This window comes from Puma concolor, chromosome E2, assembly GCF_028749965.1.
Source record: "Puma concolor isolate L17-30 chromosome E2, mPumCon1.1.hap2, whole genome shotgun sequence".
Taxonomy (NCBI): Eukaryota; Metazoa; Chordata; class Mammalia; order Carnivora; family Felidae; genus Puma; species Puma concolor.
In genome coordinates this window covers 34,658,200-35,234,915 of record NC_141681.1, presented here as the reverse complement: position 1 = coordinate 35,234,915, position 576,716 = coordinate 34,658,200, and the positions used below count along the sequence as shown (strand labels likewise).

At 49.6% G+C, this 576,716-nt stretch overlaps 3 protein-coding genes and 1 long non-coding RNA gene across 10 annotated transcripts; 1 reads left to right on the top strand and 3 right to left on the bottom strand.

Annotated features, from left to right (window-relative positions):
• Positions 1-16,971: 16,971 nt before the first annotated feature.
• CBLN1 (cerebellin 1 precursor) lies at positions 16,972-20,401 on the bottom strand. Its single transcript, XM_025920602.2, has 3 exons — positions 20,100-20,401; positions 19,839-19,958; positions 16,972-18,565 (listed from the first exon to the last, which is right to left on the bottom strand). The coding sequence occupies exons 1-3, from the start codon at positions 20,361-20,363 to the stop codon at positions 18,368-18,370; spliced, it is 582 nt and encodes a 193-aa protein (XP_025776387.2). The 5' UTR covers positions 20,364-20,401; the 3' UTR covers positions 16,972-18,367.
• A 64,298-nt stretch (positions 20,402-84,699) lies between these two features.
• On the bottom strand, positions 84,700-114,817 carry LOC147573483 (uncharacterized). The gene is made up of 2 exons (XR_015244817.1): positions 114,741-114,817; positions 84,700-84,877 (listed from the first exon to the last, which is right to left on the bottom strand). It is a non-coding gene; the product is annotated as an uncharacterized LOC147573483 (long non-coding RNA).
• Positions 114,807-132,677, top strand: CE2H16orf78 (chromosome E2 C16orf78 homolog). Of its 5 annotated transcripts, XM_025920920.2 has the most exons (6): positions 114,807-115,224; positions 118,204-118,311; positions 118,859-118,973; positions 126,737-126,992; positions 129,373-129,487; positions 130,981-132,677. In XM_025920920.2, the coding sequence occupies exons 1-6, from the start codon at positions 115,075-115,077 to the stop codon at positions 131,020-131,022; spliced, it is 786 nt and encodes a 261-aa protein (XP_025776705.2). In that variant the 5' UTR covers positions 114,807-115,074; the 3' UTR covers positions 131,023-132,677. The 5 variants fall into 5 exon arrangements, with proteins under 5 accessions (XP_025776705.2, XP_086545628.1, XP_086545629.1 ...); XM_086689502.1 differs by lacking the exons at positions 129,373-129,487; positions 130,981-132,677 and adding an exon at positions 127,754-129,327; XM_086689503.1 differs by lacking the exon at positions 129,373-129,487 and having other exon boundaries at positions 114,810-115,224.
• An 85,317-nt stretch (positions 132,678-217,994) lies between these two features.
• On the bottom strand, positions 217,995-552,481 carry ZNF423 (zinc finger protein 423). Of its 3 annotated transcripts, XM_086689498.1 has the most exons (8): positions 552,109-552,481; positions 490,321-490,380; positions 439,087-439,287; positions 355,076-358,290; positions 347,978-348,062; positions 248,067-248,198; positions 246,300-246,415; positions 217,995-218,695 (listed from the first exon to the last, which is right to left on the bottom strand). In XM_086689498.1, exons 1-8 carry the CDS (start codon positions 552,146-552,148, stop codon positions 218,666-218,668), a joined length of 3,879 nt encoding a protein of 1,292 aa, XP_086545624.1. In that variant the 5' UTR covers positions 552,149-552,481; the 3' UTR covers positions 217,995-218,665. The 3 variants fall into 3 exon arrangements, with proteins under 3 accessions (XP_086545624.1, XP_086545626.1, XP_086545625.1); XM_086689500.1 differs by lacking the exons at positions 439,087-439,287; positions 490,321-490,380; positions 552,109-552,481 and adding an exon at positions 381,699-382,027; XM_086689499.1 differs by lacking the exons at positions 217,995-218,695; positions 246,300-246,415; positions 248,067-248,198 and adding an exon at positions 320,752-322,004.
• Between the last annotated feature and the right edge of the window lie 24,235 nt (positions 552,482-576,716).

Genomic DNA, 576,716 nt, shown 5'->3' with positions numbered 1-576,716 from the left:
AGGTAGATACAAATGGGTACCCATAGAAATAGTTACAAATATGGTATATGCATAGGTTAGTATACATACATACATTTTCTAGCTCTGTTAGCTGAAAGGCCCAGAATCAATGACACCCCAGTAGCAACGAGCACACCTGGTGCCCAGATCTTGGTTTCTAACACCATTCTCCAACAAAGGAACCAGAGCTCCTTAAAGAAATTGGGGTAGGAAATGTCCAAGATGAGCGTAAAATGCCAAAAAAAAAAAAAAAGTGAGGAAGTTAAAAATATATATCGAAGTGGGTATGTCAAAGAGACAGAAGCCAACTGAAAGAGCTTCTAATGACCAAAGCTGGAGTGATACAAGCAATAAAATGAAGCAGTATTAGATTGTAACCCAACTATAAAGTAAATATCCATGAACCCATACCAATATAAATAAATGATTGAATAAATAAGTAAGTGATGGAGAAGAGACAAATCCCTCTTGCAGAAGAATTCAAAATAATTCACATAGATACATACTCAGCTCTCTAGAAGAGGAAAAATAACTCTCCACTTTTTAAATGTGGGCTGTACATACTGAGTTCCTTCTGAAGAATGCAGTCTGAAAAGGGGAAGGAGATTAACTTTACCTTGGAGAAGCCTAACAAACACTACCTCAGACAGGTGACTAAGGTCAGTATCAACAGTGATAAACCATGTTGATGGTACACTTGATATAATATAATTAAAAAGGCACTCCCTTTTGTGGTCTTCCTCCTAAAAACCCACAACTCCACTCTAATCATGAGAAAACTATTTAAAAAATTCTGATAAAAGGACATTCTACAAAATAGTTGACCAGTACTCCTCAAAACCGTCAAAGTCATCAAAAACAAGAGAAGTTCTGAGAAACTGTGACAGCTAAGAGGAGCCTTAGGAGACAACTAAATATACTGCAGCATTCTGGATGGAATCCCAGAACAGAAAAAAAAAACATCAGGTAGAAACTAAAGAAATCTGAATGAAGCATTGACTTTAGTTAATAATAATGTATTAATATTGGTTCATTAATTGTGACAAATGTATCATATTCACATTAAGATGTTAGTAATAGGGGAACCTGGGTAAGAAGGTATGGGAGAATTCTCTGTACTGTCTTCTTAATTTTTTTATCAGCCTAAAACTATTCTAAAAAAAATAAAGTCTAGTGGAAACAAAACACAGTCACAGTCTCTCTGAAGCCTTCTGTTTCCTTCAAGCTCCCATGGGATTTGGCATCTTCTCTCCCTACCAAGGCACTGGCCACATTCTCCATGCCTACCTCCTCCCGGCCCCTCAGCCTCCCCAGAGCACCAATGCTGTCGTCCTTAACTCTGTAACCCTGCCATCATTCGAAGGGGAATTGTACCTTCTGAGAATGGTTTTATAGACAGTAACCTGTGCTTGCATGCAGACGTTCTGGTCTGTTCCAGAAACAGCCTGCCCTATTGCCAGTTGCCTTGCTGTCTCTGGAGACACTGCTGTCTGTATTAAGGGCCCCATGTGCCCCATGGACCTGCTCTCTCTTCAGAGGCAGAGAACATATTGGCCACTTCAGGACAAAGCTTCAGGCCTAGAGTCCAATTACAGACCCTTTCCTCTTGCCCGGCTGCCCTCTGTCTCCTCTCTGGGGCTTAGGAGCCTTCTTTTCCTCAGTGGGGATCAGTTGCTTAGAATCAGGAAGGTCGGCTTTAGTCTGGGTTGTTTTCCCTGCCTGAAGCAGTGAAGCGGTTCTATTTTTAAAACCCTTGGTTTCTCTCTGTCTTGCTCAGAAGGTGGCTGGTGCTCCAGGACCCTGCTCAGGATAAACGCTCCTCTTTTGCTCTTCCCTCTCTCCTCTGCTTTTATGCCATTGCCAATATTGTCCTCCCCCTGGTGTTGTCGGGGGAAGCTGGGCTCATAATTCTTACAGAGAAGCCTTTAGAAAGAAAGTATTTAAGTTCAATCAAAGTGTCAGGTCTGAGTTGTGTGTGTGGTGGATGTAGGTGAGAGGAGCTTAGTAAGACCACCTTCATACCTCACTGTCTCCTTTTCCTCTCCCCACCATAGCATGGCCCCTTCTGGATCTTGGCCTTCCTTATGTAACAACAGGAACAAATATGAAGTGAGATCCACTCTACCAAAAGCCAATCACAGCAGCAGCCTCAAGAGGAGAGATTTGGCTACAGGAGCACACACACTTCACACACATGTATGCATATACACACTCATGCACATGCATGTACATGCACACAACAATCATTAAAGTCTGTAACATGGCACAACTTTCTTTTTTTAGGTTTATTTATTTATTTTGAGAGAGAGAGAGACAGAGAGAGAGAGAGAGAATGGGTCAAGGGCAGAGAGAGGGAGGGAGAGAGAATCCCAAGCAGGCTCCACACTATCAGCACAGAGTTTGATGTGGGCTGGAACTCACGAACAATGAGATCATGACCTGAGCTGAAATCAAGATTCGGATGCTTAGCCGACCTAGCCACCCAGGTGCCCCTCATGGCAACACTTTCTAAGAGCTTTCCCCAGATGGTCTCTGTGTCTCCCCTCAGCCAATTCATCTCTTCTCAGGGCTCCTGACTGACTTTAATGCCTGTGAGGGCCAAAGTTTATTCTTCCATCTTAGACCTGTCCTCTGGCCTCCAGACCTTGATATTCAGCTGTCTATTTGACATAAACATATGATGTCTTAAAGGAACGTCAAATGTATCATGTCCCACACTGACCTCACAACCCCTCCTGCCCCCAGATCTAGCTCTCATCTCTGGGAGTGGCAATGCCGCCATCTTATAGCATATCCAGAAATAGTGGAGAAATCAAAGACAGCATCCTTGACACTCTCATTCCCTCGCCTCTATATCCTAATCCATCACTAATCATAAAGATTTAACTCCCAAATATCTCTCAGATCCATCGACTTGTTCTCCAACCTCACTGTTACTGCCATAGTCCTAGCCATCTCTGTCCCTAAGCCTAGATGTCTGCCACAGATGGCTGTCTGTCACTGGATTGCCTGCCTCCACTCCTGTCCCCTTCCAGGCAAGCCTGACTCCCTTTCTCTCCCTGACCTAGGACAACATTGGCCTTTTATCAGTCCCCCCGACAGACTTGTGATGTTTTCCACCTTGGGGGTTTCACACATGCTGTTTCTTTTGCCTAGAATGTTAAGCTCTGCCCCACCCCCAACCTTGGCCCAGCTCATTCCTAGTCACACTTCAAATCTCAGCTCAAAATGAGACCTTTTCATAGCTCAAAGTTCCCTATGCAGGCACTTCTTCCACAACCCAACATTTGTAATTATGCAACTCTGTATGATAGTTGAAATAAGGTATGCCTATTTGCTCAAGGGCAGAGATGTGTCTATTTAGATCATGCTGTAATCTCAGCACCTGGTACAGTGTCTGGCTCCTAGTTGGGGCTCAATAACTGTTTTTACCTTGAGTGGATGGACTCTCCCAAAGAAGTAAGCTTTTATTACCCTTATTTCTATACAGCACAGAGACACTCTACAACCAGCCTGGGTCACACAGCTGCTTGTAGCAGAGCCAGAATTTGAACAAGGTCAAGTTGACTCGAAAGCCTATGCTGCTGATCAATATGTTGTTCTGACCTATCCTTCTGTGTTCATGGGACTTATGGGCCACGTCCTGAGGATTCTCTCCTCCTGACCAGGCACCACCCACACTGGAGGAGAGGGTAATAAACCACATGGAAATCTGAACCAGAGGTTGAAGAGGGATGTGCAAAAATCCCATGGAGAGAGCATTTGAATCACTGCACTGCCAGCATCCATGCAGCCACACCCCCTCATTTTGGTCTTCCTAATGATAACTAATGTTGATTAAATATCTACTGTGTGCCTGGCACGATTTTTATTGTTTCACACATATTCATTTAATTAAGCCTCATCAGAATCTTTTGAAGTAGGTATTATTATTATGCCCATTTTGGGGGTGAGAAAACTGAGGCCCAGACAAAAATTAATAAATAAGTTGCTGAAAGCTACACCATGAAACATGGCTGAGGTGGGATATGAACACAGGCTCTGGAGCCCACACTTCAGCTATACTTCATCCCAATGAACTTTCTCAGCTGCGTTATTAACATCCTTGGTATGATGGACAATCATGATGTGCAGCACAGAGGGGTGAGCTTGTGGGGTAATCCGCTCTCCGGGAATGTTAAATGTTGAGCCTAGTGACACGGGAATGGAAATGACTATCACCCTTGCATCCTGGAGGTGAGCTTCCGAAGGCTCTGCCATTAGATCCTATTCCCAAAACCCTCCCCTCAGGGCTATCCCTCTTCCCAGCTTTTCCTGAGTCTATTTCTCCAGGCTTTGCTGCCATAAGGCACATTAATAAATTCCTCCTCTGCTTAAAATAGCCAATTTCTGTTCCTTACAACCAAAGTGTCCCCATAGACACTTTCCAGAACCCCAAGTTGAGGCTCCAATGGGAAGATTATGGACTTGGGCCTTTGATGCAGATTTTCTGACACTTGGAAATTAAGTTGACATCCTAACAAAAACAGGACAGCAGGGAACTCACAGCCTGTCACAGCCTGTAGTTGCTGGTGGAAGGTGGGCAGGGGCCCCCAAGACCAGATCAAGAGGGCTAGGGCTGCACAGCCCAAAAAGCAGAGGTGAAGAAGGAAGAAGCTGGGAGCTCACACCTCAGGAGATGGGCAGGCCCAAGAATGGCAACAGGCAGGAAGGGACAGCATGCAAGGTGGCTTTGGCAGTGTGAAGGACCAAATTAAAATGACACGAGTCAGGCAGTCAGGCTCTCCAGCAGGGACAGATTGTACAAGAGCTCTGGTGAAGCTGCCTTCATTATCAGTGCAGATGCCAGGCAGAAACACTGTGGGCTGCAATGGGCTGTCACCATTAAGTTAAAGTGAAGGATGTGGTCACCAAACAGCCTCCCAGACATCCTATGGAGAGGCAAACATGTTAGCCAACACCAGCACGGGCAGGACACGCTTTCTCCTGCAAAGCAAGCTGATGCTAATTACACTTCTCAAGCGATCTCCTCAGAGAAATAACAAACTATGTATAATCGGATTTCATTATGGAAATTATAGGTAACCCTGCTCCGCAATCACTTCTGCTTCAGCCTGAAGACCACACACAGAAGAAAGATGAGATGCTGATTCAGCACATGTTTGTTCACTCCTTTCATGCCTTAGCCCAGGCTTGGTGTTGGGAGCAACTGCTTGCAAAGCTGGACTGGCATGTTAGAATCGCACATGGCACTTGGGTTAATAAAGAACCCCTGGACACAGCCCAGAGCTACTGGATCAGAATCTCTTGGGCAGGAAGTAGCAGGTGGACTTTAACAAGCTCCCAGGTGAATGGCTTCAGGTCAGACAAGTAGTTGGGTGGGGTAGGGTCGGGGGCACATATTGAAAGGCCCTGATAATAGTTTAGATTCTATTCCAAATGAGCAGGGAACCAATTTGGAAGAGTGCCATGATCTTACTCATATATTAACAGGATCGTACTATGGCTGTTGTGGGGAGAATAGACGTAGGAAGCAAGAGTGTAAGCTGGAAAACAAGCCAGGTGACTACAGTTGTCCAAGGACAAGATGCTAGTGGCCTGGGTCAACTGACTACTGTATTATTTTGAGAGTGGAGCTATAGGATTTGCTGATGGATTAAATGTTGGGTATAAGAGAGAAGTGGGAGTAAAGGGTGCTGCCTGGACTTCTGGTCTGGGCTACCACAAGATTGGGGTAGCCATTAACTGGCATAAGAAAGATTGGTAGGAGCAGACTTTGGTGAGAGAAGATCAGAGGCTCCCTTTGAACATGTCATATCCGAGATGCTTATTAGCTATGTGAGTGGATAGTTGGATATAAGAGTCCTGGGGTTAGGATTGAGGCTAGATGGGACTTGACTTTCTCTGCTAGCTTTCAATTTTAGTTGGAAATCCTTCTGCACACATACACAACACATACTCTTCATCCTGGAGGTTCAATGAAGCCTCATTGACTTCCCAAGGGGGATAAGATTTAGTCCCAACCAATCAGAGCCTGCATTGCTTTTCCACAGAAATTGATTTAGAGGTTAGCATGGGACCCCTTCAGAGCCAATGAGATACCTTGAGAATTTTATAAAGACTTCTGGGACAGAGACAATGAAAGGACTGGAGCTTCTGCAGGTATAATGTCACTGTGAGGAATGAAAGGAGCCAAGCTAAAGGAAGGGATACAGAGACCAGGTGCTAGTTACCAAATTATGCCTGAAGCAATCTCTGCCTCTTGTGTTTACCTCTCTGTTACATTATGTGAGCCATCAGTAAATTCTTTCAAAAAAAAAAAAGAAAGAAAGAAAAAGAAAACGCAGGTGGTTCTGATACAACACATCTATGGACTGGTGTTCGGAAATAACTGTGGGATATCCATGGTCCTATACCATTGCTACTCAAGTGTGGTCTGTGAACTCATCACACTGAATTTTGCAAAGACTATTAAAATTGGAAAATTCTTCAAAAAGGATCAATTCTAGGAGTGCATGGGTGGCTCAGTCTATTGAGTGTCCAACTTTTGCTCAGGTCATGATCTCACATTTTGTGGGTTTGAGCCCCACATCAGGCTCTGTGCTGACAGCCAGAGCCTGAAGCCTGCTTCAGTGTCTGTGTCTCTCCTCTCTCTGCCCCTCCCCCACTTGCACTCTGTCTCTCTCTCAAAAATAAACATTTTTTTAAAAAGTCAATTCTAAAAAGTGTATTAGAATTGAAAAATCTTAAGCTTCAAGCCAGATTCTAAGAATCAGAAACTATATTTTTTTAACTTTTTATTTTAACTCATTAGCCTATAGTGTTATATTAGCTTCAGGTGTACCATATAGTGATTCAATAATTTCATACATAACCCAGTGCTCATCACAAGTGCCCTCTTTAATCCTCACCACCTATTTCACCATCAGTTCATACTTTGTATTTAAGGGGCTGCTTCTTGCTTAGTCTCTCTCTTTTTTCCCTTTTCTCATTTGTTTTGTTTCTTAAATTCCACATGAGTGAAATCATGGTATGTATCTTTCTCTGAATTATTTTGTTTAGCACAATACTTTATAGCTCCATCCACATTGTTGAAAATGGCAAGATTTAATTCTTTTTATGGCTGAATAATATTCCATTGTATATATATATATATACCACTTCTTTATTCATTCATCAATTGATGGACACTTGGGCTGCTTCCATATCTTGGCTATTGTAAATAATGCTACTATCAACATAGGGGTGCATCTATCCTTTTGAATTAGTGTTATTGTATCCTTTAGGTAAATACTCAGTAGTGCAGTTACTGGATTATAGGGTAGTTCTGTTTGTAACTTTTTGAGGAACCTCCATACTGTATTCCACAGTGGCTACACTAGTCTGCATTCCCGTCAACAGTGCACAAGTGTTCCTTTCCCTCCATATCCTCGCCAACACCTGTAGAATCTGCATTTTAACAAGATCTCCAGATGATCTGAATGCAATAAGCATTGTTAGGCCACAAGGAGCTTGTGCTCTCTCCAGAGAAGAAGAGATATCTTTGTGATATAATTAAAGAATTTTGCCAGGGTGCATGGGCAAAATTTGTCTTGGGAGCAATAACTACTCTTTACTACCCTTACCTTGTTAAATCTTTCATAGGTATTACCTCCTTAATCCTAACAGAGTTAGATACCATAGATTATCTCATTTTAACAGATGAGGAAACCAAAGCTCAGAGATATTAAGCCCCTTACTCAGTCACACAGCCAGGAGGTGGCTGTGGTGGTAGACGTCTACTGGTTTCGTTCACCCCACATGCATTCCACTTTCATTGGTACCAGCTGCCCCTGGACAGGCCTGCCTCTCCCCCACTCGACCCCCAACCTTGGTCCATACCTGGCCAATTAGTTCATTTTATTCTCTGGTTAAAGAGACTGGATCTGAGAGTGCACCTGACTTAATTCAGTCTGATATTCTTCAGCTATGGATTTTTTTCCTGGAGTTCTGGAGAAAAGGGGCTCTCTTTCTAATTGGGAAACTAGATGGACAGATGTGAGCCCCTGGGGCTGCTGGAGTCAAATTGCCCCATTTGGGGGCCTGGGAATGAATCCAGATGTGAAAAGAGGCAAATCTCTGTACCAGCGACACCTGAATTCAGTCATCCTTGGAATTCTTCGGTTTGGAAGCCAATACATTCTTTGGTGAAGGTGGCACTAAGTGTAGCTTGAGTTGGATTTCTAGAGTACTGATGAATACAGTGACAAAGGCAGCCCTCAAAACCAGCTCTGCTTTATTCAAAGGCTATTTCTTTAACCAGCACGCCCTACTCAGTTCTATAAAGGAGGCTGAAACTCAAAGGTCACAAAAATTTACTTGGTCCATGAGGAATCCAAACAGTGTGGGAGGGAGAGGATTAAAGCAAGTAAGACAGGGGTGCCTGGGTGGCTCAGTTGGTTAAACGTCCAACTCTTTATTTCAGCTCAGGTCATGATCTCACAGTTTGTGCGTTCAGCCCCACATCGGGCTTTGCACTGACAGCACGGAGCCTGCATGGGATTCTCTTTGTCTCCCTCTTTCTGCCCCTCCCACGCTCTCTCTCTCTCTCTCTCTCAAAATAAATAAATATTTTTTTTAAGTTTAAAACAAGCAAGATAGACAGCCAAGTCCCTCACCCTAAATTCTTATCCTTCTTTGCACTATACTCCCTTTAGCTGGGCCATGGGCAAGGCAGGCCCCCTACCTTGGTTTCTCTGTAGGAACTATCCAGAAGACAGGGGGCTGTGCATGCATGCAGTGAGTGTAAGCTAAGTATTGTTGCATAGATGTTTGATTGGCAACTTCAGGCTACCTGGATATTTCTGAGGTGGATATTATGCAGGCTGAGCACATATGTCTTTTTTCAACAGGCTTAGACTCACATTGCTGCCATTTTTGCCCCTGATGCTGCCTTTTCCCATCTTGTCTTCGCTCTTGTACATATGATTATCCAGCCCTCACTCTCCTCCCTCAGTCCCAAACTCACTGCCCATCTTTGCTCCAAGCAGAGTTACAGTTCCAGGAACAGCATCCAAGCTGCTTTTCACCCCTGCCCCAGACCAAGGTCCCTTTCCTCCTCATTCTCTTGTTTGTGTTTCTGTTGCAGAATAACTTCAGTGGGAAAAATTCAATAATTCACAGTTCACTTCAGTTTCCCCTAGCTCAACTGCAAGGCTAGCTGAATTAAGCAATTTTAACAACAGATATTAACAACCAAAAGACCCTTCATTGGGCCTGTGGATGATAAGAGACCAATTTTCCAGCCCCCATCCTTGACCTCATGGCTTCCAGTTTGCTTTCCCTCTGGATGGATATGGCTTCTGGTGGATAACATGTTTAATGGCTCCCTTGAGCTGCTCACCAAAGAGAAAATTGCTTTTCCATGATGGACCAGAAGCCCTGAACTCTGGGAAACATGATTGGATGTCTGGTTTGCCATTCAGTCATTCATGTATGAAGCAAGCCCCTACCATTCCAGGTTCTGTTCCAAACGCTAAGGATAAGATAACACCAAGGACAGACCAGGTCCCTGTTCCCAGGGAGGGAGAGACAGTATACATGTAGATGAGCATTTGGGGGGGGGGGGGAGGTGTAATGAAACTCAACTGGTAAAAGAGGAAGCGGCTCAGTATTAGAGATAAATACCAGGGATGGCCAGCTGAGGCTTAAAAGAGGAGATAGCCATGAAAAGCATGAGGATGGAAAAGTATTCCTTGCCCCCAAAGGGTCAACATGTACAAAGGTTCTGAGACAGGAGAGAGCTTGGCATCTTGTAGGAGATAACAGTGGAATGAGCTACTCTGCACTAGAGGAAAACAACAGAGGATGAGGTTGTAGGGGTCAACAGCAACCAGATCACGGAAGCCCAGCAAGCCACTATAAGGAGTCACAGTGCATTGTAAAGGCACTGGCTGGTTTTAAGCAGAGGATTCATGTGGTGTGGTTTGGTTTATGTTTGAGAAGCTCACTCTGGCTACTGAGAGGAGAGAGAATTAAGAGGGACCGAAAGAAGATTCACATCGCAGCTCTGACAGCTAGTCACCACATAGCTTTTCCTGTGGGCTGAGGCTGAAAGAAGGATTCTGGGGATAGTTTTAAGCTGGAAACTCAAAAAAACACAACTACCACCCAGAGAATCTTGCATTTCATTGGCTTCTAGTTGGAATGGGACCCTAGAGGTCCTCTAGTTTCACTCCTGGAGGAACAGACTCGCTTCTGCCCTCAGCCTGGACCCCAACTTCTTATGACAGAGACAGGGACACATTTAGGCAATCAAAGAAAAGAGCTGCAAGCTTCACAGCCTCAGAAAGCACCACTGTCACTCAGATTGATGCAGGAGATTATTTAGGCCCACATGCTGGCGAAACTGCCAAGCAAGTTCCCACTTGGCCAGCATCCGAGAGCCCAGAGGAGAAGGAAGAAAAAGCATCAGACACTAGATGCCACGTGAAGGATGAGCTGCAAGCCCGCACCCACGGCTCAATTGGTATTGCTAACATGCCCTCTCCCTTGGCATCTTCAGAATAAGTAAATAATCCATCTACCTGAAATGAACTCCTTCAAAAAGAGAGAAGGAGAGGGAGAGGGAGCATTTGGAACATTACTGAGGCCTAAATTGACCAACTTTGATCAAGATGAGTTAGTAAAATAGCAGGCTCCACATCAGCTGCATATTTGGAGCCACTCAGTCATTATAAAATCATCTGAACTTCTCGGCAGAAGTACACATTGGGGAGTTTATTTTTGAGTCTCTCAGAATACAAAGGAGAGTCTATCCAATACCAGATCTGGGCAGAGCACACAGCTTCCTTTTAAATGAGGAGAATGAGATGCCCAGTTGTCTCTCCTTTGTTAGTAATTCCCTCTTCCCTCTTTGAAAGTTTCCCTGAAAGGAGGCAGTAATTTCTGATGATGGAAGAAAAGGCTCTTGGAGCCTCACCTGAGTAAGCAGGTTGCTGCTGGCTAGCAGAGCATTCTAGAGAACTCTTTGCTGGGCTGAACTCCCAGCTGGACACTGGGTCTGAGGAAAGAAGGGTATTTGCGGAATCCTTGATTTTCTCGAGAGGAAACCAATGGAGCCCACTCCACCCTCATGGTCTGCAGCAGAACCCAAAGCTGTGAGGGGATTTCGGAGGCCATTCCCCCTTCATCTACAACAAACACCCAGAGACCCCATGGCTAGCCACAAGTCAGGTCTGCGGGGGGGGGGGGGGGGGGGGCAGGGAACCAGCTCCCTCACTAGCCAGGCATTGTGTGACTCCTGTTGACACCATATGATGCTACTACTCTGGCACCATGGAAAAACCTTACAGGCTTCACTACCATCGTCACCATCATTAAGGGCTTCCAGAGAGTTCGTGGCTTCATCCCGGATTAAACAGCCAATCAACCAATACCAAATCATATCATTAGGTGTTGGAGGAAAGGGAGGGTATTCCTGTCCTTTAAGGAAAATAAAATATGGTCCCTGTTCTCTAAGGAGCATGTTGGGGGTGGGGTAGGGCAAAAGCATCAAGGACAACTTGTGTTATGAGGTCAACTCTGGGGGTGTCTGGGTGGCTCTGTTGTGTGTGCCTGATGTCAGCTCAGGTCACGATCTCACAGTTTGTGGGTTCGAGCCCCAGGACAGACTCTATGCTGACAGTTCAGAGCCTGGAGCCTGCTTCAGAGTCTGTATCTCCCTCTCTCTCTGCCCCTCCCCGGCTCATGCTCTGTGTCTCAAAAATGAATAAATGGTAAAAAATAAAAATTAAAACAAATTTAAAAAGGTCAACTCTGGGCAACAGGTACAATTCCATTCCATTCTAGAATACATCTGGCTATCTGGGGTGATGGTGGAGATTTAGAGAGGAGCACAATGCCAAGCCTGCACTTCAGAATCTCAGTCCAAGGAGTCTCATTGCCAGAGTACTGTGATTCCTTATCCATCCATCCCTCCATCCATCCATTTAAGAAATACTTTTCATGCTGACTCTATTCCAGGTACTGTGCTGGGCACTGAGAATGTGATTGCAAATAAAGCCAATAACAAGGTCAATGCCCTTGTGGAGTTCACGGTCTGGTAGATCAAGCAGATACACTCATGATGAAACCAGCAATCCCTCAATTTGTCTGCCCGCCTATTTGTGTGTTCACTCACTCATTCATTCAAGGAACATTTATAGAGCATCTACCAGCCCTGACACTGTGCCAGGCACTAGGTGAACTGTGGGGAATAGCAGATGAGAGCTGATCCTCACGGAGCTCAGTGCCCAGCAGAGTTGTGGTCACGTGTCATCTGAATAGGAGAGTTCAGGTGGTCAGCAGAGAGCAAGGCCCTGATGCGAGGGGATCAGAAACAAGTGTGCAAATGAGGTGGCTGGTACTCAACTGCAGCCTTGAAAGTCAGATTGGAGCCTGCTCAGGTCAGGCAGGGGTCAATGCCTTCAATCGCTGGTCCCTCCCCTGCACCTCCTCCCTGACCTCTTCAGAGTTTAGCAAGATGAACAAAGACACCCCCCACCCCCAGGCTCTGGGCTGTGACTACACAACCACAAGTCCATTCTTTATAATCATGAAATTCTCCCTCCTGATTTCAGTTGCACTGTCTCCTCACTGCTGCCTGAAGTATTTTCCTGGTTAAAAGCATTTTCCCAGGGAGGACACCTAGCAACAAGTCCAAACACCACCATACCTCTAATCTTGGCCTCTTCCTTGCTGTCCCTGCTTGCTGCTATTCCAGGGTCAAAGCTGGGACTCCTTGGGGACAGGCGGAGCTCAGAGTGAAATGGGAGAGGCTGAGAGCAAGTACAGGTGGCTGCAAAGGTTTTTCTGCCTGCATAGGGTCTGAAAACACTTCCATGTCAATATTCCTGCCGGTGTCAGTGTGTTGGGGAGGGTGGGGGTGGGAGGACTGAAGGGGCCAGGAAGTTCCCCTGAAGAGAGTTTCACTGGTTGGGTCCATATCCTGAAATCACTCCAGGCACAGTTTGGTTTCACTCATAACACCATCACAGACGCCCCCTTCTGTGCCAGGCACCATGGGAGGCACTGGGCCAAGGAAGATGAACCTGATGCATTTCCCACTTTAGAGGGGCACAGCCTCTAAAGGGACACAGACATGTAAACAGGGCTCATGCCCCTAATGGGGACACACAACCAGAGGATATTCAACCACAGAGGCCAATGCGAATATATGAGCAACAGGGATGGATGAAAGACCCTTAGGGAATACAAGCCTTTGTTCTTGCTGTTGCGAGAGGGGGTGGGGAGCCAGGTGTACAGGGAAAGGAAAGGACACGGGACCCTAACTCCACCATTCACTTGCTCTGCGTCCTCTCTCTGTCTGGTTTCAGTTTTACCATTTATTGGATGTAGGGATCTGCGCAGATATGCCGTATGTCCTGCTTCTGTGATACTCTGATGCCCCAGCTGTCCACTGCCCCCCCCCGTTGCCACCAGTTATTCAGCACCTACTGTGGGTGCGGCAGCGCCGAGCATTTTTACACCTTTTCAGGTAGTCTTCGCAACCACCCTGCTGTGAAGGCATTACTGTTCCCATTTCAAATATGAGCAAACTGAGGCTCAGAGAGGGTATGGATGTATCTTCAATGAGGAGCTCTGCGCGAAAAGATCGAGAGACCTTTGTAATCGTCCCTGGGAAAGATTTTCTTCCGAATTAAATTGGCTCAAAGAGAGGTGCATCTGCGCTTTCCCTCCAGGCTTGACCTCCCAGTTCCAGGGCACTGCTGGCCTCCTGCAGAGGCAGAGTCCGTAATACGTTTCAGTTTTGTTTGAAAGCCAGTGGGGATGACAAGGACTCGGCCAAGCGCAAGCCTGGAGTTACATGGCTGCATGGGACGAGGGGGGAAGGCTTAGACTCACGAACGCGTTTATCACAAAAGATGTCTCCGAACAAACCCTAAACACCGCACTTGGGAGCTGAGGAAAACTGTTCAGACAGGGAGGCGGTGGGGGGTGTAGGGCGGGGAGAGCAGTCTGAGATCGCACTTCAAGCCAAGCGCAGAGTCGGGCGCGCGTCCGCTGAGCGGGGTCTCTCCCTCCACTAGGTCAGCGGGGGCCCAAAGACCCGGCCTGGGACGTCAGGGACCCCGCCCGGAACCAGCGGGAGCGTCCAGCCCCTTCGCTCCGCCCCACATACACCCCCTACCCAGCAAGGCAACAATTAAGGAGCCGGGTGAGGCTCCCTCTCCATCTGGGTAATTATGTTCTCATTAGGAGCCGATGCGCGGGGGATTGGAGCATGAGCGCTCCAGCGCAGCTGGGGGGGGGGCGCGCTCCTAGTGGTGCGGACCGTGGAAGCCGCGGCGGACGAGTGGGCTAGCTAGGGGGCCCGCGCGGGACTTGACGAAGCCGGGCGCGACTCGAGACTGCACACACGAGTGACCCCGGCTCCTCGCCAGCGATCCCGCGCTGATCCGGCGGCTCCCACCGGCACTGGGCGCCGCCTGGAAAACCCAGGCCTGGAAGTCAGGTTTGGGCTCGTTGGGTCCTAGAAACCTCCCTGAGATCCCCGCAACAGACCACTAACACTATCGAAGCCCTCCGGAAACGGGTTGGGATTGTGGGGGAGGGAGGTAAAAGAGGCCACACAGCAAAGAAGGAGGCCAGGAAGGGGTAATCACTCCGCCCAGTCTGGGGTGAGGCGGGCTTCCCCGAAGCTCGAGTGGAGGAAGTAACCAAGGTGACCTGGGCGGGGGAGGAGTCTCTGAGACTCTGAGAAGGAGGCTGAATGAGAGGGTGGTCTTGGAACCCCTACAGGCTCTATTCTGATCAGGTTTATCTGAGATGAAAGCAGGAGGCAGGGCCCAGATCTGAAAGGGCCTATAGGGTTCTAAGCATTAAAGGAAACCATTGTGAGGTGTAGGTTTTAGGACTGGCCCCCTCCCTAGAGCTTCTGGTTGGGGACAGGGATGTAGTTTCTAGTGAGCCGCTGGCCTTTTTTTTTTTTTTTTCTCTATCCCTCTCAGTCCCCAACACACCATTTGAGAGTATCTGGCTCCCTCTCAGCTGGGGTACAATTTTCAATTGAGGGTTGATTCACCTGCCTCTTGAACAGGTAACAATCACCCCCACCTCCACTCCAGAGGTGAGGGAGGTGGCCCAACTCCCAAGTGCTCAGCCCCAGTGAAGTCTCTAGCTCCAACTCCAGGTCCCTGGGGAAAGCTGTCCACATCTCCACCCAGGCTAATGGGGGCTCAGACCCGAAGATAAGGGCAGTTTGGGGGTGGAGAAACCCATATTTCTCCTTAAGCCTCTGGGACCAGAGTGCCTGCTTAACACTTCTGAGAGCTCGCTGGAGTGGGTACCACTATTCTATGGAACCCACTGCAGAGCAGGAGACAGGCCCAGCCCTAGATATCTCCCTTGCCAACCAGTGCCAAGCAAGGCCTGCAGGAAGAGTGAGGAGGGGATAGTGAACCTTGGAAAAGCAGTGCCTGTGCTGTATCTACATAAGAGCTTCCCAGAGGAGGCAGCCTCTTACATGAAGTGCTTCGATCCCCCAGTAGGACAGAATTTTGAAAAGTAGAGAAGGAGAGAACTGCAAATTGAAGCAAAGAAACAGCAGGTGCAGAGGCATGAAGACAGTAGTAGGAGATGGGCTCATCAAATGGCAGAGGGAAGGGACCAGCAGGTGGAGGAGGAAGTGGCTGGAGCCAGTTTGAGAAGGATCTCTAATGCCAAGGACCTCTAATGCTTTGGGGAGGAAGGAGCCCTCCCTTAACTGGAGCCCAGAATCAAGGGATAACCTTCCCCTCTCTGTCCCACTTGGGTTCCACTTGCTCCCTTCTGGTTCACCTCCCAGGCCCCAGAGAAGAGGCTGGCTCTGAGTGAACCTCAGTTTCTGGATAGGCAAGCTTCCTCTTTGCCTCCACCCCAGCCTCAGGCCTAGCATTCAGGAGACTGCCTCCAGGAACCAGATCAGTGCAAATAACAGCCAGGACTCATTAAACCCAGGTAAAAGAATTGCAGGCCCACGTTCAAGTAACAGAGGATGAATGAAATCTCAGAGTAGGAGGGACTCTTGGAGATGTTTAAATCCTCTTTGTTTTTATACAGCTGGGCAAACTGAGGCCAGAGGAGGGATGGGCCCAAGTCACCCAGCTGGAGCACCGCCTGGGGGTCCCAAAGTCTGGACAGACACCTTGGTGGTACCCTCCCCGGGGAAGAGGGTGACCACCCTCCCACAGAGAGAACGCCGCAAGCGCAGTAGGGGTGCTGCTTCTTTCGGTTGTGACTATAAAACCTGCGTGGCCCGAAAGCCCTTGTCCTAGGCGGAGAGTACCTGGTGCACCCGCGTATGCCTACCTCGCAGGCAGGCTGTGTGCCGACAGAGCGGTTGGGTCGAGCTGGTTTCGCTGCTGAAGGCTCCAGTTCTCCCTGATCTCTCCCTCCCAACTAGAAGAATGCCGAGAAAAGCATTTTTGAAAGTGTCCCTTTTTAAAAAGAATAGCTTCTTTTTAAATTCCTCTAAGGTTCAGGATTGCGCCTCGTCCCTACTTCCCTGGGTACTATGGGGGAGAGAACTGTTGGGCAGGAAGAGAAAAGCACAACTCATTCCCGAAGTCTCTAGCTATCCCTCGCGGCACCCTGGGCACTGGGGATGCGAAGCGTGCGGCAAGGGATGCCGGCCCCTGGCTTGTGCGCGGAGGAGAAACATGCCCTCATTTCAAGGAAGGCCGAGTGCTCGGTGAATTTCAATCAGAGGAGCCGCAGTAATAACAAGAAATGTTGCTTATTGTGCAATTATTACCCCCTTCTCTCCAACCCCTAGGAGCCAATAAAATTCACCCCCGAACGTCCGGCCAGGAAAAATCTTCTAAAAGGACCAAAGCCAGAGGCGCCAATCCAGGCCCAGGCTCCTGCCCCAGGACTTTGGCCTCCACCCGCTTTCCGTTTTCCGGCGCCCGACCTCCCCGAGGCTGAAGCGACTGGGTCAGACTTCTAGACTTAAAACGAAGTCGTTTATTTCAGTTTTGCTTTCACATTATGTTCCGATACAATCAAACCTCCTGGACGAACCTCTCGAACGAAAGTCCTGCGTGGAGCGCAATCACAGGTCCTGGGCGCCGGGCTAGTACGGCAGACGGACGCGGGATTCAGAGGCGCTGGTGTAAAACATAAAGCTGCTCCGGGAAATGTGGGGCTGACGGTTCGGGACATCCAGGGGCGGAGGCGTGGGAAGAGTGCCGACTCCTCCAATTGGGATTATTCCTGATGTATTTGGACTTCGAAAAAAATCCCACTTCGCTTCCAGGCCGGTAGTGTCTCCTGGCCAGGCAAGATTTTGGCCAAAGCAGGGAGCACAGGCGAATGCGGGCTGGCTGTAGGCCTGGCGCAAAAAAAAGGAGCGCAGGCCGGCTTCGCTAGAAGCCCTCACGCCCAGGCCTTCCCACCAAGTCCCCGGCGCCTCTCAGCCTTGCGCTTCCACAACCCGCCCCCAAACCTCGCAACTGGGGAAGATGCGGAGTTTAGAAAGCTGTTTCAGAAAAATAAAAGTCCCACTTCAACTTTATTGGGTTAAAGCAAAATTAAATCTTGGCTATTCACACGTATGTTACAGAGGACGAGGAAGCGTCCGGAAGAACCTCCTGGCATTTAGTGGAGCCACAGAACACGAGGGCATTGACAAGCATCAGAACATCAAGCAGCCTTAGATTTCACGATCACTCCGAATAGGACATAGAAATACGGAAATACAGCCAGTTTCCACTGGGAAGAGTTCTTTGAATACAAATGATATATATTTATATATATTTTTGAACCAGTCACCACTAAGGTAAGTCCTGTCTCTGCTAACAAGCAGCGGAGGACACAAAGTATCTTCAGCTAATTAACTCTTGAGCGGTGTTTTAAGAGCAATACTTGCCAAATTAAAACTACCTCCCCCATTCAAAAAACAAAACAAAAACCTTATTCCCCTCTCCAAACTAAAAGGGGGGAGTAGTATATTAGATTTCAGCAGGTGGAAAGATTCCGAGGGGGCTGAGGAGGAAGATATTTCACGTTATACAGTGAAATACAAAGTTTCTTTTGTATAAATTTTAGGGAACATGAACATGGGGGTAAGAAACAATGACAAGGCAGTCTCTCTTTCTTGATTACTTCAACCGGAATGGGGGAGGCGAGTTTATTTTTGGAAATGGGAGTGTGCAGAGCTAAGCAGAATTTGCTTCTCCTAATGAGGAAACGGACAAAGTTGTCCCACCGCCGCCGGTGCACACCTTTTACCCGGATACAGCTGGGGACCATGTAGGAAGTTTCCAGTCTTGCCGTCTTCTCATTCCCCCTCCTGCCTTCCTCCTGCCTTCGCCCTCTCCCTGCCTCCATTACGGTGATGAGCCAGTCAGAGGGGAAAGACCAGGAATCCAGAGAAGGTCGAGTACTTCCAGCCCCCCATCAAGTTCCCCCGCTCCAGCTTGAGGTATGCTCGGTCGCCTTTCTCCATCTGGATGAGAACTCCATTGCTGGCGGCCTCCCGGGTCACGTCCTGGTCACCAGCAAAGGCTGAAATCACCGGCCACCCGTTTAACATGAGGCTTACCTGGGAAAGAGAAAGGCCTATTTCAGAGGCGCAACAGAGGAGGGTACCTAAGCAGCAGTGGAGATGCGAACCTTCCCCGCTTGGCTAACAGCCACAAAGGTTGGGAGCATGGTGGAAGGGGGTGGGTGGTTTAAAAAGGGGGCTCTGCAGCTTACTGCTGAGGGACCAGTGGGGCGAAAAACAGCCAATCTGGGTGACAGGAAGGGTCTGCCCCCAAAATGGGAGTCGCTTTCATTCCTAAAGCGCGCCAAGCAAAGCCTGACTGCGTTCTTTTACCCAGCTTAACGAACCCATAGGCAGCTCTGGTGTCCCAAGACATTCGCTTCCACCCCCACCCCTACCCCCTGCCCCACCCCGCTTCAAAGAGAAACTCGGGCAACTGGAGTTTCCGGGAGAACCAAGCCAAACCAAACCCTGCTTCCTCCCGGTCCTAGCTGCCTGACACAGTGGAGACACGGTAGGGAAGCTGGGCAAGGCTTCGGACTGATGAGAAATTCTGCCAGGGCTGCACTCTGTGCTTCATCCCCAGAACCGGCCGTGCCATCACCGCCTGGTTTTGCCCTTGCGGTGGCATCAGCAGCCAAAGGCCCAGCGCCCTCTCCCCAGCCGTGCATCCCGGCTCTTGTCTTTGCCCAAAGGAAACCTGGACACCTTTGGGAACCTGGAGGGACGGTGAGTGCTGACACGGGCACAGCTGGAGCCCGGGGGGGAGCAGCACTACACCCGCCCCCTGCTCTCTCCACCCTTCAAACGCTTGGGCTCGGCGCCCGCCGGTAGTTCAAAAACCCAGAGTCTCCAAAGGGATGCCAGGAGCACCCTTCCCATCCCGGCCCGAGCGTGGTGCTAAAGGCAAGCGCACAGGAGTCCAGGCTTCCGAGCTGGGACAGAGAATGAGGATATGGTCTGTGGAGCTGAAGGCAACGGTCGCAGAAAGCTTCTGGAAAGAGGAACTGTCTTTGATGCTAACCAGCAACCGCTATGGGAAATCCCTGGTATCCCGTAGGAAAAGGGGAAGAACCTCTTTGGAGGGGCCCAGAAGGCGAAGGCAGGAAACTCTGTGTGGGAAGAGGACTAGGTTCCAAGAGCCGGCGAGAGAAGAAAACAAGAGACAGTCCAAGCCACAGAACTATGAGGCCCTGCTACTCGTCCATCCAAGCAACCCCAGGCACATGCAGCTGCCCCTTCTATCTCCCACCCCCCATACGGCCCGCTCACTCCAGCAGGTAATAGCCCTCTGCCGGGCCCGGGGCCTGACCCTGAGGCAGCGGCTGACCTGAATGGTCTGTCTGTTGTAGACTTTTACCACGTGGAAGTTAAAACTGTAGATCCCTTTGCGCGGGGCGATGAAAGTACTGCGTTCTGAATCAAAGTTGTTCCCGATGTTCACTAGTACCTACAATGAGACGGGAACGAAGGGAAGTAGACAAGAGTCAGTCCCGAACTCCTGCTCCCGAGGCTCCGCAGAGCCTTGGAGTGGATCGAACATCAACCCTCCACCTCTCCCCCTCGCAAACCAATCTGATGGAGCGCTCACCTGGTCAAAGTAGATGATCATAGTGCGATTACTCATCTCGGACGGCTCGTGGTTGGTGCTTCTGATGGCAGAGAAAGCCACCTTGGCGCTGCCGGAGCGCACAGAGATGCCGAGAGCTGTGCCCGTGGGATCGGACGTGGGGTTGGAGTCGCACACCACCAGGCACTTGCCTTCCAGCACGATGGGCTCCGTCTCATTCTGCCCGCGGGCCGGGCCCGCCAGCCACGCCGCCCCCAGCAGCAGCAGCTCCACGACGCCCAGCATCGCGGCGCCGGCGCCCACCCCGCCCCCCACCCCGGGGGCTGCCTGCGCCAGCCGCCCCCCCGCCCCAACCCCACTCCGAAGCCCCCTCCTCAGCTCCGTGCGCAGCTTCGCAGATGCCGCTCTGGACACTACTGCTCTTCCTTGCACTCCGTGGCAAGCGTGCCCCCCGCGCGATGCTCCCGGAGCCCCTCCCGGGCCTCAGGGGTGCCGCGGCTGCCCAGCCGCACTTGGATACATAGCCGCTGCCGCTCGGTCCCCGCTGCTTCCGCCGCCTCCTGCTCGCACCCGCCGCTGCCGCCGCCGCCGCCGGTCTGAATTATTGATGCAGCCGGCGCTGCAGCCGGAGCGGGCGGAGAGCGCGCGCCGGGCACAAAGGCGCGGACCACGGCCTGGCCCCGCCCCCGCTGCCTCCCAGCCCGCCTCCCTCCACAGCTCCGCCTTCCCACTGGCCGAGGCTCCGCCTCCCAACCAATCCTAATGCGCCGCGCTCCCCGCTGAGCCAATGGAGGCGCTGTCCGCGCGCGGCCACCTGACCCCGGGCACCGTTGTTATTAGGCGCGGCGAGGCGGGCGGCGCGCGGCAGCAGGGTTGGGCTCTGGCCGGGAGTCGACTGAGGGAGCGAGGGCCGGGGGCGCGCGCGGGGGCGCGCGCGCCCGTGCCCGGACCTTCCGTCGCGGCCGCTAGCTCCTTCGCTTTCCGCCTCAGGCCGCGGTCTTGTTCAGCCCTCTCAGCCCTTCCGCGCGCCTCCAATCGCCGGCCCGCAGGTAGGAGGCGGCGCGCGCGCCCAGGTCGGGAATAGAATCAGCCGTGCGGGGGGCGCCCGCGTGTCGGCGCGCGGGGCGGGAGGGGAGCGCCCCCCAGCGGGCGCAGGCGCGAGGGGCAGCCAGCGCGCGGGTGAGCTTGAGCGAGCGAGCCGGCCGGGCGACCCGGCTGCAGGGCGCGTGCGTGCGCGGCGGGGCGGGGGCGGGGCGGGGCCTGCGCCGTGGCCTCCCGGGGAGGCGCAGGTGCCGCGGTCCCAGGCCGGCTCACCGGATCCCACGCCAGCCTCAGCACCTGGCTCCGCAGCCCTCGGTAACCGGGATGGAGCTCGCCCAGCCTCCCTTGCGCCCCTCTCCAACCCCCCTGTCTGCCGGCCACGGGGTACCACCCTCCCTCCCTCCCTCCCTCCCTTCTTCCTTCCTTCCTTCCTTCCTTCCTTCCTTCCTTCCTTCCTTCCTTCCTTCCTTCCTTCCTTCCTTCCTTCCTTCCATTTTTTCGGGATAGATCTTCGAACGTGTACGAAGTCGCAGGCACTGGGCCAGGCGCTGAGGATGCCGTGGCAAATCAAAACAGACGAGGCCCGCCTTGGTGACTCTTTAGGCAGTAACTAGTACAGTGGCGTCGCACGCAGGCATGTCATTTATTTGATACCGTTTTCTCTTTTGCACTTACAATTATATATTGCATCCGTATTTTTTCAATATATTGTGCACCTTTACTACTTGTTTTAGCCACACGTTCCTGCACATCAACGTTGAGTGTAGACACCAAATCTTGTTATGTATGGGCGCTTTTTCAAGAGTAATTATGACCCTACAAGAATTTTTGCCTCACTTATTGACTTAGAACTTTACACACACACGTAATCTCAAACAGGGAAGTAAAAATGCAGTTTTGCTAAGTGGCAGGCAGAGGGGAGCTGCGGAGAAAGAGAAAAGGGCGCGTTCCAGCCCGAGGTGCCAGCAGGCGGAGACCTGAGGGATGAAAGTCTGCAGTTAACCAGGCGGAAGCAGAAGGGCGAACGGACCTCTCGGTTGTGTCCAGAGCAGAAGTGCCAGCTCCGGACCCTAAGCAGAGGCGGGTTGGGTTGCTGGCCATCGGGGCACCTGGCGCTCGGGTCACCCCCGTGCGACCTTGAACCTGAGTGCTCAGCCAAGCCAGAATGGACGTTCGGCTGGCTGCAGCCAGGCGCAAGCGCTGGGACCTGCAGGCGCGGACTGCCTACACCTTCCTTTGGATCTCCGGGCTCGCTGCCCACAGGGTCTCCTGCCCCTGGGGTACTCGTTCGCCCACGCGGGGAAACCTGTCTTGGAATCGCCAATTGCCACACCTTTCAGATTCTCAGCCTTTGTTTCTTTTGAGACTTTGATAGCTGTCTAAAGAATTACCTTGGGGGAACCCCAGCTCCGACCCCCGCCTCTGTTTGGAGGACCACCGGGGTCACTGGGCTCGCCAAGAAAAAGGAAAGCGTGGGGAAAGAGGCAACAATTTTACTTTAAATTAAAATGACACAATATTTTTTCAACTCCGATCTTTTTGAGACATCCCCAGAAAGCGTTGCCAGCTGCGATTACACCTAATGTGAGAGCATGAACTAGTTTAGGAGGTGAGAGGTGAATAACGAGACACCATGCAATATAGCGGCCATCCAGTATAGCTGGAAGCGGTGGGCGGGGGGGGGGGGGGGGGGGGGGGTGTCCCTGGAGAAGCACTCGTGTAGAACCAACGGTACACTCTTCAGTCAGTCATTGCACAGATATTTCCTAAGTACCGGCTCTGTCGGGGAAAGCCAGCTTTTATGGCGCTCACAAGCAGGACTGAGATTACCTGGAGGGGGTTGGTCGCCAGCCCTTTCCTCTTCTTTTCATGGTGAGGCTATAGTAGGGCAGTGCCCAAGCCTGAACTGCCATCCCTATGCTGGTGATGCTCCATCTGGCATCTCCCATCTCAGCCTCTCTGCAGCCCAGGCCTTTCATACTGAATGCCTGTTGGACCTTTTTGCTTATACACCCTGCAGGCATGTTTAACTGACCCACACTTTGTCTCCTTCCTTGCCTCCCAAATTCTGTGCCTTCCTTCTTCACCTATTTCAATGACAACAGCCACACCCACCTGGGACCCCCACATCTAATTTGATTCCATCTCTATGTCCTATTGTTTGAATGATTCTCATAGGGCTGCCTATTTGGCATTCATCTTTCTGGCCCAGGCTACTTCAAGAGCCTCCTAATTTATCACTGAGGGATTAGTGCAACAATTGCACCCTGGCTTTGCTAGATAATGTTTAATCTTCCATTTGATGAATATCTGTTGAATGCTTTGAGGTATCTAACCTCCTCACTCCTCTGGCATTCTCCATCCCTCTTCCACATAGTATATTTTCAAAAAATAATGAATATTAATTTAATGTTAATATTTCCTGAGTTGTGAGGATTAAAGGAGATAATATATAAGGGGAGGGAGATCCATTAAGCACCTCAAAAGCAGTCATGTTTATTTTTAGCATTGTCACATTTTAGACTTCGAATTCTTTTAGCTGCAAGTGACAGAACCCATTCAAACTGTCTTAAGTATAAAGGAGTTTATGTGGTTAATGCAAGAAAGCCAATGGGTACATCTTGCCAGTGGAAATATGGCTGGATCTACGAAAGTTATTATGATCTTTCATTTCTGGCTTTGGCTTCATTTTCAGACAAGTCTTTTCCATATGATAGCCCCTTAGATGCTACTGCCAACTTAGTCCTAGCAAGAAAGAAAGAGTGCTTTTTGTTTAATATTTGCAACAAAAGTCTCAGGACAATCTGAGGTGCTAGCCCCTGTCTGGGCATGGAGAATGAACCACTCTCCTGACTGAACTTGGATTCAGGTGTCTTCCTCTGAAAAGGGGTTTGTTAGCCCTACATTGTCTAGGCTAGGGACATTCTCCAAAGAAAAATTACAGAAGGGATGCTGGCAGGCAAAAACAACGTATGTCTATTTTAGTCTCTCTCAGAGGGTTGGCTGCAATATATTTCACCCCAAAACAATGGTGATGAAGATGGATACAGTAGCCAGAACAATAGATAACGTTTGTCTTGGTCCTTTTGGATCTTTAAGACCTCAGCTAAACATGAAATTAGATGCTATCAACCATGATGTTACTGAAGGTTTAGCTTTGAAGCGTGGATGCACTTTGAATGGTAGAGCCACATAAGTATAAATAAGTAATTGTCACATTCTATTCCAAAATATTCTTTTGACAACATTATATTGGGATTGGCTTTTTCTATTCATCTTTTAGGTTCCTAAAAAGGTGAAAATTTCATTTCTTTGTGGATAAGCACCTAAAATTCTTTATCGTTTATCAATTAATAAAAAGAAATGGAAATTTTAGAAGGTCTAAAAAATAAAAAAGATCGAGTTAGGTCATATTTGAAATTTAAGACTTTAATCTGCTAAGGTTTTTCAGGTGCTGAACTATTGGTAAAATATTATAAAACCATCGATCTGAAGCATTTAATGTATCATAGAGATTTAGGCAACTTAAAAGATTGCAGATGATGAATGTGCTGTTATGTCCTTTACCTGCTGCTCTAAATTCAGCCTTCTGTTTTGGTGAAGTAAAAGGTTTATTGCCTTTCACTGTATTCTGAATTTCCCACCACAGTGCATTTTGAGAAGTGAATATTAACAGCTGTCTTGATCCCCCATTGCCCCACATCCTGGGGAAAATACAATCTATTGTTGGAATAAGAGAGCATGTTCAGGAAAAGGGGAATATTTTGTCACAGGATGTGCAATGAACTCATCCTTTTATTAAGTCAAAATGGATTCTCTAGTGTTTATATACATCAAACAGTGTTTCTTCTCTTGGTCATGGTTCAAAGGCCCCAACATACAATTCCTTAGTATTTAGTCAATTTGCCTATAAAGAAGAAGAGAATGGCTAGTTTGTTCTAAAGTCTTAAATTTAGTATTTCAAGGGTCAAGGTCATTTCAAATTAAGCTTGGATCAATACTATAAAATATGAAAATGATCCTAAGTTGTACAAAGTATGAAATATTTTAAATTTCACCAAAATCTGTCTTCCTGGGTATGTCTTTTTTTTTTTTACACCTACTCAGATTCATTCTAAATGCAGTATTTTTGCTATTTAGGTTTTAAAAGTTACATTACAAAATAAACTTTGTAATTGGACACTTTTATTAAATGCAGGAAAATGCAGGATTGCTTTTTAATGAAGGCCAGATTTGTGGTAACATTTAATTCTTTCCCAAAAAAAATCTTGGATCATAAAAAAAAAAAGTATATTCAAAATATCTTGAGCTCTTATGTTAATACCAGATTATGCATTTTCTAGCCTTGTTCAGAAGGAGAGACTATGTGTCTTCTAAATTGAGAGATATTGGCACCATTTTTAAAATTATACCTTGAATCTGCTGTGGTATGTGCTGGTAGTAATTTTATGTGAAGCTGTTGTTCAAGCACATGCCATTAAGGTCAAAGGGGGGAAAAAGGAAATAATGTAATCCTACAAAGCTGCTCCTGAGGGAAAAGTCACATAGGTAACATCAAACAGTAGTTGGAATTTTTCCAAGAAGTAATTATCTGTGTGCTTTTGGGGTGGTCGGTTATGGGGACAGACCAATGTTTGACCAATTCAGCATTTATTGAGTGCCTGCAATGTGCAAGACACTGTTTTAGGACCTCTGGCTACTGCAAAGATGAATCACCCATGCTTCCTGCCCTCCAGGACCTTGTTTAGTGGTAGTCAGGGATGCATACCTGGAGAACCTCTACTTAAGACTTCCAGGTGTACTCAGAAGGCTTCTTAGTAATGGGACTACCTAAGTTCTCATGTGGTAGCTTTGGTCAGTCTTTGTATGAGTTTGCATTTACCCTGTAATCTGAAGACATGCAAAAATTACACACATACATATAAAATTAATAGATTAGAGAACATTGAAACAAACATTTCACGTATGTACTTCATATGCATTTGACATTTATCAAAGAAATGGTGTATGTTGTCATCATTGGTGGGTGGCTGGGTTAAATTTTGTGAAAAGTATCACTAATCATAATAGGTCTTAGGAAAATTTCCTAGAGTTTGCATTCATTGACAATAGTATAGACTTCCCGCAGCTCAGAGTGCTGTGAGGATGGGGTGTTAGAGAGAGGTCTGCTTAACTGGAGGACTTATTGAACCACAGACTTCTGTGTTACCAGGAAGTAAATGAAAGGAAGAGTTTAAATAGAATTTGAAGGAGGGAAAATTCAGAAGGAAAAGGAGGTTTGGGTTTTTTTTTAGCCATTCTGACAGGTGTGAAGTGTTATCTCATTGTGGTTTTGATTTACATCTCCCTGATGATTAGTGATTCATGTATCTGTTGGCCCTCTGGATGTCTTCTTTGGAAAAATGTGTTTTCAGGTCTTCTGCCCACTTTTAATCAGATAATTTGTTAAGGGCTTTTATATTTTTAAAAAATTGTTTTCCCAAAATGGTATTTTCTGGTTGACTTCTTAGAAATTAGGTCAGAGGAGCATGCTTAGTCTTGCGCCTCTGCTTCAGGCCTCAGTGACAGTTATGTGACTGAGCTCGCTGGTGCTCTGCTCCCCTGCCACTGAGCCACACCCTGCCTTCCTCTTCTCTGTTTTTGCCCCTAGAAGCTGATTCCTTCCAATTGGCTTCTGTTTGGGCCAGTGGAAGGTAAAAGTAGAGGATCGGAGAGAAGAGGAGAGAGAAGTTGGGGTATTTCTTCCTGCTCTGTCCCTTCAGTGCAGGTGGTATGAAGTAATGACCCTCAAAAACCTCTGGCAGTAGCTTCCCCTTTTCAGGATTGTAGCTCCTGCTCTGCAGCCTTTCCTGCTCTCTTGGGCTCCAGCTGTCATGTCAGTAACATTCTCCCCCCTTTGTATCTCCTGCTTTGGGAAGGCTGGGCTGGTGGGGGGGGGAGGGGTGGTGGTAGTGCCGGTTTCTAGGTTATTCGCATATGTGTTCATGTTGATTCCCCTGACCCTGCCAACACCTCTGTAGGTTGTCCCTTCATTAAAAATCTCTCCATTTGAACTGAGTTTAATTCTGTTTCCTCCTGGGATCTCAATGATACACTGTACCAGAACGAAACCTTGCTTCACCTTCAGAACCAACAGATTTGATACATTTTATCCTCCTATAGAACCATTAGTTTTTGAATTATTGGTTGTATCATAGAAAATCACTATGTTAAACCACAATTTATTACAACATCAGATTAGATACGTGATATTATCAAAGTTGTTATATTTCAAACAAAAGTATTCATATTGTTTTAAAAATTAAATTTAATGTAATTATGCTGTTTTCTGAATATTGAAGTAAAAATATTAAAAGAAATACTCCTTAAAGTGGCAAATGCTAAATCTCCAAAAAATAATCCTATCCAGCTGCAATACAAGAATGTGTTAATATCTTGAGGAAAAAAATAGTATTATTTTGTGAACTTATAAAGCTATTTTGAGTTTTTAAAATATGAAAACCTTAGGGATGCCTGGATGGCTCACTCAGTTAAGCATTGGACTTGGGTTCAGGTCATGGTCTTATGGTTTGTGAGTTCAAGCCCCACATCAGGCTCTGCTGATGGCTCAGAGCCTGGAGCCTACTTTGGGTTCTGTGTCTCCCTCTTCTCTCTACCCCTCCCCCAACTCATGCACTCTCTATCTCAAAAATAAATATTTAAAAAAAATTATAAGGTGAAACCTTACTAAAATGTGTTTTATTATTGGGAAAGTATGACAATTACTGCTATTTGTTTTTTAAGCTTATAAACTTTTATCTGTGCATATTCTCAACAAATAAGGATTTTACTGTTATTGTATAAAATTGGTGCTATTTTAGATTTTAAAATACCAGATTGAAACCAAACCACAATAATGTGTATTTCAATGTATAGGTACTAATGAGGGGATCCTTTTTTAGCCCCTTAAATTTTTTTTTTAATTTTTTAATGTTTATTTTTGAGATAGAAAGAGAGCACAAACTGGGGAGGGACAGAGAGAGAGAGAGAGAGAGAGAGCGGGACAGAGGATCCAAAGCAGGCTCCACACTGACGGCAGTGAGCCCAATGCAGGACTTGAACTCACAAACCATGAGATCATGACCTGAGCCAAGGTCACATGCTCAACTGACTGAGCCAGCTAGGTGCCCCTTTAAAAAAATTTTTTTTAAGATTTTATTTTTTTAAATAATCTCTAGGCATAGTGTGGGGCTTGAACTCACAACCGCAAGATCAAGAGTCACATACAGTACCAACTGAGCCAGCCAGGTGTACCTGAGTCCATTTAATTTAATTATCCATTTCACACCTATGCCCAGTATTTTTTGCGATCCTTACGTAAGCAGTATGAAGGCTACCTAGGAAACATAAAGCAATTAGAAAGTAACTTTTGGCAAGTAAACGACCCATAAGTGGCAACAAAAGTTAGAATAAATTTAATGAAAATATCCATTAAATCTTAGTGTTTACTGGTCCAGAAGAAAGGCTGGTTGGATTCCTATTTCATCTGGTTGTTGCAGCCACATACTATATACTGTAACTGTTTTTAAATAACTATAGATGTACTGAAACCTATCTATGGTCTTGCTATTATAAAATTTCAGGAATAGTCCATCATTACTTATTATGAAATTGATCCCAATATTTAATGCACCAACAATATCAAGATGACAGGGTATATTGCAGTGAGACCACTATGACCTTTTTAGATAAATAAATATCAGAATTTGGGGTCTTTAACCTAGAGTGTCTTTTTTTTTAATTGTTTTCTTATTTTTATTTTTTTAGTTTATTTATTTTTGAGAGAGAGAGAGAGCAGAAGAGGGGCTAGAGAGATTTCCAAGCAGGCTCTGTGCTGATAGCACAGAGCCTGTCGCAGGGCTCGAACCCATAAACTGAGAGATCATGACTTGAGCCGAAATCAAGAATCGGATGTTTAACTGACCGAGCCACCCAGGCACCCTTAATTTTTGTTGATGTTTATTTATTTTTGAGATAGAGAAAGACAGAGCATGAGCAGGGGAGGGAGGGCGGGAGGGAGGGAGAGAGAGAGAGAGAGAGAGAGAGAGAAAGAGAGAGAGAGAAACACACAGAATCCAAAGCAGGCTCCCGGCTCTGAGCTGTCAGCACAGAGCCTTATGCAGGGCTTGAACTCACAGACCACAAGATCATGACCTGAGTGAAAGTTGGACGTTTAACTGACTGAGCCACTCAGGCACCCTGGAGTGTCTTTTTGTCTTAACTGAGATATAATTGACATATAACATTATATTAGTTTCAGGTATACAATGTAATTATTCAATATTTGTACATATTGAGAAATCACCAGAATGAGTCTAGTTAACATCCATCATTGCACATGGTTATAATTTTTTTCTTGTGATGAGAACTTTTAAGATATACTTTCTTAGCAACTTTCAAATACACGATACAATATTATTAGCTACAGTCACCATGCTATACATTATATCCCTAGCGCTTATTTACTTTGTAACTGGAAGTTTGTACTTTTTGACTCCCTTCTCCCATTGTGCCCACACCCTGGAGTGTCTTTCTTTCTTTCTTTCTTTCTTTCTTTCTTTCTTTCTTTCTTTCTTTCTTTCTTTTCTTTCTTTCTTTCTTTCTTGAGAGAGAGGGAGAATCTTAGGCAGGCTCCACACTCGGTGCAGAGCCCTTCTAGGGGCTCAGTCCTACAACCCTGCAATCATGACCCGAGCCAAAATCAAGAGTTGGGACCCTCAACAGACTGAGTTACCCAGGCTCCCCCTTGGAGTGTCTTGAAACTTAATTTTTATCAACTGGGCTGCCTACATTTTACAGATTGGGGCCCAGGGAGGGGAGGTTCCCTGAGACATCCATGTAACACGGTGGTTCTTGTGTAGTCTCTAAAAGCAGAATGCAAAAGCTAAAACCCCACTCCAGTGGGTAGGCAAGAGCCCTTTAATAAGTTTTATAACTCTGTGTTTAGTTTTCTTATCAAGTAGGAATAGAATAAGCATCTACCCTAAGGATGGAATGAGATAATCCACGGATTAGCCTGAACCTGGCATGTGCTATCCAATCCATGAGTGCTACTGTGCTTCTTCTGTCTGGGCACCCAGGTAGGAGGAGTGCCAAATTAGAACCCCAGGTGCCACCTCCACTGCCCCAGGCTTGCTCCAGATTCATCTTGAGGTTGACCAGGCACCTACCTGGCCATTTGCCAGTGGTTTTTCTTCTGTTGCTGCACAGAAGTTCAGGCAATAATGTCTTTGATTTTGGTAAATGTATTCCATCAGATGTCCTCATGCCCAAATTTATTATTCATTTTTGAGAAATAGAGAGTGAGAGAGAATGAGCTGCGGAGGGGCAGAGAGAGGGGGACAGAGGATCCGAACTGGGCTCTGAGCTGCTAATAGCAAGTCTGATGCGGGGCTTGAACTCATGAACTGTGAGATCATGACCTGAGCTGAAGTCAGGCATTCAACCAACTGAACCACCCAGGTGCCCCCCTTATGCCCAAATTTAAAACAAGGCTATTTATATACCCCGATAACAATATACACACAGCTTCACAAACACATCATGCACTGTATTTCTATTTTCTCTATTTATTTATTCATTCAACTAATGTGCGTTAACCACCCACTATGTGACAGGTATTTGTTGTGAGGATCAGGTATACATGAGTGAAAAAACTGGGACGACTTCTGGCCCTCTATGGAAGATATCTGGGAAGAGATTTGATTTTGTGGCAAACATGTTCTCATTATGAATTTTACCACTATAATAGTAAAACTAAATTGTCCCCATCTCATTGGTGCACAGTTATGAGACTACAGGGTGTGTGTGTGTGTGTGAGTGTGTCTGTGTGTGAGTGCGTGTGTGAAATACTGTTAAAAAGATATTAACTGCCAACTCAGGAGTTGGGTATATTTTTCTGAATATAATTTATTGTCAAATTGGTTTCCATACAACACCCAGTGCTCATCCTAACAGGTGCCCTCCTCAATGCCCATCACCCACTTTCCCCTCTCCCCCACCCCGCATCCACCCTCAGTTTGTTCTCTGTATTTAAAAGTCTCTTATGGTTTGCCTCCCTCCCTCTATGTTTGTAACCAGTTTCTCCCCTTCCCCTTCCCCTCCCCCATGGTCTTCTGTTCAGCTTCCCAAGATCTACATATGAGTGGTCATATGATATTTGTCTTTCTCTAACTGACTTATTTCACTTAGCATAATACCTTCCAGTTCCATCCACATTGCTGCAAATGGCAGGATTTCATTCTTTCTCATTGCCAAGTAGTATTCCATTGTATATATAAACCACATCTTCTTTATCCATTCATCAGTTGATGGACATTTAGGCTCTTCCCATAATTTCGCTATTGCTATAAACATCGGGGTACATGTGCCCCTGTGAATCAGCACTCCTGTATCTCTTGGATAAATTCCTAGCAGTGCTATTGCTGGGTTGAAGTGTAGTTCTATTTTTAATTTTTTGTGGAACCTCCACACTGTTTTCCAGAGAGGCTGCACCAGTTTGCATTCCCACCAACAGTGCAAGACGGTTCCCGTTTCTCCACATCCTCACCAGCGTCTGTTGTTTCCTGATTTGTTCATTTTAGCCACTCTGACCGGTGGGTATTTTTTTGAATGACATTAAAATTTTTTTCATTTCTATCTTGGAAGTTAAATTGGAAAATCATTAACATTATAAATTTATGTTGTCATTTCCATTTTTAAATTCAAGGGACATCAAAGGCTATGAATCTGATTGTAATTGTAAGGTAAAGGTACTTATGTTGCATTAGCACATTTTTGTCAATTGAGAGTGATTTGCTTATTTTTAGCCTATGGAAGGTTTTAAAAATAAAATTTAATGCACCCTTTAAATATTCCTTGTTTTAAAGGTACTCCATTTTAAAACATGCCAAGAGAAGAATTTGATGTCTGTGTTTGAGGTCAAAAATAGGGAGCCTAAGACCATTCTCTGCTTTGGCCTGCCTCCCTCCTTTCTGAAAATGCCTGTCTGACCTTCCAGCACACTCTTGGGCTCAGGAAGTGTATGTGTGCAGCTTTTTGGAGAAGTTTCTATCTTCCCACTCCATGACCACGTGAACACTTCCTGCATGTCTTTCTCTGCTCACAACTGAGTACTCTTCTCCCCAGCCCCTTAGGGAACAGGGAAGGGAGGCCCTGACATTGTGCTTGTGTAAACATAATTGAGAGATTTCCATGTCTCTTGCACCTTCATAAATGATTTTGTGTATTATGCTGGGACAGTAGTTCTTTAAATAGAATATCCTCCCATGGAAATCGCCCACAGTGCTGAGAGTACACCTTGCAAAAGGTGAGACTAGAGTATAGGGTGCATCCTCAGCATTGCCTAAAGGCTGAAGTTAGGGCTCTCTGGGATATCGAAAACAAATTTATAGCAGTTCATTAGTGTAAGGAATCATGAAAACAGTGTGCCGCCGTTACCTGTGGAGACAACAGTTACCAAGCGAGTGCAGACATGAGGCTCTGAAGACAAAGCTGCTTACAAGGGCTCTCGTTCATTCTAGAGAAACCCACTTGCCTATTTTGAACCACATTTCTTTAGAGCATATGTCTCACTGTGCAACCAAAAGGGTGTTTGTATCCTAGTCACTTGGCAAAAATTCTGTTGTTGCTTCTGAGAGATCCAGTTTAAGCCTGAATCACGGAGCTGGGAAAAAGATGGTCTTTGGTCGTCTGAAGAAATGACCCTAGTGCAAATTTAGACAGTTATTTTTTTTCTTTTGTTCCCCATAATATTGTTGCTGCATGGAACTACATTTTTTAACTAGAAGAGAAGTAGAGTCCTAACTCAGTTCGGTTATTCCCACTTGTTTGAAATGAGGACATTTGTTTCTATTCAGTGAGATGAGACCAGTTGGGAACTTGCCATGATATTTCCATTGGCCACTGAATTATGTCAATTGCAACATATTTCTTCAGGTACTTGACAATTTCCAAACAATTGCTCTTAAAAAGTCTATTTGAGGGGCACCTGGGTGGCTCAGTTGGTTCAGCATCCAACTGTGGCTCAGGCCATGATCTTGCGGCTCATGGGTTCAAGCCCTGCCTTGGGCTCTGCACTGACAGCTCAGAGCCTGCAGCCTGCTTCAGATTCTGTGTCTCCCTCTCTCTCTTTGTCCCTCCCCTGTTTGTGCACTCGCTCGCTCTCTCTCTCTCTCAAAAAAAAAGTATATTTGATACTCAATGGGGAGAAAGCAGGTGCAAAAGTATATTTATAGGGTGCATTTTTAGAAGATGTATTTATAGAGGGTGACTGGTATGTCAACATGTTGGTTTATTATTATCTTTGGTTAAGATTATGGTTATTTTTACCTTCTTTACAGTTTTGGTGTTTTCCCATTCTCAGACTTATTTTAATCAGTTTTCTTTTTTTTTTCTCTTTAAAAATTTTTTTTTAATGTTTGTTTACTTTTGAGAGAGAGAGAGAGAGACAGAGTGCAAGTGGGGAAGGGGCAAAGAGAGAGAGGGAGACACAGAATCCCAAGCAGGCTCCAGGCTCTGAGCTGTCAGCACAGACAGCTGGGGCTCGAATTCATGGACTGTGAGAACATGACCTGAGCCAGAGTGGGATGCTCAACCGACTGAGCCACCCAGGCACCCCAATGTAGTTTTCTTAAATGCCTAAAAGATAATTTTCCTTTAACAATATTTAAATAGATATAAGGTCCATTGGTACCATCAAGTCGTTTCTCCTCTTCCTTAACCTTGCAAACCACACATGAGGACACTCGTAGGAATGCCTCTTACGCTATGGTTTGCATTCATCAATAAATCACTCATAATGAGAACTAGAAATCTTTTCTTGCTAAAACAAATATATCTCTTTCAAGAGTAGTTCTCTTTTGTGAACGATGTTTGACATCTTAGAAACTAGGATAGTCTTTATGTACATTGCTATAGTCAAAGCATTATTTTGTAGGGTGGGCTCAAGGTTACATGTTTAAGAAAAGCTTCAGGTTAATCCTATTAGGAAAATCATTTTATTCATAAATCTTTAACTATTGAAAAGACCATTGGGAGGCTATGCTAGTTTGTATAGCTGGATAGAATTAAGTAGCATATTTGACAATTGGCAATACGAAACAGTAGCCTACATTTGCACAGTGCTGTCTATTTAAACAGCAACAAACATTTCACAGAGAAATACGTGTTCACCTCCGCATGAGGCTCTTGGGTAGTTATATCAAATTTTTGGATGACAAAATGTAGTCTGGCAGAGACTAACTGATTTGCCCAACATCATTCATCTGGCAGAGGTGGATGATTTTCTGTCCCCTAGCTCCAAAGTCCTGTCCACTTTGTCCTGCAACATTGCTCCACAGCAAGTCACTGCTGCTGACCCCAGTGATGCAGGGTAGTGTTGCCAGCTAGGAGTTAGCTCTCCTTGACTTTAAATATGAAACCTTTTTTTTCCTATTAAGCGATGAAGTTTAGTTTTTACATTTTCAAAGATGATAAACCTTTCTCCCTTTGTGCTTCTTTCTCCTCTTTTGTTCCTAAACAGTGTTACTGCTAGAAACAGATTATTGGCATTCATGTTATGTTTTTCCATACCTTTTAATCATTTCTACAGCTGTTCACATGACAACAATTATATTTCCAGTTTTAAAAAATTGTTACAAAGATGCAGAGAGAAAAGAGAAAAGCAAAGGAATAAACTACAAGCAATTATGTAAGTGATACTTCTGCAATCTGACATTTTGGGAAATGTTACTGGTACTGCAACTACTTTTTATTATCCAGATTTTAACCTTTCAGTGGACATGCCTTAAGCTTGGTCACCACCTAACAGTAGGTCATGTATTTTTCTAATTTTTCTACCATCCAAGTTTTTTAACCACAGGAAGAATGTTTACTGTGCACCAGGTTACATCATGGCACCTACAAATAGATATGTACAGTTTACCAACATGTCCTTTTAAAAAACTGATATTGACACCTTTACTGAAAGTAAATTGACACTGTGCAAAGTGAGCCAGTGGGCTTAAATGTGTAGATTGTACTCACTGCTCTTACCAATTGGGGACTGAACAGCATTTGATGACCTAGTGAGTTTATTTGTAAATTATTTATGTTTCCTTGTCATTTCAAGGATTTAAGTTTCCAATTTAAAAGATCTGAAAGTGTCCTCAGATCTGAAATGAGTCTCTTGTAGACAGCAAATAGATGGGTCTTGTTTTTTTATCCGTTCTGATACCCTATGTCTTTTGATTGGAGCATTTAGTCCATTTACATTCAGTGTGGATCTTGAAAAACTTAACAGAAGACCATGGGGAAGGGGAGGGGGGGAAGTTACAGAGAGGGAGGGAGGCAAACCATAAGAGACTTTAAAGGACTGAGAACAAACTAAGGGTAGATGGGGGATGGGGGAAAGGGGAAAATGGGTGATGGGCAGGGAGGAGGGCACTTGTTGGGATGAGCACTGGCTGTTGTATGGAAACCAATTTGACAATAAATTATATTTAAAAATAAGTGAAAAAATATCATTGAAAAAATAAAATTTTTTAATCTTTGGAAAATCCAGAAAAAATAAAAAATCGCATTTCATTGAGATATGTATGTTCCTTTCTTATCAGTTAACAAGAAATCCTTTATTCTGTTGCCCCCCTTTCCCTTTCCACCTTTGCACCTACCAGTGTTCTTTTTGCATTTGCAAGCTGATTGGCTTGACATGTCAATGACCCCAACCAGAGAGCCTCATCTTATAAATACCAGGCTCATTTTCCCAGATGTTTCAAACAAGATAGAATATGAGCTTTCTTCATGTTGTATGTTCAGATTAGTGAGTTGGGAAAGTGTCACGTGATCACTCTATTACACAGACATGGAAATCCCTCAGAGATCATGTTTTGGGGTAGAACCACCCAGACATCTAAACATTTAACGTAATGAACTTATTAAAACTTAAAACCTGGTTAATAATGAGTTGGAGATGTGTAAGATTTTGCTTAAGGTATGTTTTTGTTTTACTCTTGCTTTCCCAAATGCATCTTATTTTCATATTATGTTAGGACCTCAGCATGATAGACTGTGCCTCAGAGAAGACCATAGGTGAGCATACTTGAAGAAAAGTTAATGTAGTCACATACGTGTATTTAGTGTATACATTTTACAAATTCTTAGCGTATAAATCTTAATATGATTTTGGCTGCCAAATTAGATTTTATTTTGTTAACCAACTCTGTAAATTAGAAATGTCCTCAGCCATTTATTCAGCAAAGTAGAGGGAAAGAAAATGGCATCAGTTTAAACTAGGACATTTAAACCAGAATGACCTGATAATGGAAAATACCTAAAACAGAGTCCTATCTCTTCCACTCAGTGTTTCCTCCCCAAATAGAGACCAGTTTATTCTTGGTAGGTTTATTCCAACAAGCACCGTGTTATAGTGAACCATGGTCTTAATATACTTTGAAAAATGGCATATCTGTTCTATAAATCAGTATACCAATTTTCGCCTCTTTACAAAATACAAAGGAGACTTTACCAACCAGAACAATGTAGAACCTGGTAATTCAAATACCATTCAAAACAGATACTTATAATTGGAACTAAATGTTAGGCCTCATGGCAGCCAGCTTAACAACTAAACAACTTTTAATAAAAAAAGGAGTAAGCCCTTTTATGTTCTGATTTTAGCCCTCTCGACTCAGGACATTGCAGCAAGTGGTTTATTTTCAATGCCTTAAACATCCATATCATACTGTACATTAGTGGCCAGTGTAAGTACCAAGTCCCATGCTAAATTCTGTACATAGTGGTGCTGCCTTGGTCACCACCACCTTGCCCTTTCTCTGGTGTTTATTTGGCAGGGACATCCCTTCCCCTTTTAGTTCATTAGTGTCCTTATGTTCATAGCAGCTCCCCACCATATAATAGAAAAGAAGCTATGAGTCGTTTACACTTTAGCATAAATGTACTTTCATGACTTCATCAAGACTATTTGTGCCTAACTCTTTAACTGCAGAATGAAAGACTCTGGACTGTCTCTGAGAAGAATGAGCTGGGAGTCAGTCTAGTCATCAGGACCACCATAGACCTATTACCGAGAGGTACGTGGACTGCATAATTGTTGCAGATCAGCACCCGAGGCAGCTTTTTCTAAGCCATGAGACTGCCAGCTCATGCTCTCTCTCTTTTCCCCTCTCTGCTTGAGCTAGATGGACTCTTGCCTTCCACCGGCTTCCCACTTTCAGGAATCCAGGGAACATCCTCCATCCTTGAAATGATCATACATTCTTTTATCTTCCTGGGGCCCATGTCATGGTGAGAGCTGCCCTCAGGAAAAGCACAGGCTTATAGCACAGCTCTTCTGCTACCTGCAGATGGCTGGTATCCAGGAAGCCTGGAAGTGATTGGTTGCATCTGTGTGTGTGTGTGTGTGTGTGTGTGTGTGTGTGTGTAGAGTAGGAATAAGTAGGAATAAGGGAGGAATTCCCTCCCTTAGAGGAAGGGAATACATCTGACTTGCAACCCCATCACTGGAGCGCTATCTTACTTTGTGGTCCCCCAGAAGCAGATCTGGAGACAAGGATTCAGGTGCAACTGGTATGTATGCATGGTGATTCCATGAAGCATTGGTGAGAGAATAGAAAAGTGAATCAAGGAAAGGAATACCATCAAAGGGGGCATTCATAAGTCACCTGGCGCTGTGGGCAGCCCATTGGGTAACTGTGGGAGCACGTCAGCATTACTGCCCCTTGCCCTGAGGGATAAGGGGTAAGGATCTTATCACAAATTCCCTTTAGTTACTGGTGACAGCCTATGGGTGGGGGTTGTTATTTCCCAAATTCCAGTGTACCACTTTGGGTCATAGAGGCTTTCTTTAGTTTCTTTGTTTCATAAGGGCAGAGATCCAGCCATTAGAGTGGGAATGCACTGAAGTGTAGCTGTGGGCAGAGCATCCATATGCTTCTCCTTCAGGCGTTTTAGGTGGTAGAAGCAGTGCAGAGAGCCTTACCTGCTTGTGACAGTCTTTAGTAAGGGTTTCAGTATCTCTGCACTTAGAATTAAATTATTCATATCTCAGAAGCCCTTCACCACTGATAGTAGGTACAGAGGATTAACACCTAAGAAGCGGGGGTGGGGGGTGGAGAGGGGGAATGCCAAGCAGTTGGTTTGGTTGAACACAAGTAAAGACTCTTAGAATCATTGGTGTGGACTGCTTATTATTAATGTCTGATTACAGTGCTGCATAAATAATTATGCATGTCATTAAATATGTGTCTGATTAACTTTGTTGTAAAATTTATGACAATACTAAGTTTTATTCACATGCTCAGCCTTCATAATATATTGCTTATGTAGCATGGTTATGACTTTAAAAAAATCTCCAAGACACTGTGGGTGTGATGACTACTTTCTTATCCATGAGTCTAGTTTATCCATTCTTTTGGAATTTCCATATACATGATAATAGTCACTGACTCTGCCTTTAGTGCTGCCAGTGGCAAAGCAATCTCACTTGCCCCGTTATTATGGCTGAGAGGATCTCTCCCCTCCTAATGTGAGTTCTCTCATCACATATTGTTGATTAATTCAGCCAGCATTTATTTGGCCCCAATCATGTAACATTCATTATGCCCGATGGTGTGGATTTATATATGGAATAGAACCTGATTCTGTCCTCAAAGAGGTCATGGTCTAGTAGAGAATAATACCAACTTAGAGATGACTGTTCAGGAAGGGAGCAAAAATGAATAAAGGGCTATGCATTTTCTGTTTCTGTAGGTACACGGTAACAAAGCTGTTCTTATATTTGGTTTCTAGAAAACATCTCTAAAGCTTCTAGTCATCATTTTGTGCCTTCATAAATGAGTAGTGTTGTAGGATAGTACTTATTACATAGCTTAGCTTTTTGTGCTGGCTGAGAATTTGATAAATGAAAGCCATTCGCTGGTAAATGTGTTTACTTTAGCCAAGTGCACAGTGGTAGCCCCTTTTTATAATCCAAGGCTAAAGATGTCATCCATCAGACCCCATGTCTATGTACTTCTTAACAATAAACCAACTAGAAGAACTTTACTATTCACAACAAAGGTAAAATACTATCAGGAATGAGGCTTAGTATCACAGGGAAAGAGTCAGATATGTTCTTGAAGTTGATAAGTTTACTTAAAAAGGATGTATCAGGAAGCCAAGCTTGCCATTGTCAGCTCTCAGAATTGCAGTTGGCAGGAGAAATCAGGGTTAGAAATGGAACAGAGAAGGTCAACAGCAGATGGGCCAAGGAGAGGGCTAGTGTTTGTTGATCCTGTGGTCCAGTGACCTCCTAAGCGTTCTAGTGTGGGTCTGGCAGTGGGCTAGATAGTGGATCTAGGTCATGCTTGTACCCTAAAGTGAGAAAGAGGCTAGTGCGAATGGAATTTAAACAGCTTACGTATAGTCCTTCTAAAGAATTATATATTCCTGGGGCACCTTGGTGGCTCAGTCGGGTGGGCGTCTGACTTTGGCTCAAGTCATGATCTCGCGGTTTGTGAGTTCGAGTCCCGCGTCAGGCTCTGTGCTGACGGCTCAGAGCCTGGAGTCTGCTTCAGATTCTGTATCTCCCTCTCTCTGCTCCTCTCCCACTCACTCTGTGTCTCCCTCTCTCTGCTCCTCCCTCTCTCTCTCTCTCTCTTTCAAAAATAAATAAAGCTTAAAATTTTTTTTAAAGAATTATATTTTCCTAACTACCAACCTAGAACATCCCAGATGATTATGCAATTTAAGGCTATGGTATACCTGTAGCAAATAGAACAGCCCCAGGAATAACAGGGAAATCAAATGATAGCAACCAATTTGGAAGCAACTCCACCCTTTCTTTGTCTGGAGCAGTGATTAGATGCAGGATCCCAGCATATAAAAATGCACGTATTAGTACATCCTTAACATAAGAGAAGATCTGGGCATGCCACTTTCTCCTCCCTCCACGCCAAACCTGTACTACATGATGAGTTTCCTGTATTCGTAGGAAACTTTGCTCCCCACCTACTCCTTCACACTACTGCTTTGAGACCAGCTTGGGATCCTCCTTGCCTCTCCACACCCAGCAGGAAAGCAGCCCCTACTTGCATCTCTTTAAATGTTTCTCAAGCCTCTGCCTTCTTTCTCAATCCCAATCCCTCTACTGTGGTCGTAGCCCTTTGTGAGACCAAGTGGGTTTCCTGCTTTTATTCTTTCCCCTCTTCAACCCATCTTCCAGAGTCCCTGGCATGGCTTCTCCTACTTACCTCGAGAGTAAAGTTCAGACAGTTTGCAGCTGGTCCTTAGTTCATGTTCCAGCATCGTCTCCAGTGACCCTTTTCTCTGCTTCACACCAGTTACTCTGACCTCACCTTCATTCTTTGGACACACCAAACAATTTCACATCACCATTCCTTACCTACCCAGTTCACTGCTTTTCTGAAAATTTCCAAAACCTTCCCAGGCAGCATTAATCACTTCTGCCTCTGTACCCCAAAAGTTACGCTTTCATTAGAGTGTTTATCATGTTGATTGACAATCTTAATTAGCTGGGCAACACCTAGCATAGAAATTGAAACAGAGTAAATGTTCAAACATGGATTTATTTTTAACTTTAGGTCCAAAAGATTCAGCTTTTTATATCAGTCAGAGTTCTTAGTTTCAAGCAATATAAACAACTCTGACTCATTCAGGCAAGAAAGGAATGAATTGAAGGCTGTTGGGTTACTCACAGGCTTTCTGGAAGGTCCATAGAGACAGATACTTGGGACCCCGGTAGTAGAGCAGTACATAAAATCTCTGCAGGAAACCATGTGGCCGCTGCTGCTGGGTGCAGGTTCCACCGGACACACCACCCGCACCCGAAGTCTGACCCTAGACTCAGCTGCTCCATCTGGAGATTAATGCAGCTCCCAGTTCTGCTGTTGCTCCAGCAAAAAATGGATTCTCTGCAGCCCCTGTTTGTCCCATGTCATGTCAGGAGTCAAACTCCATCCATCTGCTTGAGCCTGGATCACATATCTGAGCCTAGTGGCAAGGGAGGCCGGGAGAATAAGCCTGTGGCTTCCATGGGGTTGTTGGTTTCCGTCACCCATCAAGAGCCATGAGGTAGAGAAATCCCCAGACAGCTCAGATGCCAGGAAGGGGGGTGGGCTGAAGGAAAGTAGAAAAAGAATGACAAGTGTCTACTAGAACTTTCTTTTAGGACACCAAGGACCTGGTTAAGAGCTTCCTTTGACAGCATAGTCTGAGTCTTAGCAGGAAAAAAAACAAAAACAAAAAAAACGGCATGCTCAAGATGGGTGATTAGAGGAAAATTGAGTAAAGGGGGTATTTACAAAGGATGGGCAAGGTATAGGGAAGCCACAAGGGACAGTGCAGTGTTCTAGAACTAATAACAAGAGCCGTTACCACCCTAGGCCTAAAGAGGCAAGGGGAAGGAGTAGTGACTAGATGAGAGAGAAGGATGGAGAGAGAGACTGAGAGAGAGAGAGAGTGTCACCTGATGGGAGAGAGGTAGCGTCACCTGATGGGAGCCTACACCATCCAAAAGAGACACAGCCAGGCCTGGGCAACCCCTCAGGGAGAGAACAAGAGTTGTAAATGGTCCTGACTCTTCCCCTTCCTTTCCTATGAACACCTGCTGAGGCTCCCATTGGCCCCAGCTGGATGCCAGAGCATGGAGAGCCCATTTGGGCTGTTCACACTTGTCAGTCTGGTGGAATACAGTGCATGTTGGAGAAGGACGGAAGTGGATTTGGAGGAACAAATAGGAGATATGCGGCACACGAGGTTTAATCAATATGTCACCAACATTTTTCTTTTCGTTTTATTCAATGTCTCCTTTGGGGATGTCACTTTGCATTTTTAGTACCCCAGTCTACAAGATAGATGATCTTAAAGTGTCCTTCTCATATTGAGCTTAACAAGATTCTGTTTTCCCCTTGTTGTTTAGAATGCTCTATTGTATGGTTCAACAATCTGTACTATTAAAGGTTAGCAGTTATGCCAACCAGTCCATTTTGTTGTGTGTTTTTTTTCCTTCACAGACTTGGGGAAAAACAGTGGGACATGTGACCCACACACACAGATCAAGATTCTCCCTTTCCAGATTTTCATACAGATATACTATGTATATATTTTCCCAGCACGTGAGATTCCCTGCTGTTCATCTGTGCTTCTGCCTCATTAATAGCTAGTCCTCTAAAGAATTGTCAGTAAAATGAGCCCCTGGCATTACCAGCAGTAGTAAGCCCCTGCAAGAATTCATGCAACATAACCCCCAATCCTTTCAAAGCATATGGTAACTTGTGCAAAAACAACCAGTTGTTGGCTATTTACTCTGGAAAAGAACACGGTGGGGAAACTGTCATCATTGTTTTCAAGTATATTATAGGCTCCTTTGCAGAATATGGAAATCAATGGTTTTTCATACTCTTGGAAACCTCAGCAAGGGGAATTGAGGTACATCATGAGATATATAGGTAACAGAAGAATATTCATTTTTTACTTTTAAAAAACTACATTAAGTGAATTCTATTTTTAAAGCTTTTTTATTTGAGAGAGAGCGCGCGCATGAGTTAGGGGAGGGGCAGAAAGTGTGAATCCCAAATGGTCTCTGCACTGACTCCAGGCTCAATCCCACGAACCTTGAGATCATGACCTGAGCCAAAATCAAAGTCAGATGATTAACCAACTGAGCCAGCCAGGGACCCCCTGAATTCTTATTTTTAAAATGCAGATGATAGAGAAATACACAGAGCAAAGAGCAGAAGTCACCCTCTGTCTGTGTTCACTTCCTTCCCCATCCCTGTCCCCTCCCGCCCCCTACCAACATTGACAATATGGCAGAAAAAGGAAGACTATTTCATAACCACAATATTACAAGCTATGTCTCCATGGCTTGTTGAGGATGGGATCTTGAAACAGTGTTTCCTGTGCGCACATCACGCTGCATCATACTTTATGAGAACAAAACCCACTTGCAAAGCTCCAAACCTGAGTTGTGTCCATGGCAGCCACTTGTGTGGGGTTCCTGAGCTCCTTCCAACCATTTACTTATTTTAAGTGATAATTGTACATTTCTGATTTGCCACGTTCCTACCAAAATAGGGATTTGCTTCATTATTTTCAAAAGAAGTTTGGGTGAAGGACTCTACCAATAATGAATATTTTACATTTCTAGGTATGATTTTTGGCATTTGTAGGAATCAAATGCCAAGAGCATTTGCTTGCCAACAGCTGGATCTGTATGCTTTTGTTAAAAAGAGATTTGCAATGCATATGGTTTATATGTGTTACAACTGCAAGAATTACATGTTTTCAGTATTACACTGAACACAGAGTTCACACATGAATTGTAGGGAAGTGTTAAAGGATTTTGAAAGCTGCTCATGAGCCTCATTCTACAGGAGGCCCTTCTCTTCTTTGGACTTCTAGGTCATGTGGAGTCAGTATCTTTTATTGCTTCTCCTACCTACTGATCTGATCCCAAGCACTATAAATGGGCTGGTGCTTAGGTGCTGGGCTCATCTTAGCAGATTCTAAGTTCCTAGAGGACAAGAAAGTTATTCTAGGCTGACACAAACAATGACTTCCTTGACCCTTCCCTTCCATAGCCCTCTTACAAGATCCTTAACCTCTCATTTATTTACAACCATGTTAAAATACCCATGCAGGGTGAATCTGAATGCCCACATGGGTGGCTGTCTCCTTCATCACCCATAGCCTATTCACCACCTATAAACCTGTAGATTTTACATCCTAAAAGCATCTCTGAAATCCATCCATTTCTTTATATCTTCATGACCACATCTCTATCCAGCCACCGTTATTGTGCTCCTAGATCATTACAGTCGTCTTCAGCTGGCTTCCACTCATCTGTTCTGAAGCCCTTTCATCAGTTCTCCACGGGGCAGAAAGAGTCGTATTTTAAAAATGCTCATACCCCTCCCTACTTAAAATTCTTCCATAGCTTCCTATTTGCCACTCAAAGGGAACCACACTCTTCACCACAGCCTGCCCCCACCTGCCTCTCCAGCCTCACCTCACTCATGCTCTCCCTTATGTCTGACCTCCAGTCCCAACTGGCATTTCCATCCCTCCATGCTCTCCCCTGCCCATGAGCCTTTGCACATGCTGAGCCTCTGCTTGGAAGGCTGCTCCAGTCCCCTTCACCCAGTAAAATCTCTTCCTCATTCAGATCTCAGTGAAATTGACATGTCCTGAGTGAAGACTTCACTGTGGCCCCTTGGATGTGGATCACTTTGCCATGTGCCTCTCCTTAGGAGTTACCACAGTTGGTAATTAAACAGTTATTTGTGTGAGCCTTTGCTTAATGTCCGTCTTCTCCACTAGACCATAAAGTCTGTGCGGCCAGCTACCCTGTCCGTGTTTATTCATCATTGCAACCCAGCACTACACCTAGCATATTATAAACCCATCATAAATATATATTTAAAAAAGAAAAAAGGAAGGAAAGAAAGAAAGGAGGAAACAGAAAGAAGAAACAGTAAGAAAAGAAGGAAGGAAGGTGAAAGATTGTTGAAAGCCAGTCTGGGCTGCTTACTGGGAAAATTATTCGGAGACTTCCACATTTACTACCTATAATGGCTTTTTTGCTGTTACTATGTTACTGTGGAGTTTGATAAAAATCGTCTTCTTTTCATTCTTTTCTTTCGGGCTCCACATTGTGTATAATTGTGAACTTTTGTCATGCAGATCCTCTTACTCAGCCTGCCTCAAATATCCAACTGGCTGCTGGATACGTCAGCCTGGTTTCCCACCAGCCAAGATGTGCACTAATTGCGTGTGCAATTCAGAACTGAGGGGTTTGACTGCAGGGTTTGACTCATTGTACCTCCACCCCTGTCCCCAGAAAGCCCCAGTCCTCTTTCTGAGTGTGTGACCTAGGCTCCTTGCTCACCACTAAATCTCCTGATTTGTCTGGCACATGCCTCGCACACCTTCCCACTCCACTCTCTAGTCCTATTTTCTCTCAGCCTGGAAGGTTACAGTAGCCTCTTCCCTGGCCTCTCAGTTGCAAAATTCGGGGCCTCCAGCCTATCTTCCTCTGCATTGCCCCCAGAGTTCTCTCTTGAATGTGCAAATCTTATCATGTCACTTCCTGTAGAGAATGTCTCTGTGACTGGCTGTCACCCTTGGGTTAACAGGAAAACGTAACCTGGCATTCAAGGCCTTTTGTCACTCAGCGCTTGTCATCCCTCATCCCCAGGTTTATGCCTCCTTGCTTCTTGTCTGCAGTCACTGATGGGGCTGATGGACACCTTGCCCTTTTGCACCTGCTGTTCCAGTGGCCTGGAATGTCCTCCCCCATCTTGTCTGGCAAACTTCTCCTCACCATTAAATTCCACATTTGTCAACCCTGCGGTGAAGCCCCAGCCAAACATGGAAACAGTCACTCTCTCTACACTTGCTTTGTAGAATGGAGCATGAAGTTGGCTTAGAGACAGCTGAGATGGACCAGCCGAGAGGTGGTGGTGGTGGAAAGTAAGGCAGTAGCTGGGGAATGGAATGAAGAAGGTCTCAGATATACTCCCAGTGTAGGGTTTTCGGGACCTGCTGACAGATTGGATGTGGGGAAGAGAAGGTGGGAGGATTCCAGGAGGCCGTAGCCTCTAATCAGAGGAAGCAGCTGCAACAGCAGAAAGAAAATTACAAGGAAAAATACTCACATGCTGATCACCCAAGTTGAATACATTTTAACTCTTACCTCAATCTCATTTTTACTCCCTTCTATCTCCATCCCCTACATCCTCCCCACTTCCCACCCCTACACACATGGATTAGTTTGAAGTAAACCCAGACATCTTATAATTTCCTCTGGAAATTATTCTAGCCTGGGTCTCTAAAACATTATCACTCCTAAGAAAGTTAAGAGGAGGGGCGCCTGGGTGGCGCAGTCGGTTAAGCGTCCGACTTCAGCCAGGTCACGATCTCGCGGTCCGTGAGTTCGAGCCCCGCGTCGGGCTCTGGGCTGATGGCTCAGAGCCTGGAGCCTGTTTCCGATTCTGTGTCTCCCTCTCTCTCTGCCCCTCCCCCGTTCATGCTCTGTCTCTCTCTGTCCCAAAAATAAATAAACGTTGAAAAAAAAATTAAAAAAAAAATAAAAAAAAAAGAAAGTTAAGAGGAAAAGAATACAACAAAAAAATTAATGTCATTATATCCTCAGATATACATTTAGTGTTTACATTTTCCTGGTTGTCTTTTTTTAAGTAGGTGGTTTTTCTTTCTTTCCTTTTCTTTCCTTTTCTTTCTTTCTTTTTTTCTTTCTTTCTTTCTTTCTTTCTTTCTTTCTTTCTTTCTTTCTTTCAACTTATTTATTTTGAGAGAGAGGGAGAGAGAGAATGGGGGAATGGCAGAGAAAGAAGGAAAGACTCCCAAGCAGGGTCCATACTGTCAGTCTGTTGGAGAGCTCAAACTCATGAACTTTGAGATCATGACCTGAGCCAAAATCAACAGCCAGATGCTTAACCTATTGAGCCACGTGGCCCCCCCTGTTTTATACCTTACTACCATTGGTTTATTTGAATCGGAATCTAAGTTGACCCAGGCACTGAATGCATTTGCTATGTCTCTTTAATCCCCATCATCCCTTTTGTTATGTTTCAGTTTGGTGGCTTTTGCATTGTTGCTGAAGAAACCTGGATGTTTGTTCAATAGTGTTAGGATTCCCCTGATTGCATCCCAATGACATTGTCCATATTGTCTGTCTCCTCTATTTTTGTGAATTGACTTTATCAGATACAGGAGTGATGTTGCTGTTGCCTTTGGGAGGGGTTGGGCAGCAAGACCATTTCCTAGGTGTTGTTTTATATCTGCATCAGGAAGTTCGAAATGTCTTATAATCTGTTTTTGCAATGTTAACAGCCATCGACAGTTATTGCTTATGTCCATTCATTCATTAGAACTACAAAAATGGCAACATTATAATTCTATTATTGCCTTATTTATTAACTGAAATGTTCTCTAAAGAGAAAATTCCTCTCTTCACACATTTGGCTGCCTTGGGGCATAGTTCATACAGGAGAGGTAGGATAAGTGCGTTTCTTCTTCCCTTTACATACTGGTTGTCAAAATCATGAGTTATTTCTCTTGCATCTTCCAAAGGTAACCAATGAACGTGTGTGTTGGTTACTATTGTTTTATTGTTAATATTAGTAAGAGCTTATATGTTAAATATGTTTCGTGTGTCAAAGTTATTGTATTTATTGATATTTAAATTGTTCTGTCTTTCTCCAATGGAAACCTAATCAAGTTGGCTCTGGAGTTCTCTTGACATGGCCCTAATTCTCTTTGATAGCTTCTTTGCTTTCCAGTATGTTCCAGGCTTATCTTGTACATATCCTGCCCCAGATCTGGAAGCAGCCATTTCTCTTGGGTTCCTTTCAGAGGGGAATGTTGTTTGGATATCACAAAATCTGGATAGTAAGTGGATAGAAGCTTCTGGATAGAAGCTCGTTGCTTCTTGGGCTGGTTCCTGTTTAGAGTGGACAAAGGCAGAAAATGTGTGGGGTTTGTAAAAATAATGGGGCACCTGGGCAGCTCAGTCAGTTAAGTGTCCGACTTTGGCTCAGGTCATGATCTCACAGTCCATGAGTTTGAGGCCCGCGTTGGACTCTGTGCTGACAGCTCGGAGCCTGGAGCCTGCTTCAGATTCTGTGTCTCCCTCTCTCGACCCTCTCCCCATTCATGCTCTGTCTCTCCCTGTCTCAAAAATAAATAAACATTAAAAAATTTTTAAAATAAAATGATTACTCCATTCTGATATATCCAATTCAAATTCAGGGCAACAGTTTTTACTTTGTGGATCTTATATCCATGAAGTGACTCCCTTCTCTCCTGCCAAAAATCTCTAGTTCTGAATAACCCAGAGTAATTATTAATTTGCTACATCCCACACTACACACAATCAGCCTCAGAGTAATTATACAAAAACTACAATCAACAATATGATTAATGAAAACAGCCAAGCTTTTTTTTTTTTTTCCCTCTGTCTTTAGAGTATATCCTACCAGGGACATAAATTACTGTGTTTTAGAGTCCCTTAGAATGGTCCCTACCTGTGTGGCTCACCCACCAGCTATATTTGTAGTTAGCTTACTTGTTTTGTATATTTTTAATAATTCATTTTAAAATTTTGTTTTATAATTATAAAAATATTTACATGGCTGCAAAATCAAATTTACAAAGTCTGGCTTCCTTGTACTCTCTTCCCCCTCTCTCCCTATAAATAACCATTTAAAAATACGATTTAGGGGCACCTGGGTGGCTCAGTCGGTTAAGTGTCCGACTTTGGCTCAGGTCATGATCTCACAGTTCGGGAGATCAAGCCCCGTGTCGGGCTCTGTGCTGACAGCTCAGAGCCTGCAGCCTGCTTCGGATTCTGTGTCTCCCTCTCTCTCTGCCCCTCCCCCACTCATGCTCTGTCTCTCTGTCTCTCTCTCAAAAATAAATAAACATTAAAATAAATAAATAAAAATAAAAAATAAAAATACAATTTATCCTTTCAGTTTTTCAGTGTGAGGAAATGTCTGCATATTTGTGTTTATCCTCTTTTCAGAGGCAGGAGCCTACAATAAGCACTTTTCTCCCCACCCTACCCCCACGTTGTTTGCACTCATTGTCTCCTGGCAGTTCCCTCATGGTAACAAATACAAATCTTGGGTTTGGGCTTGTGATTCAAATGATCAAATAAAGACAGCACGTAAGTTTTATACAGACGGCAGCAGGTTCTCACTGCTCTCTCACACATGCCACATGTAATCTGTCAGAATATAATTTCAAACTCCAAAATCGGGCCTCTTCCCACAACCTCCACTGCTTCGACCATGGCCCAAAGACCATCACCTGCTGCAGAGATTTTTGCAGTGACCTGTTCACCTTGTCCCCACTTCCATCCTCCACCCCTATGGTCTATTCTCAATACAGTTGCCATCATGAGCCTTTAAAACATAAGTCACTGCTCTGCTCAGAACCATCTGGAAGATCCCATCTTGGTCTAATCCAATCAGGCCTCTACACACTCACTTGCTCACCCTCCTCATCACCCATCTCTCTGAGCTCTCTTTTACCCCTTTCCTTCTCACTCCACTCCAGCCTCTGCTGTGCTCCTGCCTCAGGGCCCTTGCACGGGTTGGCACCTCTGCCTAGCATGCTCTTTCCTAATATCTGCAGTGCCCATTCTCTCACCTCCTTCAGGCAGTTGCTCAAATGGCATCTTCTCAGTGAGCTCTACCATCCCCCCTTAAAAATTGCAACCTGACCCCTCCCCAGTTTCACATTTCCTGTGGTTCCTCTATTTCTTCCATAGTACTTTTTTTTTTTACCTTCTATCATGCTATATAATTTCTTATATCATGCTTATTGCTTGTGTTCTCCAAAAGAAATATAAGTTCTACTAGGGTAGGGACCCTTATCTGTTTTGTTCACTGATATAGCCCTGTGCCTAAAACAGTGCCAGACATACAACATGAACTCAATAAAAATAAATGTTTGTTAAGCAAATGAATGAATGAATGAAAATTTTCTGAATTTCAGCAGAAAGTTTTATCAAACTATGACCCAATGTTAGGAAAGCATTCAGAGCTACACCGACTATCAGGCCCACAGGTGAACAAGGATCTTCTCCTGCTGACTAGAACATTGCTTCTTCCTCGGCCATGTCCTGGTGCTCTGGGTCTCTAATGAGACCCATATGGCATTGTGATACCATCAGTCAGACAGCTGAAAGATAGTAATAAGAGCTTCTTATTTATATGATGTTTGTTATGTTAATATAAGCTCTACATATATTAAGTCATTTAATCCTGACAGCAATCCAGTGAACAGAGTGTTAGGATTTTCCTCATTTTATAGGTGAGGCCAGAGGCACATATAGATTAAGAAATTTTCTTATGGCTGGGTAGTTCCTAAGTAGTGGAGTTGGGACCAGGATCCAAGGAGTTTGTCTCTGGAACCCAGAGCGGTCCAGTATGGTACCCTCTAGCCACCTGTGGCTATTGAGCATTTGGAATGCGGCCAGTGTTACTGAGGAACTGAATTTTTTATTTTATTTACTTTTAATTAACTTAAATTTAAATAAGAACATGTCATTACTATACCGGACAGCTCAGCTGTAAACATCTATACGATAGTGCATCTTAGTTTTGACTGGCAGAATGACAAAGAGCTATTTAACTCCTTGTTGCAATTGTTATCTAAATCCAAAGATGCAACATCTTTGTGGGATTCCAAAAGATGCTGCAACCCATGAGTTCGTTTTCCAAACAGTGTCTTCCATTACTTGTGAGACATATGCCTCTCTGATCTTAAAACTCTCTCAAACAAGCAAAAAAAAATAAAAACAAAACAAAAAAACAAACAAACAAACAAAAAAAAACACCAAACACATTATTTTCCTTTCTGTTGAAAAAAAAATGGAAGATCAAAGTGTTCTGATCCTAATTTGTCCGGATTGAAGAGCCCAAGTTTGTAAGATAAAAATAAAGAAAAGCTAATGGCAAGAGGTGTGACACTGCAGGTTGCACTGAAAATTACAAGTTACATTTCTATTGAGTTTAAATGATATATTTTTTATTTTGGAAAATTGAGAAAATGAACTTTTTAAATTTATTTTTTAATGTTTATTTATTTTTGAAAGAGAGAGAGCATGAGCAGGGGAGAGGCAGAGAGAGAGGGAGACATAGAATCTGAAGCAGGCTCCAGGCTCTGAGCTGTCAGCACAGAACCCAACATGGGGCTCAAACCCACGAACCGCAAGATCATGACCTGAGCTGAGGTCAGACGCTTAACCGACTGAGCCACCCAGGTGCCCCTGAACTTTAAAAAAAAAAAAAAAAAAAGGAGAAGAGAGAACACATATATCCACCATCTGGAGTTAATTACTGACATATTTGATTCAGTCTTTTTTTTAATGTACATAGTATTTTTTAAATTGTATAAGTAATAAGAGTTTCTCCCTTTAGAAAAAAGAAAAAACACCTTATTGAGTTAAATCTCCCTTCACATGTCCCTCCAACCACAGTCCTCTTACCTTACTCCCCAAAAGTGAAACTAATCTGAACTTGGTGTATATCTTTCCAGTAATTTATATAGTCTTACATATATATACATATATAGTATACATATGTGTGTACATACACGTGTGTGTGTGTGTGTGTGTGTGTGTGTGTGTGTGTACACAGTTGAGCCTTGAACAACACAGTCTGGAAACTGCATGGATCCACTTATACACAATTTTAAAAAAATAAATACAGTACAGTACTATAAATGTATTTTCCTTATGAGCTTCTTAATAACATTTCCATAGCTTTCTTTATTGTAAGAATACAGTATATATGACATATGCATATAATGATACACATAACATACAAAATAAGTGTTAATTGGCTATTTATGTCACTGAGAAGGCTTCTGGTCAACAGCAGGCTATTAGCAATTAAGGTCTGGGGGGAGTGAAAAGTTCTATGTGGATTTTTGACTCTGGGGTTTGGCATCCCTAACCCCTATATTGTTCAAGGATCGACTAACTTTATGTGTATACATATATATGTATATATATATGCAAATTCTTGGAAATAACATATTTTTTGTGTGGAGTTTTTGACATTTATATCAACAATATCACACTATATCTTGTCCAGCAGCTTTTTTCACTTATTATGGTTTTTGAGCTTTGTGCATTTTTGTTACATTTAAATCTAGATTAGCGTCCCTAACTGTGATACCCTGTGAACATACCACAGTTTAGTTATCCGTTTCCTTGCTGATGGATGTTTAAGTTATGTCCACTTTATTTCAAATAATACTGCAGTAACCATACCTCTAGTGCACCTGTGTGAGTGTTTCTCTGGGACAGACAACTCTAAGATCACAGAATTTGCTCATTTTCCCTTTTACTGTGTACTACTACAACACCTCCAAATTGTACCATTTATAATCCCACTAGTAGTGTATAACAGCCTTTCTTTTCCTACACTTAAACCAGCCTTCTGATACTGGCCAACTTAAAAATTTTGCCCGTCTAAAGTAGGTAGCTTATTGTGGTTTCAAAATGTGTTCCCCTAATTGCTAGTGAGGTTCTACATCCTTCCGTGTTTATTGGCCACTCAGATTTCCTTTCCTGTGAAATTCTTGAATATATCATTTATGCTTTTTTCTATTGAGTTGTTTATCTCATTGGTTTATAGGAGTTCTTTATAACTTCGATTCACTTTTTGTTTAGCAGATATGTTGCAAGTATTTACTCCTCATTTATAACCTGTCTTTTATCCTTTTTATGATTTCGTCTGTCATCCAAAAGTTTTAATTAAGTCTTAGACTCTACTGGTGGCTTCTAACAGGTTTCTCTTCTTGAACTGATTACAGGTCTTACCAAGTCTTCACGTGTAAAGTTCTACGAAAAGAGACAAAAACTGATGTGTATGACTTGGTGATTTATTAGCTGAGTGCCATGTTGGGGAGAAAAATGTTATCCTGTGCATATTTATAGCATTTTCCTTAAGAAACAGAGTTCATTTTTATGTTGTTGTGAATGTTGTGTTGTTGTGGTAATGATTTTTTTGATATCTAATAATAAAATGTTGACAGTGGTAAAATCCTTGTAATAGATTTTATGGTGAGAATTGATTTTGCCTTTTATTGTACACTCTTGGAAAGTGTTTATTCAGAGCTCCTTTTTTCTAGTTATTGGATCTGCTATCTATAATTATGCTGCAAATTGTTTCAGACATTTAAAAATTATTTTACATAACGTCTCCTTTTAGACAGAAATTGTAGCAGATTGGAGGCAGTCCACCAGCTTTGAATCCCAGTAACCTTAGGCAAGCTACTTTCATTCTTTGTTTCTCAGTTTCCTCATCTGTAAAACGGGGTAATAATAGTACCAGTCATGGGACTGGTGTGAAGGATAAACGTCATCACACATCAGAAGGTCCCAGAGCAGTGGGTGGAACAGGGAAGGCACACTACAGATGCCTGCTGTCACTGTTTCTCAGATCTTTCAAGGTTCTTATAAATGAGGAAACACGTTGTAGATTTAGTGCTCTCTGAAAATTGTATTCAAGCTGAAGAGCAGCTAATTAGAGAAATCCTCTAATTGTCATGTGATGTGCCATTAGTGATATCAGAAAGTCTACAAATACAAAAAATGCTGACAGCACTGATTAACCCAGAACTCTTCCGTAGATTCTCTATGACACCCTTTCAGCCCCCCAAGCTCAGTGCTTGTCTACTCCAAACACGTACAATCAATAATTTAAAAACCAAAACACAAAAGATATAACCTTGAACCACATCCCCAAAAGTGTGGCCCTTCACAAGCGTAATTGTACAATTGTCTGGTGTAGATATTTGTTCACTTCTCCCTCCCCCGCTAGTCTGTAAGCTCCATGAAAGCCAAGGCAATATAGATGCCAAGTTGTGTATCAGTTGAACCCACTCATTGACGTGTATTTAGAATCAGCTTGGTGAACCCTGTGTTCTGCCCACAGTCCCTGGGTGGCTGGATGCCTGGTTAGTCATGTGGACTCTCGTCCACCAGCTTACCATAGAGCACTAGGTGAGGAGTGACCAGAGCTGAGTTTGAGTCCTGGCCCCCCACTAACTGACCAATAATTGACATAACGTCCCTACACTTCAGTTTCTTCAATTATAAAGGATATTGCTATCGTTACAGATGGAGTGAAATTAACATGTAAAGTGATATAAAAATGTAGGACTTTTAAATGGTCAAAGTGAAATTTCACCAGAAATTCCTTTGATGACAATCACGGGATATTAAAATGAAGATTGATGTGTACACAGGACAGGATATGAACTCGAATTACTTTATGTTTGCAGTCTATACTCTCTCCTTACCTGGGTAAATCATTCTGAGACAAGCTCACCATCTCCATTCAAGAATGATGCAAACCTGTAATGTTTTCAGAAGTGTTTTCTGAGCATTGGCAGCTTAACTAAAAGCGTCCTCTCTATTTTTCTTCTCGCTGTTGCATATAGGATAACTGCTCTCACCTGTTAACCCCCTAGCAGAAAATCCGCCTGCCACACAATAGCTTTGCAAACACAGCGTGGCACTCTGTGTGCTGCATAAAGAAGTCAGTGGGCAGGGCGTGGGGTCAGCCTGCTGTTGGGGGCAGGCTGTTTTGGTTGGCACGTCCTTTTTGTGAAGGATGTAGTCATTGTTCTGCAGTCGGTGTCAGGCGGCACACCATCTATTTACTCGCTATCCTTGAACTAACAGGGGGTATTCCCCCCCCCCCCCCCCCCCCGGCCATAAATGGGTCGGTGTGAGAGAAGCTTCTCCTGCTGAGGGACTCACTTCTGCACTAAGTCCTCTTTGTTAATCTTCTGCAAAATAAGGCAGTTTTCTGTTGAAGAGAAAGCAATCATTAATTTTTCATAAGAGCAGCAAAAGTTGTGAATAGCAGAGGACCTCTTAAATAAAGAGCTTAGAGGTTCCGAAGAGAGAAGAATAACAAAGCCCAGGGGGGCAGGGAAAGTATATTCTTTCTTATACTATTTATCATTCCCTCCACCCCTTCATGCCCCTTTAAGAAGGAAGAAGCCATTTATGCAAACTAACATTTCTTCAAATCTCATGAACCTTCATTTTAATCTTTATCAGTGCCTTTTTAAATGAATAATACAGTGACCTTCAGTTTTGTCCTGTATTATGTGAGGTTGATTCATAAAGACTGCTTTAGTTTTTTAAATTAAGGCAGAAGCTGTATGTATTCTACTCAATTCTAGCATTAGCGTTATCCCCAGTGTGGCATTTATGTTCTTTCGCTTCTTTGGTATAAATAAATATCAAAGTAGGAAGACCAGTGTGAACTCTACAAGGAATAATAAACTAAAATAATATGGCATTGATTTTGTTCTGGGTGTCTAAATGCGTTTTTATGATTGTGTATGTTTATAGCTTCTTTGCACGAGTGACATGAATTCCGGGCAATTAAAAAGGACATGAATTTCAAGACACTTAGGAAGAGGCTCTGCTTTCTAATAGCTCTGCATGTGACCAAGTGTAGTTCCTGAGAAAAGCACTGCAGATTGGAAACCTCCACCTTAGGAGATGGTGGAGTTATTGCCATTTTCTATTGTTTTACAATATTATTGCAAGGAAACCACATTAGGGGACTTGATTTTGGCGGCTGAAGTGCTGTATGTGGATATAACAACTTAATAAAAGAGCATAGAAGGATTCTCTTGCACCGGATGCGTGTCTTTATTTTGCGTTTCCTCAAAGATGGGCTTTGAGTCTTGTTAGTAAGGCCTCAACCTTTGTCACATTGAGTGAGGGAGATGTGGCCCAGGTGCCCAGAGCCCTGAAGGTCACAGAGAGGACTCCCTTCCAGAGGGAGGGGAACTCCACAGGGAAGGCCTTCCACATGATGAATTTCAGACACTTATTCTCCTGCATTTCAGTAGGATAAAAGGCACTCTCTGTACTGTTGGGCTTCTTAGGGCATGACTGTTATTCTTTTAAACTTTTGTTTTTGTGTTATCTAAATTACTCAAGTAACACATAAATATCAACTTCTGGGGAAAACTATAAGATTATAGACAAGTTAAAGTCCTCTTGGATCCTGACCATCAATCCAGGCTCCTTTTTGCCATCCTCTCCCTTAGTGTCCCCAACCCCCATCCAGCAACCATGCTCAGTTTCCTCTGCTTCCTTGGAAATGTCTCACATACTCTTACACAGTACCTGCAAGTCAATAGTATTAAACGACTAGACAGGATTGTTTTTAAAAGTATTTTTCCCCCCGCCTGCATCAGTATAATATTCTGTGTATCTTTCTGCAACTTGCCTTTTTTTTTTTTTTTACAAATTAGCATTTCTTGGAGATCTTTCCATGTTAATCCATATAGATCTACTTTATTTGTTTTTATTGCTTCATGATATTTCGTGGTGTGCCTGTGCTGTGTAGTCACTTAGCTTTTATCTTAGACAGGCGCATTTAATTGTTTTTCCAATTTTCCACTACTAAAAATGCCTCTTTAGTGTGTGACTTCTTGCGCACAAGAGTGCTCCTCTATGTTCATACTTACAAGTGTGATTGCTGGGCCACACAACATGCATATTTTACGGTTTAACAGATAGGTCCGAATTGTTCTCCAAACTGGGGGCATCAACTTACATTCCAACCAGCAAGGTATGAGGGTTTGAGTTTCTCAGCATCCTCACCAAAATTATCAGACATTAAAATGTCTGCCACTTCAATGGGTGCAAAATGGTGGGTTTTTTAATTTTAATGTACATTTCTGTTATTACGAATGAGATTAAGCTGCTTGTTATATGTTTATTGGCTATTGGCATTTCCTCCCTATGATTTGCTTATTCTATTGAGTTTGCCTTATGGATTTGTAGGAGTTTTGTGTGTTTATGTGGGTATATGTATATATGGACATATACATACACAGTATATATATGTGTGTGTGTGTATATACATATATACATATATATGTACATATACATATGTACATATACATATACATATGTACATATACATATGTTTATATATATATACACGTATATACATATATATATATATATATACACACATATATATATACACATACACCCACTGTTTGTAATCTTGTACCTGCTAGATACATTGCAGTCTTTCAGACCTGGCCTGTCATTTAAATTTGTTGATGGTATCTTTTTGTCATCACTGCTTTTGACCTAGATTTCTTTTTCTCAATCTTGCTCTTCTTTTCCCCAAATTTCCTTGTAAGCATGCTGTGATTATCATCCTGAGCCCATGGTACACTGGTTACTTTTCCAAATAATCGTATCCGTGTGAGGTTTGGAGTTGAGTTTTCTTTGCTGACCTTGTCACCACCTGCCACTCACAGCTATAGAAGAGGTTCATGTGAGAAGGGAATAGTAACTGCTATTGAAACCCATTGCAGGGGCGCCTGGGTGGCGCAGTTGGTTAAGCGTCCGACTTCAGCCAGGTCGCGATCTCGTGGTCCATGGGTTCGAGCCCCGCGTCAGGCTCTGGGCTGATGGCTCGGAGCCTGGAGCCTGTTTCCGATTCTGTGTCTCCGTCTCTCTCTGCCCCTCCCCCGTTCATGCTCTGTCTCTCTCTGTCCCAAAAATAAATAAAAAACGTTAAAAAAAAATTAAAAAAAAAAAAAAAGAAACCCATTGCAGCAGCCTAGCTTTGATGTGCAACTTTTCTTCCACATATTTATTTAGGTTGAGGGCTTGAAGTTCAAGGGAACATACATATAGGGATGGTGAGTGCAATTATATGTGGGAGGTTGTTTTTTTTTTTTTTTTAAGGTATAATTGGGAAGGAAAAAAAAACCAACTCAGCAGTTTACCTGCCATCTACGTTTCAGAAACTATGGGCCCACGACTCCCAAGGCTGTATTCTGGATTTTATTGTGCACTTCAAATTGGGATATATCTCACAACGGTTGCATTTAATTGGGAGATTATTAAAAAGCATGCACAAATTCAGAGTTTCTCACCCAGAAAATGCTGCTGGTATCCAGCCTAAATGAAGCCATTCTTTGTGTTCCACTGTCCTGCAAGGAGACATATAAAGAAGTTAAACCAGGACAGAGCTTTGGTTAGACCAGTGACCCCAAATGTCAGTGTTTTGGAAACCACCTTGACAAATCTTGCCATAATAACTTTCCCCCTTGTGCTATTTTATTCCTTAATATTCTTCTTAAATCACCTATTCTGTGATTGTAAATAAATTTATTTAAAAGGATACATTTAACCTTCATCATGACCACAGATGTTTCACTTGTCATATATAAAATAGATAGTAACCAGGAACATAAATACAAATGCAAGAATTATGTAGTAGGGATATACTCTGCACCTGTGGTCTGCTAGGTCTTGTTTCAAGGGGAGATTTAGCGACTATTACAAAGAGGAAATGGTGTTAAATACATAATGGTACCAAATTAAGATTTTATCCTTGATATAAATAGAATTGAGAGAGAACTGAAATGAGGTCCAGTGCTATACTGCCTAAAGCATGTTGGGAATCACCACTATCCCCCATTCAGGAAAATATTGGTATGGCCAATGGATTAGAATATCCCAGTGAAGTAGAATATCTTAGTCTAGGAGAGAGTGCAAGATATGTCCTAGTAATTTTCCTAGTTATTCTGAGGCCAAGTTGCCTCTTCCTCCAAAACACATGCCTTGTCCTATATCCCCTTAGAATGGCATTGATTGAATACATCACCTTCAAATGAGTTTATTAACTGTACAGACCTTTGGGTGCCTGCATGCTTTTATTGGTGTGAGATCATTGCTCCATGTATTCAGATCAGATTATCTTCTGGGTTTTTCTTGGTCCTAGACCTGTGGGCCTCACATAGAAGAACTGTTCCATCAGAGTCACACCCAGCAAATGCTGTTTTTCACAGGGAGCATAAAGTGGGGGGAGGGAGACAGTAGGAGGGAATGGGAAATCTATTCAGTGGAATAGATGTCTATTTTAAGAAGAAAACAACTGGCATCTGTCAGTGACATAGGATGTCATCGCCATATTTTGAAAAGTGCTTCCATGTTACCTTAGAGTCTACTTACCTTGCTTTGGGCTCAGATGTTAACATGTACCCATTGTATTTTTTAAACATTTTGAAATCATGCATATAGTTTTTTAAAATAAGTAATACAGGAGTGCCTGGGTGGTTCAGTCAGTTGTGCATCTGACTCTTGACTTCGGCTCAGGTCATGATCCCAGGGTCATGGGACCAAGCCCTGCATCAGGCTCGGTGCTGAGCGTGGAGCCTCCTTAAGATTCTCTCTCTCTCCCTCTGCCCCTTTCCCCTGCTCATGCTCTCTCTCTCTCTCTAAAATAAAAATAAATAATACAAAATGGCTTTTAAATTATTGCATTTGCCCCATCTTTCTCCCCTTCTAGTCCTACACAGAGGCAGCCAATTTAAATCCATTCTATTTGTAGGCCTTCTGGTGGTAAACTCCATGTTTCTATGTAATATGTTCCTACTTTTGTTTGGTCATTTAACACCTTTATTTTTTAATTAAATATAATTTATTGTCAAATTTGTTTCCATACAACACCCAGTGCTCATCCCAACAGGTGCCCTCCTCAATGCCCATCACTCACTTTCCCCTCTCCTCCCCACCCCCCATCAACTCTCACTTTGTTCTCAGTATTTAAGAATCTCTTATGGTTTGCCTCCCTCCCTCCCTCTCTGTAACTTTTTTTCCCCTTACCCTCCCCCATGATCTTTAAACAGTGCCTATCAACTTCCTGCTGTGTTGGATGAGAATTTAATAGCATCACCCTTCCTCTTTTCCTCTTGTCTCAGGTATGTTTTGGCTGTTGAGAAATATTTTTTTTAATGTTTGTTTATTCTTGAGAGAGAGAGAGAGAAAGAGAGATGTGAGGAGGGGTGGGGCAGAGAGAGAGTGAGACAGAATCCCAAGCAGGCTCCATGCTGTCAGCACAGAGCCCAACGCGGGGCTCAAACTCACAAACCGCAAAAGCATGACCTGAGCGGAAACCAAGAGTCGGACACTTAACCGACTGAGCCACCCAGGCTCCCTGGCTGTTGAGAAGTCTAATGCCAGTCAGATTCTCAGTCCTTTATAGGTGATCTGTTTAGTCCCTGTGGAAATTTACAGGATCCTTCATTTTTATGGTTCTGAAATTTTGTCATTATGTATACACATGATTTATGCCCAAGTATTTCAGACTTTTGTAAAGATATCAGTTCAGTTATCTCCAGTCATTTCTTAGTATTTCATATCTTTTGATGCTGTTCTAAATGGCATCTTTTCTTACATTTTAATTTCTGATTATTCATTTTGGCATATGTAAATACAATTGACACTGCATAATGCTACCGTATCTTGCAATCTTGTTAAACTCACCTATTGGTTATAATAGCATTTTTGTACATTCTCTTGGATTTTGTGTATAGACAATCATGTCATCTGTAAATAAAGACAGTTTTACTACTTCTTCCTTTCCAGTCTGGCCTTTTATTTCTTTTACTTAACTTCATCCATTGGCTAGAAATCCCAGAGTACTATTTAATAGAAGTGTAAGGGTAGATATCTTTGTCTAGTTTCTGGTCTTGGAAGGAACATTCAGTCTGTTACCATTAAAGTATGATGCTAGCATATGTTTTTGGTAGATACCCTTTTCCATACTGGGGCCATTCCCGTTTAATTGCTACTTATTGAGAGCTCTTACCAGGAATGTATGTTAAAATATATAAAAACTTATACAACTAAACACCCAAAAAACAAATAATCCATTTAAAAATGGGCAGAAGACATGAACAGACATTTCTCCAAATAAGACATATAGATGGCCAACAGACACATGAAAAGATGCTCAACATCACACGTAATCAGGGAAATGGAAATCAAAACTACAAGGAGATATCACCTCACACCTGTCAGAATTACCAAAATCAACAACACAAGAAACAACGGGTGTTGTTGAGAATGTGGAGAAAAAGGAACCCTCTGGCACTGCTGGTAGGAATGCAAACTGGTGCATCCACTGTGGAAAACAGTATAGAAGTTCCTCAAAAAGTTAAAAATAGAACTACCGTACAATCCAGTAATTGCACTATTGGGTACATTCCCAAAAATACAAAAACACTAATTCAGAGGTATACATGTACCTCTATGTTTATAGCATCATTATTTACAATAGCCAAGATATAGAAGCATCCAAGTGCCCATCGATTGATGAATGGATAAAGAAGATGTGGTATATATATATATATATATATATATATATATATATATGGAATGGAATATAATATTTCATTATATATATGCATATACATTATATATGTGAAATTGAATATTCCATTATGTATGCATATATATTATATATATGGAATGGAATATTTATATATGTATATTATATATATGGAATGGAATAAATATTTATATATGCATATATATAAATGGAATATTATTCGGCTGTAAAAAGGAAAGAAATGTTGCCATTTGCAATGACATAGATGGAGCTAGAAAATATAATGCTAAGCAAAATAGGTCAGTCAGGGAAAGGCAAATATTATATTATTTCACTTATATGCAGAGTTTAAGAAAGAACAAATGAGCAAAGGGGAAGAGAGAGAGAGCACACACAAGAAAGAGACTCTTAACTATAGAGAGCAAACTGATGGTTACCAGAGGGGAGGGAGGTGGGAGGGATGGGTTAAACAGATGATGGGGATTAAGGAGTGCACTTGTGATGAGAACCAGGTGATGTGTGGAAGTGTTGAATCACTATATTGTACACCTGAAACTAATATAACACTATGTTAACTACACTGGGATTAAAATTTAAAACCTAATAAAATTTAAAAATGAATGTATGTTAGATTTTTTTCAAAGCCTTTTCTGCATCTATTAAGATGACCATATGGTTTTTCTTTATAGCTTGCTAACATAGTGAATTACATTGATTGTTTTTTAAATGTTAAGTCAACTTTGTTTTCTGGGATAAAACCTTTCATGATATATTATACCCTTTATATATTGTTGGATTTGATATGCTAAAATTTTGCTTGGAATTTTTATAGGTTCATAGGGATATTTGTCTGTTTACTTGCAATATCTTTGTCTAGTTTTAGTATTAGGGCAATACTGAGCTTTTATGATAAATTGGAAAATATTTCCTCCTTTGCAGTTTCCTGGAAGAGTTGTATAGACTTGGTATTATTTCTAACTTAATATTTGATATAATTCACCAATGAAGCCATCTGGCTTGGAGTTTTCTTTGTGGAAGATTTTTTTTTATTTAAAACTTTCTTTTGGTAGATATAGGGCTATTAGTTATCTGTTTCTCCCTGAGCGAGCTTTGGTAATAATATGTGTCTTTCAAGGAATTTGTCCATTTCATCTAAGTTATCAAATTTGTTGGCATAAAGTTCTTCACAATATTCCCCTTATTATCTTTTTAGTCTCTGTAGAGTATATAGTGATGCCACTTCTCTTGGTCCTGTTATCTGCAATTCTGTCTTCTTTTTCTTTTTTTCCTGATAAGACTGACTGCAGGTTTATCATTTTTCTTGATCTTTTCAAAGAACCAGCTTTTAGTCTCATCGAATTTTTTCTGTTATCCTTTTTTCTATGTCATTGTTTTATGTTCCTGTCTTTATTACTTCCTTCTTTCTATATAGTTAAGTTTAATTTGCTCTTATTTTTTAAGACTTTTTCTGTTTTTTGGGTTTTTTTTTTGTTTTTATTTTGTTGTTGTTGTTGTTTTCACAGGGAAAGCTAAGACTTTTTTTCTTTTCTAATATAGGCAGCTGGTACTATAAATTTCCCCCTCCATACTGCTTTAGTGGCATCCTCCAAAGTCTATATTATTTTAATTTTCAGTTAAAAATGCTTTCTAAATTCCAATTGATCTTTGACCCATGAGATATTCAAAAGTATATTGTTTTGTTCCCAAATATTCAAGGGTTTTTCAGGGACTATTCTGTTGCTGATTTTTAATTTAATTCCATTATGATCATAGAATATGCATAGAATCTTTTTAATTTACTGAGACTTGTTTTATAGCCCACAATATGGTCTATTGTTGTAAATGTCCATATGCTCATGAAAAGAATGTGTATTCTGTTGTTGGGTGAAATGTTCCATAAATGTCAATTAAATAAGTTGTTTGATAGGGTTGTTTAGATCTTCTGTTTCCTTATTGATTTTCTGTCTACTTGTTCTATATATCATTGAGACAAGAATATTGAAATATCTGACTACATTTATGGTTAGTCTATTTCTTCTTGCAGTTATAATAGTTTTGTCTCATGTATTTTGAAGGTCTGTTATTAGGTGCATAGACATTTATGGTTTGTGATTGTTATGCCTTCTTAATGAATTGACCCTTTTCTCATTATGACATGACATTCTTCATCCCAGGTGATACTCTTTGATCTGAAATCTCCTTTCTCTAATGTTAATATAGCTTTCCTTTGATCTGAGTATGATATATTTTCTATTCTTTTAGTTTTAACCTACTTGTACCATTATATTTGGGGTGTGTTGCTTATAAGCAATAGTCAAGTCTTCCTTTTTTTATTTAATCTGACAATCTCTGTTTTTTAATTGTGGCATTTAGACCATTTATATTTAACATGACATGTGTGATTAGGTTTAAATGCTATTTGTTTTCTATGTGCCCCATCTTTTCTTTTTTCGCTTCTTTCTGTTTTCCTATCTTATTTTGGATTATTTTTTATGATTTTATTTTATGTCTTTTGTTGGCTTATCAGCTATAACTCTATGTTTTGTTCTTTTACTTGTTCCTTCAGAGTTTATAAGGATATATATTTAGCCCACCATAGTCCACTTTCAAGTGATTTTATGCCACTATATGTAGTATAAAAATCTTGAAATAGTATATTTCTTCCCCCCGCCAACTTTTTGTTCATTTATTACTATACATTTAACCTGTATAAGTGTTACAAACCCCACAGTATATTATTATTTTTGTTTAAACAGTTATCTTTTAAGGAGATTTTTAAAATTATGATATATGTGTGTGTGTGTATCCATTTCCATTGTTCTTCTCTCCTTGTTGTAAATTCTCATTTCCATCTAATATCATTTTCCTTCCTCTTAAATGATTTCCTTTAACATTTATTCTAGTGCAGTCTGCTAGTAATGAGTTATTTTAACTTTTGTATGGCTGAAAAAGTCTCTATTTACCTTTTTTGAAATTATAATATCTAATTTTATTGCTATAAAACTGAGTGAAGTGTCCATGCATTGAAAACTTATGTCCACACAAAACCCTGCGTATGAATGTTTATAGCAGCTTTATTCATAATTACCAAAACGTGGGAGCACCCAAGATATCCTTCTACAGTGAATAGATAAATGAACTGTGGTACTTTCAACAATGGAATATTATTCAGCAATAAAAAGAAATGAACTATCAAACCAGAAAAAGACACAAAGAACCCTGAAACACACTGCTAAGTGAAAGAAGTCAATCTGAAAAGACTACATGCTGTATAATTCCAATTATATGACATTATGGAAAAGGCAAAGCTATGGGGACAGTAAAATGATCAGTGGTTGGTGAGGGGGTAAGGATGAATAGGCAGAGCACAGAGGATTTTTAGAACAGTGAATCTATTCTGTGTAGTACTGGAATGATGGACGCATGCTGTTATACCTTTGTGAAAACCCATAGGATATACAAAACAAAGAATGAACTCTAATGTAAACTGTGGACTTTGGTTAATAATATATCAGTAATGACCTATCAATTGTAGCAATTGTACTGTACCACAGTAATGTAAGATATTAATAATAGGGTAAGGAGGAGTAGGAGGGTACATGGAACTCTGCACATTAGCTCAATTTTTCCCTGAAACTAAAATTCATAAAAAACAGTAAAGTCTATTTTTTAAAAACTGAGTTAAACAGTATACATAGTAGTTCTAGAATGTGTGTGTGTGTATAAAATATGTATTTATTTATAGTACTTATATATACTACTTAACACAGTAATTAAGCCCATGGATTCTGGAATCACACTGTCTGGGTTCAAATCCTGACCATGCCATTTAAAAGCTGTATAACCTTTGGGCAAGTGGCTCAGTCAGTTTGTGCCTCAGTTTCCCCACATAGAAAATGATAATAGAGCAATAAAAAGAAAACAATAATAGAATCTATTTTGTAGAGTTATTATGGGGATTAAATCACATGTGAAGCCTTTGAATGGACCCTGATACATACTAAATACACATAATATATCTATGGTTAGTGTTATTTGATCATGAATACTCATTTGAAAAATAAAGTCTGAACATATTTTGGAAACCACCTCTTGAACACATTCTACATGATGAAGACTGGGGTCTTAAATACATAAATTTTCATTTATAAGGATATGAAGTATGCCAAACTGGCATAATTGCCATTTTATACATTAGGTCCCTGGCTTTGGTGCTGCCTGATTTGGTGCTGTTGACCATGGTGGCATTGGTTTTAGTGCCATTTCATTTCATTTCCTTCAAGATAAAACATTTCTGAGTTTAAGAATTCTGTAAGAACACTTGATTGATTAAAGCAAATGTCTTGTTTGCAGCCAGAGGCTTCCTACCTGCTCCGGGAAGGCACAAGTCTACTGAAATCTTCCTGTTTCCATGTGCCAGTTGGCTGTAGAGGTCACAGCATGGGTGCTGTAGAGATCTATGCAGGGGAGAGATGTGGATGGCCAGGCCCCCTTCTTGATACCGTGCCTCAAAGGGCCTCACCTGCACTCTTGGACCCTCAGCCACTCACCTGCAGAGGCCCAACCCATTCAATGTCTCTGTTTTCCCTTTCATTGAAAAAAGATAGGTTTACTAAATATAGAATTCTAGGTTGACAGGGTTTTTTTTTCCTTTTAGTACTTTTCCAATGTGATTCCACAGTCTTCTCCCATGCATTATTTCTATATAGAAAGCCATAGTAATCCTTAACCTTTGATTCTTTCTATATAATGTGTCTATTTATCTGAAGCTGCTATTTTTATTTAAAATTTTTTAATGTTTATTTTTTGAGAGACAGAGCATGATCAGGGGAAGGGCAGAGAGAGAGGGAGACACAGAATCCGAAGCAAGCTTCAGGCTCTGAGCTGTCAACACAGAGCCCAACACAGGGCTTGAACTCACAAGCTGTGAGATCATGACCTGAGCCAAAGTCAGATGTTTAATAAACTGAGTCACCCAGGAACCCCTATCTAAGATTTTCTTATCACTGGTTTTAAGCAAGTTGATTGAGATATACCTTGCTGTCTTTTTCTTCACGTTTCTTGTGCTCAGAGTTCATTGAGCTTTGTGGATCTGTGGTTTCATTGTTTTTATCAAATTTGGACATTTTTAGCCATGAGTTAGTTCCTCAACACTTTCCTCTGTCCTGACCTTTCTCTCTTGTATTTCAGGGACTCCAAATCCCTACGTATTAGGTGGCTTGATGTCATCCCACAACTCATGGATACTCTGCTCATTTTGTAAAATTCTCTTCCTCCTTGTCTTTTGTTCTGAATGCTTTCTATTACCATGTTTTCGAATTCACTAATATTTTCTTCTGCAGTCCCTAATCTACCACTAACCCTATCCAATGTAATTTTTATCTTAGATATTGTAGTTTGCTTTAAATATTTGGTAGGTGAGATCAAAGCAGTGTTTTGTTTGAGGGTAACTATTCCCCACAATTGAGGCAAACTGTTCTGTGTATGTACACAAGGTGCCACGAATCTTGAAATTTACCAATCTCAGTGATTAGGAATTGGCACTATTCCCAGGCCTGTATAAGCAATTCGGATTCTCTATACTTTTATATGGGTTTTCACTTGGCCTTGGGTAGTGTCTTCCCATGCACACACTTTTATGTCCTCAGCTGAGTACTCAAGGAGGACCATGTCCAAATCTCTGGAATTCTCTCTGTGTGCAGCTCTCCCTCTGGTACTCTTCTCCATAAACTCTAGCTGCCAAGGTCAATTCTTATACTCATCTGCATCCACTCAACTCCAGGACTCCCCTGGCTCCACTTGGGTTCACCCTCTGTGTGCTATGGTCTGGAATCCCCCGCCCCACTGTCCAGGCAGTAAGCTTGGGAAATCACAGGCTCTCCTGATTCATTTCCCTGTTCTCAAGGATCACTAGTTTTTTGCTGACTAATGTCTAGTAACTTGAATCCTATTGTTTCCTACATTTTATCCATTTTTCTAAGTTGTCTTAGGTACAAGGGTAAATCAAGTCTGTGTTATTCCATTTTGGCTAGAAGTAGAAATTTGTCATTTACTCTCATTATAGTGAGGTTTCAATCAAGAGAGGAAATAATGCAGGTACTTATTCCACTGTATTGAACCAGAATTACAGTCTACACATTTAAAAGGATGCTGCTCACTTTCAACAATAGCCAAATTATGGAAAGAGCCTAAATGTCCATCAACTGATGGATAAAGAAATTGTGGTTTATATACACAATGGAATACTATGTGGCAATGAGAAAGAATGAAATCTGGCCTTTTATAGCAACGTGGATGGAACTGGAGAGTGTTATGCTAAGTGAAATAAGTCATACAGAGAAAGACAGATACCATATGTTTTCACTCTTACGTGGATCCTGAGAAACTTAACAGAAGACCATGGGGGAGGGGAAGGAAAAAAAAGTTGGAGAGGGAGGGAGCCAAACCATAAGAGACTCTTAAAAAATGAGAGCAATCTGAGGGTTTGATGGAGGGTGAGAGGAAGGGGAGGGTGGGCGATGGGTATTGAGAAGGGCACCTGTTGGGATGAGCACTGGGTGTTGTATGGAAACCAATTTGACAATAAATTTCATATTTTAAAAAAAGGATGCTGCTGCTTGTGGTATTAGAGCCTCTATTAACACAAGCTAATGGCCTTGTAATTATTTATTCAAAGTCACAATTTCTGAATGGACTCTTTGAGGAGTGGAAACTATGACTCATTCATTTTGGGATTATCTTAGTGCTAAATTGGAGCTCTATAAATATTTGTTGAATGAATGAATGAATGAGTGAATGGTGTTGTTAATGGTAGGGTTGCAGATATAAGGAGTTGAGACTGAAGGTACGGGCACTTTCAGTTAAGCGCTTTGTGGGGAAATGCAGTTTACCCTTTGGGACATTATTCTTTTAGGCTGCAGCTTTTTTGGGATATGTTAACATCAGCACCTGCTTCTGCCTTTGTGACAGGAAGCACTTCTTTAAAATGCTGTCATACAGGGACACCTGGGTGGCTCAGTCGGTTAAGCACCCAGCTCTTGATTTTGGTTCAGGTCATGATCTTACAAGTTTATGGGGTAAAGCCCTGTGTCAAGCTCAATGCTGACAGCATAGAGCCTGCTTGAGTTTCTCTCTCCCTCTCCCTCTCCCTCTGCCCCTCCCCCGCTAGTACATTCTCTCTCTCTCTCTCAAGATAGGTAAATATTTAAATAAATAAATAAATAAATAAATAAATAAATAAATAAATAAAATATTTTCATGCATTGTTTTGGTAGAATGTGTCCACAACACTTGGGGGAATTTTATTCTTGGCCATTAATCCTGATCATTTTCTAATCTGAGAAATTTGTTCCTTGGCTTATAAAGGCAGCATAGCATAGTGGTCTCAAGTAACTGTGGAGCCTGATTGCCTGTGTACAGCTTCATCTTTTACTAGCTATATGACCTTGGGCAAGTCACTTGACCTTTCCAAGCCTCAGTGTACCTTATGTAAAATGGGCTAGTAATAGTACATTCTCAGCTATTATGAAGATTCAAATGGTTATTGCCTATGAAATTCTTTAAATGGTGTCTGATACATAGTATTATGTAAGCATAAGTAAATAAAAGTAAGATAAAATGAGGTGAAATAGAATAAAATAAGAATAAAACCTTACTCCATCTTTTAGGATTTTATCTAATCTGCCTTCACCAAGAAGTAAAAACTCTACTGTCTGTTTTATCAAAATATTTCCTACTTTAATAGTCTTCCTTTGGATAAATCAATTGAATATTAAAGGTAAAAGAACCTTTCTTAATTTCCTTTTCTAGATTTTTTATGTGGCAATGATTCCTGTCTCCCTACTTACTTCACTGGGTCATGTTTACCAAGACTTTTTCCTTGGAACCTTCACCTTTCCTTTAGTCAAAACCTTTTGTTTTCCTCAGTTCCACCTTAAATTCTGCTTCTTAACTGTCCCCTCCCCACCACCACGTTGATGCTAAGGATTTCCTATCATAATGGCATATCTGTCACCTTTATTAGGTGGCTATTACCTGGCACACTTTAACACCACCAATGTGTTTTCCATTCTAATTTAACATCCTTATTTTCTACAGTATTCCAATTTCACAGGTATCTAAGGCTTACAGTATTATTTCTGGTTGTTAGAGACATACTTTTAATTTACTATCCCTTTTCCAATTTTTAAGTCTATTTTTCTGTTATATTATTTATTTTGAAAGAAAGAGTGGGGGAGAGGGGCAGAGGGAGAGAGAGAGAGAAAGAATCCCAAGGAGGCTCCACACCCAGCTCAGAGCCTGATGTGGGGCTCAATCTCTCAACCGTGAGATCATGACCTGAGCTGAAACCAAGAGTCAGACACCCAACTGACTGAGCCACCCAGAGGCCCCTATTATATTATTTAATTTGCTATTATAATTTATATTTATATTCTGTATTTTGTATTATGATATGATTTTTACTGTGTAGTTTAATAATAGTTGATTTGTTTGCTTATTTAGCATCATTGAGTCATGATTGTCCTAGCATCTCATTGTCCAGATTATTTTTTTTATTTTTATTTTAAGAGAGAGAGACAGAGAGAGCAGGGGAGGGGCATGGAAGGAGAGAGAGAATCCTAAGCAGGCTCCACCCTGTCAGCACAGAGCCCAACACAGGGCTCAATCTCACAAATAATGAGATCAAGACCTGAGTTGAAATCAAGAGTTGGATGCTTAGCCAACTGAGCCACCCAGGTGTCCCTCATTGTCCAGATTATTAAGAAGTTGTTAAGAAAGTTTAATCAGTAGTAAATGATTGACTTTTATTTTGTTACTATATGACTCAGCTAATGGCTTTTTGAAATTTATATTGATTTGTTTTTTTATTCTGTCATCTCAGTCTATCTAATGCCATCTTTGGTGACTTCTGTGCACAATGAATATACTTATATTTGTTTCTAGCTGGATATTTGAGGCAAGAGGGACTCATAAGGAAGTCTGAAACAAAGACGAGCCTAAAATCAAAATTTCCTAACTAGAATTAATTTCAGTACAGCCCAGTCTTGTCCAACACCAGGAGATGTGGACAGCTGTCAGGAGGGCATCTCAAACACATGCTGCACCCACCTCTGCCTGCTTGCCTCAGTGGGGCAGTCGCTGTTCTCAGCGTACAGGTGGCAAAGGCTCTGTGGGTGCCTGACAAGAGAACCTCGGTAATGCAGTCTCCACTTCATCACACAGCAGCCCCGTGCAGTAACAAGGATGTATATGAGGGCTGGATGAAGTGTAATTAAATAATAGCACATTGCAATGGGTCTCAGTTTCTAAACAAATCCTCCTGACTGATTTGGGCCAGACACTTCTGAAGCTGCTGGTATTCCTTACCATGAACATGAGGAAGTCAAAGCAGAATGATGAAATTCTTGAATGAGTTTGCTTAAAATTACTTAGTCTCCTGGGCACCTGGGTGGCTCTGTCAGTTAAGTGTCTGACTCTAGATTTAAGCTCAGGTCATAATCTCCCAGGGAGGGTGAGTGAGAACCCTGCATCGGGCTCTGTGCTAACAGCGCAGAGCCTGCTTGAGATTCTCTCTCTCTCTCTCTCTCTCTCTCTCTCTCTCTCTCTCTCTCTCTCCCTGTCTCTCTCTCTCTCTTTCTCTCTCCCTGCCCCTCCACTGCTCATGCTGTCTCTGTCTCTCTCAAAAATAAATAAATAAACTTTAAAAAATTGCTTACTTATGGACACACACACACCACAGCCACATGCACCTGTATACATGAACTGGGTGCACTTTTACCATTTTATCCAAACCCTGGTAGTTTCTACTGTGGTCCTTCTCTAGACGAATTCTCAAAATATTTGGGGAAATAAGAGACTATCTTTTATGTGTGTGTAGTAGCGGATTTTGCCGGCTCTTGAGACATTATCTTTATAAATCCCTGAGTGTTAGAAGTGAGGAAATCATCTGTCTTTTGAATTTAGCAAATAGCATTTATGTGCATACGTGCTTATGCCATCTACACACTTACACTGTAATTGAAACACTGTGGAAAAGCAAACCATAAGCTTTTAACATTGTTCAGGCATGAGCTTTTCCTTCTCATCTTCTCCTAAATTGATGTTTAGAAGCACAAGAGGACTCTCTAGCTCTGTGTTTATAAGCCTTACTGGAAAAAAATGTCAGTTGCTTTTTAGACTCAGAATCACATGATAGTAAATGTGAATCTAAGCAGTGGCTCAAGTGCTTTCTAAGCAATGGTTGCATTGATAATCACATCCTTCTTTTATTTAGTAAATGCCAATAAAAGCTAATAAGAAAGAAGTGCTATTTGCATGTTTCATACTCTTACTCAATATGGGGTCCAGTGGTTGAATAGTCTCATTTAGGAGCCAAGAGAGGCAAACAAAACTGATTTCATGAATCCCCTAATGAGTGTCCACAGGTTTAGGGGACAGGTGTTTTGGAGTGTGAGAGCACAGTGGAAAGGTTTTGCTAGTACAGTGACCAGGGCATGATGGTGGAGAAGACCAATGTGGCCCTTGGGAAGTTGAAGTCTCTTCCCTCCTTGAATGGGCTCTGTTCCAGGATGTTCCTCATGTGAGGGTATTATACTTACCATGGAGTAAAATATCATCAAATCGTCGTATCCTTGGGATATAAGCAATTAAAACAAGATTTATGTTTGTTAAAAACATTTGATTATCAAAGCAAGTAATCAGTGTACAAAGAAGAAAGAAAAGGCAGAGATGTGGGTTCTGGAGTCAGAAGACCTAGTTTCAAATGCCAGGTCCACTTGCTGAGTGATCTCAGGCTAGTCATTTAATCTCTCTGGGCCTCAGATTCTTTCTGTGTAAAATAAGAGAAATAAAGCTAATCATACATTTGTAATGAGTGTTAAATGAGTTAATACCTGCAAAATAATTCACAAATAATAAGCACTAAATAAATGCTAATTATTATGATTTTATTAATATTTACTAATATTAGTATGAAGAAAGGATTTTCACAACTGAGATATTAAAGGTATAAATGTTGAGGAATTCTTTGGCTTTACAGGGTAAATTCCAGTGTGAAATGAGGCCCCATCTGACAACAAGATCCATATGACAGAATGGTCCAGCGCGGATATGTGTACCTCAGGCTTCAGCCAGGGAAAATGTTTAAAGGTGCCAAAGATCATTTTGTGTTTTTTTTCAAATTATAATAAAGTAAATCCCCATTCCTCTCTAACCTTCCCTCCCTTAGCCTTGTCTCTTACTTGTGGTCTGTGAGTGTATCTCTCTTCCAAGTTTGGCTCTTTTTTTAGAACTAGTTGTGAAGTCTTTATTCTCTCATACAGACATATGACAGTGGGGGAGGAGGGATGTGCATTTCTTAAATTTCAGCAAGGAATCTGTCTTGCCATCCCCATACAGTGGAAAATTCAGTGAGGAGAGACTGTTAATTTCATTCCCCTTTCAAATCCCATTTGACAGGTTAATCAGACATTTCTATCATGAGTAATGGTGAAGTCTTCCAAGTCTGGGGTGAGGTACGGATTTTGTATATCCTAGAGGGAGTCCTAAACCCTTGGGGTGACCTTTGAAGCAGTTTCTTTGGGGGCTGTACTTACATTCACTGTGCCTTTGTCAGACAGCCCACTTTGTCCATAAGCATGGGAGGCTGAAAATACCTACAAAGTTTGGATCTCCTTAGGGACATCCTTAACCAACAACTACCAGGTATATGGGTATAAATACTGCAGCTCCTTCAGACCTTGGTTGAGAGAATTCCAAGGCATGCATTTTGCACAATTTTCCAGAGTTTCCCTCTGAGTCACCCACTGGGGTCACCGACTTCCCATTGCCCCCCCCCCTTCCCTGGCTCTCTTCCCTTCTCTGTCTCATGTCTCCCATCACCTCCCCAGGCTCCCTCCATTACCCCCAGAAACCATTTGGCTCTTAGATCCTTAGCCTGGGTCTCCTCTAAGATGGTATACACACCGTAAAGGCAGAAGGGCATCTGCTAAGCCTAGATTAGGTTTTGTCAAAACCACTCTGGGCCCCGTATTGGCAGGGCACAATTAGCAGACCATTGCTTCCCCTGGGTTTGAAATTCTACCCACTGAGAGCATGGTTTATCATGGACACAGACCTGTCAAGGTTTAGACTATTGGCAAGTGGGCAAGGACCATAACCACTCATTCACTCACTCAACCTTCCGTCTGCAAGACAGCCAATTTGATTGGGGGAGGAAGATTTTAGTAGCAGCAGACTGGCTTCTAGCATCCAGCATGCTGTGAATTCTGGTTTCCAAGCATGGGTGGACCTCAGCAAATGCTTCTATCCACTTCATCCACTCTCTTTACAGGTCTATCAGATGAGTGCTTTGCTGTTATTCTCATACCCACCTAGCAGAGCCAGCCACCATACCCACCATTGTGTCAGAGAAAACACCTGCTTCCTATAAGGTTCTGTAGCTAATGGGGAAAACAGGTTGGTTCACATGGTCTCTTACTGCAAGCCAGCTCATCCTTTGGCAGTCTGAGACCAAGACTGCACATTTAACCAGGTGGATCTCTTAAAAGCATCTCTTTTACCATATTCTCCATTTCAGACTTATGCCTATCTTCTTTCCTGTTTTGCTTTATCACCTTTGTGATGCTTTAATGCTCAGCACACCAGCTGAAGTTCTGTGAAATCTGTATCACAGTATATTAGCATTCCAAAATACATGCAATCCCTGAGTAGACAATAAATTTGATTTTGCACAAGTGGCATCCTTTATACTTTGCTCATAAGGCAATCTCTCAAGTGTATCTTTTTTTTTGAAACACAACACAAATAGTCTGGTGAAGTAAAAATGGGTTGCATGATGGGTTTTGTGCTCAGCAAAAAGGACTTGGACAAAGCAGTGATGCTGATGTTCTTATTTACAAAGGTTGCCGTCTGGGAAATTAGTGTCTGTTGCTGCTCTGTAATTAGGAAAATTTAGGACCCCTAGCGCTCCAGCGTCTTGCATTAAAGGTTGTATGTCATCAGTGTTTTCATGAGAATTTGCTGGATTTCTGTCATTAATAACAGGCATAAACCCAGCAAGCAGTAGAATATGCATTACATTTAATCAATTTGCTATTTGTATTCATTATGTATGTCCTCCATTTTGAGTCATGAAAAATTGAAAGGCCATTACAAATAGAAAGAGCATCATGGATTACAAATGATGTAACGAGCATAAGCACTATTAATTGGTCAATTGTGCTTGTCAGTACATTTAAAGTGATTAAGGCAGAAAGATTAGAAGGGACATGAATGAGCCTGGGAAGTAGAAGCCCAGGAACACTGGGGTGCTCCCAGGTGCCTTGTGCCCACATAAATGCAGCAAAATCCAACAGCATTTATTCCAACAAATTCATTCAATAAGTGTTTGTGAAGCATCTGCTGTGTGCCAGGGGCTGTGCTGAGTGTTGGAAACACAGCAGAAAACAAGATAAATGAAGCCTTCAGCCTCGGGGGCTTATATTTGGGTGGGGAGGGAGAATTGTGAAATGATCTATAATATACAGATATAGATATATAATAATATGGATATATAATATCCAGTACATGGTAAGACCTGTGAGGAACAAGAGAAGAGCATTGAGAACAATGAGTGGTAGTGAGGTCAGGCCTCTTTGAGGAAGTGATATGTGAACAGAGGGTTTTTTTGTTTTGCTTTTTAATATCTATTTATTTATTTTGAGGCAGGGAGGAGCAAAGAGGAGAGAGAGAGAGAATCCCAAGCAGAGCCTGACTCAGGACTCGAACTCACAAACTGTGAGACCATGACCTGAGTGGAAATCAAGAGTCAGACACTTAACCAACCAACCAAGAGTCAGAGTGAGCCACCCAGGCGCCCATGTGAACAGGCTTTTAAATGAAGAGAGAAGACAAGCCATATGGCTACCTGGGGGAGGTGGCGTAAGAGTGTCTCATTCATATGAATTAGGCTAATACCTCAACACCTATTATAATTCTCAAGAATAAAAGAATCCTGACACATTTTTAAAAAATTAAACATTAAAAAAAAGAATAAAAGAATCCTATTTCTTTCTATTGGCATGACCCAATGCAACCGCTTCTCCACAGCTAGAAAACTCTATCAATCATCTCACTACTGCCCTCTTCTGTGGTAGCAATTCTGTTAAAGTGAAAACTGATGGTTTGCCATTGTAATTGCATGCATCCAAAGTCCTCATCATGGCCCACAATGCCCTAGGTGATCAGGCTTCTGTCTTACATTTCCTACTGGTCTTTCCTCTCATGCTAAGTTCCATCCCCTGGCCTTTCTGTTGTTCACACTGCTAGCTCCTTGCTGCCTCAGGACCAGTGCATTTGCAGTCTGTCTGCCCAGTACAGTCTGCCTTCAGAAACTCAGACCTCCGCTGCCAGGTTGCCTCTTTAGAGAAGCCCTCCCTGACTAGCAGACCAAAGTCGTTTCCCAGCCCCTTGCTGTTAGGTCCTCCTGCTTTGTTTTCATCATGGCCCTTACTGTTAATCTAAAATGCATGCTCTCTGCTTGCCTGTTTCTTGTCTAACTCCCACATTTGAGTATAAGCTCCACGAGATCAGGCACACGTCGCCTGAGTTCGCCATCATATCCCAGTGCCTAGAACAGTGCCTGGCACAAAGAAGCTCAAAGATCCAAGAGGAAGGAAGGAATGAGTGAGTTGATGAGTCAATCAACTAATCAGCCAAAATAGAGATGAGAACAAAGTTTGGTTTCTGCTTTTGTATTCAGGTACATATTTTAAAATTTCGTCTGAAAGCCGTGTGGAAGAAATGGTGCTATTCTGAGCAGTGCTCTCTACAGTTTGTGACAAATGAAAATAATTAGGTAACATTGGTAATTGTGCTATTTTGCTTCATGTGTCTAGGATCTCTTGGTATGCATTTTTAAGTAATTTAATATTTCTTTTCAATGTGTTGACTCATTTCTATGGGCTAAATGCTATGTTATTATATTTACAACGGAGGCCCAGGATGAACCATAGCAAATGACTTTTATGGCAATCTGCTTTTTTAGAATTGATGATCTAAGACTCCTTACCTAATCCATAGCATCTGGAAAATCTATCAGCAGAGGGTGATATTGTCGTATGGTGGTACCAGACCCCACGTTCATTCCAGGATATGATTCATAGCAGACCTATGTGTGTCTGTCATGTACCAGACTCCGTGGCAGGTGCTGGGGTACCAGGTGAAGGAGGCAGTGTTGCTCCCTGCCACCAGGAAGAGCTGGTGGTCAAACAACAGTGATTCCAAACTCCACCCCCACCTCCGCACCCTAGAATCACCCAGGGGTCCTCTGTGTATATCTACGTCTGGGCCCCCTTCCGGGCTCGCTGGCTCAGAATCTCTGGCCCAGGGCCTTACACAGTCATATCTTTAAAGCCCAGTATTGCTCACAAGCATCCAAAGTTAAAACCCACTGGTCTAGTAGAAGGATGGACACATATAGAGCAAATCGCAGGCAATGGGACAAGAGCCATAGCAACAGCTGGTAGGCGTGCACTGGAAAATGGCAGTATTTCTCTTTGGTGCATAACTCAGAAAGAAATGTTTTTAGGAATCTGGAGGCCAGATGACCTGGCTACGCAACAGATAAACATTGCGTGTATTTATTACCCACTCCCACTCCCCCAAAACTGATCAAAAAGTGACAATCACCATTCATTAAATGATTATTTTTCCTACATGGGGCCGAACAAATTTTATTTTTCTATATAAGCCAGGAGTTGAATATTGTATCCTTAGGCAAATAAAGAATTTTAATTAAAACATAGCGTCTTTCCTAACTGGCAGACATGAGAGAAAGGAAAATATGAGAATCCACAGGGTAACTGTCAAAGAGAAGGAATTAACATGTCCTCTAAAATTATTTTAAAAGGTCAGAATTTCCTGAAGTGTGTTGGTGAAGGTGATCTGAAAATCTCTTCCTCAGCCTGCCTGTGCCTTTGATGGTGGGCATTGAAGTGTTTGGACTGGAAAAAAGGCAGACCTTTCTGGGTAATTAATTGAGGTTTAGCTTCTTCAGCTGAAGATCAAGCTTTGCTTTTCCCTACCCCTTGATTTGAGTGACAAAGAACAAGAAAGTGAGAGTAATTTCATAAAAGCTAACCTATTGTTCAGAGTGGCACTTCTAAGTAGAATATTGGTCAACCATTCCTGTCCTGGGGTGATAAACTGGGAGGTTTTAAAAAGCAATGTTTGCAATCCGATAGGCACTTCACAAAAGCCAGCCAGGAAGACTTCAGGTGGCATCTCATCCCCTGGCTTCTGGCCTTCCTTACTCTACCATGCTCTCCGCCCACTCCTCTTGTCGCAGGGAAGACAGAAGCTTCCGTCCACCATACAAACTCAAATGAACACCTTTAACACCAGAAGAGCAGGCACCCAAACCTCCAGGTATCTGTGCTGCCACACTGGCTTCTTAGATTTTAGAGTTACCAATAATGGATGAATCTTGAGAAATGCTCACAGTTTCAGAGAAGCCACATACTCGAATATTTATTTTTTAAAATACAATTTATTGTCAAATTGGTTTCCATACAACCCCCAGTGCTCATCCCAACAAGTGCCCTCCTCCATGCCCATTACCCACTTTCTCCTCTCCCCGACCCCCCATCAACCTTCAGTTTGTTCTCAGTCCTTAAGAGTCTCTTATGGTTTGCCTCCCTCCCTCTCTGTAAATTTTCACCCCCCTTCCTCTCCCCCATGGTCTTCTGTAAAGAAAGTGATACTTAAGAAGAGAACACAGGCAGCAACCTCTTTGACCTCAGCTGGAGCAACTTCTTACTAAACATATCACCGGAGGCAAGGGAAACAAAAGCAAAAATGAGCTATTGGGACCTCATCAAGATAAAAAGCTTCTACCCAGGAAGGAAACTATCAGCAAAACTGAAAGGCAGCCGATGGCATGGGAGACAATATTTGCAAATGACATATCTGATAAAGGGTTAGTATCCAAAATCTATAAAGAACTTATCAAACTCAACACCCAAAAAACAAATAATCTAGTGAAGAAATGGGCAGAAGACATGAGTAGCCATTTTTCCAAAGAAGACATCTAGATGGCCAACAGACACCTGAAAATATGCTCAGGTGCCTGGGTGGTTCAGTCAGCTGAATGTCTGATCTTGGCTCAAATCATGATCTTGTAGTTCGAGTTCAAACCCCCAGTTGGCATCTCTACTGTCAGCTCAGAGCCTGTTTCGGATCCTCTGTCCCCCCCTCTTTCTGCCCCTCCCCACTTACTATCTCTCACTCTCTCAAAAATGAATGAACATAAAAATTAAAAATATATATATATTCTCAACATCACTCATCATCAGGGAAATACAAATCAAAACCATGATGAGATACCACCTCACACCTGTCAGAATGACTAAAATTAACAACACAAGAAACAACAGGTGTTGGCAAGGATGTGGAGAAAGGGAAACCCTTTTGCACTGCTGGTGGGAATACAAACTGATGCAGCCACTCTGAAGAACAGTATGGAGGTTCCTCAAAGAAATAAAAATAGAACAACCCTATGATCCAGCAATTGCACTACTGAGTATTTACCAAAGGATACAAAAATACAGATTCAAAGGGGTACATGCACCCCCATGTTTACAGCAGCATTATGTACAATAACCAAACTATGGAGAGAGCTGAAATGTCCATTGACTGATGAATGTATAAAGAAGATGTAGTGTGTGTGTGTGTGTGTGTGTGTGTGTGTGTAATGGAATATCACTCAGCCATCAAAAAGAATGAAATCTTGCCATTTGCAACAATGGATAGAGCTAGAATGTATTATGCTAAGTGAAATAAGTTGATCAGAGAAAGATAAATACTGTATGATTTCACTCATACGTGGAATTTAAGAAACAAAACAGATGAACATAGAAGGAGGAAAAAAGAGGAGAGATGGAAAGAAAACACAAGAGACTCAACGATAGAGAACAAATTGAAGGTTGATGGAGTGAAGTGGGAGGACGGGCTACATGGGTGATGGGTATTAAGGAGGGCACTTGTTATGATCAGCACTGGGTGTTCTATGTAAGTGATGAATCACTGAATTCTACTCCTGAAACCAATATTGCACTGTATGCTATCTAAAATTTAAATTAAAAGTTAAAAAACAGGGGCGCCTGAGTGGCTCAGTCAGTTAAACATCCGACTTCGGCTCAGGTCATGGTCTCGCAATTTGTGAGTTCCAGCCCCACATCGGGCTCTGTGCTGACAGCTCAGAGTCTGGAGCCTGCTTTGGATTCTGTGTCTCCCTCTCTTTCTACCCCTCTCCCATTTGTGTTCTGTCTCTCTCTTTCAAAAATAAACATTAGGACAAAAAAGTTAAAAAACATAAAGGAAAGGTGGCATTTTACAAAATAGAGGGGTGACCCGGGAGAGTGAAAGGAGGGAAGCAATGAAGACCCAGAAGCCTCTCCGGAAATGAAGTGTGACCAAGAAGGCTGGCCCCTTGCAGGTGGCCCCCTAAGAACATGCTCCATCCAGGAAAGCAACATGTCTCAACACTGGCTACACACTGGAGTCACCCAGGATGCTTGAAAAATACTGATGCCTGATTCCTGCCCAGATTTCTGGGGTTGGGGGTACTAGGTCTAGTGTACTTTGTAAAAGCTCCCAGGGAAATTCGGTGTGCATCCAGGATTGGGAACCACCAATGTTCCAGATTAGTGACCAAAGTGGGTAACCAGGGAGGTAACATTGGTGGCACAGTTCACAGAGCTCAAGCTCTGGGGATCGGCAAAGGGCAAAGACTCATCGTCAAGGGAGACACTTTGGTGGGAAAAGCTGAATACATCCACACCAGGGGAAATGTCCCCTTCCTTCTGTGACTTCCTGACTGCTTCTTGCCCTGCAGAAACTTCAAGGAGCAGGACAGACATCTTTTTCAGATAAATGCCTGGTGTTCAGGTCTCTCCTCTTATAATAAACCAATAATCCAACAGGTAAAATGTTCCTCTGAGTTATGTGAGCTGCTCTAACAAATTGAACCCATGGAGAGCATCCTCAGAACCTCCAATCTATAGCCACTTGGTCAGAAGCACAGGTAACAACGTGGGCGTGCAATTGGCATCTAAGGTGGGGTGGGGGAGGGGCAGTCTTAGGGGACTGAGCCCCTGACCTGTGGGACTAGATGCTATCTCCAGGTAGATAGTGTGAGAACTGACTTGCATGCTTGTAGGACACCAGCTGGTATTGGAAGACTACTCGATGGTGTGAGAAGTACCCCCCAACACACTCATGTTGAAATTGGATGCAGATTTATAAAGGGCTTCTCTGCCACCCTCTTGGCCTTCCATCCATCATGGTGGCTGCATGGCTTCTAGCATTATTTTTTTACACAATAATATCCAAATTCAGAAAGGGGGGATTGGTTTTTCCTCATGCAACATTCTCCAGTCAAAAAGGAAAATATTTTCCAGATCTGGCACAGAGTCTATAGGTGAAGGATTGACCAGGCATCACTTTCCTATTACTTAGTTTTAAGGAAGGTTGGGGAAAATTAATATCTGGCACTTTGGCTTCTGTCTGCCAGTCCCTGCAAAAGGAGGGGTACTGGTAATTCTCCAGTTGCCCCTTCAGATTCATCCTCTGCCCTTTTCTGCCCTGCTCCTTACTCCATGCCCTTGGAGGCTGATATCTACAGATTTCACAACCAGCCTTTGCCCTTCAACATTTGATGGGGTTCCAGCCCAGGGAAGGCACAGAAGGAGATGCAAGGGAGCAGGAGAGAAGTTGGGGTATTTCTTCCTTCTACTCTGTCTCTGCCAGACCACAGTTTGGCAGTGTCTGCATTTCCCTACTAAAGGTCAAGATCAGGAAGACATGGCCTTTTGTTACCTTCTGGAGTATTGCTTTACCTTCCCTACTTAGATCTACAGTCCACTTGGAATTGATACTTTCTTTCTGCATTTTATTTTGAAAGTTTCCAAATCTACTGGAAAGTTAAAAATAACTTAATAAAATAGTTATATCTTTCAGCTAGATTACCCAGTGGCTAATATTTTGTCACATTTTCTTTATGCCTCTCAATATAGATATATAAATAAACAGTTGGCCCTTGAGTAACACGGATTTGAACTCCACGGGTCTACTTATATGTGGGGTTTTTTCTTTTATAAATACAATACAGTACTGTAAATGTATTTTCTCTTCCTTATAGTTTTCCTAATAATATTCTTTATTCTAGCTTATTTTATTTTAAGAACACAGTATAAAATACATATAATGTAAAAAATATGTGTTAATCAACTGTTTATGTTATCAGTAAGGCTCCCAGTCAACAATAGGCTATTAGTAGTTAAGTTTTGGGGGAATCACAAGTTATACGTGGATTTTCAACTGCACCGGGGGTTGGTACCCCTAACCTCTGAGTTGTTCAAGAGTCAGCTATGTATAGCTAATTCACTAACCTGTACGATTTTGGGTTTTGCTGAACCATTTAAATGTTTACACATCTTGACATTTCACTCCTTAACACTTCAGCATGCATCTCGTAAGGATAAAGACATTCTCCTACATAACGCTCCAAAATTAACCCTAATTCAATAATGTCACCCAATTTGTTTTAATTCTTTGCTTAAAAATACTTTCTCGATGATCCCTGACATTTGAGTACTTTGCAGCTGACAAAGCATTTTCACCAACATGCTCTCATTTTATACCATAGTCACCTTCAGAAGCAATTATTATCATCTCTGCCTTATACATGAGGAAAAGAAGAACCAGAGAAGCCAAGTGACCCACCCAAGGTCACACAGCTAATAAGTAGCATGACTGGCATTCCAAGGCAGGCTTTCCAACTCCAAGTTCCATACACTTTCTGTGACATTTTGACCAGAGTGTTAGTTTTTCCAGAACGTATGCCCCTCAAACACTTCCCTTATGTTTTCCCTTCCAATCTTCCTAACCACCAAAAATAACAAGGCTCTTGTTCTTCAGCTTCAAAGAGTGACACTCTAGATAGGCAGGTTATCCACACTGGCCTCTGTTTGGTGTAGAAAAATGCTAGGCAACATGTTTGGACCTTGCATTTAATTTAAGCTAGTGTGATTGATCACATAGTATTTCTTAACTGCATTATGCTTGATTCTTGCCTTCATATACCCATGCAGGGTGGGAGAAAGCTTCCCTCTGAAAACGCCTGGATTTCATCCCCCTTGGTGGGCAGGTGCTGCTATATGCTGCTCAATAAGCAGATGAGAACAAGTGTTTTTGAAGCCCTGCCAGGGCAGGATTTTGGCCTCTCAGCTGCTAGACCTGCCTCTCAAACACCTCCGGGATCAGCCCCTTTCTGTCCTTTGCCACTGTCATGCACGAGACCCAGCCACCTCCACTCTTGCTGGGAAACTGCATAGCCCCTCACCTGGTCCTGGTTAGCCATCTGCCATCTGTTCTCGCCTCTTGCACTTGACAGGTGAACCTCTTCAGTGACATCCGATGCCCTTAGAATGGGGTGCACATCTATGCGATGGCCTGTGCCACCCTCCCTGATAGGCCCCTGCCAACCTCACTGCCACCTCTCACACCATGCTCCCTACCCCACAAGGGGTACACCAAACTTGTTTTCCTCAAACAAGCCTGGACCCCACATCAAGCCCCAACCTGCTTTGTTCTCTGCCTGCAATGCGTTGTCCACCATTTCCACCTCCAGGTACCTGTTAACACCCACTGATCCTTCACACCTCAGTGTGAGGCCCTGGCCCTGAGCCCCACGCTAGATCCCCATAAATGCTTGCCTAACACCTTGCACTTTTCCTGGATGCATCCCCAGCATCTCCACATAATAAGTGCTCAACAAATTATTCAATGATTGAGTCTCCCCCTTATGTCCAGAGATAACAGGGCAACAGCTGAAGTCACACTGTGGTCACTATCAGAACCACAGTCTTTCTCACCCAAAGCTGCTGCTTCAGGAAGGATGCCCCCTCCTGCTTCATCCTTGGGCTCCATTGTCAAGGAGAGGCCCCTTGCCCCTGCCATCATCACAGGACACTGCCCACAGGAAGGGAATGGAAACTCCATCCTAGCCTCCTCTTCATGTCTTGTGAATCTGCACCTGTTCATTCACCCATTTGTTCATCTCCTTCCCTATTACCATATGCCAATTTCTCAAGTATTTATTGAGCTTAATTATGTGTGTATCATTGTGCTATTCATAGGGACATAGTGGTGAGCAGAAGAGACAGATTGCTGTCCTCAGGGAGCTGCTGTGTGGTAAAAGCAACAGACCAAATCACATAAGTGGATAAAAGAATGTCAGGTGGTAGCCAGAAGAGTGCCAGGAAAGAAGCGAGGAGGGCAGAGTGATGGAGGAAGCAGTGGGCAGTTCCCCACTCGACATCAACCCTCCTTCCTCATTCCTAACAGCACCCCAATTGCATTCAGTGGTCACCCCCTCAAATATCCCCTGGGCCTCAGGAGAAACCACCCTGAGCAACAGGTCCGAGGGTGGACCTGATTGGCCCAAGGGCAATTCCACCCCCTTGACAGTGATGGGTTCAAGAAGGAGTATACGACTCGTTTCAGGCCCGTGACACAAAGGTAGTTCCTCTAGGGAGGCAGGAACTTCTAGGGAAAGTGTCTTTGCTTTAAAATAAGCCACAGGAAGAGGTGGTTTCTCTTCTTCCTCTGGATGCTGTCGTTTCTGGATGTGATGGCTGAAACTGCTGCAGCCACTTGCTCCCAGCGAGGCCAACCCCACACGAGCTGAGCAGAGATGCATGAACCTGGGCCCTGTTACATCAGTGAGCTACTGTATCAGCCATTTCTGGAGTCCTCCGACTTCCCATCCATGTGAGATCATAAGTTACTATTTAATGTCCCTTTTTTTATAGTCCACCTAAAGCACCAAAATTGACAGAGACATAGACCCTGTGGCTTTGCTCCTACTCTGGTGCCTGGTACATAGTAAATGCTCAATAAATGTGGAATGAATGGTATGTCTTAAGTCAGAGTCTCCTGAAGCAGACCTGGAGACATATCTTCAGGAGAATGTGCTGTGTTATGGAAATGCTCCCAGGGGGACCAATAAGAGGAAGCTAAAGGAGGCAAGGAAAAGGGAAAGTAAGCACAGGAGCAAGCTTAACTGATGCCCCCTGGGGAAACTTCCACCTGATCCCCAAGGGAACTCCGGAGTGTAAGCCACTTCTCCTTAGTTGTCCTGCCTGTGGCAAGGGGGCTGGCCTTTCCTAATCCCACTCCTCAGTTTCTCCTAAGGGCCACCCCAGGGGAATATAAACACCCAAGCCTCCTCCCAGCTCTCAGCTCTTACAGTTAAAATGGCTCTAGGAGCACAAGAGTGGCACCTGCTGACCACTGGAGGAAAAAGTACAGTGGAGTTAGCAGAAGGGTATATAGAAGTGATAGGGTCAAAGAGGGTCTGGATGTGGGTACATGAATGAACAGCCTCTGGGTGCATCCACAATTGCCTATGCAAAGCCTATGCAGCCTTCTGGTCTGCAAATTTGTCCCCCATATCCCTCCTACAGAGGGGTCTTTTTCTGCTCCCCACACAGCATGCCAATGGGAACCCCCAGCTCTTATTAAAATGGAAAAAAAATGCATTTCAAAATTATTGTGCTTCAATATTCATCTTGAGGTTCTTTTGCAAAACACTGATAGCTAGCCATGACTTGATGATGAAATATTGATTACACATCTATATTTGTATTCAGAGGTCTATACTGTGTAGACAGAACACCCACCCTGCAATATCTTCTATTTTAAGCCATTATGAAGACGGATGTTCCCCCCCAGGCAAGTTTTGATAAAATACTGGTGTCAATACAAGAAGACATTAATGCCAATGCAAGTCAATACCCATTTATTGGTTGGGGGTGCTTCTGTTCCACACAGCAGCTGACTCCAAGAGGGGTCTCCAAACACCACCAGCTCCTAGCCAGTCTGCATATTTCCTCATTTATATCATGGGAGTGGGAAGTGTCAGGGGAACATGGACTGGCAGGGGGCTGCCCATGCCTGCTCCTGAATCAAGAAGGGAAAGAAAATAAAAGCAAACACAACCTGTAAATAAGTCTGGAAGGAGCTTTATTGCTGTCATTAGCAGTGCACTTGTCTTCTCTCAGTTTCAAAAAGAGTAAAATTAAAACAGCAGAAGAAGCAAGAATCATCTCCATCCTTGTTAGGTTCTCAGCATATGACAGGCACTGGGGCTCATCTTGACTGTGGGTATCTGCTGTGTTTGCCTGTTCAGCACTCATTACCGCCTGAAACTCCATATATTTAGTACTTCTTAAAAATCTCACTTACTGTCTGCCTTCCACACCAGAAAGTGAGATCCAAAGGGACAGAGGGGGTTTTTTGTTGTTGTTGTTTATTTTGCTCACTGCTATATTTCCACTGTCTGGACGTTGAATTAACTTCTGCTTCATTCATTAATTCATTTATTCATTCATTCCTCATAGTTACTGAGCAACTACCATGTGACAGGAATATAGTAGGTTCCTGGGATACATTGGTGGATAAAACAGACATTCTAGTGGCCATAGGGCAATAGAGATAAGTAAGTCCTATAAATAGTAAATTAGAAGGCAGTAATTGCTAAGGTGCATGAGCAAAGGAAGAAGAAATGGAATGCTGGAGAGACGGATTCTGTTTCTAAATCATGTGGTCAAGTTCAGCTTCCATGGGAAGGTAGATTCAAGCAGAGTCTTGTAGGAGGTCAGCAAGTAGGGAAGTGCAACTATGCAACTATGGAAGGGAGGAGGTAGGGATTTCCAGGCACTTGGAATAGTACAAATATCCCAAGACAGGGATATGCCTGGTTTATTTAAAAAAGAAAAAACTGAGTGATTGGATGGAGTGAATAGAATGTTAGGACAATTAAAAGCATGATTCTGAGGTGCCCAGCGGCCACCTTGCTCTCTCAATAGCTGCTCCCCGGGAGAGCCCACGTGAAGCATGGCAGAGATAAATGGAGATAAACTAAGCAGAGATAAACAGAGGCCCCTGGATCCACCCATGCCTGAAGCAACTTGTAGCCCGCATCTTTTCAGTACTTGAGGCAATACATTCCCTTTTTAAAATCACTGGTCACTTATGACCCAGCAATAGCACTGCTAGGAATTTATCCAAGGGACACAGGAGTACTGATGCATAGGGGCACTTGTACCCCAATGTTCATAGCAGCACTCTCAACAATAGCCAAATTATGGAAAGAGCCGAAATGTCCATCAACTGATGAATGGATAAAGAAATTGTGGTTTATATACACAATGGAGTACTACGTGGCAATGAGAAAAAATGAAATATGGCCTTTTGTAGCAACGTGGATGGAACTGGAGAGTGTGATGCTAAGTGAAATAAGCCATACAGAGAAAGACAGATACCATATGGTTTCACTCTTATGTGGATCCTGAGAAACTTAAGAGAAACCCATGGGGGAGGGGAACAAAAAAAAAAAAAAAAAAGAGGTTAGAGTGGGAGAGAGCCAAAGCATAAGAGACTGTTGAGAACTGAGAACAAACTAAGGGTTGATGGGGGGTGGGAGGGAGGAGAGGGTGGGTGATGGGTACTGAGGAGGGCACCTTTTGGGATGAGCACTGGGTGTTGTATGGAAACCAATTTGACAATAAATTTCATATATAAATAAAAAAAAAAAAAAAAAAAAAAAAAAAAAAAAATAAAATCACTGGTCACTGAAAGAGTCCCTGATAAAGCCCCCTGAAACCCGAGTGCCTAGGACACTTGAGTTGCTATGCCTGCAGTGGATGTCAAAGATACCAGCTGGCTGGCTCTCATGCAGTGGGAAATCTAGCCTGGGAGACCAAGGCCTGGAATCCATCTGTGCAAGGGACGCCCATACAGCTGACAAGTGAGAAGGAACCTTTCAATTTTGCAATTTTCAAGTGTCAGAAGGATATTGTGCTGCTCTTGTGACACTTGGCATCTTAGGTGGATTATCCCCATCTTTCATCAACACGTCTGCTGTGTGAGATATGGCCTTTGCACTCACATGATCCGGAACGCACAGCTTAGAGTGAGAACTCCAGGTGTTAGCTTTTCCACCAAGTCCCATTTGAAGGACCAGACAGACCCTCTTCTTCAATTACCCATGTTGTCAACACAACACTTTCAAAGGAATCTATTCAATTCAACAGGTGATTTGAGTGGTTATTCTTCAAGATGCTGTGGAGTCAGAGAAACACACAACTTGGTCTATTCCCTTAAAAGGCAGATAATCTAGAGGGCAAGGGTCCCTTTGATTCATTTCATTCACTCACATACTCCATGCTAAAGGCAAGACACTAGGTGCTGGGGTAGAGATTACCCAAACGGGAAGGACAGACATTCACAGGTGAGTACTTGGTGTGTGACCACTCATCATTATTCATTCAACAAATGTGAAGTAAATGCTTCTTGTGGGCCCAGCACTCTTTTGGGCATTAAGGACACAGCATCCATCAAAATGGACAAGACCTCAATTCATGTGGAGCTTATGTCCTATGGTGTAGACAGAAATAAAGTGACATTTTAAAAAGATGATTTCTGGGGTGCTTGCGTGGCTCAGTCAGTTAAGCTTCCGACTTCAGCTCAGGTCATGATCTCACGGTTTGTGAGTTTGAGCCCCGTGTCAAGCTCTGTGCTGACAACTCAAAGCCTGGAATCTGTTTCAAATTCTGCATCTCTCTCTCTCTCTCTCTCTCTCGCTCTGCCCCTCCCCCTGCTCATGCTCTGTCGCTCTGTCTCAAAAATAAACATTTTTAAAAAATTAAATAAATAAAATAAAAAGATTATTTCTGTCAGGAAAACAAGAAAGTGAGAAAGACAAGAAAGGATCAGAGGAAATCTTCAGAAACAACCACAAAACAAGTAATAAAATGACAATAAATACATACCTATCAGTAATTATTTTGAATGTAAATGGACTGAATGCTCCAACCAAAAGACATAGAGTGAAAGAATGGATTTTTTAAAAAGACCCATATATATGCTGCATACAAGAGACTCATTTTAGACCTAAAGACACCTGCAGATTGAAAGTGAGGGGATAGAGAAACATCTATCATGCAAATGGATGTCAAAAGAAAGCCAGAGTAGTAATACTTATGTAGGACAAAATAGACTTTAAAACAAAGGTTGTAATAAAAGACAAAGAAGGATGCTATATAATCATAAAGGGAGCAATCCAACAAGAAGATGTAACAACTATAAATATTTATGCACCCAACATAGGAGCACTCAAATACATAAAACCAGTCAATAACAAACATGTAGGAACTAATCAATAATAATACAATAATAGTAGAGGACTTTAATACCCCACTTACATCAGCGGACAAATAATATAAGCAGAAAATCAACAAAGAAAAAATGGCTTTGAATGACACACTGGAACACACAGATTTAATGGATACATTTGAAATATTCCATCCTAAAACAGCAGAATACATATTCTTTTCAAATGTACATGGAATGTTCTCCAGAATATATGACAGAGTGCCACACAAAACAAACCTCAAGAAATTCAAGAAGATTGAAATCATACAATGAGTATTTTCTGAACACAATGCTATGAAACTAGAAGTCAACCATGAGAAAAAAATTGGAAAGACCACAAATACATCGAGGTTAAATAACATGCTGCTAAACAATGAATGAGCCAACCAGGAAATAAAAGAAAAAAATAAAAAAGTACATAGAAACAAATGAAAATGAAAACATGGCAATCCAAAACCTCTGGGTTGCATCAAAAGCAGTCCTAACAGGAAATATATAGCAGTTCAGGCCTGCTTCAAAAAGGAAGAAAAATCTCAAATAAACAACCTAACCTTACAACTAAAGGAGATAGAAAAAGAACAATAACTAAAGGAGAGAGAAAAAGTACAACAAACAAAACCTAAAACTACCAGAAGAATGGAAATAATAAAGATTAGAGCAGAAATAAATGTTATAGAAACTAAAAAAAAAAAAGGTTGATGAAATCAGGAGCTGGTTCCTTGAAAATAAATCAATAAAATTGATAAACGGAGGTTTATCAGTTTAATCAGACTTATTAGGGAAAAAAAGAAAGGACTCAATAAAATCACAAATGGGAGAGGAAAAATAACAACCAACACCACAAAAATACAAATAATCATAAGAGAACCTTATGGAAAACTATATGCCAACAAATTGGGCAACCTTGAAGAAATGGATAAATTCCTAGAAACATATAACTACCAAAACTGAAACAGGAAGAAATAGGAAACTTGAACAGACCAATAACCAGCAAAGAAATTGAATCAGTAATCCAAAAAAATCCCAACAAACATAAGTCCAGGACCAGATGGCTTCACAGGTAAATCCTACCAAACATTTAAAAAAGAGTTAATGCTTATTCTTCTAAAACTAGACACACACACACACACACACACACACACACACACACACACAAAAGGAAGGGAAACTTCCCAATTTATTCTATGAGGCCAGTATTACCCTGGTACCAAAACCAGATAAAAACATCACTAAAAAAGAGAACTACAGGCCAATATCCCTGATGAACATAGATGCAAAAATTCTCAACAAAATGCTAGCAAACAAAATTCAACAAGACTTAAAATTCAACAAGATTTAAAAAAATCATTCACCACAATCAAGTGAGATTTATTCCTGGCTTGCAAGGGTGGTTCAATACTTGCAAATCAATCAAAGTGATACATCACATCATTAAGAGAAAGGTTAAGAACCATATAATCATTTCAATAGGTGGAGGAGTAGCATTTGACAAAGCACAACATCCATTCATGATTTAAAAAAAAAAAAAAACTTCAACAAAGTAGGTTTAAAGGGTACATACCTCAACATAATAAAGGTCATATATGAAAAACCCACAGCTACCATCATCCTTTTTCCTAAGGCCAGGAAAAAGACAAGGATGTCCACTTTCACCACTTTTATTCAACACAGTACTAGAAGTCCTAGCCACAGCAATCAAACAAGGAAAAGAAATAAAAGGAATCCAAATCAGTAGGGAAGAAGTAAAACTTTTACTATTTGCAGATGGCATGATACTATATATAGAAAACCCAAAAGATTCCACCAAAAAACTGCTAGAACTGATAAACAAATGCAGGAAAGTTGCAGGATACAAAACCATTGTACAGAAATCGGTCACCATACATATAAATAAGTTCAAAATGTATTAAAAACCTAAATGTGAGACCTGAAACCATAATAATCCTAGAAGAGAACACAGGCAGTAACTTCTTTGTCATTGACCATAGCAACTTTTTTCTAGATATGTCTCCTGAGGCAAGGGAAACAACAGCAAAAATAAACTTGAGACTACCCCAAAATAAAAACTTCTGCACAGTGGAGGAAACAATCAACAAAATTAAAAGGCAACCTACAGAATGGGAGAAGATATTTGCAAATGATGTATCTGGTAAAGGTTTAATATTCAAAATATATAAAGAACATAAAACCCAACTTTCAAAAAACAAATAGTCCAGAAGACATGAACAGACATTTCTCCAAAAAAGACATACAGATGGATAACAGACATATGAAAAGATGCTCACCATCACTTGTCATCAGGTAAATACAAATTAGAACTATAAGGAGATACCACTTCACACCTGGCTAAAACCAACAACACCAGAAACAACAGGTGTTGGCAAGGTTGTGGAGAAAAAGGAACGTTCTTGCACTGCTGGTGGAAATGCAAACTGGTGCAGTTTGGAAACAGTACAGAGGTTCCTCAAAAAGTTAAAAATAGAACTACCTTAGGATCCAGTAATCACACTACTGGATATTTAGCCAAAGAATACAAGAACACTAATTCAAAAGGATACATGTTTATAGCAGCATTATTTACAATAGCCAATATATGAAAGCAGTCCAGTGTCCATTGACTGTGTGTGTGTGTGTGTGTGTGTGTGTGTGTACGCGCACGCGCATGTGTGTGTACACATACTGGAATACACACACACACCAGAATATTATTCAGCCATAAAAAGAATGAAATTTTGCCATTTGCAACAATATGGATGGAGCTAGAGAGTATAATAAGCAAAATGAGTCAGCCAGAGAAAGACAAATATCATATGATTTCACTCATATGTGGAATTTATGAAACAAAACAAACCAGCAAAGGGGGAGAGAAGACAAGAAACAGACTCTTAACTATATAGAACAAACTGATGGTTACCAGAGGGGAGGTAGGTGAGGGGAAGGGTTAAATAGGTAATGGGGATTAAGGAGTGCACTTGTGATGCACTGTGTGCACTGTGATGAGCACAGTGTGATGTATGAAGGTGTTGAATCACTATGTTGTACACCTGAAACTAACATAAAACTGTGTGTTAACTAACTGGAATTAAAATGAAAACTTAGGGGCGCCTGGGTGGCTCAGTCGGTTGAGCGGCTGACTTCGGCTCAGGTCATGATCTCACAGTCCGTGAGTTCAAGCCCTGCATCAGGCTCTGTGCTGACAGCTTGGAGCCTGGAGCCTGTTTCGGATTCTATGTCTCCCTCTCTCTGACCCTCCCCCGTTCATGCTCTGTCTGCCTCAAAAATAAATCGTTAAAAAAATTTTTTTTAATGAAAACTTAAAATTAAAAAAAGTTTTAATTAAAAAAACAATGATTTCTGAAATTGATAAGTGCAATGAGGAAAATACATCAGGGAAATATATTCCAATAGAGAGGTACTGGGGAGTGTGGAACAAGATGGAGAGGTCAGAGGAGGCTGAACTGAGACCCACATGATGGGAAGGAGCCAGCTGCAGAAATGCAGGGAAATGTGCTTGAGGCAGAAGGGATTGGGGTGCAAAGGCCCTAAGCAGAAGGGAGCTTGGCCCACCTGAGGACCAGAATCAAGGCTTGTGTGGCCAGAGCTTAGTAATGGAAAGAGATAGGAGGTGAGGGCAGGGCAAGCATGGCCAGATCATGAGGAGCTGGGGTTTTATTCTGAGTGCTGGCACTTTTATTTCTGGGTGATGTTGACATACTCCCACTCAGATAAATTAGCATTCTAGCCTTAGCAGATCATTTGGGTAGAAACAAGAAATGTACTCAGCAGTGCAGAAAGATGAGGAGGGTTCTATGATTTCTCAAGATTCCAAACCTGGCACCTTATTTTTCTAAAAAGAAGAAAGCCTTCAAATACACAGAGCCACAGACTGAAAGTAAGAAAAGGAACAACAGAACATACCAGGTGAAGAGCAGCACCAAGGCAAGAGCAGTTTATCCTGAGCAGAGAGGCTTGAGGGGGTGGAAGTGGGCCCACAGAGGTGTGAGAGATGTGTGTGCTGGGAGTTGACCAGGAAGACCAGGGGTAGGGAGTGGGCTGAGGGTGGAGGACAAGAGTAGGAGTTAAAGTTAAATGGCTGTCATGGACCCCATGTGGCCCCATCAGCTTCTACCCTCCTAGGGAAACCTCAACCCTGGGCCCAGGGTAGGTCAGGGCTGTGACAACCATCAGGTTGCAGGAAGACCGAGTTCCCAGACTTATAGCAAACTACACATCTAGCCCTAAGCCATAACTGCTGTGTTTTTTGGCAGTGGGAAAAACATGAAAGAAGTTTATTTCTCTGTAGCAGTTACAATGATGAGCAGAGAGAAGTAACTGAAAAGGCCGAACATGCCCTTCACCTACTCAGCTCATAAACCAAGGGAGAGGCTGAATGCTGAGACTTAGGGAGGAGAGTAAATCCTCCCCTGTGCTGAGGCCTGCAGAGCTGGGGTCAGGGTCAGCCTATCCTGGGGGGATGGTTGCTCCTGCCCCAGCTCCCTGGACCCTCTGGCTTAGCTTCCTGTATAGAGTGGGCTAGGAGGCACTATGCCTCTAGAGTTTAAAGTCAAGGCACCTTAGAGAAGCAGTATAGGGCTGCACTGACTGCAGAGAATGGGCTCTGGACTCATAATGACACCAGTTCAAATCCAGGCTGGTTGTCATTCTAACTTAAGTATGGCACTATTGGGGCTGAAACCAACCAATAAAATATTCCAAAAGGAGTCCATCAGCATGAGGAAGGTACTTGTTCTCCCCTGTGCCAGTGCTACAGGGCCACCCCAAGGTTTCCACCATACTAAAAGAACAGGCTCTCGGCTGTTACTAAACTCTGAAGCAGGTGAGAGGTGCAGAAGCTTGAGTATCTCAGGTGGGCCTCTTGCTAACAGACACAAGTCAGTGGCAGAGCCCAAAGGTAAAGTGTTAGTGATTGCTTCCAGCATTATCTAGGACAGAGTGGGATCATCATTCCTGAAAGGGCCTGAATAAAACCTCTAGGAAGTTATATCCCAACAGCAACCAGAATTTGAAGACCATGTCATTAAAACTATCCAATGAACTCCTTAACTCTAGTTTTGTGCCCACCAACCATTTGTCTGGTTTCAAATTCGTTTCCTATATCATGTGCAACAGGGAGAGAGGGTGTTGACAGAAAAGAGGCCAAGTGACTATTTCCCTTGGCAGGCATGTTTTTTGTTAATAAACCAACCTTCCTTTTCTCTCTCTCTGTCTCTCTGTCTCTCTGTCTCTCTCTCTCTGTCTCTCTGTCTCTCTCTCTCTCTCTCTCACACACACACACACACACAGAGAGAGAGAGAGAGAGAGAGAGAGAGAGAGAGAGAGAGACATATTCAGAATGCTTCTCACTGTATTCACTGTGGAGGGAGTGAAGGGGATTATTAATTGTCTTTTGGGTGTGGATTAAACCAAACACCAGGGGATGTCTCTATGATTCCAGTCCCCAAGGTAAATGTTGCTGGCCCACAACAACCTCATCTCCTTTCTCTTCTGTTCCCACTCTGCTCCACCCCTCTTGGTACATCAGAGCTCAACAGTATCAGGTGAGAGCTGCAAGGATCCAAGAGTCCATTGAAAACAATGACTCCTGCTCTGATGTTCACAGAAGTAGCACTGGGTTCTGTGAATTCTTGGCAAAAATTCAGAAAACCTAAGGGAATCCACACATTAGCTGATAATGAGGCCACACAGACTAACTAAAGCATCAGCCACCTCATTAAACTGGGAAGCTTAATACTGTTTTTATTGCACAATCACTTCTAAATGTCTTTTATTAATAAAATTTGGGGAATGAATTTGTTATTCCTTAATAAGTGCGGTGTGTTTAGTTGACAAAATCATTACAAAAATAGGGATCAATGAGTGTTGAGAAGACTAAAAGTTACTCTTGTTTTACAGGGTTGGAAACAACCAGGCCACCACCCCCCTACCAATCATTTTACAAATGAAGAAACCAGGGGGTGAAAAAAACTCATATTTTTACTCAAGCTTCAATTTGTCTTAAACTCTTAGAGTATTCTGTAACCCCATATAGCCAATAGCAGCTTTAGTAATTAGAGTTAATGTCTCTAGAATCTGTTTGCTTTATTCTTTTAATTCACTCAAACCTCAGCAAACAATTGGCCCTTGAAGTCAACTTTACAAATAAGTATAAAATTGTCATCAATTTACCTGCTACTCTTGGTAAGGAGGGAAAGGAGAAGGTTCAATATCTGTTAAAAGTGGGGGAGAGGGGGTGTAAAAAAACACCTCACACTTATTACACCAATAGTTTCTCCACATTATTTAATCTCCACAACAATCTCACAAGGCAAGTATAATTTTCCCATTTTACATATAATAAAATTACCACTGGAGAGGTTAAAATACTTTCCAAGGGAGCATATGTTTAGAAGTAAAATCTAGTTCTAATATTTGAGTCCACTCTGTAAACGCCACTGGCTTCAGCACCACGGACAGAGGCAAAGTCCCTAGAGTCTTCACTGCGGAAGAAATAGGGGCCGCGTGGGTGGAGTATGGGTGCTGAATCCTGGGGGAGAGCTCTAACTACAGAAATGTCTGAACTAATAGGAAGGGGATCAGGGCCAAGGAAGGGCTCACCATCATAATCTCTTCACAATAATATCAAACTGCTCTTTTTAGAACGGATTCTATCCTCCCACCAACTAGTTAAGCTAGGACAAGCATTTTCATCTGTAAAATGCCATTCCCAGACTGCCACCCAGAGTTTTTGTAAAGAAAAGATGAATGAATAGATGGGAAAGTTATCTGGAAATTCATAAAAATTCACTGGTAAAAAAAAAAAAAACTGTAGCAAATAAACCCCAAAATTCCAGTGGTTTAACACAACAGATATTTATTTCTCACTTATGTAGTACTCCCAAGCAGGGACTCCTAATTGTCATGAAGCTCATCTCCAAGAGTGATTCTGGTACCCAGAGTCCTTCCTCCTTGTGGCTCTTCCCACTTCCAACATCCAAAATGGCTTTGAAGGTCCTCATGTTTACCTGCATCAAGCTAGAAGAGTAAAAATCATGAAGAATATCTAAGAAGATTTTTTATAAGCCAAGTCTGGAAGTGGAATATATCCCTTCTGCTCACATTCTATTGGTTAGAACCCAGCTCATGGCCACACCTACCAGAAAGGGTCCAGGAAGTATAGTCTCCCTGTGGGGACAGGAAGATAAGGAAATGTTTTGATAAACACAGATCAGTCTCTTGCTCCTGTACAAAGCTGAGAAATCACAATTACATGATTCTTAGCCCCATTTGAGAGCTTGAGAGTGGGAATAAACTAAGGACCAACCATGTAAAATATCTTGACTACTGGGCTTTCACTGGATGCATATGTTGGTAATCTGGAATTCCCCAGCTGAGCATCTTCCATCCTTCCATGGTGCAAAATTGAGTAAGCTTATCACAAGCTAGAGCTGTTAGACCATTAGATTACCCAGAAAGATCTATCTACCTACCTACTTACCTACCTACCTACCTACCTACCTATCACCTCCATATTCCTGGAAATTCTAATTCAGTGGACCTAGTAATGTGTTTTTAACACAGGGAAATTAAGATCCTTTCAGTTGCAAGTGACAGAAATCCAATTCACATGGTCTTAAGCACCAAAGGAAATGTACTGGTTCATGTAACTGTGCCAGGGGTAGAACTACTTTGGGGTATAGTTAGATATAGACACAAAAAATCTCATTGGGTCACCCCCACTCTCCATCTCTCACCTGATCTCCTCAATAGAGGATCCATTTTAAGGCCATCTCCCTCATGGGTCAAGGTGGCCACCAGCAGCTCCAGGCATACTCTTTTATGAACAGCCCCATGAGAACTACTCTTTCTCTGTAAAAGTCCCATAATTTGTCCATTTGGCAGTTATTGTCCTGGCTTGGTTCCTATGCCTATCCCTGAACCAATCACTGTGACCAAAAAGATGGTACCCTCTGATTATCTATGTCTGGGTCATGAGACCATCCTGAATCTAGGGGTGAGGTCGAATCCATACCATGAATATATACCAATGTGCATTAGAGGTGACTCCTCAAGGACAACTAAGGTGCTATTCCCAGGAGAAGGGGGACAGGGAAGGGATGTTAGGCAAGCATCAACAACAGGATTCTCATATACTAGGCTATGGGAGGCTCCAAGAGAGGTAGGAGCTCTGAGCTTGAAACTCCCCACAGGACTGGGAAGGAACATTCTTTCAGACATGCAAAGGGGTCTCTGCTCACCAAGCTTCCTGATGCCTCCCACCCCATCCCAAACCCCAGTGGAGCGCCCCTTGCATTGAACACATGAAGCTGAAGTGACTCTCAGGGCTTTCTTTGTCAGCAGGCCAGGAGTCTACTTGGCCTTTTCACCCAGACCCTCTCAGTGGCTCTACCCCCAGCACGCTTGCACCCTCATCCCCAGCCAAGGCCTAGTGCTTGGCTTCCAATAACATCAAGGACTTAAGCTGATAATGACTTAAAGGTTAGTGACTTGAGTCCCATGAGCAAAAAATGACCTATGAATCCTTAAATCTGAATTCAACATTCTGTGTGTGTACACAATACATGTGAGTGCTTCTCCTCTTCACCAAGGAAAAGAAATCCACAACTTTCATCAAATTGCCTAAGAACACTTCACCTAAAAAACACTAAGAACCACAAATGTTGATTGTGGCTTCTTTGGGCACCTGTTTCAAGTATTTAGTGGTGAAATTTCATGTTCTGTAATACTCCTTCTGGAGAAGCAGGAAGCTATGTGCCAAACTGAAATGATACTCTTAGATCAGTGTTTCCTGAGATTGGCTCATTGGAAGATGAGTTGATGTGATCTCATGTCCAGTAGAGGAAGCAAAAACATTTCCATGTTCAAATAAGTTGGGGAAATGTTGGGTTAAACAAACTTCTTTTCTTCAGGACTTGTCATAATGTTCTTTAATATTCTAACATGTGGAGTGACTCTCCAGGAGGAGTTGTGGTAAGTAGGTGGAGTTTCCCAAAGCTATTTAACACAAGCACTGTCTTGTATGGGTGTTTGCTTTGTTTTCAGCATCCTGTTCAACATTTTCCTGAACACAGATTCATGGGACTAGCAATTTGGGAACCCCCTTGTCCTCAAGGGATGTATGTTTGTGGTGGCAACTTTGTGTTTACAAGCATGAAAAAGCTTCAAAAGGGGCAGTATTTAAGAGAAATAATTCCCTGTTCTTTGCTTGAATTAGAACAAATGAGGTGTCTGTATGTTTGTGAGGCTCCAGGGCATCCCTGGGTGTCTGTGAGCTGTGGCATGTCAGGTAGAAAGAGCAAGGGACCGGGGTCAGCATGCCTTGGGGCAGACTCGTGGCTCTGCCACTAACTGGCTATGTAATTAAGGCATGGACTTGACCCCTTTGAGTGTCAGCCAGTTACCTGTAAAAGGGTTTGATGTGAGTATTAAATAAGATTGTGAACTAAATGCACAGTGTCTGGCACTCAGAAATGCTCCTCCATAGCAGTTGAAGCAGAAGACTGTCTTGGTTTGGGGTCTGCAGAGCTTCACCCCTTGTTCTGGCAGCCCCAGGAAATTCTCCTATTGTCCTTACCTGCCTTATCCTCTTGCCTCAACCTTCTCCCACCTGCTCTTGACAGCTCCCCATTCTCTCCTCCTCAAGCTGCTTTGCTGGTGCTCCAAACATGTCCGAACACTGCTGACCCTCTTCCCTGCCCTCTGAGCAGGGAGATGGGTGTTGGCAATAGGACCACAACCTCCGAGGCTGGCTCCCTCCCACCTGCCTCAGAAACTACCCTGGCACCACCTTGGGCCAACAAACCACATGGGGATGGATGCAAAGGCCTCACTATCTGCTGACACTGGCAGACTGTCCTTCAGGTCACCCTTTATGGTATGTCACCAAAAGCGAACAAATCTATGCTGCGTCTCTTCTATCAGAGCTTGTTTCTATCTGCATCTGTCATCGCTGATTGCATTTCAATGGGTTTAGTCTCTATTTTAAATAAAAGATTTATGCCTTAGCTGTCAGAGCCTGCTTTTATTTGAAAATTTAATCTTGTTTCTGGGAGTCTAGATTAACTTATTAGATTTAGGCGTCCCTCGTGTGTCTCTGAGAGAAAAGGAGTAGATTCTCCCCTCTCTGCATATGGCCCTGCACATACCACACAGCAGAAGCCAAGAGCTGGATGGACTTCACTGTGAGTAAACCAAGACAGGACAGAGGGACAGAAGCTACCTCTTGGACACCTTTCTTTGGTTACCACATGTCCAGGGAGTGTTTCTCCTGTCTCTGGGCCAGTTTCCAGTCCATTCCCTGGGAGGCCTGTGTTCCCTGCAAGGGCCCTCCACCAAACTTGCCCATTCTCAGGGATTTTGTGGAGGCTCCAGAAAAGGCCCCCATTTGTCAAGCTCAGCTATGCCAAGGAGTTCCCAAGTTTCCTTCATATCTGTACTGTATCTTCTACCCCTCTCAGGTCGCTCACTTGACTGATTAAACCATGGGGTCGGAAGACGGGTTTGAGTCTCAGCAATGACCTCAGCCAAGCCACTTAACTTCCCTAACTCTTGGTCTCTTCACTTGAAAGATGAAGATAATGGTAATGCCCATCTAATAGGGTTGCTGAGTGAGGAAATGGGGCGGGGGGTGGGGGGAAGCTCTTGACAGGCCCCTTTCTGTGAATTTGTTGCTGCTTCAGTGTGTATGGGGGTGTGAGGTATACCACTACCCCCTTTGGAGGTGAAGATGTGGCAGTCCAAAGGGAAGAGTGGCTTGCTCAAGGTCCAATAAGGTGAATGGCAAATCTGGCTCAGAACCAGGAATCCCCACCCAGTGCTACAGGCTCTTTCCTTCTCCCCTCACCCCACCCCACCCCTTGCCTCTCTGTCTCTCTCTTCCTCCTTCCCTCTCTCTCCCCATTTTCTCCTCTCTCTCTCTCTCTCTCTCCACTGGGCTGAAATGTTTCCCCCTAAAATTCATATTTTGAAGCCCTAACCTCCAATGTAACTGCATTTGATTTCTGGAGAGAGGGTCTTTAGGAAGTAATTAAGGTTAAATAAGGTCATAAAGATGGGGCCCTAATCCAGGAGGACTGGTGGCTTTACAGGAAGATAAGATCTGTCTGTATGTCTCTCCCCTCTCCTCCTCCCCCTCACCTACATGCTCTGAGGAAAAGTCATGTGAGCACATGGTGAGAAAGCAGCCACCTACAAGCCAAGAGAAGACACCCAGAATGAAGCCTACCTTGCTGGCACCTTGACCTTGGACTTCCTCCCTTCCAGAATTGTGAGAAAGAAATATGTTGTTGAAGACAGTCAATGGTATTTTGTTATAAAAGCCCAGTGCTTTTGTATCTGTCTGTCTGTCTCTGTTCCTTTCCCCCTCCGCCCCCAGCGATTCTTGACTTTCCCGTAGCACGCCTGCCATCTGCTGGTCAGTCTAAGGATAGCAGGCAAGTGCAGGCTTCAGAGAGGCGCGGCCTCCTCCAGGGCACCCCCTCCCTGCCTTATCTATGCCTGCGCTCTGCGTGAGCAGCACACGTACACTCAGCAACCAAGGAGGAGAGCTGGGAGAGCTGAGATGGCTTCTCGCTCCCCTTCGTTTGCCCACTCTCCTACACAATAACTTGGTAGTCCTCAACTCTTATGAACACTTCTTTTTAGTTATAAGTTCCTTAGAGTCAGGGCCACAACTGACCCATCTCATTCCCACCTACTAACTGGCTGGCACACAGTAGGTGCTCCATTAAATGTTCCCTGAATGACTGAGGGAAGCCACTGTCATTTGGGGATTTCATTGGTTCTCATCTTTGAGGGGCTGGGTCTCAGGAACCTCTCTTGCTCCTGGTGGTGCGCCACTGCACCCAGGCTCGCATGTGCTGCACCCAAACTCGGGCTCCTGCACACAGCAATAGGTGCCCACCTGGCTGGGCCAACAGGTCACAGATCAAGAGCATCATCTCCTATCTCATTAGAAAGGCTTCAAACCCAGCTCTGTGGGCCAACCCTTAGTGGGGACATGTGTCTCCTGGTTTGTCACTTGGCAAAAGGGGAGGAAGACAGTGTCTTCATAAGTCAGCTACCTTGGCCTCCAAAAGAACTGTTATCTGAGGGGGCTAATTAAGATGAATCTGTCCAAGGGGAGAGGAAGCCGCAGCTCCAGCTTGAGCTTTCCAACCTAGAGACTCTTCTATCACTCCAGTTCCTAAATCAGCCCAGGGTAACAGGGGGAGAGGAGGCTCCCCGGGGCCCAATATGCTCAGCCAGGCCCCAGTCACCCTCATCAGGGCTAGGACTCCCCATGAGGAAGCGAGGCGCTCACCTGCAGTGCACGATTTAAAGGAGCAGCTTGTGCCAGGTAAGAAATGTACCCCCTCTCTTTGGCCTCAGAGTCTCATGTGGCTCAGCACAGTGCTGGTCCCAATCTTGTCTTTCCTTAACATTTGGGAAGTTTATTCATCATGGACTTTCTTGCATGAGATTTAATTGCTATAAAATATTGCGTTAGTGAAAGTGAGGGCTTAAACAGTATCTGTACACCCATGTCCATAATAGCATTATTCACCATAGCCAAAAGGTAGAAAGCAACCACTTCACGTGTCCGTCGATGGATGAGTGGATAAGCAAAATGTGGTATCTCCACAATGGAATATGAATCAGCCTTAAAAAGGAAGGAAATTCTGGGGCGCCTGGGTGGCTCAGTCGGTTAAGCGGCCGACTTCGGCTCAGGTCCTGATCTCGCGGTCCGTGAGTTCGAGCCCCGCGTCGGGCTCTGTGCTGACAGCTCAGAGCCTGGAGCCTGCTTCCGATTCTGTGTCTCCCTCTCTCTCTGCCCCTCCCCGACTCATGCTCTGTCTCTCTCTGTCTCAGAAATAAATAAACATTAAAAAAAATTTAAAGGGGCGCCTGGGTGGTGCAGTCGGTTAAGCGTCCGACTTCAGCCAGGTCACGATCTCGCGGTCCGTGAGTTCGAGCCCCGCGTCGGGCTCTGGGCTGATGGCTCAGAGCCTGGAGCCTGTTTCCGATTCTGTGTCTCCCTCTCTCTCTGCCCCTCCCCCGTTCATGCTCTGTCTCTCTCTGTCCCCAAAATAAATAAACGTTGAAAAAAAATTTTTTTTTAATTTAAAAAAAAAAGGAAGGAAATTCTGACACCTGCTACATATGCATGAACCTGGAGAACATCACGCTAAATGAAATAAATCAGATACAAAAAGAGAAATACTGTAAGATTCCCTTTATACAAAGTACTTAGAATAGTCAGAGTCCTAGAGATAGAAAGTAGAATGGAGGTTGCCAGGGGCTGGGTGGCGGGAGCAGGGAGTATGGTGTCAATATTTAATGGGGACAGGGTTTCAGTTGGGGAAGATGAAAAAGTTCTAAAGATGGAGGGTGGGGATGGTGGCACAACAGGGCCAATGTATTTAACACAACTGAACTGAACACTTAAGAATGGTTAAAATGGTAACTTTTATAGTATGTTTCACCACAACAAAAAATCTGCATGAAAATAATATTGATCTTAATTGCTGAGTTTTTTGGTGTCCTCTGAAATTTTGTGCCTGGGTCGAGTGTGTTTTGCCTCACCCTTGCCTGACCTTGAATTCTTTACACTGTCCCTATCCTACTAACCATGGGACCCAGCCTGGGGGATGTTAGAAGTTAACAGGCCTGCTCAAGGTCACCTAGGAGATTATTGGTGAGCCGGGAAGTCAAAAGCCGAGGCCCTGGCTCCCAGCTGAGGACTTCGTTCCATGCAGCTCTTCCTGCCTACTCGTTCCTAAGGTGCTTCCGGGCAGCTCTGTGAACACCACTGTCCTTTTGGAGGCAGCTGTTCCTCAGTGGACCCAGCCCTAGCCCACCTCTCCTGTTATGGGGACCCCCCCTACAGCTACAACTCTCTGCTCCCCTTTCAGAGAAATTTCTAGGCAGGGGCAGGATCATGGGGCCAATAGGGTAGGCAAAGGGGCCAAATCCATTTTCACACTCCTTAGCTATGACCATGGCTGCTACCTTTCCCCCAACATCCATCCCCCCTCCTGCCCAGGAACAGAACCCAATCTTAGCTGGGCACGGGCTGACTAGAATAAAGCTTGCATTTCCTAGCTTCCCTTGCTAGCTGGGTGTGCCCACAGACTTTAGATGTGGACACACTAAACCCTACACCTGGAAGCCAAAGCCGATCTATGGTATTTTTGTTATAGCGGCCAGAGCTAAGACAAGGTACTTTTTTGTATTATCTGGTGAGTGGCCAATCTGTTAAAACCAAGAGTTCCCCCGAAATCAATGATCATCTCCAAGCTCCAGATATTTATTTCTTTTCCAGCAATTCTGGCTGAGATATTGGGTTCCTCAGACTTTGCTATAGGGAATGTGACCTGAATGTTGTCTATTCAGAGCACAGCTGTGGGGACCAGTCACAGTGGATGAGAACCTGCCCCCATCCTCCTCAGCTCTCCCCACGTCACCTCCCCAGGCTCTCTCCCAGTCCCCACCCTGGGGCTTCCTCGGCCAGTCAGATACTTCTGCTGACTGCACAGCACATCTCTCCAGGCTGGGGAGAAGGGACCAGGCACTGGGAAAGGCTCTCAAAGTGGCCCCTTTGGCAAGAACACAGACACATGTCTGAGCCCCAAGGGTGGAGGCTGGGAGAAAGCAGAGGAGGAGGCTGGATGGTTAGAAGGCCGACAGGCAACTTCCTCCTAAGTCACGACCAGAGATAAAAGTGGTCGTGAATAGCTTCTCCAAGCACTTCCCAGTCTCTAAAGCACTTTTCCTTCCATTATGCTCCTTATTCCCAGTGGGGAAACAGAGGTTCAGAGAAGGCAGAGAGCTTGCCCACGGTCACACAACAGTCAGAGATACTGCGTTGACCCACCTTAAACATTCCTCAGAATTTGGAGAACATTCCAGACACTTGGGCCCTTAGCAGTGGGCTTGGGGGCACATGAAGGGACATTCACCTGCTGACTGTTTCTGAGCCTTGGCCTGGGCTTTAGGGAAGGACCTACAGATGTGGGGGTGGAGGGAAGGCATCTTCCTGGGGGTCCGACCTGGCCTCCCCTCACAGGTGTGAACAACAACATGCCTTTCTCAGAAACCTTGGGTTTATTCACTCAGTGCCCCCTCCCCACTCCTTTTTTTTTTAATTTTTATTTTTGAGAGAGAGGGAGTGGGACAGGAGCAGAGAGAGAGGAAGTCAGAGAATGTGAAGCAGGCTCCACGCTATCAGCACAGAGCCCAACGTGGGGCTTGAACCCAGGAACCATGGCCTGATTTTGGCCTGAACCAAAATCAGATGCTCAACCAGCTGAGCCACCCAGGAGCCCTCCTCCCCTCTTCTGATACTAGCACCCCAATAGTGCTTTGGAGAGCCATCCCTCCTCACAGGATACACTCTGAGTCCTTAGTCAAGGGTCCCACCCGGCTTCTTGGCAGAGGGGTGACTATATAATGGTGGCCCAGACAGCCAACTCTGTTTCCCCTGGAATCTCAGACACACAGATGGCAAGGCCCCAGCAGGCAGACAGCATGGGGGTCTGCCTCCATCTCGGGCTCCCCAAGACTTAATTTTCCACCTTTTCCTCCTACACCGAGAGCTACTCCAGATCCTTCCACTATATGCCTGCCTCATTCAGGTTAGCCAGAGGCACTTGTTGGGGCTCCCAACTGAGATGCCTGCCTGATTACCCAGCCAGGCCCAGCAAAGGGAGACTCCCAGGGGTCTCTGTCCAGTAGGAACTGCCCCCCTACCTCAGGGCAAGTCTCTCCCTGTTTAGACCACTCCCCAGCCCCTATTGTGTTTTCTGCAATTTCTGATTGATTACTTTCATAGAGTCCTGGATGCAGGTCTATTTCTGGGAACCCGGCCTCCCCTTCACAGGCCTTATGATGTCCGGCCGGGTGGCAGCACAGCAGGCCTGAGGCAGGTGAGGTCTCCCACCTTGCACCAGGGAGAAATGACACCACCTATGAGCCCTCGCTGCCCTGCTGCTGGGCATGTTACTCATGTCAGCTCACTCCAGCCTCCTCCACTTTGTGCCTGCTGCACAGGCTCCCCCAGCCCCTTCCCATCATAGGACCCTTCCCAGAGCCACACAAGACTCGCTGCTCTTGTCCACCCTTTGGGTGTGAGTTCCAGCAACGCCTTCTCAGTGAGGGCCTCCAGGACCCCGGAGAGATGGAACTGTACCGAGCCACCCCCGGGGCTGCTTGAAAACCACCACCAGAGACAGATGCAGGTGGAAGGTGTCACCCTGCAGGCTGTACTCTGGAATCAGAGTGGAAGGAGGAGGACAGTAGAGAAAGCAGCTGTGGGGAACTTGGGCAGCATGGACGTAAGGAGAGAGAATCTGGAACAGACTGCGGGGGACATGAAAGCCAGGTGAGGATGTGGGAGATGCTCCTGTGGGGTAACTGGTCACCCGGAGACAACATTAAAGAGGGCGAAGTCCCCGGTACTTGCAGTCCCATAGGGTCACCCTAATGGACAGGGTCAGAATCAAGAGCCAGGGCTGGACCCAGGAGCACGACAGAGAGAGTAAAGTGGCAGCTCCTGGGGTGCCAGCTCAGGGCTCTTCAGGGAGACACATGGAGCTGTTCTTCAGAGCTCCACTTACACAGAGTGCAATTTCAGTGCAGTTTCGCCTGTCTTTCCATGCCTCCCCCAGCCTCCTGCCCCAAGGCCTCCCCAAGCTTCTTCTAGGGGCAATGGGGGAGAGGGAGTTCCTGCCACAGTGGAGCCAGACTCACTTCTCAGGGTATCGGCCCTTGTATCTTTCCCAGAGGAAACAGCCCTCTTCTTTGTAAGTTAATAATTTAGTATTAATAGTGTTAATATTTTTCATGTGCTAATTGTCTTAGGGAAACTTCACATGGATGAATCCTGGCTGGTAGGAGTGGGGGGGAGGGGGCGGGTAGGTATGGTTATTAATCCCAGATTTTACAGGGAAGGACACTGGGGCAGAGAGATTGAAATTCATGTCCATGTTCACATGGGCCTTAAAGCGGCAGAGCCATGACTTAACAGCAGTCAGGCTCTACCGTGCACCTAACCAGGCACCACGCTGCCCTGAAATGAAGGGGGCTTGCATCCTCCCCCCTGCCACTGAGGTATCCCAGGCCCCTGCCCAGTCCCTGTGTCTGGCCCCCTCCCTGCCTTCCCAAGGTCCCATCAACCCCCCCACCAAGTGGCTCCCATTCCTGACAGCCTCCCCTCCCTTCCTTCCAGCCCCACCCGACACCCAAGCCCCCCATCCCCCGCCCCACAGTGGTTTCCCCGTCTTCACCCTCCCACCCACGTCCCCTTTCAACTGTTTCTCTTAGAAGCTTCAAGCAGGAGAGACAGCTGGGGATCTGCTCTGCAACCTGCTTGGGATGGCCACACTGGGGCCACCCAGGCCTCCTGCTGCCACCGCCGCCCAAAGGCAGACATTCGGATCTTCTCAGCTGACTCCAGCAGAGAATTCGCTGCACCATCACCAACTGCCATCATGCTGTGATTAGTTAATCACTAAGTGCATGGGGCTTTTAATTAACTGCCAGCCCTGCGCGGGCGGGCAGCTGTTCCACGAACCACATCAGCTCACGGCTCCCCCAGTCCAAGCTGATGGAGCACTTCAATCATGCACTTGATGCTTGGATATTTGGATGCTGCGGAGATGCGGCTGCCCCTTCTGCAACCAGAGGGGGACAGAGCTGCCAGCCACAAGAAGGAGAAAAGAAGGTGACCGTCAGTTGGGGGTGGGGGTGACATCAGGTGTGTAAGTGTGAAAGGGGAAGTCTGCACAAGATCTGTGAGTATGCAGATGTAGCTGTGGTGTTTATGTCAAAAGTAACTCAACTCAAATAAGTATAGGGAACAAAAAACAAAAACCTATAGGTGCCACATAACCAGAGAGTATGAGATTTCAGGGATGGCTGGATCCAGGAGTACAAATGAAGTTGCCAGGGCAGATGGAGCCTGAACTATCAGTACAGGAGCACTTGCATCCCGGGTGAGTCAACTGAATACAGGGAGCTTATGTGAGGCATGAATAAGATAGCAAGGTTGTTGCTCCAAACAGGGATGTCCCCTGCTCCTCTCTGATTCAGTTATTCCCTCTCACCTCTGGGCCTCCAACTAATTCTGGCCCCATTTCGATTACAGCCTTATTACATTTAATTGTAACCATTTGTTCACATGGCTGTGTTGCCCAGTAGACCAAGATTCCCCAACGTTAGCACTAGTGACCGTTGGGGTTGGACAATCCTTCAGGGGCTGTCTTGTGCACTGTAGGATGTTTGGCTGTGCACGTGACAGAGGGTGACCAGTGTGGATGTGTCCTCATCTCAAGGGGGAAGATGCTTACCTTGTCATACCACATCCTTCATTTATTAAACAGATCAGAAATCTGAATTTTTTTATGACATGGCCTGACTTCTAAAACACTTAGCAGGCTGAATAAAATACATCTGTGGGCCAAATATCACTGGCACTACTTTGCAACCCTTCATTGAGTCCTATTCACTGTAAGACGAAAGAGGTCAAACAGCAAACCCAAGGTCACAGAGCCAAAAGAAGGAGAGCTGCATGGGCCTCGTACCTGGGCCTCTGGCTCCCTGACCAGCCAAGTCTTCCTAGCTCCATGCTGCTCCGTGTTTTACCTCACCCTCAGAGCCATCCAGCCCTGAGGCCTGGCCCCTGGAAGGCCGTGGCAGCCTCCTTGGGACCCTGCTGAGCAAAGGAAGGACACTCTCAGGACGAAGGAGACTGCAGGGCCGTGAATATGCAAATCACAGCCCACTCCACAGTACATCCATCCTGCAGCCTAATTGAGACATTTGCTTGGAGTGTCCTGGAAAACTAGGGCAGATGTGGTGTTCTGAGAATCAGAGCCACCCTCCTCGGACACCCTGCTGAGACTGGGGACCTATGGCTGTGCTCTGGAACTTGGTTGGGCCAGCCACAGTAAAGCAGTTCTTGCTAATAAGATTATATATATATTTTAAATGGCCCTTGAGTATTGCAATGATACTGGGTATTAAAATGCCAGAAGGGAGGGCAAAGTAAAAAAGACAGCCCATCACTGCATAAACCGTGCAGCAGCGGTGGAAAAATCCGCTGATTTCATCCCCATATATCCCACCCCCAGCCTAAGCCAGAGAGGTTGGAGGTATTTTCACACTTTTCTTGACACTAGAGGCTTCCTCAATTTGCAATTCATTTCAATAGGTACCACTTGGTGGTGGTGGGGAAAACACTGTCCGCAAGGCTTTCTTTCTTGCAATGCAATTCCAGGCCCTACTCTGGACTTGGGATCCCAGCTTGTCAGCAGCCATGGTCTATTCAATGCTGCCTGTACATATGCATGGTGTCTTCCCGGGTCTCTCTGGCTCAGCGTGCCCACTCTCCTTCCCACCCGCCCCCATTTCTGCTCACATCACTCAGAGGTACCTGGCTGGTTGGAAGCATTCAAGAGCTGCTTGTTGAATGAATGAATGAATGAATGAGCTTTCTAAAGCAGCAAAACATTTCACCGCCTTCATTCTCTGGCTCTATTCCTTGTCCCCGTGCCTCCCCTCTTTAGACACAGATTATTTCCTCCTCCCTGTACATCTTCATACCTTGGTAGGTGCTGTTACCTCCAAAGAGAATGTAATTCTCCTCTTGTCGAAGCCTCTGATTCCTTCAAGACCCAGCTTGACTTCTTTCTCGGTGGAGTCTTCTCTGATGGCCTCCCCACCCCCCCACGGCCAGGAGACTTCACCATGCCCTCCATCACTATTACATGTTACCATCGCCCCTGTATTAGCTATTTGTATCACCTGAAAGATTTTTATTGCAAGTAAGAGGAAACACAACTCCAGCTCATTAAAAGTCTGAAAAGTTCAGGGGCGCCTGAGTGCCTCAGTTGGTTAAGCATCAGACTCTTGATATCGGCTCAGGTCATGAGATTGAGCCCCGAGTTGGGCTCTGCACTGAGGGTGGAGCCTGCTTGGGATTCTCTCTCCCTCTCTGCCCCTCCCCCACTCACACACACACACACACACACACACACACACACTCAATAAATAGATAGATAGATAGATAGATAGATAGATAAATAACTTTTTTAAGTCTGGGGGTGCCCAGGTGGCTCAGTCAGTTAAGCTTCCAACTTCAGCTCAGGTCATGATCTCATGGTGCATGAGTTCAAGCCCCGCATCAGGCTCTGTGCTGACAGCTCAGAGCCTGGAGCCTGCTCTCTCCTCTCTCTGCCCCTTGCCCATTTGCACTCTGTCTCTTTCTCTCTCAAAAATAAATAAACATAAAAAATAATTTAAGTCTGAAAATCTCAGACACTGGCTCAGTTTTTCAGTGAGACTCTTGACTCTTTGAATGGTGTTTTATCTTCACTGTAGCTTCCCTCCCTCACCAGACCAAAATGACCACCACCATTCCAGGCTTCACATCCATACACCCCACCATTCACAGAGGAGTCTTCTTCACATTCCTAATGAAGCTCCCAATTCTATGCTGATTGGGCCCTTCTTGCATCAATCACTCTAGCCTGGGGAACTCAGGGTATTGATTGGCTTACACCAACCTGATCCCGTCCCTCAAATTGGAGTGGTGTTTGTTCACCCAAACTACAAGGGGGAGCAGTGGAGGGGGCAGTGGGAGACAAAACCATGCTCACAAGGCTTTGCAGGTGTCTCCCCTGGGAAACAATAAGCTCCATGAGAGCAGGAACTGACTATACTTAATTTTTTTTAATGTATATTTATTTTTGAGAGAGAAAGAGCATGAGCAGGGAAGGGGCAGAGAGAGAGTGGGACAGAGGATCTGAAGCAGACTCTGCATGGACAGTGGCAAGCCTGAGGTGGGGCTCAAACTCACAAACTATGAGATCATGACCTGAGCTGAAGTCAGATGCTCAACTGACTGAGCCACCCAGGTGCCCCAGATTTCTACACCCACCCCCCTCACTGCCCAGGACAGTGCTTGGCACCAGAGACACACCCATAAATGCTCCTTGATTTGAATTATCTCCTGTCCCATGAGATGATCCTCTGGGTCCTGGGTCTCCTAACCTCTGGTCTCTTTTAAGATGGCTGTAGCCGAAAGAGAATGCTAATACTCATGTTCACAAACATAGAGTTCTGGCAACCCAATTTCCACCCCAGAACAGGTCTTCTAGAAACATGTGGACACTGATTTCTACTGCAGATTTGGGGATGAGAAACCTGGGGTGAAGAGGCCCGCATGTGTTGTCCTGTCCATTCACTCTCTCACTCATTCACTTACCTACTCACTGTATCAATGCCTATTAATCATTGCCTCCCACCCCACACACACAGCCCCTGCTCAATGGGGACTGTACACAGCCTCCACCCAACTACCCTTGATTGATTACAATCGATTTTTTCATTATTTAATTAGAGAGGTTGCTAATTAGAGAGGTTGCAACATTCCCTGAGAGGCATTTGAAAAACTTGGAGGATTTCCTTCTATTTTACTTGTGACCAAGTATTAAAATATTGAGATGTGGCGCACCTGGGTGGCTTAGTTGGTTGAGCATCTGACTCCTGGTTTCAGCTCAGGTCATGATCTCACAGTTTGTGAGTTTGAGCCCCGTTTTGGGCTCTGAGCTGATAGCACAGCCATCTCTTTCTGCCCCTCTTCTGCTCCCACTCTCTGTCTCTCAAAATAAATAAATAAACTTTAAAAATTAAAATAAAATATTGACATAGACCCAAAGGGAGACTGTATACATTTTAAAAAATTTCTCCCTGGGGCGCCTGGGTGGCTCAGTCGGTTAAGTGTCCGACTTCAGCCAGGTCACGATCTCGCGGTCCGTGAGTTCGAGCCCCGCGTCGGGCTCTGGGCTGATGGCTCAGAGCCTGGAGCCTGTTTCCGATTCTGTGTCTCCCTCTCTCTCTGCCCCTCCCCCGTTCATGCTCTGTCTCTCTCTGTCCCAAAAATAAATAAACGTTGAAAAAAAAAATTTCTCCCTTATATTAGTTTGGAGGACTAGTATGTGTATGCAAATAGGCTAAATTATATATGAGTTTTATGTTAACACAGTAAAGGGGGTCTTACAAAATGTATTATATAAAAGGTGTATTGGCAGGGGACTTCCACCTACGGCTGAGGAGGGACATAGCAAATCCTCTCCCCTAAAAGCAATTACAAAGCTGGACAAAATTGATCAAAACAACCACATAGCACTCTGGACATCATACCACAATTGGAGCAGTATTTGTGCTTGCAAACCAGAAGGTTGGGCAATAACCGTGAACATCTGTGGCATTCCTGCCCAAAGCTGCTCCCGGCCCCTCCTCCCAGCTGCAAGCACAGAGGTCCCACCAGTGTGGGGCAGTTTCTCTGCTTTGGCTAAAAGGGAATCACTGGATTGGGGGCAGTAAGCGGCACCCACCCTTGGCAGCCTTGTAGGCTTCCGTGAAAATCTCCAAGGCAGAAAAGCACAAGAGCCACCAGCTCCACCAGACCAAGGCTGCCGGTTGTGCTTGGGGCAAACATACTCTTGGCTAAAGCTGCGTGCACACAGTGTGCAAACCACAGAAGGCCCAAGCAACCACACACTCCTGGCTAACCCCTAGGCTGTGCGTGTGTGCAAAGATGAGAAAGAGTCCAGCAGAAAGTAAACGACAGAAAACACTTGAAAATGGCCTGAGTTTTGAGTGGGTTCCTGTTATCAGCTGCTTCTAAAATGGCTCCCTGTGATCCTCACCTCCTCGGATTAGTACCCTATGTAATCCTCCCTTTGGGTGAGGCCAGCACATAGTGACCTGCTTCTAATAAACAGAACTCAGCACAAGTGATGGGTGTCACTTCCGAGGCTAGGTTTTAAAAAAATGACTTCCGCCTTGCTCTCATTCTCTCTCTGGTTCTTCTCCCTTGCTGCCCTGATGAAGTGAGCTGCCATGTTGTGAGCATCCCTATGGAGAGTCACATGTCACAAGAGACTGAAGGTGGCCTTCTGCCAATGGCCAGCAAAGGAAGAACTCAGGTCAATGAGCTGCAAGGAACCCAGTCCTGCCAAGAACCAGATCAGGAACTGGGAGGTAGAGCCTCCCCCAGTTAGTCCTTCAGATGGTCCACCGTAACCTGGCTCACACCTGATTTTAGCCTGAGTCAGAGGACCCAACCAAGGTACACCCAGAATCCTGACCCACAGGAGCTCTTCAATAATAAACTGTGCAAAAATAAACAATAATGCAGTACTAAGAGAGCTGACACAGCCCCCCTGTCCACACACAGATTCCTCAACAGAGGACAGATTGTTTACTGGCTGGAGGTATTCGAGCACAATCTCTCTGCAGACAGATATTCAGATATGCAGACACAGAAGCAATCAGGAAACTAGGCTTAAATATAAAAACAAAAAGACAAAAAATTTAATCAGAAACTTCAGGGACTTCACACCATCAGGAAGACAGGATTCCCAGATTCCCAGACAGGGATTGTCTGATTCACAGAGCCTAGCTAAGTTATTAAACAGATAAATAAATGGGGAAAAAAGCAACAATAAACTTGGCAGGAATCAGAATCCAAAGTAGCTACAATTTTTCTTAATGTCCAGTTTTCAGTAAAAAAATTACAAGATATACAAAGAAACAGGAAAGTGTGACACATACCCAGGAAAACATCTGTCAATAAACACTGTCTCTGAGTGTTTGCAGATGTTGAATTTAGCAAAGACCTCAAATAGCTACTACAAATACGGCAAAGAATTAAAACAAATCATGTTTAAAATTTAAATGAAAGTATGACAACGATGAATCAACATAAATTCTAAATAAGGAGACAGAGATTATTTTTTAAAAGATAAGTGAAATTTAATAGAAGAATTTTGCAACAAAGGAATATTATATCAAGACACTCTTATAATTTTTAAATGACCCAACTGAAGACAGCTAAGTATATTTTTTATTTTTTATTTTATTTTTTCTAACAAAATAACAGTTACTTTAATTTTGTAGAAATGCTAATTTTATCTGTGCAATTTATACAAGTGTGTTGTTTTGTTTATTTTTTTGTTTTCAACATTTACTTATTTACTTTTTTAATATAATTTATTATCAAATTGGTTAACATACAGTGTGTAAAGTGTGCTCTTGGTTTTTGGGTTGGTTTTTGGGGGAGAGGGGAAAATGGGTGATGGGCATTGAGGAGGGCACTTGTTGGGATGAGCACTGGGTGTTGTATGTAAGCGATGAACCATGGGAATCTACCCCAAAAGTTATTTATTTAAAAAGGAAAATTCTGGGGTTGAAAGTACAATTGAAATGAAAATATACTATAAAGACTCAACGAAAGATTATATATGGCCAAGGAAAGAATTAGCAAACTTGGAGATAGATTGATAGAAATTATCCAATCTAAGGATCAGGGGGAAAAAATGATGGAAGAAAAATGAACAAAACTTTGGAGCACAGTGGTACAACATTAAGCATGTCAGCAGATGCGTGATGAGACTCCCAGACATAGAAAGAGAAAGGAACAGAAAAACATTATGGAAAAAATGGCCAAGATATTCCAGAATCTGATGAAAAACAATTAAATACATTATCCCAAAAGTTCAAGAAGCTTCAAGGAGGATAAATACAAAGAGATCCACACCCAGACACATCATAGCAAACACTTAAAAGACAAAAACAGGGGCTCCTGGGTGGCTCAGTTGGTTGATGTGTTGGACTTCAGCTCAGGTCATGATCTCACAATTCATGAGTTTGAGCCCCACATTGAGCCTTGTGTAGGGCTCTGTGCTGACAGCTCAGATCCTGGACCCCGCTTCAGATACTGTGTTTCCCCCTCTCTCTGCCCCTCCCCTGTTCACACTCTGTCTGTTTCTCTTTCAAAAGTAAAGAAACATTCAGGGGCGCCCGGGTGGCGCAGTCGGTTAAGCATCCGACTTCAGCCAGGTCACGATCTCGCGGTCCAGGAGTTCGAGCCCCACGTCAGGCTCTGGGCTGATGGCTCAGAGCCTGGAGCCTGTTTCCGATTCTGTGTCTCCCTCTCTCTCTGCCCCTCCCCTGTTCATGCTCTGTGTCTCTCTGTCCCAAAAATAAATAAACGTTGAAAAAAAAATTTTCAAAAGTAAAGAAACATTAAAAAAAAATTTTAAGACAAAAACAGAGAAAAAAATCATCAAAATAATAATAATAATAATAATAATAATAATAAAAAGACTCATATGTGCAGGGGACCAATGATGTGATTACCAGATGATTTCCCACATAAAACAGTGGAAAGCAAAAGGCAGTGAAATGGCATATACAAAATCCTGGGGGGAAAACTGTTAACCAAGAATTCTATTATCCAGCAAATGTTTCTCCAAAAATGAAAGTAAAATAAAGACATTTCCACATACACAAAGACTAATAGAATTCATTGCTAAAATCCTGCAAATATATTTGTAAAATGAATGAAGCCAGATATGAAAAACTGTATGTAATATGATTCCATTGATATAAAACTCTAACAGACAAAACAAACCTATGAAATTAGAAGTTAGAATAGTGTTTACCCTCAGAGGGAGACCCTGACCAGCAGGAGCTGTAAGGAGGAATTCTGGGGAAATTGTTATACAGATGTCTTCATTTGTGATTCTGGCACATTTCTTTTCTTTCTTTCTTTCTTTCTTTCTTTCTTTCTTTCTTTCTTTCTTTCTTTCTTCTTTCTTTCTCTTTTAATTAGATTTTTTTTAATGTTCTTTTTTAAGTTTATTTATTTATTTTGAGAGAGAGAGTAAGCTAGGGAGGGAGGGGGCAGAGAGACAGGGGAAGAGAGAGAATCCCAAACAAGCTCCACACTGTCAGTGCAGAGCCTGATGCGGGGCTCAAACTTACAAACCGTGAGATCATGACCTGAGCTGAACTCAGAATTAGATGCTTAACCGACTGAGCCACCCGGATGCCCCTGGCACATTTCTTTATACACAGCTTCCTTCAACAAAAGTTTAGTAACACAAAAAAGGAAGCTTGATTGTGTCAGTCCCTCCCCTCTTTCTGAATCGCTTGTTTTCCTCTTCCTTGCGAGTCTGAGCAAACCTGTGACTTCTAAGGTCCTGTCTGGTCTGGCCTTAGCCCACCTCTCCAGCATCATTTCTCACTACCTGGTACTCTAGCCTTTGTGCTTCTGTTATACTTCAAGTCTGCTGTGCTTCCATCCTGCCACAGGGCCTTTGTACATGCTCATCCCTCTGGTCCAGAGCCCCATTGAGACCTATTTACCCTTTAGCTCCATGCTTGAGTGAGTCGCGACCCTCCCACGACCCATCCAAATCTAGTTCTTTCACAGCATTGTATTTCTTTCCTTCAGAGCCCTCATTTTTATTTGCCCTTATGGACTCATAGAACAATTATTTGCTGCTTTGTCTTTCCCACTGGCCCATATGTTTTAGGAGGTCTGGCTATGTCATTTTGTACTGTATCCCCAGCACCGTGTCTGGCACCTAGTAGGCATCTGATAGCTATCTGTTCAATGAACATAAAAGTAACTGAGGCTATAAAAAATCTTCATTCATTGTGGAAAGCCTGGATACCAAACTAAGGAATATAGATTTTTTTTTTGTAGGCTACAGGGAGCCATTGAAGTTTTGTGAGAAAGGGAGGTATGTGAACTGACCTTTAAGATCTTCATGGCAGTGGAGGAGGAGAGGCTGTGGCAGAGTCCAGATAAGGGACAGTGCCTGTGGAGAGGCAATGACCGTGTGTGGAAGCCAGTACTGCACCCCACCCTGACCCCCAGGCCAGCCTAACAGTGACCTCACAATCACCCCCTAGACCTCCCACCTTTGAAGGCCAATATCCCAGCTGCTGGCCTATGTTCACATCCGAAAGGCCACACCTTTCCACCTGAAAGGCCTTTCCACCACCAGGCCAGAACCCCACCGGAGACAGGGGGGTTCAACTAAGTGACAGTGCCATCTGCCCACCCCAGGCACAACCAAGACCTCAGAATGACAGAGCCATCCGAGAACTTAAAGGATTCAATGCCCACAGAGAGGAAGTCCATGTGGAGGACCTCGGAGGAGAGGCGGATGTCCGACCTCACGTGGGTGCTGGAGTGGCTGCAACGCAGGCAGGGGAAGAAAAAGCAAACTTTCCAGGTGTGTACTTGGCAGAAAGACTCTCCGGGGAGCCGGACTCAACACTATTACAATAGGGAGACATGGAACTGAGCCTCCCAGGAAACAAAAGGCGGGAGGAGCTTTAAGCACTGGGCGAACTAATAGAGAAGCACTCGGGGCAGAGGGGAGGTTGTCCAGGTGGTTAGGCCGGCTGTGCCAACTGTCACCCAGGTAGTTAGCCTCCTACCCTCCCACAGAGACCCGGAGGAGGGGGTGCTGTCTTTCCAGATGATTTCATTTCAAAGGGATGGCTTCCAGGTCCTTGAAAAAATATTCCTGGATTCTGAAACTGGCAAGAGTCTGGGAGAAGAAGATTTACATCTCAAAGGGGCAGGAAAAGAATTTACAAGTGCTGGTTTTCTGAAGGAAAAGGAAAGAGAGGTCCTGGGCCCAAAGCCAGGAAGGAACCTCTCTAGTTTCATTGGGGTGAGGAGGGCGTTAAGGTTGTCTTGGTCAGTGTTCTAGAAGAGCTTAGGGACAATAGCTTCTAAGATCTCCAGGGTGGCAGAATGGGCCCTCCCCACTGTCCCCAGAAGCTTGCGTCTTTATGATGGCTCCAGGGTCAAAGGGCCTTCAGTCTCCACTGTTATCCCACTGGGACTCCTGCTAACATACCTCCTCCTTTCTACCCAGTATCCCAACAAGTTCTAATCTACCCATCTTGGTCCTCTTCAGCTGCTGTGACAGAATACCATAGACTCGGCTTATAAACAACAGAAATTAATGTCTCCCAGTTTGACAGTCTGGGACGTCCAAGATCAAGGTGCCTGCAGATTCAGTGTCTGATGAGGGCCCGCTTTCTGCTTCATAGATGGCCACCTGCTCGCTGTGTCCTCACAGGAAGGAAGAGATGGGAGAGCTCTCTGGGGTCTCTTTTACAAGGGCACTAATCCCACTTGTGGAGGCTGCACCCTCATGACCCAATCACCTCCCAAAAGCCTCACCTCCTAACACCCCCATCACACCGGGAGTCAGAATTTCAACATATGAATTGGGGGAGGGGAGGGGAGACACCATTCAGCCTGTAGCACCGCTAGCACCACACTCCCTCTCTCTCCAGGAACTATAGCAACCAGTTTTGCCTCAGTTTCCCCCCAGGCCCACCATCTATGGAAAATCAAGCCATGTCCTTAGAAAGTGGTCTCCTCTGTAGAGGACACCCCCTGATCTTGAATTCTCTGGCCCCCAGAGAAAAACGGGTGGAAAATGGCATTACGTAGGATGATGCTAATGCTTATTAAGCATTTACTGTGTGCCAGGCCCTGTGCTTAGCCTTGCACATGAGTTATCTTGTCAACTGCCCCCAGCAGGGCCACACGGTGGGCACCATTCTTACCCCTCAGCAGAAGTGACGTAATAAGGAAGCTGAGTGAGGTGCAGGGAAGCAATTTGCTTGAGCTCACAGAATTAATGAAGGGTCAAGCCAGGTCTCAAACTCAGACTAATCCAGTTCTCACGCTCAGGGGCTTTGTCAGGTCAACTCCCCATAACCACCTCCACTTCTCTGCTTCAGCCTCTCTAGCGGCCCCTGACTTTCCAAAAAGTTCTCGTCCGTGTATGTGCTTGCTCCTCATTCATATGCAGAAAGATCCGGAGTTCCAGTTCCACCAGACATACTAAAACACGTCTGAGAAACATATTTTACATTAAGGTGCTAATGATTTATGGATGGTCTACCCTCTTGGCCCCCCTTTTTGACTGCTGGGCCGCTCAGAACTCAGTATCAATCACAGAGATTTATATTCACTTCTGTGATCAACAGAAGAAGTCCCTTCTCATGAAGAGTATATTCCAGTGTTTTCACAGCTTTACCTTTTATGTGGCTTTTTACTGGAAATAATTTTGGACTCAGGGAGGGAACAAATTTAAATTGAAAATACACTGAAATCTTCAAGCATTCTTAATCTTCCCAGAGGCACGCGGATTTTGAAGAAGCTCCTGAGAAAGCGATGTTTCCGTGGCAGGTCCCAGACAGCACAGATTGAGGGTCGGGGGCGGGGGGGCTTTAGTAAAGGCGGTTGGAGGGGGGCTGTCTGTGGCCTCCTCTCCCTTCCCCTGGCACCACACAGTCATTCATTAAGTTCTCAAAATAACCCTAGGAGATAAATCCTACTACTGCCTCCATCTTCAGATGAGGAAACCAAGCTGCCGAGAGAGCAGTCGCTTGCCCCAGGTTGCTCAGCCCCCAGCAATAGAGCAGGATTCCCATGGGCGTCTGACCTGGAAGCCAGCCCCAGCCGCCGTGTCCCCACAACCACAAGCAGCACACTGCAGGTACAGACCCAGCCAATTCAGCTTTCCTTGAGGGGCTCCAGCACCCCTACTCCTTGTAGGCTGGCCTGGATGCCCCTCTGTGGGGCCCTCCCCACTGGACCCCAGAGCTCCCTGTTGTGTCCTCCCCAACGCCCCAGTGGGGGTAGGAGCCTAGGCATGCGCGCAAGGAAGTCCACAGCCACCAAGAGGAGCGCCCAGGGAAGGAGAAAGGCGGGGTGAAGTCATATGACGGAATGGGGAGGGGTTGGGACAGAAGGGAGATCTGTGGACAGAGGGCATGTTCTGGCTGGACTCCAAGACAAGAAGGCCTTCCTGTGGCTTCAGACTGGAGGCCATGGCAGGAAAGTCGCAGCTACACAGGTCATTTGGGGGCCAGGAGGAATTCCTACTAGGCTGGAGAGAGGGGCCGTTGTGTAGAGGGTAAGAGGGAGCTAGTGATGGGTTCTGAGGTGGGGGGGACAGCCAGACCTGGGAGTTAGGTCATTCTCTAGGAGCAGAGTGTCGTGGACAGCAGGGCGTGTCTGGAGGCAGAAGGACAATTGTGGGGGGATCCGGGGGGGGGGGGACAGAAGTGCCAGAGTGGGAGCCAGCCAAATCTAGAAGTGGGGAGGGTGCAGCCCGCTCTCCACAGAGCCACCCCTCTGTGGGGGCAGCCACAGTGCAATCCTGTCTTTTCAAAAACAGAAACCCAACTGGGCGGTACCCCCTGAAACAACTGGGAAGGAAGAAAAGAAAGGCCGAAGCATCCCCAAAAAGCAGAAAGGGAACCACCAGGCAGCCTTCTCTGAGAAGGTAACACGGGTTCCCTGGGTTGAAAAGGGGTACGTGCTCCACCCCTGCACAGTACCTGGCTACACTTTGTTTCAGTTTAAGGCTCTAAAATCCACCCTGCTCCACACTAACACACAAATGAATCCCCTCCCCTTTCCCCCCTCCAGACCCCACCAGCCCCATGGATGCTGGCACTCCTGTGGTAGAGGGTCATTCTTGCCAGGTGCCTTCCTCTCACTGCCGTCCCCAGACCATTCAGGAATGCCATCTGAGAGGCTGAGAGATGAGAACAGCCAGGCTTAAGTGCCCCCCCGTCCCCGACGGCTGTGGCTTCTGTGACCCCTCATGGACTCCCTCCGAGGTAGCAGGGACCAAAAGTCACGTGTGAGTGAGCAGGTGCCAACTTACCACCCCAGCCCCTTCACCTGCCTCAGGCCCAGAGCAGTCTCTCCTTTGGCCCCTTTGCCTGCCTTTCTGCGAACCCCTGAAATCACTCATTTTGAGGGTGGAGGAGGCCACGCCAAGCCCTGTTCCTCGTGGAGTGACTTGTCTCCCGCTCCCCTCCAAGACCCCCGAGCAAGGCACCAAGAAGGACAAGGACCATGTCATGTACCAAAAGCTAAAGGGAAAACGCCTCAGCCTGGTTCCTGGCAGCTACTCCAGGGACAACCCCAAGAAATCTGGTAAGGGGAGCATCCTACCCTAAGACGGGAAGATGGGATGCCAGAGTCATCCCTCATAATTGCCCACCTCTCAGAGTTACAGGAAGCCCACACTGTTGTCAAAGCAGCAGGTTCCATGCCAGCCCAGCAGCCCTGGACCGTTGTGGAGCCCCACGTGGCTCTTTAGGGATCACACCACAAAAGGTGCGACCTGGACGGCAAGCGCGTGGATGTCCAGGCTCTGCCCACACCTGGGGGTTCTCTTCTCAGGGTGCCAGCAGAGTGTACCCCAGGTTCCTAAAAGCCAGTTTGATGATGGCAACCTCGTGAGCTCCAGATTATCTCACTGGTTTAGGTACCGTGACAATGTCAGTGTGACATACGAGGCACCACTCCTGCTGGCCCAAAACCCGCCAGGTGTCGCTCACACCCAGGAAGAAGTCGGCTTAGGTAATGCCAGATCCTCAGTTCCCAAGGCTGCCTGGGTTCGAACAGCTCTGTAGTGAACTTGGAGTTGTATAATCCGGGGTGAGTCTCTCCATCTGCAGGGGCCAGTTTTCACATCTAGAATGTGCAACAATAACATGACTTGCCTCACAATAGAGTTTTAGTGAGATGAGGCATATAAAGCGTGTAGCCTGATGTAGTAGGTGGTCAATAAATGGTGGCGGCAGCGACTTCTAAGGAAAAAAAATGCTAAAATTCTCAGGTGGGCTGTACCACGGTGTTGGAAAAACAGTTGCATTTATTGTGCCTGGCTTCTTGGAGAGGAGGTGTCTGGCAAAAGAAGTGGGAGGAGTGGCCGAAAGCTTTTGAGTAGGGGCTGGCAGGCCTCCCGTCCAAAATTACTCCCATCGTGCCCAGCAAAATGCCCTCTTTTCCTTTTCATTGAATACACCAAAGCCATCGTAACCCAACTGCGCTCACTTGCCTGTCAGGTTTCAATATGATTGGCTCTAGATGCTGTGCAGAATCCTGGACTGAATTCTAGAACAACACTTTGGTGGAAAAACTGGTGAAATCCAAAGACGCTGTGATGTGCCAAGGTTAATTTGTTAATTATCTTTTGACAAATATTCCCTGCTGGTGTGAGATGTTAACATGAGGAGAAACTGAGCAAGAGTGTACAGGAACTCTGTGCGCCATCTTTGCAACTAGATTGGCATAGGCCCTAGAGTTTTCTGTGACTCCCAGAGTCAAGTCTGGCTCCTGCTGAGCCCCTGAGCATCTGCAGATCTCCATTCCAGTGGTTGTTCCCTTTTCCCTGCCCCTTGCCAGAGCAGACACAGCCCTGTGTCCTTCATTTCCCCCAAAACCTCTCACAGGAAGCCTTTGTGTGTAAACAGACTTTACTGAAGTTTAGGGCAACAAAGGAAAAGAATTTCATGGCAGAATTCTACAGAAAACAAAACAGAAGTTGATTACAAAACCTTCTTAAGGGTTCGTCCAAGTCCTTTGTCCCCAGCCACCAGGAGATGTCCCCTGGCTACCTTTCCCTACTTTTCCCAGCTGTTCCACTCACCCCAGCACTGGAGCTAAAGTGAGCCCAAGTCTGGCCCCCAGATACAAGACTTAAGGAGGGACTCACTCTCTGGTATTGACTCTGCACTTGCGGGAGCCTGAGACTGAACACCTCCTTGAATTGCACCCTTGCCCCGGGCACTTTGCTGTCCTCACTCTACTCCTGGGCCTTCCTAGCTCCCCTCTCTTCCTCTGTTTTTCCTCTCCCTCTCCTCCATCCTCTGCTTTCCTCACCCCACAATTCCCATTGGCTTTTTACCTGGAAGGATCACTTAATTTCCTTTGTTTTACTGTCTTACTCCACACTCAAAAGGAGTCTATCAAGATAATTTCCTAAACAAAGGCAGTTTCTTCCTTAAGAGAAAATCACTACCAGCTAATAAAATAATCCGTTTCACAACACTGCACAAAAATGCAAGCGGTTTTTTGGTTCTTTGCAGTACCCCCGCCCCAGCAAGACAAAATCCATCCAGTTCAACAGGGGACATTTTTCTCCCACCTGATGCAATACAACAAGTGGCCACTGGAGGGCAGCAGGTGCTCAGTTGCAGCAGGTGCTCAGAGGCACCCAGGAACCACCTTGGCATCCAGATGTGGCACCCAGGCACTGAATCAGGACTGAGCCTGAGCACAGCAAGGGGAGCTTCCAGAGAAGGCTAGCAAGAGGCCTGAAATGAATGGGCAGGATCTGCTTTTGGAGTCAAGTTCAAGACAAAGCAGCCCCTAGGAAAGACGTGGAGCCAGTTATGGGCTATGGCAGGAGTCCAAGTGGAGAAAAATATGGATGAAGTAAGGACCAGAACTCCTGGTCCTGGCCTCCCCTGGCCCCACGCAGCACCTGGATCATTGGTGTCCTTGTCAAGAGCCAGATCCCCCGGGTGTCCCGGGTTCCCTATCTGCAGAGTGAGGCCTTTGTACTCTCGTTGCCATGTTTCTGTGTGATCTGCTGAGCAAGAGTCTGTGGGGAATGGCCGTCAGATGATCCCCACCACCTCCAGAACTAGAATGTGACCACTCTATCTGTACAGATACAACAACTCCCACTCATTCACGTTTTTAGTGTATGGTGGCCACAAAATCAAAATCTGTGACACACAGTGTGTTCTTTATTTATTTTTTTTTTACGTTTATTTATTTTTGAGACAGAGAGAGACAGAGCATGAATGGGGGAGGGGCAGAGAGAGAGGGAGACACAGAATGCAAAGCAGGCTCCAGGCTCTGAGCTGTCAGCACAGAGCCCGATGCGGGGCTTGAACTCACGGACTGCGAGATCATGACCTGAGCCGAAGTCTGACGCCCAACTGACTGAGCCACCCAGGCTCCCCAACACACCATGTGTTCTGAATGAGTGACACAGACCTGCCTCCAGCTCCAGAACCCCACAGCCAATAGAAAACATCAGTGATGACCCCCACGGGGAGCACTGTGCTTTTCAACGCAGACCACTTCATCTTTGTCCGCCTCAATTTCATAAAAGCTCCCATTCACTCCTCCTAACAGCTGAAATGCCACCTCCATCCTGCCAATGACCACCATGCTGTCGCACCCAGGAGGCACTGGCCTGCTGCCACGCTGCTGCTGTGGGCCACGGGCCACTCCCTTCTCCCCACACTTGAACTTCCTGAAAACACTCTCTTCTGCTTCCCCTTTCTCACCAACCCCTTGGCCCGCGTGGAGGGCCACTAAGTTGGTTTTGAATTTGTAAAAGGTCATTCTGGCTATGGTCCCATAAAAGACCCTGGGAAAGAAATTGGAGCCCATTTCCAAAGTAAATCTTGGCAAAGTCTGAGCCGGCTAACCTAGAAAAGGGGAATTCACTAGGTTTTCTCTCCCTGGGGCCCAGGGCATTCCGTAGATGCCAGAGCAGGAGGGCATCCCTCATGCCGAGGGCTGGAGGGCAATGATACCCTCTGTCTCCATGAGCGCAGAGTCAGCCCCTGGGGCCCCAACTACAGCCCAGTAGAAATCTAACTTATCTGTTCAGCCACAGACTCAGGAATGTGGGTCATTTATGCCCAGGTGGTAGCCAGGTCAGATGCCCAGAAAAAGGGACCAACAACCTGGGTTCACATTTTCCTAGATCCATCACTAATTCGCTATGGCGTCTTGGGCACGTGACTTAATCTCTCTGATCCTCAACTTTCTCATTTGTTAAATGGACACAATATGGCAGTGCAACTGTAGTGCCCCCCCCCCCCCAGAAAGCTCCTTGAACACTGCCTGGCACAGAAGTCACTCAATAAATGCTAGTTCAGATGTTTAATTATCATTACCATTTATATTACTACTCTTCTTTCCTACATGAGACTTACCTTGACCTAGATGATACTCAGATATCTCAGAAAAAGCTATGCTTCTTTCTCCAAAAGATTTCCCATTTGCGTTGGTGAGGATAAGCAGCTCATGATTCTTCTGGAACATAGTACCAATTTGCACTACGCATGAACAGGGCTGCTAAGGCCACCTGGCCAGGGACCGGCTGTCAGTGCAGAGCACCATACTGGGCATACAGACTCCCAGTTCGGCCACTAACTCATACGAGACCTTGGGTGAATCACAGCGTGCCTCTTTCCAGGTTGCTGTCCCTGAATTTATATAACTGTTGGAGGTCTAGACTCATTCCCCCTAGACATAGCCCAGTAAAATTCCCAAACTTTCTTGATGAAATCTTGCAAGCTTACAAGGAGAACAATCTACTTACAAAAGAAAAAAGAAAATGCCCTAAGTGAGAGCAAAGACCCCAAACTAGCAAATAACTGGTTTACAGATCAGAATCTAGATACACTTAAAATTGGGTTTAATATGGAAAGACAACAAAAGAATAGGCCAAGAGATAACAAGAAAGACAAACAAATGAGGTGGAATTAAGGCTAAAAAGAAACATGTCAGGTAAAAGAGGGATATTTTTAAATGTTAAAGAGAATAAGTAATAAACCTAAGCCTACACACACCAAAATATATAGTAGCTGAATACATAGTTATTGAGAACCGCAAGGAGAATCTAACAAAAATACAAGTATAGTGGGAGATTCTAATATGCCTCTTTGATTTCTGTATATGCCTCTTTTTGAATCAAACAGATCAAACAGACTTAACTTTATATTTGAACAGAGAATGCGTTTTTATGTGGCTAAAAAATATCTGCAAAACTCATCTGCATTTTCACCTCAAAGAAAACGTTAACATTCACAAAGTAAAGATCCTAGGGCCATGGCATTATCCTAAAGCAATAATTAGAAATAACATTTAAATTAAAAGATACTCCCAACTCAGCAGTCATAAATGAACAAATACACTCCTAAAATACCCTGTATCAGAGGGAGGGAAAAAACTCATGAAAATAAGCCCGTTTCTTACGAAAACCTATGGGAACAAAGGCGGAATCTAGCCTCAGAAGAAAATTTATTGTAAAAACTAAAACTAATAATTCTTACCTTTATAACACAAAAAAAGTAAGAAAAAAACTAATACTTGTAGCAATCCATTATTTGCAAGAAGATAGAAGAAATAATTTATGTGAAAAAGAGAGCTTTAATACATTAAATAAATACCAGCTGAGATTAATGAAACCCAAGCTAAAAAATAGTTAAAAGCCAATAGTTAAAATCCAAAGCTAGTTAAAAAAAAAAAAATTTATAATGTTTATTCATTTTGAGGGGGTGGCAAAGGAGGGGCAGAGAGAGTGGGAGACACAGAATCTGAAGCAGGCTCCAAGTTCCGCACTGTCAGCACAGAGCCCGATGCGGGGCTCAAACCCAGGATCCTTGAGATCATGACCCAAGCTGACGTCGGATGCTTAACTGACTGAGCCACCCAGGCGCCCCCCCCCAAAGCTAATTTTTTGAAAAAGCAAATGACGAGTAGTATGAACTTTTTGTGACCATCGTTAAAAAGAGTAGGGGTGCCTGGGTGGCTCAGTCAGGTAAGCGTCCGACTACTCTTGGTTTCTGTTCAGGTCATGATCTCGCAATCGGTAAGATCGAGCTCCCCATCAGGCTTTGCACTGAGCACGGAGTCTGCTTAGGACTCTCTCTCTCTCCCTCGCTCTGGCCCTTCCCTGCTTGTATGCACACACTCTCTCTCTCTTCAAATAAATAAATAAACTTAAAAAAAAAGAGCAAAAATGTCGAAGATTTTGTATGGAGAGAATGTATAAGCAAAGATGAGAAATACATGAACTGAGCTGTAATAGAACACTATATACACCTCTCTCTGATACATTTGAAAACCTAGAAGAAATAGATCATTTCCTCTCGTACTTTAAATTATTAAAATTGATATCATAGGCGCCTGGGTGGCTCAGTCAGCTGAGTGTCTGACTTCGGCTCAGGTCATGATCTCATGGTCTGTGAGTTCGAGCCCCGCATCGGGCTCTGTGCTGACAGCTCAGAGCCTGGAGCCTGCTTTGGATTCTGTGTCTCCATTTCTCTCTGCCCCTCCCCAACTCATGTTCTTTCTCTCTCTCTCTCTCTAAAAAATAAATAATAAGCATTAAAAAAATTTTTAATTGATATAATAAAGAAACATTGAGGAGAGCAATTTCTGAAGTAAAAATTGAAAGGTGGTTGACACTTTCCCACTGAAAAAGTCACCAGGACAAAAGGCTTCACATTTGGTTCTATCTAACCTTTTCAAGAACAAATGATCTCGATATCACTTCAACTATTCTGGACCATATAACATACAGATATCCCTGCATTAATCCCACAAGTCACCATAACCACAATATTAAAATATTTGCAAAGAAGTAATATAGATGCAAAAAATTTAAAAATTTTAGCAAATATGCCAACTGTATGAAAATAGATCAACTATTTCAATGTGTGAAATTAATAACACACCATGACCAAGTGGGATTTCTTGTACTGGTTAGGAAAGGTTAGATTATCAATATCAGAATATCTAAGAACATAATTTATTCCATTAGTGAAATAAAGGAAAAACCATATGGGCATGTCAGTAAGTGACAGAAAAGCAGTAGGTAGAGTCAAGCAATGAGTACTAATAAAAACTCTATGTAACCTAAGAGTTATTAAGCTGATAAATATTATAAAGCATATCAAAACTAGTGGCAAGTATCATTCTAAATGACAAAGTGCTAATTATTTTAATTAAAAGCAGGAACAAAATGAGGCATGATTGCTCTCATCATTATTGACATTGTGTTAGAACATCTGTCAAATGCAATATGTCAAGAACAGTATATACATTTTCTAAATGTTACAAGGAAGCTATTTTCATTGTTCCCCTGGTATGATTACGTGTCTCTAAAACTCAAGAAATTCTAGTAAAGAAAGAATAGAATGTAGTTTTGTTGTTACTGGACTAGAAAAAATACATTGTGAAGCAATAGTCTTTTCTCTATACTAGTCATACCAGTCAGAAATGGAAATGGGGAGAATATATTCCCTTCTCATTAGAAAAAAAAAAAAAAGCTACAAAATACCGAGTGGCAAATTTAGCAAGAAGAAAAAAAATTAAATTCTCCAAACACTCGCCCCCACAGTATTTAAATTCAGTCCAAACCACATATTTGGGTAACATCTGACACTCACCATTTAATTTCATACATTTGTGTCTTTGTGCATGCTGTTCCTCCTTCCCATTTCCATTTCATACCTGCACATGCTGTTCCTCCTGCCACACATGTTGTTCCTCCTGCTGCACATGCTGTTCCTCCTGATGCACATGCTGTTCCTCCTGCCTGCACATGCTGTTTCTCATACCTTCACATGCTGTTCCTCCTGCTTGCACATGCTGTTCCTCCTGCTGCACATGCTATTCCTCCTGCCACACATGTTGTTCCTCCTGCTGCACATGCTATTCCTCCTGCCACACATGTTGTTCCTCCTGCTGCACATGCTGTTCCTCCTGCCTGCAATACTTTTCTCCCCTTTTCATCTAATAATCTGTTTTTCCTTTAAAAACCATGTCAGAGTTGATTTCAGATAGCTTCCCCTACCTCCTCTAGGCTAAGGTTCCGTGTAGGTGAGGAGGGAAAGAAGAGAAGGTCTAGAGGGGGACTAAAGACAAGAGGGAAGGGGAGGGAGCTGGGGGAGGCAGGGAGAAAGGAGGGAGGAAAAGACAAGTGAGAATTCAGCCAATGCCAAGAAGAGACTGCAAACCTTGAAGTGACCTCGTATCTCACAACAGGCAATCGTTTGAAGCCCGTGCAGACTCGCCAGCCTCACCCCTTCCTGTCCGCCCTGCCTCTCACCTCTACCAGGCTCTAACTCCCTGCTGTGCCATCTGTCCAATTTCAGAACTAGACATCAAGGATGCCATCGTCCTGGAGTCCACTCAACGGTCCGTGCCATACCATCGACAAAGCATCATCGACCCCATGCTCCAGGACCCTCTCTTTAGCACTCGGAGGTCGACGCTCTTGAGAGACTGGGTGGTAGGCAGGATGCCCGAGGTCTCCTACGAGCGCAAGCTGAAGAGCCTCATGGAGAAGGGCGCCGAGCCCAAGGTGGAGACGGTGAGAATGCTGAAGCCGGAGGAGGTGCTGAGCTGCCGGTGAGTCTCCACAGTCTGGTTCAGACACCTGGGCTAAGCCCAGGGGAGGGGAGGGAGGCGGTGGCAGGACGGGGCTCCATCTTTGTGACCTGAAGGGCTGACCCAGGGCCGAAGCTGCTGGGTTTCCAGCAGCCCCAGCTGCTGGGGTACCAGCTCTTGGATGAGGTGCAACATTTAGGTGCTGCCATTTTGATGCCACGCCTCTGGACACCTTCACCACCCCTGCAGTATTTCTGTACGTTTCACAGTACAAACCATGAATATTATCCACAATGAAAGAATCAGTTAGTTGTCTGTGGCCTGGTTTTTTTTTTTTTTTTTTTAATTTTTTTTTTTTTCAACGTTTTTTATTTATTTTTGGGACAGAGAGAGACAGAGCATGAACGGGGGAGGGGCAGAGAGAGAGGGAGACACAGAATCGGAAACAGGCTCCAGGCTCTGAGCCATCAGCCCAGAGCCTGACGCGGGGCTCAAACTCACGGACCGGAAGATCGTGACCTGGCTGAAGTCGGACGCTTAACCGACTGCGCCACCCAGGCGCCCCCGTGGCCTGGTTTTAACAGGAAATCCCTCTGAGGGCCTTCACACGGCAGTGTCAAGTTGCTGGTGATAGGAGCCACCCTCCCTCCTCAGTTGGCTACCTACTGTATGTTTGGGGTTTTAGACTCCAGAAGGTACTATGAATAGAGTGTGAGCCATTTGCTGTTTACCATTCTCACTAAAGGTCTTCTTTCTCACTTGTTCTTTGTCGCATTTATCAGGACCTGCTGGTTTCCGCCCCCAGATTCAAGCGCCCCTCCCAAGCCCTTTCCTGTAAAGATGTAACTGATAAGATTCAGAAACTTCAGTAGGGAAAACGGACAACAGAATAATGTGGATGTCCTGTAGACTGAACAGCAGTGAACTCATCTGTAGAGTTAAGATTGGCCTCAGATGCCTGGCACGCAGTGACCCCATTCCAAAGTCCTGCTCTGCTCACTGACTGGCTGAGAGATGGATGGGTAGAATGGCAGCCTCCCCCACTGAAGGGGGCTTCTAGCTTGACCTCTCCACGGATGGGTGACTTTGGCTATGGCTTTCAGTCTGACAGGATGATTCTAGTGGACTCTGGCCAACAGACAGCCTACCTGGGCTCAATAGTGGGCAGAAAAGAGATTTGGACAGGGCCCCTACCCTCCAAGGAGGGAGAGAGAATATTTGGAGAGATGGCATCCAACAAGCCATCCAAGAAAAAGATGAAATTGTCCATAACGGGATAGTGAGTGCTCACACGTGCATTTGTGTGAGACCTTCCAGAGCTGTGCTGGTCACAGACGGAAGGGGCAGACCCTGACTGGTGCTGTCATGGAAAAGTAGTCCTGACATGGGGCTGGAGAGTGGGACCTGAGATGGCTATAAGACCAGGTAAGCTCTGGGCAGATCTTGAAGGAGAGGGAGACCATTCCCAATGGTTATATCAATATCCAGCTCTTCCCCCATCAACTGTAACAAAGAAACCAGCAGGTGGCCTGAGTAGGGGGACTACCTCCTTTACTAAAGCTGGGAACAAGGTCAAGATTGCTGGTAGAATACAGAGCTCTCAGGATATGACGATAGAGATACTCTCTAGACCACACAGCATAGATGGGACCGATTCCACTCTCCAGTGTAAGTTAGAATTGTGGAGCTTTAGCTAAGATTTTAAATCAATGGCCAGACTTTTAGATTGTTTGAGTGATATTATAAGAAAATACTCCCCTTTCCCACAATTTACTCAGCTTTTATTGCCACCGTTCTGTATTTGGCCCAGGCTTTGGCATCACTGAGGTTATGCACACCTGGCAGTGATGGAACCCCTGACAATTGGATCTCTCCCCACGTGGCATAATGTATCGTGACCACCATATTGCACCTGCTTTCCTAATGGCATGTTAGCTTTGGCAGAAGAGTCCTTGAAATGGATATTCTGTTATTTGCTTAACCATTCCTATGCTGATGGAATTTCTTCTTTTCCTGTTGTTGCTAACCCCAGAGTGAACACTTTGATTTATATAGCTTTTTTCCCCTTGGCTTCTCTTCTTCGGATTCGTTGAAGGCCTGAGTGGAGTTCCTGAGTCAAAGACCATGAACTGTTGGCAGGGAGGGACTTGGGGGGACAGGGGTGGAGCTTGGCATCTATGTTGCCAAATTACTTTCCAAGAGTTATACGAATAAAAACTCCCATCAGTTCTGTGGGGTGTCTACTCTCTCATAAGACCTCTATCAGCTCCAGAATGTCCACAGAGCCCATTCCATTCCCTTTAGAGATCCCACGCTACCTAAGTCTAAGCTCTTGTCAATAAAGTTTGAAGCTAGAGTGACTCCACCCTCAACTGACCTCTTTGGCCCTTATCTCACACAGATACCTGAGGTTGTCCAAGAACAACATTCGAACCTTGCTCAAGCTGTGCAAGGATGCGGGCATGAACGTGGACATCCACCCCCACATGGTCGAAGGGGAGATAGACGCTAAAAAGGTGTTCGCGCAAATCCCCAGCGTGGCCCTTTAGGCAGCTCCTCCCCCAGGCCACTGCAAGCTCCCTCTGCTGTTGGATCCCTGCCCCCCCCCCCCAGGTGACATCTTCTGGTACCCCATGCCATCAGACCTGGTGCATCTCTTTTAGACAGTAGTGATCAGAAAACAAGGCCAGACTGCATGAATCATTGTACTGATGTAGCGTTTGTCCTTGACCCAAATCAAAACTGATTTGGGAGAGACTGTGGATTTTCTCCCCACCAAAAGAAGACTCTTTAGAAAGGGCTTCTTAGAAAAGGAGTCTTGGAAAAAGTGAGAACTGGAAACCCAGAGTCCCCAGAGGGACATCAGGAGGGACAAAGGGCTGAGGGGCTGGTTGGGGACACACACACATCACAGGTCTTATACACCACCCCCCAACCCCTGCCCTTGTGGAACTTCATTCTGTGGGGAGCTGAATGCTACATCTTCAAGGGACTGCTTGGTGCTCCCAGACCCTCAAGACAGGGGCTACCCTGGGACCCTCACCTCTCAGACCCCAGGTGCTCCAACAGAGGTTGCAAGCTTCCCCTGGGGTTCAGCAGGGACTGGAAAAGAGAGGGGTAAATGAATGCAGAGGAGAGACCTCGCCCCACCCCACAGCTGCTATGGCCACCTGGGTGCTCTTCTGGGGTCCACAGGGCTTTTCTCTGGGAGCTCCACAGGCACAGGGAGTCTCCAGTTCAGCTTCTTGACATTCTAACCAAATGAGCTACAGTGAGCCCCAAGATTCACAGACAACATTGAGAAAAGAACATTTATCAGCAACCCCAAGCCAGGGTCCGTTGGCAGAGAGTGCCAACTGTAGCACAGTGTATTTTATAAACTGAAGTGGCCTCGCCATTACCCTTTCTAACAGTTATCACCAGATACAGAAACACACACACACCAGCAACAGAGTCACACAGGTACAGCCCCCTGGTTTATGGCAAAGGTGACACTGTGGTGCAGTGGCGAAAAGACAATCTTTTCAATAAATCAGGCTGGTCAATTAAATGTCCATATGGAAAAAAATATCAACCCTCCGCCTCTCACCAAATACAAAAATAGGTTCCAGATGGATGCAGATTGTGAAAGCTTTTAGAAGAAACATAGAAGACAATCTCCATGACCTTGGGATAGGCAAAAAAAAAAAAAAAAAAAAAAAAAAAAAAAAAAAAAAAATTAAACACAAAAAGCCTCAGTAAGAAAATAAAATATTAATAAATTATATCATATTGAAAGTAGAACTTCCACTCATCAAAAGACATCAGTGAGAGAGTGAGAAGGCAGGTGACCCATGTGGGAAAATACAGATCTGACAGAGGGCTCACACTCAGATGAGCCCGTATTTTAACTCTGATAAGTCAATGTGAAGAAGGCAGGCAACTCGATCAAAAAATGGGCAAAAGTCTTATGTAGGCACCTTGCAAAAGTGTTAGCTGAGTGACCGATAAACATAAGAAATTGTATTAGTTTTCAGAAATGCAAATGAAAAATACAAGGCAATACCACTAACACCACCAGAATGGATGATCCCAATTATAGTGGAAAGTGTAGAGCAAAGAGAACGCCATTGGGATGGGTACAATCGCTTTGGAAAACTGGCAACATCTACAAAATTTGTTTACACACTGACGCTGTGGTCCAGTATTCATTCCTAGATACGCACTTCACAGGATTGTACAGCTATGCGCACCAAAAGACTGTCCTAGAACGTTCACAGTGGCTTTATTCAATGCAGACAAATACTGGATTCAACCCAAACGTCCATCAGCAGAAAGATTAACTAGCAGTGTATTCATACAATGGAGTACTGCATAGAAAGGAGAATGAGCAAATACGGATGAACGAAGCACGCAATATCACGCAAAAGTAGCAAGACACAGAAAGGAGGACAGCTGTGTGATTCCCCGTATACAACAGCACCCCCACCCCCACCCCACGCCAGGCAAGACGAATCTACCGTGGTAGAAGCCAGGATAGCGGCGGCCCCTGGAGGAGGGTGGGTAGTGCCTGGAGCGGCATCTGCCGTGCTGGTCACACAGGGGTTCACTTGTGGCATTCATTCACTGTACACTTAGGAGTGCTGCCTTTTAGGCAGGTATATGTACTTTTAAAGTACATTTTCAAAAGTATACGAACAAGAGTTCTGGTTTTGTTTGCTAAAAACAACAGCCTCAAAAGCGAAGCAGTTTGGGTCCCCTCCACCTGAGAGGCTAAGGTGACCAGGGGATAGAGGCTTCCAGTCCTGGGGATGTAGTGTACATCTTGGTGACCTTGGTTAATAATGGAGTTCTGTATATTTGGGGGTTGCTGTATGTTTGGATCTAGAAAAGCACCAGAAACTAATATGTGATATGTTAATCATGTCTGGATACAAAAATAAAATTAGAAAAATCACTTGTAAAAAACAACAGGAGCCTCAAAACTGAGGTGGTTCAGAGTCCCCCGCGTCCCCCTCGCCCTCCCCCTCCCATCCACAGCGGTAGTTCCCTCTCAGCGCCACCAGGTGGAGCTCCACCACAGCAGAAGACCTGCACCCACAGAGTGGGGCGTCTGCGGGGAGAGCTGTCAAGCCCAGGTGAGGGGCAGCAGAACCCCAGGTGACTACAGCCTGAGCTCAGAGAAGGTGGGCAAAGCCCAGCCATGCATACACCAGCTGAGGACCCCTGGGCACGTCACTTCTCTGAAGCGTCCATTCTTCCCCCAAAATGGGGACAAGAAACGCAATTTAAAACAACAATGAGGTATCACTTTATACCTAATTAGACTGGAAAATATTAGTAAGCTGGGGAATGCCAGTGTTGGCCCAGATACGGAAATAAAGGAGCTTCAAGCCTCGCCGGTAGATACTGCAGGCTGTTGTGGCTTTCTTGGTGAAGTCACACAGACATCAGAGACTGGCAATTCCACTCCTGGGTATATACTCCAAAGAAGTTCCATCACAGGAGATATGTTGGAGGGTGTCCCCCCACACACACACACCATGTTGACAGGTGGTTGGGTGCTGGAGGCCGTCCCATGTGTGGGAAGGTGGATGGCAAAATGTGGTGGATGGAAACGATGGGAAACGGGATGAAATGTTACACACTATCCTTCATACAAAATAAAAATACATGCATGTAAATAATACATTGCTTGTAAGAACATGTGTAAATGTATTAGGACAGCTGAAAACTGTCCTTTCAGGACAGGAAGGAGAGGAAGGAGGGAAAGAGAGAAGGAGGGAGGGAGGAAAGGAGGGAGGGAGGGAGGGAGGGAGGGAGGGAGGGAGGGAGGAAGGAAGGAAGGAAAGGAAGGAAAAGAAAATGTGGACAAGAATACCAAGTTTCTAGAGTGGTTGTGAAAGAAGAATCTAAGGGAAGTTTCTATAGCATCTCTAGCATTTTCTGAGCACCCAATTATTTTCTACTTGTGCCTTTATACGTTAATATTTCTTCAATGCCTATTGTGTGTTAGACAATGTACTAGGCTCTGTAATACAACAATAAAACAGACCAAAAAGAAAAATTTCTGCCACTGAGAGCTCTGAGCCTTATTCCACAAACCTGGGTATAGAGAAATGGCACACCTTCCTAAATCAAATTACTGCCAGTCCGATTTTGTGCCCCCACCATGCTGCACTGGTGAGGAATCCAATTTCAGTCATGGGTGGGGCTCCCTCTGTCAGAGCCCCAGGCTCTGGGATATAGGAGCAGTATGACCAGGGTGTGTAGGATTCCCAGTCCCTCGTGTCAGTCTACACCGGTCACTGCTGAATCACTGTGGATCACAGCCCACAAGAGCCCAAAGTTCTGGTTCCATTTGGTGAGGCACCAAGCTGGCTCAAGGATTTCTGCAGGGAGGACCCAAGGCTGTGATCCTGCCTTCTGAGAAGGGCCACGTAGCCATGGCTCCCAGGACGGACTGTCATCTCCAGGACGCTGCCAGCATCGGAGATACATCTCCATCACAGCTGTGCTGGCTCCGTTTTCCATGGATTATGCTTCCTCTCCCCCCAGGACCTAGGCTACCAGACCAAGGCAGCTGGGTTGTCCACAGACACCTTCTGCCCCTGGCCTGGCAACAGAAATATCCTGAGGGTGGTGAGAGAGCTGCTTGCTCTGCGAAGGGAGGGGAGGGAGGGAGAAATTCGGAGAACCAAGCATAAAGAATTCTCAAGCTTTTAAATTCTTCTCCCAGAGTGCAAACAAAACACAAATTTAAATCACAATAAAGAGCCCCGACATCGGTCCTATTTCTGGGTTCTTATGTATTCAACACAGTGGTTGAGTGCTTACTGAATGCTGTGTGTTCTAGGCACTTGGGGGGCCTTCAGTGACTGGTGTGATGGTTGATAGTACAGTGTGGATGGCGATAGGGAAGAGGCTGTCCCAATTCAGTTTATTTGGTTGCCAGAAATAGTCAATAGGCAAAAAAAGAAAACGCATGCCTGTGTGTGTACATGTGTATATAATACCTGTATGTATGTATATGTATATACACATATGTATGTATTTGTTCTCACATGCATGCATATTGTGTGTATACATGCATGTGTACAATGTGTGTGTGCACCTGTATAGAATGCATGCACGTGTGCATATGTTTCTGTGTGTGTACATATGTGTGTATGTATATGTGTGTAAATAATGCATGGTGTGTGTGTGTGTGTGTAATATCAAGTAGTTTCCAGAATTAGCCTAACCACTTCCTGGACCGTATCTGTTGGAGACACAAATTGCAGGGAGAGGGTCTGATTGCCACCTCCGGGTCAGGGCCCCATCCCTTGGCCCAGGGAGGACAGAGTGCCATGAGAGGCAGTTCCACCAAAGCCACACAAGGGGAAGCAGGGTAGTCCCCCAAAGGAAACTGAGGTACCTGTTGATTACCCACCGCCAGGTAAGAATTCTCCCCCAATAACAAGAAACCCTGACCATCTCCCACCGTGTCTGTCGGCCGGGGGTGGAGGGGCAGCTTGGCAGGAGGTTCTGGCTTGGGAGGGCGCATGAGGTGACAGTCACGCTGCCCGTCATCTGCAGGCATGGCCAGGCCCAGAGGACACACTGGTTCATCACAGGGGTGGCTAGTTGGCTCTGGCTGTCTGGCTTTGGGGAGGCGGCCTCAGTGCCCCACAGACATGGGCCTGTCCTGATGACATGGCTGCTTCCCCTGAGCAGGCCATCCCAAATACAGCAAGGCGACGCTTCAGGGCCCTCCACGCTCCTGTCTCGAAAGTCCGAGACAAGGTCCCGCCGGTTACACAGCTCAGCCTCATTCAGCGTGACAGGGAATAATGGCACAAAGATCAGGAGTTGACTGTCACTGGGAGCCGTTGTGGGGACTGGCCACCACCTGCGCTGGTGGAAAGTGGGTAGGAACCCAAGATGTAGCGAGTAACCTTGGCTGAAAGGAGCAGGGGAGGCCCCTCCGAGGAGGTGACATTTGAGTCAGACCTGGAGGGGAAGTAGAAGTTCACCAACAGAGATGGGAGGAAGAGCACTCGGGGCGGCTCAGGGGTCAGTTCCGCTGCAAAGACTGGAAGCCTGGACAGAGAAGGCCTCTGAAGCACCTGAGCACTGCCTGCCTGTGCAGGGCCTGCTCCCAGGCCTGCCCTTGCTTCCTGCCCCTGGACTCCAGTGTCTGGCTGCTAAGGGGGAATGGGCTCGCTGTCTCTGCGGGAAGCACCCACTCCCCCAGCTCACTGGCCTCCTGGGAGGGTGAGGCTTGAAGCCTGTCCTTCTAGGAGAAAGGCTGGACTCCTGAAAGACCCTGCCCTGCACCCCCACTGAGGGCCAGGAGGCAGGGTGGAGGGGTGGTGAGCAGGGGCTATCGCTATGGCTTTCCATGTCACTGCGCCCAGGCCAACTTCACCACGCCCTGCCCCTTTCTGGGGTTGGGGACAGCCAGTCAGAGACTGACAGATCCATTTGATCATCCCTGAGGCCCCCACACCCCGGACACATACAAATTCCCACCGGCTCTGGGCCAGCAGGCTAGGAGCTTCAGCAGGGCCAGGGGAGCCGCCTTGCCTAAGGCATCCGCATCCCCTAGGATGCATTAGGCAGGCTTCACTGACCAGAGCAGGACAAGTCTGCAGAGAAACAGGCTCATGGGGGCTCAGATCCCCAGAGGGGTGGGGGCCGTCTGACTCCAGCTGTAGAAGCAACAAGGGGTGCACACACAGTGCCCTTCTCCCTCCTCTCCCGTGGTGGAAGACGGTGAAGGAGGAGGGGAATAAGACACGGGCAGCAAAGCCACTGCCGCATCCTAAGGAGTCAAGGCCAGAGACAAGTCCACACCTCCAGCCACAGAACCCAGTGCCACGGAGCCAATGTCCCTGCCCCACGGGCTCCGGGGAGCTACAGAGTCTGTTGCCCAGGACCCAGCTGGGAGGGAGAGTCCTGCAGCTCTGCCCACCATGAGGCCACCAGCTCCAAAGTAAACCACACCTCTCAAGTCCAAAATAAAACTCCCGGTGGCCACCAAGCTCAGAGGTATGGGCTTTGTCCCAGACCTGCTGGGACCTCTGACGTAGGAAGGGAAAAGCCCCACTTAAACAGCTCTGGGCACTGGTGTGAAAAACAGGAGGGGCTTGCCCAGCACACCCAGGTGGAAAAGTGCAGAGCCTGGACTCAACCCAGGTATGTCAACAAGGAGACCTAGGTTCTCTCTTTAACTCATTGACTAAAGCGTTAAGTCCATTTGCAGCAAATATTTACTGAGCTCTTCCTGTGTGACCAAGACTGCTCAGCCCCAGAGATTCTGTGATGAGCAAAAACAGACATGATCCCACTGCATGGAACTTACAGATTAGTTGGGGAAACAGCTCTTGAAGAAGTCTTTAAAAACACAGAATTACTAAGTATGTCGAGCACTATCAAGAAAAGAATGGATTTAGTCATAGAAAACCTCCTTTAGAGGGTGGCCAGGGAAGATGCTTCTTAAAAGCAAAGGTGCTTTGAAACCCTGCCCAAGCACAGCAGAAATGAGTGCAGGGATCGATTAATAATGTCTGCCATGGCCACTGGATTAGCAAGTGGTGGTGGTATGCATGCCAGATACTTGCTTCAACTGGTTTATGCACTCATCTAGGATCCTTGCTACCCAAAGAAGAACTACATATGATCCTTTTCTTTAAATTTTTTTAATTGTTATTTACTTTTAGGGAGGGAGAGACATAGAGTGATCAGGAGAGGGGCAGAGAGACAGGAAGACACAGAATCTGAAGCAGGTTCCAGGCTCTGAGCTGTCAGCACAGAGCCCGATGGGGGGATTGAACCCCGGGACCGAGAGATCATGACCTGAGCCAAAGTTGGACACTTAACTACTGAGCCACCCAGGCACCCTGATCTAGATGTGTTTCTAATTCTCCTGGAATTCATCGTGGGATCATGTGGATGAACATTTGCAGAAGCAGCCATGATACATGACAGCTCACTAGCTTTAATTAGTAGAAAAGCCAAGGAAGTGAAATAGAACCTGTAAGGGAATGATTGGTAGCCACTAGGGTGATGTTAGTGAGGTCTTGAAGGACATGGGACTTGGGAGCTTGTTGAAAAGAAGGCCCTCGTTTTAAAGAGCAGAAGGCACTTAGCATCAGAGAGCGTTAGACCTTCTCTAGCTATGGCTTCAATGGAGGGACAGCTGATTCCTGCTCTGGTCCCATCCATATTCTTAACAAGTGCATATACAATCCCTGCCTGAAGATACTTCTCACCTACGCTCAGAGAACCAGTCTCACCACAGACCTTCAGTGAGAGCTGACCTTTTATAGGACCTCCTACCCTCAGCTTTCCATCGGGTGGTCCATCCAAGCATCTCAGGGCTCCCCACACCCACTGCAGTGGGGCAGCCTGTTCAAATGGGAAACAAATCCTTGAGAGGCAGTGCTTGCATCTCTCCAAATGCTTTTAGAGCAGCCTACACCTACCCTTCACTGCGTTTATCACAACTGCAATCAATCCTGTTCGTACTTCTTGATTCATTGTAAGCCTCAAGAGAATGGGGACAATGTCTGGCATATTCACCACCAAATCCCCCATGCCTGGCACATCACGGGTGCTCAGCAACCATTTAATGATTGACTGAGCTGTTATAGAATAGAAAGAGTTGGAACAGCATTGAGAAGCTGAGAAGTTTTGGCCTTTTCCAGGGACCAGGTTTCCAGTGGTCCTCCAGGTTTTAGAGTGGTTCGCAGAGGGTAATGGCAACATGGCGGCCATTCCTTGTAAGTCCTGCTCCCCAGCTTCAGGGAGGCAAGATCCCCAGAAGAAGGTAGTGAATCCATATCATTCTGTCTCTCCAGTCCACAGCCTGGCTACTTCTCATGGTTTAGAAGAGGCCAATGCTTCGTTCACCCTGGGTCATGTGCCAACACCTACAAGACAGGTGCCCTGGGAAGCTGACAGACCTCTGGGGAGAGTAGGCTAGGCTGTCAGTCAGTGAGGTGGGTCAAATGCACATAGAACCAGTGTGTGAGAACCCACAACAGGAGTTCAGTGAGGATGGGCTAGTCTCAGAGGCACCCAGGAGCCAGGTCTGTCAGGACAAGTAGATGAGGAAAGACTACGGGAGAAGGTGACTTTCAGAGGAGAGGAGAAGAAGAGTACAGCGGAATGAGGAAGGAGATGGCTGTGTTGGAAATAGGTGTGGGGACTTAAGTAGGCCAAGTGGAGCCAACCCATGGTAGACCTCGCTTGATAGCCTAAGAGTTTGGAGTCATAGTCTCAGCCTATGGACAATGGGAAGCCACCAGGACTCTTCCAGACAAAGAGCCCAGGGCTGGCTGTCTGGGGCTTCAGAAGTAATGGGCAGAAGACACATCCATGCCCCCTTGGAGGCCAGATTTTGTAGACAAGGGGAGGAAGGCCTCGGGGAGCCAGCAATGGATGACTCCTCCAGAGCTTGGTTTTCAGAACGTGCCTCATCAAAGGGGCCGGTTGCCTTATTAGTTCTCCAAACAGCACGTCTTCCCCAGATCAAGAGTCCAGTGGAAACACAATGGCCACAAAAGTGGTTTTTGTGCCTTGGTTTTCTGGGTCTCCCCTTCCCCCCCTCCCGCCAATATCTATTCCCCATTATTGGCCAGACAAAGCCCATCCCAAGATGCCCACGACTCTGTTGTCGTGAACATCCGTCTTTCTCACCTGGGCATTTACCCATGTGCGTCTCCACAAAATCTTTCATCGCATCCACACTGTAAGGATTCAAAGTAAGGAGGTTCATGTCGTCAAAGAAGCCTTGAACTGAATGCCTTCCCCCCACTTTCTCCTTAAATGAGTTGTTAGCAGGAACCCAAGTGTCTGTTGAACCTAAAATACTTTTTTTTTTTTAAATATAACATTTCAAGGTAACTTACGGCGCGCACTTTAAGAAGCGAGGGCTCAGCGTGTCCCCGCAGATTCCTCCTTGAAGCTCTGGTCTTCAGGGCTGTGGGAGGCATCCAATCAGACAGGCCGCCGCTGAGGGCCAGGGGAGGAGGGCTGTGGTGGTTTTATTTCAGATTTGAGCTAAGACCATGAAATGGAAGGCAGGAGGAAACGTGAGCGAGCGAGCAAATGTGTGTGCGTGTGTGTGTGTCTGTGTGCGCACGGCCAGAATAATGAGTCGCACTAATTCATAGAATTCCATTTTGGCCATCACACACGGCTCCCTTTTCTCTTGAAGGCCACTTTGAAAAATCCCGTTTTCATAAGTCATTTACTTCCCCTAGGAGGGCAGGCCTTCTAAAAATATTCCCCATTTCTTACACCTCAGAAGCAAATTATTTATGTTAAAGCAGCTTCGTTATCCTGGCCCCACTGGGCCAAGCTTGGAAATGGAGGTGACTTTAAGAAGGCACCATTGTCAACAGCAAAGTCCTAGGAGGGGGCCTTTCCGGCCAGGCGAGGCTTTCTGTGGGGCCGAAAGAGCATTTGTGGGTCAAGAAGAAGTTGTGTCCTATTTTTCCACAAATATTTATGCACCAGGCACCGCACTAGGCACTGGGGAGACCCCAGTGGACACACAGGTCTGCTCATGGGAGCTTGTGTTTCAGCGAGGGGAGACCGACACTTGATAAGTACACCAAGAAATGAAACTGAGACAGTGCCCTCTGAAGGGTGTACTTGGCCTTCTAGAGGGTGGGTCCTCAGGGTCATGGGAAGCAACATCCCGGTGACAGGAAGGAGTGAGTCACGCAAACGTCTGGGAGTTGGGGTTTGCAGGGAAGGGGAATGGGCAAGAGGGAAGCCTGAGGTGGCGGTGAGCTGGGGTGTTAGGAGGAGGGCGAGGGGGTGAGCAGGGAGGTGAGTTTGACTGGGAGGCAGGAGAGACCAGCACAGTGAATTTTTGTGCTGCTGTTTACGCTTCACTCTGACCTCACGTGCAAATTTACCAAGAAGGCAAACCCTGCAAGATGTACGCGCCCCATTGAGAATGGGGTGCCGGGAAAGTGGCTGAGACAGGTTCCTGGTGCTGAGAAAGTCCCTGGCGCCAGGTGCCTCTTCCTGATTCTCTCCACCCCAGAAAACACAATTAGAAATCACCTCTGAGAAGTCAGCCAGAGGAAGAGTGGAACCAGGGAGGGTGCGAGCTCTCAGTGTTTGTGGAACCTGTCACGGCCCCCAAAAGGGGGCCCGCCTCCCCCTTTTATCACTCACAAGCTCTGTCATTATCCAATGGGGGAGAGAGAAAGGCAAGGAAACCACTCCCTGGAGGAGCCCCTCCATTCTTTCGGTGTCCATAAGGCAATTAAGTCTTAACGTTTCTAAACCTGAAGGCTTTCAGGGGCTGAGCCAATTGGTGTCTCCGTAATGAGGGGAGGTTTCTGCTCAGAGAGACGCATTTCCTTTCCCCAGAGTTTGTCCCAACCCCAGCCTCATAGAGAGGCAGAGGGGCAGTGAGGCCCAAGCAGCCCGGGGGCCCCCAGCACTTACATGGCACAGAACATGCACAGCCCGGACGCCAGAGGAGGCCAGAAGCAGGGTGGGCCTGGCCAGGATGCAGGTGAGGAGCCAGGCCCCCCATTAGCAAAAGTGGGGACTCTGTCACACAGCTGCCAAGATAGGAGCTCTGGAGCAGTGGGGCCGGTATAAAGGCCTTCTGTGAACAGTCTCAATACCAATGAGCCTTAGTTTAAGACTCTATTATGGGCCTAATTGGAGAGTTAATTATTAGGTGCCATTGTGTGCTGCTAAGGAGCCAGGATGTTTCACCCAGACACTGGGGCCAGCTTCTACCCTAAAAGCAAGGGATACTGTACCCACCACCCTTGTGAGACCTATAATTTCAGGAGCTGGGAGGATACAGGGGATAAATAACCCCAGGTAACAAAAGATAACACACCAGAGAGGGAATACCTCTGGGCCATGCTGAGGGCAGTGATAAAGACCCCTGCTTCAGACTGGGAGCAGGGACAGCCAGGGAAGGATTTGTAGGAAGAGATGTTGAGATAGAAAGGAGACACGGTGATGGGAAAGGTGCTCCAGGTGGAGGGAACAGCATGTGCAAAGGCCCTGGTGCAAAGGACGTGGAAAATGAGGCTGGAAGGGCTACTGTGCTGGGCGTGAGGGTAAGACCCAGAGACTGGTGGGGAGCAGATTCTGCAGGCCTTGAAGACACGGCAGGGATTTTGAAACTCAAATCCATCCCTGCCACCTGCCCCAAGTCCCTTCCAAGGGCCAAGAGAGCCAGACACACTAGCAAGGACAGAGGACCCACGTTCTCTAAAACCCACCTCCACTTGGCTACTTAGGGCTGGCAAAGAGAGAGGCAGAGAGCCTCTATGGAGCGGACAGACCTTAACTTCCACTGTCAGGGACCTACCTGGGGGAGGTGACAATCAACAGGAGAGAGGCACGATAAGATTTTCCTGGAGCCACCCGAAGACCAACCCCCAGCACCCCAAATTTTCAGTATTCACAGGGACTGAACTTCCAGTGGGGCTCAAACCCATGGTTCCAAGGCAAGGCTCAGTGATCCCAGGAGTCAGCATTGTCTGGGGGTGTTGAGGGACCCTGAAGACCCCAAGGACGCTCCCAGTCCTGGAGTCCGGAACCGCCCTGAGTCCACGGGTTGAAAGTTCTGAGTGGGAGGCAGGCTTGGGACAGCCACTCCCACGACCGGGGAAGCAGCTCTGTGATTGCTTCCCCTTCACAACAGTGGGGACAGCCCTTGGCAGGGAAGGAGCCAGCTTCCAAGCACCAGCTCACGCAGCCTGGCACCCTGAGCTTTCCTGTGACCATTTCCGTGGCAAATTGGCCATGTTGTTCTTCTGGGACTCCTGGGGTGGAAGCCTGCCCTTCATTAGTAAGGACATTAGTGGCTAACACAGAGAGGCCAGACGTGCAGCTGTCCTCTTCACGGGCATCCTCAACCCCATTTTACAGATGAGAACCAGGAAGGGGAAAGGGGCATGAGCTGACGACAGCTACAGAGTGATGAAGCCATCTGATGCCAAATGCTAAGCTCTTAGCCTCCTCATTATGCCACCGCAGAGAGATGGCATTCAGTATTTGGTGGCACGTGTGGAGAAGTCAGAGGTATCCTTGACTGGCACACCCCTGAAGCCAGCAAGGAGCTGGGCCCCCCCCCCTCAGGTGGTCTTCGCCTGAGAAGCCCCAGGCCTGGCCTCTCCGCAAATCCCCCCACCACGGACCCGGGCTCTCATCTCTCATCACACCCACCAAACACCCCTAGCAGGCAGAGGGCGGGGCCGGGCTGGGCTGGGCCTCATGTCTCTAACAAGTTCATCACAATGGTGGAATGTGTCTCCCCCACTCCCGCCCGGCCCCCCATCAAAGCAATCCCATAATGACATGGGACCAGGAAAGGACATTTGCAGGTGGCTAAATGAGGTTTCTTGCCTTTGCAAGGCAGCGGGGAGGGGAAGGGCTGTTTTGTTTAAGGAAAGCTGCGGAAGCTCATTCTCTCACAGAGCAGATGCTTGTGAGGGGAACCAGTGCCAGAATGGGTAGACTCTCAGAGCATCACTCTCCATGGCAGATGGAGGCAACAGGCAGAGAGACAAGGCGGCAGAGCCAAGTCAGGGTGAGTGTGGGCCAGGTTGCTCTCTTGTCTTCCTCGACGTTGTCTGGAGCGAGGTTCGGTGCTTGTCACTCCTCAGCTCCAAAACCTACTGTGGCTCCCCATGGCCCCCCAGATGGGTTTTCAAACTTCCAAGGAGCAGATATGTTAGAGCAGTTAGGAATCCTTTGGTTGCAAGTGACAAAAACCATAACCCAAAGTGGCTAAACTAAAAGGGCACTATGTTAACTTTTCTTAACGGACAAGTCCATGGCCAGTTTGCCTTCAGATACAGCTTGATCCAGGATCTTAATGGTGTCATCAGGACCCAGGTGATCTCTTCCCACCCCTCAGCTCTCGTTCCTTGGTGGGCTTCGTTCTCTGGCGGATTCTTCTCTCAGGATGGCAAAGTGGCTATAGCTGCTCCAAATTAATCCTCCTGGCTTCCTCCTGGCAGGAGGAAGACTGAATGCCACTTCCTGGTCACTCAGGCAAACACTTGTTGATGGGCTCTAACAGGTGTGGCTTGGATGGCAAGGACCCTCCAAACCAATAACGTTGGCCAGGTCAGTGGGGGCTCCTAAGGGCTTCGGAAGCTTCAGAACTGGGAGCTGAGCTTGGAGCTAACAGCTAGCTCTCTCGTGGGAACGTCCTAAGCCACAGCCAGGCCATGAGTGAGACCGCTCTTAGTAGGGCACCAGGAGGAGGCGTCACCTGATGCTAATTGCAAGCCAGTGGATGCTTGAGGCAAGAGCCACTGCACCTGAGGATACCGTGATTTTCCACTGGGTGGAGAGGGGTTCTTTCATGTGTCTTGACTGGTCCTCCTTCCAGCCTCCCAGTGGCATGGCTCCGGATCTGCAGCAGGCTGGCTTTCATGCTTTTCACCTCTCCAAGCTCCTGGGGGACTGACCCCCCACAGGCAGAGCGGCCCCTGCAACTTAGCCCAGAAGAGAGAGGACCAGCAGTCGATGGTTCAGACTCCAGGGTCAAGTCTTGGTTGCACCAGGAAAAGTCATCTCACCTCCAGAAGCCTCAGTTTCCCCGTTTCTAAACTGAGGGTAATCAAAATATCTATTTTACAGCATTGTCAGGAGAACTAAGTAGAGTCACCCACAGAAAGTGCTTCGCCCGGTGCTTACCTGGGTTAAGTTCTCGAAAGCAGCGCCACCGTGGAAGAATACCCTGCCATGCCTCTCAGCAAAGAGGAGCGGCCGTGGGTCATGGTAGGGGTGGGCTGGCCAGACAGGGCTGGACGTGGGCTCTCCATGGGACAGTGGGCCGCAGGCCAAACAAATGGGAGTGTTTGGCAGATAAGTGTGAAGTCACCACCCCAAACCAACGGTAATAAGGAACTACTGTCTACCAGGCTCCTAGCATGGGCCAGGCACTGAGCTTGGCATGACACACACGTTCCCTCACATCTCCCCACCACGCCTGCTCAAGTGGGTGTATCACAAATCCCACCTTCCAAGTGAGGAAACAGGTTCAGGGAAGCGGCTTGCCCGAGTCACAGAGCCAACGCGTGGCAGAGCGGCGTCCCCACCCAGAGCTGTTGGGCTCGTAACCATTGGTGCTTCACTGCCAAACAGGACATCCACACAGAGGTGGCCCTGAGCCGTGTGGGCTGTGCGACAGCCACCTCGCCCTCTGCCCACCCCTAGGACCATCGTCCCCCCCGCCCCGTGACCCCAGATCACAAATCCTGCCCCTGTGGTTCTGACCTGCAGGGAATTCCAGGTGGCTGGGCCCAGTCCTATTTCACTGGCTTCCTTGGCCCACTGGGGCTCCCTCCGCCCATCTGACCTGACGTGCTGGCCTCCCCAGGGTGCCTGGCTCCAGGGCTTGGGATTGCACCAAGCTCCCAGACCTCCTCCACTCAGTGCTGCATGGGCCTCTGCATGCTGCCTCTGGAGCCACCCCTGCCTCCCCTGCCCAGGGCTGGGGCCGTTCCGTGCCCGCCACCCCCAAGCCACCCATAACCGCTGTGCCATGAGTCAGTCCATGTGGCATGGGCTGCTGGACAGGCATTCTAAAAGCTCCCTCGGTTTTCTGCCCTCAAAGCCTGCCTGCTCAGCCCTGCGCGGGGCTCAACCTGGCACCAACAGCGGGGCCAGCACATTCCAGGACCTGTGGAGGGTGATCTGGCCACAGGCACCTGATGCGGTTCCCCTGCCCTGCCCAGGCCCCGGTGTGGAAGGTGGCCAGCAGAGGGCTGCTACCCAAAGGCATCACCACATCTGTAATTCCCTTTCCGAGTTCAGTGTGCTCCCTCATCCATTTTTATTGATAATTTTGTGAGCTAATAGTACATGTGTACTATGTGCTAGGCTCTGGGCTGAGTGCGTTTTATATACTAGCCGTTCACTCACCGATGGGGTCAATAAACATGTCTAACTCTTTGTTACAGAAATGTTCAAACCCACCCAAAAGAAAGAGGATAATATGATTACCCCAAATGCAATCATTTTCTGATTTTAACAGTTATCAACGTTTGGCCACTCTTGCTTCATCAACTCCCACTTTTTTCTTAAACTGGAATATTCTTAAATTTTTTTTAATGTTTATTTTTTTGAGAGAGAGAGAGACAGTGAGTGATCAGGGGAGGAGCAGAGAGAGAGGGAGACACAGAATCCGAAGCAGGCTCCAGGCTCTGAGCTGTCAGCACAGAGCCCGACGTGGGTCTCGAACTCACAAGCCATGAGATTATGACCCGAGCTGAAACCAAGACACTCAACTGACCGAGCCACGCAGGCACCTCTTAAACTGGAATATTCTAAAGAAAATCCCAGGCGTGCCACTTGATCCACAAATACTTCAGCTTGTGTCTGGTAGTTAAGGCCTCTTGCTTTTCCCCCTAACCTCGGTGCCATTGTCACACTCAACTGAATTAACAGCGGTTCTTCATGTGGTCTAATCCCCAGTTCTCATTCAATTCTTCTTAATTCTTGCCAAAATGCCTTTCATGGTCAAGAAACATTTTCAGGCACTAACACATTATTTACACTAGTGAATAAATAAATACTGTAATTTCAGATAGCAATAAGGACATGGAAGAAAAATAAACAAGAGGCAAGGCATGGAACACACAGGGATGTTCCAGGCAAGGGCGACAGCAGCTGCAAAGGTCCTGAGCAGGCAAAGGCTCTGTGAACTCCAGGAAAATGTGGCTGGAGGGACTGTGAATGGAGCCAGGGAACATGGTAAGTGAGGACAGAGGAACTTGCAAGCTGCTGTGGGGTGCTAAGTGGGACACGAATCACAGAAAGTTCTGGAACAGAGAAGGGATTTGCCTGGGATGGAAGCAGGGTGGGGATATTAAGAGTTTCATTTGGGACAGATTACATTTTTAATGTCCATTAGTCATGGAGGACGAGCCATCAAGTATTTTTCTAATTCACACAGTGGCGCTTGAGGAATATGCATCATGAGCCCATTTCATGGATGAGGAAACAAAGGCTCTGAGTAGTGAAAACCATGGTTGTACAGCAGGTATGCGTTGGAGCCACCCTAACCGTGCTCTGTAAACTCCCAATAATCTACGAGGCAGGTGGCAGGGTGCAGATGGAACCCTTCTACAGATGGAAAGACAGAAGCTCAGAAGGCTTAGGTGATCACTCAAGCTTACAAAGCAAGACAACAGCAGAGACCAGACCAGAACCCGTGCCTGCCGCCTCCTCATCAGCACCTTTGGGAATGGCTGGGCTGGCCCACTGCGTGCGTCTACACCAAGAGGTGCTCACAGGTTGGGGCACCGCTTGTTTCCTGGAAAGCCTGATGTGGTCATAGGCGGGAGTGGATGGGCACCTGGGTTTGTTTCTGTCAATTCTTAAGTTCCAGGAAGCTGCCCCTCACTCCAGATGGATTTACAAGAGGCATGAAGCATTATCATGAGGACTGGCGAACGTTCTTTTAGGTCCCTGCATGGCTGGGACGGTGGGTGTCGGTGGCAGTGCCCGCCCGTGGTCCAGCAGTGAGCATGGGGACTCAGAGAGCCCCAGTGGGGATGGTCAACCCAGAGAGACCGGGTTCAGAAGGGAGGCAAGGAATCAGACTCGTCTGGGTTATCCCTGATCAGCACTCTTAACCTGCATCCACCTTTGCATTTTGCACAGATTATGTCAGATCTTCGAGGCGAGACGTTGCATTGGGTTTGTTCTCTAATCTCATAACATCCCTTGAGGTCGGTATCACGACCAGGACCTCAATATCAGGAAACTAAGGATTCGTTTCCTGGAATCTGTGAACGTGGATAGAAAAACAAACAACGTCTTTATTTTTACTCACCTCTACCTAAACTCTACCATCCCTTAAATTATAAATGTGGGCAACAAACCACAGTAGCGTGAGCAGTTCCCGTGGCTGTGTCGCCAAGAGAAAGCACGGGTATTCTTCTGGTCACAGATGCCCTGTGGCAGATGCCCCGTGACAGGATGTGTCACTACCGTGGAAGATTTAGTCATTCCACCCACCGTGAGCATTGTGCAGTGTGCTAACAGACAAGCATGCCACTGAATCACAAGTGTAAAGAGAAATTTTAATAATTGCACTTCAACATAACTGGCTTCCTTTGCAATGCTGTATTGTGTATTTTGTGCAATTTTAAAGCGCTATTCTCAGAGTGCCAAGAGGTCCATGGCACCATAGAGGTTAAGACCCCTGCCCCCACCAGGTGGGCACAGGGCCTGATGCCAAATTGGAGAGTTCCAGAAGGAAGGGGGAGGAGGGGGAGGACATTGGGGTCGGGCAGGCAAAGGCGTCTACCCTTCAGTGAAGAGACCAGCGGAGCATCCGTGAAGCTGGCACTTGCCAGTCCTTTCGCTCATACATCCCGTAATGTTCATAGTCCCCTGACTAAGCATGAGCAGGCCCCCCTTTCCTCCCCTTCACTCTGGGCTTTCCCTTCTATTTCTGTTCTGTTAAAATTACCCGACACTTCCTGTGCTATTAGTTGACCCATATCCTTTTAGGAAAGTGATGGAATCTTTTTTTTTTTTTTTTTAACCAAACTTGTAAAGAGGGAAAGGCATTTTTAACCTGATTTTACTCAGAAAGGAACTGACAGTCAGGACGTACGAAGTGACTTGGTGAAGACCTCACATCAAGTACGGGCCCCTGCATCTCAGCGCACGTGCTGTTGCGCCCGCCTGGGAGACAGAGGGTCCCTCTGGAAGCGGAACTCCTGGCCAGGGTCTAACTCAAAATAGCATGCTCCATGTGTTCACCAAGGTTGAGGTCCCCAAGCATCTGGGGTGTGAAGAGGCAGCCACTGTTCCCACTGCTACCACCAAATTCATCCTCCCGGCTAAAGGATCACATATTTCTAAATCATTTTCCACTTCTCACTTCTAAAAGTCATTGAGGAGATCTGACGTTAAATGCCCTACGGTTCTGGGAGTTATTGTACCTTTTGCCGTACTTTCGCCTGGACTGTGAGGGCAGGTGGGGACACAATGTGAAGATCGGGCATTGGACTAGATTAGGCAGACTAGGACACCCCGAATCGCAAGGGGGCAGAGTATCTGCTTATGAGGGGAGGCATCATCTTCACGAGCATGGCCTCCTAAAAGCTTTGACAATCCCCTCTGTCTGAGCTCACATTGGGGAAGTCTTCTATATTACCAAGATAATACTGTATTAAGAGAGATTTTGTATTTGGTGTATTTAATGAGCAAGCAACTCCCAGAAGACCTTTCAATAAAGCCAGTAAATTTAACAGGAGAAATGCGTCAATTGGCTTTGCTGCTCTGGTTAAGAGGGCCGCCACTTTCTGCTTTTACAGACCCTGGCATGTATTATGCAAAGAAAGCCCTGGAATCAATCTTCGAGAAGAGGGCTAAAAGGTGGGTGCAATTAAGCAGCTAACATTCAGCCCCAGCTGCCCCAGCTGAAATGATTATTTTAATGTAAAAGCAATGAACTTGATGAGAAGTCACCCAAGTTAGGAAACGGCCTGCTCCCCATCAGAACGTCGCTGCTCTGAAGGGTCTCAGAGTGAGGCTGCTCATAAAGGCAGGCCAGAAACCAAATAAAGGACTAAGTACATAAAGGCATGCCGCACTCCGAACACACTGCCCAAAGGACATTGACTAATGGAAAGCAATATTGTGGATTTTGACAAGAAGGGAGAGAATATAAAATATTCATATCCAACATCTCTTCAACATGATGGCGTGCCACCTTGGTCCCCCTGCAGAGAGGACTGGACAGAAGTTACATGTGGGGATAGAGATGAGGGCTGATAGGGAGGACCCGGGTCTGGTCCGGTCTTTACCCATAAAGAATATGGAAGCTCAGCCAGTCACATACCCCCACCTGGCCCCCAAAACTCAGCTGGAAGTTCTGGTGGAGTGTGGGTGTATGTGTGTGTGTGTTGTGTGTTGTGTGTGTGTGTGTTGTGTGTGCATGTGTGTGTTGTGTGTGTATGTGTGTGTGTGCTTGTGTGTGTGTTGTGTGTGTAGGTGTGTGTTGTGTGTGTGTATGTCCAATCAATAAACATTTTAAAGAGAAGGTTTAGGTTCCCAGCAGAATTGAGCAGAAAATATAGAGACTTTCCAGATACCCCCTGCCCCTACCTATGCACAACCTGCCCAACTGTCCATATCTCACACCAAAGTGGTACATTGTTATAATCAATAAACTTACATTGACACAACATTATCACCCAAAGCCCACAGTCTGGTGGTATGTTTGTAAACAATGAATTCACTCCGTCTTTCAACACTTACTAAGCACCTACTCCATGCCAAGCCCCAGTTTAGGGGTTAAAGAAACAGAAAGAAATAGTACTTAGCTCCTACCCAAGAGTAGTTATGATCACAGACATCCCAAGAGGAAAATCTCATGAACTCAGGCCTCCAGTACAGACCTGCAGGTAATCTGCTCATTGCTATAAATCTCGTTATATACAGTGTATCACTTAGCTTTTTTTTTTTTTCCATAACAAACCACCCCAAAATTTAGTAGATTAAAAAACCATTCATTTAGTTCATGATTCCATAAGTTGGCATTCTGGGCTGGACTCAGCACAGCAGGTCTTCTGATCTTGGCTGGGCTCCCTCGTGCATCTGTGGTCAGCTGCTGATCGGCAGGGTGGTTCTGCTCCTGGAGGTTGTCTGGCCATTGACCGGGGTGATGGGGAGAGAAGGGGGCAGCTGGCTCTTTCATCACCCAGCAGGCCAGCCCAGGCTCACACATAGGCTGTCCCAGGGTTCCAAGAGCAGGGAAAGGGCCAGTCCTTTTCCGGTTCCTGCGTCAGGTTTGCCCCTATTTCACGGATGAACAAAGTCCAGAGCCAGCCTGATTGGAGAGACAGAGAAAGAGTCTCTGCCTTGTGGAAAGAGCTGCATTTTGGAAGGGTGTGGATACAAAACCAGGAAGAATCTACGGCCCCTTTTGCAATCTGCCACACGTATGCGTCCAGTTTAAGAGAAAACACAGAATGGGCAAAATCAGTGAAACTCCTCTCCTTTGTTCCCCATTTCTTTCTGGCTGCCACCCTTCTCCACATTGCAGATTTCTCACAAACACTTGGCACTTGCTGCCTTTGTCCTGGCTGCTTGCCTGTCCCCACCATGGGGAGGACAGTGGACATCCACTAACCACCAGATCTGGATGGTGCTCTTCGGACCTTATCATCCTGGTTCTCTCATGTTGGTCTCTCCTTTCTTCTGGAATCTCTATAATCTGTGGTCAAGAGCATAATTGTTCAGTATATCTGTGCCTTCTTTCTGGGGAGGATTTTACTGCCCAGCCTGTTGACCTCAGGCTTGTCCTGGGGCAGACTTTGGCCAAGGAAATGTGAGGAGTGGTATCTATCACTGGAGTGAAAGTTTCAAGAGGCGGTGCCTGGTTGCAATGTCCCCTTTTACCTCTGCTATGAGACTGGTAAGGTGGGAGGGACAGGCTTCCCCATCAGCTGGGGTCCTGGCAGAGGGCAGTAGCTGACCGAGATGGTTATGTCGTCTATGCTATAAATCTCTGTTGTGGAAGGCACTGAGACTTGGGGGTTGTTTGTTACTGGAGCATAACATAGCATATCCTGACTGATACACACTTTCCCTGGCTTCCATAGCACCACACTCTTCTTGCTTCCCACCCACCGCTCTTATGCTCCTCCCCCTTAGGCTCCTCCTCCCTTTTCCTCTGCCCCATGGTTCTGCCTTTAGCCAACTGTCTCGCTCACTGTGCCCCTGGTTTCTCTATCTTTGCAAGGACTCCCAGGTCCATATGATCAGCCCAGGTCTATTACTCAAGCTGCAGTCTCATAAGCTCAGTCACCCACTGGGTATATGCCACTGGATGATCCACTGGGACCCATAACCTACTCCTTCCCTGCACCCTAGGTGCCCACTGGTGGCTCCTTTGTCCATTAAGTCCCCAGGTTGTCCTTAACTTCACACTTTCCCATGATACATCCAACAATCGAGCACCTTAGTCAGTACCTTTCATGTCCCCAGTCGATTCCCTCCTCCCTTCTAGTGATTCTGCTGGCACTTCCTTGGTTCCAGCCACCAACCACTGTTCCCTGGATGGTGGCCACAGCCTCTGATAACCTTAACTGTTCCCTCCAGTCTCATTTCCCCACTCTCACCCGCTGTCACCCAGCCCAGACCATAGCTCATTTTAGCATTTGTGAGCTATCAAAATATACATCTGGCCAGGTGGGTCTGCTCATAGCTGCCAAGGCTTCCCATTGTCCATAACACAGTCCAAACCCCACACTGAGATTTACAAAGTCCCCTGGTGGGGCCTCTACCAACCCTCAGTCCCCCTCACTTGTGCCACTGCACAGACATGCACATGCAGGGACCCTTGTCCATTGTCCATGGCCTCAGAGATTCCACTGAGGCCGGGCCCTCTATTTGGTTTTTTACCAACACCCTTCCTCCTGTGCCCCAGGCAAGTCCTACTTGCTCTTTAGCACTCAGCCTAGATGTCCTCTCCTCCAGGAAGCCCTACCTTGCCTTACACACACACACGCACACACACACACGCACACACACACTGGATTGGACACCCATCCTCCCCAGAGAAATCTCCATATTGCACCCACCCCACTGAAGGCTACTTAGATGCTAAATGCCTTTCTCTCCTTTGAAATGATGAGCTTCCCCTGAGCTCCTGGGGACTTATGATGTGTCTGTCACGTGGTAACTACCATGTAGAGCTTGTTAAATGTATGTCTGAGGGAGTGAATAAAACGATAACCATTTGCTACAATGTCTTGTTTTTGGCCAATCTGTGGACCCGTTTCTGTCTCTACTTACCACTCTTTCCATACTTCAGGCCGTTGTTCCTGTGGGGTGGCAATGCTATGCCAGCATCCCCAAATCCTGTCGGAACCACTCTAATCAATACTTCCAAGCATCCTCACCCACATGGCCGCCAGGACCTGTGACCACACACACAAATGGCTAGAGAGGGCTCAGCACATGTGTGAGTCCTCCTTCCCACGCGAGTGCTGTCCTCTGCAGGCTGCTGCATCCCGCATGCACATCTGGTGCCTGGTCAGAGCCACATGCATGGAGAGCTTTCTATGGGCAGCATTGTGTGGCTTGTTTCATTGAATCCCAACAATGATCCATTGCACAGGCCCTTTTTACAGGTTAGGAAACTAAAGCACAGGGAAGCTAGTTAAATTTCCCCTGGTCACACAGCTTCTAAATGGTTGAGCCGGGGGGCGCCTGAGTGGCTCAGTTGGTTGAGCAACCGACTTTGGCTCAGGTCATGATCTCACAGCTCGTGAGTTCGAGTCCCACGTTGGGCTCTGTGCTGACAGCTTGGAGCCTGACGCCTGCTTCGGATTCTGTGTCTCCCTCTCTCTCTGCCCCTAACCAGCTCGCATTCTGTTTCTGTCTCTCTCAAAAATAAATAAACATTAAAAAATTTTTAAAAAAATAAATAAATGGTTGAGCTGGGATTCCAACCCATGTGGTCAGCCCCCAAAGAATTTGCTCCCCACCACGTCAATGTGCACATGTATAAATGCAGAAAACATCTGAGGACTCAAGTCAGGGACAGATTGATTGGTTATTTAGACTTGTCTCATCATTGTAGCCTAACATCTAAGCAGATCATTCTTCTAAACCTTTGGCCCCCATGACATGGGTTGTGATGGAAGGACCTGGAACTTGGAGTCAGAAGAGGCAACTCAAGGCTCCACTGGACCAAAGGACCTCTCTGATCCTGGGCTCCTGACCTGTAAGGTGGGCTGTTGCTAGAGATGCCACAGGGAGAATTTGCAGAAAGATGTCAGGTGCCCTGTCAGGCACCATGCAGCCCAACCCCGGTTCTCTTGGGAGAGCCACTCTCCATTTCCACTGAAGAAAAGGTGGTGGCATAATGCACTCATTATGTGACGCTGTGTGTGACGCCCACAGCTGGAAGGCAGCTGAGGAGAACAGTTGACCCGTTGTTCAAGTCGACAGAGCACTGCCAACAGACTTGGCCATTCTGTTTTCTTCCTCGGCTGAAGTGATTGACTCTTTTGGCACCATGAGGACAACCCAGACTGGATGCCAAAATATCTCATCAGTTCCTTCAAACCAGGTGTCAGACTACCAGCCACCAGCACTCAGATTGTCCCTTTCGTCACGACTGGGTCAGGATATGGTTGAACTGGTTGATCTCAGTAACCAGCCACTCAATGGGAATCAGCTCTTTGGTTGTTGTTTTTCATTCATCTTTGCAAGATAGTTTATCATCCCACCTCTGTGCCTTGCACTAAGGATTCAATGTCAAAACCAGTTTCTTTCCCCAAGATGCTCACCATTCAGGGGGAAATTCAGGCAAATAGAAACGTGGCTGATGTGCAGACAATGGGAAGCATGTGGCCCAGCCTTTCCCAGCTCCAGCCTCCTGCTCTGATCAGCCCGGCATTGACGCTGAGCCCGGACACAGACACATAACCCACGACTCTGCTTTCTGCCCACCTGACACTCTCTTCCCACTGCACTCAAAGCCTCCTTCTCCTTCCAAGCCTGCCCTGAGCCCACCCCCAACCCAAACATTCCTGGGCCCCTGCCTCCCACCTAAGTCACCGTCCTCTTGAACCCTTGGTTCACAGCACCCTGGGTTTGGCCAGTCTTTTAGGAGGAGACACACACCGCCCTGGACCACAGGCTGTGCTGTATTAAAGCAAACAAAACTTGGGGCACCTGGGTGGCTCAGTCAATTAAACGTCTGACTCCTGATTTTGGCTCAGGTCATGCACGATTTCACAGTTGGTGAATTCGAGCCCCATCTAGGGCTCTGTGCTGACACTGCAGAGCCTGCTTGGGTTTCTCTCTCTCTCCCTCTCTCTGTCCCTCCCCTACACTCTCTCTCTCTCTCTCTCTCTCTCTCTCTCAAAAAAAAAATTTTAAAAAGATTAAAAAAAAATTTTAAATCTTTTTAATATAACATAAATAATGCATGTTTACATTATAGTATGTAGGTAAGCAAAAAAAAAAAAGTCGCCTGTCACTGTGAACATCTCAGTGTCTATCCCTCCAGTTCATTTTCTTGAAGACACATTGGCCAGTGTGGATATTGTCTTTGTCCTGTTGTTTTGTAACTGCTTCCCGAGGGCAGGAATCCTGCCTTCCCATCTTTACTCTGCACAGGACCTCACCTCGAGCAGGTGTCACAGCCTGCTGGGTGGTTGTTTGCAATGACAAGAGCTCACAAGGCCAAGGACTACCAGATCCCAGGTTCGCTGCCCATTTTGGACTCCAGAACCCTCGTGAAGGAGCTCATTTTAAGTGGGTGGCACAGGTTACTCCAGTGAGGGGCCTGCTGAAGGCCACTGAGAACCAGTGTCCCAGAAGGTCTTCTCCTGGAGAGACCTCTCCAGGTAGCCGGTCAGTGGGACCCTCAGCTCAGGCATCCACTCTGCGCCTGAACCCATACGGTTGGACTAAATGAGTTGTAGCCCTTGATCACCGTCTCTCGTGAGACTCACATCTTACAGGTGATGAGAGAAGCTCAAAGGGGGATGCCAAGTGAAAGAGAGAGACCCTCTGGTTTCCACCCATGAGAGAGTGATAGTAAAAATCTACCTGCAGATGGGTCCTGCCTGAGGTCAAGCCCGCTCCCACCTTGCTATCTGACATGGCCTCTTTAGGATCAGATCTTGTTCATTCATTTTTTCTCACTCTACAAATATTCTTGGAGGACCTACTGTGTGCCAGGCATTTTTCTAGGCTCCAGGCATGCAGCAGCGAGCAGCACAGAAGCCTGCCTTCATGGTGCTTATAGTCTCATGGGAGAGAAACAGGCAATGAACAAGTAAATAAGGAAGGAAGTAAATAAACCAAGTTCCAGAGAATAGTATAAACAATAAATGGGGAGACAGGATAGAGGGAGGTTTGGTGGGAATGGGGTAGAGGCTACTCTACTTAGGATGGTCAGAGAAGTGAGATGTGAGCTGAGACCTAAGTAATAGGGAGCATCCAAGCAAAGACCTGGGGCAGAAGGAACAGCAAGTGTAAAGGCCCGGAGGCAGGAACCAGCTTTGTATATTTGAAGAAAAGAAAGCAGACTCCTTTGGCTGGAGTGGCATGGGTGGGGGGCTATAAGAGGGTACCCTGTCATATTAAAAGGTGCCCAACATCACTTACCATCAGGGAAATGCAAATCAAAACCACGATGGGCTATCACCTCACACCTCTCGGAATGGCCAAAGTCAACAGCACAAGAAACAACAGGTGTTGGCAAGGATGTACAGAAAGGGGATCCCGCAAGCCCCATTGGGAATGCAAACTGGTGCAGCCACTGTGGAAAACAGTATGGAGGTGCCTCAAAAAGTTAAAAATAGAACTGTCCTACAATCCAGCGATCGAACTACTAGGTATTTACCCAAAGAATACGAAAATACTCATTCAAAGGGATACATGCACCCCAATGTTTATGGCAGCATTATCTATAATAACCAAATTATGGAACCAGCCCAAGTGTCCATCGATAGATGAATACATAAAGAAGATGTGGCATATATTTACAATGGAATATTATTCTGCCATAAAAAGAATGAAATCTTGCCATTTGCAACAACATGGATGGAGCTAGAGAGTATATTGCCAAGTGAAATAACTCAGAGAAAGACAGATACCATATGATTTCACTTATATGTGGAATTTAAGAAACAAGACAAATGAGCAAAGGGGGAAAAGAGAGAGAGAGAGAGAGACAGCAACCGAGGAACAGACTCTTAACTACAGAGAACAAACTGATGGTTACCAGATGGGAGGTGGGAGGGAAAGGGGAAACAGGTGATGGGGATTAAGGAGGGCCCTTGTGATGAGCACCTCGTATTGTATGGAAGTGTTGAATCACTAAATTGTACACCTGGAACTAATATTACACTGTGTGTTAGCTAACTGGAATTTAAATAAAAACTTTAAAAAAAGAGGGTGTCAGTGGGGTCAGGGACAGTTCTCAGAGGGTTCACAGGCACAGTGAGAACCTGGATTTTATCCTAGGAGACAGAGGACAGGATTGAAGGGTGTCTTTCACCAGGGTCTTTATGAAGCAGAACATCCTAGAGCTGGGCCAGGGTTGAGTGTGGGCCCGGGACAAGATCGAGGTAAGACAGAAGCGGAGACTGAACAGCTACAATTAGTTCACCAAATACCTTTATTTCCTTCCTTAAAAAATGATACCACAACTAGAAATCTGCAACAGTGTCTTTCCAGAACTGTGCTCGCTGTCCCCCGCAGCGTTCTAACACATGGCTCCACATTTCTTCCTCTCCCCCACCTCTATGCCACCCACCTCCACTCCGCAGGTCTGGACAGAGGGACTGTAGCTCATCAGGCCAGTGAGTTCTTACTGAGCATCCACAATGGCCAGACCCTGTACAGGGGTTCCACGGTGAGGACACACCGTGGCCCCTGACCTCACGGGGTCATGCTTTGGCAAGACAGCCAAATACTGAACAAATGATCACACACGTATCACCTCACACTCATTAGAGTCTAAAGGGAAAGATCAGGATGATGGGGGAGCTTTTTATGGGGCCTCGTGTACATCGGGCCTCAGGAAAGGCAATGAACTAGTTGAGACAAGAGGAGTGGAGGGGGTAGATTCCTACGGAGGACAGACTGCACCAAGCCCAGAGCCGAAAATGTGTTGAACAAGATACACATTTCCTGCCTTCATGGAGCCCGCATCCTACCAGGAAGAGGAAATGAGCTGAAGTTCGGTCCAAACGCAGCCCGCATACCACCACTGTGGAGGCCCACAGCTGGCCATGATTCAGTCAAGATTCTTAAAAATATAGTCCTCAAAACAAAACAAAACAAAACACCAACACGGGTTTTTGTTGGGCAGAGAGCTGCTGTAGCACCGAGAAAAACGTCTCCCAGAGGTTTGACACAGAAGTTTCTTTTCAGGCTCAGGCTTTTCCTTCCACTCAGAGGGTAGCCCTTTCTGGGCCTCAGTCTCCCCGTCTTTCAAATGGATTACCCTGACCTCCTCCACAGGCATGTTATGGGGATCAAATAAAGTAATAGCCACGAACACACTTTGAAAAAGCACACTGTTCACAAACAACCTGCAGCTGGAACCAGGCACACATGAGATTGTGGCTCCCAGATCTTCCTGCCCATATCCACTGAGGAAAGAAACTCCCAATGGAAACAAAAGTCAGAGGTGCCTGGATGGCTCAGTTGGTTAAGCATCTGTCTCTTGATTTCAGCTCGGGTCATGATCTCACATTTGGTGAGTTCAAGCCCCATGTCAGGCTCTGCACTGATAGTGTGGAGCCTGCTTGGGATTCTCTCTCTCTCTCTCTCTCTCTCTCTCTCTCTCTGTCCCTCCCCTGCTTGTGCTTTCTCTGTCTCAAAAATAAAAATAAACGTAAAAAAAAAAAAAAAGAAACAAAAATCATTTCAACACAGACCGTTTAGGAGTATAGGTTTTAGAATCAGAGCAAGGTGACTTTGGGCAAATGACCCCACCTTTCTGAACCTCAGCTTCTGCATCTGTAAAATGGGAATAGTATCAGTACCGATCTCATGAGGTCCTGGAGTAAATAAGATGATACACGAGGAGCCCTGTGCATTCGGTGAGGACTCATTCATACTGGCCATCACTATTGTGATCTGATTTCCCCCAGATCTGACATTTCTGAGCCTTGCACAGGGGTCAGCCTGGAGCTAGCAAAGTGCTCGCCACCACCTCCCCCGACACTAACCCCCCTGCATCCCAGTGCCACAGGTGAGGTCATCAGGGGTCAGGGTGGGGGTGAGTAAGGGGTTGCAGCAGGGCCCAGGCAACCCAACCTCAAGAAAGCCGGAGGAAAGAGCCCATTCCAAGGTTTGAGCTTATAAAGAGCCTTCATGCACTTCATCTGGCCGAGCCTCATTGTGATACCCCAGGTTCTGGGCTCCCATGGAACCAGCCTCAGGCTAAATCTGCCGCAATAATTCCAGGAGCTGGAACACGGAGAGAAATGGTGGCGGCTGTGGCAGCGGAGCTGGCCCCACGGGCCTGCCTGCGGAGGACCGCCCCAGCCACCCAGTCACATGCAAACCCAGCCAAGGCCGCACAGCAGGGGCAGACAGAAAGACTCCAGGACCCAAGTTCCTGTCGTTTGCTGAAATCAAACTAAGAAATGCAAAACTGCATTAAGGAGACTGCACGTGCTCTCCAGACTCTCAGCACATCGGTTTCAAATGCAAATAGCACAAAGGAGGACATGAAGGGAGGGAGGTGGACCTGGGTGTGGGGGACAGGAATGTGACTCAGTGAGGTTGGGGTGCCATGTATATGTGCAAGTACGCTGGCTGGGAGAGCACTAGGTGTGCCCCAGAAGCAGACTGCACCTTTTATTTTATTTCCCCCTTGGCCTCCTCTCCCCAGGTATGTCTCTGTCTAGTTCTTTCCCCAGTCTGTCCCTTTCTGTGTCTCTAGGTCTTATATTCTCAGTTTGTTTCTGTTGGTCTGTCTCTGCCTCCCTGTATGCCTCTCTCTTTGTGTCTCCCAGTCTCTGCCCCATCTCTGTCTCTCCATCTGTGTGTGTCCCTGTGTCTCCTGGTTCATCTCTGTCTCTTGTGGACTCTGTTGTCTCTCCCTCCAGGGGCCTCATCTCATCTCTCCCCCTGACGATGAAGTATCTTCCTCCATCCCCATCGGCTGCCTCCTCCCCCTCTGTGCTAGGAGAGGTGCTGTTTCCAAAAGAGCAGAGCCCTTGGGAGACGCGGGGTTTCCAGCTCTGAATGCTTCATTTCACATTCAGGCTCCACAAGGGCAAAGCTTGCAGCCACGTTGCATTCTGGCTTATCGCACACGCCCCACCAGCCCTGGTTCAGCTGCTCTCCCTTCCTCCCCAAGTAGGGGCTCCGCGGTCCCCTGAGGAAGAGACACATTTCAGTTGTTCTGACCCCCCCCTCCACCCCCCTCCGACAAGGGACACTTGGGGCAGGAAGTCAGGAAATTCCAGGGAAGACCTGTACCCTCTCACCATCCAGACAGTGAGTGAGCCTGGGGCTCGGGAAGAGGAGTCAGCTCAGCTTTTCTGAGACTCACATCCTTACTATATATTCTATTCTATTCTATTCTATTCTATTCTATTCTATTCTATTCTATTCTATCCTATCCTCTTCTATTCTATTCTACTCTATTCTATTTCATTCCATTCTATTCCATTCCGTTCCATTCCATTCCATTCCATTCCATGAACTAGTGCTTACTGGCTTCCAACTGTATTTTGTTCTGTTAAAATTTGAAAAAATGAAAACCTGCATGAAATAGGCAAAAGTTTCTTGATTATTCAGGTGAATGAATGCACACGCATAAATCCAAACTGGCTTACTCCTTATAATATATCCCCATCTTACAGATGAGGAAACAGACATGGAGAAGTTAGATGACTTGCCAAAGTCACAGCGTGCCTTCAGGGACACAGGTGCCCCCTGGGCAGAGCCTCCCACCTCAGTATGACACAGAAACACCCCCTGTCGGCTCTTATGTAACAACCTTGCCCTTTCCCTTCCCTGGGAATGTGGACCTGGGCTACATTTCCCTCATGTGTCTGCAGGGCTGCTCCTCTCTGATCCTTTTGGTCTCAGCCCAAACCTCATTCTCAGGCATTCCCTGAGCCCCCTCAGTGCAGGAGCCCCCAAGTACTCCAGGACATCACACTATTTTTTCCTTCCAAAGTTTATCGCTTTGGCTCTTTCATTGTTTTTTTTTTTTTTTTTTTTTTTTAATCTGCATGCTTAGTTACTGTCTCTCTTCCTTCCCCAGCTTAATCCCAATATCCAGAACAGAGTCAGAGCTCCAGAAAGATTTCATAAACAAGTAAATGCAAAAAGAGCAAGATTTGGGCTTGTCCAGATACGATGAGCAAGGTGGTCAGGAGTGTTTCGGGAGGAGAGGACAGGTGAGCAAAGGCACAGAGGTATAAAAACATGGTGTACCAAGGCACACAGACGTTCTGCACCCTGTGCTTCTGGGTGGTGTTGGCAGGAAGGACTGGGCTGGCTGGCTGCGCTGGAATTAAGCACCTTGAATGCCAGGTAAGGAGTTTGAACTTTACCAGCAGGCAATGGGGAGCTAGTAAATGAGCCAAAGAAGTGGCAGGACACCCACTCTGGTTTTGGGAGATTCACCTGGCCAGATGGGGCTGGGGGAGACAGGGAGAGGTGAGGACAGGAGGCCCCCATAGGACCTATCTGAGGGCTCATCCTGTCAGGGGAGATCCAGGGACCCTCTCTAAGATCCAGGGGCAAAGGAGGCCCAGTCTTGATCATTAGCTGGCAGTACATGAGTGCAGGGAAAATGCCAGCTGCTCACGGTGGCAGAAGCAAGACTGAGAGAGAAAGAGCCCCCCATGATCTGAAGGAGCCCCCCATGATCTAAAGGAGTAACACATGATCTGAAGGAGACCCCCATAATCTGAAGGACCCCCCCCACCCCCACCCCATGATCTGAAATGGCCCAGATGCATTTTCTACAAACCAGAGCAGCTCAGGATCTTTGTTTTCTATTTTTCCCTTGCCCACTTCAGGGCAATGCGGAGCAGATTGTGTTTCCAAACACATCACAAGAATCTGCAGTGGAAGTTGGAAGAATAACCCCAGGCTTCTTGGTCTAATTCTCAAGGTCAACTGATATCATTAGAATAACATGAACTCAATTTGAGTTACAGCAGGGAAATCATGTTAGGAAATATGGGTCACTCATCACTGAGTAATGAAGCTGCTACCTCGCGCGATCGCAAACGCGCTCAGAAACCTGTCAACCGTCCTCGTCCCATGGTCGGGCTGCCTCCTGACAATGGAGTCGCCCACGAAAACCAAAGCCCATCTGGAAAGGGAGGGGGACGTGTGAGTGAGCAGGGACCGACTTCCTTACCTGCAGACTTGGAGCCAGCCAGAAGGGCGGAGATGTCTGGGAACAAAGGGCAGACTTGTTCCACGTTGGTTTGCATTGAGAATCTTTCTCTGTGATTTTTGAGATTTTCCTTAAAAGCCACAGTGGGACACTGGCAGAGGGAAAGGCCCCCAGATCACTGAACAGGCAAAACCCAGGGGTCCATCTGCTAGAGAGGACTGGGTAAGGGGAGAAACAGCCAGCGCTTGCCCAGAAGTTGGCTCCAGCAGTAGCTTGTGTAGAGAGTAAGAATCTTGACACGGACATGTAACCGAGGGTCGTGGGCCACGTGTATAGCCCGGGAGTGGCAAGACCTTCCGCTCTGTGATGGGGACCCCAGCTGCCCGGCACCAGCCCCAAGCTGCCCAGCAGGAATGTGACCCACCATTGCACGATATCCCAGTGTTTTACTGAAAACTAGAGCTTCAGAGCTTTGTATGAAATCTGCGTGTTGCAGAATGGGGACAACTAATCCAAACAGTTTAGTGCCCTAGCGTCTACACAAAACGTGTCCTGGTGTTGCCAGTTTGTGAGTTATGGGGCTGAGAAAAAGCTAACTCACACTCTGCCAGGGGGTTAAGGCCTGGGGTTAGACCCAGGGCTCCATGGACTCCCCATGTCACAATAAGGGAGGCACTGTGGCTCGGCTCTGGAGCCAATCTGGACAAGCGCTCAGGCCCTCTGTGGTGGGTGCCTTGGTGCCCTCTCTAGAGCTGAGGCATTTGGCAGACAGCAGCTAGGAGAGTCGGGCCTCTGCTCTCCATGGAACTGCTACCAATGCTCACCTTCAGCCCAAAGAGACACTTCACACACAGACACCCCCTCCCTGGAGCAGCCCACATGTGATGGTTGATGTTGGGGGTCGGTGGTACAGTGGCCTGGATTCCTCACCCCAGTTGAGAACATCCCTAATAAACTGCACTGGCCCCGGGGTTCCAGGACGATCAACGGAGGCCTTTGTTGTGACTGCATTGTGGCTCAGCTTCTCCCCACCCCCAGTCCTGCTTCTCTCCCTCCCTACAAGTGCCCCTGAACGCTACCTCACAGAAAACCCAACTCTGATGCCCTCTGACACCCGAGTTTCCTCATCTGTCCCGCGGAGAGCATCACTCGCCTTACCGTGTCTTATGAAGATATGCCAGGATGCTGCTGGTGGAGGTGGAGAGGGGGGCCGGCACTGCTCATGCAGCACCATGCGTGAAATTCCATGAGTATGTGCTACCTATCGCAGACTAAGCACTTTGGGAAAGGGGGCCACGTGGAGTTCATGCCCCTGAACCAGGGTTTCTTAACCTCCACACTTGATATTCTGGGCCCGGTGGCTCTCTGTCGTGGAGTAGAAGGGCCTTGTTCTGTGTGTTGTAGGATGTTTAACAGCCTCTACCCACTAGATGCCAGTAGCAACCCCCAGTTGTGACAAACAAAACGGTTTCCAGACATTGCCAAATGTCCCCCGAGAGGCAAAGTTGCTCCCATGTGAGAACCATTGCCCTAAACCATTAAAAGTCCCTTGAGCCACAGCTGGGGGGAGACCCCAGTCTGGATCCAAAAGTTGACTGCATCTGGGCCTCGATGTCCTCATATGAAAAATACAGATGTCAATTCTGTTCCTACCAACCTCCCAGGGGGGCTGTGAAAACATTTGGATTTGTGGGTGTGAAAGTACTTTGACAAAAGTGTCGTGCAGAAGTACAAGAGAATTGATTCATACTTCAGCTAGCTCTTACCCACATTCAGCTAAGTGAGCGCAGCCAGAAAGAAGGACAGAAAAGCAGGCAGACAGACAGAGGGGCCTTTATTCACACTGTCACGCTTGCTGTGCTCCCCCCCCCCCCACCCCGCCACCACCACCCCAGGGAATGGGAAGCCACAGCTAAAGTGCCCGAGAAACAACATGAAATTCTCAGGACCTACTAGATTCTAATAATTGACAGGATTTTCAAGGTGGTAAAATTTACAGGCGATGTTGCCTTATATGGCAACTTTCCTAACCTTGAGTCGAATGTGATGAGGCTTTTTAAAATTTTTTTACTCCAAAAAAGTGAAGAAAAAGCATATCAAAGAAAGTTATGCTAATGCGACAAACGCATTCCACCAGCAGTGGGCAGCAGAAACGGGAGAAGAAAAGTTTGCCTCGGAAACACCTGGTGAAAGCCGACACACTGGCTCCGCCTTCCTCTGCTGCCTGCCCTCCATCCTTCCCTCCCTGGAACAGACGGGAAGCAGCAAGATCCTGAAATAGCCTTACTCCCAGCGGTGAGGCAGGAAGCCACCAGCCCCACGAATGAAAGCCATCATGCAATTGACACAGAGAGCTCGCCACTGCCCGTGTCATTTACCTTCGGGGGACTGGCAGCCTCCCACACGGCCAGGGAGGGGAGGCTGGCAGGGCTCTGCCAGGGGCGTGCTTCCCAGGGGCATCCCAAAGAAGGCAGGATGAAGAGGGATGATCAGTTGTTCAGGGGCAGCTGGCTTCCTCGTACCCACCCTGAAACGCCTCACTCTGGTCCTTTCATCCCAGACCCATGGGCTCAGCTTGGTTTACCCTGTGGTAAGCAGAGGAATCTACAGATTTTTCAGGGGCCATTAAACAATTTTGAGATCCAAAACAAAAACAAAAGCCCAGGACATTGGACCAAAACATGAAAAGAGAATTATAAAATCAAAATCACCAATAATCTAATCATTTCAAAGATAGATTCTAAAACCCTTCTAACATTTTTAAAGCAAAATAATTCCACAGAATCATTTCATTCAATGTAAGCTGAGTACATTTTAATATATTGATATAATATGGAGGAGGGCATAAAGTGAACCTCAAAACATGCTCCTATCACCTCCTGGGGGAAAAACTCTCTTACTTTGCTGTATCTAAATGGGACACGAAGGCAGAAAATCTCTGAGTCCATACGGAGCCCTTCTTGAATCTGCAAGATAGCCCCAGAGACCACAGGGCACACAGTGAAGCCAGTGTTCTGAAGCTATGGAGGGTGTTAGCACAGATCTGAGTTCCTGGGAGCATCTCTGATCGTGCCCCCACCTCATCAGGGCCTGTGTAATCACCCGCTTTCACCTCTGCAAATTTGGTGGAAGGTTCTAGGCTAGGAGTTAGGAGCAGGGTTCCAGCCCAAGCCTCACCCTCTGACTTATAGGCAAAAGAAATGCAATACTTTCTGCATCAGTGTCATTACAAAAATAGAGAAAAACAGGATACACTGACAGGGCTGTTTTTATTAAGAAAAAAAAAATGGGAAAGGCACATTTCCTTGTGAAAGAGGCCCAGTTCTTTGTAAAAGAGAAAACTCTTCTCACTGATCCCAGATGCAAGTAAAGTGTGCCTGAGTCTCCATCCTGACCTCCTGTTTCACTCAGTCCCCTTGCCCTCAGTCCCCAGAGGCACCTGACTCTGCCCTAACCTGGGTGCTTCCCACCTCTGATGCTATGCTTCTCCGAGGTCCCGAGGTCCTCCAGGAAATCACACGTGGCCAACGGAGGGCAAATGCCGCCAGAACTGAAGGCAGCCCCTGCCACTGCCTGCTGGTTACCCTGGTTGGCAGAAATCTCCTTCCACAGTCGGTGGGCAGGGTTGTGTTTATTTTGCAATTAACAAAGAACAAAGGAAGTGGCAGGGGGGCTTGGGGGGTGGTGCTTGCGACCTGCTTTTGGGGACCAGAATCCCTGTCCTGCCCCTGGTTCTGTTGACTGGAGGTCTGGGGGTGGGAGGAATGTCAACGCCCTCAATCATCTCACAGCTGGCTGCGTCTCTTCTGGCCAGGTCACCAGCTGTGGCAGATGGGCATGCTCTCCAAAAGATGCAAGGGGCAGGGCACTGCTCAGACAGGCCTCCGGGCCTGCTCAGGTGTGGGGTGATGAGTATAGGTGCCCCTTTACCCGTGACGGTGCCTTTGGGAGACCAACAGACCGGCCTCCGGTTCGGCAAGTCTCAAAGGTCAGCTGGTTCTTTGTCAAGCAGTCTTCAAAGTGGGCCCGGGTCCCTGTGCCCTACATGAGGATGTGGCAGACCCCTGCTTAACGAAAGCAGGGAGATTTGGGGGGTACGGGCGGTGCTGGTACAGAAGATAGGGCTCCAAATTACCCACAGTAAACAAAGCAAATTATATTTACTTCCACGGGAGCCTGAGATTTTGACAGCAAAGAGAGACTTATGCTGGAGTTGTTGCTGCATTTATATTTAATAAATTTAAGAGAGAGATGAAATAGACTTTAGCAAGGCTAGTGAAATATTTATAAAAGCACACCGAAGCCATGTAAGGGAGAGAGAGGGAAATAAAACAGCTCACATGTGGGATCAAATCGAGCAAGCCAGCTTTTAACCTGACAGCTCCCTAGCACTGCGGGCAAGAAAGCTGCCAACGGGCCACAGATGCACCACACCTGAGCTAGCCGGGAAGCAGAGGGAGGTTCGGGGAGGGGAGGTGGGATGGGACGGTGGTGTGTGCACAAGGCATAGCCAGCTCCATGCGGTCCAGGGCATCTGTCACACCTGCCCGGCTGCTCAGGTGCGCCTGGCACCTTGCGATGCCAGCCCGAGCAGGTTCTCCCGCCTCTGGCCTGTGTCCAGTCAAGCCTATGGCCCGGTAGGAGCATGCAAAGCCCCCGGGAAGCCCTGGACAGATGGAGGCTGGACATCCTGTGGGCTTGCAACTCTCAGGGAGAGCTGGTCTGTCCTCCACCTACTGTCCCAGGAAGGCCTGGTCTTTTCTTAGGGTAAAGGGAAACGGGATAGGTTTGTTAGTTTGCAGATTCATAACATTTTTGAAATGCACAAGTAATATACACGCGTGGTGGAAAAATCACTAGAAAACACATTAACAAGCCTGCAAACCCTAACACCCATAATCTCAACCACTGTTGGCCTTTCCAAACTGGCCGCATACCATTTATCAAGCGGTGGTTTGAATATTATTCAGGACCGTTTGGAAGTGAGTTCTACCAAACACTGACATGATACAGAACATCCTGGCTGTTGTCCGTCTCATCCCTTACCTACAGCTCGGGGCCTTTCCCTCTGCCTGGAATATCCTTCTTTCCTGTCCTTCTCCAAATCTAAATTCATCTGGTAGGCCCATTTCAATCCTCTTTCCCCAAAAAGACATTCACAGAGACCTTCCCCCTCTGGCCCAGTTTTCCCTCTGCTAACCCCCCGTATCATCTTTTATGCTGCTCCACTGTGGTTCATTCTTAGACCATCTTGTTTGCTGACCATATTGAATATTGACTTTTCTTGTCTTCTCAGCCCCATGCAAGATCCTGCCTTGTCCTTTTGCCCCCTCTCTCTGCCTTCATCGGGTACCCCCTAGGCCCGGGCACAGCCTAGGCCCACAGTGGGCTCCAGATGACACCCCACTCCCAACCCTGTCCGGGGGATCACATGCTTGTCAGCTCCTCCCAGGGGCAGCAGGCTGATTTGCAAAAATCAGGTTGGGGAAGATCAGCCCGGTGAGTGATCAGCTAACTTAGCTACTGAGGGATGTTCTGGAAGTTTTAATTCTCCTATTCTACTCTTTGCCCTGCTTCAGCCCTTCTCATGCAAATGCATGGCTGTCTCAAACTCTGCTTGCTGAGTGCCTCTGCGTCCCCACTCAGCCTTTGCACTTGACATAGCAGCAGAGAATTCTGCTAGATCACTAAGATGTGTGTCCAACAATTCATTCAGCAAACCAGACCTGGTTCTGCAAATTCTCTGCACATTGGCTTTTGCGAACTGATGAAGACAGATCCCCACGGGGCTGGGAAGGAGTCTCTGAAGCAACTCTGGAACGTGGTCAGGGGTCCATTTCCCTAACCCCCCCAACTAACCCCCTCCAGCCTCTGAATTCGTGATGCTGGGCGCCTTCCCCCTTCCCCTTCCAGCTGACAACCTCCTTCCCTCAAGCCCTGCCTAACCATTCCAAACCCCGACCTTCAGGAACGGGCTCACTTGAACATCTCCATGGAATGGCTGAATGTCATGGGAGCCTGGAAGAAGCAGAAAAAACAGGATCACAGTGGGGCAGGCCTGGGCACTGTCCAAAACTTCCCAGAGACCCTGAAGGAGACACAAAACAGATTATAAGCAGATCACAAGGGACCAATAATCAGCTTCATGTCTCCCCACTCTCAACTTCCTGCCATGTTCTCCAGCCATGCAGAACCTTCTCGCTTCTTAGAACCCCTCCTGTCCTCATCTCTGGGCCTCTGCACAGACTGTTACCTCTGCCTGGAGCACGTTTCTGTCCCTTCTGCCTCACTACCTTCTTTAAAAACACACACACACAACTGTTTTATTGAGGTGTAATTTAGACACAGTAAATCACATACATTTGAAGCGCATATTGTGCTAAGTTTTGACCCACATACACACCTCTGAAACCATCACCACAGTCAAGGTCGTGAGCCCATCCATTGCTCCCAGAAGTTTCCTCCTGACTCTGTACTTCCTCCTACTCACCCCTTGCCCCTGTACCCAGGCAACCACTGATCTGCTTTCTGGCTCCACAGATCAGTTTACAGTTTCTAGAGTTTTGTATACATTGACTCACATGGGTCTTATCACTCACCTTCTCTTTTTATGTCTGGCTTCTTTCACTCAGCATAATTATTTTGAGACGCATCCATGTTGCCATGTGTATCAGTAGCTCATTCCTTTCTACTGCTAAGTAACTATCCTGTCCTATGGATATACCACTATGTGTATCCACCCTCCCCTCCATGGACATTTGCATTGTGGTAGGTCGGTTGCTATTCAACATAAAGCTGCTACGAACATGCGAGTACAGGTTTTTTGGAGGGACATATGCTTTCATTTCCCTAGGAGTAGAATGGCTGGTTTGTACAACAGGTGCATGTTTAAATTTTTAAGAAACCGCTAAACTATTTTTCAAATCAGCAGTGTAACAAGAGTTCTGGTTTTACAACATCCTCACCGACACTTGGTATGGTCAGTCTTGTTCGTTTCGACTATTCTAATGGGTGATTAGTGCTAGCTCGCTGTGGCATTAAGTCCCATTTCCCTAATGACTAATGATGCTGAGCATTTTTTCATGCGCTTATTTGCCATCTGTGTATCTCTTTTGGTGAAATGTCTCTTCAAATTACCTGCATTTTCTATTGGTTGATTTGTGTTTTTATTATTAAAATTTGAAACCTCTATATTCTAGAAACAAAGACTTTATCAGATATGTGATTGAGAGTGCTCTATCATACCCTGTAGTTCGTCTTTTTATTGTTCTAATGGTGTCTCTCAAAGAACAGAAGACTTTAATGCTGATGAAGTCCAATCTATGGGTTGTTTTTGTTTTTTGTTTTTTACTTCTAGGGTTTTGATGTCATTTCTAGAATGACATTTTTCATTGCTCTAATGGTGTCTCTCAGAGAACAGAGGTTTTTAATGTTGATGAAGTCCAATTTATGGATTTTTTTGCTTCTAGGGTTTTGATATCATTTCTAGAAATCTTTGCCCAAACCAAGTTCACAACTTCCCCCCCTGTGTCATGTTTTCTTCAGGAATTTGTATGGCTTCATATTTTGCACTCAAGCATGTGATCCATTCTAGGTTACATTTTGTATATGATGAGGGGGATAAATCAGATTTTTGGTGTTTTTTGTTTTTTGTTTTTGCTTATGGATATCTGATTAGCAACCCTATTTGTTAAAACAACTTATCTTTCCTCCACCTTTGCCTTTTGTCAAAAGTCAGCTGTCCACATATATGGAGAGAGCCCCGTTTTGGGGTTCTCTACTCTGTTTCATTCATCCTTGATCTTTACGCCAGTACCACACTCTCTTCATGACTGTGGCTTTTTTTTAAGTCTTGAAATCAGGTCATCTTAATCCCTAAATCTGCCTTTTGCGAAGTTGTTTTGGCTGTTCTATTTCCCCCTTTGCACTTCTGAATGAATTTTAGAATGAGTCTGTCAATTTCAACAAAAAAATCCCGCAGGGATTTTGATTGGGATTGCTTTGGATCTGTAGATAAATTTGGGAAGAGCTAACATCTTAAAAATACTGAGTCTTCTGACCCGTGAACAAGGCATAGCTCTCTATTTATTTAGGTCTTCTTTAATTTCTCTCAGCAACATCTTGTAGTTTTCAGCTTTTGTGTGTCTTTGTCAGATTTACCCCTAAGTATTTCACGTTTTCTTGATATTAGTATAAGTGGTATTTTTTAATTTTAGTTTCTTATTGTTCCTTGCCAGTATATAAAAACACAATTAATTTCTGTATATTGATCTTGTATCCTGCAACCCTGCCAAACAGTCTTATTAAGTCTATTGTGGCTGTATTATAGATTCCATCAGACTTTCTACATAGACAACCATGTCATCTGCAAATAAAGATATTTTTGCTTCTTTCCCAATAAGATGCCCTTTCTTTTTTCTTTCTTTCTCTCTCTTTATTTCTTCCTTCCTTCCCTCCTCCTCCCTCCTCCCTTCTCCCTCTTCCTTCCCCTCTCCCTCCTCCTCCTCTGTTCCTTCCAATCTTCTTCTCCCTCTCCTCCTCCTCCTCCTCCTTCTTCCTCTCCTCCTCTCTCTCCTCCTCCTCCTTTTCTTCCATTCTCCTGTTTCTTCTCTCTTCCTTCTCTCTTTTCTCTCTCTCTCTCTCTTTCTCTTTTCCTCCCTCCCTCCTTCTCTCTCTCTCCTTTCCCCACTCTCTTCCCTATTTCACTGGCTGGAACCTCCAGTACAGAATTAAATAGAAGCAGTGAGAGTGGACATCCTTGTCTTCTTCTTTATCTTAGGAGGAATGCATTTAGTCTTTCATCATTAAATGTGATATGAGCTGTAGGTTTTTCAAGTTAAAGAAGTCCCCGTCTATGCCTAATTTGTTGAGGATTATTTTTTTTAATCAGGAAATGATATTGAATTTTATTAAGTGCTTTTTCTGTGTCTGTTAAAGTGATCATATAGAGTTTTGTGCCTAGTTCTTGAATATGGTCAATCGCATTGATTAATTTTCAAATGCTAAACCATCTTAATCATGATGTATTATCCTTTGTAAATGTTATTGGATTCAATTTCCTAAAATTTTGCTTAAATTTTTTACATCTAAACTTGAAGGATATTAGTCAATAGCTTTTGCATGTCTGAAAAAGTCTATTTTAGAGGGGGTATAGCTCAGTGGTAGAGCATTTGACTGAAAAAGTCTATTTTGCCTTCATTTTTTAATGTGGTAAAATACATATAATTCATGAAGGAATTGGTCGGTAGCCTCCTTTTATTGCAGTGCTTCTCTCTGGTTTTGATATCAGGGTAATGCTAACCTCATAGGATGAGGTGGTAATAATATTCCCTCCTCTTCAATTTTCTAGAAGAGTTGTGTAGAATTGGTGTTATTTCTTTTTTTAATGTTTGATAGAATTCACTAGTGAAGCACCAGGGCCTGCAGTTTTCTTTGTGGGAATGTTTTTAATTACAAATTCAATTATTTTAAAAGATATGGAGAAATTCAGGTTACCTACTTCTTCTTGGATGAGATTTTGTAGCTTGTGACTTTCAAGGATTTTGTTCATTTCATCTGAAATATTGAATGTAATGACAGAGTTGTTCATAAGACTCTTATTGTCTTTTTAACATCTCCAAAGTGTAGTGACATTAACACTCTCATTACTGATATTGGCAATTACTGTCCCCCCCTCTTTATTTTTATCAGTCTGATTAGAGGTTTACTATTCTTACTGATCTCTTAAAAGAACTAGCTTTTGGCTTCATTCATTTTCTCTATTTCTAGTTCATTGATTTCCACTCTGATGTTTATATTTGCTTTATTCTGCTCACTTTCAGCTTAATTTGCTCTTCTGTTTCTAGTTTTTTAAGGCAAACGAGGAGATCATTGGTTTGGGAATGCTCTTCCTTTCTGACGGAGGCGTCTAGTGCTATCAACGTCCCTGTAAGTACAGCTTTGGAGCATCCCACAAGCGGTGATGTAGCATTTCATCATTTTCATTCAAAAAAACACCTTAGTGATTTTTCTCTTTTTGATTCCTTCTGAGGGTTACTTCTAAGTAAGTCATTTTGTTTCCAAATATTTGTGGTCTTTCCAGAGATCTTCCTGTTACTCATTCCTAATTTAATTCCATTGTGAGCTGAAAACATGTAGTATGACTTAAATCCTTTTAAGTTTATCCAGACTCAACCTATGGCTCAGAAGATAGATTAGCATGGTCAATATTCCATGTGCACTTACCCTTGAAAAGCATGTGTATTCTGCCCTTGTTGGGTGGAGTCTTCTGTAAATCTCAATGAGGTCAAGTTGGTTAGCAGTGCTGCTCAAGCCTTCTACACTCTCACTAATGTGTATGCCTTTCATTAAGTGCTAACAGAAAGGTATCAGAACCTCTGGCTATAATTGTAGATTTTTCTATTTCTCCTTGTAGTTCTATTAGTTTTTGCTTCATATAATTTGAATCTCTGTTAATAGGTATATAAAAATTTATGATTGTTATGTCCTCTTGATGTATTGAACCTTTTCTTATTATAAAAGAACCTTCTTTATAGTTGTGCTCATTTTGGTGTTTAACCTACTTGTGTCTTTGTATTGAAAATGGAGTCCTTAGGCTTTTGTATGTCTAAAAAAAAGTCTATTTTTGCCTCCATTTTTTTTATTGTGGTAAAATACCCATAACATGAAATTTACCATCTTAACCATTTTGAGTGTACAGTTCAGTGATATTGAATACATTCATGGGTTGCGTAACTGTTTCCACCATCCATCTCCAGAATTCTTCCACCTTGGGAAACTGAAAGTCTACACCATTAAACAATAACCTCCCATCCCCTTCTCCCCGAGGACCTGACAACCCCATTCTACTTTCTGTCTCTGTGAATTTCATTACTCTAAGTACCTCATATAAGTGGAATCATAGAGTCTTTGTCTTTTTGTGACTGGCTTATTCTACTTAGAATAGTGCCCTCAAGGTTCATCCATGTTGTTGTTTATATCAGAATTTCCTTCCTTTTTAAAGCTGAATACTATTCCACTTTATGTATATACCACATTTTGCTTATCTGCTCATCCATTGATAGACCCTTGGATTGCCTCCCTGTTTCAGATACTGTGAATAACCCTGCACTGAACATGCGTGTGCAGATGTCTCTTTGAGATCTTGCTTTCAATTCTTTTGAATATATACCCAGAAATAGAATTGCTGGATCATATGTAATTATATTCTTAGTTTTTTGAGGAATAACCATACTGTTTTCCACAGTAGCTGAAACACTTTGCATTCCTACCAATATGCCCAAGGGTTACAATTTCTCCACATCCTCACCAACACTAGGTGTTCACTTTCTTTTTTTTACTGTAGCCATCCCAATGAGTGTGAGGTGTATCTCATTGTACTTTCGACTTGCATCCCTCTGATGATTAGTGATGTTGAAACATCTTTTTATGTGCTTATTGGCTATTTGAATACCTTCTTTGGAGAAGTAACTATTTAAGCCCTTTGCCCATTTTTAAATTGGGTTCTTTGATTTGGGAGGCTGAGTTCTCTGTTCTGAATATTAATCCCTATCAGACATATGTTTTGAAAATATTTTCTCCCATTCTGTGGGTTGCCTTTTTACACTGTTGACATTGTCTTTGTGTGTGTGTGTGTGTGTGTGTGTGTGTGTGTGTAATCAACTTCCAAAGAAAAGCATCATTTTATTTATATTGAGTTTTTTTATTTTAAGTTCTTATTTTAATTCCAGTTATGTAACATATAGTGTTCTATTAGTTTCAGGTGTACAATATAGTGATTCAACACTTCCATATATCATCCAGTGCTCACCATGACAAGTGCACTCCTTAATCCCCTGTTGACTGTGTCTTTCAATGCACAAGAATTTTTTAATTTTCATAAAGTCTAAAAGTATCTATTTTTTCTTGTGTTACTTGTGCCTTTGGTGTGATATCCAAGAAATCATTGCCAAATACAAGGTTGTGAAGCTTTTGTTCTGTTTTCTTCTAAGAGTTTTATTGCTTTAGGTCTTACGTGTAGGTCCTTCATCCATTTTGAGTTACTTTTTTTTAATATGGTGTTAGGTAGATGTCCAACTTCATTTTTTATGTGTGAATATCCAGTTTTTCGAGCACCATCTGTTGAAAAGACTGTTTTTCCCTATTGAATAGACTTGGCTCCCTTGTCAAAATTTATTTGAGTATACACGTGAAGGTTTATTTCTGAGCTTTTTATTCTATTCCACTGACTATATGCATTTTTATGCCAACATCACACTGTTTTCATTACCATAGCTTTGTAGTAAGTTTTGAAATAAGGAACTGTGAGTCTTCCAGTTTTTTTCTTCTTTTTCAAGATTGTTTTGGCTACTCAAGGTCCCTTAAGATTCTATATAAATTTTATGATGGGATTTCTTTTTGTTAAAAATGTCATTTGATGGAGATTGCATTGAATCTGTGGATCATTTTGGTTAGCACTGACATTTTAAGAATATTAAGTCTTCCAACCATGAATACAAGATGTTTTTTCAATTTATTTATTCTTTAATTTCTTTCAGCAATGTTTTGTAGTTTTCAGCTATGTTCCTAGCAGTGTTTTGTACCTCCTAAGTATTTTATTCTTTTTGATGCTACTATAAATAGAATGATTTTTTTCATTTCCTTTTTAGATTATAAATAGCTCGTGCATAGAAAAGCAAGAGATTTTTGTGTGTTGACTTTGTATACTGCTACTTTGCTAAATTCATTTATTAGTTTTAACATTTTTTTGTGGAATCTTTAGAGTTTTCTACATATAAGATTGTATCATCTGTGAACAGAGATCATTTTACTTTTCCCTTTCCAGTTTGAGTGTCTTTTAATTTTTTTTCTTGTCTAATTGCTCTGGTAACTTCCAGTACTATGTAAAATAGAAGTGGCAAAAGTGGACGTATTTGGCTTCTTCCTGATCTTAGAGGAAAAGCTTTCAGTCTTTCACCATGAATTAAGATGTCCACTATGGATTTTTTATATAAGGCTTTGTACTGTTGAGATAGTCCCCTTCTGTTCCTAGTACAGTATGTTGAATGCTTTTATCCAGAAGCAGTGTTGAATTTTGTTAAAGATTTTTTCAGCATCAGTTGAGATGATCACGCAGCTTTTCCTCTTCATTCCGTTAATGTGGTCTACCACATTGCTTAATTGTCCTATGTTGGATCATCCTTGCAATTCCGAAAATAAATTCCATTTGGTCATAGGGTATAATCCTTCTTATTTGTTGTTAGTATTGATTTGCAAGTATTTTGTTGAAGATTCTTGCATCAGTGTTCATGAGAGATATTGGCCTATAGTTTTCTTTTCTTGTAGTGTGTGTCTTGTTCTGGTATCAGAGAAGTATTGGTCTCACAGGATAAGTTACGGAAGTGTTCCTCACTTCTTTAATTTTTTGGAACAGTTTGAGAACATTGGTTTTTTTTAAGTATTTGGTGAACTTCACCAGTGAAACCATCAGGTTCAAGCCTCTTATTTGTCAAGAGATTTTTGATTACTGATTCAATCTCCTTACTTGTTATAAGTGTATTCAAAATTTCTTTCTTCATGTTTTAGTCTTGGTAGGTTTGTGTTTCTAAGAGTTTGTCCATTCCACCAAGAGCCAAAAATAAATGAGAATTGAAAAGAAAAAAAAGAGTTTGTCCATTCCATCTAGATTATCCAGTTTGTTAGTATACAATTATTCATAGTTCTCTTATAATCCTTTTTATTTCTGTAAAGTCAATAGTGATGTCCCCATTTTCATTTCTGATTTTAGTAATTTGAGTCTTCTCTCTTTTTTTTCAGTCTATCAGACTAAACTTTTATCAATTTGTTGATCTTTTCCAAGAACTAACTTTTGGTTTAATTTATTTTCTATATTGTTTTTCTGTTTTCTTCTCTATTTATCTCTGCTGTAATCTTTATTGTTTCCTTCTTTCCTAGATTTGGATTCAATTTCTGTTTGTTTGTTTTTTCTAGTTGCTTAAGGTGTAAAGCTAGGTTGTTGATTTGAGATCTTTCTTGGTTTTTAATGTAAACATTTATAGCTACAAATTTCCCCCTTAATGCTGTTTTCCCTGTGTTCCATAAGTTTTGATTTTTGAGTTTTTATTTTCATTCACCTCTGTTTTCTAATTTCACCTGTGATTTCTTTGTTTTTACGTTTATTTATTGTTGAGAGAGAGAGAGAGAGAGAGAGCACAAGCAGGAGAAGAGCAGAAAGAGAAAGAGGGGGACAGAAGATCTGAAGCAGTCTCTGCACTGACAGCAGAAAGCCCGATGTGGGGCTTGAATTTATGAACCACAAGATCATGACCTGAGCCAAAGTCAGACACTCAACCGACTGAGATACCCAGGTGCCTCTCCCCTGTAGTTACTTCCTTGGCCCATTGGTTGTTTAAGAGTATGTTGTTTAATTTCCACAAGTTTGTGAATTTTCCAGTTTTACTTCTGTTGTTGATTTATAATTTCATCTTGTTGTGGTCAGAGAAGATGATTCGTATAACATCCATCTTTTTAAAATCTACTGGATTCAATTTGTGGCCTAACATATGGTCTATCTTAGAAAATTTCCCATGTACACTTGAGAAGAATGTGTATACTATAGTTATTGGGGAAAGTTATTGGGTAAACATGTCTGTTATACCTCATTGGTTTACTGTGTTTGTTAAGCTCTAAATTTCCTTACTTATCTTTAGTCTGGTTGTTCTGTCCACTATTGAGAGTGGAGTATTGATATCTCCATCTATTATTGTAAAACTATTTTTCCCTTCAATTCTGTCAGTTTTTACTTTGATATTTTGATGGTCTGTTATTAGTTGAACATGTGTTTATAATTGCTTATCTTCCTGATGTATTGAACATTTTATTAATGTATAATATCCTTCTTCCTCCCTGGATCTTTTTTGTTTTGAAGTCTATTTTTTCTGATATTAGTAGAGCCATGACTGCTCTCTTTTGCTTACTATTTGCAAGGAATATCTATTTCCATCCTTTTACTTCAATCTATTTCCATCTTTGGATCTAAAGTGTGTCCCTTGTAGAGCATACATCATGTTTTTATCCATTCTCCCAATTTCTGTCTTTGGATTAGAGTTTAATCTATTTACATTTAAAGCAATTACTGATAAGAATGAACTTCTCTTGGTTTGCTATTTGTTTCCTATATTACTTAAACTTTGTCTCTCATTTCCTGCCCTACTATCTTCTTTTGTGTTTAGTTGTGTCTTCTTTTTTTGTTTTTTGGGTTTTTTTTGTAGTGAAATGTTTAAGTTCCTTTCCCATTTCCCGGTGTTTATATTCTATAGTTCTTTTCTTTGTGGTTATCATAGGGATTATTTTTAATATCCTCAAGTTCTAACACTCTAATTTTAACTTATACCAGCTTAACTTCAATCATACAAAAACTGCCATTTTGCAACTCTGTCCCCATCCCTTTTCAGTTGTTGATTTCACAAAATTATATCTTTAAATAACATAAATTAATTATTCTTTTAACTACACTAGTGTCTCAAGTTATGTAGAATACAAAATGTGAAGTTACAAACTAAAGTTAAAATAACACTTTTAGACTCTTAGTTGTTTTTAATGTACTGATCTTTTAAATCATGTACCAAACAAACAGCTGAGTTAAAAACCATTGATACAGTAATACTAGCTTTTATAATTTCCCATGTATTAACCTTCATTGAGATCTTTATTTCTTCATATGGCTTCAAGTTACTATCTCGGGTCCTTTCATTTCACCTGAGCATTTCTTAGAGGGCAGGTCCCGTGGTCACGAACTCACTCAGTTTTTGTTCATCTGAGAATTTCTCCCTCACATTGGAAGAACACTCTTGCCAGATATCAGGTTCTTTGTTGACAGTTTTTCTTTTAGCACTTTGAATATACTGGCCCATTGCCTACTGGCCTCCAAAGCTTCTGATAAGACATATGCTAATATTCTTCTTGAAGATCCCTTGTATCTGATGATTCACTACTTTCTTGCTGCTTTCAAGATTTTCTATTTGTTTTTGGGTTTTTGTAAGTCTGAATACAATATGTCTCTGTGTGGGTCTCTTTGAATTCATCTTACTTGGAGTTTGTTGAGCTTCTTGGTCATTTATATTCATGTATTTCATTAAATTTGGGAAGTTTTCAGCCAATATTTCTTCACCTTTTCTCTCTGCCCCCTTCTCTCTCTCTCTTTCTGGGATTCCCACCCACAATAATTATGCTTCCACTTGATGGTGCTCCACAGATCCCATAAGCTCTGTTCACTTCCTTGATTCTTTCCTCTTTCAGTTCCTCAGATTCAATAATTTCCACTGTCCCATCTTCAAGTTTGCTAATTCTTTCTCCTTCCTGCTCAAATATGCCTTTGAATCCATCCAGTGAATTTTTCAATTATTGTACTTTTCAGCTCCAGAATTTATTTTTGGTTTTCTTTTTAGGTTTGTTTTGTTTTGTTTTAAATATGTGAGGTGATGGATGTGTTAATTAATTAGATGAGGGTTGTCCTCATTTTTTTTGTGTTTATTTACCTATTTTTGAAAAAAAGAGAGAGAGCATGAGCAGGGAGGGGCAGAGAGAGAGGGAGGGAAAGAGAATCCCAAGCAGGCTTCACACTGCCAGCACAGAGCCTGATGTGGGGCTCAAACTCATGAACTGTGAGGGGCTCAAACTCATGACCTGAGCCAAAACCAAGAGTCAGACACTTAACTGACTGAGCCACCCAGGCACCCCTCTTTTTAGGTTTTCTATCTTTGATATTTCCACTTTCTTCATACATCATTTCCTCGACTTTCTCCACATCTTCTTTTAGTTCTTTGAACACCTTTATGACAGTTGCTTTAAATTCTTTATTTAGTAAATCTGCCTTTATTCCTTTTTAAGGACAGTTTCTGTTTATTTATTTAATTTTCCCTTTGAATGGACCATACATTCCTGTGGTAATTTTTTTTGTATGCTTTGTGATGTTTTTGTTGAAAACTTGGCATTCAAATCTAATAATGTGGTAATACTAAAAACTAGATTCTCTCTCTTCCTTATGGTTTGCTGTTTGTTGCCATTGTTTCCAGTTTTGCTTTTTTATTATTGTAGACTGCCTTTGTACTAAGCATTAGCCTGAAGTGAAAACTTGATGTCTTTCCAGGTTTTCTTCCAAGCTTGTGTCTTTCCCTAGGCAAGTGTTATCATTTTGTAACTTTCCCTGTATATCCAGTTGTTGCTTATGGATGTCCTAGACTCTAATGGCTGGCTTCCAAAAGGGGGAAAAGAGAAAAATGAAAAGGTGGGGAAAGTGTGTAAGCTTTTAAATCTCCTGGAAGTAACTTCAGCTAATGGAGGAGGTACTTTTCACAATGAGGAGAGGTGCAACAAAAAATGTTGCCCACTTCTTGTTTGTACCTCTGTGAATAAAAGCTGCAATTAGCAATCAGAGCACAGATTCCAATATTTGGAGGACAAGGTCCTGTCTGCCCACCCTGGCTCCCATAAGCTGAGTTCAAGCTGCATTGAAAAACATGGGTATGACTGCCTGCCACAGGGCTGAGAGTGAGAGATGGATAGCTGCTACCATGCTACAAGCTAAAATTGGCCAAAGTTAACTACAATTTACCATCTGAGCCTTCCCTCGGAAGTGGTAAGGCTTCAATAGACTTCAGAGTTCCAAAATAGTTGTATCAGAAAGATTCTGCCGGTGTAATTATCATCTAGGTGGGGAGACAGATTCCTTGTGCTTCCTACTTTACTGTATTTTCAGGATTCATTCTCTCTTGCCTTCATTTTTGAAGAATATTTTCACTAGGTATAGAATTCTGAGTTGACAGTGCTTTCAATTTTCTTTCAATATTGGCATACCTTGTTGTATTGCATTTCACTTTACTGCACTATGCAGATGTTGTGTTGTTTTAGTTTGTTTTACAAATTGAAGGTCTGTGACAGCCCTGCATTGAGCACCATTTTTCCAACTGCATTTGCTCACTTTGTGTGTCTGTGTCACATGTCACCATATCTCACAACTTTTCATTGTTATTATATTTGTTATGGCGATCCATGATCAGTGATTATGGCTTGCTTAAATTTCAGATGGTAGTTAACAATTTTTAGCAATAAAGTATTTTTAAACTGAGGTATGTGCATAACGCTATTGCACACTTAATAGACTAAACATAACGCTATTGTACACTTAATAATGCTATTGCACACTTAACAGACTACAGAACAGTACAAACAAACTTCCATACACCCTGGGAAACCACAACCTTCCTTTGACTCACTTTATTGTGATATTCCCTTTATTGTAGTGATCTGTACCTGAACCCACAATATCTCTGACTTGTGCCCATTGTTTTGAAAGATGCTGCTCCACTGTCTTCTCATTTGCATTGATTCTTGTGAGAAATATGCTGTAATCCTTTGTTTCTCTGTACATAATGTCTTTTTTTTTTCTTCTCCTTCTTTAAAACTCTTCTCTTTATGACTGGTTTCGAGCAATTGGGTTATGGTGGTTTTGGAGGTAGTTTTCTTTATGTTTCCTGTGCTTAGAGTTCATTGAGCTTCTTGGATCCATGGGTTTATACCTCTCATAAAGTTTGGGAAAATTTGAGCCATTATTATTTCAAATATGTTCACAGCACACACCCTCTTCTTAAGGCACTCTCATTACAGCTGCATTAGGCCACTGAAGATTGTCCCACAATTTGCTTATGCTATTTACTGTCTTGCTTTCTTTGTATTATTTTTTCCCTCTTTGTTTCATTTTGGATAGTTCCTGCTGCTTTGTCTTCAAGTCCACTGGTCTTTCGTCCCACAATGTGTAATGTCCTGTTAACCCCATCCACCATGCTTGTCAGTCTCCATCGCTGGAGCTTTCATTTCTACTAGTTTGATCTGGGTCTTCTTCACGTCTTCAGTGTCTCTAACTTTTTGAACATATGGAACCGGATCGTAAGAACTGGTTTAATGTCCTTGTCTGCTAATTCTAACATCTGCATCAGTTCTAGGTCAGTTCTGACTGAGCCATTTTCCTTCATCCTGGGTCATACTTTCCTGCATCTTTACACACCTGGTAATTTGTAAATGGATGCCAGACATAATGTATTTTACCTCTCTGAGAGCCGATATTTCTCTCTCTCTCTCTCTCTTTTTTTTTTTTTTTTTTTTTTTTTTTTTGAGAGAGAGAGAGAATCCCAAGTAGGCTCTGCACCATCAGCACGGAGCCCGATGCAGGGCTCAAACTCACGAAGTGTGAGATCATGACCTGAGCCAAAACTAAAAGTTGGACACTTAACCAATTAAGCCACCCAGGGGCCCCTGGATATTTTTCTACTCCTGTAAATATTCTTGTGATTTATTCTGGATGCAGTTACTCTTCACTCTGACCCTTCAGGTGGTTCATTCCTGGGTGTCACTTATTTTCCCCACACATGTGGGCTGGCTGATATTCTTTGAATACTTGAGAAGGGTATCCCTTTGCATATCTCCAGAGTTTTCTCGGTGTTGAACTTTCTCCTGTCAGATCCCCTCCCCTGCAAACTCTAGCCACCTAGGTCTCCAGCTTCTCAGCTCTGTCACCTCAACACAGGGGGTCTGCCAGTCTCCCCCTACATTCTCCTCCCCATGCTGTGGCCTGGAAACTCACTTAAAGCAGTGAGCTGGAGCAGTCATAAGGCTCATTCCATCAGATTTCCATTTCTCAGGGAACACTGCCATTCATGTCTTGATGTCCAATGTCTCCCAAACAATTGTTTCATATTTTTTTATTGTTTTGGGCAAGAAGGTAGGTCTGGTCCATGCAACTACATCTTGGCTGGAAGTAAAATCCCCCTCCTTAGCAGCTAATGACTCTTCCCAACTCAACTCCAGTGTCCCCTCCTCGGGTAGGTTTCCTTGATGGCCCATAGACCAGGCTAAACAGCCCCCACAGCCACCAGGCTTCCTCTGCCATAGTTCTTCTCAGTCTGAATTGTTTTTGCTTATTTTCTCACCTTCCCATCTAGACTTCAGGTTCCTAAACGCAGGGATCTAGGTCTCGCTTACTAGACTTTATCTGGCACATAATAGGTGCTTGATTAATGTTGACAATTATGAACATGTTTCAGTTCCAGGAGATGTTATCAGGGATATTCCTCTGTGTCCAGTCAGATAGTGGGAACGGGGAAGTTTCATCTGGAAAAGTGTGGGTGTAAGATGCACCTGTTAGCATAGGATGCTAAGTTACCTGTACTTATCTCTAGGACCGCAGAAATCACAGTTGGTAGCAAGGAGGACAGGCAGAACCAGCCAGGAGGTTGAACAGAGACCATGCTTCCCTAGGAAGCAGGGAACCTGTCTCAGAATGAAACACCTGTGCAGATGCAGCCATGTGGTCCCTCCAAAAGTCCCAGCTCCCCCAGCCTCCAAGGTGCTAGAGAGGACTCCCAACCCTGGGGAAGTTAGGGAGTGAAGCAAGTTTGCAAATAGAAGAGATTTCACATGACATTCAAGTCTGCACTTGGTGAGTGGAAAAAAAAAATCACTCTTTTCAAAGAATGAAAAGGCTTCCCCCACCCTCCTCTTCCTTTCTCTTCAATGATGGCATTTCCATAAGAGAAACTGCTTGATAAGCCTGTTCCCTTTAAATTATTTTCTAACGATCCAGGCAGTCACACACACCGGCTGCCTCTCCTTGCCTCACCTTTCCTTTCAATTACTTTCCTTCTTCAGCCGAACAATGGGAGCGTCACAGCCTCTCCTTGCTGGGACCGCTGCAGCCGGGTGCCTCTGCGGCCAGGTGCCCGGGCTGGGCTCCGGCTTTGTTCCCCTGGCCAGACGGCCGTTGTTTCATCTTCCCGTCTCCCCTTTCTGTGCCATTTAAACTTTAACCTGGTAGTAACTTTGCCCGCCTTGATTCCCAATTCAAAGGCTGGCAGATGAAAAGCCCTCCCCTTGGATGTGGCTTGAAACCTTCATCCCCAGTCTCTCTCTTCTTTGAACTGCCTTGGAGCCTTTTGCCCAGACTCTTTTATTCTCCCTGGTCCTCTAGCTTTCAGGCCTGGGGGCTTGGGAAAGGCAACAATGGAGGCTTCTCAGTTTGGGCCAGAGAGGACCCCAAGTGCCCAGGGTGGGCAACTCTCATGCTCCCCGACATCGGGGAGACTGTCTCTGGCCCTCGGGGCCAGTCCGCTGCCTTCCCCCAACCCTCCCCCATCCCAGCTTTCCTTCACAAGCCCCAGACCCACAGCACTTCAAGGCTTCTGGCTCCAGGTGCGTCCTCCAGAAACTTTTTCCTTTTCAATGCCAGGCAGGCCACTTGCTGTTTCGGATGTCGGCAAGGCACAATGAGAGATTTCTGTGATCGCAGAAAAATTCAGGTAATCAAGACCAAATGGGACAGTGGGGAAATGAAGCAGATAGAGGTTAGAAGTAAACCCAAAAGCAGACCCCACTTTTCCTCCTCCTCCAGGCAGGTCCTGCACAGCCGGTCATGCAGCCTCCTCACCCGCCAAAGCCTCATAGGGACCCCGCTTTGTTAGATGCTCGGTGTCTTGCCTGTTTACCAAGATGAGTTCCCCCACCACCCTCATCTCTGCTGACAGGAGTAAAAAATATTAAAGTGGGTTGAATGTGGCCCTCAAAAAGGTATGTCCACATCCCAACCCCTGGAATCTGTTAATCCACCTTATTTAGAAAAGGGCCATTTATACACATAACTATGTTAAGGAGCTTGAGATGAGATCATCCTGAATTAAATGCATGACTAGTGTCCTTACCAGAGACACAGAGGAGAGGTGGAGGCCATGTGACCACATGTGCAGAGTGGAGGGATGTGGCCACAAGCCAAGGAACACTTGGAGCCACTAGAAGCTGGAGGAAGCCAAACCAGATTGTCCCCCAGAGCCTTTGGTGGAAGTATGGTCCTGCTGACACCTTGATTCCGGACTTCTGGCCTCCAGAACTGTGCAAGAACACATTTCTGTTGTTGTAAGTCATAAAGTTGGTAGTAATTTGTGACAGCAGCCTCAGGAAACTCATACTAGTATGCAGAGGTGTGGGGGTGTGTGGAATTTTCGGGGGTATTCACCCTGGTGCTGGGGGGCAGCTCAGTCCATCCTCCGCTTCAGAGGATGGGTCACCATAGGTGTCAGCTGATCGCGATTGTCCCATGACTCTCACCAGTGACTTAAAGGTGGGCATGTGACCTTATACTGGCCAGTGAGGTGGGAGGGGAAGTCATGCCACACCATTCATCAGCAGCATTAATTCAGGTTGAAGCTCCTCCCTTTAACCACCCTGTGTAACCACTTGGTGGTTCTCAACCTTGGTGCATATCAGCGTCACCTGGAGGCCTGTAAAAGATGCCCGTGCATGGGCCCCACCCAGATCAGTGACGTTGGGATCACTGGACAGGGCCCAGGCTCACCTTTGTTCAAGGCTGCCCAGGAGAGGCTCATGTGCAGCCGGGGTTGAGAACCACACTCCATCCAGGTGCTCTGTGCCCACCCAGCCAGGAAGCAGGACAGAACCCTGACCTTCTCCCAAACCAGGGAGCCTCCGCTTCCCCAGCTCTAATGTGCAAGGTTGGACTCAGCAGCTTCCCAGGACGTTCTCAGCTCAGCTTTACTGTGGAGCAAAGGGCTGCAGAGCATGAGGTGCGCCCCCACCCCCAGCTGAGCTAGAGAGAGAGGAAGAAGGCCAGGGAGGCAGGGGAAGGCAGGGGGAGGCAGGGGGAGGAAGGGACTGCAAAAGCCCTTCCTCCCAGGCTCTATGGCAGTCACTCCCCATGTCTTCTGACGGGAAGGTTGAACCTCCGTCAGTGTCCCGGCCCTGGGTGGGTGTGGGGAAAAAACATCCCCACCAGGAGGAAGAGTCACCCTGGAGCACGCCTGTGCACCAGCCCAGGAACGGCTAATGGATTTGCACAGTCGTTAGGCAGAGGACAGACCTAGTGGTGCCATCTAAACCCCATTTAACTCATCATTTAAATTTACTAACAGATGTAAACTACCCTCAATGAGAGAGAGATGGGCCATAAGCACCCTTCCTCTGACCCACTCTAAGGAGGCTAGGTTTTCATTTCAGGGTGGATGGCCTTCTGGAAAGCTCTGGGCTCCGTAACAGCCATTGGTAAGTGATAATGACAGGCAAAATGGAGGGCAGGTGGCCCCATGCTCTCCTCGTGGGAGGCATCCACCATCCAAAGGCTCCCTTGTTCCCTACACAGGTCCCAGTGCCCTTCACCACCCCATGTTCGTGCCTCCTCATGAATCACAGCAACCCCAGGTTCAACAGCTCAGAAATTCTCTGGTCCCAAGGCAGAGAGGGTGGCATTCAGCCCTCTGGAGCAGACGCTGAACCATACCTGATGGGAGAAGTGAAGGCTCAAGAGAGGCCCAGGGAGGCGGCCTATCAGCTGTGTCCTCAAGAGGCCTGCTCACTCAGAGACTTGGCCTGCAGCCCCAGGGCCTGATCAGGCAGAACTTTAAGAAGAAGCTCTTTGCAAGCTGCTGAGATGCTTGTCTGTCAAGGTGGAGCCACTAGCCATCTTACAGCCTTCCCTGTTCACAAAAGGGCTTTTTAAGAGGTTTCCTTGAGTGGGCAAATAATCAGCAAGTGGGCACCCATGGCTAGGGGAAGAATATGGCCACACTTCTGGGGACCTGACCAAGTCTGCCTCTCCACAGCCCTCACCCTCACCCCCCTACCTCCCATGCTGTGGACACATTTGTCCTGACGCCCCGGAACCTCATGGGAGGAAAATTCACACTTGTCCCCTTGCTTACTAAAGCACAGCACTTTGTGAATTGGTAGAGTCTTGACCACAAGTCCTGGGTGGAAGGGACCCTGAAGGCCCCAAGTGGGCTCACCCTAAGGAAAGGGGAAATCTGGACTGGGGAAGAGTCTTCCTTGTCTGGATGGTCAGAAGGGGATTTGGCTCTGACACAGCCTGGGCCCACTTCTAGCCCAGCCACGTGGCTTAGAGGGTGGCCTTTGGGGAGCACGATTGGCCCTGTGCTGGAACCAGAAGAGGCCAAACATAGGCAAAGGGTAAGTAGGAACACTTTTTTGAAGAGCCCTGTCCACCTGCTGGAGCTGAGAACATTTCTACAGCACTTAAGTGCCACAGAAGCCCAGGGAACCTGTTCCCACCAGATTTATTTGTCCTTCTTCCTGGTTCTTTCCCTCCATGGGGGTCCTGTAAAAACAGGTACCTGGTCCTGTTTGCCAACACCTAGCACATAACTGATAATTCATAACTGTGGGTTAAGGAAATGAATAAATAAACATCTAAACCCCATTTCATGTGTGGACACACCTTGTTACCCATGTGCTTCCCCACTCTGTGCATTTTCCACAGCAAACACCTCCTCCTGGCTCCTAGCCCTCTTCAGAACCATCCCACCCTCACTTTCTGTGAGCTCAAGGATTACGAACTAATCCTAATATATTTGCCTGAGCAAAACCTAATTAGGAAGGTAAATCTGAAAAAAATAAAAGGTAATACAATACAAAAACCCAAGGAGTGTGCCCCCTACCCCTCAGAGCAGAAGAGAAGGTGGTTTGTACTCCTTCATTCTGCAGTGTCTCTCCCTCAGTTTAAAGAGAAGACAGGTCTCCTCTCTCCACCAGGCAAGGTCAAAGGAGGATAATTTGTTTAAAAAGGCAGCTGGGTCTGGGATCCCGCTGTGGAAGGGGCCTTGGGTGGGGGAGGGGGGAGCACTTGATCTGTCTTCCTGCTTCCAGGGCTGGGAATTTCGGATCCACGGGAGGCTCTAACGAATGGTTAAATATTTCTATTGCAAGAGGTGAAAATCCAATTCCAAGTGACTTTTAAAAAAAGAAAGGTAGGGATATGTGTGTGTGTGTGTGTGTGTGTGTGTGTGTGCATGCACGCGCGTGCACGCACGAGCATGCACACACACGCAGCATTCATTGGCTCATGTCACTGAAAGTCCAGAAGTAAGTAGGACTGGCAGAATACAGTGACTTAAACAAAGATCTCTCCATTACCCCTCTGTCCTCCTTACTGCAAACAGGCTGTCCCCAAACAGTGACCCCACCCCCTGACACCCAGTTTCTAATCTCCTCTCTCTGCAACCAATAGCGGGCAGCGGCTCTTTTCTAGTCTATGGAGTGGCAGTTATTGGACCTGATTGGCCTCTCTTTGGCCACATGGACATTCATGAGCCAATCACATGGTCAGAAGGGTTTGATACTCTGATTGGTCAGCTGTGAGTCACATGTTCCATGGCTTCAGGGGTATCATCCGTGCCACTTAACGTCCAAGACCTAACCTGAGGGAAGATGTTGTTCCCCAGAGAAAGGTGAGCAGAGTGTGCTTGATCCCATTAAGGAGAATGGAGGCTGCACAAGCAATGGGAGACGTCCACTATTAATTTGAATAATGAAGAGGAGAGGGAGGGTTTTAAGTTCTCTGGGCAGGGTGGATGAGGACTGGAGAATGAAAGAAGCAACTTGTGCTGGAATGGAACCTAGGAGCTGGGCTGAGTACAGAAGGGACTTTCCAAATGCAGACCCATAGGTATCAGGGGTTAGGCTCCATGGACACGTGCTCAGGTGCTCCTGGAGGCCCCAGATGGTGTTGAAGGGCCTGAGCTGGCTGTTGAAAGAAGCACCTGAAAATCCTCACTTTGGGGACACCAAAGTGATGTATTATTAGTCTTATGTTCCTCTTTGTAGGGGGAATAACATTACACAAAAGGGGAAAAGAGAAGAGGAAGCAGCAGACAGACCATCTGATGGCCAGGAGCTGAGAAGTTGTTACTGTGCATCCCCCCAAAACCCAAACCAACTTTGGGTCTCCTGGGGCAGCTGAGCTTTTTTTTTTTTTTAATTTTTTTTCAACGTTTATTTATTTTTGGGACAGAGAGAGACAGAGCATGAACGGGGGAGGGGCAGAAAGAGAGGGAGACACAGAATCGGAAACAGGCTCCAGGCTCTGAACCATCAGCCCAGATCCCGACGCGGGGCTCGAACTCCCGGCCCGCGAGATCGTGACCTGGCTGAAGTCGGACGCTTAACCGACTGCGCCACCCAGGCGCCCTTGAGCTTATTTTTAAAAAAGCATCATGGGGCACCTGGGTGGCTCAGTTGGCTAAGCATCCAACTTTGGCTCAGGTCATGATCTCACATCTCGTGAGTTCAAGCCCCTCGTCGGGCTCTGTGCTGACGGCTCAGATTCTGGAGCCTGCTTCCGATTCTGTGTCTCCCCCTCTCTCTCTGCCCCTCTGCCATTAGCACTCTGTATCTCTCTGTCTTTCAAAAATGAATAAAACCATTAAAAAAAATTAAAGTAAAAAAAAATTAAAAAAGCATCATGGTAGAGCAGAGAGCTGCCTTAGGCCTCCGGGAATTGGGATTGGCTAAGTTGAGCAGTAGCCCAACCTGGGCGGCTTTCAAGGGTTGGTCTTCTAAGGATCACTTTTAATTCAGTTCAGGGCGTTCACCAGGCATCTAGTGTGTGCAGGACATGGGCTGTGTCTTGCAGACAGCCTGCACGTTAATGGACAAGAAAAACTTCGAATGGCCTCCGAACCTCCGGTCTGGCCAGTTGCTGCTACAGCATCATCACTCTGTCTCCCGATCCGTCTCCACAGCGAGAGCCCCTGCAAGAGCAGAGATCTCACCCATTCCTCTGGAGGCCTCGTGCCTGATCCAGGGTCCTGTATATAGGACCACTCCATTCATTGTAATGGATAAGCAAATGAATGTTTCTTGATAATAATGGACATAATAAAGAGGATTGCCATCTATCGAGCACATTTATATGCCAAATAGTTAAGAATCCTATCAACCCAGGGGCACCTGGGTGGTTCAGTTGGTTAAGCATCTGACTCTTGGTTTCAGCTCAGATTATGGTCTCAGGGTTGTGAGGTCGAGCTCCACACTCAGCGTGGAGCCTGTTTGAGATTCTCTCTCTCCCTTTCTCTCTGCCCCTCCCCCACTTGCGTAAGCCTTTGCTCTCTCCTTAAAAATAAATAAGTAAATAAATAAATAAATCTCCATTCTAAAAAACTTTTTTAAAAAAAGAATCCTTATCAACCCAGTGGTCACCCTTCCTACTAACTTATTTGTTGAGCACCTGCTGTGTTCTTCCGCTGGAAATACAGCAGAAGGTAAGAAACAGACATCCACTCTCTCATGGAGCTCACACTATGGAGGACCTAGCCATCCGCATCTACAGATGAGGAAACTGAGGCTCCCAGGGATTGAGGAGTATGCTCATGGCAGCACAGACAGGAAATGGAAACCCTAACTTCCCCTGCTTCTAAAGCCAGACCAAAGTCAGCGCTTGCTACATTGCTAAATAAAATAAAAAACCAAATTCAATCATACTCGCACGGAAAAAGGTATGATTAATTTTTATTGGGTTGAGGGAGGTGAAGAAAGATGTCCCAAAGTAGGTGGCAGTGAGCTGACCCTTGAAGGATGCAGGAGACTTTCAGCCTGAGGAGGAGGCTGAAAGAGGGAACAGGGTCAAGAAAGATTCAGAATTGGGAAGGTGCAGGGTGAGTCTTACCAGCGGGCAGGTGCTTTGTGGACAGCAGGTGTTTCAAGTAGCTGATGAAGCTGCGTGAGAGATCCAAGTGCCACCTCTCGGATGTCAGGGAGACCAAGCGTTTGCCCTTTTGTAATAGGTGCCATTTGTGAGTCCTTCACTCTGTGCCCGGCACTGAGCTAGGCACTTTTCATGTACTGTCTTACAGTATTACTTATACTATCTCTTTGTAAGTACTTATTGCTAATATCTTAGAATACAAGCAGTGTTCCCAATGTACAGATGGGGCAGCTGAGGCCCAGAGAGTGCAAGTGCCTGCCCAAGGCTGGAACACAGGCAGCCTGCCTCCCACCTCAAGGTCTCCTGCTGTGTGGAGAATGGGGAGTCCCAGGGAGGCAGGTGGCTGGGGCCAGGGCCCTGGTCTTCCTTCATCCGTGCTGGCCCAGCCAGAGGGGGGCTGAAAAGGCCGCTGCTCCAAGGCCCCAACCCATTCCAAGCCCACGAGCAGAGCAAGGAGCAGATGGGAAGTCGCCCACCCAGGGACCGGCTCCAAACCTTCCAGAAACCTGCAAACATGAAACAATCACAGATGAGAGGAGGCTTGAAAGCCACCGTTTTTAAAATAAAAGGAAATCGCATTGTAAAAGCCCTGGCAAAGATGACAAAAAAAAAAAAAAAAAGGAAAAGAAAAAACTTGTTAAGATCAAAACTGCAGCCGAGCCTCAAAAAAGAGGCTTGGGATAAAGGAAGGGAGCGGGGGTTTACCTGGGGGCTTCCAAGGGGCTTCTGAAGCGGGTGAGGGTGGGGCTGTCCCCAGCCTGAGCTGGGGCAGGGCTGCCCCTCCGCCTCCCCTCCGAGGGCCCCTTTCATGTACCCCCCGACCAGGCCTTCGAGGCTGGACAGCAGCGCTGACACATCGGACACCCATCAACTTTTCCAACTTGAAACTCATTTCTTTCCCTTTAAACTGAGGAGACTTGGAGTCCTTTCAAGACACAGAGAATGGCAGGGATTCCAGTATGCCTGAGTCCCAGCCTTCCCACCACACCTCCCCTGATGGGGGTGGAGGGGCTCTTCGGGCCCCCCTGGGAGAAAGTTAACTCTTCACCCAGGTGACAAAGGGCAGGCCTGGTGGGACGGTCTATGGCCGGGGTCAGTTATCTGCCCCTCAGAACGTTCCTTCTTGTCCTCAGACCCCTGAGGAACGGATGATCAGACGAGCCCCCAGCACAACTGTGACTTAGAGCAGGTAGTCTATGGGGATTTATGGAAAAACATTTCTCAAAACTAATTTTGTCCTGCCACACAGCAAAAGGGGAGCAGGGAAGGAAGAAAGCAGGCAGCAGCCTCAAGGCTCCCCAAGACTCGGCTCAGCCTTTCAGTGTCCTCTCAGCCCTGCCTGAGAGCCAGAGGGGTGGGCAGGGGTCCCTGTGGCCTCTGGCTTTGATGGCAGACAGGCTCGCTAAGCCTTGTGTGTCTGTCAGCGCAGAGAGGAGCTTCTGCAACACCCACTCTGGGCCAGGCCCCATGGAGCTGGCTGGAGGGGTCCCAGAGGACACAGGCAGAGTGGGGTTGGGGCCTCCGCTGTGTGTCTGGCTGTAGGAAAGCTGGGGTTCAGTGGCATAGGAGGGGCTGGGAAGGTGTGGCAGGATCCCCCACCTCAGGGCACACTTGGCCACAAGCACAGGGACCTAGGCACCCACACTCACACAGACCACACGGGCTGGGGTCCTTCCCAGGCTCCTCCTCCTGCCAGCCGGTGACGCCTGCACGTTAAGGCACACCTCTGGGCCTCAGACTTCCCAGCTGGGGCGGGGCCCAGGCCCTGGTCCTGCCTGCTGCACGCAAGGCTGTGAGGGTCACACAGGGCCAAGTCTGCCAAAGTGTGCTGGGCTTCCTGACCACAGACGATACGTACTCTGACAGGGCTGGAGGGACAGAGATGGGTTAGAAAAGGAGAAACAGAACTGAAAGAACCTCAGAGAAAGAAAAGGAGGGGGGCAGACAAAGAGAGACAGGGTTAGTGAGAAATAGTAAAACAGGCACACCCTGAAGCAGAGAGAGAGAGGAGCTGAGACCAATGTAGAAGACAAAGGGAGGGTGGGAGAGAGAGAAAGAGAGAGAGAGAGAGAGAGAGAACTCCAGCAAGAAATAAGGACAGAGACACACAGTAAACAAGCGACAGAGAGAGAAACCAAGGTAAAGGCAGAGAAAGGGAGAGATACAGTCAGAGGGAGGCCCACAAAGACAGAAAGACAGAGAGAGAGAGAGAGAAAGGCAGAGCTAGACAGAGATTAAAAAATGAGAGACAGCTGAGAGAGAAGGAAATCTAAAGAGACAAAGGAAAACAGAGACAAAAAGACATGGACAGAATGAGCTAGAAATAAAAAAAAAAAATGGAGAGAGAAAAAGGGATGAGACAGCTAGCCCCAGAGACCTAGAGAGAGAGACAGACAGACCAACTGGCAGGAGCAGAGAGAAGGATCCAGACGGCAGGCCTCCCACCCCCAGAAACACACTCATGGAGACAAAGGCCCAGGAACACACAACACATGCATGTGCTCAGTGCCCGTCCGTCCAACCATCCACATACATGGTCAGGGCGTCCTGGCACAACCTCGCGCCTTCAGGAAGACAGTACTGGTCTGACAGGCCTTTGCTCAGTGAGGTTAGATGCAGAAGCAGCTGCAGGTAAGAGCCCAGGCCCTGGGGTCGGAATGCCCTCGTGGAAAACTAGCTGTGAGCCTTGGTTTCCTCACCTGTGAAATGGGAATTATAATACAACCCACTTCATGGGGTCACCATGAGCTTCCAGGTGACACTGAAAACCCCTCAACACTGGCCAGTCCCCTATGAACACAGCCTCCTTCCTCAGTGGCCTTTGGCTTCTGTCCCTCCCCATCAAGGCTTCCCTTTCTCCATCTCTTCTCCTCTTCACTAGGTTGCCTTCCAGCTCTGGGACCCCTCTGCCTACTCAAGGGGCACGTTAACACCCAGATTAGCAGCAGTCTCACGGGGACCTGGGCCCTCCTAGCAAGGGACCTTAGGACCTTATTCCCAGGAGAGATACTGGCCCAGGCCGTGACATGCTCCACAGTTCCAGCCTCTCAAAGTCCAAGGAAATAAATGCCAAGATTCATATTTCTTCCCTTTTAAAAAATTCCTACATTAACCGCCAGGAAGTGGGGGGTGAAGTGGGGCGGGGGACATGTGGAGCAGGTGGGTCTCACTAAAGCTGACAAGCTGCTTTTGCACAGGGATTTCAATGCTTCAGTTACTGGACAGTTGTCAACCTCAGGACTAAAACCTCCCTGGACCCACGGCCAAGGAAAGGGCCAAGAGGTCAGCCTGGCACAAGAGCATAGATTCAAAAAGGTAAGGTCAGTAGCGAGGGCCCTGCAGGAGGTCGCAGCTTAAATGTCACCCCCGCAGAGAGGCCATCCCTGTCCACTCTCCCCGAGGAGGCCCCACTCCCATCCTTCTCAGAATCGCACTGTTGGAAGTGCATACATTTAGTTACCTACTTGGTAAGTGGACAAGACCCTGACCAGACCATGGCTGGGACTGCCCTCTACTGTGTTCAGTCTTGATGCTCTGTGCCTGGCACGGCACAGGTACTCTTGTGATACTCTTTGTAAGAAAATGTGAGTTACTTCCAGTTAACAAAGGAGCTCGGCTGGCAGCAGAGGTGGAGATGGGGTTCTGGGAAGGGAGAAGAATTTGGAAGCTGGGGAGGTAGGTTACTCCCCCCCACCAAAAAAAAAGGGCTGGGGTCGCAGCCCTCTGTCACTGCCCATGCAGCCTGGGAAGGTCCCCTCCCTACCTTGTGCCTGTGTCTCCCCACCTGTAGAATAGGGAAGTAGCCATGAGTCACTGGTCACGTTCTGGAAGCTCTGGGGTTGGAGGGACTGTCACAGGTACTATATAATTAAAAAGTAACATTGCGTTGACCCAACTAAAATGGACTTTCTTGTAGATCAGAAATGGCCGAAAATTGGCAATTTCATATGGTTTGGCCTAAAAATAGTAAGAACCACAATAATAATAATAATAATAAAGTTGTACAGGGACCATGATAACAGAGTGGATCTGAGGTCCATGTAGGACAAAGAAATCAGGAGTTGGGGGAAAGGATCCTCGAGTTCCCTGTTAGCCCGCCTGGTCCATTTCGAACCAGGCGTGTGTGACATTAAACAACTCCTCTCCCTCTAGGAGATGGTCTGCACACCGATCTTGGTCCAATGGGCTGTTCCCTGGTGACAAAGGGAGAAGTGCCTAGAAATTAGAAGAGGGGTCCAAATGTAAGGCAAAGCCACCTTTGTTAAAGGTGAACGCCACTAATTCCACCTGAGGGGCAAGCAAAAATTTGGGGGTGCAGCTTAAAGAATTGAGAAACGTGTATTGTACAGGAGAAGAAAGTGAAGGCTCCACCAGCTACCCCAGGCCAGTGCTGCCAAACTCCAACTGTGCTTGCCAAACAGCACCAATTATTACGAAACACACACACACACACACACACACACACCACTAATAAATGAATAAAGAAAGGACAAATGTGAACTTTTAATGGAAAGAGCACTGGTGTGACTTCGGGGAACTTATTAACCTCTCTGACCCCCCGTTTCCCTTACCTGTGAAATAAGAATGAGACCATCCCTTTGGCAGGATTGCACAATACCTTCCAGCCAAAGACCACCAAGAACACACCTGTAGTCCAACAAAGCTGGATTTACTGACAGGTTGCAGTGGTGGAGAATACACACCCATGGGCTATATGTTAGGACAAGGACGTTAGAAACATAATTCTTAGAATTTGACTTGTGTTAAGTGATTCTTCAGGCTTTTTCTCTGGGTCGGATGCTGTCCAGAAACAGGAGTAATTCTATGAGTGGACACCTTGATGATTCTTATCTAGAAGGCAGGGAGAACAAAGCAAAACTACAACTACAGTTGGTGAAGAAACATCTTACAGATGCAGGATGTTTGGGCAGTTTGTGATTTGGACAAAGTTCACATTCTGTCTGTGTTCAGACACAATTGTTGAGTGGCCTTATCTTTGGGTGCTTTGTGATGTGCATGATGTTGGTGTTCTGTGGAACTGTTTATGGCCAACGGACCCAGCTGACCATCAGGCGGCTCTTTTCTTAGGCTAACGTGCCGTGCCCATACTCAGGAAACCTGAGGCGTGGTTTCAGCTCCACTGGAGCAGTAATGATCCGGAGGGTGACGCATTATGCGGCGCAGACTGCCTATAGCACAGAGGCTCAAAGGGGGAGGACGCAGGTGTTCACTGGGACACTTCAAGCCACAGTTAGGGCTTGAGCTAGGTTTTTAAGGGTGGGTAGAAGATGCAGGGGGGAGGAGGGATGACTCCAAAAGTCAGAGAGCAGGGGCTGGATTAGTCCAGTGTGGTGCCCAGAGATAGGAGCACCCCTCCCCCATAGTCATCTCCCCTGTAGCCATCTGGGATCAACCCCTCCCCTGCCTCAGACCACAGAATCTGCTACACCTGGCTCTGGGAGGAGCACATGACCTGTACTGGACAATCAGCACATCATATCTGGTGGCCACATGACTGTTTGGGGCAGGCCTTGTGAAGGAGCTGGTCCAATCAGAGAGCATCTCAGAGCTTTGCTGGGGATATGGAGCCAGCCCTCTGTCCTTTTCTGTTTGGGAGCCAGAGCTGCTGGTGGTTATTCGGTGAACTTGAGGGGAACACTTGCAAAAGCCAGGCTCCAGCCCAGGGCAGAGGTCTGAAAAGAGCAAAGGAAGAGAAAGAAGCAGAGCCTCTGTGGCCATCTGACCCCTGTGTTGAGCTGCTTCTGAAGTGACTGGCTGAGAGTCAGGAAGAGTAATGGTTCCCTTTCCCCTGGGCCACTCATCCCCCTTCAGCCCTATCCCAGCACCCTCTATGGCATTAACTTTCCAGTGGCTGCTGCCTAATCCTGTAGGAGGCCTTTGGTGGCTACTTCCCCCCCTCCAGCCCCACTGGACCGACCCAGTAGGACTTTAGGTGCCGAACGGACAGGGCAAGAACCCAAGGCAAGGAAGCTGGTACTCTGGGGACTGACCATGCAGGCGCCGCAGCCCACGAGCCTCCCTCTGCCTGCCCAGGACCCACTGGAATGGAAGTGCCAGGAGGGTGGGGCTTCTTGACCGTTTGGCTCATAGACCCATCCCAGCACTTGGGGCAGGGTCTGACAAAGAGCAGATGCTACATATATATGTGCTGCATGAATGAAGGAATGACCCTCCCCTCTGGTGGGAAGGGGGCTGTTTAGTAAGATCAAGAGACAGAAATGTTGTTAGCATAGCTGCACACCAGAGTTTTCCCGTGAGAGGCCATCACAAGGTTTGTTTTGCATGTAGAAGACTCTGTGAAGAACTTGAAGTTGCTAAAGCAAAAAGCTCCAAAGTAAATGCCTTCCAGGTAGTGGAAGGGGGCGGGGGTGGGGGGCAGGTGTTCACCGAGAAGGATGGGTGGGGACTATGAGCAAACACAAAAGGCCTATCACACTTATGGGCATTCAGACCACAAAAGCTCACCACCACTTATGCACACCAGAGAGAGGCCACCTGAAGGCCACATACAGCTCAGGGCCTCCAGTGTGTGGTTCTTGAATCCTGTCTACATCGAAGCCTACAGGGAGGCCTTCTGGGATGATAGTGCCTTTCAAGTGCAAGCCCACCTTTCCAGTGACATCGTGCTCTGTCCATATTCCCTAAAACCCCCTCCACTTTCCTTTTTTATGTTTATCTTTTTTAATTTTTTTAAAGTTTGTTTATTTATTTTGGGAGAGAGAGCAAGCAGGGAAGGGGCAGACAGAGAGAATCCCAAGCAGGGATCCCCAGTGCAGGGCTCAAACCCACAAACTGTGAGATCATGACCTGAGCCGAAATCAAGAGTCAGATGCTTAACTGACTGAGCCACCCAGGCGCCCCCATGTTTATTTGTTTTTGAGAGAGTGTAAGTGGGGAAGGAACAGAGAAAGGGAGACAGAGGATCCAAAGCGGGCTCTGCACTGACAGCAGTGAGCCCGAAGTGGGGCTTGAACTCATGAACTGTGAGATCATGACATAAGCCGAACTCAGATGCTCAACACACTGAGCCACCCAGGTGCCCCCAAACCCTCCATCTTCTGACAAAGGACAGTGCCCTCTTTACTCCTCTTGGTGCCTTCCGCGCCTCAGCTGGGTCCTTGGGGCATCTGGTAACATTGTGTCCATGAGACCTGCTTCCAGGTCCACACAAGTGCACTAACTCTTGGGACCGACTGTGCACGTACATGTACAGGTATGAGTATCCAGGCACCTGCCCCTAAACACATGCAAAGGGACTCCTGGGCACCTGCTACTCTATTCAGAGATCCCCTACTCCAGGAAGTCCTTCCTGACTGACCACTGCCCGTCATCCTGCAGGCCAAGTCTGCCCTCCCTTCTCCAGACCAGCATCCCACCTGCTCTGACTTGTGGCATCCCCTCCTCTTACGGCAGTTACCCTGGAGGGAGGAATTGCATACGACAACATAAGCACAGGCCCTGGGTTCAAATCGCAGCACTGCTACGGCCCTGCTGCGTGACCTGACTTGAGCACGTTTGCAAACCTCTGTGTCCTCAGTTTCCCCATGTGTGAACTGGAGGTGATCATCATGTCTATGTTGCCAGTCTGGTGAAAATAACCTGCGGGGGAGCTTCTACAGCGTGTTCGGAACTTGGTGGTATGTATGAGTGTTTGCCATTCTTGCTGTACCGGCTCCAGCTGGCCAAGGTAAGACTGAGTAAAGACATGGCATACTCCTTGTGTTCTTTTCGGAGAGATGCTCCAGCTGTAGGGCAAGACAGCCACCTCCCAAGTGTGCTGGCCCGGCCAGCCAGGCTCCTCCAGACTCAGTATTGACCCGCCTGTCCTGGGGCATGTGACCTCTTCTCTGATCAGCGCGTGTGGTGGGGATGGGCAGGCCCCACAGGCCGGATTGATTTTGAAAACTTGTCTCTTACACAGAAAAAGGTCATGTTTGCAGGTGGGCATCCCAAGGCCTCTTTCCAGCGGGGTGCCCTGGCTGAGCAACAGGACTTCCATTAGCATTAACGGGGGGCTTTCGGCAGAGGACTCTGAAGGCCGGACCAAGTGTATGTCAATGTGGAATCACTCCAGAGGAAGTTGTCCAGAGAGCCGATCTCCAGGACAGGCAGGACCATGGGGGCAGTCCCAGCCTGTCGTGCCTGAGCTTGCCAAGAGAAAAGTGGGTCTCTGATGGGGGAGGGGGGTCTCAGGCAGCAGCAGGGGCCACAAAAGAGCTGGAGCAAAAGGCCCTCCATCGTCACATTCTCAGGAAGGGCTGCATCTGGCTGACTGGTAGACCCTGTCAGATGCCAGCAAAAGAGGTCCCCCCCTCCTTGGAGCGGAATGTAGTTCCTGCCCCTCTCCACCAGCCTCTCTCTCACTGGGACAGGCCTGGGAGAGGAGTCCCTGAAGACAGGTATTTGGACTGGCTCTCCATGCCCCTTAGGCTCTTGCATCAGAACCAAAGGACCCCCTGGCCCTGCCCAGAACCTCACCCCTGAGCACCTCAGGGCCCCTTCCGGCTGTCCACTGAGGCTGGGATCCATGATTCAAACTCATGCCCAGTTGAAACCCCACAGATAACTGAATCCAAAGCTGCCAACCAGTTGCTCACAGGCTGGATCTGGCCTGTTTTGTTTGGTGTGAGCAGGGCTTTAAAAAATATTTTCACATCAGCTTCCAACACTTCAAAGTTGGAAGATTTCACATTTTAAAAGACCAAGATTTTAGCTTTGCTCGAAACACTAGACGCTCTGGCTGCTCCAGGTCTGCCTTGCCATGTCACTGGCTGGCTGCCTGCTGTAGACCTGCCTTATCTTCCACAGACCTCACCACTCCCTGTGACTTCAGTGACACCGACCTAGCGTCACTTGCATTTGCCATCACACTTGTGCCTGGCTCACCTCTCCTGTGATCACTGCCTGGAGCCACGGGCTGCAGGCACTGAAAGTCATGAGCCCTGTTTGTTTCAGTGACTGAGATCTAGAAAGGCCAGCCCATTCCTGTCTCAGAGGCTTTGCATGTGCTGTTCCTTCCATCTAGAATGTTCTTCTCCAGGATGGCCACACAGTCACACTCATTTTCGTTCAGATCTCTGCTCCAATGTCAGAGAAGCCATTGCTGTCCACTCCCATCTCTCCCTGTGCCATGCCTGGCTTTGTCCTTCTTCATAGCTCTGCTCCCTCCACACATATAACACATCCACCTGTACATTTGCCCTTTGTTTCCACTCAATCCACCAATAGAGGGTCAGTTCCATGAGAACAGTAGCTTTGTATTTTATTCATTATCTTGTCCTCAGCCCCTGGATAGGACTTGGAATCTGATAGGAGCTCAATAAATATTTTTAAATGAATGAAAAGCAAAAAATGGTAGAGTGCAAGACAAGACTGCAAAAAGCTTTGCATGGAGGACTGAGGAGTAGGAAGGGAGGCCCTCTGGGGGCTGCAGGCAACAAAGTAACGGGGTTGGGTTTGCATTCTTGAAGATCTTCTCTGGGAACTGCTCTCTGGGAGTGTTTATGTGACCTTTGAGGGAACCACATTTGCATACTAGCCACGATGGATATAACAAGAGCCACTATGTGGCCGCCATCTTAGGGAGACAAAGGGTATGGCCCCTGCCTTCTGGGGGGGGGGGGGCTTCATGAAATTGGGAAACAAAGTACTGCAAACTACACAAAAACAAGGGTGGGAGGGAGCACGAGGGAGAGAATTACCACGAGATTGTAATATCTGTGAGGACAGGTTCCCCTAAGTCACTTAACAAAGATTTATGGAGCACCTACTACATGCCAGGACTCCACCCTAGAGGAGCTCAGTCTGTCAATGGACATAGGCATTTGTCCAACAACCACACAAAGGCTGATGAGGGCTTTGAAGGAAAGCAAAGAGGCTTTGAGGGCCTCTGTCTTCCTCCTCACTGTTTCGCACATAGTAGGTGCTCACATCTATCTTCCAAATGAATGCAGGACTCTCCTGTGGACCCCTTCAGAGGGGGGAGACAGACCTTGGAGAGCTGCAGGAAGGGTGCCTGAAGGGAGCAGAGGAAAGAGGTGGAGGAGCAGAGAGGGTGGCCCTCCCACAATCAGGTTTTGCTGTTACTTGCATCGGGCACCATGCTGGGTACTGGGTGCCGGTCGCTGGGCAGGACACTTCTTCTCCTTTTTCGGGAATGTGCACTGCCCCTTCCCCCACCCCGGGTGGGCCAGGCGCCACTTGGTCTGCCATTTTGATGCTCTCGGCGGGACCAGGATGCTGTAAACACCCATACGCGACTCTCCTGCAGGGTCTCCGGGTTGCCAACAATCACGGCCATCTGCTCGCATGGCATCGGGCCCAAGCCCAGCGCCCGGGGAACTGTGCCAGGCAGCGATTGGTTCTGAGGCGTGCCCCTTAAACCGGGCGGGGGGCCTCCTCTTCTGAGGGGCCCCTGGGGGAGCAGGAGAACAAAAGACAGATTTCTCTTTCCTTAAAAAAAAAAAAAGATCAATTTCACTTAAGACTCAGCACAAAACGAGGAGCAGGAGAAGAAACAGAGAACAGAGTCTATGGGGTCCTGAATATTCACGAGCTGGCTTTGCACAGCTCAGAGTCCTGGGTGATGGGGGAGGAACCAGGGCGCGCTCCATATTTAAAACATCCTTCAAAAGTCACCCCCTTCTCCTGCAGGCACCCCCTTCTCTAGCCTGAGGCTTAGGGCAGCAGGGGGAGGGAGGCCAGGAGGCCTCTTGGAGAAAAGCCATAGCTCTGGCCTGGGAGTCAGGGCTGGGATCCCCACCCACTGGGGCTATTCAGGAGCTATGTGGCTTTCGGCAGTCCAGTTGGCTTCTCTGAGACCTCATAAAACAGAGGCAAAGGATAGCTGTGTATATTAGATAGCATGGGGAACACAGGAGCAGGTGTCTCTGGAGCAAGAAAATGTCTCAGCAGTGGGTGGTCACTAGGTGCTGTGTGTCTCTTGCACATATGCACACAGTTGTGTGAGTCTAGTGAGCTCAGATCTCTCTGTGTCTCTGGGCATGCGTGCGGTTGACCGTGTCCTCATGTGGGGCCATCTGGGTTTGCACATGAGACTCCAGGAAATTATGTGGGCTAGTCTTGGCTCTTGTGTCAGGCGCATTTGTGCCTGTGGGTACAAGGTTTGAATGGGCACCGGTGTGTGTGTGTGTGTGTGTGTGTGTGTGTGCGTGCGCAGACAGAGTCAGCCCTGCCCTGGCCTCACCACCTCTGGGAGCCAGGCCCCCAGTGAAGATCGGACTGAGAGTTCTTTTCCAGCCACTCTCCCCTCCGCACCTCCTTGGTGGCTTATCCTCAGCCCACCCCGCCCACTGTCCAGCTGGCCCACACCAGGGGCTGGCACTCGCTTCAGAGTCCACACCGGAAAGGGGCTGTGCATGGTGAAGTCATTCTGGACACCCCAGCGCCAACTAAGCCTAGGTCAAGGGCTCTGGGATTCTCTACGCCAGGTCCTCCCTCCTGCTTTGAGCCGAGTGGCAGCCCCATCCCTGTGCTCCCTGGAGCTTTGGAAGGGAGGGGGCTATGGCTCAGGATCCCAAAGGGAGGTCTCAGTAAGAGAAGTGGGGAAGGGGCCGAGCTGCCCTTGTGCACAGTACCCAGCACTTTGTCACATTCTTTCCCGTGCAGGAGCCCATTCCATTCTCGCCCCCCTGCCAGGCCAGAGTGACTGGCAACCCCATTCTACAGATGAAGGAATTTGGGGTCAGAGGGGGGTACTGAGATTGCAGTGTGATGTCACTGGCGCTGGATCCACAACCTCACCTTCAGCACATGTATAGACATGGCCCGGGTCACCTTTGTGGGACAGAACCTCACATGCGGCGGGGGGGGGGGGGGGGGGGGGGGGGGGGGTTAAGTGCTGGCCAGGTAGCTAATGTTTTTGAGCAGGTACTGTTTTAAGGGCCTATTTAATCCCCATAACAGTCTCATGAGACGAGGACACCTATGAGCCCTGGTTCACCCGCAAGGACACTGACACACGGAGGTCACTGACACACTCTGGGTCCCGTAGCTAGCAAGTAGTACCCATGTGGGTGGTCTATAGTCACCATACCAGGCTGCCTTCCACAGAGGCCAGAGGAAGTCACAGACCCATTTAAAGGAACAGAGAGAGGGCAAAGTGGAAGCACTTCTTGCCTCCCCTGCCCAGAAGAGGTGAGTACTGTGGCCATTCTGCTGGACAGAGGGCCTCTCCAGCTCCCAGAGGCCCTCCTCAGCACCTGAGGCCTCCCAGATGGGAATTTCATCCCCACAGGAGCGGGGGGTATGTGACTCCTAAGCCACAGGACAACACAGGGGTCTCCCCAGACCACCTTCCAACCCCCATCCTCCCTCAAGGTCTGACCAAGGGACTCTGTGGCCAAGGGTTCCTCTGCTCCGGAGCCCTAGGCAAGGGGGTGGCTGGAGAATGGCAGGCAGGGAGGGTGCAGGACTAAGAAAGACATCCAAGGCCCTCTTCCCCCAGCCCACCACAGCCACCACTGAGCCCGCGCTGGATTATTCAATGTAACATTTAATTACACTGAGAGTCTAACGAACACAAGGAAAGTCAGATGTGGAACTCGCACCCCCCACTGAGCCTCCTGGAAACCATGGGGGAAGGCAGGGTTGCTCCATATGCTGCTGTGTGGGTGTGCGTGGTTCATGCACGCGTGTGCATGTGTGTCTTGGCGGGGATGGGGGTGGGGGTGGGGCTGTCTCCATGTGTGCACGCGCGTCCGAACGGGCAGTCTCTGTGTAGCTGCCTGGTGCGTGCCTCTGTGTGTGTGCTTGTGTGCGTGCATGCACATCTGGCTGCGTCTGGGCTGTGCGTCTCTGTATGCCTGCCTGTCTTTGTCGTGGCTGATAAAAGCAGTTTGCCTCCAATAATAAGTAATGTTTTCAGGCCCCCAGTAAGAGTGGGCTGGTCAGATATCCTTCTCCAACATCGACCACCCCCCTTGGAACTGCCAGGATCCCGAGTAATTCCTTCCAGCCCCAACTTTCTGTGCAAGCCTCCGCAGGTGACAGGCATGTGCACATGCTTCCCCTCGTCCCCTTCTTATCACTTCCCTTCCTTCAGGGCTTCCCTGAGACTTAGGTGGCCCACTTTCTGGTCATTTTTCCCTATATATACTCATTCCAGAATGTTACTTTGGACCTGAACTCCTCCACTGACTTCAGGCTTCAGAGCCAGACGCCCAGCGACCGAGCTCTGTGTCTGTCCCTCCCTGGTGTGTGACCTTAGATGAGTCACTTCACCTTGCTGAGCCTGCCTTCCCACATGGTGGAGAGTGCCAAAGCAGATGTGTATTAAGTGTGCTGTGTGCGGCATGGCGCAGTTGGGAGCTCCATCACAATGGGAAGGAAGCACCATGAAGAAGATACTCTTCAGCCCTTCCCAGAGCCATCCCTCTGTGGGCAAGAAGGGGAGAAGGTGGCAGAGTCCCCAAAACTGACCTCGGGGAAAGATGGCAGTCAGAGGGTGGTGCCTCCTGGACAGCAGGACCAGGCTGGGCCAGGGTCAGCTAAGAGTTTTCCTGAGACCTGGGCAACACCTCTGATATAAACTGGGACGGTGCTCTCTCTGATCACCCCACCCCACTCCCCCCTCCCCACTCACCGACCATTTATTTCCCCACCCAAATCTTCCACCCTGAGAGCCAACTTCCCAGTGAAATCCAATCTGCTCAGTCATCAAATTCCAGAATTGTTATATACTCCTAGATAGGCACAAAGACCTGTGTATAAAAGTGTTCACAGTAGACCTGTTTATAACACAAAGGCTCTGAACAGCATAAATGCCCGACAACAAAAGGGGGTCAGTTCATTCAATTATCAGTCATTTTTCTAGTGAAATCCTTTGTGGCCATGATAAAAGCAATAGAACTGGGGGACCTCCAGCAAGATGAAGACATATTTTCTCTATTTCTCCTAAGTACTACAAGACCACCACCCACAAAAACCCAGATACTGTATATTTTTAAAATAGGAAGACTCAGAAGGGTGACAAAGGCAGAGTGGCTAGGGACCTTAGGACCCAGTTCACTGGGTTTTCTTTCTGCTTCATATATCCCAGACTTGGAGCTGAAAAAAGCCACTAACAGGAAACACTAATGGGCACAGACCAAAATAAATAAATAAATAAAAGTCCCCCAACAGCCAAAGAATCAGTAAAGGGGCAGCCTGTTAAGGCAGAAAGCTTTTAGACAAATCACCACTCTACTGCAGCCAAACACCATGCAAAAACTGTGGCCTCACCCCCACAGTTTAAGGTCCCTAAACTTCCACTCTCCCCAGTCGATGATGACATTCCCTGGTGCTCCTGACAAGGATAAGGAGCTGGAGAAGGCTGCGTAGGAAGGCAGATTTTCATCCTTACTGTTCAGTACAAGGCCTCCTCCACAGTGCTGGGGGAGCTTGGACTTCCATTGGCCAGCCAGCATTACTGAGGCACTCCACTACCTCCCTTCCCACTGGGGTGGTATCAGAGGAGGCCTAGTGGGGAGGCAGGACTTGTGCCCCTGCCCAATGGTAACGAAGCCACCCACTCTTCTGTGTTATCAGTGGACACTATACCGGAAGCAGTAACTAGGCATTCCTACCCTTTCCACTCAAGGTATCATTGTACACCTAGTGGGAAGCCAGAACTCCCACCCTCGCCCACTGTAATAATCCCCTCAAGCATCAATAAAGGAGAAGTGGGGAACTTGGCATTCCAATCCCACCTGGCATTAATGAGGCAGTGACATGCACTTCCACTTTCCCCTCCGGGGGCAGTATCAAAGGAAGGTAGTTAAGAGAGAAGGCTTAAATGAGATCCAGAGTTTCATTCCTTAATATGCAAAACGTAGAAGTTTCAATAAAGAATCAGTTGTCATACCAAGAACTAGGAAGACATCAAACAGAATGAAAAAAGTCAATCAATAGATGGAAAGTTAAAATGTCAGAGATATTAGAATTATCTGCCTTAATGAGCACTTACAACCTGCTTAAAATAAATGAAAAAAGTAGAATATCTCAGCAAAGAAATCAAAGCTATAAAGAACCAAGTGGAAATTTTAGAACCAAGAAATACAGTAAGTGAAATAAAACATACAATCAATGGGTTCAATAGCAGAATGGAAATGACAGGGGAAAAAATTAGTGAAGTGGAAGTCCAACAATAAAAATTACTGAATCTGAACAAAAAAAAATTGGAAAAAAAAAAAAAAAAGAAAAGAACAGAACCATAGAGACCTGTGAGACCATAACAATAGATCTAACACTGGTGTCATCAGAATCCTGGAAAAAGAGGAGAGAGTAGAGTCAAAAAATACTTGGCTGAAAAAAAATCTGAAATTTAGCAAAATATATGAATGTACAGATTCAAGAGGCTGAGCAAATCTAAAATAGGATACACCCAAGGAAATCCATACCAAGAGACATTATAGTCAAATTTTTAAAAATTAAGGACAAAGGAAAATTCTTGAATGCAGTAAGAGAGGAACAACATCTTACCTATGGGGAGAAGGGGGAGAATTTGAATAAAACTGAATTTCTCGTCAGAAATCATAGAGGTCAGAAGGAAGTGGCACAACATTTTTCAAGTGCTGAAAGAAAACCGTCACCCCAGAATCCTATATCCAGTGAAAATATTCTCCAAGGATGGAGAGGAGATCCAGATATTCTTAGATAAAGAAAATCTAAAAGAATTTGTAGCCAGCCAACCTACCCTGAAAAATGGCCAAAGGAAACTCTCTAAACAGATAAGAAGTGACTTAAAAAAAGAAAAAAAAAAAAAAGGAGTCCTGGAAAATGAGGAAAGAAGTGCAACACATAAGCAAAAATATAAATAAAAATATGTTTTCCTTATCATCTTGAATGATAAGGAAATCACTTGGTTGAAGCAAATTTTAACACTGTCTGATGTGGTTCTAAATGTATGTAAAAAGATTTAAGACCATTATAAACAGGCGAGGACAAAGGGGCATAAAGAGAAGTAAGTTTTTTATGCTTCCCTAGAACTGGTAAAATGATGACACCAGTTGATTTAACAAGCTTTGTATTAATGTTATTTCCAGAGTCACCACTTTAAAAACTATGCAAGGAGATATACATAAAATTACCATATATAAACCAGAATGAAATTCTAAAAAAAAATGTTCAAGGTAGGAAGACAAGGAAAAGAAATCAGAGAAATGAAAAACAGAGCAAATACGAAAACAAAAAAACCCAAAATGGCCAACACAAACCCTAACACATCAATATTTACATTAAATGTAAATGATATAATACTCCAATTAAAAGGGAAACATTGGCAGAGAGGATGATTCAACATATGTTGTCTACAAGAAATTAATTTCAAGTATGACATAAACCAACTGAAAATAAAAAGATGGAAAAAGATATATGATGCAAATATTAATCTAAAGAAAACGGAAGTGGCTCTATTAGTATTAGATTAGTATTAGATAAAGTGGACTTCAGAACAAAGAAAATTACCAGAAATAGAGAAAGAGTTTGCATAATAATTTAAGGATCAATCCATTCCATTGTTAAGACACAGAATCCTAAATGTGTGTATGTGCCAAACAACAGAGCTGCAAAACATGTGAAGCAGAAACTAAAAGAAATAGACACATCCACACTTATGTTTGGATACTTCAACAGCATTTTCTCAAAAATTGATAGAACAACTAGACTGAAAGTCAGCATAAAAAGAACTCAACATCAATCAACAGGCATTTATAAAACACTCCATAAAACGATAGTAGAATACACATTATTTTCAAATCCCACAGAACAAGATACTGGGATAAGCCATATTATGGGCCATAAAACACATTTCAACAAATTAAAAATAAATTTAAATTACAGAGTGTGTTCTCCAACCACAATGAATCCAAACCAGAAATCAATCACAGAAAGATAACAGGGAAATCACCAAACACTTGGAATGTAAACAACATCTCTAAATAATCCTTGGTTAAAAAGGAAGTCTCAAGAGAAATTTTAAATATACATTGAACTGAAAGAAAATGAAAAAACAAAAAATTTGGGAACATAGCCAAAGCAGTAGTGAGAAGGAAATGTATAGCCCTGAGGGTATATATTAGAAAAGAGGAAACGTCTCAAATCAGTACTCTAAGCTTCCATCTCGATAACCACGAAAAACAAGGGCAAAACAAATCTAAAGCAAGCAGAAGGATGGAAATAATAAAAAGCAGAAATGAATGAAAGTGAAAACAAAAAAACAACAAAGAAAAATAATGAAATAAAGACTTGGTTCTTTGAAATGATCAAAAAAATTGATGAACCTGTAACCAGACTGACAAAGTGGGGGGGAGGGGGGGGAGAGAAGACCCAAAGGACCAATATCAGGAATAAAATATCTCTACAGATCCTACAGCCATCAAAAGTATAATAAAGAAATACAGTGAAAAACTCTGCACACACAAATTTTACAAATTAGATGAAATGAACAAATTCCTTGAAAAGCACAGATTACCACAACTCACCCAATATAAAATAGACCATTTGAATAATCTCATATGTAATTTATAACTATTTAGGAAATTGAACTTGTAATTGAAAAATTCTTCCCCCAAAAGAATGAGAACTGCGTATGTTAACACAAAGAGAAAGGATTAGTATATTAGTAAAGGAATGAAAAATATGTCTGAAGACAATGTACCCAATTAACATATTTTGTGAAAGAAAAATAGGGATATATACAAATGTGTAATTTCATGTGTACAAACCATCTGTAGAAGGAATGAGGCTGGTATACAAAAATAAATTCAAAATGGATGAAAGACTTCAATGTAAGACAGAAAATCATCAAAATCCTGGAGGAGAAAACAGGCAGCAACCTCTTTGACCTTGGCCACAGCAACTTCTTACCAGACACGTCTCCTGAGGCAAGGGAAATATAAGCAAAAAATGAACTATTGGGACTACATCAAGATAAAAACTCTGCACAGTGAAAGAAAGAATCAACAAAGCTAAAAGGCAACCAACGGAATGGGAGCAGATATTTGCAAATGACATATCCGGTAAAGGGTTAGTATCCAAATGTATAAAGAACTTATCAAACTGAACACCCAAAAAACAAATAATCCAGTGAAGAAATGGGCAGAAGATATGAATAGGCACTTTTCCAAAGAAGACATCCAGATGGCTAACAGACACATGAAAAGATGCTCAACATCACTCATCATGAGGGAAATACAAATCAAAACCACAATGAGATACCACCTCACACTTGTCAGAACGGCTAAAATTAACAACTCAGGCAACAGATGTTGTTGAGGATGTGGAGAAAAAGAAATGATCTTGCACTGTTGGTAGGAATGCAAACTGGTGCAGCCACTGAAAAAACAGTATGGAGGTTCCTCAAAAAGTTAAAAATAGAACTTACCTTATGATCCAGTAATCACATTATTGGGCATTTACCCAAAGGATATAAAACTACAGATTTGAAGGGGTACATGCACCCTGATATTTATAGCAGCACTGTCAACAATAGCAAAACTATGGATCAAGTGTCCATGGACTGATGAATGGATAAAGATGTGATATATATAAAATGGAATATAACTTGGCAATCAAAAAGAATGAAATCTTGCCATTTGCAACAACGTGGATGGAGGTAGAGTGTATTATGCTAAGTGAAATAAGTCAGCCAGAGAAAGACAAATATCATATGATTTCAGGCATATGTAGAATTTAAGAAACAAAACAGAAGAACATAGGGGAAGGGAAGGAAAAATAAGATAAAGACAGAGAGGGAGGCAAACCATAAGAGACTCTTAAATACAGGTAACAAACAAACCGAGGGTTGATGGAGGGGAAGTGGGTGGGGGATGGGCTAAATGGGTGATGGGGGCACCTGGGTGGCTTAGTTAAGCGGTGGAGTCTTGATCTCAGCTCAAGTCATGGTCTCACGGTTCATGGGATGGAGTCTTGCATCAGTCTCCGTGCTGGCAGTGCGGAGCCTGCTTGGGATTCTCTTTCTCTCACTCTCTGCCCCTCCCCCTCTCAAAATAAATAAAATATACTTTAAAAAATAAACAAATAAACCAATGGGTGGTGGGCATTAAGGAGGGCACTTGTTGGGATGAGCACCAGTTGTTATATGTAAGTGATGAATCACTAAATTCTAGTCCTGAAACCACACTACGCTATATATTAACTACCTTGAATTTAAATAAAATTAAAAAAAAAATAGCAGGAATGAGGCTGGAAAATATGAGTATATGTAGGAAGAATAGTTTATATTTTTTAGTGATGTTCATTTCCTATCCTTTTGAATACTTTAAACTTTTTCCTATTATTATTTAATCACTACATTTTAAAAAAATCATTTTATTTTAAACATCCACATGGTTTGTCTGGCTGGAGCTGAGCCTTACAGACAGATCACCTGGCTTCGTGTCTCGACTTCACCACCCACCAGCTGATACAGCCGAGCCCCAGCTTCTCTCACTGTAAAACGAGAATGAAGAAAATGAGAAATAACCATCAGGACTGTGAATTCAGCAAGCAGCCCCCATGTGCCTTCCACTGTGCTAGATGTTGTGGGGATTGAGGAGCGAGGGCAAATCCAGGCAGGTGCCTGAGGAGTGTCAGTGGTGGCATTTGAGCTAAGCCCCAAAGAAGCCTGTAGGCTCTGTTTGGGCCCAAGAGAGGGAAGAATGAGATTCCGGAGATGCCAGGAGGGAGCACAAACCCACGATTCCTAAGGTACAGGGTGCAGGGCAGAGCCAGGAGCCCAGCCAGGAGCCCTCGGGGTGCCAAGGAAGAGGTTCTCCTGGGGTGCCTGAGTGGCTCAGTTGGTTAAGCGTCCGACTCTTGGTTTCGGCTCAGGTCAAGATTTCACACTTAGTGAGTTTGAGCCGTGCATTTGGCTTTACGCTGACAGCACGGCTCTGTGTTGTCCTTTGGTGCAGAGTACCGCCAAGTGCAGCCATGTCCCCAGATCCTCTCTTTGGCCTCGGGTAGAGTTGTCCCCGTTTATGGCTTCAGAAGCCATCCTTGAGTTCTGTTCCAGGCCCCAGCCTTCCCAAGGAAGTTCATAAGCACAGGGGGTTCTAAAAGCAAGATGAACTCAGAGAGCTTCTGATTCAACACTGTATGTCACAGATGGGAAAACTGAGGCCCAGAGTAGGCAAGGAATGGACCCAAAGTCACACACAGAGATGGTGACAGGAGCTCGTGGACTCGAAGCCCAGTGCTTGCTGCCCTGCGCGAGAAGCACACAGCAAGGCCCCAATCCATGTGTGCTGTTATGATGCAGGTAGTATCATCCCAGAGCTCTGAAACTCCATTTCTGGGGTTGTCTGTTCCACATCTGTAGCCCGGTCACCCCTCAGAAATTCAGGGACAAACACTCGTTTCCACATGGCCCCTCTCTTTCTATGAGAGTCCTTTTGGTGCCTCTGGAGCCCTCAGCCTGCCTCTAGGGATGAGGTTACCAACCCTTTTTATGCTCACCTTGCACACAACCAGCCAGGAACTGTGCTAAGTGCCTACTGGGTCACCCCATCAAATTCTCACAGCTCCAGGAGAGTTTCTTTATCCCTGTTCTACAGATGAGGAAACTGAGGCGGAGAGAGGCCCTAGAATCCAGCTCTGACTGCCCCCAGGCCCTGACGTGGGAAAGGAAAATAGACAAATCATCTGAGGACGAGAGAAGCAGGGTGTGTTCTCCGAGTTCCATCTCTGGCCCACGACCCAGGACAGGGGCTAAATCCCCCAGCCTTCGAACCAAGTGCTTAGTTCCTCTCTAGCCGATCCGTCTCTCTGTGACCTAAGATGGAGTTGATCATACGTTCCCCTCTCTCTTATTTGGTGCCCAAAGATTCAGCCCCTGTGGCATTGTCTCAAGGGCTCTCATGAGGCCTCAAACTTGTGGCCCCATGACCAAATGTATCCCCCGGAAGTGTTTTCCTCGGCACACATGGATTTTGTGGGGATTTTTGTGTGTGTTTTTATTTTTATTTTGAAATTTTTTAATGTTTATTTTTCAGAGAGAGGGACACAGAGTGCAAGTGGGAGAGAGGCAGAGAAAGAGAGACAAAGAATCTGAAGCAGGCTCCAGGCTCCGAGCTGTCAGCAGAGAGCCCAATGCGGGGCTTGAACTCACGAACCGTGAGATCATGACATGAGCCAAAGTCGAACGCTTAGCAGACTGAGCCACCCAGGTGCCCCATTTGTGTGTGTTTTTAAATTTCACTCTGAGGTAATTACCAACAGGAATAAATTGAGATGTTTTCACAATAAAAGCTGGATTTCTTCCTCCTGAAAAATCAGAAAATCTAGCAACTTGTATCTGCATTCTTGGCCACAAGCAGCTGGACCTCCTTGAGAAGGACATTTACCGCCCTGCCGTCCGACTGGCCCCTCTGCCCCATTCCGCTCATTCACCTGGCCTGCTTGGTCCTTTTGGCCCTGCTGCAGGCCGCAGCCAGTCACTCGATAAATACGCATTGAGCACTTACAAGATGCAAGATAGTGATTTTAAAGGGAGTGGGGGGAGGGGAATTCTCTCCAACTGATCTATCAGAATCTTCTGGGTGTGAGGATAGCTAACGGGCAAATGCAGTTTGAAAAACAATTTTCTTTATTCTGACCGAATTTTACGTTTGGGAAATTAAAAAAAAAAAATCCTATTGCAATACCACTACTAGTAATAATAATGAAACAATGAAAGTTGCGTCCCCCCCCATGCACAGTTTTGATTTCTGTGGTTTTAGTCACCTGAAATCAGCCAGTCAACTGCGTCTGGAAGCAAAGGGTCCTCCTTCTAAGTACTGTCAGGTCAGGTAGCCTAACGCTGGGTCCCGATGCCTGTCATTCGCCTTACCTCATATTTTTCCTCACACAGGCATTTTATCGCCTCACATCATCACAAGAAGAAGCGTGAGTACATGGATACAATAAGATATTTTGAGAGTGCGCGAGAGAAACTATATTCACATACCTTTTATTACCATTATATTATTACAATCGTTCTATTTTTATTATTGTTGTTCATCTCTTAATGTGCTTAATTTATAAATTAAACTTTATCATAGGTATGTATGTATAGGGAAAAACCTAGAATATATCTGGTTCATGGGATCTGTGGTTTCAGGCATCCACCCCGCCCAGCGGATAAGGTGGGCCTGCTGCTGTACTGCATTCAGCACTTTTAATCCATTCATTAAATCAATAAATATGTATTGCGCATCAGCTATGTTCAGGCACTGTTCTAGGTGCTGGGGCTACAGCAGAGGCAGACAAAACACTGCTCTCTCCGGGGCAGACCCCCAGGATCCACATTCCATCTTCACAGCTGCTTGGCGGGGGGGGGGGGGGGGGGGGCAAGAGGAACACAATCTCCACCTTCAGACGGGGGCACCCAAGTCCAGAGAGTCTGAATGGCCTGCCAAAACTCACACTGCCGCTAAAGGCGGGCAGGGATACAGACCAAGGGCCCCTGTTCCCGCCTCTAAGCCCCATACTCCAGGCAGACCACGTGGGACCACCCCCCGCGCAAGCGCATTAGAGGTCTGGGGTGTAGGGCAGGGAATTGGACTACAATACCGGCTCAGCTGAATGTTCTGGAGCCTGCCTTGCTGGGAATCCCTCCAGAGTGAAGTGGGTGGTAGAGAGCCATAAGCAGGCACCTGCAGGTCAGGTGCCTCAGAAGGGAGCCTGAAGGCTGGGCGAAAATGTTATCTGCTGGAGACCCTCCCTAGGTCTCCCAAGAATTCCCAGGCCCTCCCACTAGGGAGCTGTCCCTCTCCTTCCAGTGACCTTGACCGAGGCTGGGCAGGCCCCTCAGGAACTACCTTGCCCGCTACCCTCAGGGCCGTTTCCCAAGGTCGTGGAAAGGCTGGGCTGAGGAGAAGACTGGCCAGCATGGGCAGACAAGGCCTTTGCAAGGATCTGTTTTCCTTCTTTCTGGGCCTGGGGCTGGGTAGGGCCCGTGACTGGGCTTGGCGTTAAACTAGGAGCGGCCAGGGCAGGTGTAAATTATGCATAGCTATTTCTGGAAACTTCTCAGATTTCTCAAGAGAGAGAAATTAATTTGCCTGTTTGGGCAAATAACACCAATTTTTTTTTCCCCTGCTTAAGGTCATTTTGTTAAGATAAAATTGATTAACGTTCTCTTTAAAGTTTAAGTAGAAACTGCTCAAACATATTTTTATGCACAGAAGCACGGTTTGCGCCCTTCAGTAATTAATAACTCTACAAATAAGTTCACAGCGCGCGGCTCGCGCTCAGCCCGCTGCCCGAGGCGGAAGCCGGGTGGGCGGGGCCGGCACGCAGTCTGGCCAATCAGGGATCACGGAAGGGAGGGGCGGGCCGAGCCGCCTTGTCTCAGCCTCGGGTCCTAGAGCTGGCTGCTGCAGAACCCACGCGAGCGGACCTGCCGGGTCCCGACTCCGCCTGACCCGACCCACACCTAGAATCAGCTCCAGGAACGAGAGTTTTAGGTGCCACCATTCCTGTGCGCTCTGCCGAAGTGCATCTGGGGCTGAAAACAGGGCTCTGGAGCCTAACTGCCTGGATTAGAATCGGAGCTAGCAAGTTACGCTCTCTCTGTACGGAGGGGATCACAGTACCCACGTGATAATGTTGTGTGGCCTGAAAGAATTAATACCTGTGCCGGCTGCTTAGAATGCTGTCAGGCACATAATGAATGCTCAAGTGATAGTATTTAATGTCACAGTCATTCTTATCTCATTTCAACTTCACATTAATTTGCGAGGTAAGACTATTTGCTATCTGTCCCATTTTGTCAATGAAAACACTGAGTCTCAGAGAAGTTAAGTGCCTTGCTTGGGATCACACAGCGAATAAGTAGTAAAGCTGAGGGTTGATCCAGGTCTGACTTACTCTGCAGCTTTAGGCTGTACTATGTCTTCATATGCATGCTTATCTTCCTCTAGGCCCTTTAAAGTGTCATTTATCCACTTTCACAATTTCTGCATACGTTCAGTGAATACTTGTCTGCTGAAGATCCTGTGCAGGCCGCTGGATATACCCAGATGTACTAAGAGTAAGCCTCTCCCCTCAGAGAGGTTGTATAGTAAAGGATAGGTGGAGAGGAAGACAGTCTGTGGTAGTCATTAGTGTAATTTGCTAAACGTTGCCTGTTCTTAGTTCTGGGCACGTGGCAGGGTTGCACTTCCTGGTTCCTTGTGATGGGGTAGGACCATATGACAACTACTGGCCAGTGAGTTGTGAGTTGAAGGGCTCTGTGTGTGTGTGTGTGTGTCTGTGTGTGGTGTGTGTGCACGTGTGTGTGACTCCCAGGGCAGAGTATTGAATTGGCACTGTGAGACCCTTCCAAGTTCTCTTTCTCTGGCTTGGTTACAACCACATTTATGGTGGTGGCTGCTCCCAGAGCAGGACTTACTGAGTGATGAGGATAAAGAAAGCTCCCACAAGATCCAAGATGGCCATGTAATAGGGGTGAGAAACAAATCTTTGTTGTGTTCAACCATTATAATTTGGGTCCTTTTTGTTACTGTGTCATAACCTCACTTATACTGACTGATACACAGTCCAGAGACAGAGGCAAAAGTGTGTAGGTGCCCAGTGATAGGCCTATGCATTGGGTATTATCAAGATTCTTATATCAGAATATTTTGCCTGATTGTGGGGGTCAGACTAGGTTGCCTGGAGGATGGATACATATCCAGACCAGGGTACAATGAGTGAAGCAGTTTCCTTGGGCACAAAACTGCAATGAATGCCAAACAACTCAGAATAATCCTTCAATGCAATGTTTTTCAAAAAATCAAAATCAATGCAAAAAGAAGTCCACAAGGAACAAACTAGCAACATTTTAAAGACAGGATCTAATGCTGCATTTGCATGACCCTACCTCAGTGGCTTCACCCTAACCTAGCCCTGGTTCCTATAAATCTTTTTCAAAAACGGGCAGCTAGCCTGCAGGTCGCAGTTCAACAATTTGATTTTTAAAATATTGCATTAACATATTGTTTATCTTGATTACTGAGCTTTTTGGTTCTCCCTGAAATTTTGCACTCAAGGTGGATGCTTCCCTCACCTCACCTCACCTCACCCAGGTCTTAGCCCTGGGAATTAGACACCTAAATTTAATGAGCTTAATGAGTTCAATGAGCTGAGTTTAAAACTTGGGAGCTAACCAGGCAAAACAGAAGGGAGGGGCATTCTAGGAAGAGGTGGCAGCATGGGGAAAAGCATGGAGGAAGGGAACAGCTGGGATGTACGTGGCAAACCATAAGCCATTTGATGCTTCTGGAAGGAGATTGCACAAGACTGTGTTGCAAATGTTCAGCTTCTGTTAAGTGTTGTGAGTTTTCTCTCATTCCCTGAAATTGAGAGTGCCGTGCAGTGTGTATAATCCTTGTTCAGTCTACTAGGAAGCCTCAGTGAACCAAATTCAGCCGTAAATCATAACAATAGTGGTCCTGTGAACTTGCCTTGATGGATAACAAGCTTTGGGAGACAAATCTTTTTAGGGTGCCTCTCTTCTCCAAAAACAAGGTCCAACAAATCAAGGCTAAGCTGGACAACCTCAATTTGCCCACTTCCAAAACTGTGGTCACAGATGGTACCTATTAATTACCAGGTTTCACTTTGGTAATTAATAGGAAGAGAAGGGGGCCCTTCAGCTCCGTGGTAGATTAGCTATATTAATGACCCTAATTCTCCATCCTTCCCCGAGTCCAGCCCCTTTGTTCTGAGATTTTACAGCTCCTCCCATCAGAAGGTGAAGTGTTATTTCCCTGCCCTTGAGTATAAGTTTCACCATGTGATATCCTTTGGTCAATGGCACATGAAGAAGCATGATACACAAGCAGAAGCTGGAAAACCACTCCTTATTCTGCTCTTGCCCTTGGCCAATGCCATGAGAAGAACATGCTTGGCTACCCTGTGAGAGCATAATGAAGAGCAAAGTTGCCCCAGTCATCCCAGCCAAGGCCATCCTACATTAACCAATAGCCCACAACCCAGTGCAGATCAGCCAAGTTAAGCCTCCAGCCCAGATCAGCCCAACCCAATGTATTTATTGGCCAAATTGATTACAGTATATCATTGAGGTATATTTCTTAAACTTTAGACATTTTTAACCATCTCATGTCCTTAAATCTTCTAAATTTGCTCTTGCTTGGAAGCTATATATGTATATATTATAATTTGTAGTAGTTAAGAATTGATTCAACTGCAATAGAAAAACACACATAATAATGGCTTAAGCAAGAAAGAAGTTTATTTCTCTCTGAAGTTCAAGAAACCTATTGGGAAGCAGGACAGAGTTAGTAGGCATTTGGCACAGTTGGAGCCCAGGCTCCTTCTATATTGTTGCTCAACCCATGTATGTCTTCCATTTCCAGGTTACCTCATGGTTCAAAATGGCTTCTGGAACTCCAGCTGTTACATCTACATTCCAGCCATCAGGAAGAGAAAGGGATGAGCTCATTTCATTTAGAATGTACATATACCACCTTCATTTACATCCCATCATCGAAACGGTATAGCTTTCAATAGTAATATGGCTATGCCTAACTTCTAGGAAGGATAGGATGTATAATCTGACCCTCTCCAAAGTAACATTTGCTCAGATAAAAATCACAGTTAATTTATTAAGGAAAAAGAGGAGAGCTAGCAGTCTCTCCTACACAATATGCCATTTTATTCATAATAATAATATTTATTCAATTTGCCCTTCAACAAATAAAAGGTGGCCACAGAAGGAAATCAGACACCAAGGCTAGAAGGCAGGACACCCAAATTAGAGTCTCAATTCTATCCTGAACCATGTGGCCTTGGACAAGACTGACATCCTCTGGGCTTGTTTCAAACCATCTGAAGTTGAAACCCAATACAACTAGAGACCCCTGAGGATACTTCTGGTTGTTTCCCAATTGAGGCTTCTCATTGCCTGGGTCCCTTCCTTCTTCAGGTGTCATCTGACTTCACTTCCTCAGCACAGCCTTCCTCCCTGCACCCCTGCCTCTGACGTGGTCCCCACTCATCTCACACAGTTCCAGTCCTTGTCCATCACAGCACTTGTGACTGTGTGTGGCTAGGTATTTACTGACAGGCTTGCTTGCTAGGTGGCTGTCACGTGACTGTGAGCTCTGTGAGGGCAGGGGCCACATCGCCTGTCCATCTCTGTACCCCCAGCAATCCCCAGTAAATACCTGCTGGCTGGATGACTGATGGCTTAAAGTTTGGTTCTACCTACTAAATGCTTGTAGGTGCAGAACCCACCCCCACGAATGCACGTTTTAGAAGGGAATTAAAAAAAAAACAGGTGAAAAACTAAATATTAAACATGCTGTGAGTTTAGGAGAGCATCGTCTGTGGCTGGGGGAACTTCAGAAGTTTTTTTCCTACAGCAGCTTCTCCACGGAGACAAAAACCCTTATCCACCTGCTTCCAGAAGCTCTAGGCAGGTACCCAATGACAGGAATCTGTGGCCCAGGTGTCCTAGTCCTTTTTTTAGCCTGGGCAGAATTCCTGCACCTACAGAGCCCCTAGAAACCGGTAATTTGTACATGCAAATGCAGCAACAATGAACCTTAGGTTTCCAGTCACCTTGCCCACTCAAGCATCCAAACTGCCAGTGACTGATTCCATCACACCCTCCAGGCTGAAAGGGGGCACCTCCTGTGTGAGAGGCCTGGCTTCATCATTTTCCTAACAACCACCATTCCACTTCCGGGTCTTTAGCCCTTCAACAGGCATCATGGCATTTAAGCCTCCCAGTGACCCTGCAAGGTCCACCAGAACTGAGAGGTAAACTGGCTTGTCCCAGCTTCAAATCCTTTGGAGAGAGGTGGGGGCTGGTCTCCAAAGCACAGGCTTATAGCCCTGCACAACCCTCACCCCAGTAGTGTCTGATGGTGATGAATACCAATCCCAGTAAAGGCCCCCATGTCCCCCTTTGAGCCCCCTCCCCTCAAGAAGTCACGAGGGGCTCTCAGCAGAAGGGCGGGGGCAGAGCCAGCCAGAGAACAATGGGCCCAGGCGAGGGGGGAGTCGGTGGGGTTCCCTGGCTGCCTTGTCATCGCCATAAACCTCATTACCTCCCGGTCCCCTAGGCCGCCTCTCTCCTTACCCAAGGCATCCGCCGGCTTCGCTGCTGATTCCCACATGGCGTGAAAAGCTCTTAAACCCCCCGCTGTATTTTTAATGGGGGCAGTGACTAATTTAGCCCTACGCCACCAACCGTCAAATCAAATCTTCTGTTGGTACTTACTGAGGACTCACCTGGGCTCCATGGGGTTCAGGATAAATCTGGAGCTGGAGAGGGCCCAGAGACGGTGATCTGGCAAGCCCTGGGACATGCTGGTCCTGCCCACAGCCTTTGGTGCTGTCTCCAAGGCAGGCCTGGCTGTGGATGCAGGGCAGACTGTGGCTGGCCACACTTTGGGGAACACTGATACCTACCCTGAGGTCTCCCCACTAAAATGGCCGTCTCTAGGGTACTGAAAATTGAAGTTTGCTGCCTTGGACTTCCAGGAGGCAAGAACCCCGAATTCTAGGGGCGACTGCTCCATTTTGCCCAGCACTGGCAGGAGTCTGTGTGTCCGTGCAGGTGTGATGTGCATTTTGTAAAACTAAAAGTCCCACCCCCTTACATGGGGACGCTTTTTAAAGGGGAACTCTTACAGGTCACCAGAAGCCCCTCGATATGGGAGTCAGAAGATGCTGGGTATAATTGCTACAAATTCCACGCCCGGACTTAGTATTACATTGTAATTAGGTGCAATCTGTCTGCCTGTTTCATTTCCGCTCTGCAGAGGGTAATAACCAATTTTCTTGCCCCTTGTGAAAAGTTAACAAGGAAGGGCTTCCCCGCGCAGGTTCTGAAGCCCTGGCCTCTGATTGGCAAGTCAGCCAGGAACCAGCATGACGGAGGTGTGGGAGCCTGAGGTTGCTGGGTGGGCCCTGGGGTGCCAGCAGGGCCGGGGGAGGTGAGGAAAGCAAAGCAACCAGGGTGTAGAGTGTCAGGAAACACCCCTTCTTGGGGTTTGCAAGTGCGGGGGTGGGGGGGCTGAGATTTTGTGCTGTAGGCACCTCGCTTGCCCCACTAGAGTCCTGGCCCCGGCCACGGGTCTCAGCACTTCCACGTCTCACTGATGTCTGTGATTGGGAACCTGCTGCTCCCACCCAGCTCCACTCTGCAGCCCCCAGCCCTGTTATCTCATGGGGTTGGGGAGTCACCCCTAGCTCCTGTCACATCCTCATGCCGTGGCCACAACTAGAATCCAAGTCCTGCCTGAAGTCCTGGGGAGGTAAGGGTTAACCGTTTGACCACCTGCATCCAGCATGTGGGAGAGCCATCCCCAGGGGGAGAAACAAGGGCCCATCATGGATAAGCCCACTTACGCCTGAGCTTCTCTCATCCACAAATGAAAAGATCAGAGTATTTCATCTTTAAGGATCCCTTCTGTTCTGACTTCTATGACCACTGCCACCTGATCCAGACTGCATGTGTCAGGTTACTATGTGTCCTCCTTCCTGAGGGAAGCTGGGTCTATTGTGCGCAGGTCCCCACAGGCACATGTGATCCCAAGGGGACTCTCGTAGGGACACACCCTATGGGTGACGACAGCCCCCCCCTCCCCCCCAGAGCCCCAAGCTGGGGAGGAGAGAACCAGGCAGCAGATGCTAATCGCATGGATTCCCTTTATTGAACTGTACTAGTTACTGCAGTCAGATTAAGTCACATTTAAAAGCAGACCATCCAGTTGCACTGAAACCGATTATATTCATTACATAGTTTTAATCACTGTCCGGTGAACTGGCAAATCCAATCAAAGCATTAGTCTTTAATTAAAAAATTAAAAGGAAATATTCAGACAATAGCCAAGCAATCACATCACGATGCACAATTACCTAGAATTGCAATTAAAAAGTAGTTAACCGAAGGGGGGGGGGGGGGAGGAAAGAAAAACAAGAAAGAAAAAAAAGAAGCAAAGGAAAAAAAAATCACACTAATCCTTTTTTAAAAACTATCAATATAATACATGAAGGAACAAAGGACAATAGCCTCAAAAAGCGGGTTTCTCTAACTCTAGAAATGTAGTCTTCGGCGGAAACTCTAAAAGCACACTAGCTGTAGCAGGACAATAAAAAATACTGAGCATGGAATACTTTTAATCTCTGCCATTAATATTCATTTCCAGCTGCTTATAATAGCAGCGCCTCATGGCCAAATCATTAGAGTTTTACATCTGGGTTGCAAATGACACTTTGATTGGATGTAATGTTCAAATGGCCCTCCCCACGGCGTCTCCGGCAAGCCTTCTGCGGAGAGGCGTCCTGTCGAGCGGTCCCTCACTGTGCGTGCTGGCTCATCGTGTGGTTCTGCAAAGGCGAAGAAAGGAGACACGCATGAGGGCAGAAGAATGGAGAGCAGGCCCGTCCCCTCCCACTCAGTGCATTTACGCCGGGAGCCACAGAAAAGCGTCTCGATTATTACAAAACAAAATGCAACAAGGAAAAAGTGCTCGGGGGACACAGCTGCCAAGACGCCACGTTGCTCTGGGGCTCCGGGATGAGTTCCTGTTGCTGCCAACCTGGGCTCTCTATAAATTGTTTTTTTAAAGACCGTTCAGGCCTTAACCACGGGGGCTGGCTACAGGGAGGGCGAGGGGACATGCCAGGAGGAGGCTGGCAGGAATTAAAACCTTCCTTGCTCACCTCTCTCCGTCTCCCTTTTGCTCTGATGAGGAGGAGCACACTCTTATCTGATTGCCTGCAGGCTTTCCCCAGAACCCCCTGTCGGTCCTCCAGGGGAGCTGCTCCGAGCCTCGCGGAGGGAGACAGCAGATGTGCCGTGCGGCTCTCCGGCCAAGAAACACCCGAGTGGCACAGACGTGCTGAGGCAGTGGGCGGCAGTGGTGCCTGCGGCCGAGGACGGGTCACCCAGCGGGAGGGCGCCGGAGGAGGCAGCCTGCCAGCCGGGTCACGTGACAGCGCTGCGGCCAGAAGAGTGTGCGGTTTGCCCGGATTGCCCGAAACCGCCTGGGCGTCCAGGGTCCAGGTGGGACCCTCTGGCCAAACGCTTCCCTCTCACCATAGCCCGTGGCATTTCTTCCCTGATGCCAGACGGAGCAGGCCAGCGGCGCTGATCTGTTTTCAGAGGAGCCACTGGCCTGGGGCCGGGGGTGGCATTTGGCCTCCAAGTGTGATTTTCTTTTCAATGGTCCCTGTTCTAAATCCAGACCCATCTTATCAAAGCCTCAAGGAGTGTCCAACCTCATGCCACCTGGAGAAAGGAAGCAATATCCACCAGAGGCAGAGGAGCCCCTGCTTGGGGGCAGCACTGGACCTCCAGTCATGAGGAGCAAGGTCTCAGGGGTGCCCCTGCCTCCCCAACAGCTGGGCGCCCCAGCCCACTCAGGGACTCCTCTGGGGCTGGGAGCCGCCGGCCTGCAGCTCTGCAGATGACCACCAGAGGTCAGACGCGGCGCTGCGTCTCTCTCCCGGGCTCCAGGTCTGAGCTGTGAGGGCCACCAGAGAATGTCGGACGCCCACAGCTTTGCCGGGGGGCCTGGAGCCACCTCCGCTCCCTGGCCCAGGGCCCCCGTGGCAGCCCCCTTCCCACAGTCGGCACTGCTGCTGCTTTGGTGGTGATGTCACCAACCCCTGCGGCAAGCTCACCGCCAGGGAGGGGCAGTGCCCTGTCCGCTCGCAGCAGATGCCTGCTGATGCCCACAGCACAGAGCGCCAACCACTGCTGTCCTCTTTCCTTGGGCTCCTGGGTACAGGCCACATGGCTGGTGCTTGGCAAGCACACGTGCTCTGTGCTGTTGTTAGAGGTACATTTCTTTCAATCCCCACAATAGCCTTACAAGGTAGGACGTGGTTAAGATGAGGATATGGAGGCTCAGAGAGGCTCAGTTACCGGTTCAAGGTCATCCAGCAGGAATCAGGCAGGGTTGATCCAGGCAACTGGAATCCAAGAAAGCAAGGGCCTTGGGTGGGAAGGCAGGCTTCCCAGCACCCCACAACTCACGGGCATCCCAGTCCACAGATCATCCACACTCCACACCAGGCATGAGGACAGACTCTGCCAGCGAGGCCTGGCACCTCGGTGGGGGTGCCACGGACCCAGAGGCACAAGGCAGGTTGTCTGAGGCCACAGATGGGATGCGGCGGTTTCCATGGGAACGCCCACCCTCCAGCCCAGGCACCTCTCCCTGCACTTGTGCACGGACAGGCAGCCAGTCCTGCAGGGAGCCAAACCCACCCTACAGCAAAACATCCTCCTGGCTTCCAAGCCTTTGCTGATTCACTTCTCACTTCCTCTCTCTTTCCTCCCAACCAGACCATGCTTGAGGTCCTCCGGGCACCTAGTCACTTGCCATCCCTCCCTGCAGCGCCCCCAGGCCTTCTGACCCACCTCCCACACATCTATGTGCTTCCCCAGCGCAAGACTAGCCTCCTCTGCTGAACTGCATCACCTCCTCTCCTAGCCCCACAGTGCTTGGCCCAGGGCTGGGCATGCAGTGCCCAATGGTGACATGACAGGCACAGCTGCCCAGGAACGATCGGGGCTCTCACTCTGCCACCCTGCCAACAGCCAGTCAATTAACAGTGCCACGTGGCCAGGGTACCTGGGTGTGGTCAGTCCTTTATTTGTGGGGGGATGGGGAGGAGAGAGGGGAGGAGGGAGGTTAGGAGGATAAACATATACAGTTCTTTTTCTGTCCTCAAATTATGGTTCTTGGCACCAAGTAGACACTAAGTAAATATTTTTGAATGAATCAATGGAAGGATAAATAAACGGCTAAGTGTACGGGTAGGATGTTGAAACATGGAAAGGGGAGAGGGCACTCTGAGTGGAAGACACAGGACAACACAACACAAAGGTGTGGAGGCTGGAATAAGCCTGGCAAATGCAGGCACCAGAGGGATGATCCCAGCACAGAGGTACATGGAGGACCGGGAGGGATTTAGGCCCTGAATGTCCCTGAATGTAGACTCTGTTCCATAAGCAACAGAAAACCAGACATGATATTTGATCTCTACAAAATCCTCAAGGACCACCCACCACTACCATGGGGGAAAGGGGGGTGTCCAGGGATCTCTGGATAATGAAACAGCCTCTTGTCAGGAGGCAAGCACAGGGCCAAGAACAGGGCCAGTATAACACACGTGGTCCACACTGGCTCATCCACAGGCTGCTGGCACAGAAATCCAGGAGGCAGGAGCCTATGCTTAGGACCACTGGTCAGGAAAATAAGAGAATAAATGCCACCTGTCAGATGAAAACCACAGTGGGCCTTTTCTCTTAAGGAGCAGTAGCAGGCAGTTCTTGAGTGAGACTCAAGAAAGAACTTCCTCAGAGAGAGTTCTGAGACCGAAGGGTAAAACTTCCTTCCTTGAAGTTCTACAAGAACAAAAGCCCAGGATGTCATAGCAGATGGAAATGTCGAAACTTGATGCCCCAAGGGGACCGGGCACCAGAATTCATGAGGCACTGCGTTATTAAGTACCTGCTGGATACTCTGCTCTGGGTCAGGCACAGAGCAGGGTAGGGGAAAACTCCAGCTGGGCCCACCCCTCTCAAGGGGCTTGCTGGGGGGGTGGGGATGCTCAAGAACACAGACACCCAAACGTTTGTGCGGGATGAATGGTGCAGATGGTGGCTCAGCGAGGGAGAACGGTCCATGCCACCCAACAAGGGTGTGTGTGCTGGGGGGTGCTGAGGAGGCCAGGTGTTTGGCTGGGGAGGGCATGGGCTCCTCCACAGCCTGAGGGCACAGTCTCTGGAAGGGCAGGGGGGTGGCGGGGACCCGTCACCAGGACTCACCAATCACCCAACACACCTGTGCGCTGAGCGGCTCCTGGCAGAGCCACGGCCGATCGGCACAGGTGAATACCGAAAAGCCTCGGCTCCTTCCCCGCGGCTAGCTGCTGTGGTTCGAGGGGCGGGGGCTTCATCAAGCCGTCTTAAAGAGCCCCTTCCACCCGGCATGGCTCTCACAAGGGCATTTGGCTTAATGTCTATTTCTCTATTTATGCCTGTGCTATATTTAGCCCCTTCAGAGAAGGAAGAAAATCGTTTTTTAAAGATACTACCAACCCTGCAGATAAACACTTCCCAGCACCATAAAGGCCGGGGGTGGGGTGGGGGTGGGAGCCAGGAAGGACTGGAAGGCACCCAGAGGGGAGGCCTGGCATCCACAAGGGCCTTTCTGCCTGCCAGGGAGACGCAGGTGTGGGCCGAGAAGCAGGTGAAAAAAATAAAATGGGGGTGGGGGAAGGGAGGGAGGGGATGGGGCACTGGTTTGAGGCTGAGATGCATTCACTCTGCAGAGTGCACTCGGCTCTCAAGGAGAGAGGTTTCTGCTAGGACCTGTTTTGGGTGCCTATGCCTGGCGCACTGGGTCACCTGCCCCGGGCACATAAGTTCCTGATGGGTGAGGGTGTGGCAGGCCGGTGGGTGCTATAGGTGTCGTGTCTGGGGTCCTGCTGAGACCTCTATCCGCGCAAGTTGTCAGCAGAGCGCTTGGGTCCAAGGAACCTTTTGTTACACCCTTGCCTTCATTTGTATGGCCATTCATTCATTTCATTCATTCAACAAGCCTTCATTGAATCTGCTGGGTGATAGCCACCTTGCTTGTTGCTGGGATTCAGCAGCCAAATGATCCCAACCTAGAGCCCAAGCCAGGGTGTGTGCCGAGCACAGAGGAGAGTGCTAGGAGCACAGAGCCTGTTGCTGGACCTTCCTCCCTAAAGCACTGACACACACCTAAGTGGTCCAGTCAGAGGTTCTGTCGTGGGCCCCTTCTGGTCTCCCCAAAACCAGGAGGCATCCCTGGCCCAGCACACACTGTGCACCTCAACAATCACACACACACATGGACACAGTGTGCCCCTCCCTAATCTGCAACAGGGGTTCCTTCTCAAGGTCTTAGCTCTGCTTTCTGTCCCTTTCTCTGGGACCCTTATTGGTCTCCTTATGGCACCCACCCCCAACAGTGTCAAGTGGGGGAGACCAGAGGCACTGGCTACCTGCTGGCTTGGACAGTAGTGTCTGTGAAGTAACAAGAGACTTCTCTGCACACCCCAAGATGCACAGGCACAGGCTGGAGAGGAGTTCTCTGCACTGCATGTCCCTCTTGGACTGCATTATTAGCTGCAATTCCTGTGCTCCAGCTACTTTGATGACAAAACGTAAAGTCCTAGCATGTCACCTGGCCCTGAGCAAGTGCCCTGTTCTCAGTCACCACTGCCCGGGGGATCGCAAGTAGCCTTAGTGGGCTGAGACAGGCTGAGTCCTGGGTTTGAATTCTGACTCTGCCACTTGATAGCCATGTGGCCTTGAGCAAGGTCCTTGACCTCTGGACTAGGGGGAGGGGCAGTAATAACAGAACCCTCTTCCCAAGCGGCCCTGAGGACTCCGGAAATTAACGTGCACGCACAGCTCCCAGGCTTGGCCAAGAGAAAGTGCTCCATAAATGGTGTCCAGGAGAGTCTTCCTGAGCAGACAAGGATCTCTGTGAGAGAAGGGCTGTTTGTTCCCTCCTTGGATCCTTGGACCCCCTTGGCACCAAGGGGTTCAGGGCTTGCAGTGTGGGCCACACGGAGTTTGATGATCCGAACAACTATGCCTCTCCCAGCTCCTCCTCCAAGGGCTGGCAGGATCTGAGGAGTGCTCCAGAGATGTCAGAGTGTTGGAGGCTCCTGTCTCTGGAGCAGCAGAAGGAGCAGCAGAAGTCTGCTAAAGGTACTGTCTCCTCCCCATAACCCCCTGGGTATAGCCTCAGTCCCACAATTCACTGCTCTCCCTCCCGCCCCCCTCCCCCTGGGGGCAGAGTGAGGTATCTGGTGAGGAGGGGAGGCTCAGGGAGACTCTGTGGGGGAGAGAGGTATGCACTCATCCACTCATTCAGCCACTCATTTACTCATTTCTTCCACAGCTGTTCACGGACTCCCTGTGTGTCAGGCCCCAGCCAGGCACTGGCACACGGAGTTGAAGGCTGGGCCCTCTCTCTTGAGGAGCTCACAGTTCCGTGGGGGCGGGGGAGCCAGACTCACACACCCTCACTCTTAAGGGCCACCAGAGAAGGACTGGTCCCAGGGCTTTGGCCCTCACATCCCTGTGGCAAATTAAGGGTGCAGGAACACTTATCCCCCTAACACCTAGAACGTCTTACCTGCCCTCACCTGCAGAACCCACCTGGCTTCACCTTGACCCCACATCACCTCTCTCTGGCTCTAGGTTGGGAAAGAGGCTGTGGTGGATGGCCTTTCTCCCCACTGCCCACCGCTAGGCTACTCCCTGGCAGGCTGCAGCCACGGTGGCTCTCACAGGCCTGGTCCAAAAATCTGCCTTAACCATGGGAAGATATTCCCTCTGCTTCCAGGGGAAAAGGTAGACACTTCAGGTTAACATTGAAGCCATGTTTCAGCTAAGTGAGATTCTGATGTTTGTTCATTGAACAAACATGGAGCCTGGCCCTGTGCAGTGCAGTAGGCATAAGACAGAGAGAGAATAAGGTACATCTTGGCCATTTACAAGCTCACGGCCAAAGGAGGGGATGAGATTTTGCAAAAAGGGACTAGGGAAAGAGGACTTCTGAGAGGCAGGTGCTTAAGGAAGAAGCCAGCCTTCCAGCTGCCCATTTGAGGATGGCCTGGTTAGGGTTTGCACTGTGTGTGTGTGTACGTGTGTGGGTGCATGAGCACAGTTTTCCAAGGAGAATGATCCCCCCGGAGAATGGTACAGAGGTGCCAATAAAACTGATAATGATCACAGCTAACATTTATCATGTGCTCACTGTGTGCCAGGCACTAATCTCAACCCTTGATTATACTAACTCATTTAAACCTCACAACCCTGGGAGTTAAATACGATTGTTATCCCTATTTTACAGATGAGAAAACTGAGGCATGAACACAGAGAGCATGGAAATCCTGCAGCTGGTGACAGCCGAGCCAGATCCGCACCCATGCAGTCTGTGTGCAGAGCACACTCTTACCCACGGCGCCGTTCTGCTTGTGAAATGTGGAAAGCACAGCATATGCTGAGGGAACAATGAATAATTCAGCTTGGCAGAAGCACAGGGTATGTGCCACGGAGACAAGCCTGGAAAGGAAGGTGGGGGCCTTATTGATGAGGCTCCGTGATGCGAGACGAGGCAGTTCGCCCTTAAATCTGGGCCATGGGGAGCCATCGAAGGTATTTGAGCTGTGGAGTTACATGAAAGGGACGGAACAGGGAAAAGCTCACACCTCCAGCCAAAAAGGGGTACCAGCAGGGCCTTCATGCCCCCCACCTCCCTCTGCTCCCTTCCTGGGTTCCACCTCCCCCCTACCCCCAACACTCAAGTTATACTTCTCCCTTTGGTGAGGGTACAGACACAGACAGCCCTGCTTCCCTCTCTGCTGTGTATCACCTGGGCAGCCCCTCTCTGCTAGTGAGCACTTATTTTTAGAAGCGTTTGACAATCGTCCAAAGGTCTAAGACGAACAGATGGCCTGTCTTAAAGGCTCGTATGTTCGCTAGTTTGCACTTCTGACAAACGGTAAGCGCACTCGAGAGCACGCCATAAACAGCACTGAATGAATACTCAGAACACAATTTAGCTAATGCACGTCATTAAAATTAGGAGTGAGTGATGGCCAAGGTTCCCTCTAAATGCCTGCCCGGTGATGCAGCCGCTTCCCCGGGGGGCCCAGGCTGTGACGTGCATGCACCCCGTGTCCCCCCCGTGGCCCCCACCCAGCGAGCCACCATTTACACAGACAGCAGATCAAGGTTTGCCGTATGAAGTGATACCCCTCCTTGGCATCAGGGTCCGGGGTGAGGCTAGGGACCCACTGGCCTGGGACAAAGCCCTGGAACATCCTCTGAGGCAAAAGCAAGGCCCCCCCCCCCCCCCCCGCCCCATGCTCGGGGATGTGTGCAAGGCTTTCCCAGTCCCGTCTCCCAGACAGCGAGACAGGCTGTCGTCTGCCACTCTAGAGCAGCAGGAAGTGAGCGTCGCACCCGCTTAGCCGGGGAAGTCTGTCTCTCGGGTGAGAGCCTCAATCCATCCGGAACTCCTGGCCTGCAGGGAGATTCCAGCTTCCAGGGAGCAGCACGGTTGGCTTTGGCAGGGGGATTTGCCACTTTCTTTCAGAGCCAAGAGCAGGAGCAGATTCAGGGCCCTAAATGTCACCTGAAAGCTTTTGTTGGAGGTGTGACTGTTGGGTTTCCGGAGCCCAGGCGGGGAGGCAAGGGGCCCTCTCTAATGCCCCTCTCGCCAGTGCCCTGCAGCACCCAGAACACAAAAGAGCCCAGCGGGTGGCCTGGCCAACCGCCGGTTCCATGAGGTGGGAAAACATCTTTCTTTGAGTGAAAGGAGAGAAAAGATTGTTGTAGGGGAAAAAAAAAAAAAAGCCCAACGAACTCCCAAAGGGGCAGGTTCTGTACTGCTGTGCTTTGGAAATAAAACCCACCAGAGAATAGATTATAAGGAGGGAAACTGCAGCCTTCTATTAGGAGTCTGGGCCGTAAACAGGCTCCCATTTGGAGGCACCCAACAAAACAGGGAAACTAATAATACCCGTCTGGAGGGACAGTAGAGTCAGGGGAAGCACACTTCAGAATGCAGTGCTTTCTGCGTGCAGGGTGTCACAGGCCAGCAACCAGGTGACTTCAGGTAGTGGCTGCATGAAAGGCAGCGGGAGTTCTGTGGTTGGCTGCTTAGAGATTTGCCCCACCTTAGCAACAGAGGTCACCCTGACCCCGAGTCCTGCAATAATTGGGCTGAGGCCAATGTTGCTATTTCTCCAAAGGGAGGAGGTGTCCCCCATGGTTGGGCCCCTTTGGGTTGGGGTTCCCAGCAGACTCGGGACTAAGGAGTGAGAATCAAGGGTTCTGGCAGTGGTGCACCATAAATCCATCTATGGACCTTGGCTCCCTCCTGGTGAGGACAGTGAACTGGCCGGTGTCACCTGCAAGTCCATTCCAACGGCATCAGCCAAGAACCTGCTTGGAACCAGGCCCCTGGGCTATAGGTCATCTCGAATAGGAATTAAAACACACCCTCAGGGGCGCCTGGGTGGCTCAGTCAGTTAAGTGTCTGACTCTTGATCTCGGCTCAGGTCATGATCTCACGGTCGGAGAGACAGAGCCCTCCATCAGTCTGTGCTGACAGCGTGGAGCCTGTTTGCGATTCTCTCTCTCCCCCTCTCTCTGCCCCTTCCCTACTCGTGCTCTCAAAATAAAAAAATAAAAAATAAATAAAACATGCCCTCAAAGAGCCTGAGTCTTTCAGACTCAAAGAACCAGACCCCTAAAAGATAGGATTGCAGCCTGATGGACTCAAGGCAGGGCAGGGCAGGAATCCAAGCACGCACCTCAGAGCCTGGAGAGAGATCAACCAGACCCCCTGAAACTCCGGTAGAATGGCACTGGGTGGATAGGTTCCCAAGGCCAGAGAGGGGTTTTTCTCCCCACCTCAAAGTACATCTGTGGTTCAAAGAGCACACACAGAATACTTTGGGGAGACTGAGGCCTCCTATCAGTGTGGGCACCAAACTCACAGTAAATGTAGATGTACTGGAAAAGAACAGCTGAGATCCAGTAGACCCAACTGTGGTGAGCAGGGCTCCTCTGACTGGGAGCAGCAGGGCCTGGACAGGGGCCTCCAGCTCCGGGACCCAGTGCTGTTGAGTCCACCCTGCAAGAGAGTGCAGCCCAGGCCAAGTGCGAGGCAGTCAGGTGTGGTGGGGACTGTGTCATCCCAAGAACCCAAGCCTTGTTGGAAAGGGGTAGTCCTCCTCAGACCCAGGCTAGTTTTTTTTTTTTTAAGAGTATTTATTTATTTCGAGAGACAGAGAGAGCATGAGTGAGGGAGGGGCAGAGAGACAGGGAGAGAGAGAATCCCAAGCAGGCTCCAAGCTGTCAGCACAGAGCCTGATGTGAGGCTCCAACTCACAAGCTGTGAGATCGTGACCTGAGCGGAAACCAAGAGTTGGATGCTTAACCTACTGGGCAACCCAGGCGCCCTCAACCTAGTTTTATAATGAAAACTGAAACGTACATTTAAAAAAAAAAAATATATATATATAATGTCTCGATGTTTAAAGCACCATGCAGGCCAATCAAACAATGTTTGCCAGAGCCACACAGGCGCTCCAAAATGGCCATCTCAGACAGAAGGGCCAGCGAGCCCTCCCTCCACCACTTGGAGAGGCCAGACCACGTGTGTCCTATCCATCCTCTGAAGGGTCTAGATAATCATCCCTTCGTACCTTCTTTCTCCCAAAGAACTTAGGAACCCTCCCACCCATCACCCACTGACTGTGTCTCAGGCATTGTGGGGTGGCTGCACCTCGGGGTGCTTGTGAGTGTAACATGGTACACAGAGCTCCTCCTATTTCCCACACCCACCTCCGAACAGACACACACACACGCGCTTCACAGAACCCCTGGTCACACGCACGCACACTCACGCTCACTCACAGATACCCCACAATCCCATGCACACATATACACACACACTCATGGATAACTCCCAGTTACATACGCACACTCATAGCTATCCCATGCGCACGCTCACAGATCCCCCACAATGACTTAGACACACATATACATGCGCTCATGGAAAATTCACAATTACACACACACACATCCATGAATATCCCATGTACAGACTCACTCATGGATGCCCCATAATCACATGCACACGCACATATACACCCTCACGGATACCCTACAATTGCACACACATACACAGAGTCACATATATTCTATATGCATGCATATACGCACACATGCACATACACTCACAGATATCCCACAATCCTTAGCACACACATGTACATACACACTCATAGGCGCACACACACACACACATAGACATTACACTGACAACGTGCCACAGAGTGATTGAGGGGTTGTCACATTTGGCATTTCGTCTCCCCTCAGTGTGCAACTAACCTGTCCACACTCACACCACCACTAGGACCCTCTGGAAGCCCCCATCTGCCAATGACCCAGGTTCCCTCCAGGGCTCCCTCTTCCTGGCAATGGAAGCTGAGAAAATAAAGTGCCCATGAGAGGCACAGCCTGCATTCTGTCCTCGAGGGGCAGGGATCGGCAAACTCTCTGATTAATCTCCCAGCAGGTTCCAAACACACCTAGAAATCCAGCCCCCTGGACACTGTCCTGACAGGCCTGCCAGGGCTCCCCAGACCTCCTTTCAGCTCCCCAAATGGGCCAGGCACTTTCTCAGCCTTTTGTGGCTATTCCCACCGCCCAGCCTGCTCCCCCAGTTTCTCAGACCCCTTCTCATCCTATCTGAGTCCCCTCAGAAAGGCCTTCCCGCCCACTCAACGAGGGGCCGCCCATCCGGCGCAAGGATGCATCTGCACAGCTGTCCTTCTGGCACTTTCCTCAGGCTGCAGACCTGCCTGTCTCCCTGTCATGGCAATACCTTCACCAGGCCGAGCGTGGCAGGCAAGGCCCCATCTCTCAGTTCGCTGCCGTTCCCCCCATGTCGGCTCAGAGCCTGCACTTGCTACAAACTCGGCGAGCATTTCTGAAATGACAGCCAGCAAGCAACGGTGGCGGAGCAAAGCCTCCACTGACAGGGTCAGGGAGACAAGAGGAAGCAGAGCTGCCCTGCTCCTCCGAGTCCCTTGCCCCGCCCTGCCCAGGGCATGTTACGCTTTTTTCTTAAAAGCGGACGGATCCTTTGAAGACATTATGCTAAGTGCACCCAGGCAGTCACAGAAGCACTAATACTGTGTAATTCCACTTCTGTGAGGTTCCTGGAGTAGTCAAATCCAGAGAGACAGAAAGGAGACTGCTGGTTTCCAGGAGCTGGGGGGGGGGGGGGGGGAAGTGTTCAGTGGGGACCGACTTTCCGCGCTGCAGAAAAGTTTCCTGGATGGTGGACATGGTTGCACAACAAAGCAAACGGACTTAATGCCCCTGAAGTGTTCACTCTGAAATGGTTAAGATCGTAAATTGTACGTTACGTGTATTTTGCCACAATTAGAGAAAACAACTGCTTTTACCACCTACAGGCTAGGTGGGCAGGTGGGAAGGAGCGAGGTCCCATTCCACACACACAGCCAAGGTGTCCAGAGCCGTTCCTGAGCTGTTGCCCTCGCACCTCTGGCTTGAGGGTTGGAAGCTGGAGTTTGCACAGGCTGTGGTAGTGAGACACAGCCTGTGGAGGCCTCGGCTGGATGGTGGGGCGGGGGGAGGACGGGGTGGTGAGTTGCAGCACCATCCAGGGGGCACGTCACCTGCCAAGCACTGGCTGGCATTGGACGCCAGACCTTCTCTGCCTCCGTGCTGTACGGGGCTTCCCCTGCCGTGACTGAGTCTAGGCTATTGTCAATGGCCCGGTTTCCAGGGCCAGGCCACGGAAGAACACAGGACCTCAGGGGGCTATATAAGCGGGGACTCTTTCCCCCGAGCAGAAGGGGATGAGGCCTGCTGCGGAAAGGCCTCCCCAGAAATCTTGTCAAGAGGATTGGGGCTCTGAAAGCTTTCAAACCTTGCCGGATGGAAATGACCATGCTCTCCTGGCTGGGGAGGTAGGAGGGTCAGCATGAGGCACACTTACAGGCATTAAATATTTCGCCACGTTGGGAAAAAAAAAAGTAGGAGAGAATCGTTCCCTTTAATTTTTCCAAAATCTTTCCAGGCCTTTACAACTTAAATTTTTATTCATTAGAATTTGATGAGAGGGGTGCCTGGGTGGCTCAGTGGGTTAACCCTCTGACTCCAGCTCAGGGCTTGAGTTCACCGTTCATGAGTTCGAGCCCGACGTCAGGCTCTGTGCTGACAGCTCAGAGCCTGGAGCCTGCTCCGGATTCTGTGTCTCCCTCTCTCTCTCAAAAATAAATAAACGTTAAAAAAATTTAAATTTGATGAGAAAACCCAGCTCTAGATATAGTCACATTTCACAAGCCAAAAATCAGGACAAATAGCCAATGACTGGGATGGAATACTTGAAATCCAAGCTGTCCTGGAAAATCTAGGTCACACGGTCACTAATTATACAGAACACATATGTCCAGGTCCCTAAACTAAGCCAGTGCTTGTAGGTTTTATAAATAATATTTTAAGACTTTGATCATGTCCATTTCTACTTTCCTCCAAATTTTTGCTAAATAGGAAACTTTCCTGGGTCATTGAAATTTCTAGAAAATTAACTCCTGTGGATGGAGAGCTGTTCTGGCAGATACTCTGAGAAATATGGCCTATCACCCTGCAAAATGACTTCTGGAGCCCACAGAGCCCAGCTCCCCTCATTGACAGACCCCCCAGGCTGCGGGGCCAGCAATTCTGAAGGTGGACCTAATTTGCTGTGATGAATTGTAGGCATGCCCCAGCAATCAAAACTGCAGCTGAGACCGATTATATTTAATGATTGCGATGGTTCTTGTGGAAACACGTGGGTGTATACCTTTGCCCGTTTGAAAAAGTCCAGTCTGGCACAAAGGAAAGGGCAAATGTGATCCCTGCTACCCGGAATGTCAGGGGCTGCCCACTACTCAGGAGCCGGTCCCCCTGATGGGGCTGACGAACGTGGTGGCCCAGCCTGCAATACCTTGTCTGCCCTTCTTGTCTATACTCAGCTTCCAACCAAACTGTGGGCACATCATCACTGCCCACACACCTGCCCCACCATGATCAAGTAGGTCCGCGTTATACTTTCGCTCCCACTACCAGGCAGAACTAACTCGCTGGCTTCCATGAGGCAAACCAAGAATCATCTGTATCCCCAATCTGTGTGTGTGTGTGTGTGTGTGTAAGTAAGTCCATTTGCAATTTTGGGGCAGAGGGAGAGGTGGGTAGCAGGTAAATATGGAATTCAGAGCATATCAGGAAGGTGTCATGAAAGCAGTGTAGTTCCTGGCACTTTCTTAGCATTCGATACTAATGGATGTATAGCTAGCTGGTTCACTGGCTGGTTGAATGGATGGATGGATGGATGGATGGATGGACGGACGGACGGTTAGAAGATGGATGGCTGACTGGTGGATGGATAGATGGGTGGATGAATAGGTAGATGGATGGATGATTGGTTGGTTGGTTGGCTGGATGATGGATGGAAGATGGATGGATGGATGGATAGATGAGGAATGGATAGATGGATGGATGGGTGGATTAGGAATGGATGGACAGATGGATGGATGGTGAATGGATGGACAAATGAATGTATAGGTAAGTACATGGGTGGCAGATGGATGACTAGTAGGAGAAAGAGGAGAGCATGAATACAGAAGTAGGTAGTTGGGTGGATGGGTTGGTGGAAAGACAATGGGCTTTCAAGTCCAAATCCCACTTTAGTCACTTACTACATATATGACAAGTCACTTCACTTCTCTAAGTTCCTATTTCCTTGCCTAAAAAGTGGGATGAATGATACCTACCTCATAAACTTGGTATGAGCTCCAAATTAGATAACACATGTAAAAGGTTTTACAACATGTAAAATGATATACAGATGTTCAATATTATCATAATGAATACTAACCATGAGGTTCTGCCATCACTGTCAACTCGAAAGCATGGATGACCCTACATTTTTGATGTGGCACCTTCAGCAGGAAGGATGGGGGAGACTAAGGTAGTGCCCCAGGTCAGGGATGCAGCTGTTGGACTGTGCATCTAGGTCTGGCTTAGGTGGGGACTGGTCCCTGAGCCACACGTGCCTCCCCTGCTCAAACACACAAACCATATAGGTGGAACACACTTCCCATTTCCCCCTGGGCTCCACTTCTTCCTGAGTATTATCCTTTCCCAGCCTCAGCTATCAGGTCTGCAAAGTGGAGAGAGTAAAGGGCACGTCTAGTGGTCCCAGGTTGTTGAGGCACCAGTGGAATAACATTTGCAAAGTGTGATGTGTTGCAGCAGAGGACTCAAACTTGGAGCTCAGAGGGTGAACCAGGTGGGGCAGACCAGGTGTGGTTGTGTTGAGCCAGGGAGCACATCCTTGTGTCTAAAGGGGGTAGCTGATTGCTGTCACCAGAACTATGGTCCAGGGGTTACTGGGTCTGATTCGTAGAAAAATCAAGAACTCTAGTGTAGTGGTAAAGAGGACAGAACCTGGGGCCGATAGCCTGGCTCCAGCATTGACCAGCTCTGTGGTCTAGGGAGTTTGTTAGACTCTTTGTGCCTCAGTTTCTTTATGTTAATAATAGAGGCATTATGAGAATTGAATATTTAATGCTTAAAAGTGCTAAGAACACTGTCTGACACTTAATAAGCACTACCTATATTTAGCCACTATAATTATAGGAAATCTCCATTTTGAAACATAGACCACCATTTAAAGACCCCGATGTCCCTGGCCATGGGCTGTAAGTTTTCACCCTTCACACTATAAAAATGGTCAATGTTACTACGTAATAACTTTTCCTTGTGTGTATCTCCTCCCCTTCACATGACAGGAGACTGGTGGGGTCCTTCTCCATCATTCTGGAGCACCCGATGGGAAGGAAGGAGATGGTATACTCCTGTATCCCACTGGGAAGCCCAAACCCTACCCCGAACAGTTTCAGCATCTTGGGGCCTCCTTACCTTCTACCATATCTCCGGTCAATGCTATATTTTATCCAAGACCCACAGAATATAAGATGCTCCAGTATTTGATGTATCACAGCAAACAAACAAATTTAAAAAAGACCAATTAAAGTGTAACACATGTGAACTATTCCAATTTAAGAGATGTTATCATGAGAAGTTGTGTATCTAAAACATGTCAGTGAAGTACGGTAATACCTAACAATATATTGAGCTCCTACTGTGTGCCCAAACTGGGCCGGCTCTTCTTCATACATACACTACCTTTACATCTCCGATTGTCCCCCGTCTTACTGATGAAGAAATGGAGGTTCAGCAAGGAGAAGCAGCTTGCTACCTCATGCAATGGGTAAGAAGTGGTGCTTGGATTGGTGCCCAAATGGTCCAGTCTTCAGGCGGCTTCCTCCCCTCTTGCTGTCCCCAGCCCACCCCTCTGCCTCCTGGTGCCACCGAAAGGAGACACCAAACCAAAGCTGTCACCTGCCTCCATGCAGAACCTAGTACACAGGGGATCTCACTGCAGCCCTGGACCGGCCCCAGCCAGTCCATGTTTGATTTTGTCTAAACTCCAGAAGCAAAGCGAGTGGGGCCATGTTCATTATTGACACAGCAAAATTAATTTCTGCCATCTCCTCCCTCTCCCCTCTGCGCCCGCCCCCCTCCATCCCTGCCTCTCCTGTGAGTGCGGACGCGCGGCTGCTGCCTGGCGCTCCTGAAATGCCAACTTGCATTTCTCATCATTAATTTCTTTCTAAATGTCATTAGTAATTGTTCCTGCTCGACCAAAGAGTGCAATCCAGGCTCCCGCCAAGAGCACCCGGTTCTTGTCTCTCAGCTGGTGGGGGCCAAGCCTCCCCAGCCATGCCTGGCCCCGGTACCTTTGCAGGAGGCAGCCGGCCTGGCTCCCAGCGAGTTGGGAAGACAGACTGCTGCATCAAAGGACAAAGCAGGCCTCGTTTTTAACATGGGCGGACTTAACAACAGGAAAAAGCCTGCCCATGGTATTCAGTGGAGTGGTTCAGTGCTCAGCCTCTGCAGCCAGGCTGTCTGGGTTCAAGCCCCATCTCTGCCATTGCCTAGCTGTGCCTCAGTCTCTTTATCTGCAAAATGGGGAGAACAACAGCATTGGTTTCATATAACTTTCCTGAGAACTAAATAGGATAATCGATGCAGAGGGCTCCCCACAGTACCTGGGGGCTGTTTCTGTCACTGCTGTTCCATACCAGGGTTAGGTCAGCTCTTACTAGACGTGTGACATGACATGATATTGTGTCTCCGTCTGTCAAGGTGGGACAACATCACATCAGTTCTATGTCAACACCATCCCCTCCTGTTAGGCCCCCCTTGGCTGGGCACTATGTGCCTTGTTTCATAAACACTATGCTGCACCCCCATAACGAGCCTCCAGGAGAGACAGCACTAGCCCAATGTCCATGGGAGGATGGTGAGTCTCAGGAGAGTCACATGCCCAGGGTCTCAAGTTACAGCAAGAAGCAACTCTGAGGTTCACACCCTCCAGACCCCAAGGCCTGTGTCTTTCCTGTAAGTCGGGCTGCCTCTTTGTCTAAGTCAGTGGGAGGTGGGGAGGCAGGGCTTTGTAAGGGGTCAACCTCTGGGAGCCCTGGACCAACCCGACACCCCATTATGAGTATTACTATTGTTTCTAAGAAACTGAAGGCATTTGGTCCGGGCTGGGACAGCTCTGGCAAGGGGCTGGGCTCCCGGCACACACAATGGCCGCTGGCTGGAGGCTCCTGGCAGCTCCCCCGTGCCCATCTGTCATGATGGCACGGTGCCCCTCTTAAGTTGGTTGGCCCCCCGCCCTAGGGCATGAATGACAGGCTCTGATGGGCAGACAGGCAGCCTGAGGCCGATTCCAAGTGCCATCTCTGCCCGGAGCTGGGCCTCGGGGGGAGCCCCCCCAGTCCCCACCTGGGCCTCCACACACTTCATTGCTCAAGCGGGCAGAGCCCCGGGTCTTGCGAGGGCATCTTTGCATATCCCGGCACAGGCTCCTCCCAGGGCCTGTTTCTCTTTTGCTCCTTGTACGATGACCACGGTAGCCACTGCTCACCCACCCCGCCCAGAGAGGGACAGTCACTTGCCCTGGACCCACACCACCTATGAGTCATGTTCTAGAACTCTTGCTCTCCTGGGAAGGAAGACTTGCCTGCCCCCAGCACCTGGCCCCTGGCACCCAGCCCCCAGAGGCCTGCACTTGGCTCCTAAGGGGTGGATAGTCACCTTCAAGCCCACTGCCTCAGCCTTGGAGCTAAGAACACAGATATTAGTGTCAGCCTGCCTCGTTCACAGCTCTGCAACTCTAGCAGCTGTGTGACCCTGGGGAGCCTCAGTTTACCCATCTGTGACATGGAGATCATAGGATCCCACACTTGGGGGTCACTACGAGGTCTCAAAAGACTACATGTCTGAAGGGAGGGATTCAGGCTCCAGTAAGCATTCACGAAACGTTGTCTCATTTTTACTATGTTGGGGTGAGGGGCTCAGGCCTGCGCTCCAGGCTCGGGAGGACAAGGAGCCATCTGTGACCACTCCTCAGTCTTCTCCAGATGCAGACCCTGAACTGCCACACACAGTCCCTCAGGAGGCTCAGCCGCCCCAAGTGGTAGCAGTGGTAAGAGATGATGATGCGGATACACTTTACTGTGAGCAGGGAAGGCCATGCCCCCCAGAAGGGTAAATAGATCAAGAGACCCAGTGTCTGGAGGCACAGTGAGAAAGGGGGAGATCCCGGGCCCCCACACCTCCTGTGACATCACAGGGACCCAGTTGGCACAGCAGTCATGTTAGGTTATGTTTAGCTTACGATAAGATTGAACGACACACAACATGTTACACTATCTTATGCCGCAAACGTATAACAGACATTCTTTCTGTTTGTCCTCATCAGTTCTCTGTTCCTCTCCCCACAACAGATGAGGGACTTAGACCTCTGTGTGTCTTCGACACCTGCACACACCTGGCACATAGAAGGGGCTCAGTAAACACTCATGGGCTACACTGAGCACATCCATGCACGACGCACTGAACGAACGAGCGAATGAGGGTGAACCAAAAGCCCACGTAGTGCTGATGCTTTTACCAAACCTCAAGCTGGTTCTGGAGGCTTTTCAGGCACCACTGCCTGTGCTCTCCCTAACACCCACGGGAAGGGGCTGTCATTACCCCCCATTTACTGAGGCCCAAAAAGGATTAGTGACTCGCTCAAGATCACACAGCTGCTCCCAGGCTGCCTGTCCACAGGTGTGGGCTGCATAGAATTCACACTGAATAGAACTCAAGCTGTGGAGGGCTCTGGTGTCCTGCCCTCGTGGGGAAGGCAGGACACACAAAGCGATCATACCCTGTGATTCCTGCAGGAAGCCTTATATTCTAAACGCTTTTCACACATGAGGTCCCATCTTCACACCCACCCGAGGCAGTGGGTCTTACCCCACTTTACAGATGAGGAAACTGAGGCTGGGGAGGTACAAATGTCGGCAATGGAAAATAATGGAACCAACTGGAGGCTACTCCAAGGCAAGCAACAGGTTCTCACTCCCCAGAACTACTGTCACCAGGCACCTCCCTCTCGCTCCCCCAGGCCGAGCCCAGCTCAGCCCTGCTCTCCCAGCAGCAGTGGGTGGCAGGGACTGGGCTGTCTTTAAAGTGGGACACAGGTAGATGCTGCTACTCACAGAAAATTCAGCCAAAGAGTCAAATGCTAAGTATGTGCCTAGAGCACTTTTAATTTTTAATTATTATTAGTTATAATTATCTGGCTGGATCTGACGGCACAAGCATGCAGGCAAGGAAACTGGCTCGTCGGTTACCCATCTTATAAGGACCAGGAATTTAAGAACTCAGCTCCTAGACTCTGCAACCCTAGATTGCAACCCTCCTGCTTTTTCTCCTTTCCTTGTTTGTGTTCTCTTTATTTTCCTACTTCCCAGGGACTCAAAAAATATGGTAAAACATGTGGGGATGGATGGATGGATGGATGGATGGATGGATGGATGGATGGATGGATAGTTGGATGGTTGGACGGATGGCAAGCAGAGGGAGTTTTCACGTGCCCGAAACTCACATTTGGGTGGGGATTCAGGTGTAGACCTAGTTATTATAATCTTCATCGGCAAAGGGATCAAGGGGTTAAACCCAGGGCCAGAGAAGACAAATGAGGGGGAATCAGGGAGGGCTTCTCAGAGAAGGGACCACTTAACTTGGACCCTGAAGCCCAAGAAGAAGAGAAGGGAGTCGAGATTCTTCTTGAACAGAAGGATCAGCAGGTACAGCGCAGCCAGGAAGCATCCAACTCACTGAACAGGCTGGGTAGGAACAGTCCAGAGAACGAAGCAAGAAGGTGTTCCCCCACCTCCAGCCCCACTGTCCTTTTCTCTGCTCCTTGGACGCCCCAAATCTGTCCATGCTTCTGAGTCCTTACACTGGCTGTTTACACCACCTTTCCTGGAAGGTCCCCAGCCCTTCCCCCCACTGGCTCCTTCTCAACCTTCAGGACTCAGGTGAAATGCCAGCCTTCCTTGGCCACCCAGTCCAATTTCTCATTCTCAGCATTTTCTCACCCTTGCCCAGACACACACACGTGTGAGCACACACGCGCGTGCACACACACACACACACACACACACTCATTTTCCACCACCACACAGTGTTTTACTGTTCTCAAAATTCTACAGTCTAAAATGACCTAGTTCATGTGTTTATTGACTTATCATTGTTGTCTCCCATAGACTGTCAGTTGGGGGAGAACAGGGACCACGTCTAGGTATTCACAGTCGCATCCTGGGCCCTGGCGGTGGTGCCTACCTATGGTTGGTACTCCATAAATATTCTTAAATGAAAATGGAATGAGGGTGGGGCACCTGGGTGGCTTAGTCGGCTAAGTGTCTGACCTCAGCTCAGGTTATGATCTCACGATTCGTGGGTATGAGCCCCGCATCAGACTCTGTGCTGACAGCTCAGAGCCCGGAACCTGCTTCAGATTCTGTGTCTCCCTCTCTCTCTCTTCCCCTCCCCACTTGTGCTCTGTCTCTCTCTCTCTCTCTCTTTTTCTGAAAACTAAATACACATTAAAAAAAGAAAAAGAAAAGAAAATGGAATGAGGGGAAGGGTCAACTCAAATGTTCTCAAGAGCGAAGGAGGAAGGGTCCCAACGGAGCTCAGACCATACCCCTGGCTCACAGACACCTCCCCCTGGCCGGATACCAGGATTCAGCCTGGCAGGGCCCAGCTCACCCCCATTGGAAGGGCTCCAGGTTGCTTGTTAGAATACCTAGCTCTGCTTTTAATCAATTGTAATCATTTAGCTGGAAGCGGCATGATTAGGCACACACAAGCAAACAGCGTGAACTAATCCTTTAAATGCGCCCGCTCGACACAGGCCTGGCCGCTTTGCCGCTGCAGGCCCCGGCTCAGGAAGCGCTTCCTGCGGCCCCTCGCTTTGTCAATAAGGGAGTCTAGATTCCAGGGCGCAGGGCAGGCCCTCCGCTCCCCCGCAGCCCAGCCCAGCCCAGCCCCGTCACAGAGGCCTGAGGAATGCCAGACCTTCCTTCACTGAACAGACACTTTCTCTGGCGCGAGGCTCCCTGTGACAGCACCCGGCAAGGCCGCCGTAAGGGGAGAAAGTGGTGACACCAGGAGGCCTGAGGTCTCCTGAGGTCCCTGTCTCCACAACCAGATCTCATCCTGCCTGTCCCCAAGCCTAGCCTGAGCTGAACGCACCTCCTTGCTTGTCCCAAGGTCGGCAGGCCCCTGGCCCCAAGCTCCAACCTCGAGAACACCGCGTAGAACAGGCCCGGCCCCACGGCACCACACGGGCCCACCTGCGAGCAGGTTCCCTCGAATCCCCTGTTACTGCTACTTGTGCTACCTGCTTGGCCCAACTACTAAAATAGTTTCTGGGTCCCCTGACATGAAGGCTTTTTATAGTTCAGCACTGCAGGCCTCATTTAAATCTATTAGCTCATATAAATGGCAATTCATTTAAACTTTGGAGGGTTTCTGTTTGCCTTGGTGGCAAAGACAATTTGGCTTTGCATGTGTCTCTGCCATTTGCTAGTGACCTTGGACAAACCACTTAAGCTCTTGGAGTCTCAGTTTCCACATCTGTAAACGAGCAGAAGAGCACCTACGTCATGGGGTTGTGTTGAGACAAGCCATGCAGAATGCTTAGGTCATAGAGTGGCCCACGGGAGGGAGCCACCCAGGGGAGGGGGCTGTTAAAGCTATTTCTTGGGCAGTCTCATGGGGAGCTTGCCCTCCATGTCCGAGGCCGGTCCTACACAGCTAGTCATTCATACACTCCCTCATGCATTCTCTCGGTGACAGTGAAGAACAGGACACGGTGAGCCTCAGGAAGGACACGAGGAGGTGCATCCCTGCCCAGTGTCTGTGGGCACAGAGGTGTCCACAGGGATTCAGAGACAGCTGGGCTGGGCAGCTGAGCCTGCCCCCTCCACTCGGGTCCACTAACCCTGGCAAGGGGCCCACAGGGCCCCAGGCCCTCATCTGCTGAGGCCTGAGGCTGGAAATGCCAGGCCAGCAGGTCTGACAGTTTTGGGGTCTGTGGCTTACAGAGCTGTCTCACAGCCTCCCCACCAAATGTTCACATTGCCCTCCATGGGGCTAAGGGCAAGGCTGAGGGGAAACCATCCAGAGGAAAGGCCTGGAAAGGCAGTGAAAGGCGGGAAGGGGACTTGAAGCCCTGGCCTCTGTGGCCTTTCCACCTTGCCTCACTGCTCTGCATACCCAGCTCCTCCCGGTGCCCCAGTGTGGGTGTCCTGTGCCCGTGGCCTTCGCACTTGGCTGGCCACCAGAGATGGAGGGACCCAGCATCTCACTATGTTCAGACTCAGGCCAGAAATCATGAAATCACAGCAAATCCCTAGTGGAAGAGACCCTGAAAAGTCATCTGACCCTTAAATGCCTAATAATATGCCAATAATAATGCTAAAAATAATGGTAACTGCTAATAATAACAAGTAGCACATACTAAGCTCTTCCTATGTGCCAGTCACAGTGCCTAGGGCCTTTCACAATACAACTATGAGGTACAAACTATTAATACTCCCATTTTACAGATAAGAAAGCTGAGGTCTACAGCTGGTAAACGACAAGGCTTCAGATACAGAGCTGCTTCACAAAGACTGTGCTCCCTGCCTCCTGCTCTGCAGCATTTCAGACCCCTCTACTGACAGGGACCTCACTACCTTTCCTTTTTTTCCATCTGGACAGCGTTTTCCCACATAGTGGACATATGCAGTGCCTACCAGCCTATGCTCCCTTCCCCACCACAGTTCAGTTGGGCAGGGTGGGGCAGCTGACCATCAACCATCAGAGCTCAACCATCAGATTCCCTCTCCAGGGATCTAGAACCTGTTGCCTGCATGCCCTCTGTTTTCTGCAGTCACTATTTCTGGGTTGGCTGGGTGTTCCATCTGGCTACTTGTGTAACCAAATCCCCACACTAAATCCCCTCTGTTGAAATACCCAGTTGTGTCTGTCTCAGCAGAAATGATAGAAGCCACGGCAACACTGGCCACCTTTTTCCTTGTATGGACAAGCCCAGATAGTCAGGCTTCAGAAAGAAAAAGAACACAGTATGAACCAGGAAGAGGCAGAAGGCACAATGTCACCGCCTTGAGACAGGAGTACTTGATTCATAAGAACAGGGCCACTGAAAACCCAACAACACTGCCTGCTCTTGGTAACCAAAAGCAACTCCTGTATCCTTACAACTTAATTCCCCACCCTGCGTGAGCTAACCCCAGAGAGCGATGCCTGAGCCATGGTTCTCAGCAACATGCCTGTCCCGAGTTTCTGCCCACTTCCAGAAGTCTTGGGTCCACTGGAATGATGAGAGCAGAGCTTAAAATGCTTGAAGACAACTGTCCCCTCTTTCCACATCTTCTCCTGGCAAATGGTCCCCTGAAAGCTACTTGGAGTCAGGCTGGATCCCCACAGCCTAGCATGCTGCCTGAGCTCCCTGGGTACGTGTGTGTGTATGTACACAAACCTTATATTGTCTCCCCCGTCTCTTCCCCCACCTCCAGCCCCTGGCAACCATTGGTGTTTTCCGTTCCAATAGTCTTGCCTTTTTCTGGGACGCCAGGTAATAGAGCCATGTTGTATGGAGCCTTTTTTGAATCTGGCTTCTTTCACTTGGCATTTGTGATTCATCCAAGTTGCTGTGTGAATCAGCGGCTGCTTTTTATTGCCAAGTAGTGTACCACTGCATGAATGTACCACATCTGTCCACCCGCTCCCAGGTAAGGGACAATTAAGGGGTTTCCAGTGGGGGGCCACCATCCACAGACGTTTTTGTGGAAGCATGCTTTTAGTGCTCTGGGGTAAACACGGCAACATGTGGGGGTTTCAGCCGCCCCTCCACACCCTGGCCAGCACTCACATTGCTGGCTTTTTGCTTCTGTTTCAATCATCCTGATAGGTGTGCGGTGGCATTGCATTGTGGTTTACGTTTGTGCTTCCCTGACTATAATCGCGTTGAGCACCCCCACATCTTCGGTGAAGCGTTGATATGTTGTGCTTGTTTTACAGTGGATTTCCCCTCGTTGTTAAGTTCTGAAGGGTTTTTTTTTTTTTTTTTTTTTTTTACATGCCCTGGATACAAGTTATTCATCAAATATGTGATTTGTACATATTTTCTCCTAGTCTGTGACTTCTTGTTTTAACAGTCTTTTTTTAATTTTAATTTTTTTAACGTTTATTCATTTTTGAGAGACAGAGAGAGACAAAGTGCAAGCAGGGAAGGGGCAGAGAGAGAGGGAGACACGGAATCTGAAGCAGGCTCCAGCACAGAGCCCAACACGGGGCTCGAACTCACAAACTGCAAGATAATGACCTGAGCCAAAGTCGGTTGCTTAGCCGACTGAGCCACCCAGGTGCCCTTTAATAGTGTCTTTCAAAGACCAGACTTCTTAAATTTTGATTGAGGGTGGAAATCAGATAATACCTCTTCCCTGCTTGGATTCCCATCACAATGGGGATAAAATCCAAACTCCTCTGCTGCCCTACAAACCCTGCCATGACCTGGCCTCCATCTGCCGGCCCTCTCCACACCACCCCTCCCCACTCACTGTGCTTTAGCCACCTTCCACTCCCAGCAACACACCTGGATCACACGGCCACAGGGCCTTTGCAGTCATGGCTGGCCACAGGGCCTTTGCACTCATGGCTCTCTTCCATATACTCTCTCCTTCTCACCAGGCAGGTCTCAGCTCAAATGCCACCTCCTCAGGGAGGCCCTCCCTCCTGTGGTGGGTGAGTGGTGACCACACTCACCAAGGATTATCCAACCTCACCCCCATCACACCCCCACCTACTACCTGGTTTTATTTTCTTTGTGGTGACCACTACAGGGCACTGTCTATTGATCCTTTTTGAATGCAGGCCCTGTGGGTGTTTCTCTGTCTCACTGACCACAGTCTTGTCAGTTCCTGGGTCTCGTGCCTGGCACACAGTGGGACCTCCATACACATACTCTGAACAAATGGATAACAAAGCTGAGTTCCCTCTTCTGCTCCTAATCACTCTGTTATGAATGTGTTCCCGTCTGTCTGAAGTTCTTAAAATTAATGTCGGTCTTGGCAAAGCCACTTGAACTCAGAACTAAACAGGAATTGCACCTCATCCTGGCAACAGTGCTCCTGTCAATGCATCCTAAAAGAACATTCTCTTTGGAGGTAGACACGCCACTGTGACACAGCCCAAGCCTGCCAGGGCCAGACCCCATCTCTGTCACCTCTGGCATTCCGGTCCTACAATGAAAACAATCCTAGGTCTTATATCTTAAGCCCTCTCTGCCCAGTCACTTGTCCCTACAAACAGTAGTTTCCCTGAGACTTCCCAGCAGGACCCAAATGACAAATGGCCAGCAGAGCCAGTCAAGGCTCCAAAAAGGACCCTGTCTCCTGCTGTAGACACGAACCCCAACATGTCACCCCTGGGAAACAACATACCTGCCCACTGGCCCCAGATTCTGCGTAATGACCATGAAAACTTCAATGCCTGAAAAACCCTCCTCTTAAAAAAACCCAGATAATTGCTCTTCAAGTTACTTAAGGAGAGCCATTATTTGCATACATTTGGTGTTGCTACAACACTTCCACATTTAAATGGGCTGTAATTAAAATCATTAATTGCAGAAAATAGTCACTGGTTAAGGCTATAATGTAGCGAGGTTCTCAGCATTTGAGGATCTGCCTTAAAGGTTGACGGGATGACCCAGCTCATGTGAACCATTCTTGATGCCCGGGACAGTCTGCAGCCCTGGGTGAGTGTAGCCAAAGCGAGAGCCAGCTTGAAGCCACAGCTCCCTGTGCCTCTGTGTCACGAGGTGGGCCTGTGGCACAGTGACACCGATGAAGTTCAAAAAAGGCAGGACTGGGCAACTTCTCTGGGGAAAACTTCAGGCCAATAAGGGAGGAGAGCATCCATTTCTTGGCACCCAGGACAATGTGGGAGGACCAGAGGGCCAAGCACGTCCCAAGTTTAAGTAAATCAGAGTGTACAGGAGCTAGTGGGTTTAAAAGAAGCCTGCCATGTTGAGCCATAAAAAGCTTCAGTTGTCTGGGGACTCGGGGTCTATTTTGGTAGCTGTGCTAGGCAGGTAAGGCAGGTGGGAGCATGGCAACACACAGGCTGCACATGGAAGGACGCGTGGCCAGCAGACGTGCAAGGGTACTTCCTGGACAGCTCATCAGTCAGGTGCTGGCACTAATGTCCCTCGGTCAGGGGGGAGAGGGTCAGCCAGCCGTCCTTAGCACAGAGGCTCATGCTCAGTTTGTGGGTCAAGGTGGGGACAGCGGTGGGCCCTGGGCAGGGTCATCACCTTGCTGGTGGCCCTCGGAAGTGGAACCCCCTCTCGGGTCCTTAACTTTGCCCCACACCGTGACAGGGTGACGTCAGCTCTGCCCACCCTGGCACGGGGCCAGCCCACAGGAAGGGACCCTGACTGCCTGATGATGAGTCCTTACTATGTCCTCCATGGCCCCTTTTTAATTTCTTCTGGATGACGGTTGTCACCACCCATGCAGACAGGATGGGCCCAGGCCCGGCTGTGTGGATGGGCTGCAGCACAGTGAGAGGCGGTCTGCCCTGCAAAGGCTACCGCTGTGTTCCTTCAACCCCAAAAAAGGGGGACCCCAGTGCTGCTCCGTGACTTTATGACTCAGCCTTGTTGCAGTGGCCTCAGCCTCATCCCCAAGGAAGGGTGTGACTACTGAGGGCAGGGTCCACCTTTGCATGGCTGTGCAGGCAACGCAGGTTTCCAGTGGGCAGATGCACCCTGTGGGTCATGGTGTGCACAGTGCTTGAGGGTGTGGCAAACACCAGCTCTCTTTTCCTTCTGGGCACAGGGCAGATTACCTTCCTTTGTCCCCTTTGAAACTGGGCACGGCCACATGACTGTATCTGGCCAAGACAACATGAGAGGAGATGTGTGTCACTGCCCAGTGGAAGCTTCAAGAGCTGGTGTGTGAGTCCCTCATGCTGTTTATTGAAAATGGTGCTGTTTCAATATATGGTGTCTCAGCATGTCTGCGTGTACTACGTGTGGTGTTTCTGGGGATGTCCGTGTGGTACTTTTTCTGGGGTGTGGTATTGTGTGTGTGTGTGTGTGCACGGTATTTCTGGGTGGACATGTGACCAATCTAGTGTAACAAAAGCCAGCTGGCAAGAAGGTGGCTTCACCTGGACACAGATCTGTGTCCTCAGAAACCAGTAACAGGTGGGACAAGAGGAGTGGCTGCAGGGGCCTACAGAGGACAGCCGCCCCTCATGAGGTCCCTCTCAGCCACTGCAGGCCCTGGATGGGGATTTGAGGAAGCTGGTCAAGGCCACCATGCAGCACCTGAGGGCTACCTCAGTCTCGGGCCCGTGGGGGGTATCCCTTCCTCTGAGTTGGGGCCCAGCCCGACTGCTGTCACTTTTCTGGCCTTCCTAGGCAGAGCTGGAAGCTCCAAGACCCCAGACCCAGTTCCTGGTCGCATACAGCCCCAGGATTCAGCCCTGCGAGCCACACGGACCACCAGCCTCAGATCCAAAGCTCAGTCGAACGCCATCATGTAAGATAGGTGGAGAAACAGAATCCCCAAGAGGCAAAGGAGCTTGCACAGAAACACCGCAAGTGAGAGCCTTCTGACTCCTCTCCGGGCTCAGCTGCTCCAGCCCGGCTCATCTGAGAATGCTATCAACGGAGGCCAGGAGACCACCCCCACTCCAGCCTGCAGGAGGGCCGCCACCGGCCCCTGTTGCTTTTTTGGTTGGGGTGATGCTAAGTATAAGACCCCACCATCGTGGCTTCACCCCAAGACCCTTGGTGCTGATGGAGGCCCCGAAGAGCAGCAGGAGTGGGGGGTGTGGCGGACAAGCACTCACCTGCAGCTCGGTCTGGAAGAAGAACTTCTGTGGGCACTGTGAGCAGTCGTAGATCTTGTCTTCCTGCCCGTGCACAGCAAAGATGTGCTGCTGCAACTTGTTGGCCTGGACAAAGACTGGACACAGACACGGCTGTCAGGGGCCAGACTCTGGGGACACCAGCCCAGCCGCCCGGAGCAGCCGCCCCCACGCCATTCACAAGCAGGGATCACCCAACCATGGACACAGCCAGCCCAAAGCGGGCTGTTGGGAGCATCGCTGGGAGCTCCTAGAGGGGGCTCAAGCCAGTGGAGCTGAGCTCTGCCACTTACGGACTGTGCAACATTGGACAAATCACTTAACCTCTCTGGGCTTTATTTTCTCCTCTGAAAAACGAGGGTCATTAAAGTCTATAGCCTACTGGATGGCGGGGAGGATCACATGGGCTAATACTTGCAAAATGCTTAAAAAATGGCCTGGCACATAATTAGTCCAGGGAATGTCATTGCCACCACCGCCACCACCACCACCGTCATCATCATCATCATCAATCATCATTACTTGCCAGATATCGTCTGTGGGCTCCTGACTCTAGCACAGGCCTGTAAGGCAGGACAACTGTTACCCCGTTTCACAGAAGAGAAAACTGAGGCACCAGAAATGTTAAATGACTTGTCCTAAGTCCCACTGCTAGCAAGTGGCAGAGCTCAGATTTGAATTAAATAAACTCAACACATTGTCTGGTACAAGAAGGTGCTCAATAAACACAAATTGCTATTCTTGTTGGGGTTGTTAACAGCATCCTCACATCTCCACACAGGGGTCCCCGTGTCCCGGATCAGCAGACCTGGCAGCTGAGGCCCCTCGACGCCAGCCTCCACCCAGACTGCAGAGTGTGATGGTAACAGACGGGTGGGGGCTCCCGAGACTGAGGGGGAAGAGACACCAGGGTGTTCTAAGACTTTCATGCACCCCAGAGAGGTGTGAGTGTGCAGGGACTTTCCCCATAGCAGAGCCCCTTCCTTAGGCCCGTCATGGAGCAGGTCACAGCTCCCGGTGACAACGGTCCGAGGCAGCCCTGGCCCTGGGCACACACAGGAGGTGGTCCTGAGGCAGCTGTGTGTCTGGGAGGTGAGCACTTCAGAAATCCCCTCCCGCCAGGCACCCTCCCCGGGGTGGGCTTCCTGCTGTGGCAGACAACAGATGTCGGGGGAGACAGGGGAAGGCCAGGGCTCCCCCACGCACACCGGCTGCCATCTGGGCAACAGGAGGGGGGATGGCCGAGCCCTTGAGACTTGCTTCAGGCTGGGACAGCCGCTCGCCTGGGCGGGCAGCCAGGCTGGGGGCTGGGGGCCAGGGGCTGGGGACTTGGCCAGCAGAGCTGCCCTTGACCCCTCTAGCCTGGAACACGGATGGAGCATGGACTGGGGCAGACCCAGGAGGAGGGGAAGCCAGGAGGTGTGTACAGAGAGAGCCCACTGTTCTGGACACGGGAGCCCACCGAGGGCAACACAGGGGTGAGGCTGAGCTGGAAAAAGCAGTTGTGCACAGAGGTGAGGGGTAGGCTAGGAAAGGGGGCCACTCAACCTGCCTAAGAGGAGGGGCCAGAGAGTAAAGCCTAGGAGGAGTGCCAGGGGGTGGGGAAAGCTCTGCATGGAGCAGGCAGGGTGATGGGCTGTGGGTCCCTTGGGGACTAAGTCCATGTCAAGGCAGGAGGATATGCTGAGGTCCAGCAATTAAAGGGCTACGCCCCTGGATCCCTCCCCCTCCCCCACTGGGCACACTTACCTGTGAAGCACACGGGACATTTAAAGGTGCCGCCCATGCCCTCGAAGCTGTGCTCAATGAGGTGACAGAGAAGCTTGGCTGGGGAGTCGAACATCTGGTTGCACAGCTTACACTCATGGTTGATGCCTTCCTCTGCAAGGAAAACCATGGCCAGTCAGTGACCCTACAAACCACATCCTCTGGGCAGGAGCCCAAGGGCCTCCACTAGACCACAGGCCAGCCTCTCCCTGGTCCCCAGAACCAGGACTGGTGTGGGGGCCATAGATTCTGAGACCCATCCCAGCTCCAGATGGTTCAACCCGGGAGGCTTATAGACCCCAGGGGCCGGCACCAACTATCTGGCTCTGGCAGGTATCGTGTGCTGTGATTTCTCTTGCTGGTCAGGCTAGAATGTGCACAGGCCACGACCCACAGCTCCAATCTCTCACCATGTCACAGTGGAGAGGTGCCTAGGATGAGGTCTGCACCGAGAAGGGAGTCCAACCAGAATTTTTAAAAACCCAATAGAATATTTACTGAGCGTGTACCTCATGCCAGGCACTTTGAGCTGGGGCTTCTGTGGGGAGCTGAACAGATAACACGCTTGCCCCCATTCCAATGGTGGGGGAGACAGATAACAAAGACGGCCAACACATAACAGCGTCAGGAGGTGACACGACAACATGGGGAGCTTCCTAGGTGACAGTCAAGGGCAAAGGCCCTGAGGAGGGCCCGTGCTGGGCTGGCTTGCCAGCAGCAAGGAAGCCGTGGGCCTGAAGCCCAGAGGCCAGGACCGGGGTGGGGTGAAGTCAGAGGGGATACAAGGGTGCACATCGCCCAGGGCCTTGCTGGCCACTGGAGGACTCTGGATTTTACTGTGAGGGTTGAGCAGCCACTAGAAGTTATCGCTAAAACAACAACAAAATGCTCTGTTTTGAAAGTTTGGACCAGGTGGCCTATGGACAGTGGCTGAGGGACAAAAGGCAGACCCCCTGTCCTTCTTCCAGATCAGAACATGGCTTCATCTCCCCACCTGGGAGCCTCTATGACTCAAACGCTCACTCAAAGGTGCCCGGGGAAGAGAGTGTGTCCGGAGCACCAGCTTCTCACCAGTTTCAAGGGGTGCAGAGTGGAGCTCTGGCACCTTGGCCCAGAGTCGGCAGAGCAGAATTCAAATCCTGGCTGCTTCTCCACACTCTGCGGCCTGGGCATCAGTCCACTCAGAGTAAACGAGGGCACCCTGAGCCCCTGTCCCATGAGGCTGAGTGAGGATGGAAGGGGCCAGCATCTGCCACCAGGGGGACCCACGGGTCAGCAGGGGGTGTGGTGGGGAGCCACCCTGGCTTGAGGGTCACATCATCCAGGGTTGACCAAGCTCTACACTCACTGCATGATCTTGGGCAAGTTACATAACCTCTGTGTGCCTCAGTTTCCTCTTTTCTAAAAGACCTGGTCACTGCCTTCCTCACCACTACACGCCCACGAGAACGGCCCAAATCCAGAACACCGATGACACCAAGTCCTGACAAAGATGTGGAGGGACAGGAATTCTCACCCATTGCTGCTTGGGAATGCAAAACGGCACAGCCACTTTGGAGGACAGTTTGGCAGTTTGTCGCAAAACTAAACACGCTCTTACTATATGATCCGGTAATCTTGCTCCTCGGGATTTAAAACCTGCACACAGATGCTTACAGCAACTTTATCCATAATTTTCAAACCTTAGAAACAACCAAGATGTCCTTCAGTTGGTGAATGGACACATAACCTGTGCTACATCCAGATGATGGGTTATTATTCAGCGCTAAAATGAAACGAAGATACGGAGGAATCTTCAACGCATACGACTAAGTGAAAGAAGCCAATCTGAGAAGGCTAGATACACTGTACGATTCCAACTATTCTGGAAAAGGCAAAACAATGAGGACAAGAAAATGATCAGTGGTCACCTACGGTGGGGGCCAAGATGCACAGGCACAGAACAGAGGATTTCTGGGCAGGGGAAGCACTCTGTGATATTACAGTAATGGAAACGTGTCATTGTACGTTTGTCCAAACTCAGAATGTGCCACCCCATGAGTGAACGGTCACAGAAACTATAGACTTTAGGTGATTACGATGTTTCACTGAAGGTTCACCTTGGCAAAAAACACACGGACCTGATCATTCTGGCGAGTGACACTGATAGTGGGAGCACAGGCAGGAAATATAAGGGAAATCTGTATCTTCCTTAAATTTATTTTTTAAAAGTGTATTTATTTGTTTTGAGAAAGAGAGAGGGTGCAATTGGGGGAAGGACAGAGAAAGAGAATCCCCAGCAGGCTCGGCATTATCGGTGCACAGCCCAACGCAGGGCCCGAACTCACAAACCGTGAGAGCATGACCTGAGCCCAGATCAAGAGTGGGACGCTCAACCAACTGAGCCACCCGGGCGCCCCCTCTCAATTTTACTGTAAACTTAAAACTGCTCTAAAAAGTAAAAGTCTTCCAAAAAATGTCAACTCTCCCCCCGCCAAAATAGTCTTCTTCTTATGGTTAATGTGTCAATTAAATAAGTTAATACGTGAAGCGGGATTTTTGACCAGCCCCTGGCACACAGCAAGTGCTCAATAAGTGTTTGTTGTCAGGTACGCCAGTATCAGTGAGTATTATCTGGGACAGCCGAGGACACAGGCTCCCTCTCGGGCTCCCCCAGGGAACCAGCCTCACCAAAGGTGCCAGGTGCTCTGATTTGCCCTCAAAGGCAAGAATTAGGTAGCAGAGGGGCTCTGCCAGTGGCAAGGCAGGAACACAGATGGGCTGAGGCTCCCAGCGAGTCCCTGGGTCCCCAGGCCCTGGCAGGGGCTGGCAGGGACAGCATGCATCCCCCTGGCCCCCGGGGCACCCCCCGCAGAGGCACACAGACACACGTGCGTGTGCAGGTGGGCCTGCCCCACATAGCCCACTGGCTGGAATCTACCGGGTGTTTGTCGTGCCCCTGGAGCCCCAGCAACTAGGCCACATGCACCCGACAGAGATTCAGGCAGATCTTCCATTTATACTGGCAGAAAAGGAATTCATTGACAAGTTTGGGGACACGGGGCAGGCTCAGCACGCTTGCCACATAGGCCCCACTCACGTCTTCCACTTCCCTTGGGGAGACTCTCATCATAATTAGAGATGGCCTCCTGTGTGGGGGCTGCCTCAGAAGGCCCCCAACATCCCCCCACCCCAACATCCCCCCCACCCCAGCACTGAGGAGCACAAACAATGTTTCTCAGTGCCCGGCACAAAGTAAGGAATGAATGAAGGAATGAGAGATACCACCCTTGTAGATGGCCTCCCTGTTAGAATGTGGACACCTTTTGGACATTAATAAGGCAGACAGTATGTGAAATAACAATTGTACAGAGATTTCTGTTACAGTTTATAATATAACTTAAGTTTAAACTTGTAACATAAATTAACCCTGCCTGGTGGTAAAACCACATTTTCTAGGGAAGGGAATTAGACCACTTGCTAAGGTAACAGAGCCAACTGGGAATGGTTCTCTGAACAGGATACAAAGCCCTCCCTATCCGTATGGATCCCACCTGCACACCACCTCCAGGCAGCCTCCCCTGACTATGCCAGCATGCACAGCTGCACCAGCCTGGGCACCGTGACCCTGGATTCATCTAACCATATCCTATGAGTCTTTCTGATCCTGGCAAGTAAGAGATGGGCACAGATCATGGCTTCTCCTCCTCCAGCCCCCAAAACATCAGGCCCTGCCTGGGTCCACAGAAGGGGCTTGGGAAATGCTCACAGAGGAGAGATGCCCCTGGCTGGGCCCTCTTCCCCCCGTCCAGCCAAAGCCAGCTCCCCAGGCTGGGATGGCAAAAGAGGATTTACTGCTCTCTGCCGAGCGGGGCCTTTATCCACTTGGCTGTGAATGGAGACGTGCCGTCTGATGCACAAACACCAAGAGGACAAAGAAGGCTCCCGCAACTTATAAATCAGAGAAATCATGTCTGACAGTCACTTTCCGTTCTCCGAGTGCCGGGCAATTCATCAGCCGGTCCCCTCTGATTCATAGACGCAGCTACACCCCGCACCCACGTTCATAAATATGTGCACAGTCAGGCAGGCCTGGAGCCGCAAACCGGTTCCGGGCCCTAAACAGCTGCCATTTAAGCAAATCACACCCCCAAACCAGTGTCGATGTGAGGTTGTGGGCTAATTAGATCAAGTGCCCGATAGACACAACTGTGTGCCACTGCTCCCTTTCCTCGCTCCCCCCGCCCAACCCCTATGTTAAAGAGAGTCAGACCTGGGGAGACGGGGCGGGGGAGGGAAAATAAAACAAGCAGAAAGTAAAAGCAGAGTGAAAAATAAGGAAGCCGGAGGGGTTCCCACAGACCTGGGAATCTCTGCCACTCGGGTCGGGCCTTCTGGTTTGCAAACCTTCTTTCTGAAGGACGAGGCCCTCTCCCCACCAGAGGGGGCTGGAGATGCTCCCTGGGGTGTCCATAATGTGGACCTCTGCCTAAAAAGCCATCCAGGAAAATGGGGGGCGGGGAGCTGCCCTAGTTAGTGTGCAAACACTCCTCTGCGTGCCGTGACCCAATACGAGCCAGCCCACGGATATTGACAGGATCGGCTGCCACCACGGCTCTTACCGCACCGACGCTGACAACCTCTCACTCTGTCCCAAGTCATGGGGTCCGCAGAGAGCGGCACCCACAGAGAATAACTTTCCTGAATTATATTAGATCACAGAGCCTCAGCAGACACCTTGGAGCAGGATGACAAAGCTGTCTGGGAGCCTGCAGGCCCCTCCGCCCCGGCGCGGGGGCTGGAGGATTTTGTGAGTTAAGACGCAAAATCACTTCCTCTCTTCTCTATTCTTTTTTTTTTTATATAGCACATGACAGGCATCCATAAGAGAGACCCACACAACTCCAGTGAATTATGCAGCCCCGCTCATTTGTAAAGTGAAATGCAGATTTTGCCTGCTCACTGTGCCAGATCTTTCCTCCTAGTCCCCGTAAGTCGTGGCTGGCATGGGGAATCTATTGATTTATTATGATTTTTTAAAAAATAAAAATAAATAAAAACCCTAGCTGCCAAAGAAACAATCCAGCAAGCACGAAAATCCCAGAGTTCCCCCCACCCAATGCTCTTTTTATTTTTTTTCCCCTCTGCTCAGGAATAATAAGTGTTAATTTTACACTTCATTTCTCAAAAAAATAATAGGATGTGCTTTTGCTTAAAACCAAGTCAGCCTGCTGGAACCTTTCAGGCTGAAACTGTGTCAGCCCAAAAGAGGAGCAGAGGGCTTTGTGGAAGGGCATCGTGCCGAGATGATAGCTCCCTGTAATGTCCTCGGTACCGACTTTTGTCTCCAAAAGCATTTGATCCTGGCAGACACATACTTATTTCCATACAGGTCTTGGGGGAAGCCAGGAGGAGAGAGAGCTGATTATCAGAATCCTGAAGGTGAAACTCAGGTGGGCCCCACTGATGTCAAAGGCAGGCCTGGGCACACATTCGGAGGCCATAATTTGCTGCCTGGGAGGGAGGGGCAGCAGGCTGCGGCGGGGAGTGGACAGGGCATTGTTCTCGGGCTCTAGTGCGCTGAGCGCGACCCGCTCCCGCCATATCGCTGGGCCTTGCCTGGCCCTTCTCTGAGCGGGGACCGCACTCGGGAAAGCTGACCCAGGAGTGGTATCATTACGCATAGACCCCTCTGAGAGGACAGGACCAGCGACGGCCACCTGTGTTGACAGGGGGCATAATTAGCCACCTCCATTCAGGAAGCAGCAATTAAGGACCACAAAAGTGAGCACCAGAAACACTTGACTTTGAGTCGCAGTTCCAGTCATTCGCTGTGTGTACCTGGGTAAGTTACCTAACCTCTCTGAGCTTCAGCTGCTTCTGCTAGAAAATGGGAAGCATCATCACAGGGTTTTCGGAAGGCTGCCAAACAGGCTTCTTCTGCCACAGGACGTCTGCCCTCCGACAAAACTCTCTTGCCCCAGACCACCTTCTTGTCCTCCTTCCCTCACTGCATTCGGGAGTCTGCTTAAATGCTACCTCCTCCCGGAGGCTGTTCTGGATGCCCCCGGCTAAAGCGGCATACACCCACATCCTTTCCAGCACCTCTCACACCTTTAACCTCCTTCACAGTGCTTACCACCACTGAACATAAACATACTACAGAGTTGATTGTTGTGTTTTTTTTTTAACTACCTTCCTCTCTCTCTCTCTCTCTCTCTCTCTCTCTCCTCCCCCCCCCCCGGCACATCTTATGAGCGTGCACATATACACGGAGTAATCGAAGTTCCGAGAGGGATATTTTGCTCATTGCTATGTTATCAGTGCCTAGAACAGGGCCTGGCACACAGTAGGTGCTCAACAAATAGCAAGTGAACGATTTGTGTAAAGCACTTAATACAGTGCTTGGAACACGGGTAAGGTTGCTGGTGAACGCTACTTACCACACAGCAATGGGCCCCCAACTCGTAGGACTGGTGGCTTATAAAATCTGTGCTTGCCTTCAGAAACCTGCAGTTCAAGATCCCCACAAAATGGCCTGCTCCGGGACTGCAAGCATGGAGGGTCTCCTTCAATGAACAGAAACGGGGCAGTGCCCCTACCAGCCAAGTGACAAAGCTGGGGGTGGGGTCATGTGGTCACCCCAAGCAGCCCTCTATTCCTTTAGAAAATACCAAATTGGGCCTGGGATTTGAGACCTGGGACCCAGCAAGCCACCTTCTGCTCCTTGATCATCCAGAATTTTTGACTGAGAAGGAGGAGAGACAGACGTAGCCTCCCAGCCTCCACGTTTGGGCCTGGTAGCCCCCTTGTCGGCAGCAGCTCCAGGTGGCAGGATGTCTGGAACTTACCCCAGGTAAGCAGGGGAGGCAGCGCCCACGGTGACAGCATGGGCCAGTCCAAGGCGGCAGCACTGCCCCTGCAACAGCATTTCTGGGAGTGGAAGGAAGGCAGGGGACTGTCTCACGGAGCTGAAATCCTCTATTCCCAGCTCCGGTAATAAATTCACCAGCCTTCAATTCTATCCCAAGGATCAAGTCAAGTAAAGACTCCTGAGAACCAGGGGCCCGATCAGACACACACGGGGCACACGGAGATAAGGAAGGGGAAGAACAAGGAGCCCAGCATTCATCCAGGTAAATGAGCAGCTAGAGGGGGACCCCGGGAGAGGACCCCTCTGATGCTGCCCTAATAAATAACCAACGCCAAACAGGAAAGAGAAACATAGGCCAATGGGGGACACAGTTCTTTGTTCTCTGTAAGGAACAAAGAGCTTTGGGTAGAATAGAAGAGGGCATAGACTAATATCTGGGCAGCCAGATCAGGCTGTTTACCTATTGATTTGTTATTAAATGCCACACGGAAATGAACCAAGGCAGACTGTAAGGGAAAGGAGAGGGGGGATACCTGACTTGGGAGTTGACAAGGGGCAAAGAAGGAAACAGGGTCTGAGGATAAGCCAGAGGCCAGGCAGAAATCAGAGAGCATGGAAGTGAGGGCAAGGGCTGATGGTGGGACCCTCAACACCTTAGGCCCCGGCTGCCCTGAGTATCTACAACCCTGATAGGAGGGTGTAGTCCCCCAGACCTGCAGCTGTGGCACCCCCTGGGAGCTGGTTAGAAATGCAGGACTCAGGCTCCACCCCAGACCTGCAGAATGAGAATCTGCCTTTTAGAAGTGCTCTGGCAATTAGGGCACACATTCAAGTTTGAGGAGCACTGAGCTCTATCCAAGGGCTTCTAGGGATGCCTATCTCGTTGGAAGCCTGATGTCATGAAGCCGTGTGTTCCTAGCGATCGCTTTTCCCAAGATTGTATGCTTCAGTCTCTAAAAAGGAGGAAAGTTTTCTCTGGTCACTTGTTGTCCACATTTTACAGAAGACAGAGAGAGAAATACATCCACAGTGGGAAACCCTCCCTCTCCTATTATCACAGCCGGAATGAGAATGGTGTGGGGTATCTTTGGAGGGGCTGTTGGAGACACTGGGGGTGGTGTCTGACATTCCACTGAGCACTCTGGTGGCCCCGCTGCCCCACACCCCAAATGCTGGGCTGCTTAGGGCCCCCCATCACCGAAGAGCACTCAGCTATTGTTGGAAGGTAAGCCCCACCACGGCTGCCCCCACGCTGGGCCCCCATTTTCCTAATTAATCCTGCAGGAGGGGTTGTGCCCTTCCTCCTCCCCTCGGGGGCACCTTCCCAGGCCTCGATGGCCAGGAGGGACCCATCTCGTGGTCCCCTGTGTTTCAGAGAGGCTTATAAATGAGCTCTGGCAGCCTGAACCAGGGCCCCACGGGGGACCCAGAGCCTCTTCAAAACAGAGCCCTGACAATTAGGCAGTCTGAGTTTTGAAAGGCTTGGGATTGATGGCGTGGACAGTAAAAATATCACCTGGGGAGCTGGGTGTAGTCCTCTGAGGGTTGCCTGAGGTCAGTTGCCATGGCAACGGAGAATGAGCTCAACCTTGTAACTGACCCTTATCTTTTTTTGATCTGTGGGCCACTTGGGGCCAAGGCTTGAAATCAACTGGAAAATAATCCGGTCACATATCAGAGAGAAAACTATTTATACTTATTTACCCAGGTATCCACCAACATCCCCGTTCGGTGATGATGAGGACGCCACAATAAACCGATATCGCACGTCCAAACGGAGGCTACCGGACCGCAGGAGAGAGGGGGAGACTGAATCCCCCACCTCAGCAGGATGCAGCTCCATTCACGTGTGGGCAGGTGTTCACCGTGGGAAGGGTTCTCGTCCCCCGGCCCCTCACATCATTCCTGCCGGAAGCTCTGGGCCCTCTTGTAGGCCAGCATCCGGTGGACATCCACCAGAGGAGTCAGACTCTGATTTCTTCCCTCATCTGCTGTTCAGGCGTGTCGGTCCAGCCTGGCTTGATCACTAGGCTGCTTGGCTTTATTTCAGGGTCGGATGAGACTCTCCTCTGCCAGAGGCACCTTCCCAGCCGAGAGGCTGCAAAGAGATGCCAGCCAGGCAGGTGTGTATCGGGGAGGTGTGCACGTAGGGTTTAGGGGAGGCGGGCTGACAGGAGGGACAACTTCAGGCCCTCCCTCCTGGTCCCACACCCCGGGAAGGCCTGGCTGGCTCAGACACCCCCACACTCACCCCGGGGTTCCCATGGTAAGACAGCCATCTGGCCAAGGCCCGTCTCTAGGACACTGCTATCCTAAGTTACAAGTACTCGCACACTCTCTTCTCTGAAACTCAAGTCAGAAGACTCCAGATGGTTCCCTGACTGACTGCTCCCAAGAGCCACGTCACATGAATGTTAGCGAGGGGTCAGTTAAGCTTGAGGATGATTCTGGGTAAACTCCCCTTGAGCTTTGCCATCACTGCAAACAGGACATCTCAACGGACTGCCCCCCGCTCATCCCTGTTCCATCAAGACGAGCTTCTTTGGAATGGAGGGGAAAACATGGCTGAGAACCAGGCAGCTTGTAGGCTATTCCTGGCTCCACCTCAGACTCCATAGGGTGAGTGGGCTAAGCACGTTCCCTGCGCCCCTCAGTCTTCTCGCCTGTGAAATGGGGAGAAAGTCATCTCCTCACAGGGCTGTTATGAAGAGGGAGTGAGAACAAGATGAAGAATACTGATCATAGCACTACTGCCACAACTGTGGTTACTTTGGACAGGATTCTGCCCTGAGACTCTACGCCCAAAGCCTGTCATGCGGCGTGCACTGTGGGGGTCGCCAGCATAGTGGAGCCCACCCCTGGAAAATGTTTAAAGAGCCCAGACATGGCATCTGGCTTGTTGCAGGTCCTCAATCCATGTCACGTCCACCTGACAATGCCTCTGTGTCAATTCTCCTTGTCTCCATCCTCCTCCACCTCTTCCCCACTCCCCATACTTGTGATGGCAAAAGTTGTATCCATTTCCCCACCCTTTGTTCAACTGTGGCTCTCTGCAGCTTCCTACTTCCGGCCACAGGAGTGGACCCCCCTCCCCACCCCCACCCCCACCATGCTCCTGCAACCACCGTTTCTTACTCCTTCACGGTTCCTCTCCTTGTTCCTCTCCCTTAAAACTCAGTGGGATTTCCATAGAGGTCCCAACCAAGGCTGGGGACGAGGGTGTGACAGGTTCATGTGTCCCCTGCCCCGGCCTTGGCCTGTGCAGGGGGGCTCCACATGGGCACCACACCCATGCTCCAAGAATCTCGAATAGAGATCTGTGATGGAGGGAGTCTCCTTCCAACTTCATGACTTGTTTCCACACTGCCAAGGAAGCCTGCCCCGAGATGCCAGCGGTCCCCGGCGGTTCATGAGAAAACGCACCACCTTTGCCAACGGCTCTGCTTGCAACTTGGGTGATGACAAAGCCATGGGTCCCTCAGCAGTCTGAGCCACCTGGAATCTTTAGGACATGGTGACTAGTTGTCTTTGGTGAAAACAAACTCACCAACCAGGCCCTGGACAGGTCACACCAAGAGACACCTATCTCAGCTGCGTAACGGAAAGAGAGTGAATGATCAAATCAACCACAGTGAATGATCAGTGGGTCTCACGGGGGACTAAAGTTCCACAGATTCTAAACTTCTAGAACTCAACACTTTAGGGACTCGAAACATCCTGCTGATGAAGACATTCCACTGCCGTCCTCACACAGCCCCCCCCCACCTGAAAAACACAAAAGCCCTAAGAAAATGAAGGACCTGCTGCATCCCCTAGGGGCCCACTAAGTGAAAACAAGGAACCAAACACCTACTGATGTGTATCCCTGATCTTCAGATTCACGTTTTCCTTAACTGAATGCATTCTAGCATTCTAAGCAACAAGGTGACTGCTTAAAAGTCCCTCATGTTAATAATCCTCAGATTAACGGCCTCTAATAACATGCAATTAACGTGACAGGCAGGCTGCAAAACCCTTACTGTCACCGACCCAGCCAGGGACACGTGGATTAACCCTGCTTTTACTACAAGGGTTTTCTCTGCTGCTGACATCATTTCCCCCTACCCACATCATGTTTCTAAAGTCAGCAACAGGGGTGCCTGGGTGGCTCAGTCGGTTAAACGTCCGATCTCGCGATCCGTGAGTTCGAGCCCCGCGTCGGGCTCTGGGCTGATGGCTCAGAGCCTGGAGCCTGCTTCCGATTCTGTCTCCCTCTCTCTCTGCCCCTCCCCCGTTCATGCTCTGTCTCTCTGTCTCAAAAATAAGTAAACATTAAAAAAAATTAAAAAAAAATAAAGTCAGCAACAGCAATGTGTCAAAAAAAAAAAACCCCAAAAAACAAAAAACCAAGCAGCTATCCATGGCGCACCCATGTAGAATGCAGGTAGCACCATTTCTTCAAAAGTTTTCCAACCAGGGAGACACAGATCTGTCCCTGCAGCTCCTAACAAGTTAAAGCTCAGACCAGAAACAGTAATTCACCACAACTTCCTCCCCTCTGACTGCACTAATTGGACACGGGGCATCCCTACTCCTCAGCAACATTCTGAGCAACGATAAATGACAAGACTAGACTGGCTTCTAGGGCAAAGTTATAAAACATATGCACCTGCTAGATCTGCACAGTCCAATACGGTCATTGCTAGCCAAGTGTGGCTACTTAAATCTCAATTAATTAAACTTAAATAAAGTTAAAAATTCAGTTCCACATTTCAGGTGCTCAACAGCAATTGGCTAGTGGCTAATTGGCTACTGATTGGCTAGTGGCTAGTGGCTACTAATTTGGACAGCACAGAATGTTTCCATCACGGCAGAAAGTTCTACCGGACAGTGCTGTGCTAGAATGCATTCAGCTTAAGGGCAAGGGCTCTCCTGGTGTTGTTCAGCACTGTAGTCCCGAGCCTACCACAGCGCGTGGCACACAGCAGGTGCTTAACAAATGTTTATGGAATTGTGGTATACGTGTTTCGAAACGTTTTAAAGAACGCTTCATTCCTTTTACTGGTTAGCACTTGCTGGGATTGCTCTTCATGGAAAACTGCCCAGATGTGAGCCTCTCTGACCTTTGACTTAAAACTCCAACCCAATAATTATGGGGCAACTCTGCCCGGGGCAGATAAGAATATGGTGAATGCAGGGAACATTCAAGAGTAATGAAATTTCTCTGAAGGGGCATAATCCAAATAATTGGGTAACTTTGGACCAATAGGTTCTAAGGTAGATCAGTAACAATTGGGTCACTAGCTAGTCTAGAAGCCCACTGGCTACACGAATGGGCCACCTCTCACTGAGCTCCCTGAGAGCTTTCGGGATGTCAGCAAACAGGACACCTGCTAGAGGTCAAGGCCAAGAAGAGAGATCAACAGGTCAGGATTTCCCACCTTTAAACTGGCTTAGCCCTGTTGCTTGTGAAGGAAGTAAATGCTTCCATTTGTAATGCTTAGCTAAGTGGTTTGTGTGGTTTCTTATTCTGCTTCTGCTGGCTACGTCTCAAAGAACCACGGGTTTGCCATGACCCAAGTAAAATGAAAATTGAACTAAAATTGAAAAGTCAAATGCAACATGGAATAAATGAATACAATCAAATCAATGATACATCCTTCAAGTTGTCACCTGATCCCAACCATAACACCAGCACTGAGCCTACTCTGAGGGAGAATTTCTTCCTTCAGTTTGGCTCAAAAGCCAGGAGGCAGAGCAAAACTTAGAGCCACTCGCCCAGCCCTCCAAGGCGGTTTCTGGGGTCACGCTTTCTTGTGTCCACTCTAGTCTCCAGTCCCTCTCCCTAACCAGCAATCGAAACAGCACCTTCTTGAGGGCAGAGGGCTGCCATCTTGCTTTCTTCCTTCAACACACCCAGGACTGAGACTAAACAAGGCCTACTAGATGCCTCAAGCCCACAGTCAACATGAACTTGCTGATTTATTCAGCTCCCAGAGCTGAGTTCTCCCAGATGGTTGTCTAGAATGGCTTGGGCCCGGCACCCAGAGACCAGATGAGGGGGATCTGCCAACTCGGGGCAGCTTAGACTCCACAGCCAGCTCTGTCCGTCACCTGGCTGTGCCTCTGCCCAGCCACCACCAGACCTCTGAAATCTGGGGCCCACTCACAACCCACTTACCATTCCTAGCCCAAGGAGGCAGTTCATGGACAGCCATGGACAGGCCCCCACCCTGCACCCACAGAGGACCAGGAGACAAGCAGCCTAAGCCTAGAGGAGGGGGCAGGCTGCCTGGGGGGAGGCTGGAATGGGTGGAGCAGCCCCCATGCAGCCCTCCACTCTCCATGCTGGCTCAGCGAGCAGAATGGCTCCCATTAGCTGGGACGCAATGCAAGCAGTCGAGACCCACGCGCTGTGACAGGAGAAGGCCCCTCCCTACAACTCTGGGGTTGGCTGGCACTTGCCTTTTGCCTTCTTGGGAAACGGCAGCTTCATATACCTTCATGAAAAAGTACATCTAACACCTGGCAATTCACCCTTTGCTGCCTACCTCCTGGCCCCACCTCTCTATGCCTGCTCTCATCTCCCAATCTTCCTCCAGCACACACTGACCGGAGAATACCCTCCAGGCTCTGTGGTCTTCATTTCACTCTCTTCCTCGAGAGCCTGCAGTGGCTCCCATTCTCCCACAGGAAAGCTACCTCCTTCTGCCACACCTAACCACACCCTTGCTTTCAGCCACACCTACTCCCTCCTGCCCCACTGGCTTCCTCAGTCCCAGCACCTTGCTCATTCCTGGCTCTACACCTTTATTCAAACAAGTCTCAGTGCTTTGCCTCTATCCTTCCAACCACTATCTGAGAGACAGTCCTATGCTGGCATTCAAGGCTCTGGTTCCAGATGCACCTAATGCTATCCAGAGTTACATGAAATAAAAGGCATCTTTCAAAAATTCTCTCTACTTAAGGGAACTGGACTTCCTGTCATTTGCAACCTAAATGGTCCTACCTAATAAATTCTCTGTGGAAAAAAAAGCAGTTGTTTTACTCATCTGTTGTTACTAATAGGTCCAGACAAACATGAGGTGCTCAATAAACGCTAACGGTTCGATTGGTTAATAGATTCACACCCCCAACCCCACGGCTCGGGACCCCATCCTGGGCATTCAGGCGGGGGTTCCAGTGCTCAGTGCTGTCCCAGACACAGGAGCTCAGACACGTGGCCCTGGGGCCACAGTCCCCCTAATGTGTTGGATGGTGACAAATAGGACTGAGTCAGCCCTGTGATTCCCCACCCCAAGCAAAATGCTATTCTCAGGGCTGGACCCGGGCCCTTGCTTGGGTACTCACGGCCTTCAGTGCATGGAGAGAAGCACAGCCTCAGGGTCAGGGTTCAAATCCCCCTCCCGCCCCAACCAGCTGTGGCATCTTGGGTCACTGGCTGTCCCCCAAGATGTAAAATGAGAACTGTCACAGTGCCTACCTCATCGGACTGCTGTGGGGTAAGCGGGCCTCAAAGCCTCAGTGCCGTTGTCACCACTGTCACTGTTACTGACTCTGCGCCAGGCACCGGGTGAGGCACTGGGTTGACAGATCAGTGAGATGCTGTCTGTGGCCCCCAAGTTGCCTAGAGGTGAGAAACCTGGGAGGCCGGGTAAACGGATATGCTGGGTGTGAAAATGTGTGTGACAGCACTGTCACCCAGAAGCTCTGAAAATACCCCAAACTAGACCCTTAAGGACACCCAGGGTGGGCGCAGCAGAGCTCTAGGGAGGACAGATGGTGGGAGGCCCCTGTGGATGAAGGAACCAGCAGGCACCGGGTGCCCAGCAGCCCAGCTGGGCCTATACCAGAGCCCTTGGTCCTCTGGGCACCACAGCCTTGCTGACCCAGGGCCCAGGACACAGGAGCCACTCCACTGGAGGGCAGGCAGAAGGGCCAAGGCCCAGTGCGAGGACTCAGGGTCCCTGCTGTCATTGTGAGGGTTGGCCTGGCAGGCTGACACCTCTGACCCCATGGGGCATGACCAGGAGATGGACACACACACACACACACACACACACACACACACACACACACAAACACTCCTCTAGAACCCATTTTGAGGCCCTGCAAATTAAAAGAGTTTCTCAGTACAGAATCCCTCAGTGGCCCCAATCCCATCCACAATATCAACCTTAGATTCCGGGTAGGGAGGCACCCAAGATGATTTCTCTGCCTCTACTTCATGCTTTAATCACACCCTGAATGCACAAGGGCTTGAACTTAATGGACATTTAGAAACCAGAAGCCAGATTCTAGTGAATTACCTTGAATTCCAGTTCCAAAATCGAGAGCATGTCTTGGCTTCCCCAGCCAAGGACAGTGCCTGGCCCTATCCTAGCCTCCCTCTGGACGACTCCCTTCTCCTTGCCCAGAGTTGAGAAAAGCAGAAATCCCAGGTACCTGCAGAGGGCTGTGTATGTGTTGCTGGGGCTGGGATCCAGCCCGAAAATGGGGGTCCAGGTGGCCTTCTGTCCAATTCACAACAGAGGACACCTTATGCCTCCCCACAGGCTGAGCCCTCCCCAGAAATGCCCACTGTGCCTTCCTGCCAACAGAGAGATGCCTTTAGAGTGCCACTCATACTCCCACCTCAACAGAAACATGTCTTGCCCTCCTGCCCTCATCTCCAGCCCGATAGGGAACCTCTACTCTTCTGCACCCCAAAACCATCCTTCCTGCCCTTGGCATACTCACACCTACTCAGCACCTCTCTCTCACACAGCCGAGGCACTACACAGTGCCCAGCAAGGTGGCCAGCACAGGGTGGGAACTCTATGGAGTTCCACAGAACTCCATGGAAGGGAGCTCTCTAGAGATAAACAATATTTAGTCCCTGCCCACAGGACCAGGTACCGGGGACAAACACCAAGAGGACATGTATAGCTTTATCCCATCAGTCTCCCACCTCACACACAACTAAAGTGGAAATAAAACCAGGTACTCGTCTCAATTCTATTTGGGTGTTTCTTAAAAAGAGGGACTGTGTGTAACTCCAAGTGTGTGTGCCTTTTGGAAGAACTGGTGGCAGCCTACACAGGAAGGCAGTAGAGGGTCCTCTCCGGCCAGCAGGGCAGGCTGCTCTCTGTAGCTCGGTAGGACCAGACAAGGCGGCCTGCAAAGCACTGATCTGCAAGCAAGCATCAGCCACTATTACAATAGTATCATCATCATTCTTCAGTCACACTCATTCCGGCTTGGCTGGATTTTCTAGTTTTCCTGCAATGAGCATGGGCAGCTTTTGAAATCATTACAAGAACAGCTTTCGTTAAAAAAAAAAAAAAAAAAAAAAAAAAATTAAGCTACTGATTCACGATGAAGACAATGGCAGCAATGACAGCGCGCCCTCTCTGGTGTCCCTGTGGAGAAGGCGAGGTGGCTGCACCGGAGATCTCCATGGCCCCACTCCCTTGCTCTGGGGTTCTTCCCATCAGAGGCTCTGGGCGGCAGCAGCATATGCCACACTCGGCTTCTCGCTGCCTGCCCGTCCCTGCCGGGTCCCCACCTCTGTCCCTGTCACCTGGGCTCAGTTCTGGCATCTGTCAAGTGGGATGGACAGGCCACTTTGCAGGTCTGGGCTCTGCCACTGCGTGTCCTGGAAGGTCACCTCTTGTGTGCCCCCATCTCCCCTTCTGTCAAATGGGGATGGAGTTATGATCCATGGGCATGTATCACCTCCCGGGCCCTCACGGGCACCAGCTACAAAGCGTGGTTGGGAAGGTGCTCTGGGAAGGTGTGAGTGACCGTCCATTCCCACACCGGGTGTCCGGCCGCGTGTGGGCTGGCGGGATTTGTTGCAGGCTCGCGGCTCAGAGGTAAGTGGAACATGCCTGACAGGACCCACGACCGCAAGAGCAGAGGCCAGGAGGTGCGGGAGGATGGAAAGTGAGGTTCCGAGTGGGGGAGAGAGGTCAGGGAGGCCATGACCCCCCGTGAAGAGGTTGGCGTGTGGCGGCCCCACCACCAGCCCAGACATTCTCAGCCAGCACTGCCTCCGACCGGGTCCAGGCCGGGCCCGGCCCATGGGGGAGGCAGCAGCTCCAACGGCTTGACAGGCCAGATGCAGTGTGCCCGGATGCGCACCCTCCTCGAGATTGGAGATGACAGGCTCCAGAGGCCGGGAGGAGCTGGGTCACAGGAAACTTGGCAACGAGAAGGGCGGGAGGAGCATCTGGGCTCACAGGACCTGGAGGCCCCCACCCTCTGGAGGGCCCAGCGAGGGGCTCTCCCCTCAACCCCTCAACCCCTCAAGCCTTGAAGTGAGACCTAAGTGCTCCTGGGCTGAGGCCGGGGTCCCACTGCCGCCCCTTCCCGTGCCACCGGCTTCCAAAGAGACGGCAGAAGGTGGTCCAAAGACCCAATATTTGTATTTCGCATGCTAATTTGACATAGAGGAGTGGGCATGGGGGAGTGTTTATAATCAGCACTCCAATAAGCCCGCAAATGACGCCAGTATTTTATAAGCTTGTTAGAAACAAATCACCCCTCAGCTGATATTTACTTACTGATGAATCATAAAAGGGCTCAGTACACAAAGGGTACATCCAAAAAGAATGTCTTTCTCCAGTCCCGTCTTCGGCAAGAATGCTGGGAGCCTGAGCCCGCTGTCCCCCGGCACCTGTCCCCAGCACCCCCCACTCCTGCCAGCTTCCCTGGGGTGGCAAATCGTTGGCACTTGCCCCCATTCCATGCCCCTCCCCTGCCCCCACCCATCAACTGGCCTAATCGGAGGCTCGATCGGGCGCTCCGGAGGCAGCTCTGTCCTTCTGCCGCCCCCGGAGTCCTCTGCGGGAGCAGATCCAATCCAGCTAATTTGCATAATGATGAAGCCCTCCAGTGCGGGCTGGGTCTTAGGAGGGTTGGGAAGAAATATGCCCTGTCCTTTGGAGAGGCACACAGAAGGCTCGGTGCAGCCCGGGAGGAATGGGGCGCCTGGCGGGTGGGCGGGCGCGGTGAGGAACCGGCAGCTGGCCCGCCAAGGACAGCTCAGCTCTGTCGCCCGCTGAGCCTGTGTCCAGCTGGCCCAGCGAAGGAAGCACTGCCCAGGGCTGTAAACCAGCAGGAAGGAGGTTCAGAGTGCCAGCTCCAGACTCAGGCCGGACAGACCCAGGTCACAGCGACCGCCACTCATGGGCTGGCTGACCTTGGGCAAGCCACTGACCTCTCTCTCTGAGTCTCAGTCGGGCCAGACAAGGCAGCCCGCGGATTCCAAAGAGCTGCTAGAAGGCAGTAACCACCAGCCATTATTTTAGTAACATCATCATCCCTCCATTTGTTTATTGAGCAAATGCCAGGTATCGTGCTAGGAAACCCGGGAGACACAGGGACACATATCCTGCCTTTAAATCACCTCTGGTGACAAAACCATTCTGCAGGTCCAAAGGTGAGGGAGTGTGGAAAGGGGGCGTGTGGGAGTTACTGGAGGACCATCAGGTTCTGCTTCTTAGTCTGGAGGCGTCCATTTCCTGAAAACTCATCAAGCTGAACGTCTATGATTTGTGCATTTTTCTGGACATACATCATACTTCAGTAAAGTTTTTAAAAAACCTCATCTACTCGAAGAGATCAGACAGGTGTGTACCTAACACCAGGTGGGAAAGATCAGCTCTTTTAAGAGGGGTGGATAAAATATTAGGGGTGGGAATTGGGGCAACACCAACAGGGAAGAAATTCCTTCTATGCGAGGTGAGGTTCACTTTGGCACACGTCTGGCATGTAGTGGGTGCTCAACAGATACTTGCTGAAAGAATGAGTGAGTGACAAATGACTTCCTGGAGGAGGCAGTCTTGGAGGAACAGGTTCAGATAAAGAAGCAGGGAGGGCATTCGGCAGGGCACCGTCTCCAGAGGCAATGGCTCTGGAGCAGCTTTGCTCCAGTGACAAATGTTCACTGGGCGAGGTGCCACCTGCCCCAGGGATCCCGGGCATGGGGCGTCTGCCTTTGCCGGGCTCACAGTCTGAGACGAGCCAGACATCCAAGAAGCAGTTCTAGGGGGATCAGATCCTTCTCCTGTTTTGCAAGTACTGACTGAGCGTCCAAGTGCAGAGTATAGTGCTGGGCACTGGTGATACACAGGTGAAAAGGATGTCAGGGCCCCTGACCTCACAGTGCTTACTGCCTCTTGCAAGAAAGTGGTTTTTTTTTAAGTCCAGTGTGAATAACGTATCAAATCTAAAGCTGAGCAGCTTTACACAGAGTTAGTCACTAATCATCACAGCCATGCTATGAGGCTGGTGCTATTTTCATTCCCATTTTACAGATGATGAAATTGACAATGAAGTTAAGCAACTCATCCAAGGTCACAGTGCTTACCGATGAGACTGGCACAGGGCTGAAACATGGCGCTTACCCTCAGCACCGTCTCTGGGTGCTGGTCAAGGAACCAAAGATGACCTTCCCCCTTGGCCTCTACAGAATATTTTATGCCCATGTCGCTTTCACAGCCCTGGAAGTAAGCTGAATGGAGGCACTATTCTTAGACCCATTTTACAGATGGGAACACTGGTTTTCGAAGTACTGGGCCACAAAAGGTGGTGACAACGGAAGTAAACCCCAGGGCTTCAATTCCTTGTCCGTGCACTTTCCCTTATCCGATGCTGTTGGGCGGGTCAATGAGGTTGCCCAGAAGAGAGGGGCCGGGCCGCCTTGGCAGGGGCCAGCCCAGCATGCTCGGATGCCCCGTGTGCAAGCCGGGGCCCTGGACCCCGCAGGACCACCCCATCTCGTCGACCCTGCTCAGAGCCTGCAAGCTATGTGGGCATCATTCCCAGCCCTGCCCACCATGCACCAGCCAGGGGGACCCCCACTCCACCCACTCACTGCCTGCAGCCCCAGTGAGAAAAGCAATCACAGCTGGAGCAACGGCTCATGCTGTAACAATTCTCCAAAGCTGCCTGTGAGCAGACATTGCTGCTTTAAATGGCGATTTTGCAGTTTGGGGTGCAAAATTATTTTCCATGGCACACGGGGAGTGGGCAGAATGGATTTGCCTATGCGGAGCTGAGGTCCTGCATCCCAAGCAAGCCTGCACAGACGCTGGTCATGACTGTGCTCACCGAGCCTCAGCTGCTATAGCTCTGAGCTAGGACAGGAGGACTAATAATTATTACCATTTACTAAGCGCTGACTATGTGCCAGGCATTATGCTAAACACTTTCCATCTGGGATGAGCTCATAAAATCTCTAAGAGGAGATAACAGTAAGTGATGGAGCCCAGGCATTCCAGCCACAGAGCTGTGTTCTTAACCCCTGGGCTGCACTAACTTCCTTACCATTATTAATTATTACCATTGGTAACAGAGGGATAAAGGCAATTAAATTCAATACTTAATTTCGGTTATGTGCAAAAGCATAGAGCCGGGTGTTAGGAATATAAGCACGACTAAGAACTAAACTATCTACGGGAAGTTTCAAATTATTACACCCACCAATACAGCAGTCTTCTCACTGAGATTGTCCTTTTAAGTTTTTGGGTTTTTTTTTTTTTTTTTTTTTTTTTTAGTGTTTACTTATTTATTTTGAGGGGGTGGGCAGAGAGAGAGGAAATCAGAATTCTGAGCAGGCTCCATGCTGAGCATGGAACCTGACGTGGGGCTCGATCCCACAACCACGAGATCATGGCCTGAGCCAAAATCCAGAGTCAGACACTTAACCAATTGAGCTACCCAGGCGCCCCTTCACGGAGATTGTTATTTTTTTAATATAATTTATTGTCAGTTTGGTTTCCACACAACCCCCAGTGCTCATCCCAACAGGTGCCCTCCTCCATGCCCATCACCCACTTTCCCCTCTCCTCCACTCCCCCATCAACCCTCAGTTTGTTCTCAGTATCCAAGAGTCTCTTATGGTTTGCCTCCCTCCCTAACTTTTTTTATCCCTTCCCTTCCCCCATGGTCTTCTGTTAAGTTTCTCAGGATCCACATAGGAGTGAAAACATATGGTATCTGTCTTTCTCTGCCTGACTTATTTCACTTAGCATAACACTCTCCAGTTCCATCCACATTGCTGCAAATGGCAAGCCTTCATTCTTTTTCATTGCCAAGTAGTATTCCATCATATATATAAACCACATCTTCTTTACCCATTCGTCAGTTGATGGGACATTTAGGCTCTTTCCATAATCTGGCTATTGTTGAAAACGCTGCTATAAACATTGGGGTACAAGTGCCCCTGTGCATCAGCACTCCTGTATCCCTGGGGTAAACTCCTAGCAGTGTTATTGCTGGTCATAGGGTAGATCTATTTTCAATTTTTTGAGGACCCTCCACACTGGTGCTGCTGCTCAGGAAAACAGTGTGGAGGTCACTGAGATTGTTTTTAATGATCAAGCCCTTGACCAGCCCATAGTGAGTCCACAGCATGTCTCTTTTGACTAAGTTAAAAAAAAAAAAGTTAGGATTTTTTTTCAGGTCATATTTTCCTTCCCTACTGGCTATCTTCCATTCCATTTCAAACCATGTCCCCTAACTAATAAGCACACACCCACTCAAACAGTTACTTCCCCGCTTTAAACGGTGACCCTTTAATGAAGAAACCACTGGCAGAGTGACCTGGGGTAAATTGCTCTCCTTCTCTGAGTGCAGAGCCCTCATTTGTGAATGAGGTCCCTCGGGGTCTAGAATATTAGGGCTAAGGGCGAGTCCCCACTCTAATTGTGAAAGCCTTTATCAGACAGTTGGAGGATATAAAGGATATATATAAGCCTGTGGGAATTTCATTCAAAATTTCAAGATTCAAACCCAAGGGCCAGAAAGAAACACTCATAACGAACACACAGTAGCAGCTCGAGAAATGTTTCTTTGGAAGCTCAGGATGTTGGGAGTACACAGAAGTAAATGCCAAAGCTGATAGGCTGTGGGAAAATGCTAAATGTTAATGCTTCTGGAATATTCCCTGCAGTTCCTACCACTCCCTACTGTTTATATCCATAACCCCACCCTTATCTGCCTGATCTTCAAAGGCAACTGCGTTTGTGACTTCTGTTCAAGAAAATTCATGCTTCAAAGGCAAGAGGGAGGAAAGAGCATATTTGTAACTGCGAGGCATGAATGCCTGATGCCTATAAAGCTGTGTGACTTTAGGAAAATCATCTAACTTCTCTGAGACTCCGTTTCCTTACTACCAATAGGTGGGCACACATCTGTATCTACTTGATGTTCTTTCCAAGAAAAAAATCAACCAGCTTCCCGGCACTCCCAGCACCCTTAAGAAAATTATGAAGGTTGGGGGAACCAACAGAGACCTGTATCAGTCAGGGTAGGAAGGGAAACGTGGTAACAAGAAACCCCAAAGTGCAAGGGCTGCAAACAACAAAGGTTTATTTCCCATTCACCCTTTACGTCCATGGCAGGGGGCTCTGCTCATGGAAATCACGCAGGCCCCTAAGTAGGGGAGCCCCTTCATCTCTGATGTTGACATCTGCTGGGCCTAAGGAAAAGACAGGACTCTGAAATGTGTCACCCTGGCAGTTCAGTTCAGTGCTCCTGCCTGGAACTGACACAGACTTCCTCCACTCGCGGCTCTCTGGGCAGAATTAGCCACCAGGCCCCACTAAAGACAAAGGGGCCAGGCTGCGGAATCCTACCACAAGGCAGAGAAGACTCTACCCCCTGCCTCATTCACAAGAGCGACGAGGCTCACAAGGGAACTCCAAGAATCTCCAGACAGGAGTCAGGAGTATAAGAAATAAAATGCAACCTGAAAACCCTCCATGGTGACCGAGCCTCTCAGAGAAAACGTTTCAGCTCGCCAAGGCCCAGGATTTGGAGGGGCGAGAAGCCCATACCACGCTCTCTGTCTCCCCGGGTCTGCTCCAGTGTGGCGAGTGGGCCCCGACAGAGAGTCTCCAGTCCCCACGCCCTCTCCTGAAGGCAGAGGTGATGCGCTCCTTCCGGCCACCCGGCTCTCCACAGAGCACACCAGGTAAATGCCATGTGCTGTCCTGGGGCTTTCCGCAAAAGTCGCTCTTGACGATAATGGCTTTAGGAGGCTATGCAGCCGCACGCCTGGCATCTAAAACGTCGTCAGAGGCCAGGTGTTGCATCTCTAATTAGGATGGGGATTTTTTTCACCCCACACAGAATTTACATAATTGGGAAGGAGGTTACAAGGAGGACCCTCCCCGCCAATTGTGCGTTTTCCAGGCCCTCCTTCCACTTCCCCTCGCACACTTCAAATTTAAGGGAGAAATGAATCGATTTGAATTTTTTGAAATTAATTATCATCATCGCCATGGAAAATATATCCGCTGCCTTCCTCCGGGAGTTGGGGGTGGGGGGCGATCTCCTGTGGAGAGGAGCCCTGGGAGGTGATACGCGGGGCCCCCCCAGTCGTACTCTTAAAGAAAACCCTTGCCTCACCCTGCCTCACCCGGCCGGTTCTCAGAGCACCTCCCAATTTGGTCTGAGCATTCTTCAGAATTTTTTTAGCAACCAAAATTAATGCTTTAAAATGTCACTTGCTACAGTAAAATTTATCAACATTATTATATACCATAGAAACTGCCATCCCAGACAAATGCACGACATTAAAATTTGGTCTAGAGCTCCCCAGAGGAAACGTTTGCTGCAATTTGTATAACAGTTTATATATTTATGCTATTTAATGGTACAAAGCAATAATTATGACTTCATTCACTGATAAGCAACGGCATTCCATAAATCCGATGCGGATTTAGAACATGCCGGCTCTGACACCAGCACACTAGTTGTAAATTATGTTGCCGTTAAAAAAAAAAAAATCCAAGCAAATATGAAGGAGCAGCGGGAAACTAATAATGCATCTCCAGCTGTTCCAGTTAACCTGCAAATGTGGCCGTCTGCACCTCGGGAGAAAGAGAAGGGGAAGGAGGCGGGAAGGCGGAGCAGAGAAAAGGGAGCGGGGCAAGTAGGCGCCTTCTGGAAGCACAGAGCGTTCCCCCGACATCCAGCCAATGACCTTGCTCCTCACGACGTGGCAAACTGCGCCCAGATCGGGAAAAGTTCCCCAAGAGTGGAGGGTCCCCTCTCTGCTGCTCCTCTGACACTCACACCCAGCCCCACACGCTTGTCCCCTCCACAAAAATACGTCTCTGGGGTCATCTTTCCTTTCCCTGCCCTTGCAGGAGGCCAGGCTTCCACCTCTGAGTTCCTGTAGCACCAGCCTGACCAGGCAGCTTCCTGGACAACTTTTTTCATCTCACTTCTTCTTTTTTTTTTTTTTTTAACACTTCTTCATGAACCCATCTTGCGTTGTTAAGAAAAGGCGGGGAGGGGGGAGGGCGGCGGGAGAAGAAGTCATTATTGGCATAGATGTGTGCCCGCTTCACGTGGGTCACCCTGGAGTCACAGGCACAAAGGTTCACACTAGCAAAGAAGATTAAAAAAAAAGCCTGCAGGTGACAGCTCTGGTGCCCAGTGACCACCGGCCAGGCTTCCGAGGGCTGGGGCATCGTCAGTGGGTCTCAGCCTGCCCAGAGAATGGCAGGCAGCAGAAGCGGCTCTTCGAGCCATGGAAGGTTGACCCACCCATGCCCTGCCCCGGCCGGGCCCACTCCAAGCTCCCCCCACAGAGTTTGGCTGAGGGAGACCCAACCAACTAGCATCTCACCCTCTTCTCCACGTCTAAGCATGTACCAGCTGGCAAGGAACATGCACTGCGCACTTGTGGGCTGAACCCTTCACAGGATTCCCTCATCAAATCCCCCTAACAGCCCTTTGCACTGGACACTGAATCATCCCCATTTTACAGATAAGAACATTGAGTCATGCAGAGAATATTATAACTTGCCCAAGATCACCCCAGATAGTGAACTATGCTGAAGAACCATAAGGTTTAGGGACGCCCGGGTGACTCAGTCGGCTAAGCGTCTGATTCTGGATTTCGGTCCAGGTCGTGATCTCGAGGTTCATGGGACCCAGCCCCACATCGGACTCTGCACTGGCGGCACAGAGCCTGCCTGGGATTCTCTCTCTCCCTCTCTCTCTGTCCCCCCCACCAACTCTCTCTCTCAAAATAAATAAATAAAACGTTAGAACAAACAAAAAAACCCATAAGGTTTAGAAGAAAGGTTGTCAGCCAACTAACCCGTGCTTTTCAAATTTTTAAGCTGCAACTGACAGCAAGAAATGTCTATGCCATCATGTAGTCACATATTAACACACACGCAACACACATGTGAACCCACCCCCCAAGTTAAGGTAACTACACTTAAGCTTACTAACCGTGATGTGTTCTGGCATTTTGTTCCCTTTTGCATTTTCCTCTCCCTTCCCTTCCCTCTAATCCATTGCATTCCATTCCGTCCATCCCATGCTCTGCTCTGCTTTACTAATTCCTTTTTCATTTTGTTGGCTGTGACCATCCCAAGTTGATCTTGGGATTTGCTAGTGGGTTACAGCCTATAATTTGAAAATCGCTCGCTGCTTCAACTCCCTCATTTTGCAGAAGGGAAGCTGAGACTCAGAGAGGGCAGTCTGTTTTGCGAAGATCACACAGGTTTGTAGGCTAGTCAGAACCCAAACCCAGGCCTCCAGCCCTCTCTCCACCAAACCTTGCAGTCTCCGTCATCCCTAAGCCCTTCCTGGGCTTCCCAGTGCTCACTGCTGACTACACTGGGGACAAGTAGGTCCCTGGCCCCTTCGGGTGTCTGCCTGTAGTCGGGCACAGAAAAGGGCACTGTGTGCAGATGAGGTGAGGCATAGGGGACAACAAGGACGCAGGAGGAGGACAGAGTCCTCAGATGGGGCTCCCAATTCATTCAGCCAACAATTCTGGAGTGGGGCTGACCCAACCGGTCTACCCCTGAGGGCTACAACCGAACTGCCCCACAGCTGGCAGGGAAGAGTCCATGTGAGAGTCCGCAGACAGGGCTGGGCACGCAGCCTGGCAAGGCAGTGTCCTCCTCTGTGGTCGGCGCTTCTTCTGGCTCCTGCAGGGAGCCCCTCAGGCCTGGGGATGTGGGGGGCAGGCTGTACCATCACAGACACAGAGGGAGGACAGAGCGGGGTGCTTCCCGCAGCACCATGAGCAGGATCAGCACAACTTCCCTGAGGCTGGGGCTCTCCCTTGACATCATCACGTTCCCAAGAGAATGGCAATCCCTGTCCAACTGTCAGGTGGGTCCCTAAAAGGAAGGCCCTTCTGTCGGGACTGTGGGTGAGGGACATGGTTCCCACCACCCTCCTTCCTGCTCACAGCCTCCCATCTGTGACTAAACAATTTTGTAACTAAGAAAACAGTGTTTCCTGGCTGCTCCAATTTTCACAGACCTTCGACAACCTGAGTTCAAACATCCAACCATCGGCTGCCCCCCCTCCCCCCAAGAGCCCTTCCCTTCAACTCCGGCGCCATCCGTCACTTTGGCAAGCTATGGGGCACCGGTTCCTATCAGGACCTCAAAACACAACTCCTTCCATCCCCCTGCACATCAGCTTATTCACAAGACAACTCTAAGTATCGAGGACACGGTCTTTTTATTTTTATGGTCTAAGCAGCATCAATTCCAAGAACTAGAAAAACAATCCCTCAGTGGGAACCTATTCAGTGACTCGCCCGGAAGGTCCTGGAGGCCAAGCTAGTAGCTCTGTCTTCTTAACAGCATGGGGACAAAGGACAGCCAGGCCTGAGGGGTGGGGTCAGGCCTGTACACACTTCAAAACGCACAGGGTGCATTTAGGCCGGAATCCAGAGAGCCCGATTGGTTAGGAAAAGCCGGCACTTTCTCCACTGGAAGAGCAAGGAGACCCCTTGAGTAGAGGAAGGGCCTTGAAAACCAGGAACTGGGAGGGAAGAGGGGGGTGGGCCCCTGATTCTGGAACAGTGAGGTGTTCAGACGGGCAGATCAACCGAGTGGCCTCCCACTCTGGCTGGGACACAATGCATGGCCAGTACCGCCCTCAACCCATAGCTGTGGTTTTCTTTTGGGGATCACATTATGTGGGTGTTTTTTGTTTTTGTTTTTTTTTTTGTAATTAGTTGCCAACGTTTAAAACAACAAGAAGGGGCGCCTGGGTGGCGCAGTCGGTTAAGCGTCCGACTTCAGCCAGGTCACGATCTCGCGGTCTGTGAGTTCGAGCCCCGCGTCAGGCTCTGGGCTGATGGCTTGGAGCCTGGAGCCTGTTTCCGATTCTGTGTCTCCCTCTCTCTCTGCCCCTCCCCCGTTCATGCTCTGTCTCTCTCTGTCCCAAAAATAAATAAAAAACGTTGAAAAAAAAATTTTTTTAAACAACAAGAAATTTTATATTAAAATCTGGATTTCAGGCTTCCGTTGAAAACTCAGAACATCTGGACTCTCCAAGATGTAATCCCCCCAGGAGAACAGTGAATGGGCATGGGTTCTCTGCTAGGACACAGAACCCCCGCTGTCCCCATACAGCCCGCTTCACTTGCTTTCGTTAGTGCCCAGCCCTTTGTAGACACAGAGTCGGTGGCGCCTGAGCAACCAGGTAAGAGAAAGGCAAAGGAGGCCCATGTTCTGGCTCCAACTCACTGTGTGACCTCGGCCAAGCCCCTGTCCCTTTCTGGGCCTCAGTGAAAGCTGTGTAATGAAGGGGGTAGGAATCCACCCCTCGTGCACTGGGTGCCCCCATGGCCCAACTTTAGGCTCCTTTAAACGGTGAGAAGGCTGGAGGGAGAGGCAGGTGCTGCTGTGCCCTCGCAGCCAGCCCTGCCGCCGTCCCCAAGGCTGTGCTGACGCCACTCCTCGGCAGCTTGATATGAATATTGTGTCAGAGACTGGAGATATTAAGAATGACAATGCATTATTACTGCAGCGGGAAAATCTCCTGAGTCCTAGAGATAGGATTTCGAAATCCTCAGCCAAAAATCAATAGTAATGCCCAAGAATTTATAAAAGAAGCACGTCAGTCTGCATTTGAGAAGACACACTTTCGGCTTCTGGCTAAACCAAAGGGACAAGTGCGAGTGAGCCGTTCTGGAAGGGCAAGAAGAAAAAGAGAAAACCACATATGCGCAATCCCAGGTGATGGAAGGCAGCTGGCAGACTCTCATTCGGAAGCCAGGCCAAGATCCTTCAAGGCAAAAGAGAAACCAGGAGTACCCCCAGCCAAGGGCTCCCTCTGACGCCTCGAGGATGAGACAGGGATGCAGGAGAACCCACTTCCTTGGCCACTCCCGGACCCACTGTGTCCTGGAGAAAACGTTTACAGAGCATGCAAGGACAAATAGTGTGGGGACCTGAGACACCGTTAGCTCCTTTCCCAGCTATAAAATGGGTAGAAAACAGTGGCTCTCCCTTTCTCTGGGGATTGGCGTGAGGATCAAAGCTCATTTCACAAAACCAAAGGTACTTAAGGAAGCATTAAGATCAAACACAAAAGGGCATTGGCTCTGAAGGCAGAGGCGCTAGGTTCAAAGCCCATCTCCACCACTGGAAATGGACAAAATTACTTTGTAGGGACATTATAAGGGTTAGAAATGGTATCTGCCTGGTGCCTGGCACAATACTGAGTCTCAATAATTGACCGCAGTTTCAATGTTACAGTCATTATTAAAAGTATAAACAAATATAAGGTATTCTGGCATTGCAGTCTGATACCTATTTCTTAATAACAATCACTCTTTGCAGATCACCTGATGGTTTTAAGTCTTCATGAAATCTTGTTTCCCACTGGTACAAAGCTCCTCAGTTTCTAAAATGCTTCCTTAACTTTTTTCTTGAGTGACACTCACAGGATGAAGCAAGGGAAAGATTCCCCATTTCACAGAAAACTGAAGCCCCCAAAGGTGATGGGAATGGACCAAAGTCATGTACCAAACAGCAAAGGCAAAGGGTTATGTCTCATCCTGGCACAGTCCCACGCTGGAGGCAGGAGAACCCCCCAACCTATCCCCGGTGCCCATTCCATTTCTGGGCTTCCTGGCCCCCCCCCAAAACAATCCTATCTGGCTCCCAAACCTAAGGCCACAAGTGGGTAGTAGATATACATCACCATAATCACCGACTCCAAATTCCCAGCAAGTGACAAAACGTTGCATGGCTTGGCTACTTGCTTCTTCTCTTCTCTACTCTTAGACTCCCGCAGGTGATGCAGCCCAGCCCAGCACCCTCCCTCAGCTGGGTAAGCAACTTCTTCTATGCGTATCAGAAGGGCAGGACCCACGCCACCTCTGACCCCCACAGTCTGCCTCGGTGGCCATGCTCACTCCACATTTCTGAACAGGTGACTGAGGACAGAGCTCCCCAAATCCCAGTTATTTCCCAAACAGGTTGGCTGAACTTCCTCTGCCATGAGCAATTTAATTGACTTTGGATGGGACCCTCCGAGTGCCAAGAATCAACTAGGCAAAGGCTGGTGTGTGCCCGGGTGTCCCCGAGGGCCAGCCATTCAGAACATACTGACTCAGTGTGGTCCATCTATTTTCAGAGAGTGCAGTTCCATTAGTACGATCCTACGGTATCACTTTGGCTGGCATAAATGGTGGTTTTTCTTCTTGGCTGTAAGCTCTGTGAGGGCAGGGACTCTGACTTCGCTAGATTGTGTTTAGTTGGATCTTCCGATGATATGAAAGCATTGTGTGGTTATTACAGAAAACTTGCAAAGTACAAAAACAGATAAAGATCATCCTCAAATCATCCCTCATGGAAAGCCATTGTCAAGATCTTGGTCTATTCCCCTCTGGAGATAGAAATTTTATGTGAAGTTACACGAGATCTTCAAGACAAAAACCACCTAGCACGGGGCCTGGTATACAGCTGGTTCTTAACACGTGCAGGTTGAAGAAATATGGCAGACAACAGTCAAAGGATGAACAAATTAGAATGAAAGTGGTATTGAGTCTATGTAGTCCAAATGGCATCTTCAAAGTAAGGGCTTTGTCAAAATGGCAGTTGGGTTCTTAGACACTTCACCAAGGAGTTTCGTTTTCTTTGGTATTTTGTATATTAATTTCATAATTAATTACTAAAAAAAAATTTAAGACATCTCATGGATATGGGGCAAACATGTCCATATTAAAAACAAGGTAGGGACAGATATAGGAGATGGGAATTTCCCTCAAAACAGCAATAAAAGCAAAACACACCGGCCATTCCTTAATAGTCCTTCATGTCCATTCCCTAGGCCCCTCCTGCTCAAATGCCAGCCCTTGCTATGAGACAGAAGCCCCTCATTCCCAGGAGGAACATCTCCAACCTATGCCTGGGGCACTAAGGAGTTCAGTGCACACAGGTGTCACTCAGCAAACAAAACCAACATTTACAGAGGTCTTACCACGTGCCAGACCCTGTGCTAAGTACTTTGCGTGTAGTATCTCATTTAATTTCTGACACACTTTTGCTATCCTCCATTATTTTCCCCCATTCTGCAGACGGAAAGGGTTAACTCACAGGTTAAGGAGCTTGCCCAAGGACATAAAGCCAGTAAGTGATGGGAGCTTGGATTTGAATTTAAGAAACCTAACTGTAGAACCTCTGCTTTTAATTCCTACACTAATGTCTCACAGATTACAGATGGATAGATGGTGGATGAACAGTTAACATGGATGGTAGACAGACAGACAGACATATGGTAGATGGTAGACGCATGGCTAAATGAGTAGATAGATGGATAAATGTATAGGTAACTAGACGGGTTGGTGGGTGGAGGAATGGATGGATGAGAATAAATGAATGGTTAAATGAATGGATGGGGGGGTAGATGAATACTTTACTTTATGGGCTGATGTCAGATGGATCATGGTCATGGCCCCTTCCCTTAACCCAATGCCTCAGCACTGGAGCATAAACCAGGAGATGACCCAAAAGACTGCTCCCATCAAAACTACAATAACATGACAGCCACAGACTGACTCCTCTCTCACCCTCAACTACGAATTATCTTCACCCGACCCACCCCAGGGCTGGGTCTTCAGACCCACCAGGCCATGAACATCTCCCTGCCCCTTGGAGCTTTCCAGTTGTGGGGTGTGAGGGGCCTCAGGGGCATCAGGAAGACAGCAAGCCATGCACAGTAGCCAATTCAGTTTGTTCAGAATATTTGCTTGCCCGCTGAAGACGGACTTGGGTTTTGTTCATTTCCAAATATTCCCTGTGGCTGTTCCCACCCTTCAAGACCGAGTGTAGCATCACCTCTTCTCCAAAGCCCTTCCCTTTCCCCAGACAGAGTGGGACCCCCCCCCCCCTTTAGTGCTCCCATACACATCGATTTGCTGGTTGTCCTCTCCTACGGGACTATAAACGTTGAGAGGGTTCTGAGGCCCCCATAGCCCTCAGCTCCCTACGCTGCACATAGAGGGGCTCAATAAATACATGCGCAATTGATTCCAATGCCCCAAAACACAGATTTCCAAGGACTCCTCCCCTCCCTTCCTGGCCTGAAGTAAACAAAAGTCTGGCCACCACCGGGCTGCAGAAACTGGCCGCATGCAGTTACTTCTTTATCCACAAGAGAGCACAGTGTCTTGGAGCTCAACACAAATTCTTTTGTAAATGCCTGGTGTACTTACAGAACACTGTATAACTCAAAAATTATAATTAAAATGTCTTAGCTCCTGTATTTATAGTAACATTTAAACTACTGTGCTTTCTTGAAGTCAGTCATTTACTTGAGAACAGCACACTTTATGGTGAACAGATCTTTGAAACAGTACCGCGGGGATCTAGCCCAGGCACATGTAACTCAATATATGTCAACAGCTGTAAAAATATTGGTGGGAGAAGCCAGGAAAAAAAGCCATGAGCCCAGATCAAGTGCCCTGTCTCTCACATCTGACTGTTTTCAGCTGCTCCGTCCTACTCCAAATAATTGGGCCATTTTGGTGCCCGCTGTCATACAAGGCGGGCCCTCTTTGAGGCCGGATGATCAAAAAGGTTATAAATGAAAATGATTTCGATGTCGGCGGCCTGGAGAGTGACCAGGGCGTGTGCAGCGGCAGAAGGGCCTGTTCTAATCTTACCAACTGCACGCAGCCTTCGGAGAGCATTCCTAGGGCGCGAGCAGCTCCCCAGGGTGAGGCCACGGTAAATTCCGCCTAATCCCTTCTGCATACAAATGAGCGCCTGGCAGGGGGAACAGGGCCAGACACTGCAGCCCAGAGCCCGCTCCTCCTCCCCGGGTTGGCTGTCTTCGCTGAACAAACAATCAGTGACAGAGGAGAGGGCTGCAGGCCGGGTGGAATGAGGCGGAGGAACGGGGCGTTGGGGCGGGTGGGGTCGAGGTGGCGCGCGCTGGCCCTCTGACCCCATAGCCCGGCAGGGGGTACACAGCAGCTTGGGTGGCCAAGGGTGGCATGGCCAGAGGCTGGGCCTGACGAAGGAACAAGATACTCCCCAACCTATGGGCAGTGGCAGGCACATCCGTTCCAGGGCTGGGGGAGCTGGACAGCCCTGGTGGGGCAGTTGCTGGGCACCCAGTCCTTCCATATGCCCCACACTGGACTCCCCTCATCTCCCAGGAAGAGCACACAGCTCCAGAAGGGCTCCTCCTCACCCAGCGGGATGCACGGAGACTGCAAGCAGGGAAGGTCAGGAGGGAAGAGGTTCTACCCTGATGCCTCCCAGCCCCAGCTTTTCATTACCACTCAGACAGTTCAAGTAAATAAGTCAAGTGCTGGAAGCTAGGTTTGAGGAAAGGGCCTGAGGGTGGGAACCTGGGGGCCCCAAAGCAGGAGAGAGATGGGGAATCAGCCCAAGAAGGGAAGGGATGTGCATCTGGTCACAGAGAAAAACAGAGCAGCTGGGACCACAGTCACGGTGACGCTCCACAGCACACGGGTCTCTGAAGTCAGTTTGGCCTCCATAAAGTAGAAGCAAGGATTGTTTTTGGAATCAATTCCGAGCCCCACGGTCAACTTTCTAAGGCAGGTGTTCATAACCTGGGCTCATGGATAGATCCCGAGGGACCTGGACCCCTGAAATAGTGGGCACAGCTCACAGCGGCACTGAATTTGAGGCTTACAACCTCTGAGTAGTGCTAAGGAGTGATTTAAATGAGCTAATATATATACATATATATATTGAGCTAATTTATATATATATATAATATAAATATATATATATAAAGCACTTAAACTATTGTAAGCACATAGGCCCTCGAGAAGTATTAACTGATGTTGTGATGTTCACTCCGGTGGGGGAGAAATTCCCATGGCATGAGAAATGGTTCACAGTCATTGTTCGGGCTGGTCTGGCAAAGGCTCTCGGTCACTTCCCAGTTTCGGTGATCCAGGATAATAGAAGTAGGCCCAGAAGTGGCTGAGGGGACCGCCCCATATGGAGGCGACATCATGCCCTTTGCTCAAAAGGGTACCTATCAACAGATCAGGCACATGTTCACATCTACACACCTTCAAAAGTTACCATTTGCCCAATTTTCCCAATGATTCTCTCTCTCTCTCTCTCGCTCTCTCTCTCTCTCTCTCTCTCTCTCTCTCACACACACACACACACACACACACACACACACCTTCCATGAAAATCAGCAGGAAATGCACATTTTGAGGACCCAATTAGGCTCAGTGTGTATTTGACAACCTTTCAACCTCCAGAAGACATTTATTTTTACAACGCTCTCCAGCTGAGAAATTACTAGGTTTCTGATGTTCCCTGAATCATCTTGGCATCGGGAAGCACCAAGGTGTATCTGGGAGTGAGGAAGGGGGACCCACTTGGCCAGGCCCAGCAGTGCCTGTCATGACCACTTGAAAGTGGGTCTCGGAGGTGAGGACTGTTCAAAGTGGGGCTGAGGAGCCTCAGGAACCCCCTCCCGGCCCAGGCTGCCCCCAGGGTGGATAATTCTGGAGATCCAATAACATCTGCCACTTTTCATCCTCCCCTGTGCCCCTCAGCTCCAAAGGGCCACTTGGAGAGGCAGGTGTGTGTGGGTGGGGGTGCTTCCTGTCTCACACATAGGGCGACCGAGACCCACATTTAGAGAAACTGAGATCTACTAACCTCACCTGTAACCTCACTACACAAAATAGCCAAACACGGGGCTGCACCTCTGGGTATTCCTACGTCCTGCTTCGTTCCTCCCCACTTGGCCACACTCTGTGTCTGGTCACCTGAGAAAACTAGGCCAGATGAGGTCAGGGGACCAAGCAGAGCATGGGAAATAAAAAGGAAAATAGAAAAGAAAAGGAAGGCTTCTTTGGTAAATAAGGTTAAGTGGGTGCAAGCATCAGCCTGGGGTCACAGGGCAAGAGCTTTCCCCCCAAGTCTTACCCGGAGGCCAAGAGAACTTCCTCATAGGCTCCATCTATCTGCAGAAAGTATTCCAACCCAATCCTATCTCAACATCACTGTCTTATCTCTCTACCAAGAGTGTGAGTCTCCCCCCACTTAAAAGACTAAGACTTAGGACTTCACATCATCGTCGAGAAAACAGAGGTGGACAATGATGTTTTTCCCACGGACAGCAGACCATGACTCCTGGCTCCGTTGACCTTTGTCAAGCCCGGCCATTTGTGCATCTGAACCAAGGTCTCACAATCTGCATCAACATCATCATGACGTCCTGGGCAACGACACCAAAGATCCTTGAATTGCATGGGTACGTCCTACCACGGTCCCTCATTCGCGAACATCTTTAAACAAAGATAGTGAAATCCAGGCACTATCCCAGCGGAGTGAACTGGTGGACATCCTCCCAACAGAGACAGTGCCGCTGCTTGTGGGTTTACCAAGCATACGGCCATGATTTCAATGTCGGCGTCTCTTTGACCTTTGGGCCCCTAAATGACAGGATGACTTAGCAGGGGGGTGAGAGATGTGCCCAGAACAACACCTCCCTGTCACAGCAGGCTGGGGTACCCAGGGAGCATCTGCTCTGTGTGGCTTTGCTTGCATATCTGACTTTGCTATCTCACAAGCAGCAGGTTGGCGATTAGCAAAATAGCAATAGCATTGAAGCCGGGCTTCAACTGCCATGGTCGTGACAGTGACAATAGCTGTCACCCTGAGCCGTCAAGCCTGTTTCTCCGCCCCCCATGAGAGTCCCCACGTAGGCGGGAGCTCTGAGCATTTTAGGCAACCTTGGCCAATCATTTCTGTGAATCTTTACTGCCTGGACAGATTAAACCCAGGCCCCGAGTGGCTCTCCCAGTTGACAATTTTTCTTTCAAAAAGGCAGAAGTTGCTGTGAGCCAAGTTCTTGCAGCCGAATTCCTGGACACAGTTTCCAACTATTCCAATCAGCCAGCTCTGCGGTTGGGCTGGGATTTCAAGCTTGCCACAGTATGAAGTCCAGTTTGGGCTATATTCCCTTCCCTCTCGCAGCGTGATGAAGGTTTCCCCGCAAAATCAAAAGGCTTACTGTCAAGTTTTCGATTGGTCTGGGCTCCGCGCTATCATGTGTGTGCTGATGGGAAGGAATATGAATGTGGTCCCGGCTCTACCATGGGGCCTTGAGGCCTCGTCCGAGCCGTCCAGGGACCTTATGAAAGTGGAGCGGAACTCTTTTCATGTATATTCCAACTGCTGAAATTCCCCAGACACGCCACAGTGTGCAAACGCGGTGCAAAAAAGAACAATGGCTGGATAAAAACCGAGGCAAGTCCACCGAGCGCCCTGAAGACGAACCAGAGCTGCTAATATGAGGGGAAGCGGAGCCCGGAATCTGCCCCTCCTTCTTCACCGTCACTTTTCCACTTCTTTCCCTTTTTCCTCTGGAACTTGGGGAGGGGACCTGCTCTTCACTTGCATAAAATATGTGTGCAAATTCACCAAAGCAGGCTGACACTTGGCAAAAACACACACACGATACTCAGGGCTCAAACTGATGGAGGTAATTTACATCTCCTTCCTCTTTTTCCTTAACCACAATATACGATGTCTACGTAGGTGTACAAAATCATGGTGCAGCCAGCTGGGACTGGCGAGTAGACCGTGGGCCTCTCTTGCCAGCCTCATTCTCAATGAAGTCATGTTGGGAGCTCAAAAATCAGCCATGGTGGGAAGCATTTACACCACAGAAATTGGCAAATGCTACAAATAGAATTCTTTTTTTTTTTCAGACAGCTAGTTGTTAAATATTTACCAGCACATCGCATCACTCTGCGTGCGTGTGTGTGTGTGTGTGTGTGTGTGTGTGTGTGTGTCTATATAGATGTAGGAAGAAATATACAGGTAAAAATACAAATCTCACAGATACACATATATGTGTGTATACATATATACAGAGAGACGTTACATACACACATTATTCACATTTGTATGTTCCCCCTGATTCATGCCTTCTCATTAAATATTTCTTTGAAAGCAAGACTAGAACCAGGGATCCAAGTGAATCTGTATGCTTTGATAATAAGAAAGAAAAAACCAACCTGCTCTCCCCAAATATAATAGCAATAGCTAAATTGATTTCTTTTTGCCAGGCATTAACTTTCTCCTATTATGGCAAATTTGCTGCACTTGTATTTTCTTCCAACCCCAGAATTAAACACACTTCTAATTTCTCACTTCAGGTGCATTAAGTGCAGTATAGGGCACAAATGAATAATTTTATTGATAATAAATTTTATAATCCATGCAGCACTTGCTGAAAATGGATGTGTTCTGGATGCATTCATTATTTCTCCTAATTTGAAGACCACAGGATTGCAGCAGCCCTGCTCGCTGAGCCTCTGGTAATTGCTGGCTGTTTTCTACTGGTTTGAGACCCGACCGACAAATTCAGGCACATGCTCTGCTTTATGTGGATAAATGACAATAACCAGTTTATCAGATTATTACTTTTATTAATTTAAGAGACTATACAACATTGGTGAGTGGTTTCTGTCTCCTGCAGACAGAAGTTATCCGACCAGCTTAATGGTGCTGTGAGACCCTGGATATACGTAACACCTTGCTAAAGGAAACAGCCATACATACTCTCCCTAAATCATGCAACTAAAACATCAATGAGAAGAGACCATGGTGGGAAAGTCGGCTCACTGGGGTTGAGAGGGAAGAGGCAGGGAAAAAAGATCAAAGGATTGTTTATTGGTTTTGAGCTTGCTTAGAAAGGATAATGAATAAGAACAAGGGCTTTGACATCAGACAGACCCAACCTCAGCCCCAGCCAGCCCACCTAGATCCATGTGACCCTTAAACAAGTTGACTCTCTGACCCTCTGTTTCCTCTTAGGACTTGGGAAGATGAACGAGATAAGGTACGGACAGCGCCTGGCACAGCGTCTCGCCCCTAGTAAGCACCCAATGGGTTGCAGCTATCGACTCTTCTTGGGCCATTAGGGTTCTACATCTCTTGTCAAGCCATTCTAGCTTGAGGAGGAATTTGACCAAACTGCTCACATTCGTCAGGTACTTAAAATGCCCAAATAAAGTTGTAAGCATTTTACACGTCACCTCTTTTCAGCTTCGCGACAGCTCTATGAGACAGCTGCTATCATTATCCTCATTGCATAGAGGAGGAAACAGGGGCACAGGGAGGTTAAACGGCCTGCCCAAGGTCATGCAGGCAACTATAGAGACAGAGCCCGGACTCCACCTTGGGTCTACAACCTGCCTCCCAGAGCTGCGTCCTTGGCCACTGCACCTGTCTGAACTGCTCTCACCTCCATCTGTGGCCCACACCAGCGGCACCTGCCAGCACTCCTGCCTCACCGCCGCCTGCCACTAGCACCCACCCAATCCCACCAGCTGCGCCAGCTCAGGAATCCAAGCAAACACCTAAAACACCTAAAATCTGATTGTGCCCATCTCCATTGCAGCCATCATCTCCACGTTTGCTCAGGAACCTCAAATCAAGCCGCCAACAAGCCAACCTCATTTCCCGCCATCCCATGGGCAGAGGGCATGCATGGCAGCTTTAGAAACCTTCTAAACCTTGCCTCTTCCCAAGAGCGTCCCAGTGGATGTGTGACACCAGTGGCATTTATCAGCAGGCTCACTGCCTGCGTTTGTGCCTCCTGAAAAATCAAGTGCACCTGATACGCAAGCTCCCACACACGCCGCTGACGGCCAGCCTGAGTGAGAGCACAATAAATGTCTGTGAAATGAATTCACTGTGATATTTACGTATATACACAATTGAAATTGAATCACGGGCACATGCTGTACTATTTATAATTATAACAACAGTAACAATTTAGTTGGATTTAGTCTCCCCCCCCCACCCCCGCCCCCGCGAAGGAAAGACTCACCCGGCCCTTCCAGGGGGAAGCATTTTGCTTCTTTGCAAAAATAAGGACATAACCAAAAACAAAAACAAAAACAAAAGAAACAAAAAAACCATACCCAGACTTCTGCCTTGGCATTGTGATTTTTCTAAGAATGGGGTGGTCTAGATGGGCACTCAGGTGGCATCTTTGACAACGGTAAGTGCCCACCCCCCCCAATCCCCAAGTCAGACTCATGGGCCAAAGCCAGACCCCCTGCCAAGAGCCTTTCTCATCATAAAAAGAGAAGACATCCCTTAAAATACTCAAAATTGAAGTCGAAAAGCCTGGGCCTCTGTGCTGCAGCTAGGGGGAAATTAAGGTCAGCTGGTGGCAGGTGACTGACAGCTCATTTTTCCTGGGCACAGGTAGACCTGTGCAGTCCCCCAAATCCAAGAGCCACCCTGTTATTTCAGCCAGGGAACCCTGAGCACTTGGGGCCCTGTGGGCAGAATGTGGAAACACCTAGATGTCTTACTTAGTCCCCCAACTCCCAAGCCAGCTGTCTGGAGTGAAGCACAGGGAGAGGCCGGATGCTGCGGCCGTCTCTTTGCTCCTGGTCCCAGGAGCCCCAGTTGGGTACAAGGTTCTCGGTCCAGGTGGGACACCCCCAGCCACCCCCTCCCCCTCATCTTCTAAATCTCCAGCATTCCGCCGGTCCCGCTCCCCCACCTCCTGATTAACAGCCGGCCACCTCATTTAGAAAGCGAACTTTTCTCAGAGTTCCATCCTGTTCTTGAGGCTTCAGTTGGAAACTTGGCCTAGATGACAGCTGTGTGGGCCTCTCCCCAGCTCGACCCAGCAGGAGTTCTAATACACTTCATTCTGGGGCTGGTTGCTGCTTTTAATCTATCAGCACGGTGCCACAGCTGCTGTAAGCTAGCTGAAAATTGTCTGCATACGGGGCAAACTGTTTGTAACCCTTTTCAGTGCAAACGTGCGTTTCTGCCCCTGCCTAGGAAATGTGCCACCCCAGAGCAGCCAAGGCCCTGTCCCGGGAGGCCCCCCACCCTGTAAACCTGGAAACGGTCAGAGGCCTAAACAGGTTACTACTGGCTTGCAAATTCTACTCTCCTGACTCAACTTCTTCACAAGCTTTGGCCACAACACTGTGGGCCCCCGTAACTAGGGCTTGGCCCCAGGACCCCTCTAACTGGCTCTTTGCTTTGATTCTTGAGAGAGGAGGGACTTTTCTCCCCAAGGCTCAGGTCCGCAGAGGACCTACCAAGGGCTGTCATCCCCAGACCCAAGGAGGGCCTGACCCAAGGCAACACCACCTGACTCGCACATCAGCTGGTGCCATCAACTGTAAGGGGCCTCCAGTGGATCCACTCGATGGCATCAGACCCAACGGGGCTCCGCCAACATGGTAGGGAGGGGGGAGTTGAAATTCTTCCCAAATATGAACACTTCCAATTCTTACGAAATAACCAGTACCCTTCAGGCATTAAACACAAGTTTAGATGTCAATGGGGAAGGAGAGAAAATGGGAGAAAAATAGCACAAAAAAAGAAAGTCAAAGGATGGAAGGAGAGCAGGAAGGGAAAGGAAGGGGGGAGGGAAGGGGAGGGGAGGAGAGACAAGAACCGGAAAGCACCATCCGCACATCCCTCCCTAATCTGTCCTTGCAAACCCCTTGGTGGTCAGTGGGAGGAGGCCCAGACCTCTCTCCATCTTCAGTGGGCTCTTGCCCCCAGACACCCATCACTAAGGGGGAACAGACTCCCTGGCCTTCCACCTGCCATGGCAGCTCAGACAGCATCCCCAGCCTCCTGTGCCCCCTAGAGCGGGCCCAGAGAGGGGCCTGCCCCTCTACCACCCAAGGAGGGCCCTAGACTCCTCCCTCCCTGTCCATCGGCCATTAGATTTCTGTCTGCGGCACAGCACCGCCAGAGTTGGGGTCACCAGCCAGGGCAGGCCCCCAGCTCTGCTCCCGCACCACATGGATGCAGGCTGTCCGGCCTCTGCACTGCTTAGGGCACATGGGGCTCTGTGGCCCGGAGAAAAGAAGGGCAGCGGTGGGGAGACCCACCTCCCCAAAACAGTCCAACTCCAGACCCAGTCTTCCCTCAGCATTGATCCGGCAGCAGCTGTATCTCTTTCATTTGAGTAATTATCATATAATTAAGTGCATGAATTACAAGAGAGCCAAGGCATTAAATTAAAATATTTAATGCTTGTAAATCTGAAAATGATTACTGTGCTGATGTGCAGCCAGTGAGAAGTGAGGCTAATGGCTCAGCGGCCAGCACGGGGAGGTGGCGGCGGGGACCAGCGTCACCTCAGAAGGCTGGGAGGGTGAGGGGAGGGCTGGGGGTGGGGTGAGGGGGGGACTGAGGGGGCAGCAACCTGGAAAGGGAGCAGCCAGTCCACAGATCTCAGAGCAGATCTCCCAGCAGAGAGGTGCGAGGTCCTAAAATGAAGGCCACGTGTTCTAAGCGCCTGCCCCCCACCCCCAACAAGGGGACAAAAGGGGTTAAGACCGAGTCAGCTCCCTGGGAAACTTCACACGGAGTCTGAAGTCTCTGGGGGCAGAACAGAATAGGGCCAAAGTTGGTGACATCACTCTTGCGTACACTTTGACCCTTTGGAAAGTATTCACATTCCCGTGTGACAAATGAGGAAACCAAGGCACAGAAAGGAAGGGAAACTTGCTGAGATCATGCAGCAAGTTGAAGCAGTACTGGGCCGGGGGCCAACCTGAACTTCCCACACCTGGGCAGCTGTGACGAGCCAGCTGACTGGGCTTTGGCTGGCTTTGATGTGACCCAGAATGGTATCAGCTGATTCTTTCATTTCCCAAACCAACCTGTCTCCCTCTCGGGACAAAACGGAGGTACAAAGCTCCCAGAGCGATCCCCCACGATGCCGACAAATGGCTCCACAAAGCGGGAACGGGGGCGAGCTTTGGGTTTCTGCCCAGAAAACACCACACACTACCCAGACAGAGGCCGGCCAGACAGATGCCGGGAGGGTTCAAAGGGAAAAGCGACACCTGCCATCTCAATCACCATTTGTGGTGGCCAAACGGGAATCAGACCACAGGTGGCCTGAAGCAAAAGGCCCCATTCCCGTCCTGGAACGTTCTCAACAGGGACAGCAAAGCGCAAGTGTCCAGTCCAGGTGCACAGAAACCAAGCACATGAGATGCTGGGAAACTGGACAGGATGAGGGGGCCCCTTTGCCCATCCCAGCCTCCACCAGCATTCACATTCCCTTGGCCTAGAAGACCCTTTCCCATATGCCCACCTCCCTGTGGGGAGCCAGCCTCTGTCGTGCAGGAGAAAGCTGTTCCCTTCTGCTGGGGTGGACTTTGGTTTTACACCTGCTGGCAACAACCAGCCAGGTGTCCTTTGCGGAACTTCCACCAGAGGTTGATACCCCTCTTCTCCTTGCCCTAGGTGAGCGTGTGACCCAGGTCTGGCCGATCAGAGCCAATCTTCAGACATCTTCAGATGATGGGCTAAAAGACTCTTGCCCCTGGGGTTGTTGAGCTAATAGGATGGGAGCCTGGAAGGGCTGCTGGCCATTTTTCCTTAGGGGAGCCCAGGTCCTAATGGCTTGCCCACCTGGGCCTTGAGAACTTCCCATTTCTGGCCCAGTGAACCCATTCCCTTGGTTCCCTAAGCCAGTTGGAGACAGGGTCCGAGCCCTTGCAACTCAAAAAGTCCCAATAACCGAGCCCCTCCTAAATCTTCGATTTGTCCTTTACTGCCCCTCTGTCTCTCCCTCTTTCCCTCCCTCTGCTCTCCTGCCCTATCGTATTGAGTACAGTGATGGTTTAAACAAATGCACAAATGGATGACAAATGTTTCCTGCTCAGGACAGTCCTTTGGGTCCGGTGTGGGTCCCCAATCATTCCCACCCCCACTCCTATTTCCGGCAGCCTCTCCTGAGCACCAGAATTTCCAGCCCACCCAACTCTGTGCAATAGCTGGAGTTAGATGTCACTCTGCCTGAGCCACTATGGGCCACAGTCCCAAAACACACACTCCTTGAAGTCAGGGACCTCATCACAGGCTCCTCCTGTAGTCCCCATAGCTGGTCACAGGGCTCCCCACCGCCAAACCTTTGCTCTCCATGTCCCCTCTGTCAGAAATGACCCAGGCTTTCCTAGGGACTCAAACCAAGCCCCAGCAGCCCCCACAAGGAAGTCTTCCCAGAATCCTATTCCTTCAAGGACACTGACCCCTCCTGCAGCACCTACCGTGTGCATCACTGGTGATTAATCATGAGTTCTCCAGAATTTGCCCACTGCTTTCCACCACACTCCCAGCGCCCCCCTTCAGGCCACCATCTTTTCTTGTCTACATGTCAACAGCCTCCTAACCAGTGTCCCATCTTCCAGGGAGTGTGAGCCTGTCCAGACTGAGCCTTTTCTGGACTCCCAGGGAAAGGGAATCGCTAAGGATCAGACTACTCCACAGAAACCCTCCCAGACCTGCAGATAATCCAGTGAGAGTGCAGATAGGAAAGGGGCCCACACAGAGCAGAAGACCCACGAGGATCAGGTTCACAAGGCGCGTCTGCCTGAGCGGTGGCCTGGCAAGTACCAAGATTGTTGCTTTAGATTCCCACAGGCTTGGACACAAACCCCAGCCCTACAACTTTCTAGCTGCCCATATGGCTTCTGCTGGGGGACTTTAAGAGCCTCAGTGCCTTCACCTGAAGTTGAAAGTAACAGCAAGCTTGTTGACAAGTCATAAAAATAGGATGCTAAGCGCCTCTTCTGGGTCTTCTATGACACACAGTAGGCACCTGATAAGTGGCACCTGCTGTCACTGTGCTGGTGGCTGGGAACATCCCCAGCCTGATGAGTCAAGTGCCCACAGAAAAGAACTGGCAGCTCAAATGGGCCATTTCTGAGCTGGACCTGTAAATAAATGAAAAACAAAAACCAACATGTTTTGGGAGCCTACTATGTGTCAGCATTGTCGGGTGGCTTGCCAAGACTCACTTCATACTAGGAGCTCAGTAGCAATTCTTATGATCCCCATTTTACGGAACAGAAAACCTACGAAGCAAGAGCTTCAGCAACTTCCCAAGGGACCCAGAGCTGCTGAGGGGCAGGCCAGGATCTGAAGCCAGAGTCTGTGCACACTGCCCCCCTCTCCTGCAGGGCTGCCCTGAGCTGTGGATTATGGATAAGAATGCGAAATCAAGTAGGCGGCTCCTCACCCCTGCTCCTGGGACCTTACAAATATGCGAGGAAGAAAGAATACTCTGAGATCCTTTTCAGGCCCTACCTTGGTGGAAAAAGGACTTCTGATCTGGCCCCGACCAACGGAACATAAATCTTTGAGCCTCAATGTACCTTCATGCCCTGTAGACCCTTTCATGAAGGGCCACTGAGTGCTGGGAGCTGTGTGTTTTCATTCACCGTCTCACTTAACCTTCACAGTGGCCCTGTGAGATGGGTATTATTATCCCCATTTTACAGAACAGGCAGCTGAGGCTCAGAGAGGTTAAGTGATTTCACTGTGGTCACATAGCACGAGAGAGCTGGAAATTGAAGTCCGTAATGGTGGCAGTAATCATGCTATCTGAGCAGGAGGCATTTAGCTCCTTCCTTCCTGCCTTCCTTCTTTCCTTCTGTCCTTCCTCCCTTCCTTCTTCCTTTCCATCCTTCCTTCTGTCCTTCCATCCTTCCTTCTGTCCTTCCATCCTTCCTTCTGTCCTTCTTTCCTTCCTTTCTCCTTCTCTCTCAGCTCATAGAGAGTCAAGAGAGGTGCCTATTAATGAAGAATGAAATAGTTTGCTACAATTTGCCCCAAAACAGTATGTTTAATTACCACAAACCCTTCCCCAACCAAATCACTTAATTGGATTCAGATAGCATGTCTGATGTTATATATAATATTTTGCAACTTGGCCCTCTTTGGGGAGCGTATTGATTGAGGAGGAAAACAGATGTTCTGGAAGATGTTTTCAGATCAGGGCTGGACCGGATGGCTGCAGAGTTGAAAGAATTATACAGGTGCACAGACAGTTGTGACACCAGGGGCCAGAGGCCAGGGCAGGCTCCATCCTGCTTCCCACCAGAAGACCACCCCAACCCCATGACCACCCCTGACCCCGACACAACTGTCTGTGTCGAGCAGCGGCTTCCAGGGCCACTGTCTCCATCCATCCTCGCACAGCGTCCGGTTGGCGACAGGCAGGCACTGGGGAGAGACGTCTGGCAGAGCAGGGTCTCCTGGAGTTGATGGGTGAGCACAGGAGGGCTGAGGGAATGGATGGACAGACAGTCTCCCCGGTCTGAAGGGGGTCTAACTGGCCAGAGCTTTCCCAAGAAAGCCCTGAACTCATTTGTTTGTTGATTCAACAAAGATTTGCTAGGCATCTACTACATGCCATTCACATACTCATTCAATAAAATTCACTAGGTGCCTACCATATATCTTTTTTATTTATTCATCATTCAAAAAACAAGTATCAGAGACCTGCCATGTGCAGAGCCCCAGGACTTGGTGGTGCCTGCCCCCTTGGGGCTCACAGTCCAGCAGGGGAGGAAGATAGTCACCACTGGACACAGCCTGAGGGGTAGAGGCACATAAGGGCAGAGAAAAGGCATCATGCTCATATAGTCAGGATAGTTAAGGCAAAACGTCCAACGGGGGACAGGTACCCAGAACGGAGGAAACAGCACGTGCCTGGGAGAGGAGAGAGGGCAGTGTGGCTGGAGCATGGAGGGTGAAGGGCAAGTGCTGGAGACAGAGCTGGTGGGGGGAAGGGAGCACTGACCTTGCAGGGCCTCTGGGTCTCTGAAGGTCTCTACCTCGGGGTGATGGGGAGCCACTGAGGGCTCTGAATGTGGGAGACAGACTCAGAAACCACTTCGAGTCCAACACAGACAACAGACTGGGGGTGCAGGAAGCAGAGTAGGTTCCAGAAAAGCAGGAAGGATGCCAGGTTCTGTACTTGGCACTGGGGGTTCAGGAATGTGTAAGACACAGCCCCTGCCCATTAGAACCCACAGGCCACTCCAAAACCATGGACAAGTGAGCAGGCAACTGCAATCCTACATGACCAGCACCTCATGGGGCAAGTTGATTTTTGAATTTTTAATGTTACTCCTGCTTTATTTGGTCAATATTTATTTGGAAACTATAAACGACATTAAAGGGGAGGGTGAATGTTTTGTTTATTCTTTCATCCAAAAAATATTTGTTAAGCACCTACTATGTGCCAGGTCCTGTGTGTGCTGTGGAGGAAAAACAATGTTTAAGGCTGGACCCTCATAGACCTTTCTAGGCCGCTCCTTTGTGGCACGTGTGCTAGACACATGTAACTAAGCCCCAAACTTGCCCACCTCAGAAGCAGCACCTACTGTGTGTCAGGCGCTGTGCTGGAACTGGCACAGACCTGCGGCTGTCTGCAGTGCGGGTGTGAGCCTTGCAAACGAGAGCCAGGTGCATGATAATGTGGGACCAGAGACATTACACGGTTCTGCAGAGGGACATCCCATCCCAGTAGGGACAAGAGCTGAGCTCATTTGTAAGGTTGGGGGAGGGGCTGCACGGAGGAGCAGGCCTTCAACAAGAAGAGTGGGGAGTGTGGGGTGAAGGCATTTTGGACAAGAGGACCACATGAGCAAAGAATGCACAATAACATCTGGGGACGGCAAATCACCTGCTTAGGCTGAAGCATAGGCTGGGAACCACAGGGTCATAAGGTTGATAAATAGGCTGAGAACAAGCCCGGACTGCATCAGATGGCAGAACAAAATTGCAGGCTTTGTCCTGTAGGCAATGAGGAGCCACTGGAGTCTAAGCAGTGAAATGGCACCATCAAGCCCTACACGCTTCCAGAATGTGAATTACAGCACCCGAGTTGGGGAAGGTGGGTTGAGGGGTGACAAGGTGATAGGCCACTACTATAGCTTAGAGGAATGGGGATGAAAATGTGGATGCAGGCACACTGAGGAGGGAGCCTGGTGCTGGGGTGGGGGTTGGGGGCACAGGCAGAAGGGCTTAGGCAGAGCTGTGGGTGGACCAGAGTACAGCCATGGTCGTAGCTCAACAGTGTCTTATAGAACATGACTAGTTCACATGACCTGGGTAGCTTAAGCTCCTATCAGTTGAGAAGGACATAAAAATGCCTAATACTTAGTAGGCTCTTTGTAGGGGTGGGAGGGAGAGGGGGGAAGGTTTGGTTAACAAGTGGATGGGTAAATGAGTGAAAAAATAGATGATGCACGGGTTTGGTGGGGGGCAGATGGTGAGTAATGCCCACTTGAATATTTGGATGGATGCACAATGATGTGAGCATAAGGGGGAGTGAGGGTAAATGGACCGATGGAAGGTGGGATTGAGCAATAGAATGATACAGGGCTGGAGAGCAATAGAATGATACAGGGATGGATGGATGGATGGATGGATGGATGGATGGATGGATGGATGGATAGGTGGGTGGAGAGATGGATGGCTAGATGGCTGGGTGGCTAGATGAATGCGTAAGTGGGTAGGTCGGTAGGTGGGAAGGTGGGTGGATAGGTGGATAGCTGGATGGCTGGATAGGTAGGTGGATAGATGGATGGATGGGTGGGTAGATGGATGAGCGGGTGGGTGGATGGGTAAATGAATGGGTGGGTAGATGCTTGGGTGGGTGGATGAGTGGGTGGATGGATGTGTGTGTTGGCAATAACTCCCAGAAGAACATGACTAGAGAATGCTGGCCGACTCCAGGCAGGTAAATATATTCTGGGTTGAACCCTTGGCCCTCTCTTTGGCTTACCTCATCACTTCCAACTGAAACCTCTTCTCTCCCAGCCCTGCCCTTAGCATTCAGAAAGATTAGCTAATAGAAAGATCTGCAATCAAGAAAGCTGGCCAATTTACTAATTGCAGTTTTGCTCTAATTTGCTGTGTGGCCTTAGATAAGCCACTTCCCCATTCTGGGCTTCTCTTTGCCACCCAGCACAATGAAGGAATGAATTAGATCAGGGATGCCTATGTGCTGTTCATCCCCACATCTTCACCCACACCTTACTAACCACGCTTTACCCATAAGCTAAGGGTTCATTTGCAAGCTGAGCCCCATTTGCCAGGTGACCTGTTAAGATGGTGGTTCTAGAACTAAGCAAGCATCAGCATCAGCTAGAGGATCCATTAGAACACAGACTGCTTACTGGTACTCACCCCCAGAGTTTCTGTTTCAGTAGGTTAGGTGGGGCTAAGAATTTGCCATCTCTAACAAGTTCCCAGGTGATGAAAACGCTGCTGGTCCTGGGACCCCACTTTGAGAACCACTGACACAGGCCTCCCCGCCAGCTACTTCTCTGACAGTTTGTGCCCACAGCTGGTCAGTTTCTTTGTATGTGTTGGGGGGGTGTGGGGGGGTGTAACTCACCAAGCCCCAGACAGGGGGCCTCCTGGAGCCTGTGTGACCGGAGGGCACAGGGAAACACCAGACCTGGTTAGAGGGGACATGGGCACCCCTTCGACCGGCCCCACCCCACCGCCCTGTGTCCACCCTCCCTGCACCACGTGCTTCCCCGCCTGCTTTCTTTCTCTTGCAGCCTGTGAGAGCACCGTGCCTTCTGCTGCCTGTGCGCCGCCTGCCCCTGCCGCCCTCGGAACAGCTGTGGGCTTAATTATCAAAATAACATTTTAATAGTCTCATAACTGAACTCCCTTCAAAACATGCCAGCGGAGGAGGCGGGAAGGATTCTTTTTAGCACCTCTTCCCGCCCGACTTGCTAATCGGAGGCATTTAAGCTGCCAGGAGGCCCAGATGCCCGGCCCTGCCCACGGAGCGCCTCCTCCCACCCACAGTGGCCATGGCCTACCCATGAGGAGCAGCCGGACCCACGCCAGAGCCAGGAGCCACCGTGGGGGCCTCGCTGCCTCCTCCCCACAAAAGGAGAAGCCATTCACCCCTGCAAACCCAGTCATCGCTTCCGAAAGTGGATCTGCTAAGAGAACTTAGGCAATTCATTTGCGATCACCAGGGGTTTTACTTGCCTTTAACACGTTTTTTTTTCTAATTTAAAAAAAAATTGCTATCACAAGCAGTAACTCTGGCTCCCCCTTTCCCTACTACTCCATGTAATAATTCTACAGGGAGTCCTAGCTGGTATTTAGCTCCTGAGTTAAGCTCCACTAAACAAGCCCCGTGCAAAACTAGCTGCACAAATCACAGTGTTTTTCCCTCCCACTCACTGAAGCCCCCTTCACTCTCCCGTTCTTCAAGCTAGCTAACATCACATTTATCCGGGGCTCGCTCTGCCTGGGCCGTGCGCTAAGTACGGAACATATGTTCTGTGTTATTACATCTAATCCTCGTTCGGCAGCCCAAGGAGAAAGGCCCGACTGTTTCTACGATCCCACTTCACCCAGGAGGAAACGGAAGCCAGACAGGCTACAACCCCAAGCGTTACCTATGGGGGGAGCCCAGATGGGAAGCCAGGAGGGTGTGTTTTCAGCAAGGGCACCAGCCTACCTTCCTTGGTGCTTGCCTCGGGGAACCCGTCTTTCAGGCTACTGCTTCTCAAACTTCAACAAGTATGTGAGTCCCCTGGGACTTCTGGATCAGCAGGACTGAGGTCTGGTAGTCCATATTTCTAGCACACTCCCAGGTGATGGGGATGTTGTCAGTCCCTGGGCCACAACGTTGAGGAGCTAGGCTGTAGGAGGCAGGGCCTGGACAAGGCCTAGAATGCTGCCACCACCCCCCCCCCCCCCAGCATAATTAGATCAGAGGGACCATGAGCACCTCCTGCAGCCCAGTCTTGGGCCAGCGGCCCTGGTTCTCCTCTGGCCTGCTCACCACCAGCCCAGGTGGAGGGATGGGAGGAAGTATTATTTCAGAGGCCTACATTCTCAGCCTACCTGTTCATTTGGTTTCTGAAACTCCATACCTAGCCATGGAACAACAAGTGGACTTTGCTCTCTGGAGGAAATTGCTAGAACCAGGAAAACTCCTTTGGCCCTCATCATATTCCCTGCTGCCTCCATTGAACACCTCCTATGTACTAAGACAGGCATTGTGGGAATATGCAACGAGACATGGTGGGCGTGACAAGCAGACGTGAGGTCTACCCTCTGAGGCAGCTCACAGTTCCATGCAGGCCCACGGTGGGATTGAGGAGACACACACAGGCCAGAGCAGAAGCTACGCTGGCTGGGCTCTCTAGTGTCCCCGAACCCTGGGGAATTCAAGTCTATTTTAGTATTAGCCCACATGCAACTAAATTTACTACCAATAAAAAAGCAGGTCTTCATGCCATCCCCGCACACTGGTGGGGGGCAGGCACTCTGGCACGGACCTGGGGACTCAGTAATCCGTCACGCTTTTGCAGAAAGGGGCTTGGGCATGGCACCCCATGGTCAGCCCGTAAGTGAATTGGCCACTGCCCGTCAGAAAACCAGTCCTGTTTGAGAATGCTCAGAGACCACACATCTCACTGGCTGCAGTTCTGCTCTAGTGGGGGTCAAGAGTTCTGTATTCAAGTCCTGTCTCTGCCCTTCTAGCTGTGTGAACTTGAACAAGTCCATCCTCCTCTGTGAGCCTGATATTGGCATCAGCAGCAGGAACATAACAACAGCACATGACTTGATTCACAGGGTCAAACAGAGCAGACACTGTATATGTACATATCTTATTATCTACTTCGTTTATTGAAGGAAAAGGCCTTAACCTTATTTTTTAATGTAGTTTCATATCATTCAATTAAGTGAGGCATTTTGTAAATCCAGACCTGGGGTGGGACTTGGTGGATGGACAAGGTCCTGTTCAGAATTTCACTGAGAAAATGTGCCAAATGCAGATGATGTCGTTAAAGACAGAGGACAGACAATAAGGTAGTAAGTGACTAGGGGTGTCAGACTCCCCAGGGAAGACAGTGAGAGACCCAGGGAGGCAGGGGTGGGGGCAGGCCAGCTGGGAAGGCTCTCTGCAGAAGGGGTGCTTTGGAAGATGTGTAGAACAATAACCACGGCAATAATATTATCAAACCTTTACCTGCTCACTACTCCTCTGTGCCAACAGGGTTCTAAGCTCATGTAATTCCCACGACCACCTGAAGGGGAAGGTACCACCCTCACCACTGTTTTCCTGAGGAGGAAACAGATGCAGAGGATCCATGACTTGCTCACAGTCGCCCAGGTCATAGAGGGTGATGCAAGCCCAGAGTCCGTGTTCTCAACCACTTCGTTCTACTGAGGCCAGGACCCCGGGAGGCCAGGCAGGGACCAGCATCTCCCCACACACAGAGGGAGGGAGGGCTGGTACCTCACGTGGCACATCACGTGCCACGAGCAAGGGCAGTAGGGGCAATACCGGAACTATTGGAGAGGTACTGGCAGGCCAGTCTGGTCGCTGCAGAACTGGCCGCAAGTCAGTGCAGGGAGCCAAGACCCCAAAATGACTGGGGGCCCACCAGAAAACCTTGTCAGCAGCCTCCTGGCAGCCCCTGACCCTCTCTGCTTGCAGGGGCAGGCTCTCCCTGCACCCTGCTGGGGGCCCCCCTGTATTTCCCATCTACCATGCAGGCACAAGAGGCCCCTCTGAGGTATAACAAATCCTCTGGTTTCTAGAGACCCAGTTCCGAGCTGCCCTGGACCGGGGCTGGTTCTGAAACCCGGTGCTCACATGGCAGCAAAGATCTGTCCCTGCTTGGCCTGGGAACAGGCCGGGCACACACACACCCTGGGGGGTAAGGGGGGAGAGCAGGAGGGGATGGGTGGCCAGTGCCTGCATTCCAAGGAGAGGCCACAGCAGGAACTACAGAGACAGAATAACAGAGTTCCCAAACTCTAGCCTCTCTAGGCAGGGAGCCGAGCATGCCATTGTCCATGGCCTCTGAAGCCACCCAAGTGGCACTAGTCCCAGCAAACACCCCCAGAGGCAGGACAGGAACCAGAATCTTTGCAAGTGGCCACCGCCCGGGACCCCTTCTAGCAACAAGCTCCTCTAGCCCAGAGGCGGCCTCTCTCCAGCTTCACCATCCAGCTTGACCGACCGAGGCTCTCTTGTTTCCGGCTGGGGAAGGGCCCCCTTCCATTTGTTAAGGATCTTCATTTCCTCCACTTCTTACAACTGCACTTTTCAGAACAGGATATTAAGGGCAGAGAAACCGAGGGCTTTCGGGGTTTTTCGTCTCCGCTCCAGGGAAAAACAGACACTCATCCCTGTCTGAAATTGCTTCACTCTGCGAGCCTGTGGGCCGCAGGAGCCCTCCCGCCACAGACGAGCAGAAAATAGAGTTTGTTTCTCTATCTCCCAGCCCCCCTGCCCCAGCCTCTCACCAGCTCTCCCTCCTCCCATCCTCCCTCCTCCCGCCTTCTCCCTCCTTTCTGCCTGGCGCGCAGCTGGAGGCTGGGGCCTCGTGGCCCCGCGCGGCTGCTGGGCGCCAGGGAGCAGAGCATGTGCTCCCATAGCACCCGGCCCTAGAAAGGGAGGAGAAGCAGCAGAAACCCTTCCAGCTGCCTCCCTTGCCCCCTGGACCGCTCGGCCTTCAAACAACCCTGGACTGAGGCCCTTCTAGGGAAAGCAGACCCAAGGACCTTTTGTTCCCTGAAATATTCAGGTTTCCAGGTCATCCTCTGGCCTTGCCCGAAATGCAGTGTGCTCCTGACTTGAACAAAACACTCTAGTGTTAAAATATTCATCTGGTTTTGGTTGGGACTGAGGTAGGGGTGTGTGTGTGTGTGTGTGTGTGTGTGTGTGTGTGTGTGTGTGTGTGTGTGTGTGTGTGTTTCAGAGAAACAAACACATTGTTTTCCCCTCTTCCTCTGCTCCCTGGCACTTGCCAGTTTCCACCTCGATTTTCACAACAATGTTTTAGATTTCTTGATGGTTCCCCAGAATGCGGAAAGCTAGGGAGAGACACAGATGGGTGGATTCAACTAGTTGTTGCCCTTCCAAAGGAAAGAGGAGAGATAGTAGATGTTTTCTTGGAAGCTAATTCAACCCAAAGCTGGGCACCAGGGATATTCCATGCATGCAATGAATCCCTGCCGCCCTCCTACCCACTGCCCACCGCCACATCAGCAGAAAGGCTGCCTACCTTCTAGCCCGCCAGGTGCACACACGCCCTCTGACCAGGCCCCACTGGGGAGGCCCCCTCTTGGGCCAACTGGACCAGACTGGGGCCCTCAGGATGCTTTAATTATCCATCGCTCCACCTCCTTTCCCTTTGCTCCCCTGTCCCCATCACAGAAACCTGTCAAGCGTCCACCCTGAGGACTGGGAAAATCAGCTACCTACTGGCCCTGGTCTTTAACTAAAGGCTCAAGCTCAATTATGCCACAGACCTTGGGGATCTCTGGAGTGGTGGCTGGAGGAAGGGCTGTCAGTGGGTGTGGGAGGAGGGGAGCAAGGGTCAGACATGCTGAACACACTTCTATCCCCTTTCCAGCAGGATCTGGGGAAACTGAGGCTGGAGAAATGAGTAACATAATGCATGGGGGCAGGGGAGGCAGGACATCCTGCCAGCCCTGCCCCATCCTTCCTCAGGGGACTGCCACAAAGTGTTCCAAACATTCTGAGGGGAGAGAAGACAGACACCAGAGGGGCCAGTCCTGGGAAGCCACAGGACACAGGTAGAGGCTGACCAACTAACTGTAGGAAGCAGTGGCACAGACACATTCACGCCCAACACCTCTTCCTGCCTGGCACGTACTTGACCAGAGGGGTAGGTACATCCATCTCCTTTCCAAATGTATCTTGAATCAGCCCCTCACCCACTGCCACCACCATGGACCATCCTCTGTAGCCTGGATAACAGCGGCTGTCCACGGACTCTGACCTTCCACTCTTACGCCCTGATGGTGTCCCCCCAGCAGACAAAGCAATCTTTTGACAAGCTTAAAATGGGAAGATGTCATTGGCCACCTAAAGCTCCGCACTGGCTTCTTAACTGCAGAGAATAAAATCCCAGCTCTTGACTGCACCCTGCAAGGCCAGACACTGCCAGGCCTCTCTCACTTCACTGGAGCCACGGTCCTGGTCCCATGTCACACCCCAGGCCCCCAGAAGATGCTACAGCATTTCTAGCCTCTTCACCAGCCTGGCTCCTTCTCAGCCTTTAAAGCTCAGTTTAACTGACATCCTCCCGATCATCCTCTCTGTCCCCACACTAGTCACCCATCGCCCCATCTGTAATTACACACTGGCTTGTTTGCCTGTTCAGTCTTGGCTTCCTCATCTGGAAAACTAGCTACGTGAATGCGGGGCAAACACATGCATTCAGGTATTCACTCATCCGAGCCCAGCACAGTGCCTGGAGCAGAGCAGTCTGTCTGGTTGTTTGTTGAGTGAATTTAAGCACACACGGCTGTCAGTTAGCTCAAAGCAGAACTTCCCTATAGTCAGAGATGAAGAAAGGAGGGCTCTAAACACTCCAGACCAGTAGAAGCAAATACTCTTCCAACCCACAATGAATATCAAGCTTCCCTGCTCCATCTGAATTCCTGATCACATTTGGATTCAGATATCGAAGAAGCCATAGAAGTCAATGTTATACAATGCCCCGAGAAAGCCCCTGAGGTTCTGTGTTCCAGGGTAGAAAAGTTTCGCTTTCATGAAGTGTAATAAAATCTCGCTTCTACCGAGCAGGCAGTAGAGAACACACCCAGAGAGCCTACGGGCGCCCTGGATCCTGAGAGCGCCCAAACTCAGCCTGTGACCAGAATACAAGAGTCCAAGGCGCCTGCCAGGGGGAGGGCTCCACGCCTGGCCGTCCCGACACGTGCCCCGAGAAAGGGCAGAGTCACACCGCGGCTGGGATATTTATAACAACAAATGATTCCCCCGACTGCCACAGCCCATAGCAGCCCTCCTTAAGATCCGTGGACAAAAAGCAAATGCAAACACACCAAAAAAACAAAAAACAACAACACAAACAAACAAAAAACCCAAACCAAAACAAAACGAGAGGGGAGAGCGACGGTCTGTTCCTCCAGCCCCACTGATGCGGGCTTACCCATTACTCTAATGTAATCAGAAGAACATTAAACATTTCTAAAGTCTCCTCTCTTTTCCATGGCTGATTAAGCAGTTGGGAGCAGAGAGTTTACCGTGAAAAAAGCAAACAATTATGTGCTATCCGAGGTAAACATTACCTTAGGAATGGAAGCTGGGATGTACGGCTCCATTGTCAGTAGGGATTATCATTATAATACTTAAAATAACATTTATAACACTTACTGAAATTACACGAATGAAGTCTGCGGAGACAGGGAAATGAAATCAGCTCAATGTGTTTTTATAAGAATACTGAAATCTCTGTCCCTTGGAGGGAAGTTATAGGCATTAGCAGTTTTTGCTGGGCCTCCATTAGCTGGTAAAATTTGAATACTGTTTCTTAGGTGAGCTCTAATCTTCTTTGAATCCTCCCAATACGTTTTATCTGTAAAAAATTGTAGTTAAAAATTTAGTTTGATGGAATGATATTTAAGTGCTTTTCTTCATCTAACTCCCTGAAAGGACCCCAGAGAGTCTCCCTGTAATTTGTTCAAACGAAATAATATTTTCGTTTCCCCGTTTCTCTTTGTTGTCTCGTGTGATGAAAAGTAACATTTCTTTTCTTTCAATCCTATTAAGCGAGGCTCGAGGAATGCCAGCCACTCAATCCAAATGCGATCTGGCAGACGGGCACTCAGCTTAAAAAACGGGGCCTGCCAACCCAGGTTTCCGTCAGGAGTTGACATGTCACCAGGCGTGGGTTCCCAGCAACGTTTCCTGAGCAATGACTGGGAAGCAGGCTGAGTGGGTTTGCTCCCCTTCTAGAGCTTTTTTTTCCCCCCAACTGACACACTGGGGTCTCGGCTGCGATATTTGGCCATCTGCATACACCTTGTCTTCCCTCCTGCCGCTCCCCCCCTGCTCGCATGGCCCCCTGAGCCTGCCTGACACCTATACTCACCTGCAGACGCGGGAAATCGGCCAATCTTCAGCCTGCAGGACTGCCTGCTTTGAGCAAGCCCCTCCAAACAAGAAGGGGCATGGCAAGATCCTGGTCTACTGCCTTCCTGAATCCACGGAGGCTCCGTTTCTCCTCTCATCCTGCACGACTTCCCTCCATAGTGCAGCCATCAACAAAAGCAGCTTTGCAGTACACAAACTCCAACTCACTCTCCAAAACTTATTCTCCGAAGCCCTCCCCAGCATCCCAAGGTACCTGTACTCCAGTCTGGGAAACTGGGGGAGGAGCCAAGAGGAAGGGAGAATGTATACTTAAAGTTCTATGTAATTTGAATCTTTTCTCCATGCCAGGGATTAATTTTGATTTAATGAAATAGTAAAAACATGTTGGTGAAAAAGACTTAGTAGTGCCATCTTGCATTTCTGTATTAACTCACTGCAATGAATCCATCGTAAGGACCAACTGCCACCACTAATTATCAGTCTTATCAAACAACTTTCTCAACAACTTTCTCACTCCCTATCTAGATCCATCCTGAATGTCTTGCCAACATTCAGCTATTAATTTACTGTATATTGAGAAATCTTATGAAGACAAAATTATTAGTGTCCTGCTCAAAACAAAGCTCTTACTTCCTCTTTCTTTCCTCAGCTAACTGAAAAACAGAAAGAAAGGCTAGCCAAGAGGAATTACAATGTGACTTCAGAGGCCATCCCTGGACTACAATCTCAGGCAACAGCAAAGGAGCAGCACTCTTAGGGCCTTACTGGCCTGATGGCAACAAACGGTCTTGTGTTTGGGACATTTGACTTACTCCAGATGATAGGCTTTCTCATTTCCTGTATGTTCCCATCTTTGGAGGAAAGATTAGCTAGAACAAAATGGCCAGGTCTACTGACAGCACACTCACATTGTGCTTTGCATAGAGCTAGTTGATATTGGAAAAACATATTGTGGGACACCGGGTAGCTCAGTTGGTTAAGCAGCCGACTCTTGATTTCAGCTCAGGACATGATCTCACAGTTTATGAGATGGAGCCCCGCATTAGAGTCTATGCTAACAGCGCAGAGCCTGCCTGGGATTCTCTCTCCCTCTCTCTCTCTCTCTCTGCCCCTCCCTGGCTCGCGCTCTCTCTCTCTCTCTCAAATAAATAAACATTAAAGAAATTAAAAGACAATGAAAAACATAGTGTGATTAGCCAGTCATGCTGTAAGTAGGGAAGGGAAAAGAAGTCCCAATGGCCACACACCATTTCCGTTCTGTATGAAATGTCAATGGATTCAAAATTATTTGAAAACAAATACATTCAGCCACAGAAACATTTAAATCTCTCAAACTTATGGGGCGCCTGGGTGGCTCAGTCGGTTAAGCGTCCGACTTCGGCTCAGGTCACGATCTCGCAGTCCGTGAGTTCGAGCCCCGCGTCGGGCTCTGGGCTGATGGCTCAGAACCTGGAACCTGCTTCCGATTCTGTGTCTCCCTCTCTCTCTGCCCCTCCCCCGTTCATGCTCTGTCTCTCTCTGTCTCAAAAATAAATAAAAATGTTAAAAAAAATTTTTTTAAAAACATAAATCTCTCAAACTTATTCTAATGACATTACCTGTCTTTACAAATACGTTAGCTGCCAAAAAAAAAAAAAAAAAAAAAATTAGCCACCTATAAAAGTGCCCACACACTGTATATACATTTCACACACACCCACACCATCATCATCATCCTCCTCCTCCTCCTCCTCCTCAGGCTCAACTGCCCAGACAGGACGGCACTCAAGAGTGAAGAATGCACCAAGTCTACACCCAAGGCGCCAAGCTGCCTACCATACTGTGACACAGCACCAGTGAATAATCAATAACATATATTGATCGCGTTTAGGCCATTTGCCCCATAACTACGTACAGCAACACTGGAAACAGCAACAATTTGCCCAGAAGTTGACAATCCAAATGATTTCTGATACTTTGTTTTCTAAGTCAAAAGAAAATTGAATTCCCTTACGTTATACACTGGAGGAACGGGCGGGAAGAAGGTAGAGCCTGAGGTGCTAAGGAATGTGTCCGTCACAGACCTGCCTTGTTCACTGAGCAGATATAAGGCCTAGAAGTATGTTGGAATGAACTCAGATGCCCACAGGCGTTGTCTTCCAGGCTTAAAATAGTCTCTTTCTTTGATGCTCATTTGCAGGTACCAACACTCACAGGCTCGGTGGAGGCAGACATAGGAATGCAAACCTCTCCCATGCCTGCCGTGGAGACGGGGGCTATGGAGGGCTGACGCAAGAGGGTAAGAGGCCTCTGTGCAGCCCACTTCAAAGAACAAACGAGACACTTCCCCCCATGACTCCTGCGTCCCTTAGTAACTAACCGTGGGCGTAGGGAACAAAGTCTGTTAACACCATTTTAGGACCCAGGTCTCCCCTATGGAATGAACTCTGAGTGGCCATTATCTACTGCATAAACCTGGGGCATCCTTTTCTTGGTCCTAAAACTCTATTTGTCAAGCTTGACAGAGGGCTGCTCACCTTTGGTTTTCTGAGACTTTTCTAACAAGACTGTACCACACACTTCCCACCTCATTCCGACAGAACGAGCCAGCATTCTCTGTATTAGCTGGCTCGGGGCCGCCGTGACAAAATACCACAGAAGGAGTGGTTTCCATGACAGGAATCTAGCTTGTTCTTGAAGCTAGAAGTTTAAGATCAAGGTGTCCGCAGCGTTGGTTTCTTCTGAGGCTTCCCTCCTCAACATGCAGATAGCGTGCTTCTCACCACGTCCTCACGTGGCCTTCCCTCACGTGTGGACATGCCTACTGTGTCTAAATTTCCACTTCCCCTAAGGACATAGTGAATAAGGGCCCACCCTAATGGCTTCATTTTAATAGACCTGCCCCTTTAAAGGCCCTATCCCCAAATACAGTCACGTTCTCAGGTAGTGGGGGTAGGGGCTTCAACAGACAAATTTGGGGGAGATGCATTCAGGTCTCTGGCATTCCGGAAGGAAGGAGCTCATCTGTCTCATCCGTGTCAGCCCCTACACAACCCACCATTATGACTTCATTAACGGTGTGCCCCTTCCCCAGGCCTCTCTGGGCACCGGTCATGCCTTTCTCAAGGTGGGGGGGATCAGAAACGGTCATGGGATTCCAGGGAGGGATGACACAGTAGCTAGCCACCGCCCCGACCACCCATTTCCAAATTACCTTCCGGCTGTGGCGAAAGAGACTCCAAGATAACCTCACCCAGTCTAACCCGAAGAACCCCTCAGGGTGACAAGGCCCAAATGGAAGACTTAATGCAGAAATAATCTACTTATGATCAAAAGGCCAGAACCACGAGTGCCCCCCAGACCACAGGCAAGAGGTTGGGTGGGAGGTCATTCAGGACATAGGCAGGAGCTCAGCCTCTCTCTCAGCTCCTCAGAGAAGCAACCAGAACCTTCCCACCCACCCCCAGGTTTTCCCCACATCTCACATCCTTCAGATTCACGCACCCACTACCAACCTGTCGCCCCAAACGGCCAGCCATTGCTGCCTGGTCCTGGGGGTGGAGGGAAGAATTTGTTGTTGTTGTTGTTTTTTAGTTGAATGCGTTCTTAAAAATCTATTCACGTGTGAAGTGCAGCCTGCCTCTGCCACAGAGGGCATGCTTTGCAATCTGAATCGGCAAATTTGTTAACTGACTGTTGAGCCTAATGTTATACCACTATTCTGCCTCTCGTTAGCAACACAAATTACGGGCAATTAGCCGGCTGACTGTTCAAAGGCAGTTCAATTTCATGTATAAAGAGAACTATATAATGCTTAATGTATCTATCAAATGTAATAGCCCAAACAAAATTAATGATATGAATACAATGAGTGCTTATATGGGATAATTACAAGGTGTCCATCACGAGAAGTGTGCCACAGAGTCAGACACACAATTCAGGCAAACAGTCACCAAAGTTGTCGAGGCTGGCCCAGGCTATTTGGAGAGAAAAGTCACCGTGAGGCAGAAGGCGGCTCAGCCGCTTCCAGTGACAGGGCAGGAAAGGCAGGCCGCTGGGGTGGCTGAACAACACAAGTTGAGGCTTCAAGCCCTGAGTGAAGTGAGACGGTAGACAAGTCCCCGAGACTCCATTTCCTCATCTGTAAAATGGGAACAACGGCATCTACCTCTCAGAGCACTCACATAGCACAACACAAGCAAGTGACAGACAAAGAGCTTGGCGAACTCCGCAGGCCTCGCCCGGAGGAAGGCGGTGATGCTGTTGATGTTACTATGATTACATAAGAATTTCCGAGGTGAGGCCCAGCAGACCTCTTCCCGCCCGCGTCGCTGACTGGAGTCGCGTGGCAGGATACAAACGACACTCCGATTTAATTACCACCTTTTTCTTTTTTTTTTTTTTTTCCTCCGGTAACTAAACATTCTCCTCTGCTCAGTATCCCTGGAATGGCAGGGCCATTCCCAGCGTATTACTTGCATATCTATAATTAAATAATTAAGAATTGTTCAAGCCCTTCCAAACACAACAAAAGGCGATGATTATTTCAAACCCACTTTAGGAAAAGTCAAGCCCCTATCAGCTCCATTTTTTGCTAATAGTTATGCAAGGCTGCACCGGCACCATTCCCTCTTGCATGCCAGCACACCAATAAATTAAGATATTCCTGGCCGCATCTGCACGAGGGAAATTAGAGCATTACCTGGTCCCCGCCAGTGTGCCAGCTCCGAGCGGCAGGCGCAGCCCACGCTGGGCGACCAGCTGTCTGTGAATGTGGTGTGTGGATCACAGCTCAGAGCCAGGGGATCTCTTAGGAGGCCTGCTCTAATATCACAACTGCCTCGCTGCAGGACTGTTCCCTTCACAGCACAGTATTCAAACACTTCTTCCGCCTCTTTCTTTCCAGCTCCGGACCAGGGAGAACCAGGACCTGGGGCCTCCGAGCTGCTCCCCGATGCCGATACGTGCTTGGCTGAGTTTTCCTGCTCGCCCTGAGTCCTCACTGGTGGGGAGAGCAGTGAGGCACTTTGTTTGCTGTAAACCCCAGCCCCGGCTGCCCAGGAGGAGGGGTGACCTCATTCCTGGTGGGCGTAACATCGCCAGGCACAGCGTCTTTGGCTTTGATGGGGACAAGTGGCCAACGCTGAGGTTCAAACGCCAAAATGATTCCAAAATCATTTACACGGGCACGAGATGACTGTCCCCAAAGGAGGCAAAGACCTGCTTCAAGGCTTCGGATCCAAGTGTGTGTGCGTCTCGGGAGACGATATTCAGTGTCCGACACGTTCCTTTAAGTCTGAATCACCCTCCCCCTTCCGAGACCCTGACCACGACAGACAGGCCCTGGAAGCGGTCCCTGGCTTTAGACAAACAAAAGCAAAGAATGGAGTGCCTCGGGCCTTCAGTTTGGCAAGTGCATGAGCCATCCAGGATGCAGCCTCTGTGGCAAACAGAGCCTGAGGCGCCGCAGGCCCGGACCAGAGCTGGAGCTTGGCTGGCCAAAAGCTACGGGGGTCCAACAACTGGGTATGGGTTGTGGGGATGGACACAGGAGGTGCTTCGGGAGCTGCCCTGAGGCAGAGGACTAAGATGTGAGTCTCTGACACCGGGGTGTGGGAGAAGGTGAAGACATGTTCAGGGCATGTGGAGTTGGATGGCCAGTAGGCAACTGGCTGTGAGGGTGAATGTAAGAGAGAAGGAAGCCAGGCCTGGAGACCACCAATTTGGGGGTGCTTAGATATGCATGCGGACAAGTGTTCAGAGAGTGCTCAGTGGGGTCCAGTGGCCTAGGAGGACCACGAAAGCCACCAGCTTCCACAGTCAGGAGTCACTAGTGACCCTGGCAAGAAGCGTTTCAAGGAGCATCATGCTCTCTTTAATGCCTCCGAGTTCCCGTTGTGCTCACCACCTGGAGGATCTCTCTTCCCTCTCACGAACTCCTACTCATTCTTCAGAGGCCCAGCTCAAATGACCTTCTACTTTCAGACTTCTGTTGACCAGTCTTTAGCCTCACCTACCTACCCTCCCCACACATAACCAGGACAGGAAATCACTCCCTGACCCATTTGTACTACACTTAGGAACTTGCACATCCACATGTCCACCCCTCCCATCAGACTGGATGTTCCTTTAGAGCAGGGGCTTGGTTTGTTCTGGTTAAGGATCCCCTACACTCAATGCAAATCCTGGGACTGAGTTGGCAGGCAAAGACAGCAGGTGTGAGGGGGAGTCTATTCCAAGTCTGGGGCAGAGTCTGAGATCTGTGGATCTTCCCTGTAGCCATGAAGCTGATCCAGAGGTTGTATCTGGGGTCCACTCTCCACACCAAAGGGGCCAGTTACCAGAAGGCCATGGGAGTCCTGCATGATGTACTCGGGGCACTGGGATGAACTCTTCCTACCCTGGGCACACCCGAGGCCTCTGCACAGGTGGGCAGCCAGCTCTGATCTTACACACACGGAGGCTAAGCCCCACCCCCAAAGGACAGAGCTCCCTTAGGGTTCCATGAGGGCCACACAGAGTGAAAACTGGATTCTTCCCCCCTTCTCTCCATCTGGGGACCAGCTGTAAATTGTGCTACAGCCTTCTTGGGTTCATGAGCAGGTTAAACTCCACCCAAGCTGCCTTCATCAGTGCTCAAATGTGCTATATTCTTCTGGATATCTTTTCAGATTACTCCATTCCCTGCATTCTCTGTCCTGACCAAAAAGTATACTCTAGCATTAAGCACAAATTGCTTATAACATGAGAGAGGTTTTTTGTAGCTATGTTTTGCTCCCAAATAAACAGAAAGCTTCTAGCAGGCAGAAACAAGTCCTACACCTTTCCAATATCTTCCTTGATCCAGAGCCAAGTAGAGGAGCTCAGTAAGCCTATCTGACAGACTAGTGCACTTAAAGCACCAGTTCACCACCCGTGGCAGACATTGCTAATTAAGCACCTATCTGCTCTCTCTGTGATGGATGATTCACTCCTAGAACCTGATTGCTCCTGCCTGTCTTATATGGTGGCTGTTCCCCATTAGCAATGAAGAAGCTGCGAAACGTGAGACTTCCAGGAGGCCCCAAGAAGGGGCTGCTCAGGGTGGCAATGTGCTTGGATGGGGCCCCTTTCTGAGGCTCTCCCAGCCTCCATCTGTGGAAAGCTGATGAGGTCGCAGAAAATCAAGAGAAACAAAAAGAACCACCATCCCCAGTTCTCAGTGTTTCTTCCAAGAGTCATGGCAACCACTCTTCCCCGCTCACCACTCCAGCCACCAGCCACTCAAAGTCCGGAGCAAAGGGAGAAACCCACTGCCCTACCTATGACATGCCCTTCTCTAGGCTTCCGGCTGCCCACCCAGCCGAAACCAGACAAAGGGATAAGACGAAAAGGTGGGCAACTCGGATGCAGCTCATTGGCTGCTTTTAATATTCCTTTATAAACATTCTTTCTTCCTCCTTTGCTACTTACTCTTCTCTGGGCTAAGAAACGTAGCTCAAGACCTGATCGGGGTATCACTTTTCAAATGCCCAAATCCCTGTAAAGGTTTAGTGTCTGGCTGTGTGCATTTTGCTCAGTATTAACATGTTCAATGGAGTACTTTGATTTTTTTTTTATCTAGACGCCAGAAGCTGGTGAATATATGCTTCATAGCTTCAGATAAACCTTTTGTTCTTCTGGGGCTGATCAGCTGGTAGAGCAGCGAGAGGGAGAAGGGGAGGGGAATTCACAGGGGCTCAGCGGTTTCAAAAAGTCAAATTACCTCTGAGCCATAGCAAGGCTGATAATTTAAATGAAAAAATATATATACAGGCTGCAGCACACAACACCGTCTCTGGTAGGACTTTTAATGAAGCCCCAGTTGTGATGACACTGAAGCCGGAACGCTACAGTGGGATAATTACTTGGCTCCCACACAGCTGAGTTCCATAGATGCATTATTAACGGCACATTCCTCGCCATAACGAGAGCTGAACAGAGGTAAGCTCCGCAGACCTGGGCGTCCGCCATTAGCGGCCTGGTGCAAACACAAATGAGTGTTTTCACAAAAGCATGCAAAGGTTGTGAAATTCCAATGAATCCAGGGCTTGGAGGTGGGCATGGGGTGGGGGTGAAAGGGAAGGGAGGAAAGGGTACAATATAAATATAAACATGTGTGTGTGTGTGTGTATATATATATATATATATATATATATATTTGGTCCACGCAGACGTGGCCAGAGATGTCACCTTTCCCTGCACAATGTACTTGGAGTAAGGCAACCTGGGAAATTATGGAGTCAGAACACATTGATTTTCCCGCAACAGATCCAGGCGGCAGCCCTGATGAAGAATTACGGAGGAAATGCGATAACCTAATTCTCCTCCAACCTGGCCCTGCCGCTCCTCCAGCCCGGAGCCTACCTGGCTGGGGCCACGGGGCGGCGCCTCCTGACCTGGGCACGCTGCACAGCCGGGCTCCCGTTTGGCATTTCCAGGCTGCCCCCTCCCCCTCCGTTCCCAGCCCCGGTTCCCCTCCCGAGCCCCGGCGCTGGCTCAGGCCACATTTTCAGGACATGCAGAGATCACCAGCTGCCTCAGAGTCCAAGGGCCTTCCGGAAAGGGGTAAGCCACAGATACGGGTATTCTTGCTCCCAGCTCACCCCAATTAAAGCCAGGGACAAAGACACACGTAGCATTGTTATGCGGGGCCAGAGGGATCCTATGCACGTCCCGTACAGAGGCTCCAGAGCACTGGGGTGACTTAGAGGAGACGGTGGGAAGCCGGTGCCCGGGCCCTGTGCTTCCCCGCGGTCCTCTCCTCGGTTTCGCTTCCCCTGGAAGCGTCTGTTTCAAGGTGACCCTGTTTCGCGAGTTAGCCCCAGCGTCCCCCGCCTGCTCACAGAACGAGGGGCCTCCCAGTAATTAACACCCGTACTTGATGAGGTCCAGCTGGCAAACTGAAGCGATGCCAGCATCCTCCACTCAACAACCTGGGCTCCTCCAGCCGGGCCCCAGTGAGGGCCCCTCCCTCCATGTCCATTCTGGCCACCCTGTCCCTGGAGGACAAGGCAAAAGTCACCCATCTAGCATGGGTGTGCAGTACGAAGTGGTTTATAACAGTGAAAAGCTAAACACTCCAACGGGTAATTTAAACTGTAGCAGTTCTGAGAACGAATCAGCAAGCAGCCACAGAAAATGATGGTGTAGACGTGTGTGTGCTGACATGGGAAGCTGTCACCATATACTGCTGGAGGGGAAAGGTTACAAAACAGTATGGATATTATAACTCCATTTAAAACTAAACACTGTGTAAAAGTGTACACAGTTGTTCCATTTGTACGAAGGAACAAAACAGGCGCCAGTATCTTTGCTGTCTGAAGTCAAGATCATGGTTACTCTGGGGGTGGGACTAGAAGGGGGTAGGACGTGGTCCCCTGGGGTGCAGGCGATGGCGTGTCACGATCCAGTGCTATCTGCACTGATGGGTTTGGTGTGGGAAAGCTCAGCGAGCTTACGCTTATGACTTTGGAGCTTTTCTGTATGTAAGTTATGCATCAATAACAAGTCATTACATATTTATTGATATGTGTGCTTTTCTGTATAAATATCAAACTTCAATAAAATGTTTTTTAAAACTGTGTTTACACGTGTATGAACACACAGAGTCAGGAAAGGTAAACAACAAATTGTTAACGGCAGTTTCCCCCAGGAGACAAGATTAAGGGTGATTTCTATCTTTCTATTCATCAGCATTTTTTTTGGGGGGGGGAGGAAAATACATTAAGTTGTGTGTGTGTGTGTGCGTGTGTGTGTGCGTGCGTGCGTGTGCACGCGTGTGTATGTTTTTAAGGTTTTTTTAAACAGGGAGGGGCAACTTGCCTGAAATTATAAGGAACACGGTCAATTAGCAAGATGAATAATAACACCCACCACCACATCATCATCTATTCAACAAATAAAAGCGCTCAAATGCAATTTAGGACCTGTTCCGCCTGAGCCTTCTGGATGCGGGCTCTCCTAGAAAAACCGAGGCAGAATTCTTCTGCAGGAGTCCCTGGCCCATGAGCAGTGTGAGCCAAAACGTAAACAAACAGCTCTGTGTGGCAGTTCTTCTCTGCAAAGCTTAAGAGCAGTCACCCACGCCGCCAGGAACGGGCCACGTGCACCCAGAGAATAGTTAGACAAAAGAAAAGCACGCGGGAAGTTCCGACCCACTCGGAAAAGGTGTGTGATCCCCTCCCAACCTCAGCCACAGCCCACCCACCCACACTGTTCTCCTCCCCTCCTCTCCCCCACACCCTCCTTGCTCATTTCCGATCACTTTCTGACACATCTATCTTAACCCCGCTATTCCCCATATGCGCAAATTCCCACTGATGCTCAAAACACAGGTGAGAAGAAATAGAAGGTAAGCAAGATGTCAGAGTGGGAAGAGCTCGTGGGGAAGAAGTTGGTCATGCATGCAGGCGGATTAATCATCTGCCCCCAACCCAGACCGATATCCTTTAAATACCTAATCTAGATTTATTTAGAGGAGACGGGAAGGTTGTCGGGGGTAGCGAGTAGAAGGGGGGACCCCTGGTGGCGGTTGCAGGCTGTCGGATTCTGTCCCCAGCAATCCAGCTCTGACCCCAGACTCCTCCTGCCGCAGCAGAACAAAAGCTCCGCAGGTTTATAGACCCCACCCCTTAGAGGGTGTGCCTCATGTTTGGACCCTGCCCCTGCCGGGCCTCCTAGGAACTGGCCCTCCAAGAAGTCCCGCCTGGAGATACTTCCATGGGGTTGTAGCACCTCCCAAAGGTTTGCTACCAAACTCAACCAAGTCACTGTCCCTCCATGCTTCAGCTTCTTTGAAAAGTGGAAAATCGAAATCTGAGCCCTAGCCTCTTCACAGGGAGCGGGGATGCCCTGGACCCAAACAACCCGTGAGACTGCTGGTGTGGCACCTAGAAGCAGGCCACTTCCTTCTGAAAGGGGACAGAGATTATTTAGCAAAGCACAAGGCAAAAAAACTATTTCCTACCAGAGGGAGGACCAAGAACTTTGCTAGGGGCTTAGGAGCAGCAATTTCTATCTGTGATGCTCTCCTAGGTCCCTGTTGGAGGAGCAGTGAGCTCAGGGCCAGACCAGCAGAGGAAGGAAGGCCTCCCACAGTCACCGAGGGGCCCCAAGACACAACTCCCTACACCCCTGCAGGAGACCTGGTATGAAATGTCCTAGATTACTGGGCATGGGCCAAGCCAGCAGAATAGACCCCGAAAACAAAACCAAAAGCAGAGCAAAGCAAGTTCTTGAAAACTCCCTGCCCCCAAACTGCCCGCCCCTCAGCTGAGGGGTGGGGGCCTCCAGGCAGAGGCCCTGGCACTGGCCTCCCCCAGCCATGAAAAAGGGATGTTTTCTGGATTGAGAAGCAAACTTCCTCTTACAGATTGCTCTGGGTGTTCTGAGACCAGGGTCCAGTTGTCTCTCTCTTTATTAAAAAATACCATACCTCCCTTCCCTTTGGAACCTCTTTCCTGACTCCTCTTTCCTCCTCTTTCATCAGAAAGTTTGGTGGGAAGAAATGGCCACGCACACCTGCACTACCATGGCCAGCAATCTCTGTGCTGGAGAGCCCCCAGGTCTCTCCCAATGAAGAGGTCAGCTGTTCTACAGAGAGGATGCTCCTCTGTCCCTCTCTCCAACTCTCTCTCTCTCTCCTCTCTCTCTCACACACAGATCCAGAAACACACAGGCACACAGAAGAAGGGGCTGCCTGTCACGCACACTCAGACACACACACCACACACACACACACACACACACACATCAGAGACATACACAGAAATGCACAAAACAGAGAAATAACCCGATAGATCCAAATACATAGAATCAAACAAATATACAAGGCCACAAACACTCCCAAACCCAAACCCAAAACACAGACACAAACCCACAAACATGAAATCTAGTGACCCAAAAAAACCCACACACACACGAACACATAAATAGAAGACTCAGCAACAAGCCCACAGGCATGCAAATGTAGAGACGCAAATAAATACAAATTACACACAAACTCCCTGCTACAACAACAACAAACCAAATAGGCAGAAACCCACAGCCAGGCTCAGGGACAAACCCCCAGATAAGGTTGTCAATTCAGATACCTCGGGAGAGCAAGGAGGGCAGAAACAGGCTGGTTATTGCAAAACTGGACCAAGCATGCAGGCGAGGCCAGAACAGGCTCTTCCAGAACTCCCTGGCAGCCTCTTTCTGGTTGGGGTCCTTAAACTCCTCCCCCTCCCTCCCAACCCTGGCCACTTCCTGAGACCCCAACAGGACCCTCCACGACACAGCTGCAGGCTGGAGGGCCGGGAGTGATTCAGGGGTTGGGGGTGGGGGCTCTCTCTCCTGTCTCCTAGAGCTCCTTTTCCTCCCAAATTAGGGCTGTACAAAAAAGGGGCTCAAGAAGTTAGGGTATCCTTGCACCCAGGATTCAGATGGGATCTCACAGGGGCAAACCAAGAACAGGACACGCCTCACTGGCTGCAGACAGAAGCTGAGCACAGAGGTCAAATCTTTATAAGCCCCAGGACTAAACTGACCTCCCCACAGCCCCTGGTCCTGCTGGTATCTCCATTCTGCAAGGTGCTCAATAGCATCTTCCTGCCACAGACCCCTTCGGCCTGCCTGACTTACACCCAGAGTAGCAACTCTGATATTTAGGATTCACAGCTAAGAATTCCATTTTAAAAATATCGTTATCTACCGATATCCCTACCCAACAATAGGCTAACAAAATATTAATTTTTGCAGCTGACCAGTTCTCAACCAGTAAATTGGGGAGAATAATCTCTAAAACCGAACCCAGCTTCACTAATCTTGAAACGTCCACCAAAATTAGCACCAAACTTTTATACCGCACTCGCTTCCTGGAAAATAAACATATCAATTGTCTTTTCAAACCTCTATAGTATTTTGTCAATATTTTTTTATTACAGCAGAGAATGTATAAATATTTTATTATAAACCAAAGGCCTAAAATAAACAGTTTAGTAAATAGTTATTACATTACAAGGAAAAACATCTGTGGAAACTGCTTTCCATGTAATTATTCTTGCTATTTTACATTAGCGCTCAACGTGAATTTCTTTGGCACTAATGTTTCACTTGTTCTAAATCTTCCTCCTTGTTGCTATTATTAAAATCTTAAAAAGGTGCCAAATCTTAAATGAAGAAAAAAAAATGATTCACTAGAAATTATTCATATCACAGTGAGTCGCTACTAAACCTGGCAGGGGTGCAGTATTTTCGGTGAAATTAACATAAAATATACAACTGCAAATTATCCAGGAAATAGCTATGTTCTTTACGGCATGCTTTTACATTCGGAAAAAAATGTTCTCCTTCTCCATCTCACACAAAGCCACAGACAGCCCCACTCCGGCAAGTTTTAAAGGGAAAGTAATAGATTTGTCAAAGGAGCACGGGCTTTGAGAAACAGACTAACAAATAGCTCATGGGTGGATCAGCCTTAGGTAATTACCAGAGACAACGTCAGAAACGTAGGGAAGGCAAGAAAAACAGCCGGCAGCTTTCTTCCCCCTCGATTCCAGAGAATGTATTTCCTCTCTCAGGCCTCAGCTCTGTCTCCTAAACACAAGAAAAACTGTAACACCATGTAAAATGCAAATCTCGCTGTAAATATTTTATAAAATTGTTGCATACATCCCAAAAGCTATAGGTCTTAATTGAGAGCAGGCGATTTTTCTAGTCAATATATGGAAATGGAAAATGCTAATTTGTGTTTTTCTACTTATGAAACACCCTGGAGAACAGCAAGCCACAAATGCACTCACTTTAATATTATAAATATAATTTGGCTCCCTCTTTACCATCCCCACAGCCCTGGCTTTTATCTCCCTGTGGCTGCAGGAGGAGAGATGGAGAATCGCTTTCACAGCATCAGCCCGGGAAGGCGGCCTCGGATGTTGGCAGGGGGGACATGAGGCACAGAGCTGTGTGCCCCCTCCCCTACCATCTTCACCCCCTGGGGAGTGGCAGGCAAGGGCCACAGGCCAGGAGGCACTGCCCAGCGTCTGTTCCCGAAAGGGCCGGAATCAAGAATGAAGGTGGGAGCTGTGGCCACGTGGCTCCTCCCTCCTCCTCTGTTGGGCCTGTTTGGGGTCTGTGCTCCATCTGACTGCCTCAGAGCTCCCTCTGGGCAAAGGAGACTTCTCTAAGGGCCACTCCTAGAGCAGCCAGGATGAACAGGGGTGACTAGTGACTAGCAAGATGGTCGACCAATGCAAGTTGGAAATGCCTATTTCCAAACTCCCAAGAGAGATTAAGGCCTCTGCCAAGGATCCTGAGAGCCTACCCCTCCCAGCAAGGGGAGCCCTGCTTCCTCAAGGGCCCACAGGCCGCCCACCCCCACCCCCCTGCACCCCCATCTCACAGTACACTTCCCATCAGGAACACAGGGGCTTTCCCACCTAGAGCTGCACAACCCTAATCACACGTGGCTACGGAACGCTTGAAATGCGGCTGTTCCACACGCGGCGCAAAATACACATCAGATTCTACAACCTTAGTATGAGAAAACAAATATAAAAAATTTTCATTAATTACTTTTTAAGCTGACTGTACAGTGCAATCATAATAGTTTGGATATATTGGGTTAAATAAAAATAGTTCATCCTGTTTCAGTGCAGCTAGTAACACATTTAAAATTACACATGTGGCTCAAATCTTATGCCCCTTGGACAGCGTGCTCTAGAGTACGCTCTGGTTTGCTGCACAAAGCCTGCGTCGTGTGAGTGTGTGTGAGCACGGTTCTCTTAGACACCGTGCAAATAGGAGGTCCCCAACATTATGATCCCAGAGCTTTACAGGTCTCAGAGTCTGGGATCCTATGATTCTGTAAATCCGTACATCTACAGTTCAAAGAAAGCACTACATGGTAAAGAGATTCTATTACTATTGCTTCCCAGCATTTAACAAAGGTTTTACAATGGTAATCATGAAGAAGGCAGGCCCTCTGGCCCTGGTCTTGCCTACTCCTCAATCAAAAAGAGCTCAAATACTTGGTGATCACAGTCCGCTTCTCCCCGCCTCCAACCCCCCTCCCCGGCCGCCTGCTGGCTCATGAGCTCAAAACAGCTCAGCCCTTCTGACTCCACCACCACCAGGAGGCTCCCCAGTGACTCCTGCCCATGCTGACTCTCCCCCAGCTCAGAATGCAGAAGGGGCCTGTTGAGAGAGCTTGTCAATCATGCACAGCCTTTCTCTGAGTGTTATCCTCTTTCTAGAAACTGTTCTTCAACTTCTCCTCAAATTTGAGTAGCAAGGAAGCAGAGGGACTGGTGAAAAGGACACAGTTAAAGTCAGGTAGCCTGGATGTAACTCCAGGCTGTGCCTCTTCCCAGCTGTCAGAGCTTAGGTAGGTTCCTGAGCCTCTCCTTGCCTCAACTTCCTAATCTGTCAAATGGGAACGACAACACCGACTTTATAAAATTTAGGGGGAGAGTTGAAATAATGCATGTAAGGTACACACTCCATAAATAGCAGCTCTTGGTATTTTTACTATTATTGTCACTTTTTGTCATTCCAGAGCCGTCCCATGACTCAAAGCCAAGTCCTTGGGTGTCGGGACCAGCATTCCCGGAGGGGAGAAAGGACAGGGCCTAGAGGACTTTCCAGCCCCTTACTAATGATAGATAAGGCAGCACCTGGGATTGGGTGCCAGGCCAAGCATTCCACTGCACAGGAAGCCCAGGGGGTGGGGCCCATCCCCTCCAGAGGTCCAGGCCTTGCACCGCTGCATGTGCAGACACTCTCTGCAAGTCCAAGGTGAGGGCTGTTTGCTGAACAACCTCCCTGCTTTACCTCCAGGCACTTTTGGTCATGCAAAAAAATATCAGGGGGTGGGTGGACACTGTGAGGACTGGATGGACATTATTTATAATTAACGTGGGAACTGTTTACTATAAATGATTGCTTCTCAAGGCCCGAAAATCTTAGGCTGAACCATATGAAACTGCCATTTCTGTAAGCTGAAAACTGGATGCTCAACCTAGTAGCTTTAACACCTCAAAGCAGGGTGGCCCCTCTCTGGAGTACAAGGCTGCACTGTGGTTAAGGGAGCCCCAGCTACTGGGGTGCCTGGGTGGCAAATAAACATCTGACTCGGTTTCAGCTCAGGTCATGATCTCATGGTTCATGAGACCGAGCCCCACATTGGGCTCTGCGCTGTCAGCACAGAGCCTATTTGGGACTCTCTCTCTCTCTCTCTCTCTCTCTCTCTCTCTGCCCCTCTCCCCCTTCAAAATAAATAAATATATAAATTTTAAAAATAATAATATAAAGGAAGCCCCAGCTTCTGAATTCCACCCTGGGCACCTGGGGCTGAGAAGAAACCTCTCCCCAAACATGCACATGGTGTGTGAACACACAGGCATGCACACATACATGCTTCTTTGCCTTTGAATTTGCTTACAAATCAGAAAGAGGAGGTGGGAGGGATGGGAGGAAGGAGAGAAAAGAGGAGACAACAGACCCATCCGACCCTGTAAACTTCAAGGATCCAAAGAAAAAGACAAATCAAGGGAGCGCTTTCCCATTGCAATCAGTGCACAAAAGTGCTGGTTGGGGAGAAACCGCCTCACAGGGCTGAGCACTTGATCTTAGACACTTTAACCACACACCCGTCCCCCCGCCCCCCCCCCCCGCCCCTTTCACAGATATGTAAATCAAGACTGAGAGAGAGCGGTGAACCACTCACAACAAATGAGTGGCAGAGTCAGATCTGAAGCCAGACTCTGAGACTCCAGAGCCAAGACTCAAAAACAACATGCCAGACAGAATGCGGGGTCATGCCTGGAGTCAGGGGTCCCGGTCTGGGCTCAACTCTCGTTCAGGCCTCACTGCCTTCACCTGTTAGATGAAGACAGTGATCCTGACCTCATTTTCCTGGCAGGGATGCGGCTAAGAGCAAAGCTCCGGTCTGTTCATTCTTCTCATCCCCGAAACCCACTAAGTGCCTGGCTCTGGTCGAGGCACCGGGTGTGCTGGCCAGGATGGGAGAGACAGGGTCCCTGGTCCACTCTGGTGGGAAAGGCAAACACGACACAAAACAAGTGAGTAAGGAGATGGCAGCAGAGGCCGTGAAGCGCTATGAAGGCAATAAAACAGAAAGAGGAAAGAGTGCCGAGGTCGGGGTGGGGGTCGTCAGCCCAGCGAGGGGTGACACACGAATGGAAAAAGGCAGCTGAGTGAGAGCTGGAAAAAGAATGTTCCACACACAGAAGGCATGGCTGGGCAAACACCTCAGGATGTTCAACAAGAAACAGATCACGTGGCTAGAGCAGGGCATGCAGGAGGAGTGGGACGTGAGGCCGTGAGGTGGCAGGGCACCGCAGGCAGGTCAGTACAACCACCCGGAAGAACTGTCTGGCTGAACAAATCCCTACCCGCTGAGCCAACAATTCCTCTCCGGATGATCAAGCAAAGGCATGGGCACACACGACCACAGAAGACCCCCCCCACGAGGGTGAGACCACCCCCCCCCCGGCCGTGGGTGACATGTCGGTCACGGGTGAGACCCCCCCCCTCCGCGGGTGAGACCCCTCCTCTCCGAGAGTGAGGACCCCCCCCTCACTGTGGGTCACGGGTGAGACCCCTCTGCAGGTGAGACCCCCTCCCCCCCCCGCCGTGGTTGACATGTCCTTCGCGGGTGAGACCCCCCCCCCGTGGGTCACGAGTGAGACCCCTCCCCACCCCCCTCGGCATGGGTGACGTGCCCTTGGCGGGTGAGACCCCTCCTCTCCGAGAGTGAGACCCACCCCCCCACCACCCCCCCTCCGCCGTGGGTCACTGGTGAGACCCTTCCGCGGATGAGATCCCCCCCACCCTCCGGGGGTGACATGCCCTTCGTGGGTGAGACCCCGCCACGGGTAAGACCGCCCAACACTCCGCGGGGGAGACACTTCCCCTCCTCGGGGGAGACCCCTGCGCAGATGCCCTTCAAAGTGCCATTCACAACAGCCCCAAGCCAGGAACGACGGAACATCCGGCAGTGGAAGGACACACAGCAAAGTGGACGGTGGCCATGCAGGAGCATACAACTCGGTGATAAAAAGTAACAAACCACTAGTCCACAGAGGAGATGTACCTCGTGAACATTAACACTGAGCTAGAGAAGCCAGACACAAAGGCGACAGACTGGAACATTTCGTTATTCGACACTCAGAAGCAGGGCAGACTAATCTGGCGGTAGAGGTCAGAGCGTGGCTGCCCTTTGCGGGGTGCTGGCTGGAAGGGAGCATGAGGCAGCTGCAGGGGGCAGGGAAATGGGCTGTTCGTGGATGCTGGTGCTTGTTAGGTGGGTACACATGCACGAAAGTGCCGATCACATACATACGTACTTACACAGACATACTTCTGCGCCCTTATGGAATCCAAGTTCAGCCTCAGTCTACTGGGGGCAAGGCGGACCGATCATCCCCAGTTGTGGAGGCAGCAAAGACCCCTCACCTGGGGCAGCTCTTGCCCTGCCCCTGTGTCATGCAAGTCCCCTCCATGGGAACATGCTGAGTTCATGAAACCCTACAAGAAGACACCCAAAAGCCAACCCAGCAGAACCCACAGCCCCTAAACCAACCTCAGGCTTCTAAAATCTGGGTCAGATGGAGGAAATTCTGGGCAACAACTTAGCCCCAGTTCTCCCGATGGGATGGCGGGGAAGTGGTGAGAAGCCCCAGGGCAGTGGAGACAAGGCCAGGCTGGTCAGAGGCCCAGCAGGCAGTCACGAGCCGCCGCCCCCCCCCCCCCTCATGGGGAGCAGGAAGGGAGCCGGCCCGACGTTTATTACCCGCCAGCAGTGAGATTGACTGCAGGCCTCCTTTGCCCACACTGAGCCATTAGCTCGTAATGGCCCCGAAGGCTCCCTCGGCCACAGACACAGGCCCGAGCGCTCGGGCTCCGACACCAAAGATACTAATGACTACCACATTGCCGAAATAAATCATCATCGCTCAGAAGGGGCTCCGGCCGGCCGGCGGCTTCCAAACTTCATTTCACGAATTTCCCCCTTAATACTCAGCTGCCTTGGCGAGGGGGTTCTTGGGTGGACACGTCACCAGCCAATTTCTCTGCTATGGTGTTTATAAAGAAAAGAAGAAAGAAGAAAATGGGGGGATATTAATCTATGCAATGCGAAAGGATCTTACATTGGTGGGAATCTGGAGATTGGAGTAAAATCCCGTTTGAGACTCCCTCAAGAGTTTAATGGTCCAGACCTGGCAGCCAAAAACACCCATGAAAGTCAGGTGGAAAGTGTGTTCCAGGGAACACTGCACCCTCTGGAGAGATGCTTCATGAATACAGGGGCTCCATGACCACGTGGGGGCAAGTTGGTGTGGAAGTTGAGTGCATGGGGCCCAGAGCCAGACTGCGCTGTTCATCTACCCCTGGCTCTGACTCCTGCTGGCTATGTGACTTTGGGCAGACTGCTCTGCCTCTGTGTTCCTCAATTTCCGCATCCATAAAATGGGAGAATAGGGGAGTTGGTGTGAGAATTAAGTAGGATAGTCGATGCGAAGTGCTTGGACCAAGGCCTGGCACGCAGGTAAGTACCCTGTGATCCCCACAGGAATCGTCAACGGGTCCAATCTCGGTAAAGACGTATAGGAGGAAACCTGGTTAACATGGTGATACGCCCACTTGCTCCCATCCAGCCATGTTATAGTTGGAGTGAGTGCTGGAAGGTGAAATGATTTGCTCAAGGTCGACAAGCACATGGGGAAGGACAGGCTGGAATCCAGGCTTTCTGTTTCCCAGGCTGCATCCTTTCCCCATAAAGACCCTAACCCACAGCCTCAAAAGGCAACACTATCTACAAACATCAGCAATACAGGAGCCTGTCCAGGGCAGCTGTGAGCGGGCTTCTGAGTCCCTAGCTAGGAATGCTCCAGGCTTGTGTCTGGACCTGCTGCCCTGTGGGTCCACCCTCAGGCTTTGGACCTAAAGATGGCCAGGATCACAGAAGCAGCTGGAGAACATCCTCCCAGCCTGCCTGCCTTCTTGGAGGAGGCAGGAGCCACAGTGTTGCTCCTTGAGGCTCCTGGGAGCTCCTCTAGGCCCTGGCCTGCTCTCCTCTCCCTCCTTGGCATCCCCTCCGCTGACACTCAACCTACCTCTCTGGCTAATCTAAAGTTCTCATTCCACAAACTTCAGCTCTGGCCATGAAGTCTTGTGCTCGCTCTCAAACAGCTCTGTTCCTGGTAGTGGGTCTTACACACAGTTGGTGTTTAATTATTGTTTGGGTGGGATGAGATTTCCAGCCATAATTTTATCTCTGCATAGGTTTTCCCAGCTTTCTGTCCTGGAATAGAGGTGCTCTGTTTTCAATATGACTCCCTAGAGGCTCCAAAAATAACAGAGGGAAGGGCTAGAGTCCAGTTCATCACTGCCTCTGCCAGGAAGCCCTCCCTGACTTCTCCAGAATGCCTGTTTCAGTACCCCTTGATCACTGTTCCCTCTGACCACCAATCCCGCTGCCTGCACATCAGCCAACCACCCTCACCCCCAGTCCCACTGGGAGGGTCTGATGAGGACCTGCTCATCTTTTTCCCTCCCCTCCGGCATGGGGTACGGAGCTGCGCACTGGGCTAGTCACAAGACTAGATGCCCAGAAGCGCAGCAGCCCAGGGTTGGATGGGAGATGGAGGTCAGGAGCACTTGTGCAGGACCAGCCAGGTCAGCTGGCAGGCCAGGACCCAGGTCCCCAGACCGTGGCAAACCCAGCAAGGCTCAGGTGGGTGCCAGTTTCAGCTGGACCTTCCCTTTCACCTAACATGGAAGCAGAGGCAAAACCCAGCAGCCCCACCCAAGTGCCACCTGCGCAGGAAAACCAGGCCCCAAGCAGAAGGCTCCTCAGGCTGGGTTTGGACCAAATTCCTTCTCAGCGGCCGTACATTTCCAGCATACAGGAATTGCTCCTGCCGATTCAAAACCAGGTCAGAGAAAACCGTCTCTCGTTTCCGGCAGGGGTGAGCGTTCCTCCCGGGGAAGGGCTCCGCAAAAGTCTCCAAACCGAGCACGAGAGACAAGTGGGAACCAAGCCTCATTCCCTCGGTGGCCCCGCGGCTGCCAAAATTACTGACAAACTGACCTACAAAGAGAGTTTCTATTTTATGAGCAAACCCCAAAGGTTAACAGCGGAGCCGCCGGCAGGCGATGAGCACCGAGGAGCGGAAGCTTCCCCAGCAGCGCCCGCACGGAGCCCGGGCACCTCAGCTTCGCAGAGAAACGTGTCCCTGAAATGCCAAGGAGAAAGGGAGGATGGAAGGGGGAGGTTCCAGAACCCTGGCCAGAGGGAGGAATGGGGACATGAGGACACTGCCCATTGCCAAGTGGCCTCTCTGTCTCAAAGTTCTGGATGACTGCCACTGCCAGGGGCTGGCTGTAGTGACCTCTCTGGCAAGGCTGCCCTGTAGACCACAATGTGCATGGTGTCCCCTACAATTGTGCAGTCTACAACCTGCACAGCCATACCCTGTAAGCCTGAGTCCTATGGGGTTCCTGCCACATAAAGCATCTTGCCCCTCCAGTGCTGGTTTCATGAGCATATGACCAGTGTGGTAGCACAAGGGCCTGAATTTAGAAGGACCCACGCTTGGTTTGTATCTTGCTATTGCTGTCTTGAAATTCTTTTTTTTTTTTTAATGTTTATTTCTATTTTTGAGAGAGAGAGCATGAGCAGGGAGGAGCAGAGAGAGAGCGAGACAGAGAAATCCAAGCAGGCTCCCAGCTATCAGCACAGAGCCCGATGCAGGGCTTGAACTCATGAACCATGAGATCATGACCGGAGCTGAAATCAAGAGTCAGACGCTCAACCGACTGAGCCACCCAGGTGCCCCACCATCTTGAAATTCTTAATTTTCTAACAAGGGGCCCTGCATTTTCGTTTTGCACAAATTAGGTAGCTGGTCTTCCCTCCCTATTTGAGAGCACCAGGCCAGTGTGGACATAGAAAGAAAGGATGAACAATTATCCAGAGGAATCATCACTGAATAATTTATACAAAAAAGTAAGAAAATTTCCAGCCTCCATCCTTCCTCATCTTCCAAGTCATCCCAATATGGACCTACTTCTAAGGCCTTCCAGGAACAGGGGGAGGGCTAGAGGGGCCCCAGTGATGGGCAAGGGCATGGGGGTGCCAGAAATCTCCAAGGCTTGCACCCTAATGCAGGAAGCAGCTTTTGATAGCAAGAAACCCACTTGAGACTAAAGGCCCTTGGGTTTTCTCATACTGATGTCGGAGCTGCAAGAAAATCTCCTGAATTTTGGCAGAGGGTAAGTAACAAAAAGCAGGTCAGAGAATACACACAGGCAGGCAGGAAACAGGGCCGCCGTTGGCAACCCAATGACTGAGTCCTCAGGCCCCTCACCACTGACCCTTAACCCAGACCCGAAACACTGATCCGTCGCCAGTGACACCTCATCAGATCTGCCAGCGACCTGGGACAGAGCATCCGCTCCATCTAGAAGATGAGCCCAAGATTCACAGAGGTCTAGAGACTGCCCAGAACCTCCCATCAGGCCAGGCCTGACCTACAGTTCTAACCCTAACAACAGGGCAAAGTGTGAGGACAGGGGACCGGGGTGGCGTCTTCTGCCTTTCCCAGTGAAGTCTCATACAAACACCAACTTACACAGCAGAACATACCAGGGCTGTTCTCAGTCCCCATGTCCCACCTTCTGGGCCTCCCCCCACCATCCAGGTAGCCTAGGGGAACCTGCATGGGATGCCAGCGTGCTCAGATTGCACTCAGAACCAGTGATCTACTGGCCTCTTTTCTAGCTTCCATCAATAGTGAATGCCCATGACACCTCAGGAGGGCTCCCAAGGCTCACTCCATCTCTGCATCCATGCAAGGAGCATCCTGCATTTCTGCAGGGGTTCAGCTGCTTTGAAGGACACATGCTCTTAGTCAGCAGCCCTCTGACCCTGCAATTTGACTTTATCCCGCCATCCTCAAGCCTCAGAACACCGTGTAGCCACTCCCCTATGTCTGACCACCACCACCGGCGAACACAGGGCATCCACCCGATTCCTAGGTGCCCATGACCACTGCACTAAGTGGTCCGAGTAAAGCAGGAGCTTCTCCCCACCACTATCCACCAGCTTCCCTGCTTGTCCTTGTCACCAGTTCCTGGGACGATAAAATCAGAGTAGGAAAGAACAATGACAGGTAAAGCAAAACAAAACCACACGAATGAAAGCAGGGAGAAAGTATTATTAAATGTTTCTGAAAAATTATTATGTTTACCCTGGATGTTGCCTGGCTTGATTTATGACCGCCCCCCTCCAGTCCCTCAACAGCCCCCTTTTCTCCCTGTGCCAGCAGACTGGAAGGTTCCAGACACAGCCCTGGCCCCAGGGCCACAGGCCACAGAGGCCCAGCTCCAAGGTTCCTGCCAGGCTCCTGGACCCACCACCAGTAGAGGCAGTATAGACCAGAATTCCTCCAACTTCTCTGGCAATACAAATCCTAGGGGATGCTCTTCATCGACTACAGACTTCCAGGTCCCTCCCTTGGAAAGTCTCACTCCAGGGGCCAGCTGGGGGGGCTTCATGTGTTAAATGAGTGAGAAGAGTAATGAGGGGAGATGGAACTTGAATGGACACCAGTCTGGTTTGCATTCACCCCAGCTCTTGGCCACCTGTGTGATGTTGGGCAAGTAGACATCTGCCCCTCTCTGAGCCTCAGCTTCCTGATGAGCTAAATGCATCAGGTGGTCCAGAAGCTTCCAGCTCTGACCCCTTCTCAGCTTCTGCAGAGTAACAGCAAGATCCCCCTAGACACCATTCCTAACAAAGAGGGAATTCCATTCGCCCTCCTAAAACAGAACTGAGCCTGCCCCCACTCCTTCCTGGTCCCAGAGCAGACCCTCACGGACCAGGAAAGAACAGACCCACTGGCTCACCTCAGGAAGGTGGTGGAACCACCAAAGGGAAGGGACCACAGACCCTCCCTCGGGACAAGGATGAGACTTTTAAATAAATGAAGCCCTCTGCTCAGCACCAAGCCTGGAAGCCAGGAGCTGGGGCCAAGTGCCTTCCTGCAGACACACACTCGTTAATAAATTGCCATATATCATATCCTGCAAAATAGGGTTCCTGTAGGGCCAGGGTGGCCTCTGGCGGGAGGGGCCGCTGATAGGCTGCAGAAACCAAACTCAGAATTGACCGACAAGTGTCAGTTTTTAGCTCACTGCTTCACACAAGCCCACCTGGCTGTGAAGCAAGGCAGAGATGCGCTAATAACAAAACCTCCAAAACTGCCTCACGCCAAAACCACGAGGAGCGGATTCTCCCGAAAGGTGTTTCCTCAGCCTCCACCCGGTGATGGAATAGATCAGAGAAAACACCAGCAGAATGTGGAGCTGGTGTCATTACCGACAGTGAGGAACATGAGCAGGGGCCGAATGGGGTCTGAGTGGGGGAGGGGAGGGCTGCCGTCACAGCCAGGGGTTGGGTGCCAGGGCACTGGCATGATTGTCACAGCAGCTATGAAAATGGTGGGGGAAACCAAGCAGCTTTTACCCAAGTTGTAAACAGAATGAAAATTACAAATAGTTAAATATGAGTAAAACTTCCTAGAGAAAGTCCCTTCATTTGGGGGGCAGAATAGAGCAACAGAAGGCCCTCTTTGAGAACATGGGTAACACTCAACACCACCACGTCAAGGGGGGTCATGGTGGGGGGACAGGCACAGAAGGAGCCTGGGTCCATGGGGTAATCAGGAAGAAATGAGACTGGACCGAGAGAAGCTGGCTGAGGGGAAAGGGGTGGCATCACGTCAAGCACATGGCTAGAATCCCGTAACTGCTTGCTGCGGGGCGGAGGGAAAGAGAAAGGGTAAAATATATAGTCGCAAGCAGAGCCGATGTGCAAAATGTATTGACAGCTGGTGCACAGGGGCCCCACCAAATTGCGTCATTCCTGGCGTCACCTGGTGGCCCCTGATGGACCAGGAGTTATCTTCTTGTGCACTGGATCCAGAGGAGGGGTCCAGACACAGGGAGAGGATCTGTGGGCAGGGGATTCATGGCAGAAACTCTTGCCAGATGGTTAGGAACATTTCAGTATTTTAACAAACCGCCCGGTACTATCGGCACATGGCCGCTAAATATCGACTTGCTACCGAGGGCCCTGACACAGGTTGATTTATAGGCCCCCCCGGTGCCCTCAACAGCCCCCTCTTCTCTCCCCGTGCCAGCAGACTGCAGGGTTTCAGACAGAGCCCTGGCCCTGGGGCCACAGGCCACAGGCTCCCAAAGGCCCAGCTCCAAGATTCCTGCCAGGCTCCTGGGCCCACCACCAGCAGAGGCAGTGTAGACCAGAACTCCCCAGACTTCTCTGAGGATACAAATCCCCGGGGGGGTTGGAGAGATGCTCCTTGTGGACTACAGACTTCCAGGCCCCTCCCCTAGAAATTCTCACTCATGTGTTGAGTGAGTGGAGTAATGAGGGGAGATGGAACTTGAGTGTGCACCGGTCTGGTTTGCATTCACCCCAGCTTTTGGCCATCTGTGTGACATTGGGCAAGTGTCTGCCCCTCTCTGAGCCTCGGCTTCCTGATGAGTTAAATGTGCCGGGTGGTCCAGAGGCTTCCAGGTGAGAAAAAGGTGAGGAATATGCTCTAACTACCTTTTTATTCATCTGTTCATCTATTTGGAGGAGCAATGTTCCCGCCATCCCAGGGTCAAGATTCCCCAAGCCCCTAAGCAGACAAGCAGAGATTGCACAAATTCTGCTAGCACCGTTCGAACCCGAGCAGGGCCCAGGCAGTGGGGGCCTGCAGTGGGTGCAGGCTGCCAACAGGTGACCGGGAGACAGAGCTGAACTGCCCCAGGAGCAGGAGACAGAGGCAGGTATCTGAAACTGGATGTGGATCCTGATTCTGCAGATAAAAGTCCCAAAATGTTTTACACTGAGATGCTAATTTTTTTTTTTTTTTTTTTTTTTGTAAAACAAATCTTCAAGGCACATGCTGAGATAGTTGAAGCTCTTCGTGTAGGCTACAGCTGAGGGGGGTGTGTGTGCATATCTGTGTGTGGATTTTTAAGGAGGATACCCCTTATTAGAAATCTTTCATGAAAAGCTCACCGGGTGAAGTGCTTCTGCGGCTCGCATACATGTGAAAGGTGCCTTTCGTGGCTCACTGCAGCCCTACGTGTAGTGAACAGGCCACAGAACTCCGAGTCTGTGGACATAGCAAGATAAACTGGGCCTGACGTGGACCTTGACCTCAACCTCAGAATCACTGACAGATGTTACCAATGGAAACATTTTTCCCCCTAAAACTACAGGTCTTTTACAGTATGTGTTAGCATTTGGTAGGAATCCAACCCTAACCGAGACTGTGGGTACAGATTATCAAAACCGAAGTGGCTGCAGGGAAACCAGGTTTGTACTATGGTTTCTTGCATTTCCACCAGCCCCTAAAACTTTAAAAGAGCAGCCCATGAAATCTGCTTCCCAGAGAGGAAGGCTTGGGCAGCAGGGCTATTTCAGTCACTGAAAGAAAGAATAATTCTGCATCCTAAGAGGTCCGTAATTAATTCACACATTTAGCTGTTAGGTCCAGAAACATGTTTGTGTTGACAATTTGCATTTGATGCTTTGAAAACAATCTGTCATGTTTTTATTTACCTCCTCATCCCAGAGACACCACCACTTTCCAATATCCATCCAAGTGTTACGATTCCACTACAGTTTCCTGAGACCCTGCCCGTGGCAATGAGGGAGGGGACCCAGAATTCCCACGTGGGAAAAGTGGGGTTTGTGCAAGAGCTGTCCTCCTCTGAAGGAATGAGACAACCTGATGGCCAGTCAGATCTTGGTCTGCCCCCTCCCAATTCCCATGCCAGCTTCTGGCCTTCAGTACACTGATTTGACATCATTCTTCCAGCCGACCTCTCCAGCACCAGACCACTGTGTCCCTCCTTCACACTGAAGAATCAATACTACTCACAGTACTCCTAGCTGATATGTCAGGTAGGGCCCCACCCTGGCTTGTTGACATCATCAGCTCCTATGAGGATAAATCCAGAGTGAGAAGGATCACTGGAGGGGAGAAAACAAAAAGCAAGGCTAGAAGCAGGGACAAGGCATCGTTAGTATCAACTTTTACATTGCCAGGCTTGGTTGATGTCACCAACGGGTGAGTCAGGGTCTCACAGAGCCACTGTTCTCTCCCCTTGCAAAGAAGAGGAGGAGAGGGAAGGAGGAGGGTCCTCAGAATGGTCCTGACTCAGGTCTGGACTACAAGTCTAAGCTCCAACTTCCCCACAAGCCCTTGGACCCAAATAGTATAGAAGTTGCTGGGGAATAAAGCAACTCCAAGTCCCTGAGACCCCTTAGACACCCATTCAGCTTACAGATTTCTCCCCTGGGCATAATTTTCCCTATTCCTCTAGCTAAGTACAACTAAAAACCATGGACATTATAGATGAAAGAAACATAAGAAGATTCTGAAAAGTGGAGAGAAAACGGCGGAATGGCCAGGGACCTTGGGACTCAAGAAATGACATGGCAGTACAAACCCTGGGTTTTCCTTTTGCCTCATACAGCTCAGATTGGAGCTGAAGATGCTGGAAACCAGGAAAGGCCAACAGGTGAGATTTTAAAAGTCCCAAGGAAAGCCTGCTCTCTTCAGCCAAAGGACAAGAAAAGGGACAGCCTGACAAGACAGAAGACTTTGAGACAATAGCAGCTTTGTTCAAGCCAAACCCCAGAGAAAATGCCGTGCCCCCTCGTTCCAGCAGAGGCTGAATGGGGCACCCAGACTTCCATGTTCCCAAGGCTATAACAAGGCACCCAATACCCGCTCCCCACTCCATGTGGAAAGGGTGTCAGAGAAAGCCCAGTAGGGAGTGAGGACCTTCAACTTACTGGGCAATAACATAGCTCTCCCCAAGGTGTCAGGAGAGACCATCTGGGGAGGTGGCCTCCCACCCACACCCAGCAGTAGCAAGGCGTCCCTACTCATCCACCCAGTGTCAGTGGAGGCCATGTGGGGAACAGGAACAAGACACTCCTCTTACCAGTCAGAGAGATATCAGTGGCGACGTGGTAGGAAGACAAAACTAGAACTCTTTCCACTTCAATCAAAAATCATCCATCCCACCAAGAACCAGAAAGATCTCAAATTTAATGCAAAAAGACAATCCATTCATGCCAAGCCCAAGATGACAGAGATATCAGAATTATCTGTCAAGGACTCTAAAGGAGCCATCATAAAATACTTCAACCGTTATGGGCACATGTGAAACAAATGGAAAAAGAGAAAACCTCAGCAAAGAAATAAAAGATATAAAAAATCTCTAAATGGAACTTCTAGAAATAAAAAAGTAAACAAAATTTTAAAACTAAGCAATGATGGGCTCAACAGCAGAAAGGAAAAGATGGTGGAAAGAATCAGTGCACTGGAAGATACAGCAATAAAAATGACTTAATCTGAACAAAAGAGAAAAAACAGGTTAAGAAGAACAGTGCCTCTGGGGTTGGTGAGACAGGAGAAAAAGGACAGGCTAGAAAAGTTCTAAAAAATAAAAGGCGAGAGAAAAATTTTGAGAGCAGTGGGAGAAAAATGGCACCTTACCATAGTGAAAAACTAATTCAAATGGCAGTGGATTTCCCCTCAGAAACCAAGGAGACCAGAAGAAAGTGGCACAAGAAGTATGAAAGAAAAGAAATGGCAACCTAGAACCTATATCCAGTGAAAATATCCCTCAGGAATGAAGGGGAAATCAACATCCTTGGATGAAAAAGACAAAGAGAATTTGTCACCAGAAGACCTACCCTAAAAGAATGATCAAAGGAACGTCTCTAAACAGAAAGAAAATGATAAAAGAAGGAATCTTAGGAGATTAAGAAGAAAAAAAAGAAAATACGGTAAATACAATAGTTTTTCTACCCCTCTGTGTTTTCTAAATTATGTTTGATGGTTGATACAAAAATTTAACACTGATATGGTTCTAAATATGTATAAAAGTTGGGGCACCTAAGGTGGCTCACTTAGTTAAGCTACTGACTCTTGATTTCAGCTCAGGTCATGATCTCACAGTTGTGGATTCAGGCCCACACTGGGCTCCATGCTAACTGTAGAGCCTGCATGGAATTCTCTCTCTCCCTCTCCCTCTCCCTCTCTCTCTCTCTGTCCCTTCCACAATTGTGCATTCTCCCTCCCTTCCTCCCCCACCAAAATAAATAAACTTTATATATATATGACATATTTAAAACAATTAGATTGTAAATGAGGGAGAATAAAGGAAGGTAAGGTTTCTACACTTCACTCAAACTAGTAAAATGATGACACCAGAAGATTTTGAAATGTTTATTTAATGTAATATCTAAATAACACTTTAAAAGCTGTACAAAGAGAAACAATACAGATAAACCAAAATGAAATTCTTAGAAATGTTCGAGTAACCCACAGAAAGTTAGGGAAAAGAAAACAGAAATTAAAAAAAAAAAACAGAACCAACAGAAAACAAAATACAGAATGGCAGACTTAAGCCCTAACATATCATTAGTTACATTCAATATAAATGGTCTAAATACAAATTAAAAGACAGAGATTGGCAGAATGGAGTGGTGAAGGCAAGGAAGAATGATCCAGCTATATTCTCTCTATAAGAAATTCACTTAAAATGTAACCACATTGGTATATTAAAAGTAAAAGTATAAAATAAGATATATCTTGCAAACATTAATCAAAAGAAAGCAGAAGGTGTAATATTAGATAAAGCAGGCTTTAGAGAAAAAAATTATGAAATAGACAAGGAAGAAGTTGATCAACCAAGAAGACATAGCAATCTTAAATGTGTAGGCACCAAACAATAGAGCTGCGAAATATATGAAGCAAAAGCTAATAGAACTGAAAGAAGAAACAGACACATCCACAATTATAGTAGAACATTTTAACACCTTTCTCTCAATGATTGATAAATCAATTAGAGAGAAAATCAGCAGGGACATAGAAGAATTCAACAACACCATCAACCAGCAAAGTCTACTTGACGTTGATTGAACATATCACCCCAAAAGAGCAGAATATACATTCTTTTCAAATGCCTGGAGAACATATACCAATATGGGCCATATCATGTGTCATAAAACAAATCTCAGCAAATTTAAAAGAATTGACATTTGAAGTCATACACGGTGCTTCTTCCAATCACAATGGAATCAAACTGGTTATTAACAAAAAAGAAAAGAGAAAAACCTCCAAACACTTGAAAACTAAACAAAGCACTTCTAAACAATGAGTCAAAGATGAAGCACAAAGGAAATATTTTAAAAAATATAATGAACTAAATGAAAATAAAACTACAGCATATCAAAACTTGTGGAACACAGCTAAATCAATGCTAAGAGGAAAATTTATAACACTAACTATATACATTAGAAAAAAGTTTCAAGGGGCGCCTGGGCGGCTCAGTCGGTTAAGCATCCAACTTCGACTCAGGTCACGATCTCAATTTGTGAGTTCAAACCCCGCATCGGGCTCTGTGCTGACAGCTCAGAGCCTGGAACCTGTTTCAGATTCTGTGTCTCCCTCTCTCTCTGCCCCTCCCCCACTTACGCTTGCTCTCTCTCTCTCTCTCACTCTCAAAGATAAACATTATAAAAATTTTTTTAAAAAAAGAAAAAAGTTTCAAATCAGTCATTAAGCTTCCACCTCAAAGACTTAGAAAAACAACAGCAAGATAAACCCAAAGCAAGCAGAGAGGAGGAAAAAAATAAAGAAAAGAGCAGATCATTAAATTGAAAACAGAAAACCAATACTGAAAATCCATTTTTAAAAGTTGGTTCTTTGAGGGGTGCTTGGGTGGCTCATTAAGTTAAGCATTCAACTCTTGATTTCGGCTCAGGTCATGATCTTGCAATCGTGGGATCGAGCCCTGCATCAGGCTCTGTGCTGAGTGTGGAGACTGTTTGATCTCTCTCTCTCTCTCTCTCTCTGCCCCTTCCCCTCTTACTGTCTCTCCATAAATAAACAAACAAACAAACAAATAAATAAACATAACAAAAAATTTTTAAGTTGGTTCTTTGAAGAGATCAATAAAATGGACAAATCTCTAATAAGACTGACAGAGAAAAACAGTGGGAAGGCATAAGTTCCCAATATCAGAAACGAACCTGAGGATATCAGTACAGACCCTACAGACATCAAAAGAATAAAAAGAGACTATTGCTGTGAAAACTATACACACATAAATTTGACAAGTTACATGAAACAAACCAATTCCTTGCAAAACACAGCCTCTTACAACTCAACCAACATGAAATACACAATTTGAACAGTTCTAAAGCTATCAAGGAAATCAAATTCATAATTAAAAACTCCCTAAAAGGAATTCTCCAAACCCAGGTTATTTTACTGGAGTATTCTAACAAATGTTTCAATAAGAATAAACACCAATTATACATAATTTCTTTCAAACTATAGAAGAACCACTTCTCAAACTTATTTTATCAAGTTAATATTGCCCAATATGAAAATCAGTCAGATAGGTCAAAACAAAACTGCAGGCCAATGACCCTTACAAATACAGGCAAAAATATATACATTTAATGAAATATTAGCAAAGAGAATTGAGCAATATTTAAAAAGAATTGTACACTATGGCCAATTGGGGTATATATCAAGGATGCAAGACTATCTCAATATTCAAAAATCAACATAATCCACTATATTAACAGAAGAAGAAAAATCACATTATCATATAAATAGATTCAGTTTTTTAAAAAAACATGGATTTATTTGATAAAATCCAACACCCATCCATGATAAAACCTCTTAAAAAAAAAAAGAAAAGAAAGAAACGGAGGGGTAGTTCCTCAACTTGACAGAGTTATCTACTAAAAACCTGCATCTACTATTACACCTAATGATAAAAGACTGAATGTTTTCTCCCTAAATTCAGAAACAAGACAAGGATATCCACTGTCACCACTCTTATTCTGCACAATTCTGGAAGTTCTAACCAGAGCAAAGACAAGAAAAGGAAATAAAAGGAACATAGACAGAAATAAAACTGCCTTTATTTGCAGATGACTGGATTGTCTATATAGCAAATTCCATGGAATCTACAAAAATAAAAATAAAAACTTCTACAACTGAGTTGAGCAAAGTCAAACAGTACAAAAATCAACATTCAAAAGCCAACTATATTTCTATATACTAGGACACCAATATTAAAAATGAAATCCCTTTTATAATCACTAAAAAAAAGAAATATTTAGATGTAAATCTATCAAAATATGGACAGGACTAGCATGTTATAAGCTACAAAAGAGCAATAAAAGAAACTAAAGAAGATCTAAGTACATTGAGAGATATACCATGTTCATGGATTGAAACCCTCAACATAGTAGATGTCAATTCTCCCCAAATCAATATGCAGGTTTACACAATTCTTTTTAAAATTATAGCAAGAGTTTTTGCATGTGTAGATAAGATTATTCTAAAATTTATATGGAAAGACAAAGGACCTAGGATACCTAAACAATTTTGAAAAAGGGTGATAAAATAGAAGGACTCAGTCTATCTCAGTTTAAAACTTATATAGCTACAGTAATCAAGACTATGTCATATGACAGAGGGATAGACACATAGATCAATGGAACCCAGAAATAGATCCCACACAATATGCCTTTTCAACAAATGATGCAAGAGCAGTTGGACATTTGGAGGGTGGGGGGTAGGAAGAGGAGGAGGAGGAGGAGGAGAAGAAGCTCAACCCAAGACTCACAGCTTATGTAAACACGAACTCAAAACGGATCTTAGCCTTAAATGTGAAATGTAAAATTATAAAAGTTTTTTGGAAAAAAATAGGCAAAATATCTTTGGGATCTAGGGTTAGGCAAAGAGTTCTTAAACTGGGCACCAAAGGCATGAGCCATATAAGGAAAAAATGATAAAGTAGACTTTACCAAATTTTAACCTTTTACCCTGCAAAATACTCTGTTAAGAAGTCTGTCAAGAAGATGAAAAGACAAGCCTCAGACTGAGAGGAAGTATTTGCAAACCATGTAACCAACAAAGGACTAGTATCTAGAATATATAACGTACTATCAAAACTTAACAGTAAAAAAGCAAACAGTCCAATTAGAAAATAGGCAAAATATATGAAGAAGCATTTCATCAAAAAGGATAAACAAATGGCAAATAAGCCCATGAAAAGATGTTCAACATCATTAGCCATTAGGGAGATGTAAATTAAAACCACAATAAGATACCACTACAAATCTATCAGATTGGCTAAAATATAAAGTAATGCTGAACCAAATGCTGGCAAGGATGAAGAGAAACTGGATGTCTCGTAGGTTGCTGATAGGAATGTAAAATAGCACAGCCACCCTAGGTAACAGTTTGGCAGTTTCTTTAAAAGTCAAACATGCAGGGCATCTGGGTGGCTCAGTCAGTTGAGCATCTGACTGTTGATTTCAGCTCAAGTCATGATCTCAGGGCCATGAGATCAAGCCCTGCATTGGGTTCTGTGCTGAGCATGGAGCCTGCTTAAGATTCTCTCTCTCTCTCCCTCCCTCCCTCCCTCCCTCCCTCTCTCTCCCTCTCTCTCTCTCTCTCTCTCTCTGCCCCGCCCCCCCACCCCCCACTGCACAGGCTCTCTCGCTTTCTCAAAAAAAAAATTTTTTTTAAGGGGCGCCTGGGTGGCTCAGTCGGTTAAGCATCCGACTTCAGCTCAGGTCAGGATCTCGCGGTCCGTGAGTTCGAGCCCCGCGTGGGGCTCTGGGCTGATGGCTCGGAGCCTGGAGCCTGCTTCCGAATCTGTGTCTCCCTCTCTCTCTGCCCCTCCCCCGTTCATGCTCTGTCTCTCTCTGTCGCAAAAATAAACATTAAAAAAAAATTTAAGGGGCGCCTGGGTGGCGCAGTCGGTTAAGCGTCCGACTTCAGCCAGGTCACGATCTCGCGGTCCGTGAGTTCGAGCCCCGCGTCGGGCTCTGGGCTGATGGCTCAGAGCCTGGAGCCTGTTTCCGATTCTGTGTCTCCCTCTCTCTCTGCCCCTCCCCCGTTCATGCTCTGTCTCTCTCTGTCCCAAAAATAAAATAAACGTTAAAAAAAAAAAAAATTAAAAAAAAAATAAATAAAAATAAAAAAAATTTAAAAAAAATTTTTAATAAAAAATTTAAATTTAATTAATTAATTAATTAGTTAAAATGAAATACTTTTAAAAAGTCAAACATGCAAGTGCTATAGACCAGCACCTGCATGCCTGGACATTTATCCCAAAGGTAATGAAAACTTATGTACAATTCCATTCCTATAACAGTCTTGCAATGACAAAACTACAGAAACGGGGAACAGATTAGTGGTTTCCCCCTAATAAACAGATTAGGGGCTGAGGAAGGGGCTGGGGCAGAACAGAAGTGGCTATGGCTATAAAAAGGCATCATGAAGGTGTCGGTGGTGATGGGAACCCTCTGTAGCCTGAATGCATCTATCTCAATATCCTGGTTGTGATACAGACTCTCCTTTTGCGAACTATTACCCTTGGGGGAAACTGGGTAGAAGGTACAGGGGATCTCTCTGTGAATCTCCACATCAACCTACAATTAACTCAAAAGGAAAAGTTTAACTTTTTAAGTTAAAAACTCTTTAAAGGATGAAGAAAGAACCATGAAGAGCTTTAAAAGAAGAGAAGGTGGGTGGGAGCACCATGTTCCCCAAGCTAACGCGCTTGAAGCATGGCGAGTGTGGGGAAGGGATAGGGTTGCCACGTAAAATGAGGTATGGCCAGTCACATTTAAATGTCAAATAAACAACAAATAATTTTTTAGTATAAGTATGCCCCATGCAATACTGGAGACACACTTGGACTAAAAAATTACATGTTCTCTATTTGGAATTCAAATTTAACAAGCCATTCTGTGTTTTTATTTGCAAAATCTGGAAACCCAGTGAGGGAGGGATAGGACACAGGCATCCGGCAGGATGGGCACAGGGAGTTGTAAAAGAAAGACTGTAGGAGAGAGGTCAGGGGGCAAGCAAAGGGATGCCAGGGACCACAGACACCACAGGCCGGGCAATGCCTTAGGAGCAGGGGAGGCAGAAGTTAGCTCGGAAGGGCCCCCAGCTGCTGGGTTTATGGGCTCCTGCTGGCAAAGTGACCCTCTGTGTGTGGCCCACACAAAATCCAGAAAGAGGCCAAAAGAAAGAACGTTTGAGTCTCCAGGTGCTGTTCCAGGCTGGAGGGAGTCTGATGGCGTATCCAAGAAGGGGCCTCTAAGAGGCACTGGGGGCTCCTCTCACCATGACGTGGTCCTAACCCCTTAAAATCTCCCCTTCCTCTAGGGGACAGACAGGCAGATCAGCGGGCCCCAGCGTGTAGGCCAACGGACTATCACACCTCTGACAGGAGCCAACGCTCTCTAAGCACTCAGCTCGCAGCTCAGAAGTCACCTCCTAGCCAGGCTACCGCCAACCGGGTGTTTTTACCCGGCTCCCACGCACACCACGACTCTCCCTATGTTCCTCATGGAACCTATTACAACTCGAAATAGCCAGGATTTCTTATCTGTTTGCTTCTTTAACACCCATCTGCTCCCCACTAGCTCCAGGACCACAGGACTTTGTTTTGCTTGCTGTGACATCCATGCTTAGTGCATAGCATGTAGATGGAGCTCAGGCAAGAAAAAAAAGGCTGAATGAATGAAGGAGTAAATGAATAAATCATTCCGACTGGAGCTACTCCTTTGGGATCTATCCTGCAGGCACAGCCCCTTAGAGCTTGACAAAGACAGAGAACCAGTCTTCCTCTTCCAGGAAGCCCTCAGCAGCATCCTCTGAGCTGCCATGGGCCAGCACCTAGGACGTAGGGTTAGCATGGCCACAGAGTGGCTGTTTATCCTTTCTAAACAAGGGCTCTAGTATGATCTTCATTATCTTGGGCATTATCTTTAATGAGTCCCTGCCACAGGGACTACTAATAATATCAATAATATTAATGTTAATAGTTACCACTTACTGAGAACCTACATGTGCCAGGGAGTGTGCCAGGCAATTTTCATATATTTTAACTCATTTAATCCTCCAAACAGCCCCCCAAAAGTAGGGGTTGTGACCCTTTCTTTTTGTGCCGCCCCCCTCTTGTAGAAATAGATACCTCCTTTCTTTTCAAGAATACCCTCCCTGCTCCCATTCTTGGGGCTCAGGGGGCTGACAACTGACCCACCCCAGCGCCCAGGAAGGGCAGGTGGGGCTAGCCTGAACGATCAACTACCTCCTCTCCCTGGCTACAGCAATTAGTTCATGGGCAGCTTCATGACCCTCAGGAGGCAGTCAGCCTTGGTCCTGCCTGAGACCTTTTCTGCTGATGAGGAAGCACATGCCCCTCTCTGCTGGGACTGCTGGACCAGGAGCTGCTGGCTGTCATCATGCACCAGGGGATGAAGGCAACAAAGAGGAAGCAGAGCTGAGAGACAGAGAGACTGGTGATGACTTTATTGGAACCGCTGGATCCAGCCATGCCTGAAGGCTCTCACCCAAGGTATCCTGGGACTTGTCAGTTACATGAGCCAAAAATTCTCTTTTTTATGTGTTAGTCAGTATGAGCTGGGTCTGACTTGCCACTGAATGAGTCCTGTCGAAACTACTGCATATCATTAGGATGTAGTTATTTTATAGACAAGGAGCTGAAGCATACAGAGGCAGATAACCATTAGCTATGAGATGGGAGTGCTCTTAACCACTGATTGACTGTAGAGTTCTATATTCTGAGTGTGTGTGCATGCTCCCACCTGCGTACTCTGTCTCTCATTATTATTCACAGCTATGGCAGATTGAGCAAACACTTGGTGCTTAATACAGATCGACTGGAAAAACTAAAATCAATAACTTCCAAAAGGAGTTTTTGTTTAGCAAATGCTGCCATCAGTGACTTCGGGTTCTCACTCCGAGTCAGGCTCACAGTACACTGTGTACCTTCGTGGAACCACTTCCCATCTCCCCACACCCCTTCCCCAGGCAGATGAGCTGGAAACCAGAACAGGCTGATCAGCCAGCGAGGGCCACCCCGACTCCCTCAGGAGAGGGGTCTACAGTCAGAAGAGGAGGTCTCCCACTCCCTCCCTACTGGGCCCCAGAGACACATGAGGAAGGGGGTCCAGTGTGAGGCTCTAGCACCTACTGGGAGCTCAGGGAAGAGGAGGCCACGCCCTGGGGCCACACTGGCCACGGGGACACTTGTTTTCTGCCATCACTTCAGTAAAGCTCAGCCAAAATCAGATGGAAGGGAAATCGCTCATGTATCAGCTGCTCCCACGCAGCCAAATGACCATAAAGGGCATTCAGTAAAGTCCACCCAACAGTACAGGCCACCAAGCCCATGGCAACGGAGAGCAAGAAGAGAAGGCCGTGCTTGCGGGCTGGTCCACACAAGATGGTGCCCGCGCCCTGGTCCCTGGCCTGGCTGCATTGGTATCTCCTCTCCATCCTTCCTCCTCCTCTCCCTGGTGGTGCTCTCCCCTTAGCCTAGAAACGTACTCTGGTCTCTCCCTCTTAAAAATGAATGCAAAAGCTTCCTGTGATCCTTGGATCCCTCTAGCTCCTGCTTCTCACCCTCCCTTCCAAGCCTGGAGCCTGGCAAGTCGAGGCTACACTGCTGGTCTCCCCCTGTCCTCGTAACTCATTCCTCCATCTGATTCCATTGACCCTGCTCTTGCCCAGGACGGTCCAGCAGACCCTCTTCAGCCTCTCTCCCATCAGCCTCTCTGTGGCTTTTCGCACTGCTGCCCAGAAGCACTGTGCCATCCTGGCGTCAATGACAGCACGCTCCTCCCAGCTGCCTTCAGCAGATATGCTGATGCTTCCAGATCCCTTCTTCAGCCCAGGCCTCTTTCCTGAGCCCTCGGCCCACGTGGCCAACTGCCGGCCAGACGCCAGCCCACAGATCACCTGTGAGCCTCTCCTGCAAGGTCACATAACGCATGAACTTGAGCCCACCAAGTGTGATGAACATTCAAGTGTAGGAGTTCAGAGGATTCCAGGCCCCGGAATCACACTGCCTATGTTCAAATCCCCCCTCTGCAACTTACTGACAACACACAAGTCCCCTGAATCCCCCATGTAAAAAAGGGGAGAGACAACAGTGCCCCCTCATCAGCTGTAGGGGTGAGTGTGATAGCAGGTGTAGATATTGTTAGCTGGGCCTGGTACTCAGTAAGCCTCACCTCTACGATCGTTATTGGGGCCATCTTCTTTGCCAGTTCCACAGCAGCTAGCTATTCCCCAGGCACAGTCTCATCTTCTACCTGCCACCCAAAACCTGGTCCCTTGAGAACTTAAAGTCAGTCTGAACTTCTCCCCTTCCCATAGACATTCAAATTTGCCCAATCCTGCTAGTTTTGCCTCTTAAATGTTTCTCGAACCACACCCTCCTAACCAACGCCTTCATCTTCTCTCACCGACTTCACTGCACTATCTTTTCTATGATCCACCCACCTCCTACCTCATGATTTTTCCTGAAGCAACACTCCATTGTCTATAATTTCCCAACATACTACATGGATCTCTTCTCTTTGGATTGGCTTATGCTGTTTTCTCTGTCTGGAATGCCCCTTTCCCCTTACTTCCCAACTTCTTAGGTGTCACCTCCTCCAGGAAGTTTTGCTGGATACCCAGATTGAACAACACACACTCGTCCTTTGCGTTTCCGTATCTCACACTTGTGACGTTACATAGAACTTTTCCTTTTGGGTTATTAACTCCCCAACTGGATGAGAGGAGAGGTTCCTCACCAAACCCCCCAAGGATCTCAATCATGTTTACTGAACTGAGGTTATTATCAGAGGAAGCCCCACCTAAAGAGCCTTTCCCTGTCTTAAAAAAAAAAAAAAAAAACAAAACGAAACATTTCAGCTATTTTAAAATCCAGAACTGATGGGTCCTTCGTAAGCCAAAGTGCTTGATCAACAGCTTCCTTAAACCAACCACTGAGGTTCAAAGTGAGGGAAACTGAGTCCTCTCACCCTTAGGGGCTGCTAAGGGGATTGTGCGAAGCTAAAAATTAAAAAGGATGGGATGATAAGCTGTCCATATAGCCTTGCTATTCTGACAGAACAGTTCCAAAACTTGAAATGTAATCTCCTGTGGGGAAAGGAAGACATTTTTAACACGTATTAAGGTTAGACAGGTGTTTTAAGTCTGGCATTACCAGATCAAAAGCACCATGGAAGAGCCTAACACAGCCCCGTTCAGCAACATGTGTTCACGGTACACGGCGAACAGGAACCCCTTCTCCTCGTCCTTTTCATATGTTTTTCTCTTCAGTTATATTTGAGGGGTTTTGTATTTCCCTGGTGTGAGGGCGACACACTGATTTCCACCCCAGACCTTCCTTCCCCTCCTAAACACAGGTCTTCACATGGGTCCTGGGCATGCAAGCAGCCACAGAAAGAGTAAGTACCTGGTCTGCAAGGTGGCTTTTTCAATATGTCTTCAAGGATGTGCTTCTTAAAGACTTAGAAGACAGAAGTCCCCCTGCCGCCCCCTCCCCACACACACACTCCAGATGGACCAGGGCTCATCCTGCCACAGCAAGGGGACAGGGCTAGGGAGGGGATGATAGACAAGGACCCCAGCCCAGCATGTTGGGGAGTATGTTAAAGGCTTAAGCAGGAGGTGGGAGAGGCTGATCTTCCAGATGTACCCCCGTCCCATTTCTTCACCCCCCCCCCGATAGCAAAGCTCAGCCCCTCAGAGGTACCCAGGGAACAGGGCTGACGTGACCAGGAAAACAACATCCCCAGAAGGCCTAATGCCCCACTGGGCCCCAGGCTCTGGCCTGGCTGCCTGCCAGAGGGTCCACAACCACTTTCCAAGGACATAGAGGGTGAATGTTCCTGTCAAGGTTCCCTGAGGACTGTCCGTTCCCAGCGCTGACCCTCCCCAGGGCTCCCCACAGGGACCCATGATGCCCCGGATAAGGACACCAGGGCCTAGAGGCTGAGTCACTCTGTTAGGGCCGACCTGGGTCAGAGCAAGTTCATTATTTCAAGGACAAGTTCTCAGACCCCTTATCCAGCCACACCCGGCAGGAACCGAGAGGAGAGACACCCACAGGCAGTTGAGAAAAGGGCAGGCCTGCCCTGGCAAATCAGCTTCCTTGGTGTCTGAGGCCTCTGGTGCCCCAGGAGGGCTACACACACTTTGTGCACACATGTTCAACTTACAGAGAAAGACACTCCTCCCTTCCCAGCCACTGGAAAGGGCCCCTGTCTTTGGGCCAGGCCACAGGAAGCCCAAGGTGGGGGGCCTCCTGCAGAGCCATTTTCAGGGAGGGGGGTCACCCTTCCAGATGTGGGGGCAGTGGATGGTGGGCAAGGGCAGCAGGGCTGGGCCAGGTCGTCTCTACAGGAGGCCGCAGAACAGGGCTGTGGCCTGCTCCAAGTTTTTGTTGTGCCTGCTGGGTGAGGGGGTGTCTAAAACCATTTCAAAACCTGGGGGAAGCCCAGTGAAGGGGGCCTCATTCCCTGTGGGGAAGGGGGGATTTCAAAGGGGACCCTGCTGCTGAAAAGGTTTCAAAAAACCCTTGCCTTTCTATCAGCTCCAAATCACTCCCTCGCCAGCAGCAGCCGGGAGAGGGTGCCGGGAAAATGTTTCCAAGGAGACGTGTCCCTGAGTCATCATAACTGCCAGGGTCTGGAGGCTGCAAAGCCACGAAGAGGCCCCCGCTATAAAAAGGCCGTTTAGCATCCCCCCAGGGGGAGGTCTCCAATAGTCAGGGTCCCCAGGGAGGCCGGCCTCAGACCCCCCCCCCCCCCCCAGTGCCCCGAGTTTATGAGAAGGCCGCCAAGCTGAACAGTGCGACTTCTACCCGCCAAGTCCCCTTGGTGCCACGAAGGGGGGCTTTTATCCCCACCAGCTCCAGGCATCCACTCTGGCCTTGGGTTATTTAGCAGGGGAAGCTGTCCACAGGGACACTGGGCCCCAACAGTTTTGACTGGGACTTCGGAGCCAGCCCCAGCTGGGGCTCTGGTGCCTACCACTCTTCCACTCATATTTCCCACGGTTGCCCTCTGGCACCTTCCCCAAGTCACCAAGGCCAACCAGGCCCACAGCACAAACCAAATCGAAGTTCTTTCACCTCCTTCCTCTTTTTTCTCCCAGCCTCATCCCCTCACCTCTGGACCAGACCAGGCGGGTCTCTCTTCTCTTCCATCTTCTTCCTCCTCAACACTGCAGCTAGATTAATCTCCCTAAAGCACTCAGCGACATCCAGGCCATTCTCTGCCCTAAAACCTTCAATGGCTCCCTAGTGCCTAAGCCCAATGTTGCACATTCAGGTGCCCACAGGGATGAGGCTGGGGACACAAATGAACAAAGCACCCTAAAATATAATAAAGATGGCTGGGACCATGGTGCCTGGAAACACACAAACCCAGCTGCTGCCGAGCTCGTCAGCTGTGCCACATGGGAATTCAGGGCCCTGGCTGCCACCTCTTCTGGTTTTCCAAGAGAAGCCCAATAAAACATCAGCCAACGGACCCCCAGACTTGGACCCTGGCCCTCAGGGTCAAGTCTAAACCCAAATCCCTTAACTTGGCATTCAAGGCCCTCTCTGGCTTGGCCCCAAGCTACCTCCCTACCCTCACTGTTCACAATGTTACCACATGCGATGCCTCCATCCCAGCCAGGTCGAGCTCCTCCAACCCTCAAACTCCCTCCTCTGCTTCTCCTCTGAGCCTTGTTCACCCCACAGTCCTCCCAGAGACACTGCTCTCCACCTTCTGGGTCCAACTGCTCATCCTTCAAGGACCTCCTTCTGCTGAGCCCTCCAAGGCCCTTGTCCTCTGGTGACTGTCCTTCCTTGTCAAGGCTGTTCCCTCTGCCAGGGACGGGCCTGCCATGGAGAAAACTCCTCTTCATCCTGTGACACCCAGGCCATTCTTACAGGCCTCTTTGGATCCATCAGTCCTTGGTCTCTGTTCCCGGTTCTCATCAACCTCCCTGCAGCTGGATGCCTTCAGCTTTCCCTGCGGGTAGGGGACCCAGGGGCAGTGCTGGGTCTCTCCCACCACAGACCCTGGCAGGGAGCCACACACAGCAGAGAGAGCCCAGCTGTATTCAGACACTGGTTCTGCTGCTTCCTCTCTGGAAGAATGCGGATAAGTCATTAAAGCTCCTCTATGAGATGAAGGATGAATACCTACACAGAGTGCCTGCCACGCGGTGTGGCTCAGTGCATGGTGGCTGCTCTAGTGCTCTCGCCCAGTGAGACCCCCCTTCGCTGCGTGATGCGTGTGCTGCGGGGTCTCCCACGGGGTGCCGTAAGGCCTCTGCGGATGGGGACCCTGTCCCCTGCTCCCTCTACCACCTGAGGGACCGCCCCAGCGCTCGACATGCAGCAGGTGCTCAGTAGTCAGTGTTCTCTGATAGATGGGGGTGATGAGGCCAGGGGAGGGCAAGCCGGTGGGGAGGGCAGGTTAGAGCAAGAGGAGGTGCCGCCCCGCCAGAGGCAGGTCTCGCATCGGGGTCCCCAGCCCATGTGGTCCTGCACGATGATACTGTTCGTTGCGTGAACGTCTCACTTGGGACCCCCAGGCTCGGAGACCAACAGCTCCTTGCTGCTTGCTCCCCACATGTCCTGGGAACCAGGCCAGCTCGCAGTGCTGCAGAGTCAGGCTCGGGTGAGGGGCCCTGTCCAGCCACCAGATGGGACTGCCTCTCTCCGGAGCCTGGCCCTCCGCTCACACAAAGGCCCAGATTCCCCTCAACACCCCCCCCTTTCCACTGCCCACCTTCTAGTTAGAAGCACCCCCCCCTTTCCACTGCCCACCTTCTAGTTAGAAGCACCCCCCCTCACCTTCCACCTGAGGACACACAGCTTCCGGGCTCAGCACAGAAGGAAAGGTGGAGGGTGGGGGGAGCACCTTTGAAATCACTGTGGTCCAATTAGCCAGGCTCTCGCCCTTCGTGCTTACAAACAGGCACACACATTAACACCTGCTACAAAGGCAAACATTTTTAGATATCTTCATCTTTACCTCCTTGACACTCCCATGAAAGCGCTCCCAGCAGCCAGTGACTGACAGGCTAGTTTCCTTCTTCTACTTCAGCAGGGGGCTTTCAAACAGAAGAAATTAAAAAGCCACCAATCTCCCTGTCAGGCTGAACTCCCAGGGCCTCATCAGCTGCCCCTCGTCAGCTCCTGGTGTCCCCTCACCACTGGGAGAGCCCCACCACGCACACAGTCAGGGCCAATGCCTTCAGGGGAACCACCCTGAATCACTGGGACACTGGATCCTCAAATCCACAGAGCTCACCAAGGCTGCAGCTAAGATGGCTGCAGCATCCTCTCCCTGAGCACAGCTTCACTAAAGAAGCACCTCAACAATGGTTCTTGTTGCGGAGAACGTGGATGGTGGCACGGCTGTGGAGAATTCTCACATTGCCCGCGGGAGCATAATTTCATACAACTACCTGTATCTACTGAAGGTGAACCTACTCGTATTCCATGACCCACCAATTCCACTACCAACATTCCCATTAAAATCATATGCACGTGTTCACCAAAACCCATAGACCAACAATGCCCATAGCAGCACATTATCTGAAACAACTCCAAAATGAAAATGACCAAGATGCCCATCAAAAACAGAATAGACAAGGGGTGCCTGGGTGGCTCAGTCGGTTAAGCGTCCAACTCTTGATTTTGGCTTAGGTCACGATCTCACAGTTGTAGGATAGAGCCGTGCGTCGGGCTCCATTTTGGGCGTGGAACCTGTGTGGGATTCTCTGTCTCCCTCTCCCTCTGTCCCTCCCCTGTTCATGCTCATGCACGCATGCTCTTGTTCGCTCTCAAAAAGAAAAGAAAGAAGAAAAAAAAGAGTAGAACAGACAAGATAAATGGTGATGTGTTCACACAACAGACTATCATACACCAGTGAGAAGGGGCGATGTCCAACCACAGGCACTAACGTGAATGAAGGAAAGGCACCCAACACAAAAGAGCAGAGACTGTATGCTCTCATTTATAGAAAGTGCAAAATGGGCAAAAAAAAAAGCCTTATGCCAGCGACATCAGGATGGTGACATTTCATTGCTGGGGGGAGGGGCTGGAGGGGCCAGGAGGGGACTTCTGGGATGCGGAAATGGTCAGCTTCCTCGGCTAGGTGTTGGTTACACAGTTGCGCTCGGTTCCTGGGAATTCATTGAGTAGCACAGTTAATGAGTGTTTTTGAATGCATGCAATTAAGAGTTTTGTAAAACAGTACTCGGTCCGCAAGACTACAATTAAAAAATGTTAGAGGAAGTGAAGGGTCAGGATGCCCAACACACGCTTGAAGCCTCACTGCTCAGACTGCAAGGGTCTTGGAGAAGGTGATCATACTTCCACCAAAGACCCAGGGCACCAGCATTCCAGAAGCTCCCGAAGCCCTCACTGCCAAATCCTCCACCCACCCTGGGCCAGCTCCACGCTCACCAGAAATCCAGCCGTGCTCCCTCTGACACGCAGGGCATCCCCGGCTGCCGGCAAGACAACACCCATCCAACGGAAGGCACATAAGACCTCACAATCACAACTTCCCCTCCCCACCTCGGACCAAGAGGGAACAACACGAAGGCACTTTGAAAGTTCCCCTTCCAGAAAGGCTGAATTTTCCAAAGTCCAAAACCACTTGAAGAAGAATAGGGAAAGTAGTGAAATACCTTTGTAAGCATTCTGTTTTGACAACGTGCCTGAGGAATTCACCACGTTTAGTGGGGAAATGTGAGCAGTTAAATCTATTCAATGTCATGACATATAAAATTGAAGCATAATTGCCCCTGAGTGCTTGACAACTGGAAAGCACTTCGTTTCAGAAATGGAGGGAAATTTATGCTGGGAAATGGAAGAGATTGTCAAAAGTTTGATTGTAATGTGAGTAGAGCTCCAGCTCTTACATTTTACTCCCATTTGAAATGTCTCGGAAACGGCAGCAGTGACTCCATCTTTTGCCCTAAAAGCAGCGAAATGATGATTGGAACCACAAATTTCAAAGCCCGATGAGTGGCCCCAGCATGGGTGGGAGGAAACGCTCTCTTACCAATCATGTGGTTGGCAACATGGATTTGGATCTCTCTCTCGTTCTCAAAGGTCATCTGGCACTTGATGCACTGGTATGTCTTTTTCTGTTTGGAAGCCAAAAAGAAAGGAATTAGATAGTCAGGAAGTAGAAAAGAGCAGAAAGCAAAAGTGCCTGGAGGTCTTCATTCAAGATTTGCCAGAATGGCTCTGGTCCCCTCCCAGGTCTCTTCTGGCCATTCTCTCCCCACCTGCCTCCAAATCCAGCTCTCCAGCCTGGGGCAGGGGACTAGGCTACATTCCAAAGGAGGTGCTCCACTGTTACATCTGGGGAAATTACCATGATGGGAGTCACCATCCCAAGGTGAGAACACACAGTATAACCATGGAAAAGAAGTTGAAGGAGGCTGCCCTTCTAGGAGCATGCTCAAATCCATCCATCCATCCATCCATCCATCCACCCATCATCCATCCATCTACCTGCTCACTGTCTACACACACACACACACACACACACACACACACACACACACACCCATCCGTCTACCCATCAATCCATCTAGCTATCTTATCAGCCATCTAGGTAATACACACCTACCCATCCACTTATTCATTCATCCACCCTCCATTTATCCATCCTTTGTCTACTCATCCTTCTGTCTTCTCCTACATCCATCTACCAATCCAACCATACATCTATCTTTCCACCCATCCAACTACTCTACCTCTTTACATAAGAGATAAGGGCCATGTGGCCGAGCAGGGGATACTGTTCCTGCCAGTCCTGGTGCTTACAGGTAACTGAAGAATTCCTCACTAGGCACACAAGGTTGCTGGTGATCCTACAGCTGGCTTCCACACACAGGAAGCTAATACCAGCTGCCTTTAGGAGGTAGAAGGAGGAAAATGGAGATCATCAGAAGCTTCAGAGCTTCTTGAAGACCCATTCCAAAGAATCTTCTCAACAACTAAGCCTGGGTGGGTGACTGTGAAAACAGCCCCCTCTGGACAGGGGTGGTATTGCCTGTGTGGGGGAAAGTCTGTGGCTGTGAGTTTTTATGAAGGGGGCAGGGTCGTATTGGGATCCAAAACATCCAAGCTTTTTGAAGACCACTGCAGCTCAGGGATGAAGGGACCTCCCCTGACCTCTGGAAAAGGGGGCAGGGCTTTGGATTTCTTGGTGAAACACTCGGGCCAGACCCTCAAACATGCAGCCAGGATAAACCACCAGGGGGCTCAACTGCCTCAGTTCCCAGGGTGGCTCTGACCACATCTGCAGTTTCCCTCAAGGGCCTGGTCCCACCTCCAGGCCATTGCCCACGCTGTCTCCTCCACTCGGAGTACCCTTTCCATCCTGAGGACTCTGTTCAAATGTCACCTCTGCTGACAGGCCTCCTCTTCCCACCCCAGGATGAGTTCAGGGGCTCCCCAGGCCCCCGAGCTTATGCTTAAAGCATCTAGTTAATCAGCACATGGATTCGTCGTGGCTAATTGACTTGTTTGCTCCCCCACTGCATCGTGAGCACCCAGAGGGCCAGGATGCACTTTGTCCACCTGTGAGGTCCCACGGCCAGCAGAGACTAAGTACATGGAAAGCATTTGTTGAACAAATGAGCCAAGTTGCAAATATTATGTTGCAAAGCACTTTACTAGGGCAGGAGGAGCAAAGAGAACCAAAGATGCCTTCTGTATCTTGGATCCTCACTACCCAGCGCAGGACCTGGCCCAGAAGGAGTGCCTAATAATGACTTAACTTTTATTACAATTGTTATTGCTGCTGAGCAAATGCTTGTTGAACGAATCAATGAGGAAACAGCTGTCCTAGCTGGTGCTGGGAGCTTTGGTTCCAGAGGCAGGGTCCCCCCTCAGGTTCCAGAACCCACTCTGATAAGACCAGGGCCCTTTCCCCCAGTGTTTCAGAAAACCTAGGGGTTCAGAACAGTGGCCCAGAGGCAGGCATTCTGCAGGGAAATGCCCAAGAAGTAGGGCGTGAGACGGGGGTCGGACAGAGCTGGGGTTTCTGGCCTCACAACAGACAGAGGAGAAATTCAGACCAGAAGAGACTGTGGGGGCTGAGGCCTTCTGGGGGTACACAGTCCCAAAGCCCCCATCTCAGCTCAACTCCACATCCGTGCTCATGGAGAGCAATGATCTTGGGTCTTCCATTGTCAGAATCATTCATTCCTTCCCACATGTGTCCCCTGCCCTCTTGCCATCACATAGGAAGGGAAAGAAGAAGGAAGAAGTCAATACAAGAACAAAGCACACCCCAGGAAGCTCCATACCAAGGACGCTCAGGGCAGGCCTGCTGGATGGAAGGCTGTGGAGGCCACAGCCATGGCCAGTCCAGACCAGTGCAGAGGACTATCCATGATCAAAGTGATTTTGATTGTTCCTCCTAGGAGCAGGTGAATGAAGTGGGTTGCTGTGCTTGGAAAATAAATCACCAGGGGCTAGGCAGGATGAGAAGTTACCTCCAATACTCCTCCACCACATGGCCACCCCTCAGTGGCAGGAAAAAGACTGCCCAATAATAGGGCCCCTCCTGATGGGGAAAATGCTCCAGGGGATTCCCAAGGGAGGTGACATTGCTGACCACAAGAGCCTGGGTGCGCGCACACACACACACACATACACACACAGAGACTGCATGCACAGGCATGGACACGCCCATGAGGACACACACAGACATGCAAACAGACCCACGTACACTCCCTTGTTGCAACTCACTGTCAACACACAAGACCCCCAACCCCCACCACACACACGGCAATCTGCTCCCTCTAACACAGACACACGGGTGCAACACCCTCAGAGCAGTGGAGGCATCCTCATGGACCACACGTTCACACAGGTTGACGTATCCAAATTCATCCTGGGACATGAAGGCTTTCAGCTCTCACTGGATCCATCATGCCCGAATGTGCCCACAGCTGCACAAGTAGCTGTGACACAAGCACACGCACAGACCCCACCCCCAATACACACCCTTGTGGACACAAGTGTAGACCCCCAACTGCCCATATGTGCATCCACGCCTTGCCACACACATAGGTTCACCAGCACCAACATTCATTAAGCATGTGTATTATACCGAGAGCCCCCTCCTCCAAAAGACGGCCCTCCCGGCCTTGCGTGCAAGGCCATGGGTGCCCAAGGCCCAGGGCAGCAGGCACCCGGCCAGCACCATCTGGTCCTCCATGTTGGTGGAACATGAGTTCAGGCACAGGCAGGTGAGGGCTCTCTTACTCTGCCTCCCTCCCGCTACAACCTTGGCCAGACCTCGTCCTCACCCCAACGCCTCCTCTTGGGCTGTCTCCCCTTCTCTGTCCCCCAGAGACCCCCTCCTCCTCTAGAGCTTCAGCCCCCACCAGGAGACATAATTACAGAAAGACAGAACTTGGCATTCAAAGCACCTGCTCTGCCATAAGCCCCTTCCCCAGGGTCCCTCCCATGGTTCTCCTGGGCCTGTGGCCAGGGCTGCCTGCCCCTGTGTGGCCCCCAGCAACCTCAGAGAGGAGCCCGGGGCGGAGAGAGAACATGCTTGAGACCAGCAGAGACAGGAGATGAGAAGCGAGGGAGAGACAGGAAAGACAGCCCATAGCTACTGAATTTCCACAATCATGACAGCAGCTCACATTTACTGAGCACCTACTATGTGCAGGCTCTGTTTATTCTGAAGACTCACAATCACTCTGTGAACCCCACTTTAAAGGTGGAGAAAGTGGAGTTTGAAGAGGCCAAGCCACTTGGCCAGAGCCCCGCACTACTGGGCAAGGGGACTGGGGTTTGATGCCAGGAGGGCTGCCTCTGGAGCCCGTCTGAGCAGCCTTTCTCAGCCCCGTGTCCCAGAACACATTCGACAGTCCTGGGCCAGGGGACAGAGAGCTGGTGCGGCCTGACCAAGGCCTCTAACCAGTGTGAGAGCACCCAGTATGCCCCATCTGGCACTGTGAGAACCTGGGGAGTCAATGGAGGGCTGGTGTCTGCCCACAGTGGCCCAGAGTTGGGGTGATGTTGTTATTACCCATAAGCAGAGCATGGGCGGGGGGCGGGGGGAGGGAACCTCAATGCTTCACGCTCCAGCCAACAGCAGCCTCAGCCCCACAGGAACCCAGTCCTCCGAGAACTGGTTGCTATGGATACACTCCCGAGGGTCCCAGCCTGCCAGCCCCCAAGCCCTTGCATAGCCCCCAGAGTCTGCTCTTACATGCGTGAGTCCTGGGGGAGGGAGGGTGGGTGAACAGACAGCTGGGCCCCTGCCCCCAGGCGTGCCCAGGCAGGGGGCAAGGCCCCAGAGGCTGGGCCTTCACTGGGAAGGTTCCGGGCTTTGTCTAGCTCCTTTCTGCAAACGGCCCATCTGCCCAGGTCTCTAGATGTGATTGTTCCTCTCTTCTCTCACAAGGCCTGGGATGGGGAGAGGAAGGTCTGTCAGGCTCCCAGAAAACAAGGCCCCTCGGGTGTGAATCCCTGAGCTGCCATGCACAGCTGTGCATCCCTGAGTATACAGTTCCACCTTTCTGAGCCTGGATACCGCCTTTGCCAAAACAGAGGTCACAGCAAGGCTCCCAGGTTGTTGCCGTGGCCCACACAGTAGGGGCTTTATGAAGTGGTACTGACGGAGAATCCAGAGCAGAGACTGTGGAGGAGGAGGAGACTCTAGAAGCAGCCCTGTGGCTGCCAGGAGCCCCAGCGCCGTGGTGGGCAGCGTGGGAAGGCAGGGATGGGGCTGGGAGCACGTGGAAGGAGGGTGTACAGGGCCCCAGTCCCGCCACACTGTCCCGTGGTCTGAACGAGAGGGGTGACCACCCTGGAGCCCACCCCAGCCTGCAACCAGGATGGGCTGCAGAGGCGATAGGCAGAATGTGGGTCAAGAGGTCGGCTGTGGCACCACACTACCTGGGTTCAAATCCCTTCTCTGCCTCTTGAAAGCTGGGGCCTGAGGGCAAACTGTTCTGTATCTCCATTTCTTCATCTGTAAAGGCAGTATCATAGTATAGACATAAAGTGCTCAGCACATCCTTATCCCCCCGTAAGTGTGAGCTGTGGTTATAAACGGGATAAATACCAAGTGATGTTCACTGTGTGCCCAGCACTTCTTCTGCTCACTTAGGCCTCAGGGCAAAACACGGAGGTCCACACAAAAAATAGTCACGATGTTTAACAATGGGAGAGGGGCAGGTACTGAACAATCAGAGCAGATGCTCCTTAAAAACCCAGAATGGGGGGCGCCTGAGTGGCTCAGTCAGTCTTGGTTTCGGCTCAGGTCGTGATCTCACGGTTCGTGAGTTTGAGCCTTGCGTCAGGCTCTGTGCTGACAGCATGAGCCTGTTTGGGATTCTCTCTCACTCACTCCCCGCACCTCCCCTGCTCACTTTCTCTCTCAAAATAAATCAACAACAAAAACAACAACAACAAAACCCCGAATGGCCCCCCAGTGCCTCCCAGGTGATGTCAGCTCTGGAGATAGATATTGTTGCTGCTGCTATTACTACTCTCTGGCTTTACAGGAGAGGGCAGAGGCCTGGAGAGATCAAATCCCTGGGGGGTCCTGGAAGAAGGCGATTTTAACCCAGCCCATCTGATTCCAGGGCCCAAAGGCTTCCCGGCCCACCCACACTGGCCGGCCAGCAAGCCGAGGCTGAGCAGAGCCGAGCAGTGGGGACCAGGGCCAGTGCACAGAACCTCTCAGGGGTGACCTATGGGACCCTTCTCCAGACACCTGGTTCGGTCAAAAGGCCTTGAGAGGGTGAGGTGTTATGGGCCCAAAAGGGAGCTCTCTGCTCCAGACAGGCCTTTGAGAACAGGCCTCAGACCCCCAGAAGAACGCTCCGCTCTGCCCTCATTCAGGTGTTTCTCCAGCCAGGGGGAACGTGGACAGGCCGTTGGCCTGTTGGACCTCAGTGGAGAGCGGGCCAGTGGGCCTCAAATGTGTCCCTTCCACTGCAGATTCTCCTTCTACCCTCCTCCAGCCCCCCTTCCCTCTCCTCACCCTCAAAATCCCAGAGTCCCAGGAGCCAGTTCTGATCCCAGCCCCACAGTGAACCACCCTCAGCTACACCCCTGTCTTCCAGCAAGCATGCGCAGCACATGGTCCTTCCCCAAATTCCGCCTTCCGCCCATGGCGCCAGCAGCCGGCCCTCAAGGGAAAGACACTCCCGAGATCTGCTTGGCACCTCCTCAGTCTGGAAACAGCCAACAGACTCAGTGGGAACCCCGGGCCCGACTGTCAGACACCCAAGAGCCAGGCAGGCCCCGGGCCCACCATCAGGTGGCCCTTGGCCATGGCACCCAGACCCACCCTGGACCCTCCCAGAGCCTGAACTTCCCCTGCCTCCCTGAAACCTACTAGTTATGGGCCTGTGGCCTCCCCTAGTCGGGAAGCCCCCAAGGTAGGGTCCGTTTCTGACTCTCCTTGACTGCCAGGCACATAATGGGTGCTCAGGGCAAATCTGATGAACAAATGAATGGAGGAATCAATCCATCAATCAGTCATTAATGAGAACAGCAACTGAATCCATTCCTAGGCTCTTCCATGCATCAGCACCTGCACTAACTATAAAGATGTGCTGTTGATGATAACCTATCAGCCGGTGATTACAGGCTGCATGATCAGGCCCTAACTAAGTGCAGGTCCTGAGCCCTGTATGCGGATATTATCTCTACGGATTACCGAAAAGAATCCTGAACCTGAACCCCAGAGAGCAAAGGGACTTGCCCAAGGAGACTCAACAAACAAGTGAATGCGTCCACCTCAGATCTGTATGAAAGACGACAGCCACCATTTATGGAGCGTTCGCTGTGTGTCAGCCGGTGCGTCGGGCCCTTTACCCATATGACACCACGGGTCCCTGAAAGCGATCCCATGAAGTCCAGGCAATTGTCATTCCCCTTTTACAGATGAGCACTTGACAAACGAGGCCCGGAGAGATAAACAACGTCTGCCACGTCACACAGCTGGAAGGGAAATGGCAACCCTGGGGATCACCCCGGAGTCTCCCGCAGAGCGGACGTACCCGGTGGCTGCACGAGAGCGCTGCTTGTCTGGGCTGCTAAAGGGAACGCCACCAGGAGGTACAGAGCTCAGGGGGAGCCCCCAGGAGCAGGGACAGCCTCTTACCCGGGGCACTGGCGACGTCTGGGCGCCTTTCCGGGGCCCACTGGTCTCTGGCGTGAGGTCACGGTGGTCCACCTGCATGTGGCTCTCCAGGTCCTCGGCACTCTCGAACTTGACGCTGCACTCGGGACAGCGGAGGCCGGCGCAGGGCCGGTCGGCGGGCTCGGGCGGGGCCAGGCCGCCCACCTGTCCGTTGGCACTACGGGCCATGCAGCCGGCACAGAGGCCGTAGGGGAGCCCGTTGACATCAAGCTTCACCAGGTCCTGCTTGCTGCGGAACTCCTTGAGGCACAGGGCACACTTGTAGAGCTTCTGCAGCCCCTGGCCATTGGGAGAGGACGCAGCCGAGCTGCCCGCCAGCTTCTGCATGTGGAAGGTGCCGTGGATCTTGAGCTCCAGCGTGGAGGTGACCGTCTGCATGCACACCACGCAGCGGAAGCCCGTGAGCGAGTTGCGCAGGTCGGGGTGCATCTGACAGTGCTCGATAAACTCCTCCTCGCTCTGCAGTGGCATCTTGCAGATGCGACAGGTGCCCGTGTCCAGGCTCTTGCTGTGGGTCACCTTGTGCTCGGTGAGCGTCAGCAGGGAGGGGAAGCGCTCACCGCAGATGGGGCACATGTAGTGCTTGGCGGGGCCCCGGTGCGTCTGCAGGTGCTCCCGGAGCCCGTTCTCCGAGAAGAAAGTCCGCGAGCACACGTTGCACTTGTGGCTGCCCTTGATGAACTCAGCCTTCTTGCGCGAGCCGTCGTCCTCCCCGGGCCGGATGTTGTGGTCCCGCAGCCGGTGGTTCTGCAGCAGCACCTCCATGGTGTAGGCCGCCCCGCAGATGTCGCAGCCGTACATGGGCTCCGACGCATCCACATCGTCCTCGCTGGCCTCGTGACTGTTGGGCGCCTCGGGGTTCTTCAGCAGCATGCCCTGCAGGTCGGCCGGCTCGGCCTTCTTGCCGGCAGCGGGGGGCACCCCGTTGGCCGTGCCGTTCTCGGTGGCGGCGTCGAACACACAGTGCTTCTCCCGCAGGTGCTTCTCCAGCAGGATGATGGCGTGGAAGGCCTTGCTGCAGAACTTGCAGTTGTATTTCTTGCTGTGCGTGGTGATGTGGCACTGCAGCTCCACCTCGGTGCTGAAGGTCTCCCCGCAGAAGATGCACTTGTGCGCCTTGGCCGGGTTGCCCAGGTGGCTGTGTTTGACGTGCACCTGCAGGTCGGCCTCCTTGCGGAAGTCCCAGTTGCAGGCCGTGCAGCGGTACATCTTCTTCTCGTTGCTGTGCTTCACCGCCAGGTGCACCTGGATGGACACCTTGGAGTCGAAGACCTCCTGGCACAGGGTGCAGTGGTACAGCACGAACGTGTGCATGTCCAGCAGGTGTTTCTGCAGGTCGTCCACAGAGGAGAACTGCTTGTCGCAGCTCTCGCACACGTAGTGGGTCGACGTGGTCATGTAGTGCACCGTCAGGTGCTGCAGGAGGGACTCCTGGGAGTCAAAGTCCTCTTTGCACTGTGGGCACGCCTGCTTCCTCAGCAACAGCTCCAGGTGCAGCTTCAGGTGGGTCTGGAAGCTCTCGAAGTTGGAGAACTTGAGGTCGCACTGATTGCAGGGATACTCGCCGTTGGAGATGGAGTTGGCGCTGGCCGAGAGCCGCTGCCGCTTCGGGGAAGACACCTCCACGTCAGACGAGACCGGGCTCTGCTCCGCCTTGGACTTCTTGCTGTGGGCGAGTGGGATGTTCTTGTGGTTCTCCTTGATGTGCTTGGTGAGCTTCAGGATAGAGCCGAAGATGGGCGAGTTCGTGCAGTAGGGACAGGAGTAGACCTCCATGAAGGACTGCGCGGGCTGCACGACCGGGGACTCCAGCTTGGTGCTGCCGACACCGCAGTGGGCCTGCTGGATGTGCTCCGTGAGGGAGGACTCGGTAAGGAAGCCCATGGAGCACTGGTTGCAGAAGAAGGCGTTATTGCCATCAGGCGGGTTGACGTTGGGGCCGCAGTGGGAGACGCGGATGTGCTCCTGCAGGCTGTTGATGTCGGCGAACATCTCGGGGCAATAGTTGCAGTGGAAGGCGGAGATGTTGCCAAACTGCATCACGGGGTAGGCGTGGTTCTTGTGCAGCTTGCGGACGTGCTCGTTGAGGTTGTACAGGGTGGGCATGGAGTCCAGGCAGATCTGGCACGTGTGGCTCTGCTGGGGCTTGTCCGCATGGATGGTCTTCAGGTGGATCTCCAGCACGGCCAGGCTGTTAAAGTCCCGCTTGGAGCAGTAGGGGCAGCTGTAAACCACCTTGGACCAGCCCTGCCCATCATCCCGCATCTTCTTCTGGCCCCTCAGTGGCTTCAGGGTGGAGTCCGGGGTGGAGCCGCGCTCCACGGAGGCGCTGGAATCTGGCGTGGCGCTGCTCATGGAGGCCACGCTGCCCAGCACGGGGTCGGGGCTGACGCTGTGGTTGCTGGAGTCGGGCTGCCGGTGGCTGTCCAGGTGGCAGTAGACGCCCTCCACCGAGGAGAACTGCTCGGGGCACATGGGGCACTTGTGTTTCTGGTTGGCGTGGGCTTGGTGGATGTGGGCGAGCAGCGCGTTCTCGTCGACGAAGACCTCAGGGCAGTGGATGCACTGCAGGTCGGCCTTCTCGGAGAGCTGGGGGTGGCGGGTGAGCACGTGCTTCTCCAGCTCCTCGGTCTGGCTGAAGGTGTCCTCGCAGTAGTCGCACATGAAGTCGTCCTTCTTGGCCTCCTTCTCCGACTTGGCCAGGTGCTCCTTGTTCTTCTTGTGCGCCTGCATGTGGCTCTGCAGCGAGCTGGTGGAGGAGAAGCCACGCTTGCACACGGTGCACTTGAAGGGCTTGCTGGAGCTGTGGGTCTTCAGGTGGATCTTGAGGTGGTCGCTGCGGGAGAAGGCCGCCTCGCACTCGTGACAGTGGTACTTCTTGTCGCCCGTGTGCAGCTTGATGTGCCGGTCGCGGCTCCTCTTGTGCTTGAAGAGGCGGCTGCAGTAGGTGCACTTGAACGGCAGCTTGTCGCTGTGGATCTGCTCGTGCCTCTTCAAGTAGCTCAGGCGGATGAAGGACTTGTCGCAGAACTGGCAAGGGTACGGCAGGCCTGTGCCCCCTTCCTCCTCGCCCAAGCCAAGGTCACACCCATCTCCGATCATCTGCGTGGGTGACGCAACATCCTTGCTGGAGGGAGACGAGGCCACCCAGGAGAGTTGTGGGTCGTCGTCACCATCTGCGGGGGGAAGGCGGAAAGGAGATTAGAGGCAATTCCCAGGGCCGCCGAGAAACAAGGACAGAGCCAGCTTCTCGACAGCTCGCGGGCTGAGGCTGTGCAGCTGGCCAACGGCTGCAGGAGAGTCAGGGGAGGGAGTCCGGGGGGCCGGAAGCAAGTGGACGCAAGGGCCGTCGGTCTGCAGGGGAGTGGCAGGGTGGGGGCGGCAGGATACGGAGCGGACATGCCTTTCTCCTCAGCAACACCTGCCTGGGCCTCGTTGGACGCCATACCCCCCCCACGGGAGGTGAGGTCCCAGGCACTTCCCTGATGGGCCACGGGGATGCAGCCTGGAGGAAGTCACCAGAAATGACCTCACAATCCATCAGTCCCGTAGGCCAAAAGGAGGCAAGTCCTCACCTGATCAAGACGTGGGGATTGACTCCCCCTCCAGCCCCTAGTCCTGGTGGGAAATTCCACTTATCCTTAGGGGCACAGGCAAAACCTTGCAAGAAAATAAAATGCACCTTATTGAATGCTGCTTCACCACATTTGGGGAGGGAGCTGGGTCTGCCGCTTCAGGGAGCAGACAGACTATGAGGCCCAAGTCATGGGCACGTGGCATCAGACCCGGCAGCACAAGCAGGAGTAAGCAAAGGGTACTTGAGAAGGATCTGCGGGGTTCCCAGCACAAACCATCCCAAGGTGGGGGTGTGTGTGCTCTGTTCCCAGGGCCCTGGGAGATGGCCTGATGTGGGGTGGTTAGGGGATGGGCCAGGGCCCAGATGGCCCCAGAGCTCAGAGTCCAGTGGGCCCTTCGACCCACCTTGGCAGGTATGGGAGGCCATCCTTGCACAGATGACTCACCCTCCCCGGCCTCCACTGGCCCTGTCCAGCCTCAAAGGAAAACTAAAGAAACAAGGGGCTGGCTGTTTCTGGAAAAACAAAGGCACACAGGACACCGTAAACAGAGCCAGTGAAGTACCTTGAGCCTCAAGACTCGGTGGGGGTCGGACCGAGCCAGCCCAAGCAGGGAGTGAGTTCCGAGGCTCAAGTTTCACATCAGGTGGATTTAAAACTTAATAATGAATGAAACGGACCGCAGGCTGCTACGGGCAGGGGAGAGACAAACAAAAGCTCAGATTCAGCTGCACTGACCTTGCTCTTGTAACCCTGAGGAAATAAACCACTGCCCCCGCCAGCACAGCTTAGTCTCCAGAAAAAGCCTCACAGACGTAACCCAGAAAGTCTGGGCCGGAGGCAGCCCAGATCCTCCGGAAGGGGAGAGCAGGGGGCCCACGCTCCCAGGCACAGGCACACATAAACACACTCACACACACAGTCACCCACAGGCACCACGCTCCGCACACACACATCCGTTCACACACCATGTTCCCCCCATGGCTCACACACACGCATACATGCACACATGCTCACTCACCTGCAGACACGTACGCTCACACATGGTCACACTCACCGCAGCCACAGGCATGGCCCTGGCCCCAAGGGTCCCGGACCCCCAGGCGCTCACAGATGCCTCTGCTGTCCCAGGCCAACCCCAAGACTTTAAGAGACCGTAAGCCCAGCGGCAGGGTCTTGAGAGGTCCCTCAGGGCTACCTCTGAGTCTGTTCCTAGACCCCACCCATCGCCCTGATGTCCACCCTGGCCCCTGGCCGTGGCCCTGGCCCTGACCGTGTGAAGATCTGCCTGACCCCAGCTGGCCGCGTCGGCAAAGCTCTGCCAGGGAGGGTGAGGCTCTCTCCAAAGCTCACGGCCCCGAGTCCCATACCTCCTGGCAGCCTCTCCACCCCTGAAGCCCAGCCGCCCAGCCTGGCACAGGGAGCCTTCCAGAACGTCCTCCTGGGGTGAGGGCGCCTGCTCCCCTGGGCGCCTCCCATTTACAGGGCCCTTCGGACAGGAAAGATGCAGCCGCTGCCACGGCTCCTCCGATTAGACGCGGTGGGAGATGCCCCAGCCCCTGCCTGGTGATTCCCAGCTCTTGCCAGCTGGGCTCCGCGGGGCGCAGACAAAGGGACCCAAGGGAGGAGATGGCTGGGGCTGGGGCAGCTGGGGGACCTGCTGGGCCCCCGCCCCCTGGCCAGGCTCAACCGGCTTTTTATTATTTTGATGTCTTAGCTCAGACACACTCAAGCTGCCACGGGGCCCTTCCTGTGTGCCTGGTGCTCTGTTAAGTACTTTTCTCACAACCACCGCTGAGGCAGGAGCCAGGGCCCCTCCCACTGTACCGGCGAGGAAACTAAGGCACAGCCACAGAGACTTTCCCCAGGAAAAGACAGCACCAGGACCGCCCACAGGCGACCCCTTGCCCAGGACATGGATGTGGATGGATCTCCTGAGGTCAGTTAGAGAAGACTGCCTCTGCATAGGGGAGAAAGTCACAGGCTGGATCTCCGTTGAGCCCTTCCGGACAGCATGACCACAACCAGCCCGCTCTCTGCATTCAGGGTGGGGCCCCCAGAGACCAGAGAGGTGCAGGCACTTGCAGGGCTGATGAGTGGAGGACACAGGCTTGAACCGAGGTCAGCTCAAGGGTGAGTGAGACAGGAAGATGCTTTGCCCAAAAGACCTAGCCAGGACATGTCTTTCTGCCAGCGTTCATTTGCTCCCGAGCCCTGTCCCCCAACCCCCAAAACAGAACGAGAGCAGAGTCCTGCATTCAAAGCCCCTCTCCTCCATTTATTCATCAGCCCAAGAGAATTCCTCTTAACCTCTCAGACTCAGTTTCTACATGTGAAAAAAAAGAATCATTGTGAGAAGCAGATGAGAAAAATTAATGTGAAAAAGCGCTCTTTGGGGCGCCTGGATGGCTCAGTCAGTTAAGCGTCTGACTCTTCATTTTGGCTCAAGTCATGATCTCACAGTTCGTGAGAGGGAGCCCCGCATCAGGTTCTGTGCTGACAGCTTGGAGCCTGGAGCCTGCTTCAGATTCTGTGTCTCCCTCTCTCTCTCGGCCCCTCCCCTGCTGGTGTGCACTCTCTCTCTCAAACAAATAAACAAACTTTTAAAAATATTTTTAAAAATAAAAAATAAAACTTAACTGTTTAAAAAAAAAAAAAGGGAAAGAAAAAGAAAAAGCACTTACATGAAATGTCCAGAAAAGGCACATCTGGAGAGACAGAAAGCAGATTAGTGATTGCCTGAGGCTGGAGCAGGGAGCAAGGATGACTGCAAATGGGCAAGAGACATCCTTGTAAGATCACGGAAATGCCCTAAAACCAGACCATGGCGAGCGCTGCACAGCTCTACGAAGTTGCTAATTGCTCGCCTAAAACAAGTTAAGTTTATGGTATGCAAATTACACTTCAATGAAGCCATGACACAAAAACACTATTTGGCCAATAATAATAATAATTAGTACTAATTAGTACCATGAGTGCTAATGACATCAGTAGCTACGCTTCTTGCGCACTCCTCGAGTGCCAACACCGTGTTAAGGGCTTCTATTGCCTCGGTTAATTTCGTTCCATCCTCACGACCATCGGTGACATCCCATTTTTGAGATGAGGAAGCTGAGGCTCAGAGAGGTGCGTGCCTTGCCCTCGGTCACGTGACCCGATGCCCCAGTTGTGTCTGGCCAGAGCGCCACGTCTCCCGGCAGCACGGGATCTATTCCCCCAGTGGTAGAGAAACCCGCCCGGTGCCACAGTCCCCAAGGCCCATTGCTGGGCTGCCTGGTGGGCTTTCTTTTTCTGCAAACGAGTTTCAGAATTAAAGCAAAGCACGTTATTCTGGGAGCAACAAACTGCACAACTGCTGAGATTATAATCACCTGACAGGAAATGACAATAAGGCCCCTTGCGCTGAAAAGGCCCAATCAGGGGAAGTGTGTATGTTGACATATAAAGTCCCAAATTCAGACCACACTGTTTAAAGCCTTCTGTTCTAAAAACATTTAACCTTGGCTGCTGCCGGCCCACCCCTTCCAGTACACTCTGCTTTGGGGACGCACAGCTTCGTGCTCTAGGAGCAGGCCAGAGAGATGTGCCGGCACCGGAGTGCCCAGGGTGCCGGCAGGGACGCCGGCAGAGGATGAGGGCTCCCTCCCTCACAGCAGTAACGCTCCCCTCGCAGGTGCACACATACCACGCACATGCGGCCGGTACAGATGTGCAGAAAGGGAAGGGGTGCAGAAGTGGGGCACAGGTGATCTCAAGAGCCCCTTCGGCTCGAATGGTTCAAAACTCAGGGAGAAGGCAGGTGCAACAAAAGTCCCTTCAACCTGCTACCTTTTGATTTCCAAGTAAATGCTTGTCCAGACTTTACTATTGCTGGGCATTCTTCTGAGAGCTTTGCATGTGTTAACACATTCGATTCTCTCAACAGCCCAATGAGACGGGCGCTATTATTATCCCCATTCACAGGTGAGAAAACGGAGGCCCAGAGAGGCTGAGTAACTGGCCAGTGGCAGTAACAGCTGGCAGGCAGGGGGACCAGGGTCCAGTTAGCCTTTCTGAGTCGGTGCCTTCACCCTCAATTTCCCACTGCTTCTCTCCTTTGAGAGGGATGCTGTCACACGAGAAGATCAAGTGAGAAGGGCAATGACTAATGCAGGCCCTCGGCTTCCCCTCCCCCTAGGATGAGTACAAAGTAGTATGACAAAATGAGTCGAAAAATCACTTACAAAATGGAGATTAAAGTCATTTAAAAATGACTGATCCTGCAAAAAGGCCTGGTAGGAAATGGGTTATATGAGGCTTTTGCTGTCTGCTGCAGGAAGAGAACCAAAACAAGCGTAAAAGAGGGGAGAAATTTCGATAAAAATTCAATTAAGTAGCAGAAAGAACATTAACTCGGCTTCAGGACACATCAGTGGCAGAAAGCGCAGGGTGGACCCCAAGCTCACGTGGCCACGCTGGGTGCCGGACCCTGTGGCCGGCAGAGCAGAGTGACTGCCACCGGAGGTGGCTGGGAGCCTCGGCCCCAGGGCTCCTCCGGTCACAGAGAATCAAGGTCGCAGCTGCTGAGGAAGTGCCTGAACAGAAGAGGGACCGTGACCGGCCCACAGCCCACACGACTGAGCAGAAAGGGGGACCCTCTACTGTGGCAGGGAGGAAGGAAGAAGCGAGCCCCTGCTACCAAAGTCTGCAAGAGGAATAAATGGTTCTGAAAAGAGCCCTGGGAGGTGCCCTGCATCATATGGGAAGGGGAAAAGAATGGATATCCAGCAGCTCCAGGTTTCTAGGGCATTCCTGGGCTAGACAGAGTCATCCAAGTGGATGAAAATGACCAGATATTCCAGACCACGAAAGAAGGCACCAGCAAGCAAGGTGCCCGGGGGAGAATGTGCTGGGGGCAGAGGCAACGGAGCAGGACAGAGAAAATTCTAGGCCTTGGCTCCCTGTGCTATAATATGGGAAGCTGGAATTTTGGTCTCCAAGGTCCCTTCAGGATGAATATAAAGGTCATTCGGACAAGATTCCAACCACCCAGATTCTCTCCATGAGAGCCACAAAAAGGCCCGACCATTCTTTTTGAAGCCCCAGAAGGTCTCCTCGCCACTGCCCCATTTCCTTAGGAAAATGAAAATTGCCAAGGAGACAAGTTCCCCACCGGACAAAGTGCTCCATGGTGCTCCATGGACAGCCTCCCCTGTGCTTCCATCGGGAGCTACAGGAATGAGAACCGTCGTGACCCTTCTGCAGCTCAGAGAAATGGGAACGCAGATTCGGGAACCATTTATGCCAATCCTGCAGGATACCGAAGGACCAGAGAGAAAAGGGAACTTCCAGGGACGATCAATTGGAAGCGGTTGCCAAGGGTACTGTGTTCAGAAGGATTATAAGGCCGTATCTGGGCTCAGAAGAAATAAGTGCTGAAATCAATTGGTGATGTCTGCCATGAGCACAGGTCTGTCCAAGGGCATGCTCAAAGGGCACTGAGCAATTGGAGGAAGGAGTCTCCTGACTCCCAGTGCTACAGAAGAGTCATCTAGGTTTCCTCCTCCAGGAAAGGAGCTGCCCATCCTCTCCGAAAAGGGAGACCTTGGGGCAGGGTCCCAAAAATCCTGTCATTCAAGCAGAGACCACAGGGCTTGCAAGATACTATGGTGCTGTGTTGTGATCTGAAGGCGGTCTCTCGCCAGAGAGAAGGGTCAGCTCCACCCCTGGCTGATGAGGAGGCCTGGCCACAGAGGGCACAGAGCAGCCCTGGTGTCCTAGGATTGCAGATCGATGCTCCCAGAGCCCGAGGTGGTAAGAGCGGCAAGACATCTGAGCAGACTTCAGCGCACACCACAGACTGCGCTCCCCATGGGGCAGCCCGAACCCAAAAAGGTGTCTTTCTAGGCCTGCAAGGATACAAAGTCAGCCAGAGGGGGCATCTGGCCATATTCCTAATCTCTTCTTGGGAAACTTCAAACCTACCCATCTGTGTCTCTGCACCACCTGGAAGCCTGGTGCAGCACACAGGTGCACTGGGCAAACCCTGAGGCCCTCTCCTCGGGCTGCTTCCAGCAAACTGTGATGTGAGCTTCCCCCTCAGCTAGCCCCAGGCCCATGGGGGCCTGGATATCAGAGTGTGAAGGAGACAGAGGCCGTCAGGCCAGAGCTCCCAGGCTGGGTGGGGCATCCTCACCATCTCAGTGCCTACCAGGGACTTGGCCCCCAGAGACACAATCGACCTCAAACCAGGCCTGAGGGAACAGGGGTCACAGACAACAAGGGGACCAAGTGCCTGCCCTGTTCCTTACCTCCAACCAGGTGCCAGAGCTGGTCATCCATCCCAGAATATTCCTCAACTCAACGACATCCATGCATGTAGAGTCAGCACCAGTGCAAGGGGAAGGGGAGGGAAGCGAGAGGAAGTTAACAGACCATCACTCACCTTATTTCATAGATGGGGAAACTGAGGCCACACAGCAAAGAGCAGACAGATGCAGGACCAAACTCATAACAACCACAGTACTTACTGTTTATGGAACATTCTCTGCAAGGCATTTTCTCTGCCAGCATTTTCTCATTTGATTCTTGCACATACTAGGAGGTAGGTACTGTTACTGTCCCCTTCTTTGTAACTGCAGACTGAGGCCCCAAGAAAGGAAGCAAGCCCTGGGCACACACAGCTAGCGAGTGGCAGATGTCCCTCCACCCCCATTCCCATTCACTCACTAACCACTAGACTATCCTGCCTCTCCTGCCCTGAATGCTGGTTCAGGCCTGACCCACTGCAGAAGCCACTCCCTCGTTCGAGGCCCACCATGCATCAGCGCCAGGATCTATGGCTCAAGGAGAGCCTGCAGGAGCCACACGCTGCAGTCCCACCTGCCACAAAGGCCAAGTCCTGTCCTGAAGTGGAACAGCAGGCCAGGCTGGCTCTGAGGCCAAGCACCATTGAGTGTAGCTGGCCTCTTTCCTCCCTTGAAGGCAGATAATGCAGGCTAGCAGAAGTGTGCAGAGCTGAACCAGGAGGTTGTGGTAAGCAGAAAAACTCCATGTCCTCACCCCCCAAAACCTCTGAATATGTTACATTACAAGGCAAAAGGGAATTAAGGTTATAGGTGGAATTAAAGTGGCTCATTGATCTTAAAATGAAGAGATTATCCTGGATTATCTGGGTCGGCCAGATGTAATCCCAACCGGTCCTTAAAATGTGGAAGAAAGTGACAAAAGAGGAGGTCGAGATGACGCAATGCCACAAACCAAGTAATGTGGGCAGCTTCTAAAAACTAGAAAGGCATGGAATCAGACTCTCCCCTACAGCCTCCAGAAAGGAACACAGCCCCGCCAACGCCATGAGATCCACGTCAGCCTTCGGACCTGCAGAACTGTAAGAAATTAATTTTTGTTGTCTTAAGCTACTAAGTGCATGGTAATTTGTTACAGCAGCAATCGGCAACTAATACAGATTTTGCCTCCAAGACAGCTGCTGCTATAACAAATACCTAAGTGTGGAAGTGGCTTTGGAATCAGACACAGAGCAGCAACCAGAATTTCCAGGAGCATGGTAGCAAAAGCCTACACTGCCTTAAAAAGATTATTCATAGACATAGGGATGTTAATGACTCTGCTAGTGACGACGTAGAATGAAGGAGTACGATGAAGAAAACCTAAATCACCATAGAAAATACCTGAATCATTGTGACCAGACTGTTAAGAGAAATGTGTACATTAAGGGCACGGATGGTGAGGACTTGGAAGAAAATGAGGAACAGGATACTGGAAACTGGAAGGAAGAGATCCCTATTATATAGCGGCAGAAAGCTCGGTGGAATTGTGTCCCACAATTATGCGGAAAGCAAAACTTGTAATGGATAAAAATGGATATTTAGCCGAGGAGATTTCTATGCAAAATGTTGAAGGCATGGCCTGGTTTCATCTCACGGCTTATAGTAGAAAAGAAAGAGCTAAATCAACAGAGCTGTTAAATAGAAAGGAAGCCAAGAATTGATAATTTTGGAAATTCTCAGCCTACCCAGATTGCAAAAGACATTATAATTAAGAGATTCTCTAACAGAAAAGCGCACTCCAGAGAGAAGGCTGAGGGGACGACTGTACATTGTGCTAACATCTCAGAAAAATCAAAAGCTCAGAGTATTCAGTCACATGAAAGGTTCTTTGAAAAGATTAAGTGTGTGACTCACAGATGCCCTACATCAAACCAGAGAGCATCTAGGAAATTTGGGGGGGGAGGGGGGATTTCTCTGGAACCATCTCAGTAGAAGCCAAAAGTAGAGATAGGAGTATCTAGAAAATACCTGCAGAAGAGCCTGATATCTAAGAGTAGATCCCCATGACATACACAGGAGACCCACAAGGTTCTTGAGAACTTTGTATCTGCAGAAACACAGCCAGCTTGGACCAAAAAAGAGATGAAAGAAGGCTGTCAGACTCCCAAAATTCCACAGCAGAACACAGGCTAATAAAACTACTCGGCTGCAAACATGTGCTACCTTTCATTTTAAAAAAAAAAAAAAAGAAAGAAAAGAAAAGATGACTCAGAGGGCGGAACCTCATGTCCAGAAGGCAAAGCCTCAGCCAGAGGGTAAAATTTTGAGGCCAGAGGGTGGGGCTGTGAGCCCAGAGCATGAAGCCTTGAGCCACTGAGAATGAGATCATATGGGACTAGGTTCAGATGCTAGCACTGTATAACCACAGGCAAGCACATCCCCTCTTTGTGTTTTCATTTCCCCAACTCTTGAGAGAAGGAATCAGATAAATGGGTCTCTGAGAGCCTTTGTAGCTCTACGAGTCTGTGATCCATTAGTGATGTCTGCCCTGGGCACAGGAATGAGGAATGGCAGATAGTAAGCATCCCAGTTTGCTGCTAGTTTAGGCATTTTTTTCACTGAGCACATGTTTGTCAAGCCTGCTGCATATGCTTGGTCCTCTGAGGGGTACAGAAAGCACTCAGCATTCTTAGGTGGTGATGCTCTTGTCTGCCCAACTTGTCAATGAGTCACTTGTCTAAAGTTGCAGCTCTAAACCACCACTTTGCCACTTTGAAGCACTTAGAGAAAAAACGAAAAACCCCTTTGGTCATAGCAATAGTCAGTCCTGTATGCGGATATTTGGTTTTCCTAAAGGGACAGATGGGGGTACAGTGGAAGGGATCGAGGCCCAACCCCTGGGAAATCAAGAGTCCACCCCGGGAAGGAAGGGGACCAGGAAGCTGGAGGGTCTTTCCTCAGAGGTAGGGCAAGGAGCCCCACAGAGGCTACCAGAAGCTGATGTGGCTCCACCTGAAATCTTAAATTAGAACTGTGCTATTAGCAAAGATAATAGCAGCTCATATTCACCCTCCCCTCCTCCAGGGAGCTCAGAGTGCCTTTGTGGATAGGATCTCAGCATCCCCAGTGAGGCCGCATCAAGGGGAAGGGGGATCGTTCTTTCAGTTTGGGGATAAAAACTAAGTGGGTTGGGGCATCAGGGGGTCGGCGGGCAGCATAGGGGCGGGGACTGGCATGCAAAGGTCACGGCCCAACACTGAGAAAAGGGGGAAGGTATTCTTGCCCTCGGGGCTGCTTCTCCAGCTGGGGGGCGAGGAGTGGGCCCCTGTTCTCTGCCCTGCCTCAAAGGGGCACTTAGCACACATCCTCTGAGGGGCTGCAGACTGAAAGCCATTGACCAGGTATGCCTTTTCCAGCCGGCTCTGGGGTGTGCTAAAATACCACCCGACAGTAAACAGTGGCCATCAAAGCCCTTAGCGAAACTTCCGGGAACCCAGACCATCAGCATGATCGTAAAGAGACTCAGTCCGTTGCAGGGAGACATCACCAACAGAGCGACAGCAGAGCCATGGGGAGAGCTGCCTGCCGCTCCTTGAGTGCGTGACTACGGACAGTTTACTGCACCTCTCTGAGCCCCCATTTGCTCATCCACTGGATGGTGATCACAAGAGCAGCGACCTTACAAAATGGGTAATGTGTATGTGCTGCTAAGTACCCAGTGAATGTTGGCTAAAGAAAATAAGGCGATTGCCGGTATAACTTTAGCATGAATTGTAAATGACCTCAAGTGTGTGGCATTTAAAGTTTTGCACGGAAGCTTCACACCCATGATCCCATTCGACACTGAGTAGCTCTGTAAGGTTGTAGAGGTGGTGGTTATTCCCCTACGACAAGCAGGCAGGGTGGCAGACACCCAGGTATCCGGAGCGAAGCCCAGCATCCCACCCACCCTCTCACCCTCCGAGTAGCCGGGTTTACACGCTAAGCTGCGTGGTCACCCCACGGATGAGGAAACAGAACAGAGAGGTGAGGTCACATCCTGATGTCAGAAAGCAGACAGTAATTAGAAAAGCTGGGGCTGGACACCCAGCCCAGGGCTCTCAGCCAGCTGGACTGATGAGCCACACAGCGGGACACAGATCATCGTGGCTGTCCTCCCCCCGGGCGGTCTGGGGCCACCCAGCTATCAGTTATTTCGTAAAAATGTCAACATTTCTAACTCAACTCAAGAACACCCAAAGTTTTTTAAAACATCTACTTTCACTTCTGGCTTTTCTTTTTTGCTTTTTAGCACTTTTTTTTTTTTTTTTAAGTTTGTTTAGAGAGAGAGAGCATGAGCAAGGGAGGGGCAGAGAGAGAGGAAGAGAGAGAGAATCCCAAGCAGGCCCCACACATCAGTGAGGAGCCTGATGTGAGGCTCAAACTCACGAACCGCGAGATCATGACCTGAGCCAAAACCAAGAGTTGCATGCTTAACGGACTGAGCCACCCAGGTGCCCCCATTTCTGGCTTTTCTTGCAGGCTCTACCTCTGGCACATCCACAATGGAGTTGAGCCATGGCTCCCGGCCTGGACCCAGTGTGCTCATTCTCCTGTTTGCCCAGACCGGAAGGGCTCCCTTCCTCACTACAAAGTGTCCTAGGCCAGCAGCTGGCCTTAGATGTTCAGTCAGCCCCCTCGGTTTTACAGATGGAGAAACCTACCTCAGTTTCTCCATCTATAAAATGGGAATAATAGTCCCAACTACTGAGATGCTATGCAGACAAAATAAGTGAATATCAGTAACATGTTACATATGGGAAATCCTCCATAATGTATGAAATAACAATAGTCACTGGCTACTGGCTCCCAGCTCAACATAAGATCACAGGACAGAGAGAGAGAGAGAGAGAGAGAGAGAGAGAGAGAGAGAGAGAGGAGAGGAGGCAACAGCCATGTTGGTTTGAATGGATACAAGACATTGAGTGGTCCCATGTTCCTGAGTCCTGGTAAACTACCAGGAGGGTCTAAGTTAAGGGCCAGCAATTAACCCTACAGAAGATGGTTTTCAAAGCAAAGGACGTTTGACCTGCAGAAAGGCCCACAGGGCCCTACCATTTACAATCCCAGGGCATGAGAGAGAAAGGAGCTTTCCAGAGCAGCCAGCCCACCCTTCTCAAACAGATGGAGAAACTAAGGCACCAGCAGCCTTGCTGGGGCACGGACCTGGGCCTCCAGGCTCATAGAGGGGGTGGGGTATGAGGTCTGACTCCCCTGCACCCACAGATGCTGCCATCCCAAAGGGCCACCGGACACACAGGACAGGAAGGAGGCATCCACCTTTCCCCTTGAAGCCTATGACCTCACAGAACGCACAGCCGGTCTGGCCGCTCTATCCCTGAGACAAATTTACTCGGCACAGATATTGAAAATCCAACTGAGTTTGAGTTTTATTGCAGAAATTAAACAGACCAGAAAAAAAAGGGGAAAAAAAAGAAAGAAAAGAAAAAGCCAGCCTTCATCAGCTCACCCGAGAGTGAACTGTGATCAAACTAACTAGTGTGGAATGGCACGATCAGGTCCTGCCAGGGAAGAAGAGCCCCCCAGTGTGCCCCAGCGAGAGACTCCCCGGAGCCGGGCACTTGTAGCTAGCAGAGGGGCTGTGGAAGCCTCCTCCATCAGCCGCCTGGCCCGCGGCCGCCCGGGCGCCCCGACTCAGCCCTGCCCTCCTCCCAACGCCCCCGGTGGGGAGGACGCGGCGTGTGAAGTCACCTCCGTGAGCGTTCACGAAACAGCACCGCCAAGGGCCAGAGCAAGGGCTCACTGCTCGACTCAAGAGAAGGCAAAATGCTTTCGGGGTTGAATCACTGTTTTTCTTTACTCCCTTTGGAGATCGGCAGAGCCCACATTCGGCCGTGTTCGTGGACCTGGGACTGGAAACAGCTGCGCTCTAATTACATGTAAAGTGTACCAAAACATCCCTTTTATCACAGACTGGAAATCTGTTAGCATCTGTCTCTCCTTTGTTTCTTCCACAAGATACAAGCTTGTTTCTACATTTTTTCTCACCTGTAGCGGTGATTAAAATTCATTATAAATGAAAGGAGTGAACAGAGAAACAAGTTCCTCTGTGTACCGTTCTAAACTCAAATTAGAAACAGCTGTTTGCTAATTCATGCAGCGATGTTTTGCCGTGCTCTGTGAATCAATAATAACTCACCCTATTGCTGCGGAAATTTTGGGATAATCCATATATTTAACTCGGCGTTGGATTCTCCAGGCAGGACTGCCGCGGCGGAGCCTCGACCTGCCTTCAGGCTGGCAGGAGGGGACTTGGGTTCGGCACTCTGGAGACAGCCACAGCTGCCACGACAGAGAACCCCCAACTCGAGAGGCGCCCAAAACACGGGCCCTGGCAGCACCAGAAGGAAACCCCGAAACAGTATCCTCGTCTCCTCCCCTCCCCCGGAACCACCACTTTAAAAAAAAAAAAAAATCAGCTCTGATTAAACGCAAACCACACACATCCTCCAGCCGCCGGAGGGAACAGCAAAATTAAAAGTCTAATTGGTACCCGGAACAATTTAAAACTATTAAGTATAGGTGAAGCTTTTCTGTAAGAAAATAATCCTTTGATTGGGATTAAGCTTGTTTGGATAGCATTCTTCCCTTCCCTACGTTTTAGCTGCAGAAGTCCAAGCTAAGGACTGGAAGTCCTCGGTGCTTCTTAGAAGTGTTCAGCCATCTCCTCCACCAACTTCAGAGAAAAGGGCATCCAGAGCCGTGTCTGCATCTGAGGCTTTGAAAGGGAATGGGTGTTCTTTCTCTTTTGTGGGGAGGGAGGCAAGCAACACCTTTGTATGTGAGCAACGCATACTGTTTCATCAAACCTGCTCTGTCCTGGCTAATAGGCACTGGCCCCTCAAGACACTGCCTCCAGGGAGCCCTCCCTGATTCCCTCTGCCACCATCAGTACCTCTCCCTGACCTCGGGACACTGCCGTGGGGCCACTTGTCACCCTGAACTGTGGCTCTCGGTATCACTACCTATTTCTGAGTCCTTGGGGCACCCCCATGTCCCTGACATCCTTTCCAGCCTAGGATATGGTCTCATTGAGCCATTCTTGAACTTCACACTGGTATTACCTCCCACCACCCACGTCTCAGCCCCACCATTCAACCACCAACTGCAGGGCCCTCTGTGCGTGCCTGGCATGATGCCTAGCTCTTTGTAAGCTTTAAATCCTCACCTCTATCCTATGTGGTGAACACCACAATTTCTCCCATTTTACAGGTCAGATACCTGAGAATCAGAGAGCGTAAGTTCCCCAAGTTTCACAGCACTTTAGTGGAGGGAGTCTGGAGTTATCCTAGGTTTCTCCAGAAAGCCATCAGAGCCACCGCTGTTATCAGAGAGCGTGCCTTGCCCGGCCCAGCCTCTGAGGTGTTCTTCAGGCAACTGTGTTCATCAAGGCTGCCTTCCCCTGGTCACAGCTCACCCAAGCCGAACCTGTTACTCAGGACCCAACTCTGCCCACCTCCCAGGCACCTAGCAGGGCTCTCCTGCGAGGCTAACAGTCAGGCAGGCCCTCATTTTCTGATGTCCATCGGGGCCCAAGAAGATGGCAGTCCAGTGCATCCTGCGGTCTATAGCGTGTAGGTGAGGACACACAGCTCATGCTCATCTGTACGGTAGGAGGGAGCTTTCCCTCTGGAAAGCCCGGATGGCTCAGTCCTGGGCAGGATCAAGAAAGAGTGAGCATGGTGGAGGTGCCTGGTTGGGAGGCAGGGGGCACTCAAACTGAGCTTTGTGGAAGGAGTCAGATCTCCACTGACCGGTGATACCCCAAACACAGGAAACACACCGTTGCTGGAACCCAGGATGATTTTAGGGGGCACCCAAGTTGGCCTCAAATAACATTGACCCACAAAGCAAAAGAGACAGTGCCCCTGCAAGCCCCTGGCAACCTTGGCACCAGGCCGAGGAGAAAGATTGCATTTGGTGCTGTCTTTAACTTCCAACGTTCCAGCAAGGAGAGAGCAGACCCCAGTCTCAGCGTTTTCAGGATTCCACAGCTTCTGGCTAGAACAGCATGAGTCGGGGGGCTTTCTCCTTACATTCGTTTTTTAATTTAATTTTAAGGGTTACTGTCTATTTACAGCAAAGGATACTGATTTTCCATTTGCAGAATTAAATTAATTAAGTATGAAAACAGACCTGACTAAACAGAAAACACTAGGTAAATCACAGCACCAGGAACACACTCAAATCTCACAAAACTCATGGCAGAGGCTTACGCAGGACCGCAGACCAGCACCCGCCCTCCCAGCGCTGATGTGAGCGTGAAAGCCTTCATGGTGAGGTCACTGTGGGGTTTCACCTGGACCCGCGCCCATGTCTCTCTTCCCTCTTCCCTCTCAGAGTACGTGCAGCTGGAGCCCAGAAAGCCAAGAGGGTGAATGAGGTAGCCCCAGGGGGGTTTCCGTTCATCTGACCCAGGGCAAGTCTCCAGGCCTCCAAGTGCCCTGCTGCACTCCTGGCTACCACCACCCCCAGTTAGCTGGGGCCCTAAACAAAGTCTTCCGACGTGGAACCCCACAGCCATATCCACAGCAAACCCTTCTGACAGGAGACCAAGTAGAACCTGGTCAGATGAAGTGTGGGTAATCAAACCTCCACCCCATTCTCTCCTCCCCACGATGCCCACATCTGGGGAGTTTTCTGAGCTCTGAATGGGCACAAAGAGCCGGGGCTGGGCCCCTGGTCCTGGCATAGAGTGCACCAGTCCAGGTGTGCCAGGCCCCCCACCCCATGACACCCCATGCCCACACCTAGAGAGCCAGGTCCCCAGGGCCCTGGGAGATGTCACAGTGAACTCAGCCTCAGCTCCTCGGAGAGCAGATGTGAGAGAAAGTACCTGAGAGCTGCGGCTGGGGAAACATCTGTCCTAGGAGCCCTACTGCGACACCAGGCCCCGCCTTGGCCGCCCTCCACCCCTCCCTCAGCCCTTGCCCCCAGTCCCCAAAGACCATCACTCAACTCTCCGAGCTCATAGCAACCAGGGCAGGTGCAAGGGTCACAGTCAGGGCATCTGGGCGGGGCCTGAGCCAGGTTCAGAAGTTTTCTGCAATTCAGTGCTCCCTTAGGAAGGCCCCTTAGAGAATCAGAACTCAGAGCCCAGAGGCTGCCACCCTCCCCTCCCGGTCTGGCTGGCCACAGGCAGAATGCAGCAAAGCCCAAGAGACTGGCCCAGGGCCTCTCGCGGTGGGCAGGACCAGTACTGGACCAGCACCTTGGTTCTGGGGCCGGTTCCAGCCCCCAGCAGCTGTGTGACCTTGGGAAAACTCCTGGCCATGGGCTCCCCTTGCTTCATCTACAGAATGCAGCTGGTGTATGTGACTTTCTTTCTGGAGGTGCAGACACAGGAAGTGCACAATGAAGATAAAGAACGAGCAAGCAAATGAACAGATGACCAGATATTCACCAAACCCAGTATCAGAGAAAACCACACGGTGCTTCTAACCTAGAACTCTGAGCTTAGAGAAGGCACTGAAAAATGATTAATACGCATGCTATATCTTACATTATATATGTACAGTATATGCTACATGTGCATATAAACTATGGATAATAAGTGACATATATTATGTGCTAAACATTTCTTGAGGATTTGCTCCATGCCACACATGTGGTCTCAATATTCACAATAGTCTGACAAATCATTACTGCCAACCCCATTTCACAGATGAGAAAATCAAGGCTTACAGAGATTAACACCTCCAGAGGCTTCCGGGTCAGAAATGGCAGAGCTGGGCCTTGACTATGGGTCACCTGACCTCAGAGTCTGTGCTCTTAGCCACGCTGAGATGCTTGTGTGTGAATCATCCCACCTATACCTGCGGGATAGAAACAGTGAGTGACACCAGCTCAGGAGCAAGAACATGTCCCCCATGGAGACGGCTTCACATAGAGCCCAGGCTGCATGCCCAGCCAAGAATCACTGGAGGAGGTCTGGACCACGTCTACATTCTCAGCCCAGACACCTCCACGGACGAGGCAGGCACACAGTCCAACCTCGAAGCACAGACCTACTGCTGAGGCTCAGTCCAATCCATCTTAGGCCCAGCTCAAAGGGTCAGCCCCCCGGCACTGGAGAGCCAACCGGCCTCCCAGCATCTGGAAGGACCAAGGCATCCCTCACCAAAGCACTCGCTCTCTTTGCACTGACCTGTGCCAGGTACCCTCTCGGCCACTCTGTGAGATAGTTACGAGCTTGGTTCCATTTTACAGAGGAGGACACTGAGGGTTGGAGAAACCACAGGGCTTGCTGTAACAGGCATTTCTGTTGCGCACCGCACAGCTCAGCCCTGGCACCTGGTTCAGCCACAGCTACAGTGGATGACTGGAGTCCCGAGCCTGAAGGTTCACCTCAAGCTTCCACCCCAGGTCTCCACCTCCAGGTCTCACTCCTGCTCAGCCTAGAGTCAGGGAGCCAATGTCCCCTGGGATGGCCCTCAACTGAAGGGGGACCAGAGCCAGTGGCACCCTGCACATGCATGGAGATCCCAGCAGAATCGAGGCTGGGGTCTGCAGCACTGACCTAGACACCCCTCCCCAGTATGGACCTCTCCCCCTTCTGGCCTCAGTCTGTCTCCTATACCTGCTTCCTGGGAGCACCTCCCCATCATATAACCTGGACCCAAAGCCTGGCCTCAGGCTCTGCATTCTGTCATGCTTACCTGAGGGGTGGCACCACATTCAGAAGCCAAGTCCGTTCAGCCCCTCAGCCCACCTTGTATCCTTGCCAGGGCTTGCCACGCTCAGGTCACTGAGAGGCCCCCTTCAAGACCTGTGCCCGACACTATTACTTTGTCTCGCACTTGCCTTGAACTTGACAACCCTACCTACCCGAGGGTAATCCTGGATAACTGTCTTGACGAAATCATGGGTACGATGTTTTTGTGACACCTGTTAAAATAAGCATAATTACTCAGAAAAAAAAAAGAAAAGAAAAGAAGTTCATGAATCACCTAAAGTTGGGCTGTGTATCCCTAAAAGTGGTTCAGGTCCTCACTGTGGAGCCCCTGCCGTAACCTAAGCTTCGCACAGGCCTGCAGCTCTCGGTGTGTCCCTCTCCCACCCCAGGCTGCGAGCCTCAGGGGCATGGCAAGCCTTCCCGGCTGCGTGTGCCCAGCACAGCACCTGGCCAGAGGCAGGCTCAGGACAAGAAGTGGACTGAGCCCCACGGGGAGGGTAGAGCCCTAGGATCCTCGCTGATGTGCTGGTGCCAGAGACGCAGCCACTCTGCGAGTCCCACTCACCCTTTATACTCATCCAAATGTACAACTCAGCAGAGAAAATTTCAATTTTCCCTGGATTTTCATGTTTCAGCCTCCAGAAAAATTGCCATCATGGGCTTTGTTACCGAGCTGTTGAGCCTCAATGACTGAAGGCTGCCCCAGCCCCGCCTGTGGTGGGAAGCAGATTAAAACAACCTGTCAGGACTGGGGAAGGCTCCAGAGGGGCAGCAGCGGGGAGGTGGCCACCTGGCCCAGGGCCACAGTGAGAAAGAGGAGCCCCATGCAGCTGGCCTGGCACGTCAGGTTCACGCCCCCTAGAGGTGGGTATGTGGCCTGGGGGATTCCCCTGGGGGGGGGTGGGGCAGGGGTAGGGCACTCAAGTCCTGGATGTCACGATGGGGGTGCGTCCCCTGTTCCCTTCTTGGCATCACTGACCCTTCCCTAGGTGCCCCTACACTGCCGCCTGCCCCCTGCTCCTGCTTTCTCAGACTGAATGGGCCTTCATCTGGCCCCATGCCGTGCCTACTCTAATGCATAGACTTGAAAATCATAAACTAGATTCACTGAGCACTTACTATCCGCCATGCTTTTATGTTAATTATTTAGCTACTTAAAGTGTTGGTCATAAATATTTTGCTTGTATTGATGCATTTTTTAATGTTTATTTATTTTTGAGAGAAAGAGAGAGCAAGTGGGGTAGGGGCAGAGAGAGAGGGAGACAGAGAATCCGAAGCAGGCTCCTTGCTGTTAGCGCAAAACCCGACATGGGGCTCGAACTCACGAACCGTGAGATCACGACCTGAGACAAAGTCGGATGCTCGACTGACTGAGCCACCCAGGCGCCCCTGTATTGATGCATTTAAACCACATATAGGGGCGCCTGGGTGGCGCAGTCGGTTAAGCGTCCGACTTCAGCCAGGTCACGATCTCACGGTCCGTGAGTTCGAGCCCCGCGTCAGGCTCTGGGCTGATGGCTCGGAGCCTGGAGCCTGTTTCCGATTCTGTGTCTCCCTCTCTCTCTGCCCCTCCCCCGTTCATGCTCTGTCTCTGTCTGTCCCATAAATAAATAAAAACGTTGAAAAAAAATTTTTTTTAAAAATAAACCACATATAATCTTTTCACCAGACACACTTTACAGATGAGGAACTGGAGGCTCAGACTGCTGAAACAGACCTCAGGACTGACCAGCTAGCCACTCACTGTGCATGTGGGGACAGTGAGGCCCTTGACATCTGAGAAGGGACTTTTGCCCCAAGACGAAATCCTGGAGAGCCAGCAGGATCACCATGAGAGCCATGACATCCTCCTCCCAGGGTGACATCTGGAAAGGGGGCGGGGGGCTACACTGCCCCCAACCCAGCTCAGGTGAATGGCATCCTTGAGGGTAGTGTTAGGCCCACTGCCAGCCCGGGGCCACCGTCCCCAGCAGGGCTGGGTACCAGCTCATCTCAGTGCTGGACACAGAGTAGGCCCCATGAAGGAATGAATCAATGACAAGAGGTTCCACACTACATCTGAATAGTACTTCCCACATCATTGTTCATCTTCCACAAATGTTATTGGGGTTTCCCCACAGGTGCACTTGGCTTAGAGCTGCCTGGAGACAACTCCAAAAAGCCTCACATCTCTGGATCCCTGGGAGCCTCCACAAGGTGCCCGGTGATAACTATCTGCTTGATAATTGAATGAATGAATGAATGAATGAATGAATGTCGGATGGATAGATGGATGGGTGGATGGATGGACAAAATATTGAAGCCCCAGGACTTGGGCTAAAGAGGGCACTTTCTGGGGCACCTGAGTGGCTCAGGTCATGATCCCATGGTCATGGGATCGAGCCCCACATCAGGCACCACACTGAGCATGGAGCCTGCTTGAGATTCTCTCTTTCCCTCTGCCCCTCTCCCCTGCTCATGTGTGCTTTCTCTCTAAAAAACAAATAAATAAAATAAAGAGGTCACTTCCTAACTGTGGTACAAATGAATACCTGAATAAGAGAATGAATGAATGAATGAATGAATGAATGAATGAATGAATGAACGAATGAACGAATGAATGAATGAACGAATGAATGAATGAACGAATGACAAAGCTAATCACAGAGAAGGTGCAAGGAGCCACTCGAGGAGGCTCCTGTCAGGTGGAAGCCAGGGGTGGTGGGGTAGAGGCTCCAGCTGGAAGCCAAGGAGTTAATGAGCTTGACCACTAGCTTGACCACCTGGGCCCAGAGGGGCTGCCCCCTGCAGAGCCTGTCCAGTGTTACTGAGGTCCCTGGGGTGTCCGCACATCGAGGCAGAATGCAATTATTCCAGTCTCTAGTGCGGCAGGCATTTGTCATTCTTTTATTTGAAAGAACCTCTTGGAACCAGGGGCAGAGCAAGGGTGCGGGGAGGGGCCGGGGGGGTGCAAGGATGGAGGCAGAGCTCAGCTACCCTGCCTCAGCCTGCATCGCTGGAGGACTGGCATTACAACAAAGGAGATGCTGGGAGTAGAGGGGAGGGAAGAATTGGGGTGGGGGTGGGGGGCCTCCTATTTATTTAGACCAGAGCAGAACACATGGTTAGACTTAATAAGATAATAGGCTGAGATTTCACGTTCTTGAAGGTACAGGCTCAGCAATGTGATGTGGGGTGGGGGGATGCATTTTTGTCTGGTAAAACCCCTCCAATGGTCGCCTCTTTCCACACAACACAATGGAGGCTGGGGCTGAGGGCGAGGGTGCGTGTGTGGGCACGCGTGCACACACACCCACCACATGCCCACACATGTATGAATGTGAGCACATGTCTTCCCCACCAAGGACCTCCAAAACCTTCCCACTAACTACCAAACACCCACAAACCAGTGTGCCCTCCCATTAGGAACACACAGTCAAGCAGTCTCCCTCACAAGTTTTTCTGGGAGGAGGTCACGCCAGCCAAGCACATGTAGGTGTCACCCCTTCCCAGACACCATTGCCCTGGATTTCCCCTTCCCTGCAGCCCAAAGGGGCCAACAATTAAAAGTGATCACTTCCTATTCATTTTAGGAAACTCCTTGCATTCACTGTTTCATTCATTCATTCTCCAAATATTTACTGAGCACCTACTCTGTGCCAGGCTGTCTAAACATGCTGGGGCAGCCAACACACCCAGTGAAACCCCACTCCATGAAGCCTGCATTCCAGGAGCATCAGGCCCACACCCAGGAATGCTCCAGAACCAAGACAGGCTGGGTTCACATCTCAGCTCCACCACTGACCAGCTGTGTTCCTGAACTTCTCTCGGCCTCCTCTGGTTGTGGTGGGGATGACATCAGATAATCCAGGTTAAGCACTTTGGCCCAGGGCCGGGCACACAGGAAATACTCCATGAACATATCACTGCGTATCGTTTCCAGACCTGGGGCAGCAGGAGTGGAGGCTGCCAGGAAGCCCCTGGTTCACGGCACGGCTTCCTCGGTGAGCCCTACTGCCCACTCCCAGTTTGCTCATCCCAAGAGCATCCTTAATTTCCTAGGTGCTCACACACCCCTGGGTCTGGGACAAACATGTGACAGAGAGAGCCGAACCCACATCTTACCACTGAGCCCATCACAAAACCCCAAAATAGAAAAGCCTCCAAGGGGACACAATCCACGCTGAAACCAGTACTTAAATCCCTCTGCAACAAGGTCTGTCCCCTTGGTGGGGAAGTCATTCCCTCCTCAGCTTCCTTAGCAAGAAGAAAGAATGTCAACGTAAGTCCTAAGGGAGGACCTGCTGACCGCCTCTTAGGGACAGGAATAACAGGATTCTCCAATACCCACTGTCCTCCAAGAGGAGAGAGAAACAGTCATCTGTTACATGGTGGCCATTTTTTTTAAATGACACTGCAATTTACATTTGTTTAATTCCTTCAATAAATGCTACCAAGTGCCCATTCTAACCAGCCCTGTTCCAGGCTGGAAGCATGACAAAGTCCTTGCCCTCAGAGAGCCTATGGTGTGATGAGAGAAGACTGGTAATAAAGCAATAAATCATCTATAATAAGTCAAGTGGCACAATGAAGAAATGTGGAGCAGGATGGGTGAGGTGCCACTCTAGACAGGCGACAAGGTGATACTTGAGCAGAGACCGGGAGCAAGCAAGGAAGCAAGCCAGGGTGAAATCTGGAGGAAAAGCATTGCAGGCAAGGGGACTAGCAGGTGCAAAAGCCCAGAAGCTGGAGGAGGCTAACTTGGGTACATTCCAAATCTCCATTCTCTGAGATGCCAACACGAGGCTGAGACTGAAGGCACTCGTCCTGCCCTCAGAGATCACGGGCTGAGCTACTCACTCCCACAGGGACCTGAAGTCCAACCCCACATTGACTCACTGTGTGACCTGATGCCGGTCTCTCAACCTCTCTGATCCTGGTTTCTTTCGGCAACGGCTACTTGGGGCTGAGCATCCTCCAAGAAGGCACTGCCCCTGGGGTCCTCCCCAGTCTGCTGCTCTGTGCAAAACACACCAACCATTCTCCTCTACCCCATGGCGCCATCCTCACACCCGCGCCAGCAACGCCACGCAGGATTGGTACTCCTGCCAAAATAGCTATTAACCCAGTAGCCAATAATAACACGTTATCCTATCAATTTGCTTCTGAAACGCTGTGTAATTGCAGAACCCAAGTTTGCCACCTCGGTAGCTTGGTTACGACATAAACAGAAAGAAACTCACCAGTTCCTTCCCCAGGAGAACAAGTGGTTGGCCACGACAAACACCCACTTACCACCCAGTCCCCCCACCCCACGGGCCCCCACGGAATCCATCAGGAATCCTGGTCTGCTGATCAATAGTCCGGAGACTTGTCTCCCTGTGCTCTTGGCATGTTATCTCTGTGTTGGAGAGGAGACCAGAGCCTGGGAGGTGATGGCTCGGGGCCATGCTGGCTTTGTGGGTGGCAAGGTCGGGCCCAGAAGCCAGCACTCCGGCAGCCTCCCGGCTCCTGGCTAGAAACCACATGGCAGGAGAAGAGGGGCAGACGTGGGTGGAGGGGGGAGGGAAGGCCAGGAGAGCCTAGGCACCCAGGGGCCAGCAGGCGCTCGGGGTTACACCAGCCCAAGGGACACACCGACCATCATCAGAGACAGACCCAAGCCAGGCCTCCACACAGGAGACCGAGAGGCCAGGAGGCCACCGGGTGGGGCAGGGAGAGAAGGGCAGGGGAACGAAAAGAAAGCCGCGCCAGACCCAGAACTCAGGGTGCTCCCCGAGGAGCCCCCGGCCCCTGACGATGCAGGGCCCGACTCGGATCTGACACACCACCACCGATGCCTCCTAGGCCCTCACTTTTCGTCGTCCACTCCAGGAAAAGTTTCCTTCCTTCTGGATTAGATTCCACTCTGAGCGAACATTCCGCTTCCCAGCGAGCTGGAGCCTCTAATGGGACTCTTGGCGGTCAGTACAGACACCAACTGGCCTGTTTTATTCATTCTTCCCCTCCAACCCCACCCCTCCGCTTACCTCTCCCCCTGCTCACCAGGGCACCCCAGGACAAGTTGGTGGATGCCCTTGTTCCCGGCACCCAGCGGCAGGGCAGCTGAGGCTAGAGAGGCGCTTCCCGCTGCCCCACTGGTGACCTCAGCCCCAGGACACATCCCCACCCTCGGCCTCAGCCGGGAAAGGATGGGTCGAAAGTGTGCTGCTCCAGCCGCGGTGCTTGGCGGAGCCTCCAGCAAGTGGGGAGAGGAAGGGCCTCGGGGAGGGTGGGGAGGAGGAGGCAGAGGAGGCCAAAGGCTCGGCCACTCAGCCAGATGTTGACCCAGTTGAGGGCCCCAGGCCCCAGGGGCGCCGGGAAGCTCTGGCTCCCCACCTCCCACCCCCCCGCCGCCAGCTCCAGGATTCTTGCAGAGAGGGGGGCCCGGGACAGCACCGCTCCCATGCCTGTCCCTGAGGTCGGGGTTAAAGAAGGAACACAGAGAGACGCTCAGGGGTTGCCAGGACAGGGTGGGGGACAGCCCCTCAGGGGCCCCTGGGTGGGGTGGGTGGGGTGCCGTCTGCGGGAAGGAGCTCTCAGCAAATGGAAACCAGGCCTCGGAAACCGGCCGGACCACAGCCACTGCACAGCTCCAGGGGAAACCCCGCTGCTCACTCAAAGGTGCCCCAACCCAGCAAAAGATGGTGTTAAAAATGAAAGGGCAGGGAGGGGGTCAGGCAGCTTAGGAAAGATTAGGGGGTGACAGCTGGAGGCACCCACACAGGCCCTCCTGTTCTGTGCTCTGAACACCCTTCATTGTTGGCACACTGGCCCCCAAGGCCTGCTTGCCTGTGAGTGCTGTAAAAAGTCAACTCCCGGAGCAATTACCCCGCTCTGCTTCCCTCCGTGGGGCCTTCACTCAGGTTTCCAGCAGCGTTGAGCTGAGCTGTGTCCCGGGCCTGGGGCTCAGGCTCACAGTGGGCCAGGCAAGCATGAGTCCCCAGCTCCCACGACATTCATTTTGGGGATCCAGCCCTCAACGCTGAATCCTCACTGCACATGAGTGAGGAAGAGAGATCAGGGGGTGAGGAGGTGGCCCGGGGCTCCACGGCTACGGCTGACCGTCAGGGATCAGTGGGACCCCTGGGCCCTGACATCAAGAGCTTGGGGTCTAGCAGACTTCAGTGATTGTAAATGCCATCTACCCATTCACTCACTCATTCAGTCATTCATTCGATCGCTGGTTAGGTTATTCGACAGAAGTTGGTGATGAGCTTCTGACCCACCAGGCACTTCAGAGCTTGGGATGCAAGGCGAATAGGCAGGCACAGCTCTTGCCCCACAGGCTTCGTGCAGGAGGCAGAGGTCCTACAATCTGTGATCCTTACTACGACTAGAGAAGTCCCGTGAGGGAACAGGGCTTCCTAGAACAAGGGAGCTGGAGAATCAGCCAAGGGAAGGGAGCAGGGATGCAAAGAGAGGCTCAAGTAGCAGCACAGCATGTGCAAAGGCCCGAGGTGGGACTGAAGTCTGTGGTCCCTTCCATCAAACCTCTGCCCCTCAGCCAGCTCCTCACTCTCAGCAAAGGTGGGCGGCCTGAGCCCAGCAGCCCCGCCCCAGCTCACAGACTCGGGGAGCCCCCCAATGGCACCTCTAGCCACTACGCCCATACTGGAGCATGGCTTTCCCAGCCAAAGTTCTTGTTAAAAATGTTTCATATGTTTATTTTTAAAAGGGGGTGGGGGGGTGGAAAGAGAAAAGGGAGTCCTGAAGGTCTTTTTCTTTCCAGAAAAAAAAAAAATTAATAAATAAATAAAACCTCAGGAAAAGGGCATGGAAAGGCCTCTGCATCTGTAACCGCTGAACAAATGAAAATTAGCTCATTTAATCAGCTCCTCATGGCCTGGCTGTCCCGAGTGGGCCCCGGAACACAGCGAACTTCACAGCAGAAACTCGCCAGCCAATGTCAGTTTATCCTACAACAAAGGGATTTTCTAAATAGCGCGATCAAAACGCAGTGAAGGCCGCGGAGAGCTGGGGACCCAGAACTCGACCCCCCAGATCCTGGTGGGCCCCCACCTCCCAGCTTCATCCCTTTGAATGGAATTGTTCTTTTGGCTTTTGTTCTAATTATCTAAACATGTGTGTAACTCTGTTCTACAAAGACTGTTTTAACCGGCAAAGAGGGTAACGCCAGCATCCCCTCCCCATCCACTGCTGCGGCCCCTGCCCCAAGCCCCACACCATCGACCCCTCCCCCTCGCCCACCACCACCAGCCTCCAACCCACGCATAAACACACACGCACAGACGCCCGCACACACCGTGCTTATACCACACACGGAATTACACACACACGCAGTTCTGCACACGGTCACACGGTCACACGCAGTTACATACGCATAGTTACACACGCACAGTCACATACAGGCACAGTTACCTCCACCACACGCAGGCACACAATACACACGGCTCTGCAGTTCCTGCCTAACAGCTGGAGGTGGGGGAGGCGCAGCTCGCCAGACCCCCAGGGAGCGCCGCTGTGCACACACCTGAGGCCCAGGCTGGTAGCAAGGACTCTTATTTCCCTGGAGTACTTTTTCCACGCAACTTGCCACCTGGGCTAAGTCATTAGGGCAACTGAGGAGGGGGGAGCAAAAGGCCACGGAAGGGGAGCGGGGGGCCAAGGGGAAAAAAGGCACGGGGGTACACGAGGCCACAGTGAGCACGAGCCAGTGGCCGCTCCCGGGCTCCACTACCAGTGCTGGGTTCACCTTCCCTTCCCGGTCAGCCCACCTGCAGTGTGTCCAAGCCCTAGGTGCCCAGTCCCACGGGGAAACAAGGCAGGCCGGATTCAAGTCTGGTTCTAGCCCTCACCAGCTCGGAGACCTCGCCTCCCCTTCTGTAAAATGGGAAACAACGGCAGCCTCGCAGAACGGTCGTGTTGATCAGAGATGCAGGCTGCGTAAAAGTTTGTGCTGGTTCCGTTTGTACGTGCGGACACAGAGGCCCAGAAGGACGGTCACACACACACAGGATCGGTGACACAACCAGATGACAGCTAGTTGTTCGGTAGCTTTCAATTTCTTACCCAATCCTAATCCCCAGTGTGAAGAAGGGGAACTGGAAAGGAAGGAAAGAAAGAAAGAAAGAAAGGAAAGAAAGAAAGAAAGAAAGAAAGAAAGAAAGAAAGAAAGAAAGAAAGAAAGAAGAAAGAAAGGAGAAAGAAAGAAAGAAAGAAAGAAAGAAAGAAAGAAAGAAAGAAAGAAGAAAGAAAGAAAGAAAGGAGAAAGAAAGAAAGAAAGAAAGAAAGAAAGAAAGAAAGAAAGGAGAAAGAAAGAAAGAAAGAAAGAAAGAAAGAAAGAAAGAAAGAAAGGAGAAAGAAAGAAAGAAAGAAAGAAAGAAAGAAAGAAAGAGAGAGAGAAAGAAAGAAAGAAAGGAGAAAGAAAGGAGAAAGAAAGAAAGAAAGAAAGAAAGAAAGAAAGAAAGAAAGAAAGGAAGGAAGGAGAAAGAAAGAAAGAAAGAAAGAAAGAAAGAAAGAAGAAAGAAAGAAAGAAAGGAGAAAGAAAGAAAGAAAGAAAGAAAGAAAGAAAGAAAGAAGAAAGAAAGAAAGGAGAAAGAAAGAAAGAAAGGAGAAAGAAAGAAAGAAAGAAAGGAGAAAGAAAGAAAGAGAAAGAAAGAAAGAAAGAAAGGAGAAAGAAAGAAAGAAAGAAAGAAAGAAAGGAAGGAAGGAAGGAAGGAAGGAAGGAGAAAGAAAGAAAGAAAGAAAGAAAGAAAGAAAGAAAGAAAGAAAGAAAGAAAGGAGAAAGAAAGAAAGAAAGAAAGAAAGAAAGAAAGAAAGAAAGAAAGAAAGAAAAGCAAGCAAGCAGGGTGTGAGGAGCAACCGACCAGGATGATGGGAACGTCCAGAAGGTTTCTGACCCAGTCTGACGACATTTTCCAAACGCCTTCTCTATCTGATTTTCACAGCAACACCCTGGCTGAGTGCAGTTATTATTCCCAAGCCACAGACATGGAGACTGAGGCTGGGGGGCTGAGAAGCCGAGGCTGGTGTCGCGGCGGGGGGTGGGGGGTAGGGGGCAAGTGGGCGAGCAGGCTGGCAACGGAGTCTGCTGGGTGCAAAGCTGCACACTTGTGCCCTGGCCAACTGCATTGCCCAGCCTGCTCTGCAAACTGCAAGCTTTCCACTGGCAGGACTCCTGCTCGGGGCTGGGGCTGGGGAGCAGGAGGAAATCCCACCCAAGGAACTCTTACGGTGCACAGGGGCCAGCAGCTTCCCTCTGGCTCCCAGGGGTACAAGAGCCACAGACCACCGAACCCAGACCCAGGAGGAGACCCAGACCCTTTCCCACACAGTGGCTCTCAAAGGCCTTAATACCCCACACCTCAGTGCTGGGAGGTGGTAGGCAGGGACTCATTTCCATTTCAGACTTGGAAACCGAGGTCCACAAGTGGTAGGTGTGGATGGCTCCAGGGGCCACAGCCTTCAGGCCAGCTCTCAATGGGAACAGAGTCTGCGATTTCTGAGTCCTCCCAGGCTGGCAGGCCAGCCAAGACTGAGTCAAGTGGCAGGAGACTCAGAGTCACCTGAGGTAGCCTTGGTATGGGCAGGGGGACCTGGGGAAACGGCTCCTTTGCTAGCTCATCAATGTCTGCAGATCCCACATCCTGCAGGCTCCCCCAGCCATGCCCCCAACAAGCACTAGGCCACAGGAGGAAAGAAGCATAGGCAGTGGAGGTTAAGTGCATGGACTTGGATTGAATCTCGACCCTGTCACCTACGTGCTGTGTGACCTAGGGAAAGTAACCTCCCCTCTCTGAGCCACAAACCTCAACTGTAAAATGAAGACAGTAACAATGGATGCCTCCCTCCCGGACTTGAGGGTTGAAGGGGATGATGCCTGGGAAGTATTTAGCTCACTGCCTGCCCCAGCTCCCCAAATGGGAGCCCTCAGTAAGCACGGGGAATAGGGCAGAAAGAGTGAAGAACGCTCTCAAATCTACCTCATCTCCCCCATAGGCTTCCCTAGAGGCCCAGGCCATCACACCCAGTGGGCAGAATTCCTTCTTCTCTCAGACTCAGGAGGATGGTTGCCCCAATAGACTCCTTGTAGGCTCACACTCCACTCAGCTGTCCCTGAACCAGCCCAGCAGGCAGCTGATGGGGCAGCTCAGAGCATGTGGAGTGGCCAGGCAGACCTAAGAGGGTGCAGAACCTTCCTTACAGTGTCTGGGCCCAGGAGGCAGGAGCTGGACCCGGAAACCCCTCAGAGAGCCCCAAACTTCACTCTTACTAGAAGGACTCAGAAGAGAATCACAGAAGGAATCAGTGGTGGTGTTGTCACCCCCCACCCTGGCCATGTCACCCCACACACAGAAGCCTGGCTGGTCTTGCTGGCCTGCTCCTAGGCCACGTGGCCCTATCCAGCCTCGCTCCTGCTCTGAGCCTCAGTTTCCACTCACTGGGGCAGCAGTGAGGGTCAGGGGAGGGCGTGGCTGTGAAATGCTCTGTAAATGCAAGGTGCCCTGGCCACAGGCAGGCTGACTGGGCACAACTGGGTAAGAAGGGGAGGAGATACCAAGGGCAAGCTCGACCCGCCTTCTCCCCTAAATCTGGGCAGTGGCCACAAGAAGAAAAGAGCCTCACCCTGGAGCTGGGTGAGCCCCCACCCGCCACGGCGGGAACCCCAGAATGCAGGCAGCGGCTGCTGCCACTAGGCAGTGACCTCCTTTCTCTCCAGCACAGAGAGGAGTGGCCACCCGACATGGCACACGGCGCATAGTAGGTGTCATCGACTGGCTGACATCTTGCTTTTACAAAACACCAGTGCAGATGCTCACAGATCACAGCCAGGGAGAAAATGATTGCTCGAAAAGAAAGTGGACTGTGTCTGTGCTTGTCAAGCTCCAGCAGTTGGCCCCGCGAGGCATCAGACCCCTCGGTGCCATGGCCCAGGAAGGGTGAGAGGGGGGATCTGCCCATTTCACAGGCCACCAAGGGCTGTCCCCACCTGTCTGAGTGCCCGCAGACAGGCTCCTTCCGAGGCCTGTGGGAGGCACAGGGACACAGAGTCAGGCACCCTGATTTCCAGTCCCGGCTCACTTCTGCCCCTATGCCGTCCCCAACAAGGGACTTCCTCTGTCCAGGACCCAGTTTCCCCAAGTGCTCCAACTCCCTCTGCCCCAAATGCTGGGAAACAGAGTGAAATGGCACACTGCCTCACTCTGAGCCAACAGAGGCTACAATTAATCTGAGGCAGGGATTTTCCTAATTGCGGAGTTTTACAACCCAAACAGAAAAGATGAAGTACAGCTAGCTGAAATGCTGGCTTGAGGCAAGACATTTAAAGCATCTTTTTAAAAAGTCGGTGTGGTGTGAACAAAATTGCTCCTAGAGGACATGAACAGAGTCTCTGCCCAGAAGAGAGTGTCCAGCTCCCTTAGGGGTCAGGCCAGAAACACTGGGAGGCAAACATCTCAAAAGAGATGTCTTATTGGGGGGCAGGGGGTCAAAAATAAATATATAAATAAAGGGAGGCTCACCTCCGATTTTCCTAATTGCCTTCCTTTGCAGGCAGATGTGGCTCTACACCCCACAGCCCCTCTGGAAGTTGGTGTCGGAGCCAACAGGATTCCCATGACCAGGAAAGCCAAGCATCCCTCACTAGCTGGACCCAGCCACCCAAGGGGAGCGGAGAAATGGTGTCAGCATGCACTGGGTGGTGCCCCTCCCACACAAGGATGCCTGCCCCCTGGAAAGGCAGGACAGGCTTGGCAGCAACCACGTCTGAAGCAGACAAAAACCACGGGCATCGAATTCCAAGGTCAACCCCCAGGGCCCGGCCAGGCGTTGGCCCTTCCTCCATGTCCCAAGTACAAATCAACCTGCTATGAGGCACCCCACGTCCTGCCGAGGAGGAATGAGACCGTGGATACGCACACATGCACGCGCTTCCCGGGACAGCTTAAAGGCAAATGAAGGGCCCCACCCTGCACAGCCGAGAGACAGGAAGGAAGGAAAAGGCAGCTCGGTGGGGTCAGAGGGCATCTCCACCTAATGTCTACCGCGCATGACCGTGTGAGTCTCCCCAGACGCCTTGCGTTTGCCAGTCCACGACCCCTGCCCTAAAACCTCAAAGCCAAATGTGTTCCAGAATTCAGGCTTTTTCAGCTTCTAGAAAGGTAATACGGTGGATTTCCTGAGTCTCTGAGAGCACCTCAGAAGCAAAGAAGCATACTGATGTCAGCAGCAAACACAGATATTCACCAACGGAACTTAAATAAAGGCTATAAATAGCTTCACATCAGCCAGGTCATATTTTGCTGCCAAATGAGCTACCAAAAAGAAAACAAATTTCAGATTTCAGGCTTTCTGAAATTGAGGACTGTCAATAAGGGATATATGGAACTACACTGTCTCTTTAATCTTCCCAGTGACCGCACAGGGGAGGAAGTTAAGAAGTACTTTCCCTGCAGTCACACAGCACGACTATGGGGGCCCCATGGCCTGAGGGACTGTGCGCTCGCCCAAGAGTGTCCTGTAGTTGCCCAAAGTACTGAACCGCAGTTTAAGAGCTTCCTGAAGAAACACTCAAGCATCTGTGTCTGACCCCACAGCGTCCACAGCCCACACCGCCACATGTGCGGTGTTCAGGCCAATCCCCGCCAGGAGGCGCCCTTCAGACCCACACAGACCCAGGTGGCGTCCCCACACCTGCCTGGGCCCTTTCAGGAGCCCAGAAGCCCAGGGGTGGATTTCCACCAGCAGGTGAGGCTCCCTGCTCCGCCCTGATGCCCAGGTAATTACTCCCCACCTGACACGGTCTGCACAGATTATTTTACCTACAACAAATATGCTCGGCACATCCCCAGTCTGGGAGAACAGGCACAGGTAGGTAATCCCATCTGACGGAGGCCAGGGGTTTCCAGCAGGACTCCCGGAAGGCTGGGACCCCATCCTGTCCAAAAGATGTGGGAACCCCACAACTCCTCGGACATACTCCTGGTCATCCCTAACGTCCCTTCCTCGGCAGGTTCTCTTAACTGCAGGGAAAGACTGTGGCATGGGCAAAATCCTGATGCTTCACTACCAAACAATCATACCAATAACTTCATAGGCATTAAGACACTCCCACCAGCCAGAGCAGCAGCGTCCAGCCCTAGCAGACATCACCCTGGACCATGACCTTGTTAAGGAGAAGTCCAGCATTGAGAAAAACCTCCAGCTGCAGTGCTGGCCCATGCTGTCACTGCTCTGATTTCTAATTAGAACTTGAAGCAGGCGCCTTTCTTCAGAAACCCAATAAGACAGAAGCATCAGGTCGACGGCTCCAAACGTGGGTACGCGTGTGTGCACACATACATGCCCACGCACACCATGCACGCATGCACACGCTCTGCTTCCTACCTTTGCTGCAAATCCCATACTAAACACCGGTGAGGACTCACCAAGTTCTGGGCACTGTGTGTGGCCAAGGAGGAACCCAGAACTCTACATCCAGGATTTATTCTCTGGAGGAGAATAAGAAAAATGCACAAACCAAGGCAGACTATGGTGGGACCACAAAAGGGTCCTCATCAGGTCCAGAATGCCCAGTTGTGGGTGGCCTATGTGGGACACCAAGAGGCAGATACATCTTGTGTTAGGTCTTCATTTACGGTAAAAAATTAAAGGTCAAGGAGAGGGTAGAGAGAGCGTTCTGGGCAGAGGAAATAGCAAGAGCAAAGGCAAGAAAAGACAGCTAACATGTTAATGGAAATTTTTCCAGTTGATAGATAATAGGTAAATGTGGATACAATGGGAGTTCCATTATGTGCACTTTTAACTTATGCGAATTTAGCTATTCGTTCAGCAAAAGACGGAGAAATGGCTGTTTAAATAATGTCTGTGATTCCCTGATATTTCCCTCCATGAGCAGGTGTCCGGGAGGAGTATGAAATGAGGAAAGAACTTTGCTTTTCCTTCCACCATTTATGTTCCATTGGCCTCTCCCGCTGCAAGGGTCTCGGCATGCCTAGGGACTTCTAGCGTGTGTGTGCACGATGCATAGAGTGTTCTTGGGTGACTCATAGCCCAGACTCTGCTCCACGAGAGTCTGTGATTCTGGCCCTGTGTAAATGACAAACTGCAGTTGACACGTACACGTACGTTGTCCACTTTATGAGTAAGGTGAATGAGGCTCCCAGACATGACATCACTCTGCTGGAATCATGAAACCAGTAAGGGACCCAGACTACACCTGACCCCATGCAGTGCAGCCCCAGAGCCCACCCCCTGAATCACTAGGAGAGAGATGTGAACACAGCTGTATTTCAGCAAAATAACCAGGCAGGAGCCTTTCAGTGAAATGGGACAAAAAGAAAGCAAAGGCCAGAGGCCCAGTGAGGAACCCACTGCAGCAACCCCCCTCCGAAGGAGCTAAGGGGTGGACTGTAGCCATGGGTGGCACTCCCAGCCTTGGAACAGACTGGAGGGCCTGGCAGGGGTGCTCCGGAGAGGAAGTCCAGCACTTGAGAGGTTTTCTGTAATAACTCCAACCTGTGAGCTCCTGGCAGCCAAGGGGTCTTGGGAAGGGACAGCCCCAACCCTTCCCATCCTTCATCACCTCCTTCCCCCCCACCCCTCTCTACCACCCCAAGAAGCCCTGGCAAGACCATCTTTCCCACCACCCAATGGGACAGGATGGTGGGTAGACAACTGGAAAAGCACTGAAAGTGGAGGGTGAGGCCCAACACCTGTGGTGTGTATTCGTCTGCTCCCAAAATGATGCAATGCATTTCTTCACGCCAGCATCACAGGGTTGTGGAGAGAGCACCAGGAACAAAATCAAAACTTCCAACTAGTCTACCAGCATGCTATGAGACTCTGGAGACATCACTTAAACTCTCTGAGCCTTGGTCTCCTCTATCATCTGTTGATTCATCCATGCAACAAACATATACAGAGGCCCCACTATATTCCAGGTGCTGGGGTAGAATACAGGTCAGTCAGCCAAGCTTGAGTGGTTCAGGGGTCCAAAGCCTGCATGGATGCATGTTAGGAGTCGCACGCTCCCACCCATGTGCTGGAACCATTACCCTGGCCACCTTTGACTAGAAGAGGAAGAGTGTTGGGAATTCTAGAGAGTTGAGCCACTCCCAGGATGCCCTGCCTGCCGGGCCTGCCGCCCCACCACTCCACGGTACCATCAGCCCAGACTGGGCCCATGGAAAGTCAGGAGCCTGGCTGCCATGGCCTCCGCCACCACGGCTGCCACCGCCCCGCCCCCCTCCAGCTGCCTTTGAGCCTGCTGCCGCCGCTGCTCATTTCCAGGCAAATGTTCTAGTTAATTAAAACACACCCAAGTGCTCACACGCACATGAAGCCAAGCTACAAAATCGGCTCTACCAACAGCAGCTTCTCTCCTCCTGCCCGGGATCCACACAGGCAAGGGAGGTTTCCAAAGCTGTTGCTCCTGGCACCAAGGCTATGCTCGGGCGATCCTACAGTGCACACACGTGTTCATGCACACATACACATACACAAGTGTTCCACACAAATCTGTGTGCAGGTGTGTGACACATATGCCCATGGACACGTGCATGCACACACTCACACACACCACAGTGCTCCCTCCTCCAGGCAGTCTTCTCCAGCTACTTTGGCCCTCCAGCTCTGAACATTAGCCAAGATTAGTAAATAAACACTTGCAGCACAAGGGAATTAATGACTTAACAAATGAATCAATTGATTATTGATGCAGTCAGCAAACGGGAACAGCACAGCTCTGGCCCCAGGCCCAATGTCGTATGCTCACTGGATCCACAGAACAGACTGAATTCCCCAGGGAACAGGAAATGCAGGTGCACTGGGAACGGGGTTGACCTCTTGTCCTTCCACCTATGCTGTGGAGCTCCGCCAGGCACTAAGAGGGACACATACACGTGCAGGTGCATGTGCACCTGTGATGTGCACTGGTGCATGTAACCAGAAAACTCCCCTTCCCAGATCTGGACATCTTTAACCACCAGTAGCTGGCAGGAGAGGGCCCTGGGCATCGTGGCCAGGAAATGGAAAGCAATCCCTTCAATGGGATCCAGCTCCCAGAAGGGAAGCAGAGCGTGTCTGATGGTCCACTGGACCTCCTGGCCTTCTTGGCCTAAGACAGATACATAGCCATCGCAAGGCACAAGGCAGGTGACTCTAGGTGATAAAATAGCCAAGAGAAAACAGCTATCCATCCTGCCCCAGCAAGCATTTCTCACACACTCCACGTCCACCAAGACCAGCAAGATGGTAGGAGCCATGAACCATCATATTCTTGACAAGCATTTGACACCCATGCAAGAATCCAGCCACTCACAGCCCCAGATAAGGCACAGCAAGGATTTCCATTTATGGAGATGGGGGGGAGCTGTGCTGGGCACCTCAAGCTATATCACACAGACAACTGACCTCTAACTCATGCTGTGGGGCTGGTAAAGTTTTCTGCAGAGAGCGAAAGATGTGGGAATGGATATTTAGAAAGCAGTAGAGTCAGTGGACTCGGAGACATCCTTGTCACCCACTCAAAAGGCAGTCTTGCACCAGCAGCTCAGCACTGCCTGCGAGTTTGAAAGAAATGCAGAATTTCAGGCCCCACCTGGACCTGCCGACACAGAATCTGCATTTTAACACATTCCGTTAGTAACTGTGATTATTCAAGAAGGAAATGAAAATTTTTTTTCTTCGAATTTATGTCTTTTACTTTTCAAAAGCCACTAAGCTATTAGGACATATTGTCCAGTTATTTGGGCCTGATGACTTTAACTTAGGTATTTCTTTTGGCTTAGGGGTGCCCAGAAAAAATCACCAAGGTGTCACGAACCAAGAAAGTTGGGAGCCTCTGAACTCTGTATGAGGCATGGTCTAGGTGACGTGGACACAGCTGAGAATAAGACAAAGTCTGTGTCCTCATGGAACTGACAGTCTGGTGAGGGAGCTAGATAGTAACCAATTAATCAAATGATTACATAAGATGTTAGGTAATCAGAAATGAATGATAAAACTAAAACAGGGTGAGGTAGTTACCAGCCATCCATTGTGTGTGAGCCCTGCACTCCTACTCTGTCTTCTCCATGTAACCCTGTCCCCATGCCAGACACGTTTCCTCCCTTCCACTCCCATATTCGGCTAGTCACCATGTCTTGTCCACCCTGCCATCAGCCAGGTCTCAAGTCTGTCCACCAGACTCCCTTCCTTCACTGCCATCACCTGAGTTCAAGTCACTGTGGTTGTTTGGCTGGTTGACTGACTGGCTGGTTGGTTGGTTGGGTGGGTGGGTGGGTGGGTTTGGACCACTGCCGTGGTCTCCTAACATGTTTCCCCACTCTAGTCTAATCCAGACATAGTAGCCCAAGGGCTCCTTGCAGAACACAGGACTACTCACCTCACTGCCCTGTTTAAAATCTCTTTGAGGCCTTCCCACTGCTCCAAGGTAAAGCCCCTAATCCACCCTATAGGTCTGAAGTCATCTTTCCCTTGGGCAACAGGAGACTTCTCCAACCTCGGAATTAGATTAGATCTACAAGCCTCATTTCTTTTTCCATATTGACTTGCATGTAGTACTTGCTTTTTATCCATAGCAAGCACCAAAACCTCAGTTTTGCAAAGCTATGATGTCATCAAAAGGAATATAGACCAATCTGACGTTGAAATGGTGGACAATCCCGGACTAGCAGTTCACCTCATGTCCAACAGATGCTAAGTATTGCTATGTTTCCCTTGAAATTTTAAAATATATCACAGAGCTCCTGTGGGTTAGTTGTGGTGCCCTGAGTACCTTGACACACAGTTTGGGGGCCAATCTCAATTATATATTGAATGAATGATGGATGGATGAATGAATAAATAAATGAGAAGCATCATGAGAATCTGACGTGAGACATGAAAATCAATCCTCACTCCACACACATGTCCAGACACCTGGTGAATGCTGCTGGCTCAAGAATACCAGCCCTGAATGCTTCAGAGCCCATTAGGTCCTCTCTTGGGTCTTAGTCTTCCCACAGTATTCAGGTCAGGAGCCATCAGGTACACAGGTCAGGAGCCATCAGTATATAGGCCAGAAACTATTAGTAAGCAGGTCTTGAGCCATCTGCCACTTGTAAAAGCACAACCTTTAAGCCAGACAAGCACCTGGTTCATGAAGGCCAGTGCAGAGAGACAGGGAGGGAGAATTTTCTAAGGAATGTTCATATCCCACTGCACATCAGTCAGCTCCATGGAACCCCAGAATTGGAACAGCAGAGCCTAGTCCAGTGAGGGGATCAAAAGGCTTCCCCAAATTTGAGGGTCAGAGGCTCAGGTCTCAGGTGAGCAACGCAGAACAACCACATGGGGAACCTGGTAGGAGTCCCAGTAGGAAGGGAGGTGAGAAACGAAAAGTGCATTTGGAGGTAATGGCCAAGCACCAAAGGCTTCCTTTGTCCTGAGCAGTAGGGGAGGCTGCACCAGTTTGTGGAAAATGAAACCCACCAGCATCCAGACTAAACCACTTCCAAGTTTAAGTGCAAAATAAAACATGGGTTCTCTTTGGGCAGCTTTCTTCCCCCAGGCAGCAGACGAGCGCTTCTAGGGGTGAGGAAAAGGGAGGAAAAACTCTTGTGTATGAACACTGTCAAGTTTACGTTGGCAAGAGATTTCAGAAAGCAAGCCGGGTAGATTCACAAACCTTGGCATTGGAAGTTTGGATGGGGAGATTAAATGGCAGGGTGTGTGCGGCAAAGCAGCGGCTAAGGAGACCTCAGACCAGATCGTTTTTGCCACAAATGTCAGGGACTTCAAAGTAACAGTCCGCCAGTGAGGGGAGCCCGCGGGCACGCCCAGCCCCACAGCCTCCACCACTGCCTCCAAGCGCCTGCCTGCTCAGGGTTCCTGGAGGCCCCTTCCACACGCAATCAGCTTCCAACATTGGGATTTCTTCTGTACCTGACACGGGCCCTGTGCCCGCCTCCGATCTCCTCACTGGTCTGCCTCCCCTCCCTTCCTGCTCCTGTTTCTACTAATTCCCACCCCTTCCCCCCCTTCTCTTCCCTCACCCCCTTCCCCCCCTTCTCTTTCCTCACCCCCTTCCCCCTCCTTCTCTTCCCTCACCCCCCTCCCAAGTCTGCTTGCTCTTCTTTCCATTTCCTCTTCTCTTTACCCTCAGGGGGTCAATCCACCTCCCTGTCCACCCCCACCCTCACTCCCCAATCCTGCCTCTGTTTCTCTCAATCGTCCTGTCCTGCCCCGCTCCTCAGACCCCTTGCTCAAATACAAGAAAAAGGAGCCAGGAAATGGCCAAGTTGCTGGGCTTGTTGTGACCCACGGGGCTGACCGAGCAAATCCCATCCCACCCGCACAGGGAAAGGAGGGTGGGCCAGGGGCTCCTCCTGTGCACAGAAGGCCCAGCCACAGGGAAGAGCCTAGGGCTGCCAGACCCTCCCAGGCCGCGCATGCAAAGCCAGGGTCTGGAGCAACGGGGAGACCTGGGAATTCCCTTCACCTCCCTCTGTAGCAACTGCCCCGGCCTGGGGTCCCAGGAGGGGCATTGCATCTGGCCAGAACAGAACCTCTGACAGATGGGATGTCGCTGAGCATGGCAGGAGGGCCCGAGAGATAGGAGGAGAGGGGAGAGAGCAGGCTTGTAGGGGTGCTGAGCTGACAGAAGCAGTGGAGGTCAGGTCACGGAGAGTGTGAACTCCGAAGGCACGCCACCAGCTACAATATCTCCATCACTTCCTGGCTGTGTGACCGTGAGCAAATTATAACTTCTCTGAGCCCCAGTTTCCTTGTCTGTAAAATGGGAATGATGGTCACTGTACCCACCACACAGGGCTGTTGTGATGAAATGGGGTGCTGCCTGTTGTAAGCACTCTACAGCTATTATTGCTGTGCCCTGTGTGGTGGCTGAGTAGGTATCAGGGCTCCAACAGAGTGGCCACCTGCGTGGCCCACCTTCGGGTGCCCACCCCTCTGGGAGCACCCCCTCCCACTTGGACACCTATGTCAGGCAAGGGACCTCAGGGCTGAGGGAGCATCCAGCAGCTTGTCTCCAGCTTCTGACCCTGATAAAGAAGGGACCGTTCTCCAGGCCACAGAGCGGCTGTGCCCAGAGGACTGAGGACTTGTCCCCACCACCTTCTGTGCTCCTCACCAATTAGAATCTGTGGACGGGAACAGAGGGAAGCCTGGCACCTCCACTAACTGTGCTCTCTGACCTTTCACTCAACAACACTTAACTGAGCTCTTCTGTGTGCCAGCCAGCAACAGCTGTGGCTGAGGCCGGGGTGACCCTCATGGACCTGACCATGGCATATAGAATGCAGACAATGATCAGACACACACCAAATACATGTAACATCACCACTGGGGTAAGAGCTACAAAGAAGAACTTTTTTTTTTAATATGTTTTTAATGTTTGTTTATTTTTGAGAGAGAGACAGAGACAGAGTGTGAGCGGGGAAGGATCAGAGAGAGAGACAGACACAGATCTGAAACAGGCTCCAGGCTCGGAGCCGTCAGCCCAGAGCCCGACACGGGGCTCAAACTCACAGACTCTGAGATCACGACCAGAGCCGAAGTCAGACGCTTAACCGACTGAGCCACCCAGGCATCCCCAAAGAAGAACTTAACGTAAGTGTATTCTTGTAAATCATATTCACACTTGATATAAGTAGATTCCTTCTTTTGAATCCCAAGTCTTGGAATGTCAGAGGTGGAAGAGATCTACCCTCAACTTCAGATGGGGAAACTGACACCCAGAGGAACAAAGGGCCAAGTTCACTCACAGCAGGTCGGTGGCAACCCAGCACTAGGACTCAGTTCTCCCGACCCCAAATTCAGAGCTCCTTCCTCTCTACCACAAGGCACATTGAGAACAGTCCCCCGGGGAGGCCCAGGGACCGAAGGAAACTTGGAGGAAGAAAAGCCTGGGAAATCCCAGTGTGCTGGGAGTGATGCCGAGTACTTTAGCCACATAAAGTGGATCTTCATGCAGACGTTAAGAGCAGCTATAGGGACCACAGACTCTAAAGGCGAGTCAGACCATGACCTCACTGGACAAGAGAGCAGAGAATAGCAGATTCCCTCTGGTTATAATCCTGTAAACCCACATGTGTGAGGACAAGGACTAAGAGAAAGGATAAAAACAAGAAAATAGGGTGTTTGGATAATGAGGATTTTTTTTCTCAAAATTTAACTAACTGTTGCCTTTCATTCACCTACTGAATTCTCAGGTTATAAAACTATAATAACATGGCTAGATATATCAGGAATATTTATTTATTTATTTATTTATTTATTTATTTATTTATTTGAGAGAGAGAGAGAGAGAGAGAGAGAGAGAGAAAGAGTGCACGCATGAGTGGGGGGGTGGGGGGGAGACAGAGACAGAGAGAGAATCCCAAGCAGGCTCCACACACTTGGAGAAGCCTAACCCTGGGATCATGACCTGAGCTGAAACCAAGAGTCAGATGCTCAATGAACTGAGCCACCAAGGAGCCCCATATTATAGATATTCAAATTCTCCAATTGCTCTAGGGTGAATCAAAGGGATTTTTATAAACTATCATGAGGAAGTTTATGCCATTAATCAGCCCAAAGGTTGGGTGGTGAGAGAAATGGGGCAGAGATGAAAAGACCCCAGGCCGCAAGCAAGAAAATCATCCGTATACATGGTACACTGGCCTCCCCATGGTCTGCCCAGACCTGGTCATGCTTCTCTTGGAAACTCTACTTTGGGGATGATGATGAAAAAGAGAAGTTGGGCCTCTCAAGGTGCTGGTCAGGATATGAGTGATCCCTTGACATCAGCCTCCTGGACTCCATGGAGCAAATCTAGGGGAGCCACCTTGAACTAACAGCAGAAATTCAGCTTGTGAAGAACTGAAACCCATCTGGGAGCCCCGTCTTCCCAGAGGATCCCACTACCCAGAAATCCTTCCGCAACAGGAGCCCCTTCTAGGCCCCGCCCACCAGGCTAAGCAGGATCCCCTCCCACTCCACCCCAACTGCAAGAGGGAGCTGCAGAGAGCAGTGGGTCATAAATGGAGGTGTCCTGTCAGGTGGTGGAGAGTCAAGGGTCGGCCACCAGGCTCTGTACACACCAGGCAAAGCAGATTTGTGTGCAGCTTGGACGGCAGGTGGAAACACACAGCTCTGCTGCATCGGCCCAGAAAGGCACCATCAACCCGGTGGCCGGCTCTCCCCGGCCTCAGAGGCCTGGCCTGGCCCGCCAAGAGGATTTACAAGGGAGCAAGGAAACCTGGACAGGCTGCTCCCATCCAAACACCATGCAGCCCAGCCAGCCAGGTACACAAGCTCAAGGGCCAGCAGTGGGCCTCCCTCTAGAAGGCGGGGAAGGAGGCAGCCGAGGGCAAAGTCTTCGAGGGTCAAGTAGCACCTGGTCCCAACATGTCTGAAGTGCTCTGTGGCCTCCTGGTGCAGGCTCCCCAACACACACTAACTGGGCTCAACTGGGGACAGAGCAGGGGCAGTCCCGGCCCTCAGGCAGGGTGGGGTCTTGTGAGGCAGCCAGCTCTGGCTCCTTGGACTGGCACCACGCTGTCCTCACCAGCTTCACCTCCAGGACCCTGGCCTGGTCCAGTGCTGCCAGAACAGGGGACAGACCCCTCCACCACAATCCTGCTCCTCCTCCAGGCCTCCCCACTTCAGGGAAGACCTCTCCATTCACCTTGCCCAAGCCAGAACCCCAAGAGTCTCCCTAGCACCCCACCCTCCCTTGCCCCCAGCTTCTAGTCCATCCCCAACTCCTGTCGATTTTGCCATCTAAAAAGCTCTCGACTGTGCCCTTTGTTCTGTCTCCACTTCCACCACCTGCACCATCTCCTCGGCTTCCCCACCCGGCCCACACCCATCTTCCTCACCCCCCAGCACCCCTACCTTGGCCCACAAGGCCGTTCAGGGGTCAGCCCCCACCCCTCTCCATAGAGCACCCCATTGCTCACCACGCTCCCCAGTACTGCCTGCCGACGGTCCTCCAACTTCCACACGCCGGCCTGCATTGGGGTCTTTGCAGCTCCTCTCTGGACTGCCATCCCCGTTATTTCTGTGCACTCTCCCACCTCACTTCAACGTCACTTCTTCAGAGAAGCCTCTGCTTCTCTCTCGGGTCTCACACTCTTCCTTCCAGACACCCACACGCCTCTGATGCCATATGTAGCAATGTGACAATTTGTCCATTGTCCTCCCTTGTGCACTAGGCCTGACTTGCTGACCATTGTATGGTCACAGTTGGTGCTCAATAAATATCTACGGAAACATCACTGTCTGAAGATCCTGGGACTTGAGCCTGGGGTAGGTAGGCAGGAAGGCCAGCCACGGACCCTCGGAGGAAATGCACCATGAGCACTGTCCAAAGAACAAGGCAATTCTTACGAGGGTCTGTTCCATGGTAGTAGGATGTGTCCACACCCTCACGAGCACCAAACACTCGGTGGCAGTGACATGCGGCCTCAGACACCGTGCGCAGAACCTGCCCAGCCCAGCGGAGCTCACTGCCAGGAAGGCCTCCTGCAGCCACTCTCAGGCCACCAGCTCCCCAGTCTGTCCCACGAAGAGGCTGTGGAACGATGGTCAAGGCCTTCCCCGCCTTTCCGCCTAGCTCTCCGTGTGCTCCTACAGCCCGGTGCCCTGGGCACCCCCTCCCTACCTCCCCACCCAAGGCTGTCCCACCTCCCAGGCTTCGCCTTCACTGTCCTCCGACCAAGAAATTTTCCCATCTCATCTCAAGCCGAATTTCAACCCTTGACAACCTGAATTCCTGGCTTCTCTTGGAAATATGGAAGGAAGATTGGGCAATAGCAGGCCCAGCCCCCAGCCCAGCAGTGAGTGCCAGGAGCTGAGGCCCAGCTGCACCCCCAGCGGGCACGCAATCTCCATCGCCCCGTCCCGCCCTGCCCAGCCCCCACCACCACCCCAGCTTGCAATCCCCAACTTAGCCACACACCAGGCCCGGGCACAGACTTCTCCCAATCAGGGCCATCTCTGCCTTGTTCTCATCTCTGCCCAGCCCACAGGGCCTACTCTGGGAGGTTCTCTGCATCTGCTCAGTGGGAGCCGAGGAGCTGGGATGGGGGTACAGACATTTGAGATGGTGACACCAGCCCCCCCGCCCGCCGCCCACCTCCCCCGTCTGCCCAGCATCTCCATTTCATCCCGGTTCATATACCTTACTGGTTCATATACCTCCTCCTGCGGCTTGTCCCTTATAGTTTATTAACATCCACTAATAAACAGTGTGTGGGCCTCCCACGGTGTTGCCGAGAGAAGCCCAGCTACGCGGGCTAAGCCTTCCCTGTCCTGCTCGCTCTCAGCACATCTCCGGCCATAAGGGAATAATTAGGAAAAACTCCCTCCAGGTTATATTTAGAAAGGGGTGGAGGGGAAAACGCTTCCTCTAGTAATTTTCATTCAGTTGCATAGGACTGCCTGTCCCCACCTACCCCCGGGCCAGCACCGCAGGGCAGGAGACCGCCTTTCCCTGAACACGGGGTAAAATCAAGCCCAGCCTCGGCCCAGCCCTGATTATGCCCGTGTTTAAAAATAAGATGTGAAAGATGCATTATGTAAGACCTGTAACACTCTCCTGCCCACCTCCGACTCTGGAATCAAAGATCATCATTTCTGCCATCAAAAAAGAATGAAAGAAAAGCAGGAACAATGAAAATAGCCGCCCAACATGAGCCAGATCAAAGCCATGGGCACAGAAAATGAGGAGCCAGGGGGGCCTTTAATTACTGCCTGCCTCCTCCGAGTCGTGTGGCGAGAGGGGAGAAGAAAAGTTTTGAAGGCCACCAGGTTCCGTCCTGCTGTGGCTCCTGTTTCCACCACCAGCACCAGTTCCCGACAAACTCACGCCTTTCATTTCCCTCCCTTTTTTCCCTCCTTTTGCTCGGCCCCCCACATGCCAGACAGGACTCCCGGACTCCCCAGGGCTCGCTGTCCACCAGCAGAGAGAGCTCAAAGGGGCTCCTCGGAGACCCCAAGGAAGGGGCACTGGCCCCCTCCGGAGGCCGGAGGCCACAGGGACTCCGGGAGGGACCCAGGGACCCACCGTGGGAGCGGATGCCGTGGACCATGGTGACTTTTTTTTTTTTTTTTTTTGCAAGTCTCCCTGGTTGAGAGGGGGAAAAAAAAAAAAAAAACTCTTCAAATTCACATTGGGCAGGGCTCCGTGGGGCAGCAGATCAAACCTGAGGACCGGCTGTTTGAGCTCAGCGGCAGAAAAAAGGATTGCCCAGGGACTGAGCTTAAGTAGAAGCTGGATTAGACTTCAAACGCAGACTCCCCCTTTTTCTACACAGCAGACAGTCATGGCTAATATTGCAATATGGACTCTAAAAATGCATTACAAATAACTTACTCTGGACCCAGACTTGGGCCTTTTGTATCGAGGGGAGGAGCTAGGGAGATAATTTCGACAGAAAAGGCACATGGGAACCCGCCCTCTTTCTCAAAAGCGGAGGGAAGTCCATCGAGTCTTGGGCCCAGGAGACCACCTATAGGCCCCATGCGGGAGCCCATTCAGAAGAGGCCTTGCTGGCGGCCCGGGAGGCTCTCTCGGGGCTGAGGGAGGCTCGGGTCTTCCCCAGTTAGGAGAATCCAGGTGTGTGTCATAAACGAAGAAATGCCAGGACAGGGTGACAAAACAGCGGCACATTTAAAACATCTAATGATTTAAATAAATCACTGACATTCTTAAAACACATACACAAACCATGGGGTGTAACTGTGTTATTCACGTGATAAATGAGTGACTCATTGAAAAAAAAAACTTGCAAATTCACAGATGGCGGGCATGGGAACAGGAGACAAGTTCGAGGTGGTAGGATTTTCTACTTGCAAAGCCTTCAGGATAATCCTGTGGCTCCTGGGGGTCTGGAGGCCTGGGCTGCTGGCAATGGTGCTCCAGATACCAGGATAAGCCTGGGCTGGGCTGGCACGGGCCAGCCCTAACTGGGCTCCCAGGGCCATCACGGCAGGGACCAAGAGAGATCCTGGCCATGCACACAGGCACAGAGGTAAGGATCTGGAGGCTTGGGTGCAGGATAAGGGGCATACGTTCCTGTTTGTGTACGATGGCGGGGAACACGGGTCCAAGATGGTGAGGTATGACAAAGAATTGGGGCAAGGATATGCTGCTTTCCTAGAGAATTCTCCTAGAGTGTTTCCAGAAACACCCAAAGCCCACCTCCCTAAGATGACACCTCCCTGTGACCGTCAGGGGTTTAGCAATGCCTACTACGTCCGTGACATGGACAACGGGCCTGGGTCCCCTCCCTTCCCTCTAGAATGCCCAATAAGAGGTCAGTATTCCCTCAAGTGCACATCCACCATGAGGCACTCATGGGGGTCCCAGAGGCATGTGGCGCCATTGCTGGAACGTCCAGCGTAACTTTACAAAGGGCAGCAATAGGCTGGGTGTTGCCAGGAGGCGGCCTGGCTGGAGATGGGTCTGTGAGGAGCAGGTGGGAGGGCTGTCCTTCCCCAGACAGCTGGGAGGGATCCTCCCTTACAATGGCCACATCTCTGGACCCTACCAGCCCCCAAGGGACTCAGCTCTGTCACACAAGATAACTCGGCAGTCACAGCACTGTGGGCAGCTCCTCTCCCGTGGCCTGGATGGCTCCATGCTGCTTCACCTACCATCCACTGGTGAAGGTTCTCTCTTCACACCCTACTGTACCCCCCATCTCATCCCTTTGGGGTGTCCTGTTCTATGCCAAAGGAAACAGAGCCACAATTCACCGACTGCAGCCCCAGTGTGCCAGGCAGGGTGCTGGCCCTTCACACTCACCCCTCTGAATCTCCCATCGCCATGCAAGCGAAGCTTCGGCAGCCCCATTTCACAGAGGGATAAACTAAGGCTCACAAATAGGTTAACTGCCAAAGATCACGGACATAGGGCAGAGAAAGAATTTGAACACAGAAGCGTCAAGATCTGAATCATCTGCTCTTGTTTCCATGGTGTGACATCATCTCCCAAAGACTCTCCAGAGCTCCCACTTTATCAATAATAATCATTATTATTATCAGGGCGCCTGGGTGGTTTAGTCGCTTAAGCATCCGACTTCACCTCAGGCCAAGATCTCCTAGCTCGTGAGTTCTTGCCCTGCGTTGGGCTTTGTGCTGACGGCTCAGAGCCTGGAGCCTGCTTCAGATTCTCTGTCTCCCTCTCTCTCTCTGCCCCTCCCCGGCTCGTGCTCTGTCTCTCTGTATTATTATTATTATTATTATTATTATCATCATCTTTGATAAAAAGGTACAAAAAGGTTCCAGAGGAGGCACCAATAATGTACTGATGGTTAAGCAAACAAGTTATTCATGCCCCAAAAAGAACTCAAGGCCATGCCTATTAGAAGCCTCAATGCAAACGGGGGTCGGGTAGAAGAGGGTGAGAGGGAGAGGGAGACTGTCAAACAAGGAGATCGAAAGATTGTGCCACTTTTCCTTTTCAGAGGACAGGACACACACATCAGCCACCAGCTTTCAAAGGAGAAAAATAGAAAATCTAGGGGAACTTCCTCCCTACGCTCCCCACGGCCCAAGACTGAATTATGTGGCCGGGTCCAGGCCCAGAGAAGGCCTAGCAGAACTGCAACCAGCCTGGGGGGTGGGGGACAGGCAGCCCCAGGGGTCTGGCTGTGGCAGCACCAGGAGGCTGGAGGTGGCAGGCTGGGGGGTGGAGCCAGCAGGCAGGGGGAGGAGGCTCCAGAGAGGGGCCAGGAGGTCTGCGGGCAAACTTAATGAATTCCTGCGAGCCGATTCCTGTCTGGCTGGACGCAGACCCTGGGGACTGTGTGGAGACGGGGCGGGGGCCGACCTTCCCCAGAAGCCATCGGCTCCAGCCTGAGGCACAGGCATCTGATCAGGGTCATTGATTACTTCCTTCTCGGAAACAGGCCCGAGGCTGTTGACTTTGGGCCTCCAGTCACCATGAGGGGGTCTGCAGGGGCCAGTCCTTAGTGGGGAAGGATTTGGCCAGACCAAAACAAGGGGGGTCCTTTAGAAAGGATGAATACAGCTCACAAAGATATACTCAGGGTCGATACATATGTATATAAAGAGTATGTACAAAGATATACTCCAGTCTACCAAGGTTCTTATCTCTTGGCAATTCTGGTCTCTGAAATTTCTAACTTGTAGAAAGAAAATACCACCTTCTGGGCCTCTCCCAGCTGCAAAGATGCCAGAGTCCGTGCACATCTCACTCTGCGCAACTGAGGGACCACGACCTTGGGTTTCTGCCGTGTCCTGGCTGTGCCTCGGTTTCTGGATAGGCAAGAGGATCCCCAAAGCATATATCTAAGACAGACATTGAGGGCATTAAAGGATGAGGTATCTGAGAAAGAGTCAGCAGGGCGGCTGGCACAAGGTGAGTACCAGTAAGTGGCCTTGTAATGATGATTAGCCTGCAGCAGACACAGAACAATTGCTTAGCTTTCTCTTGATGTAAGGAATAGGCACCTGCTGCCCCACTGCCCCATTTCTCATGCAGAGTACGTCACCTGTGAGTATACGCACCCATGGGCCAGAGGGAGACAATAAGGAGGTATTCTCCCTCCGTGTCCAGTCCTCCTGCAGAACGCTGGCATGCATCCTTGGTGCACAGAGCTGCCAAGCCCAAGACACCCCAAGAAAGCAAGCCTCAGTGAAGCCAGGGAATAGGAGCCACTGGACCCAGTGGCTCCCACCAAGGACCACCAACACCTGGACCCAAGCATGACCTCCCTCTCCCTCCTGCAGCCAGGGCATAGAAGTCCTGAAGCCACCTCTCCATCTTGCTGGCAAGCAAGTACAGACCTGCCACACAAGGGAGAAGGCTCTAGAAAGGGACACAAGGAGGGGGCTGGGCAAAGCTCGACCCCTGGGGTAGACAAGCCCCAACAAGCAAACAGATGCCCACCCACTGGCAATATGCCGGATTAATATGCAGTCTCTCTGTGGAAGATCTTATTATCCCTGCTGTTTAGACGAGAAGCTAAGACTTAGGAAAGGAATCTGATCTTTATGTTCTGAGCACAGCCCAGGACTGTGTCTGGCATATAGTAAGTGCTTGATAAATAGTTCTTGAATAAATGAGTAAAAAATAATCGTAGACTCCCTCTGTGAGTTCCATAAGGCAGAGACCACGACTTACTTATTCACTTCTTGTCTGAGGGCGAGCGCTCAACGGACAAGTGAATGAATTAATGAAAATAGTAACAGCTAACATTTACACAAGTGCTTCTCATGTGCCCAGCATCACTCTGAGCGCCTTACACGGGATCCCTCCCTCGATTCTCACAAGAAACTAAGTGGTGTGGACTACTGGCCGTGTCATTTTGCAGATGAGGAAAGTGAGGCGCGAAGAGTTAAGTGACCTGCCCAACATCACACAGTAAGTGTGAAGCAGAACTGAAATTAGAAGCCAGGCAGTCAGGCTCCCGAGCCCGTATGACACATGAACAAAGTTCAAAGGATGCTTCCCGATGCTGGAGGTGGAATACACCATGCTTTTCAGCCTGTGCACCGTCCATCCCACCTTCCGTAAAAGCAGTCCTGTCTTCTTCGACTGAACACTCCTCTCTGTGTGATTCAGATACCCCCAGGTCTGGCCAAATGGCATCCCCCAGCCACCAGTCTGGCCTGAGGTGGGCACGTGACCTGTCTGGGCCAACCAGAGTGAATCCAGAGGCTTTCCTAGTAGTAGTCAGAAAAGACAAGCTCCATCTCAGCAAGGAAGATATGAGGTTGGAGCCACCATGGGGAGGGAGATTAACTGCCCCTCTTAGGAAGAGCCTGGCTCAGAGCGAAGCCAACGAAGAGGACAGTGAAGACAAGAGAACATGGGACGTGAACTCCCAAGGATCCATCCACCAAGGTTTGCTCTTGGGCCAGTTTGAAATGTACTTTTGTGCCTCAAACTACTTCGCAAAGCATTTTTTTGCCCACGGGTAAAAGCATCCAATCTCTGCCCCTCTGCATGCCTTTTCTTCCCATCTCCTTACACTCGTCAGATTTCCAAGGGTTCACTGACCTACGCCTTCCTCTCCTGCAAAGGCCACTCCGCACACAAGACCCTAGCTGGCCTCCGAGCCAAGGGAGTGGAGGCCCTGCCCTCGTTCCTTCCAGGAAGGTCGCTGATGCCTTCTCTCCAGGACAGGCACCGCCACCCCCTCCAGGCCACGGTGGCGGTGAAGGGAACCAGGTGGCCAGTTTGAGGTGACCCCAACAGCCTCTTGGGGCAGTGCTGAAAGGGCCTCTGGAAATCCTCATGAACACTTCCAAAATACAAGATATGGTCCAATATCATGTGAAGAAACGAGTCTCCGCAGTTAAGCAAAAGCTGGCAAACGCCGCCCACCATGTACGTGCATCCCACACCTGCTGAAGACAGGAGGATACGGCCCTCCGAGGCATGTCTGGCTCCCAGCCGGGCATCCCACACACCCACACCTGCGGCTCAGACCATCCCTTCCCCTCTCTGGGCCTCTTCCCCACTCTACACCAAGCAGGTCGGACCAGTCATCCCTCAGCCACCTTACAGAGTTTTCTTTTGTTTGGGGTAGAAGCAAAAAGAGCACTGGCTTTGGACCTGAGAAGTCCTGGCCCAGACTCCAGACCTGCCGACTTCAGCAAGAACAGCCACTGCTTTATGGGGTGCTTACTGTGCACACCCCAAGCCCTTGACACAATGTTTCACTGCATTCCCCACCCCCCCAGCACTCCCATGAGGTAGGTACTGTCATCAGCCCCGTTTTACAGATGAGGAAACTGAGGTACAAGGATGTTCAGGAACTCCAGAGGAGTCACAGAGTTGGTGAGTGACAAAACCATGTGGTCTCGGAAAGGCTTGCTTGGTGTCTCAGTGGAGTCATCTGTGAAATGGGGACTGACTGATGCCCAGCTCTCAGTGTTATGGGGAGAAGGCATGGGTCTGCAGGAGAAAAGAGCCAAGCTCTGAGCCCCCAGGACTGGTCTTCCCCTTCCTTCCTCCCACCTATTCATACCTGCTCACCCTCCCACCTCATCAAGCAGATAGAAAAGTCACTCAGGAGTGATGAGGTCCTCATACACAGGATGCCATTTTTGTTGTTGCTGTTATTGATTTGAAAGGCTCTGATTTAAGTAATTGGGCCATATTGAGCTCTGGCTCCAAACAAAGAAAGTGAAACAAGGCTGCCAGAGAAAGACCCCATATGAAGGGCTCCCCACAGCGCCAGATTCCTAAAACCTGACTCCATGACTATGTTCTCAAGGTGTTTTTCCACCTCCAGTGGCAGCGTTGGGAGCAGGAGGCCCAGGCCCGCCTGGCCGGGCTGGCCTCTCCCCTCTGCCCCTTTGAAGTGCCCAGCATGGGGTGGGCTGGAAGGAAACCCTGGGCCGCAGAGGCCGGCTGTGGCGGCACCTACCCGCCCCCACCCGGCCACCTCCCCCCTCATTGTGCAGCCTGACTGGGCCTTTGTTGCAGGAGCCCAGGCAGGGGACAGCCAGGGACCTGGCCTCATTATGTGCCTGACCTCAGGCAAGCCCCCTCCCCCCAGGGTGGAAGGTTAACGTGGCTGCCCGCCATGCAGGCCTGGGCCTCCGGGAGGCCTCCTTCCAGGGACAAAGAACCAGCCCCCTTCCTCCTCTCCAGGCCCCAAAACAGCTGCTGGCCTGCAGAGCCCATTCAGGAGGGGAGCTGAGGGGCCTGGAGGCGTGCTGTCCCAGGCTTTGATGGCTCAGAAGTCACCAGGGGGCCTCCTTTCCAAGCCTCCTTCCTCCGACCCTATAGGGGAGACAAAGCTCTGGGGGAGCTGCCGAGGGCTGATGCAGGAATGCAGCCAGTCTTGGGGGAGGAGGCTGGCTCGGGAAGGCCGGCCCACACCTCTCTCTTGGGCCACACTCAGGGCCCTGCTTCCATGGAAGGCTAACGTCAGCCCCTCACCCAGGCAGGGCAGGATGGACCTGACAGGTCAGAATAAAAGCAGAAGCCTCTCAGTCCTGCCCCACTGGGTCCCTCTGTCACCTGGCTTCTGTCACCTAGCCCGAGACGGGCTGGGAGCAGGGCAGCTCCCAGGGAGACCGAAGGCGAGAAAATGTGTGGGAGTTCCTTTCCTCCCTAACACCTACCAAGTAGGACCCCGGTGTATGCATATACCAAACACAAGGTAGACTGCTCCGAATTGCTTCCCTCATAGGATCTCCAGTTGTTCGGAAGCTTGCACCCACACGCCGGACTGACACGCCGTTTTACTGCACACTGATTTTAATTTCAAAAGACTCCAGGGAAATTTTTTGGAGTGTTTTATTTGCTTACACGATCCTGGAGTCGACAAGGGCGCTCCCTGGGGCACAGCCGAACCCAGGCTGGAACCAGCAAGCCGGGACCGAGCAGCAGAGTGGGTGGGAGCACCAGAGTTATGCGTTCACGCGTGTCTGCAAGCAGGTGTGTCCCAGCGTGTGCACAACAAAAGGCCGGCCGATGGCCTTACCTACGGAGCAGGCGGGCAGCGTGAGCCCGTGGAAACAGCCTGGCCGGCCTATTGTTGAGAAGGGCTGCCTTTCAAGGGACAAAAGGTAGAGGGGGGCAGGCTGACACGCGCGCAGGAGAGGCAGGCACATCTGTACGCGGCATAAGCATATAAACTGCTGTCCCATTATCGGCCCAGTCTCCCTGGCAGCACCATGTGGGAGGCGCGTGCGTGCGTGCGCACATGTGTGCGCGTGTGCAGGGACTGGCCCCACTCGCATTGTCCTGCCCAGCCAGGAGACCGGGCGCCCCGCGCTCTTACAAAGACATCGATTTTCCTCCTTGCCTTCCAGAGTAAGATCAGATGAGCTCCCGGAGTGACACATCCCTAACTTTTCAGTGGGGCTTTCTTTTCTGACTTGTTTGTACCATATTTTTTTAAAACCCAGTCTCTCTAATTGTGTCTGTGCCCGGCCGCATCTTCCCGGCTCCCATCCGCCAAAGAGAGGAGGGCATGCTGATTATCTGAGCACACAGGCTGCTCACGGGGCATCCTGGGCTCCGAGAATGCCAGGGGGTTAGGAACAGGGGAGGGGGGAAATTAATTGCCAAGAAAACACAAGGCTGTGTTGTGACTTTGATTCCATCAATTACCATTATCTTTCTCCGCAGGTCCGCCAACCATCCCCCGGAACCGGCCGCGTTTAACTTTCTTTGCCAGTCCTGATACCCCGTCAGATTTCTGGCGGTGCCACACCGCCCGCCTGGGCTCCTTCTGGGCCCTTATCAGCCGCTCCCAGTCAGCCTGGCCCGGCACAGCTGTTCCAGGCCCTCAGCCCCTCACTTTATCTGCTCGCGCAGACCTCGGCCTGGCAAGCGGCGGGCCCGGCGCCTGCTCCACATTCCCCAGGAAGCCGGCTGGGAACACAGCCGCCCTGCTCCCAGAATCCTCTGGGAGTTCATTACCAGCCAGGGTACCCCAGCCCGGCAGCCAAGGTGCGGGCCGCGCCGCCCAGCCTCGCCGCCGGCATCATTAAAACTCCAACCTTCTGAAGAGAAGAAAGAACAAAACCACAAATTTAGATTAATAAAGCATTTGTTGATTCTACAGCAATTTAGCAGGCCCCTAAGAAACCCACCAGAGACCCGCGGAGCTCCAGTAATTTTCTGTTATATTATCTTTCTTGTAAAATACTTCCCCAGACAGAGTCCCCAAAGGGGCTCAAATATCACTGTGACTAACCAAAATCAATGTGCACTCACCTATTGACATTTTTACATAGTTTTTGGATTTAGTATCCAGCCGAAAACACAATCAACTCCTCTGCCAAGGAACCGACAGGCACTTAGCTAGTCAGCTATTAGTGTTACAAAGGAAAAAATGCAGGCACCCAGGGGAGCAGGGCGAGGAGGCACTGACGTCAGGGGGTAATTGGGTGTCTGAGAGAAATTGCCAGCGGCTGGCCGGCTCCCCCGGGGCCGCACAAAGCTGAGCTGTAACTCTAATAAAGGAGAGGAAATTCTAGAAAAGGGGGCTTTGCTACAAAGGAGCCCGGGCAGACGCCAAAAATAGCCCTTTGGAAATAAATAAATAAATGTGGCCAAAGCATATAGATCTAAAAAATAAAATAAATCACTGCACAGAGGAGACTTTCTGGCCTCCTCTCCCTGGACATCTGTTCAGGGGCTCAAGGACTCCGCTTCCCCCCAACCCTGCCTTTCTGGAACCACACGGATTTTAGTGCTGGAAGGAGGTTGGCCATCTATTTTGGCAAATAGGGTGGGTTTTCTAGAGAACCTAAGTTTGCCATCCCCTCTTTCCCAAAGGCAGCGTCTTCGCTCTTCACTTTGAGGCACACAAGGAGAAGGAATTTCTATCGTTTGGTTTTGGTTGTCTTCATGGTTCGGGTTTGGGTTTGTTCTTTTCCGCACCACCCCCACCCCACCCAGGGACAGGAGGGTGAGGGGGTAGCTCGTATAATGCCACCTCATGCAATGAAAACTGTAGGGGTTCTTGCCACATAGCTTGGGCCTCCCCTGGAAAAAGTCTGTTTTCTTGAAAGTGGGTTGAATTCTCCTCCTCTACTGCTCTCCCACCCATCACCGTGGCTCTGAACCCTGAGGTCAGAGGCTATGAGTGCATCTGAGCAGAGTGCACTGCCTCCCTCAAATGAGGCCAAAGTCTCCGAGAGGAAGGAGGACGGGAAAATGGCGGCTTCCACCCCGCAGCTCGGGAACCAGGCCCCAGGCTGGGATACAGCCTCCCATGGGAGTCTGCAGCCCTCAGAAGACCCGAGGAGGGGGCAGGGAGAGGACCGTCTGAGACCCAGAGGCCGCTGGGAAAGTTAGACCTTCTTGGTCAGGCGGGAGAGGGTGGCTTGGGGAAAGAGATGGCAAGAATGGGATCCCCGGGGTCAGACTATTTCATCACTTTGAGAGAAAAAGGAAAAATAGGCCCAGGATTTAAAAAAAGAAGAAGAAGAAGAAGAAAGGAAGGAAGGAAGGAAGAAAAAGAAAAAAGCAGAATGCACTCCAACCCAAAGCTACTTGGAAATTGGTCTGAACAAAGGTCTTCAGCTAAAAATGTCAACTCAGCGCCACGGGGCTCCTTGCCCTCAGTCTCCGGGCCCCTGCTGAAGCCCATGGGGCCTGCTGGGAGGAGAAAAGTCCCCTCCTGGGGTCTGCCCAGGGCTGCGAGCCCGCAGCCCCACCCATCAAGACACCACAGAAGCCACCAGAGCTTCCTGGCTGGGGGCTGGGGGGTGGCTGACACACAGGGGCCCCAATTCCTCTCCTCACCAAGTGCCCAGTGCGGGCGCAAGGAGGAAATTCCGGCCGGAAAAAAAAAGAAAGGGATCCTACAACTGACAGCCCAGGGGAGGGAAGCAGAGCTCAGGAATGCGCCAGCCAGCGCCCTGGCACCAAATCACAAACCTTGAATCAATGATGCAATTGCTTAATTAATCAGCCCGCTCAGGGTGGGTGCAGAGGATCTCTGTGAGTGTCTGACCCAACCAGCTCCTGACGGGCAAACCCCCCTCCTCGGGCCCTCTCGGCTGGACCCACGGGACCACAGATGGTTGAGCACCGTCTGGGAGTCTCACCGAGGGGGGAAAATGTGAGTTCCCGAGTCCCCTGTGTGATCCAGTCACTCTGGCAGAAAGGAGGAGGGAGGAGGGAGAGAGAAGGAGGGAGGAGGAGGGGGGAGGAGGGGGAAGAGGGAGGAGGGCGGGTCTTATCAGCAACTTAGAATTTCTTGGCCTTGGCTGCTGCAAGTTAGCTCTCTCAGTGTTATTTTCTTGTCCCAGTCAATGAGACTGTAATAGAAATAGAGAGAGCGAGAGACCTCTTTTCAGCAAGCCGGTGAGTGCCAGATTTAGAAAGGAAAAAAGAAGCTTAAATTAACCCTAAGGCTTAACATGTTGAAGTCTTGTAACTTTTAAAAAAACAATACCGAAGGTGAGCGTACAGACAAGAGAGACTGGAACCAGTGACACGCAGAAGCTGGTGTGTGTGTGTGTGTGTGTGTGTGTGTGTGTGTGTGTGTGTGTGTGTTGAGGGATAGGAGAACATCCCTTCTGTCTTTTTCTGACTTCGGCAACAAAATGCTTGCAAAAAAGTAGCAGGCAACCTCGCTATTTCCTATTCTGCTGGCCCCGACTGGGAGAGAGGGTTTGAAACCAGTTCGCACAGAGGGTTGGACCATCTCCAAGGTTGATTTTCTCATCTTTAATGCACAGAAGGGAGGGGAAGGGATGGGAGGGGACGGGAGGGGACGGGAGGGGAGGGGAGGGGAGGACAGCAAGCGGGCCAATATCTCACACCGACCCCAAACGGTTAATGATAATGAGCCGGCGCGCGCCCCAGGAGTTTAACAGGCTCTGAGGAAGAGGGGAGACCTGGGAGAGGGGCACGGCAGAGGTGTTTTCAATTACCAAAAAGAAAAATAATTTATTTTTAAACAATACCCCCTCGACACTGGGTGTTTAAAGAGAATATGCTCTGGCCCCTAAAATATCAAAGTGAGATTTAAAAATAGAAAAGTCATTTCCCCCCTTCCCCGTTGCAGATTTTACTGTAGCGTTCTAGAAGGCAGATTAAATGAAGGAAGCTCAAACACACTCAATTTTGTCCTTTAGCAAATTCTTCTCTTTCACTCTTGCATGAAGAAAAAAAATCTCCCCACAGAGTTTTTCTCTTCTTCCTGGTGTGGATCTGGGCCCCTGCAGTGCCCTGTGTAATTTCCAGTTCCTCAGAATTCAGGTATTAATAAAGACCCCATGGGGACTTCCAACAATATAACCCTACATTTTGAGGCATTATGAAAGGAAACCCCCAGGGGTCTGTGGCTCAAATTTCTGAAATGTAGGCATTGTAAAAGGCACCCCAGGGGATGCCCGCAATAGAAATCTGCTGAATTCAAAGCATTTTGGAAGTCCTGGTGGGAGTCATTACTCCCACTGGAAGCTTTTTACAAAACATGTGTTGCTGACATGTTGACAGATTGCTCAGTGAAGTGTTTAGGTGCCTGCACAAGGCGGGCCTTTGGAGACGCTCAGCGCTGCCAGCGAGTCTCCCAACGCTGGAACCGGTACCATCCATATTTCATAACAGGGGAGGCCGAGGCAGCCGGGGACGGGAGGAGTGTTCTCCGAACCAGCAGCGAGCCTCGCACCCCTCCGCCACCGAGCCACTTCAAGTGGGCCGGCCCAGTCCTTGCCTTTGGAAGCCGGTCTGTGCAGCACAGCTGTGACGGCCCTTGTATCCCTGCCAAGGGCTTTACTGAAGGAATCTTGAGGCGACCTCACTGATCACTGCAAGGCATCGTCGGGCAGACCGAACCGAGGAGGGGGCCGGGCAGGGGTGGGGGTGGGGGTGGGGGGCTGGCAGGACCCTCACCTCCACCCCCAGCCCTCCAGGAGAGGCTGCGTGGCAGGGAGGGGTTGGATCTGGGGCGCACTGGTCTTGACAGCGTTAAGCTCGCGAAAGTGATCTGTGACTTTAATAAGGCAGAGGGGCTCAGAGGAATTAGCTGCCTAGGTGATGGGGGCCGGAGATGGATGGAAATGTATTCATGGCCTGGTGGGCCAAGGGCCAGGCAGGGGCCCTGGGGAGGTCGGCTCACCCACAGCCCCACAGCCCCACGCGCTCCAAGGCTCTCCTCTCCAAAAGACTTTCTCAGCCACTCGAGGAGCGAGGGCCAGGCAGGGCCCTACGCCTGTACACACACACGTATATATACATGCATGCATGCGAGCGAACACACACACACACACACACACACACACACACTCTCATAGTCCGTGGCAGGATAATGCACCATACGCCCATGTTCATAAAATTTTAAAGGTAAAAGCAGATGTAATTTGATGAATGTATACATGTGTTGATAGGAACACACACACCAGTCCATAGGCATGCACATTCCAATGCCGGGTCTTTTCCTTCCTCTGCGGCTCTGCTTTTGCCTTCAGGACCTCCCCACACGTGCACCAGAACGAAAGAGGTGACCTGGCTCCACCACGCCGTGGCCACTGGAACACACAAAGAAACCTTCCCTAGAAATGTTGTCGCTTCTTTCAAAATTCTCTTTGTACCGTGCTATTACGTTGCCAGCTTAGGGGTTTTCCTTCACTGATTTTTTTTTTTTTTTTAAAGCATGCTAAAAGGTAAGAATCAGTTCTGCTTGGCACAACAGCATTTAGAATCCGGGGTGGGGGGTCATGGGGAATGGCAACCACATGTCTAGCCCAGCCCTACATGTTCCCAGAACTTCACCTCCATGCGAGAAACTGACTTTGGAGTTGGCTTGTAGGAAACACACTCTCACCCTGGTAAGCAAACTGCATTTCAACAGACAAATGGCTTTTCCAAGAGAAGGGCCTTTCTCCTTTCTCCCAAGCCCCCTCACAGCCTTCTGGGGAAAAAGGCTCCAGAGACGTACTGGCAAGGTGGCCTGCACCCTGGGTGTCAGCCCTGGGGAAGGCCCGCTAGGGATGGACATGGCTCTTACTGACTCAATGCAGCCCTTCGAACCGGCAACCCCGGTTGGAACCGGCTGGCTTGGAGACTACCCCAGGCGCTGGGGTGGCGGGGATTTTATATCTACCAGCTCCTATGTGTCCAGCCCTGGGATCAGTGCATCGCAAAGGCATGTAATAGATGGTCAGTAATAACCATGTGTTGAGTGGAGAAGTGAACGAAGAAATGGACGAATGATAAGTAAGCCCAAGTCATGGATGAGGCTGTCTCAAGAGTCAAGCCCAGTAGGTAATGTAACCCCATAAACACGAACTGACAAGTAATCTCCCAGTCCCAAAGGAGAGAATGGGAACCCTCTTCTTCAAAGAAAAAACCTTGGTCCTGGAGGCTGAGGAGGCAACTGAATCCAGGCCCCCAGGCATGCCATTTCCAGAGAGCTGCTTTGCCAACACCTGGCTATGCTGTGCCCAAGGAGGACCACCTGGGTAGGGTGAGTGGCACAAGGAACGGAGAAGGAAGGGAAGAATCTTTGGTAGAAACTACTTCTAGGGATGGCACAGATCCATGTAAAGCTCCTACTAAGCATTCCAGGCCTGGAACATGAGATCCCTCCTTAAGTCCATCCCCCTCCCCCTCCCTCCATCCCCCTAACTCCCCCAGTCCTGCTCGCAGGGTTCTGTCCACTTCTTAGACAACATCTGACTAGGGTGACCAATTTGCCCCCATCTGTCTGGGACTTTCCCAATTTTAGCACTGAAAATCCAGTGTCCCAGGAAGCCCCTCAGTCTAGGGCAACCTGGGACAGTCGGATACCCTATACCCTTACCCCTAAATTGTGAGCTCCTTGAGGGGAGGGACCAGCATAGAGCCTGCTACATAAGAGGTATGCAATAATCATTTGTTTAATCCATGCATGAATAAATTAAGGCTTTTGATCCTGGGTTCCATTAGGCCTGAGGGGGGTACAAACGTTTGCATCTCATCACAAGGCAGAGCCCCACTCCCAGGTAATCTCAGAGCACGTGCACCAGTTACCCAAGGCCAGCATGCCTTGCTGCACTGGAGGCCTTCAAACATGGCTGCTGGAACTTGGAGGTCGCAGGGACCTCCATGCCCCACTGGAGTTCCTCTGCTCACAACCAGCTGCAGCCCCTGGGCCACCTAGAACCTCCCAGCTCCTTCCAGGCCTGGAAGTCATGTCTGAGCAGGTAGCATCGCTGCTGACCTCCAGGCACTCACTCCAAGCCCAACTCCTCCAGACTCTTAGGTGCCCAAACCTTTGGGCTTGACTTTTAAAGGTTCAACAATAGCAGGCTGGGTCTTAGAGTGTCCTCTCCAGGAGAAGGTGGGTAGATACTTGAAATGGGGAAAGAAAAAGGCCCAAAGTACAGGCTTCCCTAGTTCTGGCCATGTCAGGAGAAAGAAGAGAAGGCAGGACCATTCATTCGTCTGGTGAACACATGCCATGAACCTCCAATGAAATGCCGGCCCCTGGGTGAACAAAGGTGAAAATCTAAGGTCCTGCCCTTCACAAGACCCGTGGGTGGGATGCTGGCGTGAGGACTATTATACACACCTGAACACAGTGAGGCACTATGAGGCTGGTTAAAGGAAGCTTCAGAACAATATTTAACAGTATGACAAGCTGTTCACAGCCTATAGATAAGTGGGGAGAAAGCAGAATCTGGAAGGAAAAATGCCAAAGGACTACCTTGGCTCTCTGGACTATGGCTAGGTTTTATTTTCTTCCTTTGGCTTGTCTTGATTTAATAGATCTTCTACAACGAATTCATCTAATAAGCATGAAGCAAGAAAAATGTATTTGGAAAATAAGGGCACGGACCAAGTGCTCCTGGGAGTCCCAGAGAAGGAGCCCGGCCTGCTGTCCGCTCAGAGGTCAGGGATGGCTTCCTGGGAAGGATGGAAGGCCGGGTCTGGCTTTGCCAGAGAAGCAAACTGGGGAGTGGCGTTCCAGGCAGAGAGAATGGCACGGGCCAGCACACGACAGACTTCAAGGACAAAGGCAAGGTGGAGAGCAGTGATTCAGGCTGGAAGAAATGGACAGACTCAACCACAAATGGCCACTAGAGTAAAGAGCTGAATTTTGGTCTCAAGGGCATCAGAGGCTGGCGTCCCTCAGAGCTCTGGCCCATGACACCACACATCAAATGTGAGGCCACATTTGCCTTTCGAGAACTGGCTTCCATCAAACAGTTAGTCAGCAAGATGGGTGGGGCTGCAGTCCCAACTGAGGTGGAAGCTTCCAGTTCTCACCTCCAAGCCAGCCATTGCTACAGCGTCTGGCCACGCAGACGCTCTGGAACCAGTCCCATCCTGTCCAACAGCCATTGAAACCCTGGCCCCACGTTCTAAGGAGGCTGGCTGTCTTACGAGGGCTGGGGCCGCTGTCTCAGCTGCTCTGTTCCCAGCAGAGCCCGGTGTGAACGGGCCCAGGGCCCCACCGCCTAGAGGTGGACTTCCAGCCGCTAGAGGGACAGCTGCCACTGAACGCAGAGTCCAGGTGTCGGGAGGAAATTAAAACAAACGACCCTGCCGCATTTTTTATTATCCATTCATAAAAAATACAAGAGCAAGATGGGAGAAAAATAGGTCACTTCAGTGAGATTTACAGTGACTTAGAAATCTAAACATCACCCCAAGGTCTTTGGACTCCATCTGGCTTCTGAAGTCCAGGCCTGCCTGACCCAGAAAGGGAAGAGAGAGTCCAGAAGTGCAGCGCAGAGTGGGGTTATGATCTGGGCACCAATGACGCAATGGCACCTTCATCCTCACAGCACGAGTGGCTGCAGGCCACATGACTGCTGGCCCCAAGGGAAAAACCCATCAGCAACCCTCCAGAATGACCCACAGATGAATGCATTCTCCACATGGCAGTCACAGTGACCTTTTAAAAACACACACCCCATCATGTCACTCCTTGGCTTAGCCCTTCCAACAGCATCCAAGGCCCTGAAATTACCTGGCCCCAAAACACTCTCAGCCTGATCCCACACCCTCACGTCACTGTCCACTGAGTACCCACTATCCTGGCTTCTTTGCTGGTCTTCCAACATTCTGTATCACCTCTGCTTCCCCAGGGCCTTTGCATACACTCTGCTTTCTGTCTGCAGCACTCTCCTCTGGAGCCTTCTCCCACTTATCTCTTACTCATTCCAGATCCAGAGCCAAGACTTTTAGAGGCCCCGTATCTAGAAAAGAGTATGCTCTCCGCTGGCATGATTCAAAATAGAAAAAAACCACTAAACTCTAAAATAAGAGTAATGAAGTCTCAACAAAACTTTTTTATTGATTCATCTCTACAACCTCTAATGCTTTGTAAAAAATACCTTAAATCAGATTCTTGCAAAAGAATTTCTCTCTCTCAGGTGGGAGTGACCCTGCCTTACTGGTACCCTGAACACTAAGTTGGATGCAATACAGTTGCAGATCTAAGTTGGTTCAGCCCTCAGCCCCAGTTTCACCACCTCTAGAAAGCCCTCCGTGACATCGTATTGCTACCAGCCCCACCACAAAGACCAGATGTTATTTTCACAGCACCACGTACCTTCCTCCAGGAGCCCTTACCGCAACTGTGACTTTCCCGTTGTCTGCCTGATTCCCCAAGCACACCATCAGTTCCACCTTGCTCACCATCACGGCCTGCCTCAGCACAGTGCCTGGCACACAGCACGTGTTCAAGCAACAAATCAACAGACTAATAACTGCACGAACGACTCGGATGGGGGGGGGGGGGGTGCAGCTCCAATTACAAACACTCTCTCCTCAGAGAACCACGAGGAGCTGTCCCTGAGCTCCTGAGATGGGCCGGTTCCTCCAGTGAATTCAAACCGTTCTTCCAGCAAACATTGACAAGACGTCTACAACATGCTGGGCCTCGAGGACACAAGGATGAAGAAGACAGGTGTTAGCCTCCAGCCTCTCTGCCCAGAAAAGGCAGATACATCAAAAACCCACGAGGAAAGGGAGCCTCAAGGAGGCAGAGATGAACTTCGGAGTGCTCCCTCACTTCCGCGTCTTGTCTCCCCATGCTATCCCTCCGGTCAGGATGCTGCTGTCCTCAGCTGATGCCACCCTGCTGGGTACAGCAGAGGCACACAAAGTGGCTTTTCCTTGAAGTACAGGATTATTAGAACTTGCATCCTCCTTAGTGCCCAGCATGCTATGTTCTTTAATGCAACACACATTGATCAAGCTCCTGCTCCATGCCAGGCATGGTGCCAGCTTCCAGGGACATGGAGACCAGGCCACGGTCCCTGCCCTCAACAAGGGCCTTGTCCGGCTCGATGGCCATCAACCAGGCATGGCACCGGCTCTTCAGGGGCATTTTTTCACATGCTACAATATCAGGGAGGTTGCTACTGGCATCTAGTGGGCAAGACCAAGGGTGCTGAATGTCCTGTAAAGTAAGGGACGGTCCCTCAGAATGAAGAATTATCCCTACTCAAATGCCACCCAAGGTTGGAAATTCTAGCACAAGTCTATCAGCTGTAAACAAGCCAACAAACTCTGCCTTGACTTGGATATAACAGCTGGACACTGGTGTGCCGAGTGCAGAATTAAAGAACGTATAATCCCCCAAGGTGAGACCTGCCACGTGTCCAGCTTTGGTGCCAAGCAAACCCCAGCGCCCACCAAAACGCTCCTTCCCCTATCCCCAGGTCCTTCTTGCCTCCACATGTGCTTAGTGATCCCAAAGTCATTGCTACTCAAAGTGCAGTCCAGGAACCAGCAGTATCTGCATCCCAAGAGCTTGTAGCAAATGCAGAATCTTGCCCCTCCCCCCAGACCCGCCAAATTAGAATCTGCATTTTCACAAGATCCCAAGTGATGCAGACTCACTCACGTAAAGTTTGAGAAGCACTGCCCGAGGCTGTCCCAGGACACCCCAGGGACACTTTCTGCTCACAAAGCTCAGGTAGCAGAGTTAGAGACGGAGGCTCCAACCACCTCTGTCACCTCCATCCCCCCGCCCCATGCTTCCCACATCCTCAGTGAGAGCTGGCAGAGAACCTTCATGGAGAACAGACCAGGTGTCACAGGACAGGTGGGCAGCTCTTTTCTCCCTACTCAGCTCAAAGGAGGGAAAACAAGAGAAAGACCTTGTCCCCAGAACAACCCAAACACACATCAGCCTTAAGAACACAACTGGGGAAGATTCGTACTCATGCCCCAGATAAGTCAAGGGGTAACATGTCAGTGCAAGGGCATTCTTTTCGTTGTTCCTAAGGTGACTGCTGGCCTGAGAGGACCCAGACCAAGTATAAAATGAGGGCTGAAATGCCTTCCTCAGAACCACACCAACACCTGTGCTACTATACCCAGGCTGAACTTGGGGATGCTCTGGAATTTTGGTCCAAGACTCATCTTATGCTTACTCTCCCAGCTAGACAGGATCTGACTCCCTTTTGTAGACACCTCAAACCGCAAAACTGATCCAAGTACAGTCTCTGATACCAAATAAGTACTGGGGTTATGGGTGAAGAACAGGGTGGGTGGATGGGATGGCATGGGATGGGATGGGATGGAATGAGATGAGATGGTATGGGATGGTGCGGAATGGGATGGGATGGGGTGGGACAGGGTAGGACAGAATGGCATGGGATGGCATGGGATGGGGTGGGATGGGATGGGATGACTTGGGATGGGATGGTGGGGGAAGGGATGGTGCGGGATGGGATGGGATGGAATGGGATGGGATGGGATGGAATGGGATGGGATGGGATGGAATGGGATGGGATGAGATGAGATGAGATGAGATGAGATGAGATGAGATGAGATGAGATAAGATGGTATGGGATGGTATGGGAGGGGATGGGATAGGGTGGGGTAGGACAGTTTGGCATGGGATGGGATGGTGTGGGATGGGATGGGATGGTGTGGGGTAGGGTGGGATGGGATGGGGTGGGATGGGATGGGGTGGGGTGGGGTGGGGTGGGATGGGGTGGGGTAGGATGGAATGGGATGGGATGGAATGGGATGGGATGGGATGGGATGGGATGGGATGGGATGGGATGGGATGGGATGGGATGGGATGGGGTGGGGTGGGGTGGGGTGGGATGGGGTGGGGTGGGGTGGGGTGGGATGGGATGGGGTGGGATGGGATGGGTTGGATAGGATGAGACAGAACACATGGAATGAAATAGAATGGAATGCAGGAAAGGATGGGCCCAGCAATGCCTCCTTCTCACTATCAGCCATGGAGAAGGCGCTCATATAGGGAGACATGTACAAGAATGTTTACTGCAGCAAACACCTGGAAACAACCTAAATGCCCATCACCACGGGACCAGCTGCACAAACCATGGTATATCCATGCTACACAGTGCCACGCAGCAGTTAATAAAGAATGAGGGAGGTCTATATACCAACATGCAAAATTCTCCAAGGCATAGTATTATGTGGGGGTGTGTGGGGGAGAAAACAAGTTGCAGAATGATAGATCCAATATGTTATCATTTATTTTTTAATAAAAAATCAATATGACATTGTTTCTATGGATACACATACACCATAGTTCATCAAATCTAAGACAGGATGGTTTGTAAAATGCACCATTATTTTACATACCACACACACAAAACTATCAATTAAACCACGAGCAGCCATTCACTGTAGGATTCATCTCGATTACAGAGATGTTACAGTGTGTCTTAGCATCTATGAAATGTGGCATTAGGTAACTTTGTAGTAGAAGGTCTTGAAATATGCAAGCCAAAACAGTGAGAGCAAATCAACCGGGGGTGGGTGGTGGTGGTGGGCAGGATTGAGATGTTAGCCTTACCTGCATCTGAGATTTTTACAAATAGACACATTTATGTGTTAGTGACATTTAATAATCTCTAAAAATGTATTTTACATAAAGAGTAACTGAAAGGCTCATCTGCCCCTCACCAAAAGGTAAAGCAATGCTAACAGTATTGGACCAGTCTGTGAGTCATAGGAGAAACGGGGACTTCCCGCGGTGATAAATCAGGGTGGGGCTCGGGTGGGTGGGCGAGTGGGATGCCGCAAAGCTTTGTAACGAGGAGAAGGAAGCGCTTCGGAATGTCCAGTGGGGAAGTGTCATGGAAAAAAGAAACGACAGGAAGAGAACTGGACTGGGGAAAACAATTCACAGTCTACTCACAGCCTAACATCAAGGCTACTTGGGGCCTGGGGGTGTCCCCCAAAACGGCTCCTTCGTCTACCCTTGCTGCTCTCCACAGAAGCAGTCTGGAAAGTCATAATGCCATCCTGAATGCATCACTCACAAGGGATCTCCTTGGACTCAAGCTTCTAATTCCGCCTTAATATCCAATTCTGTGTGTCAGGGAGAGCTGCACCTCGGCCTGCAGCAGCCGCGTCACCTTGCCCTGCGCACAAATAAAAATAGCTTTGGTGCTCAGGGCACAGGTTTCCTTGCCTTATCCTCTGGGGGTCCCGGGAGCGGTGCAGCCGGCGAATGGAAACCACGTGCCATATAAATACATAATGAACAAAGAGGCTCCTCAGAAGCATCCTTGACCTTCCTGCTTTCCTTGACTTCTCCCCTGCCATTGTCCCCAGCGAAGCCATAAATGGAATGACACCGTTGAGGGGAACGACGGCCACAGAGTGCCTTCCTTGCCAATTTCTCCAGTAGTTAAGCAGTAAATGGTGTTAATCGGAACGATAACCTATTCCGTTCTCCATTTATGCAAATGACCAAGTTTTGGCAGCTCGGGCCGTGATCTGAACAGCTATACCTGCCAGGAGTCAGGCGTCATGTCTGACAAATCTGCTCCTCTGTTCCCCCAATCTGTGGCATTACAGCGGAAGACCAAATCACAGACCAGCGCCGCGGCCCGGGGAAAAGAGAAAACCAAACACCTAACCCCCCACCCCACCCCCACCCCGTGGCAACCTGACGAGGCCCCAAGCCCCGAGACAAACGTGTGGCTCCAAGACCCCCCAGACACATTTACACAGGAAACTCCCCCTTTTATACACTGGGGTTAATCTCCAAAATTTGAATTCTTCAGCAACACCCAAGCCGGCCCCAGGGGCAGGGGTGATATGCAGGGCGTTTATCATCCGCCTTTCCAGATCCTCCCTCCTCCACCCTGCTCTGTGCCCTGGGGAGCTGACCAAGAGGCTCCAGCGCTTTGGGGCTCCTGTTAGGTTTAGCCAGTGGCTCCGGCAGAGACTGGAGGTGAGGAGGGGACAGTCGGGGTATTTGTGCTCCTGGCACTCCCTGGGTTACAGCCACAGCTTGCCTCTCACCAGCGTGGTCTCCTGCAGGGCTCCCAGAAAAAAACTCCTCCTCCAACGCTGCCAGGATGTCCCCAAAATGCTCCCCCATCCCCACTGGCTTTCCTCCACCCTACCCACCTCTGCCCTACCCACCTCTGCCCTACCCACCTCTGCCCTACCCACCTCCATAAAGGGCCCTTTATTAAAAGCTCTTCAATTACCTCATTTGAATGTACCATCTGTTTTCTGTTGGGACCCTCACTAAGGGGGTATCTTTTAAACAATTTTTAAGTAAATGTGTCGACACAAGGTGTTTGTTAAGATGGTGATAAAAAGACTTTAGAGGATGCAGTGGCATCAGAGGCAGTGATGAGAGATTAAAAAGAACAAAAACAAAATCAGTGATGAGGCAAGCGGCCTGCAGCAAAGGTGGTCAGAGGGCAAAGCCTCTTTGGTTACTCACTCCCCTTCCTCCCCAGGCCCCCCAGGCCCTTCCCTCTGTGACCGGACCCCCCCCCCCCCCCCCCCGCCACACACACACACCGCCCTTCCTTCTGTGACCGGACACCCCCCTTCCGGAGGGCCCTTCCCTCTGTGACCTGGCTGCACAGCTCTCAGCGAATTGCACTTCTCCCTACAACTCTGCCACTCCTTCTGCAGGGAAAACAAACCACCCTGGCGGACCCCATGAGATGCAGACACTCCAGAACCCACCTCTAGGTCTCTCCTTTGCCTCTCCACTGGTGTTCCTCAAATCCCACCCCAGGGACCTTAGGGTCTTCCCATGCTCCACAGGCAGGGGGCCCCTGGGGGCAGCCATTCTCACATGCATCCCAGGCGTCTGTCTGTCTACCTCTTTATCATCTCTCCCGCCAGAACAAAAGTTTCTGGACGGCAGGGACCTGCTATATCCCTGACACCTCCTAGCCAGGGCTTGGCACAAAGTGGGGACTTCATAAAAAACTAAAGGTCCAGAACCCAAAACATCCTATCCCCTGGAAGAGCAAAATACACCCTCTGGTTTGTTTTATGGTCCCAGGAAGCAGGTGGGAAACGCAGTTTGAGGCAAGAAGGGAGGTGTGGCTCAGTGGCCTTTGAGGAAAGAGGTTCCTCTCCAGGCCTCAGAAGACTGTCTACAAGAATTCCTCGTCCTTAGCCACCCACAGGAGTGACAAACAGAACAACCTGGCAGCACCTGGGTCACTGCCAACAAATCATTCAATAAAGATTTCCTGAGTACCTACTATGTGCTAGGCCCTGTGCTAGGCCAGAGACAGACGCAGGCATGAGAAAGATAGAGCAGGACATTGTTTTCAAGAGGTCACCTTCTGGTTGCAAAGACAATAACCAAAAAGCAAATCAAAAAGAAAATCTGAAATGGCAAGATCTGCCAGGAAGGAAATCAAATGGGATGATTTGATAGACAGCAAAGAAGACCAGCTTTAGCTGGGGAGAGGGAGCGTCCAAGTGGGCCACTCCGTGTAAGTGACATCGGAGTTAAGATCCAAAAGGAGATGAAGGAGCTGTCTTTGTGAAAACCTGAAAAAACATCCAGGTGGAGAGGAAACGTGGAGCAAAGGCCCTGCGGCAGGAATAAGCACAGCCCGTCCAAGACTCAAGAGGAAGAACCGAGCCGAGTAAGAGAGGCCAGGAGAGGCAGGACCGGGTCAATGCACCCGGACAGGGGCACAGCCAGGCGGAAGCTGCCCTGGGAACAGATGTTGGGCTGGAGCCGGAAGGCCACAAGCAGATGCCAACCATCTCTCCTCCCCAGCCCCCCTACCACCTGCCCTCAGCCACCTTCTTGCCACCTCCTCACCACTCAGCCCCTACCAGCCGTCGGAGGGGTCAGACCCGCTCCAGTGCATCTGACCTTGTCACCCTCCGACATTCGGCAATGCTGACACACACAGCCAACCGCGTGGCAAGGCCAAGGCCTTGGTGGCGGGCCTCCAAGGTGGTGGGGTTGGGGAGGGGCTGGCTGTGTGTGTGCTCCCCCTATCCCAAGCCAGTGGCCATCCCCCCCACCTGCACAGCTGCCTCCCAGCCTCAGTCTTCCCAGATGCACCCCCCCTCCCCAGAGCAATGATGTCATTTCCAAAGGCAGCCAAATTCTAGCCAGTCAACTCCAAAATAAAACTGTTTAACACAAAATGAAGCATTTTACAATCCCCTGTACGTTTTTTCCCTGAGCTGGCACACACAGGGTTTAAAAACACTGCCAAAACACTCAACCAATAGTTTAGCTTTATTTTAGACCAGTGCCAGAGTTAAATTTCAGATTTCCTTGCTCTTTTCCCCCCGGTTCTGAAACCCCCTCCCCCAGCCCTATCCCACCCCACCTCCTCCCCCACCCCCACTCCATCCCTTCCCCTACCCGCACCCCAAGCCTTCGCCACAGCACCACAAGCAGCTGCTAACTCCCTCTCTAAGGCTGGGCCCGTGGATCCCCTGCTGGCTGCACTCCTTGAACCACACGCCCCAGACAGCAGGAGATACATTTGGTTGATTTCTCATTTTGTTTGGGGACGTTCTTCATTTTTCCATGCTTAGGGTGTCATTTTCAGGATGCCAGTCACGGGATCTCGCGGTTCAGAGGAACCTAAAAACTCACTCGGTGCCGGCCCCACCCCCACATGCCACTGCCCTCCCCTCTTGCCATTTAATGTGTCATCTCCAGCCTTTTAAAGTCTCTTGCCACCAGGAAGTTGGTCCTTATATGTGGGCCAGAATGGGTGTCCCGGGGGCCTCTAGAACCGGTCTTGGCTCTGTCCCTTGGAGTATGAAGACCAATGGAGGGATGGCTTGGGGCGCCTCCTCCTTGCTCCCCCACGGCTTTGGGGCACAGCTTTGACCAGACCTTCTGCTACTCAACCGTTCCCCCTCCATTAATACATTTTATCCAAAGGTGACAGTAAAAACATCAACCTCTGGATCACCAGCCTAGGAACGCACACCGGCTGTGTGGGCAGGCCTGGCCAGGCTCAAACCTATCCGAGGTCAGGTCACCTACTCGGGACTCTGGTTAAACGGCATAAACTCATTCCCTCTTTGGGCCGAAGCTGCCTAACAGCATCCATTCCCCCTTTCTTCTGCCGGCAGCACCCTGCTTTCCTCTGGGGAACGGCTCTGGCTCTGCCATTCAGAGCACTTCATTTGGCCCAAGCCTAAAGCCAACACAGCATTCATCAGAGCCAGGAGATGTAGGAAAACCGGGGGCTCCAAGGCCTTCGCCAGGGTGCCTGGAGTTAGCCGCACCTGAAGCTAGCGCCGACTACTGGAATTTCTATTGACCTGAGCCACTAAACTCCCCCACTTGACTGAAACAAATTAGGGTTAATTTTCTGAGAGCAGCCACCAAGAATCCTGCAAGTAGGGCTTTGAGGCCTCCCCTCTCCATCTTTCCCTGAACCCCTCTCCAGCCCTGGTCTCTCCAGCAACACGTAGAACAGAGCGAGCACCTCCCTCATCCTGCTTCTGCTGACACAGACTCTGAGAACACTACCGTTTTGGCAGGAAAGCCGCTACGCATTCTCCCCACTTGTACTGCTCACATGGGCCTTGGCCAGCACTCAGCTACACCACAGAAGGAACCAAGCGGTTCTTTAGAACAAAATCACTACATACAGGTCAGTTTAAGAAGCTCGTGACCAAAGCCAGCGAGGGGCGTGATGCTATAAAAGGTAAGCTCCAGAAGGGCAGGAACTATTGTCTGTTTCACTCACTACTCTCTGTTCCACATCTAAAATAGCTCTGAGCTCACAGTAGGTGCTTTAAAAAGTCATTCTATGAATGAATGAGTGAGTGAATGAATGAGTGAATGAATGAATGAATGAATGAATACCAGGGGATGCTGTGGTTCTAAGGAACACGTTTTCTTTTGACCAGTTGTTGGCTTTGTTCTTTTGGGTGCTGGCAACTGTAGCCTAAGTAAGGGACACAGGAATAGACCATCAATAGCTTTCAGCTATAATAAAGGACTCTTGGAGAACAATACTTTCTAGTTGCCCCTTTGACCCCAGAACCAGGTCAGGATCCAGCTGGAGGCTATTCCGAACTTCACCTACAGGCATTTCTCAAAGCTTTTCAAACCTCAAATTGGAGGAAACCAAGATTGATGACTCAGGAAACACAATTTTCAGGTCTTTATGGCCACCAGAATGAGGAATGCACAGGCTCACCTCCAGGAGAAAAACAACAGGGCCTCTCTGAGGGCCTCTGGTCCCTGTGCATCCTGACCATCAGTGACAGACACAGCAGGCAGGGACAGGGACGGCTGGACTAATGGAACTAGAACCTTGAAGGGAAGGGATTGACCAAAGCACCACATAACCGACCCTGCGTTTTCTCGGTAACACTGAGATTTTGGAGCTATACGTGTATACATTGGGGGAAAACACTTATTACAGAAATACCTATAGACGAAAGAAAAACAAAAATCTTGTTTTTGTGATTTGGGAAACTTTATCCGCGCCCCCTCCTTCCCCATGAAGCTGATGTGGTGGATGATGTGACTTCGGTCACCCTGGGTTTCGCAGGAGCTGGCACAGCACACTGATTTCACAGATGCTTCTCCACACCATCTGGGCACCTCAGCCACTCAGGCCTCAGGGCCAAACCAACCCGATGGTCGCCCAGCCTCGCTCCAGCCTGGGCCCAAGGCCTGGACACGTCATCCTGAAGGCCCAGCAGCTGGGGGATGCCCCCAGGGCATGACTTTCCTCTCCCAGAACTCTGCCCCCAAACCAGGGGGCAGAGGTTGGGGGAAGGGTGGGCCAGCCTCTGTGGACCCCCTTAAGGTAGGAGCACAACTGCCATGAAGTTTATAATTCAAGAGTCAGAGTCACTCCTCCCCAAGAAGCAAAGAAAAAGTCCAGTCCAAATGACATGAGGTTTGTGGGCCCAGCACCAGAGCTCTGTCCATCCTGGTTGCTGCACTGCCTCCCTGGTATTACCAGCTACCTCTTCGGGAAGGGGGGACAACACCCACTAAGGCACCGCCTCCCTGTGTGACTTTGGACTAGGCCCACCTCACTGAAAACCCTGGCCCAGTCCCGGCTTTCAGACTGCCTGAGGGGCTCCTGAGCAGCTGCTCTGAGGGGCTGAGGGGGTGGGAGGAGAGACAGAGTTCAAAATCTGCCAAACCCCATAACAGAGCGCACTACATGTATTGGCCTTATACACGAGTTATGTTGAGAATAAGGTTAGAAGGTGCTGCACGAGGTGTTCTTGGAGGAACCTGCTTCCCTAAAATTCTGAAATGAGATGGCTGTATCCTATCAAGAGCCAAGTGAATGGACTTGACCACGGATACCCAGCAATCTGGCATTTGATTCAATATTGTACTCCTGCACATTTGTTTTAATGCTTGCTTATTTTTGTGAGAGAGACCAGGGGAGAGGCAGGGTGGGGGGTAGACAGAAGATCCAAAGCAGACTCTGTGCTGACAGCAGAGAGCCCGTCACGGGGCTCGAACCCACGAACCATGACATCATGACCTCAGCTGAAGTCGGACACTTAGCTTAACCCAGTGAGCCACCCAGGTGCCCCTGTACTCCTCCATATTTGCCTGTATGTCACTCCTTCCTCCTGCAGAAGGCATCCGTGATTCCTGGTACCGTCTGGGAGCCCCTCCCTCCCCAATTCTCAGTCCCAGTGGTCTGTATGGAGGTGCCCCTGATTCCCATCATCCTGAGCCTAGCTACTATGTACGTCTGTCTCCACACCGCCCCCTCGTCCCCCACCCCACCGGCTTCAGTGATGCCTACGGGAATGAGCCTTGGTCACCTCTGCTCTTTCTCTGCCTCAGGAGGGTAGAAGCCCGGAGGTGGACCTCTGCAGCTGAACACTTGGGGATGGGGTTTTAAAGACAGCCTTAGAGCATGTCCTCGAAGGGCCATGCTGGCAGCCAGCCTCACTTCTCAGTTCCTTGAGCCGATGACTCTGCTTTTGTTCTGCTTGTCAGCTGGAGTCGAGTATGCAGACAGCACGTTCACTGAGGACCTACTATGTGCCCGGCAATCCAGAGGCTCATGATGACTTCACTTTCCAGGTAGATTATACATTCCTTGTTAATAGAAACTCTCTCTCTCTCAATCTCTCTCTCTCTCTCTCTCTCTCTCTCTCTCTCTCTCTCTCTCTCTCTCTCATACACACACACACACACACACACACACACACACACACACAGCCCCAAGCTTAAAGTAGGTATGGTATTACATCTTGCTGGTGTAACATGTGCCTTCTGGAAACTGCCAAGCAGTAATGGATAACAGCAGGCTGGACCCAGAAATACACACTCAACCAACCTGAAGGCCAGCTTGGGGTTTGTGTTTTCCTTCCAGGACCCTGAGGTCCCGCTGGGTGTACATCCTGGTCCTAACAACAGGAAGCCAGCAGAAGGTTTGGCTGCTGCCGGAAAAGGAGTAGAAACCAGGACCCAGACTGCCCCAGTCCCAGGCCAGTCCCCTTCACTCTCAGCCCCAAAGGCTCTCCAGGGTCTCCTCACTAAGGCTCCTCCCAGGAGGTGTTTGTAGCAGACACATTCCTGGTGTCAGACACCACACCTGAATTCTGTTCTGGCCCACCCCTAGACACAAAAGAACCCACCGTTGGGCAAGTGATTCAGAAAACCATCAAGGTAGTCAGGCTAGCTGGGGGGGAAAGAAGGAAAAGATCCTCTCCACTTTGGGGAGAGCCAGAATCCTCAGAACACACACATGGACACACCTTTTCCCGTGAAAACCAAGAGAGACGTGGATTCTTCCCACCGCAATCCCTGCCTTCCATCCTGTTAGATTTGGTGTCCAATTTCTGGAGACCTGCAGGCCCCGCAATGTGACGGCAGCGTTCGCGCCACATAATCAAGCCAAGAGGGACACATTCTATGGACCCACAGGCTTCATAGGAGGTGGATAATAACACCAGCATCTGAAAGACAACTCCCCTCCATATGACCACCAGGAGCCAGGGCTCAGCTGCCCGAGCCCAGAGAGAATCACGGTCCCACACAGCCTTCTGGTGTCCCAGGCACCTTCTAATGGGGAACTCGGAGGGCAGGGAGCAGGCAGCTTAAGGGAGGGCTCTGATCTCACCACAGGCCAGGCAGACCCAGATGGACGGTTACTCATCCAACCCATCCACTTCCCTCCCAAACGGCAGCACACTAACAGGACATTAGCATCTTCCAGAGATGCTGTGGGGCATGATGTCTCTGTGCATGGAAGCATCTCTGTATTTTTTTTAGTGTTTATTTATTTTTTTCAAGAGAGAAAGAAAGAGAGAGAGAGAGAGAGAGAGAGAGAGAGAGAGAGAGAACAAGCTGGGGAGGGGCAGAGAGAGAGGGAGACACAGAATCTAAAACAGGCTCCAGGCTCCCAGCTGTCAGCACAGAGCCCGACTCGGGGCTCAAACTCATGAACCGTGAGATCATGACCTGAGCCGAAGTTGGACGTTTAACCAACTGAGCCACCCAGGTGCCCCCCTGGAAGCATCTTTTTAAAGGCAGTGGGGAAGCCAGCTATTTAAAGGCCACCTACGGCATTATTGCCTCACAAGTGACAGAATGCTTCTGTGAAGTGAACACCTTCTCCACTGAGTTACCTTTTATTTAAATCAACAGGTCCCACAACCCCAGCACCCAGAAGGGCCCTTACACAAAGCACATGCTCAATAAATAGTTATTCAATGAATAAACCATCTCTTCTGTAACTCCCCCTTCTGATTATTCATTAATTGAAGACCTACTATGTCCAGACACAGCATGTGCAGCCTTTATTTTTGCTATCTCACAGCTCTTACCTCACAGGGGCTGTGGCCTCCTTGGGGACAAAATAAGCAAACTTTTCTTGAGCACCTACTACATGTTCTAGCCATAGGCCAAGGCCACCCCAAGGACAGAGAGGAGAAGACCCCAAGCCTTGGCACCAAGGATATATATCCTCACGAACACGATGGGCTGGTAAACATTTTGGTCTTTGCCAGTCTGGTCGGTTAAAACTGGTAAATATTTTCTTGTGATTTAAATTTACAGTTCTCCTACTCTAAAGAAGTTTCTTACCCTTCCCTAAATGTGTAAGATCCCACTAGCATATCTTTTTCTGGTTCCATTTCTGTCCTTTGCACATGGGAGGTATTCCAAATATTTAAAGACCAGTGTGGCACAACCAATCGAGCAGGTGCTGGCCTCAGGCAGCCCAGACTTTGCCCTGCTTCCCTGTTGATTTATTGGTTATTTTCTTAGTGTTGGTAGGAGCTCCTTACACATTAAGGAAAAATAGCTTTTGCCTGTGATATGTGTCTTTGGTTTGATTTATTGTGGTTTTGGCAATGCAGAAATGTTTTATTTTTATGTGGTTGAATATTTGTCTTTTGTTTTATGGCTTCTGGGTTTAGGGTTATATTTAGAAAAGGTTTCCCCACTCTGATACTATTATATTTTTTAAAAACTCACTTATGTTTTCTTTTAGTATTTTTAAGTTTTCTTTTTCTGTTTAGATTTCTGATCCGTTTGGGATTTGTTCTGACGTTAGGAGGAGAGAGATCCAATTTCCTTTCTTTGAGACGGATACCGCGTCATCCCAGCCCTGGTTACTGAGTGATCCATCTATGTTCCACTGACACACAATGACACCTTTCTCATACACTAAATTTCCAGTTCTATTGAGGTCCCATTTCTGTGCCCTTCATCTGTTCCACACCACTTAGATTCCTACAGCTTCAGAATGTGCTTTAAAATCTGATCTGGGGGGTACCTGGGTGGCTCAGTCGGTTAAGCGTCCAACTCTTGATCTCAACTCAGGTCTTGATCTCAGGGTCGTGAGTTCAAGCCCCGTGCTGGACTCCGTGTTGGGCATGAAGCCTACTGTAAAAGTGAATGACTGAATAAATAAAAATAAAAATAAAAAAATGAAATCTGATCTGGTTACCATCATTCCTCTTGTTCAGAATTTTCTTCCCTTTCCCTGCATGCCTATTTTTCCTTATGAATGTTAGAAATCAGCTTGTTGGGGCGCCTGGGTGGCTCAGTCGGTTGAGCGGCCGACTTTGGCTCAGGTCACGATCTCGCAGGCTGTGAGTTCAAGCCCTGTGTCGGGCTCTGTGCTGACAGCCCAGAGCCTGGAGCCTGTTTCAGATTCTGTGTCTCCCTCTCGCTGACCCTCCCCTGTTCATGCTCTGTCTCAAAAATAAATAAAACGTTAAAAAAATTAAAAAAAAAAAATCAGCTTGTCTATTTCTAACCAAATCCCATTGTTACTTTCACAGGCTAACATAAAATTGACAGTTAATTTAGGGGAAATTGACATATGTGTGATATTTAATCTTTCCATCCAAGAATAAGGCCCACATTTTCATTTATTGAAATCTCTTATGTGTCCCTCCATAGTTGATTTGGCTTGTTTGCGTGTCCTCTCCAAACATCCGAATGTTGCTTCCTGGGCTTGCTCCCTGGTCTTTATGCATTCTGTGACTACCGTGAGTGGGATCCTTCCTTCCTCCATGTTTTCTACTGGATGCTGTTTGCATGCAGGAAAGCTCGTGATGTGGGGGTATTAATTGTGCTCAAGCCCCCAAGCCTTTTGCACTGCGAGACAACGGCTGACACCAAGGCGCAGTGCACACTCCCCACGGGCAGAAGGAACTCGCGCCCTGCACCTGTGCACTTGGCAGTGCAATGCCCAGCGGCTGGCCCGTGCCGACTCCTTTTTGCCCAAATGGAACCAGTACGAGGGGTGCCCCGAGCAATAAGGCAGGGAGGGCCCCCACCCATGCTGTCGGAGCGAGAAAGGGCCTGAGCCTGCACACAAAGGCAAGATCCCGCCAGCCGGCGGACAGGAACAAGGCTGGCAAAGGTGCCAGCCTTCACGCAGCCCCAGCCCTGTAATTAGGGCCCACAGGTCACTCTGGCCACAGCTGAACAAACCAGGGTGTAATTAACTTTCCACCCGGCTTTTTACACAGCAGCATTTCACCTTCGCCAGAAAAGGCGGGTCTGCCTTTCTGAAGGGGCTAGGGAAACACTCCTCAGTCCCAGTCCTCAGGAAGTGGGGGGCAGCCCAAAGGGGGAGCAGCAAAATTAACCCACAGGGAGCACATTTTTTTGCTGTTGTTATTTGAACAAACCCCATCTTTTTTTTTTTTTTTTTTTTTTTCAGTTGAGCATTCAAAAAAGCTATTTCTGTCTGGAATTTAGGTGGAAATTGCTCACTGTCCCCAGTTTATGTTCTCTCCATGAGCTGTTTGGACCTCAAGTCTTAAATCAAGCTCTGTAACCTTCAGCAAGAACCTGTAACCCTCTGAGCCTCAGCTGCCCAATGTGTAAAATGGGGATGAATGGTTAAAAAAAAAAAAAAAAAAAAGGATCTCCATGCTGGGACTGTTATGAGGACTACACGGAATCATTCCTTGATCCAATAAGCACATATTAAGCACTACTGTGTGCCAGGCACTGGGCTAGTACATGACTCTTGTCCTTAGGAAGCTGAACAGTAGTGCGGGAGACCAGCAATAAACACATTAAAAACTATGACAGAGGGGCACCTTGGTGGTTCAGTCGGTTTAGCCTCTGGCTCTTGAGTTTGGCTCAGGTCATGGTCTCCCACGTCGGGCTCTGCACAGAGTCAGCTCGGGATTCCCTCTCTCCCTCTCTCTCTGCCCCTCCCCCCCTCAAAAATAAATTAATTGATTAAAAAAAAAAAAACTACTGCAGAATAACTCCTGAATCTGACCAGTGTTGTGCACTGTCAGGGGTGGGGCTTCAGGGAGAGCAATCAGGGAGGCTGCAGCCCAGACTTGGAGCCCTGGGGGGCAGCAGGGACCCCATGTGCTTCAAGAATGCCTCTCTGTGCTCAGTGAAGAGCATGGTCTGAGTCACAGACCAGGAAATGGCACCTGTAGCCAAGAAACCAATGCTCAGCTCCAACCTGGTCCTACAGGCAATTCTATAATGGATCAAGTGCCCAGACAGGCCCAGAATTGGAAGCCTTAGTCCTTCTAAAGAGACTCCATCTGCCTCTCCCTACCTACGATGAAAACCCAAACCCCACCAGTGATGCCTATAGCAAAGAGGGTAGGGATCTCCAGAAGCCGTCAGGTGCTCTGGCCCCAGGGACCTGCCACATTCCAGGACTGGCACAGTGCACACCCCTGCTGACAGCCCAGTCCTGTCACAAGGAAGAGCATCCCTATGAAAGTCAGATCTAAAACATTACAACGGCACAGATCCAGCACCCAAATGTCCTCGGGCAGTCAGCCTCATTAATTTGGGCCAAAGCAGCAGTCAGTCTAAATCACAGAGTATCCTTAAAAGGTAGTATTTGTACCAGAAAGCCGTAAAACATTCCACCTGAATCCAGACTGAAGGTCCACAGCTGACCTGCTTCAATGAGCACATAAAAAATTGGAATCAGCCCCTGGGTAAATCAAACCTCTCGTACCTGCTTCCATGGTGCCCCAGGAAGTTCCCAGAGATACTTTCTAAAGCAATTGAAGTCCTCTGGGCTTCTAGAAGATGATGAAAAACACCTGCCTGCAACCGTTTATAGGGTCCAAACGTGCTTGGCCAACACTTCACAAACTGGGTCAACGTAAACTTCGGCTCACTCCCTGTTCTGACATCATTCAAGTTAGTAGGGCCTGAAGTAATGGAGACTTTCTATCATCAGTGCAGACAGCCACCAAACGCTCTGGACATTTCCTCATCTGTTGCCTACAAATAATGCTCCGTGAGGAACAGGCAAGCCCATCACAGGCATCAAGTCAGCCTTTGTGAACTCTGTTGTAAAACCCTAGTCTCCTGGCAGACTGGTCTAAATCTAATATTTTTGTAGTATGTAGACACAGTACCAGGAACCCAAGTTTTATCTGCCTGAATGCTGCTATGTTAAAAAATGAGGGATTCCCCTACCCCTCACCCGCAAAAAAGGGATAATGGAGAAGATCATGTCCCAGCATGGAAATCCATTCAGAAAATGTTCAGTAACAAATGCAGAATACAAAATGGCAAGTGCCCCCGACGCCAAGCCCATGAACATAAGTCACCCTGTGGGCAGGGTCTGGGGGGGAGCAAGCAGGAATCAGTACTTGGGGTGTAAGCATCAGCAGAGAGGATGGCTCTTTGCTGATCTCATTTCGTGTCATAAGGATGCAGTGTTTGATGCCTTGTGGGTTTAAGGCTGGTTTCTCCTTGGGCACAAATGAAAGACAATGAGGCAGAAAGATGGAGAGAAAGAGGGAGACAGAAAGAGATCTAGGTTCTTTTTTTTTTTTTTAATTTTTTTTATTAAGTTTATTTATTTATTTTGAGAGAGAGAAAGAAAGAGTGAGGGGGGAAGGGGCGGAGAGAGAATCCCAAGCAGGCTCCGCACTGTCAGCACAGAGGCCGATGGGGGCTCAACTGATGAACTGTGAGATCACGACCTGAGCTGAAACTGAGTCAGACGTTTAACCAACTGAACCACCCAGGCACCCTGAGGTCTGGGTTCTTGAAGTTCATGCTTCAACAGCCTCTCCTGGTCCCAGCAGAGCCTCTCCTGCTAAGGGACAATGGAGAGGGTGCCTTCTCAAGTTCCAGGATCTCTGCAAGTGAGGGTTCTTCGGTGCAGAATTCCAGGGGTCTGCTCTTCCTATGAATGCCACCAATGGCATCCTGGCAAGAGGCCCTTCCACCTTCCATGGTGAATTCACAGCCCCCTCAGAAAATCTCCAAACCTCAGCTACTCTCCCAGATTCTGATGGAACAAGTCACTGCCCCACCCCCACCCCAACATCCACAGAAAGACACAGAAAGAGCCAAGAGGCCACCCTGCTAAAGCAGTTTTCAAGAAGAACCACACTCAGGACGCTCCCCCCAAATCCCCCCACCCACTCCACCGTGCCAGACGGACCTGCTTGGCGAGGGGTATGTAGTCTCCAGGTTCCAGGAGTAACAGCCCTCTTGCAGAACGTGAGTGGGGACAAGTGTTGTTCACACTCAAGGCCTAATTCCAGTTCCAGGAGGAGAGAACAGCGGGATTGACAGGTGGCGCTGCCCTTAGACCCCAAATTCACAAAAGCAGAGAGCGCCCCACCTTCCCTCCAAACAAGACTTGTTTGCGCCCTCAGAAACATCTGCCCAGCACACAGAGGCCGCCCAGCCTCAGCAGAGCGTGGCCATCTCTGAAATGGTCTTTGTTGTCTGTTGAGCGTCCACCTTTCCCTCCAGGATGACAGAGTGGCCACGCTGCCTACCTGCGTGGTCGTCCCTAGTACAGCGACCCGTGAGTGTAGCCCGGGAGGACCTGCTACCACATTTTGGGCCAGTTCAAGCTTTAAAAGCAGAAGCCAATTTTCACACATCTTCTGCTAAAGCCCAATGTATAAAAGACTTTTTAACGTGGACAGCTCTGGCTGGAGTGGGTGTCAGAGCCCCCCTCGGTCAGACAGGCCCCAATACCCACCCCAGGAGCTCCAGAAACCTCTCTGGGGATGCAGTGGGAAACCACTGCAGCTCAGAGACTGTGCAGGTGGCCTAGAGAGGGACTCGCTTTGAAAAATATGCCCACAATTCCCAGTGATTGATCCTGTCACTGGGTAATCCTCAGAACCTAAGACCTGGGGGAAAATCGTTCCTCACATATTTCTTCCACATCGGGGAGACTCTCCCAGACTGGGTCACACCTTTACTGGGCGGTAATGAATTTCTCAGGGATGCTATTAGGCAAGGTCGTTTCCCATACTCTTTTAAGGAATTTCTGACTCCCTTCGAATGCTCGGGGCTTGGGGATATTCCTGGCTCCCGCGTCCCCATGGAGGTCGTTAGCGGGGTCCTGTTCGGAAGCAGGCAGGAGTATCGGTGGCCATCTGCAGCATCAGTAAAGATGGCTGAAGACCCTGTAGACAGAGCTACTGTGATGTCAGCCCATGTGAGGCTACGGAGAGAAGAGACAGCCATCGGGAAAAGAATCCTGCCCAGGACCGAAGCACAATTAGCTACTATTTCTAGCACAGACCCCCGATACACAGCCTCGAAGCCTCACATTCGTCCTCTTCCTCCTAGAAACACCACCATTCTCAGAGGTGTGGAGACAAGAGTACCTCCTTGGTTCTGAAGAATGGAGTAGTGCCCGGGATGGGGCCTCAGTCCACGAGCCACAGAGACTCCACGAAGCAGCACTCTGCAGGGGTCCACAGGGGGCCTCAGGGGCCCCACATCAATGCTAATTGAGACCCACGTGTTCTTTTACACTTAGCAAATAAAGACAATCACTTTTAATTAGAAGATCAATTAATTGATTGTTTTCAAAGTCAGTGACAATATTTCATCCTCGTATAGTTAACATCCCACCTCAGTTCTTGGCTAAATCAAGAAATACACAGGCATCTGTTGTTTTCTCAAGGATGAGAGTACACAGCCCAGGGTCCCGGAGAGGTCCTGGCTCAGCCACCAACTCACTAGCTGACCTCCATCAGTCACCTTTCCCTCTCAGTGCCTCAGTATTCTCCCTCAGGAAATGAGGGCACTGAAAAGCCAACCCCATACATCCCTCCCAATTCTGATTCTGAGCTCCTAAGTTGGCCATCGCCTCTGCCTATGGTTGAAATACCACAAGTTCCAAATGACTGGCATTTGGTTTGCTTAGCCCCAAAAAGTCCAAAACTGTAAGAGTCCTCTTGGGTCCACTGTTTTTGGGATCTGTTCCCTCCAGAGGTTGAGAACGAGGGACTTGGTCTAATCAAGGCTGTGCAGGTACAGGAGTCACTAGAGGGAAAGTCATAGCTCCCCAAACACTTGGCTTTCAAACTTCTACGAAGGCATGAAAAGTAGAGGAAGCAAGAATTTTGAGTCCCAACGTACTTCCTACCAACCAATTTCCCCCCAAAAACAGGTGACAGGCCCCCTTTGGAATACTGTCTGAGATTTTTAGTTCCTTTCCCCCACAAACCAGCATCCAAAGTGTTTCATCAGCATGCATGGTGGAGAGAGATACCAGGGATAGCTATGTAAGAAACACAGGTGCTCTGGAATCCTTGCTCAGGGCCTGGAAATATGTCAACCCCCTACCCCTGGAGCATGGCTGCCACACCCCCATGCAATCCACATGCCCCCATTGTCCCACTCCATCCACCCACATGACCCAGACACACAGACACACATGACACATGAGGCCTTAAATAGCTCCTGCAAAACTGTGGCCTTGGCCATCTTCTCTGAAGCTGCCACAACACAGGAACCAGGGCCACAGTCTTGGCTGACTACAGGTTTGACAAGACAGATCCCAGCCACCCCCGCAGGATCCCAGCAGGAGGCCAAACAAAGAGGTGGAACCAGATGCCTTTCTGCCTGTGCAGACATTCTGCCCATTGGCCTTTGAAATTCTCCCTGTCCCATACAAGCCCTGCCTCAGAGCACACTCCTTCACGCACCTTTCCACACTTAAGCTACTTAACTTTGCACTAACAACCTCTTAATTGCTGGGTTTCTAAAAGGCCTTCCAGAAATCCAGGGTGCAGGCTGCACCCACTCATGGCCCATATTCTATAGACTGCAGTTTGGGGAAGCAGAGACAGGGTGTCTCCACCAAATTCCTGCCTGCCAGAAAGCTGTTGCTTTTATTTTTAATTTTATTTAAAAGGCGGATACAGGGTACCCAAGGCACCACAATAAAATGACATTAACTGTAAAATTACATTATTAATTCTTTAATCTCACTCGAGGCTTCAAGCTGTTGCTATGTCCAATTATCCGTATAACCACCTGTCAGAATCCCAGTGTTATTTAGCATTACCTCCAGGACAGCGGTGGGCCCGGTGGTCTGTCAGGTCCGCCAGACACTCAAAGTCCTGCTGACAGTGATCGCAGGTGTAAATTGACTCCTCCTCCACGTCTTCATCGTCCTCATTTCTCTCCTCTTGACTTGTCACGCTGTTCCTGTCTTCCAGCGCACGGCTGGTTTTCCGATCACACTCCGGCTCTCCTTCCAGGCCTCCTGCCAACAGGAAGAATACAGTCCATGTCAGCTGACGGGGCCTTGGGAAGGGGTCTTAAAAGGATCGCCCAGCATTTATTAAGATACGTTTAATTACTCTACCTCCCAGGGTCCATTATTCTTGACACCTCTCAGTATATTAATATATGGGGGGTTTTTGTAGCATGTGGTGCCATAATTCTCAACTAGATTCTTTAATTCTTGGTGCAAATCTTCTAGGGGGACGTCCTGTCATCTTCCTCTGTGCACGGATGCTGGGGGTCATGACCTGTCGCAGAGGTGAAGATGCCTTAGCGTTTTGTCTCCTGAAAACCCAATTCTCTTATACACTCCTCCAGAGCCTTCATCAGCTGCTCCTAACGCGCCTGAGCTTTTAGTCTCTCCCAAAGCCTTGCAATTTAAAGCAAGAGAGATCCCTTAGCCAAGTTCACCTTCCACACAGCATGCCTCCCAATGTGGGGATAGTGGCTCGGTTCTTTGCAAAGAGGTCCTGATTCTGGAATCAAGGAAGCACATGTGTTTGTGAGACCACAGACAGTCAAATCACAAGCTAAAATGTATCTGAGCCCTCACCCGTGCCCCATGATAGGCCTAGACAGTGAGAACCAGCTTTGGAATCACCAACCAATGTCTTTACTTATTTATTTTTTTATGTTTATATTTTGAGAGAGACAGAGAACATTTTCACACACAAGCGGGGGAGGGGCAGAGAGGGGGCAGGGAACAGATGATCCAAAGCAGGGTCCTCACTGACAGCAGACAGCCCGATGAGGGGCTCAAACCTGGGCACAGCGAGATCGTCACCTGAGCCGAAGTCGAACGCTCAGCTGACTGAGCCACCTAGGTGCCCCCCACCCCCCCCCGCACCCCCGCCAGTTTCTTTAAAATAAACTGCCTAGGGGCGCCTGGGTGGCTCAGTCGGTTAAGCGGCTGACTTCGGCTCAGGTCATGATCTCACGGTCTGTGAGTTCGAGCCCCGCGTCAGGCTCTGTGCTGACGGCCCAGAGCCTGGATGGAGCCTGTTTCAGATTCTGTGTCTCCCTCTCTCTGACCCTTCCCTGTTCATACTCTGTCTCTCCCTGTCTCAAAAATAAATAAAAAACATTAAAAAAAATTTTTTTTTGGGGCGCCTGGGTGGCGCAGTCGGTTAAGCGTCCGACTTCAGCCAGGTCACGATCTCGCGGTCCGTGAGTTCGAGCCCCGCGTCGGGCTCTGGGCTGATGGCTCAGAGCCTGGAGCCTGTTTCCGATTCTGTGTCTCCCTCTCTCTCTGCCCCTCTCCCGTTCATGCTCTGTCTCTCTCTGTCCCAAAAATAAATAAACGTTGAAAAAAAAAAATTTAAAAAAAAAAAAAAAATTTTTTTTTAAATAAAATAAACTGCCTATTCTGCACTTAGCACTGTGCAAATGGCTAAACCGTACAGAAAAGTGAGTTAATGATCATGATAATGTGATGCGTTTCATTTCCTGTAGTGCCACACTTTTTCAAAGCCCTAACTCCATATGCATAGCCCCATTTCACAGTCTCTCCCATCCTACAGCTAAAAGCGGGCTCAAGCAATCATGTGGTCAGGCTTTTTATCCCCATGTCATAGGTATGGCACCTGGCCTCCAGCCAGGGGGGCGCAAAATCCCCAGCACCCTACAGATGTTTAACTCCTAGACATCCTAACTCCTGTCTAGTGCACTTCCCCGCACAGCCGGGGAAAATGGAGCACGGCCTCAATCTGAGAGATTAATAGGGCACATCAAGAACTTGTAAATCAAAGCGCAAAAAAAGCATGGTAAATAGAACACACAGAATGTATCAGTAATCTCAGTAAGTGTCAGTGGATTAAACTTCCTCATTCAAGTACAAAGACTCGAACTGGAAAATCAAAGCGTGTGTTATCCCTTCCACGGTCTGTCCTGGAAAACAATCTACCCATCCAGAATTGATGGGTAGCACCGATTTGAATTAAAGAGAGAAATCTCTGTTATGTGTAAAGACATTGATGCAAACACATACGCAGATGCAAAGATGTGTGTGTGCCCGCATGGGTGCACACGTGCATGTAGCACATAACACTGCAGTTACAGAGAAAGCCTTCAGCACACAACCTTTAAACCCCCGAGGACTAGTCGCCAAAGCCAGAAAGAGAAACGAAGCAAAGAATGCATTCGATTCGAGGTGGAAGCCACAGTCCTATAAATATTTCAATTTAGAACCAGATAATGTTATAAGGGCTCTATTTCTCCCATCTGCACAAAATGCGCACTTCCAAAAGCACCCGACATCAAGAACCTGTGAACACAAATCAGCTCATTGGAGAGCCAGCTGCCGCCTTCCGTGGCGGGGAACGTGGCCTGACATGCTGCTCGCAACTGCTCGGAGGCAGTAAAAATCAATGTTTCCATTTGTGGCCCATCAAAACATCTCTCTTCTTACCAATTAAGGGATGTACAGTTTTTAGGTTCTTTTATTATCAGAACATGCCAACTCCCGGCAATACGGAAATCCCATTAAAAGCCAGGCAGCATATTTATCTCAGGAAATCTGATCGGCCGCTGCGGTGGCAACAAGAAATAGAAAGCAAAGAAATGAAAAATATCATTTGGAGCCTTCAATATTATAAGTCATCACACAACCACAGTTACACAGTCAAGCGCCCGTCTCTGAAATTCCTAGTTTACAGTCTCTTTCCTTAAAAAAAAAAATGTTCTGAAGGCGGGGAAAAAGAGAACTATCACTCGAGCTTTATCTATCACACCAACTCTCCAGATAGTTAAGTTACATTCGGCACCACACTTGTGCTACTTTACTTAACACACAATTTAATAGACATATTTAATTTTTTTTTTGCCATATTTACTTGGCAGCACTTTCCATAATAGCTCATCTAATCCACAACTGGAGCCACAAACATTACAATGCATTTGATCTCTTTAAATCTGGTACATCCTGTTGACTCAGTAGTAGATAAATCAGAATGTCAACTCTTAGGTTTTTATAAGGCAAAAACCCATAAAGTCATCCAAGAGTATAAATCTGTTTTAAGGAACTGTCACCTCCCCTGCCACTGTCTACTAATGGAAAGGCAAGGTGGCTGCTCACAAAGGGGCAGGGGAGGGGAGGCGGGAAGAGGTGGGGGGCCCCATCCCCTGACGTCCCACGGGGTCACAAGGGCCAGCCAGCCTGCCCCTCAGGAAGCCAGAGAGGAAAGATGATGGCCTGAAGAAGTTGGGGAGCAGGACCCCCCCTGAAGACCCAGTCCTGAAGGGGCCCTCTGCTGTGTCAGCAGATTCAGGACCTCAAAACAGGAAGCCCTCCATCCGGCTTGGGCTTTACTCCCTGTAAGACACTTTCATTGCCCGCAGTCTCTGAACCTCACACTAGGGGAAAAGAGTAAATGATGCTATTTTTCCACGTGCAGATGAGGAAACAGAGGCTCTGAGGGGTCATCCAAAGCCATGCAGGGGATTGAACCTACAAGTTCTCGTGTTAAGCAGCACGCCCTTCCCCCAGACCCAGGGCCTGTCAGAGCCCTAATCTCTCTAATGCCCAGGAGGGGAAGAGAACAGAGAGCTCTGAGGGGGGCCCAGCCTCTCTGGAGCACTCTTGGGGTCTCCTCATTCCCAGGCACTCTCAGTGCAGCTACTCAGGAAGCCCTGGGGATCGAATGAATGGGCCTTTCCCCCTCCACTGACCCAGCTCTAGCTGGTCAGGGGTGGCCCTGCCTGTCCCGTGTCCTGTCTCCATCCAGTCCCAAAGGCCCCATGAGTCCTTGCCTGAGCAAGCAAGGACAAGGCAGAGCTCAGAGGCCACCACTAGCCTTGGGTCCCCAACCCAAGCGCTGCCTTAAGTTTCTGACACTGTGATCTCAGTGTCTGCACCTGAACTACAGGTGACCCACTGGTCACTCCAACCAGCCCGGCTGGAGGAAGCAAAGTCAGCAGGCGGAGGAGTGCATTCTTCTCCAGGGAGCCCTAGGGGGCTGGGAAAGACTTCCAGGAAACGGGCCCTGGAGCCTATCCTCCTGGGGGGCCACCTGGAGCAATCAGAAGCCATGCTGGGAAGGTCCTCGCTGAGTTGAGCAGTTGTGAATAGGGCCCTCTCCTTGAGGGTCACCGAGCTCTGGACTCTCCCCATGTTGACAAAGCTCCCCACCTCCCCAACCTCACACACCCCTCTGGACAATTCATAGCCTAGTTGTTTTCAGATGTGCACACCTGCCTTTTGGCCAGGAGTCCAAGAGCAGCTAGCGTTTACAGAGCACTTGCTGCGTGCCAGGAACCTTCTGGAAGGACACTGGTGCAAAGCAAGGCCACCAGCGGTACGTTTCAAATACAGTTGGTTCTGACTCTCTAACAGCTCTGCTACACGGTCTCCCCACAGTAGACACTCCATGAAAACAATGTTGAGGTATCTGTAAACCCTTCAAAATCCCATGTGGGGTCCTTGTCCCAGCCCCGAAGGTCCAGGAAAAGTTCTTCTGGCCTCACCGACTTATCACTTATTTCGCGGCCACACAGACCTTCTTTCAAGCCCTCGAACTGCAAGTTTGTTCTGCCAAGGGTTTCACGCTCCCGTTCCCACGTGACTCTTCCCCTGCCTAACAGGGCTCCCTGCGACCCCGAGCACCAATATCACATGGGTGACACTCCTTCCCCCTAGGGCCCTTCCCTTTGCCACCAGTGTGCTTGGCACAATGTTCACTCATGCTTTTGTAGGTTAATTTTTTTTTTAATTTTAATGCTTATTTATGTTTAAGAAAGAAAGAGAGAGAGAGAGAGAGAGAGAGAGACAGGGCACAAGCAGGGAAAGGGCAGAGAGAGAGAGGAAGACATAGAATCAGAATCCAAAGCAGGCTCCAGGCTCTGAGCTATCAGCACAAAGCCCGACACGGGGCTCAAACTCACGAACCGTGAGATCATGACCTGAGCCAAAGTTGGACGCTTAACTGACTGGGCCACCCAGCGCCCCTGTAGGTTAACTTTTTTCCTCCCTGCGGCTCCCCGCATTTTCACACAGACATCAGCAACACCTTGCATCCCATGTGCTCTTCTGTATTGAGACCCCACACTCACCCATCAAGAAGAGGGGTCTAGGGGCACCTGAGTGGCTCAGTTGGTTTAAGAGTCCTATGGTCTCACAGTTCGTGAGTTCAAGCCCTGCATCGGGCTCTGTGCTGACAGCTCAGAGCCTGGAGCCTGCTTTGGATTCTGTGTCTCCTGCTTTGGATTCTGTGTCTCCTTCTCTCTCTGTCCCTCCCCCAATGGTGCGCTCTTGCTCGCTCTCTCTCTCTCTCTCTCTCAAAAATAAATAAACATTATAAAAATTAAAAAAAAAAAAAAAGAAGAAGAGGGGTCTAATTCCTGTCCACAATGGCCCTGTTGGGCTGGCTGGCTGCAGTAATTCCCTTGATATTAGAATGTAATGGAAGGAGCTCCTGAGTGGCTCAGTCGGCTGAGCATTGGACTCTTGATTTCATCTCAGGTCATGATCCCAGAGTCATGGGATCGAGCTCCACAACAGGCTCTGTGCTGATTGTGGAATCTGCTTAAGGGTCTCTCATTCTCCCTCTATCTCTTCTCCCCAACTCATATGCTCACACTCTCTGTCTCTCTCTCTCTCTCTCTCTCAAATAAAAAATAAAGAGAATGCAATGGAAGAATGTTCTGGGATATCTGAGGCTAGTTCAGAAGGACTGCACTTCCACAGGGTCTCCTGATCTCTTGAGACACTACCAGGTAGAACCCGGCTGCCATACCATGGGAAGCCCATGCCAGAGAGAGAATGCAGGTGCTCCAGTGGACAGCCCCAGTGGAGCTCCCAGCTGCCAGCCATGGAGAGCACCAGCTTGGACATCCAACCCCGATGAGCCTTCAGAAGCCAGCAGACTCAACTTACTTGGCAACTACACAAGAAATGCCAAGTGAGACCACCAACCGACTCCACTCAGCCCACAGAGCTGTGTGAAATAGGAATGGTTGCTTTAGGCCACTGAGTTTGGGGGTGGTTTGTCACAGAGCAATAGACAGCTGGAATGCTCCCCTACCAGACCACAAGCTCCATGAGGGCAGGAGCTCAGTCGGTGCTCAGTACTGTCTCCCCAGCCCCTGGTACAGACAGACACATGGCAGGGGGCTCAGTGAACGGTCAATGAATGAACAAATTGGTTTCAAAGAAACATGTCTCTGAACATCAATATGGCGATGATAAGTATTATTAGGTTGAACCACATGAAGTTGCCATCTTCCTAGGTCAAAGAAGTCGACTATTGTCCACCTCAAATGGTTCCACCTAAAATATGATGGGATCACTCTGTCCTGCCAGCTTCTTCCTCACCTAGACTGATGGACCCCACGAGACCACATCTGTATACCTCGTTGTCCCTGAGCCCAAGATATGGGTTTGGGGAGCTTTCTATGAGCAAAGAGAGGCAGTAACAAAACCCTGTGGATTCACTACTGTTCATTAGAAAGCAAAAATAAAACCTTTTTTTAAAAAAGGTGGGGGGCGAGGGGGGGACCCTGGCTGGCTCAGTTGGTAAAACGTGTGACTCTTGATCTCGGAATTATGGGTTTGAGCCCCACACTGGGTGTGGAGATTACTCTAAAAACGAAACTAAAAGCTTTAAAAAAAAGAAAGGAAAGAAAGCAGTGAATTGTCCCACCCCAGGCCTAAGCAGCCTCACTGAGCCATTGCCCATGAGAAAGGACTTTCAAGGTGATTACACATGAGGGACAGCAGGCCCTGCAGAAAGGGTGTGCAGCAAGAGACGCTTGGCAAGAAAAGTGGCCTCACATCCTCTTGAGGGAAGAGGTGGCTGAAACCTAGCCAGGGATGCAGGGAGGTGACCCCGCCCATCCCCACGCTCGCCCCACACCCTGACTGATACCACAGAGGGAGCATTTGCTGGCACTGTTCTATGTTCACAGCCCATGCCCTCCTCACGGTCACCCTGTGCAAAAGGTACAGTTGATGTCCCCACTCTGCGGATGGGGAGGCCAAGGCTCAGGACTACACACGAGCTGTAACACTGGGAAGCGCAGAGGCTGAACTCAAACCCAGGTCTCCTGACTACAGATCTCGACTCTTAACCACTGCACGGGAAGGCAAAAGGGGAATGTCTGTGAAAGAAAGGGCTGAGCAAGGGACAGCTGGCTGAGCCCAGTGCCAGGAAAAAGGGAAAGGGGATCAGCCCCGGGGCGGGGGAGGCTGCCCCACAGGCTGCCAGGTCTGGGAACTGAGCATTTCCTACCTTCTCAGCGAGGCTTCTGGAGCTCAGGAGTCAGGGCTGGCGGGGCCTCACCACTCCCAAGGGCCAGCTGAGACAGGCTTAGTCTGAGAACACCAGTGAGGGTCTCCTCCCTCTGGCCCCGGCCCCCAGCCAGCAGGAGAGCCAGCAGGAACCTCAGTGAGAAGGCTGTCCGTTCTCTTCCTGGGAGGGACCATGGGGATCAGCCAGCAGGGAGCCCTGGGCACCCCTGAGAACCAACCAAGGACCACCGGGGGTCCCACTTCTGGGGCCCCAGTGCTGAGGACCTGCCCAGGGGAGGCAGGAAGCCAGGAGATGCCCCATAAGCCCAGGATAGACAGAACAAGGGCAGAGCTTGAAAGGCGAGAGATACACCAGGGCCAACGATCACACACATTGATTCATTCTTCATTCCTCCAACAAATATGTACTGAGGATCTACTTAGTGCCAGGCGTAACATACACTGATTTGCTAAAACATACAGGGCGCTCCATGGTCTCATTCACCTTGAGAGCCTCAAAGCCCCTACAAGGCCCATACAGAAGGATGCTCAACAAATTCGGGGCTGGTGAATGAGTGAATAGATGAGGCAATGAATGTCAAAAGGGAGGTGTAAGTGGCAGGTGGCGGCAGCCTCAGTCAGCGTCGGTTAGGGACCCAGGTCCCAGTCTTAGCTCCAGTACACCCACCACGCCCCCTGAGTGACCTTGAGCAAGTCCCTTCCCCTGTCTGACACTGATTCCTCATTGTCTGTAAAGAGCCTCATCGTGACAGCCGTGACAGGTGGGGGCGAGGCTCCCCCCGAATGGACGGCCATGGATGTAAGGACTGTGCACCCGGCTAGACACGAGATCCACGTGAGGCCAGGAGCCCTGCGGGTGGAGCCCAGAGGCAGCTGCGGCCGCGCAGGCGGGAAGAGGCAAGGGTGCAGGGGAGCAGAGAGCAAAGTGAAAGCCAGGAACGGTGCCGGGGGACAGTGGGGATGCAGCCAAGCCAGCCCCTGGAGGGCCGGGGTCTGGGGACCGCCTCCCCCACTTCTCATGTCCTCTCCCAAGCAGACTTGGATGGGAGGTGGCCACATCCACCTCCGCAGAAATCAGAAGCACCAGACAGTGAACTCTAGGCGCGTCCAGGGCTGGACTGGAGAGCCCGGCTGTACGGGAAGCTCGGGGAACGGCAGTGCACAGGAGTCCAGAGGGGCTGACGGAGCCAAGTTGCTGCAATAAAGGCGGTCATCAAGCAACGACACGCACCAGCAGCGGACAGCTGGAGTCACGTTCCAGGGACTGTCAGGATGACAGACAAAGAACGGAAAAGAATCTCAGACTGTGGAGCCAGCCTGTCTGGGTTCAAATCCGCATGCCACCACTTAACAGCTGGGGGACCTTGGACGAGTCACTTACCCTCTCTGAGAAAAATTGTAGAAAGTTAAAGTATTTTAATGAGGTAATAATAAGCCCGATACCTAGCCTGCAGGCCTTTTTGAGAAAAGCGTAACCACAATGACTATCTTATTTCTGCTGTTATCACTCATTCAAACCAATGCGTGCAGCATCGTGACTTCCGCAAGAGTTGGAGATACTGTTCCACAAAGAAAGCTCCAGCGGACCCTCACAGGCTCCTGAGGATGGAGAATGTCCATGCACTATGCCTACCTGAAGGCACGAAAATGTCCATACAGACAAGAAAATCCCCTGCACCAGGAGAAGAAAGTCCTGGGCTCAAGTCCAGGCTCCCCCCTTCCACGCCCTGTGACCCTGACTAAGTGACAAGCCCACCTCCTCCAGGAAACAGCATGACCTCTGCCGGGGGTCTGTCTCGGCCAAGCCCCCGGGCAGACGGTGTAGACATGCTTACTTTATAGCTCACAAGCCAGTTTTCCTGCGCTCTCCCCCTGAATGTAGTCGGGGGGCTCCCCATAGAATTCATAGCCAGGAAGGTGTCTACCATTTCCAAAGCGTTTTTCCTAGAGCAGCATTTTTCTTTAATAGAGAACACATACTCCGTCCTAACAGCCTGCCTATTTCCTAAAAAAAGGGTTTTACTAGCAGCGTGTTCCCAAGGGCCAGAGTGGGAGGGAGCACTTCCAGAACCTGGGCGCTAGGTCAAACCCCTGGCTTAACCTCAGTTCGGCGTCTGGGCTCTGCCTATAGAGAAGGACACGGCTCTGTGAGCACTTTCGCATGCACGCCTGGGCTGGTGGTATGGAGGACGGGAGGGGCCGGGCCGGGGCTGGGCAAGGAGCCTGCCAACCCCAATTAGACACTCTGCTTGTGCATCCATTGCTGGCCCCAAATTCCACGAGGCAGCCACTATTTATCTTCAGATTTAAAATATCTGCAGTGCAGGCAGCAGGGTAACATTTAACACTCAGCCTAAAGGGTCCCCTTGGCAGCAGACCTGTAGGCAAATATTTTAACACATAATTTGCTGTCCAAGTTCCGTTTCTTAAATAAGGAAACAACTTCCGGATGGCTGGGGGGAGGGGGGCGGGGGTGCCTGTTGGTCCCCTGTCAGCGCTGACGGCTCTGTGAATGGAATCGCAAAGCCATGGTCAGTCAGCCGCTGAACTTGACCTGGGCTGCATCACACAAGCCTCACTAGGATGCTCCGCCCTGGCTGATGATCCAGGACGGGGTACAGGGTCTCCCTCTCCACAGGCCCACGGCTGACCGCAGAAATGACTGAATCTTCCAGAGGATGTCTCTTTAGTTGTCAGGAATTCTAGAACTGAGCCCAAAATGATAAGCAGCATAGAGGATGGCAATCCCTTCCGTCAGACCAGACCTTCTAATTCATTTGTACCCCTTACCCATGGCCCCACAGGGGAGATGTTACCATTACACCTACTTTACAGAGGTCAAAACTGAGGCTCAAACAGGTGACACAGCTTACCCACTCTCCCCATCACTCAGCCCATGAATGGACCAAAGCTCACAACTCCAGTGCCCTCTACTGTCCTACAAATGAGTAGGTCAGGTGGGGAGGCTGGGACAGACAGACACCCACCCAAGGTGGTGGCCCCTGCTCAAATCCTCTACGTGGTCACCATATGGAAAAGTGAGGCCTGGTACAGATACATCAGCTGACTTCTTTTTTTTTTTTTTTTAAGTTTATTTATTTATTTATTTATTTATTTATTTTGTTAAAAAAAATTTTTTTTAATGTTTATTTATTTTTGAAAGGGACAGAGTGCAAGCTGGGGAGGGCAGAGAGAGAGGGCAACACAGAATCCGGAGCAGGCTCCAGGCTCTGAGCTGTCAGCACAGAGCCAGACGCAGGGCTTGAACCCACGAACTGTGAGATCATGACCTGAGCTGAAGTTAGACGCTTAACCAACTTAGCCACCCAGGCGCCCCATTGTTTATTTATTTATTTTGAGAGACAGACAGACAGACAGAAAGAGAATATGCGCGCACACACACACACACACACACACACACACACACACGAGAAGGGCAGAAAGAAAGAATCCCAAACAGGCTCTGCACGGTCAGCTCAGAGCTCAACTCAGGGCTCAAACTTGCAAACCCTGAGATCATGACCTGAGCTGAAATCAAGAGTCAGATGCCCAACTGACTGAACCACTCAGGTGCCCCGACTTTCTTTTTCAAAGAACAAAATCCAGGGGCACTGGGTGGCTCAGTCAGTTAAATGTCCGACTCTTGACTTCAGCTCAGGTCGTGATCTCACAGTTCTTGGGTTCAAGCCCCACATCAGGCTCTGTGCTGACGTTGTGGAGCCTGCTTGGGATTCTCTCTCCCTCTCTCTGTGTCCCTCCCCTGCTCACAATCTCTCTCTCTCTCTCTCTCTCTCTCTCTCAAAATAAATTAAAGAAGGACATCCATATTTTTATGTGAAATCTCTGGATTTTTAAATGCTGACTTCAAGTTTTAAGAAGTACAACAGAGACAAAACAATAGACCTTGGAGGACTGGATGCGGGGTGGGGGCCAGGGTGGGGGAGGGGGGTCCTTGCCATGAAGCACGCCCAGCAGGAACCATAGACACACTGAGCCCAGGGCAATCTGCTCGTTCCTCACCAGACAGAAAGGTTAGCTGGGCAGTGATAGAAGTATGAAAGTGTCCCTTCTTTGGAAACTTAGAACCTGCGTTCAAGTCCACTCCTGTGTGACCTCGACTGCTTACATTTCTGGGCCTCTCTTACCTCACCTAGAAAATGAGGATGATATCACCTCCCCCTGCTCAGGCCGCCCCAGGTCCCTGCCACCTGGGCCCCAAGAGCTGGAACACAAATGCTCCACACATCAAGTCAGTCAACAAACATTTCCTGAGTACCTACTACGTGTCAGCGGCTTTTCTAGGTGCTACACACACATCAAAGAACAAAAGCAGAGCTGTTTAACAGGGCGAGGCTGACATTCCATCACAAGCACCTTGCCCTTTACGGGGAAATGCCTACAGAACGGATGCACGACTACCCTCCCGGAGGGTGTTCAACTGCTGAGCCCAACCCCAGAGGCAGAGAGAGAGGCCTCGGATGCCCCCCAGCCCCAACCCCCAACTACAATGGGTAAGGAAGGAGCAGAAAGAAAAGATGGTAGGGAAGGAGGGAACGAGAGAGGGGTGGAGCAGGAAGGGGAGAAAAAGCAATCACAAACACCCTCACCGAAAGGGGGAAAAAATTATATTTTTGCAGCGAGTCGTTAACGGTGTCACTCCTCTGAGTCTCACCATCTTAATAAAATGGATCTCGCCGCATGCAGTAATGAAGAGCAGTTGGACAAAGCCACCCTGGAACCATGAAAATTGTGTGCTGCTACCTCCTCGTGACCTCCTGAGGCTGTGACCACTCTGCCCTCTCCTTGCTGTCACATTTTGTCTCTGACGGCCGTTGGGAGGGAGGGGATGGAGAAGTGGGGCCAGAGGTAGGCAGGGGAGGGAGGGCGGCAGGGCAGCGTGGGGAGCTCGGTAAATCCAGCTAATTTGTGGCCAGCACCGTGGCCTGGCGTTCCTAATTGCTCCCGAGCCTGGAGCGGGACTCAAGGCAAGGATGCTGGGGCACAAATCACCCCCTGGGGGCCGCAGCAGAAAGAGGAGCCCCTTGTGGGGGGGGGGCAGGGAAAGGCTGTGTACCCCAAAGCCAGGACCAGCGGCCAGGCTGAGCAAGTGATTCAGGGTCAAAGGCAAAAACACAAGCGGTACAGACAGAGCCCAGAGCCCTGGGGCCACACCGAGGTCACTGGGGGATCCCAGCAAGTCGCACCCTCCCTGGACCAAAGGTGCTCTCATCTGTAAACTAAGGCATGGACCGTGGAGCAGTCATTTTCAAAACAGCGCACCTTAGTGACTCATCACTGTGCCAGGGGCAGACCCGAGGGCAGAACTCTGACGCAATCAAAGAAGCCCACTCTTTCCACCTTGGACCCGGGGACCCCACAGAACGGTGCTCTCTGGGAGGAGTCCCACTGTAAAACCAGAACATGTGCAAAAGTTCACCCAGTGAATTCCTCCTCACTGTCCACGTCCCAACTCAGTGAACCTTCACCCCCATGCGATCAGCCACCCATAAGCTCGGGGCGCTCCCTGGGCACCTCCCCTTCCTGCTCTGATCACAACAGCCATGGCCCTTTCTCTGCAGGCCATCTGAGCGTCTCCTGTGCCAGTGAGCAGACCCCAAGCGGGCAGGGCCAACACCAGTCTTGCTCATCTTGCTCCCCCTTCCCCCACCCAGCACCCAGCACAGGGGCCAGCACATGGCAGGCGTTCAATACATATTTGTGGAGTGGACCAGTGAACAGCACCACCTGGAAAGGCCCTTCCTAATCTAACCCTCAGAGATCCAGCCACAGGTCTGAGCATCTCTGGGGAGGGTTGAAAACGGGCACAAAGCCAGGAACAGGCCCCTGATCCTACCCACCGGCCCAGAATGCAGGGGGCAGCAAGGATTCCCTGCCCTGGGTCTTCAGGAGCTGCCCTCCCAGGCTCCCAGGCTCCCAGGCTGCTATTGTAACCCAGAAGCTGCTGCTCCCCTCCCCAGTGACCCTCCCACTCCAAGCCTCCCATCGGGCCCCGGGAGGCCAGGAGCCACAATGGAAAGGCTGTGGAAAGCCTTTAAAAATTAACAAGTTTCTGGGCATGGAGACAGCCTGGTGTGCAGTGCGTTCCAGGGAATACCGAAGTGGTGCCTGGAGAACAGGGAGCGTGTCTGATGGAGTGGTTCTCACCATGTTGTTGCTACTGAGGGAGAAGCCAAATGGTGGCAATGCTCGGCTGGCAAGCAGCAGGTTCCCACTGAACCCCCCGTTCAGGCCCCCCACTCCTCCAGGGGCCCATGCGAGCAGCGGGCTTCTTCAGGAGACCAGTGGGTCCCTCCCTGCTTAACCTCATCCACTTGCTAAGGCCTGCCAGCTTTCCACGGATCTCCCTCGGGCCCACAAAAGGGTGTCGAGTGCCACAAGTGGGCTGCAAGACATTCCAGAAGTCTCCAGGAAAACCGGATCCTAAGACAGCTGATAGGACAAAGCCAATGGCCCACACAACACGTTTGAGGGGCCTCAGCATGAATATAGCTAACCCTCAGGCAGGGAGTCCCCCCGACTCAGGAGACGGATTTAAGCGGGCAGTGCACGGGGCCCACACCCGCCAAGGAGAGCGAGGCCTGCCTGGTGCCTGGGACTCGCAGAGAAACCTTCCCACACAATGAGGAACGGAGACCTGGAGAGAATTAACCACAGAGCAAAGGTCAAGTGGGCAGCGCAAAGGAAACTTCCAGACCCACCCCAGGGGCCCGGCTGGCTCCTCCGCCATGGCCAATATCCGCGTGATCTATATGCACACGCACACCCGCACCCCATCACCACCCCCCGCTCCTCCTCAAACTGTCACTTAACTCGGATTTCAAACTGCTTGCGATGTTCTTTAGTCAACATGAAGCAGAAACCTTTTATTAAATGCTGCTAATTTTTTATTGATCACACTGTGAATCATTTCATTTTCCATTACCGCAAATGTCTCCTATCAGGACTCCACGATTACGCCGCTTTATTCCGTCTCCAGCAACTTGTCACTTTTTATCAGTTTTCAGCTTCAGTATTGCTCGAAAATTAGCAAGCGGGCTCTCTGTATCATTACTGTTTTTGTTTAAAAAAATTTTTTTTCCATACAGGAAAGGTTATTATACTTGGAATAAATATACATGAATCAAATTCCAATGAAATTCCTCCCTGACTCTAACCAATTTTAGCATTAGCTTTTATAATTTTTTTAGGTTTATTTCCACGGGAAGACTGTTCATAATTATTGCTCGTGCTCTCCCAAAACACTTATGTTACTAAAGTGTGAAATGTCTTCTAACACAAAGACAGATCTCTGGGAAGTAATTACAGAAATGCATTCAGGGGCAATAATTCTATATTAGCCGTCAGCAGCAGACATCCTCTGAAAGGCACTTGTTATGAAGGAATTATTTGTGTTACCACTGAAGGCATGGCAGGCAAGCCCAAACTGAAAGGCTGCGTCGGACCAGAAACATGGGCTTCCTCATCAAGGGTCAAATTAAGTTTAAATCATTACCTTGAAGCCAAGCAAACGCGTACCTGACTGTCTATTGTGGAGACGTTTTTGAGACGCACTCAAGCACAACGTGGTCTTCCCGTTCCCAGCGTGGTGCAATTACCCTGAGTCTCAAAAGGATTCTGCCAGGAGCTTGTCACAATAGGGAGAGAGGAGGTGGCAGGGCGTCTATTAAATGCTAACTCATGTCACCAAACAGAATTTTCAAGAATTATAAATTGCTGAGATGCCTCGCAGCTGACCCCCTCGCGTTAAGAAGAGCCCAGAATATTATCAGGAAAGCGCAAGAATTTGCATCAAAGGCAGGAAAGGACTTTCTGTGGGGAGCCCAAGGGGCTGTAGCTGAGGGGACAGGGACCCAGTGGACTATCCCTCGCCCCGTGGAAGGTACAAGTAGGGGTCTGGGCAGCAATACCGGCTCCATCTGGGGCAGAGAAACAGCCTACGATAAGGACAGGTGGAACCAGCAGTGGAGGGGACTAAGGAGATGCCTCCATTGTTGTCTGAGTTTTGTCCCTAAATCTCGGCATGACCTTGGGCCAGTCCAGTCACCTCCCCTCACTGAGCCTCAGTTTTCCCACCTGTAACAACATCCTGCATCGACATTGTGTGGGGGGTATTAGACGAACAATTGGAAACAAAGAAGTGGTGCAGCATGGGGAGCCTGGGTGGCTCAGTGGGTTAAGCTCAGGTCATGATCTCGTGGTTCCTGAGTTCGAGCCCTGCATCAGGTTCAGCGCTGACAGTACTGGAGCCTGCTTGGGATTTTCTCTCTCCCTCTATCTCTCTGCCCCTCCCCTGTTCTCTCTCTCTCTCTCTCTCTCTCTCTCTCTCTCTCTCTCTCAAAATAAATAAATGAACTTTAAAAAATTTCTGATTAAAAAAACAAAGAAGGTGCAGCATTAGCCCCTCCTGTTCCAAGCGAGATGCTCCCACCTGTAAAATGGCAGGGTTGATTCTAGGAGCCATTGAAGGAACCACCTGGCCTCTGAGAGCTGGGAGAAAGCTTCAGGAGAAGAGCAGAGTATCTCCCCAGGTTCAGTGGGCCCCAGGGACACATCAGGGGATGTACGGAGACCCTTACAAGCCTCAGTTTCCCACCTCTAAAAAGTTCACGCAGATCACTGCCCTGGGTGGTACTCATAGATCAAACAGTCAGACAGAGACATGGGGCTCTTTAATCTGCTCACTTACTGTTGTTTCCAGAGACTGGTACTTTCTAAGGCAGCTCAGGGCAAAAGGCCACTTGCTCTCATGGCACAGGGCCAGGCTACGCTGGGCAGTACCAGCAGTTAGCCATCCCACCCCAGACCACGCACGCTTACCTTCCCAGGGGCAGCCTTCCCATCACCCTTTGGGGCTCACTGGGAGCTGGCCCCACCCCCAAGCTCCAGGATCAGGCCCATGGACCCAGACCTGGCCAATCAAGGATGGATACATGACCCAAGAGGGGCTACTGAGACAACACAATGTGACAGAATCTTCTAGAACCACAGGGAAAGAAGTTACCCAAAGTGACAGCGGAGAGAGCAGAGCTGATGGATGGACGGGAAGGGGACAAAAGGTGTGTGAGCCATGCCCTTTGACCCACTCATTCCACATCAAGGTTTCTATGCTAGAAACTTCTGTATCTAAGTTCACTGTGAGGATAGCCACCTCAGAATGATTTATAGCAGCTGAAAGAATTAGACAGCATCTACATTTCCATGGAGGAGATGGAAAAAATGTAGAACATTCATGGAGTGGACTCCATGCCACGATTGAAACTGTGAAGAGATGTGTTTCCCTCTCTCTCTATCCCTCTCTTACTTGCGCTCTGTTTCTCTCTCTCAAAGATAAATTAACATTAAAAAAAATTTTTTAGACCTGTGAAGAGGGCCACGTGTATCAACAAGGATTAATCTTCCAAACATGATGTCAAGAGAAAGAAAAAAACGAGATGCTAAAGATAAACTATGGTAATACCATAAAATACAGCAATGTTCATAGAAAGTTTAAAATGTGAGCCAACAGCATCTATGCATCATTTACCTGTATTTCAAGAAGAAAAACATGCAGGGAAGTGGTAAATGGCCAAGCCCTGGATGGAGGGAAAAGACTAATGGGGAGCCCCGTTGGGGACTGGTGTCTGTCCCCCAAACAGAAGGGTACATTCCGGGTGGTCGTTATTATCTTTTACATACCCGTAATACTGTTTAATTTAAAAAAAACTATTGCTGGGGCACCTGAGTGTCTCAGTTGGTTAAGCGTCTGACTCTGGATTTTGGCTCAGGTCATGATCCCAGGGCCATGGGATTGAGCCCTGCATCGGGCTCCACACTGACCGTATGGAACATGCTTGGGACTCTCTCTCTCCCTCTCTTTCTGCTCCTCACCCGCTTGCAAGCACACGCTCGCTCGCTCTCTCTTTCTCAAAATAAATAAATAAACTTAAAAAAAAAACTATTGCTGAACCACTAAAAACTTTTAAGTGATAATAAAAATTTTAAAGGACAGATACGGTGAATGGATTGGAGAATTTTAGGCAGAGAAGCCTCCTGAGAAAGGAGTCGATGCCATCCACAGTTTTTGCAGAATCTAACATCCAAGGGATTGTTTCCAGGTCACATGGCAAGTCAGTGCCAGAGCTGCGGCTGGTCCTCAGGTCTGTTGGTCTGTTGGTCTGTTGGTCTGTTGGTCCTACCTCAGCCCTCTGCTCCTTCCCTACACTCAGTGTGATGAGGGGGTGGAGGGAGTTTCCAGCTTGAGCAAATAAATGGCATGTAAGGACTTGGTTGTAGTGGGGCAGGACTTTCTGTCTTGCTCCCTGTGGAATCCCAGCACCTAGACCAGTGCCTGGCACACAGTAGGTGCTCAACAACTATTTGCCAAGTGAATGAATGAATGAATGAATGAATGGATGAGACTGGGATGAATGAAAGTCATGCACAACCATTCCTTAAAGTAGACCCTCTTGGACAAGACCCCTTTACGGGGCAACAACAAGTTAGTCATTTTTAAACAAATAAAGATTTTCCACCTTCACGTCAAAAAAAAAAAAAAATCAGTGCTCCAACTCTGACTTCTCACCAATTTTCTAACCCTCCTATGGGTAGGCTGAGATTGTGAGTCACGGCTGAGTCTGGAAAACCACCTTTGGGGAGATGAGAATGGAAAACAGTCTAATTTAAGGAGGAGGCAGGTACTGCCTAAAATGCATCCCTGGCCCCCTTCCATGAGCACACATCGAATGGAAAAAATTACTCGAAGTCTCTCTATAGGAGAGCGTCTGATGGCTGGGCCGACCAAAAGGAGCGGGTTGCTAAGAAATCACACCAGGCAATGTCAGATGATCACTGCCACAGTCAAGATATGGTCAGGGTCAGAGTTCAAAACAGTTTCTGGAAATCTTTCCAGCAAAGCCCCTTTTCTGTGCAGGAAGAAGAGAAAAAGAAGCCATCTTGTCGGGCATCCTCTGTGACCTCTACCCTATGAGGTAGGTACTATTACCAGCCTCAGTTACAGATGGGAAAACTGAGGCCCAGAGAGGGGAAGGTCACACAGCTAGAGGGGGGCAGAGCAGGGATTCCGATTTCCAAGAGTCAGGTGCTCCATCTGAGCATGGACAGTCTTTCCTGGGATACTGGCTTCTGAGCTCCTCTGGGTTCAGCGCTCTAGTGCTTTTTGCACTAGAACAGTGCAAGTCTATACCACGGCTTGACCACAGCCTGCAGCCTTTCCACACGGACGATGCCGAATTTCCATAGGGTCCAGGTGCTGCTGTCCAAGTTCCATGGCATTAAATTAAGAGATGAGGGGGCACCTGGGTGACTCAGTCAGTTAAGCGTCCAACTTCAGCTCAGGGCATAATCTCACGGTTCGTGAGTTCGAGCCCTGCATCGGGCTCTGTCAGCACAGAGCCCACTTGCTTTGGACCCTCTGTCTCCCTCTCTCTGCCCCTTCCCCACTCCTTCTCTCTCTCTCTCTCTCTCTCTCTCTCCCCTCTCTCTCTCTCTCTCTCTCTCTCTCTCCCTCTCTCTCTCTCTCTCTGTCTCTCACACACACACACACACACTAAAAAATTTTAATTAAAAAAAAATTAAGAGACAAGGCAGGTGGATTGTAACCTCCTTTTTAAGCCAAGGCACAGCCCAGCAGGGTGACCAGCAGCAGTTAGATCCACCAAAGGCATGGGCCCCAGGGAGTGGGGTCCCACAGAGACCCCAAGGTGGAGGAAGGAAAGACCAGGGCAGCCCAGAGATACCTAAGCCAGGACTCTGCCCAGACTTCGAACAGGAACCCATACTTCCTGACCTTGGGGCTAATGCCAGGCAGGTAAGCAGCCCAGCCAGTGTTCCCACCTGCTTTCTCCCCAGAACTGTGTCTGTATTTCCAAGCATCTTTCCTTCCCGTAAAAATGAAGCTTTGCTCTTATTTATGATTACAAAACCAACTGCAACTGATGTGAAAGATACAAGTCATACAGACAAGCATTAAAAAAACAGTAAAAATCACCTGAAATCTCACCACCCAAGGTCCGCGCCGGGACCACTCTGATGAACAGGGTGTGCCATTCACAGACAGACACAGCGATCACCTTGTAAGAATGGGATCCCGAGCCGCACGCCGATGTGTAACCTTGTACACCGTGCCCCACTGACCCCTGTGCTGCGGCCTTCTCTTCCAGGAATCGTCTTCAGAGTCTGCCTCTCCAGCTTCATCTAGAGGGAACTACTCAGGTTCCCAGCCTCGTTAAATACCAAGTCCCAGTAAATGAACTGGGGAGAAGCGGGGAGTTTGCTTAGAAAAGACTTCCTTGCTCTGCAAATGGGTTCACCCTACCAGTCCGCGTTAAAGGATTCTTACGAGTGTGCAAAGATTCCTGGATGTGCATGTCAAAGGGCCACCTGGGTTGGCATCACCTGGAAGGAGGGCCTGTTAAAATGCAGATGGCACTGTCCAGGTGGCTCAGTCAGTTAAGCATCCGACTTTGGCTCAGGTCATGGTCTCCCAGTTCGTGAGTTCGAGCCCCGCATCAGGCTCTGCCTGAGCTGAGCACGGACCCTGCTTCGGATCCTCTGTCTCCCTGTCTCTCTGCCCTGTCTGGCTTGCAATCTCTCTCTCTTTCTCTCTCTCTCTCTCTAAAAAATAAAATAACATTTTTTTTAAAAGTAAAAAAAAATGCAGATGACATATACCAGCAGCCACTCTCTGAATATGGGGCTCAGAAATCTGTATTTCAAGAGCCTCAGTATGTCTGTCGCTAAGTACCATCCAAGTATATTTAAAATAGAATCGAAATAATAATGATTCTCCAACATAATTTCTCTATCACCACGCTAGACCAGAAGGCTGACAGTGACTCCCAACGAAAAGAACTTGCTTTATGCATCAGCCACGGAGTCAGGTCTGCAGGACGCCATGTTCCCCAGCACTGGGCCTTCTCTCCGAAACCTTCCAGGCCCAGCACTTCCCACCGCACCTGTGCAGGGGAACAGGGGCGTGTGGTGGGCAGTGTGGCCAGCCAAGCTTGAAGGGAAGGATGCCCTCAGCCCGTGACCCTGCAGAGGGGCCCGAGAGCCCCAGCCGGCTGTCACTCGCATGTATGCACACGCACGCACACACACACATGCTCTATGGCTCAGGGGGAGTCCGGCAGCCGGACCCTCTTCCTCACACCCACTGATCCCAGGGAAAGAGTAGGAAATTCCTACTCTGGGAATTCTCAGTTGGCAGCTTCCTCTCTCCTCTCCTCCGCCAACCAGCAAAGGAGGTTTCCCCTCTCCTAGGCATGAAACCGGAATGCCTCCTGGCTTTCATCACTACCAGCCACGCACAGGACCCAAGTTATTCCCACCCTCCAGGGGCCAAGCCAGGGGGTTTCCAGGAAGCCCCTCATTGTCCTGTCCTTGGGGGAGCACAGGTGGGGGAAGTGAGCTGGATGTTTCTGGGAAGCGGGCTCCTCTGGGATTCGCCTTCCCCTCTCTGCCAGCTGCTGGCTCTGAATCACTGAGGAACAGCACGGACACCCGCAGCCACAGGAAGGAGGCCGCGGACCCCAGGGCCAGCCTCATCCTCCTCTCCAGCAGAGACACGTAGGAGCATTTGAGACACATCCATTTATTCACAAAACATTTCCCGAGACCTATGATGTGCCAGAGACTGTCCTCAAACACAGCGGGGAAAGAGGAAGGCATACCCTCTATCGGGAGAAGGACTGCAAATACATACGGAAACAATCAGTTCTCCGAGTGATCAGCACTTTGAAGGAAAACGAAGAGGTGGGGCGGGACGGGGAGAGGCCAGCTCTAGCGGGGTGTAGGGCCTCTCTGAGGGTTGCAAGAGCAGAACAGCCAAGGATGAAAAGGAACCAGCCGATAACCGTTGGAGAAGAACATTCTGAGGCAACAGAAGTCGGAGTGTGATAGAGAATCGGGTCCATTCCCAGAACCAAAAGGAGGCCCGTGTATCAGCAGGGCAGAGTAGGGGGAGCAGCCTCAGGCCTAGGGAAGGCCCAGGACACGCCATCAAGTCCTGGATCAGACAGTGACCAGGAAAGAACCCAGAACCAGCGCTAATCCCTTGATTCAGGACAAACATGAAGAAGAATGAAGATAGACTGAAGGTGCATGTGGGCAAATGGAACATCGAGACCCTCCATACTATGATTCGACTTGGTTCTATCTCATCAGCAAACATTTCAAACACCACAATGCCATGTTAGCCAGACACACTCTGTGCAGGCTGTGGCAAAGTGCCTCGGCCTGGCCGCAGGCTGTGAGGTCAGGCCTCAGTTCGAAACCCACAGCCAGGCGAGTCTTCTGGCTCATGAAAAACGGGATTATATTGAAAGCCATGCTGGTATTCCAAGGGTCAGGAGAGAAAGTAACAGCACCCCGCATATATGGCCTCTGCTTAGCAAAATAATGACGGGATCAGCCATAACAGTCCAGACTATGGGGTGGGGGACGCCTATCCAGGCAGGCATTGGAGTCACAATCTTGAAACTCTTAAGCCACTGACTTTGGCCTTGGAAAGATAAAAGTGCCATGCTAGTGGGACAGTGAAGAGGCTTCGCAGCCCCCCAAGGGCAAGGATCTTAGCCAAGACCCCAGAGCAAGGAGGTAGCAAATTAAGAGCAGCAGGCTCATCTCGGGACCCCCTAGCCTTGCCCACCCAGGTTCTCAGAGCCGTGTCAGGGTGCTTACCTCCAAATCGAGCTCCTGAAGAAAAAAGCTGCCCATGACACATTAGCCTGGGAATCCAAGAACTTGGACAGCCGTGGCAGTGACATAGCCCAGGAAGGCATTTGAAACAGGTGGCCTGGTGCATCATCCGGCTTCTGCGGACCCCAGGCCAACAACAGTACACCAGGGGGGACCACATCAGTGGCCGTTCCCCACCCCACTCAGCCGAGATCAGGCCTGGTGGGCATTCGGCAGCCCTGCACGGCGGCACTGCAATGTTCTCTCCTGCCCGCACAGCTCGCCCTGGCCTTCCCAGCCCCAACACCAGCTGTCTGACAGATTCAGGGGCCCGGGGGTTCCCACCCCTGACAATGGCAACACCATCAGAGAATTCTAGTCCTGGACAGCTCTCTGAGCAGCCTGTCCTTTAAAAAAGGGAGCAGGGAGGAGGACAGGAAAACGGTGCATAGACACTGAGGCTCTGAGCAAACAGGCTCGTTCTGGAGAATGACAGGCACAGAACCAGATCCTGTGCAGCCAACTGGGTGGAGAAAAAACCTGCATGGACTCATCACAAGGTCAGAGCATATGGGTTTGACCGTAGATGAGCTGGCGATGCAGCTCTGTGTCACAGCTCACAGGTTATATAACCTCTCGGAACCTCAGTTTCTTCCTCTGTAAGATGGGAGGACAATAGTGCGGGCGTTGTGAGGACAATATGCGGTAATAGAGAGAGCCGTGGGCCTCACGCATCCTCATACGCTCCACAGTTCATGACTCTGGGCCTACTGTGTGCCAGGCAGTGTCCTCGGGCTTGGGACATAGCAGTCAACAGGACCGATAAAAGCCATTGGTAACAAGGAAGAAAATCTCAGGTGGTGATAAATGCAAAGTGGAGAATTAAAACAGGGTCAGTGGGGTAGGAAGAGATGACAGGCAGAGAGGCAACTTCACCAAGGGCATCACAAAGGTTCCTCTGGGGATGGGTGTTTGAGTAAATGCTTACATGGCAGGAACAAGCCAGGCATGAAAAGGTGGAGGGAGGCCACCGCAAGTGCCAAGGCCCTGGGGCTAGCAAGCTGAGAGGCTCAAGGAACAGAAAGGTCAGCACGAACAGGTGAGGGCCAGGTCAGGTAGGGTCTTATAAAGACAAGACCAGAAGTCTGGGTGAAATACCTCCTCCTTATCTGAGTAAGACAGTGACACTGCACACCCCACCCTTCCCCTAACTACTTGTAGTTTCCATAACACTCATGACCTTACTGTGTTTATTGTTCATTGTCTCCTGAAACCCAATCCAATATAAGCTCCAGGAAGGCAGGAATCTTCACCTTGAGTCACTGAGCAATCCCTACTGCCTGGCCTAGAGGACGGTCTCAACAATATTAGTTTAATTAATTACTGGCACTCGGTAAGTGCTCAATAAACGTGATGATTTGGGCTGCCACTAGGGCCCCGGCTGCTTTGCAAGGAGATGAGCCTCTCAACCTTGGGGGCATTCAAGCAGAGCCTGGAAGAACACATGGTGAGGACCCTTGACACCAGGAGGGGCTTGGATGGTCGGGGCTCCAGGTTCTCTCCCCCTCCAACAGCTGCTGCCAGATCTGCCTTCTGCCCATTACCTGGGGACAGACATCGTCCGAGTGGCTGCGACACATGTGACAGAGCTTCGGCAGTGCCTTGATTTCTGGACCACTCATGGTTTACTAGCACCACCAAGTGCAGCCCCTTATGCTGCTTAATAGGAGACTGTCATCATTATGGGGGCTGCAGTGGGGGCAGGGGTGAGAAGGAAAGAAAGACTTTTTTCTGCCAACATTGTACACTGAGTGCCAGGGGGAATGGACTTAAATTCTCCCTCAAAGGCTAACCCCACCCCCACCCCACCCCCACCCCGGGGCAGGGCACTTCCTGCAGACAATTGGAACTTGTCCTGTAGGCTTTGACTTCCTTTGTGTCAACTAATTTCTGACTCGGGGTTTTCAGCTATTTATTTCTAGAACAATATGCTCACTGCAACAGCCATCCAGAGAGACAGTCTTCCTGGCGGTGACAGCGTGGTCTCCCCCTGCTTTTCTCCTCGGCAGGAGGACGAGGGAGGTGTGAAAAGCCTTCTAAAGAGGTGGGTGGAAGTGGTCAAGCCTGCCCCCACCCCACCAGGGGCAAGTCTCATTTTCGGAACCAGCCAGCCGGAATAAAGTGAGGACCCCAGGGGGTGTCCTGGAGACCCAAGATTTTGGGGCAGGCAAGTGGTGACATTGGGGGGGGGGAGGGTGTGGCCCCCACGAGGAACTCTTCCTCCACACAGTAATTAACTGAGGCTCCCAGCACCCTTCCTCGCCTCGGCAGCCTGCCCGTCCCCTTTCCGTAATCTTTTTCTAATTTGTGTTGCCGCTTCCTGCTTCCTCCAAGCCACCTTAATTGGAAACTCTATAGTTCACACGGAAAGTTCCTCTCTGCTCTCTGAGGACACCTATCGAGGGTGGAACCAGGCTCTTCACAATAATTCTTACCAGACACGGCTAATAATGACCCTCTTTCGCTAATGAAAAAAACACACACATGCACACATTGTGGCTGCTGTAATTAAGCTTGTGACGAGTTGAGTTGGAGGGAAATTAGATTTATTTACATGCTGTTCTGTTGCTGATGAAGCACTAGCTATCGGGAAGACTTCTAATTAACCCTCGTTTAGAGGGTGTGCTCTTTTGTGCCTCCTTCCCTCCCTTTGTAAATTGCAGTTGGTTAAAAAATAATAATAATAATAATTAGCCATTCTTCGAGTTGAGTTCTCTCCTGCAACTCAGTTTAATCCTCAAGCTGCATTGCCCGGATGCTGATGGCAATAGAATGCCTGAAAGCTTCCAGTTCTGGGCTGTAGTCACCAGCCAGCAAGTGTGGCCGCAGTGGCAGCCACTGGCCAGGCGCTGTCCTCGACACTGAGCCGGTCAAAAGCGGAGCCAGAGACAGTCCGGCCTCCGAAGAGATTAGGAGGAGCAGAAAGGCATTGGGTGAATGGCCAGTCGGGGCACCAGGCACCAGGCTGGAAGCAGGCTGCATTCAGGTTTGTGGTGGACGAACTGGGGGTGCAGGGGTGCATAAGGGTTGGTAAGGGAGGGAAGAAAAGCAAATGCAAGATTTCAGCAAGATTGGGGCAGAGCCCACAGAGGCGAGCGGAAGGTCTCAACGTCCAGGGTTTTCAGAACAGATTTGCCGTCCATGGCTGACTGCCTCCTCCGTCTGTCTGTGCGCAGCTGTGTATGGAAAGGAAGCAGACCCAGGATGCCACGGCCACGAGCACACAGGTCCTGGGTAGGTATTCTCACCCTGGGAGTCCTGGATTCTTCAAACCTGGTGCCCGGGAGGCAGCGGCATCGGACAAGGGCGCCCATCCCCAGTTACTGCACCCCCTCGGATCTAAGAGGCTGCAAATGCACGACATCCATCACCTTAATGCTTGCTTGTCCCAAGGGGAAGGGGGCGTCATTTCATTAGACAGATGCATAGACCAAAAGGCTGCTCAACTTCAGAAATGTTGGATTCTGACAAAATGCACAACTTAGAATCAAAGCAACACGAGACAAAGTCTCCAGAAGAGAGCTAGCCTTGCAAGGCCAGACCCTGCATGAGATATAACAGAATCAGGCAAGCCCCCACGTCCCATAGGTGGCCAAAGTAAGGAGCATCTGAGCCGTCACAGCCGATTCTATGGTGCTGCCGTTTCTCGGGGTCACCTCCCTCACCAGCTGTATGGTTCAGGTGGTCACAGCTTTTCCCTCAAGGCACCCAGGGAAGCCTCCAGCTGGAAGGGACCTCAGAGAGCATCTCATCCAGCCCGTCTCTTACCTGGTAAAGTCCCAGGGCACTGCCAGGCCAGGGAATTCGATGATGCGGGAAGGGGAGCACGGACAGGATGGGCTCATGGGGACAACCCCTATCTGGAGTTTGGATACTAGTGAACACCTCTGATAACGAGGGTGGACGCGAACATGAACGGGCTTCAGAAGCCACGTCCAGGTAGCCGCGTGGTTACTTGAGTTTTCTTCTAAAGCACATGGGACTTTTTAAAAGCCTAAGTCCGGCTAAAAGAGAGCACAGCTCCAGACTCAAGGGGAAGGTCCATGAGACTTCTCATCCCAAGTCACCACACACAATAAAATACTCACCTCATGGGTGGGTGTTTCATCTTTCTTCTAAATCTCTCTCCCCACTAAACAAAGAGAGTTATTTCTTTCCCATTAGATTGTGCAACACCGGGCAAGGCGCACACGGCCCCTCGAGACGTGGGACCGAATCCAGCATCTATTACCCTCCATGCCAAAGACACAACAGACTTCCCATCAATGTGTGTGTACATGAGGCCAAAAATGTCCAATGTCATAAATCGTGATTCCAGGGGTCTCTAATGCTTGCCACTCACTCAACGGAATAACTGGCTATATTAACATCTCCCATATTCTCCTTCTATTTTCCCTCACTTGGAAGTTAATGAACTTGTAGCTATGGGAATCCTTTAACATGCTCACATCATCACTGCCACCTCCCCTGACCCAGGGAAGGGGCTTCATAAATGCCTGGCAGGTGAACAAGGAGACCAGCCCCATCAGCTTCTGCTAAGAGAATGGCTTTGTCATCCACCTGCTTGAAGCAAGTTTCCAGGACACCAGGAGCCCCTGTGTGCTAAGGACTGCATGGCCCCTGCCGAAGGTTAACACTGCTTAATTACCCAGCGTTTTAAAATCACCATGTCCCAATCCCATAGAACTCAACTGCCCATAACTTCCAGAATTCAACACATTTCTGCAGGTTGTTGGGGCCCCTGGGAACTTGAACCAAGCCAGACGTGTGGCCACCTGCCTGTGAATCCCCCCTTGGGTGGAGTGATGAGGAGCCTGACTCAGCAGGAAACACTCCCCTTGCCATCAGTTCTGAAGAACAGCCTGGAAGATGCACACGCATGCCCTAGACGGTCCCAACAGCAACCTCTGGTTTACCTGCCACAGCAGGTGCGAGGAGATTAATTTCCCAGAATGCTCTGAAGGGGAAATATGTGACAAACGACAAGTCAAAGAAAGGCTCCTTACTCAGAAGCACCCATGAGCTGCTCCCCTCCACTCCCTCGGGTCCCTTCCGGCCGCCACCACCCTGGTTCAGGACTGCCACCTCTTCTCCTGATGACCGTACAGCCTCACTGGCTTGTCCAGCCACCTGTCAAACCCTGAGTGGATGCCTGCCATGTGGTAACACTAGAATGCCTTCCTTGCCCACCTTCACCTTCCAGCAGTGGAAAAGCAGTTTATCCAAGAACCTCCACATCATAAATATCCACTCCAGGGATTTGTTTTAAAGCATTTTTAAGATAATCATCCTTTCAAAAAGGATTTTTTTACTCCCTCATACTTCTTAAAGAATGACACGCCAGGGGCTCCTGGGTGGCTCAGTCGGTTAAGCGTCCAACTCGATTTCAGCTCCTGTCATGATCCCAAGATGGTGGGATCGAGCCCTGCATCAGGCTCCACACTGAGCATGGAGCCTGCTTGGGATTCTCTCTCTCTCTCTCTCTCTCTCTCTCTCTCTCTCTCTCTCTCTCTCTCAAAGTAAATAAATAAAACAAAACAAAACAAAACAAAACAAAACAAAACAAAACAAAAAAAAAGAATGATACTCCAAGACTGAAGTATAGTGGCAAGGAATACACACTTGGGTGATAGAAATTTAAAGAAATGCAGGGGCGCCTGAGTGGCTCAGTTGGTTAACTGTCCAGCTTCAATTCAGGTCATGATCTCACAGTTCATGGGTTCGAGCCCTGCATCAGGCTCTGTGCTGACAGCTCAGAGCCTGGAGCCTGCTTTGGATTCTGTGTCTCCCTCACTCTCTTCCCCTTCCCCACTCATGCTCTGTCTCTCTCTGTCTCTCAAAAATAAATGAAACATTAAAAAAAAAATTTAAAGAAATGCAAAGAAGGATTGCTCTAAAAGTCGGGCAAGTGGTTATTTCCGGAAGGAGGAAGGGGGCTGTGACTGGGGTGGGGCTTCTGGAGCGGCTGGCAAAGTTCCATCTCTAGACCCAAGTTATAAGAATTCACTCAGTCCTAAATCTGGTTTGTGGGGCGTCTGTATCTGTTTTTTATTTTACAGTAAAACAGTCCGCCCCTTAGCCCTGTTCTCTTTCATTGTGCTGAGCCTGTAAAGAGAGATTTCTGGTCACGGACTCCCCTACTGGGCTGTAAGCTCTACGAGGGCCAAGATCACTTCTGGCTTGTTTACACTACAAACCGAATGCCTGATGCTGCTGAATGAAGGAGCAAATGAATGAATGGCCCTTCACAAGAGCTCTCCTCTCCAGAGGTCACTCCAGGGATCAGGAACCACATGTGCCCTACTAACCATGGCACCGGAGCCTAATCACATCTAAGACCACCAATATATTTTTATAAAATAAATGAGTGAAAAAAACCAACTGTGCTAAGCATAGAGGACACAAAAGTTACTAAGCATGGTCTTTCCATCAAGGACCTCCTCATCTAGCAAGAAGAGGCACACACCAGACCATGTGACGAAGGCGAAGACGGAAAATGTGCAGGGGGTGATGTGAGCACTGTGACGGGGAATCGGGATGAAAGGACATGGAGCTGGTTCTTGAAAGAAAAACCAGAAAGTCCCTCCACTGGGAGGCAGGACAGCACCTCCTGGGAGGAAGTTGGGAGCTCCCCAACCCCACGGACTTGTCCCCAAATCATCTGCCATATCTGCTGCTGTGGCCAAGAGTCATCTCCCGAAATCCCCCAAGTCGTGCCGTTACCACCACCTCCCTTCTGGTGCACCTGCACACGCGCACACATACACATGCGTGCACACACCCACACTCTGAGAAAGTGCCTCCCACATACAGTAGGACCTGACCATGTTACATTACTTGTGCACACTCCCCTGTGTGTGTCTCTGCATCCAGACCAGAGGAGAGAGGCTCACCGAGGTCAAGGGATTCACCAGAGACCAGGCCAAGAAGACATGGAAAAGAGGGGCATAAGAAGGGCTGTACCTCACTTTCAAAGCATGGGGGAGTGAGGGGCTCACAGCACCCCCGCCACACACACCACTGTCACTGAGAACGTCAAGATGACACTTGGGGTTCCCCCGATATTCTCCACCCTCAGGAACTGTGTGCATGGACCCTTGTTTCTTGTCTTCGCCATCAGTCTGGAACACTGGCAGAGCCCGGCCCAAGACTGCCCTTGGAATACGTTACTCTGATAATTTTGGAGGACATGCGCCATGAGCCAAGATCCCCGCACCTCGGAAGTGGAACCTTTGCTTCCCGTGCTTCTATTCATGTCCCTTTTCTGAGTTTTCACTTTTTTTGTTTCTTGTGTTTTTAGATTTTTAAGTAATCTCTGCACCCAATGTGGGGCTCGAACTTGCAACCGCAAGATCAAAAATCTCGTGCCCTTCTGATTAAGCCAGCCAGGAAACCCTTTAAAGGGCTCGAATCTTAAGTGACGTGGGTGGCGAGTTTCTCCAAAAGACATTCCCAGCACCCACGTGCCCCTTCCCAACCATGCCCTAGGTCAACTCAACACTAGGTGTGTGAGATCCATCCAATCCTTGGGGGTGGCAGCAGGCAGTTCCTCTTCATCGCTGTGTTCGCGCTTTTCTTTTAATTTTTGCTTTCTTCAAGGTCAGGTCCAACGCAACCCTTTCTTCCCCCTCGATGTCACTGACTAGGGGCAGATATATTAGATCGCAGGGCCAGTGCGTCCCATATTTCTGTTCCACCATCTGTGCGGTTGCTGGTTTCAGGTTGAAAGCATCTCTACTCCCATGGTCGGCAACCAAACTTCACTTGAGCACACAGCTCCCTCTACTCCTCCAGGAGCCACTGGGGCTGCAGGAAGGCAGGGAGGGAGCTGTGTCTGCAAGTCCCAGGGCCAAACTGTGGCGGGAAGGAGACTAAGGGCTCTTGTCTTAGCCGGAGCCTCACCACACCCCCCGCCCATGCCCAGCTTCAGAGAACCTGAAAGATACACCTGACAGGCCTCAGCCTCTGGCCACAAGTGTCCTTCATCCGGGTCGAGACAGGAAAAGATCACGCTCTCTCCACGTTCCTACTTGCTCCACCAGCAAACAAAGCTCATACGAAGGGTTGTAAAACGGTGCAGTCACTATGGGAAACAGCATGGAGGGTCCTCAAAACATGAAGCAACCCAGGGGTCCCTCATCGGGTGAGCAGATAGCAAAATGTGACCTGTCCATCCAAGAGAATATTATTCAGTCTTCAAAAGGAAGGACTTTCTGACACTTGGTACATCATGGATGAATCATGAGGACAAGACGCTAAGTGAAATGAACCAGCCACAAAAGGACCACTACTATAAGATTCCACCTCTGTCAGATACCCAGAGTAGTCAGATTTGGAGAGAAAGCAGAATGGAGGCTGACAGGGGCTGGGGGACAGGGAAATGGGGAGTTAGTATTTAATGGGAGCGGAATTTCAGATGGGGAAAACGAAAAGGGTTCCAGAGATGGCTGGTGGTGTTGGTTTGCACAACAATGTGAATGTACTTAGCGCCAATGAACTGTATGCCTGAAAATAGTTAAGATGTACATTTTATGTTATATGTATCTTACCCTCATTTCTTTTAAAGCTTTAATGGGGAAAAAAATGTAAAATGCCGAGACAGGGAATAGCAGCCAGAAGCAAGAAAAACCAAAACAGAAGTCATGATATTAATATAAGACAAAAATGCAATTCAAGGCAAACATCAAATATGACCATGAGAATGGCTCAAATTTTTTTATTTTTTTTTCATGTTTTTTTTTTTATTTTTGAGAGGGAGAGAGACACAGTGTGAGCAGGGGAGGGGTGGAGAGAGAGGGAGACACAGAATCCGAAACAGGCTCCAGGTTCTGAGCTGTCAGCACAGAGCTCAACGCGGGGCTCGAACCCACGAACCGCGAGATCCGAAGTCAGACACTTAAGCGACTGAGCCACCCAGGCGCCCCAGATTTTTTTAAGAAGTGAGGTTTGCAGCCACAGTAAGTCCAAAGAGGGAGCAAGATGCAGAAGAGTGTAGAATCTCCAGCCAGAGAGAAAAAGGGCACCGCAAGCCTCCTGTCCTGTCTCGCTGGCTCCCTGCACCCCAGCCAGAGAAAGCAAGATTGGAGGCGGGCAAGAAAACACGCCAGCTTCTGTCAGACATAGCAAGACCTGATGTGAAGTTGGTGAGACACCCTCTTTGGACATGGTCATCCACACTTTTCTCAAGCAAGACCCAAGCTCTGAATGACTCCCCTCTCTTTGGCTTCTTTCAAATGAGGTTTTATACCGGGAGGGCCCAGGAAACTCAAAACGCTTTCAGGTCTGAGCCTGAACCAGGAGGAGGCTGCCAGCCTCCTACCAACGACCCGTCTGGAACAGACACACAGATTCCTCTGCTTCTTCGCAACAAAAGCAACAGCCCCCCGCACCGCATCGGGGCCCAGGCTCATTACAGCATCATCCCCATGTTTCACAGCAGCGCTAGGAGGCAGGGGCCACTGGCTCCGTTTTACAGAAGAGAAAACCAAGGCTTAGAGAAATCTAGTGACTAAGCTCAGATCCCAAGCAGGAGGCAGAGTGGGATTTGGTGTTCGACTGGACACACCCTAAAGCCCAAATCTTCGAGGGTCAGGCTATTGTGTCCTTCCGAGACATTCAAACAACCTGGGGGATTTCACAGGCTGGAAGCCAGAACTCAGAGCGGGCCAAGGCTGCATCGGGTACATCACGACCAAATCATCCCTTAGCAATAACCTCATTGATTCCCACAGATAGTTTTGAGTTTGCAAATCATATCTAAGAATCCATTTGATCCCACAGACTAGGGAGGAGACAGAGTTTTATCCTCATCCACAACTGATAAGAAACCATCTGAGGAAGGACCAGAGAGGGGCCTGAACAGTCAAAAGTCACACAGCAAGTTCCCATGGAGGTAGGCCTAGCATCCAACCAGGCCTCATGCAGAGACAGTCACCCCACTAGGCCCCCCAGGAAGACGCCCTCAGACACAGCATTCCTGTGGGCACCAGGACACAGATGGAATTCTCTGGAACCTGCGCAGCCTTTCTGCCAGGCCACCGCGCGCTGCCTGCCTGCCAGTCTGATGCTCTGCCCTCCGTTTTTCATTGCTAATTAATTTGGATGGAGATGTCTTTAAACCGAGACTTACGTCGGGTCCTCCCCACTGTCTGTGAACCAATTTCATTACAACAGAAACCATGTTGCCAAAATGAGAAATCCCCTCCTTTTCAGGCCTGTGCCCTTGAAGGCATCTTATTAGAAAAGACCATTTCTTAATTAACATTTTTGATCTTTAATCCATTACACATCCCTCTAATCCTGTACGGAGGTGCGGCTGGCCCACTTCCGCGGGCTGGCTCTGGGCTGCGCGAGGCTGGCAATTTCAGCGCTGAGGGCTCGCTCACAGCTGGACTCCACCGCGGACAGTCGGCGGCTCCCAGACACCACCTCTGGTCCAGCCGCGGGTGCCTCTCCCGAGCGGGAGCCGGGGAGGGGGGCCTGGCGCAGACACCCCCGGATGGGCCAGTCTGCAGACGAGAGTTCATTTCATTAACCCCTGAACCCCATCTCTTCTCTCCCCAGAACAGTTTCTAGCAAAGGCTGTTTTCGCAGATCTGGCTCGCGCCAAGCGTGAGGGCCGTCAGGCTGGTCTTCCTTCCCATTTGCACAAACCTCAGGCAACCTGACCACATCTACACAAAGAGCCGGTCCCGTCAAGGTCAGAAGGCCCCACACTGGAAAGCCTCGGACCTGCCCGGTGACTCCCTCCTTCCTGAAAGACTTTCTTCCCTGGCTTTGAGGGATCCCGTCTTCTCCCGGGTTTCCTCCCACCTCCCTGACCACCCTCGACCTCTCCTCCTCATCCCAGCCTTCAATGCTGATGCCTCTCCAGACAAAGCCCTCAACTTTATTCTGTCTGAGCTCACTCCTAGCTTTGAGCGCCAGCTACACACTGGAGACCCAAATACATCCCCAGGCCCATCCTTCCCCCATCACCAGATCCTACATTCAAGTGACCACTCAGCCTCCAAGAGGCATCCCAAACTTAGGGCCAAAACCAAGCTTGAGCACCACCACCGCCCCCAATCATACCAGAACGACGGCTCCCAGGACGTCATGGCACCCAGCTGCTCGCCTCCAGCCACCCAGCTGGCCTTTGGAGCCTTGGAATCACGCTTCCTTCCTCTCCTTTCCTCACCCGACATCCACCCAGGGACACATTCTGTGGGACCTACCTCCAAAAGAAATGCTAATCCAGGCGCACCTGGGTGGCTCAGGTGGCTAAGCATCTGACTCCTGATTTCTGCTCAGGTCATGATCTTGTGAGTTCAAGGCCCACATGGGGCTCTGTGCTGACAGTGCGGAGCCTGCTTGAGATTCTCTCTCTGACCCTCCCCAATGCACGTGCACCCTCTCTCTTTCAACATACGTAAATAAACATTAAAAAAAATAAAAAGCAATTCCTAATCTGACGTCTTTTTCACCTCCTGGCCTGGGTCCCAGCCCCCATCACCTCCCACCTGGGTGAGGACATCTGTCCCCTTCTCTCTTGCCCATACACAGCTAGAGAGATCCCTCCTCCCGTCTGCCCCCAGCCTCCCTTCAACTCAGAGTAAAATCCAGGGTCCACCATGATTCAAGGACCTACATGACCTGCTGCTGCTTGCCTCCCTCCCTCACTGCCCTGACCTCCCCTCCCCTCCCCACCTCTCTGGTCCCACCTCTCCCCACTTCCCCCACCTCCCTCACCTCTCTGGCCTCACCTCTTTCCCCCTCCTGCCCTGGCTCACTCTACTCGGGCCACAGGGACATCCCTTCTGTCCATCAACAGGCCTAGATCACCCCCACAGCCAGGAACATCTGGAATGCCCTCTGCATGGCTCACACCCTCTCTTGCTCAAATGCCCCTCCTGGGCACAGAGGCCTCTCTGACGCCCCCTCCTCCCCACCACCCCATCACTCTCTAAGTGGCCACCCTGCTGGTCATGTCCCAGTGAAACATATTATATATCTGTTCATAGACTTTGCCAGCACCGTGCACACCAGGGACTCTGGTGGCCCCCTTCGCCAACTAGGACAGCGCCCAGCACTTCACAGGCACACAGTAACACCTGTGACTGAAAGAATACAAGCTGTCAGGATCTTGCCAGCAGTGATGCAGGCTCCCAGCCATCACTGGTGTCAAGGGGCGGTCCTGCAATGCCAGCACTGGCGCTCATCCAGCAGCAACTGAGCAGGGGGTCAGACGTGCAGTAGAACTTCCTGGTGGTGTACGTTCTGTGAAACTGCCCATCAGCAAATAAAGCAGAGCTTAAGCCTCATGTTGGATTACTAGGGGAGGGAGGGAGAAAAAAATGGTCCATAGTGGCAAGGGAGGTGGAACCTATGAACAGTTAAGGGGCAGGGACAGGCTGGCACTTGGTCCTTCACAGACTCTGAAGGACAGGACAGGGGTTTGTGGAAACGGGAGACACGTGTGCAAAGGCTGCGCGGAGGGCAGGGATGGGGACACTCTAAAGCAGGGTGGGGACATTATGGGAGGAGGACACAGCCCCAGACAAGGCACGGGTTAGAATGAGGACAGGCAACACAGTAGGAAACTCCAGGAAGAGGCCATGTGGGGACTTGTAGAGTCCCAAGACCGCACCTCAACTCTTGAGCTACATGTACCAATGAGACCCTCCACGGGGACCACCCTGCCTCAGGGCACCATGACTTCCCAAGGCTGCTGGTGGCCCCTGAGTCTGGCCAGCCTCAGAGCTGGGCCCGGAGCATGGGGCTCTGGATTCCCCGTCTAGTGCTCCTATCGTCCCTACTCCCCAGGCTCAGCCTTTGTCTGCTGCCCCAGCCGCTACCAGCCCAGACCTTGACCTGAGCCCTGAAGGCCATCATGCTGCAAAGCCTGAGGTCAAGGGCCCTTCGCTGCCAGCAGCAGGAGGTTAAGGCACCCAAGTCCCTGCCTCCACACACACCCCCAGGCCGGGGGTGGGGGGCACTACCTGGTTGGAAGAGTTATGGGGCTGGATGGGGAAGAGCAGACAGGCCACTCTCCCCAACACCAGACAGGCTCCTTTTAGGGAAACCCACCTCGGCCAGAATAGGCATCCCCCAATGGGTCCACCCCAGGATCTGGGCTGGGGGTGCTGCCAGGGGGAGCCCGAAGGAGAACATCCAGGATGGAGACCATTTAGCACCCTTCACACACCGCTGCCCTTGCACGTGGACCCGCACACCACCCTTCACGCTTGCGGTCCCTTGACGGGTCCGTGCGTCAGACATAGGCCCTTCCCAGGTGGGGTCCCCGGTTGGGGGTGGGGTAGGAGGGGGGGTGTGTGGCAGGTTCTAGAGTCAGCCTATGAGGCAAATATGTCACCTGCCCCGAGATACAGCTGCCGTGGCTTGGGATACACACGTGAGGATAATGGCCACAAGGTGCTTGGCTCCTGTGTCAGGTGTGAGGGAGGAAGACACCCATCCTAAAACCCCAGAGTCACAGCCACCCGAGGGGCCACACACACCCCCACCTGCGGGAGCAGCAGATTCTCCCCCACATCTCAGGCTCACGCAGGCAGGCCCAGTGACTGTAATTGCCAACTCTCCTTAAATTGTTGTTGCCTTCTTTATTTGGGCAAATGTGTATCCTGATTGGGAGAAGTTAAATGAACTAGTAATGACCTATATGTATGCACATACTGCTGTCAACAAGGTAGGGAGGTGGGATCAGGTGCGCTGTGCTACAGTGCGGCTCTACCACAAACTTGCTGTGTGACACTGGGCAAGGCCCCTAACCTCTCTGATGCTCAATGCCCGTATATGGGAAATAGGTATGCTAATACCACCTGCAGTCAAAGTGCTGCTTCAAGGATTCAAAGACATAATGCCTGTGGAAATGAGGCTTGAGGGAGGTGAGAGGGCACAGTGACCAGCACACAGGCCCTGGGGACAGAGAGAGCCAAATTCAGATCCTAGCCAGGCACTTTTACCAACTGGCTGACCCCAGTCTCTGCAGGAGAATGCACACAAACTCAAGGCCAGTGCCACAGGGGCACATGGGAGCCAGCCACCCAAACGACACCACGGCATCTAGCTGTGGCCTTCCCTGAGGGGTGGGTCCTCAGCAGCCCCGCCCCAGACCCCTCGGGGTCCGCAGGCAATGCGGCTTTGTGGAAATCAGGGGTTCTGGCTGGAATCCCAGGCTGGTCGTCTCTTTTCTTTCTCTCTCCACATTTGGGGAAGGCATTTCCTCTTTCTCGTGGCCTGCGGGTCAGGTTTCCACCCAGATGGAAAGTCCCACCCAGGGGCCCCCAAAGGAGGGCTCACCATGGAAACTCCATGGGGTGCCTGCCAGACCCAGGAGCAAGTGACCACTGGCAGGCCTTCCTGGGGCCAAGCCCACAGTCCTGCCAACCGGAAGGGGGAAGGGACAGGAGGGAGCTCCAGCTGGACTCAGGCACAGAACAGTGTTCATATATACAAAGAGTGGGTTAAGTGTGAATGCGTTTGGGTATGCATGTGTGCATTTAGGCATGTGCGTCTACAGAGAGACCCCAAATTAGCCACGGCCCTCGGTCCTCCTAACTCTCCTGAGCCTGTTTTCCGGACTGCGTCCCTCCCGGAGGCCAGATTCTACTCAGATAAGATGAGTAAAGACAATAATCCTATAGTAAGGGAACAAAGGGTGGATCCTGCTGGATGAAGCCCTGAGCAGCCACTATACAAACCATGACCAGATTACAGTCTGGGCGGAGGGGACACGGTAGGTGACGCCGTCTCCCAAGCTGGTGAGCTCCAAACATAAGGATATGAACAGGGCTTCCCAAACTGTGTTCCAAGACTTCATGAGTTGGGGACAGATGGTCCTCAAAAATAGGTAAGGGGTAGTTTCTGACGTCAAAAGTTCGAGGAGCCCTCCCAAAGGCTCACAGCAACCATGGGCACGTCAAGGGCTATTCAAGGTCCTGCTTTGAAGAACCCTCATTGAATTGCATTTAACCAGGCACTCAGGAAAGTGACCTGAGCATCTGCCCCAGGATGCAATTTGGCTTTGCCCAGGTCCCTCCAGGCTGTGCAGCACATAAGTCCACGGCTGTGCTGTGTACTTAGGCCCTGAGCGTTCTTCCGGGGTCAATTTAAGAAAGAACTCTAGGAAAGTTGTTTCTGTATTGTGTGCCAAATTGTTACTGAGACAGTGGCTGTTATTTGTTCAATGATTAATGAGGATCCACACAGTAAATTCCTCAGCATTTAGTGCCAGGGAAAAACATTCATCCGTCCCCAGTACATAAAATCAGAAAGCATGGCCGCCCCTCGTCCTATTTCTCTTTTGGCCTAACCTGCCAGGAAGCTCACCTGCATAGTAACCCTCACCTTGGGCTTCTGACATAATTCGTTCTTTCATCTATTATTTTAGCTGCTCAGTGATGTAAGGGCCCCCTCATCTCGTCTCCTTAATTATACCCAGAGCCAGCATTTATGGGTGCTTGCTGAAGGCTGGCCACTGTGCTGAACACATCACATCTACGTTCTCATTTACCCTTGTAACGATGCCACAGGGTGGGGCTTCGGTATCCCCACCTTACAGATCAGGAAGCCGAGTCCTGAGAAGGTGAATAACTTAGTCAAGTCCACCCTCACAGCTAATTGGTGAATAGCGCTGCTTGTTTTCTCACTCTAGAATGTGAGTCCTGGAGAGATGGAAGCCAGCGCATCCTTGGGGCCCTAGTATGGCACATGCACCTGCTAATCAGGTACTGAACAAACCGGTGGGGAATCCAGCACTGAAACAAAGGTCTGTTTGCTTCAAAACCCATGCTCTGACTCCTGGTTTTTTGTTTTTTGTTTTTAGTCTTTAGGGCTTGGCAAACCTAACTCTGACCTTAGCCTTAAACATAACCCTACCCCTGGGGCGCCTGGGTGGCTCAGTCAGTTGAGCGCCGGACTTCGGCTCAGGTCATGATCTCACACTCCGTGAGTTTAAGCCCCGCATCGGGCTCTGTGCTAACAGCTCAGAACCTGGAGCCTGCTTAGGATTCTGTCTCCTTCTTCTCCCCCACTCGCACTCTTGTCTGTCTCTCTGAAAATACAAATAAACATTGGGAAAAAAATAAAATAAAATAAATATGTAAACATAACCCTACTCCTAACCCTCATCCTGACCCTAGGCTTAAAGGTAACCCTAACTGCAGTACTAAATCTAAACTCCACTTCTAGCACCATCCCAGATGACTTAATTAACAACCGATACAATGCTCCCTGCCCGGCCTCGTCCCCCATTCTGTGGGGCGAGCGCTCTGGCCACAAAGCCTAGGGGTGGCAGAAACTCGGCTTCCAGCGCAGATGGTGGGAGCATGTGGGCTCTGCAGCAGGGAGAGGTCGGCAGAGCCGGGGGTCAGGTCTCCCCCCCTGGGAAGCCCGGGCAGACCTGAGCAGGGCAGACCTAGCCTCGCAGGCCTGGAGCAGCAGACGGTGCAGCAGGCACGTCGCGCTGGCCCCCTGCTCACAGAAGCGGCTACTCTGGCCTATGAGGGCCAGCCCAGCGGGTGGGGAGGAGATGCCCTGCCCCGCTTCCTGCCCATTTGCGGCTGGCGAGGAGCCCCGCAGCCAGCACAGGAAATAACAGGGGCCCCCAGAGGCCGCCCATGCGGGCCCAGCTCCGAGGCCGCCCAGGGAGGGAAGGAGGCCATTGTCGGTCTTTGTTTCAGTTTCCCCAGCATTGCCTGGGCTCCAAGAGGCCCCTGGGAGCTAACAAAGCTTCTCCCCCAGCCCGCAGCTGTCCAGCCTCCCTCAGCCCGACCCTGGGGACAGGCCCACCAGGCCCCTGGACTCTTAAAGTGGCAGGTGCAGGGTGGAAATGAAGTCATGTCCAAGTTGGGGATGCGGGGGGTGGGGGCGCATGTGGGCCAGAGCAGGCCAGGCAGGCGAACAGACAGATGGGCACTGGGGTCTGTGTCTGCACCCGGGTCAGCCCAGCACCGGGTCCAACAGCAGGGGTTCGAATCTTTGGACGGAAAGTATGTCTAAGGCACTGAGGGTACAACAAAGAAACCAAAGAAAGAAAACAGAGAGCACGAACACCGCCTGAGAGGGGCACTGTCGCCATCCCTGAAGAGAGACACCCCAGACGCAGGACGTTTCTGTTCATTTGCAGGCCGAGGGGTGCGGTGCCTGTGTGTGCATGTCTCTCTTTGTGCACATGTTTTAAGTGCATGCATCTGTGCGCTGTGTACGTGTGGGCATGTGTTAGTGCACTCATACGTTCATGTGTGTGGGCACACCTGTGTTTGTGTGCACGTATGGGCATATGTGAGGTATGGAGGGCCACATATATGAATGTGTGTATGCACCACGTCCGGTGGGGGGGGGGGGGGGGGGAGTAACGTGCATGTGTGCATGTGCACCGATGTGTGTATACATGTGTGCTGCGGGTACAGGTGTGTGTGCAAGCATGTGTCTGTGAGGTGTGTGCACATGGGCTTATGTCTGCAAATAAGTGAACATGTGTGCTCTGGGGGCACACACCTGCACCACAATGGCTGGTGAGCGAACACATCACTGTTGAGCAGTCTCGGCCTTGTGCTCATCAGCAGTCACTCCTCCGCACGCTGGCCCTGGCACCCCCTCACTAGTGATATGTGACATACGGACCTCATTAGGGCTCTTAGCACATCCTCTTGTGTGTCTCCACAGCACACACAGCAAACCTCCAGAGTCCTGGCCACTGAATTAGCGACAACAGAAGTGGGCCCTAGACTCAGATGAAACCAAAGCAGGCTCAAATCCCTGCTCTAGCCCCACCAGCTCAGAAACCCTGCACCCGTGTCTCAACCTCTCTGGGCCTCAACTGCTCATCTGCAAGATGGGAACGGTAGCACTTCCTACGACTTGTGGCTCAGGAGGGCTAAATGAGCTAATGCATGCTGGCGCCCAGCCTTGTGCCTGGCTCTAGTGAAGGCCCACCAGATGGTTATCATGTTTTATTGTTAATGTTAGTTACTACAGTTGCTGATGGTAACAGTGAGTTGCCGAAGATACAACAGGGAGCAAAAACAGGCACTGCTCTGCCTCCCCCAGCTTGCAGGTTTTGCAAAGTATTTGTGCCCTGTTTACTGTCCTATTTACTGGATTCAGTATCAGTCTAATGTGCTAACTACTACCAAGTGTGGCCAGCAGCCATCAATTAAAGCAATCAACCACAACAAAGGAAAAAAGAATTATCGGCGTGGGCAAAATCATGTTTTTTTGAACCAGCCAGGTTAGGCTAGTACACACATGGAGGGGTCTGTATGTGTGGTGCACATGCAAACACACACACCAACAGCTGCCTGCACGCTCAAGGACTTTAAGAGAATGGCAGCTGAGAGGACAGCAGTCTAACCCCCGTGGGCCATCGCAGCCGACAGCAGGACGCTGGCTGATGCAGCACTGACCATACCCAAGCCGGGAGCTGGGCCCTGCCGAGTGTCCGCCCAGGAAGCCAGGAACAGCCAGGCAGCATGACTGGGCTGACCTTGGCCATTTCCTACTGGGCACCGACCCATGGCTGCACATTTGGTGCATCAAGCCCTGCCCAGGGAAGGAAGCTGATCATAGGACATCCTCATGGCCTCTGCCTTTCAGAGTAGACCCTGACCACCAAACCCCCACCAGCACCCAACCCCACCAGAGCCTTCTCCACTTGGGAAACGAGCAATGCCCCACCAACCAGGGTCGGCATGAGTGACAACGCAGCCCTGCCCACTGTGGTGATGCCTAGAGACTACCAGTTAAGACACTGGGGCGGGGGGGGGGGGGGGGAGGAGGCAGGGAGAAGGGGGCATCTGGGCCTCCTCTACCACCCTCACAGATCCCAGCTCAGAGCTAAGCTCGAGTCCGAGCTCCCATCAATGTGTTACCAAATCTCAAGAATAAAAGTACAGAGACCAGGTGCCACCCTAGAAGGCTAAGGCTAATCCATCCTAGGAAGCTAAGGCTGACCCATATGCATTCCCTCACACAGTCCTCACAATGGCCCAGGAAGACGATCATCCCCATGTTAGATGAGTAAATGGAAGCACAGAGAAGTCAACTAACTTACTCAAGGCCTCACAGAGCCAGAGTATCTGGACCTCAAACCCAATGCCTGCCCTTAACAACGTGAGCAAATATCAGGCCCTGGACGGCCAAGGGCAAACACAAAGAGGCAGAGGTGAAGTTCTCCACCTTGGCAAGCGTTCACCAGGTACCTGCCAGTAACCAAGCCAGGGCTGGGCCCTGAGAGCACAGAGAATGAGACATGGTCACTGCCTGAAGGAGCAAGCAGAGCAGCAAAGGAACTGGGCATCTACAGAAGGAAGGTCACAACCAAGCAAAAGGCAGTGAAGGCCAGGATCAGGGCAGCCCCCAAGGCTGAAGGGCACAAAGGAAGGTGCAATAATTACGGCAGAGCCATCATGGCATACTTCTGGGAGGAGGTGTCAGTTAGGCTGAGCTTTGAAGGATGAGCTCCATATGCAGAGGGCCCAGCTAGACTAAAAGTCAAAGGGAGCAGGCAAGAGGACTTAACTCATCAAACGCTCTAAATCTTTGTTGCTCAGACCGGTATGTGGTCCAGCAGCATCAGCAGCACCTTGGGGCTGCTTAGAAATGCAGAATCTCAGGCCCCACCCAGACCTACTGAGTCAGAATTCACATTTTCATGAGATCACCAGATTGCATGCAGAATTATGTCTTAGAAGAGCTGGTGTTCACCACACCGGGGCAACACAGGGAGACCTCCCCAAAGCCACGAGGCCCAATGTCATCATCAGGCCTACCTGTCCACACCCACTTACACACCTGCCTGTGACTCTGGTTTATAGCCAGGCTTCAAGTCACCAAACAGCCACTGGCTTCCACTGTCTACCAGCGGGGTCCTGGGGACTTAGAGTGTGGCTAACATCACAGAGACTCATCCCGGAGTGCACCCGGACCTCAGGGCGCACCCAAGCGTGGAAAGTAGGACCGGCCCCTCCCTCATTAAAATCCTCATGACCGATGCCACCTGAAGAGCCCAACACCCCAGGAGAGGCGAATGGGACCCGGGGCTTGCTGGGCTGGACAGCCCCAGACCAGCAGGGCTGGCAGCAGCGACCACATGGCAAGGAGCAGGGGGGACGATGGCAGAGCCACCGCTGCGGGCCAGGCTGCAGGTATGAGACAAATTACACAGAGTCCCTGCCTCTGAGAAAGCCCAAGTCCACCCCAAGAGGTGAAAACAGCAAGACAAGCCCCACTCCATGGCTTCACTCCAGCAAAACCATCAGCCAGGCTGGAGGGGAGAAGAAGAGTCCAGAGAGAGACGCCATACACACTCCCTCGCACACACACCCCAGGCACGGGCACACACACGCACACGGGTGCACGGGCTCCACAGACGCGTGTTCACAGAGGAAGTCGTTACAGTACAGCCCAGCAGGGGCCCCTGGCTGGCCCAGAGGAAAGGGTGGGCAGGAAACGCCACATCCTCCTCAGCCCCAGGGGTCCAAGATGCCGCATGGAGGGGTGCAAAGGCCCCGGGGTCCCCAGGGGTCTGAGTCAGGGCTGCGGCACCTGGGCCCACCCACACACACACACACACACACACACACACACACACACAACACGAGTACATGCCCCCACGTGCACGCGGCGAACAGATGCCCCACACCTCATGGACTGCTCACCATGGTAACAGAGTGGCCACCTCTCAGCTCCAGTCACCCCCCGAAGGTTTCTAGGCCTCCTGTGCTGGGGGACGCAGCTCTAACAAAGGCTCAGGCCCGCTGGCCTGGCCAGGGGTCCAAGGAGCACAGCAGCCGGAGCATGCCTGCCACACTCCCCTGGTGAGCTCGGGGCCACCGCGTCTTCCTGCCCAGCCTGCCTGGTTCCACTTAGCTCAACTCCCCACAGACGCCCCGGCCGAGCTAATGAGAAACTCCCCAGCTGGCCCCACATAAAGCCGCATTTCACAAGTCTTTAAAATGCTGGGAAATTATACATCTACTTAGACCTTTTCTGCTCCTTTAAAATGTCCCCTGGTCCACATCGAGAAGATGACTAGGTTGGGGGCTCAAGCTCCAGAGGTGGACAGCACCAGCCAATAGAGCTTGAGCCAACGAAAGCCTGGGCCTTTGGTCATGGGCCACGGTATCACCGCCAGGGGGGCCGGGACAGGCTCACTGACGAGCCCAGGCAGAGGGTCACTCAGGACATAATTCAAGGGAGGGATCCTGGAGAGGGGTGGGGAGAAAGAGCAGGACAGTTGCTCGGGCCTTGATCTGATGAGCAAAAGAAAAAGTTAAAAGGTGCTGGGAGCCCCTAAGAAAAACTGCAAAGGAGAAAAAGAGCCCCTTCACAAAGATCCTAGTCATAGTACTACTTGTAAGAGCCAAAAAGGAAAAGTAGTCCAAGTGTCCAACAGGGGAGGGGCAGTTAAGAAAATGTATGCCCACTCACCCAAGGACCCCGACGCAGCTTCTCAGACAGAAGGTTATGGGGGCCTGGGGGTTGCGTGAAGCTCAGGCCTAATGGGCGGGAGGATGGGAGCGACCTGGAATCCACGGCGTTTCATGCTGGACCTCATCTAGGTAAGTCTGTTTACACACGACGGAGGTGGAAAAGGGGCCGAGAGAAGTACAAACAGCAGGAGTGTGGAAGCACAGGGTTGTAGGTGGGGTTTCTATGAAGTAGTTGAAATAATAAATACGCACTCTAAGAAAACACAAGTGGGGTGGGGAGGCAGCTCTGAGAAGGCTCAGAAGTCCAGGCTGGGCTGCCTGGACGGGCCTCGACTCCCTGCGTGCAAGGCCCAGTCTTCCAGACATTTCCGTCCGCTTCACTGCAGAGGGGCGAGGAGGCCGCTACCTTTGTCAGGAGTGGGGACCCTGACCACTCTCCCAGACCCACCGCTCACCCAGTGCCAGTCTGAAGGAAAGCAAAGGGCTTCAGCACCCCTCTCTAAGGGGCCCCCAGATACCAACCACCCAGATGCTATTCTAATTCCCACCTGAGCAGGTCCCAAAGCCTGCAGCCCTAGTACCAGCCTCCCCTGCAAACTGTACGCATGCCCAACGCCCAGGTATAGGTGCGGGGGGCGGGGGGGAGGGGGGCAGAGAGGCGGACTGCAGCCAGATGGGTGGGAGTCTGCACAGAGAGGCTGGCCCGCAGCGTTTGCCTGGCCTTCGAGACGGCAGATGCGTCCAAGGCCTCCAAAACATGTACCTTCTCTCCTTCCGGGTAACAAACCAGGAAGCCCGGCCCTAGCTACACCCTTCCACCTGACCCAGGAAGGACCCGGGCACAGAGCTGAGCCCCTCACAAAGCTTCCGGATCCCCTCTAAAAAATGAAGAGCCTGCTGGGCTGATGGCTTAGAGCCTGGAGCCTGCTTCCGATTCTGTGTCTCCCTCTCTCTCTGCCCCTCCCCCGTTCATGCTCTGTCTCTCTCTGTCTCAAAAATAAATAAACGTTAAAAAAAAATTTTTTTAAATAAAAATAAAAATAAAAATAAAAATGAAGAGCCTGGACGACATCCTCACAGCCAGCTCTGCCACGTACAGCCTTGGTGCTACGTTCACGCCTGCACTGCCAGGGTTCCAATCCCGGCTCTGCCACTTCCTGGTTGTGTGACTTTAAAATGAGTCACTAGCATCCCTGTGCCTCAGTTTCTGTATGTCCAAAGCACCAAAGCACCACCAAGGAGACCCAGTTCCTAGAAGTAGCTCGTAAATGAGATGGATGGTTCCATTAACCAGGACAACGGGACCTATCACGTGGCAGGAGGGCCTCCAACTCCAATCACACCGATAGAGTCTCGGGCCATCGCAACCAACTAATTATATCAAGTGTTTCTCTCCTGACACAAGCGTGTCTGTCACCACAAATAAGCCTGGCGAACCTGCCCAGACACTGACGATGAACATGTGTCAACAGAGTAACTGTTTCTCACTCCAGACCACCCCCCAGACCCTCCTCCCACTGCACCCCCAGCTTGCTCCACAGCAGCCATATTGGAAGGAAGCCCAGCCTGTCCAGAAACCCGGCCTGGAGAGGTGGGAGGTTCCAGTGAGACTGTGATCAGACAGTTATACAGAGATGAGTCCCTTCAGCCCCCGATCAAACTCGGTGACCAGACAGAGCAAGGGTGGCAAAGCTCCATTCGTTTGGGTTGGTTCACTGAAAGCCCACAATGATCACGATTATCCTGGCGCCTGCCACTTAGAGACCACGTGCAGAAGGGCTTGAGGGAAGAGAGAAAAAGCACTGAAGGGAAGGCAGGCGTCCTCACTGTGCTTGCTGGACTATTCAACAAGAGGAGAAGTCAGCGGGAGAGCAGGGCAGGGGACAGAGAGGCCCCCTGGTAAAGCCTCCTACTTGGTGACCAAGCTGAAACCATCCGGCAGAAGGCCTTTCTGTGGCCTGGACACTTTTTTCTTAATATGGGTTGTCCAAAATAAGATACCAGTTGACATTTAGGAAGGCTAGAATAAAAAATTAAAAATTTAAAAAAAGGGAAAACAACAAGTGTTGGTGAGGATGTGGAGAAAATGGAACTCATACATTACTGGCAAGAGCGTGAAATGGTGCCACTGTTGTGGGAAACAGTCTGGCCGTTCCTCACGAAGTTAAACATAGAATTACCACATGACCCAGCTATTCTGCTCCCAGGAATACGCCCCCCAAAACTGGAAACAAGTATTCAAACACTGGCACACAGAAGTTCACAGCAGCACTATTCACAAAAGCCAAAAGGAGGAAACAACCCAAACGTTCATTAACAGATGAACAAATACACAAAATATGGTACAGCCATACAGTGGAATATTATTCAGTCATAAAAAAGAAGGAAGGGCTGATACAGGCTACAATTCAGATAAACCTTGAAAATATCAAGATGAAAGAAGCTGGTCAGTAAAGACTACATATAATATGATTCCCTTCTACAGAGAAAGTAGTTCAGTGGGTGCTTAAGGGCTGGGGGTGATGGAAGGATAGAGGTGACACCCAAGGGGCACAGAGCTTTTCTTTGAGGTCATGAAAATGCCGTAAGTTGACTATGGTGGTGATGATACATATCTTTGGATATATGCAAATCCACTGAATTATGTACTTTCAGTGAATGCATTATATGATTTATAAATTGTATCTCAATAAAGCTGCCTTCAAACAACAGGAGTTGCAGGGGCACTTGGGTGGCTCAGTGAGTTGGGTGTCCAACTTCACCTCAGGTCATGATCTCACGGTTCATGGGTTTGAGCCCCGCAGAACCCATGAACCCCGCAGAGCTGGAGCCTGCTTCAGATTCTGTGTCCTCCTCTCTCTCTGCCCCCCACCCCCACTTGCACTCTGTCTCTCTCTCAAAATAAACATTAAAAAAAAATATTTTTTAAACGATAGGAGTTGCTACATTTTTTTAATCTAATGATTTCATGTGAAAATTCAGCTCTCTGTTCTGTTTTTTAAAAACTCAGATGAGGGGTGCCTAGGTGGGTCAGTTACTCAAGCTGTTGACCTGATTTTGGCTCAGGTCATAATCTCACAATTCGTGAGTTCAAGCCCCACATCAGGCTTCAGGCTGACAGCTCAGAGCCTGCTTGTGATTCTTTCTTTCTCCCGCTCTCTCTGCTCCTTCCCTGCTCGTGCTTTCTCTCTCTCTCAAAATAAAAAAACTTTTAAAAAATAGATAAATAAAAATAAACAAATAGGGGCGCCTGGGTGGCTCAGTCAGTTAAGCATCCAACTTCACTCAGGTCATGATCTCATGGTTTGTGAGTTCGAGCCCTGCATCAGGCTCTGTACTGATAGCTCAGAGCCTGGAGCCTGCTTCAGATTCTGTGTCTCCCTCTCTCTCTCTCCCCCTCCCCCACTCGTGCTCTGTCTCTATCTCTGTCTCTCAATAATAAATAAACATTAAAGAAAAATTTTTTAGGGGCGCCTGGGTGACTCAGTCGGTTGGGTGTCCGACTTCAGCTCAGGTCATGATCTCACTGTTTGTGAGTTCAAGCCCCACATTGGGCTCTGTGCTGACAGCTCAGAGCCTGGAGCCTGCTTCAGATTCTGTGTCCCTCTCTTGCTCTGCCCCTCCCCTGCTCATGCTCTGTCTCTCTCTCTCTCGCTCTCTCTCTCTCAAGAATAAATTAAAAAAAAAAAATTAGACTTTTTTTAAATAAAAAAAATTTTTTAATAAACAAATAAATAAAAACTCAGATGACCAGGCAATTCTGGCCCCAGTGCCCTGGCACAGTCAGGGGGCGCTAAGGGACTGCTGTCCCTGTAGAGGGTCTGTGTCACAGTTTACCACAGACCCTCCCCCTCTCACCTGTGCCACAGGCCAGCCTCGGGACAGGTAGGACCCCTGTGGGACTTTCACAAAGGACCCTCCCATCCCTAAGATATTCAAACCCATGGCCTGGCAAGGTAGGGGAAGCTGAGGTTAGGGTAACCCATGAACTCCCCTGAAATCACATGTAACATGTGCCCATTGGATGCTGAAAGGCATCTGTGGCTCAAAACAGGTTAAGAATTTCTCTTGTTTTAATTATCTCATTATAAGGTATCATCTCCCTCATTCCCCATTTTATGGGTGAGAAAAATCAGAACGCAGCGGAGAATGATTTAAAACCCCACCCCTACTATGCACCCCATACCCAGGCTCTGAATGCAGGGCTCCATCCCAGGGGCCGTGCTGTCAGGAGCCCCGTATTTGCCCGCCGAGAGGCTGGCCCTCCCCCTCCCATGAAGCCCCGGCCAGGCCAGAGAAGAGTGCTGTGAGCCCATCTCCCCGCCAGGCCGGGCCAGGCTCTCCATCACTGTCAGGGCCCCGACACGAGGGCACAGACAGAGCAGGCCAGGTTGTTCCCTGGGTGGTGACCACAGGGTCCCCACGGGCAACGAGGGCCCGAGGAGGCCAGAGGTGAGCAAAGAGCACACTATGCATTCTGCTTCTTTATTGGAGCTCTCCATCACGCTCCCACAGCCAGGGCAAAGCGGGCAGGGGGCAGGCTTGCAGCCCAGCCGCCGAGGCCCCCCACAGAAGAGGAACTACCCTGTGCCCTGCAGCCCTGCGCTCCTCCTGGTAAAACGCTCTCTGCTCACCCTGCTCACCTCACCCTGGGTTCCTCCGGTCTGATGAGCCAAAGACCCTCTGTGGCCTGTACCGCCGGGGACTTTCCTAAAGCCCCCACGATGCCTTCGGGTTCTGCTTCGCTGCCCATCTCTATGCCGGGCTGCGCAGAGGTGAAGCCACACGCTCCGGCCGAGGGAGAGCTTGGGTTCGAGCTCCTTCTCCACAGCTCTGAGCCTCCTTCCCCTGGCCGCCGAATGAAGATGGCAATTCCCAGCAGCAGTGCCAAGGGTGGCTCGCGGAGGCTCTGCTCCCCCATAATCTTCCCTGGCACCTGCCCCCCGTTCTCTGATGCGGCCAAGTGACATTTTCTCAGCTTACTGAAAAGCGTTACACCAAAGGAGCTTTAAGCAGGCCTCTGGCCCTGTCCCCCACCAGATGGCTGTCCCTAAACCAGCCTACAGAGAAACTCTGGAGCTGCTCCTGGAAACAGCACCCACCTCACGGGGTCATCATGATAGTGCATTGAGATAGTGCAGGTAAAGCGCTTGTTCTGGGCCTGGCGGGTACCAAGTAACGGCTTGATAAATGACACCACCCATGTCCAGGGCTGCCTCCCAAACGGGCTTGGTCCTGTCACCCAGGAGCCACAACACCTCATAAGCCCCATGCTCAGGGAACACAAGCTGACTTTAACAGCCCAAGCCCAACAGAATTGGGAAGGAAAATTTATCACATGCACACACTGTAAAAAATCATCAGAAATGGGCCAAAGAAAACAAAACAAGGCACTGTTTGGCTGTGACTTATCCAATGCCCGGGATGCTTTGCCTTCCCTCTCCCCATCTCTGAGCAGACAATCCAAAGCTGACAGGCGCAACGGTCCCTGAGGGCTGGAGGGGACTCCCAAAGAGCCATGTACCTCTCCCTGCACACGCATGCGGGTCCTGCTCAGCTCTTGGCTAGAAACTGACAAATCTCACAACCTCCTCTCTGCCCAAGTGTCCCAGGGAGGCTGTAAGACTGGCCCTTCCACTATGGCATCAGAGAACTGCAGACCGGCAGGGCCCCCACACAGCCCCCTTGGCACCCCAGACTGTGCGACATCTCACCCACTGCCTCAGGGATGCAGTCTGAGCACCTGATGCCCTCTGCACAGGGCTGTCCAACCACCACGACCAGAGCCAGTGCCCTCCTAGCACCCCACTGCTATTCTTGTCTGTCCTCATTGCCTCCGGCCCCGCTGGGAAAGCAGCAAAGAGGCAGGACCTTATATGGACACTGAGCCGGGTGCTTTCCTGGTCCGGGAGCTTGGAGCACCGTGAGGGTCCTCTTCAGTATTGGCAGAAGCCTGAGCTCATGCACCCCCACATGGGTCAGGATCCCTGGATGAGACACAGAGCTTTATAATCTCACTGCATTTTTTCCAACCATGAGGAATGCATCTCCCCTGTACAGAACGACACAGGACAGGGGCTATGCAGTCCCTTCCTCCAACCTAACCAGTGTGGACCCCAACATCTGTCCTAACCCTGGACTCTTCTCCTAAGAATGTGAGCACCACCGCCTTCATTCTGGCTTCAGACAACACCTCTCCCATGGAGGAAGCCCCTGTCACCAAGGGCCAGGCACCTGCAGACACAACAGTGCCCAAACCTGAGTCAGCCAGGATCCAACCAAGACCTTTGGAACTCTCCAAGCGGCGTCCCGATTGTGCTAAAAAGAGCGCTGGACAAGGAGTGTCCAGTGCTGGCTCTCCATTCCCTTCTGTCCAATCTGTACCAACATTTCCCAGATTTCATTATTTGCAAACCATCTTCATGATTTCCGCTGAACCCAAGCATTATGTACTGTCACTTAAAACTGTCAACACAATGTTCTCACTTAAATGATTAGCACCATCTTAAGTCACAAGGAGCCATAAAATCACAAATCCAATGTATAACCATTCAAGTGTTAAATGTGCATATGCCTGATGCCTGATACCGCATCTTGGGAACCACTGACCCAGAGCAAAGCTCTCTCTGTACCTCAGTTTCCACATCTAGAAGACAAGGAGGTTGAACAAGATGATTCCCTCAGAGTCTCTTCAGGCCCAACTTTCTACGAGATCAGCCTGGCTCCAGCTCCCCCATGAATCCAGACCCAGATGGTCAGGATCCTGGGACGGGGACAAAGCAGGAGAGGCTCTATCTGCAGGACTGGGAGCCACGGCCGCTGCCGAGAGGTGCCGGCTGGACTCAGAGCCAACAGGAGCGAACAGCACCCCCCCAGGGGCTCCCAAGGACCCCAAAGCCAGGTCTAACCCCAAGCTCCACAGACAGCTCCAAATGACAAGACTTTACAGTTAGAAAACTTTATCCATCCACCTCTTTTAATAGCTGGGGAAACTGAGGCACAGAGAAGGAGCTTACACAAGGGCAGAAGTCAGCCGAAAACCCAAGTCCCCTAACTGCCAAGCCACCCCGATGGCGGCCACACATTACAGAAGTCTGAACTTCCCCCCATTACCTCCCCCTGGAGGCACGGGCTCAGGTTGCTGGCCTGGGGGTGCAAAGCAGCCCCCTCTGGGAGGGGGAACATGGGAACTGAGATTCCGATCAGAGTTTAAACGTCCTATTAAAGAGGGTTTTATGCAATTAGACCGGAATGAATGTACAATGGCACCCATGGCAGGGAGCTTCAAAGCCTGTGTAGTGGGGGTATCGTGGCCCATCTGAATGCGCCCACAAGAAGGAAACGTGGTCCCCCAGGAGAATAGGGCAGATTAGTCTCCGTATGTAATAGATTTTATTGACCATATGGAACTGATATAAAAATCGTGTTGCACAGGGTAGTCTGGCCTGGAGACAGGAATGTGACATGAAGAATAGGATTTCTATAACCAGCTGGGTGGCTTTCTGAGTTCCTGAGCCCACCCCACCCCCCACCCCCCCAGGACCCCCAGCAACTCCCCCAGCAGCCCCTGGGCATTTACCTGATGCTGTCACGGAGGATTCCCAGGCCAGCGAGAAGTCCGAGGCCTCCCCCTCTTCAACTGAAAGAGAGAACAGAGATGGGCCTGTGAGTTTTGAAGTCGTACAAACAGGCCATCAGGGTGGGGAACAGGGCAAGGAAGAAGGATCACTTGTGGGAGTCCTTATAATACCCATGATCAGGAGCAAGGGGGTAAAGCCTACAATGAGGCCTTTGTGGGTTTCACAGAGATGTTAAATAATTGGAATAAAACCTGAATAGCAAACAAGTGCAGTATCAGTATGGTTTCCCGATCCCTGTGTCCCTAGCAGACATCACGAATCAATCACAGCACCGCCTGGAACCAGATGCAGCATCAGAACCTCTACACACTTCTGCAGCCCACTATTGTCTATAGTCCGAGTTTCTGCTTGAGATGAAGCCATTTGCGACACCCAGGAAGACGGCAAAGGTTCAGACCTCTCCCCGATCCCACAGATACCATTCCCCTACCAAGAGCCCCTTACACCACCACTGAAATGTGAAAGCTTGCTTTTGCAACAAACAAAGTCACTCTCAGAGGTTGGAGAAGCATGGGGTGCTATTCCACACACTGAGACGTAACCGACAGACAGACCCTGGGATATGCTGAGGTCCAGTGGTCGACAGCCACGGGATGGTAACATCAGAAAGCAACTCACCTCTCCATCCTGCCCCTGGGCCCACTGAACAAGGCTGGGTAGGGATGGGGCACCTCCAGCATCCCGTACCCCTGCATGTAAGACCAGGCTGGTGGAGACGGAGGCCATGTACTTAGGAGAACACAGGAGAAACTCTATACAGCATAATAAATCTCTTGTCCTGGAATTAATCCCAGTCTGGGGCATGTAATAATATTAAAGCTGGGTTATGGACTCTGTAAAATGGAACTTTGTTTAAGTCAAAAATGTGCACACACAGTATTTTTCAGATTTAACGGGCTCTGAAGCTCTACACATGCGCAGGCTGAAGCTACCAGGTCCCACCCAGTTCCCTTTTCACCGTTGCCATCCTACATGGGCACACACTGTCAGCCAGGCATAATGCTGAGTGCTTTTCAGGCATTACTGAATTTAATCCTCATCAACAGATTCCCAGAGAGGCCAAGTGACGTGCCTGAGGTCTTACACAGCTACAAGCGTGCAGAGTTTGGGCTGAAACCCACAACTGCGTGTGGAAGGCAGACCGATGCATACTGAAACCACTGTATGCAGAGGCACAGAGGATGCTGTCCAGACTCTTAGCAAGTCGGGACTGGTAATCCCCCCCCCCCCCCCCCACAGAAGGCAGATACACAGTATGCTGGGCAGCGGAGCCGTGAGAGGAGCAAGCAGGCTAGGCTACAGTCAGATACTGGGTTCAAATCCCGATTCTGCCTCTAGCTGTACGATCTTGAGCAAATTATTTAACCTCTAGGCTTCAGTTTTAACATTCAGAAATAGATAATAATGGTACCCAAGCCACACGGTGGCAGGGAGGATTCAATGGGGCAATGAAGTCATCTGCCAGAGCAGTGGCCCAAGCACTCGGGGGGTTTGGTGGCCAGGGCTGGACCAGCTCTGGGAATTAACAAGTCCGGCTCTGCATGGCGTGGCCCCGCTTTATCATGTATCTGTCCCCGGTCTCGCTCCCCCACCAGAGCCTCCCAGACCGTACCCGAGAAGGGACAATCGCGACAAGAAGCAACAGGCCAAGGAATGCTAAGAGTGTTTGCTCTTTCCCAAGTTTGCGTCCTGAGAGTACAAACTCAGAATCCAAATGAAATGCAGAGATGATCTGGGGTGGGGCCGAGGCTATTGTTCTACTTAGCTAGTTAGCACCAGGGAGGGTTTTCAAACATGCAGCTTTGTAAATATGAATCAAGACCTCGCATCAGACAAAACTGATTATTACTCACTAAGCTGATTCCAAGCAGACAGCCCCTGAAACACCGGCGGATAATGCTTACGGCGATCAGAAGCCAGCCATGCATGAAAGCAGCAGTTGTTAACAGCTCTCATTGCCACACCTGAAAATCCGCTCCCTTCACATTTCGCCGTTTACTTACTTGAAGATCTACGTGTTTCGCTTCTACTAAGAAGTCACTCCCGGTTTGTAAGGTCACCATGCGGCCCTTCTGCTGGACAACTTCAAAAAGGTCGACCTCATTGACCATGGCTACCATGACATTAATGCGCGACCCAGTTCTCCCTTTGTCCACGGTGTACTCCAAATACCAGGACAAAGGGCCCCACTCTGGGCCCACCCAATGTTCTCCAGGTGAGAAGGGTGACCTTCCAGATCACTGAACTGAAGAATGTCCCCAGAATGGGACCAAATCCTTCCCTCCCTGAGATCTGGCTTCAGCCATCATGGGAAGGAGATCAGGAAAACATCTGCCATCTTGGAGCTCTTAGGACAATCCAAGGTCTCTTCCCCAAGTCCGACAAGCCTGTAAAGTTGGGAAGAGGGCAGTGGCCTGATGCCAGCTGGCTGGGGAAGTTCAAAGTGGCAGACGTCACCACAGGCAAGTGGCCACATCACACACCAGCATCTCCAGAACCACATCTCTCCCAGTGAGGAAGGAGCCCGCGGGCCAACCCAGTTAGTGCCGTGGGGCATGAACCCATTTTCCTAAAACTGCTGGCATCCACCCGGCTAACATCCCATTCCCCACGTTTTGTTTATTGAAGGCATAAGCACACCATCCTTTATACATTCCTGATGAGAAAAAGTCACGCCCAGTGTTCCCAGCATCAGCACGAGGCTCCGTGCTCCCTGCTGCCGTGAACGTGCAGGGGCTCTCCTCTCCTCCAGTCTCACTCTTACTCTTCCGTCCGGACTGGTCTCTTCAACAGCTAGATAACTAGCAGGGGCAGCAGGCACAGAGGAAGGAAAGCCTTCCCGACAGCCAGAGCCAGCCACTTGCTGGGGGTTCTGAGTCTACACTGGCAGCAGGCGCTGTCTGGGAGCCTGAGCCATCCCCAAGTGGACTTCTGCTGGAGGCGCAATGGACACCAAGGGTTGGGCATCTCAGAGAAAACTCAATCGGCACAGTGGTCAATATGGATAACACCTACAGGGGCTGCCCAGCCAGCCGGAGGAGTTGGGTGCTTTCTGGAGGCTTCCCCAGATTCTACCTCTAACTTTTCATTTAAAGATGTTTGGCACCACTGAAGCCAAGGCAAACCCTCACCCTGCCCAATCTCAAGGGGAACACAAGAGTTGTCTGCTCCTGTGAACGATGGCCATTTGTATGTGCAGGGTGGGTGCACAAGGCCAGTGTGCACACAAAGGAAGGGAGTGTGGGGGGCGAGTGTGTAAGCATAGGGAGAAGGCACAGTGAGTCTGAACACACAGGGTCAGGGCACAGCAGCAAGTCTGTATACCCGGACAGGGGATGCATGGCCACGTATAATATGAGGGGAGGTGGTGCAGGACCCGTGTTCACACTGGAGAGTGCACAGTGTACTAACCATGGTTCTTAGGGTGTGTTAAGAAGGATTCTGAAGCTCTGTCGGGCTCCAGACAGAACTCTGGGTTCTCTCCCTGCTCTGGGATCACAAGCTGTGAGTGGCTGATTCCCATGGGAGTATAGAGCTCGTGAGCCTCACCAGACACTGTCTCCCAGCTCAGCAGCGGGCTTGTAAGTGATGACAACTCCCCTACTCTGAAAGTGCACACAGCTTGCCCCCTGTGCACTGGGACGGCCTTCCATCAATGACATGCCAGTAAGACCCAAAGCCTGTGTGCTGGGCCTCTGAACATTGGGAACCCAGCAGCACGGGGCTGGTGGTGCTAGGTGGGCAGCTGTGTAACCCACCTCCCCAGTGCCACTTGCTCTGGGGGGGTTGGTCAAAATCAGGCAGGACCTGGGCTGGCAGACAAGGTGCAGGCCAGAGGTAGAAAAGCTCAGGGGACAAGTTCTAAGACAGTGTCAGGACGTGAATGAGACAGGTGGACAGAGGCAAGCACTGACCCAAGGGCCAGAGGAAGCCTCCAGCAGGGTCAACAGGGCCCAGAAACCACCTTCCCTACTCCAAAATTCATACCAGGGCCAGCTGCTGGGCCTGGCTTCAAGGATCTGAGAAGGCCCTGGCCCTGGCTGTAAGCCTCAGACATGTGTACACACAGGCATTTTTCTGGGGAAAGGATATGTGGTTTTCATCAAAAAGATCTAGAACACCACCACTACCTCCTGCCTGCCTGCCAAAAAAAGGTTTAAGAACCACTAAATTAATGGCCTTTATTTTGAGAGCATTTTCATCTGGCCCCTCCTCTGGCTGGTGTTCACAATGTCTTAGGGGACTTTTCCATGCTTTACTGGCCTTGGCCCCAGGGATCATCTCATCCTTAGGGAAGGGTTGGGCTCACACTGGCCTGACAGAGGCTCCCCCTAAAGGCATCCCTGTCCCAATGGAGGTAGTGAGACAAGCCAGGGGCGCATGACTGCCTCTCCTGGGCTCATCCTTAAAGAAATCCTCTCACTTATACCAGGCCAAGGCCAAGGAAGGTATAGGATACACCTAGAGTCCAGACTCTCATTGTCAGGCATGAAATGAAGTGTCATCATTCAGTACTAAGCAATTTCAAGGAGTGAAAAAGTGTAAAGCAAGGAAGACTGCTGTGTATGGCTGTGCAGGTTGTGCACTGCACAAGAGGCCCAGCAGAAGTAGTGAGAAAGGGTTGAAATTTAGCCCACACTCTGCCCACTAAACAGTATGTCCTGATACAGGGCTATCCCAGACCAAGATGTACCCATCCTTTTGCACACAGGGATGGCCAGCCTTTTTTCTAACTCACACAGATGTGCCATAACATGTAGCCCATGACCATCTCTGCCATCAGGCTTCAGGGCAAAATGACCAGGGTCAATTGCAAACAAACCCAATCACTAAGCTGACACCCTCCAGGGTCCTCTCAGTGGGGATGGGTTCCAGGCGGTGGGTTTGGTCTGGGGGAGTGACAGCATGGAAAAGCAAAGGCTCTCTCTGCAGCCAAAGCTAAAACTACCCAAGATCCCCACCCCTGGCCCCAACGCAGCCACTCACCACCAAACCCAGACCCTCAGAGGATCTCTTGACAGGGTCATATCACTGACCCCTGTATTTTACTCTCATGATTCTCTGACCACTTGCCGAAAAGAGAATAAACTAACAATTGAAATGGCTCCGTTAAGACCGCCTGCCATTTTCCCCAGTGAGCACAGCCCTACAGCAGGGGCAAGAACTCTTCACCCCTCCCATTGGTCTGTCTGCACCTCACCACCTGGAGGGTGGGTCTAGGATTTAAAGAAATCTATTTTTGGGGAGCCCGGGGGGCTCAGTCGGTTAAGCGTTGGACTTGGGCTCAGGTCATGTTCTCACGGTTTGGGAGTTCAAGCCCCATGTCAGGGTCTGTGCTGACAGCTCAGAGCCTGGATGCTGCTTCGGATTCCGTGTCTCCCTCTCTCTCTGCTCCTGCTCTGTCTCTTTCTGTCTCTCAAAAATAAATACATGTTAAAAGAATTTTTTTAATAATAAAGAAATCTATTTTTTTTAATATTTACTTTTAGAGAGAGAGAACGTGAGCGCGAGCACACACACACACACACACACACACACACACACACGCACGCATGAGTGGGGGGTGGGGAGAGAGAGAGGGAGAGAGAGAATCCCAGGCAGGCTCCATGCTGTCAGTGCAGAGCCCGACGTGGGACTTGAACCCGGGAACCCTGAGATCATGACCTGAGCCAAAATCAAGAGTTGGATGCTCAACCGAGTCACCCAGGCACCCCTAAAGAAACCTATTTTTGGACACCGTGGCTCCTAACCAGAAGCTTTCTTCCACCTGATACACTGCTAAAAAAAAAAAAAAAAAAAAAAAAAAAAAAAGGCAGTATGTTCCAATGTGGGAGGCAACAGCTGATGCATTAGACCCATCAAGAGAGTGTGGGTGGGTCGCCAAGTCGGCAGCTTCGCAGTAAGTGCTTACAGCAATTTTGGCAATGCCCGACTTTCCCCTTAAACACTGGCTTTGGAACAAGCACCTAGGAAAAGATGCAACTTTTCTGAGAATTTTTTATATATTGTTCCCCTGGTCTACCCTGGGCAGATGGGTCAGAAGCCTGGATCTTGCTCGGCCACTGTCTTCCCTTTCACTCCCTGCCTTGCTTACCTATAAAACACTCAGAACAGAGAGACATCCAGTAAGAGTCCAACAACTCCAGAAGAGAAGTTGGTCGATCCTTACCAGGAAGATCAACCTTCCAGAAGTCACCCGACAGAGCTCACTCTAGCAGGACAGATGAGGGCACCAGAGAGAAGCTATAAAATGGAGGGGTTCGGGTAGGGGGTCCTAAATAGGGCTCCCCAGGACCATCCCCCAGCTTTGCCAGTTTCAGGCCATTAGATCTGGGGCAAGATGCTTGATCCACCGTGATCTTCCATGTCCTCCATGAAAGGGGGACACTACTGACAGGAGTGTCCAGAGGCCTCGATGAGCCGGGATTCCTAACGCACACTGCCCCAGGTAAACGGGCAATCAACGTGAGCATTCCTGGGGTTACCCAAGCTGCCCGTCCTCCCTCAGGTTCCTGGCGGACCGCTAAGGTCTCACTGCGCTTGTGAGGACAGGAGGGCTCCAGCAGTGAGATCAGGTTTCCCGAGAGACTCGCCCCACCCCACCCCCAGGAAGGGCCCAGGGACAGCCCTGGGTCCTTTGGCATCACAACCTCCCAGTCCCTGTCACAGTGCAGGGATGGTGTCCCCAAATGTGCAACCATCTAGTATTCACAACCAAGGGGTTCAGCTTCCATGCCAGCTCATGTCCCTCCACGAGCACCCCATCCTCACCCCACACACCCCAAGAGAGGAGGGCTGGGAGATATCTGCAGAAGGAACAGAAGCACCAATCCCAGGAGAATCTGGATCTGGGGCAACCTTGCAGAAACAGGGTCCTCTCCTCCAGGTTTCCCTAAAAAGTGACAACAATGATGAGGATGATGTGAAAACTCGGTGATGAATGTGACGCACTTTAAGTATGAGAGGAATGGCTTTTCCACTAGACCAGAGACAGAACGAGTGTCAAACCTGGCCCAGCTCCCCTGTTCCGCACCTGTGGCAGACATTGCTAATCGATCAGCACTCTCCTTCTTGCTGGGCATGGGTGCAGCTTCGAAAAGCTCAACAAGGTGGATTAAAATCTATTGGCACTCTGGGGCGCCCAGGTGGCTCTGTCGGTTAAGTGTGCGACTTCCACTCAGGTCAGGATCTCACAGTCTTTGGGTTTGAGCCCTGCGTCGGGCTCTGTGCTGACAGCTCAGAGCCTGGAGCCTGCTTCGGAGTCTGTGTCTCCCTCTGTGTCTGCCCCTCCCCCATTTGTTGTGCGAGCTCTCTCTCTCTCACTCTCTCTCTCTCAAAAAGAAAAACATCTATTGGCCGTCTCCATCCTGGTCCGTAGAGCCTCCCCACCCCCTCAAGCACCAACACATGGCGCGTACATAAGGCACACATGCGCGCTTGCACCTACATGTGGGTGTTGTGTCCGACTGGAGCAGATCTGGGCCAGGGTGAGGACTACTCCCCCCCCCCCCCCCCCCCCCCCGCCCAGGAAAGCAAACCTCCACCGGGCTGCTGTAGCACCAGGCACCGGGCCGGGCGTCCCACCCACTGGCTCTCATGTAATCCTCCCAGCCTCCCTCTGAGAAAGTCTTCAAAGTCCCCACTTTTCTGATGAGGCAATGGAACCTGCGAAGCCAGAGCACTGGTCCAGAACCCAGCCCATAAGCTCACAAGGCCAGCGGGGATGTTTCCGAGTGCGGCTTTAGCTCAAAGCTGGGAACACCCAGCTACTCACCCCTCACTCTGTCTGCTCCATCCCAGCCACGGGGCAGGAAAAGAAGAGGAAACTGAGTATCACAGAGACACATGATGTGTCCACTGTAGTGGATAACAGAGTCGGGAACTGAGAAGCAAAGACAGTATCACAAAGGCCAGGCATCCAAGTGAATTAAAATGGAAGAGTACATCAAAGCTCTGTCGGAAGAGGAGCAAGGACCGGGCAAGTCAGCAGTGCCCCGGGACCGGTGCCATGGCCTGCCTTCCCGTGCCTGTCCCTAGTGGGTGAGGAGGCAGATGTCAGCATGGTGGCCCAGGGTCCCCCAAGGCGTCCCTGCCACTCTTACCAGAATCACCTGGCATCAGAGGGCTTTTGCAGGCGCTTCCTCAGCTGCTACCTGAAAGTCAAGCTTTTACTGACCCATTTCACAGAAGGAGAAATAAAGTCCCAGAGAAGACAAACAGCTCACCCATGGGGCAGCAGAGGTGACCAAAGCAGACCTGGAACCCAAGCACCCTAGCTTCCAGACCCCGGAGTCCGGATACACAAAGCCCCCTATATGATGTGATCCTTAGCCCTCACCAGGCACGAACCTCTGTAACTTCTCTGACTGGAGTCCCCAGACCAGCAACAGCCGTGTCACCTGGCAGCTTGTCAGTGATGCATAAATTTTATTTTATTTTATTTTATTCCATTCTATTCTATTCTAATGTTTATTTATTTTTGAGGGGGGGCAGGACCAGAGAGAGGGGGACAGAGGATCCAAAGCACGCTCTGCTCTGACAGCAGAAAACCCTACGTGGGCTCGAACTCACGAACCGTGAGATCATGACCTGAGCTGAAGTCGGACGCTCAACTGACTGAGCCACCCAGGCGCCCCAGAAATGCAGAATTTTAAATAGCTGAATCCCTGGGGGTGGGGCCCAGCAGGTGATTCTCATGCATGCTAGAGCTTGAGAACCACTGGCCTGCACAATCCTATAAGAACATGTATTAACCCCATTTTACAGATGAGAAAATAAAGACCAAGCAATTTGCCCAAGGTCGCCGAGCTAGGTCGGAGTGAAGCTGGGGTGGGATTCTTAACCCCTTTTTTCACTTCCACCTTCAACAAACAGAAGCTGTGGCTCCAGACTGAGTGGGGTCAGCCAACAAAAGGAAGACGGATTCTCTCTCTCCCCGATGATTCAAATTTACAGAAGATTCCCCAAGTTCCTTCCTGTGCCAGCACCAGGGGGACCTAAGAAGAGAATTCATCCTCTGGGGTCTCCCCAGGCACCCAGGTTCCTTGGGACGTCAAGGGGAAACCACGTGAGGTGGTGCTGTGTTGGCAAAGGTTTAACAGGTGGTTCGGGGAGAAAGGGCCCTGGTTTGTGGCATTTGCTGCTAAATACTCCCACCAATTGGTCAGTGTCAAGGCACCAAACAGGACACTTGCTGACGTGGATCTGGGAAGAGATGCGTCCAGTTAACGCAGTACTGGATACAGGAACCTGCCCCGGGGAGGCGCAGGGAGGGACGGATCAGCAGCCGGGGGATGGAGCCAGCCCTGGAAGCCACCTTGAAGCCACCACACATCACTGCACCTCCAGGCTCTCCCCACCACCCCACTTGCCCTGCCCAGACTCTGCCCCATGTCCCATGTACGTAGGAAACCCAGAACTCACTCGGAGTTGCCCTTTTCTTATTGTTTCCTACACAAAGCATCTTTCTCTTTTTTCATAAAAGTCTTCCACACAAGTAATCCATGTACAACGTAGAAAACGAGCAAATACACGTGAGTTCAAATTGAGAAACACAAAGTACAATTTTCTGGGTGCAAATACATTGTCATAGCCTTCCAGAAAGTTGTAACAATATGTACAACTGAACAACACAAACCGTTCCAGAACCCGCTTTTCCAACTCAGCCATTTACCAAGAACAACATCTTTTCGCATAAAAATCGTGGACGGCCACTGTCATCGCGGATGCCGGTCCTGTAGGAGGCTCCAGGAGTAATTAAACCAGTGCCCTGGTGCTGGCCACCCAGGCTACTTCCATTTGTCGTCCACTGTAAGGGAGGTCGTGGTGCAAAACACATCCACACACTTTGCCCACGGCCACAAGCCTGGTCAGTGATTTTTCTCAGAATGAGTTCCCCGAAGCAGGATCGCTAGGACAAAGAGTTCGCTGATTTTTAGGCGTCAAAGACATAGGTCCCATGTGTATTTGGTCTTTTTCCCCTTTACTAAGCACTCAGTACCTCGAGTAGGTACTGAGGACTCTGAGCTAGGTACTAGGAGAAAGATTTTTTGATCTTCAGCCATTAGACTGTGCTCTCTATGTCAGTAAGTGTTACCATGGCTGTGCCCCTTGGGGGCTGGCACCTAAGAGCTGAGTGACTGAATGAATGAATGAATGAATGAATGAACAAACTAGGAATGATGGAGAAGTTAAAGGAACCCCACTCTCGGAGTGAGGCAGAAACAAGTGGAAACATGAGAACCCAGAGTGCAGATGTAAAGAAGAGGGTAGGAGCTAGGGAAAGTGACAAGCAGACCCCTGGACAGTGGGGACCACCCACCACCTACAGCTCAGAGGCCAAGCCTGTCTGCCCAGGCAGGGCCCCAGAGAAGGCTCAGGGCTGGGGGACCAGCCTGGAGTCGGGATGAATTTCTACCTTAACCGCAGATAAAATTCTGATTTCCTTTTAGACTAATGTGCAAATCCCATTTTAGGAAGAATGATAAAAATCACAGACAAAAACCTAACAGGTCTGTGGGTTTCTTGTTTAATGTAAATAAAAAGTTTCTTGCTCATTGGGACGCCTGGGTGGCTCAGTCGGTTAAGCCTCTGACTCTTGGTTTTGGCTCAGGTCATGATCTCACGGTTCACGAGTTCGAGCCCCACACATTGGACTCTGTTGTCTCTCCCTCTCTCTCTACCCCTCCCCCACTCACACTGTCTCTGTCTCTCTCAAAGTAAATAAATAAACTTAAAAAAAAATTTTTTTAATTAAAAAACGTTTCTGCTCATAGATGAAGTTCAGGAAAATCAAATCAAATTGCATTTGCCTGAGCAAGGAGATATAAACGAGGGGAAATCTGAGGCAGCCCAGCCCGGCCCCGCCCCGCCCTCCTTTCCATTCTGACCGTGGGAAGACCTGGACACAAGACCAGGGCTGCGGGCTTCTCGTCCAAGCCCCCGGGGCTGATCACCGGCTACAGAGACACCCCTCTCCCTGGTCAGAAACATTGTGAAGGGCCCAGGCCCAGCTCCTCCGGGAATCTCTCCCTGGCCCCCGGGCCCTGGACTTAGGTTAGTCCTCATGGGCAGCAAGGTGTGGCCAAAACAAGACGCCTTAGGCTCAACTCCTACCCGCCATGGTTGGCTATGGCCTGGGTGAGTTAGGTAACCTCTCTGGGCACAGCCATCCTGCAAGGTAGCTCTGAGTGAGGGTAAAGGGAGAAGCTGTTATAACGTATCTGGTCCAGAGCCCCCTCCACACCCAGGTGCCAGGCAAAGGGAAGCTATGATCCCACAGCATAACATGTTGCCCCCACCTGTACTCTCAGCCCCTGTAGGGAGACCCTCTACATCTCTTTATCACACCCTCCAGTTCACTTGACTGACACAAGACTCCACACGTCAGTGACACTGGGGACAGCACTCACGGGCCTCACACACATTATAACTTTTATGTGTAATCCTCCCAATGGCCCTGTGAAGGGACTGAATGATGGTGCCCATTTTACAGATGGGGAAACCAGGACCTAAATGAATTTTCTTAAGTAGGCTGAATTAGATGAGCGACGGGAGGCACGGCTGAGAGTTGAAGCCAAGTCTACATGGCCCCAGAGCGCACGCACCTCCTGCCCACGCAACCCGCCTCTCTCCCCTTATGCTGAACAAACAGTACTTGATGGCCTGAGCTCTCCCAGCCCTCCTGAACTGTCTCGGAAAAGCCACAGCTGGATGGGGAAGCTTGGGGTTGAAGTGACCCCTCTTTGTGGAAGACCCCAGAGCTGGGTCTAGGAGGTCAGTGTTGGGTGTCCCAGGCTAGTTGGATCACAAGCTCTCCCTTGACTCCACCTTCTAGTCTCAGTTCCTCATCTATAAGGTGGGAGTGGGGACACCCGGCTGGCTCGGTCGGAACAGTGTGCGACTCTTGACCCCAGGGTTGTGAGTTCGAGCCCCACACTGGGTGTGGAGATTATAATAAACAAACAAACAAACAAATAAAGCCATTTTAAGAATACATAAAGTGGGGATAATAAAATCCCCATTTGTTTTGAAGACCAAGTGAAGTAACACATGTGAAGAGCTCAGTCCAGTGCCTGGCACATAGTCGTCAACATGAAATAGGATTATTGCGTCTGCGCTCCCAGTAAATCTGTTCAGGGTTCAGGGGTTTCCTGCAAATTCCCTTTCTGGGGAACCGCCTGCCTGGGTCTTAACACTTGGAGGGCCTCAGGCCTCCCAGGCTGTCCTTATGTTTAATCCCGTCTCCCTGAGGTTAATCTCCTTGTTCATATATATATTTCATTTCGTACAGTCACCCCTGCGCGGTCTCGTTAACCAGCAACGTGCAGCATATAAATGTGGATTTACAACAGGGTCTGGCTCCCACTTCCTGTTTCGGTGGCAACATCGGGTACTCAGCCACCAGCCGTCCAACTCTGACGGAAGGTGACAGAACCGAGGGCACACTCTGCCATGCGCGGAGGGGCCATAACAACCCCTCACAAAGGGATGGACAGAAGCAGCCCCTGGGTGCTAGCAAACTGAAGGTGGGGGCCGGGACCACGGGAGTCAGGCAACATGGCCTGGGGTCCTGGCCCCTCGCTGAGGGGAGAAGCAGACAGCACCCACCCAGATCTGTCCACTGTTTGAGGTGGAAAGGAAGGAGGGGGTGAGACCAGAGTCCCACTCTCTTGCCTTGTTTCCAATTTCATTTGCAGAAAAGCACCATAGAGTAGAAACTAATATTTTTTATGACTCCTGAACCACTTATCCTCTGTGCTAACATCCTGTAAATAAATGTCACTACCTTATTATACGTGTGGTTTATCTTATACAAGAGCAAAGTGGAAACTGAGTCTCTTATTAAAAACTGATGTGTGTGTATGTGTGCCTGTGTGTGCACATGTGTGTGTCTAAGTATTTTCATCTGGTTTGGGGCACAAGGACCAGCCTTCCATGTCATTCTTCATATCAAAAGCCCCGAGCCTTCCACAGGAATGAACTGTAAGGACCATTTCCAAACATCAACTCCACATGGATGTCCCAAGGAGTAGGGGCAATCACGATAAATACTTTACAGTTTCAGGAGTCAATACTTTTAATAAGTCTGATTCGGGAGGGGGGATTTTCAATGGCACAGATGCGTCCCCCAGCTCAGCTCCATCGCCCACCCAGGGTGGTTAGAATGCATGTGGGGGCCTTTAGGGGCCCTTGTGTCTCCACCTGGCAGCTGGCCCCACCAGGGCAGGACTGACATCACCCGACTCGCCCAGTGTTCGTGAGATGACGACTGTCGAGGCAGGTGTGGGGAGTCCTCCTCGGCATTCACCCCGAGCAGTGACAGGGCATCTCCGCCGATCGGCCTCCAGGGCTGGCAGGGCCTCCCCAGGCCTCCCAGGAGCTTGGCCAGGAGCACAGACAGAGAATGAGGGGCGCCTGGGTGGCTCAGTCAATCAAGCGTCCGACTCTTGATTTCAGCTCAGGTCATGATCTCACGATTCGTGAGTTGGAGCCCCACATTCAGCTCTGTGCTGACAGCACAGAGCCTGCTTGGGACTCTCTCCTCTCTGCCCCTCCCCCACTTGCACTTTCTCTCTCTCTCTCTCTCTCTCTCTCTCTCAAAATAAATAAATAAACTTAAAAAAAAAAAAAAAAAAGGTACAGAGGACCACCTGGTTGGCTCAGTTGGCTAAGCGTCCAACTTCAGCTCAGGTCATATCTCATGGTTTGTGGGCTTGAGCCCTGACTTGGGCTCTGTGCTGACAGCTTGGAGCCTGAAGCCTGCTTCAAATTCTGTGTCTCCCTCTCTCTCTGCCCCTCCCCTGTTCACACTCTGTCTCTTTTCTCTCTCTCTCAAAAATAAATAAACATTAAAAAAAAGTTACAGTTGGGCGCCTGGATGGCTCAGTCGGTTGAACGTCCGACTTCAGCTCAGGTCATGATCTCACGGTTCGTGAGTTCGAGCCACATGTTGGGCTCTGTGCTGTCAGCTCGGAGCCTGGAACCTGCTTCAGATTCTGTGTCTCCCTCTCATTCCGCCCCTCCCTCGCTCTCATTCTCTCTCTCTCTGTCTCTCTCTCAAAAATAAATAAACATTAAAAAATAAAAATAAAAAAAAGTTACAGAATGCTTTTCTTTACCTCAGCTTCCCTCCTTTGCATAAATACCTTTTCTTCTCGCCTCCCAAGGACACTCTACGTGAAATCACACATCTGGTGTGCTACTAACAATTTTTCTAATAGATATTAGAATAAACATATCGAGTAACATTTGCCTAATAGACAGTAAAATAAACAGAGAAGTATGGGGGAAAACCCCTCATTTTGCCTATCAACCACCTGAATCACTGCAGGATTCAGGAACATGGGATGTGGAATGTCACGCTTGGGGGAATGCAGGCACTCTGCACTCTGATAACTAGGTGATAACTCTTCACTTCCTCCCAGCCCCAAGTTCATACAGGTCGTCCTCTGAAGCCATCCAGCCCATTTAAGTTCAGTGAGGGCTGCATGTCAGGTGACAAGGACTGAGGAAGATGGCAGGGGACATGCCAGCTACAGACTCTCCCCCAGCATGTGGCTCATCGGCCCACCATGGCCTTGAGCCAGAATGGAAAGTCCTGACAAGTAGGGCTGCTTCCCAAGTGCGCCCGGTCACCTCCCCACACTGGGGCCCGGGCACAGGAGCCTCACCAGCATGGGCCCATTTCACAGGCTGCACATCCGTTGCAAGCACCAGGATGAGCGTGGGAGAACTAGCCTCAGAAAGCCTAAGGGGGAGGTCCCACTGAAGGCAAAGCCCCAAAGGGCCTGTCGGCAGCACCACCGCGGGCCCTGAGAAGGCATACAGGCGTGGAAGGAGGAGGCACGTCCCTGGTATCGGGGCAGGGGGGACGGGGGGTGGATCACGAAGGCCTTCCTACCATCAATCACATCTGTCTCATCCCACAGCCCAGAGAGGCCCAACACTGGCCAGATGTGGGCTGCCCGTGGGGACGGAGTTCATTTTCCTCGAGTCCTGTGATAATACTTGGCTGTGTTTATTTAACTTTCTGCTTTGGATGGGCCAGGAAAATCAGTTTGGCTCCCTTCGATCAAAACAGAGCAGCCCACACATCATGCGAGGACACCCACACAGAAGACGCTCCCCCTACACCATCCGAAAAAATACATCTGGCTCACTGCTGGCAGGGGCCGGCCTCGGGGCCCCTGGGACGCTGCTTGGGTGCAGCACGGGACAGGCCGGGGTTCCTGCACATGCTCCACATACCCTGCCCAGGGCCGGGCTCCTCCTGGGCCGTACCTCAGTCCCTCTACCGGGCCGAGGGGCCTTGGGGAGGGTGCAGGTGGCACAGGTGTGGTTCAGGGGGAGTAGAAACAAAGTTCACACCCAGATCCTCTGCCCCCAGAACTTAAGGAAGGTGACGGAAGGATGAAAAGAGATAAGGAGAATCCATGAGAAAGGATCCGAGGCCCAGGGTCTCCCTCCAGCACCTGCAAAAGCAGATGCGGCTGCCTTCTTCCTGCCAGCTCCCACATCCTGGCTCCCAGGGGAAAAGGTGGGGGCCCCCGGGTGGGTTTACACAGCTGGGAAAAACCACTCATGCTCCCTGTTCTTATGGACTATTTCCAGTACCTCTGGTTAGCCCCATGGCACCTGAAACATGCTCCTAAGGTTGGTGACAAGGACCCCAGGGCTCTGGGGCTGGAGTGCCCGTCCGGGACCACACGGCAGGGCACACACGGGAGCTCACCCCACCATCAGGCAGCCACCACCTTGCACCCTTCTTTCCCACCCTTCTTTCCCACCTTCAGCTCCTTCCCTCGCCGAGAGCGCACCCGCATGTCCAAGCTCTGCCCACGCCCTCCTCCCCACAAACAGTTCTCCCTGGGAACGTACAAGGAGAAGCTCCGTCCACCCTTGGGAAACAAACATGGGAAGAGGCCCACAGAGACCCAGGGTGGTCTAGGGCCACGCAGGCAGGGGGTTCCTGGGGACCTGGAGGCTAGCCCAGAGGTGGGGGCACACCCCGGCCCCTTGCTCACAGGCTCCTCAACCTCAGCCATCCAGCGGCCTCTAAAGCACAGAGCTCCGGTCCTGCCCTGCCACGTCCAGCTCTCAGGCCTGGCATGCCTCAGTCTCCACTCTTCTTCATGCTTCCGCAGGGAGGCTCATCAGTGTATCTGGCCTGTAAGATCTCCCAGTCGGGGAGCTCCAACAGCTGAGAGCACAAGGTCTGTAATCTGGCAGACCCAGGCTTCAAGCCCTGGCTTACCCAGCTGTGTGACACGGGGCACGTGGTCTCTCTCTGTGACTCAGTTTTCTCGTAGGTCCAATGGGGCGATGCAAATATCGACCCCTCAGAGGTGCTGTGTGGAGGCAATGAGATGATGGGGTAGGAGACAGAGCTCAGCGTCAAGTGCGCCGTGAGAGCCCAACAGATGGTACGCGGCGGAGGGCGGCCACGGCGGTGGTCCTGGCTCAAAGAGCCAGCCAAGGTCCCTCCACCAACAAAGCCGCTGGCATCTGTATGCATCTTTACTGCATTCAACACACTTTCACACCCTGTGGGAATCACATTTTCTGACGGGGGGTGGGGGGGGGGGCTGGGGTCAGGACAGGCGACACCGTGTCATGTGTCACAGAGAAGAAGGCTGAGGCCCAAGAAGTGAAGCGCCTACTGCACGTGGGGGTCCAGCCCGGCCCGGACTCCAGGGGCCAGGCCCTTTCCCAGTCCTACCAGATCTCCCTGGTTGTCGCTGCTGATCACACACCTCACAGGGCACAGGCAGGTCCCCGAGTCAACCGGGCACTTCCTTACGGAAATAGAGAGTTCGCAGCAGCAATGCCCCTCTGCAGACTGAGGACCCCTGAAACACAGAAATCCTCCTAGAGCCCAGCCTGGCCCTGCCAGAGAGATAGATGTGCCACAGCCACTTGGACCAGAGGGCCAGGCCAGCACGGAGGCCTCAGCCCCTCCTCCAGCTATTCCAGCCCAGGTGGCCCCACCACCCCCCCCACAGGGGATAAGGGCCTGACTCCCCCTCACCTGACCAAGCTGGATGCTAGAGCCCCTGACGGGAGGCACCCATTCCCCACCTGGGCCCGGGAGCCACCAACAGAATCCCCCAGCCCTGCAGCCTTCCTCATCGGGCTAAAAAGTATTCTCTGGAAACCTTGAAAGACATCTGCGCCAGGCACAACCCCAACCCCCCCCCCGCCCCGGGCAGGCCCCCTTTCACACCTTCTAAGAGGCAGGCAGTGGAGTGGAAAGAGCCCAGGCATGGAGCCCAGCAGGCCCAGACAGAAGTTCTGCACCTCTGACTCAGTGTAGGCATCTGTACAGTGGGAGAACTAACAGCGCGTGCTCGCCATCGGGCACTGGATAAGGTCTGCATAAGCTTACAGCGCCCACCAGCACATAAAGGCTTGAGAACAGGAAGTGACCTGCCCAAGGTGACACAGCCACAGATTGGAAAAGCCAGAATAACCCAGCTCTGCCTCCAGAGACAGCACACTGATGCAATTACAGTTATCGTCACTCCTGCTGTTGGGCTCATCACCTTCAGAAGAGCCTTCGGACTCCTCTATCCGGCCCCAAGCTCTCTGTCCCCGAGGACCCTTCCCCGGCTCAGACACCTGCTGTTCCAGCTCATACATCTGTACCCCGGCCTTCCAGGCAAACACTTTCCTGCCTCAGTACTTTTGCTACAGGTGCCTCCATCACCTAAGATGCCACACCTGACCTCTGGTATCCAAAAGTCCTGTCCATCCCTGGAGAGACAGACCCCTCCCCCTTCTCTGCTTCCCATAATCCTCTCTCAGTGTGAGGCTCAGCTGGGCACATGAGGCAGTAAGCTCTCCAACGCAGGACCCCATCCTGTCCCTCCTCTCCTCATTCCCAGCCAGGGCTTTGCCCCAGCAGGCACCACTATCAGCTGGTTCAAGTGAATTCATCCCAAGCCCTTTGCTTTTTCACCTTTTTTTTAAATCCCCTAGGGAGAAAAAAATTTAAATACAGGCGGGCACACAGAGAAAAATAAAACTGACCCATAAGGTCCCACTTGGAAATGCTGTAGGTATTTTGAGGTGTTTGGCCTTCTGGAACACTTTCCATTCGCTGCATTTCCCTTTTTTAACAGAACTGGGCCCCAGGCGTGTCCTCATGGCCCCCAGGGTGTGCAGGGCACTGCTGGAAAGTCCAGCTGCGAGAGGTTCAGGGCCACACTGGGAGGTGGCCAAGGAGGGGCACCAAGATAATGGGGGATCTTGAAACCACATCTTAGGAGGGAAAGCAAAGGAACAGACACTGTTGAGCCCAGCGGGGCAGACTCAGGGCTGTCTTCAGGAATCTGAAGGGCTGTCATGGGGAAGAGGGACTGAGCTTGCTGTGTGGCCCCAAGGGGTCAAGCCGAGACAAACCAGTGGAAGTCACTACAGGGAGATTTCAAGAAGGAACAGATAGGATTCTACCAGCAGAGCCTCCATGGAAAGGTACACTCAGGAGGTAGTGAGGCTGCTGGCATGCGAGGGGGTCAAATAGAGCTAGAGAGACCCTCCAGGGAATTCAAGGCTCAGCTAGGAGAGGAGATTACAGTTGACCTTGACAGGCTTCTCTAGGCCAGGATCTCAAATGACCACCAGAGATATTGGAAAGAGGGGGAGACAGTGGGTTGTGAATGACCCACAACCCCCCCCCCCAGGTCAGTCAAAGCTGCCGCCCGCCCGGAAGGGTCAGATCCTCTGGATTTTCCCGGAAGGCCAGAGATCTGAATGTTTATATAAATCACTGCAATTTTTAAACAGGTCCAATAAACTTCTCACAGGCCAGATACAGTCCGTGCACTGCATGCTGGAGACCCCCGGTCTAACAGGGAATTCACAGGGCAAATGAGGCAATCGAAAGAAAAGAGGAACCATGTCAGGCCCTGGAAGAGCAACCATCCCTGCAGGAACAGAATGGGTTAAGTGATGATTTGGCTGTCTGCTCCACTCCAAGGCTGCAGCTGGCCTCCTAGGCCCCTGGGGGGCTCTGTCAGCTGCCCAGGCCCCCCCCCCCCCCCCCGCCCAATCTGCCTGCCTCAGCCACCCAGCCTGGAACCCTGGATCTGGGAACAGGACAGCTGCCCTGGGGCTGGCCGGCCACAGCCAGCCAGGGAGAGATTCCGTTCCCCATGCCCCGCTGAGAGCATTTGCTCACTTGGGATGGATGCCACAGGGGCAGGCAGAGAAGCAGACCTCTGTGCATGCTCTCCCTTCCCACTTCCCCTGCAGCTCCAGGCCCAGGGACAGGGAGAAGACCTCCAAGTAGCACAATAATTGAAACTGTGACAAGAATGACCGTTCACTGAGCATGTACACCGAGCGCTGGGCTGGGTGTTCAACACACAGTGGGCTCACATAATCCGCATAGGAACCCTGCAAAGGAGCATTTAACCATCCTCACTTTATAAGTGAGGAAACCTATGCCCAGACAGGCTAAGCCACTCACCCACAGTCACACAGCCAACAAGGGCCAGAACTGGCATTCAAACCTAGGCCCATCCTGCCCTAAACACCCCCACACACCAAACCTTTGGGTCAGAGGGTCCCAGCTCCCAGGTCATCTAAAGTACCACCTGGTGCCTGACCAGACTATGAGAGGAGAGAGGGGCAGAGAGAAGGCAGGGCCAACGTTACTGGCGTAGGCTGAGCCATACTAGGCTAGCAAATATGGAGGCATTTCCCTAGGTTTCCCCTCTTGTCCTACAGGGGTGTCCACTCCAGATGAGCAATGCCTTGTAGGAAATGGAGGAGCCTGGGCTTGAGGGCCACAGCAGGAGGAGACAAGGCCCCCATGGCCCCAGGGGTCACCTGAGGCTTATCCCACTGTCATAATACAAAAGAGCGCCCCAGGCAATTCTGTGTCTCCCCAGATTAAGAGCCTCACACCTAGGACTACCTAGGACTATGCTTTTCATCCTAAGCAATAGTATCTGGGGAATCTCACGTTGGATGTGCTGACTGTAACTTTTTCAAAAACACAGTAACATAAACCCAAAGTGTGTGTGGGAGGATGGGTGGGAGGACGGGTGTTACCCTTGTGGGGGGTGGGGAGGGGAGGGGAGGGGAGGGGAGGGGAGGGCAAGGGCATGCCAGGCTCCGGGGGAGGCCGGACCTGATGTTGGTTACACCTACGTGTTCCTGTCGTCAGACTGCATCAGGCTGCACACGTAAGGCTGGCTGGCACGTGACACCCCAAGAATACCGAACTAACATACATGGCACAGAAGCAGCCTGAATCACCTGGTTTGGAATCGCGTCTAACAGATTGGAGAGTAAGAAAATGGGAGGGATTGTAGGCGTGCTTCCATGTCTACGGGGGAGGGAGAGAGAATACAGACATTTGTCACATGTGTGCACTTACACCGAACTGCTCTGGAACAAGAAACCAATGACGCCAGTGGTCTCCAAGTAGGGGCAGTGGATGGCTGGCGGTGTTCTGATTTTGGGGCCTGGTGTATCCATTAGCAATTAATTTTAAGTTCATATGTGTTCTCATTAAAATCCCCTGCCACACCACCAGGGGTACCCATGCTGCACTTTGGGAAACACTGCTGTGTCCTCCTCTCCTTGCTGGTCCCCCACCCTGGACTGGCCCTTAGGCTGCAGGACTTTGGGGAAGCTCTTGTCACTCCTGCCCCCAGGCTGCTGGCATCTTCTAAGATGGACAACCTAGCAGGGCACCATGGCAGGCAGATGCGTTGGCCACCAGGTGCCCACTGGCCAGCTTCTGATATCAGCACCCTGCTTGTGCCCAAGGGAACCACTTCTCACCCACTTGGACCTCGAAGGACTGTCAATCAAATTCCTCACCCTCCCCTGGCACCCAACCTGGCTAGATGCTCAGATCTTCCGGGACATTAGTCCTTGAGCACGGCAACACAGGAGAGAGAGGAGGGGGGCGCTCTTTGACCGGGGCGGGGGCAGGTCCCTGAAGACAAGAGCCACTTCCTCGTGCTCCACTAATCTCTGCAGGTGCCCTGGGTCCTGCTTCACCTTCTAGTCATTCCATCAGCTCCCCGTTCCCCTCACACTTTTGGCCTGAGTTGTCCAGATTTCCTTTCTATAGTGAGCAACCACTGAGCCCCAATGGACAGGAAAAGCAGCACAATAGCTGAGCCCACAGGATGGTCCCACAGTCATCCCCCACGCAGGAGCCCACCTCAGGCCAGGGCCGAGGGTCCACACCCCTCTTACCCACATAAACGCCTTAGGAAGTCAGGAGGAGGCCTCACTCAGGCTTCCCCAGAAGCAGCTGAAGGAAGAAAACAAACACCTCCTTACTCAAGGAAATTAGCAGGATTAGCTGAACCACCACCTCTCTTTCCTGGAAACCCCAGACAACTCAGGAAGCAACAATGCAAGGAAAGCATGGGGCTGTGCCCAGGGTCCAGCTAAAGGCTCCCAGGGGCTGAGAGCTGGCTTGGAGAAGGCGCTGGGTCACAGTCGCAGACCGGCCCTCAGCAACTGTGGGACCCCAGACCAGACATGTAACACCACCTTTCCAAGCACCACCTATAAACTGGATGTAATTAATCTACCTTCTCACAGGGCTGCCCACGGGGTAAATGACGTGCCCAGCACGTTGGTGTTGTTGAGCGCTGGGAAGTTATACTCAGCCTTGGCAACAATGGGGCAGGGTCTGGAGGACAAAGGTGGGATTCCCTCTCTCAGGGGGGCAACGTGAGGCTCAGATAGGAAACGTGCCCATCATGAGAACTACCCAAATTACTCCCAAATCTCCAAGTTCCTCCGAAATAACCAGATGAACTGGATTGGCTATACCATTTGATCCAGAGAGGTTACTTACATACACATATATTTAATACACACACACACACACACACACACACACACACACACACACACGTGTATTTTTTTTTTTAAACCATGGCTGGCTCAGTTGGTAGAGCATGTGACTCCAGATCTCAGAGTTGTGAGTTCAAGCCCCATATTGGGCACAGAGCCTACTTTAAAACACACACGCACACAAAGAACGCACAGCTTAATGGAGCAGAGCACTGGCCTCCCCTCTGCAGCCAGCTCTCCCCACACATGTACATGAGAATGGCCCCCTCTCAAGCCACCCCAGGAGGAGCAGCATGCTGTCAGGGGCTCAGGGTCGGGAATGAAACAAACCCAGGCCCATAGCTATGTGACCCTTGGCACTCATCAGCTGTGTGACCCTTGGCAAGTTATTCAACCTCTCTGAACCTCAGCTTCCTCGCATACAAATTGGGGAAGAGAACATCTGCCTTAGTGGGAGAACAATGCTGTTCAGTAAATGTAGCCATTATCATCATCATCATCATCATCATTATCATCATCATCACCATCCCTTCCCTGCCCTGACTCTCTCAATCAGTCGTCTGGGGGGGAGGGGAAGAACTCCCCCAAGAACCCACCCCCTCCCCCCCCTCACCGGGCAGCAGCAGGACAGACAGATCTTGATACAGGCCGGAGCAGGAAGTGATCTTGCAGTTTCCCGGACTTTGCTAAGCACTTCCCTTACCTTTCCAGAAGTCCAATGCAGAACCTTAATTCATAAAGGCAATAAGACACGGGGCCCAGCGCCCCACCTCACAGCCTCTCCTGGCTAGTTCATCCAAGTACAGTGGAAAGCCGCTGATCCTGTCCAATGTCCCACTGGACAGATGGGGAAACTGAGGCACAGAGAGGTGGTATAACTGGAGCAAAGTCACACAGCAAGCCGGAAGCAGGGCTGGAGCAGGAACTGTCACTGACACATCTCACTTATCCCTTGAGTTCTGGCAATGCTTGAGAGCTCTGGGGCCAGGAAGCTAACACAAAACGGAGAGCAAGACCTAATACGGCAGGGACAAGCGGAACCGTGGCAAGCGAGAGCGTGCACGCCCTGGTGTAAATGGCCAGCCCCGGCCAATCCCTGCTTGTGCAGCTAACGTCAGGGCAGTCAGATCTTCTGATTCCTTTGAAAAGAAGCTAGAAATCTGGATTTTGCATGTGTGCAATGTTTTCTGAATTTGACATGTGACATTCCAATTCCAAACAAATCTTAATCCCAAGTGGCCCACAAAACAAAATATTCTGGCATTGGACATGGATCCTCATAACCAGTTTGCAATCTCTGTTGCCGTATTTCAGTGGAGGTCCTGAGTATGTTCGTTGGCATGGAGTCAAAATGACATGAGCGCTGCTAGGAAGGTCTCTTCCCTTACAAGTCAGTGTCTTACCCAGGTGGCTAAAATTCTACCATTAGCTATTCATTCCTTTGAGTCAAGCAGTACTTTCCTAGGATGTTTAAAAAAGAAGATTCCAAAGAGATCATCGTAAGTGCCTTTATCTAGAGAGACACCAAGGCAACATTTCAGTCCTGGAAACACAGAAATTAATAACAAAAATAGCCACAACAGCAAAAACCGAGCAATGACTACACTCGAGGCGCTCTCCCAAGTACTGAGGACACAGTTGACAGCAAAAGTTTCTGAGAAGGAAGAGAAGCACATGTCTATTTTAGATAAGAAGCTGCTAATATCCCCCCCTCCAAATACCACCCCCCAGCTGAGACCAGACACTTGGTGTTTTTCCAGCAGAGAAGCATCCACCACATTTGCGATCTCAAAATAAAGTCTGGCGTCTTCCAGGGACAACCTTTCAGCTGCCAAATAGCTGGGGCTCGGCCGAGGATCTGGCCACCTGACGTTCTGGGGGCAGGGGGGTGCACAGAGTCCTGGCAGTGCAGAGGGAGGGCAGAAGGGAGGTAGGGGAGAGTTTATCTCGACACTTTTCCCTAAAATGCTGATCTTAGGTCTAGACACCAGAAAAGATGCTGCTAAAATTACTAGGAAGCCTTTCCCCAAAAGGCAATTGGTTACATCTGATTTTAAAAGGCACTTGTAGGAGCTCACCCTCTTGGCCCAACCGGGAGTTCCGGATGAAGTCTCTGGAAGAGGCCTGCAAGATTACAGACTCAGTGAAAGAGAAATGGAGGCCCCAAGAGGATTTCCCAGGAGGCAGGGCAGGAACTGGAACATGGGTCCCTGACACCAATCCAGGGTCTGGGTCTGAGAGCCACAGGGACAGCCATGTGCCTCAGCCTGAATAAGGCCCGGGTGTCAGCACAGAGCCTGCTTCAGATCCTCTGTCCCTCTCTCTCTCTGCCCCTTCCATACTCATGCTTTATCATGCTCTCTCTCGCTCTCTCGCTCTCTCGCTCTTTCAAAAATAAACATTAAAAAAATTAAAGCATGGGGGCGCCTGGGGGCTCGTCGGTTAGGCATCAGACTTCAGCTCAGGTCATGATCTCACAGTTCGTGGGTTTGAGCCTCGTGTCGGGCTCTGTGCTGACGGCTCAGAGCCTGGAGCCTGCTTCGGACTCTGTGTCTCCCTCTCTCTCTGCCCCTTCCCCACTCACACTCTGTCTCTCGCTCTCAAAAAATAAATAAAACATTTGAAAAAAAAATTTTTAATAAAAGAGAAAAAGAAAAGAAATTAAAACCCACCCCCCCCCCAAGGTTGTTTTCTGCACATGTATGCTCGGTACACACACTTCATTCCATCTGTCCTTTGGAACCTATTAGATAAGTGAGGAGCAAAGTATGGCATCTCCAGTCTATCAAAGGCCCAGAGAGGTTAAGGCACTAGTCCAGAATCACACAGCTGGAATCCCCCGGTCTTCCATCTGCCAACCTCTGTAACCTCAGGTCACAAACCCCCTTCTCTGTGCTCCAACAGTGGCCCTTCCCGAGTTCATCAAGTGTGCCAAGCCTTCTGGGCATGGTGAGCCGTGTGCCACCATCAACACCACTAGTGCCCTCCCCCCGCGCCCTGGCCAGGCCCACAATCTTCCCCAAGTTACTCACAGTTCAGTCTCAGTTCTATCATCCCCTTTTCTGGGAAGCTTTCTATTCATTTGAAATCCAATTCCCCTACTCCTTGACATCTCCACCCCCCGACTGAGTTGCAATATAGCATCACAACCAGGCCTACCTTCCCTCTACAGCAGGACTGCACAAAATCACCGGGAGGCATTGTGAAAACCCAGATTCCTGAGCTCCACTCACAGACTGGACGGCACAGATATAGAACATTCTCTTCATCAACAAGAGGCCTGTTGGACAGTGCTGGTCTAGACCCCAAAGAGCACATGTCATTGTTGGTAATCACAGGCTCATCTGTGTGAGGAGTTGATGACAATCATCTCTTTCACAAGATTGTATACTCCACAAGGATGGGGCCTAATATTGTGCCCAGCTCATAGTAAGCCCTCAATAAATATTTGATAGATGGATCATGGACGGACGGACGGATGGATGGATGGATGGACGGATGGATGGACAGTTGAATGGTGAGGACTCTGGAAGAGGCAGGGATCCCAGTGGCCTCACCCCACTCTAGGGGAGTACACCCCCATCAGCTGGTGAAAAGGCTAAGCTTTACACTTCACCTCCCCAGACTGTCCTGCCAGAGCATGAGCCCTCCACTGGATCCCATAGCCCCTGTCCCCAAATAGGAGCAGAAGACTGTCCCCCAGGTGCCCAGTAACCACACCCTGGCTAAGAGCAAGCTGCATTGGAAAAGAAAGTCAATTCTCAAATGCCTTTACTATTTTGAGTTCTTGGACACCTAGCAAACAAGAGCTGACAATCTGCCTTAATAGCTCCAGTTCTGAGTGTCTTAAAGAAATTTCTTTCCAACTAAGTAACCCAAATAAATTTAGCGACTTTTTTTTTATAAGGAGAAATAATTAAAGAACAGATGGTGTTGCTTACTTTGAAATTTCTGCTCTAAAATAGATTTTGTGTGCACCCTCGTTGGGGTTCAACTCCCGTCCCCCCCCCCCATCCATGTGTCAGAAAAGGAGATCAGCTCACTAATTACCTGGCTGTCTTTTCCCTACAAGATCCCAATTTAAGAATCTTGTTTCATTCTAAGAAAATTAATTCAAAATGCCAAATAATTTAAAAATGTATTAAGATTCCCCTTAGACTAGAAAGCAAAAAGGAGCTTTCATTTGCTAAAAAATCACCTTGGGTAGTCAGATTAAAGTTTAGCGCTTAAGACTTGATCCCCAGAACTGAGCTTTTGGCAAAGCTATTGGTTCCATATGTCCACACAATGTTTCATTTAAAATATATGTGCTTTTAAATTGGTCTCCAACCATTTCTATGCCACGGTCTCTAACCGCCCCATGCATTTTCCCAACCCTTGGAGCCTTGTTCTCCTCGGAAGCTAGACTGTTTTATTTGCATTGGAGGTAACCTATTTCCAGCCTGCCAAAACCTGTTCACTTTCAAAGCCACTTTTGGAGATTTTATAGCCTGAAATGGAATAAAATTTAAATTTAATAAAATTTGAAACCCGAACCAAAAAAAAAAAAAAAAATGAACTGGTTTAAAAGCCAGCTACCCAGACGTTGAGGAAAATATTCTGAGAAAGCCCCACAGGGAGGAGGGGGAGAAAACCAGACCATCGTTAGCCTGCCAAATGTCATTTGGGGCTGGTTTCAGAGGAGAACCAGAGCTGGGGATGCAATGCAATTATTTAAATCCAGAAAGAAAAATGTTTGCTCCCAAATTTGGCAGCAGCTGATTGCCTCCGATCCTTCTCATTTCAAACTCATTCCATGCATGGGTGGGGGAACCTTCCAGGCCCAGAAGAGTGTATCAGATAAGGGGTGTTATCGCACCCGGCCTCGAAAGTTGAAAGGTCCTGGGTGGCTGTTTTTTTTTTTTTTTTTGGATGAACTGAGAGTTTCACTCTAAAGCATTGTGGGGTGGCAAACCACATTTTTCTTTAAACCACAGGTTGTATCAGGAGGGGATTTTCTCTTTTCCTTTGTTTCTCTCTGTCTCTGCCTTTGTCCCTGGCTGGCAGCCCCCCTCTGCCCCTGCCGTGCTCGCTCTCTCTCCCTCTCTCTCTCTCTCCCTCCCTCCCCCTGGCACCCGGTGTGTGAAGGCCCCGTCTGGCTGTCACTCAGGCCCCTTTCTGGGCTCCACAGGCCTCAGGGTATTACAACCCCCCACTGCCCCGGGTCCTCTGCAGCCTGGGAAGCTGTGCTCAAAGGCCGGCGGCGGGAGTCTGGTTTGACACCCACAAAAGGGCTCTGGAGGATGCACCAAATGCCCTCTGATGGTTTTCTCCCTCCTCCAGAGATGGTTCCTAAAGAAAACCAAATCGCCTGTCCTGTGAGGGGGAGCCAGGAAGGTGAAAGAAGGGGCCCTCCAGCGGTCCCTGGTCAGGCTCACTGATACATCGGTTCCAACAAGAGCGTGGGCAGCAACCCCAGGGTGTGGGGGAGAGCCCCCAATACCCAAAACTGTGAGTGCGTGTGGGCTGGAAGGTCACTCGTTTGCCTAAGTCACCCCTGCAGGAGTTTCTGAAGACGAGTCATTCAGCCAAAAGGACGCTGCTCCCTCACCCTCCCTCCTGCGAATACATGTCCCACTGCAAGGCGCCCAGCTGCGTCAGAAGGGATGAGACACACACTGCTCTTCTAGCAACTTCCATCTCCTGCTTCCCCTGCCCCCACCCCTCGACCCAACACCTCCCCTGCTCTCCCTTCCTCCAGCAGGAAAGATAACAGCACCGCTCACCGCAGCCAGTGAACCACACGGCATCCTCAAAGCAAACTTGAGAGGTGAGATACTACTGCTACCCCCCTTCAGCAGGTATGAACACTGAGGCTCAGATTGCTTAAATGCTTTGCCCGGCTAATCAGCGGCAGAACCAGGATTTAACTGCTTTTAACAGATCTGTGAGTGGATCCTCAGTCTCTGCAGGACTATGGCCCTGGACCCTCTGCCAGCAAGGCCTTGCCCTGGGGTGTGGCCCAGAAGTCGGGATGGGTGGTGCTGAGTCACCCCCACTCTCCCATCAGGCCACCCTGGTGACTAATGACTCTGGGCAAAGCAGAGAGGCCCGTGTGGGGGACAAGGCCTGTGACCGACCTTGAACTTAAGAGGCTCCAAGCTCTGACCAGCGTCGCTAATGGGCCCGGAGTAACCTGAGCCAGGCCTTGGATGGAGGCTTAAGGCATTAAGGCTGGCTGGCCTGCCGGCCGGCTGGCACCACTACCTGGATAACAGCCGGACTTCTCCATTTCACGGGGCCTCTGTTCAGGGCAACCTTTTCTCATACGGCAACAAAGCAGTCCCATTTATCAGGCGCTGACTAAGCGCCAGCGCTCTCCCAAGAACTCTACACACATTATCTTGTTTAATCTTCACCACTGCACAGAAAAATGGCATCGATGCTGCATTCGAGGCAGCTGAGGCTCAGAGAGGGCAAGGCAGTCGCCCAAGGGCACACAGCCAGGAAGCTCTTCGAACAGGCCTGCATTCTTAACCACAGTCCTGAGCTGTCTTTGGAAGGAGATTCTCACTTGAGATTATTGGTAGCTTCTTTTCATTTTAGTACATTTTCAAATGCTCTGCAACATTCCAAGGGGGAAAAAGAAGTTGTAACTGGATAGGGGAAAAAAGGGAGGGAGGAAACACAGAAGGTCGGGGAAGAGTATTAAGGTCATTACGTTTGATGGGAAAACTTCACACACACACACACACACACACACACACACACACACACACACACACACCTTAATCTGCTGTTTATTTGGAATTTTGTGATCATCAAAAATAAAAAATCCCAAAGGCTCATTTTTCTTGTGTAGGGCTCAGATCTTTAGTTTCAAACTGGGCAGAACGCTCCAGACACAAATTCTTCCCTTCCAAGCTACCCAACAGGCTTCTGAGCCCAAGACAAGGCACCACAGCCCCCAGCCCAAGCCCAGGCAGCTCCTTCACATGTTTCCCGAGTTCTCACGGCAGCTGGGGAGGGAGAGACTGGTGACCCTTTCCCAATGAGGATCCTGAGTTCACACATGGCACACCAGGTTTCCAACATGGGTCAGCCTTCCAAAGCACTTCCACCCTGCTTCCAACATCCTGTCCCCCCAGCCCTACGAGACGTTTGCCACTGGATGCTCTGGGGCCCAGGGAGCACCTGCAGAGATGCCCACACAGCACTCGAATGATGGCACAGCTTCACGGAAGCCCTAGGCCCCGGTGGGATGGCAGGCAGGCAGCAATAGTGGGCTGGAAGCTGTAGGAGACTCACTTCCCCTCTCTAAGCTTTTCCAGTCATCACATCCTATGTTTTCCTGCAGAACAGGAGCTTTTCCGGGTCCCTGGAGCAGAAGGAAACCTGCCCCCTTGCTGCCTCCCTCTGGCCCCCACGTCTCCAGCAGACACCGAGCCGCCTAGAAAAGGCCACTGCCGAAGGGTGCCCCGTAGCACAGGCCTGAGAATCTGCCGGGCTGGCACCCTCACCCACTAGCAGCTGCCCTTCTCCCCGAAGGGAAAGAAACTCGTGGGCGGGTTTTTAAGGCTCGAAATAAAGTTTAAATATTACGTGGAAATTACTAAACAAATCAAATCACTGTTAAGTGGATGTCACGGGCTTCCTCTAGACAATACGTTTAATGAAGATTATTGTCCTCCTGGTTATAGTTTGAGATTTGCATTTTATTATCAGAGAACCACTTATGCATTACTCCAGGATTTTCATTAGGTAAATAAATTTTTATGTGGATTTCATTATATTCCCTTGGCTGAGATCCTGATCACTTAACAGCAAGAATGCCGCTCCGACATCCTCTGTGTCAATCAGGATGTAACAGTTTCCTCTGGTTGTTGAAAAGTACTTTTTAAAAACTCTGGAGTTGATGGCCAAAGGAAGAGGGACGGGGTCAGAACTCAGGGTAGAGTCTGTGTCCAGTGCTTTCCCTGAAACAGACACACAGAACCTAAAACGAAATTTCCTATTTAAAAAGGTCCATGTCGTTACATATATATATGTGTGATCTATATAAAACTGAGATTCAGATGCTTTATGTATAAAATTTATATGTCAGGTATAAATTTTTTTCCTGGTGTTTTCTCCACCCTGCTTTGGCCACTGCAACACAAACTGATGTAATCGCCCGGGGAATAACAGGGCTGAGGTGTGGGCCAGTCCTGGAGAAAAAAAGTTGAAAGAAACAGGAAGAAGCAGGAAGGAAGACGGTGGGGGTAGACATTCCTGGAACCACAACCATCAGCCGGAAAAAAAAAAAAAATCTTTTCTAAGAAGTATAATATGAAGCAATTAAGCTAATTGGAATCTAGATTATACCAGGCGCCTCCGGAAACTTGAGACCAGGGGAATCTCCTTGCTGGAAAAATCACACCTCGGTATGAATGAGTGAGGGAAGGAATGAATGAATGAATGAATGAATGAAGCCGCTAAAAGCAGACCCTAACATCCAGATCTAAGCCACGCGGCCCTGTAAGACCTAGGTGGTTCCAGGTGTCCCTTTTCTAGGGCCTGAGAAGGTTTCAGAAGAGTTTGCTATAATAAAACCTCCTGCTTGTTGAAAAGGGTTGCCACACGCCAGGGACTGGGCCCCGTTTGATGCGGATATGGCATCCACCTCCAGGCCACGCAGCCCAAAGGACCAACAGAGAACCTCTCCAGATGTCTTGCCTGAGAGTTCATCATCAGAGAGACAAACACCTCGAAGAGCGCAGGAAAGAACAGCAACAAGGGTTATGCGACGAGGGGAAGCCATTGAAGGAGGGGGCATACGAGTCAGGCTCATTGCCATAACTCACCAAATGCCCTCACATGCATTTCCATAAGGATGGCCTCCAGCATCTAACACCTTACGTGCTGTAAAACAATGAGTCCCATCACCAGCTCTGTCCCAGATTATCTTCGTGATTTGGAGAAAACCAATCACCTCCCTGATTTATCATCAGTGATAATAACGGTAAGGTGCTTCCTTGAGTTGTGTGAGACTAAAAGAAAATTGACACAGAGCAGGAGAAAATATTTGCAGATCATAAATCCAGAATACATCGAGAACTCCTATTCAACAACAGGGCGCCTGGGTGACTCAGTCAGTTAAGCATCCGGCTCCTGGTTTTGGCTCAGGTCATGATCTCACGGCTTCGTGGTTTCAAGCCCCACATCGGGCTCTGCACTGGCAGCTTGGAGCCTGCTTGGGATTCTCTCTCTCCCTCTGTCTCTCCACCCCTCCCCCACCCAGACTGTCTCAGTCTCTCTCAAAAAATAAACTAAAAAACAACCGCAAAAACACCACCAAAAACAACCCCATTTAAAAACTGGCAATGGACTTGAACAGACATTTCTTCAAAGACATGCAAATGGCCGCCATACACGCAATGAGGCTCTACATCACCGTGGGGAAACGCGAACCAAAACCACAGCAAGATATCACCTCACACCCACAAGAATGGCTACTATCAAAGAAAAACAGAAAATAACAAGTGTTGATGAGGATGTGGAAAAATTGGAACCCTCGTGCACTGTTGGTGGAAATATAAAACGGTGCAGCCACTACAGAAAATGGTTTGGCAGCCGCTTAAAACCTTAAAAGTAGAATTGCCATTCGATCCAGCAATTCCACTTCTGGGTATAAATCAAAAGAATTGAAAGCAGGATCCTAAAGAGAGATTTGTACACCTGTGTTCATAGCAACATTCTTCTCAAAACAGCCAAGAGATAGAAACAACCCAAGTGTGTACCAGGTACCCACAGACGAATGGACAAACAAAATGTGATGTATACATATAACGGCACATTATTCAGCCTTGAAAAGGAAGGAAACCGGGAAGCCTGGGTGGCTCAATCGGTTAAGCATCCGACTTTGGCTCAGGTCATGATCATGCAGTTCGAGAGTTCGAGTCCTGCACTGGGCTCTGTGCTGACAGCTCGGAGCCTGGAGCCTGCTTCGGATTCTGTATCTCACTCTCTCTCTGCCCCTCCCCTGCCTGCACACATGCTCACTCGCTTTCTCTCTCTCTCAAAAATAAATAAAAACATGTTTTTAAGGTTCATTTATTTTTGTGAGAGACAGACAGAGCACGAGCAGGGGAGGAGCAGAGAGAGAGGGAGACACAGAATCCGAAGCAGGCTCCGAGCTGTCAGCACAGAGCCTGAGGCGGGGCTTGAACTCACGAACTACGAGATCATGACCTGAGCCAAAGTCAGACACTTAACTGACTGAGCCACCCAGTTGCCCCAGTAAAAAAACATTTTTTTAAAAAAAGAAGGAAATCCTGACACCTGCCGCAACATGGATCAACCCTGAAGACGTTATGCTAAGTGATACCACAAAAAAACAAATACTCCATGATTCCACTTACATGAGGTACTTCGGGTATCAAAGCCATACAGATGGAAAGTAGAATGGCAGCCACCAGGGGCTGGGAAGAAGGGGGAATGAGGAGTCGGTGTGTATGGGGACAGAGTCTCAGTTTTATAAGACCAACAGAGTTCTGGAGATGCATGGTGGTAATGGCTGCATGAGAGGTGAATGTGCTTAATACCACGACACTGCACACTTACAAGTGGTCAAGACAGTGCGTTTTATGCTGTGTGTATCTTATGACAATAAAAAAAAAATGAGAGGTGGGGCACCTGGGTGGCTCAGTCGGTGGAGCGTCCAACTCTTGGTTTTGGCTCAGGTCATGATCTCATGGGTTCAGAGGCTCAAGCCCCGCGTCGGGCTCTGTGCTGACACTGGGGAGCCCGCTTGGGATTCTCTCTCTCTCTCCCTCTCTCTCTCTCTCTCTGCCCCTCTTCCGCTCATGCATGCACTCTCCCTCTCTCAAAATAAATGAAATAAACATTTTTTAAAAACGTGAAGAAAACATTTTTCTAAACGCGGGAAAGGAAGAGATGTGGATGCAGACGACTCTCGTCCAGCACCCGGGACGGAGTAGGGACTCAACAAATGTTCACTGGGACCACGGAGTGTGGTCCGCACAAAACCCTCAGCCCTCCAGTGGCTCCCGTTCCAACAGTTTTTGTCAGCCATCGACAACTTTCCCAAACTACCAGCTCTTCAAGTTTTCGAAGGGCACAACAAACACCTCCTTAATTTCAATCCCCAAACAACTCACCTGTGCTACCCACGTAGGGACCTACCTGGGAGTTTCCCTGTGCCCTCTGCATGGGCCAGGAAGGAGGGACATGATAAATGAAGGTCCCCGAAGGGAGGGTTCCCCAAATGCAGCAGCGGTCCTGCTCAGGTGTGTGTGGGCGGGGGGAGGGGAGGGGTGGGGGGGAACATTGGGAGGTTTTTTTATTTTCTTCTCTATATTTTTATGCATTATTCTCATCTTCAATAGAGCAACTGTCGCAAAATGTTCAAGACGTTTTCATTCTTTTTTTTTCAATATATGCAATTTATTGTCAAATTGGTTTCCATACAACACCCAGTAATCATCCCAAAAGGTGCCCTCCTCAATACCCATCACCCACCCTCCCTTCCCTCCCACCACCCATCAACCCTCAGTTTGTTCTCAGTTTTCAAGACGTTTTCATTCTGATAATAAGGGCAATAAAACAGAGAAGTGCCAAGCAGCTCAGGAGCATCTTCTTGCATAAAGTAAAAGGGTTGTTTACACTGCCCTGCCCTCCAATCAGCTCCCTGGTGTCATCACTCACCTCCCATCCATCACCTCTCAGCCCCAGGCACAGGGGCCTCCTGGCCTCCCTCAGACACGCACTCACTCTGCTGCTCTGGGCCTTTGCACGTGCTGTTCTGCCTGGAGAGTCACATCACCCCCCTTCACATCTGCACTCCAAGTCACTTCCTCGGTGAGGCCTCCTCCTCCGACCCAATCTGAATGTACACCTTCCCTTCCCAGCCCAGCCCAGCCCAGCCCCCCACACTTCTCTTTCATTGTCCCCGTCAGCCCTGACCACTAACACCACACACAGGTGTACAGATTGAAGGAAGGAAGGCTGGTTTTAAATCATTCTTACCCACTCAGCAGAGCAGCCCCAAGCCTGTCCTTTGTCCACGCTTTCTAGTAACCCCAGTACAAACTGCTGAAAGGACTTGACAGAAACACGTGGACTCTTTTCTAATTCAGACCTTTCACTAATTCCGAGTGGCCTCCTGCCCACGGACATTAACAAGAGCACCATGAGATGGCCCATCTCCAGGGTCCTGACCCCGCATTCCAAGTCTGGGGCATTTTTCTCGAAGAGCATTTATCACTCAATCAAACCACCCACCCCGCCAGTGCTCTCGTGAGCGCCACTTACAAGAGGCTCAGCCATCGCTGCTTCAAATCTCACTTGTCCTCGGTATCTCCTGTTTATCTTGGGAACCGTCGACATGAATAGTCCGTTTGTTGGAAGAACATAATATTTTCCTTGGCTTTTAGGCAACAGTCTGGCAAGTGAGCTTTCCCCATGTAACTTTCTGATGGCTTTATGCGAGCAGTTAATTAGAATTATACAGACATGTTTATAGAAGTTTAAATGAAGCATAGTTCGAGTTTGGGAAAATATATATAATTACTCACACCGACACTTCCCACTGAAAGAGAAAAGGCAACATAAGCAAGAACACTGAAAGCAGCAGCAGGAGTGAGGAAAGCCTCCACCAGCTTCAATGGCTCCACCTCGGGGGCCTTGGGGAGACCCAGCCCTGGAGGGGAACCCACAGCCCCACCACCTAATACTTTGCTCATTAGGCTCATACGGCAGCCAACGCTCTCCCAAAAGGGTCCCCGGGGCGGGCGCCAAGCACCAGGCGAGGCCCACGTGAACCCATGCACACACGCGGCAGTCCCTCCCACGCACACTGCGCAAGGCCATAATCTGCTGTGCAACCAGCTATGGAGAAGAGGTCTGGAGACCCAGGGAGGCGCTTTCTCTGCCCTGAGGGAGAGACCTCAGCCCTCGGAACTGAGCGATGCTTCTTGGCAGCCTGCGGACCCATAGGCAGAGCTTTGCGGCAGCCTCGCCTAACCGGGCTCCACCCGCCTTCCAGCCCGACCCCCACTCCCTCTGTGACCCCAGTCTGCCTCAGCGCGGCCCCACCTGGCCTGAGCTGCCCCCGTCCTCTCCCCTCCCCACTCCCATGCTGACAATGCGGCAGCGGCCCACAGGATGCGGGTGTGTCCCAGAATCCACTTCCCCTGTCCCCTGCCAATGGCCAATCTGACTCCCCCGTTCAAGAACTCTTCGAAATGATTCTGATCCCTCGTCTTTAAACTTAAAAGAGCCACAGCCAACTGTCCCCACCTTCGTGCTGTCTAGAATGACCAGCTGGCTCCCACTCCAGACCCAGGATTTGGCATCCGCAAGGCTGAGTACTGAACTGCTTCCCCAGGAGTGAGATGGACTCAACACCCCTGATGTGGGCCGACCCCGCTGTCACGTGGGCCGAAGGAAGGAGCCTCCAGCAGCAGAAAAGAGCTGTCCTCAGGGCAAAGCGACCCCACCCGTATGGCCAAGGGTCAGGTCCAGACGTCCAGGCGGGCACCCGTCCCGCCACTGGCCTTAGCCAAAGAGATGAATCCACGGCCCCCATCCTCAGCCCACCCCCCACAGACCCTGCACAGGTGCTGACCTCCAGAAGCGGGTTCTTCCTCACACCAGCCCTCGGTGAAGCCACTGCCAGCAGTCTGGTCGCCGTAAAGAGAAAACGGGTGCAGCGACTCAAGAGGCAAGACCTCCCCTCTTCCTCAAAAAGCAACGAACACAAAAAGGAATCTGGCTCTCCAGGGGAGAGGCAGACAGAAGCACAGGAGGCAGAGGAAAGCGACAAGGAGTCCAGGAAGGGTAGCAGCAGCTTCTTCACTCAGCACAGATTTACCAAATGCCCATGCCAGGTCACATACTTTCTGAACCCCTGCCCTCCTGCCCTCCGGCCTTTCTCCTGAAGTCCAGGGACCCAGGAGCGGATGAGTCGAACCCAGTCCCTGTCCAGATAGAGCCGGGAGCCAGTGCAGAAGGCTGTAAACAAGCAAATGCTTGTTCTTACCAAGAATAACTAACAAGACACACACACACACACACAAAAAAAAAAAAAAAAAAAAAGGAAAGAAAGAAAGAGTAACAGCAGTAGGCCCACTTTGGGGGAAAGGCAGTCAGGAAAGGTGATGCTGAACCTGAGTCTAGAAAGATGAAGGAGCCAGTGGAGGCAGGAAAGGGGGAGGGCTAATTCAGCCAGGGGTGAAGGCCTGCAAAGAAACGAAGTACTCCTGGGGCGCCCACGTGGCTCAGTCAGTTAAGCGTCCGACTTCGGCTCAGGTCATGATCTCGCCGTCCGTGAGTTCGAGCCCCGCGTCGGGCTCTGTGCTGACAGCTCAGAGCCCGGAGCCTGTTTCAGATTCTGTGTCTCCCTCTCTCTCTGACCCTCCCCCGTTCATGCTCTGTCTCTCTCTGTCTCAAAAATAAATAAACGTTAAAAAAAAAAATTTAGAAACGAGGTACTCCTGGAACACGAGGTGAGGAAAACAGGGACCAGAAAGATCAAGATGTGGGAAGTGACCATAGGAAATGAGGGACATGTTCCAGAACCTTGCCTAGAAAGAGAGACAGGGCCTCGAGAGCTGCCTGTCCCCACACAGCGCTGGATAACTTCCAAGCAGCCTTTCCACCCATGCCTTCTTGCTGACCCACCTCAAATTGTGTTCAGATATCCCCAGAAGCCACTAAATGCAAGGAAAGCTGGGGTTTTCTAAAGCCCCAGGAGTGGTGTTCCCTACCTGGCCCGTGATTGGTCTAGGATATGCCGGGAATGCCACTCTCACCAATGACACACAAGGGAGGGACTGCAGAGCCATGTAGGGAAGCTATACTTCCCCTAACAGCAGGCTGAGCCTGTGTAAGGGAGCTTCTCTCTCCTGGTCTTTGGACAAAGACATGGCTGGGAGTGGGGTGTGATGTCTGGCACCACAACAGCCATTTCTTCACCACGAGGAGACAAATCCGAGGCCAAGAGCCAATGTGGTTGAGCAGGACAGAGCATAAAGATGAAATGCACCTGGGTCCCTGCTGACAGTGCTGACTGCTCCACTAAAATACTCTGTACATGCACCCTCCATGATACCTCCCCCTGTGCTGGAGCTGTTTCCAACCTGGACTGCATGTCATGGTGTCGCGCAGCCCAAAGCATCCCAACTCACACAATCCCTTGTCAGCCAGCCAGTTCCATCAAAACTGAATGTCTGGCCTGGCTGCTTGCTCTTCCTCTTTCCAGAAGAAGCTTAAGGTTTCTCTGTGCCATCCCTGCCAAGAGAGGCCCTGATCAGTGATAGATGCAATCCTCTCCCCAGGGGGATTTCACAACCTCAGGATCCTGGGGGAAATCCAGTCCTAAGCAGTCAAATGGTCAAAATACAGATCATAAAGATTAGAGGAGGGAGGGAGGAGGAGAAAAAGTTATTTTTAATGACCCCATCCAGTCATAAAGTGCTAAAGAAACCTCAAAGTGCCTGAGTCCACATTCCTGCTCTAATAGGCAGAGGTCCAAGGTCACAACGAACTCTTTCTTTGCTCATTTCATCTTTGTAATGCCCCTCAGAGGTGGGGACGTTTCCCCTATTGTATAGTTGGAGAAACTAAAAGCAAATAAAGTCACAGTTACGAAGACAGGCACTGGAGCCAAGAGGCCTGAGTTCAAATTCCAACTCCTCCATTCACCTGCTATGTGATCTGGAGCCTCAGGGCTTCAGTTTCCTCATCTATTAGATGGAGGATAATGTCGTGAGGATAACATGAGACCGCGGTACGAAGGAAGGACACCAAGCCCTGCGTGTGGTTTCCAACCAGGGCTGTCCATGACGAAGTGCTGGGGTCCACAGGAGCTCCTTTCCTAAGGGACGCCCAGGCTCCAGGGTGGTTTGACTTTTCCTCCTACAAAGTGGAGGTTCTGGAAGAGCAATCAGATACCTATAGCTGAGGGCTCTCTGGCCGCCAATGTCAGGTTGACTAGGATGTGGGGCAGGTACCATTCCTTAGCTCAAAATTCAAATCCAGCCGGGATCTTTTGTCCAACCATTCCCTTACTAAACGGTATCAACCCGGGCCCACTCAACACGAGAAGATTTTAAATGTGTCAGAATCAGCTACAAAGTCATTCCAGCCAAGCCTGCTGACCAAGCCGGGCGACACCACTTGGATCTAAAAAACAGTCTGAGATCATGAAACGCCTGTCTTCTGGGGGCAGTAGGCTCTAAAGGGAGCCGCTAAGGAGGAGGCCAGGAATGCTCTGAGCAAAGCCAAGCTCCTGGGAATAAGGGTGTGACCTCCCAAAGTGACTCCTTTTCCAGATCTCTGCCCTTGGCCAATATGGACATCAGGAGGCCTGGAACCAGCAGCCCCTGGGGCAGAGCCATTGGGCCCAGGGGAAGCCCCTCAAATAGGGAGGGCCAGAGCATACATCTCGAAATAGATCAGAGCAGGGCACCCAGAGAGCTTCCCAGCAAATCACCCGGCCTCAAGCCTGCAGCACACTGGATGAGACCCACTGCAACCAGGATCCCCAGTCCCCTGGGGGCCAGGCAAGCACATACATGAGTGACCTTTGCACAGGGGACCGTGATGAATACACCCCACCCGCTGGAGCAGCCTCCACCCCCACCACCAGAATTGCTGTCAGGCAAGGCAGTGGGCCCAGCAGTCCCAGACCTGCCCATTTGCGAAGAGTGCTAAGCAAGAAATCGGAATGAATTTTTTCCGTGAAATCTCCAGATTTTCCAATGTTGGTTTATTTCTTTTAAACACAGCACAACCCAATCAAAACGTATCTGTGGGCAACACTGGGCCTCAGGCCACCAGTCTGCAACCTTAATCGAAAAGGCTGGAACAGCAACGTAAAGGGGTAGATGCTCAGGTCTGCAGCTTTCCTCCCACTCGCCGTGGCCACCCCCCACCTCCATCCCCTTCCTCTTGACCCCTTTGCCAGCCCCTGATTGATTGGAATGGGGTTCACATGCGTAGGAGCGGTTTATCTGCCTCCACAAGCTCACCCATCAGGCAATACCCACAGCCCAGGACTCGGGAAACACCTCTCCACGAGAGAATACCCTCTGCACTTGGCTCTTCTGGAGGCTGAGGTTTCCTCCCCGAACAGGATGGATTTCCATGCCAGAGTAAAGGTCTGCGCATGCTCCCCGCTCCAGACCACGGTATTTATACAGTTTCAAAACTACAAGCGATTATTTTGTTTCATAAGAACAATCACTATGCAAATGAAACCTCCAGCTAATACAAACAGGGCTGTTAAATTCATTTGCCAATGTTTATGAAAAGAAATTCGGGGGGCCCTGACCAAGCAGCTAAGAAAATGTTTAATCACAAGATACATTTGAGGGAGGAAATTAGGCAAATAAGAAAAGATGCCCAGACTTGGCTCCCTGAGCCCCCCCCTACCACCACCACCTCCCAGCCCTCCTTTATTCAGCAAGACAATCATAGTGAAATGAAGAGGTTCCCAGAGGACAGGCGGATGTCAAGACTCGAGGAGGAAAAGCCAGAGGATGCAGATGCGAGGCAAAAACCCCAAGTTCCCAAATTTGGACCGTCCCCTCTGAGTCTACCCACCCCATTTTTTTTCATTTGGTTTTTGTTTTGTTTTATTTTGTTTTGTTTTGTTTTTGGCGGGGTTGTGGGAAGGGAGGAGGGAGAGAATGTGCAGGGGCTTTAGCCAGGCTGGCCAGGCAGGTGTGCACAAGGTGCTTGCTGATCTGTGGCTCCTACCTTTGTCAGCACTGGAAGCCAGAGCACATCCTGTAGGGGCTCACACACGTGGCCAGGCCCTGAACCACAGGACTCGGGGTCAGCATGGGGCCTCAGGGTCAGCATGGGGCCACAGCCTGTGACAGGGCAGGGGGCAGGCTAGGGGACCCAGGCAACACCAGAGCAGGACAGAGTGACCGGGACTCGGGCAGGATGTGTCAGAGAGGAGCATCTCAATTCCTGTGAGGGCCATGTTGTAGCCCCAGAAGAGTAAAGAGCCCCTGTGTCAGGAGGGATTCTAGAATGTTAGAGCAAAGAGAAAATCATCTCATCAGGCTTGCTTGGGCTCAAACCCCCATGTGGAGCCTGTGTGACCTCAAGTTACTGTCCCTTCCTGTGCCTCAGTCGCCTCTTCTTTAAAATAGGGATTAGGAGGGGCGCCTGGGTGGCTCAGTCAGTTGAGCGGCCGACTTTGGCTCAGGTCATGATTTCACAGTTCGTGGGTTCGAGCCCCACATCGGGCTCTGTGCTGACAGCTCAGGGCCTGGAGCCTGCTTTGGATTCTGTGTCTCCCTCTCTCTCTGCCCCTCCCCAGCTCGTACTCTGTCTTTCTCTCTCTCTCTCAAAAATAAAATAAACGTTAAAAAAAAAAATTTTAAATAGGGATTAGGAAAGCATGCCTCACAACACGGTTGTGATAATACAATGAGATCATACATGTAAAATGCTTAGTTGTGTCCCTTGGAACTTAGTAAATGCTCAATAAAGGGTAACTGTCAGGCCCAAATCCCTCACTGCCCAAAGAGGGCTGCTGTATTTCCCTCAGTCACACAGATTAACCCCAGCTCCAGTGGGTCCAGCAGATTTAAGGGAAGAATGGGTGGAGGCTAGGGCCTGGCCGTGCAGAGGCCCCTCTGGGAAGTACACTCAGCAAGGAGGCAGGAGGCGGTGGTGGTAGGAGGGACCTCTGGAGCCAAAGCTCCCTGGGGCTGGGGGAAACCGGAGCCTGGCCCTGGCAGGGCCTCCCAGGGGCCCGGGCAGGGGCAGCTGTCCAGAACTGTCTGTCCATGGAGGGGGCAGGGAGGCCGCCACTCGGAGCACGCGGTGTGCCAGTCCCTGGGGCCGGGCCGGCTCAGCCTGCTGGCTCCATCCAGAGCCCGCCCCAAGGGATGCTGGGGGAGGCAGCCAGGATCAGAGCCGCTGGCTGCGCACTCCCCTCCCCCAGCAACAGGGGACTAAAGTGGGTCAAGGAGGAAGGAGGGGGCCCAGGAGGGCTGGGGGAGGGGCCCGAGGAGCTCAAAAGGCACCCAGAGGGAGGGGACCAGGGGAGGATGCATGGAAAAGCAAAACCATGTGTGCAGTGGGCCTTGGGGGGCCAGGGCAGAGCAGAGCAGAGGCTGCCGAGGACTTAAGGGTTCTCAAAATCACCTCAGGATTAACTGCAGGGGGACCTTAGCCCTGGCTCCTGCCCCTAGAGCGTTGGTCCTTCTCTTTCTCCCACCCCCTGGCTTTGGGGGCTCCATTTCCCCCAACCCCTCAACCTCTTCCGGAGCCCCACACCCAATAGCCCCCAGCCAAAGGGTCTGTGAAGAGCTCTCAGTCAGTCAGCTTTGGCCCTCTGGCTCAGACCAGCCAGGAGGCGTGGTCTGAGGAGGGCGGGGAGAAGCAATCTAGCTGATCCCACCCTGGGTCCAAGCTCAGCAGGATGGTGGCAATGCCAGGCCAAGTCAGGCCCCAGTCACCAGGGAGAAGAGAGTGAGCCCCATGTCACCCCAGGGGTATCCTTGGGGGACCTGGTGCGAAATAAAAGGAAAAGACTCATGAAATGCCAAACAGGGCTGTTCCTCTGCCAGAAGGGGAAGCCAGGCCCCGGACCCCTCAGGGGCAGGAGCTGGGGGACCACAGTTCAGCCCAGGGAGACGAGGACTGGCGGTCAGCCTCCACCCCTGGCTGGCCCTGGCCCAATTATCGGCTTCTCTCCCAGCTCCCCCACCCTGCATGGCCCAAAAAAAAAAAAAAAAAAAAAAAAAAGGAAACAACCACCCAGGCAACTCGATATGGTCCAGAAACCTCCAGGGTCCTTGGGTTCCAGGAAGCGAGCGCAGGAGGGGGTGGAAGGCAGGGAATGCAGAGGGTCGGTGCCCAGGGAGAAGGATCTGAGGAGGGAGGAGAGAAGGAAGGCCTGCTTCCAGGCCTCTCAGCTAGGACGAGTACCCGCTGAGGGGCAGCCTGGAAACCTGGCCCAGGAGGGGCATGTACCCTTGGGTTCAAACTCAAGCTCAGGGGAAGATGTTGAGGGGGAAGAAGCTGCAGGCAGAGAGGCCAGGCCTTGGGCCCACAGGGCAGTCTGAGTAGAAACAGAGACCCAGAGAACTTTAAATCTCAGAGTCCCTCCGTAATGCCACCCACCCCCAGCTAGCACGTCGAAGATTCCTGGGCTGAGCCAGCCGGTTTCTTGGGGCCTGGTCGGGGGGGTAGGGGCACAGGAGAAGGAAAGACTCCCCACCTAAATGCAGCAAGCAAGCGCCTCCCCTTCCCACCTAGCAGAAAAGAGGAGCAGGCCTGGTGGGGTGTGCAGTTCCCAAGAAACAGGGAAGCAGGTCCAGTCCTGTGCACTGCCCACCCCACATGTCCCAAGCACCTGGCCTCACCCTCCCAGCCCCCACCTGTCCAAGCTGCTTCTCACCCCAAGTTAACTTGAGGAGCAGGCCCAGGCAGACAGGAAGGGGGGAGGGTAAAGGGGTGTGAACTTGGCCACCAGATAGGTCCTCAGGGGGAACGTGGCGTTACCAGCCTCAGAGTTCATAACTGTTTATGGGTCTGTCTCCCAGCCCAGAGTGGGTTCCTGGGGGAGGGGAGGCCTGCTCCTTCACCAGGCTGGGAGAAGGTGGCCCTGGGGGTGACTCAGGCAGGCACCATGGTGTCAGGGAGCCTGGCTGTGACATGTGACTTGGGGTCTCAGGCTGACCCTCAAAGTTTCCTCACCTGCAGGATGGCAAACATAATGGTACCAACCTCAGAGGGCTGTTGAGGGGATCCATGAGAAAATGTGTAGAAAGCATTTAGCATGCACTGGGCACACAGTCAGCCCAATAAAAATGATCAGTAAAAAGCCTTACCCCTTCCCACTGCCTCTGCGGCCCAAGCCACACTTGTCTCCAAAAGAGAAGAGCAAACTCTCCCAACAAAACTAAGGCAAGACATGATGCACAGAGACATCTGTGGACAGGCCCAGCCTCACCCCATGTGTCTGCGTGGGGGCCTGCAGTCAAACTCAGAACGCATGACAGGCCTCGCAGGGCCCTGGAGAGTCTAGGCAATGGGTAGTCTGAGGCAATGAAAAGAGGAAATTCAGAAAAAAGCCCATTCAGGCACCCAATCCAGAATGAACTGTGGATATAGCAGACACACAGGGACAGCTGTTTTCTCAGTGTCCTGGCTGGAGGTGGTGAGAATGGGGGCAAAGGCCCCCGTAAGACATGGGGCCTTGGAGACGCGCAGCCTGGTTGATGACTGGACACCGGCTGTGCTACGCATGGGCTGTGTGGGTCCGGACCTCCCTTTCTCATCTGGCTAATGAGGGGGACCCTGTCCAACCTACTCCCTGGTACTTGGAGGTGCCTGTGAGAAGCTGTGCGACCACGTGATGCTCAGAGGTTGTGCAAATTTGGGGAATATTCATGCTCAAGGCATGGGGGCCAGTCCTGGGACGAGCAGGCCACCCCAAACCCAACAACCTCTGTCACTCCCCTCCTTTGCCTCCTTCTTCACCTGTGTTCCGGCCCTTCCAGGAAAGCCCACCACACATGTCCCTGCCCCTGCAGGCACACATACTCTAAATTCCCCCAGATTCAGTCCCCTCAAGTCCTCATGGACTTTCCTTCTCCCTCCTCCCTGCACAGGGCTGAGCCCAAGGCAGGGGGCAGGCGCCCTGGGAATGAGTTCAGAGCCCAAGGGCACCAGCCACCCGCCTCTGCAGTTCCTTCCCCCGTCATCCTCCCAGGCCAGCTGACACTTCCCCTCTTTTGAAATGCCCTCCCAGGACAATGCTGTCCAAGGCTGACAAGCCAGAGCAGTCTCTCCAGAAAAATATTTGACACTTAACTGGTGTCCATCTTTCCCACTTTATTGTCATCCTCATTACCTGCCCCCAACTAAACTGTAAGCTCCCTGAAGGCAAGGACCTAGCCCTTTTCACTCACCTCTGTGCACCCAGCTATAGCATAAAACCTAGCACAGACTCAGAAGTATGCATCCAGGGAGCACCTGGGTGGTTCAGTCAGTGGGATGAGCCTCGGCTCTTGACTTCAGCTCAGGTCATGATCCCAGGGTCGTGGGATCAGAAACCACATCGGGCTCCGCGCAGAGCCTGCTTGGGATTCTCTCTCCTTCTGCCCTTCTCCCCCACTCACACTCTCTCTCTAAAGTTAAAAAAAAAAAAAAAAAAAAAGCATGCACCCAGCGAATGAACGAAGTCAAGAAGTATCCATCTAGTCAGTGAATGAGTGAATGTTAAGTGGCAAACACAAGAACCATTATTCACATCTGTTTGCCAATCTTCCGTCTATAATGTCTTGAACATAAATGCACTCAAAATTGCACTCCGGGGCCATATGTAGCCAGAGTACCTGTTCAAATCCTGTCTAGCCCTAGCTGTGGGACCCTGGGCAATTGAATTCTCCACGCTGTGCCTCAGTTTCCTCCTCTGTAAAACGGGATAATCACAGTGCCTACCTCAGAGGGCTGCTGAGGCCCGCAAATGAATTAACGAGGGTGAAGTGCTCCGAAGCAAACCAGTGACACTTACTTCTTACTATTATACAATCATGGCCGGCCCAAGCCGCGATCAGCTGCCCTCCCCGAGTCCCGCCCCAGAGCTAAGGGCCAATCAGTGCTCCAGTCCCCAGAGGGCCCCCCAGGGGCACATCTGGCCAGCGGAGCCCCGCAGCCCACCCACGGGCTGGCCGCCAGCTGTGGGCTAGGCGCCGCCGCCTCCCGCCCGCCCCCGCCCCAGCCCCGGGCCTGGGGCTCAGGAGTCCCGGGGGCGCCGGCTGGGCCCCGCCAGCCCCAGACTCGGAGGGGCGGGCGGCGGGGGCGGCCCGCGGTGCAGAACAAGCCCCGGCCCCCCTCGGGGCAGCGCGAGCGAGCGCCGCAGACCGCGCCTTCCCAGCCGCTCCCCCGCCGCGGCCGCTTTGTGCCCAAACCTGGGCCTGAGTTATTGCGCCGCAGCCATGGAGCCCTCCCGGGCGGGGGCCGGCCCGCCGCGTTCCCAGGACGGCCGCCTCAAAGGGGTCCGGGGGCGCCCCCGCGGGAGGGGCCGCTTTCCCAAGCGCCCGGCCGGCCCCGCAGGCCCCGCCCCCGGTCCCCTCCCCTTGTCCTCCCCCTCCACCCACCCGGGCCCGGACCTCCTCTCCCTCCGCCATCGCTTCTCCGTGCCCGTCTTCATGCCGGCTACCCCAGACCCACATCACCCCGGGCGGCTCCGTAGACTGACCCCAGGTGGACCCCAGGTGGGCCCCAGGGGCCCCCAGATCCCACCTCTGCTCCGGGAAATCTGGGCTCTACCCATCCCACCAGCCTCGGGTCAGAGCCCTGGCTTAGAAAAGGGTTGGATTCTGGGCTGGGCCTCTGAGGGAATGGGTTGTGGGAGCCTCCTGGCCTCATTTTCCCATCTGTCAGATGGGGGGGTGGGAATGTAGGTCCAGTGCCAGGCACTGGGGACATGGCAGTGACCGACACAGGCAGGGGCTCTGCCGTGTGGTGCTCAGAGCCGGCTGCCCAGGGAGGAACCATCCCTAAGCCCTCCACTAACTTGCCCAAGCTAACACGGAGATAGGACTGCGTGGTTTGGGGAGCAGGAAAGAGCCAGTGAGGCTCCTAGGGCAAGATTGGGATCCAGAAACCTCCCTTGCCCCATCAAATTGACTCCTCACCCAGAGAAGCCTGTCTCTGGGGCCTGGACTGTGCCATGGAAACCAAACACTGGGGCAGCGGTGGATCCTCCCATCGTGGGAGCTAGAGATCCAGAAAGGACCCCCATCTTCCGCAACCCCCCACCCCTTCAAAGCACCAAACAAAAGGCTTCCAGCCCCCAGCTCCCCTCATGCCCCCTCCCCATCACCCTGGGCTCAAGTGTCACTTCCCAGATGGCCTTGTCTGGACAGCTTCCCCCATCCCTCCCTGCCTATCCCAGGATCTGCTTTGTTTCCCAGAAATTGTGTTACTGACTTGTGTACTTGTAGATGGCACCTCACTGCCACTGCCATAAACTCTCGCCTGTCTGCTGTTGTGGCCTCAGCGCCCTGAACAGTGCCTGGCACATAGTAGGTGGTCAATAAACATGTCTGAGATGAACAAGAGAACAAATGAATGAACGAACAAAGAGATAAAGAGAGTAGCTCTTAAAAGCCTAGAAACCCACACTGTACCCGGATAAGAGGATACCATGACTGGTGACCAAATAAGTGTGGAAATCAGAAACTGTTAACATCTCTGAGAGTCCCACATTAGCATTTTAAAGGCTCTGAAAGCCCTGAAAGTTTTTAAAACTTTTAATTCTGTTTAATGCAGTGTTGCCAAATGTGTTTGGCCACAGAAAAGTTTTTTTTTTTTATTCTTTTGGTAAAACCTCAATCAAATCCTGGAATACATTTTGGGAAACATCAATATAAACTCACTTCCCACCCTCATAACCATGACTTTACAGATGGTAAACTGAATCTTAGAAAAAAGACTTGCCTCTTTCGTTCTGTGAGGTCAAGTCTAGCATAGTGCTCGGCACGTAGTAGGTGCTCCAAAAATATCCAAATGAATGGCTATAAAGTAAATTCATGAGTAAAGTTTACCACCCACGTGTATCTTCTTGGCCCCTGTACCAATAGTCTGAATCATGCAAGCAATGACAAGAGTCTCTTCCCCTGGGAGGCTGGCACTCACACACCTACATGTACACACACACGTACATACATGTACCCACACAGACGACTCGAGCCAGTACACACATGCACACATACAAACAGGCACACACAGTCATATACATATACAGACACATACACACAGGTACACCCATGCTGGGGCATATGCCTTCCACACAGTCCCCTTTCCTGTGCCTGGCCAGTGTGCCCCTTAAGGAAGGCAACTGTCCTTGGTGGGGAGAAGGGGACATAGGGCTGGAGAACTTCATCCACAACCTGGCACTTCCCAGAGGGTAGAGTTACTCCAGCAGGTGACAGATTAAAACCTAGGTTTTTTTCCCACCCATTTTCTCTGGCACAAATGTACAGGCGAGAGAGAGACAGAGAGAGACAGAGTCAGGCTGCCCTGAGTTTGACTCCCACTCCAACCCTCCAGATGGCCATTTCAGTTTGACAAAGCCCCTCCTCACTGCTCCTGAGATTTCACCCACACACCTCTCCTGGGAGTGGAGCCCCCATTCCACAGAAAATGAAGCTGAAGTTTATCATTAACATGGTGAGGATGTGGTGGGATAAGGGTGGGAGCCCAGGTACACTTGTTAAGAAACCCCCAACACCCAGAAGCTTGAGGGTCCCAGGTTGTTCCTTAGGTAGGCTCTGCTCTGGAACAGTGGCAGCAGCAAGATTGACCTCCAGCTTTGCCCTGCCCTCAGGCATAATTCTGCTACAAAGTCATTGTATGACCTTGGACATCTGACTTGCCCTTTCTGGGAAAATCTGATCATTCACATGAGACAGGAGCTCAGCTAGGATTCTCTAAGATCCATTATTGCTCATGAAAAAGAAAGCCTGAGGCTCCCACATGAGTAGTCAGAAGTGAGTGTCCAGATTAAATGAGATACTGCCTGTAAAGTACATTGCCCAGTGACCGCATACAAGGAGTGTTCATTAAATGTTAGCTGCTCTTGGTGTTGTCTTTCCATCCTTCTGGGTCCAAATCAAACACTACCCCTCTTCCAAACCTTGCCCAATTCCCTCCATCAAAAAGAATCCCTTCAGGGGTGCATGGCTGGCTCAATCAGTAGAGCATGTGACTCTTGATCTCAGGGTCATGAGTTCGAGCCCTGGGTATAGAGAATACTTAAAAAAAAAAAGTGGGGGGGAGTCCCTCCAACCTCTCTTACCCCTCAACATGCACCTCTATCTTGGGCTGCTCTATCTAGTCCTGTGGTTAGAGTCTTATGTCCTCTCCAGACTGTGAACCTGGTCTACCTGATGGCATGGCCTCCATTTGGTTCATCTCTGCATCCTCCCTGGAACACAGTCTATGAGTCTCACCTGAATAAAATACTCAGGATTTAGATGGAGGGGCAGGGAAGGAAAGGTTGGATGACAGATGAATGAATGGATGATTGGGTGGATGATGAATGGATGATGGGTAGATGATGAATAAAATAGATGGATGGATGGATGGATGGATGGATGGATGGATGGATGGATGGATGATGGTTGGAAGGAAGGAAGAAGAGACATGAATAAAGGACTTAGGGAAAGAAATGCCCAAACCTCCAGCTGCCCCTTCTGAAGAATAAATAAAAACAGTCTATAAACATAAGGAAAATGGCCAACCCTGGTAGTAATTAAGGAAATACAAATTAAAAGATAAGCTGTTTCTTGTCTATCAGACTGGCAAAAAGAGAAAGGGGGAAAGAAGAAGAAGAAGACAAAGGAGAAGGAGAAGGAGGAGGAAGAAGAGGAGGAGAAAAAAAAGAACACATCAGTATGTGGGCAAGGATTAAGAGAAACCTACATTCGCACACTTATTGAAGGATAAACTGGTACACCCTTTGTGGAAGGCAATGTACAAATATCTATCATATTCTTCGAGTGACTACTCTTTGACCTAACAACTCCTTTTCTAGGAATCTAGCCTAAGAAGCACAAAGATTTATAAATGAGAAGTCTCCCTGCATCATTGTTTTTCACAGTGAAAAACTGGAAAACAAATAAATGTCCATCAACGGAGAACTGTAGCTAGACTGTGGTGCATCCGTTCTATAGAATGATGGCTGCTGAAGTGGAGTAGATCTACAACGCGAACATGATGGTCTTTCCTAGACGAACAGTTCTTCAGCCTGGCTGCACACTCATATTCCCCCAGGAAGCTTTAAAAAAGAAAGAGGGGCGCCTGGGTGGCTCAGTCGGTTAAGCGTCCGACTTGTGATCTCCGCTCAGGTCATGAATTCAGGAACCGTGAGATGGAGCCCTGTGCTGACGGCACAGAGCCTGCTCGGGATTCTCTCTCTCCCTCTCTCTGCCCTTTCCAAACACTGTGTTCGCATGTGCAGGCTTGCTTTCTTTCTCTCTCTCTCTCTCTCTCTCTCTCAAAATGAGTAATTAAACATTTTAAAAAATACAATAGGGGCGCCTGGGTGGCTCAGCCAGTTAAGCATCCAACTTGTTAACAGGCAATGTTATTCCTTGAAGTGCCTAAAATGATATTGAAGTACCACCAAGACTGGAAGCTCACTGCTACTTGAAAACAGCACATAACAGAAAGTAGATCCAAGCGGTACATGATACTATCTAGGGTTAAAATTATGTATATATGGATACATATGCATATGTTTTTGTGTAAATGCACCACCAAAAAAGGTCTGGGAGAAAAGATAGCTGTGGAGAACAGTGCTTACCTCTGGGGAAGAAAGGCATTAAATTATTTTTTAAGATGTGTAAATCTTTTTTTCAAGATGTGACTATAGGGGCGCCTGGATGGCTCAGTCGGTAAAGCGTCCGACTTCAGCTCAGGTCATGATCTCACAGTTCACGAGTTTGAGACCCACATCAGGCTCTGTGCTGACAGCTCGGAGCCTGGGGCCTGCTTTGGATTCTGTGTCTCCCTCTCTCTCTGCCCCTCCCCCACTCGTGCTCTCTCTTTCTCCATCTCTCAAAAATGAATGTGTTAAAAGATTAAAAAATTAAAAATTTTAAAAATAAAAAAACAAATAAAAATTTTAAAAGATGTGACTATAGATCCCCAAAGGGCAGGTTACACAGGCGGGTGGCGAGCAGAACACAGCTCCTGTGCCTTCACTCCCAGCCGCCTCCCCTAGCCCAGAGTCCGGGGACCTCTCCAGCCCCGGAAGAAAGCATGAGCTTCTCTGCTGCCTTTTCTGGCCCATTGGGCAGTTATAAATAAAGGTAATGGTCATTGACAGGTTTGCTACCTCCAGCAGTGTGACCCTGGGCAAGGTAGTTCTGTGCCTGTCTGTACCTCTGCGAAACTGAGATCAGTCCGAGAGCTAATGTGAGAACTAGAGGGACAGGCAGGATGAGCTAGAGGCAGGGTCTGGTACAAGTAAGTCCCTCCATGTGTCCTCGGCAGGGATCAAGGTTGGCCAAGCTGCTTGCTTTGTTTTTTTTTTTTTTATTTTATTTTTTTTTTCAACGTTTATTTATTTTTGGGACAGAGAGAGACAGAGCATGAACGGGGGAGGGTCAGAGAGAGAGGGAGACACAGAATCGGAAACAGGCTCCAGGCTCTGAGCCATCAGCCCAGAGCCTGACGCGGGGCTTGAACTCCCGGACCGCGAGATCGTGACCTGGCTGAAGTCGGACGCTTAACCGACTGCGCCACCCAGGCGCCCCAAAGCTGCTTGCTTTGAATGGGCACACCTGGGACCCGGTCATCCTCTACCCACGGAGTCCCTGGGTCAGAGAAAGACCAGGGAACCTGCTCCAGTGATGTCTGGCAGAGCCCCTGGAGCCAAAAGAGCCAAGGACACCGCCAGTTGAACTCTCCGACACCTGAAAAGACACCAACATCACAGTCAAGCCCTTGACGCTTCTCTTACCTGATTTTTCCCTCAATGTTCAAAAGGGCCACAGGAGCAAGGGAGCAAGAGCCCAACCGCCCTGCACGGACTCCCTAGAGCTGCCTCTTCAGACTTCTCACTCTGCGGATTGGTCACTTTACAGAGTAACTTGAAAAGACCTAACACTATCTTTCTAGCCCATATTATTATTTTTCCATACTTTTTGTTTGTTTGTTTGTTTGTTTGTTTGTTTGTTTGTTTGTTTGTTTTTAATAAACTCTACCCCCAAGGTGGGGCTCAAACTCACAACCTGGAGATCAAGACTTGCATGCTCTACCCACGGTGCCAGCCAGGAGCCCCGAGCCTGTATTTTTTTTTTTTAAGTTTATTTATTTATTTTGAGAGAGACAGTGTGTGAGCAGAGGAGGGGCAGAGAGACGGGTAGAGAGAGGATCCCAAGCAGACTCCACAGTCAGCACAGAGCACGATATGGGGCTTGAACCCATGAACCATGAGATCATGACCAAGCCCAAATCAAGAGCCAGATGCTTAGCGGACTGAGCCACCCAGGTGCTCCCAGCCCGTTTTATTTTAAAACCAAAGCTTCTTGTGTTTTCCCCTTCTTATGTTCCAGGAATTAAAATCCTAAACTACTGAAGGCAGGTAGCTGATCCAATCAGTTCCATCCCATTTCATAGACAGGGAAACTGAGGCCCATAGAGGGAACTGTCCTGCCCAAGATCACAGAGCATGCTTCCTCCAGCCCACAACCCCCACATCCCCGGAGAAAAATAAATCAAACTTGACTCAGGCCTTCAGCCAGAAGGGAATCTTTCTTTTTCATCTGAGTTGTTGGTTTTTTTTAATAAATTTTTTTAATGTTTATTTATTTCTGAGACAGAGCATGAGTGGGGAAGGCGCAGACAGAGAGGGAGACACAGAATCAGAAGCAGGCTCCAGGTCCTGAGCCATCAGCACAGAGCCCGACGCGGGGCTCAAACTCACAAACCGTGAGATCATGACCTGAGCCGAAGTCGGTGGCTCAACCGACTGAGCCACCCAGACGCCCCTCATTCTGAGTTTTATTTAACTGCCAGGTTCTCTTACAAACACACCTCATCTTCTCCTTCCTGCAAACTTCCCCCAACTCCATCCCTCACTCCTAGTGCTGTTCAGGGGCAACGGATCCCTGAAAGACGAGGAAGGTCCAGAAGGCCATTTAATAAAAGCTGGGCTGCACAGGCCTGGCCAGCCCTGAGCCAGCTCAAAAACGTCCAGTCCGAAGCCCCCTGGGGCAGGAAGGGACAGGAGGAGCGTGCGATGGGGAGTTTATTCAGTGAAAAGCTTGTTTTATTTAGAATTAGCATTCGAATTTGCTTAGCATTTTTACTGAGGATTTAGTATGAAAGTCTCCTGTTGCTTTTATCATTCAAAAATGATGTTTTACAATCTAGCATAATGTTTGGCACCAAGCCTTGAGTCACCAGTAGCTCCAATCTCACCGCAGAGAGCTGCACCCCCAGTGTGGGTGAGGATAGAGGGAGAGGAGGCACAAGCATCCCCCACCACAAGGCTCCAAGACCTCAGGGATGGGGTATCTCTCACTTCTTGATGCAGAACGGGGGCTGGTGGGAGCTGGAGGGGGCAGGAGAGCCCAGCAAAGATGGCGGGGGGAGCCTCAGTCAGATCCCCCACTCTCCTTCACCTAGGGGTGCATCCACTCAGTCATTTGCTCACTACTCCCTCACTCACTTGCCCACATGTTCACTTATTCCCCTAAAGTCTGCACATCCACTCGCTTAAGAAATCCTGGATAAACACAAGGACCCAGAAGCTCAGGTCAACACCATCAACCAGTGAGTGTGGGGTCCTGGAAGCCCACCAGGTTGACCACATCTCATATGTGATTTCCTGCCCCCGAGTGAGGGGGGCAGGGAAACCTTTGCCAACTCTCAGTAGGGTTGTTCTGGGAACTGGAGATCTGAGTTACTCCCTAAGGCCCTGGGACACAGATCCAGGACCAACGTACCTACATTGTGGAGGCAGATTGTACTTTAATGGAAAGAAAACATCTGAACCTCAAGCTAAAAATACATATAGGTAGTGAGCTCCCAGAGAGTGGAAGTGTGCAAGTCCAGACTGGATGAAACTAAGGATGCCACAAACACACCCAAAGAGATCTGAATGAAGTGACCTCCAACCTGGGACTGGCAGGATTCTGAGAAGTCCAAAGGCAAAAAGAGCGCAAGTCGAATCTTCCCAACGTGCGTGCCAGGCCCTTGGCTGGCCACTCTCTCCCTGAGGGGCACAGGGCATCTGCAGAGCTGTCCTGGACACCAAGGACAGTCCTGGACACTGCTCACTGCTCCCCAGAGAACCCAGTACTCTGCAGCCTCCGCCCCAGGTGACAGGAGCCTGCCCCCTCTTCCCATCTCCCCTCCTCTGGGAGCCCACTCTCCTCCCTCACCCTCTCCCTGGGGACTCCCTAGACCTGGTGATTGTGTCTCCTCTCCCCAGGTTCAGACCCCAAGCCCCAGGGGGCCAAGGACCAAGCCATACCCCTGGCTCAGGGACCAGAAATTTGCTATGTGTTGCTGGTGGCTTCAGGGTCCTGCAGCCCCCCAGAAAAGGGAGTCACACCCAGCCACTACCACCCAGCCTCCTTCTCCAGCCATGCCCTGATCCCTAACCAAGCCCAGATGGCCATCACTCTGCCTTCAGGCAGGTAAAATTCAGTGCAACAGGAGTTAGGTGAACAGTATGTTTTATTTAATTAGGATCAACAGAAGAGATAAACCTCACAGCAGGACAGGGAATGACAACGTTGCAAAAAAATAATTCATGCCCAGGTAATGAAAGGGCGAATTTCAATTACAGAGAAAACCGGGAGAGAGACAAAGGTGCCTGGCACCTCCAAGGAGGAGGAGAATTGTATAAGCGTCAGCAATGCCCAGACCTGCGGGCCAGGGGTGGCTGGCACTCTAGGACTGGAAAGGAAGGCAACCAGGTGGCCCTTCTGGAACAGCTGTCCCTCCCTTTCCTCATCACAAACAAACCGGCCTGCAGGGGGCAGGGCTGGGGGAGCTGTCTGGGTTCTGGCCGGCAGGCCTGGGGGCCATGGGGATCTGCCCCGCCAGGGTCACCGGGCAAGCTCACAGCCAATCAGGCCCAAATGAATGGTGTCCCCAAGGGGAGAGAACAAACGTTCTAATCCTGACACTGGTCACCAGGTCACTCAGCTGCTAGCCCCCCTAACCCCTGCCCTGCCGCCTGCCACCAGCCATGATAAGGTCACTCATCCAGCGCCCTGCCCTACCTTTGGACACGCCTATCTCGCTTCTCAGGCTACAGCAAGGAAACACACCGCCAGCTCTCCAGAGTCCCTCCACCTTCTGAGCCTGCTTCTCACGTCTACCCTGGAAAATGGAGGCCTTGAACTGGGTGACTTCCTCCAAGGGTTGTGGGCTGAGACCCCCAACCCACCACCACCTAGGTGCCGCCTGAAATTGGAAAGTTCATGATGAGGATGGCTGCATAACAACGTGAACGTACGAATGCCACGGAACCGTACCCTGACAAATGGTTAAGATTAGGTAGATTTTTTAGGTTATGTATATCTTACCTCAATTTTTTAAAAGGGAAAAAAAAAATGAAGAGTTCTGGGCCCCTCCTTAGACCAGCTGGGTGCGCATCTCTCACACCTGAACTGGGGACATGCAATTCTTTTTCATTAATTTATTTAAGTCATCTCTACACCCCACGTGGGGCTCGAACTCACAAACTGGAGATCACGAGTCACATGCTCTTCAGACTGAGCCAGGCAGGCGCCCGGGGGAGGTGACGAGCACACAGCTGAGAATCCACTCCTCTGCAGGAATCCATGCTCTCCCCACATCAAGGTTCCCCTCACCTTTTCCAGCATAATGCCATGAATTACCTCAATAAATACTTCTTGTGTAAAGGAGTACTCGAAACAATGAAGCATCCAAGTTTCACAGCCCAAGGAAAAATCTTTATCGACCTATTTTCCCTCCAAAATGAGCACACCCACCATGCTGTCCTTCCCTTGGCTTGGCCCCCCTGTACCTCAGACAGCAGAATTTGCACAAGTGGGCTCGGCACGTTCTCCCTCTCTCTCCCCCTCATGCCCTCACCCCGTCCTTCAGGTGACGGCAGCCCCAGCACCCCCATTAGCCGTGAGGAAAATTGCTGTTAAATTAGCAAGCCCATCTACAGAGCCCCATTTTATATCCCAATTCAGAAGATGGCATGAACATCTGCTTTCACTTCAAGACATTAATTTTCAATTATTGGAGAAAAACAAAATTAGTCCTGACAAATTGCTGGCGAGCACAAGCTCTTGTCTGGTGGTTCATAATAATAACTTCGGGGGCCCACAATTAGTGTCCTCGGACGGAGTTTCCTGATGGGTCCCTGTCATCTGAAGCCCGCAACAGCAGCCTCCTAGTGCTGGAGCATTCTCGGCCATTCTCAGGGAACGGCCTCTTCGGGACAGGCTCAAAGAACTAAGGAAGTTAGAGGTTCTTCTCTTTCTGGAGAAGGCAGAGCTGGGGTGGAGGGGAAGGGAGAGGTTGAATAAGAAACACCCATCCTGACCATTTCCAGCTTCAGATGGTTCAAGCCTTGCTTCCCTTCCACGCACTTATATGGGAATGCAAATCACTCCTGAGTCCAGGGGCACCCAGCAATGACACACACATAGACCACTTTATAATTCCAGTCTGCCATCTTCAATGGGGGAGGGACGGGTGACATGATTCTCTTACGAGACCCCTTCCACCCCTGCCGTAATGTCATCCAGGATTCTCAGTCCAAAACTCAACAGCTCCAGCCTCTGAGATCGGAATACTTATGAATCTTCTATGACAACAACAACAAAAAAAACCTGTTTGCTGGGGTCCCATCAACCCAGGACCTGGTTCAGCCCGGACCAGAGTCTACAGGAAAAAAAAAAAAAAAAAGAAAGAAAGAAAACTCTGACTTTGCCAATCTCAAGAACCCCAAATCCAGAGAACAACCCACTTGATAAGATATTATCAACACTGTAATCTCATTTGATGGGTTTTTTTATGTATCTTGGCTGCTGTAATCACTATATCAATAAGAAGCCACTGAAATGTGAATGAGCAGAAGAATTCGGAGATAATGACGTGGCAATCTTTGAATGTGACTTGTCACAACTGAAAACTAGAGTGTGTTTGCCTAGCGAACAGTCCAGACTCCTGCGGGGGGGGGGGGGGGGGGGTACTGGAGGGATAGTAACCAGAGGGAGGCAGGTCGAAAAAAAAAAAAAAGAAAGAAAGAAAACAAAACAAAATAAAAACAACAAAGGAAAATTATATCTTTAAGAAGAGAATGAAAGCCGCTGCTACTTCCAAAGTCAACTGGGTAACTGAGCTCCAACATTGTGTAATTGACTTTGCAAGTAGAACAACAGCAACGTAACAAAGAAAATGTCAGTGTTTTCACAGCACTAATCTATAACGCTGGGAGGCCCTCCCGCTGTCAGCCAGGGCTGACAATACAATAGCTTTCAAAGGGATATTACCATCATGCTTTTATTCCTGACATCAATCAAGACAAAGAGAATCCTTTTCACAAGACATTAAAAATCAAACCTTTGTACAAGAAGATAGGTAAAACAGCATTCTCCTTAAAGACAGCCACACAGCGCAATCAGCTAATTGGCGCTCCTTAAAAGAGGTGAAGTATTTGTATTTACTGAGTGTACAACCCCAATCGTTGGCTGCCACCGATCCTGTCAGGTAAGCTATGAATCAAAACTTTCCATCAGCATTGCCCCCACTCCACTGCACCCTCCCTCCCACCGTAGGCAGAGGGAGCTGACAGCGCTGTAAACTTCAAACGGGATATAACTGATCCAGGCTTAATTAGTCCATTTTGGGTGCAAAACTACTCTGATTCCTGACTAACGGGGCACAAAATGCCCTTGCAAGCTGAGAGGAACCTGCAGAAATTGTCAATTTCACCAATCCAGGTTTTCCCTGGCTACCCACAGCAATGGGGTGCCCACTAACAGCTTTCAAGGTATTATTCTTTTGCAATTACCCTAGACCCGCAGATGGAAGCCCTGATATCTATGGGAAATGTTTTCAAGACGTTAAGATAATATTCTTTGCAAACACCAGCGTACCATAGACAAGGTCCAGGAAAGGTAAATCCATCTCAACCTCGACCAAAGGGTTAACTGAATCTACACATTGTTTAGTTAAAAAAAAAAAAAAAAAAAAAAAAAGACGCGGTGGGGGCTGGTTGGAGTTGGGGAGGCATTCAGGAAAGCTAAGTCATCTTCTGCTAGCTTACCAACAAGAGTTTTTGATGACTGCGTGTCAAAAGTTGGTGCCACTTACAGAACCCTGCAGGTCCAGGAGCGGGGCATTGTATAAGAGGTGCCCATGTTTGTGAGAGGTCATTATCTGCACACTCCAACACACCCACCGGAGTGCACGGGGTCCAAGATGCCACCTCCCCATACCTCTTCGGGGCTTGATGGATCCACTGGTCCCAGGCCCCAAACTATTGCTAAGGAGGAGGGGGTAGAGAACTCACTCAATTTCCAGCAGGGGGTCCCTTTGGAACCCAGAGCCACGGTGTTGTGTGACTTTTTCCTCCGGTACCTAACAGACCACCTGCCAAAAATACGGGAGTCCAGCCACTTGAAGACAGAGATGCTACTCTATAAGCATCTGCAGCAGGAAAGAGGTTTTCCTTTTCAAACGTAACAGAAACAGCTTTCCGTTTATTCTTTAATTGTTTATTTTTAAACAGTATCTGAACAACAGGTGCTGTTTGTTCACTTTACAAGCAGAAATTTTAAGGGAAGAGGGACCTGGCCTCAAAACCGCGCTGAACAATCCTGTGCTGCTACCACCACCTACATCAGCCTTTTTCCAAGAGCCAGGCAGCAAGCACGCCTGTACAATCAGCCTCAGTGGCGGGTTCCTTTCGTTTACACATCCAAATGAACAGTTAAGAGAAATCAATGCATCTAATTGCCAGACTATTAAATCCTACATCAGGGGAAGAATTCCACAGCCACCAGCTTAAGAGTTGGCTACCGATATAGCAATTATTGCAACTTTCTATTAGATTGAACCAGATCCCCCTTTGGTCTCCAGCTAGCAACACTGTGCTCAAAGATGCTGCACTTCTGTTTCTTCTCTCGTTTCTCCCTCCTCCTCCTCTGCTAACACACTGTAGCATGCTACAACAGTGCCAGGGCTGGCTGGTTCTACTAAGTTACTTTATGACTGTAAAGTCACCAGCATTTTGCACCTTTCTGTTATTAATGCACTGCTGGGCACCTTATGGTTAAACGTTTAGCGCGGTCCTCCTGCCAGAGGCACATAGTTATCTTATTTTATTGCTTATTAAGTTTTTGCAAGGAAACAGGTGTAAGAATCTAAACAGCAATTACTAGACATAAGGGATGTTTTCTAGAGTAAGACAGGCTCTTCCAGTCACTGAGAGGTCGGGGACCTAATGGGTGGGGGGGGGACTAAATATTAGGATTAAATGTCACTGCCCAATCCACACAGAAAGCTAAAGAACCTATAAAGGATTTGTTTTGCCCTTCCTACAAGATCATGTACATTTAGCCAAACAAATCTCGGCAATTTACACTTGTATGTGGTCTCAGCTGAATCAAGAAACCTGTAACCTCAGAACGCCTCTATTTATTACATCTCAATTATTTCCATGGAAACACAAGCAGTGGCGAACACTGTTCCCAAGTCCCTAGACCACCAAATTTCTAAGATGGACTTTTGAGGAGCTAAGAGCTGGCAGGAGAGGAAGACAGAGAAAAGGAGGGGAGTGCAGAGAACTCACTGGGGGTGGTTTTGGATGTTGGGGGCGGGGGGGGGGGTACATGGACACAGCCTGAGTGCTAATTAATATTAAGAACTGTAATTAACAAGCAGTTGTTAGATGGAGAAAAGCAACTATTAAAATTATTCAAAAGTTTTAAAATGAGGCTGGGAAAAAAGATGTATTTAATTCTCCATATACATAAATAAATAGGCTTTTCGTGGATCTGAGGAGGCAGTGTGGGTGAAGGGAGACAGGTTACCAAGTCACCTGATATCATCAGCCAAAATAACATCAGTGAGATGTGATGAGAACAGCCCTGGAGAATGAGGCCAAAATTATCAAAGGAAACAAATCATCTCACAACTGCCACACCACACCACCAGGAGACAGAAAGGGAGAGGGAATGGTGTACAGAGGGAAAATCGGTCAGAAAACATGACTTTTGTAACATTCGTGGGGTTTTGGTGTGTTTTGTTTGTTTGTTTGTTTGTTTGTTTGTTTGTTTTTAATCAGAAGGTTTTGAAAACCAATGAGGCTATTTCCACCCCCCACCTCCACCCCACCCCACCCCCCATCCCCGTCCTAGTGCCCTGGCCCCCTTCCCTATTTGCTGGGTGTCCTCCCTGGGAGATGGATTTTCCAAAGAAGGACAAACAGCCACAGGGACAAGTGACCCCGCTCCAGAAGGAAGAATGTATCCATGAGTGGGAAGTGAGAACCCCTCCACACACACACCCCAGGCCTGTTTGATTTTCAGAGCAGCAAAGCCGGGGCTTTCAAATCACACTTTCTGAGCATCCATTAGAAATTGTTATATTTCTGTCTTTCCTTCCTGCTATGGGCTTTCACATTTCCGAGATCAATTACGAATTACAGCCAAGCGACTTTCACAGCAGAATGCGCGGGCTGGGGAAGTCCACAATGCCTCCACGTTAGCCCTGACACACAGCAGTGGAGACAAAATAAAACAAAATCTAAAAGGCACCACTGTTCCTTAAGAAGCACCTTCAAGCATTTTTAAAGGTGAGGACCTTGTCATTTTAAACACTTGGTGTGGAGCTGTCCACACTCAAGCACACACTTTGAATATTGCCTGAGAAGGGGGGGGGGGGGGAGGCAGTTCTTGAAAAGCCATAAATCCATCACCTGCTGAAACTCTTATCTATTCAAATTATCATCTCTCTTAATTCCTCCCTTGATAAGTGGCCACATCTCCACCCTATCCACCCCAGTAAACTGAATAAAAGGCAAAGTGGTGAGAGACCAGGGTTGTAGCTGCTTTTGGAAAATGCAAAGAACCACAGGGAGAAACAGAGGGTCTCAGGCTCCAAGGGCAGAAAGGCGCTGTGTGGTTGATATTTACAGTACTTCTCAAAATGCCTACACTGGTCTCGTTCCCACTTTGCTGTCCTTCCCCTACCAATTAGCTGCAATTGTCGGCTATACATTCACACATATAGATTTGGAGAGAGACATTCATTAAAAATCATGTCAAGTCTCATTTCATGAAAGACTGAGACCAATTCTTGAGTCTTTCTCAGAGATACACAGAGTGGCTTTAGAATCAGGTTCGAGCAACTCTGAAACACCCACCCATCTGTTCCCTGCAAATTGCTCTACCTTTGCTTTCTGTGTCTCACCTTCTAAAATAAGGAGGTTTGGAGGCAGAGATTGAGGTTAGAGGTAGGTAAGCTTTGCATCTTCCTTTATGAAAAACCTGCTCCTAGCCATAGATTTAACTCAAAATCAACTATGGGAGTTAAATAAAACTGTTTTACCAACCACAGATTCCAAGTCAACATTTTCTTTTGGGCCATCTTACGTGGCTCTTGAAGGAGTAAGGACTGAGCAGTGAGCCACGGAAAGAGAAAAGGAATCAAGTATTATTTCAAACCATAGAGCCCTTCTATTCAGCAAAAGGACGAACGTCTACCATTTGCCTGTCACCTTCTTGGGTTCTCTTCTGATTTCCTTGCACCTGGATCAGAACACCCTCTGGATCCCCAATTCTGGGCAGCAGGCCATGTGATCCCAGGTTGGGATGCCCGCCCTGGTGAGGGGAACAAGACCAGCTTCTCTCAAGGAAACAGAGGAAAGGGGGCAGCTGCCTTGCCTAGAGTTTGGACTGAGTTGGTCTGCTTCTAAGATGACAGGGACAGTCTCTGCTCAGCCAGGCGCCCTGGAATCTGCTGGGACTCTAGAAGGACAGCAATGGCGGGTGTCTCACGACCTTCCTTGCCAGATTCAGTCCCAGCCTTTCCAGCCCGGAGCAAGGCTGGCAGGAAGGGAGCGGGGCCCCAGCGCCTTCCCGCGCAGGCCTCCAGGAAATGAACTTTTCAGAGCAGAACTGGGCTAGGGCCAGAGGTCATCAGGGGAGTTGGGAAGGGACAAGGGCCTCGGGACTTTTGGCTCCAGAGACGTAGCAGCTTTCATCCTGTCCCTCCTCTGTCATCTCTCAGCGCGACGGGCCGGCCGGGCACCCACCCGAGGCGCTGGAATCGGCACAAAGCAGCAGGCAGGCCTGGAGAGGCCAGCTGTGGGGGGAGAGAAGGGCAGGGGAGGGGCTCCGTCGCCTGTGCGCGGCCTCTCCCTAGGGCCTTTGCTCTCCAGGGGCCCACCAGAGCCAGGGGCCCTTGATGGAAATAGAAAGCAAAGCAAAGAAGACGAAGGAAGGGGGGTGGTGTTTGTGTGTGTGCGTGTGTGTTGTGTATCCTTACTAACGTGCGCACTCCAGGGACCCGACACAGGAAGCTGGCCTAGGTGTCGAGGATGTGAAGCGCCCAATGCCCGTGGTTGGGTCCCGGGCGCCCTCCACGAAGGGGCGCGCGCGGCGGCCGCTGCGCTCCCCTGGGGGCCCGCGTCCTGCCGGCGCTGCGCAGACAATGAACTCCTGGCGGAGGCTCCCGGCCCGGTTGGCCTCGGTGGAGGAGGCAGGAAGTGCGGGGGCCCGGGCCGGGAGCGCGGCTCGGGCAAGGGACAGGGAGGGGGCGCCTGGTGGCCGGGGCGGGGACGCGGCGCCCAGGGCGCGCGCAAGCTCTGCCCGCCGCCCTCCGAGTCCCGGGGCGACAAGGCGCGGGCCGAGGAAAGGCGGCAAGGCCCGGGGCCGCGCGAGAGCGGCCTCGGGGTTGCCGGCCTCCCGGGCGTCCGTGCTCACCGCCTCTTCCTTCCTCCCGCCGCCCGCCCGCCGCCGCCGCCGCCGCCGCCACCGAGATTCGCAATCCCCGCCAAGTCAGGCCCGCACCCCTTGATTGGCCACGCGGGCCCGGGGCCCGCACAGAGGGAGCGGCGAGAGCCCCTCAGCTGCACCCCCGGGCCCGGGTCCCCCGCGGGCGGCGGCGCGGAGCCGGGAGAGGGTCTGGACGGGCAGGGTGTCCGCAGCGTGCCCCCTCCGCCGCCTCCGCCTCCCGCTCGCGGCTTCCTCCTCCCCCTCCTCTTCCTCCTCCTCCGCCTCCGCCTCCTCCTCCGCCGCCGCCTCCTCCTCCTCTCGGCTCGCTCGCGCGGGTCCCCGGCCGCCCGCCCGCTCGCCGGTCCCTCCTCCCTCGCTCCCTCCCTCCCCGCTGGCTCGCGCCTCCGCCGGGCCTCGCTCGCTCACCTTTCACCGAGCGCGGCTTCGCCTGCTTCCGCCTGGACATGTCCGGGGCTCCCGGCGCTCCGTCGCCCTCCGCGGCCGGCTCCCCCCGCCGCCCCCCGCCGCTCCGGGCTGCCCTTCTCCCCCTTCTCCTCCGCCTGCCTCTCGGAAACTTTTTTTTTTGCAGCCGGGTCGGCGGCTGCGGGGAGCGGATCGCAGGTCCCGGGCGGCCTCCCTGGGGGGGACGGCCCGGGCCGGCCGAGGCCGCTCGGGGGCGGGGGGAGGCCCGGGGGCCGCGCCGGAGCCCTGCCTGTTGCAATGCGGCAGCCGGGGGCTCTCGGTCCCAGCGGCGGTCCCAGCGGCGCGGGGAGTCCGGAGGCCACTCGGCCGAGCCGAGTTATGCAAAAAAAAAAAAAAAAAAAAAAAAAGCCGCCCCCCTCCTCCTCCCCACCCCCCGCCGGCCCCCGGCCCCTGCGGCCCCCTCCCTCCCTCCCCCACCCTACCGCCACCCTCACCCTCCTCCTCCTTCTGCTCCTCCGCCCCTTGCCGGATTTTTGTGCAAAGTTTGCAGGCGTCCGGCCACGCAGCCCGGTGCGGAGCTCACAATGAACCCATCTGAGGAGGGGGGGGACGGGGCTGGAGTCGAGGGGGGTCTCAGGGGGGGTGGAGACCGGGAGGCGGTCGGGAGCGCGGAAGCTCAGCACCCCCCGGAAAAAAAAAAAAGCCTTCAAATTAGCCCCTGCCGCACACACAAAAAAATAATAAATATTAATGGATAAAAAAATGTCCAAACGGCTGGTTTGGAGATTATGATGGATGGGGAGGGGGGTTCCCTCAACTCAGCCTACTTGGGAGCGGGGGGGGGGGCTCGAAACGGCCGCAGTGGCTCGGAAGCCGCAGCTCGGGGCCCCTGGCTCACGCCCCCTTCTCTGGCTCTCGGCTCGGTCCGGCGCCGGCCCCCCGGAGGAGGAAGGGGCGCGCGGGGGCGCTCAGGCGGCGGCGGGCAGGCGCGCCCGTGCCCCGGGCATCGCTCAGCCCGTGCGCCGGGCCGCCGCTGCCTGCCCTCGGGCTGCGGTGCTCAGCGCGCGGCGCGCAGCCGATCCCCAGGCCGGTGCCAAGTCGCCGGCCCCGCTAGCTGCCTCCATGGGCCAAGGGCTCGGAGAGGGGGGAGGCGGCGGCCGCGGCGGCGGAGGAGGACGAGCAGGCGGCGGCCGGGCTCCCGTCCTCCCGGGCAGCGGCGGCGGCGGCGGCTGCGCCCCGGCTCCTCCGCGCTCCAGCCGGCGCCGGCCCGCCCGCCAGCCTCCCTTGCGCTCCTGTCTTCTTTGTGGTCGCTGGCTCTCCTCCTCCCGATCCGGCTGCTGGGGCTGCACTGCAGAGACACATAATAAAGCCAGGCTTGGCTGGAAATGTAGCCGGGTCCCAGCAGGAGGATGTGAGGAGCGGAGTCCCGGCGGGGGAGCGCTCTGATCCCGTGGGGCGCCCCGCACTGCTCCGGCTCGGATCAGACGGAGAGAGGGCCAACAGCACCGAGCGATGGACAGCGCTGGAAATACAGCTCCGGCCGCCCGCAAAACCCGGACCGCGGCGGCGGTGGCGGCGGCAGGCACGGCGCGGGCGCGGGCACCGTACCGGCACGCGGGGCCCCGACTTGGGCGCCCGCGGCACCCGGGGAGGGAGGAGGAAACAGACACAGGGCCCACGCGCGCTGTCAAGCTAGCCCAGATGCATTAGCGTCACAAACTGCAAAGGGGGGAGGGGGGGCCAACTGGGGTGAATTGCCCTAGCACTGCCTCTTCTGCAAATTATGCCCCTCGCACATGAATTATGCCCCTCGAACTTGGCTTTTCCCTCTTGAATTCTGCCCACTGGTCGGTGTTTGAAGACCATCTCTACCCCACATCGGCAAACTCTTCCACCACTGAGCCAACTCTGGCGCCCCACACCTGCGTTTGTGGGGTTCCTGCCTCTGGTTGCGCACTTCTTAGTTAAGACAATAAAAGGAGCATCTCCGCCCCGGCACATTGCAGTTGCGCTGCCTTCCCCGGCGGTCGAGAAAAGAAACCGGCTCCTACTTTCCACCAAGTTCTGCCCCAGCCACTAGGGGGCGCCTCGCGTCCCTGCCACTCTCGAGACGGTGGAGGTTTGGTCTCCGAGACTGCCGGGGAAGCGCGCGGACTTGGGAAAAGTCTTCCGCAGGCGACTCCCCTAAACTATTCCTGTGAAGCCTCCCCCTCCCCCTCCAGCTGCAGGCGGCCGGGTCCAGGGTGGGGGAGAGGCCCCGACATCGCCCCCCTCCCGGGCGAGTGGCGCCACCTTGGGCCGGCTCGCCCGAGAGCTGGGAGAGAGAAGCGGGTGCGCGGCGCGGCGCTGGGGGTTATCAATCTCGCGGATCGATAAGTTGCCACTCGGAGAGGGGAGGGCTGTGTCCCCTCGGAGACGAGTTACCCAGGGCAACCTTTCAGGGAAAAACCCGCTGCCCGCCGAGAGCCGCGCCGGGGCCGGCCGGGCAGAGGCGCCCGCCCCAAGCAGGGCGCCTGCGCCCCGCCGTTCCCCAGCCCTCCCGCCAGCCCGGCCCGCGCCCCCCTTGGCTCGCTGCGCGGTCCCACCCGGCCCTGCTCGCCTCTCAGGGCCTGCGGGCTCCCACCCCATGCTGGGCGGAAAGCGGAGGTAGATGCCGCCCCCGCACCCCTGTGGCTAGGGAGCCCAGGCCGACGGGTGCGGGGAAAGGCCTGAGGCGGGGTGGGGGGCGGGTAGGATGGGGGGAGGCCATGCTCTCGAGCTCAAGGCCGTCTCCGAGGTGCAGTCGGGTGACTGGCGAAACGCGACGGAGAGGCGGACACCTTGACTCGGGGAGACAGAGAGGATCCCCAGAGGAGCCAGGAGCGGGACAGAGATGTCCCCTAACTGAGATCCAGCCCTGAGAGCCCCCGACCCAAGTTAGAGCTGCAACCACCACTACCCCCCCACACACCCCCCCCCCCAGGTCGCCTCCCTCCCCAGCTCTTGTGTCACGGAGTGTGCAACGTCTTGGCCTTCCCGGAGGACGGTGGGAGCCGCCTCTCGAAGATCGCGGACGGCCTGGGTAGCTGAGAGGGGGTGCCTGGGCCAGAGCGAGGGCAGAGGCCGCGAGGCGCCTGGGAAGGAGCCAGGAAGGAGGGGCCGAATCAGCAGCTCCCCCACCCCCGCCGGCGCCTGGGATCGAGGCCCGCGGAGAGAGGCTGACAGGCGGCAGATGGCACACGCTGGGGGAGGGGGCGGTTGGCCTCAGCTCCGGGGTGCCCCCGCCGCGGGCTCCCTCTCCTAGGGGGAGGGGGTGGAGAACAGCCCCCGGCTCGCCCGCCCTGGCTCTCTGGGGGGCTGAAGACTCGCGGATCTCGCCCAGCCGGGAGCCGGAGAGAAGGGGCCAGACAAAAGGAGCGCCGTGGGGTAGGGGTGTGCTGGAGGAAAGGAGGGGTCAGCGGGCGGTGTTTGGAGACCCGCGGTGCTGCCTTTTTTCCACCCTCCGGGAACTGCGGAAGGACCCAGAGGCCAAAGGTGGGGATAACCGACTGGCGGGTGGGCGACTGCGTATTCCAAACTGATCCACAAGGGCTGGGGGTCCTGGAGAAGAGCACAAAGTTTTCTGGAGTCCTTCCCTGCACGTCGCAGCCACACACGTTCGCGTCCCGACGCTCATCCCTCCCCTGCGAGACCTGTCTGCTGTCTCCCAGCTCGGTGGCAGTCAGGGTGCAGAAGGAGCTCGACCTCGTCCCCGCCTCAGCCCGGCCCCGATTTCTCTGAAGCTTGTTTCATTTTTAACTCCTTCCAGAAAAACAAAAACAAAAACGCTGTTTTAAGGAAAATTCCAGAGCAGCAAAAAGCCAGTAGCTCCTACCAAAAGGGTCTCAGGGGGCACGGGGTGAGGGAAGGCTAGCCTTGTTTCTCACCAGCCTAGTGACCAGGGACCAGAAAAAGGTCATTTTCGGGTGGTGTTTCACATCCCACCTGCCTGCTTCCGTCAGTGTATCCAGGGCTCTGGGAGCCTCCCCTGTGAGAAAGTCCCCCTGTGGCCTCTTCTTCCTCATCGGCAAATTACAGTCGCTCCTGCCCAAAGAAGTGGCTGCAGAAATCCTTTGTAAACTGAAAGAAGTCACCATCATAAATGCAAGAGAAATTACAAATTGATGTTTTTGAAAACAAATGAGACCTTGTTCACATAAATGGTCATCTTCCTTTCAAGTCAATAACTTGGCTGTAGGAGGGGCAACTCCCACCCAAGGGGCTGCCTCCCCACCATTTTCTGTACGCTCCTAATGATGCGTCCCCAGACACACAACGAGAGGCTTCTTTTTTGAGCTTCAAAAAGAGGCAAGGTGTCATCTGGTGAATTCAGGAGTGGCGCTGTGGTTGACAACAACAAGGTAGGACAACGAAGTAAAATAAGATAGGGTTCCTTTTGTGGCCTCTAAACTAGTATCCCTTGAAGGGTCAAGAGGTGCGTCGCAGTAAATCACCGCCCGCGCAAACGCACACACACTTACTTTAAGTAAACAGCAGTCACTGGAATATGGAATTCATGATTTTTGTTCACCTTTTTATTCCCAGAAAGTCACCCTCTCTACTGGGAAAACTTGCATCAGCCTATAAAGAACAGCCATTTGGGGGCGCTGTGTGGCTCGGTAGGTTGGGCCTCCAGCTTCTGCTCAGGTCATGATCTTGTGGTTAGTGAATTCCAGCCCCGTGTCAGGCTCTGTGCTGACAGCTCAGAGCCCGGAGCCTGCTTCAGATTCTGTGTCTCCCTCTCTCTCTGCCCCTCCCCCACTCATACTCTGTCTCTCTCTCTCTCAAAAATAAATAAAACATTAAAAAAATATTGATAAGGGACAGCCATTTTGGGGAAAGAAGGTTAACCCCCCCAGTCTTCCCCCAGAAAATAAGTTCATTCCTTTGTTTACCTGTTTATTTAACACGTATTTATTGATTGTGTGCCTACTGTGTGCCATAAGTGAGCGGGAAGCAAGGAGCAAGGACCACAGGCCCTCCCTGCTGGGGCTTATTCTCTGGTGGGGAGGCTGACTTTTAATAAATGGCCATATAAATAATTATTTAATTACAGTTTTGAACAATCCTAAGAAGGAAAAATATAGTGTAAAGGAGGCCAAAAAACAGAGGGTCACAGTGGTGGTCTGGCTGAGAGCCTGGAGGGGGAGGAAGGAGTCAGGAAAGAGGAGAGAGAACAGAGTTCCTGGCAGAGTGAACAGTGTGTGTAAAGGGCCTGAGGTGGGAACGGGCTGGTGCTTCTGAGGACAGGCTGTCACAGCCAGGCTTAGAAGCCGATCTGATCCATCTTCCAACCCAGCCTTCCTCATTGCCCCACTGGAGAACCTCAGGCAAGGGACTTGACGTACCTCCATTTTCTCATCTGCGAAAGGGAGATACAGGTCACATGGATCTCGTGGGGCTGCCCTGCGGATTTCATATTCATAAGCACGACCTGTCGGGCCCAGAGCAGAGCCACCAGGTCTGACAGCTATTATCAGGCCTCCACTTTCCTCCCTTCTGGTCTCTCACCTTTACCACCCACCAAGGTCAACCATGTCTCTAAAGGGAGATGCCCGTCACGCAACTGCACATTCCCTCCTCATACTGACAAGTCCCTTCCTCCCCTGGTTGTTCCCTTGAGATAGGACAGACATGTCCCTGCTTTCTAGAAGCTTTCTAGCAGCTTTAGGTCTATGGTGAGGGAATCTGTGTTTGAGTGGATTTTTCCTTTTTCTCTTTTGCATTTTTGTTTGCTTATCATGATCCATCTATTCATGGAATCCAGGCTTCCCCGGACACTCCTGTCCGGGAAGTACTAAGGTTGAACCACTAGGAGATGGCCTGGCACCCAGATGACTAGCCGGCAGCGGCCTACCATCCAGGTCCTCCCTGCCTCCACACGGGTATTTACGACATTGAGGCCTGGTCTTGAAGCTTCTGAGGCTTCAGAACCCAGTAAGACAAGAGAGTTCCTTCCTCTGCTCTCAGTTCTCAGCCTGGCTTTTTTTGGGGAGGGAATTCCCTGCAGATGCTCCTGAAGTTCTCCAAAGGTCCCCAATCCCCCCCGCCCTGCCCCATGACCACGACTCAAAGAGACCAGCAGCAGGCCCAGACATCTGCCTCCCAGGGGCTTTGGGAGTACAGTGCCAAAAACAATACATTGGGTGTGGGAACCTCCTTGTCTTCAGTTTCTGTTCAGCTGGGAAAGCCATTTCTATTTTATCATCATTATTATAATTATTTAATTCTTCAAGTGTCAGCAGGCTTTGTAAGGAACACCCACAAGGCAGGAAAGAAACCAACTTGGCGGGACGGTCCCAGTGGACTCACACCCTCAGAAAGCTTGAAACTCTTGGCCTTGGCCCTGAGAGTCTCCACCCAGACCACCTCTAACTGCCCCGGTGTGTGGCACACACACGCCCGAGGTCACTTGACTCTGGGCCACTTGTTGCTTTGTTCTCTCGAAATACTTCTCTTACAGTGCCTGTGGTTCTTTAAAAGGAAGAACAATTCAGTCTGCAATGAATGTGATAAGTGCCTAGTTTTCTAAGTTTTAACTAGGAACGATTGTATCAGGCAGGGCACTCTCGGCCATCGGTAGGTCAATCGGCCACCCATGTTTTGCTAATGAGCAAACGAGATATCTATCACAAAAAAGTGATAGATTTAGACATGAGCTCTCTGTTGGTGAAATTAAAGGTATTCAAATTGTGGTTTAGAAAAATGGTCTGGAGACACTTCCACCTTGCCTAACAAGGAATACACATCCAGTAAGACTGGAGTGACCTGTCCCCTTAAGACCTCCCGCTTGATCCCTCAAGGGTCTGGGGTCCAGCCAGAACTTCTGCCTGCATGGTGCCCAGCAGAGGACACAGCATCCTGCCCACGAGTGTGACGGGAGCTCACCTAGAGTGTGCCTTTCACGCAGGAAGTGGTTAGATAACCCAAAAGGACAGAATGCTGGGACTTTGTTGAGCTGGCTGTAGGACCTGTTTTGTCCCTGAGGTAATAGTGCTTTAATAACTACCCATGCATGTGGCAGGATCTGCCTTCACTCTCACTTGGTAGAGTGGTTACGTGGGAGTAGCAAACCCTCTCCCATCTCTTTTGTGGTCACAATTAATTACCAAAAAGGACCTAAGAGTGTGCAGGACCAAACTGGCTAGATCATTTTGCCAAAAAATCTGATACTGTGCATGTACCCTTTTCTCCTTCTATCCCCTCTCACCACCCACCCCACCCTAAAAAGAAGCTATGAGGTGCTCAGGTCCGAGAGAAATGCCATGGAGATTTCAGAAAGTACACATATGGACCTGTGCCCCGCACATGTAGTTGGGGACCCGATGTCCGTGGGCAGGAAGGAGAGAAGCGGGATCACCAGAGCTGTCTACTCCGGTCCCTGCTGCATCCCTAGTGTCATGCGGATGCTCAGGACTTAGTGATGGCCTTGGGAGAAAGACCATCAGTCTGCTGTTCCATGCACAGAGGAACTGTCTAACATCTCTTTGCAAACAACCGTCTTCATGCAAAGGGTTTCTGGTGGACAGCACTCACCAATTGGTACAATTCTTTGCCCACCCAGCTATGTTGGAAGCTGTTTCAAGGCAGACCCCTGGAATTTGATATGTACCCCCCAACACTCCATGGTGTTCCCTTCATGCCCAGTGAATGGCTGTGGCTGGAGAAGGAAGCTGAGCAGAGAAGCCAGAGTCAGGCTCTAGGCAGACGGGGCACAGTACCACAGAAAGGACTTGCCCTCTCCAGCCAAAAGGGCCTGGCTTTAGACCCCAGGACAAAGCAACTTCATTGATAAAATGAGGAGAATAATGCAGTGGCATAGGATGGTAATGAGAAGTCAGAGAATATCACCACTGACCTGCTCGACGATGTGTGAAGGGCCTGGAGCTGGCACACAGCCCTTGGCATGTAGTGGGTGATTGATAAATGTCACGTTTTCATTGTGGTCCTTCTTCTAGTGATGGATATGGTGTGACCCTGCTGAGGGGTGGACTGACAAGGAGGAGGGCTCATTTGCAAGGAACGAGTGGAGGCCCACGGAAATTGCTGGTAAGACAGCTTCCCTCAGAGGAACCTCAGGACACAATCATCTTTCTACCTGCCAGGTCCTTGGATTCTTAACCGGCTCCTTCTATACTATATATAAGGGCTTAATAATATTAGCTGTTGTTAGTATTTATAGGCAAAGCACACACAACAGCCATTCAAGTTTAGGTTCCCTGGGTGGCCCCAGGCAAACCCTCTCTCTGCCTCAGTTTCCCCATTTGTGAAATCCCCCTAGTTCTCTGACTACGGGAAGAAGCAGATCTGGGTTTATTCCCATCCTCTGGCCCACCTAGCATCAGGCCAGCATCGAAAGCCAGAGGGAGCAGAGGAAATTCAGGTGAAAGACCACCAAAAAGGGATGGTAGGGTGTGGGCTGGGAGCAGAGGGGGGCCGGGCTGGGGCCCCAGCGGACCCAGCCTGCTGCAGTATTTCCCAGGGCCTGCTGCTGCCTCCCAAGTTCCCTGGGCCCCATCCTGGCCATGCACATTGGGACATGCCAGGGCCTGGCTTCCCAGGGGCCAGAGGGAGCTCCCGCAGGGGACTTCAAAAGCCCAAATGCCTTTCAGAAAGGAACTAAAACTTTCTGCCTAACCAAAGCCTCCACAGGAGAAGAACAGCCTAGCCCTTTTCTTTTTAAGTCTCTTTATTTTCCAGCCGGCTGGCCTGGTCATTCTCTTTTTTTCCTATTATAAACGGTCCCAGCTGCAACACACAGGGAAAAAAACCATCTCCCAGGCCTGGGCAAGGGCCGACTGCAGCCGCAGCCGCCTGGCTGGCCTCCTGCGGCAGACAAAGGCAGCTCTAGCCTCCGGCACCCACTGGGAGAGGCCCTGGAGCCCCCACCCAGAGCCAAGGCCACAGCAGGAGCTAGGGGAAAATTCAGGAAGTTTCTGCCAGCACTCCGAACCTTCCTCGGCCCCTGGGAGCAGAGCCACCATCGGGCTGAGCCAAGGACTCCTAAAGAGACTGCCAAGGGCAGAAAATGAAAAATCAGCAACCCTCCCCTTATAAAGGCCACACGATTCCAGGCTTTAGAGATGATCTCGTCCAACCACGTATCTCCAAAGATGGGAATACCTTTCTGATATCTAGGGGGGAACAGACTTGCCCAAAAGGTCACAATGCCAACTAATGGCAGAGCAGACTCTTGAAGCCAAGTCTCCCAATTCCAACACCAGGTAGCAGAGAAATGTTGGGGGAGCAGGGGAGGGGCCTTAACTTCCTGAGGCTGCTGGATGGAGCCGGGATGTCATTTCTTTCAGTAATAGGGAAGACTGACATGGGACATCCCGAAAGCAGACAGCCAGCTTTGTATTCCCAGCTCCCCTGCATTCCAGCAAATTATTTCATTTCTCTGTGCCTCTGTTTCCCCATCTGCGAAAACAGAGATAAGCTTGTACCTACCTTAGGGAGCTGTTGTGAGGATTGAATGAGCCAGTATGTAAAGCACTTAGGACGATGCTCAAAAATGTTACCTCTTACTACTATAAATGTAAGAATTTGTTTTCTTCACCCAACAAATGTTTATTTGCAACCTCTGGGGTCTACTGTATGAAAGGCACTGGCCCAGCTGCTGGGGATCCAGCTGAGCAAGGCAGAAATGTCCCTGGCTTGCTGAAACTTCCAGTCAAGGGGGATAAGGGGAACTGAGGGATGTGGGTTTTCTAGCCCTGTGCCTGACTTGGGCAGCCCAGTTCCTCAGATCTGGTAGGAATCTAGCAGGGCTCACAAACTCAGTTATCTCCAAAGCAAAGCTGACCAGGCAGATGATGCCAGGACACTAGAGAGGCTCCAAGGAGAACACCCTTGCAAAGAGGTGGGAAGCTAGTGTGCAGCTCTGTGTGCCTTTGTATTTTAAATCCTGGCAACCAGCTTAAGTATTTTTAATTATGTTTTTAAGTGGGACTGGGTTTGCGACCTCCCCCGCCTGGTGGGTCTGGTTCATGCTCTGAAGAGCCCAGGTCCCCTGGCCGCCTGCCCATGGTACGAGGGAGGCTGGCTGTTGGGGTGGGGGTGGGGGGTGCCAGCAAGAGGGAGTCGGTCTTGTGCGCCTCATGGCCCTGCATCCACCCCTCCCAGGCCAGCTTCCCGACTGGCCAGGGCTGCTACCTCTGAGCACTGGGGGCAGGAGTAGCCGGGGGTGTGGCCCGTGAGCTCTGGGTGGAGGGCTCAGTGCCAGGGGAGGGGTGGCCCTCCCAGCGCCAAGCCAACCAGGCCCAGCGGCCAGCGCTGAGCCTGACCCCCACCTTGGCCCGTGAGGACACTGTCAACCATGGAGCTCAATCCACCTTCAAAAAGCCAACACACCCGCAAACAAAATCCCCTCCTCAGCCTTCGGAATCCCCACCGACTTCCCAGGAACTTTGCTTCAGTTGGAAGGAATGGGGGGGCGGGGGCGGCAAAGCCACTCTCCCCTTAGCAGTCCTGGCCAAGGGACAAGTGCCCTCCTTTCCACATCTCTCTCCCTAGCACACCACCCACAAGGCCCAGCCTCAGATCCTGCACAGATCTCCTACTGTGTCGACTAAGTTTTTGCCCACAAGCTGTTATTATTTCCATTTTACAGATGAGCATTGAAGGCTCAGAGGGACTGTGTTACTCACTGGCCCAAGGTCACACAGCTCTTAAGGGTTGGAGCCAGGATTGAAATCAAAGCCGACTTCCCCCTAAAACTGAAGATTTTCCCCTTGCACAATTTCCGGTTCTACACCTTGCCTGAAGCATAACCTTGATGTATTGATTTTAGGTGGATAAATGTTTAGATACACAGGGATAGACAGATGGATCAAGATGGTGTCTGGGAACCAGAAGGCACTGGGCCTTCGTATTACCTGTCGATGGCACAGACAATCGTATTACCTGTCAAGTTGGTGGGGAGGAATGTCCTCATCCCGAATCTCCATCAAGTCCTGGATTCTTTTGCTTTAATTTTTTTTTAAGTTTATTTTATTTTATTTTGGTGAACTCTGCAACCAATGTGGGGCTTGAACTCACAGACCCTGAGATGAAGACCTGAACTCAGATCGAGTCGGATGCTCAATTGACTGGACCACCCAGGCACCCCTCACCATGTTTTGTTTTAATTTTTAATTTTCAATTACAGAAGATTTCAAACAAGCACAAAATAATAGCAGATACCTGTCTGCCCCACCCCCATACACGTAAAATTGTACCACATTGAGGAGGGGTGTTTTCTTCCATACTGACAGTGGATGTTTTCTCAATATTACTCAAATGTAGCAGCTTCAAGTCAAATCTCCTAGGTACCCTTTCCTCTCTCCAATGAGACCCAAGCCTGTCTTATTTTAAAATGCTGCCATAGGGGCGCCTGAGTGGCTCAGTCGGTTGGGCGGCCGACTTCGGCTCAGGTCATGATCTCACCGTTCGTGGGTTTGAGCCCCGCGTCGGGCTCTGTGTTGGCAGCTCGGAGCCCGGAGCCTGCTTCGGATTCTGTGTCTCCCTCTCTCTCTACCCCTCCCCTGCTCACGCTCTGTGTCTCTCTGTCTCTCAATAATAAATAAATGTTAAAGAACAAAAAATTTTAAAAAAATAAAAAATAAAAAAAATAATAAAAAATAAAACGCTGCCATAGGATCGGGGTACCTGGATGGCTCAGTTGGTTAAGTATCTGACTTTGGCTCAGGTCATGATCTCTAGGTCTGTGAGTTCGAGCCTGCTTCAGATTCTGTGTCTCCCTCTCTCTCCGACCCTCCCCCGCTTGTACTCTGTCTCTCTCTCTCTCTCAGAAATAAACATTAAAAAAAAAAAAAATGCTGCCATAGGATCAAGGGGGCTGCCCTGAGTAACCAGCAGGCCTAGACAAGCCTCCAGGATTTAAGTATTCACACATCAGGAGGAAAGCTACGGGAGCCTTAACTGAAATAGGGGGTTTTGAACGGTACTCACTTGTCATTTGACCCCGGGGGAAGGACCCTGTGAACAGGCAGGGGAGGTAGCAAGGGGTCAATTTTACAGGGGTGCAGTCTGAAGCTCAAGAAGCGATCCTCTCAAAACTGAGAATCTCTTCTCTTCCCTGGCCCTGCCTCCCTATTTTCCTGCTGTTCTCCTTGGAGCAGTGGGTGCAGAAAGGAAGGGGTGCCTTCAGCGGGAGGGGCTGAGAAATCAAATCTCTGGGCAAGAGGAGAGTGGCCAGGCTGTGCTCAACCTCCAGGGGAGGTTGTCCTTCCTACCTGCTCCACAGGGGCCTCAGGGTGCTTGGTGGGTCCTTGCAGAGGGTGAGCAGAGACACCCAGCAGGGCATCTGCGGGCTGACGAGGTGTGTCCACAGGCACCCTCAGGAATGACAGGTAGCATGTCAGGCAGGCTTGTATCTCTAGGTGTGCGGAAGAGTCCGCCTGCCTTGAGGGACCCTCCACCTGGTCACATGCTAGACTGTGGCTCTCATGCTTAAATGTCTTTCAACATCCAGGAACGCACAGAGAAAGACACACACCTTTTTGGGGCCTTCCTCATGCAAATGTATCTGTCACACTAATCCCAGGGTTTGGGGACACTAAAGCCAGAAGTGCTGCATCGTCTCTCGGGCAGACCCTTGGCCTCACGTGGGCTTTCAGCAAAGTCACAGAGTAGAAACAGTGGAATGATAATGGTAATAATAATATAATTAACTAATTATAATTAATAATAATACCTTAAGAATTTTTCTATTGCAAGTGATTTTTTTTTAATCTAGCTTTAACAAAAAGGATGTGGTTCCAGCTTCAGGCATGAGAAGATCCAGGTGTTCAAAGAATATCTCCATCACTCTGCACAGTGGTTTCTTTAGACTCCATACAGTGACAATATGGCTGCCAGCAGCTCTGGCTACCCAGCCAGTTTCAAGATCAGTGCAAAAGAGACAGCCTTTTCCCCCAAGTCCTTACCTTGACCACCATGACTGGACCAGCCAAGGTCAGGTACCTACCATTTCCTGTGTGCCAATCACCATATGGTACCATCTACATCATCTCATTTTATCTTCAAGCACATGCCATACACTTTATTTCATATTTATTTGTTCTTTCTTTAAGTTTATTTATTTATTTTGAGAGAGAGAGAGACAAGAGAGTGAGCACAAGTGGAGGAGGGGCAGAGAGAGAAGGAAAGAGAGAATCCCAAGCAGGCTCTGAGCTGACAGGGCGGAGCTGGATGTGGGGCTCAAACTCATAAACCGTGAGCTCATGACCTGAGCCAAAATCAAAAGTCAGATGCTCAACCAGCTGAGTCACCCAGGGGCCCCCGTATTTGTTTGTTCTTGTTTAATAACTATCTTTCCCATTAGACTATAAGCTCCATGGAGACAGGGACCTTGTGTCTCTTATTCACCACTGTGTCCTCAGTGCCTAGAACAAACTAGAAAAGCCTAGGCACTAAAATAATTACTTATTGGAAAGAGTGCACTTTTACCATTCCAGAAGTAGGGAGTGGGTATGGGCGGGGGGGGGGGGGAGTTGACAATTATTCTCGCCCTCTGACCAACTTATCTTTTTCTCTTTCTGTTTTTTTAAACACTATATAAGCAGGGCGCCTGGGTGGCTCAGTCGGTTAAGCAGCCAACTTCGGCTCAGGTCATGATCTCGCGGTCCGTGAGTTCGAGCCCCACGTCGGGCTCTGCTGACAACTCAGAGCCTGGAGCCTGTTTCAGATTCTGTGTATCCCTCTCCCTGACCCTCCCCTGTTCATGCTCTGTCTCTCCCTGTCTCAAAAATAAATAAAAAAACGTTAAAAGTTAAAAAAAATAAAAATAAAAAAATAAACACTATATAAGAAACACTGTAATGGAAACTACAGAAATCCAGAAGAAAAATTGTCCACAGACCCACCCAAGATGAAAGCAATGTTTTCCTTTGTCCACATCACTAGTTTCTCTCTTTCCGTGTGTCAGTCTGTTTTCACAGATAAACAATAGTATCCCCATAAAACATTAGGTCGCATACTTTCTTTTTTTTTTTTTTTTATTTATTTATTTTGGGGACAGAGAGAGACAGAGCATGAACGGGGGAGGGTCAGAGAGAGAGGGAGACACAGAATCAGAAACAGGCTCCAGGCTCCGAGCCATCAGCCCAGAGCCTGACACGGGGCTCGAACTCACGGACCGCGAGATCGTGACCTGGCTGAAGTCGGACGCTTAACCGACTGCGCCACCCAGGCGCCCCATGGTTGCATACTTTCAATACATACTTTCCCAGTTTTGTCGGAGACGAAGCTAGCTTCCCCCTTACTTATCTACTTCCTTCCCAGGCCCCACTTGCAAAGCTGGCAGTTTAGTGTGTAGCCTTCCAGAAGGATTCTCCCTGCTCACAGGTCATATACAAACAAAAAGTACGTGTATGGGAAGGAGCGGGCTGGTATTAGTGTTAAAAGATGCATCATATTATAGACACTAGATGTTTGTCCTCCTCCAAACATATCATGGAACCACATATCATGGAACCCTTCCAGGGCACTTGGAGTAATGCCAACTCATTCTTTTTCATAGCCACATAATATTTTGTGTATAGCTATAGCATCACAATTTAACCTATCATCCTGGAGATAAATATTTCCAGGTTTGTAACACTTCAAAAAACATTTTAATACATGTCTTGTCCTTAAGTCCCAGGATGGAATCTCAGGAGCATGGCTGCGAGACAGAGGCTATGTTTTTTGTTTTGTTCTGTTTGTATTTTAATATATATTGCCAAATTTCTTTTCCCGCAAGGCCGTAACAATTCATATTTCCACCAACTATGTATGAGACTGCCTTTCCCCCACCCCTTATCAGCCAGAACCACATGACATCACCCTTTTTTTTTTTTTTTTTTTTTTTGCTAATCTGATGGGCACGAAGAGGCTTTTCATGTGGCTCTACTTCACATTTGTTGGGACCAGGAATCATATTGAGTATCTTTTCATGTGTTTTTGACTGTTTGGGTGTCCTCTCCTATGAAACGTCTGGCTGTATCCTCAGCCCATTTGGGGGGCCCTTTGACTACATACTTGTCTCAGTGCATCATAATTATTTATGGTCCCAAGTGCCGTGGGTTCCACCTGGGAAAGAAGAGCTAGATCTTATCCTTGACAAGAGCACCAGCACCTAGCATACAGCAGGACTTCAGGAAACAGTGAATCAGTGCTGCTCACCCTGGGAGTCTCTGTTCCACACCCCTCAGGCCCAGTCACCCAACAGGAGGACCCAAGCTCCCCACTCTGGGGTTATGTGTTTATTTTTCCCAGCCAACTGTCACAGGAACCTCTCACCAACATCTCTGAAGAGCCCACTGGCAAAGCTGAGTGGCATCTCACCATAAAAGCTGAGTGGAATCTTACCATAAATGCTCCTAGCGTGCATTGGGGCTTCCCTACCTTGTTTCTCCCCAGGAGGCAAATATCCACCCACAATCCCTTTGGCATGGAGCCCCTGGCCCAGGAAGGTCAAGTTCTTCTCCCCAGGAAGCTGTTCTCACAGTCCTTCCTGCTGTGAATGGGTCAGAGTGGGAGGCAAGGGATGGGGACCTCCCAACGATGACCCCCAAATTGAATTGCCCATGTTGTTTGGCTGAATAGAAAAGAGTAGACTTTAACAATGGGAATGTCTTACCTAAGGGAAGGCTTAAGTGGGAAGCAGTTGTTTCCGTCTGAGAGGGTGGGGGTGGACAGATTTCTCCTTCTAATCTCCAAAGAAACATCTACTTAAATCACTATGGACTCTCATTCCAAGCTCGAGAACATCGGGCCCCAGCCCCATCATTACCTCCGGCTGATCTCATTAATGCAACTTAGTGAGCAACTGATATGTTCCAGGCACTGGAGATACACTGATGATCAAACAGGCAAAAATCCTCACACTTGTGGAGCACACATTGTCACCACTAGTTACCTCTGCCCTTGAAGTGTGAAAACAACCACAGACAGCATGTAAATGATGCCTGGGCTGTGTACCAATAAAACTTTATTTGTGGATACTGAAACTTGAATTCCACATAATTTTCAAGCATCCTGAAATATTAGATTTCTTTTGCTTCCCACCCCCAGCCATTTTTAAAAATGTATAAACCATTCTTAGCTGGAGGGAGGGCCCTATAAAAACAGGTGGTGCCAACCTGTGTTCTAGACAATAAACAGTGAAAATTGCACAGCGCATATATGTGCCAGGGGCTGTTCATGTAAATCTAGCATTCACGTAAATTACTTCATTTCACCCTCATAATACCCCTAGGAGGCACACCACCATCACCACCAGCACTGAGGGTTCCGTTCCCAAGAAGGAAAGAGGCACACAGAAAGGAGTAAGTTCTGCAGTGGTTGAGGTCAGGATTTGAATCCAGAATCTAAAGTGTATGCCCTTTGGCACCATCTCCGGCAAAAAACAAACAAACAAACAAACAAACAAACGCAGACTAATAAGTCGTCTTTTAGTACCTACTATGTGCTAGTCTTTGTTTAGTGCCTACTATGTGCTAGACAGGCCTAGCCACAAAACGTACAATAAAGGAATTAAACTCCAAAACAACCTTAGCCGACAGGTGTTACCACCCCCACTTGGGTGGGGGTGTCCCTCACCTTGAGGGACTCCCCTTTGCTCCTTTAGCCCTCAGCTGCTCTGCCTTGCCCACCCTCCCCTCCAGACGCCCTCCAACCACACTGCTGCTCAGCGGACCCCACGTGCTGGCCACATTTCAATTGAAATTCCACAGCCGGATAGATGTCGGCATCATGTTAACACTCCCAGATATTCGAGGGGGTAAGATTCAGAGTTAAACGGCCTCAGGAGAGAAACAGACTGGGGAGCTCGTGAGGCAGGAGAAAGCCTTGAGGGGCGAGGGACGAGGAGGGGTGGGGGGACGTGGCCCGAGGAAAGAACCTTTTCCTCACTGCAGGGAAGCAGCCCCCCACCAAAGCCTCTGCCTCCAGGTCTTTAAGCGAGGAGGAGGGAAGCAGGTGAGTGTTCTATGACTCCCAGAGCGTGGGGGAAATGCTTCTGGCATTAAACAAAGCCTTTTTATATTTAAACTGCCAGCCCAGGATTTTCAGAAAAGTTTCCCCAAGCGTCACTGAGTGTGTGTGCACAAAAAATTATACACCGGTGTATAAACACAGTTGGATGCAGAAACACACACGTGTGCATGTTAAAACACCCCAGATAGGTCTAGGCGCGGCACGACCGCCCGAGAGTCCCATTCATTTAGACGCACCCTGCACCCTGTCCTACAAACACAGGCCCGCAAGCTGCGCGGTTTTTGCACACCCCAATGTAGGATGCAGGGCCGGCCGGGTGTAGACTCCACCAGGAATTCCAGAGCCACAGCAGGAGGGAGGGGGAGGAAGCCGACGCAGTGGGGGTGGGGGCAGGAGGGGGAAAGAGGAGGAGAGCCCCCGAGCTAGGACAGAGGGCCAGCGGGGCGCGGGGCCAGGGGGGCCAGGGCTGGATAGAGGTCGCGGTGGGGAGGGGCGGCAGATCGAGGCCCCGGACCCCTACTGAGAAGCCGCCCAGCAGGCGTTGGGGGAGGACCAGGCGGCGGGAGGTCGGGCCAGATCTGAAGGTAGAAGGGCCAGCAAAGGGGGACTTGGTGGGGGGGGGGGGGGGCAGGAAGGGAGCTGGGCGGAGGAGGGGAGAGGTCAGGGTGCGGCCTTGCCTGCCGGGGGCGGAGAAATCTGCCCAGGGTCGTTACGACCGGGAGCCGGGAGCCGAGAGAGATGTTCTCGGTTCTCAGGGCGCAGGCTGGGGACGCGGGGAGCAGGTTACTGCGCTGGATCCGGGGCCCTGGCCGGGACTCCGCAGGCCCCTGCGTTGGGAGACAAGAGAACATGCAGGGTAGGTTCAGCAGGGGTTGCAAGGGCTCGAAAACTAGGGGCCCGCGGGCCCTCATTGGGCAGCCGACTTGTGTACAATTTTATTTTATTTATTTTATTTTATTTTATTTTATTTTATTTTATTTTATTTTATTTTATTTTATTTTATTTTATTTTAAATGTGAGTTCCTTTGGCTGAAGTCTGAGCCCTTCAGACGAACACAGAAGGCCAAAAGTTACGGCCTGGTTGAAAAAGAGCCCAGAAGAGCCTGGTTAGGGTTTGGTGAAGGAGTCTTTGTTCTCTCCCCTTGGCTGCAAACCTACCCTTGCCTCTTTGCTGGCCTACCAGCCCAGCCCCTAATCTTGGGAGTCAGAGATGCCTGTGTCCTGGGTTCCAAAACTAGCTGTGCTCCTCCTAGCCTGTTTCCCTGAAGGAGTCACAATACTTGACCCTCAGTTTTTTCATCAGTCAAATGGGCCAATTATACTTACCCTCTAAGGCTGCCTGAAGATTCTGTTGGTCAGTGTCCATGCTGGGTACATGTGGAAGCTGTTAACTGAGTCCGTCTATGTCCCATCCCTAAATAGGTTTGGGGTGAATTTTTGGCATTCTCAATGAAAAAAAAAAAAAAAGTCTTGGCCAGTACATTGTTCAAGAAAATAGGTGATACTGAGCTCAGGAAACTTCTTCTCAAGCTCCACAGTGGGCCAAAAGTAGACCTGAGCCTCATGTCTCTCAACCCCCAACCCTGAGCACCTTGACATTTATTCAGTCTCTTATTTGTTTTGTTTTATTTTATTTTTATTTTATTTTATTTTATTTTATTTTATTTTATTTTATTTTTTAAATAGAGAGTAAGGAAAAGTGAGTGGAGGAGAAGGGCAGAGAGAATCTCAAGCAGGCTCCACACTCAGTGGAACCTGACGCAGGGCTCGATCCCACAACCCTGGGATCATGACCTGAGCTGAAATCAAGCTCAACCAACTGAGCCACTCAGTCCCCTCCATTTACTCAGTCTTAGAAGCAAAGGGGTTTATTTTCCAACGCAGGATTCAAGCCCCCAAGTCAAAAGCAGCTACCAGTTCCTTTTTTGCCCTTAATTCACTGAACACCATTTATGTGCCGGTTCCTTTATGTGCACGAATTCTCCCTGCACTGCCTACAAACTCCGCAGGTCCACTCTCAAAGACAACACCCAGTGATGTGACAGAACTGACCAAGTCACCTAGTGGGTCCATGGCACAGCCAGGATTCAGCCTTACCCCGTGGTGTCTCATGTTCACTAAGATGCCTCACTCTCAGGCCTGAAGTCTGGGAGGTCAGCTTTTTCTAATCCCCAAGTGATTCTGGTGTGTAGCCGGGATGAGAGCCATAGCACTAAATGTCAGACAGAGATTTTTCCAGTCCAAAGTTAGCAAGCAGGGGGCCCTGGGCCCAGTCTGGCACACTGGCATGTTTTCTTTGGCCCCCACAGTGTTTGTTTTATATAGTTTTGAATTCATTGCTACGAGGTAAAAATCAGGAAATTTCACACCAAAACCCAGATTTCTGACATCTTCTTCAATAGTTGGAGAATTAGACGATGTAGGGTGGATTTACACGAGGCAGCCAGTGACAGTTGGCTGGAGCGCGGAGGGACAGCATGGAGCTGCTTAGGCCTGGCGCGAGCCACCCGTGCAGGGCCCCCCCCTTCACTCCACCACTCTGGCTGATGCTCCCTTTCTGCCCTCGCTCATTACACAGATGAGGAACCTGATGTCAGAGGGGGCAGAGCTTTGTCCAGACACCCACAGCTCAGGTTCAAGGCACAGAACCGAAAGTGGGAAGAAAGCAGATCTCCCAGCTGTCATTTCTTGCTCCAGAATTTTACAGGATGGTGTGGCTCAGACTGCTGGGAGGCTCCAGCAGATGAGTCAGCATCGGCAGAGATAGTTTAAATATCCCAGTAATTACAGGTGGGTACATTATGAACTGGATTTAGCTACCTGTTGAGAGCTGTTAAGGGTTACAGTGGAAACCCATAGGTAGAACGTAATGAGCTGGGGCGGAGCTGGGGCAGACCCCGAGGAGACAGATGCCCCAAGTGAAGACAGTCTGATTCACACTCGCAGCCCCTTAGAATGAGGGAGTGGGCAGGGGTCTGCTCTCTCATCCTGCAGAAGGGCAAACTGAGGCTGGAACCGTCTTCGCAAGCAGAAGGTGGAAGCTGGGAGAAACCTTGGGACTTGAACTTGTTCTGGGGCGGCAGATGGGTTTCATCTCATGTGCCATCTGTGATCAAGTGGTCCTGCTGCCTGGGGCCTGGGGTCTCCAGGTGGGCCCAGCAGGAAAGAGGGCCAAGATCTGTCGGTATGTCTGCCACGGGCTGGGTATGGGGAACAGGGCGGGGAGATGGGAAGGTCTCTCAAATGGAGAAGGTGTGCCAAGGCCTGCAGGGCCCATAGAGAGTCAGATACACACAGATTTTACAGGGGAAGGACCAAGTCAGGACAGAGAGCTCACACAGGCTGCAGAGAAGGGACAAGCCTGGGGAGGAGGCTGTCCCAGATGCCTAGGCCAAAGAAGATGGTTCTGGCACGTGGTGGGGGGGGGGGGCAAGGAGATTCAGACACATGCCCCCAACCCCACCCCGTGCCCAGTACAGGACATATTAAGGAGGCCTATGGGTGGTCAGCTGGGAATGGTAGCATCTATCTTTGCAAGTAAGCCTGGGAGCTGCTAACCCTTTACAGGTCCCCAGCTCTCTTTCGAGGTAAAAAAAAAAAAAGACACAGCAGCTCAGGATACCTGAGGGCAATGTGGGTATGAAGAGTCAAAGGATGCACCAGGAACACCCCAGGTCCACTTCAGTCTGTCTTCTAGGGACCCACGTCCCCACCTTGCCCACCTTGCGGGTTTTAGGGGGTAGCGTGCTGACAGTGTGGCTCCTACGCCCGGCCAGATGTGCTGAGTCTTTCCACCTCTGAGGCAGGCTGAGAGAGCAGGTTATGACTAGAGGCTGCAGAGGCTGCCGGAAATGTGGGCTGCACCACCGCTTACCAGGTAAAGACACAGGTCAAGGATTCCTGTTGAGTTTCTGGATACGCGTCTCTCCAGCGAGGGCCACAGAACCCCAAGAAGTTCCTCCCCATCACGCAGGCTTCTGCGCTCAGGAGATAGTTTGCAGGTACGCCTGGCTGTTAGCATGGAAGAGGCAGTGCTGTGGCAGCATCTGCAGGGGCTGATACAGGCCTATTCCCACCAGACCACTGAGGGTCCAAGGCTCTGGTCCCCCCCCCCCCCCCCAAGACCCCAGGCACAATCTGGTCTCCCTCTGGGGCTGCCCGGCATGGGGAGCCAGAGGACGGGACCTGGGCTGTAGGAAGAGTAGGTGCCTCCTTGCCGCTCTTCTGCTGCTTACCAGCTGTGTCTCCTTGGACAAGTTGCTCACCCCTGTGAACCCTGCTTGTCCGCTGCCCAGGGCTGCAGGGAGGGCCAGAGGAGGACACAGACCAGTAGGAAGAGCCCATGGACAACCTTAGGCTAAATGCAGCTTGAACCCGGTTCCCAAACAAATATCCGCGGCGACCCGTGTTCCAGCACACGAGCCAAGGCCAGCCCCAAAGACAGGCTCAGTGTGGCAAGGGGGCAATCCCAAACAGGCCACTTCGGTAGTGTGGCATGCTTATTTCTGGCAGCATGGCAGCTAAGTGGCAGAGGTGGCCATGTGTGCTCTGGGCAGCAGAGGGGTAGGAAGGGAGGAAGCGGCACAGAGGAGTTTGCTTGGAATCAGCTTTGCCTGGATTTGAATCCTGGCCCTACCACTTGCTGTGTAACCTTGGGCAAGTTACCAAACCTCTCAGAACCCCCATTTTTGTATCTGTAAAATGAAAAGACTAGTAATAGGCAACATTTGGTGAACACCGATTATGTTCCAGGAAATGGCCTACACCCTTCATACATTTTGAGTCATTCCTTAAAACCACCCCAAGATGCAGGTGCCATTCTAGTGCCAGCAGACAGGTGAGGGAAGTAAGGCCCAGAGAGGCAGAGCACTTTGCCTGAGATCACATAGACGGTAGGGAGCCAGGTTGACGCAACAAGGTCCCTGATCTCCACCTCCTGGGGTTAGTGAGGAGAACAGTGACACACGGGTTGGACCTGGCACCGAGCCTGGCATACAGGAAGCTCGCAGCACATGTTGGCTGCTACCCGATGGTAAGTGTGTGAGGGCTAGGGCCGCCACAGGCTGCATGGCTGAAACATCCAAAATGTATTTTCTCGGGGCGCCTGGGTGGCGCAGTCGGTTAAGCGTCTGACTTCAGCCAGGTCACGATCTCGCGGTCCGTGAGTTCGAGCCCCGCAGCAGGCTCTGGGCTGATGGCTCAGAGCCTGGAGCCTGTTTCCAATTCTGTGTCTCTCTCTCTCTCTGCCCCTCCCCCGTTCATGCTCTGTCTCTCTCTGTCCCAAAAATAAATAAACGTTGAAAAAAAAAATTAAAAAAAAAAATGTATTTTCTCTGGGCGCCTGGGTGACTCCGTCAAGCGTCTGACTTCTGCTCAGGTCACGGTCTCGCGGTTGGTGAGTTCGAGCCCTACATCGGGCTCACTGCTGTCAGCACAGATCCTCGTCCCATCTCTCTCTGCCCCGCTGGTTCTCTCTCTCTCTCAAAATAAATAAATAAACTTTTTTTAAAAAGCAAAGAAGTGTATTTTCTCACAAATCTGCAGGCTGGAATCTGAGACCAGGTGGCAGCAAGGCTGGCTTCTTCTGAGGTCCTCTGACCTTGGATCCCACATCGTGTCTTCTCCCCGGAAGTTCACCTCGTCTTTCCTCGGTACGTGTCTGTGTCCAGATTTCCTCTTCCTGCAAGGAAATCAGACACACTGGATTAGGGCCTAATGATCTCGCCTTACCTTAATTGTCCCTTTAAGATCCTGTCTCCAAATGCAATCGCATTCTGAGTTACCAGGGGTTAGGACCTCAAATACCAAAGTTAGAGGGGACACAATTCAGCCCATAACAGTGGGAGATGTGGTTGCCGGTAACTATGGCAGAGGCAGAGAAGGACCAGGCTGGAGGAGAGATGGTGCTACCCAGATGCCCCCTGGCCCTGTGGGCCTGGCTGTCAGCCCCCTGGAGTCCTGGCCAGTGGTAAGAGGACCAGCGCAGACTTGGGCCCTGGACACCATGTCAGGGTTACTTTCTGCAGGTGGTGCCGATGGGGTAGGGTCCCCTCCCCCAGGCTTCACACACTCAACCCTCTACATGGGAGTCAGTACCCCAGTACTGCGGGGCCAGTCCTCCCAAACCCTGCTTCCATGAAGACCTTGTCCCCAGGGCCAGAAAGGGCACGTGGGCCCCACTTGTCACCTGGACAGTTTGCTTCCATCCCTCTTGCCCAGCTGGATCGTGGACTAAGAACACGCTCACGGGGCCAGGAAGCCTCCCCAAGTACTTGCTTTTCCAGGAAGACTTTGTCAAACTTCCTTGAGAATTCTGCATGCCAAGAGACATGACAATAAAAGGATCCCTTAAATTCACTCAGGGATTCAGGGCTTTTCAGCATTTGTTTTCTGGCCTTGCACTTGGCTGGGTTTAGCCAGGCCTGGAATGTGTGCTGACCGCAGCCCCAGATGTGGCCTTAATGCCTTCAGGAGTCAAATCCTGGAGCCACCATCACAGCTGGGTCTGGGCTCATCCGGGGGCTAGGGGGCTTCTTGCTGGTATCAGCTGCCCCCTCTTCTCCCTAAGATGCCCCCTCCTCTCCAGCTCACTGCCACCACCATTGCTGTCACCTGAACAACTACAATTTGCCTCCTGGGTGGTCTCCTGTCTTGTTCCCCACAAAACAGCCACAGGGACCTTCCCATACATCATTGGGTCATATCAGTACCCAACTTAAAGACTGTTAAGAAAGCCCAGACCTAGGGTGCCTGGGTGGCTCAGTCAGTTAAGCATCCGACTTCGACTCGGGTCATGATCTCATGGTGCGTGGGCCAGAGCCCTGGGTCAGAGCCTTCTTCGCTTTCTGTGCCTGGAAACTCAACAGGAATCCTTGATCTGTGTCTTTACCTGGTAAGCGGTGGTGCAGCCCACATTTCCGGCAGCCTCTGCAGCCTCTAGTCATAACCTGCTCTCTCAGCCTGCCTCAGAGGTGGAAAGACTCAGCACATCTGGCCGGGCGTAGGAGCCACACTGTCAGCACGCTACCCCCTAAAACCCGCAAGGTGGGCAAGGTGGGGACGTGGGTCCCTAGAAGACAGACTGAAGTGGACCTGGGGTGTTCCTGGTACGTCCTTTGACTCTTCATACCCACATTGCCCTCAGGTATCCTGAGCTGCTGTGTCTTTTTTTTTTTTTTTTTTTTACCTCGAAAGAGAGCTGGGGACCTGTAAAGGGTTAGCAGCTCTCAGGCTTACTTGCAAAGATAGATGCTACCACTCCCAGCTGACCACCCACAGGCCTCCGTGGGATGTGTCTGTGTGGCTTGGGCTTCCTCACATCATGGCAGCCTCAGGGTGGCTGGACCAGAAGCTCAGGATTCCAATAATGACTATTCAGGTGGAAAAGATAGAAGCTGCACTGCTTTCTATCACTTGGCCTCAGAAGTCACGAAACATCATTCCTACCGTATTCAAGCGGTAGGAATTGAACCGTATTGAAGTGTACCGTTTTAAAGCGGTCTTAAGCCCACCCTGATTCAAGGGGAGGGGCCAAGGACCCTGGCTCTTGTGGAAGGTCTCATTGGAGAGCTGCTCCATGTGTTCAGGGAATAATCACAAAAGGGAAGAGG

Bases quoted from the DNA above. Each gene is read 5' to 3' on its own strand.
- CBLN1 (XM_025920602.2), bottom strand. From the start codon at position 20,363: ATGCTGGGCGTCGTGGAGCTGCTGCTGCTGGGGGCGGCGTGGCTGGCG. The intron at 19,959-20,099 runs GTGAGCGCTCCA...GTCTCATTGTAG, and splicing joins TGATCATCTACTTTGACCAG to GTACTAGTGAACATCGGGAA. The intron at 18,566-19,838 runs GTCAGCCGCTGC...TCTCTTTCCCAG, and splicing joins ACAACAGACAGACCATTCAG to GTAAGCCTCATGTTAAACGG.
- CE2H16orf78 (XM_025920920.2), top strand. From the start codon at position 115,075: ATGACAGAGCCATCCGAGAACTTAAAGGATTCAATGCCCACAGAGAGG. The intron at 118,974-126,736 runs GTAAGGGGAGCA...GTCCAATTTCAG, and splicing joins GGACAACCCCAAGAAATCTG to AACTAGACATCAAGGATGCC. The intron at 126,993-129,372 runs GTGAGTCTCCAC...TATCTCACACAG, and splicing joins GAGGAGGTGCTGAGCTGCCG to ATACCTGAGGTTGTCCAAGA.
- ZNF423 (XM_086689498.1), bottom strand. From the start codon at position 552,148: ATGTCCAGGCGGAAGCAGGCGAAGCCGCGCTCGGTGAAAG. The intron at 490,381-552,108 runs GTGAGCGAGCGA...TCTCTCTTTCAG, and splicing joins GAAGCCGCGCTCGGTGAAAG to TTGAAGAGGGGGAGGCCTCG. The intron at 246,416-248,066 runs GTAAGTGTGCCC...GTCTGTGTCCAG, and splicing joins ATGTCCCGTGTGCTTCACAG to TCTTTGTCCAGGCCAACAAG.